The 556,198-nt window shown below is 39.4% G+C and overlaps 2 protein-coding genes and 1 non-coding gene across 9 annotated transcripts; 1 reads left to right on the plus strand and 2 right to left on the minus strand.

Annotated features, from left to right (window-relative positions):
• Positions 1-69,634: 69,634 nt before the first annotated feature.
• On the minus strand, positions 69,635-123,246 carry NEDD1 (NEDD1 gamma-tubulin ring complex targeting factor). 2 transcript variants are annotated; one of them, XM_070370316.1, is made up of 15 exons: positions 122,783-123,072; positions 120,865-121,008; positions 116,661-116,755; positions 112,837-112,953; positions 110,875-111,015; positions 100,924-101,153; positions 96,248-96,449; positions 95,694-95,889; positions 92,505-92,633; positions 86,586-86,633; positions 85,226-85,428; positions 84,035-84,188; positions 82,710-82,866; positions 72,654-72,720; positions 69,635-72,206 (listed from the first exon to the last, which is right to left on the minus strand). In XM_070370316.1, exons 2-15 carry the CDS (start codon positions 120,998-121,000, stop codon positions 72,102-72,104), a joined length of 1,980 nt encoding a protein of 659 aa, XP_070226417.1. In that variant the 5' UTR covers positions 121,001-121,008; positions 122,783-123,072; the 3' UTR covers positions 69,635-72,101. The 2 variants fall into 2 exon arrangements, with proteins under 2 accessions (XP_070226417.1, XP_005905605.1); XM_005905543.3 differs by lacking the exon at positions 122,783-123,072 and adding an exon at positions 123,147-123,246 and having other exon boundaries at positions 69,636-72,206.
• Positions 123,247-162,253: 39,007 nt separating this feature from the next.
• CFAP54 (cilia and flagella associated protein 54) lies at positions 162,254-466,573 on the minus strand. 6 transcript variants are annotated; one of them, XM_070370317.1, is made up of 68 exons: positions 466,240-466,573; positions 453,609-453,714; positions 449,289-449,432; positions 445,700-445,871; positions 441,179-441,237; positions 436,167-436,310; positions 434,255-434,368; positions 434,035-434,136; positions 427,226-427,424; positions 424,450-424,631; positions 424,206-424,362; positions 423,046-423,131; positions 421,942-422,076; positions 420,103-420,253; positions 415,403-415,479; positions 410,565-410,693; positions 410,091-410,217; positions 402,642-402,728; positions 402,429-402,550; positions 391,769-391,945; positions 387,716-387,808; positions 387,268-387,453; positions 377,355-377,491; positions 373,514-373,661; positions 371,441-371,596; positions 365,938-366,060; positions 355,079-355,207; positions 353,286-353,400; positions 351,307-351,396; positions 350,387-350,513; positions 341,462-341,573; positions 341,008-341,108; positions 335,209-335,439; positions 332,786-332,928; positions 330,934-331,115; positions 329,188-329,415; positions 320,727-320,950; positions 320,491-320,626; positions 318,014-318,122; positions 302,020-302,172; positions 299,722-299,916; positions 297,518-297,605; positions 297,017-297,226; positions 293,595-293,661; positions 291,277-291,459; positions 288,770-288,856; positions 282,145-282,267; positions 276,631-276,684; positions 271,192-271,399; positions 267,692-267,771; positions 265,926-266,095; positions 254,636-254,741; positions 252,324-252,468; positions 251,370-251,527; positions 251,019-251,198; positions 250,792-250,918; positions 244,242-244,397; positions 242,850-242,955; positions 241,898-241,994; positions 234,634-234,732; positions 233,989-234,130; positions 225,386-225,559; positions 223,708-223,931; positions 218,497-218,670; positions 198,169-198,275; positions 195,118-195,259; positions 186,080-186,154; positions 162,257-163,408 (listed from the first exon to the last, which is right to left on the minus strand). In XM_070370317.1, the coding sequence occupies exons 1-68, from the start codon at positions 466,557-466,559 to the stop codon at positions 163,289-163,291; spliced, it is 9,510 nt and encodes a 3,169-aa protein (XP_070226418.1). In that variant the 5' UTR covers positions 466,560-466,573; the 3' UTR covers positions 162,257-163,288. The 6 variants fall into 6 exon arrangements, 5 of the variants coding, with proteins under 5 accessions (XP_070226423.1, XP_070226421.1, XP_070226418.1 ...); XM_070370320.1 differs by lacking the exon at positions 251,019-251,198 and having other exon boundaries at positions 162,256-163,408; XM_070370319.1 differs by lacking the exon at positions 186,080-186,154.
• TRNAC-GCA (transfer RNA cysteine (anticodon GCA)) lies at positions 334,762-334,833 on the plus strand. The gene has a single exon. It is a non-coding gene; the product is annotated as a tRNA-Cys (tRNA).
• Positions 466,574-556,198: the final 89,625 nt, after the last annotated feature.

Genomic DNA, 556,198 nt, shown 5'->3' on the forward strand with positions numbered 1-556,198 from the left:
CAGTAAGCTCTTGCACTGACCTTTGCTGATTCTCCTTCTGGGCTCCACACTGGCCACTGGGAAAGTGCCTTCACTTATGCAAATTCCCTGGTGGGGGTGCCAACTGTTACCCTTAACATATGCAAGGTCTCAGCTAGAACTCAGGTGAGATATAATAATGAATAAGACATTTTCCTTGCCCTCCAGGCACTTACAAGCTAATAACACCTATAGAACTAATTAACTTCTAAGGGAAAAGGAACTACTATCTTCAGAGAAAGAAATACTATCTTCACCTTTACTCAAATTCAGGTTAGACAAAGCCACATGAATGGCTTGTTGGGTCTTTGTGAAAGAATAGCAAGGGGAAACCACTGCCAAATCAATACATTTTAATTGGAAGTGTTTATGAAACCCAGGAGAGGTCCCTAAATGTATTAATTGCTTCCCAAGGAAATATAAAATTCACAATTACTAAAACCATGAAAATTAATACAATGACAGCTCTAAAAAGATTGCTTTGTAAACTGCTGCTAAATACATGGAAATAAACCAATTGACCTTTTAAAATGTGAAGAAAAAAAAAAAGCTCTAAATGATCAGTAAACAAGAACTGTTTGCCTTGAAACCAACCAACTTACTTAGGGCAGTAATACTAATGCACAGCAATTCATTTAAAAGAGACTTAATCAAGTATATCATTAGTTGTAGAAAAGTTATTTCAACAAAGAAGGTAACTAAAGGTTAGTTGTGAATTCTTCTCCCCTTCCTTCTCACACCCACAATATATTAGTACAGGTAAAATTAATTCTCTATTAATTCTGAATTTAGACTTGAAAAAGTAGTTTAAAGTGAAAAATAGCAATTATCTGTATCCTAAGATTCTTTTTCATTTAAAGTTTCCACCGGATTGCAGAAAATATGTTGATTCTCCATAAAATGCAGAACATGCAGAGCTTTTAAAACTTGAAATTACTTCCCCTAGAAAAGAGCCTCCTCATTCGCATGGCTACTTGTTCAAGAAACATTGTGAACAGTTTCTATACGTGCCTACTACTTACTGGGTTGGGCACTAGGAATTAAAATGCAGAGAGAGCCAGTCCCCAGCCCCAGGAGGTGCAGAGTGCAAGGAGAATGGAGGTTATTTGCTTTGCTGGCAGTACGGGCACTGGGAGGTGGGAGTCCAGGAGAGGAAACACAAGTCTCTTCACAGAGCACAAAGCACTTCAGCTGAGAACTCAAAGATAAAGATTACGTTGCCAGGCAATCAAGATGGGCAAGGGCATTCCAATAGAAGGACCAACATGGATGAAACATAAAACGTGGCAGGCTCAGAGAAGAGCAAGTAGCTAAGACTGGGTCTTCCAGTGAAGGTGGGAACCATGGGACACATGGGGCTAGACAATCAAGCAGAACCAAAATCATAAGGATTAGTTTTGAGCACTTATTATGTGGTGCACATAGTGACAGGTGTTTCACATGGATTATTATTTATTATTACAAAATAGTCTCCCTGTGAGATAAGCACTAATATTATCCCTAATTTCACAAGTGAGTAAAATGAGGCACAAAGAGGTTAAGTTACTAGATCAAGGACTCACTGTTAGTCAATGGTTTTGAAACCCAGTATTCTTTCTCCAGAATCCACAAGCTTAACTACTTATCAAATTGTGAAGGATCTGGTACACCAGACAAGGGAGCTAAGAAAATATTTTTCAGGAAGTGGTGTTAGGGGAAGCACACTGATTGAAACCGCCCACCCAGGCCAGGCACCATAGCAACCATTTGCATGAGCTCTTTTACGACAGGAGGTCCTGGTAAGGAACAGGGAACTATTAAGCCTCCACCAACCAGAAGAGTTCATGAAAGGACAAAAGGAGACACCACTTGTCCAACCACCTCCCAGAATCCTTCTCTCTGGCATCCATCTTGGCTGAACAAGGCATGCACCATCAAGAAGGACTCTTGAGTCAGAATGATTGGCTAAAGACAACCCGGAAAATAATCCCATCACCATAAGACTGAAAGCCATGAGACAGAGCTGTTCTCCTGGGTTCCCTTACCCTACTGCTCTCCACCTGGGTGCCCTTTACCAATAAAATCTCTTGCTTTGTCAGCACATGTGTCTCCTCGGACAATTCATTTCCGAGTGTTAGACAAGAGCCCAGTTTGGGGCCCTGGAAGGGGTCCTCCTTACTGCAACAGTGGGATGCCACCGATGGATATGAGCATGGAGTAACATCATCAGATGTGTACAATAAAATAACGAGTCTGATGATCTGGAAGACAAATATTTTTTTCAGTTTTGCTTGTGTGTATGTTGGAGGTAAGGGGGAAGAAGCAGCGAGGCTGAGGCACAAAGACCAGAATCCCAGCAAAGCAGAGAATGCGCATCCTAGTAAAAGAGAAAAACTGGCCTGACTTGTGCAGTAGCAGTGGAAACAGAGTGGAGGAGCGAATGCACTAGATATTTAGGAGGCGGATAAGAGAAAACCCAGTAATACCGATGGACACTGGGAGTAGGACAGGTGTCGACAAGTATCAGGAAAGGAACACCTTTTTCCCATTTCTAATGTTCCTCTCAACACAAAAGGACATCAATTGATATAAAACTCTTGGCCTCTCTCTGTTCTCTTATTTCCACCCACCTCAAATTATACCTATTGTCCGATGGTGAATTCAGTAGAGAAAGGAGACATGTGTAGCTCAGCCTCTTCTCTTTCCTCTCTCTCACAGGCAAGTTGCCCTTGGAAGCATTCAGAAGCATGCTTTCTATTCCGCATTTCCACAGAGCAGGGAGGCTCACAGTTAAAGAAAATAACCCCACCACCACTCAAAATAACTGATGCATGAACCAGAAGCATTGAGAAATAAGGCATGTTAGCATTTGCAGGTGGAGCCTGTGATTTGGGGCTGTCTGGGTGTGTAGCAGTTTACATGGTCCATGAGGCTGGTTTTGACAGTTACGCACTTGGCTTTGAACTGCCGAGCCTGCACAAGATGCCACGTACAGTCTTGGCTGATCTTTGCAGCTCATGGCAGCTCTGTCCACAAGCAAATGACTTTCTCCAGAGGCAGAGTGGCATGTGAAGAACTCTACCAAGGGCCCCAGGTACAACAAAGAGGAGAGCCTCAATGCTCGGAACTTGGTTAACCAAGTGGTTAATGCTGAGAAGAGGACAAAAGGATGGGAATCAATAGAAAGGGAATAGGTATTCTTCACTTCCCATGTTGCCTTTTAAGTGAAGGGCCATCAGTTAGTAGGACATACCCAGCTGTGGTCCAGCTCTTCACTCTCTCAGCCTCAAGCCTACCATAGACCAAGCATAAGAATCTTTTTATGCTAGGAGAAGAGAAGCGCACATCCTTCTACTCTGCCATCTTGGTTCCATAGAGGAGATCAAACCAGTCAATCCTAAGCTAAATCAATCCTGAATATTCACTGGAAGGACTGATGCTGAAGCTGAAGCTCCAACACTTTGGCCACCTGTTGTGAAGAAGTGACTCTTGGAAAAGACCCTGATGCTGGCAAAGATTGAGGGCAGAAAGAGAAGGGGACGACAGAGGATGAGACAGTGGGATGGCATCACCAACTCAATGGACATGAGTTTGAGGGAGCTCTGGGAGTTGGTGATGGACAGGGAAGCCTGGTGTGCTGCAGTCCATGGGGTCGTGAAGAGTCGGACAGACTGAGCAACTGAACTGAAGAATCTTCTGGGGTGGGCCCCGGCATCAGCATGATTTAAAAGCTCTCTGGGTGATTCTAATATGCAGGCAGGACTGAGAATCAAAGAACTAAACGATCCCTACAGGTACCTTCCAATTCTTAAATAAACTGCTGTCATCCTGCCAGAAGTTAGAGCAAATGACTTTAAGGCCTTTGGGACGTCCTTTCTAGTAGCCCTGAGGCTCAAATGCGTAGTGTGCAATCAGCCTTCTAATGGGAAAAAAAACACGAGCTTCATGAGTTGGTCCCAAAGCTTGCTTCTTAGGGCTTCCCTACTGGGTCACTGCCACACAATCAATGGTAGAACCGTTCTGAACTGTAACCCGAGAGGGAAATAATCAGGAACAATCCAGCCATGCCACAGCCTAATCACAACGACTGGTATTTCTAGGACTGTGTTAATCAAGCATTCGTGTAGACAGACTCTTATGGTCACACTGATTCTAGGATGATTCTGCCTCCAGAGCAGGAATCTTTTATAAACTGAAATTCTCCGTTCAGCCTTTCCTCTCACCTAAGTGCAAAATCCCTCCTAATGGTAGCATCTGTTGTCTGCAGCAAACAGTGTTGATTACAGATGCTCTGAAAGGAATTTAAGTCCTTTCTCATGCTACTCAAGAGGTGATAGTGGGTAGAAAGCAGTGACTTTTCTGTTTAAAGAAAAAAAGATCTCTAGCTAAATAGTGAGTGCAATAATAAGGTAAAAGATATATTGTTGAATAAAATATTAATATTTTTTGGATTTTTATCTTTTTCTTTGGTACTAAATACAACCAATAACCATACATGCACTGTCTCTTATAGCTATGGAGCAGGTGTGCAGGTAACTGGTTACCAAGCAACGTATTGGCTGGGGATTAGAGCACACAGTTGCATGGGCATAACTCTGAATAATGCAGACCTTGTTAAGTGATACATTTTTCATTATCCTAGCATCACATCAAGTTCTATACCACCTTTTTTCCCCTTTTTCTTTAATCTAGGGAACATATTCTATTAAGAACCTTGAAGAAACCTTACCATGAGTTATTTCTTTTTTATTAAAAACAATGAAAAGACCAGATTCATTATATCTTATCCATCACACTTGTTATCTACCTAAACATCTGTTCGGTTTTTGTTGTCGTGTTTAGAAAGAATAATTATCCAGCAGACCTTAAAAGAAATGAATTCCAATGGAGCGAATGAACTTTCCTAATGACTAGCATTTATAGCTCCTTAAGGAAAAAGTTACCTAGTCTCATAATCCTGTTGATTCTTGCAAAATGAAAAAGTCGTTGGTGGTTATTTTAGATCTTAGAGGGTTTTTAAAAACTAGTTCTCAATAGTCTTCTGATCCTTAATAAATATGATCAAAATATATTTAAAATGCTTGTGGTTCCTCAATTGCTGAGCATAGATAATGCTCTTTACCTCTACTTTCTGAATTTAAATACTAGCTGCATTAAGGACTCGAAGTAGTAACTAGAAAAGGTTTTGTTTATGGGAAAGTTCTCTGATGCATCACTGTAATGACTCATTTTGCCTTAAAAAAAAATCACAATTAAATAGGAAGGAGGAGTGGAAGGAAGGAAGAAAGGAAGGAAGGGAGGAACAGAGAAAAGGAAGGAGGAAAGAAAAGTATTCAAAAGGGATCCCTAATTCCCCATTCTTTGAAAACTAACAAGTAGATCTTTTGTAAGACCATTCCTTTTCTATACAGCCCATTACAACAGCTAAGTTTTAAAGACTTCCTTGTAATTGTTTAAGTGATTTACCAGTCTAGAGAAAGGACTTCTTTGAAGAAATGGTATATGAAGTGATTTTGGTGCAGGGGAACAATGTAAATATTCTTGTCCTTAATTTTAAGGTTAGTCGTCCATGATACTAATTTTATTACAAAAATTGACAAACACATTTTTCTAAACCTGGATAGAGGCCAATGGAGTTTTGTTTTGATTCCAAGTGGAGAGAAAAATATATTTTAACCCAGTTCTCTGTGTCATTGTTAAGAACCTAAAGAAAAGCACAGTTGACACACCCCTTTGGAGTTCATGCAGGGCCGCATACAACTGCTTGCTTCAGAGAATGCAGGAGCAGTGAGAACTTGCTTCTGACCTGGTGACCTACTGAAGCTCTAACCAGCAATTTCATAAAATTTCCAGCAGCTTTGTAACTGTGTCTATTATTTATGATTCAGCATCTTCAAATTCATCTAAAGTGGACGTAACATGAGCAAAACACTAAAAACTGGGAAGGGAGGCAGCTTCAAATTTCCTAGAGGAAAGAGCTATGAGAGCTACGTTCTCTCTCTTCTCTCCCTACCTGCTCCTTTTTTAGGAAAGAAATACAAGATTCTGCATCCTGGGGATGGGATGGGAGTCAAGATATAATATTTTAAAATGAAATGGGCATATGCTTGATACCAATCTTATACCTAAAATAAGTAACTGGAATCTATACCCTTCCAAAAGAGCAAAGTGGAATAGCTCCTTTTATTTTTCAAGATGCTGTATTTTTTTTCGAAATGCTCATTGGTGTGTTTTCTCCATCTATATTTCTCTTATTTTTTTCCCAGTCTACCCAGTCTTTTCCTGATAGGATTGTTGCTACACTCTCTGAAAGTGAAAAAAATTTTTGACTAGCAAGTCATCAGAGTTGTTTTTATAAAAAAAAAAAAACAAAAAACTAACTTCAAGCTACAAGATCTGTTCAGCTTTAACTTCTCTCTATGACTTTTCTGTTAAAACAAGGAAGATAGTCTTACAAATCTCTCCTTACTAGTTCAGGCTGGAGAATCAAGCATGATATCTATACACAGTCTTCTTACAACTTTAGGCTAGTTTAACGGTAACTTCCTCGTAAATGTCATTTCAACCGAAATCACACGTGAAAGATACTCAACAAGAAATCATGACTTTTTCATCACAGAAATGTGTGTTGACCCAAAGCACAGACAGACGATTCATACACGTACTTTGCTGACATTCCCCCATGCATATCATTACATAATGATCATGTAATAAAGATATGACACAGAATAACATATGAGTTGCCTGGTTCTATTCCTTATTCCAACAAGGGCTCTTTCTAAAATTGCCTGCCTCAGAATCAGGTAATAAATGAAAGACAGAAAAGATGGTCCAGAGTCTGTTTCCTTCTGTAATCTTCCATGCAGAAAACACCTGGGTGACACTCCGGAACTGAATCTTCAGATTCACAAGTTAGCAAGGACTGCCTCACCTGTTGCTAAGAAAAGGGCTATGTTTATATTGTTTTTCTCTCTACAATGAAAAGACCTTAGAATTTAAATCTGCAATAAATAATAATCGGTAACAAACTCATATTTTATATCAATTTTGAAACAAACAAAAGGAACACTTGTAAGAACCAAAATGAATTAACGGCACCCTCCGTGAGCCTGTTTGACCTTGTGAATCACCTTTCCTCTTTTTCCTGTCCCCATGGGAGCTGCCCAAGCCTCACAGCCACGTTAGTTTGTTTGCTTTGTTCAGCAAAGAAAATGCTCGGTTTTGCCTTGAAGTCTGAATTTATTAAAAGGTAAAGAACCTTATACTCTAAATATCCTTATCAAAATGTTCCCCCTCAAAAAATAAGTTTAAAAGCAATCTGAGCACTGTTCTCAGAGTGGACACCTAAATAATCACATTTTCAGTTTACTGTATTTTTTTTATGCTGCCTGAATCTTCAGAAATAAGGTAGGCCAAAAATTATATTACTTAGAGAACATTTATTAAAATGTCTATTATTCCCATATTTAAAATGTCAGCCTCATGATTCATTACCTTTTGTCAATTCTCCTGAGTACTTCAATATAGTAATTAACAGTCTTTCTTAAAATTTGCCAGCATCTTGAAGGTCAGAAGTTTTTTTAGAGGGGTAGGGGAAGGAGGGACACAGACTTGTGGTTAGCCCAAGTCAGGGCTGAAAAAGAGGTGAGTAGATCAGGTCACAGGACTGAAGAACACATGAGACAGATAGGAATGTACCTCACCACTCCCACCCCAAACAGGCCACGAGGACTAGGTACTGACCTCCTCATTGACTACTGAGGCAGGAGATCTGCTCCCCTGAGAAACAGATGAAGGATGTCAGCATCCTGAATTGCATCTTCACAATACCAGGACCATTTTACTACCTACTAATAAACTCAGGCTATTAGAATATGTCCTTCTCATTAGCAACTACAAGTGTAGTTCCATCTGAGGGTATTTATGGATATATATATATAACCAACCTAGATAGCATATTAAAAAGAAAAATATTACTTTGCCAACAAAGGTCCGTCTAGTCAAGGCTATGGTTTTTCCAGTGGTCATGTATGGATGTGAGAGTTGGACTGCAAAGAAAGCTGAGAGCCAAAGAATTGATGCTTTTGAACTGTGGTGTTGGAGAAGACTCTTGAGAGTCCCTTGGACTGCAAGGAGATCCAACCAGTCCATTCTAAAGGAGATCAGTCCTGGGTGTTCTTTGAAAGGACTGATGCTGAAGCTGAAACTCCAGTACTTTGGCCACCTCATGCGAAGAGTTGACTCATTGGAAAAGACCCTGATGCTGGGAGGGATTGGGGGCAGGAGGAGAAGGGGACGACAGAGGATGAGATGGCTGGATGGCATCACCGACTTGATGGACATGAGTTTGAGTGAACTCCAGGAGTTGGTGATGGACAGGGAGGCCTGGCATGCTGCAATTCATGGGGTCACAAAGAGTTGGACATGACTGAGCGACTGAACTGAACTGATATAAAAGGGAATAAATGTTTGCTTATTTAATTCCTTCCATGACCCTTCGTGGCTATACTCTTATCCATCTATTGTACATGAGACACACAAAACACAAAATGCAAGAAGGCCAAGTAAGACTCTTGTGCAAAGGAAAGTGAAAGTCGCTCAGTTGTGTCCAAGTCTTTGCAACCCCATAGACTATATAGTCCATGGAATTCTCCAGGCTAGAATACTGGAGTGGGTAGCCTTTCCCATCTCCAGGGGATCTTCCCAACCCAGGGATTGAACCCAGGTCTCCTGCATTGCAGGCGGATTCTTTACCAACTGAGTTATCAGGGAATCCCAACACCCTAATAAAAAATTGATCAGGGATTCAAACTTAGGTCAGGTTCCCAAGACCTCCTTCTTACTACAATGCCACAGAGGCTGGTGAGATACAGATTTCCTCACAAGCTGAGGAAATTGAATTTGGCAATGAACACAGTCATCCAACTTTTACCTCTGAAAATAGTTCTGGCAGCTCCTCAAGTAACTGATCTGTATTTTGTTGTATAACATCCATTTCCGTTTGATAACATTTCCAATATTTAAGTATGCTGAAAACTTTGTTGATCTGCTGACATTTAAATTAGCTTTTGCATGTCTTTCTTCCCAACCATTTTAGGTCATTGAATTTCAGAGTGGAGCCATCATTACAAAGAACAGTTTTCTCAATAATGTAAAAAGACTTCCATATCATACACAGCAGAAAAGGTCAAGGATAAAAGTCCAGCAATAATACACTTCACAAAATGGAGTCCAACAAACTCCTCTATCAGAATCACCTTGGTGATAAGATGCAGGTTACTGACCTCTGTCCCTGAGATATTGATCCCACTTGTAACTCTGTTATCCACATTTCAATATAAAAGTTCAGGAATTACCACTAGAGATAGTGCACTGTGAAAAAAGTATTGCAAAGACCCAAACCGTGGAAGTTTTCATGCTTCAAGAGCTTTGAATAAAGCCCTGTCCAGTTAATGAGGTCTTAGATTTGAAATAGACACAGATGAAATTAACTAGACCTCTCTGTGCAAATGCTCTATTTTGTTTTCTATTTTTTGGCCACGCCACATGGCATGCAGGATCATATTTCCCCACTGAGGTACTGAACCTGTGCCCTCTGCAGCAGAATCACAGTGTCTGAACCACTGGACCACCAGGGAAGTCCTTGCTCTAATTATTTTTATGGAAAAAACAATTGGCATTAAGCATGCCATTGTTGATATGAAGCATGGTAAATCAAATTCATCTACCCACATCCTCACCACAAACCAGCAAATTAACACAGGGGCCAAAACTAAGACGGCCTCTGGGCACAAGACTGATTCCTCCATCACTGTATGGTGATGGTCTTCTTTTTATCCTTGCTTCTTCACATTTCATAGTGATTTCACTTAAAACCTAACATGCCAGCATAAAAGAACTTTTGTTTATGTATGGTTTGTAAGGCCACGGGTCATCAGGCCCTGTGCCACCCCCCAGCATTCCTTACCTCTCATTTCACCCTGGAACAACGTCCAACTGTAGCTCACTGAACACCCAGTGCTGACTTACACTGCATCCTTCCCTTCTAATAAAACGGCCTTCAACCCAGCATCTTCCTTACCTGATTGATATCAATTAACCACTTATGTATTGCCTCCTTCTGGAAGTCTTCCCTGATGCTCTGCAGACCCACTCTGGGTGAAGTGACCAGTTCTCATTTATGGCTGCACATCAGAATCACAGAGGTAGCTTTTAAAATAAATACAGCCCCAAGGCAATGGCACCCCAATCCAGTACTCTTGCCTAGAAAATCCCATGGATGGAGGAGCCTGGTAGGCTGCAGTCCATGGGGATGCTAGGAGTCAGACACGACTGAGCGACTTCACTTTCACTTTTCACTTTCATGCATTGGAGAAGGAAATGGCAACCCACTCCAGTGTTCTTGCCTGGAGAATCCCAGGGACGGGGGAGCCTGGTGGGCTGCCGTCTATGGGGTCGCACAGAGTCGGACACGACTGAAGTGACTTAGTAGTAGTAGTAGCTGTCTTATGATTACTGTTTGCATGCTATACCTCGTGGTTACTGTTTGCATGATATATCTTGTTCCATATTTCTACTCTTAACCTATTTGTGTCTTTGAACCTAAACTACCTTTCTAGAAGACAGCATATAGTCAGATCTTGCTACTGTATCAGTTCTAAAAGTGTTTGCCTTCTGATCTGAGTATTAGTTACTCCATTCACATCTGCTGGAATTATTGTTACAGGCAGATTTGTTCTTCCATTTAATGTAATGGATTTGCTTTACGATTTCATGTTTTAAAATTTCCATGCAACTGTTGATGCAGTTAGAGTTATTTATCTTTAGTATAGCTCTGAAGTCTGTAGTAGTAACTCCCAAATTTTTGTGTTTAAAATGTAGACAACAGGATCCAATAAGTAGGATCAGTATCCCTGTGATGGAGTTCAGGAACCTGTACCTGAATAACTTCCCAAGTGACTGTTCCTATGTTCTTCATCTGCTGCCTTCTTCTGAGCTAACTATTTGTTAGGACACCATTAACACCCGCTTCCAACAACACAGGAGAAGACTCTACACATGGACATCACCAGATGGTCAACACCGAAATCAGATTGATTATATTCTTTGCAACCAAAGGTGGAGAAGCTCTATACAGTCAGCAAAAACAAGACCAGGAGCTGACTGTGGCTCAGATCATGAACTCCTTATTGCCAGATTCAGACTTAAATTGAAGAAAGTGGGGGAAACCACTAGACCATTCAGGTATGACCTAAATCAAACCCCTTATGATTATACAGTGGAAGTAAGAAATAGATTTAAGGGACTAGATCTGATAGAGTGCCTGATGAACTATGGACGGAGGTTCATGACATTGATCACTCATCTAGAGCCAGACATCCTGGAATGTGAAGTCAAGTGGGCCTTAGAAAGCATCACTATGAACAAAGCTAGTGGAGGTGATGGAATTCCAGTTGAGCTATTTCAAATCCTGAAAGATGATGCTGTGAAAGTGCTGCATTCAATATGCCAGCAAATTCGGAAAACTCAGCAGTGGCCACAGGACTGGAAAAGGTCAGTTTTCATTCCAATCTCAAAGAAAGGCAATGCCAAAGAATGCTCAAACTACTGCACAGTTGCACTCATCTCACACACTAGTAAAGTAATGCTCAAAATTCTCCAAGCCAGGCTTCAGCAATACGTGAACTGTGAACTTCCAGATGTTCAAGCTGGTTTTAGAAAAGGCAGAGAAACCAGAGATCAAATTGCCAACATCCACTGGATCATGGAAAAAGGAAGAGAGTTTCAGAAAAACATCTACTTCTGCTTTATTGACTGTGCCAAAGCCTTTGACTGTGTGGATCACAATAAACTGTGGAAAATTCTGAAAGAGATGGGAATACCAGACCACCTGACCTGCCTCTTGAGAAACCTATATGCAGGTCAGGAAGCAACAGTTAGAACTGGACATGGAACAACAGACTGGTACCAAATAGGAAAAGGAGTACGTCAGGGCTGTATATTGTCACCCTGCTTATTTAACTTATATGCAGAGTACATCATGAGAAACGCTGGGCTGGAAGAAACACAAGCTGGAATCAAGATTGCCAGGAGAAATATCAATAACCTCAGATATGCAGATGACACCACCCTTATGGCAGAAAGTAAAGAGGAATTAAAAAGTCTCTTGATGAAAGTGAAAGAGGAGAGTGAAAAAGTTAGCTTAAAGCTCAACATTCAGAAAACTAAGATCATGGCATCTGGTCCCATCACTTCATGGCAAATAGATGGGGAAACAGCGGAAACAGTGTCAGACTTTATTTTGGGGGGCTCCAAAATCACTGCAGATGGTGATTGCAGCCATGAAATTAAAAGACGCTTACTCCTTGGAAGGAAAGTTATGACCAACCTAGATAGCATATTCAAAAGCAGAGACATTACTTTGCCAACAAAGGTCCGTCTAGTCAAGGCTACGGTTTTTCCTGTGGTCATGTATGGATGTGAGAGTTGGACTATGAAGAAAGCTGAGTGTTGAAGAACTGATGCTTTTGAACGGAGAAGACTCTTGAGAGTCCCTTGGACTGCAAGGAGATTCAACAAGTCCATTCTGAAGGAGATCAGCCCTGGGATTTCTTTGGAAGGAATGATGCTAAAGCTGAAACTCCAATACTTTGACTACCTCATGCGAAGAGTTGACTCATTGGAAAAGACCCTGATGCTGGTAGGGATTGAGGGCAGGAGGAGAAGGGGACAACAGAGGATGGGCATCACCAACTCGATGGATGTGAGTCTGAGTGAACTCTGGGAGATGGTGATGAACAGGGAGGCCTGGTGTGCTGCAATTCACAGGGTCGCAAAGAGTTGGACATGACTGAGTGACTGAACTGAGGACACTATTATCATTCCTCTGTTGATTTTTATCCGTTTTTAAGGTTATTTAATATATGCACCTCTAAACTTATCACAACCTACTTCAGGTTAATATTGACTTCACTCTGGTAAAATATATCAACTTTTTTCAATAATTCTTCATTTCTTCCCTCATACTTTGTGTTATTACTGTCAAATATATTACATTTATACATTATAAACCCAACAATATAGTATTATAATTATTGATTTAAACAAGATTGCAGTTTTAAAGAAATTAAGAGAATAAAAGATAAAATAAATAGACAGATAGATCCTATACTGACCTCCATATTTACCATTTCCAGTGCTCCTCTATAGTGTAAGTGACTGGCATTAAGCTTCTGAGGTATGCTTTTCAAAAGACATTCCTCTTGAATAAACAGGTTGCCAGCTCTATGACACAGCTACCAGCAAAACAAGTGGACAAGAAACTAGGCCACCCTCACCCATGAAAGTCCCTCTTTCAGAAATTCCTGGGTAACTAAGATAACTGACCACATGAGTGACTCTTCTCCCTTCCCACGCCCACAATTCCTGCTCTCATGCTTGAAATAAGCCAATAAAGAGGAACCCACGAAACTCGAGCACACCACTCTCAAACCCTGAAAAAGGCAGAGCCCCAGGGTCTCCCTCTCCCTCTCTACCCACCCTGCTCCATATCCTCCCTATGTAGCCCTGGGGCATGCCATGTACCCTACAGCAACTGTGAGGAATAAAACTTGTTCCTGAAAGTTCGCTGATGGTTTCTGCTCTCATATACCAAAAGGCCAGTCCAACACACACACACACACACACACATATACATATATATATGTAAATACCCCCAATATAAATACACATGTAATACCAAAATATATATAAACCAAACATAAATGTGTGTATACACACATATGGGCTTCCTGGGTAGCTCAGCTGGTAAAGAATCCGCCAGCAATGCAGGAGACCCCAGTTTGATTCCTGAGTGGAGAAGATTCCTAGAGAAGGGATAGGCCATCCACTCCAGTATTCTTGGGCTTCCCGGATGGCTCAGATAGTAAAGAATCCACCTGCAATGTGGAAGACCTGTGTTCAATCCCTAAGTTGGGAAGATCCCCTGGAGGAGGGCCTGGCAACTCACTCTAGTATTCTTGTTTGGAAAACCCCCATGGACAGAGGAGCCTGGCGGGCTACAGTCCACGGAGTTGCAAAGAGTCAGACATGACTGACCAACTCAGCTCAGCACAGTGCGTTCGCACACGCACACACACACCAAAAAAAGAAAAGAAAAAGTACAACCTATCCCCAAAACTATTACTTTTTAACTTGGGAAAGTCTACAGATAGATCTCCAAAGAACTTCTAATAATTGTGAACATAAACAAAAAGAAACTTCATTGGTATTTTATAAAGAAAATGTAACAAAACCTTAAGACATTTAAAAAACTACTTCTCATGCTGGCAAACACAGGCTGATCCCATAACTTACAAATGTAAAAGGGTCAGCCAGAACAAAGGTTTTCCTTTCTGTCTGATCCCTTTCTTGGTAAGGATGACCTATGCTTTGCCCCATGCCTGTTGCTTTCTAATTCTGCTTCAAAGATGAATCAGCTTTCCCAAGAACTTCCTCTTCAAGAATTTCCAAACAAACTCAATTGGGACTTATTTCACTCTTACCAAACAATGAGATCATGTATGCAAATCAAGCAATGCATGAAACAAAGAACCTGCCATAACCATGAATTGCATGCTGATCCAAACGAAATGCACAGTGAAAAGCATTTTTCACAGTGAAGACTGACTCATCCTTTGACAATATGCCCATTTTTAAACTACTTAGATTTCTGGAATAATTGCGTGTTCCAACTTCTGATCTTCACCCATTTCAACTAAACTACTTCCATCCTCTCTGGAGCCTACGTTCTCTCATAGAAAAAACCCTTAGAGCTACATTTTTTAAATGCACATTTTAATTGATGGCCAAGATTTGAAAAGGGCAGTTTTATGTTCCTTCTGTCTCCACCTCCAGAAGAAAGGATGGGCAAGATTTACCTCCTGCCTAACTCTGGTGCAAAGCATTTTTATGCCATAATTTAGCTCTGTTCAGCTCCAAGTCTTAATAAGGTCCGATTCTCCAATAATTGGCTGTAAGGTTATGAAGGACGTAACATTTCGGTCTTACTCCCTGCACTCCCAGACCCATAATCTGCATCTTTGTCACAAGAATAATTGGGAGTCAAACAAGGCTGGTCACTGTACATGCTACGATGCCCCCAGGTAAACAGCCTTGCAGAATAGAAGGTTCCAAAGGATCGATTTTATGTTCTCTTCTCCCTCTGCCCCAGCACAGTTTTAAGAAATTGGAAATCAAAGCTGCTGGGTTTGATTTAACCTAATGATTGCATAGTTTGTGTAATTATTATCTTAATTCAAAATCGTGATAGAGGGTGAATTTCTGGTGTGGGATGAAAAGGAGCGCGGTATCTCTGAGAGAATATTGCTGTGCATTCACTGTTCTCGTCTTTCTTCCCCTCGGGAAATAGCTCTTGGGCCCATGAGGTCTTTCTGACCCACAGGAGAGGCTCCCAGAATCCCTGCACTGTGACAGTTCATGAGTCTCCTCTCCAGAAAACACACACAGCAAACTGTTCCCAATGAAAGGTGTTCTAATCCTCATGCAAATGCAGACCAGCACTGTTCTCATGAAAAAAGGCACAATGAAAAAGAATCCTGCTGCAAAACAAAGTCAGGCCACGCCCAGCCACCCCCACCCACCAGGCAAGGCAGCCTGCTGATGGCTGCTGCTGCCCCTCCAACACTCAGGATCTGTGTTAACTGAAAGCTTACCCTGGATAGTTGTATACCCACACCTGCATCCCACCTCTGTATGTGTGGCAGCCTCCTACTCTCTCCCTAGCTCACCAGGGTCTCTGCTCTAGTGTCCAAGTTTTCCTATTGCTCTCTTTGCAATAAAAAATTATCTGTCCTTCTTCTCCTATTCCATCTAGACTCCTGTGAAATGCTCACTCCCGGAGCCAGGGTACTGACGATTGAAAAGTGCTTTATAAGGTTCCCCCCTTCCTAAGATCCATGACTTATTTTTTAATGTATTTTTCACAGTGCTGGGTCTTTGTTGCTGCACATGGGCTACTCTCTAGTTGTAATGCAGAGGCTTCTCCTTGCAGTGACTTCTCTTATTGTGGAGTACAGGCTCAAGGGCATGCAGGCTTCAGTAGTTATGACACAGGGGCTCTAGAGCTCAGACTCATAGTTGTGGCTCATGGGCTTAGCTGTTCTGCAGCACGTGGGATCTTCCCAGACCAGGGATGGAACCCATGTTCCCTGAATTGGCAGGTGGACTCCCAAGCACCGGACCACCAGAGAAGTCCTATATAACCAACTTTTAAAGAAGCCTCTACTATCTTTACCCAAAGACATAAGCAACATAGACACTTCGGAAAAACTAGTGTGATGTGCCAGACAGAGAAAGAAAACTGTCTACTAATGTCTCTCAGATCATTCCATAAAGGATGCCCAGACAAGAGCAAGACACAAATGCCAAACCCATACATTTATCCACTGCTGAGATTCTACGAGGATAACAGCCTAAAGAAAGGCAGAGTATGAACTCATCAGAAGCACAAACAAAACAGAATGGTGAGTGCTAATGTATTATCTGCTCCGTATGTGCCTCATTAAATTAAATTTCATGGTAAGACTTTTGCCAGGCTTCCTTAGAAATTGTCACACTACACAAATATCACTACCTACTACAGGAAGCAGAAAATTCTGCCAATTCCACCTCTGCCAGAAGAATACCCACTCAGAACCTCAGGTTCCCCAAACATAAACTAGAGACAACAATACTAGCCACACTGGGCTGTCCTCAGGAATAAAAGAGATGGTGCCTGCGAATGTAGCAATTCCAGGGCCTGGCACACAGAAATAACCCAACAAATGCTCTTCATCTTTACCCCAACCTCAAGATTTGTTTCATTCCTAAAACCCTTTTTATGTGAACTTGGATACTCCTACAAGCCCATATTTTTCTCTTTTCAATAACTACTAACCCTCCTCCTGGCACTATTTGCCCTGCCTCTTGAGATGACCAATATCAGTCTATTTCACTGGGTCCTTCTCACACTGGCCACGCAGTGGATATGGAAGACCTGGTGTGAACTGCTGACACTTCATCAACAAGAACCTTGCGTGAACAATCTCCTAGCCTTGCCCTTGGCCCTATGTTGGTTCTAGAGAAAGAACAAGACTTGGTCCACCCACAGCTTCCAGCCCAACTGACAGAACTGCTAAACTTAGGAAACGTAAAAGACAGTGTGAGACTATATATTTTCAGTGTGTGTTATGTTAATAATAATAAAAATGACAGCTAAAGTAATGAGTACTGAAACGAGCCAGGCAATAAGTTACATATCTATATCTATGTTGCCATTCCTACTAGGTAAGGAACATGAGAAAGATTAGGTAGTCTGTCCAAGGTCATGCAGTGACCACGACCGTCACTCAACTCACTAGAAAAGTACAAAACACTGTGCTTAGCATAAGGCATAGAGGACTGGATTAGTGTGAGATTCCTAAGGGCATGAATGACATCTTCCTGATCTTTATTTCCACGGTAGACAGTCCATTACTGTGTGCTGACTACTGAGTGAGCAAAGCCTTACTGAGTGACATGGGGCTTGGTAAGTAAACTACAGAAGAGCACAGTGTTGAGCAGGCAGAGTAGCAGACTCACATGCTCAGACGCTGAATTCAACATAAGTATAGGCAGGAACTAGGAAGCAGACTCGGAGAAGGCACTGGCACCCCACTCCAGCACTCTTGCCTGGAAAATCTCATGGACGGAGAAGCCTGGTGGGCTGCAGTCCATGGGGTTGCGAAGAGTCGGACATGACTGAGCGACTTCCCTTTCACTCTTCATTTTCCTGCATTGGAGAAGGAAATGGCAACCCACTCCAGTGTTCTTGCCTGGAGAATCCCAGGGACGGTGGAGCCTGGTGGGCTGCCATCTATGGGGTCCCACAGAGTCAGACACAACTGAAGCAGGCTTAGCAGCAGCAGCAGCAGCAGCAGCAGGAAGCAGACTGACCTTAATGAAGCCCCAGGCTTGCTCTGAGGATAATGATGGACACAGATGCACAGGTGAGACAGACAGAGACAATGGGGAGGTCTTAAAAGCTGAAGCAGAGAAGTACAGTGTTGACGACATGGGCAACAGGGAACACCCACAAATCCTTGAGCATGGAAACGATTTGAGAAAAGTGGCAGTTTAGAAAGGTTGATCTGGTAAGAGTGAAACACTGGAAGAGAGGAGAATAATCCAGGTGTGAAATCAGGAGGCAGTGAATCTGAGTTTTCCAAATGGCTGAATTAGAAGGAAGAACTACAAGAATGAAAGCACGGAGACAAATAACAATTCAACAATTCCTGAGTGTCTTTTATGTCTGGAATGGTGCAAGGAGCTGAGGATAAAAGATGGAATTAAACACAATCCTCAGTGACTAATGACCAAGAAGAAGAAAATGAAGTTGAGAGAGACCTGCCAAGCAGGTGGTATCTAAGTACGACACTGGAAGACGTGTCACCCCAGAACCAAGATCAGAAAGTGAAAATGTTAGTCACTCAGTCATGTCTGACTCTTTGCAACCCCATGGACTGTAGCCCACTGTGCTCCTCTGTCCATGGAATTCTCCAGGCAAGAATACTGGAGTGGGTAGCCATTCCCTTCTCTAGGGGATCTTCCTGACCAAGGGATTGAACCAAAGTCTCCTGCATTGCAGGCAGATTCTTTACGACTGAGCCACCAGAGGAAAGATGAGAAAGTTGATGTACTAATACCAGATGTGTGTGTAGAGACAACTCACATTTGTCTCTAATCCTCTCATAAGTACTTCTCTCTCTGGTGAGATTTTTACATTTCTCTGAAAAAGGAGCCATATCACATCTTTCAAGATACTTAGGAGAGTATTCGGAGAAGGCGATGGCACCCCACTCCAGTACTCTTGCCTGGGAAATCCCGTGGACGGAGGAGCCTGGTAGGCTGCAGTCCATGGGGCCGCTAAGAGTAGGACACGACTGAGCGACTTCACTTTCACTTTTCACTTTCATGCGTTGGAGAAGGAAATGGCAACCCACTCCAGTGTTCTTGCCTGGAGAATCCCAGGGATGGGGGAGCCTGGTGGGCTTTCGTCTATGGGGTCGCACAGAGTCAGACACGACTGACGTGACTTAGCAGCAGCAGCAGGAGAGTATAGGAAATAAAGAAATCATACTTTGAATACCTAGAATCCAGTAACTGTCATGAAATCCAACTGGAATTTCTTTTTAAAATTATTACAATAACCTGGCCTCTCTCTATTCCCTCATTATCATTTTACAGTCCTTCCCATCTCTTCTCCATTCCTTCACAATTACCTCTCTACTCCTGACAGGACATGTTTCCTGCTGCTCCAGCCATCTGGCACACTGTTTTTGAGTCTCAGAGACTCTATCAATTCAGAAATATAATCTTTCTTATATTTTCAAAAAATTAACCCAAAGAAGGAAAGAATGATGCGTTAAACCTGGAATGTGTTTCAGGAAGTAGTGGTGAGTGTTAGGAAGGCATACCATGTCGGAACTGAAGCTTCAGGAGTCGCAGGGCTCTGCCTGCATTATGACTTTCTGTCTTATTCCTCCTCATTTCCTTTCCTGGTGACTGAGTTGTTCCCACCAAGAGTGGGAAATACTCTGGTCTAACATGTCCTCATAAAGAAGAAACCCAGAAGCCAGCACAGGACTCAGAAGAGCTGGCTTAATGGAAAAATTCACAATGGGTCGCAGGTACTTCTCCAGCATACTGTCTCACGGGTGATTTATAAATGTGGCATAGGGTACTTATAATGGATAACCAACAAGGACCTACTGCATAGCACATAGGAAACTCTGCTCAATGTTAGGTAGCAGCATGAATGAGAGGGGGGTTTGGGGGAGAATGGATATATGTAAGCTTATGGCTGAGTCCCTTAACTGTTCACCTGAAACTACAACATTGTTTGTTAATTAAAAATAAAAATAAATCCAGCACAGGAAAGGAACAGACTTAAAACAATGGACTGACTGCTCAATAATAATCTAAAGATTCATGATGAGGGACAAGATGCCAGTCGAAAGGATGATGAAGATCCTCAGAACATCACTGCTCACCTCCTCAATCTCAGAAACAAAAGAAATGGGGGCTTAAGCCATTCCTGAAGGTATGAAAAATTGGCTTCAATTCTTTTACAAACACCAGTTGACAGACACTGACTGCCAAAAGCCTCCTGTTAAGGACTTTGGGGTTATGCTGGGCTCATTGGGAGCATAGCACTGAACTGATAGGTAACATCTAACATAGAGGTATTATGTTGGGCATATAAGGTATGGGCTTCCTTCATAGTTCAGTCGGTAAAGAATCTGCCTGCAGTGCAGAAGACCCAGGTTCAATCCCTGGGTTGGAAAGATCCCCTGGAGAAGGAAATGGCAACCCACTCCAGTTTTCTTGCCTGGAGAATCCCATGGACAGAGGAGCCTGGCAGGCTACAGGCCATGGGGTCGCAAGAGTTGGACATGACTTAGTGACTAAACTATCATCGTCAACATGGTGGAGGAGGGTGACAATACATGTGCTGTTAGGAGCACAGCACTGAACTGATTGGTAATACCTAACATAGAGGGAGGGTGATGACATGTGTGCCATTTGGCCAGACCTGGACACGTCCAGTCCCACTTGATAATCGGTGGATTGAGTTGAATTCACCAGTAAAGTTTCTAGGGATAAACTATGAGTGTTTCCTGAGTCATTGCTGGTGCAGAGCAGCATACAGTACACAGAGAAGTCATAGTGGAGAAGAAAGAGCACAGAAGAGAAACTCAGAACACCTGCAAGTTCATGCAAGCAAGCTCTACGACTCTAGGGAGACATTGCTCTCCCCTGGATTTCCATATGTTCCACCTGGAAATGGGCAGAGGGCATGCACTTGCTGATACAAAGTCCAATGCTTTTGTTTTTAATTGGAATACAATTGCTTTACAATGTTGTGCTAGTTTCTGCTGTACGACAATGTGAATCAGCTATATGTAGATGTATAGCGTGATTTGTAAGAAGAGTAAAGTGACAAAGTCTAGATATAGGAATGTCCAATATATAGATAGTGTGGTTAAATTATGATCACTCCCAAGTTCCATCTTTAAGGTAGACCTGTTTACCCCAAAACAATCCACACATTCTAATGAGAGTCTGTATATATGTCAACGCTACAAAATTCAAGGTTTTTAATTGCCCATACTTACAATTTATTCTCCATCAAAAAAAAAAAAAAAAGCTGAATCTCATTATAATGTATGGATCATCATGGGGTAACCAAGTCTACCTTAAAGATGGAATCTTAAAGTGGGAGTGATCATCGTACAACTACACCACTATTGGATATTCCTACATCCAAACTTTGGTCACTTTCCTCTTCTGATAAATCATGCTATGTTTATCTTCCCCAAATGCCAGCCTTGTGCATAAGTAACATTTGCACTAGTTGGTGAATGATTATCTACTATGTAGGTGCCAAGAGTGCTGATGGAGAAGGGATTATGATTGGTTCTGAGACTGCAAATTTCATAGATGGGAAGGTTACGGTAAAGGAGAAAGAACTTGAAGAGAAAAGACTTTCCTGGTTTCAGATATTTTGATCATCACATGTTTAGGAGATATCTGGATAAAGCTATTCAGTGGATATGCAAGTCTGAGGCTTGGGAGAAGAATCTGGACCAGAGATGAGATTCAGGAGTCATCAACACATCGATGACAACTGAAATAATGAGAATGGATTGGATCAACCAGGCGGGAGAACATGCAGAATGGGGAAAATAGCTTGCTTAGGATAAAAAGAATGCCAGGATTTAACTGGTAAGCAGTAGGGGATCCTCTGAAGAAAACCAAGAAGGGATAGTTTGTGAGGTGTCATGACAACCAGAAGAGTGAGGTTCCACAGAAACTAGCAGCACAGAGGTTTTTATGAAGTATTGGCAAACAGCAGAAAAATCCAGAAAAGGACTTTTTTTAAAAGTCCAAATGGACCTTGTGATTAAAAAGCAGCAGGGATGCTAGCAAGAACTATTTCAGCAACATAAAGTTAAGCAGATGCAAATTAAAGTGAGGAAAATAGTATTTTACTTTTATTTGGAGCAGTATGTGGGTAGAGGATGAAAGATGGAAATTGAAAAGCTAATAGTAAGTACATAAATTCTACATACTTACCCTTTTCCATTGCCTGTGACTGGACAAAGGTGGGCTATTTTTTTGTTTACTGGCACGAGTCTATCAGAGGTTGATTTCAACTGGCTCATGGCTGGGAGAACTGACAGACCACACTAAGAAAGAAATAACTCAGTATCTCGGGAGCGGGGGAGGGCTCCCAAATCCCATCCCCTTGTCTGTCATGTTCCATCTGTCAGGTTTTAAAACAGTCATTCAGCCTCTTTGTTGATCCATTTCCTTAGCTGTGGAATGGGAAAATAATTCCCTTTTAATTGGATCCTGAAGTGCTAAGGGCTTTTCAGACTGCCCGAGCCTCTGCAGTGTTTAGACAATATCCTAGCTCAGAAATTTCCCAGCTACTTTGTCCTATTTCTGAGAAAGCTACTTCTCTCTTCACATGAAATCCACAACCCAAATGCTCAAGATGTAAATTTCTTTCTGCAGGTTTGCATGACTTTGCACCTTGAACCACCTCCTTACCACCTCATATTGTAGAATAGGCAAAGTAAAGTGGAGGACTGAGGAAATGACCTGGAGAATTCAGCTCCCAGTCTGAAGTTTGCCTCAGACTATTCATTTGTTTGACCAGAAAAGTTTACGAAACTAAATTCCTCCTGCATAGGCTAGGGCCTCGGGTTTATTGGGTCTGGGCAGCTTCATTTGCATTCTCTTTTTCTTTCCTCTTGAATTTCAGCCTCTACCAATTTCATGTCCCCCAGGAGCTGTCGTTAGCAGCCATATATCCTCTCTTGTAAATAAACCCCAACTGTCTGCTGGAAATTTCCACTCACATATCCAGCCATCTCATCAAAAGCAACAGACCTGAAATCAAATTCATCAATCTCTTTCTCAAAACTGGCTTCTTCCCAGACTCTCCCATCGCTGTCAACTGACATCATTCTCCCCGTCACCCTGGCTGAGATCCTCAGTGTCATCTCTGTGCCCAGACTCTCCCTTGTCTTCTGTCTCCTTTCCCCAAGCCTGAAAATTTTTCCACTGAAATTCTTGGCCCCCCTGAACCTTCTAGTTCCCAGTTATTTGCAAACCTCCCTGGTGCCAGACACCATGCTGAGAACACACCTCACCTCACTTAATCCTCATGACAAACCTATAAAGAGGTTGATGGGAATTTCCTCCATTTTGCTAATGAGAAACTGTTTCAGACGGTCATGGGGACTCTTACGGATTGAACATTTATGTCTCCCTAAATTGATAAGTTGAAGCTTGACCCCTCCATGTGACTATAGTTGGAAATAAGGCCTTTGAGGAGGTAATAAAGGCTAGATGAGGTCATATGGATATATTCTTAATTCAAAGGGCTAGTGTGCTGGTAAAATGAGAAAGAGATACCAGAGTGCACTCTCTCTGCCATGTGAGGGCCCAGCATAAAGGCATCTGTCCATCTATGAGCCAAGAAGAGAGTTCCCACTAGGAACCAAATCAGCCAGCACCTTGCTCTTGGGCTTCCCTGATGGTAAGAATCTGCCTGCAATGTAGGAGCTCAGTTCAATTCAGTTGCTCAGTCGTGTCTGACTCTTCGCGATGCCACGGGCTGCCGCACACCAGGCCTCCCTGTTCATCACCAACTCCCAGAGTTTACCCAAACTAATGTCCATTGGTGATGCCATCCAACCATCTCATCCTTTGTTGTCCCCTTCTCCTCCCACCTTCAATCTTTCCCAGCATCAGGGTCTTCTCCAATGAGTCAGGTCTTCATATCAGATGGTCAAAGTATTGGAGTTTCAGCTTCAACATCAGTCCTTCCAATGAACACTCAGGACTTATCTCCTTTAGGATGGACTGGTTGGATCTCCTTGCAGTCCAAGGGACTCTCGTGAGTCTTCTCCAACACCGCAGTTCAAAAGCATCAATTCTTCAGTACTCAGCTTTCTTTATAGTCCAACTCTCACATCTGTACATGACTACTGGAAAAACCATAGCCTTGACTAGATGGACCTTTGTTGGCAAAGTAATGTCTCTGCTTTTTAATATGCTGTCTAGGTTGGTCATAACTTTTCTTCCTTCCAAGGAGTAAGGGTGTATCAATTTCATGGCTGCAATCACCATCGCAGTGATTTTGGAGCCCAAAAAAGACCCAGATTCAATCCCTGGATTGGGAAGATCCCCCTGGAGAAGGGTAACTGGAGGGTTACCCCCTCCAGTACACTTGCCTGGAGAATTCCATGGACAGAGGAGTCTGGCAGGCTACAGTCCATGGGGTTGCAAAGAATTGGACACAACTGGAGAAGGCAATGGCACCCTACTCCAGTACTCTTGCCTGGAAAATCCCATGGACGGAGGAGCCTGGAAGGCTGCAATCCATGGGGTCTCTGAGGGTCAGACATGACTGAGCGACTTCAGTTTCACTTTTCACTTTCATGCATTGGAGAAGGAAATGGCAACCCACTCCAGTGTTCTTGCCTGGTGAATCCCAGGGACAGGGGAGCCTGGTGGGCTGCCGTCTCTGGGGTCGCAGAGTCGGACACGACTGAGGCGGCTTAGCAGCAGCAGCAGCAGAGCAACTAACACTTTTACTTTCACTTTTATCTTATGCTTCTCAGCCTCCAAAACTACTAGAAAATAATTTTCTGTTGTTTAATTCACTCAGTCTATGACAGTTCATTATGTCAGGCTAAGGCAGGGACCATGTCCAGCCCACTCCTAGAAGACAGAGTAGGATCCAAAGTTAGGACCCCTGTCTCCAGAAAGTATGCCCTGAGCCAAAGCACTGTGCCCCTGCCTGTGCCTCAAGGCCAGCTCCCTAGCTCAGGCCCTGGTGACCACACAGGAAAGGCTCAGTAACAGCACTTGCTTCAAGTCCTCCTTGCCCTCTCTAGTTGGCCTGTTGCATGTCAGGTTTTCCTCAAATACAAGTTGGATCAGATCATTCCTGTGATCAAAACTTTCAGTGTCTCCCCACTGGCTACAAAATCAGAATTCAATCTTTAAACAGGCCTCCAATTTTTCTTTAGTTGGCCTGAGCCTTCTTATCCAGCATAGGGTCGCTTCATTGCCTATCCCAAAGATATCCATTCTGCTGATCAAAGTGGCATGAATTATTTGTTTGTGAGTTCCAATGAGGGCAGGAGCTATGCTGGTTCCATCCCTGTATGACTAGTGTCTGGCACATGGTAAGTGCTCAATAAACAGTGGTTGAATGACTGACTGAACGAACCGGTACATGCTATTCACCTGGCCCAGACATGCTATTAGTCCTCCCATCTGCAGTTCACCAGCCATCAGGACCAAGCTCAGATCCATCTCCATGACAGTGGCTGCTCCAGCCACCAGCCCACCCTGATCTCATCCTTCTCTAAGCTCTTCCTCTAGAACTTTCTTTCCCTGTAACTCATGACACATATCACTTACTGGCATGAACCAACATGACTGAACATGTTCAGGAATGCTCATTTTTGCATTCTTGGTAACAGTAACACATGGTAACAATCACCAGCTGCCTCCCAAATCTCTTCTACCTTTCTTTTTTAATATAAAAGCTCTGATCTTTAGCTAGGCCTATTCCCACCCAGCTTAAAATAACAAACAAAAACAAAACAACAACATTAACAAAACACATTTCTCAGCCCTCCATGCAGCTAAATATGGCATGGCCACAGAACTAAATTTTGGTCAGTGACAGAGAAGCCCATCTTTCTCCACCATATCCTCAGTCCCACCGACTGGAGTTCAGCTGTGCTTCTTATGTTCCAGCAGCTATATTGGGCCAGAAAGCAAAGACATGCCTGGGCAGTAAGCTGGCAAGAACCTGGGTATCTACCAGCACGAGGGAGGATCCCTATGCTGCCTCTCTGGCCTTCTTTCTCATGAGAGAGAAATGAATTTCTACTTTAGTTGAACCCTGTTATTCAGGCTTCTGTATTGACTGCAACTAAGCTGGAACACATTACAAATGCCTAGTATGAAAGAAATGAGTGAATAAAAGTGGGTGGTTAAAAGAACTAGATTGACCGATCTACCTACCTCTCTGAGAGAAAAATAAGCCATATGTGCATTATATTTTTAATTAATGTATGTATTACTTTTATAACAAATGACAAAAATATTTCATGATAAGTATTACTCATTCTACTTAACATATACTCTGCCTCTTCAATTATCTTTTAAACTTCCCAAACATAGACATAAAAACTTGTATTTTCTTTGTCTCTGCCACTCTCCCTAGCATATAACAATAGACCCTAATATTTGGTTGGCTAAAACCTATGGGAATCAGTCAAACACTGACTATCTGTACAGAAACACCAAGAGTAAATGTTGGGGATGGGCTTTGAAAATTATATCCTTCATCTGAAATAACACAGAGGACTTTCTACTCAGTTAAACAGTAATATGTTTAACTTATCATGTAACTCCCAGCTCCTCATCCACACCAAATTTAATTCACCTTTCAGTTAAAAAAAATAACTATTTTGAATTTTGAAATGAAAGAGAAATACTGGTGGTAAAGCTCAATAGCAAGAGAGTCCAAAGCATGCAAAATAAAAATGCAAAAAGGAATAAAATGGAATTTCTTTATAATATATGGTTTGAGAGGTGGAATTAATATGCATCCATAGATTTACTAGGTTAAAACTTACTCTTATCCTAAGTATCTTGTGGTTATGTTTCAGCAGATAAGATTTCTCGCCTTCGGCAATGGAAATCCATCCTAATTTCGTACTCTTCACCAGAAGACATTGTTTGGTCCCCAGCAAGAGGTAATAGAGCACAGTACAGAAGTTTATTGGAAAAACCAGCTCTTGTTTATTTCATAATTATACACTTGACATTTGGAAACTCCTGCTTGTTACTAATCGCTTAATTAGGCACACCAAAGTTCATAAAAAATCACAGGTTTAACTTTGATGTAAAAGATCCTTTAACTCCTCTTGCTCTGAAATTTAATCTCATCCACTGTACATGCAATTACAACCCTGACAAATGATTGCTGATGATAACAGACTCATTTAAAGGAGACAAATATAAACACAAAATGATCTGATTTTTTTTTCTTAAATCTGTGTCCACAGAAAGAATGGGTAGACCAGATAAATCAATAATAGCTAAAGAAAAAATGAAAATCCTAAGCATTGACTTTAATTCAGCAAATCATTCAGTAAAGTTTGAATTAATAGATATTTACATAAATAGTCTGAATGCAGATGACCTTCAGGAAAATTACTATTAAGAGAAAGGCCTTTGCATGTCTCTTCAAAGATGTTTGACAAAGGAATGACTCAGCTGCATGTCTTCATTATTAAAGGTTTCATTTAGATCACCAGGACTTTTCCTGAAATATCTATCTATCTACTTCTGCTTCATTGACTAGTCGATACCTTTGACTATGTGGATCACAACAGACTATGGAAAATTCTTAAAGAGATGGGAATACCAGACCACCTTACTGCCTCCTAAGAAACCTGTATGCACCTCAAGAAACAACAGTTAGAACTGTACATGGAACATCAGACTGGTTCCAAATTGGCGACTAAGTCAAGGCTGTATATTGTCACACAGCTTATTTAACTTACATGCAGAGTGAAAAGTGAAAGTGAAAGTTGCTCAGTCATGTCCAACTCTTTGCGACCCCATGGACTGTATAATCCATGGAGTTCTCCAGGTCAGACTATTGGACTGGGTAGCCAGCCGTTCCTTTCTCCAGGGGATCTTCCCAACCCAAGGAATGAACCCAGGTCTCCCGTATTGCAGGCAGATACATCATGTGAAATGCCGGGCTAGATGAAGTACAAGCTGGAATCAAGATTGCTGGGAGAAATATCAATAACCTCAGATATGCAGATGACACCACCTTTAGGGCAGAAAGCAAAGAGAAACTAAAGAGCCTCTTGATGAAGGTGAAAGAGGAGAGTGAAAAGGCTGGCTTAAAACTCAACACTCAAAAAACGAAGATCATGGCATCTGGTCCCATCACTTCATGGCAAATAGATCAGGAAACAATGAAAACAGTGAGAGACTTTATTTTCTTGAGCTCCAAAATCACTACAGATGGTGACTGCAGCCATGAAACTAAAAGACGCTTGCTCCTTGGAAGAAAAGTTATGACAAACCTGGACAAGCAGAGACATTACTTTGCCAACAAAGGTCCATCTAGTCAAAGCTATGGTTTTCCCAATAGTCATGTACGGATGTGAGAGTTGGACCATAAATAAGGCTGAGTGCCGAAGAACTGATGCTTTCGAACTGCGGTGTTGAACAAGACTCTTGAGAGTCCTTTGGACTGCAAGAAGATCAAACCAGTTAATCCTAAAGGAAATCAACCATGAATATTCATTGGAAGGACTGATGCTGAAGTTGAAGCTCCAATACTTTGGTCACCTGATGTGAAGAACTGACTTACTGGAAAAGACCCTAACGGTGGGAAAGACTGAAGACAGGAGGATAAGGGGACAGCAGAGGACAAGATGGTTGGATGGCATCTCCAACTCAATGGACATGAGTTTGAGCAAGCTCTGGGGGATGGTGAAGGACAGGGAGGCCTGGCGTGCTGCAGTCCACGAGATCATAAAGAGACATGACTGAGTGACTGAACAACAGCAATCCATCTATATCTGCCTCTTAGCTAAACAGTAGATTTGATGAATTTTGACAGTTAGCAAACACACATACATATAACACCCAAAATTATATTTAGAAGTGCAAACTATAAACAGTATTTTTGTTTTCTTACAATCAGTCAGTGATATTTAGTGAAATCAAGGATGACTTTAACAGTGAAAGTACTTTTGATAACATGAGGTACTAAAAAAATGCAGAATACTACTTCAAGTAGTAGTTCCCAAAATCAGTTACAAAAACCCTGGTTTACCAATATATTCACACACACAAAAAAAAAGCTCTATGGTGAAAAGAATGTGAAATATGATGCTTACCACATTCTCCCTTAGATATTCATACTAGCACATTACATTCTATAAGCATACTAAAAGACTCTGAAAAGCCCCGTAGTAAAACAACCTATGTACACTTAGCCAGATATTTTTTTCCCCAAATAACATATTACTGCTTCACTTTGGGAAATCATGCTCTAAATTAATAGTCTAACATAGCATTTTTAACTCTGAATTTTAATTCTCAACCAAAAGTTGTTTATTATGAAGGTTATATAAATGCTCACTATGGTTAAAGGGCCATAAGGAATAAGAGATGAATAAAGTAGTCTCTTTGATCTCCAGGAGCTTACATTCTAGTAGAAAACCTAATCAGCATATCCCAAACTGAATAATGTATCACAATAAGTGGTACATCATAGTTCAGTTGAAGAGGGAAGGTTTTAGAGTCTGTGGCATTTCAAAATGATTCTTAAACAATGGATGGAATTTCATTTAGGAAGAGATGGGGTGTAGAAACATGAGGTGCAAAGAAACTCAAGACATTCTGCTGGATGAGGACTTGACCAGTTGGCTAGGGTAAAAAAGGCTTACTTTCAAGGAAGGGCTCTTTAAGCTAAATGACTGGAAAGCTCACCAGCAGTTTCAAGCAGAGGTCAGATGATAGGGATGCGTGAACGCAAGGCTAAGGAAGGTGGGGTTGATTGGGTAAGCACTATGGAGTAATTGTGAGAGTAGTATGATCAGAACTTGCAGAATGGTTGGCAATGCTGCCTATAATACTGAAGTACAGCAGACAGGTTTCTCCTCCTTTGCTTGGATAGCAACATATAATTTAAGATCTTAAACAAATCTGTGTTTCAAAGGTTCAGAGAGCAGTGCATTTTATCAGAAATGTTCACAAGCAACCGAGAGACCAGAAAATTATGGTTTCAGAATAACAGAGAAAGGTGATAAATTTCCACTGTCTTTCATAAATCCAACCTGATGGCAACACAAAAGAGTAAACCTGAAATATCACCCTGAGTCCTCCCACTCTCACTGGGGGTAGTAACCACGGAACGGCCTCACAGAATCAACGAGATCGATTTCACCTAGCAACTTGTATCAGTTATAAGAGGTTATCTTTATCCCTCAAAAGCCATACAGCAGTAAAAATTTAAATGGAGAAGAAGGATGTCATGTGAGGAACATGTGGGTTAAAAACAAACTGGCAATGCCATACTCTTAAATACCAAAACAGAAAACACAATTTGATTTTTAAAACCCAGTGACTGTTTGAAATAGAAAACTGTTTTTACTACTATAATTGCCTTCACATCTACTGACATAATTTAGGTAATTAGGAATCTATAATTGTGCTTGCTAGGAGGGTGAAAAAGGTTGAAATGAGACAAGGAGAATTTTTTAACAATTAAAATATAGGTGGTCAGCATCTGCAATATCCAGGATGGCTTTCTTCTATATGGGGTGTTTCCCTGGGAAATGAAACTGTATTACCTACGAAGCACTCTATGGACTTTCAAAACAACTGGCCACAGAATATGTCTGAAGTCTTGACTAATTACAGTAGGTGGTATAAATAGGAATTTAGGCTCATTAACCAGGTAACTAAAAATCACTCTTTTTCCTCCCAGTCCTTTTTGCTAAAAAGTCCTTTCTGAAATCAATCTGTATTAATAACCTGCCTTATCAAGTGCATTATCTAGACCAGTGATTACCAAACACCAAACTGGTGCCAGCGTGGCTATATCCAAATCACCTGGAGAGCCTCTGAAAAATGCAGATTCCTGGTCCACTTCATCCACTCCCCTGGAAGTCCACACTTCCATTCTGATCCTGCGTGGGTCTAAGTGACGTTCCAATAATATTTTTTAATAACTCAAATTTTGGAGGCTTCCCGGGTAGCTCAGCTAGTAAAGAATCCACCTGCAATGTAGAAGACACAGGAGATGTGAGTTTGATCCGGGGGTCAGGAAGATCCCCTGGAGGATGAAAAGGCAACCCACTCCAGTATTCTTGACTGGAAAATCCCATGGACAGAGAAGCCTGGCAGGCTACAGTCCATAGGGTTGCAAAGAGTTGGACACAACTAAGTACACGCATGTGACGCAAAGTTTTGGAAATCACTAATCCAGTTCAGAATCAGATGTTTGTTACATGCTTTTGAATATCAGAAGAGCCATAAAGACCTCAGGATTTTATGTCTCTGCTGTGACAGAGACCATGCTAGGTGGACACCAAACCCCATGTCCTTTCCTTCCTGGGCACAGAGCTGGACTGTATCTCCCAGCCTCCCTTAGTTAGGTGGGGTCATGCAATTGGAATGTGAGCAGAACAGTGGGCAGAACCACTTTCAATCCTGGTCCCTACTAACTTCTCAAAGACTCTTCCAGGCTGGCTGTCTTCCTTTGTTTGCCAGTCTTGTTCTTTAAATTCAGTGAAAAACTGAGATTCTAGAGGAATTATCAGAGCCACAAGGTTATCTGAATGAGGGTCTGGAGCAGAAAATCTGCTCTCCCCACTATCACTGCTGACTCCCACTGCATCATGAAGTGAATGAGACGTCATCTTTTATTATGATAAGCTATTAAGATGCAGGGACTCTTTGTTATAGCCCTTAGCTTACTCTTACTAATACAACTCCCTTAACACTTTTAGCAGATTTTTCTGTTAAGCATTTCAAAATCATAAAGAGATTTACTTATATTTTAACATCTAACACAGTTGGAGTTAGGAATAACATCTAAAAGGCAAAGGACCATAGGACATATTTAATCTTGAAAAGCAACTCTGATATGGGCATATTTTTCTATGGTTTTCTTCTTCCTTCTACAAGTGGAATATAGGAAAGAAAAAAAAAAAGAAAAGAAACATCTGGCTAATTGAGAGTTCCAGGTAATAAGATTTCAATTTAATAAGGTTTTATAACAGTTTCAGGAATAAAAACGAAATATAGCAACTAATAACTCTGAATTTTCAAAGACCAAATGGATACAAAATAAAAGCTGGTGAAAATTTTAAGACTTAATAGAATCACACAACCTGAAGAGTATTCAAAAGGTCATGATATTTATTTACTGCTGAAAGAATCTGTAGGAAGAAATTCTACCACTGAGCTCATCATTGTCGTCGCTTTGGAGGCAGTTTTACAGTAAAATGTTAAGAGGGCAAGGTTAGGAATTAGAGCTGGGTTTAAATCCCAGCTCTCCTCACTAGTTGGGAAATCATGAAAAAGCCCTCTGAGCCTCACTCTCCCTATCTGCACAATGGTGATGATGTAATTTGCTTCATGGGTCGTTATGTAAATTTATAAGGCATGTAAATTTCATGTGGCACCTGGTAAATATTTAATACTTACCTACATTACTTTAGTAGTTAATTGCAAAATACCTTCTTTTCTTAGGACAACCTTTTATTGTCTACATGCATAAAGAAGATCCTGAAAACTCATGAGCTGTAACTAGCTAATTTTTATCCCCAAAGAAAGAAAAATGAGAGGGCTGGTGGCGGCCATGCCTAGAATTCTACATAGCTTTACACTGTTCTTGTAAAGCAACAACGAGTGTGCTAATATCGATGCTTCTTAATCCTCTGTCTGCCAACCATGAAAACCAATAAGTCCTGAGCAAAGATCACTGGTGCTTGAAGCTTCTCTAAAAATGGTAAAGAAGAAAAGAAAAAACCTCTCCCCATTCTTGGAGAGAAGTGCAGGGTGGCCTGTCATCGTTGTCCAATCTCAGCAAGCTTGAGCAGCTGGAGCCCTTCCTATCCAGCCCATATCAAGAATGCACCAGGTGCCAGGGGGAGCAGAGATGATGTGAAGGGGGTGCTGTCCGCCTCCCTCCAACCTGGCTGGCCAAGACAGCGGTGGGAGCCTGCCACCGCATTTCTTTTGATAAGCTACTGAGAAGACACAGTGTCTCCTCGGTTTTCTAAGTTTTAGTTTGAAAATTGAATTCGGGAACTTGTCAACTCTGACAGCAGAGCTTTAACATTCAGTTCAAAAACAATCTGCTTGTACTTTATAAAATCCGTCTTCTGACTTCAGAGCAGTAGGACATTTCAAAATCTTCACTATGTAGTGAAATGAAAAACTTCAGTTTTCCTTCTTTCCAACTAAACTTGGGTTCTTTATAAAAAACATTATTATTTCCTACTCCAATCTTTCTCCCCTAAACTGCCTCTTTCAGCCAATAAAACTCAGTCCTATGTTTCAAAAAGACTGAGAATTTGCTGTAATGTGGGACCCTCCTCATCAGCAAAGACTACAGACAAAAATAGATAATACCCATGGGATTAATCGCAAATCAATGCTGTTCAAGTGACAGGATTCATGACATTTGAGGTTTTAAAAATAATAAAAAGCAAAGCCCAGGGAAGAAATCCCTCCATGCCTTAAAGTTACAAGTCACACTTGGCAGCAGAGACCTCCATCGGAGGCTATATTGAGAAGTAAAATTACTGGCACTCAAAGGGATAGGTCAAAACCCTAAACATGGCAGGAAACCAAAGGCAAAATCATGATCCAATGACAGATGGCAAAGGCCTGTCAATGCCTGGAAAATTACACGGTGAAATTCATTTCTGACATTTCATTCACACAAGAATAACAGGACCCTGAAGTTAAACAATGACATTCCGAAAGGAAACACCTCTGTAGGTGACACCTCTTGCATAGTTCAGCCTCCAGGGCATACACCCACTCATGTAGCTCAGGTGTGTGTGTGAGAACGGGGTGCAGGGAGAAGGGAAGGAGGAGACAGGGAGAGAGCAGAGAAGCCAACAAGGAGAGAGAGGCACAATCAAAGCCAAGCGGGGATGAGGGTGACAGTTCATTCCTGCTCCTTCCCAAAGGACTTGAGTCGTCACTACATAAGAAGTTTTTTTAAGTGACATTTGAAAGGTGCTGCAATCATCCATTGATTTGGGTTCTGTCTGGCCTTTAAATGTAATATTTCAACCGAGAGTTCAAGCCGTGGGAGTCTGAGATGTTTCCATGAAAAGTAACCAAGTCAGACAGTTCCTATGGTCAAAGAGACCCTGTTGAAGGGGAGAAGCACTAAAATTAACCTCCCAGGTTAATTTTATTGCTCAGGCTCAGTGGCACCAGCCTTCCAGGCTGTTCCATTCCACCTAGCAGGGAGGTACTAAAAGGAAACAATCCTTCAACTGCAGAGAAATCCAGTGAGGTGGGGGAAGGAGTGAGGGGAGAGGCAGGGGCATGGATGTATCTAGGAGCCGTTTTCATCGACCAACACAGAAAACAAAGGAAAGTGGTTTTTGTGATAAGGAATCCAAGAAAAATTGTGCCCCATTAAATTTCAAAGGCAGACTCTTAAGGTTTAGCTGCTAATCTCTGTCATATTACCTTCCATTTGAATGATGATAATTATTTTTATTAAGATTTACTTTATTTTTTAAATATGTCCCTTTTTATTTTATCTATTTGCTTTTTTTTAAATTTTATTTTATTTTATTTTTTAACTTTACAATATTGTATTGGCTTTGCCATATATCACCACCACAGGTATACATGTGTTCCCCATCCTGAACCCAGATTTACTTTAAATTTGTTTCCAAATGGCTTCAACAATGGATTTTGAGTATACTAATATAATGTACTAAAAATCATCTCGTAAAACATAAAAAGCATCAGGAATGATTTCTTAACAATATCACATATACCTACACACATACACACTCCAAAAAGTTCACTTTTGTTTTCTTCTTTAGATAATATATACAAGCCCAGGTGATACTGAATGGGTCATGCACATGCATAACTATTTTTAAAAGGTGATTTACACACACCTATTACTTCCACCTGAAACATCAGACTAGAGAGACTGAGTTTCCCCAGTGAGTCTCAGAAACACAAAACAGGATGTTTAATTTGTTTAAGTTTCCAAAGCAATTTACTGGAGACAAAAATAAAATACCGTAGCATTTTGCTGGCATCTTAAAAAAAGAAACCCTGTCTGAGAAGTACAATGAACCTCATGAGATCTCCAACGCGAATTCTCTATTTGTATGCTCACATCCTTTTATGACTTTGTTCACTGAAGAATAGTTTAACATATTCCAACCCATGCACTTAGAGAAAGAGAAGCTTCCAACAAAACAGGTCTTTTTATGAGGCAGCCCCCAAGGTCTCCAACAGCTAAATGGGCTCAGACAACCACCCACACCCACCTATTCCAGCCTCGGTAATCAAGAGATTCTTTTCCCTGGATCATCTTAATTTGAGTAGAGTTTCTATTTAATGGAGTTAGAGCTCCATGCCAGCACCAGTTCTGAATTTAAACATCTTTAAAGAAAACTTCTGTGCCTGTGAGTAAGGTATTGCCATCTATGCTTTCATTATTTTAAAATGAACCTTGAGAAGAATGATTTTTTTAAAAGACAAGAAATTATTCATCTGCAACCCCTGGCTTCAACATTGTGCAGAGCAGCCCAAGGAGGTCAAAGGCTGGCATAGTCTCAAAATGGTAGGTTATTTTTTTTTTTTAACCTGCTTTGTGAGGTTTGCACTTGATCTGCAGCCACTGATGCCCTACCATACTGGAAAACTTTATTTCCTTGCTTGAGAGTGAGTTCTCAAGCTCTCTGTGGGTCTATCAATTCTCTTCCCATTGCAGTGAAACATCACCACAAGAACCCTCAAATGTACAGGGTTCTCTATAATACTGCTTCTGCTTCCTCCAACTTGACTCTCAACTTACTAGATGCTTAATAACCAAAGACAAGATTTATAAAGGAATTGCCAAATGACGTGTCATCTGACATATCTATGCTAAACCATCAGTTACTCCACACACACTTTAGAGTTCTTTGATGGTGAGCAACAGAAAATTACTCTGGCTAACTCCAGCAGAAAAGGACTGTATCAAAAGGGTATGGTGGAGTTCACAAAACAGACAACCTGAGGATCTAACATTAAAAAAAAGTGGGAACCCAGACACATTTGAGGAGGAGATCTAGCTAACAGGACCGTCTGAATGAGGCTTTGCTCCTAGAATAAATGAGTTTGACTAATTTGGGGGGTTTGTTGCTTATACAACATCACTGATGTTTCAGGGTCTCAGAAGAGAAAGTCAAGTTGGCTCAGACAGGGTTTATCAACCTGTGCACTACTGACATTTTGGATCAGATAATTCCTCTTTGGAGGTGGCTGTCTTGTCCATTGTAGGATCCTAAGCAGCATCTCTGGCCTCCACATGCTAGATGGTAGTAGCATTCTCTATAGCTGTAGCAACCAGAAATGTCTCCAGACATTGTCAGGTGTCCCCAGGGAGAGAAACTCATCCCTAGTTCAGAACCACAGGCTGAGACTGAATCACAACATTGACCTCCTAATGGCTTAGGTAAGGCCAGGCATCTTGATGTAGAATCCCACATGACAAAGTGGGAGCATGGATACGTCTCCGAGAAGAAAGTTGGATCCTGTTGCCAAATGATTGGGGCATTAAGGCTCGCTGTCCATTTCCACATTAGTAAGCAGAACGTTACGGTAGGGTATGTTTTCTAGTCCAATGCATTCAGAGAACAAGAAAAAAAAAAAGTAGAACTTAAACTTCTGAAAACAGATGGTGGGAAACATAATCCATCAGAATGCTGCATCAGTCCTTCACAGTGCTGTGACAGCATCCGTGTGCTGGAAAAGCACAGTCCTAGTGAGGTGGGTCTACTTTTCCATTTTTATTCACATTCTCCATGGTCCCCATGTGTTTTTAAATCCTGCCAGATCTTTTTCCAGCTCCTGGTATCTATGGGCTTGTGGTAATTGACATGGCTAATTTAAGGGAAACTGATTCCAAATCCCAGAGAACACTCAATGCATCTCTCTATTAATTAGTCAGTTAACTCTGTTGGTTCCAACATGGTGCTAATGAGACCAAAGATACAAATGCAACCCTCATGCCATATGGGCTTGTTCAACAGCCAGCTTGGAGCCCCACTCCTATCAGCCAACTGACAGATAGATATATATGGCTACTGGCTGGGACATGGGCTGATGGATGGGGGGTGGAGGTGGGAGAGAGAATGGATGTGTCCTGACTGGCCCATCCCCACTGTGAGGAGCCCCTCATGCACCAGGCTCTGCCAGGAATGGGGTCTCTTCTCACAGGACACAGAGCACGGCACTCACCACAGTACCTCTCCCCAACAACCCAGCATGGGTTCACTTCCCCTTCCAGCTCATACCTACTCATCTTAGGTTCCCTTGCTGCTTCCTCTCCCTTCTCTTCATTCATATTTCTTAACAACTGAAGTGCAGAACTTCATCTCCAACCTGCGCAGACGCTCAATTCTTTGACCCTACCATCAGCAGCGAGACCGGGCTTGTCTCTTCTTCCGTTATTATTTCTGACAGCCCCAAAGAAATCACTTAATATTCATTTCAGCCTCCTTTTTCAGACAGTCTTAAAAATCAATTTTAAAATTTTTCTTCTTGATCCTGTCATTTAGCACTTAAATGGCCTAAACTGATTACTCGGGAGCCTTAGCGTTTCTCCCTTCTTCCAGGATGTCAGCTTCATTTTGTGAGTCTTTTCTGGTATGATTTAAGTTGGCTTTCATTTCAGGGTTGTTTTTCACTGAGAAACATGAGTTTTTTAAGCTATATTTGTAGAACAACTTTCAATTATCCTTAAAAAAAAAAAAAAACGCAGTAAAGAATAGGCAAAGCACTCTGGCTGAGAGAAAACTCAATTCAATGGGTGAAAAAAGAAAAAAAAAGGACTTAAAATTACAATTACTCTAAAACCATCAAGAATGCCCCATTAAAAGCTCTACTTTCCAAACAGCAAATTAGTAACTGTAACATTATCTTATTTATTAATAAAAAGGAGTTAAAATAGCCATTCATAATGAGACACTGAAAGCTGCAAGGAAGCCAAGAAAGAACAGGGAGAAAGAGGTCTGAAAGAGAAGAAAAAGGTAACATCAGCTCTTATAAAGATGAAAAAAAAGTTCTTTTGTCTCTGCTACCATTCTGTGAACAGCCTAGAGAACTCAGTTCATTGTTGTTGGCTGCCCTTCTCCTTTTCTATAGTTTTTGTTTTTCAGGTTGTCTTTAATTCTCTAAGTAATATTATTAGAGAACAGGAGAGGTTGAAAACCACCAGGAAGACCAAGGAGGGAAAAACCTAACTAAATGAAACTTGTCCAGAGCGTTTTATTCCCTAGCCTGTGTTTTCTTTTCTTAGGAAAGAAAGGAGGATTTTTAAACTAAGGAAAGCTGCACACAGACATGACATTAAAAAAGGGTTGTGGCCCTTTTTGAAATAGTCCTCCAGCTTGGTAATCAGAACCACTTTTTTTTTGCTCTAACCTCTTAAGAATCTCTGCTCTACTTGTAATTCCACCAACTTGTTATTTATATTATTGCAGTAGACTGACAGACCTCCCCTCATCACATCACGACTCTGCCCTGAAAAAAAGAAAATATCTGCTAAAATGATGAGGGAACAAAAGCCATCGGCATGAACTGCAAGATGCAAAACAACTGGATTTTTCTTACAGGATCAAAGAGTCAAAAATCATTCTTTCCAGGACTTTGGAACATCAAACATTGGGACTTAAAAGTGTTACCTCAGGAATTAACAAACACCAGCATGTGCGTCCAGCCCTAAACCACTTTTTGAGACTGAAGATAAATTGGGGGAACCCATCCACATCACAGTGAATGTCATCAAACGGATTTTGAAAAGGCACACTGACTTGTGGGCACAGCAAGCACCCTGCATCTTTTCTGCCTCCAAACGTGTAGTTGTCCGCGCCAAGCAAGTCACCTTCCGGTGTCACCAGGAAGCCACTTACAGGACAGACCACAGCACAGCCCTGGATTTTAGGCTGACTGCATGCAGTCAGCCCATGACTATAATGGACTAAAAATCACTGACCACAACCAAAGAAAGGTGAGAGTACTGCTACTTGAATGTTAAGTGAACATCAGCACTGCACTGACTCTCCACCTACAGCACTGCCCCCCTGCTAAGAGGTCACATATCTCCATGGACGCGCAGGTAACCAGGAGATGCCTGTCAAAAAGAAAAGTAGGAATCGTTTAGATTACTGACTTTTTCAATAAATGACTTTATTTTTGAAGACTGGGGTGGCAGCTGAGAGAATACAGATCTTCAACTAAGTTGTACAGTGAGAACAGATGAGTACTGCGTCTACACCAGAATTTTTCCCTCAATTCTGCCAGACTTCAAGCAAAGCTGATAGGAGAATATTCATCCATACATTCAAAATTAGGTTATGATTCACTTTACCAAATTTTCATTTATTTTACTAAGGGATTTACTTCTAAATTCTCACAAATAACATTAGCTCTCTGAATGCATTTCTAATAAAATTAGAATTATAAGCATTTCAAACTAGACTCACCCGTCAGAGACAGAATATCTGAACTGCTCATGTAATTAACACATGTACCCAGGCTAACAGGCCTTGAAATAGGACCCTGCATGGGGATGACACACCCTTAATCTAATGATGCTGGGCTTTTAGCCCATTGGTTGTCATCTCACGTTTCCTTACTATGCTCCAGCATTTGTAGAACTGTCTTTGATTCCAATAAATGAGTGTAATGCAAACTTAATGAAGAATCACACAGCATTTTCATCAGCAGGTGACTTTCAGTTCAGTTCAATTCAGTCACTCAGTCGTGTCCGACTCTTTGCAACCCCATGAACCGCAGCATGCCAGTCCTGCCTGTCCATCACCAACTCCTGGAGTTCACTCAAACTCATGTCCATCGAGTCAGTGATACCATCCAGCCATCTCATTCTCTGTCGTCCCCTTCTCCTCCTGCCCCCAATCCCTCCCAACATCAGAGTCTTTTCCAATGAGTCAACTCTTTGCATGAGGTGGCCAAAGCATTGGAGCTTCAGCTTTAGCATCAGTCCTTCCAATGAACACTCAGAACTGATCTCATTTAGGATGGACTGGTTGGATCTCCTTGCAGTCCAAGGGACTCTCAAGAGTCTTCTCCAACACCACAGTTCAAAAGCATCAATTCTTTGGCACTCAGCCTTCTTCACAGTCCAACTCTCACATCCATACATGACCACTGGAAAAATCATAGCGTTGACTAGACGGACCTTTGTTGGCAAAGTAATATCTCTGTTTTATAATATGCTATCTAGGTTGGTCATAACTTTCCTTCCAAGGAGTAAGCATCTTTTAATTTCATGGCTGCAGTCACCATCTGCAGTGATTTTGGAGCCCCTCAAAATAAAGTCAGCCACTGTTTCCCCATCTATTTGCCATGAAATGATGGGATCAGATGCCATGATCTTAGTTTTCTGAATGTTGAGCTTTAAGCCAACTTTTTCACTCTCCTCTTTCACTTTCATCAAGAGGCTTTTTAGTTCCTCTTCACTTTCTGCCATAAGGGTGGTGTCATCTGCATATCTGAGGTTATTGATATTTCTCCTGGCAATCTTCATTTCAGCTTGTGCTTCTTCCAGCCCAGCGTTTCTCATGGTCACCTAACAAAATGTTCCTCCAAGGCTCAAGGCCCTATGGCACATGCAAGACAGACTCACTTAAGTATATCCACTGACAAGAGATAACTACCTTCCAAGGCTCTATGTGTCACTCAACCACAATGGCACAGGACCATGTATAGAACAGTTAACACTGACAGATGAACAAGCCAAGTTCTACCATATATTAACAAGGGGACAAGGGGAGACCATATTTTTATCTTAGTCGTCTGTGTTCTGCTGAAATACTAGTTTCCCAACCCTTCCATTGCAAATATTCTAAGTAACTTCACCTGCATTTGAATCCCTTCCATTACACTGTCCTCAGATTATTATCTAAGTCATACAAATGGCAGCACCAAAAATCCCAAATACTTGGGACAAATTTCTTGTAAATCATCCATCAAATTAAAACAGCACATTCATTCACCTAAGGAGACAGAGTGCCAGGAGCCTCATGGAGACACAATGGAGAAAAAAACACTTTGGATTCTGCAAACGCTTTAAACTTTTGAGTCTGGCATTCTCTACCTGGGAGAAGATCCTGGCTAACAGTTCCACAGACTAATAATTAATTGCCAACTATTTGTGGAAGGCCTTTTTGGTCTAACACTGGGCTAGTCGTTGTGATGAAATAGGAAAAAATGCATATCAGACATGTTTCTTTCCTATCAAAGATCTTCCATCATCCCACTGGGGAGACAAGACTAATGTACAAAGTAAAGGAATATATCATTAAACTAACATTTGTTATGTGTAATTGAAATAGAAGAGGGATAATTCATGGATTTGCTAATTATACTTCTGTGCCATACACATTAGCCCTGAATTGCTTATCCCTGGCTTAACCTGACTTTAAGGATATTTCATCAAGCCCTTTCTTGATTTTTCCACACGTTTAGCTGAAAACACTTCATAGGCATGGTTCCTTATAGAACACACTGATTTGGTGGCTCCTCTAGCTCTTCCTTATTCATGCAAAGCAAATATGAAAGTTAAACACTTTCAATATCAACCCTGTACAAGTTTTCAAATTTTTCTGTGTCAACATGCAAATAAGCTTTCAAAACCTAAACAGCATTTTCATATAAATAGATGTTAAGTGGTTTTAAATACTTACAAACAATCCCTTTCACACCCTGTTGTTAGATTTTTTGCACAATGTTAACAGGGGGGAAAGAAATAACAGGAAAAGAAAAACAGCCCAAAGTAAGCAGCAACTGAAAGCCTGAAAGAAAACACAGTGAAGAAATACACATAAATTGTTTGCATGAATCCTTAGTCTCCCTCTTCTTGGATTTTAGCCTTACAGGGTTCAATTTCACACTAAACACAGCAGAGATGGCTGAGACAAACGAGGGAGAGAGTAAATCGTTTAATGTACATTCTAGAAGAAAATAACCCCATTCTTTTCTGAGCAAATTCACTTCAACTTCCTCTCCTCTGCGGATGAATAAAAGCATTTTAAAATAAAAAGTTACCATAAATTTTGATGTTGTAAAAATAAATCCCCAGACAGCTTGTGTAGCTTCAGGAGTAGAAAGCTTCCAAAGCATTTACTCTAAATGTAATAGCAGACTCTACAAGAATACACTGGGCACTAAATCATAAATAATTTATATGCACATTTCATACTTCATTTTTTAGGATAACTGAGGCCATGAGTGCAATCTCTTGAAAATACAAAGTTTTGGCAAATAAACTTTTAAATGTGTTTTAAAAAATTAAAGGGTGCTGTCTGACTCTGTCTGGAGTTATTACATAAAACTAGAGAGAACAGAGAGATTTTTTTAAGTAGGGGGCAAACTGACAATAAAAATTTAAAATATTATAAATGTTCATCACTGAAAATATAGAATACCATAACACCTCAATGAATATTAAAATATATTAGGTAAAACTATTTCAAGTTTGGATCCCAAAGAATCACAATTACAGACTATGAAGAGTTCCTTGGCAAAACTGAAGGAACTTAAAAAAAAAAAAAAATTTTTTTTTTTGAGACAGCTGTGCCCTCTGGAGGTGGCACTTGGGAATTGAATAAGTCTTTCCTAAACCAACAACAATGACTTTTCTAAAGAATTGAACATGCGCTTGGAAATGCAAAGAAGGCTCAGAAGGTTTCATTCATGTTCCTTTCTTTGTGTCAAACCAGTTTTCAATGAATACTAATTTAGAATTTCAATTTAGAAATGTTCAAATGAGTGCAAAACATTTTGGTAGAAGGGATTAAAAATTGGTGTTCAATATCTGGAATACAACGATTAGGGACATGCTGAATATTATGAAAGGAAAGAACGGTAGTTCCAAATCAAATACCCTCAAAACCTCTTCTAGTGAACAGTGCATGAGAGCAGACTGCCTTCCCCCTTCAAACCATATTTTCCAACACTCCCAGAGAAAATCGAATCATCTGGACCAGCAAATGCATGTATTCTATCTTCTCAGAACAATTCACCTCCTCCCGTTCATTTTCCTTTTGTCCTGTAGGTTTTTACTTCATTCCTAAATTTCTCCATCTGGGGAATATATTATTCCATTGGGAGAAGTAAGAGGTAAGTATTTCTTGTTGGAGTTTTAGAGATAGATATTAATAAAGTTACAATTTCAATAGACAAAAACCTAAAAAAAATTAAAGATGTAATTATGGAGTGGGGATCAAAAGCAAAACAACCCCAAAAGTAGTCCTTACTTGATACGAAAACAAGAACAAAGCCACCACTTTTAAAGAGAAAATGAAGACATCTTTTTGGTTGTGAATCTGCCTTGGATGTGAGTCACATTTCTCTTTTGTAAAGAACTGGGAAGGAAACTAAAAGGATTGAGTAAGGCTGGTGCGTGGAGCGAGAGTAGAACTACTGCGCATCGGAGTGTAAGAGATTACACCCAACTACCCTGAGCCCACTTGCGTTGACAGGCGGGACTGCGACCGAAGGTTCTGGAAAATGGATGCAAAGGTCTTACTGCTTCTGGTTTTGGGCCACTCTTGCATTACAGGTTCTGATCATCGGCCCAAAGACAACTTCACTCCCCACCTCCCGCGTCCTCGCTCTTCCTCAGAGGGAAGTCAAGGAGCCAAGACAAGGAGCCGGAGTTCTTGAACCTCAGCCCTGTCGGCTTCCCTCGTGCCTCTGGTTCCCAGCCACCCAGGCAATTGTAAACGCTTCAAGTTCTCCTGACCCTTGGTCGAGCGCCCATCCAGACGCCGATTCCTCAAAGAAGCCGAAGACTACATGTCTGAAACTCACAAATGATGTCCAGGTCCCATTTAGGGAACGGCTCAGCACCCCCAAACGTGAAAGCCAGCACTCAGGCCCCACAGCCACTCGGGGGCACCCTCCCCGTGCGCACCTGCACATCAGCAGGAGCAGGCCCATGCGCCACCCGAGCGTCGCCGACAGAGGGCGTCCGTGGCCCCACAAGCCATCCCGGAGGTCCAACCCAGGGTAGCCAAGGAGCCAGGGAGATGGGCTACTGGGTAAGGAAATGGACGAATGTTTAAGACATGAGGAACTTAAAAAAAAAATTTTTTTTTAAATTTTATTTATTTGGCTGCACCGGGTCTTAGTTGTGGCACACAGGATCTTTAGTTGTGGCATGCGGAATCGAGTTCCCTGACCCAGCTCCCTGCATTGGGAGCCTGGAGTCTTAGCCACTGGAGCACCAGGGACGTCTCTGAACTTCTTAACTTCTCTGAACCTCAGCCTCCTAATCTAAGAATATGGTGACAACCCTAATATCTAAGCCATCGTGCTCATGTATTCATGTATTCATTCATTCACTCAAATATGCCTTGAGGTCCCCACATGTTCCAAGCAATGTTGTGGCACTAAGGATACCCTGACAATCAAATTGGAGCCAGCCTCTGCCCTCTGAGTGTACATTCTAATAGGATTAACCCAGAGCAGCCTAAATGAGGTCATGTGTGCATGTAGCCATCTTAGCCCAACTCCTAGAACATGCTCAGTCTTTGGAAACTGTTAGGAGTTATTAGGTGTTTGAATCTACATCAACTTCATCCAACCAATTGTGGGAGAGAGGGTTTGTTCATTCCTGGCTCTTCCATGGGAAAGCACAGCCTTCTTTACCTTAAAGTTAATAGATCAATGGTAATGGAAGGGATGGGCTTCCCATGGCTCCGTGGTAAAGAATCTGCCTGCAGTGCAGGAGACTCAGGTTCAATGTCTGGGTTGGAAAGATCTCCTGGAGGAGAAAATGGCAAACCACTCCAATATTTTTGCTCAAGAAAGCCTGTGGGACAGAGGAGTCTGGGGGTTACAGTCCATAGGGTCGCAAGAGTCAGACATGACTTAGCCACTAAACAATAACAAAAAGTACCATAGACTGGGTGGCTTAAGCAAACAAACAAATTTTATTTCACATCATCCAAGGTCAAGGTGCTGGCTGGCTCAGTTCCCAGTGACAGCCCATTTCCTGGTGTACAGATAGATGCCTTCTCATTTTAGCCTCACAGCCAGAGAAAGTGATCATCTCTCTAGTATCTCTTCTTTTAAGGGCTCGAATATCTATCTCCATGACAGGCTCTACCCCTTGGAATTACCTTCCAAGGCTCCACCTCCTAATACTGTTAGGTTGAAGATTAGGGCTTCAGTGTGTGCATTGGTGGGGGGAGGACACAAACAGAACATGCATACCATGGGATGGGACGCTTTCAAGTCATCTTAGAATTCTGCCTGACACAGGAAAGGATAGAGGAAAATAAATCAAGAAAGCATAAAGCTATAGAATTGTGCTAATTTATGGACACCAGATTCCTATCTAAAATAACCATTCTCTAAAGGTCAAAGAGGCCTCAGTACCCAAAATACTTGCCTTCCATCCAGTCTTGAGCCCTCAGCCCTCTCCAACCTTCTCATTCCCCTCCTCCACCCCCTGCATAAGTGAGAGTAAGAGCCAAAGCTGGAGCTCAGAGGATAAAGGGTATTAACTGGGGGCCATAAAGAAGAAAGGCCAACACCCACCCCATGGTGCTTCTGGCCTGGCAGCAAGGCAGGAATTAGAAGTGGTGGGTCAGCAAGACACAGCAAGCCCAACTCTGCCACTGACTCACTTTTTAACCTTTCAGTCTAGTCACTGAATCTCTATTTTGACATCTATAGAATGAAAACAGGGGTTCTCTCAGAGTTGTAAGCATTGGATGAGATAATACACATCAGATGCTTTACACAGCACCTGGATGGTAAAAGTAAAATAAATGGAAAAAAAATAAAACAGGAAGTAACTCAGAGAAGGAGGAGTTGTTATTTCTCATCGTACCTACTGGGGGCTCAGAATGGTGTTGGGAAATGTGAGATTTACAGATTTCCATAAGGCCGGATGTCTACCATTGACACATGTACAATCTAGTTGGAAAGACAAACAAACAGATGCCCTTTCATAGAGAGATGGATTATGAACACAAAAGTTCTCTCTCAAGGACTTTTCACCCAGAACCTGCAAGCATTTGTTCCCTTGTGGTGTTCAAGCCAGGACTTCGGAGGTCTGTGTTGCCTCAGTAACTGGCAGATCTAAGTACCTGGACCAGATCCAAGGTCCCTAAAGTATCACACAGAGAACACCCTACTCACAGGACCCTCAGTCAGTGACACTCAGAACGTTCAGCCTACAACCAGAACTGGCTTCATTTTCTGCAGCCAAGTAAGAGTAAATACCAAACGACCCTGTCTTAGAGGAATTGGTGGGGCCAGAGACTGCAAACAATGCTCTATTATTCTCCTACTGCTGCTGTAATAAATTACTGCAAACTTAGTGGCTTCAAATGACACACATTTATTCCCTTACGATACTGGAAGTCAAAGGCATCGCTGGGCTAAAATCAAGGTGTCGGCAGGACCGTGCTCCCTCTACAAGCTCTGGGGAAGAATTCGTTTCTTTGCCTTGTCCAGCAGCTAAAGGCTGCCTGCATAGCTTGGCTCCTGAACCCACATCACTCTCATCTCTGCTTCTGCCGTCCCACCTCCTTCTTATAAGGACCCTTGAGGTTATCTATGGGCCCACCTCAGTAATCCAGGATATTCTTCCTATCTCAAGATCCTTAATTTAATCATATTGACAAAGTCACTTTTGCCTTGTAAGAATTTGTGATACTCATTATCATGGACCAGGGTGGTGCTATGTATGGATTTTTAAATTTGTTTTATATACGCTGTTTTATATACCAGTACTCACAAGTTTGTGGGGTTAGGACATGGAAATTTTGAGGGGCCATGATTTTGCTTATCAACAAGTGCCTATTTCCCTGAGTCAGATGCCTGTATTTTTCTCCTCAAACGGTTCAGTAAAAAAACTTTTACTCTCTAACCTGATCAAGCCTACAAACAACTTGGGGTTTAAACTTACTTCATTAAAGTAAGTTTGCTGATGTTTAGTAAGAAAAAGTACTGTGTTCTGGACATCATGAGAGAATGTGCTGTATGCTCAGTCATGTCCAACTCTGCAACCTCATGGACCATAGCCCACCAGGCTCCTCTGTCCATGGGATTCTCCAGGCAAGACTACTGGAGTGGGTTGCCATTTCCCTCTCCATTACAAGAGAATAATTGGTCAGTAAAATCTGCTTTTAAGTGCAACAAATCGGCCACCACTGAATAAGATTTGAAAAGAGAACCTATATTTTAGGAGAGGTTCTGCTGCTGCTGCTAAGTCGCTTCAGTCGTGTCCGACTCTGTGCGACCCCTGAGACAGAAGCCCACCAGGCTCCCCCATCCCTGGGATTCTCCAGGCAAGAACACTGGAGTGGGTTGCCATTTCCTTCTCCAATGCATGAAAGTGAAAAATGAAAGTGAAGTCGCTCAGTCGTGTCCAACTCTTAGCGACCCCATGGACTGCAGCCCACCAGGCTCTTCCATCCATGGGATTCTCCAGGCAAGAGTACTGGAGTGGGGTGCCATTGCCTTCTCCGAGGAGAGTTCTAGCAGTCATTATTTCAATGTTTGCAAACTGTTATGCTCACTAACACCTGTGTTGCCCCACTCCATTTCCAACTATTCTTTAAATTGACTTGATACTGCATTTTTTTGACAATTCAGTGACAGCCACAAATTACTTCACTGTTACCGTGGTAACTAAGGGACCTCCAAAGAGAGAAAAAAATAAGATTAAAATAAAAGGGGGAAGGAATAATCTAAATTGGCATTATTGAAACGTTGTCCAAGTGTAGACGGGTATCAGTTGGTCAAGCTTTGGGAGTTTTTCCCAGTAAGGACCCCCTGAATCAGTCAGCCAGCAGGGGAGGTTGCTCCTATGAACAAGAATGCTTGTTTCCTGCAAGAAGCAATGGTTCAAAGTTATGGAAACTTCTACTCTCCCTTACTTATGCATCTCTTTTATTTGGATCATCTCCTTTGTTTTTCATCTCCTCCTGCTTTTCCCCTTCTGAACACATTAGTTACTATGGAAACATTGGTGTGAATGTCAGAAAGCTCAGCTCAGAAATGCCTCATAAAGTCAATTTATAGAATGGTCTGACATTTATCTCATGTTTGGGAAATTTAAAGAATTTATGATATTCATGGCCATGGACAGGGGTGGGTGGTAAACACTGTGCTATATATGGATCTTAAAATTTGTTTTATATACACTGTGAAAACATCAGGTTCTGTCTTTTTAGGGGAAGAAGAGCAACAAAAACAGGAACCTGGTTTGGGATTTGAAATTGGATTCATTTTCCATCAGTTCAGAAAGGATTTCCACTTTCTAAGTTTATAAGGCTGACTGGAATCTCTTGGGTCAAAATAAATGCTTTCTGGAAAAAAAATTATGGTTGGCTTATTTTTTAAACTTTAATCTGACAATAAAACAAATGGCATTTCCCATAATAATGTACACAGGGCAGCTGCAATATTAGTTAAAGGCACAGAAATGTTAATATCCATGCTGTAAAAATTCCTACTTCACCATAGGGAATTTCAGAGTTAGTGTTACCCTATGGAATAATAATAATAATAGCTAAAGTTTATAGCACACTTACTATGTGTCAAACCCCATTCTAAATACTTTACATGTATTAATTCATGGGGTCCTCAAACCAACCTGGTGAGGTAAATGCTACCATTACACTTGCTTTACACACACAAGAAAACAAGTACAAAGAGGTTAAGTAACTCATCCAAGAAAGTGGGTGAAGCAAAGATTCAAATGAAGGTAATTGGGTTCCAGGCTGTATATTCTTATGGTCTGATGAGGAGTTCAGTTTAGAGTCAATTTTGATTTTAGACTTGCAGGCTCATATATATTTTGGTACATATAAAAGAGCAATAATGTTTTGCTATATAATCAGCAGGAAAGTTATATGATCAGCAGGAAAGTTATATATCAGCTGACCAAATCAATTGATATTAACTCCACTGTATTCCATCAGAAGAATTTTAATTTCAAAGGAAATCCAGTGTCAACCCATGAATGTCTACATGAATGCTTTGCCACCCAACATTCCCCACGTCCTCTGGCAACAGCTCCCAGTTTTTGTTTGAGAAAATCCCATCTGCTCAGTTCATGTGCTTAACTCTCCTGATGCCAAAGTGCATCACATAACCAGTCTAGACCAATCAGCCCATTTCATCTCCCTGACCTCAGTGACAGATGGCATGTGACCAGATCAGAGCCAATGAAATGCAAAAAGATTTTTTCTGGGAATGCTCCAACAGGAAACAGGGCTCTTTTTCTTCCCTAGAAAACTTAACTATGAAATGACCTGCCCTAGCCATCTTTGTCACCACAAAAGAGTTGGCTTAGAGCATACAGAGACAGAGAGACTGAAACCTCTGGAACAGAAGATGTGTGAAAGATTAAGAAAAACCAGCCAGATGGCATCATTTGATCCCTGAGTACAGCATTGTCCAAAATCTGCCTGCTAGACTTTTCAATTATTGAATCAATAAGTCACTCCAACACCAACACCTTCCTTTAAAAAAAAAAATCTAAACACATTGAACTGGCTTATAACAAATAGAAAAGACTTAATAGACAAAACATGAAGTGTCTGTGTCCTTTGAGGGAAGACACTACATATTACTCACCATTTTGTTAGCAAACAAACATTCCGTTATCTGAGATTCCAAAATCCATAAACCTATGAAAACCAGAAGTCCCTTGTAACTCATCTGGTGTCAAAACAGACATGCCCTTCATAGACATGAGGCTGCCCATGGTCCTCACTTATCCCATGTAATGTGACTATTTCTATGTTTTGCTAAGGAACAACTAGTGTGTATGTGTGTGTGCTTACAGGATGCTGCTACAGACCCTGCCAGGATGGTCAGACAGTCTAAGGCACAAACTCTTCATTTAATTAAATCAAAAAGTTATAAATTCCAAAGCCCCAAACAGTATCAGATAAAAGACTATGGACTTAGGGACTTCCCTGGTGGTCCAGTGGTTAAGACTTCACCTTTCAATGCAGGGGGTGCAGGTTTGATCTCTAGTTGGGGAGCTATGATCCCACATGCTTCCTGGCCAAAAAAACACCTGCCAACACATAAAACAGAAGCAATACTGTAACAAATTCAACAAAAACTTTAAAAATGGTCCATGTCAAAAAATTAAAAAGGACGGTGGACTTAGAGTCACAGGATAAATTGAAGAAATAAATTGATTGAATAAATGAGTGCTTACTCTCTGAATAGGATGGAATCTGAGTGAGTTGTCACTCACCATCGTTAAGAACCACAAGAGTCAGTCATCCGTTACTCCTTGAAGGTCAAAGTATGCTTGCATATGCTGCTGCTGCTGCTGCTGCTAAGTCACTTCAGTCGTGTCCGACTCTGTGCGACCCCATAGACTGCAGCCCACCAGGCTCCCCCATCCCTGGGATTCTCCAGGCAAGAACGAACACTAGAGTAGGTTGCCATTTCCTTCTCCAATGCATGAAAGTGAAAAGTGAAAGTGAAGTCGCTCAGTCGTGTCCGACTGAGTGGACCTGCAGCCCACCAGGTCCCTCCGTCCATGGGATTTTCTAGGCAAGAGTACTGGAGGGGGGTGCCATAGACATCAAATCAAACATCAGACTGATAAACACCTGAACAAAGTGAAAATTCATAAGCAAAAAGTTCCTTATGAAAGCAAAAGAAGTTGAATGTCTCAAAGCATATTATCAATAGCTTCAAGACTGGAAAATTTGGATGAACAGAAAGAACGTGCTATCTGACTCCATAACAAGTTAACCACACTGTATGTGATATAAACAATAACTACAAGATGCGAAAGAAATATGAGTACACGTGACCACAGCATTGACTAAATCTTGAAATCCATACTCTATGTCCATGGGGGATTCATTCTTAAACTCTTCTCTCTGAGTCCTCACATTATACGTATAAAAAGTGTCATTTATTTTTTATTTGAGTACAGCCAAAAAAATTATTATGCAATATCAAAAAGAGTACTGGAAACTAATTAAATGCTACCTTCAAAACAGAAAAATTTGAGATCATGACTCATCTGTTTTCCTTTTTATATCCAGGACCTAAAACAATAAGTAGTGCACAGTAGATTCTTAATATGCACTTTATTATTAAATGAAATACATGTCACATTCTGATACCTCTGCCATCTGACTATACTGACAAGTCAGTGGAACAATGGACAGAGGGAGGGAGAAAACTAGCAAACCAAAAAGCCCCTAAGGATGGTGAAGTTTATACGTAGGAGTGAGATTTCTGGGTCATGTTGTTCTATGTTTAACTTATTGTGTGCTTAGTTGCTCAGTCGTGTCCTACCCTTTGTGACCCTATGAATGTAGCCCACCAGGTTCCTTTGTTCATGGGGATTCTCCAGGCAAGATTACTAGAGTGGGTTGCCATGCCCTCCTCCATGGTATCTTCCCAACCCAGGAATTGAATCCAGGTCTCCCACATTGCAGGCAGATTCTTTACCATCTGCACCACCAGAGAAGCCCAGGAATACTAGAGTGGGTAGCCTATCCCTTCTCCAGGGAAACTTCCTGACCCAGGAGTTGAACCAGGGTCTCCTGCATTGCAGGTGGATTCTTTACCAGCTGAGCTACCTGGAAAAGCAGGTAACTTACTAACTTGAGTAATTGCTATTCTCCAAAATTGCTGCACCAATTTATATTTTCATGAGCAATATATAAGGGTCCTAATTTCTCCACATCTTGGTCAACACTTGTTATTTTCATTTTTTTAAAATTATGGCCATCCTGATGGATGCAAAGGACCATGTGTTGTGGTTTTGATTTGCATTTGCATCAACAACTCGATGGACATGAGTTTGAGTGAACTCTGGGAGATGGTGATGGACAGGGAGGCCTGGCATGCTGCAGTTCATGGGGTTGCAAAGAGTCGGACACTACTGAGCGACTGAACTGAACTGAACTGAATGAATAATGACACTGAGTATCTTATCATATGATTTTTGGCTTTTTATATATATCTTCTTGGAAAAATGTCTATTCTAGTCCTTTGTCAATTTTCTAGTCCTTTGTCCATTTTTAAATTGGGTTGTTTGTCACTTTGCTTTTGAGTTGTAAGAGCTCTTTATATATTCTGGATACTAGACCTTTAATAGACATACAATTTGCAATTCGTTTCTCCAGTTTTGTAGGTTGACATTTTACTCTTGTGATAGTGTTCTTTGATACACAGATGTTTTCAGTGTTGACGAAGTCTAGATTATCCTTCTTTGTTATTGATGCCTTTGCTTTGGTATCATATATAAGAAGTCATTAAAAGAGGGAAAAAAAAATTTCCAAATCCAAAGTCATGAAGACTTGCCCCAATGCTTTCTTCTAAGAGTTTTAAAGTTTTAGCTCTTAAGTTTAGGTCTCCTGAGTACTCATTTTGAGTTAATTTTTGTAAACAATATGAGATAGGAATCTAACTCCATTCTTTTGTGTGTGGATATTCAGTTGTCCCAGAACCATTTGTTAAGGAGATTGTTTTTTTCCCCCATTGAATGGTCTTGGCATCTTTGTCAAAAATTAGTTGACCTCCAATTAAAAGTAAATAATTAATTTTTTTAATTCCATCCTTTGAAAAATATACTAAAAAAAAAAAACCCGGTTGACGATAGATACACGGGAACACTTATTATCTCTTATGCAGATTTCTCTTCTGAGCTTAAGACCTATATGTATCCATCAGTCCATATAATACAAACACCTCAACATTTCCAAAGCAGACTTCATGGTCTCCAACATCCCCCCTGGAGAATCCCCATGGACAGAGGAGCCTGGGAGGTGGGGGGGACAGTCCATGGCGTCACAAAGAGTTGGACTCAACTGAGCGACTAAGCACAGCATAGCACAGGGTTGAAGTGGGGATAAACAAATAGCTGTAACTCCAGATAAAAGTTCTTTATGAAAAAAATATGATATGAAAAATTCTTCTAAAAATTATCATGGGAACAGAGATGTTTTCTCTGAGAAAGTCATCAAAACTCTACTACAGAATGTATAAATTTAGCTAGGTCTTGAAAAATGAGTACGAATGGGAAAGAAGAGGTTTTCAGAGATAAGTATTTAGCAGTAATAAATTGTGATGAAAGACAGTGACATGTTTGGGAGCAGCAAGTGGCCCACACTGGTACACAGGGCTCGAGAGGGTAAGACTGGAAGGTGAGATTCCAAATTTAAAGCCCACACCACAGCTGACAACGTCAGTCTTGAAAAACTGCCCCTTTCCCTCATTCTAAAAGATAAAAGTATAACTTTCTAATAAAACATTGATATGAGAAATGTGTGGTATATAAAAAACTCTCTGGTGGAAAGATTCTAGGGAGGCCCCAGTGTGTGATTCTGCAGAACACTGCTCCCTGGTGTTCTCACTGTGTGTAATCCCTTACCCTTGAGTGTGGGTGGAACCTGTGACTTACTTGGAGCCCAAACAACACAGTGAAGGTGAAGAAATCTTGCCAATGAAATTAACGTTCTAAGTCAGTTGGTGTTGACCAATTAGAAGGGAAATTATTCAGGTTACAGGAGGGAGGAACTGACTTACTCCAATGAAATCCCTCAAAAGAGAAACTGGATGTTCTGTGAAGCAAGAAACTTCACTTGTGAGGATAATGAAGGAACTAGCCATGAAAGAGAAGGTAACAAAGAACTGTGGGCAGCCAGCAAGTGATGGCCAGTGAAAAGTGGGGGCTTTAGGCATGCGGCCACAAGAAAACAAATGCTGCCAACAGCCTGAATGACCTTGGAAATGAATTCCTCCCCAGTCAAGCCATTCTTCGTGAGAATGCAGCCCTAGCCATCACCTTGATTATCACCCTGTGAAACCCTGAGCAGAGAAACCAGTTGTGCCATGCCAGACACATGACAATAAATTGTGGATTGCTTGAAGCTGTTAATTTGTGGCAATTTTTTATGCATAAATAGAAACTAATGTATATTCTAAGCTAGTGAAGATGTTTTTGTTGTTGCTATGTGTTTCTTACTTATTTTCCTAAATGGCTTAAATACTATATGAATGATTGAAAGAATATATTGGTTAGAACAACATTTAAATGCTTTTGTAGCCAATTCCCCAATAAAGTAAAGTGACTATTGAGTGCTTTAATTTGATTTGCTCTACTTTACAATAGGATGTCTCACTTCCCACCACCACCTCCACCCCCCACCCCCTGCCTTAGGCTTTCGTTCTTAGCAGTCTCTTTGGCTTTTAGTTTGTTGCTTTCAGATGAAAGGAAAAAAAAAAAAAAAGACAGCAGTTTTAAGGATCAAAATGCAACCATAAAAAAACAAACAAACAGAAGAGTATACTTACCATACAATACACAGCAACACACGAAAGAGCCTGCAACCTATCCTGCTGCAATTCTTCCTTGCCTCTGCTGTCGGAGTCAGTGTTCTCCTAGGATTAATTCCATCACAAGAAGTTGATGACCCAGCATCAAATAAGTCATTGCTGTGACTGATATGGTCAATTTATATATAATAAAAGCAAAGAAGAGATTCAGAGCCACTGTAATAATTTAAAATAAAGATATTATGCTTCAAATTATAAAGATTGGCATAAAAAGACTGTTCATCTTGCTTATAAAATAAATTTACAACTAGCATAATCAACATATATGGTATAAAATATCACTTTATAACATTATTTTTAATCTAACTGGTATGCTAGACTAGATAAATGTATTTAACTTAACCTAATTTTGTTAAGAAGCTAACATCCCCTATTCAAAAATCTGGCAAAGATAATTATAAATTTATATTGCTATGAAAATAGAATTGAAACACTAAAGTAAAATACAAGGGGGGAAAATACAACACTATATGAAAGGAGTAATCCTTCCTGACCATCTCTCAAACAAAAGATGGGTCCATATTCAAAACCAAATCACAGCAACTCGCATCTATAGATATTAAAGGAGGGGATGTTCGACAGATGTTAGAAACTATGAAATTTCTCTTCGTAGCTTTAATGTTTAAAACACTTTGAAAATTAGGGCTTATAGGATAATTATTAAACCTTAAAAAGCCTTCTCAAATCAATAGCCCGCTTAATGTGTAACAGGTAGCCTTTAGATGCATTCCAGTTTAAACCCACTATCTTTTTGATCAAGCTCTGCTTATTTCATCCTCCAAATAGTTTTCCAATCTTTTGACGGTTCAGGCCTGGTGTGTTTCTTACCTGAAAGACTGAACAGTCTCCTAAATGATGAATGCTATGATCTGAATGTTTGCCTCCCCCCAAATTCATACATTGAAATCTTAATCCCCAAGGTGAAGGTGTTAGGAAGTAGAAGCTTTTGGAGGTGATAAGTCATGAGAGAAGAGCCCTCCTGGATAGGATTAGTGTTCTTATAAAAGAGGATTAGTGTTCTTATAAAAGAGGCCACAGAGAGATCCTTCATGTCTTCTCCCATGTTAGGACACAGCGAGAAGGTACTTTCTATGCACCAGAAAGCAGGACCATATTTGGTCCTTGATCTTGGACTTTCCATCCTCCAGAACTGTGAAAATACATCCCAGTTATTTCTAAGCCACCCCGTTATGGTATTTTGTTATAGCAGCCCAAACACTACAATAACATCACTGCCTTTAATCTAATTCACTCAAAACCATTCTCTTCACTGTGATCTGAATCATCTTTCTAAAGCTGGTTGTGTCACATTCATGTTTAAAAACACTTGACTGGCTCCTCCAAAGAGAATCCTAGTACCTCAGTATACTCCCAAGCCTCCTGATGACCTGACAGGGCCCATCACTGCAATTCACATCCTGTTTCCCCTGCTTGGCCCTGGCAGGTCCTATGCCTATTTCCAGCCTCCTGTCTTAGAGGTACATCTTCCCTCTCCACCAGGTGTTTACCCATCTGTAATCCTCAGTTCAGGACTTTTACCTCCTATTTCCTCTAGGAAGCCTTCTCAGATACTACTCTCAGATTGCAGCTAATACCCCTCTCTGCTGCCCTGTGTATATATCCCATTCCTCACTCTTAGCACGTGAGTATTCAGTTTCTATTAATATATCTGTTTTTTTCTGCTCAATGAGTGTGCTCTTCGGTATGATTCCCAGTGCTTAGCACATAGGACATGACTACAATTCACTGAATGAATGATGAAAAAAATGAAGATGAGGGAGCAGAAGTGAGTCCTGTCAGTTGAAACATCTCTCCTGAAGCACAGTCAAGAATGGAATCTCCCATGGGAGTTGCCCAGACACGGGGATAATGCCTGAGAGTATTATCTACCACTAATCCTGAGAGAAACCCCAACAAATCAAACTTCAATTGTCGTTGTTGCCCAGTCACCAAGTTGTGTCTGATTCTTTGCAACCCCATGGACCACAGCATGCCAGGCTCCCGTCCTTCATGGTCTCCTGGAATTTGCTCAAACTCACATCCACTGAGTCAGTGATGCCATCCAACCATCTCATCCTCTGTCAATCCCCTTCTCCTCCTGCCTTCAATCTTTCCCAGCATCAGGGTCTTTTCCAATGAGAGGGCTCTTCACATCAGGTGGCCCACTACTGGAGTTTCAGCCTCAGCAACAGTCCTTCCAATGAATATTCAGGGTTGATTTCCTTTAGGATTGACCGGTTTGATCCCCTTGCTTTCCAAAGGACTCAAGAGTCTTTTCCAGCACCACAATTCAAAAGTATCAATTCTTCAGCATTCTCTGACTCCCTTCTTAGACCACAGCTTCATTGCACCAAAGAGGCTTGGGCAACTCAATGAAGCTATGAGCCATGCTGTGCAGGGCCACCCCAGATGGACAGGTCAGAGTGAAGAGTTCTGACAAAATATGGTCCACTGGAGAAGGAAATGGCAACCCACTCCAGTATTCTTGCATGGAGAACCCCATGGACAGTACAAAAAGGGATATCATATATACGCACTCAGATCACCTCACACCCACACTCAGAGGATGTGCTATTCCACGTTCAAACTTACAAAGCCAAACTAGTACAAAGTGAATGTCAGTTACACTTACCTCACAAAGCTGAAGCTGGTGACCACACCTGAGTCTGCACACTTTCTAACAAGAAGAGCAGAAACAGGGCAGTCATTCCCCTCATTCCATCATCTATAGGCAAACATACATCTGTTTATTGGATAAAGTCTAAACTCTTAGCCATGTCTTACAAAGTCCTTCATGATCTAGACCACCTTCCTCTCCAGTCTTCTCTTGTACAACCTTCTTTGTGTAGGCCACATCCCAGCAGTTCCCTATTAAATTTAGGCAACTGCGTTCTTTGCTAAAGTCAATGACTTTGCTATTTAACAAGAGTTCAATAATGATAGCAATATTTAGATATCCAGATATTCTTGTTCCTTTTTTGGCAGATAAAGATTTAGTGTGTATGATCATCTTAAAAAATGAGAAATAAAATGTTCTCTCATATCACTAGTATTCAAATAATAGAGTAGGTGTCTTTTGACATAAGATGTGCTTCAAACCAAATTTTGAGAAGTTCAATTTGTCTGAATGCAAAATGAAGCATAATTGATTTTTGACATTTTAATTTTAAGTGAGCTGGTTGTCAGATTTCACTTAAAAGGGACCCACAGTATCTACACATCAAGGGCATGTCAACTATCTTCAACCATTATTGTCATTTTTCTATGTTCATAAATGTATCCTCCTACTATAAATACTATTATTTGACATGTGCAAAGAAGGAAGAGTTATGAACCAAATTTCCAGTTTATTGCAAATATCATAAACACCATACAGAAATAATTTATAACAATTCCTACATGTTTTCCAATTATTCAACAATGGATAAAATTAGATGAAATGATATTGAACCTCTATGAAGTTTAAGCATCACACCAGGTATTGCATCTACAGAAAGTTTTCCAAAACTGCCTCTGCCTATGAGGAGAGGAACCTAGAGACAGACTATCCCAATCCTTTAAGAATTATAATGACAGGAAATTAATTTTTAGACTCATGGAAGAGAGCATGATTGTCTTTAGGTCATGGAAAAATGTCACAAAAGAGGCAACATGTGGTAAGTGTCCTGAAGGATCTGTAGGGGTTTCTCAGGCAGAGAGAATGAAGGAAGTAGTTGCCTAGATCTATGAAATGGCATGGTACTTTCTGATGCCTGAGATTGAAATATCTGGGGCAGGGTGTGCAGAGCAGCAGGAAGGATCAGGATGCCATGCCAAAGATTACATGTGGTCTTTTTCTGTGGACAATGAGACTTGCCTTTTGGGTGAGGACAACACTAATAGAAGTGTATACAACAGATAAGAATAGAGGAAGACCCAAAGTCTAATTAAGAGGCTCCTGAAATAAATCTCAGCAAAGCATGAAGAAGCTCCAAATCACAGCAGCTGGAATAAAGGTGAGCCAAAATGTTAAGTTATCTATTGCTGCATAATAAACAACCAAGAAACTCCCAATGGCATACCATGATAGGCGTTTGTTCCCAGAGATCTAAGGGTCTATTGGGCTGGATTAAGCTGTGTTTGGCTGAGCAGCTTGTTTGAGACAGCCCTGCATCTCATCTTTCTTGGGACTAGCAGCTGGCCTGGGTAGCTTTTTGTTTAGTTTTGTTTTTTAAGGCCATGTCAGGGGTACAAGAGAGCAAGTGGAAATATGTGAGAGCTCTGAAAGCCTGGGTTTGGAACTGGCACACCATCATTTCTGCTTTATTGGCCAAATCAAGCCACAAGGCCAAACCCAGTCACAAGGAGGGGAAACATATTCCACCTCTTTAGCAGAAAGAACTGCAATGTCAAAGGGCAAAGGGCAGGAATACAGCTTGGAGTTTAGGACTGGTGACAAAAATGCAACACACCACACTCTGGCCTCCAGGCCACAGTAATTCATTTTATTCCCAAATGAAATATATGCTCACCCCAACCCCAGGACTCTAAAAGTCACATTCAATCACAGCATCAGGCTGTTTAAGATTTTTAATCTGCACTGGGCTCTTCCCAGAGAAGGCAATGGCACCCCACTCCAGTACTCTTGCCTGGAAAATCTCATGGACAGAGGAGCCTGGAAGGCTACAGTCCCTGGGGTCACTAAGAGTCAGACACGACTGAGTGGCTGGTTTCACTTTCACTTTTCACTTTCATGCATTGGAGAGGGAAATGACAATCCACTCCAGTGTTCTTGCCTGGAGGATCCCAGGGATGGGGGAGCCTGGTGGGCTGCCGTCTATGGGGTCGCACAGAGTCGGACACGACTGAAGTGACTTAGCAGCAGCAGCAGGCTCTTCCCAGGTGGCACTAGTGATAAAGAACCCACCTGCCAATGCAGGAGACATAAGAGATGTTCAAATTCCTGGGTTAGGAGAATCCCCTGGAGGAGGACATGGCAACCCACTCCAGCATTTTTGCCTGGAGAATCCCATGAACAGAGGAGTCTGGCGGGCTATGGTCCATAGGGTTGCAAAGAGCTGGACATGAAGTGACTTAGCATGCATGCAGTCGATACTGTATTCAGATATGTTTCATCATAATAAAAACAATGCATTGCTCTTTGTTTAGAGAACAATAAACAGAAGAATGAGCTACTCCTGAGGTGTATATACACACAGAGAGCCTACAAACAGAGAAACTAGGACAGATCAGATCAGATCAGTCGCTCAGTCGTGTCCGACTCTTTGCGACCCCATGAATTGCAGCAAGCCAGGCCTCCCTGTCCATCACCATCTCCTGGAGTTCACTCAAACTCACGTCCATCCAGTCAGTGATGCCATCCAGCCATCTCATGCTCTGTCGTCCCCTTCTCCTCCTGCCTCCAATCTCTCCCAGCATCAGAGTCTTTTCCAGTGAGTCAACTCTTCGCATGAGTTGGCCAAAGTACTGGAGTTTCAGCTTCAGCATCATTCCTTCCAAAGAACACCCAGGACTGATCTCCTTCAGAATAGACTGGTTGGATCTCCTTGCAGTCCAAGGGACTCTCAAGAGTCTTCTCCAACACCACACTTCAAAAGCATCAGTTCTTCGGCACTCAGCCTTCTTCACAGTCCAACTCTCACATCCATACATGACCACTAAAAAAACCATAGCCTTGACTAGAACCTTTGTTGGCAAAGTAATGTCTCTGCTTTTGAATATGCTATCTAGGTTGGTCATAACTTTCCTTCCAAGGAGTAAGCGTCTTTTAATTTCATGGCTGCAGTCACCATCTGTAGTGATTTTGGAGCCCAGAAAAATAAAGTCTGACACTGTTTCCACTGTTTCCCCATCTATTTCCCATGAAGTGGTGGGTCCGGATGCCATGATCTTCGTTTTCTGAATGTTGAGCTTTAAGCCAACTTTTTCACTCTCCACTTTCATCAAGAGGCTTTTGAGTTCCTCTTCACTTTCTGCCATAAGGGTGGTGTCATCTGCATATCTGAGGTTATTGATATTTCTCCCGGCAATCTTGATTCCAGCTTGTGTTTCTTCCAGTCCAGCGTTTCTCATGATGTACTCTGCATATAAATTAAACAAACAGGGTGACAATATACAGCCTTGATGAACTCCTTTTCCTATTTGGAACCAGTCTGTTGTTCCATGTCCAGTTCTAACTGTTGCTTCCTGACTTGCATACAAATTTCCCAAGAGGCAGATCAGGTGGTCTGGTATTCCCATCTCTTTCAGAATTTTCCACAGTTTATTGTGATCCCCACAGTCAAAGGCTTTGGCATAGTCAATAAAGCAGAAATAGGTGTTTTTCTGGAACTCTCTTGCTTTTTCCATGATCCAGCGGATGTTGGCAATTTGATCTCTGGTTCCTCTGCCTTTTCTAAAACCAGCTTGAACATCAGGAAGTTCACGGTTCACATATTGTTGAAGCCTGGCTTGGAGAATTTTGAGCATTACTTTACTAGCGTGTGAGATGAGTACAATTGTGTGGTAGTTTGAGCATTCTTTGGCATTGCCTTTCTTTGGGATTGGAATGAAAACTGACCTTTTCCAGTCCTGTGGCCACTGCTGAGTTTTCCAAATTTGCTGGCATATTGAGTGCAGCACTTTCACAGCATCATCTTTCAGGATTTGAAATAGCTCAACTGGAATTCCATCACCTCCACTAGCTTTGTTCGTAGTGATGCTTTCTAAGGCCCACTTGACTTCACATTCCAGGATGTCTGGCTCTAGGCCAGTGATCACACCATCATGATTATCTGGGTCGTGAAGATCTTTTTTGTACAGGATAACTGCAATAAACACTAGTATTTTAGAATGAGAGACTCCCAGCAGTCACTGACCCACAGCAATTCTGAAATCCAAGTGGGCCAAAGTTGCTTTATGGATGGGAAATGTTTCTTAATTAGACCTGCGTTCTGCCCCCTAGGGGTGCCTCCCAAATCCACTGTTCCCCACATTTCTGACTGCTCTTCAAGATGTCCTTCTTTTTTCTTCACTTCAGTCATTTCTGAAAAGGGCTTCGGAAGGCAGGTCATTTTGGCAACTTGAGTGACTTTCTCAGCCTACCTCCTGCATTACAAAGTTGAGGGGTTAGATAATTTTTTATATTTTTGAAAAGTCTCACTTTTTAGTCCTAGGTGGCAGCAGTGCTTTTGCTGAATCTACCACTTAAAACACTTTGTAAATGTTTATACATTTGATAGTCTACTCAGTGAACCCGGAGAAGGCAATGGCACCCCACTCCAGTACTATTGCCTGGAAAATCCCATGGAGGGAGGAGCCTGGAAGGCTGCAGTCCATGGGTCGCTAAGAGTCAGGCACACGACAGAGCGACTTCACTTTCACTTTTCACTTTCATGCATTGGAGAAGGAAATGGCAACCCACTCCAGTGTTCTTGCCTGGAGAATCCCAGGGACGGGGGAGCCTGGTGGGCTGCCATCTACGGGGTCACACAGAGTTGGATACGACTTCTGCTTTATTGACTATCCAAAGCCTTTGACTGTGTGGATCACAACAAACTGTGGAAAATTCTCAAAGAGATGGGAATACCAGACCACCTGATCTGCCTCTTGAGAAATCTGTATGCAGGTCAGGAAGCAACAGTTAGAACTGGACATGAAACAACAGACTGGTTCCAAATGTAAAAGGAGTTTGTCAAGGCTGCATATTGTCACCCTGCTTATTTAACTTATATGCAGAGTACATCATGAGAAATGCTGGACTGGGAGAAACACAAGCTGGAATCAAGATTGCCAGGAGAAATATCAATAACCTCAGATATGCAGATGACACCACCCTTCTGGCACAAAGTGAAGAGGAACTCAAAAGCCTCTTGATGAAAGTCAAAGTGGAGAGTGAAAAAGTTGGCTTAAAGCTCAACATTCAGAAAACGAAGATCATAGCATCCGGTCCCATCACTTCATGGGAAATAGATGGGGAAACAGTGGAAACAGTGTCAGACTTTATTTTTCTGGGCTCCAAAATCACTACAGATGGTGACTGCAGCCATGAAATTAAAAGACTCTTACTCCTTGGTAGGAAAGTTATGACCAACCTAGATAGCATATTCAAAAGCAGAGACATTACTTTGCCAACAAAGGTTCTAGTCAAGGCTATGGTTTTTCTAGTGGTCATGTATGGATGTGAGAGTTGGACTGTGAAGAAGGCTGAGTGCCGAAGAATTGATGCTTTTGAAGTGTGGTGTCGGAGAAGACTCTTGAGAGTCCCTTGGACTGCAAGGAGATCCAACCAGTCCATTCTGAAGGAGATCAGCCCTGGGATTTCTTTGGAAGGAATGATGCTAAAGCTGAAACTCCAGTACTTTGGTCAAGAGTTGACTCACTGGAAAAGACTCTGATGCTGGGAGGGATTGGGGGCAAGAGGAGACAGGGATGACAGAGGATGAGATCGCTGGATGGCATCACTGACTTGATGGACGTGAGTCTCAGTGAACTCCGGGAGTTGGTGACGGACAGGGAGGCCTGGCTTGCTGTGATTCATGGGGTCACAAAGAGTCGGACATGACTGAGCGACTGATCTGATCTGATCTGATCTGATGTGACTTAGCAGCAGCAGCAGCAGCACTCAGTGAACCAAAAGTCATATCCACAATTATTTTCCACCCACAATTATTTTCCAGATATGCTTTCTCTCTACTTAATTACTAATAAATGCATATCAGACTCATGTGAGACCATGCCTTTAAGCTTCTTAAATGTCTTTTATACCACTTGAAAAGGCATAACACAGGTCCTAAATTTTCTTAGTATCAGCTATCTTTTGTACTATTAAAAATTATTGAAGATTCCAAACAGCTACTTTTGAAAATTCTAGAAAGTACAAGCATAAACAAGAACCCCTTTGATTAGGTGTCAAGACAGTGATGTAACCACACTGGAAAACTTCACTTTATGCTCATGAGAAAATAAGAATGAAAAAGACAATGTCTTAAGTAGCATTACAAAAATAATTTTAACCTCACAGGGCCCCAAAAGGATCTTGGAAATTCTCAGGGCTCACTAAACCACATTTTAAGAATTATTGGTCTACAAACATTTTTTTTTTCCTTTCAGCACTTCTAACTATAGTTTCCATAGCTACATCCTTGATTTTCCCACAAATAATCTAAGTCTGGACAGACTACCTCTTTATCTTTTTGTTTCTGTAGGATTTATGGGCTCCAGCTAAGTATGTGGAACTTGATACATAAAACACATAAAATAATTCTTTACTAGAAATATACAGTGATTATCTACAGTATTAACTTGTCTGGCATTTTTTTAACTTCCACTGCAAACTAATACATCTAAACCTTACTGATATAAGGTGAAAAACAGAACTTGGAAAGAAGAGTTGGAGAGAGAAAAAGTAGAGTTCTTTTCTTGCCAAGTAGGACAGTCCTGTTGAACTCCAAGAGTTTGTTTGCAACTCTGAAGGATTAAACCTTTAACATGAGAATAAACCAGAAACTTAAACTCAACTAGGAAGCACCTCAATCCCTGATTGCATTAAAGTGCCATGGGCATGTTCATTCCCCTAATTGGCTGCTTGCTACAGTGGAGGTAAAACTTCTCAGAGAGACGATAATAGCACTGAGACTCAAAGAATTCCTACAATTTTTTATGAAATCAACCACTCAATAAAGAAACATTCAAGAACAGATGGCACAATGTGATCAAAAACTGAAATAATGTAAAACAGAAACAAAAGCACAGGATATCCAGATATTAGTTATCAGACCGAGACTTGCAAATAACTAAGGGAGGAGTAAGATAGACACAGGGGATTAAGAGTTACAAACTGCTATGTATAAAATAGCATAGCTGTGTAGATCACAAAAAACTGTGGAAAATTCTTCAAGAGATGAGAATACCAGACCACCTGATCTGCCTCCTGAGAAATCTTTATGCAGGTCAAGAAGCAACAGTTACAACTGGACATGGAACAACAGACTGGTTCCAAGTTGGGAAAGGAGTACATCAAGGCTGTATATTCTCACCCGGCTTATTTAACTTACATGCAGAATACATCATGCGAAATGCTGGGCTGGATGAAGCACAAGCTGGAATCAAGATTCCCGGGAGAAATATCAATAACCTCAGATAAGCAGATGACACCACCCTATGGGAGAAAGCGAAGAACTAAAGAGGCTCTTGATGAAAGTCAAAGAGGAGCATGTAAAAGCTGGCTTAAAACTCAACATTCAAAAAACTAAGATCATGGCATCCAGTCCCATCACTTCATGGCAAATAGATGGGGAAATAATGGAAACAGTGGCTGACTTTATTTTGGGGGGCTCCAAAATCACTGCAGATGGTGACTGCAGCCATGAAATTAAAAGATCTGTACTCCTTGGAAGAAAAGTTACAACCAATCTAGACAGTATATTAAAAAGCAGAGACAGCACTGTTTATAATAGCCAGGACATGGAAGCAACCTAGATGTCCATCAACAGATGAATGGATAAGAAAACTGTGGTACATATACACAATGGAGTATTACTCAGCCATTAAAAAGAATACATTTGAATCAGTTCTAATGAGGTGGATGAAACTGGAGCCTATTATACAGAGTGAAGTAAGCCAGAAAGAAAAACACCAATACAGTATACTAACGCATATATATGGAATTTAAAAAGATGGTAACAATAACCCTGTGTACAAGACAGCAAAAGAGACACTGATGTATAGAACAGTCTTTTGGACTCTGTGGGAGAGGGAGAGGGTGGGATGATTTGGGAGAATGGCATTGAAATACGTATAATATCATATATGGAACGAGTCGCCAGTCCAGGTTCGATGCACGATACTGGATGCTTGGGGCTGGTGCACTGGGACGACCCAGAGGGATGGTATGGGGAGGGAAGAGGGAGGAGGGTTCAGGATGGGGAACACATGTATACCTGTGGCGGATTCATTTCGATATTTGGCAAAACCAATACAATATTGTAAAGTTTAAAACTAAAATAAAATTTAAAAAAAGAAAAGAAAAAAAAATAAAAAGAATTCTATCTATAAAAAAAAAAAAAAAAAAGCAGAGACATTACTTTGCCAACAAAGGTCCGTCTAGTTAAAGCTATGGTTTTTCCAGTAGTCATGTATGGATATGAGACCTGGACTACAAAGAAAGCTGAGCACCGAAGAATTGATGCTTTTGAACTGTGATGTTGGAGAAGACTTTTTGAAAATCCCTTGGACTGCAAGATCAAATCAGTCAATCCTAAAGGAAATCAGTCCTGAATATTCATTGGAAGGACTGATGCTGAAGCTGAAACTCCAATACTTTGGCCACCTGATGCATAGAACTGACTCATTGGAAAAGACCCTGATGCTGGGAAAGACTGAAGACAGGAGAAGGGGACAAGAGAGGATGAGATGGTTGGATGGCATCACTGACTTGATGGACAAGAGTGTGAGCAAGTTTTGGGAGTTGGTGACGGACAGGGAAGCCTGGCATGCTGTAGTCCATGGGGTCACAAAGAGTTGAACACGACTGACTGATCTGAACTGAACTGATATACAAAATAAACAAGCTACAAGGAAATACTGTATAGCACAGGGAATATAACTAATATTTTATAACTATAAATGAAGCATAATCTTTGAAAATTATGAATCACTATGTTGCACACCTGAAACACATACTATTGAAAATTAACTATATCTCAGTTAAAAAAGAAAACAAAACATTTGCAGTTGGTTTCTGATATATTTTCTTAGCATAAAGAAAATTTCTTCTATTCAGTTTACAAGATTACCATGAATCAGTAGTAACTTTTATCAGATACCTTTCTGTATCTATTGAGATGATCCTTAATGTGGTGATTTAAACTAATTGATTTGTTTAATGTTCCTGTTTTCTCAAGATAAATTCATTTTAAGTGATAAACATACATATATGTTATATACTTCACACCTTTTTTCTAGTTTTGTTTCAGTATAGTTTACCAAAAAAATTCATTTAAATTAAAAAAAACTAAAATCAATATACTTAATTAGGAGATTTCACTGAGAATTAGAAACTATAAAAAATAACAAAATGGAAATTCTAGGATGAAAAATAAAATAGATGATATTAAATACTTACCAGATTAGGTTAATGCTAAATTAGGCATAGCTGAAGAGAAAAATAGTTTCTGCTCAAATTTTTATTATTACATTGAATTGGAAAATCAATATGGGAAAAACTGATATTTAACAATGTTGAGCCTTTCAGTCTATGAACCTGGCATATCATTTACTTAGGTTTACCTTCTCTAAGTACTGTTTTGTAGAATTCAGAGTACAGGTCATACATAACTTTTATCAAATTTATACCTAAGTAGCACATCTCTGTCAGAGAAGGCAATGGCACCCCACTCTTGCCTGGAAAGTCCCATGGACAGAGGAGCTGGGTGGGCTGTATATCTATGGGGTCACTAAGAGTCGGACACGACTGAGCAACTTCCCTTTCACGCATTGGAGAAGGAAATGGCAACCCACTCCAGTGTTCTTGCCTGGAGAATCCCAGGGACAGTGGAGCCTGGTGGGCTGCCGTCTATGGGGTCGCACAGAGTCGGACATGAATGACTGAAGCAACTTAGCAGCAGCAGCAGCAGCACATCTCTGTAGTGATGTCACTTCTTTCATTCCTGATACTGGTAATCTATGGTTGTTTGTTTGTTTCTCAGCTGGTTAGCTAAAGGTTTGACCTTAAAGCACTAGCTTTTACTTTCACTGATTTCCTCAACTGACTTTTGCTTTGTATTCTCTAATCTTTTTTCATTTGCTTCTTTGGGGGTTTTACTTGCTGTTTCTCTAACTTAAGGTGGAAGCTGAAGCTATTGAGCCCTTTCTTTTTCTAATACAGATATTTAATGATATAAACTTCCCTGTAAGTACTGCTTTAGCTGATTCCCACAAAATATGATAATTTGCTTTCATTTCCATTCAGTTCATGTACTAATTTTTTACTTCAACTTTTTGTATTTAAACTATTTGTATCTTCATATTTAAAGTGGATTTCATCTATTTCGTATACAGCTGGATAAAAAAATTCAATTTCATAAGGGTAGTTGATAATTTATACTTAATGTAATTATTGATATTGCTGCTTAAATCTACCATTTTACTGTTTATTTTCTATTGTCCCATTTATTCTTTGCCCCTTGTTCTTTGCTTTTTTGGGTTTTTTGATGGCTACATTTCATCATCTTTGTTGATTTACTAACTAGAACTGTTCTGCGTTTGTGGTTGCTCTGGGGTTTACAGGGCACATTCTCAGCTCATAGCATCCTACTTTTTGGTAGTACTCTGCCCCACAGTTAAGGAACCTTAGAGTGGTGTGCTTTCATTTCCCTCCTCCCACCCTTGAAGACAGATACGCTTGTCAGACATTTCATTTTACATATGTTACCACATAATTCATTGTTATTATTTTTGTTTTAAATAGTCTGCTACCCTTTAAAGATAATTTAAAATAAGGGGGGGAAAGGTCTTATATTTGTTCACATATTTACCATTTTTGTTGTTCTTCATTCCTTTGCATAGAAGCAGATTTCTATCTGGTACTTTCAATGTTTCCTGTAGGGCAAAAGTTAGCTTGTGATAAATTCTTTCAACCTTTCTAGGTCTGAAGAAGTTTTAATTTTCATTTTTAAAGATATTTTCTCTAGGTAAATAATTCCAAGTTTATTTTTAAAAATTCAGTATTTGAAAACCATTTCAAGTATTTTGTGTCTTTTTAAAATTTAGTTGCATTGTGTAAATCTAATCTCCTATTATTCTATTTTGGCTATAGGCTAAAATTCAATTTTTGATTTCCCATTTTTACCATTTAAAATTTAACTTTTTTTACTTACTTAGCTTTTAAATTCCATGACAAAAACTGTTTCATCTGTATGCATAAGGTTACCAAAATTATTTTATTTATCTAACTTCTTTTAATATACATTATGTGCATTTATAGAAAAAGGCAATAGGAAAATATTAACAGATAATGCAAAACACACTTTTATGTCTTCTAAATCTGTTTGATAATGATATGACAAAATTTGTGACAAGCCACAATGCTTTCATTACCTGTCAGGAAAAAAAGATTAGCATCCCTTTATGCTTTGTGTGCTAAGTCACTTCAGTGTCTCCAACTCTCTGCAACCCTATGGATTGCCATCTGCCAGGCTCCTCTGTCCATGGGATTCTCCAGGCAAGAATACTGCAGTGCGTTGCCATGCCCTCCTCCAGGGGATCTTCCTGCCTCATGGATTGAACCTGGATCTCATGTTTCCTGTACTGGGAGTGGGGTTCTTTACCACTGGTGCCACCTGGGAAGCTCCCTTATGCTTTAATACAAATGTATTCCACTAAGACAAAGTAATTTATTTCTTGAAGTAATTATTAGTATTTTACACTTACTAAATACATCCTTTTCATACTCTTCATGGGGTTCTCAAGGCAAGAATACTGACTGGTTTGCCATTCCCTTCTCCAGTGGACCACATTCTGTCAGACCTCTCCACCATGACCCACCTGTCTTGGGTGGGCCCACAGGACATGGCTTAGATTCATTGATTAGACAAGGCTGTGGTCCTAGTGTGATTAGATTGACTAGTTTTCTGTGATTATGGTTTCAGTGTGTATGCCCTCTATGCCCTCTTGCAACACCTTCCATCTTACTTGGGTTTCTCTTACCTTGGACGTGGGGTATCTCTTCACAGCTGCTCCAGCAAAGCACACCCACTGCTCCTTACCTAGGATGAGGGGTATCTCCTCACTGCTGTCCCTCCTGACCTTGAACGTGGAGTAGTTCCTCTAGGCCCTCCTGTGCCCACACAGAAATAGAGGAAAACAACAGAATGGGAAAGACTAGAGATCTCTTCAAGAAAATTAGAAATACCAAGGGAACATTTCATACAAAGATGGGCTTGATAAAGGACAGAAATGGTATGGACCTAACAGAAGCAGAAGATATTTAGAAGAGGTGGCAAGAATACACAGAACTGTACAAAAAATATCTTCATGACCAAGATAACCATGATGGTATGATCACTCACCTACAGCCAGACATCCTGGAATGTGAAGTCAAGTGGGCCTTAGAAAGCATCACTATGAACAAAGCTAGTGGAGGTGATGGAATTCCAGTGGAGCTATTTCAAATCCTGAAAGATGATGCTGTGAAAGTGCTGCACTCAATATGCCAGCAAATTTGGAAAACTCAGCAGTGGCCACAGGACTGGAAAAGGTCAGTTTTCATTCCAATCCTAAAGAAAGGCAATGCCAAAGAATGCTCAAACTACCACACAACTGCACTCATCTCACACGCTAGTAAAGTAATGCTCAAAATTCTCCAAGCCAGGCTTCAACAATATGTGAACCGTGAACTTCCTGATGTTCAAGCTGGTTTTAGAAAAGGAAGAGGAACCAGAGATCAAATTGCCAACATCCGCTGGATCATGGAAAAAGCAAGAGAGTTCCAGAAAAACACCTATTTCTGCTTTATTGACTATGCCAAAGCCTTTGACTGTGGGGATCACAATAAACTGTGGAAAATTCTGAAAGAGATGGGAATACCAGACCACCTGACCTGCCTCTTGAGAAACCTGTATGCAGGTCAGGAAGCAATAGTTAGAACTGGACATGGAACAACAGACTGGTTCCAAATAGGAAAAGGAGTACGTCAAGGCTGTATATTGTCACCCTGCTTATTTAACTTATATGCAGAGTACATCATGAGAAATGCTGGGCTGGAAGCAGCACAAGCTGGAATCAAGATTGCCAGGAGAAATATCAATAACCTCAGATATGCAGATGACACCACCCTTATGGCAGAAAGTGAAGAGGAACTAAAAAGCCTCTTGATGAAACTGAAAGAGGAGAGTGAAAAATTGGCTTAAAGCTCAACATTCAGAAAACAAAGATCATGGCATCTGGTCCCATCACTTCATGGGAAGGAACAGTGGAAACAGTGTCAGACTTTATTTTTCTGGGCTCCAAAATCACTACAGATGGTGACTGCAGCCATGAAATTAAAAGAAGCTTACTCCTTGGAAGGAAAGTTATGACCAACCTAAACAGCATATTCAAAAGCAGAGACATTACTTTGCCAACAAAGGTCCGTCTAGTCAAGGCTATGGTTTTTCCAGTGGTCATGTATGGATGTGAGAGTTGGACTGTGAAGAAAGCTGAGCGACAAAGGATTGATGCTTTTGAACTGTGGTGTTGGAGAAGACTCTTGAGAGTCCCTTGGACTGCAAGGAGATCCAACCAGTCCATTCTGAAGGAGATCAGCCCTGGGTGTTCTTTGGAAGGAATGATGCTAAAGCTGAAACCCCAGTACTTTGGCCACCTCATACGAAGAGTTGACTCACTGGAAAAGACTCTGATGCTGGGAGGGATTGGGGGCAGGAGAAGGGGACGACAGAGGATGAGACGGCTGGATGGCATCACCGATTAGATAGACGTGAGTCTGAGTGAACTCCGGGAGTTGGTGATGGATAGGGAGGCCTGGCATGCTGCTATTCATGGGGTCACAAAGAGTCGGACACAACTGAGAGACTGAACTGAACTGAACTGAACTGTAATATATCCTTAAAATCTTTCATCACCTGGAAGGAAAAAGTTAGTAATCCAGCTAGACTTCTTTTTTATTTTAGTAAATACTTTCATCTCAAAAGTTAAAATTGAGCAGGAGTGCTATATACAAGGTATAGTTTAAATCTTTGGGACAAGAGACTACAAGAGGTAAATAAGCCAGCTGCCCTCTTAATCTTATACCACTAAAAATGTAGATCACACCATGCAATATTCACATATTGTCAAAGAGGTGTATATTCTTTTGACAATTAACCTTACTGTTGTTTTTTTTTAATTTTTATTTATTTTATAGTGGGTCAATAATATAAAAATATTACACACAGCACAAAAAAGAATTAAAGAAAGTTAATGATATAAACCACAGAACAAAATAAACCACACCTCATTTAGGAGAAGAAAAAAATGGACTAATACTGTAATACTTAGGATAATATGAAATTTTCACTAATTATTAAGTGGAATTATATTGACTGAAACATTATAGTATAAATTTTATGCTGTTAATTAATGAGATAATCACCAGATATGCAGTTCTGGTTGAGTCTTATAAACCCTTAAAAGTTTTCATAGGTAAAGTTAACTACAAAAAATATCAACCAGAGTAGAGACCAGTTAGAAGTATAGAAAAGTAATGCAATAGATATAATGTGATCTGTGCAATTCAAAATCTGAAAATTTTCTTATCAAATGTACAAGTAATAAATAATAGTTATACTTGACTTCACCAAGTTAACAAAATAATTACTAACCAACTTTGTGTTTTATTAGTCAATTGCTTAGAAACACAAAACACCAATTAAACTTATGTTCTCCATAAAAATAGAAGGTATATCAAACTCTTTAATCATTAAACATCCAAAAAAATTTGGAAGGCAACTGTCAACCAAAAATATTATGTTTAGAAAGGATGATTAAAAAACATACATAACCTATTTTTTTGCACAATTTTTTCATGAAAAAGGGCACTTAGTGTATAGCTAAAGCTTTCATAAAATAAAGATTCTGCTGGCTTTCCTCTCAGGCAGATGACATAGTGTACAGTTTTTAATATAAAAATATAAATATATTTGACAGAAAAGATGAAATAGTGATTGGTATAAAATCCCATCACCCTTTTACTGAAAAAAATTTTTTTTCTCCCAGAGGTTATGAAAACAATACTGATTTCATGTAGTTCTGTGTGTCAGAACCTTCCCAAATTACAAAACATCAAAGTATTCACTGAAATTTCAAAAGTGTGCCCGCAGTCTTTTGTTTTCTTCTCGTAGTCTTTCAATTTCTGCCACTAAACCTTCATTCACTGAGTATCTTTCCAACAAAGAGTGCATTTCATTCTAGAAAAGGGGAAAAAAAATTTTTTTAATTACTGGCATTTTACATTTATTTGACACTGCTTTACGCATTTTCAGCTATCATTTTTCTCATGTTCAATTAACTGAGTAATTTTTTTTTTCAATTTAACCACCCTTACTACTTTGCTAATATAAATGAAAGAGCACTGGTAAAATTTACATATTTGGAAAGCTTACATTTCCACATTTGGAAAGGTTTTTGCTTACTTACTGCCAAAAAAAAAAAAAAATAGCTGTGAAAAAGTAGCCTTAACTATCATAGGTTATAAAGAAGGGTGACTAGTTAAAATCTATTTTATTTACTAAATTTCTAAAACACTCTTTTATTTCTTAGCAATTAGATATAACTAAGTAAGAATACGTCACCCTTTCATGGACTTTTTAGATCCACTGCTATGCTCACTTACAATAAAACATGTCAATACATACCAGTTGCATATGAAACTGTTTAATCATCTCCACTTGTAAATTCACAATGTCCCTATGGCATGCTTCTCTAGGGGAGAACATACAATATTTATTAGAATTAGAACAGTTTTACCAATTCTAGAATCACTCAAGAAAATGACTATACTCTTATTATTTCACATTACTATTAACAATTATTATAATAACAGTAAAAATGCCAGGGCACCTAGTATTTATTTACTATGTGCTAGGCTCTGTGTCTTGTACTTCAGATGTAAGAACTCATTTAATCTTAACAACTAGGTAGAATTACTACCTCTATTTTACCCATGTAGCTGAGTCACAGAGAAGTTGTAACTCAACCAAAGTCACACAACTAGTATATGTTCGAGCTAGGATATAAACTCGGCTGTCTACCTCCGGAACTCTCATTACACTACATTCCTTAATACAGAAATCATCATTAAGGAAAGACACAGGTTTATATTACAAGGAAATACAGACAATGCTCTAGGTTACAATGTTTAACTATTACCAATGTTTAAGCTATTAAAAAAAAAAAAAAACTTCCAGCAGAAAGCAAAGAGCCTATTTATAACAGAGGTTTATTCAATAAAACGCAATTAAGTCATGCCTGCAAAACCATGAGTGGGAATTCCAAGGTGACCCAGTGGTCAGGACTCTGGGCTTTCATGTCCATGGCTAGGGTTCAATCCCTGGTTGGGGAACTAAGATCCCACAAGCCATGTGGCATGGCCAAAAAGAAAGAGAAGGCATAAAAGTTATGAAATAATAAAAGGAATATCTGTGTGTCACCTGCCACAGAAATTATGGGCTAGAACATAAAGAAAATCACAGAAGCTTCCTGTGGTGCTCCTCACTTAACTCTTGAGAGAAGTCCAAGAAAGAAGTCACTACTCTCTCAAATTTGTTTGAGCAAAGATATGTTTTTTAAAAATATATATATATATGTATTTATATATTTTTACATAACATAGAATCTGTAGTCAATGTATTTTTGTTATGCTTACTTTTGAGCATTATAAAAAGGGTACCATATCCTATGTAGCCTTTAGTGTACAGTTAAAAATAATCCAGTATCATGCTTTCAAGGTCATATTCTATTTATCTATAATTCATTGATCTGTACTAGTGTATATTCTTCTGTCAAATTGAACTGTTTTTAAGTGTTTATTATTAAAATGTTGCTATAAACAATAATGTATATGTCTTCCAACCCACATGTGCCAATTTCTGTAGATAATATATCCAAGATGTGCTGAGTCACAGGTATGATCGAAAGGTACAGTGTTCAAACTTACAAAATAATAGAAATTATTTTACGAAGTGGTAGTATTAATGGACATGCTCATCATCAGAATAAAGAGTTCCTCTAGCTCTACATCCACACCAAGACTTGGTGTTGCCAGACTTTTTACAAATGTGTTTCCATATACTGGGTGTGAAATGGTAACCAATTGCATTTTCAGTTCTCTGGTTAATTTTCAGGGTTGAGCAACTTTCCTTATGTTCATACTATTCTTCAGTGAAATGCTTGTCTGTGTCTTTAAACTATTGTTCTATTCAATGTCTTTTTAAAAGAAATTATTCATAACAGTTCTTTATATAATCTGATTCTCTATTGGTTATATGAGTACTGCAGATATCCTTCAGAGAAGGCAACGGCACCCCACTCCAGTACTCTTGCCTGGAAAATCCCATGGATGGAGGAGCCTGGAAGGCTGCAGTCCATGGGGTCGCTAAGAGTCGGACACGGCTGAGCGACTTCACTTTCACTTTTCACTTTCATGCACTGGAGAAGGAAATAGCAACCCACTCCAGTGTTCTTGCCTGGAGAATCCCAGGGATGGGGGAGCCTGGTGGGCTGCAGTCTTGGGGTCACACAGAGTCGGACACGATTGAAGTGACTTAGCAGCAGATACCTTTTGTCTTTTCATTTTATTAATGGTGTCCTGGATGAACACTTCCTACTGACATTCTCAAATTTACTAACCTAATATTAATGTAAATTTACCAATCTATTTTTATAGGTAGTGTACCCTCTTATATTTAAGTAACTTTCTAAACCCGAAATCATATATAAATTCTTCTACAATGCCTAAACTTTTTCCATTTCTATTTAAACTTTTACTCTGTATGGAACTGATTTTTTAAATAAATGGAACAGGGATCTATACATTTCCTCTGTGATATATCACATTTCCACATATATGTATATATGGGATACATATATGCTTCTTCGGGATACATTTGATTGCTTTGAAAAATCTGTCCACTCTGTGCTAATGCTACACTGTTTTAATTATAGCTTATCTATCTGACAAACTAGTCCCCTTCAACCTTATTCTTCTCTGGTGCCTTGGTTATTTCCAGATCTTCCATGTTTCATATACATTTTGAATTATCATCTTATTCCAAAAAACCCAGCTGGTATTTGATTGGAATTGTATTCAACCTTGTAGACCAATTTAAAAGAACTGATAGCTTCACAGTATCTTCCCATGTATTTGTTAGTGCTTTCTAATACATTTTTGAGTTAAATAATGGAGTAGCCATCATGGTCAACAAAAGAGTCCGAAATGCAGTACTTGGATGCAATCTCAAAAACGACAGAATGATCTCTGTTTGTTTCCAAGACAATCCATTCAATATCACGGTAATCCAAGTCTATGCCCCAACCAGTAACACTGAAGAAGCTGAAGTTGAACGGTGCTATGAAGACCTACAAGACCTTTTGGAACTAACACCCAAAAAAGATGTCCTTTTCATTACAGGGGACTGGAATGCAAAAGTAGGAAGTCAAGAAACACCTGGAGTAACAGGCAAGTTTGGCCTTGGAATAAGCAATGAAGCAGGGCAAAGACTAATAGAGTTTTGCCAAGAAAATGCACTGGTCACAGCAAACACCGTCTTCCAACAACACAAGAGAAGACTCTACACATGGACATCACCAGATGGTCAACACTGAAATCAGATTGATTATATTCTTTGCAGCCAAAGATGGAGAAGCTCTACATAGCAAAAACAAGACCGGGAGATGACTGTGCCTCCGATCATGAACTCCTTATTGCCATATTCAGACTTAAATTGAAGAAAGTAGGAAAAACCACTAGACCATTCAGGTATGACCTAAATCAAATCCTTTATGATTATACAGTGGAAGTGAGAGATAGATTTAAGGGACTAGATCTGATAGACAGAGTGCCTGATGAATTATGGAATGAGGTTCGTGACATTGTACAGGAGACAGGGATCAAGACCATCCCCATGGAAAAGAAATGCAAAAAAGCAAAATGGCTGTCTGGGGAGCCCTTACAAATAGCTGTGAAAAGGAGAAAAGCGAAAAGCAAAGGAGATAAGGAAAGATATAAGCATCTGAATGCAGAGTTCCAAAGAATACCAAGAAGAGATAAAAGCCTTCCTCAGCAGTCAATGCGAAGAAATAGAGGAAAACAACAGAATGGGAAAGACTAGAGATCTCTTCAAGAAAATTAGAGATACCAAGGGAACATTTCATACAAAGATGGGCTTGATAAAGGACAGAAATGGTATGAACCTAACAGAAGCAGAAGATATTAAGAAGATGTGGCAAGAATACACAGAAGAATTGTACAATAAAGATCTTCATGACCAAGATAATCACAATGGTATGATCACTCATCTAGAGCCAGACATCCTGGAAGGTGAAGTGAAGCGGGCCTTAGAAAGCATCTCTACAAACAAAGCTAGTGGAGGTGATGGCATTCCAGTTGAGCTATTTCAAATCCTGAAAGATGATGCTGTGAAAGTGCTGCACTCAATATGCCAGCAAATTTGGAAAACTCCACAGTGGCCACACACTGGAAAAGGTCAGTTTTCATTCCAATCCCAAAGAAAGGCAATGCCAAAGAATGCTCAAACTACTGCACAATTGCACTCATCTCACTTGTTAGTAAAGTAATGCTCAAAATTCTCCAAGCCAGGCTTCAGCAATACGTGAACCGTGAACTTCCTGATGTTCAAGCTGGTTTTAGAAAAGGCACAGGAACTAGAGATAAAATTGCCAACATCTGCTGGATCATCGAAAAAGCAAGAGAGTTCCAGAAAAACATCTACTTCTGCTTTATTGACTATGCCAAAGCCTTTGACTGTGTGGATCACAACAGACTGTGGAAAAGTCTGAAAGAGATGGGAATAACAGACCACCTGACCTGCCTCTTGAGAAACCTATATGCAGGACAGGAAGCAACAGTTAGAACTGGACATGGAACAACAGACTGATTCCAAATAGGAAAAGGAGTACGTCAAGGCTGTATATTGTCACCTAACTTATATGCAGAGTACATTATGAGAAACGCTGGGCTGGAAGAAGCACAAGCTGGAATCAAGATTGCCGGGAGAAATATCAATAACCTCAGGTATTCTGATGACACCACCCTTATGGCAGAAAGTGAAGAGGAACTAAAAAGCCTCTTGATGAAACTGAAAGAGGAGAGTGAAAAAGTTGGCTTAAAGCTCAACATTCAGAAAACAAAGATCATGGCATCTGCTCCCATCACTTCATGGGAAATAGATGGGGAAACAGTGGAAACAGTGTCAGACTTTATTTTTCTGGGCTCCAAAATCACTGCAGATGGTGACTGCAGCCATGAAATTAAAAGATGCTTACTCCTTGGAAGGAAAGTTATGACCAACCTAGATAGCGTATTCAAAAGCAGAGACATTACTTTGCCAACAAAGGTCCGTCTAGTCAAGGTATGGTTTTTCCTGTGGTCATGTATGGATGTGAGAGTTGGACTGTGAAGAAAGCTGAGCGCCGAAGAACTGATGCTTTTGAACTGTGGTGTTGGAGAAGACTCCTGAGAGTCCCTTGGACTGCAAGGAGATCCAACCAGTCCATTCTAAAGGAGATCAGCCCTGGGTGTTCTTTGGAAGGAATGATGCTAAAGCTGAAATTCCAGTACTTTGGCCACCTCATGCGAAGAGTTGACTCACTGGAAAAGACTCTGATGCTGGGAGGAATTGGGGGCAGGAGGAGAAGGGGACGACAGAGGATGAGATGGCTGGATGGCATCACTGACTTGACGGACGTGAGTCTCAGTGAAATCAGGGAGTTGGTGATGGACAGGGAGACCTGGCGTGCTGCAATTCATGGGGTCGCAAAGAGTCGGACATGACTGAGCAACTGAACTGAACTGAATACATTTTTAAATGTTTTTCTATACAGATCTTTACCATCCTTAGATATCCTCCCAAGAATCTTATTTTTTCTATCGCAACAATTACAAGTACTTTTTAAAAAGTTTCTCTTCTGTTTTTAACTATGACAAATGCTGTATTGAAAACACAAAGTAACAAAAACAAGAAGTGAAGGCATCATAGAACCACTAAGGTAACCAGGGCTGGTAGCTTTACAGTCTTGTAAACAAGGGGATCTACTAGGTAAGCTTCACAACTACCTCTGTTCACCTCTGGGGGATGAGCTGATTCCACAGTACGGGGAAAAGAGACGGGGAGGAAAGCAGTGGCCCAGAGTCTGAGACAGTCTCACTGGGTTGGGGAGTATTAGAATTCAGAACTCCCAAGGCAGCCAGAGCTGCAAGGTTTCTGGGAAGGGGGTATCAGTAGAAAATAAACCTGAAACTGTGCAGTCTCCCCTCAAGACATCTTTGACTCCTAAGCTGTGCCTGTACTGAAGTTAGATGGCAGGAAACCAAACATAAAGTGGCCGCTAAAGAGGAGGAAAGGATCTGGGAGGCCTTGTGATGCTTTAGAATTGGAGGTTTAAAGCTCAGAACCCACCAAGACAAAAAACCAGAAACAAACTAAAAACCCAGGAAGTGATTTGCTTGCTAGAGGAAACTTAAATCTTGAAAGACAACAGAAGTAAACCTGCAGGCTTCTGCTTAGGATGTAAGCTCTCCAACTCTAATAATGAGCAGCAGCCAGATAACCTATAAAATCACACATTTCAAAATAAATTCAACTTTGAGTACAAAGAAATCTAAGTGAATTTAAATCCAGAAAATGGTGAGTCCCTCCAGAAGAAGAGAGACCCACAATTGTTTTCATCCTTGACAAGAGCAGTGTGTGAAGAAAGCTGCCACTGACAGGGTAAAGAGAACTAGATGAAACTTCTCTAGATTTTTAAAGGCCAAGTGAAGACTGCCACAAGCTTAGAATCCCAAGGGAATCCCAGCCAAATGTAAAGTCTCCATTCACTCAACAACTTTTCACCATAGGCCTTCACTGAATGCTCTGTAAAAATTAGGGGCAAAGCAGGAGGGCTCAGAGACAGTGCCCCTGGGGCACAGATGCACAGAGCCTGGTGAAGACTTAGGGCAGCAGAGGAGAACCCCTGAAGCATGAAGGCCGTCACGGAAAAGGCGGCCTCCAGGCTGAGGGGGAACAGCTAGCAGACAGCCCCATCTGTAGCTTGTTCTAAGTAAGGTCTGGCTGGCAAGACCTACTAAAGGCTGAAGTAAGAGCAACTGAATTTACAGAAATCCTCTGAGTCATTCCGGGTCCTCACCAGGTTTCTAAGCAGAGGCTGCCTATGGGTGGCGGAGGGGAAGAAGAGTGGAGAGGGGCCCCTAGCCGCCCTCACTCCCTAGGTACAGGCACACAACGCAAGCTGAAAGCTGAAGGCAGGACAGTGATTTCTTTCTAAATTTGCCCCAATGTAACTGCTCCCTTTCTGTGTTTTCAACAACTGTTTTGTTCCACATTATATTACAGCTGTATCCAGACAATTCTGCTATTTTTTTCCCCACAGACACATTCCTGAAATAGCTCATATTTTTAAAAACTATGTATGGAAAATAATAGGACCAGATTTTTTTAAATGTGGTATGTGCATATAACAGAATATTCAGCCTTAAAACAGAAAGAAATTGTGACATGTGACAACACGCATGAACCTGGAGGACACAATGCTAACTAAGTGAAATAAGCCAGACACAGAAACACAAATACTGCATAATCCCGTGTGCATGAGATGTCTAATAAAATAGTCATGAGATATCGAATAAAACTCATGGAAGCAAGGAACAGGATGATGGGTGTTGGGGCTGGGGAGAAGGGGAAACAGAGAGATGCTAATTGAGGAACAGAAAATTTCAGTTTCACAAAATGAGTAAGTTCAAGAGGCCTGCTGTGCAACACTGTGTCTACAGTTAACAATACCATTATGCTATACACTTGAAGTTCCAAGAGAGTAGATCTCATAGCAAGTATTCTTACCATAACACTGAAAAAAAAAAAGAAAAGAACACAATTTAAAGGAAAAGAACTCTGGAAGATCACTCAAAATCTATACAAACTTTGCAACCAGAGTGCTAACAGAAACAATTAAATCCTAATAAAAATACTAGCACAGCTTAAATATTGAATAATCAAAGATTTTACCCTAAAAAAAAGTGAGGGTTACTTGATAAAAGGGGAAAGAAGATAAGAGAAAGGACTGGGGCTCTCAAGCATGAAGGCAAAAATAAAATGCCCAAAGATGAGGAAAAAAATCACAAAATAAGCACTTCTTAACACACAGCACATAGCCAAATCAAGTTAAGAGGAAGGGAAGAGAAAGAGATGGACATAGACAGGTGGCTTGCAGCCTTTACCTGTGTTCATGTTCTTTGTTTTGACAGCTGTTACACAAACCAAGAAAACTTCCTCATCATACTATCATCGCTGCCCTATTTACAAATGAGTTACTTCACATCAAAGAAACACACATCACAGCAGGACACACTATACCTGTCTTAATTAAACTATAATGTCTTTGTGGGCAGATCACCTGTTTTTGTATCCTCAGTACCAATACATACGAGGCACATTATAAATGTCAAAATGATACAAGAAAATGAACAACCCAATCAAAAAGTGGGCAAAAGAACTAAATAGACATTTCTCCAAAGAAGACGTACAGATGGCTAATAAACACATGAAAAGATGCTCAACATCATTCATTATCATGGAAATGCAAATCAAAACCACAATGAGGTATCATCTCACGCCGGTCAGAATGGCTGCTATCAAAGTCTACAAACAATAAATATTGGAGAGGGTATGGAGAAAAGGGAACCCTCTTACACTGTTGGTGGGAATGCAAATTAGTACAGCCACTATGGGGAACAATGTGGAGATTTCCTTAAAAAAACTGGAAACAGAACTGCCATACGACCCAGCAATCCCACTGCTAGGCATACACAATGAGGAAACCAGAATTGAAAGAGACACATGTACCCCAATGTTCATCGCAGCACTGTTTACAATAGCCTGGACATGGAAGCAACCTAGATGTCCATCAGCAGATGAAAGGATAAGGAAGCTGTGGTACATATACACAATGGAATATTACTCAGCTATAAAAAGGAACACATTTAAGTCCATTCTGATGAGGTGGATGAAACTGGAGCCTATTATACAGAGTGAAGAAAGAGAAACACCAATACAGTATATTAACACATATATGTGGAATTCAGAAAGACTGTAACGATGACCCTATATGCAAGATAGCAAAAGAGACACAGATATAAAGAACAGACTTTTGGACTATGTGGGAGAAGGCGAGGATGGGATGATTTGAGAGAAAACCATTGAAACATGTATAGTACCATATGTAAAATGGATGACCAGTGCAAGTTTGATGCATGAAGCAGGGTACTCAAAGCCAGTGATCTGGGACAACCCAGAGGGATGGAGTAGGGAGGAAGGTGGGAGGGGGGTTCAGGATGGGGGGACACATGTGCACCCGTGGCTGATTCATGTTGCTGCTGCTGCTGCTGTCACTTCAGTTATGTCTGACTCTGTGTGACCCCATAGACGGCAGCCCACGAGGCAGCCCCTGGGATCCCTGGGATTCTCCAGGCAAGAATACTGGAGTGGGTTGTCTCCAATGTATGCATCTATGCTAAGTCGCTTCAGTTGTGTCTGACTCTGTGTGACCCCATGGACAGCAGCCCACCAGGCTCCTCTGTCCACGGAATTCTCTAGGCAAGAGTACTAGACTGGGTTGCCATTTCCTTCTCCAGGATTCATGTATGGCAAAAACTACCATGATAGTGTAAAGTAATTATCCTCCCATTTAAATTAATAAATTAATTAATTAAAAAAGTCAAATTGATTATTTTTCTTTAGAAATATATTTAACATTTAATTTTTTTTTCAAAACATTTTTAACATTAAAAAGAAACATGTAACAACAAAAACTGCACATCTTCTCCAACATTCTTGCTCATGATATCCCAAATCTGAGCAAGAGTACTAAGTAAGTAAAGGTCAGAAAGGGAAAAAAAAACGCAAAAAGATTCTGATAATTGAAAAGAGCTTTCAAAATATATTGAGAAGACACGTAAAAGGAACTAACATTCTAGAACATTCTTACAATGTTCAAAATTCAGAATGAGAAGACAAGGACAGATCCAGGCAAGAACTTTTAAAAATTCTGTGTTAATGTTCTCTGTGTGTGTTAGTTGCTCAGTTGAGTCCAACTCTCTGTGATCCCATCAACTGTAGCCCACCAGGCTCCTCTGGCCATGAAATTCTCTAGGCAAGAACACTGGAGTGGGTAGCCGTTCCCTTCTCCAGGGGTTCTTCCTGATCCAGGGATCGAACCTGGGTCTCCTGTACTGGGGTCAGATTCTTTACCGTCTGAGCCACCAGGTATATTCTGACACATTCTATTTGAAAATATTCAGAATTCCTTTAAAAATGTCTTTCTCTACCATATTACTGCACATAGCATAGTTAACAGGCAGTCTATAAATACTGTAGGAATCCCATTTGAGCCTATCAGAATCTGTCCACATTTTAATGATAAAAAAATTCACAGTGGCAGCTAGCTGCCACACTTTCAAGTCCTCTGTTAACTGCCCCAGGGAAACGTGCCTTTCCCTAGCTGATAGAAAATAAACTCGGCACTTAAAGAGTCACAAAACTCATCATGTCTTCTACGTTTTTACAGATCCTAGAACCTAGGCTAAAGTAGTCACCACCACCATTACTCATAGGTACGGTTTTACACCTAACAATAAAAGCTAGTCGAAGTCTAGATAGAAAGAGTAATTTCCCAATTACCTAAAGTCATCCAGAGTTTCCTGTATCATGTTCTGAATAAAACGGATCTGAACAGATGACAGCGGTGCATTTGGCCGACTATTTCCAATGGTATCAACGATTTTTTCTGATAGTGAACCAGCAACTCCAGCAGTGACAGAGGATGCTATCTTTGGATCTGAAATAAAAATTTGAGAAAATATTAATAGTCAGCTTGGACTAAGAGACATCAAATATGATTCAGCATGAGAAAGCCTGAAAAACTGGCAACACCCCCTCCCCACCAAAAAAAAAAAAGCCAGTGCTCCCATGACATTTAGAAAAATTCACTGTCTGGAACACAAGTCTTAGAAACTTTCTATGATGTCACTTCTATAAGTCATTCATATATATAGATAAATTGCCAACTGTCTAATGTAATAACATCTGACAGAGGAATTAAGTCTTAAAGGATCGCTGAACCATTTTCTCTTACAAAAAATGAATGTGACGAGCTGCTGGATAAACCAAGACTATTAGAAACAAACAGAAGGGACATAGGAGTAAAGTAGTTCTCAGGCAAAGCCCTAGAGTTTAAGCTAATGCAGTATATCCACAGAAACCTCAAAATACAGGTATCTATATAAAAGAGCTCCTTCTATACAAAGAGTTCTTTTGTATAGATAACTCCTATCGCTAAACCTAATATTGCTTTAAATGTGACCAAGTTTTTAGGGTCTCTGCCATGAACTCTATATAGACAGAACTTTAATATGGAAAAAGAAAAAGACATTTTCAGGTAGTTAATGACCCTATATTATATTCCTATCTGTACCACAGTAGACAAGACACTTACATATTGGATTGAAAATGAAATTCATACCCAAAGAATACCAAATTAATGTGGTTGAATTTAACCTTTCGTTTTATTGTCTTCTAGTAAGAGAGTCCAGAGAAGGCAATGGCACCCCACTCCAGTACTTTTGCCTAGAAAATCCCATGGACGGAGGAGCCTGGTAGGCTGCATGCAGTCAGTCCATGGGGTCACTAGAGTCGGACACGACTGAGCGACTTCACTTTCACTTTTCATCTTTACGCATTGGAGAGGGAAATGGCAACCCACTCCAGTGTTCTTGCCTGGAGAATCCCAGGGACGGGGGAGCCTGGTGAGCTACCATCTATGGGGTCGCAGAGTCAGACACGACTGAAGTGACTTAGCAGTAGCAGTAAGAGAGTCACGCACTAGGGTCACAAATTTTAAATTCCTGTAACTTTTTCATCTGTGATCACTGTCAACTTATCCTTTACAAGTTAAATAATGGGAGTTTTCAACTTAACACTCAAACATCAGAAGTTTATGTTCTTACTTGGAGTTGAGGATCCATTGCCTGGAGGTTCATTTATTAACTGGGCTTCAATTTCTTTTTCTGGCTTTTCAAATTTCTCAGGGCTTCTTGTTTGGTTAGATGATGGAGAGGCATTTAGATTTCCAGTTTCAGCACCGGAGATCAACTTTGCAAACTTCACATTTAAAATAAATAATTAATATATAAATTCTGGTTTTATCCAAAGGACCTACTGTAAAGCACATGGAACTCTGTTCAATGTTATGTGGCAGCCTGGATGGGAGGGGAGTTTGGGCGAGAATGGATACACATATATGCACAGTTGTTCACCTAAAACTATCACAACACTGTTAATTAGCTATACCCCAATACAAAAGTTAAAAAATTCTGGTTTTATCCATATTACCCATATAATTTGTATCTACTTTTCTCTATTTTTCCCCAGTAAATAGGGTCAGAAAAAGGAAGAACAGAAAGGAATCTTGAAGGAGAAAAGAAAATGTTGCTAGGGCCATGGCAAAATAATTAACTTTACTAATCAAAAACAATTTTGATGATTCTGATGATGACAAGGAAAAGCTTATTTACTAAGAATCTGCTGTTGAATATCATTTAAGATGGCAATCACAGGCCAAAAAGTAAATAAAAAATAAATCCCCAAACTCTCATGTGATAACTAGTCAGGAATATTTGAAAAATAAGTCAAAGGATTTTCATATTTCTTAAATATCTTTTCAATACCATTCTAAAAGATAAGTATGAAAATAGACATACTAAACAACAGATCCTACTAGATTACAGCAGAAGGTAATATGATGAATCACATTCTCAGCACCGTCAATTTGCTCTAAGACTTAGGGTAAAAGCACCAACTTGGTGCTTTGTGCTGCAATGGAAATACATTCTAAAAGAATTCAGGGATAAAATATTCTTACAGACAGTTAAATCAAGTATCTTGTCTTAGGGAAAAAACAGTGTAAGATTATACCTGCTGTTACCTCCAACATATCCAAAGACAGATTTCAAAAGTGTTCTTCAGTTTTTAGCATGTGACATCAAGACTTAAGAATATTTTCCACCTAGTAAGTGCACAGCACTGTCAATAATTAGGACATATCCAGTGGCAGCTGCCTGCTTTCTAGTGATGAGATGTATTATACTTGCTAGTAATAAACACACGCAGTGAGTTCAATATCATTTACAGGCAGATACCTGCTTGAAGGAGTCTTTAGATTCCTGTTTTCCCAGATACATTTTCTTAGATTCAGCTGTCAGATCGTGATTTTCATTTTCTTCTTTCCCAGGAGACCCCATAAAGACATTAAGAGGACTAGAATGCAATACTGAAGTGTTTGAAACTACTGGATTTTTTCTTGGAGGAAACACTGAGTTCAACTGTGGTAGAAAGTCAAGGCCTGAAAAAGAAGAAAAAAGCCAGCACTTACATGGACTGTCCCCCAGTCTTGCATATTTAAGAAAAGCACTTAATATAATAGATATGTTAATATAGTAGGAAGACATGGGATCTGGATTCAGAAGACAAGTTCACTTGTCAGCTCTACCCCTTACTTCATTTGAGTTTTTGGGGTAAGAGTTGTAAAACTGTTTGTGACTGTTTAAGTGATCTGTAAGTATGAATGATGATATCCACTGCCCTAAATGATGAGGTATAAAAGAGAAACTGTATGTGAAGATATGCCAAAAACTGCAAAGCATGATGACTGTTTTAGTCAATAAAAATGTTTGATAAAACTGTCAATTTGGTATGTATCTGTGGTGGATCTTGGTAAACAGTCTCTAAGATGGCTCCTCAAGATCCCTGCCTCCTCCCAAGGATCCACAGCCTCATATAATCACCTCCCTTAGAATGTGGGTTGGACCTAGGAACTTGCTTCCAAAAAAGAGCACATAGCAAAAGTAGTGGACCTCACTTCAAACATACTGTGGCTTCCATCTTTAAAAAAATATTTTATTTATCTACTTTGGGCTGTGCTGGGTCTTCATTACTGCACACGTGCTTCTCACCACAGTGGCTTCTCGTGTTGAGGCGTACAGATAGGCCCTAAGGCATGGGCTTCAGGAGTTGTGGTGCACGGGCTTAGATGCTCCGCGGTATGTGCAATCTTCTTGGACCAGGGATCAAACCTTTGTCCCCTGCATTGGCAGGCAGATTCTTAACCACTGGACCACTAGGGAAGTCCTTTAGCGTCCATCCTGAGTGCTCTCTCCATCTCACAACAGCTCTGAGTGAAGTCAGCTGCTATGCTGTCAGCTGCCCACATGAGTAAGGACTGGTATCTTTAGCCAACAGCCACATGAATGAATTTGGAAGCAGATCCTTGCCCAGTCATACCCTGAGATGACTGTAGTCCTGTTGACACCCTAGTTAAAGCATCATGAGATACCTGATGCCAAAGGCATCCAGCTAAGCCATGCTTGGATTCTTAACCCACAATTATATGATATAAATATTCTTTTAAGCTTCAAAATGTTGGGGTAATTTGTTACACAGACGTAGATAACACAAAATCACTTTTAACATTGATAAAAAATACTTCTCAACGGTTCTTACCATCTCCTTTGCCGATGGACTCATCACCTCCTTTGCTAACTACAGCATCTATAATAAAATTAGAAAATAAAATTTAAAAAATGCAAAAGAAGCCACAACAATTGAGGTTTCCTATCCGTTCCCTAAAGAGTTCAGAGACTAATGATTTTATGAAGAAAAATCTAAATGAAGGTAAAGCTAGTACTCCTAAAAATTCTCTTTTCACTCTTTTACCTTCATGCATAGTAGCAAATATGAAAAGATAATTCTATGATATAGAGTCATTTAATGAGACAACAAGGTATACTAGAAAAAGCACTGGAGGAGGTTCCAAAGACCTGTCATCCAGGTCTACCTGTACCACTTAACAGTTTTGTGACCTTGGACAAGACTTTAATACAATTATGCTTCAGTTTCTGTACCTATATAATGAGGATAATGTCCCGACCACCTCAGAAAACTGTTTTAAGGATCAACTGAAATAATGTAAAAATATTTTGCAAACAACACAATGTTAATTAAAAATATAAGGTTTTATCAATATCTTTTCAATGACAGAATATGTTTAAGAATATTTCATTATTCATTTATCAAGTAACAACCAAAAACTGCTTATCTCAATTTTAATAGATTAACATAAAAATGGGGAAAGGTCATTTAAAAATTCCCCAGAAATTCAAATGGTCAGTGAATTATCATACATGATTATCACATGAGTAGGACTCTCATCCATATCTCCATTCATTCATATCTCTGTCTGCATGTGTGTATTACATCTAGTAATCATACAACACACATTTTTAGAAGTTATTCATTTTTTCCTAATAAAAGCAAAAGTATTATTTAAAAAATGAAGAAATTGAGGAAAAAAGATTAAGCCTTTTACCTAAGTAGTACTGACTCTTAGAGATTAAAATTCAAACCTCTTGACAGTGAAACCAGTACTATATTTAGTATCCACATTTTTTCTTATTAATATCAAACTCTAATAAATGGAAGGGCATATGGCACAAATTCTAATCATATCTTCTTTAAACAGCAAAAGCAATTAAAAGGAAGTTTATATCCTGTACTTTACCATCAAACACCATTAAATAAGATTTATTTATAACTCAAACACTTCCAAAAAGCCCCTTTAATTAGAAAATTAAATTCAAATTAAAAATTACTCCAGCGATTCTCATAAACAAAGCTCCCCAATTGGGTACTAAACTCCAAAACCTTTCTGATCTCCAGCCCAAGCCACTTCTACCTGCTTTGCCCATATCTTTCCATGGGTGAATTTAACTCAGATGACCATTATATCTACTACTGCGGGCAGGAATCCCTCAGAAGAAATGGAGTAGCCATCATGGTCAACAAAAGAGTCCGAAATGTAGTACTTGGATGCAATCTCAAAAATGACAGAATAATCTCTGTTCATTTCCAAGGCAAACCATTCAATATCACAGTAATCCAAGTCTATGCCCCAACCAGTAACGCTGAAGAAGCTGAAGTTGAACGGTTCTATGAAGACCTACAAGACCTTTTAGAACTAACACCCAAAAAAGATGTCCTTTTCATTATAGGGGACTGGAATGCAAAAGTAGGAAGTCAAGAAACACCTGGAGTAAGAGGCAAATTTGGCCATGTAATAAGGAATGAAGCAGGGCAAAGACTAATAGAGTTTTGCCAAGAAAATGCACTGGTCATAGTAAACACCCTCTTCCAACAACACAAGAGAAGACTCTACACATGGACATCACCAGATGGTCAACACTGAAATCAGATTGATTATATTCTTTGCAGCCAAAAATGGAGAAGTTATATACAGTCAACAAAAACAAGACCGGGAGCTGACTGTGGCTCCGATCATGAACTCCTTATTACCAAACCCAGACTTAAATTGAAGAAAGTAGGGAAAACCACTAGACCATTCAGGTATGACCTAAATCAAATCCCTTATGATTATACAGTGGAAGTGAGAAATAGATTTAAGGGACTAGATCTGATAGAGAGAGTGCCTGAAGAACTATGGAATGAGGTTCGTGACATTGTACAGGAGACAGGGATCAAGACCATCCCCATGGAAAAGAAATGCAAAAAAGCAAAATGGCTGTCTGGGGAGCCCTTACAAATAGCTGTGAAAAGGAGAAAAGTGAAAAGCAAAGGAGATAAGGAAAGATATAAGCATCTGAATGCAGAGTTCCAAAGAATAGCAAGAAGAAATAAGAAAGCCTTCCTCAGCGATCAATGCAAAGAAATAGAGGAAAACAACAGAATGGGAAAGACTAGGAATCTCTTCAAGAAAATTAGAGATACCAAGGGAACATTTCATGCAAAGATGGGCTTGATAAAGGACAGAAATGGTATGGACCTAAGAGAAGCAGAAGATATTAAGAAGAGGTGGCAAGAATACACAGAAGAACTGTACAAAAAAGATCTTCATGAACCAGATAATCACGATGGTGTGATCACTGACCTAAAGCCAGACATCCTGGAATGTGAAGTGAAGTGGGCCTTAGAAAGCATCACTATGAACAAAGCTAGTGGAGGTGATGGAATTCCAGTTGAGCTATTTCAAATCCTGAAAGATGATGCTGTGAAAGTGCTGCACTCAATACGCCAGCAAATTTGGAAAACTCCGCAGTGGCCACACAACTGGAAAAGGTCAGCTTTCATTCCAATCCCAAAGAAAGGCAATGCCAAAGAATTCTCAAACTACCACACAATTGCACTCATCTCATATGTTAGTAAAGTAATGCTTAAAATTCTCCAAGCCAGGCTTCAGCAATACGTGAACTGTAAACTTCCTGATGTTCAAGCTGGTTTTAGAAAAGGCAGAAGAACCAGAGATCAAATTGCCAACATCTGCTGGATCATGGAAAAAGCAAGAGAGTTCCAGAAAAACATCTATTTATGCTTTATTGATTATGCCAAAGCCTTTGACTGTGTGGATCACACCAGACTGTGGAAAATTCTGAAAGAGATGGGAATACCAGAACACCTGACCTGCCTCTTGAGAAATCTGCAGGTCAGGAAGCAACATTAGAACTGGACATGGAACAACAGACTGGTTCCAAATAGGAAAAGGAGTACGTCAAGGCTGTATATTGTCACCCTGCTTATTTAACTTATATGCAGAGTACATCATGAGAAACGCTGGACTGCAAGAAACACAAACTGGAATCAAGATTGCCGGGAGAAATATCAATAACCTCAGATATGCAGATGACACCACCCTTATGGCAGAAAGTGAAGAGGAACTCAAAAGCCTCTTGATGAACGTGAAGGAGGAGAGTGAAAAAATTGGCTTAAAGCTCAACATTCAGAAAACGAAGCTCATGGCATCTGGTCCCATCACTTCATGGGAAATAGATGGGGAAACAGTGGAAACAGTATCAGACTCTATTTTGGGGGGCTCCAAAATCACTGCAAATGGTGACTGTAGCCATGAAATTAAAAGATACTTACTCCTTGGAAGGAAAGTTATGACCAACCTAGATAGCATATTCAAAAGTAGAGACATTACTTTGCCAACGAAGGTCCGTCTAGTCAAGGCTATGGTTTTTCTTGTAGTCATGTATGGATGTGAGAGTTGGACTGTGAAGAAGGCTGAGCGCCAAAGAATTGATGCTTTTGAACTGTGGTATTGGAGAAGACTCTTGAGAGTCCCTTGGACTGCACGGAGATCCAACCAGTCCATTCTGAAGGAGATCAGCCCTGGGATTTCTTTGGAAGGAATGATGCTGAAGCTGAAACTCCAATACTTTGGCTACCTCATGCGAAGAGTTGACTCCTTGGAAGAGACTCTGATGCTGGGAGGAATTGGGGGTAGGAGGAAAAGGGGACGACAGAGGATGAGATGGCTGGATGGCATCACTGACTTGACGGACGTGAGTCTGAGTGAACTCCAGGAGTTGGTGATGGACAGGGAGGCCTGGCGTGCTGCAATTCATGGGGTCGCAAAGAGTCAGTCACGACTCAGCGATTGAACTGAACTGAACCCCTCAACTATGTAGTATGACCTCTCGTCATTTTGAAATAAAGGAATCCTTCTTCTTTTATTAGATAGAAGTAGGAATTTGGGCAATTTAAGGAGTCATTTTCAAGCCAGGGTAAGGCAGAAGACACTTGAAGAAAATTTTGAAAGACAATTTTAAAGTAAAAAATTAAATTTTATAAGATCATGAGTTCAGTTCAGTTCAGTTCAGTTGCTCAGTCGTGTCCGACTCTTTGCGACCCCATGAATTGCAGCACGCCAGGCCTCCCTGTCCATCACTGACTCCCGTATTCACCCAAACTCATGTCCATTGAGTCGGTGATACCATCCAGCCATCTCATCCTCTGTCGTCCCTTCTCCTCCTGCCCCCAATCCATCCCAGCATCAGAGTCTTTTCCAATGAGTCAACTCTTCACATGAGGTGGCCAAAGTACTGGAGTTTCAGCTTTAGCATCTTTCCTTCCAAAGAAATCCCAGGACTGATCTCCTCCAGAATGGACTCTTGGATCTCCGTGCAGTCCAAGGGACTCTCAAGAGTCTTCTCCAACACCACAGTTCAAAAGCATCAATTCTTCGGTGCTCAGCTTTCCTCACAGTCCAACTCTTACATCCATACATGACCACTGGAAAAACCATAGCCTTGACTAGACGGACCTTTGTTGGCAAAGTAATGTCTCTGCTTTTCAGTATGCTATCCAGGTTGGTCATAACTTTCCTTCCAAGGAGTAAGCGTCTTTTAATTTCATGGCTGCAGTCACCATCCGCAGTGATCTTGGAGCCCAAAAAATAAAGTCTGACACTGTTTCCCCATCTATTTCCATGAAGTGATGGGACCAGATGCCATGATCTTCGTTTTCTCAATGTTGAGCTTCAAACCAACTTTTTCACTCTCCTCTTTCACTTTCATCAAGAGGCTTTTTAGTTCCTCTTCAAGATCATGAGTGGACATAATAAATTAAACACACTGATGCCTCTGACATTTAGATTCACTTCTGTTTTTCATTATTATAAATAAACCGTAAACACAAATCTCTGAGGGTTTCTCTGAATATCTTCTAAGGTAAATTTATAGAAATGGAATTAACAGTATGAAAAGTATGAATATTTATGTCTGCCAAATTATCCTCTGGAAATTTACCCCATACTGTTGATAAAACTGTTGTTAGTAGTGAGACTATCCCATTAAAGAAAACAGTATGAACATTAGCACCAAAAAAAGTACAGCCAAACCATGTGCCTAGTTCATAGAAAGTAAACAACAATGATACATAATGTTCCTGTTTAAAAACTGGCAAAGGTTTTTTTGTTTCATTTTTTAGGCTTATTTCTTTTTAATGGCAATGCGTACTAGTGATGTGGGGAGAGGAGAGAGGGAGTGAGTGGGTGAGTATGTATGTGTGTGAACACCTACTAGCTATGGAGAGTGAGTAAGAGTGTGTGTGTGTGTGTGTGTGTGTGTGTGTGTGTGTGTGTGTGTTGGGGGTACTTTCATACAGTTAGTGTAAAAGATGAGGCAATCTAACCCCCAGCCATATTTCTCCATGAAAACCCTTAATACCGGTTCCTAATAATCAAAGAAACATTTTTTTTATGTTAGGAAGATATTTTCTGCCTATCAAAATATCCAAGATTTGGGGCAGACTTTCTTAGAAATAAATACAAGTAAAAGAATGTCTGTGGAAGCAGAATGTCCTGGAAGAAACTTCAGTGGAAATTAAAAAGGCTAACTTGAGAGCGATTTGTTTGGTTCCCATGTGAAAACTATTAGCATATATTTTAGAAAGATGGCATTTGAAATCTCAGGGCAAAGGGAAAGATAACACCTCAGGGACTGAGAAAATCAGCAACTGTCATGAATAGCATGAGACTGAAGCTATTATCCACATCTTATAGCCAGAATAAAAACATTATGGCCCCCAGAGCAAGAGAACATGATCCTCTGATCTGAACAGACTTACCATCTCTGACAGGTGAGAACATGTCACCTAAACTACTTTTTCCAGAATCATCAAAGTTGGAGAAATCCTGGTTTTTCCCACTCTCTGCTTCCTTTGATAAAGTATCAGTGTTTATGCTTCGAGGCAGACCTTATAGAAATTGGATATAAAAATAAGTTATTATATTGAAATAAGTTTATCATGAGAAGCTAGGAACTAAAAACTGTCTTACCTATATCATTGGCAACACTAAAACTAAACAACAGCTCAGTTAACCATCATTTTCATGGAATGAAGGGCTCCTCAAAAGCAACTAACTTATTTATGTAACACCACTTTTTAAATCTATTTTGATAGCACTTTTCTAAATATTTTATGTAGTTTTCTTATACAAAGTATACTGAGCACAGCTTACTTTTGTTAGTGACTCAGGATCATCTACAATGATTAAAAAATGTCTCTAAGGCATAAAGTACAGCACCAAACACACAGCAGTATTCAAATGATGTTGATTCCTTTCCCAACTTACAGTGAATGATCTCTTCTTTTCCCTTCTTTATCTTTTTCTTCACTAACAGTGGGAACCTAACATTGCTCTTAGCATTACTGACCTTAAAGGCCTTCACTAATCTTAGGACAGCTTCCAGACAGGAAGGAAACCAGAATACCAAACTCATAAAGAACAGCACAGTAGACTAATAATAGAGACACACAGCTATGCAGAGAGTGTGCTTTCTCTCTCAATATGACTTTAGGGCAGGGACGTTTTAAGAGGAATTCTGCAGGCTCAGTAACCTCTTGCTCATTTCTGGGTCAAGGATTGAGTTCTAGAGAATCAAGAACTTTGATGAAACCTTGGCACTTGAATCAGTAGCATATTTCTGTCCTTTGTTTTTAAAGGTGTTTTATTTGCCATCTTGGTCCCAAATGAAACCTGAAAAATCCTGGGATAAAAACAAAGATTTGCTCTGTTCAAAATATTAAAAAATGTCCAAGCCTGGCTAATGAAATAAACCTAACCAATAGTACACTCATAGAAAGTTAAAATATGACCAAACATTTTTATCACCATCACAAAAGGGTGTTTATACCAAGTGTACAAACGGTTAAACGGAGGAAATTTCCTCTCTTTTTTCTAGGTCCTTAACATATTTGAATGACTAACTCTAGCCTCTGGAACTTTATGAAACAGAAGCTTGGTATCATTTGAAAATAGTGTGAAAGTCTAATTTTTCATTTCTTAAATGGCTGTTTCCTACAGAAAAAGAGCACTAGCAAAAAGCCTGCAGAGGTTGTTTTCAATAACTAAATTAGGATGCCTTCAGTAGAAAGCCATATGAACTGTTTCAATTTTTAAATTTATTTTACATGATGCTTAAAGTAATAGTAACAATAATGATTGTAATGACAATATTAACAACATTATAATTTATTGGGTGCCTACATCCACCAGGCACTTTTGATACATTTTCTCCAATTTTCACAATAACTCTAAATGTTAAATATTATCTATGGAAGAGAAAAATGAGACTCCAACAAGTGGTTAAGAAAACTGCCCCCAAAAAAGAAAACTGCCTAGCATCATCCAGGTAGGAAGGTGACAGTTCTAAGACCGAAGCCTAATATATTCTCAATGCTTCAGAGGGGGGAGAAAAATGTATATCTGTGTGTGTGAGCTGAGAGAGGGAAGATGATGAAGCAAATGTGGCAGAGTTTACAAAATGGTGAATCTGCTGAAGGACATACCAGAGCCCAAGAGTTCTTTGCAGTGTTATTCAAACTTTTCTGTAAGTCTGTGATTATTTCAAAATAAAATTAATAAACACAAAGTTCTAACTCTTTGGGAGTACACAGTAAGCATTCATTTTGCCAGAAACTGCTAATCAGCCAAGAATTATCATTAAATAATGGCCCTGTAGACCTAAGTCTAGAACATCTAATTAGTGTTGCCATTGTTACATATAACCTTCCTTATGAAAAATTAAATGAAAGACACTGAGACTTCAGCAAGCTTGCAATAAATGATAGAATCTTTATTTTGTTTAATTTTTGAAAATTATGAATAAAATAGTAATTTTGAAAAATGCCAGTTCTCATAATATAGTTAATGCAACATTTATTCTTTTAAAGAGACAGCAATAGTATTCATTCCTGCAAGTTCTTAAATAAGAAACCTATTATTTTTATATAATTTATAATGATTTTTACGTAAGGATGATACAGATATTCACAGATAATTTATAGTGAATATACTTACTATTTGTTTAAAAAAACTATTCTACACTATTAAGACTAACAAATTAAAGTTTTGCTTATACTTGGAAATAGTAAATTTTTTTATAGGAAACTGAAAAAGCACCAACAAGCATTTGTGTTCAAGTTAAGTACTTATCCTGAAAATCAAAAAAGACATGAGTACTTTCAATTCTGATAAGAGTACTTTGGCGACATACTGGTATATCATGCAGATTTTAAAAAATATGTTGAAAGTTGACAGTACAGCATAATTTCTTAAAATAAAAACAAAAAGGCTTTCAGGAATTTAGGGAATTATTTAATGTAGGTGAAGAGTATTTTCTACAAGTATGGGGAAGCTTATCATCACATTATACCTTTACAAAGTCTAAATGAACTCTTATTTAAGAACTGATAAGATTATCAGAATAGAAATTATTTAAAAATTACAACATTTTCATTCCCTTTTATTTAACAAATGACAAATTTACTGCTTAATATGTGCCAGGCACTATTCAGCACTTAAATATATTCATTTCACCACCTGATTTACTTTCCATTTTGAAATATGAAGTAAAAGAGCCATTAATAGCTTTTTTTTTTAAACTAAGAGATCAAATCATAATGAAACCATCAAAGTTTCATATTCTCTATTGATTCAGCTAAAGAATCTATGAAAAGTCATCTAGTCCATAGCAGTACTTCTGATTGGGCATTATTCTACTTTTAAGATAATATTTCTTAAAACAGAAGTTCAGCTAAACAGAATAAGTGAAGAATCTTTCATGAATTTTTTTTAAAAAGTTAGAGCTAAAGTAGAACTTATCACTTTTTCAATTCTCATTATCTACTAATAATTTTACCCAAGTCCTCAAGTGAACTGAAATTCTAGGTTCTTGAGAAAAGTGATAATGACATTCATTTGGGGAGGAAACAGGATGGGAACTCCAAATACTATATATAAGCAACAGTTACCTGCTTTGTCCTGAGGAGCAACTGCTCCCTTCCCCACAGCGGCTGCCGTGGGCTGAGGCGGAACTGTGGCGATGGATGTGGTAGCCGCCTCTCTGACCACTCCAGGATTCTGGGCTCCTCCTCCGCCAGCGCTCACATTAGCAGTGCGTTTGTTCACAGCTGTGGGCTTATTTGAACAGCCCTTATTCAAACCTGACTGAAATGTAATGGAATATGTAAAAAGCTCAGGTTTCTAATGCTCCATACTATACATTAATATTTTATAAATCCCTATTCATTTAAAAAATATTTTTTTCCCTTAGAAATCTTGAGCTCACTGATGGATGTGAGAGTGTCCCTCTGAACCATAAAAGCCTTTTATAGTTTTAAAGAGAGAGAATTGTGAAAAGTACAAAAAAATAAATGAATAAAAGTTTTAAAACTAAGTATCAAAAGGATTTGTACTAAAATTATTAAAAATGTTTTGATATGAATGATTCTGAAGCAAAAGTATGACCTCTATACTCTGATCTAGATTTATTTAGTACAATCAAAAAATGCTGAAACTATCTTACCTTAGAAAGAACAGTGGAGTACTGAAATGCTATACATTGCACAGATGTCTTATGTGCACTGATGGTTTTAATTGGTGATTTCAGCATCCTTAAATCATATTGATATATTTTCCCACGGGAGGATCCAATAGCCAAAGTGGCTCCATCAGGCATGAAATCCACCGCAGTCAGGGGAGCATCAGCCACTAAAGTTTTCACGAGCCTTTGGAAAGGACAGCAAAGTATATATAGATATGTGGATGTGTGCATATAAGCCTATACAACATAAATAACTGTAAACAAAAACCAAAGTTACTTGGAATTCAGCAAAGTTATTTACTTAGAATATCCATCTCAAATACCTGCCTAAAGCAGAAGTTTAGAATTAGACCTAGAGACATTTCTAATATAAGGAACTGCTAAGCACTCCATCCTATTTTTCTATTCACTTCTAACAGATACATTCTGTACTTTCTAGAAATAGGACCTATTTCTTGAGTAATTATTATTTTGGCAGTGAATATGACTCCACAGTTAAGGTCTCTATAGCCTCAGGGTTCTGGAGAAGGGAATGGCAACCCACTCCAGTATTCTTGCCTGGAGAATTCCATAGACAGAGGAGCCTGGTGGGCTATAGTTCTTGGTGTCACACAGAGTCGGACATGACTGAGCGAATAACACACATACACACACAACCTCAGGGTTAAGGAGGCTCTAAGTGTCTCCTTTCCATTTAGGGACCTGCTTAGGCCTCAAGAGGACTGTGACCTTTGACAAGGAAGCAGCTGCCACTTTGCTCTTAGTTCTGCATCTCTTAACCCAAAAGCTAGAACTCATGAGGCTTAACTCTGCTGGAAGCTAAGCTGAGCTTCTGGCTAGGGTGTCTGGTATATGAGAGGAATGGCTTACTATTAGGGTTTTCAGTAAATCAGCTCAAAATAAAAGAATAACAAAGAATAAGGGGGAAAAAAATAAGAAGAGTGAAATAAGTAACAGTAAACTTTAAAAGGGGGCTTACAGTAGGTCCTTCCCTAGTAGTACTATTACATCATTTCTAGTTCTCTTCACATGATACTGGTAGGTGTCTTGAATATACCTCCAGCACTCCTGAAGCTTTTTTTTGTTTGTTTTTTTAAGCTAACCAAGCACACTTATAACTGTAAGAAGGACAAGAAGGCATAACAGCCCTTGCTTCTCAGAGAATCACATACCCTTAGGGGTTCTCAACTGGGGGTAATTTTGCTACCTTTGCTAATTTGAGGAGGACTATTAACATCTATTAGGTGGGTGCCAACCTAACTGTGGTTTCAGACTGTGATTTTTAAATCATTATAGCTAGGCTCAAACACATCTTTTTTTAAAATCAAAATAGGAACCATTAAAATCAACACATTTTTGCCAACAACAAGTAACTTTATCCCTGGGGCATAAAAATCCATGCTTCAGGGTTCAACGAACTCCAGGAAAGCAATTTTTGCATCCTGCTGGTTGTAGAAGCGTTTTCCCTGCAAAAAGTTGTCAGGATGATTGAAGAAGTGGTAGTCAGTAGGCGAGAGGTCAGGAGAATATGGTGGATGAGGCAAAACTTTGTAGCCCGATTCATTCAACTTGTGAAGTGTTGGTTGTGTGACGTGTGGTGGGGTGTTGCCATGGAGAAGTGGGCCCATTCTGTTGACCAATGCCGGCTGCAGGCATTGCAGTTTTTGGTGCATCTCATCGATTTACTGAGCATACTTCTCAGATGTAATGGTTTCACTAGGATACAGAAAGCTGTAGTGGATTTGGACCACCAGATAGTGACCATGACCTTTTTTGATGCAAGTTTGGCTTTGGGAAACGCTTTGGAGCCTCCTCTTGGTCCAATCACTGAGCTGGTCGTCACTGGTTGTTGTACAAAATCCACTTTTCACTGCACATCACTATCCAAACAAGAAACGGTTTGTTGCTGTTGCATAGAGTAAAAGAAGATGACACTTCAAAATAATTTTTTTAATTTTCGGTCAGCTCAGGAGGCACCCACTTACTAAGCTTTTTCACCTTTTCAATTTGCTTCAAATGTCGAGCAATCATAGACTAGTCAACACTGAATTCTTTGGCAACTCTCAGGTAGTTGTAAGAGGATCAGCTTCAGTGACGCTCTCAGTTGGTCACTGTCAACTTCTGATGGCTGGCCACTACACTCCTCAGTCTTCAGGGCTCTCGTCTCCTTTGCAAAACTTCTTGAACCACCACTGCACTGTATATTTGTTAGCAGTTCCTGAGCCAAATGCATTGCTGATATTGTGAGTCGTCTCTGATGCTTTCTGACCCATTTTAAACTCGAATAAGAAAATCACTCAAATTTGCTTTTTGTCTAACATCATTTCCATGTAAAGTGTAAAAGTGTTAGTCACTCAGTCAAGTCCAACTCTTTGTAACCCTATGGACTGTGGCCCACCAGGCTCCTCTGTCCATGGAATTCTCCAGGCAAAAATACTGAAGTGAGTAGCCATTTCCTTTTCCAGGAGACCTTCCCAACCCAGGGATCAAACCCAGGTCTCCTGCACTGCAGGTAGATTCTTTACCACCTGAACCACCAAGGAAGCCCAACATCATTTCCATAGTCTAAAATAAATATAAAATAAACAGCAGGGACTTCCCTGGTGGTACAGTGGCCAAGACACCATGCTCCCAATGCAGGGGGCAGGGTTTTGATCCCTGGTCAGGGAACTAGATCTCACATGCTACAATTAAGACCTGGCAAAGTCAAATAAATAAATAAAAATAAATATTTTTTAAAAAACAGCAAGTAGTCAGTTCAGCTCAATTCAGTCGCTCAGTCGTGTCCAACTCTTTGCGACCCCATGCACCACAGCATGCCAGGCCTCCCTGTCCATCACCAACTCCTGGAGTCCACCCAAGCCCACGTCCATCGAGTCAGTGATGCCATCCAACCATCTCATCCTCTGTCATCCCCTTCTCCTCCAGCCCTCAATCTTTCCCAGCATCAGGGTCTTTTCAAATGAGTCAACTCTTCACATCAGGTGGCCAAAGTACTGGAGTTTCAGCTTCAACATCAGTCCTTCCAATGAACACCCAGGACTGATCTCCTTTAGGATGGACTGGTTGGATCTCCTTGCAGTCCAAGGGACTCTCAAGAGTCTTCTCCAACACCACCGTTCAAAAGCATCAATTCTTCTGCGCTCAGCTTTCTTTATAGTCCAACTCACACATCCATACATGACCACTGGAAAAACCATAGCCTTGACTAGATGGACATTTGTTGGCAAAGTAATGTCTCTGCTTTTGAATATACTACCTAGGTTGGTCATAACTTTCCTTCCAAGGAGTAAGTCTCTTTTAATTTCATGGCTGCAATACCATCTGCAGTGATTTTGGAGCCCAGAAAAATAAAGTCAGCCACTGTTTTCCCATCTATTTGCCATGAAGTGATGGGACTGGATTACACGATCTTAGTTTTATGAATGTTGACCTTTAAGCCTACTTTTTCACTCTCCTCTTTCACTTTCATCAAGAGGCTCTTTAGTTCTTCTTTACTTTCTGACATAAGGGTGGTGTCATCTGCATATCTGAGGTTATTGATATTCCTCCCAGCAATCTTGATTCCAGCTTGTGTTTCCTCTAGCCCAGGGTTTCTCATGATGCATATAAATTACATAAGCAGGGTGACATAAGCAGGGTGACAATATACAGCCTTGACGTACTCCTTTTCTTATTTGGAACCAGTTGTTCCATGTCCAGTTCTAACTGTTGCTTCCTGACCTGCATACATATTTCTCAAGAGGCAGGTCAGGTGGTCTGGTATTCCCATCCCTTTCAGAATTTTCCAGTTTATTGTGATCCACACAGTCAAAGGCTTTAGCAAATAAACAAACAAACAAACAAAGTGGTAAATGTGCATTAAAATGATCTATAACATAAGCTCCAAAACTCTGGCCACCTGATGCAAAGAGCTGACTTATTAGAAAAGACCCTGATGCTGGGAAAGATTGAGGGCAGAAGGAAAAGGGGACAACAGAGGATGAGATGGTTGGATGGCATCACAGACTCAATGGACATGAGTTTGGGCAAACTCCAGGAGATTGTGAAGGATAGTGAAGACTGGCATGCCGCAGTCCATGGGGTCGCAAAGAGTTGGACACAACTGAACGACTGAACAACAATAACATAACCACATTTATTTAGGAATGTATTTCAATATCAAATGGCAAATTTCAAGTGTAAAACCACAATTACTTTTGCACCAATCTAATAGTAAGTAGGGGCCAGGGAAGGTGCTGAATATCCCACAATGCTCAAGACAACTCCCCACAACCAAGACTCATCCAGCCCAAAATGTGAAGGCTTACAAACCCTGCTCTAGACACTGAAGTAATTTTAAAGCAAATTAATCATGTTGCTTTAAAAATATACAAATTTAGTTGTATTCTGAAGAGAATAACATGGCATGCATGTTAAAATAAAGATGTGAAATCATCAACATGCTATCTCTCAACATTCATCACCCAGAATTACTCTAAAGACTCATCAAGTTTTTTCTGCATATGGGAAGAAGAGAAAATTTTACCTTGTTAGACAACAAATATACAATCTCTAGATCTTTTAACATTCATCAGAGGTCTATGCAAATCACAAATATGGCTACTAGTGAAATAATTATTTGTTACTAAATTAAGAAATGAGCATGTTATACTTACTTCTTACTTGAAGTGTCATAGAGAATGATTCTTTTATCCAAGCCCACAGTTACAAACAGCAGTTCATTGACAGGAGAAAAACAGATGCCTGAAGCTGGAGCTTTATGTGTACTGTCAAAGTTATGGTATGGACTCTGACTATTCACATCCCAGAGAGTTACTATTCCATTATCTGAAACACTGCCCAGGAGTGATTTCTTAAATAAGGAGTACTTCAAGTGCCGAATAGACTAGGAAAATAAAAATAAATTTTATGTAATTGTAAGCATATGTAAAAGCATTTTATATAAGGTATAAATAATGGCCAAATACCAACCATATTATTCACAAGGGATTCAGAACTTCCCTGGTTTATGGCATAACAGGTGTCATAATCAGGACAACCATAACATCATTCAGTGGGCTATAAGATCCTAATTCTAGTAATTGAACAGTACTCATGATTTTATTATGTCAGAGTAGAGTTACTTCAATCACCTCTTTTACAGAAGAAAAATACAATATATTGAGGTAAACTATATTAATTCATCAGGATTATAACATTCCACCTAAATAAAAGACCCAGTCACAGTCAGATCATGAATAAACATAAGGGAACACTGGTAGAGAATAAGTAAAATAGTCTGCATTTGTTTTCAATATATATTTTTTATATTTGAATATATTTCTTTGAATCTGATGTGCTGGCAGTTCTACAGTGGAAGCACAATAAAAAATTAACTCAATATAAAGGGGGTATTGGCAACACTCTAGACTGGGGATGGCCTACCATTCTTTCAAAAGCATTGGCCTGAGGGCAACGCTAGCCTTTCTCTAAAACACTCATCTCTGGAGGCAGTGGAGACTTTTTTCAGTTTCTGCTGGACAAGAATAAACAAAGATCCAGTTTGAGTAAGCAGGTCTTCTGAGACTGAAAGTGGATGAATTTATCTACTTTTACTAAAATGTTACTTTCTAACTTGGCTGATACTATCATTTATTGTGTTGAGAATTAAATATTTCACAATTACCTGATTTTTTACATTTAAGCAAAATAAAAGTATAGAAATCAATATTAAGCAGAATCCAAAGATTGGGAAACTAGCCACAAGACACTTTTATTTATAGTCTCAAGGAAAGCAACAAATCACTGAATGAATCACAGTTGGCAGTTATCAGCTACACATACAGGTCCCAGATAAAACTGCCACAGAACAAAAGTCAAACCTGAAGGCTTTTTGTTTGTTCTATCTAATCTAACACACTTCAAAAAGACTTAAAATTTGAAATTTAGATTCCACTAGCTTTTACATATTAAAAACTCATATTCTACTTTAAGATGTTTCAAAATAGTAAGTATTAGCCCTCAACAATAAAAAATATGTAAGAATAACATAACACAAATTCTGTCTAAGGAAACCAAGTATTTGCAACCTGACACCTAAGGTAAGATAACTACTATGTTGTTGTTTAATCGCTAAGTTGTGTCTCTCTGCAACCACATGGACTGTAGCCCACCAGGCTTCTCTGTCCATGGAATTTTCCAGGCAAGAATACTAGAGTGGGTTGCCAGGGGATCTTCCTGGATCAGGGATCGAACCTATGTCTCCTATATTAGCAGAAGGATTCTTTCCCGCTGAGCCACCAGGGAAGCCTTTTATACACATACACATTCTCATAAGTATTAATATATACAGTATCCCTTCAACTCCATTCCTCCCTCTTCTTCACTCACTTGTCTTCTTTCAAGCACCAATCATCTGTCACCTGAGCTACTGCCTATTTCCATTCTCAGTGTCTTGCTATCTACCCTTCATACCATTGCAGCAATAACTTCTTCAAAGCCAGAAATCTGAATGTAATTCTGTCTTGCCTAAAGTCCTTGTAACTGGAGGACTCTGAGAAGATAGAGGTTACGACCGTGGCAGAGTTTTTCAGTCTCCCTAAGTCCCTCCATTTGTTGTGTATGTGTGCACAAGCAGGCCTAAGACTGCTTATCCTTATAAAGTCCTGCTTTCAAGATGGGCCCTTGGCTGGAGTCTTCAAACTTGGATCTTTTGGGGGGTTCCCACCACCCTAACTGAAGACAGTGGCTCACTGACTGATAAAGAGTGGCTCACTGTGCCCAAACTGTTTGTGCAAAAGATATGGTTTATGGCTGAACCATGGATGAACACCTGCTATCATTATTAGAATTTGGAAATTCAGTACATGCTAGGCAGAGGATGTCAAGATAAGCAGTCTCCAACAAAGTCCCTGGCCAATCAGTCTCTAACAAGCTTCCCTGGTAAACCATATTCCATACATGCTGTCACAATTTGATCCTGGAAAAATTAAATACATCTACTCCACTGAGAGAAGACTCTTGGAAGCTCATGCCTGGTTTCCTTGGGACTTCACCCTATGCACCTTTTTCCCTTTGCTGATGTGCTTTGTATCCTTCCACTGTAATAAATCATAGCCATGAACACCACGTCTCTACACTGAGTCCTGTGAGTCCTCCCAGTGAATCATCAAACCTGGTCTTGGGAATCCCAGCACAGACTGTAAGTATAATGTGTGAGTGTGTATGTGTTACAGATAGCAAATCAGATAGCAAAACTAAAACCCCATGAACAACATTTACAGTAAAACTAGACTGTTTCAAGTATCCCCATGAGCCCCAAAATATCCTAGCAGATCAAACATTTAACAGCCATAGTCCTTCATAGTATTAGTATCTGTGCAGGAGGAAGCAGAGGGAAATTATAGGGACTGAGAAAGATTTGAGAACAGGAAAAGCCCCACATAGCCAAAATGCATCCATGGGAAAGTGTGGTGGCCAATCTGACAATATCAGCTAAACCAGGAATACCCATAGAATCAGCATTAGTAGTTCTGTCCAAGAAGTTTGCAGAAAGGTCTGAAGGGCTAGAACACCCCCAAAACTGTCCAGCCAAGGCATCTCCTTCCCAGGTCAGGGCTCCATACTGAGGAGACACTACTAGCAGTGGAAACAAACCTGAACAGGTTGGAGTCAAGATAGTTGAAGCAAAGTGAAAATCCACATACAAGTCCAGGAGCAGAACAAAACCAAGCAATCTCAGAAGAGTTACCCTCTAAACTCCTTCTCTGTTGCAGAGTTGAGGGAAACGGACTTCACAGATGAACCCCAGACAAAGTTATTATAAGAACAAAGAGAACAAAAAAGAAGACATTCTCAACAGAGGCCCAAAAAGACAGGAAAATGATACAAGACGTTAAAAAAAACAACGTAAGTCAGAATTAGAAAACTCAAAAATGAGATGTCAGAACTTGGAAAAGAATTGTAAATTTTAATCCTTTAATCCTAAAGATGAAGTCTAAAAAAAAAAGAAAAGAAGGCTACATTACATAGCTTTCATTAAATGTATAAGGAATACAGAATGAAGAAATATAACAAATAATACCTTAAAGATAGGTCAAAAGGAAAGAATTTTTAAAAATCAAAAATGAAGAAAAAAGTTAAAAATGATATGAAAGTAGCAAATCACTGAAGAAGATTCAACAAAGAAAAAACAAAGATAAAGAAAATATCAAATACTAAAAACCATAATTCAAGAAAACTCCCTGAAAGAAAAAAACATTTGAAATTACATATTAACTGATCATACCATGTACCTAAAAATAGCAATACGGAATAACCAACACCAGGACACAATCTAGTAGAATTACTGGATTTTAAAGGAAAAAAAATCCTCTGCACATATAGGAAAAGGAACAAATAACTTATAAGGAAAAAAATACTTAAATTATGATCAGACACTTGAGACCAAAAATGATAAGAATAACACACTTTAACTCCTCAAGGAAAGAAAATGTAAGCCTGCTACAGAGTTACATTGAAAGAGAATTTTTAATCTCAAAGAAAAAGTCAGAAGCAGAAAACATATACTTATGGAAATAGTATTATGTTATTCACTGTGATTATAAAAATTTGGAAAATACCTAAAGTATAGGATTATCTAAATAAACTGTGCCATTTGAACAATGGAACATTATATAGGCACTAAAAATTATAATTGTGAACACTAGCAATATGAGAATACCTAGGATAGAACACTAATAAGAAAAAGCAGAAGACTGAACCAATGGAACAATTATAAATTTATGGAAAGAAGACAGAGCTATATAGATAAACTGCAAGAAAACATTCTTCAAATCACTTCCTATTAAAGAAAATTTAGAAGAGAAAAACCAAAGGACAAAATAATACTTTAAGATGCAATATATAAAGATATGGAAGTTTGTTTTACACCAACACGTTAATCACAAAACTGCTCGAAAACATAAAATAAAGGCTAGAAAAGTGGACGAATACTAAGGAAATATATTGAGATAATCAAGGATGTTTTATACCATAATACACAACTGTATACCAATGTCCCCATATAACATAAAAGAAACCACTACTCTAGATACAAAGCTTTGTAGTAAGTCAAACTTTTTGAGTGCCAAAGTTCAGATATAAACAAAACCAGTCAACCAAGTCAACCAACTTGGAATTAAACTCATTCTTGATAAAATAATTATTTTTAAAATGTAACTAATAATTATTTACCAGATCTCTATATGCCAAATGCTTATTAATATTTACAGAATCTATACCTAAAATGTCAAAAATTTCACTGAAGAAAATGGACTTATTTAACATACACTGAAAATGTTATATTTAAAATCTCACAGATATTACATTTAAAGATCACTTTTAAATCTAAGGAATCAATAAAATATCCACATTTTAACTGCTTTCAGAAAGACTGCAGTCTGAGAAAGGCAACACAGGTTAACCTATTGGTGAGCCTAAGCTGCTGAGCTTGCCAAATAGTGACTTGCAGTTATAATCTAAGGAGCGCGTCAGCCCTGGCAGCTCTACAGAAGCAGTAAGGCTTTTTGCCCCTGCAGACAGACACTGCGATCCACAGAAAACTAATAGCTTCAATTCAGCTCAGACACTTCAAAGTAAGATTCTAAATATATTCAGGCAATCTCATTTCTAATATGAAATTCAGTATAAAGATTCAGTGAGACTCCGTGGTTTTGTCACTTTTGCTAAGAAAGCAATTTGATGATTTTTAAAGATTTCAAATTCTTGATTGCTCATAGAAACAAAATTAGAAATTTTAAATTTAACCATTAGATGTGCCCTACCTACTATTTTTCTCAATAACCCAAACCCTATAGTAAAACTGATCAGCATAGGAACTTGGCTGGATGACAGTATACTGGAATTGGATTATGTCAATTTTTAGAGTTGAAATTTTTATGAACATTATTTGAATGTCTAAAATGAGTATTTAATATACTTGAAATCTTAAATGAATTTTGAGGAATCAATTTTTAAAACTCCATAGATTTCAATTATGCTGCTTGCAAAATGGAAATGTAAATATGCAGAATCATAACTTCAACTTTCTTCACTAAGAAAATAGACTGCATACTTACATACCTAGAGACCAACTGGTATTTACAGAGAGCCCATGCACTCTGCTTTAATGCTGTAGAGAAAAATGAAATAATATAGTACACGAAAAATATAGAAACATTTGTTCCAGGAAAAGAGAAAAAAACCAACATGCTCCAGTTTGATTTCTTCACCTTCGTAACGCTCTCCTTACTCTACATTGCTCTAAAACACAAATTATGATTTCTGAGGTCAAGTTACAACTGGTTAATCTGGAGGGAATGCATTAAACCTAAAGATGCAAAGTAGTCTGTAGAAGTTAACCACAAAAGCTATTTTAATAAATTAATATGATTATTTATCAAAAGTTCCCTGACCTCCTATCACATATTACAAACCATATCAGCATCTCATTTAGCCCTAAAAACAACAAAATAAAAACCTTATTGAAAGTACATTTTCATTCTCACTTGACAGTTAAGGAAAAGGAGACTTGAGAGTTAAGTCACTTGCCCAGGCTCACACAGCTAGCCCTCCAAATAAACGTGGGATTTACAACATAAAGCTGTACCCAATAAAGCTCACAGAGAGGCCAACTGCCCAAGCAGGAGGCAGCAGGAACATGAAAATATAGGTTCCAGTTCATCTGACCTTGCACAAGAGATAAGCTTTCAGCATTACTGTCTTCCTAAACTAGAAGATCGGAGAAGGCAATGGCACCCCACTCCAGTACTCCTGCCTGGAAAATCCCCATGGACGGAGGAGCCTGGTGGGCTGCAGTCCATGGGGTTGCTAAGAGTCGGACACGACTGAGCGACTTCACTTTCACTTTTCCCTTTCATGCATTGGAGAAGGAAATGGCAACCCACTCCAGTGTTCTTGCCTGGAGAATCCCAGGGACGGGGGAGCCTGGTGGGCTGCCGTCTTCGGGGTCGCACAGAGTCGGACACGACTGAAGCGACTTAGCAGCAGCAGCAAACTAGAAGATAAATTCAGGTCTGCCATGCAAAGTAATCAATGAAAATCCTCTGAAAATCAACAATACAGCAACCTGCCACCTAGCATTTTAAAATATATTTCTTTTATGTGAAGAAGAGATAATAAAATTTGGGACTCCTGCACAAAGTGACAAGAGAATGCTGCAAAGTTTCCTGAAGCTATGGATCCTCAAATACTTACACATTTAGCTGCCCCTGAGCCAGAAAGAGATCCAAAAGGAAACAATGCTACCAGTCTTCAAGAGTTGACCTTCAAGTCAGTCAATTAAGAATCTTGTGATCTCAAAGTCCTGGAATCTGAGTTTTCTCATTTTTAAAATGAGAATAACCTATACCTCAGAAGTGAGCAGCAAAGAATAAGTGAGAAAATATATATAGTGACAATTACTGTACTTGAAACACAATAATAGTGGTAAGAATTCTATAACGGTGATAACCTCTACCTGGAATGTTCTCCAAACCCTCTCATCACCTACACTTACCCCAGTGGCAGTCGAATGGTCTTTTCAATAAATAATGCTGGTATAAACATATACCTGTATGGAAAGATGAATCCCATCTCACACCACATACAAAAACTACTTTGAAATGGAGCACAAAAGACATAAATGTAAGAACTTCTGTTCATTTTTTAAAGGCATTAAGAGAGTGAAAAGGAAAGCCATAGGCTAAAAGAGAAGACATATGCAACATGTATATCCAAAGGATGACTTCATCTGGAAAACAGAATAAACTATAAATCAATCCGAAAAACACAACCCCAAACAAAAAGGAACAGACTTGAATAGTTACTTCACAAAATAAAGTATACAAAAATGTGCCCAACTCATTCAACAGAGAAATGCAAATTAAAACCACCATGAGATACAATTACACAACCATTAAAGTGGCTGAAGTGAAAAAGCAAGACAATACTTGATAAGAGCAAAAATGTGGAACAGCTGGATCTCACATACATTGCTTATAGACATATACAATGGCACAAGCACTTTAAAAACTTTTTGACAACTTTTAATGAAGTAAAACTTAATGCCTACCCTAAGACCCAGCAATTTCACCCCTGAGTATTTACTCAAGAGGAATGAAAACATATTCACAAAAAGACTCATATGAGAATATTCATAGTAGCTTTCTCACAATAGATACAAATGAGAAACAGCTCATACATCCATCAATAGTAGAATGGATAAATGGTGGTATATCCATATAATGGAACACTTCACAGGAGTTAAAGCAGTATAAACTACTATTCCATGCAACAAACATAATGAAGACCAGAAGAAACCAGACACTACAATTCTTTTAAGAAATATGAGGTAGTGACTGGAAAGGGTTAAGAGGGAGAACTACGGTATGCCAGAAATGTTCTGTATCTTGATTTTGGTAGTATGTAGTAACACAGGTGTATGCACGTGTAACAATTCATCAAGCTGTATATTTAAGATATGTGTACTTTACTGTATGTATCTCGTACATATCTCAACTTTTAAAACTTTAATATTTTACAGAGAATAAGGCCAAGAGCAATAACCAAAACTCTCTAGTAAAATACAGTAAAAACTTAAATACATGGCAGTATCTAACCTAATATTTATGTTACTGAAAAGTCAACCCAGAATTTATAAATCTAAACTTATCATGCTTCTAATATATCATGCTTCTTCCAAAGAAGAGGAAGAGAAAGAGGAGAAAGAAGGAGGAAGAGGAGAAGGGAAATTGGGGGAAGGAGAAGAGGAAGAAGGGAAGAGGGAGGGGAAGGAAAAGAAGAAAGAAAAGAGGAAGGAGAGGAGGAAGGAGATGAAAGAAGTAGAAGAGGAAGGAGAAGACTACTCTGTTTCTTTAAAAAGCAAGTCATCTATTTGAACACTAGATTTTTCTTCCCAATAGTTCCAATATCTATGGGCTTAGGTTTTATGTCTCAGTTATAATAAAAATAACCAAAAAATTACAAAAACAAAATATTACTTCCTATCTTTATGGCCATATTAATCATTCTCTGTGGTAAATCACTTATCCTCATCCATAAAATGCAGAAAATGAGATTACCTCTAAAGGCTTTTTTCAGTTCAAGGATTCTATGGTTCTGACATTCAACTAATCAAAATATTCTGACTAGTTTCCTGTCTTCCAAAATAAAAGCCAAGCCTTCGGTCTGGCATTCAAAGTCCCATCAACATTAGCTCCTACTTTTCTTTTTCTCACATTAGCCCTATATAAAACCCATACACTTTCCTTTCTCTTTATTTTTTGTTTGTATGATTTCCTCCAAATAAAATACTCCTCTCCCAAAGTTCTTTATTAATGTATTAAAATCTTTATCTTTGAACGTGCTCATCCACTCACATATTTATTGGCGATCTTTCCCATGTAAGGCACAAAGTTAGACAACAGCTGAGGACAAGGAAACAAGACACAGTTTCAACTACTCTGTGGACACGCAAAGAGCTAAACCCAGCACAAGGCAGAATCAAATTACACAGGAGTAAAACAAAACCAAACCCTTAGACCGAGCCTGAGACCCAGCTCAAACTGTCCCTTCTCCAATTTTCTGTTATTCCCAATCAGATAGTTTTTTCTCTGTTCTAAATGACCATAAGATTGTTTCTCAACAACCTCTCACTTTCTCATAAACCTAATCATTTATATCTCTATTACCTCAATATACATGAAATCTGAGAAAAGACTTTTTTCTGTATATTTTTAATACTCGTTAAATTTTCCTTGAACACTAAACAAACTGTTCAAAGAATGATTTTAAGGCTTTTCAAAACCGGAGCACTCCCGTGCTCTGGTATTTTACCTAAAAATACTTACGGCCAAAGTGATTACAATACAAAGTAAGAGTAAAAGAACTTGCACCTGATGGGAAATTCCTGTGGGTAATTTCATGGAAAGTTAGTCAAGAGCTAGATTTCTGAAGAAACTACATTTATTCTTTTAAGAATTTTACAGACTAATTTTTTATAAAGAAAAATTCAGTAACTGACTAATTTTGCTTTATAAAAGCATTTATAAAGTATTTCCTTTATAAAATATAAAGTATTTCCTTAAATACTCCTGTATTAACCTGAAATACGTAAATATGCCTTGGTACTGTAACTATCACAGACTTGAAACAAACAAAAAAGAAAAGCCTCTATTTGCCCTGTGCCTAAAAACAAATACTCCATGTCCATCAGAGTATTTATGAACATTAAGTATCTGTCTTGTAGCTGACATGGTTTAAGTTATGCGATACTTCTATAATTGTAATGTCACAGATTAATATCCATGTTTTAGGCTTAATCTATTAATAATTATTTATGTTTTTTATCTGCAGTTAAGTTCTAGGAGCATGTGACCATTCAAAGAATAACTAAACTCATATAAGCTTCATCATCTAATATATACTAGTTTTAAAATACTACCATTAAAAAATAGCTACCTGTAAGTTTTTCAAGCACGCTAAATGCAAATTTTAAATACTTAATTTTAAAAACTGAAATTCATCGCCTTATGTAAGATAATTAAAAATCTCTTATCAACTTTATTTTGAATAAACCCATACTGTACCTGGTTACTACCGTGACCAAAAGGAGTACTAGATAAATTAGTGGTTACACTGTGCAAAATAATTTCACCACTGAGAGATCCAGAAGCAATGTAGCAGTCATTCCAATTATATGTTACACAAGTTACTTCATCTTTATGATCCTGAATGAAAGAAATGACAGTAAATAGAGTGCCACACAACTTTCAAACAGCATATTTTTCATGTTTTTTTGTAAATATTATATATTTGTCAATCTAATATTTGCTTAACATTTTCCTCAAAATAATCTAAAAAAAAAAAAAGTACACAAATGAGTAGTAAACTATTTGATCAGCACCAAGTCTTCAGGGAACAAACTTATTTTTCATAACCATAACAATGATCAGGCACTATGAAACAAGAGACAAAAAGGAAAGGTAATTTTCTAAATGGCATTATGCCTAAAGAATTCACTTCCACTGACAAGTAACTTTTATTGCAAGTTGACTATTATGAGAGTCTCTGCCCTTGAGAATATTACTGTTCAACTGGGAAGACAGGATGTTTAAGTAAACATGCAAATGGCAGAATGAATCCTAAAGGAGGGGCAGAGTCAAAGTGTCAGAGGAAAGCGAAAGAGGCTTGGCTTCACTATGCGCTGAGTTGACAAAGGAAGCTTTACAGAAGACAGGAAGCTTGAGTTCAACCTTAAAGAAAGCGATTAAGAGGTAAGTTAGGGGAAGGAGAATGAAACCTAACACTGCAAAATGGAAGAGAGCAGAAAAAAAAAAAAAGCCCCCCAAAGCCGAATTGAGAAAGCATGTTTGAGACTTGATAGATGCTGCTTCCGTCTGTTGAGTACCAACTTAGGCTGGAGTTTTAATTATTATTAATCTTTAGAACAAGCATGGGAGGCAAAGTCATTTTTCCTATTTTACAGATGAGTTAACTAAGGTTAACAAACTGCAAGCTCACAGAACTGCCAGTGGCAAAGCTCAGATTCAAGCTTATTTTCCTCCCATTATACTAGCACTGTCTCCCTGATGCACAGGGGAATCCACTTTGAGGAAATAAAACCGTTTAGAACAAACTGAGTTCACAAGGATTATGTTTTCCAAGACTAAATTAAAGGCAGCAGCCTAAGAGCACAGTGGTCAGCATAGTTTTTAACAATTTGATGTCACATCTTAATAACAGAAACAAACCAATCTTTGTATCTAATAATTAAGGTAATAACAATAATTGTAGCTATAATATTCCACTTATTTTACAACTTTCTCAAATGGTCCCTGAAGCATGCCAGGAGATGGCTTTATATTTTAGGAAATTCTTTTTCTGTGTAGGTATGTGTGTATATATATATAATATGTTTAAAATTTCACATGTTAAAACTTTTTTGAAAGACAAAAATTGAAAACAATTTTAAAGATGAACTTCCAAATACCAAAATGATAGAAGTCCAAAAAAGCAATCACAACCAGAGGCTTTCACAATGATTCTTTTCATTTTCTGAAACTGCAAAAGCTATTTAAAGAAACACTAATTATAAATAGTAAATTATTTCAGAAACATTTTATTACCAAGATGAAAATACACACAAAAATAACACAAATAGCAGCAGAGAACTAAGAAGCAATATCTCCAAACTGATTACCAGATTGAATACTATCATCCCAAAATCACTCTCACTTTTTCAAAGAGCCTTAAAAAAATCTTTAATGACAATAAACCATATTTTTTTTAAAAATGAAGGAAGTGGTCCACTCAAGAGCAGAACAAAGTGAAAAAATAAGGAAAAAGTTTTAACCCCAGCAACACAGTAACATACATGGAAGGAAAAATAAACTCAAAAAAGTAAGCTTTTGGCTACACATCTTTATATTCCCTAACAAATCTCACTTCATTCTGAAGCTGCTTATTGTTATCATAAAAGCTCAAAATTAAATTTTGGTAATTACTAATAAACACATTTCTGTAAAGATTTTTTTTAAAAAGTTGCTTACCTTAAGAGATCGATGAACTCTTTTTGATTTTAAATCCCAAATATTAACAGTATTATTTAGGCCTCCGCTTACCAAATACATAGATGTTGAATTTAAACTGACACATGTCTGCTTTTGCTATTTAAAAAAAAAAGTCATGTTAATAGAGACCAGAGCTGACTATCAATTCTCATCCAACACTTGGTAAGCACATGAAAAACATTTGAGTGAAATGCTATAGACATGTCAATTCTTGTACTAAAGATTCAGCTCTCATCATCTTTCACAAGAATTCAACAGTCTGCAAAGTGTTCAAAATGGCTTTAAGGAAATAACCAGATTCATGTTCTTCTCACATAAAGGTGGTGACAGAGGAAGCTTAGGAAACCAGCAAGTCTCAGAGTCCCTTTAGGGCTTACTTGCCCTGCATATTTCCCTTTAACAAAACCTGCTCTTATACTCCACAGAATATCTCAAATCAAAATCAACCCACAGCTCAGAAAATTCTAAAGGTAGAGGAGACTTTGAAGAATGCCTAGTTTAAACCCTTCAATTTACAGAGGGGGAAGTTTTATAAAGAGGACAAGATACTAGTCCCAAGGCACAGTGCATCTCCCCCAAATGGACCAAATCTCAAACATCCTGTCATCAGAAACTAATTCTACACTCTTCCCCCCTACTGTAAGGTCCCATTCATCCAACTACTCAAGACAGAAGTTCAGAAGGAACCTTGTTTCCTTGTTCTCCCTCCACTCAGTCTATCAGCAAGTTCTCTAAACTCCAACCGTAAAATATACCCCACAGGGTGCCCCCCTCTATCGACGGTCACTGCAAGCACCCTGATCCAAAACTTGCCAAAGCACAACAGCAGCCTCCTAACTGGTTGTCTGCCTTCCACTCTTGCTTCCCTACATTCCATGTTCTATACATAGAGTGACCTTTATGAAATGTATATCAAATCATGTGTCTTAAAATCCTCAGTGGCTTCTAATCACACCTAAATTCCAAACTCATCATCAAGCTGGCTTTCAATGCCCTATTCATCTAGCCCTTCCTTAACTGGTCTCTCACCAGTTTCCTCCCCACCCACTGATTCTCTAGGCACAAGGACCATCTTCCATTCCTTAAATGTAATGACACTATATTTGCCTCCAGACTTCTACACAGCTATTCTTGCCTGGAAAGTCAATTCCCCTGAACCTTGGCTTGAATGACTTCACCTGATCAGTAGATATCAACTTAAATACCACAACTTCAGAAGACCCCTTCCCCACCTAACTAACTGCTAACTAACCACCTGCTAACTCAATAACGTACTTCAGCTCTCTGCATAACAACTTACCACTATCACTGGGTACTGTTTACTCATTTATTCTGTGTCTTTCACCAGAATGTTAGTTTCCTTAGAGCAAAGACCATATCCATGTTCAATAAATATTTATAGAACAAATGGCTAAAAATACAGTGGTAACCAAGTTTTCTCATAATGAGTATGTATGCATGTCATCTATCTGGTGGTATCATCAGTAACTATGCTACAATGTTGCATGGTTGTTGTTTTTTTCCTATTAACTTTCAGATACACTATATAGTTACATTAATTATTCCCACTCCAGCTGAACACCATAAGGGGGCAGGGCAGGGATAGAAATTAATTCCAAAGGGTACATTTTGTGACTGAAGGCAAATTACTTAGCTCTAGGCAAGTAATCTCATCTTTCTAAGCCTACATTTCTACCTTTGAGAAATGAGAGATGAGGACCTGATCTACTGTTCTTGATAGTCCATGCATTTCAAAAACATCCTCTGCTCAAGAGAGCACCAGATTCTTAAAAGGGTGCAGATGGCCTCCTCTCTCTCCCCCAAGGTTTCTTCCAGCTTTGAAATTCTAACCGAGTCAAAAGTATTAACACACAAAAATATCAGGGGCACATTACATCAATATTTCAGTATGGTCACTATAATTCTCTTGCAGACATCATTCGAGGAATTGACTTTGGTCTAAATAGACTAATAAAATTTAGAATCTGGTTATTACTGCAGATCAGGAGTTTACCTTTAAATAAAATAGATAAAAATGGCATCCATCAAAGATCAATATATTAAAATCCCAATCATCAAAAACAACTGAAATTATTCATAAGGGCTCAGAACAAAACCTTTATTTTTAGCTGCTTACCCTAATGAGAGGATTTTTTATGTTAATGTATTATTAATGTAGGTAGTGAACTTAAATAATTAATGGAAATTGGTTATTACAGGAATCCTGTACCCTAAGACAAAAGCAATGGGTAGAATCTTAAAATCTGAAGATAACATCAGGTCAAATTTCTAGGTTATCATATCCATTATCATACTGTCAAGACCAATCTGTCTACTTTAGAGAGGTAAAATACAAAATCAAAGAAAACTAGTATGGACTTTAAATAAAGTTCCACCTTAAACAGTGGCAGAAGTGGAGATCAAAACTGTTTTTGTTTTTTGACTTTTTATTTGTTTTGGCTGGATCAGGTCTTAGTTGCAGCATGCAGGGTCTTTTGTTGAGGCATGTGAGACCTCGTTCCTGGACCAGGGCTCGAACCTGCATCCCTTGCCCTGGAAGGATTCTTAACCACTGGACTACCAGGGCAGTCCCCAAATCAAGACTGTTTTGATGTTGATATTTAATTCAACAAATGTTAGCTGATCAACTTGGACATGATCTGAAGATCCAAAAATGACTAAGATGTTCTGCCTGCTCTTGAAGAGTACAGTTTACCTTTACCGCCCAGTGGCACTCTGGGGATGCAAATTCAATCCCTAGTCCGGGAACTAGATCCCACATATCTCAACTCCACTTACTGAGGCTGAAAGGCAAGTGCCATTCCTACCCTTAACACACATTCTATCTGTCCCAGTCTCCACCACCTGTGGGCTGGAACTGATGCTGAGGCCAATCCTACCAGATACCTTTAGGAAAGGACTGCTAGAAATAAAAGGACTGCTAGAAATTCTAAGTCATTTTTATTAATATGTTAGATGAACTCATATTGTGTAGTCCTGCTGTGTTCCACTTCAAAGCAACTGGAGAACAATTACTAATTAGGCCACCTTATCTACTCCAGTGTATAAAATCATGACAACTCATTATGGCTTAGAGTCCACCATAAAACTTTGAAATTTAAAAAAAGAACCATCAACTACATATTCCTTTTTATTTAGATCTTATTTAAAATGGAAACAAATTTCAAGAAATATGTGATTGGAAATGAAAAAGCCAGTATTATCCTGAATCAGAGGGATAAACTTATGAAACAAAAGGGTAAGAATATATAGTGAGAAATTTGTTTAAATGCTCTGGAACCAAAGCTCATTTTGACAAAGCCTGTTCTGTTACAGGAGGGCTTGGAGAGGCTCAGGTAGCACCCACTGGACCAAAGCTAAAGCAGAAGGTCACCATCAGATAAGGATCTTTAGCTGATGGTGCTGAGCCTATTGTTAGTAAGGGAAGGGCTACATCATTAGGACCCTTTTGGTCAGATCAACCTAGGAACCTTGGTGGAACATAGTCCTAAAAAGCCACAGCAATACCAGGAAACCTCCAACAGAGGGAAAATGGAGATGCCACCTAGCTGACGAAATCTAAGTCCTTGATTGCTCCCCTAGGATCCAATATTATTTTACCTAAAGATGTATCAGTAAGCACACTTATCTCACCTTCAAGTGTTAACTGTATTATTTTAAGCTCAGGTTAAGAATAATGCTTTTAAACTCCTTTAAATTTAGTTGTTAGCACCATAATAAATAAGCAATTACCACGCAAGCAGGACTAAGATTTTTAAAAGTTTAAAAAAAAAATCACTTACCCCTTCACCAAGCTCTAAAAGCGGGACAGGTTTACATTTGCAACTTGAAACAACTATTTTGTCACCACTGGAAGATGCTGTCACTAGAAAGTTATCTAAATCAAGAGTTATGGAACATCAAACAATCCAAGAGCAGCTCTAGCACTCGACTATCACCATAAAGAAATGTGATGATAAAAGCAAGCACACTAAACTAAGAAGACAAACAATGAACATAGTTGATACATTAGCTTTCAAAACTGGCTCAGATTACTAATTACTAAGACTAATTCTCTTTACTACTGCAGGGAAGAACTATCCTTTTTGACTTTGCTATCACTTGAAAGCTATTTAACCTGTGTGAAATACTACCCCATTTTCAAAGAGTAGGCCAGAAGGTCTAATTTTATCCTTCAAGAATGAGAGCATGATAAAAGCAACATCAAGCAAATACCAATCAGCCTTTTCTTCTACACATATGGTTTAAGATAATTATTTAGTAATGCAGTGCTTGATACCAGTTTAAGCTAGGAAGCAAATGTCCATATTAGTCTCCTATTTTTCCACTAAAAAATAAAGCCTGATATTTCCTGGAATGGAATGGACTGGAATGCTTATGATAGAGAATTTCAATTTTTAATGTATTAAGAATATTATAGTGTATGTAGCAAATATAAGTAAGTGCGATTACACAGCACCTATGAGTTTTACTTTAACTTTATTTTGGCTCAATTAAATTTAAATTATTTAAAATACAATTTTAAATTATTAAAATAAGAATTATTTAAAATTTGATTTAATAATTTAAAATTAAATTTACCTTATTTCACATAAATAAGTGAAATAATCAGTAAACACAAAATAATGTAAGTATTTTTACATGACTAAACACAATAATATAACCAAGAACAAGAGCCTGATTTTGAGAGTCAAAACAAAATATCAGAAGTTTAAACATACACTTTTAACAAGCAAAGTCCAAACTGCATTACTTTAAGTGATTTGTAGAACATTCAGCCATTTTGTGAACAGACCATGGACTGTAATTTTATCATGACATATGATTCAAACAAAATCACTTCCACCTATCTAGATTTTACAATATTGAGAAAAATAAATCATTTTCCCTTTCCTTGGCTTCTTCCTATGTTTACTGTTACTCTTCTTTATAGAATATATTAAAGAAAGGACTGAAAGAAGATACTACAAAAGTATACTCAAGTTACTCCACTTATTTCTCATATAGTTTTAGAAGTCTTAAGAAAGTGAGGAGTGTTACCTGGAGGGCCAAAAAAATAATAAACTGATTTAAAAAAAAAAAGAAAACTGATCTTCATGGCTGCTGCTGCTGCTGCTGCTGCTGCTAAGTCGCTTCAGTCGTGTCCGACTCTGTGCGACCCCGTAGACGGCAGCCCACCAGGCTCCCCCGTCCCTGGGATTCTCCAGGCAAGAACACTGGAGTGGTTGCCATTTTCTTCTCCAATGCATGAAAGTGAAAAGTGAAAGTGAAGTCACTCAGTCATGTCTGACTCTTCATGACCCCATGGACTGCAGCCCACCAGGCTCCTCGGTTCATGGGATTTTCCAGGCAAGAGTACTGGAGTGGGGTGCCATCACCTTCTCCCGATCTTCATGGCATCTCACCATTAACTCTGTCCTTGGAATCCATGCTAAGCGGTCCCCAAATATCTGAGTCTGGGAATCCCTTGGTCTTCAGTAACTAACCTCTAAGGAAGGCATCAAAGCCTCAATAGGAATAAAACTATACAAAGGTTTCCAGTGCACATGTACTTATACAAGAAAACTACAGAAATAAAACCAGTTTCCAAAACCCAAAGGACACCATCACATTGTCATAGTCACAGCAATTTTGTTGCTAGACCTTTAAGTGGTTTATCAGTAAATGCCAACTCCTGATAAAACTCCTTGGAATAAAAAATAATCACTAAGAATTGGTACTTTTATGCAGTAAGTAACGGAAAATTAAGCTCTAAACATAATAAAAATCTAATAATAGAAGCAACATCACATATTTGTCACTCTCTTTAAACATTTCCCCCCACTATAGATCTGCAGAGGGCTTCAAAAACACAGTCCCCTCACATGAGTTTGATTAACAGGGAGCCAAAGTAACTTACTTTGCTACTTTAATACAAAATCAAGGAATGATAAGAGGAAAGTTTAATTCAATAAGAAAACTTGTCATTTTTGTTATATATATTTACAAGAATAATTAGACTGGGCATGAAAACTTTCTAATGTTTTTGTTCATGAATCATTCATATTTTAAAGCTTTGATATTTTTACTTTCATCAAGAAGCCGAATATTACTACTTTGATACTGATAAGATCAGACACATGTTCAAGCTTAATCTGTTCTTTAAGAAACACTGTATGAGTTCCACAAAAGAATGGTTATCTCTACCATACCAAGAATACAGAACATTTTCATACAAAAGGTGGTAACAGTACTTTGTTTCCAGCAATGGTTCTCAACTGAGGATGATTCTGGCCCCTCACAGAATTGATATGTGGCAATTCTGAAGATGCCTCGCAGCTGTCACCACTGGGGCTACTGGTATCTCATTGGTAGTGGTCAAGAAGGCTTCTAACCATCCTACAACACACAGGGCAGCCTCCACGACAAAACATTATCTGGCCCAAAATGTTAGTGGTGAGATATTGAGAAATCCCTATTTACGAGTTCATTTTATCCACCAGGAACTTCCCTGGTAGTCCAGTGGTTAAGGGTCTGCCTTGCAGTGGAAGGGACATTGGTTTGATTCCTGGTCAGGGAACTAAGATCCAACATGCCACTGGGGAGCACTACAAATAAAGAGCCTGCAGAGAGCCTGCACACCGCAATAAAAGACCACACGTGACTCAACTAAAACTCAGAGAAGCCAAATAAATGAACTTGGGCTTCCCAAGTGGCACTAGTGGTAAAGAAACTGCCTGCCAATGCCAGAGACCTAAGAGATGTGGTTTCAATCCCATGGTTGGGAAGATTCCCTGGAGGAGGGCATAGCAACCCACAGGAGTATTCTTGCCTGAAGAATCCCATGGACAGAGCAACCTGGTGGGCTACACTGCGTAGGGTCACAAAGAGTTGGACAAAATTGAAGCGACCTAGTACACAGAATTTACTAAGACAGGAAGGATAGGAATCAGAAACATAAAAACCTTAGGAAAATTCAATCAAGATAATTTATCTTTTTGGGAAACAAGACTATTTTCAACACAGATACAATGGAAGAGAAATACAGGAAATACCTCAGTAACATGGAAATGTTCTACAATTTTTATCTCCTCCCTCAACTTTTGCTTTTGTCTTCAAGTTCTGTCTTGAATTTCCCAACTAGATGCACAAATACGCAAATGGAGAAGGCAATGGCACCCCATTCCAGTACTCTTGCCTGGAAAATCCCATGGACGGAGGAGCCTGGTAGGCTGCAGTCCATGGGGCCGCTAAGAGTCGGACACGACTGAGCGACTTTACTTTCACTTTTCACGTTCATGCAGTGGAGAAGAAAATGGCAACCCACTTCAGTGTTCTTGCCTGGAGAATCCTAGGGACGGGGGAGCCTGGTGGGCTGCCGTCTATGGGGTCACACAGAGTCGGACATGACTGAGGTGACTTAGCAGCAGATGCAAAACATCATTCCAGAACTTTCAGGATTATTTCCACCATTACCTACCTTATTCCATTTAATTCAATAATGAACTGTTGACACAAAACTCTATGGTCTGCATCTAGTAGCTAACATATATTTTTAATACCAGTGCTGTTAAATGTAGTGGGTTGCAAATAAATTTTTTTAATGAAATCAATGGAGAATATCAGTTTTCAATCACATGATATGTCATTGTTTAGTCGCTAAGTCATATCTGAATCTTTGCAACCCCATGGACTATAGCCTGCCTGGTTCCTCTGTCCATGGGATTTCCCAAGCAAGAATACTGAAGTGGGTTGCCATTTCCTTCTCCAATGGATCTTCCTGATCCAGGCATTGAACCCATATTTCCTGCGTGGCAGGTAGATTCTTTAATACTGAGCCACCCGGAAAGCCCCTATCATATGACATATTGTTTATTAAATTCCTATTTCATTTTATCTTTCACAGCTATGCCAAATATATTTCTCATTATGGATCACACAAAAAAGTTTCACTGCTACTGGATGTTTAACATAGTGGCTATTTTTGTTTTTTTTAAAAAAGGATACTATTGCTGCTCCAACACACTGAGCTGATAGCATGTGGTGCGGTGTGTGGGTTGAATTTATCCACCAGTGTCATAGATGAAGCATCCCATATTTTAACATCATCTCCCGATGAAGCAAATCTGAGGTTTTCCTGCATGACTGCACCTACAAATTGTTTAAAACAACATGCTTTAAAAACAATTAATAGGTTTAAAACAAACAAAAAAAAAAGAGTTAAAATGAGGCATCTTATCCAAAACAAGTGGCTCCACACTTTCACTTGTGTCCCAGAGACTGCGCTCACCACAAAGATGAGTTACTGGATGGATCTTCCTAAAATGTAAACTGGATCATAGTCTTAGCTGACCTTCCCAATGGCTCTCCACAGCAGTTGCAATGAAATGTAGCCTCCTTAGTGTGGAGAGTTTCATAAATTGGCCTGATGTAACTTTCCTTTCTTCCCCAGGGCCACCAAACACACTGGCCTTCTTTCTCACTTCCAAGTGTTTCTGTTACCTCGTCTGCCAGGAATGACCTTTCCCAATTTCCCAGGGTCATCTCCTTCACATCATCCCAGTCTTAGCTCATGTTTCTTCCTCAGAAAGGCCTTCCCTGACCACCATGGCTAAACCCATTGTTCTAGACCCCATTCTCCTGTTCCACTTTTTCATGGCCCTTCCTGCTATCTGCAATTCTTATTCTCATAACATCTGTGGCCCTTGACTTGACCAAAACTGTCTTGTCTTGTTAATTACTGGTCATCAAACATTCCTGGCACACAGTTGGTATTCAACAAATAACTGTTGGTTAGGTAAATGCCTCATCTTGAAAAAAAAAAGATATGATAAACTCTAGCACTCCTGCAGGTTAGAATCCCACCACTGCAGGTCTTCCAAATAACTCTAAAATTAGCAAATACAACCTGAGAAGATGTCACTAAGTCCCTATACCAACACCTGATCCACAATGCCTTCGCTTGTATTATCTATTCACAGTTCGAATCCATAATTCCTACAAAGTGATTTCACAAACCCAGGCCGTCTAGAAGACAAAACACACATAGTAGTGCATGATGGGTAAGAAAAAAAGGTCAAAAACAGCCTGGGAGAAAGGGGAAGGGAAGGGAAGGGTCTAAAAATACACCTTCACATCTTCCTGGTGTGGACAGTGTCAAGAGAGTGGCAGAGCATAAGTGATGTCACAGGTTCCCAAGTCATCAACAAAACATCACATTTGTAAGGATATTTCAGAGGACAATTTAGAGACATAGTAAAATACAGGGCTCTTTCAACTCTCAAGAGACAGAAATTTTAATGTGTTTATAATGAGGCTGAAATTTCGTTAACTAGAAAAGTCACTTAAGTGATTCACTCTGCTTCATTCAGCAGATAAAAACTGTTCTACTAAGAGCCCTTAGTCACCTGTTGAAATGTAGACACAGTGTTTGGATTTGATGGCTTAACATGTTATAACTTATGCCCTTTGGATTCCTCCTCAACAACAATGAAATGCTGGAAAAGCATCTGTAAACCCAGGAAACAACATTGAAAGATGTCTTTACTGTAATCTTAGACCACACCTGTTGAGCGGTGTGATGTAGCGGAAAGATCACTTTAGTCCTGGCTCAGATGACCTGCCCCTGAGTTAGGTGACAGTCAGTTTGGCCGAGTCACTCAATGTCTGTTTGCTCCTCTCAAAGGAGAGCGGGGAAAGGCCCATCAACCAGTGTTCTGAGAACTGAGCACACTTAAGGGCGCGGCATATTAGCCGCAGAAAGAGGCTCCCATCAAAAGTGAGCTGTCAGGACACACGACCATAACACCATCAGCCTCGCGGCTACAAGAAACAACTCACTACACTGAACTTAAGCAAAAGCTCTCCAACTTTCTTTCACCCAAAATGCATTTTACTCGCAGGAGTCTTGCTCAACTGGAGTTACCTTGTTAAATGCATTCGAGCGCCTGCTAAACGAGTCGAATTTGAGAGGTTTACAAAACGGTAACGGGACTGCTAGCAAGCGCAAACTTTCCGGAGTCGGTGCAGCCCCCGGAGCCGCCCCCGACCTGCCCCAGTCGACCCGGGCCACCTCTCAGGCCCGACCGGAGGTGCGCGACCCCGGCCCGCGGCTCCGGGGCACTTCCCCGCCAACCCGGCCGCCGCGCCCCTGCCCGACCCGCTGGGTCGCGGGGAGCCCAGGGACCTCCGACCCGCCCCCTGAGGTGATCGGAGGGCGGGTGGGGAACCAGGAGAGGGCAAGTACGCGGCGGGCGGCGGGCCCTACCCCGGAACCTCCGGAACCTCACCTCTCAGCCGCCGTACACCGGGGGCCTCGGCGCGGCCCGCTCCGGCGCTAGGCTTCCGGCTCCCGCCTGAACTGTTAAACTTCGGCGGCCGGAAGTCCCGCCTCTGAGTGGCGTCACCAGGAGAGGCGCTTCCCCAAGGAGGAGCTCAAGTTGACAAGGCAGAGCCAGGGACAGTGCTGGGCCTGGGTTCGAGTCCTGATCCAAGCGCCTGGGACGGAAGGGCGGCAACTGAGGGCCTGGGCGGCTCCTCTCTGCTCCAGGGAGGCGCTGGTGCCGCTGGCTGCTTCCCTTTTGTCATCCATTTGTTCGCTGACTGCCTCTTGCATGCCAGGCCCTTTGCTAGACTGGGTTTACAGTGCTGAGTTTAGCCTGGGAATACAGGGGTTGGGTCAGCGCTCTTGGTCTCTAGCCAGGTGGAGCTACAATCCAGTATAAGGGGCAGACGATCATAAATAATTACATACTTAAATGAAAAGCGGAAACTCTTGAGAGTTGCCTCAGAGAAAAGGTATAAAATGTATGAAAGGGAAATGAACATGGATGTGAGTTTGGGAAAGGCTTCCCGGAAGAGGAAACCATGGAGAGCCAAGAATACCCGATGCAATTTACAAACCAGGAGACACGATGAGAAAAGCTAAGAAATAATGGAAAGCATAAGTGTCTTCAGATATCAGACTTCAAAACCTGTGATTTTTTTTTTCCAAATCGTGCTGTGGGGTCAGGAACATTCCCATCTAGTTGGGAATTTTTTGGAAGGAGATGCTTCTCAGAGTGGAAAAAGGAGTAGGTGAATTGAGCTTTCATATGCTCCTTATACCAGGGCCCTTTTGTTTTTAAAGCTCTACTGACAATTTTTGCCAAGAGTCCTTATAAAATATAGGGCATTTCTTCTACAAACAGTGTTATTATTCTTTCAGCACAAGTACATACTTGGATTGTGTTTCTGAACTAGGTACATAAGCCCTGGTTATTTGCACCAATATTGCAAATAACTGGAAAACTAATAAGTGTGGAGAAAACACTTTTTCAGAGCAGAAATTGAAGTCCTAAAAAAGCTGTAAAGATTGATAGGGAGCCTCAAAACGAAAAAGATAGGGAGCAGGAACTGCCTTAATTGTAGTGTACAGTTCTTGAGGTTATTAAATCAATTTTGAAAGGGATGGGAGCCAGAAAGTTGGGAGATAAAATAGGGTAAGAGTAGAGACAGGAAGGATAAGGGCAAAGAGAAGAAAGAAAAGACAGCTAAATCTCTGAAAATGAAGACAGAAAAGTGAAGATTAGAATATATGAAACAATAATGATACATTAATATATAACATTGATACAATGACATATATAATAATATTTATGGAGCACACACTTCGCTAAACTCTATATGTCTGTATATGCATAAAGTATATATATATATGTGTGTGTTATATAGTATAGTGTGTATAAAGTGTATATGTGTGTGTGTGTGTGTGTGTGTGTGTGTGTGTTATTATAGATTTAAGGCAGGAGGTGAAGGGGACGACAGAGGATGAGATGGTTGGATGGTATCACCAACTCGATGGGCATGAGTTTGAGCAAGCTCCAGGAGTTGGTGATGGACAGGGAAGCCTGGCATGCTGCAGTCCATGCCATCGCAAAGAGTTGGACACGGCTGAGCAACTGAACTACTGAAACTCTTAGCATGATGCTCTTTATAATATACAAATCTGATCATATGACTACTTAAAACCTTTAGAATAAAGTCTAAACTCCTTTGCAGGTGGTGCTAGTAGTAAAGTGTCCACCTGCCAGTGCAGGCGATAAAAGAGATTCGGTTCGATCCCTGGTTCAGGAAGATCCTCTCGAGGAGGAAATGGCAACCCACTCCAGTATTCTTGCCTGGAAAATTCCTTGGACAGAGGAGCCTGGTGGGCTACAGTCCATGAGGTCGCAAAGAGTCGGACACGACCGAGCGACTGAGCACTAGGCCCTTCACTGCCTCATGCTGTTGTTTGCGGCTCCTCTCTGACTATCTGTTCAGCCTTACTGATCACATATGCTATGCATCACTTGTCCAGCCTTTGCCCTTGGAGAGGGCGTGTTAAAACACGTCCCTCTGCCTCTCTCCAATTTGATCAAGTGGCAACGACTGAGAAACTGTCCTCCCCTGCTGGCTTCTACCATGGCATGCTGGGCCTACCCTCATGGACTATAAATCATGTGTTCGTCTACTCATTGACCCCCTGGACTAGACTCAAAGCTCACAGTGGCTGCATAGGAAAAATATTTCTTTGTGTTCCCAGTTCCTAGCATGATGCCTGACACAAAGGAGTTGTTTAATAAATGTTTGATAAATGAACGAATGAATGCATAAATCTGTTTTTCAGAACCCTGTTTTTAAATTTTACCAGTAAAGTGGAAAATGGACTGCTGGTAGGGAGTCTGAGAGCATGCCGACTAGTTAAGAGCTAATTGACATATTCCAGACAAGATGAAGAGGACCTGGACTCAGGCAGAAGCAATGGGAATGGAAATAAGGAGTCAGAATCAAGAGACTTTTGTTCCAAAAAACAAAAGATATTTTATGAGCAAATGCAATTGATTGAGCGCTATGTACTTTCTGAAGGATGGCTCCAGTGTTTTAAATTTAGACAAAAAGCTGGAAAGCCAGCCATACCCTGTGAGAAGCAATCAATCAACAAACTTCATGAAAGTGAGAAGAGGTGACTGAAGTCGACAAAGAGGTTAGCAAGGCACACAGAGTCTCTGATACAGAAATAAAAGTGAGTGTTTTAACTGCCGAAGAATCAAGAGACTGACAAGGAGAGTGAGGATGTTAGTGCAGAGGATGTAATAACTGGAAAAGTTTGCTTCAGCCCTTAATGTAGTAATAAAATTTGCAGACAGCTTACAATACCACACTAACTGTGAAGATATACATTATACAAGCTGCCTTCCATTTTGATGAGGGGGTATAAAAAATAAGCAAATGTATTTCTGGGATTTATTGGGGGAAAATAACTAACTTCCAGGGCATGTCATAGGATCAGGGCAGCCTCATCCCAGTTAACACTTGACATCTTCAGAGCCGTAACATGAAGTTAGCACCTACAACATCCCTAAACAAAAAGGTGCTGTTATAGTATCTGTGCTACTAGTCCAAGTGTGGAGAAAGGAGATGAAGGGATATTTCTTAGGCATCTACTGTGTGCGGGACACCATGGTTTATCAGCTCTATTTTTAAAAAATTAACCTAAGTTGTTAAGCTGTCATAACTGACTTTGGGAAATTCTTCTTGAGCTTTTTGTGAAAAAAAAAAGAAAATGTGTAATTGTATTTTTTTCTGAATAGGTAATGAATACATATTGTAAAGACATTGACTAATGAGTGCAAAGAGGTAGAGTTAAAAATAAATCTTCCTCTACCCCTGATACTGAGCCACAATTACCTTCCTTTAGGACAGTTGTTGTTCAGTCGCTAACTGGTGTCCAACTCTTTGTGACCCCGTGGAGTGCAGAATGCCAGGCTTCTCTGTCTTTCACTATCTCTCAGAGATTGCTCAAATTCCTGTCCATTGAGTTGGTGATGCCATCCAACCATCTCATCCTCTGTCACCCCCTTCTCTTCCTGTCCTCAATCTTTCCCAGCACTAGGGGCTTTTCCAGTGAGTTGACTCTTTACATCAGGTGGCCAGAGTATTGGAGCTTCAGCTTCAGCATCAGTCCTTCCAAAGAATATTCAGGACTGATTTCCTTTAGGACTGACTGGTTTGATCTCCTTGCTGTCCAACCAAGGGACTCTCTAAACTCTTCTCCAGCACCACAATTTGAAAGCATCAATTCCTCGGTGCTTAGCCTCCTTATGGTCCAACTCTCACATCCATACATGACTACTGGCAAAAACCATAGCCTTGACTACTGACAAAAACCATACGGATCTTTGTCAGCAAAGTGATATCTTTGCTTTTTAATATGCTTTCTAGCTTTATCATAGCTTTTTTTCCAAGGAGTAAGCGTCTTCTAATTTCTTGGATGTAGTTACCATCTGCAGCAATTTTGGAGCCCAAGAAAATAAAATCTGTCACTGTTTCCACTTTTTCCCCATCTATTTGCCATGAAGTGATAGGACCTGATGCCGAGATCTTAGTTTTTGAATGTTGAGTTTTAAGCCAGCTTTTTTACTCTCCTCTTTTACCATCAAAAGGCTCTTTAGTTCCTCTTTACTCTCTGCCATTAGAGTGGTATCATCTGCATATCTGAGATTGTTGATTTTCTCCTGGCAGTCTTGATTCCAGCTTGTGATTCATCCAGCCTAGTGTTTTGTATGATATACTCTGCATATAAGTTAAATAAGCAGGGTGACAATATACAGTCTTGACATACTCCTTTCCCAATTTTGAACCAGTCCGTTGTTCCATGTCCAGTTCTAACTGTTGCTACTTGGCTTGGTATATGCAGGCCTCTCAGGTTTCTTTAGGACAATAACTAGAAATAATTTCTTGTGTACCCTTCCAGGAATATTCTATGCATATGGCCAATTTTATATAATTTTTTCCAAATTTCTTCAGTGTACACGGAACACAAACATTAACTTCCTATATCTGTTTTGTGCTTTATTTTGTAACTTTATCTTGGAGAGTTACCCATCTTAGTACTTATTAGTCTCATTCCTTTTCCTGGCCACATGATATTCCACTCTGTGGATGTATCATATTTTATTTAGTGAAGCCTCTGTTAGTGAATACTAAAGATGTTTCCAGATATTCTTTATGCATACATAGTTTCTCATACATGCAAGTATAACAATATATGTTCCACTATTCATAAGTGAGCAACATACAAAATTTCAAATGTGCTAGTAGTTAAAACAGACATTTAAAATTGTTCTTATTAATGTATTATATTTAATGCACTATTGTCATTTCAACATATGGTTGTTGTTTTTCAGTCTCTCAGTCATGTCCAACTCTTTGCAATCCCATAGACTGCAGAATGCCAGACCCCTCTGTCCTCCACTGTCTCCTGGTGTTTACTCAAATTTATGTCCATTAAGTCGGTGATTCTATCTAACCATCTCATCCTCTGCCACCTGCTCCTCCTTTTGCCTTCAATCTTTCCCAGAATCAGGGTCTTTTCCAATGAGTTGACTCATTGCATCAGGTGGCCAAAGTATTGGATTTTCAGCTTCAGCATCAGTCCTTCCAGTGAATATTCAGGATTGATTTCCTTTAGGATTGACTGGTTTGATCTCCTTGCAGTCCAAGGGACTCTCAAGAGCCTTCTCCAGCACCACAGTTCTAAAGCATCAGTTTTTGGTGCTCAGCCTTCTTATGGTCCAACTCTCACATCTTTACATGACTACTAGAAAAACCATAGCTTTGACTATATGGATCTTTGTAAGTCATTATAAAAAAATTAATAATGAGATATTTTACATTTTTTCTTTGTACTAAGTCTTTGGAATTCAGTGTGTATTTTATACATAATGTACATCTCAATTCAGATGAGCCACCTTTCAAGGGCTCAGTAATGAGATGTTGCCACAGGGTACTGTATTGGATAGCATAGATACATACATCCCCAGAAATGGAATTGCTCAGAAGAGTATGTGCATAAATTTTATGGTCATTGCCAAATTGTCTTTCAAAGAAGTTGTACCTGTGTACATTCCCCTCAGGTAAGAAACAGTATATCACTGAGTTTTAATTTGCATTTGCTTTATTACGCATGAGGTTGAGTATCTCTTTACATGTTTAAAAGCTATTTATATTTCCTTTTCTGTGGATTATTTTTGAGACCTATGTCTGTATTTTTTTCCTACTGGGTTGGTCTTTTTCCTTATTGATGTATGAATTAAAACAATCCCTTTATGTGTCATAAATGTTGCAAACAGTTACCCTCTTTGGCTTTGGTTGTGGTATTTTTTTGCCACATAAAAATGTTTACATTTTATGCAATCAAAATATCACTATTTACAGTTTCTGAATTTTCTCATGCTTATAGAAGTCTTCTTCTCTCTAAGATTCTTTCCAAAACCTTTTCCATGACCTCTTCTAATCCTCACAACAAATTTATGAAACTAGTGTCATTATTTCCATTTTACATAGGAGAGGATGGATGCTTAGAGAAATGTTTATAATAGATTGTGTAAAGATACCCATTTAATAAACAACAAAGTTAGTATTAAAATCTATCTGCCTCTAAAGGCTATGCTTACTCTTTTGATTAGCCTGTAAAGATCAATATAATCTGTGTTAGATGTCTTACTATTGTCCACTTCTTTTAAGTTCTAGTGCTATATTAAATATATCATTATTATCAATAACTAGAACATCACGACAATCTAACACCAGATACCCACAAAATTCCAGATACATAGAAACTAGCAGTTTAGACATTCCTGTGGTGTGAGAATTACTTGTCAATCTTGGGTGAAAGAAATCAAGAATAATCAACTGGAGGGCAGGACTTGGGGAGAAGAGCACATGCGGATGCGGGATCTGATCCTTGTTACAAGGGTGAGATAGAAACTGGTCATGGATAGAAAACAACAAGTTAAGAATTCAGAGATTTAACAAAAAATATTCAAGGGTTCAGTTTGAGGGTGCTGAAAGGGAGAACAAATAACAAACTTCAGTGAGACTACAAATTGTCTTGACTTTCAGACCAAAGAGCTTGGATATTTTCAAATCAGTAGTTCAAGTCATTGATAGATTTCGAAAAAGGTAGTGATATTATTGGAGTTATGCTTCAGAAAGATTAGTCTGGATGAATGTGTAAGAGCTACTGGAGGAGGGAGAGAGAGAAGGATAAAGAGGAGAGGAGGTCATTAGGGTCTTGGAGAGAAAAATCAATCTATCTCATTATTGGATTACATGATTGTGCTGTATGCCTCTAACCTGCCCTTTTCACCAGATTTTATTCCAAATGACAAATTAGGTTTTTTCAAAATTCAAATTAGCCCTTAAAAGACATGGATTTTTACCCCTTCAAGCCAGAGGCAAATTCAAAAGAGAATTTTCAAAACTGTCTTGTGCAGTAACATCACTGCTAAGATAAATGTACAGACTCCCAAAGGGAACACCTTGAAAAACTTTCTAGTGTTTTTATTTATTTACTTTTAAATCCTGTAACCTTATAATCTTCTCTCATGCCAAAACTTCAATTACCATAAAGGAGTGAAAAGCCTGCCTCTCTTATGTGTGACTTTTAGGGAATACATATATCTTAATCCATATGTTCAATTAATAGGCAAGCATTTTCAAAATGAAGCGCAGTCTATGAGAATGTGTCTTAGTTTTTGAATCAATATCTGTGACAGCTGAGTCTGAAAAGCTGACTGGGTTTCAACTGCAAACTGGCTTCCACCAGCATCATTCAACAGATTGTAGACATCTGTTGTTTTTAGTTACCCTCCATTCCTACCCTAGATTCTGGGAACAGCATATTTTCCTCCTCTTTCTTTTGGATCTATTCCTCCTTCCTCAAATCACATGATTTTGGTGGAGTAACCATTCTCAGTATCTTCCCCTTGCCTTAAGGGTAGGCTCATGATCCCGGCTGTCTTGACCAATCAGAGTTCTTTCTAGCAAGTTGTATATTCTGAAATAGAAAAAGAGACATTTCCACTCTCCTCTGGATTTACAGGGCTGAGAAAATACAAGCCCTGAGCCACCTACGGTTTGTCCCCCTCCATGGACAGGATGTTTGTGTGCAGTAGAAGAGAGTGAGACCAAACAGGAAGGACAGACTTGTAATGGTATGGGAGACTTGTAATGGGTTATGGTAGAGATAGGGAGAAAACAGTATTAATATTAATTAAGACTCTGGATCCTCCCTTCTCCTTCCCATTAACATGAACCAATAAATTCCTTAAGCTGATTTGAGTTTCTAGTGCTTGTGATCAAAGAGACTCAATTACTGTTCTCACACATTAGTTCCAATATATGCAGTCTGACTTCACAGTCTTTACCTCATTCAATCTCTTTGAAGTACGTATCTTCATTAGCTCTGTTCTCTTTCTTCCCCAGCTTTTATCCCACCTCTCTAGCCCCTCCATCATGGTCTCTTTCTTTGCCCTCTGGATTTTCATGCTATGCCTTTCTTCCTGTGAAATAGCATTAAAACTCATGGCTTCAAAAACCATTTGTACTCTAGTCACTATATATCAGATATCCCATGAGCATCTAAAATCCAAAGGGGCTGAAGAAACTCTATTTTTTTTGACACCAAATCTGCTCCTCTTCCTGCTATGTTCTGCATCTCAACCAGTTAACTCATCACCCATCCAAAGGGCCAAACTATATCCCCAAGAATCATTGTTAGAATCATCCTCCCCTATCTTCTCTCTCCCTCCACATTCTATCAATCATATGATCATATAGATTTCACTTTCTGTGTATCCTTCAAATTAGTGCCTTAACAATCCCCTGTGCTGTACTGTGTTTAGTTGTTCAGTCATGTCTGACTCTTTGTAACCCCATGGACTGTAGCCCACCAGGCTCCTCTGTCCATGGGGATTCTCCAGGCAAGAATACTGGAGTGGGTTGCCATGCCCTCCTCCAGGGAATCTTCCCAACCCAGGAATTGAACCGGGGTCTCCTGCATTGCAGGTGGATTCTTTACCAGCTGAGCTACTAGGGGAGTCCTAACAATCCCCTACTTTAGTCTGGGATATCACTGCTGTGGGAAATATCAGCAACCTCAGATATGCAGATGAAACCACTCTAATAGCAGAAAAGTGAAGAGGAACTAAAGAGCTTCTTGATGAGGATAAAAGAGGAGACAAAAAGTTGGCTTAAAACTCAACATTCAAAAAACTAAGATCATGGCATTCGGTCTCATCACTTCATGGCAAATAGTTGTGGAAACAGTGACAGATTTTATTTTCTTGGGCTCCAAAATCACTGCAGATGGTTGACTGCAGCCATGAAATTAAAAGACACTTGCTCCTTTGAAGGAAAGCTATGACAAATCTAGACAGCATATTATAAAGGAGAGGCATCACTTTGCAGACAAAGCTCTGTAGGGTCAAAGCTATGGTTTTTTCAGTAGTCATGTACAGATGTGAGAGGTGGTCCATAAAGAAGGCTGAGCAATGAAGAATGGATGCTTTGAAAATGTGGTGCTGGAGAAGACTCTTGAGAGTCACTTGGACAGCAAGGAGATCAAAACAGTCAATCCTAAAGGAAATCAACCCTGAATATTCATTGGAAGGACTGATGGTGAAGCTGAAGCTCCAATATTGTGGCCCCCTGACGCAAAGAGCCATCTCATTGGAAAAGACCCTGATTCTGGGAAGGATTGAAGGCAAAAGGATAAGGGGATAACAAAGGATGAGATAGATAGCATTACCAATTTAATGGACATAAATTTGAGCAACTCTAGGAGATAGTGGAGGACAGAGGAGCCTGGCGTACTGCCAGAGCACATTCCTACAAAGTAAATAGGATTGTTTTACTCTTCTGAACATGCTTCAGGGAGTGACACGCAGAGCTTTTAGGATAAAGTTTTAACTCAGTTCAGTACACACAGCCATTTGTCAGTCAACTAATATTTAACAAATACTTATCATAACCCAAGTGCTACGATAAATGCTATAATTGCAGAAAACAAAAATTAGATTTCTCCTTAAAGAGCTATTTGTTTTGCTTATATTTTGCAAATAAGCTTAAAGTTCTTTGGAGAAAGTCACTAAGCAATGTGATGGAAATTTACAACACACATGCTGTGATTCATGTTTTCTTTACTCTTTTTAATTCCATGCTGCTGCTGCTGCTAAGTCACTTCAGTCGTGTCCGACTCTGTGTGACCCCATAGACAGCAGCCCACCAGGTTCCCCTGTCCCTGGGATTCTCCAGGCAAGAACACTGGAGTGGATTGCCATTTCCTTCTCCAACGCATGAAAGTGAAAAGTGAAAGGGAAGTCACTCAGTCATGTCTGACTCTTCATGACCCCATGGACTGAAGCCCACCAGGCTCCTCCATCCATGGGACTTTCCAGGCAAGAGTACTGGAGTGGGTTGCCATTGCCTTCTCCAATGCATGCAAGTGAAAAGTGAAAGTGAAGTCACTCAGTCCTGTCTGACTCTTAGTGACCCCATGGACTGCAGCCTACCAGGCTCCTCCATCCATGGGATTTGCCAGGCAAGAGTACTGGAGTGGATGCCATCGTCTTCTCCCTTTAATTCCACGAACAAGAGACCCCAACCTATGTTGTTTGCTGACTACAGACCCACTCTTACTTCTGGAAAAGATCAAAGGAAGATTAAAGGAAGATTCAATCCAAAGAGTGACTTTTTGCATTTCTTATAGCTAAGGATAGATAATAGCACTCAAGGAAGCTTGAACACCACAGCTCTAAACTCCTACATTTCGATGAAAAGTGCTTTGTCTGATTGTACCTGTGTAAGGTTCACCTTTGGGTCAGATATCTGTCCTATACTTTCTAAACACAAAATAAAAGACACTCTGTATCACTAGGTTTCTAAAAACATGCCACAGGCTTTGATGCCGCATCATGGGGTTGTACTATCTAATTGGTTCTATGCCTGCTTGCCATCTACTCCTACAATAGAGGATACATTAGGTTTGCTTTATGTGTACAGCTTGACTTTGAATAAGAACAGCTGCTCTCATTTTAAACTAAAGAAAAAAACTAGGAATTATATCAGAGGGAACAATCCTTCACCTGATGACCTAATGGATTTTTTTTCTTGAAATTTCCATTAAGTCCAGACCCATCTTTTGGAAAGAAAAAAGTGCTTCCCGGCTGTTAGTTTGACAACTGGAAATTTTTACTCTGGTTCACCTGGACTTTCATCACTGATTTCAGCTTATGAGGAGGAGGGAGTTGTCCCAGAAACTGTTTTTAAAGACTGACTAATAACGGTCTGAGGGTGACTCATGATGCAGGAAGGTATGCATCAAGCAGATGATTGAAACGAAAAAAAAAGTTGCTTTGATATGTTTTCTTCCCCTTCCTGAAGTATTGACCAGAAAAGGGCTTCTTGGGTACTAGTAAAACTCTATTTCTTTACCTAGATGCTGGTTACTAAGTTCATTTTGAAAAAATTCATTGAGTTATATATTTAGGATTTGTGCAATTTTCTGTATGTATGTTAAATGCAAGGAGATCAAACCAGTCAATTCTAAGGGAAATCAGTCCTGAACATTCATTCATTGGAAAGACAGATGCTGAAGCTGAAACTCCAATACTTTGGCCACCTGATGTGAAGAGCTGACTCATTGGAAAAGATCCTAATGCTGGGGAAGATTGAAGGCAGGAAGAGAAAGGGACGACAGGGGATGAGATGGTTGGGTGGCATCACGACTCAATGGACATGAGTTTGAGTGGGCTTCAGGAGTTGGTGATGGGCAGGGAAGCCTGGCATGTTGCAGTCCATGGAGTCACAAAGAGTCAGACACAACTGAGCAACTGAACTGAACTCATGTTAAAGGTCAGTAAAGAGTAAACAACAACCCAGAAATGTCCCTTTCCCACCTGGAAAATAGACATACATTCATGTCCCAGGAACACACATGCTTCCTCTTCATGCAAAAGGATCACTTTCTTAAGAGCATCTCTTTTTCTATTAGACTATAACTTCTCTTTCTTTATTAGACTCTAAGTTCCTTGAGAGTAGGCCAAATGTTTTATTTAGTTTGTATTCTATGGGAGCTAGGATAGAGAAGCTACTAGGTAAATATAAACATATACTGCAGGAATGAATAAATAACAAAACTAAAGAAATTAGGAACAGGTATTAATGTCTCAGAATAAGAATACAATGAATTAGTATTCTTTACATTGTAAAAGACAATTGTGGGAGAACTCCCTGGCAGTCCAGTGCCAGGGAATTAGGCACAGAATGGTTAGGACCCTGTGCTCCTACTGCAAGGGGTGCAGGTTCGATCCCTGGTCGGGAAACTAAGATCCCTCAAGTCAATTATGTTCATGATTATCTTAGACATTGGTCATGTTCTACAAAGCAGCTTGAATCTCATAATCCTGGTAAGTATTATATACAATGTTTAACCAAACCAGTCTATTCCTCAGTTCCTCAATATTACCAGATAAAGTCAGGAAAAATAAGGTTTCTTACTGAGTGACTAACGTTCAAGGGTGTTGTAGCTGCAGTGCTGTAGGGCAAGATGGATAGGCTTAGAATTGGAGTGAGGGATACATCACACAGCACTGCCTCCCTCCCCCATGTTACGATACCTCAATTTATGTCATGAGAAGAATCATTGGTATTAGAGGGATTGGACCTGTCATGTACAATTTACTAGTATTTTTTTTTAACCTTTATCTTGAAAAAAAAAAAAAATCCAGGCTTAGAATATTGAAGAATTAATAGCATACAACAGGCAGACTGTTTTAATATATTTCTAATTAAACATCCTCATTATTGTTTTTACATTAGGTTTTTATTTTTGGACATGCAGCTTGTAAGATCTTAGTTCCCTGACTAGGGATTGAAGCCATGTCCCAGGAGTGAAAGTGCTGAGTCCTAACCACTGGACCACCAGGGAATTCCCATATTAGGGGGGTAGGAAATTCCCATTATTACTTCAGAAAGGCTCTCTGAGGTAATGGATACCAAGGCCATAATTTGAGAAGCAGGGGTGGAATGGTAATATATTAGTTTTGTCTTTCTGCTTGACAAATTTATCCAGAAAACAATGGTTTAACATAATAAATACTTATTATTTCTCATAGTTTCTGTGAGTCAAGAATTTGAGAGCAGTTATGTTGGGCAAATTGAGACTCAAAAAAGATTAGTTGACTAGCCTAAAGTTATTTAGCTAATAAGTAGCAAGGCCAGGATTCCAAACAGGTTTTCTGCCTCTTAATGACCAAGCATCACCCTAGTGGTCAGGATACCAATTAGCAAGCTATTGCAATAGGAGAACCAAGAAATAACTTGGGACGGTTGTAACTTACAGTCAAGGTACAGGTGGAAATATTTTGGCCAATTGCAGAACTATGCTGAGAGCCAGGCAAGAGGGCCTCCTGCCCAGGGCATGGTGCTTTAGAAAAGTGTTCTCTGGCCACTCCCCTACCTGCAGAGCAAGATCCATAGGCCTAAGGGTGAAACAGGAGGGAGGGGGGCAGGGCAAAATCTTTAAAAGAATGGCATAGCCCAACGACACAACATAAACTCATTCAAATTAATTAGGTCCAAGATGGTGGATGAGTTGACTTCCATAAATGGGAGAAGGCAATGGCACCCCACTCCAGTACTGTTGCCTGGAAAATCCCATGGATGGAGGAGCCTGGTAGGCTGCAGTCCATGGGGTCGCTAAGAGTCAGACACGACTGAGTGACTTCCCTTTCACTTTTCACTTTCATGCATTGGAGAAGGAAATGGCAACCCACTCCAGTGTTCTTGCCTGGAGAATCCCATGGACGGAGAAGCCTGGTAGGCTGCAGTCCATGGGGTCGCACAGAGTTGGACACGACTGAAGCGACTTAGCAGCAGCAGCAGCAAGCTAAATGACCCACCCCAGACACCATGACATTTCCATAAACGTCAAAAAGTGGGTAGTGGCCCAAACCTGGAAATCTCCACCTCTTCCCCCAAGTAGCTATAATACTCCTCCTACTCACTAGCCTATGAAATTACCCATCCATATAAAAACTGACAACCCGTACCCTGGTGCAGCTCTCACCTTCTAAAATGGCCCCCACTCTGTCTGTGGAGTGTTTCTCTCTAAATAAATCCACTTCTTACCTATCACTTTGTCTCTCACTGAATTTTTCATCCAATGACACATTAAGAACCTGAGCTTCAACCTGGATGGGAGTGGGGTTTGGGGGAGAGTGGATACATGTATGCACATGACTGAGTCCCTTAGCTGTTCACCCGGAACTATCACTACATTGTTAACCAGCTATAACCCAATACAAAATGCTTTTGGTGTTTAAAAAAAAAGGAAAAAGAACCTGAGCTTCATTAAGTCCTGAGACCAGGTGTGTGATCTCAATTAAAAGAATGTGGATTCAAGTCTTGGTCTGGATTTTGCCTGGGATGGAGTCCTGGTGCATGGGTTCAAGTCCCACTCTGAGTTGTAGGGTTTTAAGGGCACTGGCCTGCTGAAGTCCACGAGTCCCCCTTTAACCTCAGGTGCACAGAACCATTCCCTGCCTAGACTGCCCTCAGCGAATATCCAGATCCTTCATGGAATTCTTTTCCAGGCTCTTTCAGTTTGGGCCAGAACTTGCTATTTGTATACACAACACAGAGCAGCAGCCATGATTGCCAAGTTGCCAAAGGTTTGGACAGAGGGTGGGGAGGGTAGAGGGGATCAGGCACACATATATGAGGTCTCACAGTCCTGCATGGAGCCAGGTGTGAGGAGAAGGACAGACAGCAGCCCAGGGCATCTTACCCTGTCCAGCCAAAGTCCTGCACAGAACCTCAGGGAATCTGAGAATCCTACATCCAGATTTGGCCTTACAGGTCCTGACAGAAGTGTATTTTCCAAGTTAGGATGATGGAATACATTTTAGTCTTAAAAAATTATAGCTTGATTTGTATTCTTTATTTGTATTTATTTCTATTTATTTGTATTCTTTTATTCTGTATTGAATATATGCTTTATATGCCTCTAGTCGTGCATGTGCCCTACGTTGCTTCAGTCTTGCCCAGCTCTGTATGATCCTACGGACTGCCATCCTCCGGGCTCCTCTATCCATGGGATTCTCCAGGCAAGAATACTGGAGTGGGTTGCCATTTCCTCCCACAAGAGTTCTTCCTGATCCAAGGATTGAACCTGCAACTCTTACGTCTAACCTGCATTGGCGGGGGGGGGGGTTTACCACTAGCATCATCTGGGAAGCCCATGCCTCCATACCCCATTGATTGAATATGATCACACTGGAAATGTATTTTTCTGGCATTACTGTTGGCCATATAATCCACAAATTCTCTGTGAACCCCTAGAAATGCTGGTTAAATGTAACAAATATTCCTTTAAGTAGTAAGATTTCTTATTCTAAGAAATCGCCAAAGAAGGAAAGGGAGACATGAAATCCAAGGTAAAGAGCGTATGAGCTGATCCTGCAATCTCCCTGGATGAAGTATTTGGTTTGGTTAACCTAAGGATGTGGATTTTAATGGGCTTCTCTGGTAGCTCAGACGGTAAAGAATCCACCTTCAATGTGGGAGTGGCAAAGAGTCGGACATGACTGAAGTGACTAAGAATGCAAATAGGTTTTAATAACTGTGAGGCCTGGAACTTCAAAGAATGGCAAGTTAGAACAAAGATTCTGGTATAAAAGCTGACATTCTCAGGAAACTCTGTGGCTTGAAGAAAATAACTCCTCAAAGAGTTCTATATCCTAATGCCAAGAGTCTGTGAATGTTACCCACCACATTCAGACAGGAAAGAATCTGCCTGCAATGTAGGAGACATGGGTTCAACCCCTGGGTGGGGAATATCCCCTGGAGTAGGAAATGGCAACCCACTCCAGTATTCTTGCCTGGAGAATTCCATGGACAGAGGAGCCTGGCAGGCTATGGTCCATGGGGCTGCATAGAGTCAAACAGGACTAAGTGACTAACACTTTAAAATAACAAGATTATCCTGGGTTATCTGAGTGTTACTAATGTTATTGTTGTTGAAAGCTTGGCCTCTGTATACCAGTGTCAAATCAAATCCCAGAGATAGAGATTTGGGTGAAATAGAAAAGGATAGCTTTATTGCTTTGCCAGGCAAAGGGAGACACAACAGGCTTCTGCTTCAAAACACTCTGTCTCCACCCCTGAAAACTTGATTAGGGTTTTTATAACAGTTGTTCAAAGTTGAGGTCTCTGACAAGATTAGGGTGTGAATAGGGCTTGAATCCTTTGATCTCACCTTTTTAAAAATATAATTGTATTTATTTTTGGCTGCAATGGGTCTTCTCTGCTGTGCTCAGGCTTTCTCTAGTTGAGGCAAGCGGTTGTTGTTCAGTAGCTAAGTTGTGTCCCACTCTTTGCAATCCCACACTGCAGCATGCCAGGCTTCTCTGTCCTTCACTATCTCCCAGAGTTTGCTCAAACTCATGTCCATTGAGTCAGTGATGCCATCCAACCATCTCATCCTCTGTCACTCCCTTCTCCTCCTGCCCTCTATCTTTCCCAGCATCAGGGACATTTTCAAGGAATTGGCTCTTCACATCAGGTGGCCAAAGAACCGGAGCTTCAGCATCAGTCCTTCATATTCAAGGCTGGTGTGCGGGGCCTCCCATTGTTACGGTTTCTCTTATTGCAGAGCACAGACTCTAAGGTGCATGGCCTTCAGTAGTTTCGGCAAGGAGGCTCGGTAGCTGTGGCACCCAGGCTCTAGAGCACAGGCTCAATAATTGTGGCACATGGGCTTAGTTGCTCTGGAATCTTCCCAGGTCAGGGATCAAACCCGAGTCTCCTGCATTGGCAGGCGGGTTCTTTACCACTGAGCCACCAAGGAAGCCCCCTTAATCTCATATCAGGTGGTCAGTCTCCTAATCTTGATGAACTTCTCTGGTCCCTTTAATCTTGTGTTGGGTGATTTCTTGGCTATTCCTGCCTTTATTAGCAACTGTTCAAATTCACCCTTTGGAATCCATCAAAGGTTATAATGGCTGGAGTCTTCCTGCAAGAAATGGGGGACAGAAAGACCTCTATGCCTGGGAGTCCCACAGGGCCCCATTCAGTTTCATTGTCACGAGGGTCCTTAAAAGTGGAGGAGGAAGACAGAAGAGACTGTCAGGGCCATGCAGCATGAGGAAGACTAACCCACCACTGTTGGATTTGAAGATGGGAAGGGACCACCAGCCAAGGAATGTGAGCAGCCTCTAGAAGCAGGGGAAAAACAAAGAATGGCTTCTCCCCGGGAGTCTCCAGAAAAAAAAAAAAACAGGCCTTCTGACACTTCAATTTTAGCCCAGTGATATACATCTTGGCCTTCTGACCTATAAAACTATAGCAACAGTAGGAAATGAACATAGACTTCACTCTCCACAGGTAATAGACTAGAAAAAAGTGTGCTCATTAGCACAGGTAAAGAACAAGAAATCTTATCTAATTTTCTATGTCTTTCGGTTAAAAAAAAAAAAAATCTCCCCTGAGAATTTGTTGCCATGGCCCAGCTCTTCACTATTTGATCTGGGACTCTCAAACTGAGAAATTAGCAACATAATTGCTCTCTCAGAGAGAGGTTCCTGGCAAAATCCCCTCTGGAAAAGCCCAAACTTAGCCCAAACCACACAAGATTTACACAAAATCTGAATTAGCAAACTGAAAGGTAAATTTAAAGACATTATCCAGAAAGACACCTGGACAGAAAATATAAGACACATTAAGAGAGAGGACAGAATGAAAAGACTTAAAACATGTATAATAAAACAAGAGTTTCCAAAGAAGAGAAGAGAGAGAAAACGGGGGAAAAAGCAATATCTAGGAAACAGAAGTCTATGTCTTAAAACCAAGGTGAAGTAGGTGCTAATGGAGACAATGACATGATTATTAAGTACCAATCTCTTGACTCTCTTTTCTGGCATGATTAAGGTAAATAGTACCACTACATATAAATAATTATTGTCATTATTGCCTATATTGTTTATCATAGGTTTTTCCCTGTCAAAATATAATTTTTAAAAATTAAAACACTATACTTATAGAAATATACGATGAATATAGGACAAAGACTTTCTTTAATTCATTAATTAATGAGGGAAGCTATAAGATGCTGTCTTATTCAAAGAACATTGTTTAAATGTTAGAGTAACCTTGTTGTTGTTTTTGTTCAGTCACTAAGTCATGTCCGACTCCTTGTGACACCCATTCCCACCCCTGCCCACACTGTAGGCTGCCAGACTCCTCTGTTCATGGGATTTCCCAGGCAAGAATACTGGAGTGGGTTTCCATTTCATCCTCCAGGAGATCGTCCCCACTCACAGATGGGACCTGAGCCTCCTGTGTGGCAGGTAGTTTCTTTACTGCTGAACCACCCGGGAAGCCCTGTGTAATAGGCTACTTTCACTTTATCATAAAAATTGACATCAATACCACAACCCTAAGGAATATTTGCAAAGATTAATACACCTCTCCCTTGCCCACTTTCAATCTAGTATCCTTACTGCAGCCACAGAGATCTCAAATGCAAATCTGATTGTTATTCCTGAGCTTCAAGTCCTTTGTCGCTGACATAACTCCTTAATAATACAATACTCCTACAATAATCTGTGACCAGGTGCCTCTACAGCCAATCCTCTCACAGCCCTGACCTGTACCGCCCAGGCTTGTTCTGCTCCAGGAAAATTGAACTTCTTACAACTTCCAGAAAAGTCAGCCTCCATTTTGCCTTTGCTGCTAAGTCACTTCAGTCATTTCCGACTCTGTGCGACCCCATAGACGGCAGCCCACAAGGCTCCCCAATCCCTGGGATTCTCCAGGCAAGAATACTGGAGTGGGTTGCCATCTCCTCCTCCAATGCATGAAAGTGAAAACTGAAGGTGAAGTTGCTTAATTGTATCTGACTCGTAGAGATCCTATGGACTGCAGTCTACCAAGCTCCTCCGTCCACGGGACTTTCCAGGCAAGAGTACTGGAGTGGGGTGCCATTGCCTTCTCCGATTTTGCCTTTAGGTGTCCAAATATACTATTGTCTAAGTCTAGACTATTTTCCTCCACCTACAGCTGCTATTTCTTACTTGTACATATAGAGGATTAGTTTAAAACTTGTCTTAGCCCAGGTTTCCTAGACAACAGAATTAAAGGCCAGAAATCAGTTCTGGTGCTTTATACAGGAGACAGAGAGGGGTAATCTTAGGTTGAGGGAGGAAGACTTGACTGAAGGAAGAAGGGTTGTGAACTGTGTTACCACACTGGCCACTGCTTCATGGTGAGCCTGGAAGAGATACACCAGTTTGCTCAGCAGATGTGTTTGTGGAGTATTTAGGATTCCTCAAGATGACTGTAGAGAGAGAAACAATGCCTCAGACTGAGGGGACGGGAGGAGGGCAATCTGCTTGTTCTGACCCCTACCTCTTGCTTCCCAGGACAGAATCCACCCAAGTCGGGTCAGCTGCCCTGCTCTCCCAGGACATGTCATCTGAAGCCTCTCAGGATACCAGATTCCTTACCCCACAGTGTAGTGTCTAGGGGATCAAAACATGCCACCCTGAAATATGCCACTTCAGGATAAGGATTATTTTGAGCTGAAAGCATTTGAGATTCAATAGATGCAGAAAGAAAGCTTCCCAGAGATTTTCATGTCTGTTGAAAAGCAGAAACTTCTGAGAAATGATGATTACTGATAAATCCCCTCTCCCAGGGAAGTTTATGACCATGAAGCAAACAGAAAGTTGGCACCGAGATGGCCTGCACAACAAGAAAGACTGATCCCGGACTAGGGTGCATGAGGGAAGATGATTCTTAAACTGAACTGGTTCAGAGAATTCTGAGCCAAAGGTGATATAAAAATGTAAAGTGCAATCCACTCCCAGAATCTTGGAAATACACAGAGCTGGCAAGAGACAGAAACTAACCTACAGTCCTGGGGGAGGGCATGTGATAAGATGGAATTATAGCCAAGTTTACTCTAATGAGGAGAAGGCAATGGCACCCCACTCCAGTACTCTTGCCTATAAAATCCATGGATGGAGGAGCCTGGTGGGCTGCAGTCCATGGGGTCGCTAAGAGTTGGACACGACTGAGTGACTTCACTTTCACTTTTCTCTTTTAGGCATTGGAGAAGGAAATGGCAACCCACTCCAGTGTTCTTGCTTGGAGAATTCCAGGGACGGCAGAGCCTGGTGGGCTGCCGTCTATGGGGTTGCACAGAGTCCGACACAACTGAAGCGACTTAGCTTAGCTTAGTTTAGCTTTACTCTGATGGGCTAACTCACCTAATATTGCATGTTAGAGATGGTTTTTATGTTTGGCTGTTACTCTGAGTTTGGCATAAAGATTTTAATTTTGAATTTTTTTGTGACACCCAAACTTTGGACTATTTAGAGATGCTTCTCTCAGTCACATTTAAAAGATTTCTGAAAGTCTATTCAGATTCTTTTCTGAAAATCCTTGCAGAAAGTGGAAATAGCCACATATGTAATTTTTAACTTTTACAAAAATTTATTTATTAGGCTGCATCTGATATTCATTGCAACATCCAAGATCTTTGGTTGAGGCACGTGGGATCTAGTTCCCTGACCAGGGATTGAACCCAGGCCTCCTGAACTGGGAGCTCAGAATCTTAGCCACGGGACTGCCAGGGACATTTGTTTTTAAATGCAATAAATTGTTTTGTGATAACCAGAATGGAAATTTGTCCTGCTTCCCTAGACTGCTCACTGACTAAGTGACACAGATACTGAGGCTGGCCGGTCCCTATGAGATGTGGGACTCCTGTGAAAAGTGACTCTGGCTCTAAGATTCCCCATTATCCAGAAAGATCTTCCCTGTCTCTGCCATGATTTTTATCATTTCCTGCCTTCACCATTGTTCTTCTTTCCCCTTCATAGTTGTTTCACTTTATGAATATCTTGGACATAAAATCCAGTTCTGAATCTGCTGCTCACAGCATCCAGGATTTTTCACCCCTCACTCTGGAAACACTTGTACAGGAGTAAAAAATTCTTCTCTACCCTTCTAGGTTCACTGACTCAGGTTCTCTGAACTAGACAACCAAAGACAGATTAGCATTACAGTATTCTTGCCCAGGAAATCCCATGGACAGAGGAGCCTGGTGGTCCATGGGGTCACAAAAAGTTGGACACAACTTAGCTACTAAACAACAACAATATGCTGTATAAACAATGGACCATTTTCTCCAACTCTTCTGTCTTGAGAAGCACTGAGCTCTACCACCAGTCTCTGAAGTTATATAGCTGAAGCAAGAGATCAATTCAAAGACAACTGAAAAGTAGTTGATAAGCCATCTTCTTCCCCTCTCTTCCCTAGTTCCCTACAGAGGTTGGTGAGGGGCACTGCCCCTCCATCATGCTTGGGATGGGTCTCAAGGCAATTTCAAAGGGGAAAGGGAACAATATATTCCTCACTAAATAAACTATGCTTCCCTCCCCACTTTTGAAAGCAAATTCTCCTAAAGTCAATTTTGGTTTTTAAATAACACATTTTTGTCCTCTTCATTTCACATCTGTTACATTGCTATACCAGAACAAGTTTAATAGAGAAGTCCATGCTAATCATTAATTATGATACCAATATGCCGGTTATATTGTATTCTAATGTAACTCGCACTTGTGGATTTCAAAGAGCTTGCGCCAGATTTAATTAATCCTCAGCTTTGCTAATGAAAAGCATCGTTTCTACCCGGCATGAATTTGGGTTTCCAATCTGTTCCTTAAGGTCACCTCATTTTTCTTGAAAATGTACATTTATAATTTAACATTTCAGATCTTTCACATTCCCTATTAAGCAATTATTTTGATTACTTCATTATCTTTCTTTTTTTTTCTCCTAGACTATTTAGGTTCTGTTTCTGCCTACCGCCAGCCAAGTGTAATTCCGACATTCTCTCTCACTCCCTTTATTAGCATGATTTGCATTAGCAAGGGATTCATTTTCATTCTGAAGACTGAAAACAATTTCATTATCTGATAAAAATTATCTTCTCATATGCTGTAAGAAGCAATTCTCCTCATTTATGGTCTCATTAGGCATTTCATCTACCCAATACATCTTCTCAATTCTTCCTCCTTCTGGAAGTAGTCATTCTGGTGGCTCAACTAACAGTATCTTGGGCTAGGGACTCTCATTTTTGCCTTTCTTCCCTCTTTTGTTCTTTCTTTCCCTAAAGGAGTATCCCCCTTATCTCCTCTGTGAACCCTTGTTCGTTCCCTCTCTCCCTAAATATTTGGTTCAGGCTTCTTTCTAACATCTATATCGTTGTACCATGAATTTTAAGTCTGCATTTCTGTTGTCCTTAATAGACTGTGAGCATCTTATGGGCTGGACCACAGCTCACAGATCTTTGTATTTTCCAACTCTGACAATGTGTCTAGTGGATAGCAATGATAAAAAAAAAAATGTGTATCAGTCACAAACAACAATCACCATCAAGATCATCATCATCTTTAAAATGAGGAGTGGCTTTTTCTTAATACTATTTAAAATGCAAATAAGTGGTCTTTAGAATAGTTTTTGTTCATCGGTCTCAAACATTATGTTATCATTAAAACCAATATGCTTGCTTGCAAAAAATAAAAATAATGTGTATTGAATAAATGAAGAACTAAGTATGCAAGCAAAATGCATTGTTATTTTGAAATTTTGTTCTTTTCAAAAGACAGATATGACTGGAGAAGCTAAAGCAACTTGATAAGGAAGTAGATCATTGGACATGCTGAAGAGACAGATCTGTAAGTAACAGGGAGGGAAGTAGTTAAACTACCTCAGTGAGAGCTAAGACATCCTAATGGCTATAAGAGGCCAGTTGAGCAAGAGAAAAATCTCAAAGCAATATCTGGAGCACTTGGATACATCATAACTGATCAGGTGGAGCAAGATCCAAGTCTGAACTGCAGCCTTCTGTGCAAGCAAGATATTGAATCATGTCTATTTCTTCTCACCAAATTTCCAAAAGCTGACAGATATTGCTGAAAAATTCCTCAGTCTAAGGTCACAGTCTTGATTTATTTCTAAGTTTTATGCATCCCTTGAGGAGGAAAAAAAGAGCAATCAGAATACTTCCTTTTCACCATAAGTGTGCTAGAAATATAAATGGTCCCACAAGGGATCGACTCATGATTTTTCGACTTTACAATGGTGCAAAATCGATATGCATTCAGTAGAAACCATACTTTGAATTTTGATCTTTTCCCAGGCTAGTGATATATGGTATAGTAATCTCTGGTGATGCTGGACAGCTGCAGTGAGCCACAGCTCCCAGTCAGCCACGCGATCATGAATGTCAACAGCTGATACACTTACAGCCATTCTGGACCCATAAAACATTCTAGTTTTCACTTTCATTATAGTATTCAATAAATTACAGGAGATATTCAACACTTTATTAGAAAATAGGATTTGTATTAGATTACTTAGCCCAACTGCAGGCTAATGTAAGTGTTCTGAGCACGGTTAAGGTAGCCTAGGCTAAGCTTTGATGTTCAGTAGGTTAGGTGTATTATATGCATTTCTTTACTTATGATACTCTCAACTTACAATGAGTTTATCAGGATGTAACTCCGTTGTAAGTAGAGGGATAGCTATTATAAGGATTGCTGAAGCATCATCCGATGGCATTGGGGTAATTCCATGGGAATGCATACACAGACACACACACCCCCACCCCCACACCCACACACACACACCTACCCATCCACCCACACACACACACTGTCACACTCTCCTTTCCCTGAGAGTCTTCTGGGACCAACTGGCACTCTGATGTAAATAATTTTTTTAATGTTTGTTTATTTATTATCTTTAATGTTTATTTATTATCGGCTGTGCTGGGTCTTCATTGCTGTACAGGCTTTTCTCTAGTTGTGGTGAGGAGGGGCCACCCTCTAGTTGTGATGTACAAGCCTCCCACTGAGGTGACCTCTTTTGTGGAGCACAGGCTCTAGGGCGTGCAGGCCTCAGTAGTTCAGCCCCTGAGCTCTAGAGCACAGGCTCAGTAGTTGTGGCGCACTGACTTAGATGACCCATGGCATATAGGATCTTTTCAGATCAGGGATGGAACCGTACCTCCTGCATTGGCAGGTGGATTCTTTACCACTGAGTTACCAGTGAACCCCTGATATAAACAATTTATAGCAGATATCAGTGGATAAAGAAGATGTGTTATATGTACACAGTGGAATACTATTGTGTATTCAGTCACAAAAAAGAATTAAATAATGCCATTTGCAACAATATGGATGGACCTAGAGATGATCATACTAAGTGAAGTAAATCAGATAGAATAAGACAAGTACCATATGGCATCACTTATATGTGGAACCTAAAAAACAATACAAATGAATTTATTTACAAAATAGAAACAGACTTACAAACATCAAAAACAAACGCTCTTTATTCTCTGTTCCTCTCTTTGTAGGGTGAATAATGACTTCAGACTGCCTGGGACTTTTTCCAGTTTAGAGAGTATCCTGATTTTTGCACTGAAAGTTCCACGTCCCAAGAAAATATCTCAGTCCTGGGCAAACTGGAAAGATTGTTAAGTCTATCTTTTTGTCTCAAGTTAAGTAGTTTTACCTACCTCTCTGGTGGCTTCCCTGGTGGCTTGGTGGTAAAGAATCCACCTGCCAATGCAGGAGATGCAAGAGATGTGGGTTTGATCCCTGAGTTGGGAAGATGCCCTGGAGGAGGAAATGGCAACCACTCCGGAATTCTTGACTGGGAAATCCTACAGACAGAGGAACCTGGTTGGCTACAGTCCATGGGTTTGCAAAAGAGTTGGACAAGACTTAGTGACTAAATACCACCACGTCCCTTTCTGAAGCAGCAGAGCCAGCCCACACCCATGACTCACAGAAGCCACTTGTTCCAAGAGACATATCAAACATTTTCCAAATCAAGGCAACTCTCCCTATACCAGATGTTGAGAAAATAAACATTTATCAATTAGATACATACACACTTAGAATTATATCATCTTAATGAATTGATGCTTTTATCATTTTGAAATGTTCTGTTTTGCCTCTGGCAGTAATCCATGCCTTGAAATATATCTTGATGTTAATAAAAGTCACACCAATTTTCTTACATTCACTATTTGTGTGGTATACATTTCTCCATCCCTTTATTTTCTTCTTTGATACCTAATTTGCTGTTAAGTTCATCCAATGAATTTTTAATTTTAAATATTTTAGTTTTCAGCCCAAGGATTTCTACTTTTAAAAAATTAGTTTCTATATCTTTCTTGATATTCCCATCTCATCAACCATTATATCAATCTTTCCCAGTAGATTTGATTCTTGTATATCATAATAATTTTAAAGTCATTATCTGCTAATTCTAACCTTTGGACTTTGTGGTTCTGTTTCATTGTTTTTTCCCTTGACTGTAGACTGTATTTTCCTGCTTCTCTGAATATACAGTAATTTTCTGTTGTATACTGTACACTGTGAGCAATATGTTATAGAGGATACATTATCTACCTTTGGGATGCATTGAGTTTTGTTCTAGTAGACTGTTGAAATGCTAATGAATCACCTTGATCTTAGGGAGGCTTGACAGGATGGGCTCCTTGTTGTTTTGCTCTTGGGTCTCAGTTGTAGTCCTTCCTCCTGCATCTTTATTTTTAACATGTAGCCCTCTTAGGATTTCAATGAAAAGCACCAAGAATTTAGTAAGTCCTTTGCTGGACTTGAATTCCAAACCTTGTCTCTCCAGCATCAAGCTTTTGATGAAATCTCTGCTTAGAATCTTTAACCCAAGGGTCTGAGCACTTGAGCAACAATTCCTCTAACCCCAAGGTAGGAACCAGGCTGCATAATAGGAGGTGAGCTGTGAGAAAGCAAGTGAAGTTTTGTCTGCATTTGCAGCTGCTCCCCATCATTTGCATTACCACCTGAGCTCCACCTCCTGTCAGATCTGCAGTGACAAGAAGCACAAACTTTACTGCTTCTAGGTTGCACTAGACATCTGCTTCAAGAGATCTGGGTTGCACATTGCTATGAATCCAAAGCCTGATGATCTGAGGCGGAGCTGAGGTGGTGATGCTAGTGCTGGGGAGCCGTAGCCATTGTCTCCCATCACCCCCAGATGGGACCAGTTAGTTGCAGGAAAACAAGCTCAGGGCTTCCACTGATTCTGCATTATAGTGAGTTGTGTAATTATTTCATTATACATATCACAATGTACCAATTGGAGAAGGAAACGCAACCCTCTGCATTATTCTTGCCTGGGAAATCCCATGGACAGAGGAACCTGGTTGGGGGGGCTACTGTTCATGGGGTCTCAAAAGAGTTGGAGACGACTGAGTGACTAAACAACAAAAATGTAACAATAATAGAAATAAAGGACACAATAAATGTAATAGACTTGAATCATCCCCAAACTTTTCCCACACCCCCAGCCCACCACGTCCGGTCCATGGAAAAATCATCCTCTGGGAATCCGGTCCCTGGTGCCAAAAAGGTTGGGGACCACTTCTTTGACCTTTCCACTGGTGCTTTCCACTGGACTCCCTGAGGTCTCATTGTGAGCACCTGCAGTCTGGTAGTCAGCCAACAATTTGAGAGAATTTGTGCACAGACAGGGGGCACTCCATCCTGCCTCCCTGTATTCTGGAACATCCCTCCTTAATTCCAGAAATTCTGGCAATGCCACACTCTGACCTCTGAATCCTTAATCCAGTCTGTCAGCCTCTTCCTGAGCTCTCTTCCTCAACTACAATACAAAATGAGGCATGTCCTCAAGGAAAAAGCTGTCCAGTGTGGCTCTCACCTAGTTGGTCTCCCTTATTGCAATAATCATGTATCCTCTAGTATCTGCATATTTCCAGTCATTCCCCAGGAGCTTCAGTTATTTTAATTTGGATCTTATAATTGTTTATGCTGATTTTTTTGAAAATTCAAAATTGTGATGAGCAGATGGTCATTCAATAAATGCTACTCTACTATTGTCAGAAATGAACTCCCCTTATTACTAGGAACACAAAATTCTGGTCTTTTTAGACAGAACTGAACTTTCCTGGAAGGTGTATATAATAATATAAGAATGTGATAATGGTAATGATAATAAGAGATCACTATTTTTGAGTATTCAGTATCTGCTAGACCAATGATTTTGGTGCTTTTCTGTCCCCAGTTGACAGATAAGCAAACAAGTTCAGAAAGTTTAAGAAACTTGCCCAAGTTCATAAGGATGGTAACTAGGGAAACCAAGACTTTAACTCACATGACCCGATATATTGGTCCTTTTAACAGTGAGGCTATGATGCTGCTTAAGTGGTGCTGGTTGTTCCTTGATGGAGACATTTCAAAGGGGATTAAGCTTAGAGAATTCAACTGAATAACCTTTATAGTTCTTTTAAACCTATGAATCGACTAGTCTAAAAAAAAATTATAACCCTCAATCAGCAAAAAATGTTAAGTTTTTATGTAAGAAAAATTATGTCCCTTCAATCCAGAAAAAGCACACAAAATAAGAGTATTTGCATGTCTACCCAGCTATTGCAAAAGTCAATTCTCTTTTCTCTGTTTTAGAATTTGACTTATAGCACCTCATGTAGCACAATATACATTCAGAAAATGAAGATCATGGCATCTGGTCCCATCACTTCATGGGAAATAGATGGGGAAACAGTGGAAACAGTGTCAGACTTTATTTTTCTGGACTCCAAAATCACTGCAGATGGTGACTGCAGCCATGAAATTAAAAGACGCTTACTCCTTGGAAGAAAAGTTATGACCAACCTAGATAGTATATTGAAAAGCGAAGACATTACTTTGCCAACAAAGGTCTGTCTAGTCAAGGCTATGGTTTTTCCAGTGGTCATGTATGGGTGTGAGAGTTGGACTGTGAAGAAAGCTGAGCACCGAAGAATTGATGCTTTTGAACTGTGGTGTTGGAGAAGACTCTTAAGAGTCCCTTGGACTGCAAGGAGATCCAACCAGTCCATTCTGAAGGAGATCAGCCCTGGGTATTCTTTGGAAGGAATGATGCTAAAGGTGAAACTCCAGTACTTTGGCCACCTCATGCGAAGAGTTGACTCATTGGAAAAAACTCTGATGCTGGGAGGGATTGGGGGCAGGAGGAGAAGGGGACGACAGAGGATGAGATGGCTGGATGGCATCACTGACTCGATGGATGTGAGTCTGAGTGAACTCCGGGAGTTGGTGATGGACAGGGAGGCCTGGCGTGCTGCAATTCATAGGGTCGCAAGGAGTCGGCCACGACTGAGTGACTGAACTGAACTGATGGCTGAAGTGCTGGTTGCATCCTGTGTTGATTCCAAATGTAATGTCAAGACTGATAAACCAACTTACTTCAAGTAATTCAGAGCATCAGTCTTTGAAGTTTTGAAAAATAGCCATTTGGGTGTTTTTCCATGCCACCCCATATATTCAGAAAATATTTTTAACCAGTGAAATTGCTCTAAGGGAAAAAAAAACACATTGAAGTATTTTTCCTTGGACAAAAATGAAACTGTTCTTAAGATCAATAAAAATATCCCTTCCTTGACATCCATCCCTAGCTACATGCCTGCCAAATTGTTGTAAACTAATTAATCAGAAATGGATACGGTTTTGCAAAAATAAAATAAATGAAAAACGCTTGAAAGAGAAGTCTACGGTCCTTGAAATAATCCATGAAATGTGTTATATTTTACTGTAGGCTGCTGCTGAACTCATAGTTTATTTAGAGCATATTCTCATGAGGATCCTCAGCAAAAACTGTTTTCTGGAATTAGTACCAGGAACAGCAGCACTTCTTCAAAGTCCATGGTCTGCTTTCTCCTCATTACAAAGTTGATCTTGTAATGTGTTGTATTTACTTGCCAACACATGCTGCAGGAAAGCACACAGCTATCTTTGTGGCTGATGACTAGTAAGACTAAAGCTTGTAGCAGCATCTTTTTTCAATAAATTAATACAACTTCTGGCTCCATCTTACTTTTCTCTTTTTATTTGTTTTCTTGGCCTCATGTTTCTTATCTGGTTTTAACAAATGCTTATTTGTAAGTCCCCTTAAATCCCTTTTTGAAAAAGTCTGAATAAAACTAAATGCTCTCAATTTGACTACCACAGTTTTAAAAATAAGAACTACCAAACAGTAAATGAAAACTGAGAGGCAAATAAAAACCTGACCAAAATATACAAGACATATAAAAAAGGTGAAAAGTCTTGATTGTGAAGAATATTGGAAGTCAACAAGAGAAAAATATGTGAACTGCAAGTAAAAAACTGGGGAAAGGTCCAAAAAAGATACAAGAAGAGAAAAAAATGCAATGGGCAGATAACAATGTGGAAAAAACCCAACCTCAGTTTTAGTTCAGGAAATGCAAATCAAAACTTGATGAGAAACTCCCATAAACAATGGAAAAATAAATTGGTTTCCTTGGAATTGTCAACTTAAAAAAATTTGTACAATGTGAGAGTTGTGGGTCAAGTTTTATTTGGGAAAAAAATGAGGACAATAGAAAGCCTGGGATACAACACCTCAGATAGCTCTGAGAAACTGCTCCAAAGAGGTACTGGGGAGGTCAGTATACATGTGAATCTGGTGAAGAAGGAATACATGCAATCAAGCACATGTTTTTTTCCAGAAGGTTTCTGCTAGTCACAAGCAGATGTCACTATGAAGGATTTTAGTGCTTTTCTAGATATGAAGAGATACAAGAATTGGGCTCATAAAATCAGCTCCTGCAAATATCTCTCTTCTCTGAAGACCTGTTCTGCAAGTTTTCCCCCTGAGCAAAGAGTGTTTCATTTCTGCTTTCTACCCTGAAACCCCTTTCAGGGGGTTTTGAAAATCAGCAGCTGTAGCAGCACATGATTTAATCCTTATAGAGGTAGATGAAGTGAAACTGTTAGTCGCTCAGTCACGTCTGACTCTTTGCAATCCCATGGACTGTAGCCCACCAGGGTCCTATGTCCTGGGGATTCTCCAGGCAAGAATACTGGAATGGGTTACCATTCCCTTCTCCAGGGAATCTTTCTGACCCACGGGTCGAACCCAGGTCTCCTGAACTGCAGGCAGATACTTCACTGGCTGAGCCACCTGGGAAGTCCTGTAGAGGTAGATGGTAAGTGCCAATTTGTAGTTGACAGAATTCACCTACCTTGTTCCCTGACCTCAAGGAGGGGAACAGACATGCAGATAAGCATGTATAGGATAGCGTGGCTGTGACAGAGTATATGTGTGTTTACAAGGAAACACCAGAGGGAAGATAAAATACAGGCTCATGGTTGGAGAGATCCCAGAAGAATCTGGAAAGAAGAGCTGGGATCATTAGATGTGAGTTTTTGAAGGCAGGGACTGCCTAAGTGGCATTCCGCAAGTGCACAATCTCTGGCATACAGAAGGCACTTGATAAGTCTTTTTTTAGATAAAAAGAGTGAGAAGGGACATTTCTGCCGGGAAGCAAAGGCCCAGAAAAAAATCCATCAAATGAACAAATGGGTCCATGAATGAATGAGCTGTTTGTCAGGGACATACTAATGCATCTTTGAAAGAATTAAATGACCAGCCTCCAAAGGACAAAACTAACAGCCTCCAAAGGACTTTTTTCCCCTCCTATGGATCATTACCATACATCTTATTACTTGAAAGGAGAACTCCAAACAATTCAACAGTTCCTTTGGATTCACTTACATCCCGATTTTTCTAACTGCATTTCATCCCAACCACCAGGATTAAATACTCCCAACTCAGAAATATTCCCAGTCAAGACTCTGAAAAAGCCCATCTGAGCTAAACCTTAGGACATATGGATAGTTGCCATAAATCTCGATACTTTTCAGCTGAAGGTTTTTTTTTTTTCTTGGTTATTAGGGAAGACAGATGTGCTATAGGAAAAACATTTAAAAGCTAACATTGGTTGTTTCTCAGTAGAGGATTTCTGAGTAACTTTTATTTTCCACTTTGTACATTTCGGTATTTTGCAAATCCTCTCCATCAGTTCTGAATCGCTTTTATAATGACAAGAAGAGAAATCAGGTCAAGAAATGCATGTGAATCTTGTTGTGGAGAATTAAATTAGAAAAGTCGTGGAATACTTAGAAATCAACTGAGTTTTCACATTGTGGACAATTTAAAGGGAGGGTTCAGGGTGATTAGCCCTTGGGCAGAATATGGTTTTAGACATGTTCTATTCTAAGCTATTAAATACAAAATGTATAAATGTTATCTTAAATATCAAATATTACCAAAGGCAATTTAATAGCAATTAATTTTGTGTCGTCTCAAAAGCTCCAGTTGAAAATGTCTTTGTTGTAATAAAATTCCTACACTTCTTAACCCAGCATTTTAAGTAATGAATTTAATTATGAAGAAAACTGCTGTCATTAAACCCTTCTTCTTAATCATGCCTGTGTTTATGACAAAAAAAAAATCTGTTGCCATGGAAATTTTAGTGTCAAAGTTGCAACTCATAAAGCTTTACAGAAGTATAAAGTAAAAATAGGAAATGATCTTTAGCAAGGTGAAACTTCTTCCTTAATATATTTTTAAAAACACTTAAATTATGGACAGCAGGTAGATTTTACAAGTGAACCTCATTTTGTATAACTAAGCAATCATGAAAAGTTTGGCATTTATCTCATTTTGGAAAATCAAATAAAGTATAATTAGGGAACTTATAAAAGATAAGAATTGCACTGGTAATCCACCTCAATTTAATTAAACATTTATTGGGGCTCTACTATCTTATAAAAATTAATATTTTCATGGGCTGACTTTTCTAAAAGTGGGCACTTATATAGTTTGACATTAGTTTTTAAATTATTTTTAGCTGTCATTAAAACCCCAAATAATGGAACTAGATGTGAACAATGCAGCTATAGTTATACAATGAGACCAGAGTCATAACTTACATTTAAGAGTTATTTACTAATAGGTGAGCCCATAGTTATATTAAGCTTGTTGGCCAACAAGATGAGGAAGGTAAATGATGTGTTTCTTTTTAATTTATGAAATATATTGTGTATGCAAAAAAGTAGAAACCAATATGACAACCACTCAGTTTAAGAAAGAAAATTTTGCAGGTAAAATCTCTGGGGAATTCTTACTTGGCCTCATTTTCTTCCTTCATCCAAGAGGGAACCACAAACTTGAATTTAGTATTGATCTTTACTTAATTTGACTTTAAAAAGTTTAGTATATAGCTATACATCCACAAATACTATGTACTATGTCATTTTGCTTATTTTCAAATTTTTATTTAAATGGTATCTCCTATATATATTTTTATGTCACTTCATTTTTTTTCTCTTGCTAAACCTACTTTTTGAAGCATATCCAGATTGATATGTCTCTTTAATTAATTTACAGTTGCTCTGTAGTAGTCTATTATTCATTCATTTATGTGTTCTGTATGGGAGAAGGCAATGGCACCCCACTTGCCTGGAAAATCGCATGGGCAGAGGAGCCTGGTAGGCTGCAGTCCATGGGTCGCTAAGAGTCGGACCTGACTGAGCGACTTCACTTTTACTTTTCACTTTCATGCATTGGAGAAGGAAATGGCAACCCACTCCAGTGTTCTTGCCTGGAGAATCCCAGGGACAGGGGTGCCTGGTGGGCTGCCGTCTATGGGGTTGCACAGAGTCGGACACAACTGAAGTGACTTAGCAGCAGCAGCATGTGTTCTGTATAATACTCTACTGTGTGATTACACTATTATTTATCCATTCTTCATATGAGGAATATTTGGCAGGTTTCCTTTTTTGTTTTGCTATTGTAATCTAGGCATTAGTGAACACTTTTACATGTTTCCTTGGGCATATGGGTGGGAGTTTCTTTCAGGGATATATCATGAGCATTTCAAATATGAGAAAATGAGAAGGTGGTTAAACAGTGGACTTCTGGATCCACTATTTTCTTCCCTAACTCCCAGTTAGTGGCTTGTCCAATTCTATGCACACATAGATAATATTTAAGTTTGGAATATTATTTTATTTTTCTATGGATTGAAGATGTCCATCTTATGTATATCTCACCCAAGTTTCCAGGCCTTGTGGACACCCTGTAGCTTAAAAGATGCATCACCCAACAATGACGTACACATTGTTGTACACATCAAGCCAAATGAAGGCCAAAGGACTGTGGGGTGGGCTCACACTTATGACACCCTTGAGCTAAAGTCATAAGACTTCACCGTGAAATATAACAATGCAGAGCTATGTGCTCTTGGGCACTGTTAAGAGCCATATGATCAGGGCACCAGGAAGCACTTGAAGAGTTCTGGAAGCCCTACGCTCTGTCATCTGAGCTGCTCTGTCATCTGTATAACACTGTCCAGGGGGGGAAAGAAGGGCAAAGCAGACCAGAGGCTGAAGCCAAGTTTCTAGTACTCTCCAGAAATGTACCATTTTTCTCCCTCTGCAATGCAGTGAAGAAGAACAAGTCAACCGGGCTGGGGAATATGGAAAGTGCCTACATGTGTACTGAACCGAGACCATTGCATTTAAAGTTTTGAATAGCCAGCAGGTGGTCAATTTCTAAAGCAATCTCTTGGAGATTGATAGGGAGAAAGATATGGGGAGTGCTGGGGTTTTATTACCCATCACTTAGCTGCTGGCACTGGCTCCTCTTCTCTCCCTCCTTGCTTCCCTCCCCCGCTTTCTCCTTCTCTTCTTTCCATTTCACGTTGTCTCCTGTCATTCTCTGTTATAATTAAATAGAAAACATTGCAGGTGCCTGCTATAAAGCATCTGTAGACACTGTATGTTACATGGGGGAAAAAAAGCAGCTGCAAATTGTGTAATTTGGTCTTTAAAGAAAAATCTGAAAGACATCTCTGGAAACAAACACATCTTTCATCCTAGTAGATTTTGAATTTCTATTTGTTTGTACTTCAGCTAGTTCATCACATTTCCTCACTGCCTTACACAGAAAGTTAGAAGAAATGGGGAATTTCTGGAATGGTGGCTTAAAGTGGGGAAACTGTGATTGCAGGGTCAGTGCCATTTCAGACAGTATTTCTCTCAGTCAAAACAACACCCATGAACGACAACATCTGTACATTACTAAATGTGGGGGAGAAAGTAAAAGATGTGCTGAAATATTATCAGTAATATTAGGAAGTGTACAGTGTTAGTCACTCAATCGTGTCTGATTCTTTGTGAACCCATGGACTGTAGTCCGCCAGGCTCCTCTGCCCATGGAATTCTCCAGGCAAGAATACTGGAGGGGGTTGCCATTTCCTTCTTCAGGGGATCTTCCCAACCCAGGGACTGAACCAAGGTCTCCTGCATTGTAGACAGATTCCTTACCTTCTGAGCCAGCTGGGAAGCCCAATAGTAGGAAGGCACCTACCTTTCTCAAAGGAAATCAATATACTGGCACAGATCACACTGGAGACACCTCGTGACTTTTTTAGTTATTCGTTCAGGTCTATGAGTGATTTTCAACTGTTTCCAGGGTGTTCTCCAATAGGTATTCCAGTTCTAGCTTGAGGTTCAGCTATGTCTTCCTCTCCCTTGATTTTCAAATTTTCCAGAGCAGTAGAGTAGGGAAAAGGGCTGGGGAAGCCAGGTCAGCAACAAAGAGTCAAAATTCTCCAGCCAGATCCTGGCTCTATCTCTGAACGGGATCACTGGACAAGTTGCAGAACTGCTAATGTGCTTTTTCCCTCATCTGTGACCCAGAGTCAGTCGTCCTACATGCATCATCATCCTAATTCTTGTTTTTGAGTACAAACAACCCAATCAAAAAGTGGGCAGGAAATCTAAAAAGATATTTCTCTAAAGTAGACATACAGATGGCCAAAGGCACATGAAAAGATATTCAACATTGCTAACTACTGGAGAAATACGGGTCAAAACTACAATGAGGTATTACCTCACACCAGTCAGAATGGCCAGCATCCAAAAGTCTACAAATAATAAATGCTAGAGAGGATGTGGAGAAAATACACTATTGGTGGGAATGTGAATTGGTACAGCCACTATGGAGAAGAGTATGGAAGTTCCTCAAAAAACTAAAATCAAGCAACCATATGATCCCATAATCTCTCTCCTGGCCATATATCTTGAGGAAAACATAATTTGAAAAGATACATGCACCCCAGTGTTCATAGCAGCACTATTTACAACAGCCAAGACACGGAAACAACCTAAGTGTGCATCGACAGATGAATGGATAAAGATGTGGAGATATATATATATATATACACACACACTGGAGTATTAGTGAACCATAAAAAATTAAATACTGACATTTGCAGGAACATGGATGGACCCAGCAATTATTATACTAAGTGACATAAGACAAAGACAAATATCATATATTTCTTATATGTGGAATCTAAAAGACTATACAAATGAACTTAAGTAAGACATAAATAGACTCACAGACATAGGAAAAACTATGGCTACCAAAAGGGAAAGTGGGCAGGGGTGACAAATTAGGAGTTAGGGATTAAAATATATATAAAATACATAACCACCAGTGACTTATTCATATAGCACAGGGAACTCTATTCAATATCTTTTAAAAACCTATAATGCAAGAGAATGTAAAAAATTAATATATATATGTGAGATATATATGTATGTTAATATATATATGTTTGTGTGTGTGTGTCTGTGTGCATGTATGAATCACTTTGCTGTATACCTGAAACTAACACAACATTGTAAGTCAACTATATTTCAATTTCCAATAAAAAATTAAAAAGAAAGGCCATTTTAACATGAACAGTAAGCAGAAAATCCATCTTCAAATAAAGAGTAGTTCATTGAACACATTTAACTTTAGAAAAAATATATTTATGTTTCCTTATTTTTTCATTTTACCATGAATATGCATGCGTGAGCCCATGTGTAGGCTTTACTTGTGTAAAGCATTCCTTGATATTAAACAAAGTGGGTCAGGATGCCCGATCCTCTTCCAGTTTGGCAGGGAAACGACAAGTCCTAGCATGATGACTATTAATACTTCAGCTACTATCAAATCAACAAAATGAGAAATGAAATTGGAGAAATCACAACAGACAACACAGAAATACAAAGGATCAAAAGAGACTACTATCAGAAACTATATGCCAATAAAATGGACAACTTGGAAGAAATGGACAAATTCTTAGAAAACTATAACTTTCCAAAACTGAACCAGGAAGAAATAGAAAATCTTAACAGACCCATAACAAGCACAGAAATCAAAACTGTAATCGGAAATCTTCCAACAAACAAAAGCCCAGGACCAGATGGCTTCACAGCTGAATTCTACCAAAAATTTAGAGAAGAGCTAACACCTATCCTACTCAAACTCTTCCAGAAAATTGCAGAGGAAGGTAAACTTCTAAACTCATTCTATGAGGCCACCATCACCCTAACACCAAAACCAGACAAATATGCCACAAAAAAAGAAAACTACAGGCCAATATCACTGATGAACATAGGTGCGAAAATCCTTAACCAAATTCTAGCAAACAGAATCCAACAACATATTAAAAAGATCATACATCATGACCAAGTGGGCTTTACCCCAGGGACACAAGGATTCTTCAATATTTGCAAATCAATCAATGTGATATACCACATTAACAAATTGAAAAATAAAAGCCATATATATGATTATCTCAATAGATGCAGAGAAAGCCTTTGACAAAATTCAACATCCATTTATGATAAAAACCCTCCAGAAAGCAGACATAGAAGGAAAATACCTCAACATAATAAAAACCATATATGACAAACCCACAGCAAACATTATCCTCAATGGTCAAAAAGACAAGGATGCCCACTCTCACCACTTCTATTCAACATAGTTTTGGAAGTTTTAGCCACAGCAATCAGAGCAGAAAAAAATAAAAGGAATCCAGACTGGAAAAGAAGAAGTAAAACTCTCACTGTTTGCAGATGACATTATTCTCTACATAGAAAACCCTAAAGACTCCACCAAAAAATTACTAGAGCTAATCAAGTTGAAGGATATAAAATTAACACACAGAAATCCCTTGCATTCCTATACACTAACAACGAGAAAACAGAAAGAGAAATTAAGGAAACAATTCCATTCACAATTGCAATGAAAAGAATAAAATACTTAGGAATAAATCTTCCTAAAGAAACAAAAGACCTATATATAGGAAACTATAAAACAAAGATGACACAAATAGATGGAGAAATATACCATGTTCATGGATTGGAAGAATCAATATAGTGAAAATGAGTATACTACTCAAATCAATCTATAGATTCAATGGCAATCCCTATCAAGCTACCAACAGTATTTTTCACAGAACTAAAACAAATAATTTCACAATTTGTATGGAAATAAAAAAAAAAACCTCAAATAGCCAAAGTAATCTTGAGAAAGAAGAATGGAACTGGAGGAATCAACCTGCCTGACTTCAGGCTATACTACAAAGCAACAATCATCAAGACAGTATGGTACTGGCACAAAGACAGAAATATAGATCAATGGAACAAAATAGAAAGCCCAGAGATAAGTCCACACATCTATGGACACTATCTTTGACAAAGGAGGCAAGAATATACAATGGAGAAAAGACAATCTCTTCAACAAGTGGTGCTGGGAAAACTGGTCAACCACTTGTAAAAGAATGAATCTACAACACTTTCTTACACCATACACAAAAATAAACTCAAAATGGATTAAAGATCTAAACACAGGACCAGAAACTGTAAAACTCCTAGAGGAAAACATAGGCAAAACACTCTCTGACGTAAATCACAGTAGGTCCTCTATGACCCTCCTCCCAGAGTAATGGAAATAAAAGCAAAAATAAACAAATGGGACCTAATTAAAATTAAAAGCTTTTGCACAATAAAGGAAACTATAAGCAAGGTGAAAAGACAGCCTTCAGGATGGGAGAAAATAAGAGCAAGTGAAGCAACTGACAAAGAATTAATCTCAAAAATATACAAGCAACTCCTGCAGCTCAATTCCAGAAAAATAAGCGACCCAATCAAAAAATGGACCAAAGAACTAAACAGACATTTCTCCAAAGAAGACACATAGGTGGCTAACAAACACATGAAAAGATGCTCAACATCACTCATTATCAGAGAAATGCAAATCAAAACCACAATGAGGTACCATCTCACATCGGTCAGAATGGCTGCTATCAAAGTCTACAAACAATAACTGCCAGAGAGGGTTCAGAGATAAAGGAACACTCTTACACTATTGGTGGGAATACAAACTAGTACAGCCACTATGGATAACAGTGTGGAGATTCCTTAAAAAAACTGGAAATAGAATTGCCTTATGACCCAGCAATCCCACTGCTGGGCATACATACTGAGGAAACCAGAATTGAAAGAGACACGTGTACCCCAATGTTCACTGCAGCACTGTTTACAATAGCTAGGACACAGAAGCAACCTAGATGTCCATAGGCAGATGAATGGATAAGAAAGCTGTGGTACATATACACAATGGAATATTGCTGAGCTATTAAAAAGAATGCATTTGAATCAGTTCTAACGAGGTGGATGAAACTGGAGCCTATTATACAGAGTGAAGTAAGCCAGGAAGAAAAACACCAATACAGTATACTAATGCATATATACGGAATTTAGAATGATGGTAACAATAACTCTATATATGAGACAGCAAAAGAGACACTGATGTATAGAACAGTCTTTTGGACTCTGTGGGAGAGGAAGAGGGTGGGATGATTTTGGAGAATGGCATTGAAATATGTATAATATCATATATGAAATGAGTCGCCAGTCCAGGTTTCATGCACGATACTGGCTGCTTGGGGCTGGTGCACTGGGACGACCCTGAGGGATGGTATGGGGAGGGAGGAGGGAGGAGGGAGGAGGGTTCAGGATGGGGAACACATGTATACCTGTGGTGGAGTCATTTCGATATATGGCAAAACCAATACAATATTGTAAAGTTAAAAAATAAAATAAAATTTAAAAAAAAGAAAGAAAAACACCAATACAGTATATTAACACATATATATGGAATTTAGAAAGATGGTAACGGTGACCCTGTATGCAAGACAGCAATAGAGACACAGATGTAAAAACAGACTTCTGGACTCTGTGGGAGAAGGTGAGGGTGGGATGATTTGAGAGAATATCATTGAAACATGTATATTATCATATGTGAAATAGATCACCAGTCCAGGTTAGATTCATGAGACAGAGTGCTCAGGGCTGGTGCACTGGGATGACCCTGAGGGATGGGATTGGGGAGGGAGGTGGGAGGGAGGGTCAGGATGGGGAACACATGTACACCCATGGCTGATTCATGGGAATGTATGGTGAAAACCACCACAATATTGTAAAGTAATTAGCTTCCAATTAAAATAAATTTTTAAAAATTGGGTAAAGAATTGGGAGGACAATATTACAGAATATGATAAAATTTAAAAAATAATCCCATTCCTAGACACGTTTCTTAATCCATAATTCAAAGGAAATATACACTGTTCGTTAAGATAAGTGTATCCCCATGATTTGTAAAAATAATATTAAACCAAAAAAAAAAATACTTCGGCTACTGAAGAACCTTTTAATCATATCACTTAATTTAATCCTCACAGCCATTCTATTAACATTCCCATTCTATAGATAAGGAAAGGAAGTCTTAAAGAATGTATTACTTTCTCAAAGTAGCAAAACTAGCAAGTGGTAAAGTTACTATTCAAATTCATGTCTATATAGTTCCATAGTTCATGTTCTAAAACTTTATGCAATGCTATCTCTCAGAAGTATAAAATATGAAAAGTCTAATTCACTGTAGATTTCTTCTCAAGCCACACCTACAAACTTCTAAAGTTGACTGATTACTTTGAGTTGACTTGAGGTATATTAAGAGATTCTTAACCTTGGCACAGATAATTTCTGCCAGATAATTATTGATTGGTTGTGGGGGGCTCTTCTGGACATTGTGGACCATTTCACAACATCCCTGGCTTCTAGCCACTAGATGCTGGTAGTATTCTTTCTGAGTGTTTGCATGTTCACTCAGTTGTATCTGACTCTTTGCAACCCCATGGACTGCAGCACTCCAGGCTCCTCTGTTCATGGAATTCTCAAGGCAAGGAATACTGGAGTGGGTTGCCATTTCCTTTTCCAGGGGACCTTCCTGACTCTCGGATATAACTAGTGTTTCCTGTGTCTCCTGCCTTGGCAGATGGATTCTTTACCACTTGGGAAGCCCACTCTCTTTGGAGTTATAGTAATAATTATAACAAAATATCTTTGGACACTGCCAAATGCTACCTGAGAGGCAAAACTGCCCCTGGTCAAGAACCACTGACTTAATTTTCAGTCTTGCTGTATGGGTGCATCCAAAGACAACCTCAACATTATACAAAAGTAGGAATAGTTGCACTATGAACAAATATATTTTCCATGACTGGCTCTGTAAGACAGTTTTTAATAAGCAACAGCTTTACCTTTTAATTCAAATATCATTGAAAACATTACTCATAACTATGATTTTTAGATAAATTTAGCTTGTATAAAAAAAAGCAATTTTATTTTGCTTAGTATAAGAGGATAGCTCTGAAAGTTTATTACAAACCAAGTGAAGAAATAACAATCCCTTTATAAGGCTAACATACAAAGGATGTTCAGGGAATAATTGACACCACCCAGTTGAAAAGGCTTCCTCCCGATATGATACAGCCACTAGCAAGATCAAAAAGTCTCTCCAGACTGAATATAGATGGCAGCGAGACATCAAATGGGACCTGAGAAAAAGCATAAAAGCGTTCATGAAATGCATTGTTTCAAACTGTTGACTGAAGTAACAATCTCAAAACACACAAACACCAATTCTAGGTAATGATCTTATGTGTAATATTCTTAACTCTTGCCTAAGATAAGACACAAAATTTCACATCTCTACTTTGCTGAAATGTCCTATATATCATTTTCTATCCTAATAAGACTCATATCTATGAATATATAAAAGTGGCATACAGATTCATGTCTGTGAATCTACAAAAATGAGACTATAAAATGGTAGACATTTCTAGAAATATGCATCATTTGATTTTATATAATCATTGCATATGATTTTAAGTTTAGGAATTTTAGTCCAGTTCCTAATGAACCACTTCTCTTCAGAACACATTGCGCAGTGAACAAATCTCTCCCCCTCATTTTGAGTTTAAATTCTGACATGGTGAAGCGAATTATGTTTGGAGTTCCTTCTTTCTGAAAGAAACACACAGTTACCATGTTGAGGACTAATGCAGCCAAAGTCATCTGAAAAATGGAAAATAAAGATTGTTTCTGGGGTCATGGCACACTGGTTATTTAAGTGGGAAGAATGGCAAGAAGGAAAGTGGGAAGATCAAACATGAAAGAAAGAAAACAAGTGTTCACTTGTTTCTAGGAAAGCACTTCATGCAGACTTAGATACTTGTGAAGATACATGAGCAAATAGCATGTAGAATGGTCACCATGAATTAAAGCCTTGGGGCCCCAAATCCTTGTAAGAAACTAGAGGACAAGTTTTATTAATGTCTTTTCTTGTTAAATGAAACTTTTATTCTGAAGAAAATACAATGAACTTAAAAATAGAGGCTGGTTTTCATTTCTTTTTCTTCACTCAATTGGATTAAAAAATAATAAAAGCATTCCAATACTTTCTATAACTTCAGATAATAAAGACTTGGAAAATTAATAATATCATGCTTTCTTAATTCTGAAGTAATTAGTGTTAGCAGTTTAAAGAGTATCTTTCCAAAACAACAGAGAATGAGATGGTTGGATGGCATCACCAACTCAATGAACATGTGTTGAGTAAACTCTGGGAGTTGGTGATGGACAGGGAGGCCTGGCATGCTGCAGTCCATGGGGTCGCAAAAAGTTGGACACAACTGAGCGACTGAACTGAACTGAACATGTTTTTTTTATATTGGGCTATATAAGTTGTTCATATATTTTGAAAATTAATCCATTGTCAGTCTCATCACTTGCAAATAATTTCTCCCATTCTATAGGTTGTCTTTTCACTTTGTTTATGGTTTCCTTTGATGTGCAAAAGCTTTTAAGTTTAATTAGGTCCCATTTGTTTATTTTTGTTTTTATTTTCATTACTCTAGGAAAAGGTGAAAGTGTTAAGTTTCTCAATCATGTCTGACTCTTTGCGGCCCCCTGGACTGCAATCTGTCAGGCTCCTCTGTCCATGGAATTCTCCAGGCAAGAATACTGGACTGGAGTGGATACCCATTCCCTTCTCCAGGGAATCTTCCCAACCTAGGGATTGAATCACAGTCTCCTACATGGCAGGCAGATTCTTTACTGTCTTGAGTAACAGATGGAGAATCCCATAAACAGAGGGGCCTGGCAGGCTACAGTCCATGGGGTGGCACAAAGTCAGACACATCTGAGTGACTAACACTTTCATTTTCTTTGAGTAATATGGTCATTTTAACAATATTAATTTCTCCAGTCCATGAACACACAATATCTTTCCATTTATTTGTGTCTTTTTCAATTCTTTCATTAGTGCATAATACTTTACAGTGAACACAACTTTCATCTCCTTGATTAAAAATTTTTCCCATGGTCTCTGTGGCACTTTGGACACTTCTCCAGTATTAGCTTTCAGAAATTTTATGGACGGTTCTGGGTTTTCCCTAAAGAATTTCTCAGGAAAAGTTAGGTTCCAAGTGAAATTATAGAATTTCTTTATTTGTCATTCAACAGAGATAATATTGGCAATCATATAATTATTGAGAAGTATTGTATGTGTTTAGTAAATAGTCTTGAGCCCAAATTGATATGGATAAGATAACAGAGAATCTTGGTTTCTTTACCTGGATTAGGCAAGGTTTTATAGAAATAAAGGAAAAAATACCTTGATAGGTAGCAGACTGTAATTTAGTTCAAGTAGATTTTGATTCAAGGAGCAATATCAAAGACAGGATGATGATTTTGCCTGCCTAGAGAGGATAAAAGTATGAAACAGTACAAGGAAGGCAAAGGAAGTTAATCAAGGTGGAGCACACTGAAGGGGTTCATTAAAATCTGGCCTGGACTTGAACTTGTTCAGAAGAGTTCTGAAAGCCATTGGAGAGTTAAAGGTTATTTGCCAATGCTGTATTTTATATTAGTTTCAGCATGAAAACTAGATTTTACCATAATGAAAGATTTATTACTTTTGTTCCTTTGCTCTTACTATTTTCCTTGATTGAAAGAAAAACTGTTTTGTCTTCAAAATATCTATGCGTTTTCTTAAGCCACTAAGTTTTTTACTGAGCACCTTCTTTGAGACCTCTGCTTATTTCTCTCAGCCCAATGTCAGTTGCCTTTTCATTGATTTTAAGTGTTAATGACTAAGAAAAAAGGGAGAAAGCCAAATAACCACTAAACAATTAGATTTAGAGATAGGAATACCAGACCACCTGACCTGCCTCTTGAGATACCTATATGCAGGTCAGGAAGCAACAGTTAGAACTGGATATGGAACAACAGACTGGTTCCAAATAGGAAAAGGAGTACGTCAAGGCTGTATATTGTCACCCTGCTTATTTAACTTATATGCAGAGTACATCATGAGAAACGCTGGGCTGGAAGAAGCACAAGCTGGAATCAAGATTGCTGGGAGAAATATCAATAACCTCAGATATGCAGATGACACCACCCTTATGGGAGAAAGTGAAGAGGAACTAAAAAGCCTCTTGATGAAAGTGAAAGAGGAGAGTGAAAAAGTTGGCTTAAAGCTCAACATTCAGAAAACTAAGATCATGGCAACTGGTCCCATCACTTCATGGGAAATAGATGGAGAAACAGTGGAAACAGTGTCAGACTTTATTTTTGGGGGCTCCAAAATCACTGCAGATGGTGATTGCAGCCATGAAATTAAAAGACGCTTACTCCTTGGAAGGAAAGTTATGACCAACCTAGATAGTATATTCAAAAGCAGAGACATTACTTTGCCAACAAAGGTCCGTCTAGTCAAGGCTATGGTTTTTCCAGGGGTCATGTATGCATGTGAGATTTGGACTGTGAAGAAAGCTGAGCACCGAAGAATTGATGCTTTTGAACTGTGGTGTTAGAAAAGACTCTTGGGAGTCCCTTGGACTGCAAGGAGGTCCAACCAGTTCATCCTAAATGAGATCAGTCCTGGGTATTCATTGGAAGGACTGATGCTGAAGCTGAAACTCCAATACTTTGGCCACCTCATGTGAAGAGTTGACTCATTGGAAAAGACCCTGATGCTGGGAGGGATTGGAGGCAGGAAGAAAAGGGGACAACAGAGGATGAGATGGCTGGATGGCATCACTGACTCGATGAACATGAGTTGGAGTAGACTCCGGGAATTGGTGATGGACAGGGAGGCCTGGCGTGCTGTGATTCATGGGGTTGCAAAGAGTTGGACATGACTGAGTGACTGAACTGAACTGAACTCTTATAATTGGTAAGTGGAGGAGGGCATGGCAACCCACTCCAGTATTCTTGCATGGAGAATCCCATGCACTGAAGAGCCTGGCAGGCTACAGTCCATGGGGTCACAAAGAGTCGGACAGGACTGAGCGACTAAGCACAGCACAGCATAATTGGTAAGTGGGGTATGAAAAATTGCAAGCACTGTGATACAGATGGATTTAACTTTGTGTCCTTTCAAGAACCTTAAAACAGAGTCACAGCCATAAAAAGAATAGCTTCAAGGTAGAAAAACAAATACTGTTTTTATATAGCATTCTCACATGTCTTTTCCTACCATGTTTTCTATATCTTCTTTATATATATCACCTGAACCTTTGAAGTTAGTGATTTACTGGATTTTTTTTTTTTTTGGATCAGGGAAAAAAGATGCATTCCACAGTAGAAAGGATAATGTGATACTAACTTACTTAAGAGCTGATATCATGAATGACTAGTGACCCAACTAATAAAAGTTTCAGATGAAAGGGAACCATTAACAGATGTATTTGGTTTCTCGATACTTTATATGACCAAGTGGATCCCATTACAATCAATAATGTTATTCTTCCCAGTCTAACAGAAATAGCACCCAACTCTAAGGAATACGAGAAAGGCTTATAAACAACTCTACCAGACATAGAAATTTCACACTTTGCTGGGAACAAAATTATCTTTTTCATCAACTGAATTTTTGTATTAATAAAATTTAAATATAACAGAAAAGAAGTTTTTTAAAAAAACATAATATCAGATCAAAGAGTCAGACTGGTAAGATAATAGAAATCTTTTAAAATTTAAAGAAATAACATTGTTAAAAAGACATTTTGCAGAGAAGAAGAAATTTAAAAATTGAAGATAAGATTATGGCAGAGAAAGCATATGTTCCAAAAACTGATTCAATAGTCATACTGCCTAAGAATAGGATCTATTCTTAAATCATGATGCCCATCACCATCACTGCACTGACACTCTACAAACACCGAACCCTGGCTATGCATGGTGTTTCCTTGAGCTCTTGAGTAGAGTTCACCTTTTAATGAAGGTCAATTCTAGCTCAGACATATTGCCCCCTACGATCACGAAACCAAAGGTTTCAGTCCAGCCGAAAATATTTCTGCAATGTAAGGAGCCCCGTCTCCATTTTCACATCTAAGTAGATGCCAAAAATGTTCAGGACAATGGCTTCTTTATTGAAATACATGAAGAGCACCTCCGTGAGAGGAGTTAATATTGAGGGGGACTACATTCATTGGGATATATGTTCAAAAATCAATGTTAGGTGATGTCCATACTTTACAGTTATGGCACAATAATAAATAAATATTTGGTCTATGTCCCTGATTTTTTTGTATAGAGCTCCTAAAACCTTGGAAATTTTCTTTCATATGCTTATAAGATGACTAAGGTGAGGAACGACTGAAGCAACTTAGCAGCAGCAGCAGCAGCAAGGTGAGGAAAGATTCCTAGATAGCTTCAGGATGTGGTTGGTCACCAGGAAAACCAAGCATGTGTTTAGAGAGGTAAACTTCCAGTCTAATAACTCATCCTTTGGGGAGGGAAGAGCAACTGAAGATGGAGTTCAATCACCAATGTCCAATGACTAAATCAACCGTGCCTACGTAATAAGACCTCAATAAAAACTCCATGATGTGGACTTCCCTGGAGGGCCAGCGGTTGAGACTCCATGCTTCCATTGCAAGGGGCATGGGTTTGATACCTGGTCCAGGTACTAAGGTCCTACATGACACACAGTAGGGCAAAACACAAACAAACAAAACAGAAAACAAAATGCTCGCAAACATTTTAAGGAGTTTCTTGGTTGGTAAACAAACTGATGTGCTGGGAGGGTGATGCACCCAAGGAGGGTATGGAAATTCTGCTCCTCCCAACCCCTATGTCTTGCCCTAATGCATCTTTATTTGGCTATTCCTCAGTTGTAGCCTTTACAAAAAACTGGTGCATGCTGAGTATGCAGTAAGTTGTTTCAGTGTATGACTCTTTGTGACCCTATGGACTACTGGCTGCCAGGCTTCTCTGTCCATGGGATTCTCCAGGCAAGAATACCAGAGTGGTTGCCATGCTCTCCTTCAGGGGATCTTTCTGCCCAAGGGATTGAACCTGCATCTTTTATGTCTCCTGCATTGGCAGGCAGGTTCTTACCACTAGTGCCACCTGGGATAATAAACTAGTAAACTTAAGCAAAGTGTTTTCCTGAGTTCTGTGAGTTATTATAGCAAATTATCGAACCTTAGTGAACACTGGGGGAACTTCTGAATTTGTAGTCTGCTGTGGCAGAAGCATGGGTATCCTGGGCACCTCATTTAAGCTGGCATCTGAAGTGGGGGCATTCTTGGACTGAGCCCTTCACCTGTGGGAGTCTGTGCTAACTCTTCAGAGTAGTGTCTGAAATGAACTGACTTGCTGGGCATCCAGTTGGTGGCAGAAAACTGTAGAATCAGCTAGTGTCCAGAAACTCCTGTAAGACTTGTATCTGCCATTACATAGATTAGGGCAGTGTTTAGCCACTGAATGCCTTTAGGCTTTCCCTTCACTCTTCCTCCTCCTCCCTGGTACCCCTTCTGCACACATGGCCTGCCCTTCATACCCTACCCCAGGCTGAGCCAAGGCACTATGTGATGAAAAATAATAGCACTTGCACCGATAGCTCCGTTATGGGTATATGCTTTTTATACGGAACTACTTAAGAAAACAATCCTTTAAGACCAAAAGAGACCATTAAGAGAAAAGTAAAAAGTTTTGGCTGTACATATCCAGGCTTATTTTGAGGACTCAAGAGTCTAAGTCCCAGAGAAAAGAGCTTTTGAAACCTGACCCCTATTGTGCAGAAAGAACGGCTGGTCTCTCACTCCAGCAAAGTCTTTTTCACCAAATAAAGAACTAATAAAGGGTCTCAAACAGGGTAAATCCCCTTCAAAACATCAGACTCTAATCAGAACAGGAAGCAGGAGTTATACAACCAACAATGAAGTGCATAAGGCATAAAGGCCAGATGCAAGTTCATGACCAAGGATTCAGTGCTTATAATCAGGGGTTGGAGGAAGAATTAAAGGAACAGTGTTCTGGGGTAGGTGATTGAATAGAAATGCTTATACTCAATGTACTGTAAAACTGAGTGTCTATTCCTCACTGTCTGTGGAGATGTATAAATCCTGATATTGTTCTATATGTGATGACATTGTTCTTACCTCATTGCCTTTATTTTCATAAGATGGTTTTAAAGTTTTATCAAGTCCTTTTTTTTAACTCCGGGAAAAAAGTGTTTCTCTGAAAAAGGAAGCCTGTATTTACTGAGGACTGGATATGTGCTGGAATCATTGCTTTACAGACTTTATTTCATTTGTAAATTAACTGTTAAAATGGAGGTCAAAGGAAAATGTGATTGAACTCTGGGTCACACTGTAGAATGTATTTTTAATCATGAGTGGGTGACTTGTGTATGATGTTTTCCCCTCACTTCTACATTAGAAAATAAACTTTAAACCAGCAAGAATGTTTCCAACTTCCTTTAGAACTCTTCCAGTTCCAATATAAAGATTAATTGAGCACTCTTATGAACTCATCACCAGTTGGGGAATCTTCATTTTTTATTTATTTTTTTACTCATTGTCGTGGTTCAGGTTCCTGGGAAGCAGAGCCTGAGATAGAACTTAGCTTTTAGGAAGTTTATCAGGGCAGTCCCTTGGGATCAACACCCATGGGGAAAGGAGAGAAAGCAGGATTCGGCAGAGAGAGAGAAGATGGGCTGCAACGTGGTCACAACAAACCCCACGCCAACCCCAAGGGAAGCGGTGAAGCTGCAGTGGCCCTTTAGAATTGTCCTAAATTGTGGTTTTGGGGGGTCGGGTCATTTCACCATGTCAACCAGTAATTAGATACAGACAGCTTCCTGCCCCCACCAAAAAAGACCATGCCTTTAGGCATGGATTCCTGGAGAGTGTTGAGAATTGAAGGCTATTGGTCCACACATTTCCACAGCTGGGAAAACAAGTCCTTCAGGGGCCACAAAGGCATAAATATTTAATTGAGTGGTTAACTCTGTGTGTGTGTGTGTGTGTGTGTGTGTGTGTGTGTGTGTGTGTGTTAGTTGCTTCTAACTCAGTTGTATCTGACTCTTTGCAACCCCTTGGACTGTACCCGCCAGCCTCCTCTGTCCATGGGATTCTCCAGGCAAGAATACCGGAGTGGGTTGCCATTTCCTTCTTCAGGGGATCTTCCCAACCGAGGGACTGAACCTGAGTCTCCTGCATTGCAGGCAGATTCTTGACCATCTGAGCCACTAGGGAAGCCATTAAGCAAATGGCAATATGGCAGAAAAACACATACTAGTATATAGCCAATATGAGCATATGGGAGATTTAATGTATTGAAATTTTTTTATACTAGATTTCTAGAGACTTATTTTCTGGGTCATGGTAAAACAAACTTAATACATTCCCAGTATTATTTCTATTAATCACTTTATTTAATTACCCTCAGGAACATTTCCCCCTCTGGAGTATGAGGAAGAGAATTAGAAACTAAGGAGTAGGAAGAAGATTCGGAAATAATATCCTCCCTCGAATAATGTCCTCCCATAACTTGAATATGAAAAAATTCAATAATTTTGCCTGCAGCTTAACTTTTCTTGAGGAATTCCCTATGGAAGGCCTAGAACCTTACATAAAAAAATTTTCCCCCAAAAGCGGGAGCTGAAAACAAGTCCAGGGGCCCCACAGAGCCCATGGGAGGAGAAGGGGACTGGAGTCAGGTGGATGTGGGGGGAGAGGCTGCCCATGACAGGGGTATTTCATGTTTTATAGGCACTGCAGGCAGAGTTCAAGGGCAGCTGAGCAGTAGGGCAGAGGCAGTGCTGCACAGTGGTTAGAAACGTGATCTGGGAAGCCAGTCTGCCTGGGTATAAAACCTGGCTCTGATGCTAACCAGTTAAGGGACCTTGGGCAAGTGACTTATATTTCTCACATGTAAAGATTTTTTTTAATAGAAATCTAAACAGAAACAGAAACCTAAAGTCACATTCTCAATGAACTTCAGAGTGTAGTGTGGATTAACTGCCTACTGCTGCTGTAACATACAAACCTGCAGCTTACAACAATACAAGTTTGTTCTCTTACAGTCCTGGAGGTAAGGAACCTGAATTCATTTTCATGGGGCTAAAGTCAGGGTGGAGGAAGGGCTGGTTCCTCCTGGAGGCTGTCAGCAAAGAATCTGTTTCTTTGCTTATTTTAGCCTCTAGAGTCCACTTGTCTTGGAATATGGCTGCCTTTTCCATCCTCAGACCACATCACTCCAATCTTGGCTTCCATCATCATTTTGCCATCTCCTCTTCTGCTATCAAGTCTCCCTCTGCCTCCCTTTGACAAGGATACTTGGGACTACATTTAGGGCCCATGCAAATAATTCAGGATAATCACTGCCACCTCAATATCCTAAACCTGATCTACAAAATCCGTTTGGTCATATAAAATAATGGGTTCTAGGGGTTAGGGTGTACACATCTCTTGGAGGCATGATTCAACCTACCAAAACGTGTGATTAAATTAGACAGCTTAGTTCAAAAAAATATCACATTTATATCATATCTTCTCAACAGAGTTTTGGTAATTGAAGTTACTGAATTAAGTGTTTAAAAAATGCATGGCATTTCTGCAGATGCCTGCAGTGCCAGACATTATTAGTGCTCATTAAACAAAGTACATACTTGTTCCTCCATGGTTCTCTACATACATCCTTGCACACTAGGGTGAGGCCAAGAGGATCAGAGCAGAAATTATGACACGGATTCCATGCTGGCTCTTATAAATGGTCACCTTAATTTATTGCCTAAACTGGGAGACTTTTGAGAATAAAGGGAAGTATATTAACTACTGGGCCTCCTTGGTAGCTCAGCAGTAAAGAATCTGCCTGCAGTGCAGGAGTTCAGTTCGGTTCAGTTCAGTTACTCAGTCATGTCTGACTCTTTGTGACCCCATAGACTGCAGCATGCCAAGCTTCCCTGTTCATCACCAACTCCCGGAGCTTACTCAAACTCACGTCCATCACGTCGATGATGCCATCCAACCATCTTATCATCTGTCGTTCCCTTCTCCTCCTGCCTTCTATTTTTCCCAGCATCAGGGTCTTTTCTAGTGAGTCAGTTCTTCACATCAGGTGGCCAAAGTATTGGAGTTTCAGCTATTCAATATACCAATGAATATTCAGGACTGATGTCCTTTAGGATGGACTGGTTGGATCTCCTTGCTGTCCAAGGGACTCTCAAGAGTCTTCTCCAACACCAGAGTTCAAAAGCATCAATTCTTTGGCACTCAGCTTTCTTTATAGTCCAACTCTCACATCCATACATGACTGTTGGGAAAACCATAGATTTGACTAGATGGACTTTTGTTGGTTAAGTAATGTCTCTGCTTTTTAATATGCGGTCTAGGTTGGTCATAGCTTTTCTTTCAAGGAGCAAGTGCTTTTAATTTCATGGCTGTGGTCACCATCTGCAGTGATTTTGGAACCCCCCCAAATAAAATCTCTCACTGTTTCCATTGTTTCCCCATCTATTGGTCATGAAGTGATGGGACCAGATGTCACGATTTTAGTTTTCTGAATGTTGAGCTTTAAGCCAACTTTTTCACTCTCCTCTTTCACTTTCATCAAGAGGCTCTTCAGTTCTTCTTCGCTTTCTTCCATAAGGGTTGTGTCATCTGCATATCTGAGGTTATTGAGATTTCTCCCGGCAATCTTGATTTCAGCTTGTACTTCATCCAGCCCAGCGTTTCTCATAATGTACTCTGCATATAGATTAAATAAGCAGAGTGACAGTATACAGCCTTGACATACTCCTTTCTTGATTTGGAACCAGTCTGTTGTCCCATGTCCAGATCTGTTGTTTTTTGACCTACATACAGATTTCTCAGGAGACAGGTCAGGTGGCCTGCTATTCCCATCTCTTTAAGAATTTTCCACAGTTTGTTGTGATCACACAGTCAAAGGCTTTGGCATAGTCAATAAAGCAAAAGTAGATGTTTTTCTGAAACTCTCTTGCTTGTTCGATGATCCAGCAGATGTTGGCAATTTGATCTCTGGTTCCTCTGCCTTTTCTAAATCCAGTTTCAACATCTGGAAGTTCATGGTTCATGTACTGTTGAAGCCTGGCTTGGAGAATTTTGTGCAGTACTTTGCTAGTGTATGAGATGAGTACAATTGTGTGGTTGTTTGAACATTCTTTGGCTTTGCCTTTCTTTGGGATAAGAATTAAAACTGACCTTTTTCAGTCCTGTGGCCAGTGCTGAGTTTTCCATATTTGCTGGCATATTGAGAGCAGAAGTTTCATAGCATCATCTTTCAGGATTTGAAATAGCTCAACTGGAATTCCATCACCTCCACTAGCTTTTTTCATAGTGATGCTTTCTAAGGCCCATTTGACCACATTCCAGAATGTCTGGCTCTAGGTAAGTGATCACACCATCGTGGTTATCTGGGTCATGAAGATCTTTTTGTGTAGTTCTGTGTATTCTTGCCACCTCTTAATATCTTCTGCTTCTGTTAGGTCCATACCATTTCTGTCCTTTGTTGTGCTCATCTTTGCATGAAGTGTTCCCTTGATATTTCTGATTTTCTTGAAGAGATCTCTAATCTTTCCCAGTTGATTGCTTTCCTCAATTTTTTGCATTGATCGCTGAGGAAGGCTTTATCTCTCCTTGCTATTCTTTGGAACTCTGCATTCAAATGGGTATATCTTTCCTTTTCTCCTTTGCCTTTAGCTTCTCTTCTTTTCTCAGCTATTTGTAAGGCCTTCTCAGACAACCATTTTGCCTTTTTGCATTTCTTTTTCTTGGGGATGGTCTTGATCACTGCCTTCTGTATGATGTCATAGTTCCTCACGCACTCTATCAGATCTAATCCCTTGAATCTATTTCTCACTTCCACTGTATAATCTAAATCGATTTGATTCAGGTCATACCTGAATGGTCTACTGGTTTCCCCTACTTTCTTCAATTTAAATCTGAATTTGGCAATAAGGAGTTCATGATCTGAGCCACAGTCAGCTCCCAGTCTTGTTTTTGCTCACTGTATAGCAATGCAGGAGACAAGGGTTCAATCCCTGGGTCAGGAAGATACCCTGAGAAGGAAATGGTAACCCACTCCAGTATTTTCATCTGGGAAATCTCATGGACAGAGGAGTCTGGTGGGCTATAGTTCATGGGGTCACAAAAGAGTCAGACACAGCTTAGTGACTAAACCACCACCAACCATATCAGCTATTACACCAAATCAACAGGTATACACTGTGACTGCTACAGGCAAACCTGAATATCTATAATCACCCAACTTAAAAACATCCTGCAAAATCCCCCAGCCCTCTTCTCCTCTGACTGGGAGGCCAGGTAGTCCAGATAGCAGAGTTACAAGTTGAAGGTGAGTTGCCCTCCCCTTGCTGACTTTTATGAGAAATAAACCTTTATTGCCAGTTCACAGGGTATTTGTTCGTAGAACACAGCCTAAGCTATCCTGACTCAGACACGTACACTCTGGCAAGCTTGCTCTCTCCTCATTGTATTTCTGAATAGGGGACATTCCATCAGTGTAAGGGTTTGACTCCACTTAAAGGTCAGGTCATTTGCTCTCAGCAGCAAAGTTACAGGAAGAAATGCTCTAACTGGGTATAAATGCCGACACTGGGTTCCCTTCTGAACAGCTGTGACTGGTCTGCTTATGGGCTTTTGACTTGGGAGACTGAAATGAAAACTCCAGAGTTTGAACAATACTTGGCATTTCTTGATGCTTTTTTTATGAAGGAGTTCAGTGAGCTTAACATCAGGCAACTCTAAACAGGGGGCTCTTTTTCAGAGCAAAGACTTACAAAGAATGTGAACTGATGTTGGCATTTTGTTCAGGGGACTTTGTTGGTGAGAATGAAAGCATGAAGGGCTTTGTTGGTCAGCAGCTCTCACTGCAGCAGAAACTAGAGGGTAGCCCTGTGGGCTCTAGTGTGTGGAGGGAACACTGCTCATGCTAACTGCTTTGTTCACATCCATACACACTGCAAACAGCTGCCAACCATTCTTACAGCGTGGCCACCACTGACTGGCAATTTCTGATAAGAAGTGTAGCAGAGCATACAATTTACAAAGCAATTTCACATAAAGTATTTCTTTTTAGCTTTTTTTTCAGTATCTCTAACCTGAGCAATCAGCCTTTGGTTTGTCAATATTAATAAGAGGATGTAGAGGGGAAGGGGGCAAGGAAAGAGAAGGAGGAAGGGGAGGAGGAGAGGCAGTAAAAAGATGAATCAAACAGAGTGGGATCCACCCTGAGCCTCCCTGAACATCTAAACCCATATTGTGTGCCTGGTACCACTTCAGGCACTCTTGGGCTAATGCTAATTGTGTGGCCAAAGTAAAATGTGTCAATATTTATATGGATTTTTTTGTTCATCAAAAGCATAGTTTAACGGTTCTCCAGACAATTAAGCTGAGAGGGAAAAAATACCAATCCTCAAAGCTTACGTACTGTATGGTTCTTCTAATATAACATTCTTGAAATGACAAAACTATAGAAATGGAGAATAGATCAGTCATTGTCAACAGTCAGGGACAGGGTGGGGTGTGAGATTGGAGGTGACTATAAAAGGACAACAGGAGGGGTCCTTGTTGTGATGAAATTGTTCTGTAGTCTGACTTTATTAATGTCAATATCCTGGTTGTGATATTGTAATATAGCTTCATGCTGTACTACATTATTATGTTATATTTTTATTTCATGGGAGTCTATAATGAAGAATGGTTGAAAAATACTTGGCAAAACTAATACAATATTGTAAAGTTTAAAAAAAAATAAAATAAAAAAAGATTATATTAAATGTCTATTTGCTCTTTGAAAAGTTGCAAGCATTCAGATAGGCCAAAGGTCACTAATGCAGAGAGTTACTAATGATCAAATGAAGAAATGACTCATTTCCCATTATTTTAAGTCTGGGGAAAAAAAGATGGCTACAGTGTATTGGAAGCTTACACATGGTGTTGACAGGCAGTATATCAGATGTGTTACACACTGTCTCTAATGTAATCCTACACGAGGAGGAGCTATCATCAAAGTAATGATAAGGAGCTGAAGCAGAGAAGGAAATGTGAGTAGCTCACCATCACATCATAATAGATGGTGGAACTAAGAATCAAATCATGCTTTTATCCACTGAAATACATTGCTTCTGAGACCTTCAACAACATGGAATTGATCTGAGGTCTTTAAGGACAAATGGCTTGTCCACAGGAGTAACACTGGGGCTTGAGTGTTCATACAGCACTCTTTCCACCATGCTGTGCTCTCACAGGTGGTTGAGAAGAGAATATAATGGCAGTATCAGCTGCCTGAGAGACAGGGGAAATAAGGGCAAAAATCTCAACAAGGCTGGTGTCCAAAGTATAACAAGGAAAACGGGTAAATTTACATGAGTTCCTCCTTTGTAGATTTATTTGAATATAAAGAACTCTAATTCAGAACATTTCAAAAGATCTGTCCTCTGACTCAGAAATATGGGGCAAAAATCAGCATCCCCCTAAAGTGCATTATAATCCCACTGTTAAGGGACCAGTTTTTTGATCAAGACAAAACTGTTACCAAAAAATGGATGAAGTGAGTGAAAACTAAGCACTTAATTCAGTTTGCAGTGAGATAGAAAGCAATGAACAGATCTGCTAATAATGTCCTTGCCTCTCACCGCCTTTGAGGTCATACAAAGTGACTCAACTTTGGGAAACTGTCCTCTTGATTCTGAAATACAGCTGTATCTGAAATTAAGCCAGGCTTGCTTTCTCAAGCAGCGCACACACTTGTTACCACTTTTCCAGTAAATACACAATATAAGGTTCATGACTATATTTTGGCTTAAATTACATCCAAGTATCATTATACCCCCAATTGCATGTCTGACAAAAGTGGGACCAGTACTTTGAGCACAGACAACACAAAGGCTCTTGGTTCCTGGATGAGTGAGAGCTGTTTCACCTTGACACTGTTGCTGGCAAATCTCTGAGAGATGAGCGTTTTGAAAATGCTATAAACAGCTTAGCCTTTTCTTAGCATTTTGAAGAGCACATTAATAGCCTGGCCTTTTCTTAAGGGCTTTCTTTTTCCCTTAGCCAAATTTGACAGTTGGAAGTGAACAGTGAGCAGATGGAATCAAAGTCAGAGCCGTGTCTTAAAAGCAGTGTGGAAATGATGTCATCCGGCATTGTCTTCAAAAGAATATAAGAATATTAAGTGGATGTCTCATGAACTTACATACAAAGGATACTCTTCACTTGAGGACAGAATGATAATGTCTCACAGAAGAAAGATGTAATTCTTGATACCCATAAAATCTATTCAGACAGCTCTTAGCTGGTACCAAAAAACCCTGCAACTCTCAACCAAAAGAAGTTATATTAATAGAATTAATTTTTTAATACCTAATAAGCTATAGTATAGCTTGTTCTCCATGCTGTAAATGACAGTTTAAAGATGGTATTGTCATTGTTACCATTTGGGAAATTTTGTTAAAAAGAAACCAAGAGGTATACGGTCATGTAACAGAATTAGCCAAAGGAAGTTAAAAAGCATAACACTACCCTCTTAGACTTAACAGCTTCCCAAAAAGTTATATGGAAGCTCTCCTATATAAACAGGGACACATGCAACCCCATCCAACACCCAGAAAAACTGCAGAGCTTATTTCAAAGGGTATGTTGAGAATCCACCTAGTTTTTCCCCTGTCTTCTGTGTATAAACACACAGCAACTCCGTAGCAGCTGAATTTTTAAACACTGGCTGAGCAGTTTGCCAGGAGCGGTGTCTGCTTACAGCAGGAAGAGGCCTAGAAATTAGGAATGCTTTATCAGATGTTGTGGCCAACTGCATTTTCCCAAAATAGCTGCAACAATGTTCTGCATACAGCTGGAAGTCAATAATTACCAATGAACAGAGAGTTGTATAAGATGACTTAGTCCTCCCCACAGTTAGTCACAGCAAGAGCGGAAAGAATATTTTCAGCGTCATATTTGAATCCTATCTGACAACTTGGAAACTGTAGTAATTTGAACTTATGTAGGCAATAAAAGGATAGCTTCATTGCTGGCACACCAAAAAGTATACCTAACTGTCATTTGCATTCTGTGCTAAGAAGGTCAGCATGGAGCACTCATTCTCTTGCCTCATTTCCTTGCTAGTCGCAGGTTCTTTTTGTCACAAGCTATGTGGCAATATTTATTTTAATCAAGAAGAGGCAATACAAGCAAAGGCAATTATAACAGGTAGGTTCGGTAAGGAACTAAACAGCAAGATCTCATCCCAGTGACCAAAAAAAAAAAAAAAAAAGCATGTAATTGTATTTGTCTGACAATTTATTTCTTGGAACAAGCTTGTAAATGCCCATATGCTCATGCTCCATCCAGCACTATCAGGTAAGTCTAGCTCTCAGTGGAGGGGTTAGCATGGGGTCAATTGGAGGTACCTTCTCTTGGACCAAAGACTGAAGATTGGGATCTCATGTTGGAATCTTGCACCTTGATGGAATTTCTCTAAGCTCCAACAGTGATTTATATTACAGGAACAGAAAATGACTCCTGGTTTTCTCCCTATCTTTAGCACCATTGCTCTCCTTTTCTGTCAATGTTTCAGAACAAATTTGTATCTTAAAAATCAGTTGAAATTAGTTGACTAGAGCTTGAAGAATTCAAACATAGAAGGCAGGACTATGGTAAAGACGATGATGATGACAATGAAATAGTTAATAATTTACTAAACATTTATTTGCTCTTTGAACTTCCAGATGTTCAAGCTGGATTTAGAAAAGGCAGAGGAACCAGAGATCAAATTGCCAACATCCGCTGGATCATGGAAAAAGCAAGAGAGTTCCAGAAAAACATCTATTTCTGCTTTATTGACTATGCCAAAGCCTTTGACTGTGTGGATCACAATAAACTGTGGAAAATTCTGAAAGAGATGGGAATCCTAGACCACCTGACCCGCCTCTTGAGAAATCTATATGCAGGTCAGGAAGCAACAGTTAGAACTGGACATGGAACAACAGACTAGTTCCAAATAGGAAAAGAAGTACATCAAGGCTGTATATTGTCACCCTACTTATGTAACAGATACGCAGAGTACATCATGACAAACGCTGGGCTGGAAGAAGCACAAGCTGGAATCAAGATTGCCGGGAGAAATATCAATAACCTCAGATATGCAGATGACACCACCCTTATGGCAGAAAGTGAAGAGGAACTAAAAAACCTCTTGATGAGAGTGAAAGAGGAGAGTGAAAAAGTTGGCTTAAAACTCAACATTCAGAAAACTAAGATCATGGCATCTGGTACCATCACTTCATGGCAAATAGATGGGGAAACAGCAGAAACAGTGTCAAACTTTATATTTTTGGGCTCCAAAATCACTGCAGATGGTGATTGCAGCCATGAAATTAAAAGACACTCCTTGGAAAGAAAGTTATGACCAACCTAGATAGCATATTGAAAAGCAGAGGCATTACTTTGCCAACAAAGGTCCGTCTAGTCAAGGCTATGGTTTTTCCAGTGGTCATGTATGGATGTGAGAGTTGGACTGTGAAGAAAGCTGAGTGCCGAAGAATTGATGCTTTTGAACTGTGGTGTTGGAGAAGACTCTTGAGAGTCCCTTGGACTGCAAGGAGATCCAACCAGTCCGTTCTGAAGGAGATCAACCCTGGGTGTTCATTGGAAGGAATGATGCTAAAGCTGAAACTCCAGTACTTTGGCCACCTCACGTGAAGAGTTGACTCATTGGAAAAGACTCTGATGCTGGGAGGGATGGGGGGCAGGAGGAGAAGGGGACGACAGAGGATGAGATGGCTGGATGGCATCACTGATTCGATGGATGTGAGTCTGAGTGAACTCCGGGAGATGGTGATGGACAGGGAGGCCTGGCATGCTGTGATTCATGGGGTCGCAAAGAGTCGGACACGACTGAGAGACTGAACTGAACTGAACTGAACTGATGCTGTGCTGAGTCATTTCAGTCATGTTTGACTCTTTATGACCCCATGGATGGTAGCCCACAAGGCTCCTCTGTACTTGGGATTCTCCAGGCAAGAATATGGAGGGAGTTACCATGTCCTCCTCCAGGGGATCTTCCTGACCCAGGGATTGAACATGCATCTTTTAGGTTTCCTGCATTGGCAAGCGGGTTCTTTACCACTAGCACCACCTGAGAAACCCCTATTTGCACTAGACCCTACTCCCAATACTAACATACTTTATTTACTTTAATCCTCACGATTGTGAGGCATTATTGGTATTATTATCCCACTTTATATCTGAGAAAACTGAAGCTTAGAGAAGTTAAATAATTTGCCTTGGGTCAAACAAGATCCAAGGCTGGGATTTCAACCCAGGTCTGTCAGGAGCCAAAGCCCCTAAATGTTATAAATCATGTGTCTTCAAAAACCAATTTTTTGCTGTGACATACTCTTGCATTGCAGGTAGATTCTTTACCATCTGATCCACCAGGGAAGCCCTCGCAAACCACAGTTTGTACAAAATTATATTTAAGCCTGATTTTTAAATTACCAATGGTCTGCTGCAGTTATTCTACACATTTCCACAATAAAAAATTAAGTTCTTCATTTTAAAAAAATGGAAAAATAATGAATGGCTAGATGAAAAAAAATCAGATATTAAATTTCAGGTATTGAAAATTAAAGAGAATTTAATTCAGTTCCAGAAACATTAACCAAGTCATGTCCTGTACAAGGCACTGTAAGAATTCATTCAAAGATTGAGATAGCATCGCCCCTGCTCCAGAGAAGCCAAAGCACTCGTGGTAGGGACACAGTGTAATGTTTCAAGACTTACTAAAATATAATCTCCTAAGAGAAGTCTCCCCTATCACCTATCTAACCTGCTGACCCATTCTCTGTTACTTTCTATCATGGGGATAAGCATACTTTTTCTGTAAAGGGCCAGATGGTAAACGATTTAGGCTCAGTGGGTTATATGGTCTCTGTCAAAACCACTCAGCTCTGCTGTTGTAGTTTGAAAGCAGCTTTAGACCCACTGGTAAACAAATGAACATGGCTGTGTTCCAATAAAACTTTATTTACAAACAGGCAGTTGGCCAAGTAACTGTGCCAACTGGGCACAGTTTGCCAACCCTACTCTAAGATCTCACTCTGTTTTTTCCTTTATAGCGCTTAACAAAGTGTGGTATTATCTTATTTATTTATTTACTGTTTCCCTCCACAAAAAAAAAAAAAAATAGCAGCTCCAAGAGAGTGGGGTCCTTGTTGCTTGTTCACAGCAGGCTCTCTAGGGTCTATAAAAGAGTTCCTGACACCTAGGCAACTCACTCTGTGTATTTGTTGATCAGTTACATGAATGAACACCATTCCACAAAAGGAGAAACACGGACTGCCAACAAAATATGAACTATATTTGGCCTTACTGTTAATAAATATAAAATAATTGAAAATGTCATTTTTTACTTGTTAGATGTACAACAGTTAGAAGAAGAGAATGATGAGGAGGGGAGGAGGGGTGTAAGGGGGAGGGAGAGAGAGAGCAGAAAGAGGATGAGAACTAGTGTGGATGGGTATGTGGGCAAACTGGACCTCTCACTACTGCAGGTAGGAGAGAAAACCGGTGGCCATTTGCAATTATACACCAAGTTGTATATGCCCATTCAAAAAGGGCAAAGGATTGAACAGACATTTCTCCAAGGATATACAAAAGGGTAATCGGCACATGAAGGATTCTCAATTAAATTAGTTTTAGAGAAATGCAAGTCAAAATCACAATGAGGTACCACTTTACATCCATTAAGATGGCTATTTTCAAAAAAGAGAAAATAAGTGTTGGTGAAGAAATGGAGATTTTAGAACCCTCTTGCACTGTTGATGGGAATGTGAAATGGTGCAGCTGTTGGGCGTTCCTTAAAAAGTTAAGCACAGAATTACTATATGAGCCACCAATTCCTCTCCTAGGTATATGCCTGGATACGTATACACTCATGTTTATAGTAGCATTATTTACAAGAGCCAAAAAGTAAAAACACCTTGAATGTTCATCTATCCACAGAAGAGTGGATAAACAAATATGGTATATGCATACAATGGAATATTATTTAGTCTTAAAAAGGAATGCAGTACTGATACATGCTAAAACATGGATGAACTTTGAAAACATTGTGTTAAATCAAGTGTGTGTGTGTTGGTGGCTCAGTCATGTCCAACTCTTTGTGGCCCATGGACTGTAGCCCACAAGGCTCCTCTGTCCATGGGATTCTCCAAGCAAAAATACTGAAATGGGTTGTCACTTCCTATTCCAGGGGATCTTCCCATCCCAAGGATTGAACCTGCATCTCTAAGTCTCCTGCATTCGCAGGCAGATTCTCTACCACTAGCGCTACCTGGGAAGTCAAAATGAAGTAAGCTAGCCACAAAAAACCAATATTGTATGATTCCATTTATATGTAATATTCAGAACAGGCAAATAGTAGAATAGAGGTTATCAGGAACTTGGGGAGGAGAGGAAATGAGAGTTATTATTTAATGGGTACAAAGTTTCTAACTGGGATGGTGAAAAATCTGTGGAGATGGATGGAGGAGATGTTTGCACAATATTTTGAATGTACTTAATGCCACTGATATATACACTTTAGAAATGATTAAAATTATAAATTTTATATTATATATGGTTAACCACAATAAGGTGTATACAGATCTTTCTTGATTTAGGGAGGGGTTGTGAAAAGTGTCCAACTCTTTGTGATGTCCCAATAAATGGGTCAATAAGTGGATCTGTAAAGAGATCAGACCAGTCAATCCTAAAGGAAATATGATTCAAAGAGCTGAGTCATTTGAAAAGACCCTGATGCTGGGAAAGATTGGGGGCAAGAGGAGACGGGGACGACAGAGGATGAGATGGTTGGATGGCATCACCGACTCAATGGACATGGGATTGGATGGACTCTGGGAGTTGGTGATGGACAGGGAGGCCTGGCGTGCTGCAGTTCATGGGGTCACAAAGAGTCAGACACGACTGAGTGACTGAACTGACTGAAAGGAAATCAATCCTGAATATTGGTCGGAAGGACTGATGCTGAAGCTGAAGCTCCAATAGTTTGGCCACCTGATGCGAAGAGCTGACTCATTAGAAAAGACCCTGATGCTGGGAAAGACTGAAGGCAAGAGGGAGAAGTTGGACAAGTTGGACAAGGCAAAGGATAAGTTGGGTGGATAGCACCACTGACTCAATGGAGTTGAGTTGAGCAAACTCCAGGAGCTGGTGAAGGACAGGGAAGCCTGGCGTGCTGCAGTCCATGGGGTTGAAAAGAGTCAGACACGACTGACCAACTGAACAGAAACAATAAATGGATAAACTCATCGTGGGTTGAAAATATTTCAAGTCAAAAATATCCTTAATATACCTAACTTACCAAACATCAGAGCTTAGCCTAGCACACACCTTAAAAGTGCTCAAAACACATACATTAGCCCGTAGTGGGACACGGTCATCTAAAACAAAGCCAACTTTACAATAAAGTGTTGAGTAGCTCCAGTACTCTTGCCTGGAAAATCCCATGGACAGAGGAGCCTAGAAGGCTGCAGTCCATGTGGTCTCTGAGGGTCGGACACGACTGAGCGACTTCACTTTCACTTTTCACTTTCATGCACTGGAGAAGGAAACGGCAACCCACTCCAGTGTTCTTGCCTGGAGACTCCCAGGGACAGGGGAACCTGGTGGGCTGCCGTCTATGGGGTCGCACAGAGTCGGACACGACTGAAGTGACTTAGCAGCAGCAGCTTATGCATGGAGAAGGCAATGGCACCCCACTCCAGTATTCTTGCCTGGCAAATCCCATGGATGGAGGAGCCTGGTAGGCTGCAGTCCGTGGGGTCGCTAGGAGTCGGACACGACTGAGAGACTTCACTTTCACTTTTCACTTTCATGCATTGGAGAAGGAAATGGCAACCCACTCCAGTGTTCTTGCCTGGAGAATCCCAGGGACGGGGGAGCCTGGTGGGCTGCCGTCTCTGGGGTCACACAGAGTCAGACATGACTGAAGTGACTTAGCAGCAGCTTATGCATACTTATTACGCACATTTATTGCGTACTGTACTGAAAGTTAAAAAGAGAATGGTTGTTACATGTGTGGATTCTTTCCTCTTGGGATCATGTGGTTGATGGGAGCTATGGCTCACTGCTGTTGCCCAGCATTACAAGTATCAGACTGCATTGTCACTAGCCTGGGAAAAGTTCAAATTTCAAAATTCGAAGTACAGTTTCTATTGAATAGGTATTGCTTTCACAATATTGTAAAGTTAAAAAATCAAAAGTTGAATCACTGTAAATCAGGGACCACGGGTATATGCTTTTTACTCTAAAATCCTATTCCTAACAATTAACGTGGAGGATGAGTAATGCAGAAGGGTGAAATAAGTATGTACTAGAATCCATCAACTTCAAGATCCATGAATAAGGATCTAATTATATAAATAAAGCCTGACATGACAATACACAAAAGAAACTATTATGTAGGCATTAAATTGAACAGGGTAGACTTTTCACAAAAAATATCTCCATTAACACTATTGCTGAATAAAAAAAAAGTTAAAAAATGTGTGTGCAGAATGATCTCATTGATGTAAAAATTCTAAAGTCTAATTATATATGAAAAATATGTAAGATATTCTCCAAAATGTTAATAGTGATTATTCTCTGAATGGAGGGTTTGAGATGATTTTAAGATTATCCTCTTCACAATTTTCTGTACTATTTTCTAACAAAAAATATGTCTAACCAAAATAACATGCTGTTATAAATTCATGTTTATCACTTTTTTCACATTAATTAAGGAGGGTTAGGCCCTTGATACTTTCATAATAGATGTTTTCTGCATTTCCATTTCCATAGCAACAACATACTTGTGAGAGAATCAGATATAGTTTTAAAAGAGATACATACCTCAGATAGTGGAGTTGCCATTTCATCACCCAAAAACAAAGATACTATTTCATTGCAACAGACAATAATCATGTTCTAGAAATAAAAGACAACATAGTGAGGTTGATCTTATTGGTAAAATACTGGGTATTTTAGTTACAAATTATTTGTCTCATTTGTCTTTTGCTACATCATTCTCTAACCCTAATTCCCGGGATGAAATTTAGAGATATTCAGAGGTCACAATCTTTAAAGTAATTATGGTTACTTGAAAGATACAGAATAGCCACAAAATATAAGATTTAATGATGAATAATAAACTATTTTAGGATTTTTTTCCTGCAAATTCACCACTAAAATTCATATGTTACAGAGGTACAGGTAAGGGAATTTACACCAAAATAAGATTTTGGAAGACCACTTTTCTTCTGAGAAGAGAGCCCTGGAATAAAGAGGGTTGGATCTCAGAAAGTATTTAAGAAAAGATGAACAGTTGGGAATTGAAAAAAAAAAAAAAACTGGAAAGTGTAAATAAAGAGGAAGAGAGTGGTGGCACGTAGAATCTTTCAGCTGTGGCACGTGAACTCTTAGTTGTGAAGTCCCATGTGCTGCAACTAAGACCTGGCAAGGACAAATAAATAAGTATTTTTTTGTTTGGATATTTTTATTTTTATTTTCTTTAATTTAAATTTATTTATTTTAATTAGAGGCTAGTAAGCCAGAAAGAAAAACACCAATACAGTACACTAACACATATATATGGAATTTAGAAAGATGGTAACAATAACCCTGTGTGTGAGACAGCAAGAGACACAGATGTATAGAACAGTTTTTTGGACTCTGTGGGAGAGGGTGAGGGTGGGATAATTTAGGAGAATGGCATTGAAACATGTATAATATCATATAAGAAACAAATCGCCAGTCCAGGTTCAATGCAGGATAGAGGAAGCTTGGGGCTGGTGCACTGGGATGACCCAGAGGGATGGTATGGGGAGGGAGGCGGGAGGGGGGTTCAGGATTGGGAACACGTGTACACCCCTGGTGGATTCATGTTGATGTACGGCAAAACCAATACAATAAGTATTTTTTAAAAAGAGGAAGAGTCAGTATCGTCCTCAGTCCATTGTTGAAGACACTGCTGCAGCTCCTACTGTATGGCCACAGCTGTGTTTCTGAATGGACACTGGACCCAAGAAAGATCAACCAATCAGATTCTCCATCATTGTGATTTTTACATAAGGAAAGACAACAGAAGAGCGCTATCAGCAGTACTGGCTGCATGAGCTGAGAGGTCCCAACAGGAGTTGGAGAAGGCAGCCCATGGACTAGACGTATAATGAGTAAGAGGAGGAAACAGAGATAAAGGAGAACTTATGCCCCGGTAGGTCTGTGTGCACTCTTGGCTCCTGACTCTCCAAGTTTCATTTTCTGTGGGGTCCACTGTATTTTGTCCCTGGTCCTTGGTTATGCAAGAGCTTACTGACTATGCCCTGCCAAACACTGCCTCCTTATCAAACCTATTTCCTTTGGGTTAGTGTAAGTACTGATAGTTGTTCTTTACTTACAACTAAAGGAGTCATGATCATAAGACTGTCAGAGATAAACTATGCTTATCTCACAGTGTTGCTCACATCTTTCAACAATTTTCTTTTATTTCAGTAGTATTAATATGTACATGTACTAACATCCAGAAATATGAAAATGATCAAAGTGCATTCATTTTTAAATTAACACTCACCAAGGCTGGCTAAAAGCCTTAAAATAAAGAAACAATTGAACTCATATTAAAGTTTTAACAAATGCAGAAACATAGAAAAGATCAAAATTTGGAGTTCCAAAGCTATAGCTAATTCTATTCACTTTAACAAATATATCTGAGGCATTCTACTAGGCACTGTGGAGCACAAAGATAAAGAAACAGACCCCATCCTCACCAAGTGTATAAGAGCTGAAAAAAAATAGATTCATACTTGACTAAATAATATGCCAAGTAGAGCATGGTCAGAAAATGGGTAGCTATGACATGTTATAAGAGCCTAGAGATGGGAGAGAGAGTAATATGTATATGGAACAGGGAACATTTCCTGGAGAAAGGGAACTGAGACATGAGGAAGTAGTAGCTGGCAGAGGATGGGGACAAGGATGGAGGGAGCCATGTAAGCAATGTAACAGCAGATACTCAAGGAACATAAAGAGCCTGGCATGGTCTTTACCACGGAAGTGTATTGGAAGCTTGGTGGTAAGAGTGGTGAGGAATAAGACTGAGAGGTATACTTATAACAGGACATGTAAATGTAAGGAATTTGGGTTTTGTTGCTTAGGAAATTGAGAGGCACTGGACTGAGGGGATAATGATTGCTTTAAGAAAATATTAATAATTCTGGCCATCTGGCCACTGTTTAAAGGTTAACTAGACTAGGAAGAAAAAAGAGAATGAAATTAGCTAGGAGGCTTCTCAAATTGGGCAGGAAGCGATCATGACCAGAAGTAGGGCAGTGTTCATGGGACCAGAAAGGATGGAAGTCAGCAGGACATCCAGCACTCATCGGGGGTCACCAGGTCTCTATGGTGAACTTTGCAGTCTTGTCCCCTCTACTAGATGGGGCAACATACATCCCGGAGTGTGTTCTTACATATTCTTACTTGTACCTATTTCTATGTTTCTAATTGAGTTCTTAGGACCGGTTAAAGTATGTTTTCTTTTTATACAAAAGGTTGCAATAATAGCTGTGATGGGCCGCTGTCATGATTTCATCAAGAGCTATCAAGCAAAACGACACTGTCTGTATCATTAAACATTTCACATAACAGATGGAGACACCATGTTTCCTGATAAATGCCTTCCATGGTCTGTCTCAACACATAGTGAACAGAAATTTTGCCTCAACAACATTCTATTTCTTTGGTGTTATTTCAGGTAGACCACTTAAACGTGTCAGAAACTGGCTGATTCGCTGCTGGGCTGTGAGGGACCTCCTGTGACCTTTCTGCCTAGAAATGAAGACAAGGGAAGCACCAAGCTCATCAATTCCTGGGAAGGCTGCCAGAGGGATGCTGCAGTTGGCAAGGGGGGCCGGGAGGGCACAGACGGTCTCTTGCTCAATATTTGCCATTTCCCCCTTAAGAAGGAGCATCTGTTGATTCTATGAGTGGTGGGCCTCTGAGTTACTACAAAACTAACAGAGCCAACATTTTGACTTTGAAGTTCCTGTGGTCATTCATCAGTTTTATGAACAGAAAAAAAAAAAAAACATTCTAAATTGCTTTCCTTCCTCCAAACTCTTGCTTCCCACATCCCTCCTCCACATGCCGTCAGGGTTATCTTAGCAAATCTCAGGATGGGTCAGGGGATGCTCTTCTGGGTGCTGGCCACACTTTCTCCAACCCCCACCCCTCACCAGCCCTGCTTTCCCAGGGTCCTACATTCACCCTGCACCCCTGACACCCTGATAAAACGTCCAGCCCCATGACTTCACATGTCGTCTCCTGCTGGATCCTTGGTCAGGAGTAGGCGCTCTCCACAGGTCTCCAGTGAGAAGTTTCGTGAGCAACTACTGAAGAGGCACTACGTGTCAGTTACCGGGTGAGGTACTGAACATCGAAAGATGGAGCAGACCCCCGAGCAAAGGAACTCAAAGTCAAGAGAGAGGAAGAGACACAGAAAGAGATAATGGCCAAAACAACATGCAATAGTAAGGGGGCACAGGGTATTTGGGGGTTTAAAGAAACATGGTCTTTATTTCAGTCTACAGGCTAATAGAATGCTGCCTGAGTTACTGAAGCACAAAGTCTAGTTCAGCTTTCTCTTTAAACACACACACACACACAACCCTATGTGAATGAGATTTGTTTAAATGATAAATCAGAATAGTTGCCATCAACAGTCCCCCCATTGAGAAGGATTCTAGCAACCTTGCCCTTTTGTGTAAGTGTAGCACTCAGAATGGAGGAAACAGGAAAACGGGAACGTGTCAGAGAGACAAGGCAACTTCAATAATCAAGAGCTGAGCCAGAGTGGAAAGTTGAGAGGAGGCAAAACACTCCATGCAGACTGAGTTGGAGGGAGTACATGCTTAGTTGCTCAGTCATGTCCAGCTCTTTGCAACCCCATGGACTGCAGCCAGGCTCCTCTGTTCATGACATTTTCCAGGCAAGAATACTGGAGTGGGTTGCCATTTCCTACTCCAGGGGATCTTCCCAAACCAGGGATTGAACCCACATTTCTTCCATCTCCAGCATTAGCAGGTAGATTATTTACCACTAGCACCACCTGGGCTGGAGGGAAAGGTTCAGAGGTTAGAGAGCAGCCATGGAAGCCAGGGAGGCACGAAGAACAAGACAGTTGGGAGAAGGAGATTTAAAAGAAGTTATGCTGTATATGATGAAAGGATTCCCTCTCAGATGTTCTTATGAGAAGCTCCATGAAGATTTAGATGTATTTTCAACTGTTTTGAATATTAAATTTATGTTTCTTTGAATGGCAGACTTTTCTTGCTAAGGGCCACCAGGCAGCTGGGCTCATTATGAACATCTGGGTACGTATGACCATACTCAGCCAGTGATTAAGCTCCTCCTGACAGGGACTTAATTGTACTGATTTCAGTATGTTCTTATCTCCTCCGGCCTAGAAAATTTTTGCACATACCAGTCTCTCAAAAATAATGTGTTAATTCATGCTAATGCTTTGTATTTTGTTCTATGTTTTCATAGTACTTTGATATTTGGGATATGTTAACTAACTTTAATTGCCTTATACAATCAGGTGTCCCACACATGTTTACTAAACTCATTTTAGGTGACCTGGTAAATATATTTTAGGCTTTTTGTATTACTATGTTGTTATCATTCCAAAAAGGTGTTTCTGTCTTAAAATCAGAATGGTTTGTATCTTTCCTATGCTTTAAAGCACCTGATAGGCTCTGAAGATTCCCCATAAAGCGAAGAATGACAGGTTAAAATAACCCAGTGATTCAGAGCCAGGGTTGTTCATTTTGGAAGAAGGACATGTTTTCAAGCCAGAAGTGACTGGAACACCTGTTCTGTAGCCCTCCCAAAACATCTTAAATTAATATCTGTGTTCTCAAGTTTTTGGCTTATTCCAGACCATAGGGATTTGGAGGGGAAAAAAGAAAAAAAGAAAAAAGGAAGGGAATGAGAAACATAACAAGATGCACTACCTCCCACATCAACAAGATGCACTACCTCCATATCAACCAAAGGCACATTTTCTGAACCTTTATGTTTAACAACCCAGCAAAAATCTATACTGTGATAGAAGTAAATATATTAGATTACAGAGGTTATGAAATCCTGTCCAATTCCCAACCAGAATCGATCTCTTCAAGTGTCCTAGTTAAATTCTAATTAGCTCCAACTGAAGGTTGTCATGACAACAAACCAGCAGATTTTAGTCAATGGAATGTATTTGATATAACTCAGAACCTAGGTGCTTTTTTCCCTTACATGTTGGTTAGGATATTGGAAAAAAAGAAAATGTTATATTTCACAACTTTCAAATGTTGTGAATTAATTTGTTTGCTAATTCACCTACACTAAAAATATTAGTTTTTTCCTCACTTTGTGACATTCCTGCATATATAAATACCAACCAGAACTGGAACACATTTCACAATGCCCTAATTAAAGTTGAAGAAACATTTTTAAGTTGGAGAATAAAACAAACTCAAAAATACAGAGGAGAACATCAGGACTGAAAGGAGTTTATTTTCCTCAAGAACTGAGCCACTCATATATATCACTCTAGTCAGGACATGAAAGCAAGATGCAAAGCTTGACTCAGGCAAGGTGGGTCATCTGGATTCTCCCCTCTGCCTGCCAAATGCCCCCACTTTCCCTGTTTATTCCTAATTTGTTTGTATTCATAGTCAACTTCTTGACTCAGGAGCTGGGCTCATGGGGATGAGCTTGATACCGACATCTGACTCCCAGGGAAATTCTGATGACTCATTCTCATCAAGGAGCCATCTCTTCATCTCAATGGTATCTGAGTGAAAAGATCATGGCTAGAGACAAGGAGAAAACTAGTCCCAGGGAAGGTTAGGTGACTAACCCTTGGTATAAAGCTGAGTGGCAGGGCACAACCTAGAATGTTTACTCTATGGACACTCAAACTCCTGTCTCAGACAATGTCAGCTGGGAAGACAAATGGGTTCAGGAGAAACACAATCACTTTCCTTTTACGAACTATCTAATAATGGATTCAAAGACAATTTCAGCAAAGAGTAGTCTAGGTTATGGCTCAGGGACAGCAACCTGTTAAGTTTGGTCTATGACTAAAAAACTATGATTGTAAGAGATTTATGAAAGAAGTTTAAAAATGAGTTCTTGAAAACAGATGTGAAAGGGCAACAATGCACTTTAGGAAAAGAATTACGTATATGAATCTCATGAGCTTGAGGTATCTGATCTACCAGGAGATTTATTGTAAGTTCTCAGGATAGTATTACTATCGTTAAACATCTGGTAATTTGTGCCATAACATTTGGGGACCTGTAAAGGATGTGCAACTAAAATTCTAAGCTATCAGTTCTATGATAAATGTAGGCACAGAGCACAGGTGATACAAACTCTGGAAAGTTGTTTCTTTGCAAAGACTAACTGCTCTTGCCTGATAATCCTCTTACGGGACTGGTGCTTTCACAACAGGGAAAAATGCACTCATTCACGTCACTGGTAAATTTAGACCAAAAAACACCCACGTGTATATTCTGAAGATCAGGAGAGTTGCTAGATTTTGCACTTTCCCATAATTGGTGTGAAGATGAGGTAAACAAGAAAACAAAGTGAGCCCATACCAATCATACTCTTTGAGAATTAAAAATGTTTTCTTATTGGTAACCAATTAAATATCAAACTAGCAAAAAGTGATTAAAAAAAAGATTCAGCAGCTCAAAAATAAACGAAAGATCCTAAAAGCTAACAGAGAAGTCAAACAGATATGGGACCCAAGTGGCTGGGAATTCAAACAGAAAAGCAGCAGAGGGAGGTCCCAGAATTAGAGGTGTGCTACCGGCATTGGGGGTGACCAGTCCTTAACCAGAGTCAGAGAGGGGCCTCCAGGAAGGGAAAGAAGAGTTGAGACATAACTATTTATGCTTGGGTAAAAAAGTTTATGGATGAACATGACAGACCTCATGTAATGATCAGAGAGAAGCTAAGAAAAAAGACAGATAGAGGAAAAATCAAACCTTCTACAGGAAAGGAAAATAACCACAGTACCCTCTAAACTGTGAACACTGTTTAGAGGGTTATAATAATGTAAACACTGAATGCTGGCTTAATTAAATTCTGTGATATAACAATATTTAGAAAGGAAGGGGAAAGGAACAGTTGAAAAGTATAAGGGATTCAAGTCCTTACACATAATAGTAAAATCAAGAGATACTATATGGAATTGATACATCAAAGGAGAAAACTAATTATTTTTGGCTCTCAGTAGCATTATTCATCATTATTCTGGCTTTCCTCTTGCCAAGTTGGTAGCAGAATTGTTGGCATGGCTTGTGAATTATTCATCCAATGACATGTGAAAGGAAGTGACATGATGTAAACCTGCAGAACCAGGCTATGCTGTGCTCCCTTTCTTCGCCGCAGCCCAGTGCCTGGAGATGCTCCAGAGAATGGGTGCTCTGCTAGCCTGGAGGCTGGTGTGGGGAGCCGTGGAGCCCAGTGGACTCACTTGGATTTGAAGTTGTATTGGTTGCCTTGTTTTTCGCAACTGATTCTGCAAATTATTTATAGACTTGGAACTAAATAACAAAAGGAACAGATGAAAGAGCTGCAAGTGGACTGCTTGCAGGACTGCAGGTTGTGGACACGTTGGGCAGGAGACTGTCCCTTTTCATTTAAACCTTGTCCATCTATTTCATCTTTTTTTTTTTTTTTTCAAAAAAAGTTGCTGCAGTAACTAGGGAACACATATCTCAAGAAACTGGAGGAATGTACAAATGGAAATTCAAAGAGCAAGTGGTTAGGGGAGGACACGCATTCTCTGCTTCTCTCATTTTTCCATAGAGGATTAGGAACTCCCACTCCACTCCTGAGAAGGAGGGACACTTGTAGCTCCTTTCAGACCTAGCCAGGAGAGCAGAGTCACTTATTTGACTGATGAGTCTGAGAAAAGCAACAGAGTGTGCTAGGCTCAGCCCCATCAAAGCAATCTTTGCTTACATTTTTGGAGGCACCCTGCCTACAGGACTATTATTCTCTGCTCCTCCATGTGGTCAGCCTTCCAGGGGCAGGAGGGGAGTGGTGGAAATCCTATGGTCACACAAGTATGCTAGATAACTGTGTAACTAGGTGGGCAAGTCTGGCTAATTCAGGGGTGGAATGGTGATAAGCTTATTTGGCCATAGATCCAGTGCCATGTTTGCTAATCAGTTTTATCAGCAATGATGCTGATGTTTTGACATCTCCATATACAGTATCCATTTCCTGTGTCGCATTTTTCAACAGGTTTAGGACACAGAAGGAATAAAAGAGAAATAACCCTTTCCTCCAAAACATGAACTCCATCACAAAACCATTCAACTCTGTAATCAGATGAATAACACACTATAACGTTAATATAATATGCCTTTTTTTCTAGTTAGAAAAATACAGATGTGCAGAAAAAGTCTGAAAGATACATGCTTATCTATATTTTCTAATTTTTCTTCACATATTATTTGCATAATAAAAATGCTCAAATATTAGACTTAGAGTGAAAAATTAAAAGTAACATTATAAAGCTATAGAGCATTGTTTCTTAGGAGCCATGGTGATATCTGAATAATTTCTCTTGGTTGGCTTTGTTTTCATTACCATCTGATTCTTCGTATCAGAAGAGCTTTGAAGAAAACATTACTTATGTGTCCAAAAGTTGGGTCATATTTGGTTCTCTAAGTAGAGAAAGTAAAGGCCAGAAGAACCACATGATCTACGTTTAGTTATGTAGATAATGTTATCTACGTTTCGTTCTTCTCTGACAAAGTAAAAAATAATTTAAATGATTATGGATAATGGCATCCATCCTGCAATATAATTTTCCATTAACTTACTTCCATTTCTGCATCAATTGATTTCTCTTCTGTTTCCTCTACTTCATGTAAATTTTCATTTGAAGTAACTTTAGGAGTTGTTGGCAATGATATTTCAGCAATTTGCGTAAGATTAGATAGTTTCTCATGAACTGAAATAACTCTAAAAATAATAAACACATATGCATTTTATTTTAAAAGAAAGGCATTCATTTATTCCCAGAATCAATAATATGTGTAAAATAAATCCTTAGTTATTTAACACTTAGATTTCTGGCAACCGCCCCCCCCCCAACAAACATCACTCATTCAATTATTCCTTCATTCAAGAGACATGAGCCAAGAGATGTGATTCTTGTCTGTATGATGTTTATGATTTAGTTATATACCCAGATTTATAATTATAAACTGGCAAAGGCATAATAGAGATTCCCTGGAGGAGGAAATGGCAATCACTCCAGTATTCTTGCCTGGAAAATTCCATGGACAGAGGAACCTGGTGGGCTATAGTCCATGGGGTTGCAAGGAAATGGGTATGACTAAGCACAGCAGCATAAGCACAAAGGCATAGTGAGAAAAGGAATGTAGACAGCCAAAATATTGCTTAAGATGAAAATTAAGGAAATAAATATCTACTTGGGCAAAGAAACACCAGGTAGTGACAAAAGATCCACTCCTGCTTAAACTCAGTACCATCTCCAATTGGCTGGCTGGTCTGAAGCTAAGAATTAGGACAAGTCAGCCATGGCTCTAAGAGACCAATCAAGGAGCCCACACAGTGACGTGTATCATGTGGGGAGTGGGGGTTAGGGAGAAGAATCAAGAAAGAAGAAAAAGCAAAAGCCAAGGGTGAGGGAAGAGGACAGAGTGGTAATTACACTGAGGCCAGAAAGCTTCTGGAGTCACAGTCCAGTGACTTGTGGAGGTGTCAAAGGCAGGAGTTAACTAGTCAATGAGGTCAGAAGCTGGAAAAGCAATGAAACAGGGAAAGGAAGCAAACAGCCACCTGCAGGGCTCCCAGTGACTCTAGGATCCAGGTATGCAGAGAACAGGTGCGTGCATAAATGTGCATGGATCCACAGGTCTCTATCCAGGGATGGAGGTAAATTTTTATGTAAAAGAAGTAGACTATGCGAAAAACCAAAATGACATCAGGAACAAATGCAGGAACATCAATTCCCCAGTTTTCCACAGCATCCTCTTACTTTGCCTTCTAAAGGATGGTTAACAAGAGCAACTCCCTATAGACTGCCCTTATCTTGACCCCCATAGGAACGCAAGGAACTCCACCCGGGGTGAGAGAAATAGTCTATTTTCACTGTATCACCAAGGGATGAATCAGATGAACATTTGTCAGTTACCTTCCCCGATAAGAGCCTCAGTAACAGGGACATGTCCCTAACTTTAGTCTACTAAACTGTTGATCATAAACACACCAAAATCAAGAGCATTTTGTAGTTTTTTTTTTAAAAAAAAGAATCCTGTCAGTTTCATTACATTCTGTTCTGCAGAAATTATAATCTTTTTCATCACGCAGTTCTAAAAATAAATCCTGCTACCTTTTGGATGTACAAGGTAAGAGCAGAATTGGGCATGACTTAGTGACTGAACGACAACAAAGGTAGGAGCATGATTTCCCAGTGTTGTGGCTTAGTGGTGCTAGCACAGTCTTATGTCTAAGATTTTCTGCCATTTCACCGAAAAAAAAAAAAGGAAAAGAAAGTTGACTGAATAATTAAAAGTATGCCAGTTCTTGAAACATCTCTTGTTTTATTCCCTTTCATGGTGAGGCCAGGAAGTCTTTCCAAATGGAAATCAGGAAGCAGGAACCAGACTCTCCTCAGAAGGATGGAAAAGCACCAAGTTTCTGTTCACTGAGCACTTAGTAGGTGGTGAATAGGGGGAGGAGCTGAGGCTGACAGGTGTAGGAGGCCGTGAAGAAACTTGACATCTGCTCAGTGCTTTTGGTTTTACAAAGTATATGCATATATTATACATGCATGCAACACATATGCATATACTGTCTGACTTGATCCCAACAATAACCCCCAAAAGTAGGCAGAGTATTATTTCCATCTCAGAAATGAGAAAATGGAATGGGTTAGGCTTAAGGTCACAATAGTAACAAATAGTGGAATCACAACTAAATTAACTAAGCAAAGAAAAAAAAAAAGAAAACAAACAAGGAACTGAATAAGGTGAAATCAGAAGAGACAGAACCCAGGCATGAGCGAAAGTTAAGAATCTCCATCCACTGTTGGATGAAGAGGGAGGTAAACAATGTGGCTGATGCAGAGATTTCTGATGGGGGAACAGATAGGATTGGCCAACATATAGGACTGGGCAGAGACGGAAGGATGAGGCTGGGATGGGGATGGAGTTTGGGCTTAATTACAACTTAATACAGAGTCACATTAAGTTATTTTTAAAACACACCCTAAACTACAGGCAAAACTACAGACAACATCTTTGTACTCCCTGTGATCTGTTAATGAAGTACTAGAACTGTTACTCCAATTTGTTGTGCTTAGTTGCTCAGTTGTGTCCGACTCTCTGGACCCCATGGACTGCAGTCCACCAGGCTCCTCTACCCATGGGGATTCTCCAGGCAAGGATCCTGGAGTGGGCTGCCCTGCCCTCCTCCAGGGGATCTTCCCAACCCAGGGATCAAACCCAGGTCTCCCACATTGCAGGCAAATTCTTAACCTTCTGAGACACCAGGGAAGCCCCACAATACTAGGACAATACTCCAACACATAGTCCAGCAATACTAGGTCCTATTATTATTCTTATTTTATTGATAAAGAGACTGAGGCACACAGAAGTTAAGTAGCCTGGTCAAGGATACTAAGATAGGGAAGGCCACACTGGCATGTGAACCAAAGAAGACTGAAGTCAGAGTTCATGCTCTTAACCACTGAAATATCATACTTCTCTAAGTAAAAGGAAGATTCTTCCAAAAATGTCTTCCAGAAGTTCTCCTGGATTTACCTTGTATATTACTGAAACAGCCAACCTTATGAAAATATCAGCAAAGAGGGTTAGAATTGCAGATAATCCATCTTTACTTGCCTTTTTAGTGGAACCCAGAAAGAGCCTACGTACACACAGTTGCAAGCAGCAGATGCAACATCAGAAATATTCAGGGGCTTCATATTATATGCATACAACAATAAAACCTGTAAATGAAAAGACATCTCAAATGTGACATCAAAATTACACTCCACCTCAAAAACTACAGCATTGGCTCTCAAAACAATGTCATTATACTTTAAACGGCTTTTCTTTGAAAGAGAAAAAATGAGGCTTTTCCCCCCAATTCCCTTTAAAGAGAAATGATATGAACAAGAATTGTGCAAAGGTTATGAGATGAAAATAAATGCTAGTTGGTACTAAGATTATATTATTTTTAAAGACTGACATTTCTTACTGCAGTTAAGTTTAAAATTTAGCCTTTGAAGGTCCTCTGCAACAAGTCTAATATATACCTGGTAAATATCCAACTTGGTTTCCTGTTCCTTCTCAAAATGCCCCTTTCCCCATCAGTGGTCTTGGCTACTTTTGTGCACTCAGGCGATTCCCTTCTTCTTCTCTTTGTGCGTGCAATCCACACACAATTTTTCAGCCCCCACCTCTAAGATGAAACGTCTCCTAATGACTCATGCTTTAGTAATTTACCTAATGTTTGACCTCTTGACAGTTCTTAGAGTCAGGCCTATACTCTACGGCATCTCTTTATAATGAATTTATAGAATTTGAGATTCAGAGAAACTTAGAGGTGGTCCGCTCTAAGTCCTTCATTTTAGATATAAGAACGCTGCACCCCAGAGTTGATAATCAAAATTGACTAATTAAGTGCATTCATTTATCTCTGGTTCCTCTCAAGTCAAACTAAAGTAAGAGTAAAGGGATGTGGGAAATTCCCTGGCAGTCCAGTGGTTAGAATTCTGCACTTCCACCCCAGGTGGCATAGGTTCAATCCCTATGAGGGGTCAGGGAACTAAGATCCTGCAATCTCCCAATATGAATTAATAATAAAAAAAATTTCTTAAAGTCATAAATTCACAAAGACAGAAGCAAAAGAGAAAATGAAGTAGATGAGAGATGGAAGCAACACTGTGAAAGCACCTGGAAGAGCATAGCTGAGTCAGCAGAGAGGAAAGGTGGTGTCCCACCTGGCCTCAGAGGGGCTGCTGATGACAAGCATGACCAAGAACCCCAACAACCTCAGGAATAATCTCCCTCCCATCCCTTCTCTGAGCTCTTGCAACCAGGAGACTCCCTTCCTCCTTTTCTACCTCTTCTACGCTGCCCAAACTTCTTTCACTGTTGAGGTTAAATCAGAGAAGATCTACGAGATGCAGACATAGGGAACAGAGTTGTGGACACAGTGAGGGAAGCTGAGGATGGGATGAATTGAGACAGTAGCACTGAAACATACAAATTACCATATGTAAAATAGATAGCCAGTAGGAATTTGCTCTGTGATGCAGGGAGCTCAAATCAGGTTCTCTGTGACAGCCTAAAGGGGTGGAATGGTGTGGGAGGGAGGTTCAAGAGCGGGGAGACATATGTATATTTATGGCTGATTCATGTTGATGTATGGCAGAAACCAATACAATATTGTAAAACAGTTATCCTCCAATTAAAAATTTTAGAAAAAGAAGATATATGCTCAGGAAGGACATTAGTCCAGGAATGAAATGCTGAATTGAAAACATTGATAAGTGCAAGTCCGTATTCTGAACAAGAGGCATCCCTTTATCCCACTCTAGCCCCTACCCAGAATGTAGAAAACCAAGCAGGAATCTAGAAGATCCTCTTTGGGAAAATTTACCAGATGAAGAGAAGAGAACTTCAGATCTAACATTTCAGGATCCTCCAATGAAATTGCTAGCTCAGCTACACTGCAGTGAGGCCAAAAGTCCATAAGCCTGACTAAATATGATTCTCATTTTCTCAAACATGAGTGAAGAGCCAAGGGTCACTAGACATGAAATGAAAGGTAGAGACCAGAACTAATGTAATAAAGGGACTTGGAGAATCAGATACAGGACAGAGAACAGAAGAAAATGTCAATGAAACCATAATTAATATTCTCAGACAGAAAAAGGCCAGTGTTGCATCTAAAAATTAGAACACAATGCTATTAAAATGGAACAGAGAATAAGCACTCTTAAATTTAAAAAAAATATATGATCATAACAACTAATCAATAAAAGATTACTGAAATATAAAGTTAAATATATCTCCCCCCAAATAAACCTAAATTTAAAAACATAAATGGTGGGGTCAGGGGAAGATGAGAAAAGTAAACACTCAATCTAATAGGCTCACTATCTGAATAACAGAAATTCCAAAAATTGCAGAGATCATTAGAGGGAGTGAATTATAAAAGAAACAAATCTACATGAACCAAAGAATAAACTTCATATATTGAAAGAGGCATCCTAAGGATCCAGAACAATACCCACACCAAGGTGCACCATGCAACTTTAGAACACAGGGGACAGAGGGGAGATCCCCAGAGTTTGCAGAGGAAAGACGTCACAAATAAAGAACTAGGAGTCAGAATGGGAACAGAACTCTCAACAGCAAAGCAGAATTCCCAGAGGCAGTGAACAGTGAGTGCCTCCTACATTTTGAGGGAAAATAATTTTCAACCTAGAATTCTATGCTGAGACAACAGTGAATTAAGTATTAAAATGATGACCTTTTGTCAGGTATACAAGGTCTCTTTACTTCCTATGTAAGTGCAGGAATAATCTCAATCCATTGCCACCTTGGTAACCATCTCAGAGGACTGAAATAATGGAACTGTTCCTTGACCAAAGCTGAATGGAATGTACTAGCAAGTAATTAACACAGCTCTTTTTGGGGGTGTGAAACACACCAGGAGGCTGCCTGTGCCAGCTTACCAGCACTATTTTTTTTTTTTTGAGAAAATACACATGTTGATTACTTACATCTGGAGTCTATTTTTATCATCACTTCTCTCATTGAGTCTAGCCCCACAGTCTGGTTTTGACTACATGATCAGAGACATGAAAGAATCCTCCCAAGTAAGATAGCAGCTTTCTTGAAACCAACATATCTCACCATATTTCAGTGGTTCATGACCCATAGATAGCATGTGTCCCAGAGACCAGGAGACCAGGCAGCTCCTCCTGGGTACCTGAGTCTCTCTAATGGCTATCTGTGCTTTCTTCTTCCTGCCATGCTTTATTCTTTACTAGAGCCTTCCATGGATGCAATCTGTGGAGTCTGGTGAGCTCGGAATTACCAGAACCTCCAGCACATTCTTTCTCAGGAAGATGGAAGATGTGTTCATTTAACATGAGAGAGCAAGCCAAGTCAGAGAGAAACATGGGAGCAAGGGAATCCAACCCAGAGAGGAAGGAATTATTAGGAGGATGGATAATGGGCTCTGAAGATGATATTTGAGCCATGAAAGTAATTGGTCCAGTTTGAAGCATGTCTCTGAAGGAAAGAAAAAAGGAACTAAGAGACAAGCTCATGAGTTTGTCCACATGGAGAAGAACTGTATAGTTATTTGAAACCTTAGGAAGAATAAGAGATTCTAAAATACAGAGAATACTAAGTGAAACAAAAGTGAGGCAGGTGTTTTTTTTTTTTTTTTCCTGCAGGAAAGAAGACAAGAAAGGAAATAGTACCTTATTTGGCTCAGCAGTGAGTGACATTTACATAGTCATAATGTAAACACTGACTATGCTTTAAGAATTGTGATAGGACTCAGTTAGGAGAATGTGCAGAGAAGAAGAGTGTGTAAGGCTGATCACTTGAGAAATCATCACCTGAGCACATAATTTAGTTAAATGGGTGAAAGCAAAACAACCAAACAAAAACAGTTGAAAGAGTTTGAAGCAATTACATCTGAGGAGAGAGATTCAGGGAGAAGGAGAGCTAGACAGAGAATTGTTCTTTTTTTACTCATTAAAAATATTTGACTTTTCAAACTTTGGAAAATTTAATGAAACGTTTCTGAAAAGAAAATGAAATGAATCCCAGAGAGAGTAGCTCAAGATCTCCCAGTGCTTAGTGGTGTTTGCTCTCAGCCTGTGTTTGTTAACCTTGACTCCCAGGCTAGCACATACAATCTCTGAGGACAGGAGTGATATCTTGTACTTCTTTAGCAGTGTTTACAGCATCTCCTTTAACTTTTATTTTATGTTAGAGTATGGCTGAACAACAGTGCTGTGAGAGTTTCAGGTGCACAGCAAGCAACTCAGTCATATCCCTGCTACACGTTAACATCTTTATATTTCTGAAATTTCCATTAATCTGCTAAGAACTAGTCAAATTCCCCAAAGCATGTTAGTTGGAAATTTTAAATAGAAGCCATGCTTTATATTTAACCCCTGATTATGGAAATGACACTCTCCCTCCTAAAACTGATACTTGTCAATGGTTTTGCAACACAATTTAAAGACTTCTTTAACTGAACTTAACTGAAGCCTGGCATAGATAATTGGATTCAAAGTATAAAAGCCTGAAGTCAAAATTAACTTGAATAAAATAGGGCTGTAATTAAATAATAAAGCACTAAACTCAGAGTTGTTGTGAACCTGAGCTCTGGAGCCAGGGTGCCTGGGTTTGCCTCCACCACTTACTGGCTGTGTGATCTTGCGAAAATTATTAAAACATTATGCCTCTGTGTTCTCATTTGTAAAGTAGAAGATATGGTAATCTTCATCCAACGGATCAATGTGAGGACTGAGTCAATGTGAATTGCTTTAAGTGGTATTTAGAGCATTATTGTTGTCATTTGTAGCACCATGATCATCCCTGGCTCCTAAACCTGACGTGGATACCTCACTTCCCATATTCTCTTAGATCTGCTGCTAATCCCAAACCAGCTTCCCATCTGATCCCGCAGCCTGTTCTCATCTAATCCACTTAGTTTTCAGTTGAGAACAGTGTTTAGTTCTATTCCCAACTTGTCTTTACCCTCAGGGATAAATTATATCACCTTGCATATCCAGGACTGGATTCTTCAGGAGGTAATACACCCATGAAAAATTTTCCAATGCTTCCTTAATCACTTCTGAAAAGACTTTTTCAATGAAAAAAAAGTGATGTGATTTTTTACAAACACTGAGGGATACTATATTTAAAATTGTCTTGTATGTACATCATGATCAACTGAGATTTATCTCAGGGATGCAAGATGACTCAGTATTTGCAAATCAATCAATGTGATGCACCACATTAACAAATTGAAGAATAAAAATTACATGATTATCTCAATAGATGCGCAAAAAGTTTTTGACAAATTCAACATCCATTTATGATGAAAAAAAATTTCAACAGCATGAGCATAAAAGAGAACATACCTCAACAATATAATAAAGGCCATATATGACAAACTTACAAGTAACATCATGCTTTTCCTCTAAGTTCAGGAATAAGACAAGAATGCCCACTATGACCACTTTTATTTAATATAGTGTTTGAAGTCCTAGGTACAGCAATCAGACAAGAAAAAAAGATAAATGGTATCCAAATTTTAGAGAAAAAAGTACAATTGTCACTGTCTGAAGATGACATGATACTATATATAGAAATCCTAAAGACACCACAAGAAAAACTATTAGAACTAATATAAATGAAGTTCGATGAAGTTTCAGAATACAAAATTAATATCCAGAAATATGTTGCATCTCTATACACTAACAATGAACTATCAGAAGGAGCAAAGAATCCCATTTACAATTTCATCAAAAAGAATAAAATACCTAGGAATAGATCTAACCAAGGAGGTAAAAGAAAGACCTGTACTCAGAAAACTATAAGACATCGATAAAAAGAAACTGAAAACAACATAAACAAATGGAGAGATATACTGTGTTCATGAACTGGAAGAATTAAAACTGTTAAAATGACCATATTTCCCAAGACAACCTACAGATTCAATGTAATCTCTATTGAAATACCAATGGAATTTTTTACAGAACTAGGACAAATGGGGAAACAATGGAAACTGTGAGAGATTTTATTTTTGGGGGGCTCCAAAATCACTGCAGATGGTGACTGCAGCCATGAAATTAAGACCCTTGCTCCTTGGAAGAAGAGTTATGACCAACCTAGACAGCATATTAAAAAGCAGAGACATAACTTTACCAACATCTGTCTAGTCAAAGCTATAGTTTTTCTAGTAGTCATGTATGGATGTGAGAGTTGGACTATAAAGAAAGCTGAGCGCTGAAGAATTGATGCTTTTGAACTGTGGTATTGGAGAAGACTCTTGAGAGTCCCTTGGACTGCAAGGAGATCCAACCAGTCAATCCTAAAGGAAATCAGTCCTGAATATTCATTGAAAGGACTGATGCTGAAGCTGAAACTCCAATACTCTGGCCACCTGATGTGAAGAACTGGCTCAGTGGAAAAGACCCTGATGCTGGGAAAGATTGAAGGCGGGAGGAGAGGTGGGTGACAGAGGATGAGATGGTTAGATAGCATCACCAACACAATGGACATGAGTTTGAGTAGCCTTTGGGAGTTGGTGATGCACAGGGAAGCCTGGCGTGCTGCAGTCCGTGGGATTGCAGAGATGGACATGATTGAGCAACTGAACTGAACTGAATCTTGATAAATAAGAACAAAGCTGGAGATATCATGTGCCCTGATTTCAAATCCTACTACAAAGCTATATCAATCAAAATAGAATGGTACTGGCACAAAAACAGACATATAGATCAATGGAACAGAATAGAGAGCCCAGAAATAAACCCACACTTATATGGTTAATCATTCTACAACAGAAGGCAAGTATATACAATGGGAAAAAGACTACTTCTTCAATAAATGGTGTTCAGAAAACTGGACAACTACATGCAAAAGAATTAAACTGGACTACTCTCACACTATATATACAAATAAACTCAAACTCAAGTGGATTAAAGACTTAAATGTAAGACCTGAAACCATAAAACTTCTAGAAGAAAACATAGGTAATATGCTCTTTGATATTGGCCTTAGCAATATTTTTTTGAATCTGGCAAATTATATATCTGGTAAGACATTAGTATTCAAACTATCCAAAGAACTCAGGCTACTCAACCTCAAAAAAAAGCAACAAATTAGAAACCTGGTTAAAAACTGGACATCTGAGAGGATCTCAGACATGTTTTCAAAGAAGACACACTGATGGTCAACAGGCACGTGAAAAACTGCTCAGCATCAAAAATTTTTAGGGAAATGCAAATCAAAACCACAGAGAGATATCACCTCACACCTAAAAGGGCAACTACTATAAAAAAGACAACAAATAACAAGTGTTGATGAAGATGTGGAGAAAAGGTAACACTGAAGCACTGCTGGTAGAAATGTAAACTGGTACAGCCACTATAGAAAACAATTTTTTTTAATTAAAGATAAGTTGACTCATTGGAAAAGACTCTGATGCTGGGAGGGATTGGGGGCAGGAGGAGAAGGGGACGACAGAGGATGAGATGGCTGGATGGCATCACTGACTCGATGAACATGAGTTGGAGTAGACTCCGGGAATTGGTGAAGGACAGGGAGGCCTGGCATGCTGCAATTCATGGGGTCGCAAAGAGTCAGACACGACTGAGCGACTGAACTGAAATGAACTGAAAGACAGATCTACCATAGCATCCAACAATCCCACCTCTGCAAAAAAACACGAATTCAAAATTATATATATGCCAATGAAAATTATGTATTTCTCAGCCATAAAAATACTGAGATCTTGCCATTTGGGACAACATGGATAGACCTAGAGGGTATTATGCTAAGTGAAATGAGTCAGATGGAGAAAGACAAATATGACAAGATTTCCTTTATATGTGGAATCTAAAAAACATGATGACACATAACAAAACAGAAATAGATTCATAGATACAGAGAATAAACTTTTGGTCATCATAGGGGAGGGGGGTTGGGGGATGAGTGAAATAGTTGAGGGAGATTAACAGCTACAAACTTTCAGTTACAAAATAAATAAGTCACAGGGATATAATATACAACATAGGAAATATAGTCCATCATATTGTAACAACTTTGTATGGTGACAGATGGTAACTAGACTTTTCATGGTGATTATTTCATGATGTATAAAAATATGAAATCATTATGCTGAAACTAATATAATAATAATTTTTAAAAACAAATATCACTTTTTAAAAAAAACTGTCTTGTCCTTACAGCCCAGGAACAATGAAAGAAGAATCTACTTTCCACTTCCATTAGATCAAGCTGATTTGTAATTTCCTCATCTTGATATCTTAATCGCCCAACAAAATGCTTGGCATACAGTATGCACTCAATAAATGCTTTATTAATTAGTTAGCAAGCAATTAGTTATACACATTTTATATAGAAATTAATATTTAAAATGAAAAGACCTAGGTTTGCATTCTTATTTTTTGTCACTTACGAGTTGTGACATTGGTTATTTGACCCCTATGGAACTTTGTTTCTCATGTGTAAAACGAGAGTGTTGCTTAGGTATTCTAGTTTCCTTTCAGTTCTGACATGTGACTTGGGTGGGACCAAAAGAAATCAGAGGTTACCAGTGGAGCCCACTATATGAATTGGCAATAGAATACTTCTTGGAGAGTCCTCTTTAGAGTATAAGTGCATTGGTATCACCAGCCTAGACCAGTGTTTCTCAAACTTGAAAGTGCATACATTTTGGAATGTGCAAGTAAAATGCATACTCTGATTCAATGAGTCTAAAGTGAGATTCAAGATTCTGCATTTCTAATGAGCTTCCAGGGGTGCTGGTGGTATTGGTTCCTGACCACACTCTGCAAGGGCCAGGGACTCTCAGATGCCAGTTCCTGCCTCACTTATCCAGCTTTTGTCTTCCCCAGTTCCCAGAAGCTGGAGGTAATCTTGGGCCCCATATGCAGGACCAACTCTAGTTAATCACTTAGGCAACAAGTCCCAGAATCTAGAAGACCTCAGGGGAGGTCCTGGGCATCTGTATGATCTTAGTTATAGCACTCCTAACATCCAAGTTAATAACATTGAACTTCTGCTTTTATTAAGACTTGTTAATTTTCCCAGGAATCTTAACTCATCCTTTACCATCCAGCTAGGCCTCAGCTTGTGTTGAATGCATAGCCTGTTTGTTTGGGACCCTGAAATAGTGTCTTGCTCTTCTTAGGGGTACAAAAGCCTCCAGAAAAGAGCACTAGCTCTGTATTTCTTGTTCCCAGACTTGTTGGGCTTCTGAATAAACTTATCTCCAAGAACTATTTTAGCTCTGTACAAATCTGTGTTTTCACTTGCCAGATGGAGTCTGGCAAGCTTTGCCTGATCAGACTTCTTTAACTTGATCATGCTTGTCTGCCTACCACTTCCGTGGCCTCTGAAGAACATGCCTTGGGCTGTGCCTTCAACGCAATAGCCCCTGCAGTCGTTTGCATCCCTCCAACTTAGGTCTCAGGCCAAAAGGAAGGGCCAGCTATGGAAGCTTTATTGCCCCTCCCCTGCCCTGCTTGCTCTGGGTTGCATTCCTTGAGCCTTATCAAGTTATAAACATAACTCCAGTCTCATTCTGAACCTCAATAGGCTGGCTTGTGAGCTAAAGCATTCTACTGGTTACCCTGTATGCTAAAAATAGCAAGAATATGAGGTGCTTTAAAGCTAAAGGCCCTAAAGTGTAATTTTGAGACAAATTTGGACCATCAAACCTTTGGTCATGGTTATATTTCCTTAAGGCTAAGCTGTAGTCTTCTTTCTAAATCAGCCATTCTTACAATGCTTTTTAATGCCAGTGTCTGGGAGGTTCATTAGAATCATAAGCTCTAGCAGTCTCTTCAGTAATTGTCCTTAGGAGACACTGAAATGGTTCAAAAGATGCTTTGCTTGTAAAGAAGTTTCAATGAATAACATGTGTGGTTCTATTATATTCTACTAAAGGTAATTCTGTTAAATAGGATAGTATAATTTATAATCTAGGGTTTCTGCATCCATGGATCCAACAACTTGGGAATCAAAAATATTTTTAAAAATTCAGGAAGTTTCAAAAACCAGCATTTGAATTTGCCATGTTCCGGCAACTACCTACATAACATTTACATCATATTAGGTTTTATAAGTAATGGGGAGATGATTTAAAGTATACATAAGATGTGCAGAGTGTATGTGCAAATGCTATGCCATTTTATGGGGCTTCCCAGGTGTTACCAGTGGTAAAGAACCTGCTTGCCAATTCAGGAGACATAAGAAGTGTGGGTTCGATCCCTGGGTTGGGAAGATCTCCTGGAAAAGGGCATGGCAACCCACTCCAGTATTCTTGTCTGCAGGATCCCAGGGACAGAGGAGCCTGGTGGGGTACAGTCCATAGTGTTGCAAAGAGTCAGACACGACTGAAGCTACTTAGCACACACGCCTGCCATTTTATATAAGGGACCGGGCATCTCTGGATTTTGGTGGATATCTGAGGGGCTTCTGAACCAATCCCCTGTGGATACTGAGGGACAATTGTACCTATCCCATAGAGTTGTTGTGAAGTTAATGAAGTAGAATACCTGTATCATCTTGTGGGGGTTCATGAGCTTCACCCAGTTTTTCCAACGTTAAACTCTACACTGAAGGTCTAAGATAATGAATAGATGAATGTTCACAAATAATATTTAAATCATCAAAAAAATTTCAGTGTTATCTTCTGAAAAAATAGACTCTTAGGTTTGAGAACATCTAGCTCTCCTAAATCAGCATTTCCTGATTGTGTAGCTGAGAATTATGGCAGCCACTGCATCTTTTATCATGACCCAATACATACATACTTATTGTCAAAGGTGGAAAAAAATGTCCCTGAACTAAGATAGGAAAACTGTGTGTTCTGTGTCTTTGCTTGTGGCTTACGAAAATTACTCAAGCAACCTGTTTAAATTAGAATTTGTTAGTTGGTGCTCCACTTCTAATCTCTGTCTGACACCAGTTCATGGGTCCATGCTAATTGTCAGATGTTATTGTTGATGCATAAAACCTTGTTATTCTAATTATCAGCCACAGATGCAGTCTTAGCATTAACTCCCCCAGATCATCCTGCCCTAGACTGATAGGGATGTGATATTTCTATGGCTTTGTGAAATGAACTTTATGCTTTGTTCCTCATTTTTTAAAACTAACTGTTGGGGTAAACAATCTGTTTCCCAACCATGCCATCCTTCTGTTTCCAAACCCTTTCTGAATGGAAATCCTCTTTTATCACTCTGTTTGTTCTCTTGTCAGCCAGTAAACAAATTCTTCAGAATGCTGAACGTCAATCTAGAAATGCTCTTTTTAACAGAATCTATCCTGAAACAAATGTTTCAGAAAACACTTCCACTTACTGTATGTGGTGCATTCTGATACTGCCTTCTTATATTTAATTTCTTAAAAAAAAAAATACCACTTGTGACCCACTCACTATATTGAGTCCATGACCCATGAGGATTCTTGGAACGGTGATTTGAAAACTACTGCACTAAATTCCCCCAAAAGAGACCACAGATTTTTTATTTTAAAATGCATGTGGAATATCTGGCAAGGATTGAACATGGAAAGGGTGGGAAGGCGAGTACTTTCAAAATACGATAAACAGCTTTCAATGTTTCTGGGAAGTTAGGTGTTAAAGTTTCTCTTTTTTGTATGGGTAGGAGGGATATATAACAGACCCGGAGTTAGCCCTAGGTTGCCAGCCTAGAGGCGCAGAATGGAGGGGCTGTTGGGAGAAGCTGTGCTTGAGAGTAAAGAAAGGGTGGGCTCTGGAGGTTTTACCATCTGACACAGGTCACATGAGTCAAGGAGCAAAAGAAGCTACCAGAGGCACCGCTAGAGGGGACAGCACTCAAGAGCTGGGAGGTGCAGGAGCAGTCCACTGCAGGAGGCAAAACAAAAAAAAGATAAAAAGTGCTGAACAAGGCAAAAATATACAGGAAATGTTTCATGGGAAAGAGCCCGAGGCCCTTCTTAGAGACAGCAGAAATCAAAGGATTGCTATAGTGGAAGGTTCCTCTGCAAAAGGTGATAGTGACCAACTGTCCCATTTTTCAAAGCTTGACCCGTCTTCAAGACTCTCCCAGAACTGGACTCAGTGTTCCGTCTCCAAAGAGTTCAGGCGCTGATACTGAACTGCTCCCAAATTCTTGCCCACCTCTCCTCCTGCTCCCCAGTTAGCCCTATTGCAAACATCTATACACATGTAAGAACTAGACATGGATAAAGATATAGAATTAAAGATAATAAACATTAAAATGAGTTATGCTTGTGATACAAATTTTTAAACAGCATTCAGAGAGGAATTAAGTTTTTTCTCCCATTTACTATACACTTTGGTTTTGCTGGTTACTCAGATTTTACTCTCTTTTCTGTACAACATTGGCACCTGAAGTATCTCTAGGGAAATACTGCTGGTACACTTTATTTTTTTAACTTTTTTTCCTTTTCTGTTGCAACTCTCTCCTCTTTTTTTTTATTTTATTTTTAAACTTTACAATATTGTATCGGTTTTGCCAAAAATCGAAATGAATCTGACACAGGTATACATGTGTTCCCCATCCTGAACCCTCCTCCCTCCTCCCTCCCCATACCATCCTTCTGGGTCGTCCCAGTGCACCAGCCCCAAGCATCCAGTATCATGCATCAAACCTGGACTGGCGACTCGTTTCATATATGATATTATACGTATTTCAATGCCATTCTTCCAAATCATCCCACCCTCTCCCTCTCCCACAGAGTCCAAAAGACTGTTCTATACATCACTGTCTCTCTTGCTGTCTCATATACAGGGTTATCGTTACCATCTTTCTAAATTCCATATATATGTGTTAGTATACTGTATTGGTGTTTTTCTTTCTGGCTTACTTCACTCTGTATAATAGGCTCCAGTTTCATCCACCTCATTAGAACTGATTCAAATGTATTCTTTTTAATGGCTGAGTAATACTCCATTGTGTATATGTACCACAGCTTTCTTGTCCATTCATCTGCTGATGGACATCTAGGTTGCTTCCATGTCCTGGCTATTATAAACAGTGCTGCGATAAACATTGGGGTACATGTGTCTCTTTCAATTCTGGTTTCCTCGGTGTATATGCCCAGCAGTGGGATTGCTGGGTCATAAGGCAGTTCTATTTCCAGTTTTTTAAGGAATCTCCACACTGTTCTCCATAGTGGCTGTACTAGTTTGCATTCCCACCAACAGTGTAAGAGGGTTCCCTTTTCTCCACACCCTCTCCAGCATTTATTGCTTGTAGACTTTTGGATTGCAGCCATTCTGACTGGCATGAAATGGTACCTCATAGTGGTTTTGATTTGCATTTCTCTGATAATGAGTGATGTTGAGCATCTTTTCATGTGTTTGTTAGCCATCTGTATGTCTTTTAAAAGGTACTTTAAAAATGATGCTTACCGAGTGTATCATATATATATTTGAAGTTATTAAACTTTAAAATAGTGTAATACTGTTAAAATTACATAATAATAAATAACAACTACTATTTAGGTTCAATTCAGCTCAGTTGCTCAGTTGTGTCCAACTCTTTGCGACCCCATGAATCACAGCATGCCAGGCCTCCCTGTCTATCACCAACTCCCAGAGTTTACACAAACTCATGTCCATCAAGTCGGTGATGCCATCCAGCCATCTCATCCTATGTTGTCCCCTTCTCCTCCTGCCCCCAATCCCTCCCAGCATCAGAGTCTTTTTCAATGAGTCCACTCTTTGCATAAGGTAGCCAAAGTATTGGAGTTTCAGCTTCAGCATCAGTCCTTCCAATGAACACCCAGGACTGATCTCCTGTAGAATGGACTGGTTGGATCTCCTTCCAGTCCAAGGGACTCTCAAGAGTCTTCTCCAACACCACAGTTCAAAAGCATCAGTTCTTCAGTGCTCAGCTTTCTTCACAGTCTAACTCTCACATCCATACATGATCACTGGAAAAACCATAGCCTTGACTAGACGGACCTTTGTTGGCAAAGTAATGCCTCTGCTTTTTAATATGCTATCTAGGTTGGTCATAACTTTCCTTCCAAGGAGTAAGCGTCTTTTAATTTCATGGCTGCAATTACCATCTGCAGTGATTTTGGAGCCCCAAAAAATAAAGTCTGACACTGTTTCCACTGTTTCCCCATCTATTTCCCATGAAGTGATGGCACCAGATGCCATGATCTTAGTTTTCTGAATGTTGAGCTTTAAGCCAACGTTTTCATTCTCCTCTCCTCTTTCACTTTCCTTTTTTTTTTTAGTTCCTCTTCACTTTCTGCCATAAGGGTAGTGTCATCTGCATATCTGAGGTTATTGATATTTGTCCCGGAAATCTTGATTCCAGTTTGTGCTTCTTCCAGCCCAGCATTTCTCATGATGTACTCTGCATATAAGTTAGGTTACATTTACACAATTAGGGCTTTCCTGGTAGCTCAGACAGTAAAGAACTCGCCTGCCAATGCAGGAGATATAAGAGACACAGGCTCGATTCCTGGGTCAGGAAGATCCCCTGGAGAAGGAATGGCAACACACTCCAGTGTTCTCACCCAGAGAATTCCATGGACAGAGGAGCCTGCAGTCGTCAATGGGATTGCAAAGAGTTAGACACAACTGAGTGACTAACACGTTTACACAATTATCTCTGGGGTACTCATGATACAGAAAACTTATCTACCAAAGGTCACAAAATTACTAAGTATAATAACAGAACTGGGATTCAAAACAGGAGTTTGATCTGCCCCATTCTGAGGGCTCTAGAACCTATGTTCTTACCACTGCACTAATGAAAGCAAAATAAATAAAAAGAAGACCATTCCTAGTAAAACTGTGCAAAGACAGCCTCCAAAGTGGTTCATCAAAGAAGTCAGAATATTTTTTAAAGCAACAGCAATTTGACTCTTAAGAGCAACACTGGAAATGAGTAAGTAACATTTTCAATGTACTAAAAGAGAATAATTTCCAAGCTTGAATTCTCTACTCCATAAAAATTTACTTCCTAGATAATGTAAAACAATGACATTTGTCAGGCAAACAAAAATTGAGAGTGTTTGCCTCCAGAAGATGCTCACCAAAAGAAATTTCAAAATATATACTTCAACAGAAAGAAGTGATCCTAAATGGAAAGTCTAAAATGCAAGAGGGAATAGAAAGCAAAGCAAATGTTGAATATATATAAAATTCTAAAGGAAAATAACTCCTGTATAAAATAAAAATAATATTATCTTGGTTACTAAAAAGAAAATGTACAATAATATAACTCATTACAGGAATAAAGACATTATTCATTGACTTTAAAATTGATAAGTATGTATGTTGTCCTGAGGGGTAACCACTAAAAGCACAGCAAAAGCATGCATAATTTCAAAATTCAGAGAGTAAAAATGAATGAGAAAAATAATCAATCCCAAAATGAGAGAAAGACAGAAAACTGAGAGAAGTCATAGTTTAAAATAATATGGTAGATTTCAAAACAAATAGAGTAGCATTTATATTAACTGTGACTGAATTACCTTTGCTAGTCAAAATACAATGTTATCAGACTGCATTTTAAGATATCCAAGCATATATTCTTATTTAAAAATACAACTAAAACACAAGGACACAAAAGGGCTGAAAGCAAAAGGCTGGAAAAAGAAATACTGTGAAAATAATAATCATGAGAAAGTCATTTTCCTTTAGTAATATCAGACAAGGCAGACTTTATGAGGGAAAAAGTATTCTTATGAAAAGGTCAGAAGTCACTTCAAAATGACAAAATACTGAAATCGCCAAGAAGTCACAATGCTTGTCAACCTGATCGTACCTAAGAACAAAGCCTCTGATTACATAAAGCAAAATTTGACAGAACTACACGAAAAAACCAAAGAACAACAATCTCAGTGACAGAATTAAATGGTAAAATCTCTTGAACACATAGGTTTGAATTGTACAGGTCCTACTTTATGAGGATTCTTTTCAATAAATATGTACTATTATACTATTATACACAATCCATAGGTGGCTGAATCCACAAATGTGGATGTGGAAAGCCAACTGTAAAGTTACACATAGATTTTTCATCTGTGTGGAAGGCCAGCAGCACCCTGACTCCTATGCTGTTCAAGGGTCAACAGTTCTTGATTTAAAAAAATAAGAAGCCAAACAAAAATAGAAAAGTCAGTAACGATACAGAGTACCTGGATAAGACTACACAAACTGGCCTATTGCACATATATCAACACTGCCTCAACAACTGAGGAGAGCACATTCTTTTTAAGAGCAATGGAATATTTACACAATAAACATTTCCTGGTGAAAAAGCAAGTTTCAACAAATGTCAATCATATAGAATATTTTTTATTAACACAGAACAAAATAATCTAGGAATAAATAACAAAAGACAACTAGAAAAACTTCATATAAGTTGTAATTTCAGAAACATGTTGAAATGACTTGTTAAGTCAAAGAAGAAATCATATTGGAAATTTAAAAAGTTATTTTTTTACTCAAAGATGATGACAATACTATAATAAAAATTTGTAGGATGAAGCCAAAACAAAATTTAGAGAGAAACTGATAGCCTTAAATGCATAGATTAAGAAAGAAAGGACTAAATATTGAGCTAAACATCTATGTCAAGAAGTCAGTTAGGAAAAGAAAACACATACACACATTACAAAAAAAAAAAAAACAGTAGAGGAAAGATATGTAGGATTAATGAAATAAAATTGATTAATGAGAAAACTCTGGTGACAATAACCAAGAAAAAATGCACTGATGAGCAATATATAAAGTTTCAAAAGGGGCACTTCAGCTACAAATACACAGATTGGTTAAAAAGATGAGCATGAGTGCTTAGTCACTCAGTCGTGTCTGACTCTTTGCAACTCCATGGATGGTAGCCCACCAGACTCCTCTGTCCATGGGATTCTCCAGGCACAAATACTGGAGTGGGTAGCCATTGCCTTATACAAAAAGATGAGACAAATTTTAAATAAAATGGAAAATTTCCTAGAAAAAGAAACTTTAGACAAAACTGAGTCAAGAAGAAATAGAAAACCCCAATGTCACAGGGGTGACAGTTAAAATACTTAAAACTTGTTTTGACACATGCACTTACCATTAGAACAGATATTAGCCCAACCAGAACTGATACCAGCTCTGAAAACCAGCACGTTGTTAGTACTATTGCTTAAAGACTGCCTCTAACTATGGAGACTTACATCACTAGTCTTATATTGCCTCACAACAAAAACATAAATGCTTTACTTTGATAAACTCTTAGCAAGTATCTGAGAAAAAGGGTTACTCCAAACTTACAACCCTGGACTGTGTGCATTGCAACAAACTGTGGAAAATTCTTAAAGAAATGGGAGAGATGTCTATTTAGTTCTTTGGCCCGTTTTTTGATTGGGTCGTTTATTTTTCTGCAGTTGAGCTGCAGGAGTGGCTTGTATAACAAACACATGAAAAGATGCTCAACATCACTCATTATCAGAGAAATGCAAATCAAAACCACAATGAGGTACCATTTCATGCCAGATAGAATGGCTGTGATCCAAAAGTCTACAAGCAATAAATGCTGGAGAGGGTGTGGAGAAAAGGGAACCCTCTTACACTGTTGGTGGGAATGCAAACTAGTACAGCCACTATGGAGAACAGTGTGGAGATTCCTTAAAAAACTGGAAATAGAACTGCCTTATGACCCAGCAATCCCACTGCTGGGCATATACACCGAGGAAACCAGAATTGAAAGAGACACATGTACCCCAATGTTCATCGCAGCACTGTTTATAATAGCCAGGACATGGAAGCAACCTAGATGTCCATCAGCAGATGAATGGACAAGAAAGCTGTGGTATACATTGTGTATACACAACGGAGTATTACTCAGCCATTAAAAAGAATTCATTTGAATCAGTTCTAATGAGGTGGATGAAACTGGAGCCTATTATACAGAGTGAAGTAAGCCAGAAAGAAAAACACCAATACAGTATACTAACGCATATATATGGAATTTAGAAAGATGGTAATGATAACCCTGTATGTGAGACAGCAAAAGAGACACAGATGTATAGAACAGTCTTTTGGACTCTGTGGGAGAGGGAGAGGGTGGGATGATTTGGGAGAATGGCATTGAAACATGTATAGTATCATATATGAAATGAATCGCCAGTCCAGGTTCAATGCAGGATACAGGATGCTTGGAGCTGGTGCACTGGGATGACCTAGAGGGATGGTACGGGGAGGGAGGTGGGAGGCAGGTTCAGGATGAGGAACACGTGTACACCCGTGGAAGATTCATGTTGATGTATGGCAAAACCAATACAATATTGTAAAGTAAAAAAATAATAATAATAATAAATAAATGATAAATGGTTAAAAAAAAAAAAAGAAATGGGAATACAAGACCACCTTACCTGCCTTCTGAGAAAGCTGTATGCAGGTCAAGAAACAACAGTTAGAGTCGGACATGGAACAACAGACTGGTTCCAAACTGGGAAAGGAATACGTCAAGGCTGTTATTGTCACCCTGCTTATTTAACTTATATCCAGAGTTTATCATGAGAAATGCCTGGCTGGATGAAGCACAAGCTGGAATCGAGATTGCTAGGATAAATATCAATAACTTCAGATACGCAGATGACACCACTTTTATGGCAGAAAGCGAAGAAGAACTAAAGAGCCTCTTGATAAAAGTGAAAGAGGAGAGTGAAAAAGTTGGTTTAAAACTCAACATTCAAAAAACTAAGATCATGGCATCTGGCTCCATCACTTCATGGCAAATAGATGGGGAAACAATGGAAACAGTGACAGACTTTATTTTGGGGGGCTCTAAAATCAGATGGTGACTTCAGCCATGAAATTAAAAGATGCTTGCTCCTTGGAAGAAAAGCTATGACCCACACAGACAGCATATTAAAAAGCAGAGACATTACTTTACCAACAAAGGTCCATCTAGTCAAAACTATGGTTTTTCCAGTAGTCATGTATGGATGTATGAGTTTGGCTATAAAGAAAGCTGAGCACCAAAGAACTGACACTTTTGAACTATGGTGTTGGAGAAGACTCTTGAGAGTCCCTTGAACAGCAAGGAGATCCAACCAGTCAATCCTAAAGGAAGTCAGTCCTGAATATTCATTGGAAGGACTAATGCTGAAGCTGAAACTCCAATACTTTGACCACCTGAAGCGAAGAACTCACTCATTGGAAAAGACTCTGATGCTGGGAAAGATTAAAGCCAGGAAGAGATGGGGACAACAGAGGATTAGATGGTTGGATGACATCACCAACTTGATGGACATGAGTTTGAGCAAGTCTGGGAGTTGGTGATGGACAGGAAAGCCTGGCATGCTGCAGTCCATTGGGTAGCAAAGAGTTGGACACAGCTGAACGACTGAACTGAACCAAGTTCAGTGGTAAAGAATTCGCCTACCTCGCAGGAGATGCAAGAGTCTCTGGTTCGATCCCTAGGTAAGGAAGATCCCCTGGTGAAGGAAATGGCAACACACTCCAGCACTCTTGCCTGGAGAATCCCCATAAACAAAGAAGCCTGGTGGGCTACAGTCCATGGGATGGCAAGAGTTAGACACAACTTAACAATTATATCACCACCACAAACTTACACAAACTTCACTATTGAACAGAAAACCATGATTTTATTTATCAATGAATTTTATGAGCCTAACAAAAGGCTCATACAGAAAATATCTGACAAAGATAGCACAAAAAGGAAAAACTACAGCCCAACATTACTCTTGAGTGAAAGTCACTCAGTTGTGTCCAACTTTTCACAACCCCATGGACTATACAGTCCATGGAATCCTCCAGGCCAGAATACTGGAGTGGGTAGCCTTTCCCTTCTCCACGGGATCTTCCCAACCCAGGGATTGAACCTAGGTCTCCCACATTGCAGGTGGATTCTTTACCAGCTGAACCACAAGGGAAGCCCCATTTCTCTTGAAAATAGTGGCAAAAATTCATTAGGAAACATTAGCCAACCAAATCCAATAAAATTAATACATCATGGCCAATTTCAGGAGCACATGGTTGATTTAACATATAAAATCAACTACCATATTAAAAGAGATCAGTCATAAAGTCATCTTAATAGATATAGTAAAATAGTCACAATAAAACTTTCTATCAAAGTGGAAGTATGAAAAAATCTCCTTAATGTGATAAAGGATAACTATAAGAAAACACTAAATGTCACATATAATGGTGATACACTGAAAAGTTTCTTTTTAAGTTCAGGAAAAAGGAAAATGATCAACAGGAATCAGACATTCTCAAGATTTCTTAGTTACTTGCACAGTTATTTTACTAGACAATATAGATTCTAAATTGCTGGACATTTCTGTGTATATGATTAGAGGATATTCTCTACTCTTATAATGGCTCCGTTAAATTTTACATCCAAATCTAAGATTTAGCTTTGTAATTATGTTACATACCATAGGTTCTGTTTCCTTTGGAGGTTTTTCCAGGGGAGGAATGTACCACTGAAAACAAAGTTCTTTGTTTAAAGCTTGTGTTGCCACAACTGGTGGCACCACGTCTCCATACAATGTGCTGCTAACGGTCTTTAGTGATAAATCGGAGCATAGAGAAGCATCGGTTACTCCTGTCTGGGGAACGAAGAGAAACATTCACTTTATTGCTGGCAATGAATGTATTCAATATTTAAGACATTCATTCAATTTTCATTCAATAGTGACTATACTGGAAAACTCTGGGAATCATCTCAGCTTGCTTTATGGATGTAGGTCTTAAAAACCTCCCGATTACCACAGAGAAGACTCTTCTGTGGAAAAAAAATATGCTTCAAAACCCAGTGGACTCAACAAATGTCTGCCACTTTGGTGAATATCCAAGAGTAACGATCTAGAGGGGAAATATCAGTGCTATCACTTCAGTCTCAAGATCACCATAGAGTCTAAGAACATCTACTTTTCTTCTGGTTTATTCATTGGTATATATATACTAAGGGTTTGGTTACAATTCATTATCTGCTTTTCAACAACATTTTTTTTTGTAGTACCTTATGAAAAATTAGACACAGTTTTTGCTCTAAGAGGTCAAAATCCATTACTTTCATTCCCTCTTTAAATGAATATGGCTGGTTTGCAAGTTTAGTCTTGCTTAATCTGGGCCCTGCTCATTTGATAGAACTTGGTCACTGAATCAGGAGTTTTCAAGAAGCATAAATGTATAGATTGCAATTGGTGATTTCATAAAATATTTACTTAGTTCTTTAAGGTAGCTTAAAAACATAAAGCATGATTGCTGTTAACAAAAGTAGAGTCTAGCCAGAAAGATAATAATAATGATAATATCTCACTTCTAAAAAGGACTTTCTTCAGTGGAGTGTAAACTATTTTCAAAATTAAATTCTCATTATTCCCAAGAGTACAGTGTGGTAACTGGAAAGCAATTCTTCTGCTAAATCTTGACCTCCAAAGGCATCTCAAGGTTTGGTGACCAAGGGGAACATGTCAGTGACTGTAAAGAAAGGCCTGGTGTTTCTGTAAGACTCTCTGTCTTCCACTTCTGAGCCTGTTCAAGATACAACTGAAGACTGTCAATGCAAAGTCTTCAAAATAAAATAAAAAGAGAAATAAATACACTGACCTTTCTGGTTGTCTACTGATAAAAGAAAAAAATATGTCTTGACTGAAAGGTAATGCTAGGGTGAAAACTATTTTAAAATGTCTAGAGACTATCATAAAAGGATATGATAAGCCAGAATCCTCATTTATTAGCACTAGGATACTAAAAGCATGACCAACATGCACAATAAATAAAATTATTAACTCTACGTCAGGCAGTTCACCAAAAAATCAGGTAAATAATTGATTCAGGAAAAATTATTCATTTTTTTCCATATTTGAGTGCCTTTCAGAGCTTCTGACAACTATTTTAGAAAATAATTCATATTTAATAACTAGCTAAGTGGAGAAAAATAAAAAGTAAATACCTATGTCAACATAGATATAGTGTTTATTCATACAATAGCATAATAATAGTGAACTGCAACAGAAATCAATATTAATATAGGCATTTAATTTTCTTTTCTCTTTTAAAAAACACAATATCTAATTCCTAATGGGATTAATTACATAAGCTAGTCAATGGGCTATACACCAGGTACTTTCGATATGTTTGATTTATTCTTTGAAAGGAATGAAACAACAGACCTACCAGAAGCACTCTTGCTTCATCATGTACTATAAACATCAAATCACTCTGCACTAATCAAATGTTTGACCTTACACAGTCTGTCACGGGCACACAGACTAAACATGGATAACTCAGCATTGTGCACCATTTTAATCATGTCCTTTCTGGAATTTTTAATGTAATTTGTTTGGCGTCTTTGTTTTTCCATCATAAAGCTTCAATAGACTTGACGACAGGCAGACTCACAAAGCTGATGAGCATGACATGTATATATGATGGTTCTGGAAATGTATCTACTTCTTTGTGGGGAAGAAACAGGTTTAAGTACAAAATTATGGGAAGGGCTTGATTGAAATGGCCTCCTGAGTGATTAAAGGCTCAGAAATGTTATTATAAAAGTCAGCCAAGCTTGGAGTTTACTTTTAAAAAAATCCAAAAGGCTTTATGCTCGTTAGCTGTCTACCCCAGTGAAAAGAACACATGATTAGGTGGCTTGCACCTGTCAGGCAAGCGACAGTGATCTCCAGGGCTGATTATTCTGGGAGAGTGTTCCACTAATTATATCAAAATAAAGAGCAAACACAGTGAAACAACTCTTTGACATCATTACTGTGTTAGAAATACTGTATGTATTCACACTGTGTTCAAGGTTGTATGTTTGGAGCACCATCCTTAGGAACTGGGTAATGATAGGCTGCCCTTAATAATGCAATGCTCAGCAAAGCTCCTTTCAGAACAGTATTTAAGAAATCACATACATTAGTTTCCAAACTCTTATAAAGTATTCACAAGACTACATCCACTGAAACTATAGTTCTCAACTGTCTCATTCTCTCTCTTCTATTCCAAAACACCTGAGGTATCTGGGACACATGGAAGGAATCCTCAAGGCAGTCTCAGGTCCTAGGAGGGGTGACTCAGACAGTTGTGTTAGATGGAATGATCTGATCCTACTCTACTGGTTCCCGCCAGGTGGAGGGCCAGACGTTAACAATATATCCCAGGCCTTTTCACCTTCTCTCTGCTCCTCTCCCTAGACAGTTACTTGACCGGTATCCGAGAAAAAGAATTTTGGATATGCATAATTCTACCCTTCTTCCGAGCATATTGTTTTCAGGGAGTGAACATCCTCTGCTCCTTCATGCGACAGATTTTAAAGGGGTTTCTGGCCCCACAGGTTTTAAAGAGACCTGTAATGACCCCACTCTCCACCAAAACCCATCAGCCTGGACTGGTAGAACTGTCAACTTTGCTAATCACTATTAGGGAGACCATTTAGCCGTAAATATAAACCATTTCCTACAGTATCAACACATGACTCATAAAGTAAGGTATTTTTTAATCTCAGTATGTCTTACTCTTTTATTTCTCAAATGACTTAGAATCTGAGACAGGAAATAGGGGCATTGAGTTTGGGGCATTCCAATACTTCCAGTATCTAGGAAGTAATCTGAAAAATCCTCCCGTGTGGATTGCAATACACTGCCGTGGGGGCAATAACCCTAGTTGAGACTCACTTAACTGAATCCATAAATATTCCTTAGTGGGTCTTTCCACTACTTTTTAAAATCACCCTCCTCTCTTGTTCCAAAGAACGATCTTTTTAAAATTTTATTATTTACCACAAACACAAGGGTGAAAGTGAAAGACAAAGAGTCAGAGACAAAGACTATACATGGACTGTATAGTCCATGGGGTCACAAAGAGTCAGACATGTACAGTCCATGGAATTCTCCAGGTCAGAACACTGGGGTGGTAGCAGTTCCCTCCTCCAGGGGATCTTCCCAACCCAGGGATTGAACCCAGGTCTCCAGCACTGCAGGCGGATCCTTTACCAGCTGAGCCACAAGGAAGCCCAGGAATATTGGAGTGGGTAGCCTATCCCTTCTCCAGGGAATCTTCCCCACCCAGGAACTGAACCAGGGTCTCCTGCATTGCAAGCAGATTCTTTACCAACTGAGCTATCAGGGAAGCCCTAAACATAAGGCTACTATACTCCAGTAGGATAAGATGAGCAAAGGTTCCTGTTGGGAACAAGACGCATTTTCAGGTCACTTCTCTGGGACAGCTGACAACAGAAACATGAATGTGTCTGGTATGGGTATAATTGTAAAAATTAAAGGGCTTTATGGTGAAATCCAAAGTCAAGATAAATCAGTGGGTTTTTTCCCCCTAGTTTTGAAAGAATTCTATGCAAATGACTTGATTTATTCATTTCACAAATACATATTGAAAATTTACACTATTTTCTCTTGGGTTCTCTACTATAATTTCAAAGCAGAACATACAAGCCTTGTCCACAAACATTCTCACTCTCCTGCCCCCATTGTATCTGCTAATGGTGTGATCATGCTCTAGGGATCACAGACAGGGGTTCCAAATGATGGGATAAAACTTTTCTCATTCCCTCTTCTTTTGCCATCGCCATAGAGTCACTAAGGTGTTTTTTTTTTTTTCAATTTTACGTAAGCAACATCATTTATATCCATCTCTTCATTCCCATTCCTCATGACCATAAGCTTAGTTGTTTCATCATCTCTTTCTCGGATAACTTCCTTTCACTTACACTTTGCCAATCAGCCTTACGTGCTATTGACAGTAGAACTAACATTTTGATTTTCATATTCTTTCTGCTATTAACCTTGCCATGTTTTTCCTAAAGAGCGTCTGTGAGGTGCTGTCATTTTCTTTTGTGCTAACTCTACCAATCTTTCTCTACTACCACACCAGAGACTATGCTTTATCCACTCCTGCTTTCTCCACCACCTAAGAGTGTCTGGCATATTGTTAGTATCCAACATATGTTTGTTGAACATACCAAATTTGAAATAAATCTCCATTTTTACTGAAACTCTTTATACTTTTTCAGTATCTTCCAATCCACCCATTTTGGTAGTTTATTTAAAAATTACTATTATTCAAGACCCTAGTAGCTTGTTCAAGACCCTCTTTTACATCTCTTCACTAGATATTTTGGGGAAATCCATCCAACTGAATAACACTTTCCCTCTCCCAACCACAAAATCTTCAAACTTTTAATTTACTTAAAAACTGGCCATTTACCCTTAGCACACTTATGATTGCTAACAATAAAAATGAATGCTTTTTATTACACATGTAAAACAAAGGTACAGAAATTGGGTATAGATTGAGAAAGTCTCAGTTTAATTTCCTTATAGGGTATTATATTGAAATTTGTATAACTTCTTGGCAAAATGACTCTGAGAGAAGTTGTGATGTGTAGGAATACAGAAAAGTCTGGGACATTTTGAAGGCTTATAAGAGCAGCAAAACAGAACATATGAAAACAGAAAACCAGCATGTCTGGTTGGTTTTTCTCTGTGGTAAAAGTTTCCTCAGGTAAAACCTCTGAGGAAACTAAAAACCTTTGTGTCAGTATGGAGGTTAATGTGCTTCTTTCGGAAATAAAAGGATGATTAAGTCTTCCAAAAAAATGTATAATTATATAATGTTTTAAACATTACCTTGCTTGCTGAATCATATAAGACTTTTTCTAGAACAGGTGGATGTTCCATGACTTGAAATAGTTCTTTTGGAAATTCATCAATACAAGAAGAAGAATATAGCTGTAAGAATCTTTTAAGGAAAAAATGCATTTCTTTTTGGCGCAAAATCAATCCAGAGTTAAAAAGAGAAGTGAGAAGAGTATCATCTGGCAAAGACATCCCAGATCCTGGCTTCAGAGATGCTTAAAGGAAAAACAAAAACTACTATAGAATCATGTTAGATAACAGAATGGTCTCAATATTGCTGTCCTTTGCTTGCTAATCTCATTCCTGCACATTCCCACCTCACCCAGTGGCTGCCCATGACCTTCCTCCATTTTTCAAGTTTGTACACTAACAGAATTGCTTCTGGTCACAGGAAGGAAAGAACACCTCAGAACTCTGTGATCCTACTTCTGGTTTCAAGCGTATCAAAGCAAAACATTCAGTCTAGCTGTCTTATTTGTCTTATCCCCAGCCAAAAAAAATAATAATAATAAAGCAAAAATTCAGGTTCAGGTAATTTATTTGAAAACTGATCTGAAGTGAGAGAATGGGAAATGTGTGACAGAAAAGAAAAGAGTCAATGACAACAAGTTAGGAAAGGGCTCCAGCTATGGACAAGGAGAGCTCAGTCCTGCTGAGGGCCTCCTAAGAAAAAGCATGGAAATCTGTTCCATCAGGGGGCTGGCATGCTGGAATACCTATCAACCCGTCCCCTCCCTCAGCAGTTGCAGGTTACTCCTGAATGTGTGCAGTCCCTGGTACTTCCAGGCTATCCTGCCTATATGCTGGGCCTCAGTCATTTCTAAGAAAGCCCAGGGCAGAAAGAAGCAAAATGTGCACGATTGACATGGGAGATACCAGCAAGTGAATCCAGGGGGAGCTGAATCGATAACAGGAGGGCATCACTGGGGCCCACTGTGCTGGATTATATCCACTTCCTTCGCTACTGAACTGGCCCTATCACGATGCACCTTTTACCCACCACCTTTCCCAGTGCTTGCCTCTCCCGTCACTAACTCTGATAACCAGGCTGAGCCACTCTGTGACTTAGCCTCTTTGCCCTGCTGATTTCCCCATCACTGGGTGCTGCTTTAGTCAAGCTGTCTTTCCCAGTTGTTTGCCCTCATAAGCAACACTGGCTCACCAATTTCATGGGCACAGATAAACACATCATCACAAAACCACAAGAGGAGAGAATGTGACTTAGATTACAACAGTTTTTTTGGCTATTCTTTAGAGCACCAATGATTTTAAAATAAAAGCAACAACAAACAAAATTCAAAACTTCAGAGTTAAATATCCTGTCTTTCTCTTTAAATACTAGATATTCTTTCTCTCCTTAATGCCAAAGATTTCACCTTGTTCATTTTATAAGCTGTCACATTAGGGTCACTCTGATTCTTAACTGTTTTGAGTCACATAGCACTTCAGTAGTCTTGGGGGAAGTTTCTGGATGCCTCCTTCTAAGGATGTTTTTAAATACATTGAAATACTGTTCTTTTCAAAGGTCCCTGTATATCAGGCAAAGAACCCCTGAAATTTCCATCTTCTGATGAGAGTTCACTCAGAAAGATGTTAAACATATTTTATAGTTCTAAGTAAGAAACATGACTTAATGACTGGAAAGGAATATGTTCTTTCAAAGGCCTACCTAGCAATTTGCTCATATTATTAATTCTTTGTAGGTGAATATAGTAGCGCAGCAGAAGAATCCATGTAATATCCACTTTAATTGGGTTTTTTTTCTGAGAATCTACATTTTCATGTATCTCTTCACTAACGTAAGAAAATGTACAACCAGTCTGGAAGACAACTTGGTAGTTATCTGAAAGTGTAAAAAAAAAAAAAAATTAGAATACAAATATTATGTTTTCCTTGTAAAATAACCATATGTGAAAAAAGTAAAGCACAACTTATAAAGGAAATATTGACACTTAGGATTGCATTCAATTAAAAAAATTTGTATCACAAAAGACACCAATCAAAAATAACAAACCATGGACTGAGAAAACATGTTTAAAAAATCATAAATTATCTTCTCTCTACTATGTAATCAATAAGAAAAAGTCAGATAGTCCAACAGAAACATGGGCAAAGAATTTCAACAGGTAACTTGTAGAAAAGGAAAACCAAATGGCCAAAATTTTTAGCATCATTAAAAATCAGATAAATTAAGATGAAATACCATTTCACATTCCTCAGCAATTAACAGAAACTAAAATCTGAAAGCAATAAATGTGAAGATACCATAATTCTCACATACTACTTGGGAGAGCAAATTCCTGGGCAGAGGCTAATAAAATTTTAAATGCAGATACTCAGAGACATGTACCAAGAGTCCTGCACAAGATACTCATGGCACCACTGTTTGTGTTCCAAAAAAAAAAAAAAGGAAACTTGAACAAATATAAGGATTAATTTAATGGCACTAATTAGAATTAATTAGATCTATAAGGAGAAACTCTAGTCTATGAGCCAAATTAGGTCAATGCATGTTTATGTAAGACCCATAAGCTAAGAATGGTTTTTATACTTTAAAGGGTTTGAAAAAATTAATATTTTGTGATACGTGAAAGTTATATGAAATTCAAATGTCAGTGTCCTTAAGAATGGAATACAGCCATGCTCATTTACATTTTGTCTATGGTTCCTTCACATTAACACAGCAAAGCTGAACAGTTGCAACAGAGATCACAAAACATAAAATATTACTATTTGGCCCTTTACAGAAGATATGTGCTGCCTAGACTTTGCTCACGAAGGATAAAGTGAGGAAAAATACCTAAAGATAATTAAGTAATACAGAGCTATCAATAGCCTCCATACACAAAAACAGCAACCAATAGAAAGCTAATGAAAAAATTCTGCAATACTACTAATAAGATAAAATATCTGAGAAATAAGTCTAACAAGAAGCATATACTATCTACTTAAAGAAAATGTTAAAACACTCCTAAGGGACTGATTTTTTTTGAAAAAAAGGCATGAAAATGAACTAAAAATATAAGACATACAATATTCTTGGTTAAGATGACTCAACAGAATAAAAACATGTTATTTCTAGGATAAAATATAAAGGTAATGCAACTTTAATAAAATTATGAGAGAACTTTCTTAAACTAGACAAGTTGTTTCCACAGTAGAAAAAATAAGCCATAAAAGAAATACAATTTTGAAAAGAAAGAGTAATAAGTGAGGATTTACTCTAATAGATACTAATTATATTATAAGGCTATAATAATTAAAATAGTGTGGTATTGAATCCTGAATAGACAGATCAATAGAAATTAGAAAAAAGTACAGAAATAGGATAGCCATTTGGGAAAACTAAAATTGTATCCATTTGTTATTTTTTACATATTCCGAATAGATTTCCATTAACTAGTAAAAGGGTCCATGCCTTTTCCTTAAATACTTGCAGAAGCTCTTTATTGGGCTTCCCAAGTGGCTCAGTGGTAAAGAATCCACCTGCAATGTAGGAGACAGGAGTTTGATCCTGGGGTCAGGAAGAGCTCATGGAGGAGGAGATGGCAACCCACTCCAATATTCTTGCGTGGAGACTTCTATGGACAGAGGAGCTTGGCTGACTACAGTCCACAGGGTCGCAAAGAGTCAGACACGACTGAACGACTAAGCACACACACATACACAGAAGCTCTTTATTATAGAAATAAACCTTTTAACTGTGATATTATTTGCAAATACATCTTTTCAATTATCACATGTTATTTAACCCTCTTTATGGTAATTGTGTGCCATGAAGAAACTTTTCATTTCTAAGTAGTATCAACTATTAACCTTTTCTTTGATAACTTTTGGATTTTTGCCATAGTTAGTGCTTGACCATAATCTGAGACTCTAAGTAAGTAAGGAAACATTCTCCCTTAATGCCTCCAGAGGAAAGTAGCCTGCTGACACCTTAATTTTAGCCCAATAAGTCCTATATTGGGCTTCAGAACACCAGCACTGTAAGAGAATACATTGTGTTGCTTTAAGCCACTGAATTTGTGGCTATTTGTTATAGGAGGAATAGAGCATTGATATGGTACTAGTGGTTCCCTGGTAGATCAGTTGGTAAAGAATCCACCTGCAATGCAGGAGACCCCATGGTTCAATTCCTGGGTTGGGAATATCCCCTACAGGAAGGCCTGACAACCCACTCCAGTCTTCTTGCCTGGAGAATCCCATGGACAGAGGAGCCTGGTGGGCTACAGTCCATATAGCTGCCAAGAGTTGGACACTACTGAAGCAACCTAGCATACACACACGCATTCTGACAACACTGTTTGCCTCTGGGGAAGAGAACTGAGTCATTTGCAGAGAAGATGGAAGGGAGACAACTCTTTCCATACCCTTCTATGAATTTTGAATTGTGATTCTTGAAAATAAATGACCTATGCAAAAAACTGAGCTAAATTAAAAGCAAAAAAGAACCTCTACATTTATGTGGCCAATATTATGTAGTCTTTAATGTCACAGAGAAAAAATAAGACCAGTTTAGTTTTTGTTCTTTCATAGAAAGTTTGCTTTTTCTGTTTACAATTATTTTGTCTTTACAATCCATAAATGAGGCCAAAATTTGTCCACGTATTATCTGTGCTATCTGTAAGTTTATCTTTAGAAGAATATTTTGGAGGGAGCGTCCCTTATACCCTGCATTGAGAAGCATCCCTTTGCAATGGTTTCCACCATCTCCAGCCAGGACCGCCTGGTTACACTGACTTGGGGCCTCTGCTTCACTGAGGATAATTCTCATTGTACCCTCATTGTCTGAATTGTTGACAATCTGAATTGGTGCAGCACGTGAGCACACACATGCATGCATGTATATAATCAGTATTACTAGCGTGAATAATTTATCTCCATTCTCACCTGTACGTGGTATAATTATTTGGGATTTGAAGATATAATGTGTCCTTCTAGCTCCCCACCAGTATGGGAAATTTGTGTCTCGGAGGAATAGAAAATAGGATAGCAGTAGAGGAATGATATCACAGTTTTCAGTTGGCACTGACCCATATCTCTGAGCCAGGGACAAGGCAGAACAGGAAAGACAAATCACATTTTTTCCAGGATGGAAAGTTTTCTCCATCTCAAGAGGCAAAACATGTATTAATACTAAGGATCAGTTGATTCTTGGTTCTGCTCCATAGATTTCTCTTTATGTTCTGACAGTAGGTTCATCAACATTCATTTTTGGCATGACACATATTTATATTTTTCTGTGTATCAAGTGTATTTAGTTGTGAGAGGCTGCATCCAGGACCACTGACCCTGAATGTCACTTTTAATTCAAAACATATTACAGAATTTAATAATTTTTAATCCTAGCAGAATTTTTTTATTAAGGCTGCAAGAAAATCAAGACAAAAAGACGGAATATATTTGAATATAATGGGGCCCAAAGTAGATATTGAGTAGGTGTTTTTTGCATTCACTTTAAATATGGTCCCCTGTTGCCAGTAGCATCATTTCAGGGTCTGTATTCCTACACGACAATGTAGAAGAAACCTCAGTAAATTGGGCCGGCTGCATCACTCAATTCTCTTATTGTTCTATAGACATCATACAATTGCTCTCTGGTCCTGGCAAGATCATCTTTATTCCATCCTCCACACATGACTGGTCTATTCTGTCACCATGCTTCTCTGTCAACTGCTCAGAGTGCTGAGAAAATAAGCTTCCCTTCTACCTGCTCTCCATGCCTCTAGTCCATTTGTATCTGCCTCACATGTACTTCTTCCAGAAAAAAAAAAAAATGTTCCTAATAAATTCAAATGCCCACCCAGCCTGTGTCCAGCTTTAGCTTAAAATATGGACATCTTAATAAATGCATTTATATCATTTCAAAGTGGATGCCTGCTCTGATTGCTAAAGACTAGAAGTTTATGGGTGGCAAGACCTACTCCTTGGTGTGTTCTTCCCTCTGGACAGAAATAGCTGTATAGTGCTCTACACACGATAACAATGAATATCCTTTACCACATAGTGTACAGATCAATGCTAGTGAAGATAAGATGAGTGAAGAGGTTTTCTCCTGGATGCTAATGTATGCTAACACAAGGAAAATCAAACAATTTTTATTTGTTGTTGTTGCCCTTTAGCAATTCATTATAATATGAACTTCACTGCCATCTGGGTATTTGAAGCAATCAGTTGGGGATTCAATATTTCTTTCCAAGCCAAATACTGAAATGAGGGAAATTGTAACAGTAATTTATGATCAGACTGCTAGAAGAATAGTGGAGAGCAAAATTATTATTCTTAAGGCAAAATACAAAATGAATTGGGCTTAAAAAATTTGGTCATTACAGGGCTTCCCTGGTGGTCCAGTGGTTAAGAATCCATCTTGCAATGCAAGGGGCATCCATTTGATCCCTGGTCTGGGAAGATTCCACATGCTGCCGAGCAACTAAGCTCGAACACCATAACTCCTGAGCCCACACTCTGCAACTACTGAAGCCCGTGCACCTGGAGCCTACACTCTGCAATAAGAGAAGCCACTGCAACACGAAATCCGTGTACCACAATGATGAGTAACCCCCTGCTTGCTGCACTAGAGAAAGCCCTTGTGTAGCAATGAAGACCCACCACAGCAAAAAAAATAATTAAAAAAGAAAAATACATTTTAAAAAATCAGGTCATTTCACATTAGAATCTTTGTACAATAATAAAGGAATGTTAATGGGTACAAAATGGAAACAGAAAATTGGAAGATGCTACCAAAACCACTGAAACAGAAAAGTAAAGCATAAATTCTAGTATTAGGCACCGCTGAGATGAAGACTATTAGCCCAATTGGATCAACTAAGATCATCTGGTTAGGAGATGCCATTCCCCACTGTGTGGGCCCATGCGTGACACCTAACTGATCACCGCAGCATTTTTCCCAGTCCTTGCATGCAGCAGTTCAGAATTCTTCTTAGGTGGCTACCAGCCGAGATCCAACCAGTCCATCCTAAAGGAAATCAGTCCTGAATATTCATTGGAAGGACTGATGCTGAAGAAGAAACTCCAATACTTGGGCCACCTGATGAGAAGAACTGGCTCATTTGAATGACCCTGATGCTGGGAAAGATTGAAGGCGGGAGGAAAAGGGGATATCAGAGGATGAGATGGTTGTATGGCATCACTGACTCAATGAACATGAGTTTGAGTAAACTCCGGGAGATGGTGTTAGACAGGGAGGCCTGGTGTGCTGCAGTCCATGGGGTCACAAAGAATCAGACACGACTGAGCGACTGAACTGAACTGAGCCACAGTGTGGATTAGGTGTGTGTGCACTCAGTCATTCAGTAGTGTCTAACTCTTTGAGACCCCATGGACTGTAGCCCGCCAGGCTCCTCTGTCCCTCTCCAGGCGAGAATATTGGAGTGGGTTGTCATGGCCTCCTCCAGGGATCAAACCCATGTCTTTATGTCTCCTGCGTTGGCAGGCAGATCCTTTACCACTAGCGCCACCTGGGAAGCCCAGTAGTTTGGACTATCATCCCACAAACATTCACACCCTCTTCCTTCCTCTGCAGAGTCGGACACGACTGAGCAACTTCACTTTCACTTTCCTTTCTCTGCAGGGAGAGTCTAATTCCATGCCTCACTGACATTGTACTTGGCCAGAGGACTTGCTGTGACTAATGGGATGTAACGTGAAGAGAGGTCTTGAGTGTGCTTCTGTGCTTGGGCTTGGTCTTGTGTTCTGGTCTGTACCGTGAGAAGAGCACCCCCTAAGCAGTCACTGCCTCTATACCCTGGGTCTCATAACAAATGTACATGAAGTGCACTGGAACTTGGCCTGCAGCCTGACACAGAACACAGGAGACAAGTAAAAGAAAGAAGTCATGCTGTTCTTGCCACTGAGTTTTAGGATTGTTGGGTATACACTGCAATTTTGGCAATAACTGATTAACACAGAATTTCAGATATAACTTATTTGTTATCTCTGTCCTAAAAACTTAAAGCATGAGAAAACAGAGCAGGATAAAGTAGACCAGATCTATCTGAGGCAATAAGGGACCACTGTGAAAAAGAAATAGCCATGTTAGTAGTTGGAATCACAGTCTTAAAATTCAGATTTCAGTCTTCTTCATAAATAAATCTAATTCACTCAGTCTAAAGATTAAGGACAATGAGGCTGAGAGAAATTCAATGGTTTGACAGGATCAGGGTATAAGCTGAAACCTCTTCATTATTAATACTTCATTCCCTTTGTGGCAAAACAATAATGTGTGTTTCTAAGAGGACTGCCTTCCTGGCATTCTGAAGCAGGGAGAACTGAGTTGCCAAGCCATGTCAAGAGAAAAAAGCAGTGACCAGCCCCTACTGCTATACTGCCCTGCTTTGTCCCCCAAGAGCCTACCTTTGGGGTCTCTAAGGAAAACCATGCGCCCTGTCTGAGATCCAGGTCATGGACCAGAAGTCTGATGAAGCAAAATCTCACCAGGAAATAAAAATAAGAAGACAATACCTTAGCATTAAAAAAATCCATCTGATGGTTTAATCTCAGAGCAAACCATTTTATTTTGGAAAATAGTCTGGGCCACCTAGTCTTCAGGAGAGAGAGAGCCAAAGAAGGAGACAATTTCAGACACAAACTCTTCAGCTAAGGTTGACTCAACCCTTCAGCAGTAAGCTCTGGCCTACCAGAGTGATTTCAGAGGCTTTAGGAAGACTACCTCACCCCATCAGGTTAAAGTTAACATTTTTCATCCCCTTTGGCTCAATGCTCACCCAATGACAAGCAAAATTAGATACTGTTGTTACTAAAATATCCTTCTGGAAGTAAAATTCCAGTACCTTGCTTCTTAGGACCCATCCAAGAGCTTAGCACAAAACAGCACTCAATATTTTTTGAATGAATGGGCAAAAACATAAAATGACTATTCAATATTTATGTTATTGCTGGTATGACTTACAGATTTATACTACAGTTTACTGTAACCAACAGCAGAGTTACAAATTTTAAAAAATATAGTAAGGTTAAGTTTAAATTCCACTAACTTTTCATTCATTCATTTAACAAATATTAATATCAATCCTTGCTATGTATAAGTAATATGTGATTTTCTGTAGTGTGTGCTCATGCTCATTCATGTCCAATTCTTTGCAACCCCAGGGACTGTAGCACACCAGGCTTCCCTGTCCATCACCGACTCCCAGAGCTTGCTCAAACTCATGTCGATCAAGTTAGTGATACCATCCAACCATCTCACGGTTGGATGAGATGTCCCCTTCTCCTCCCGCCTTCAATCTTTCCCAGCATCAGGGTCTTTTCAAATGAGTCAGTTCTTTGCATCAGGTGGCCAAAGTATTGGAGTTTCAGCTTCAGCATCAGTCCTTCCAATAAATAATCAGGACTGATTTCCTTTAGGATGGACCCATTGGATCTCCTTGCAGTCCAGGGGATTCTCAAGAGTCTTCTCCAACACCACAGTTCAAAAGCATCAATTCTTCAGGACTCAGCTTTCTTCAGGACTCAGCTTTCTTCATGGTCCAACTCTTAAATCTATACATGACTACTGGAAAAATCATAGCTTTGATTAGATGGACCTTTGTCGGCAAGGCAATGGCCCTGCTTTTCAGTATGCTATCTAGGTCAGTCATAGCTTTTCTTCCAAGGAGACAGCATCTTTCGATTTCATGACTGCAGTCACCGTCTGCAGTGATCTTAGAGCCCAAGAAAATAAAGTGTCTCACTGTTTCCATTGTTTCTTCTTGTCTCTTGTTTCCATTGTCTCCATTGTCTCTAAGGAGAGCCCTTAGCAAATCAAATAGCTAACTTCCCTGCCCTCAGGAAGCTGATGATAGTTTAATAAGAGAAAAAGTTTAAACATGCACAAGCACACACACACAGACAAATATAAAAGAACTAAGAAAAGAAACAGGGAGCTAAATCAGAGTGTAAGAGTAGGTACACATTTCAGAGGCTCAGAGAAGGTCTCTCAAATAAATAATCCCACAAAGTTTCATTTCAAATGGGTGAACTGGAAAATAAACAGGCCATCAGGAAATATCACTCTTTTCCCACACAACCCTGCACCTAAAATGCAGCAGTGAATGGAATAACATATACATACATACAGCAAGCGGGGGCCCCTATGTTTTAGCAGCTAGACCCTAAGATTTGCCCTTTCAGGGTCTTAGAGGTTTCCCAAACCATTGTTGTTTTAAAGTTAAAACCCAACAAATCTCTAGAATTAAATCTTTGAAACTTGATTATACATTATATGTATATAAAATGCCCAACATCCAAACATACCAAGCAAATAATCTGTGTATGAAGACAAAAGATCCATGGAAGCAAATTCTGGGATATTTGATAATGCCCCTTGGCTAACTGTATCAGTTCTAGCATTCTTCTTTCCAATAAGTAGATTAATTGCCAGCACAGCCTCACTGACCTAAAATTAATGCATAATTAGAATTCATAAATGCAAGCTTTTTGATTCATAGATATCCATTAGGTGAAGAATATGAAAGAGCAAATTCATAATATTTGGTATATACTTTAGGAAAAATAAAGACAATCTGAAAAACAATATGTGATCCCCTGCATGTACTATGTATCATAGTCAAACAAATCATGATTGTTGACAATTTAATCAATAAATAAGTCACTCTGAATAGGCTCCCTCACCTAGCTGTGACAGATATTTCCCAAAATATGTGCACATGTGTATCTGCCAACACTTTCATTAAAGAAAAGTTGAAACAAACAAAACCAAGTCTCGCTAATAGAGATTAAAAACACTACGCATATAAAGAGCACTTCTAATCGCCCCAAAGAAATATCATTGGCACAAATCTCAAAGAATGTGAAATTTTTCTTTCTCTCGAATAAATAGATTGTGTTGCCTTAACAGATGTGACAGTAAAGAAAGAATTAAATAAAAATCACACCAACCTGTGCAGCAGCTCTTATTGCAATCCAGGCAAATAAACTGTACATTTCATGTTTATTTACTATTGGTTCTTTAATAGAACTATGCCTTCTGGGAAGAGCCTACAAAATATGGCAAATACTTTATGATAAAGACAGATAAAGATATCCTAAATTTTAATGACAGATTTTCTAATCTTCTGAAGATGAGATTTTAGTGTAACACTGTGAAGCCACTAAGAATAATAATGTACATGCATCTATCAACATGAAAAGATATCCTAATCATATTAGCAAAAGAAAAGTGTAGGTTACAAAATAGCATGCAAAGTGTGATCCCATTTTTTGAAAGATAATATATATTTCTCTGTATACAAAAACACAGCAAATTATCAACAGTGGTTATCCCAGGTTTTATGGGTAATTTAATTATATTTAACTTCTTTGTGTGATTTTCTAGATGTGCTTACATTATTTGAATATCAATAATATAAACAGAAATGGCACTTTAAGTGTTATTTATCATTTTAATAGAGGATCTATAAATTGAATATATATTGTGTGTAAAGATGTCAGAAACAGGAATACTACTTAAAGATTTTTGATAGGTATTTTCCATCAGCTTTCTAACTACAGAACTGTTAAAAGGATGACTGTAATCATGAAGTTCTACAAAACAGCAAAAAGTGACAATGAACGCAGATACGTGCAATGTGAGGGTGTGTGTGTGTCATGTGTGTTCAGTTTTTAAATATAAAAAAGTCAAGAATACAGAAGTAAACAGAAACCCTGCCAGCAACATAGTAGCTGTCTGTTTTACATTTTTAAAGTATTAATAGTCAAATTTAAAGATTCAACTAATCTGGAAAAACTATTCAATTAGATGGCTTATTCTAATGTGTTGATATTCATATTTTACCTGATTTTTTAGATCTTCAACAATAAAATAAGCAATAATAAAAATACCTTTTTTACTTCTGGCAATAAGACTCCCAAATAAAAGGAAAAGCAATGAGTAAAGCTGATGCCAGAGCAGGAAATACAATGCACAAATGTGACTAGATCAAGTTTTAAACTTGGAGACAGGTGATACCTGGAGAGATCCATCCATGGGGAATCTAAAATCTAAGCAATGTAGCCCTGTCCCAAATATGAAGACCATCCTCACTAGCTTTAATAACACTGCTTAGGCTCTGGGGTAGCCACTGCCAGCTTACTGACTATAACCTTGGGCAATTTACCTATTTAATTCTGGACACAAGGCTAATAGGCATTGAGTACAGAATAACATTAAGTAACTATATTGTAAGAACAAGTAGTGACACAGACATTCAAAAAAGAAAGCTCATTTTGAATTGAGAGGAAGGCTTTATTGAGGCCAAACTTGAGCTCAGAATGAAAACAGGAAAAAAAAATATGATGGGCATTTTTTTACATGGGAGGTGTTCAACACTGCATATGAGATACAAGCCTATACAAACAGGTAAGAAAAATTTTTAAATGCATCTAGAATAGGAAATGAAGTTAAATTGTTTGCAAGGAACATGATCCTATATGTAGAAAATCCCAAGATACACAAACACACACACACCCCTCTAAAATTAACAAATGTGCTTAGCAAGGTCACAGGATACAAAACTCAATATTCATAAATCAATTGTATCAGCAATGAACAACCTGAAAATGAAATTAAGAGAATACCCATTCATGATAGAAATAATCTTAACAAAAATGTATAAAATGTGCATACTGAAAAGTAAAAAAAAAAAATCAAGAAAAATTAATATCTAAATAAATGAAGAGAGTTCATATACATGAATTGAGGATTCAAAATTGTTAACATGCTAAATATCTACAAATTACCTGTAGATTCAACATAATCTGTACCAAAATTCTGCATTTTGGCAGAAACTGACAAGCAGATTCTAAAATGAAGAAGAAAATGCAAAAGATTCAAAGTGAAAATAATTTTGAAAAGGAAGAACATAATTGGAGGACAAATACTTTCCAATTTCAAAAAACTTACTACAAGCCATACAGTAATCAAGACAGTGGATACTCACATAAAGGTAGAATTATAGATCAGTGGAATAGAATTAGAAGTCTAGGAAAAATATTTAGACTTTTGATCAACAAATTTTTTGACAAAGGAGCCAAGGCAATTCAATAAAGAAAAGATAGTCTTTACAACAAGTGATACTCAGACAAATGAATATCTATGTGCAAAAATATGAATTTAGAGCCTTACCTCACACTTTACAGAAAACTTAAATCAAAATATACCATGATGGACTTAAGCATTAAAGCTAAAAAACTTTTAGAAGAAAACCCAGGAGAAAATCTTCAACATCTGGGGTTAGGTAAGGTGGTACTAAAACCACAAAATATATAAAAAAATGATAAACTATACCTCATTAAAAGTAAAGACTCTTGTTTCTAAAGATACCATTAATTGCATGAAAAGACAAGCCATCAACTGGAAAAAATATCTATAAATTATATATCTGATAAGGGACATATATCTAGAACACATATGTTTTAAAAGTTATAACTCAATGATAAAAAAGATAACTCTAGTTTATGGGCAAAAGATTTGAGTAGATATTTTCCTAAAGAAGATATACAAATGGCCATTAGGGATATGCAAATCAAAATCCTAATGAAATACTGCTTAATACCCACTAAGATGGCTACAATCAAAAAGATAAATAATAACAACTGTTTGCAAGGATGTGGAGAAACTGAAACCCTCATACACTGCTGGTAGGAATACACAGTGGTACAGCACTTAGGAAAACAATATAACATATCATCAACAGGCTAAACAGAGAGTCGAAGTATGACCCAGAAATTCCATTCTTAGGTATACACCCAAAGGAATTGAAAACACGTTCACATGAAAAATCTGTATATGGAACTGAGAGAGTAGCACTGAAACATACATATTACCATATGTAAAACAGACAGCTAAAAGGAAGTTACTGTATAACACAGGGAGCTCAATGTGGTACTCTGTAACAACCTAGATGGGTGGGAGGGGGTAGGGGTTGGGGAGGTTGAAGAGGGAGGGGACATATGTATACTTATGGCTGATTCACGTTGTTCTACGGCAGAAGCCAACACAATATTGTAAAGCAACTACCTTCCAATTAAAAATAAAGTTTAAAATATTTAAATCTATATATGAGTATTCAAAGCAGCATCATTCATAATAGCCAAAAGTGGCAACAATTCATATTGTTCATATGAATTCATATTCAGCTCCAGTTGAATGAATCAAGAAAAGGTAATAAAACTATATAAAGGAATACTACTCAGAAGTAAAAGGAACAAATACTGTTACATGTTACAACATGGGTGAACCTCAAGAACATAATGCCAGGTGAAGGAAGCAGGCATGAAAGATTACATTCTGTCTGATTCCATTTAAGTGAACTATACAGAAAAGACAAATCTATGGAGACAGAAAACAGACTAATGGTTACCTGGGACTAGAGGTAGAAATGGGAATGATAGCAAATGGGCACTTGGGATCTTTTGAAGATGAGGGAAATGTTCTAAAACTGGATGGTGATGATAGTTACACAACATGTAAAATCATTAAACATCTATGAATTGCACTCTTAAAATAGGTTAATTTCATAGATATAATTTATGATTCAATAAATCTATTTTCTAAACATGTGTTTGATAATCTCTCTCTTTGGAGACTATTTTTTCTCTCAATTCCTTGGAAAACTTCTACTTATCCTCCAAAACTCATCTCATCTGTAAAGCTTTCTCTTACATTCCCCCAAAGCAGAATTAGCCACTTTGCTCTACTTCTCTACTTGACCTATCTTATTATAGTCCTCAATACATCACAATACAATTATTTCTTTCCTTTGCTCCTCTATGCTTCTTAGTGGAAGAGAGTAACATGCTTGGCATACATTAAGCACTCAATAAGTGTTGGCTTGATTGAATGAATACATGAATGAATGTTCAAGAAATAGTTCAACTAACAAATAACTATTGGATATCTGCTGCTACTGCTAAGTCACTTCAGTCGTGTCTGACTCTGTGCGACCCCATAGATGGCAGCCCATCAGGCTCCCCCATCTCTGGGATTCTCCAGGCAAGAACACTGGAGTGAGTTGCCATTTCCTTCTCCAAAGCATGAAAGTGAAAGTGAAAGTGAAGTTGCTCACTCATGTCTGACTCTTAGCGACCCCATGGACTGCAGCCCTCCAGGCTCCTCCGTCGGTGGGATTTTCCAGGCAAGAGTACTGGAGTGGGGTGCCATCGCCTTCTATGTACAAAATACTTCAGAAAGATAAAATGTTGGAGTCTAGTCAAAGTTACATAATGATAAAAGATAGTCCCCTCACCTCTTTTTGGGTTTTCTTTTGGGTATTTATTATGTGCCGAGTCTTTTATTTTACTTAATTTTCCTAGCTACTCTAAGGGGTAAGCATCCTCACCTTCATTTCACAGATGAGGAAACTTGGGTTAGAAAGGCTTTGCTCCCACTGCTGTGTCATGAAGATAGGATTCCAACCCAAACCAGGGTGACAGTCACTATACTCCAGACTCTCCATGTAAGTGAAACAATAATGTTTTCTTTTCAGCATTTATATAGCAATTGTCTTTACTAGGACATATTTTAAATGTTCATTTCAATGGTCTGAATATGCCTAGATGAATTTTTGTTGTTTTTGACTGTTTTCTGTGTGTCTAATAATTGTATGTCTTGCTAAAATATTTATGCCATGTCAAGATATACAGAAAATAATGCTCATATTGTGTTTGTTGTTGCTGTTCAGTCACTGGAGTTATACTATTCTTTCATTCAAATCTTATTTGTTTAAGCTCCTAATTATAAACAGCTCCCTAGAGAAGGCCCAAAAGGTGATATATTTTCTATCCTAGCATCTTATTAATTTGCATTGCAAACTGCCATGGAAACAAAGATTTCTGTTTTCTCTTATTGGATGTAAAGATGTGTATCATATCACAAAAGTAAGTTTTCTATGTAATTATTTTGATGAAAAAAAAAATAGCTGTTACCCACCTAAGGCAGCAACCATTTAAGTTGTTCCAACTGACTGAAAGCCTATTTGTCTACAGAATTTAAATCATGTTTATGTTGTCTCAAAGATTAGAGATTTTACATCAAAATTTTCTGGAGAGGTTTTTTGGTGGGTCAGAGGATTATTTAATGAGAATGAAATATATAAAGCCTACTGAAATCTAAAGAATAAACAATTAGATGGTATTTTTTGAAAAATAAAAATCAAGTTTTCAAAAAAAAAAATTAACACAAAGTTCCCCATCCAACTTCCTGCCTAAAAAATCTCCCTCTCTGGGGTGCTCAGGGCTGGTGCACTGGGATGACCCTGGGGGCTGGGATGGGGAGGGAGGCGGGAAGGGGGTTCTGGATGGGGAACATATTTGCACCTGCTACTGAATCATGTCGATGTATGGCAAAACTCAGTACAATACTGTAATTAGCCTCCAATTAAAATAAATACATTAATTTTTTTAAAAAAGAAAGAAAATCTCCCTGTCTGAATCCTGGGTACTCAGGTGTGGCTCACAGACCAGCAGCATTGGCATTTCTAGGAGCTCCTGAGAAAGGCTGAACCTCTGACCTCAACAGGATCACAGGATCAATGGAGATGTTTCTGCCCCTTATTTGGAAGAGCTGCTTGATGGAGTGCATGCCTCTGCCACCCTGCAAGGCTCCCTCCCAAATGATCAAATCTCACTTTTCACCTCTTTCCACTGCAGTCATTCACAATCCCACCAACTCAAGTTATTTCTTAATCCTAAACTTCACCACCTAAAACAACCCCAACCCTTCCTTCCCTTCTCTTCCTTCCTCACTCCCTCCCACCTTTCTTTCTTTACAGGTTTATTACCTGTCTCCCTCCACTGAGGAGTAAGTGCGTGGGAACAAGCACTGAGATTGTCCTGGACTCTGCTTTATCCAGAATACGGTCTGGGTTATAGGACATGCTCAATAGATATGTGATAAATGAATGAATGACTTTTCTTATCAAAAGATGATCTGTTTGCCAGTCACATCAGTAATGAAAACCATACTTGTCTATCAGCTTAAGCAATATGTCATTTCCTGCAAACATCTGATCAATCCTAATGACTGAGCATATTTATATGCACCTACATTTCATGGAGTACATCATGAGAAACGCTGGGCTGGAAGAAGCACAAGCTGGAATCAAGATTGCCGGGAGAAATATCAATAACCTCAGATATGCAGATGACACCACCCTTATGGCAGAAAGTGAAGAGGAACTAAAAAGCCTCTTGATGAAAGTGAAAGAGGAGAGTGAAAAAGCTGGCTTAAAGCTCAACATTCAGAAAACAAAGAACATGGTATCTGGTACCATCACTTCATGGCAAATAGATGGTGACACTGTGGAAACAGTGTCAGACTTTATTTTTTGGGCTCCAAAATCACTGCAGATGGTGATTGCAGCCATGAAACTAAAAGACGCTTATTCCTTGGAAGGAAAGTTATGACCAACCTAGATAGCATATTAAAAAGCAGAGACATTACTTTGCCAACAAAGGTCCGTCTAGTCAAGGCTATGGTTTTTCCAGTGGTCATGTATGGATGTGAAAATTGGACTGTGAAGAAAGCTGAGCACCAAAGAATTGATGCTTTTTGAACTGTGGTGTTGGAAAAGACTCCTGAGAGTCCCTTGGACTGCAAGGAGATCCAACCAGTCCATCCTAAAGAAGATCAGTCCTGGGTGTTCATTGGAAGGACTGATGCTGAGGCTGAAACTCCAATACTTTGGCCACCTCATGCGAAGAGTTGACTCACTGGAAAAAACCCTGATGCTGGAAGGGACTGGGGGCAGGAGGAGAAGGGGGCGACAGAGGATGAGATGGCTGGATGGTATCACTGACTCGATGGACATGAGTTTGAGTGAACTCTGGGAGTTGGTGATAGACAGGGAATCCTGGCGTGCTGTAACTGATGGGGTTGCAAAGAGTTGGACACGACTGAGCAACTGAACTGACTGACTGACATTTCATGGATAACATTTTAACAGGCAAAAATCTCCAAATGAAATCCATTTCCAGAATCTTACGTAAAAATGTCCAAAGAGGTATCTAAATATGAGTATGAGCTTAAAATAATGAATTAATTCCTCCAAGTCACAAAGAAAAATGTCTCTTTATATCCATAGCACAGAGGTAGCAAAATAAGCAAGCTCAAAGGCAATATACTTTACATTTAATACTTTATATTTCTAATAAAATCATTTATTACCTTAATACTCATCAATGGTGACACTGAAAGTTTGCTCTTTAACTTCCTCATGTGTAAAAATAATAAGGCTATTTCAAGGTAGGAGTCTCTTATCAACCTAAAACAATAAAACATTGTACTTACTACATAGCCTCAGTACTCAGAAGCATCATTTTGCATCATGTGACAATTTGTGAGCAAATGAAGGTAAAAACAGGCAAAACTAGCATCTGTTCCAAACTGACCCTTTTTTCATAGCACCTGTGGCTTAAACACTGGCATCTTCCTCCCTACTGAAATCAGAAGCTCTTAAAGACAGCTGTGTGTTCTTCCTTGTCCTGTGCTATCCTCCTGCCATGACTGCAAGGAGTCCAGCATCAAGACCATTCTGGAATATTCCAGCACACAAGGCACTACAGAAGTGATAGTCAAGCCTGGAAAACCAGGTCTAGGTCTCTACCCTCCTACACTGATTAGATTCTAAAGAGACACACAGAGTTATGCTGAAAGCCATGACTTGGTGTGGGTGAGGGCTGTGCGTTCACTACCAAACCTGTCAGACAGGGTCATTTAAATCAGTGCATTAAGTCAATTATACAGAATTGAGTCGCCCAGCCTTGGCACTGATGAACCAGCATGACACAAATCCCTTCTCGATACAATTTCACATCTGGTGGAAATTCCTGTATCCTTGGACTGATAGGAGATCAAGCTGAGTATAGCCCGGAAGTGATTTACAGTCCAGTATGTCACCAGGTTAACTGCTGTCATCAACTGTCACTGAGAATGAAGCCTTGGGGCAGAGCCAAAAGCAACAAGCTTGAAAAGGAAGTCAGTGAACCAGTTGGACAGTGAACACCCCAAACTAGCCCTGCCATGGGAAGAGAGTGTCCCAGTCATTTCAGCACACATCCAGAACACGGGACTCAAACCCAAATGCATACTGTGATAATGGAAAGGTCTTTTTTTTTACCCTGAATTTTGATCATTTCTCAAGCTTAGCTGTATAGCTTCAAACAGACTCTCAAGTTGCATAGTTGGAGGTTTCTCTTCCATCAATATTTGACATTCTATTTTGCCTGAAAGAGAAAAAGGATATACAAAGATGGATTTTATTTTTTCTATCATTTAGGACTTCAGAACAAATATTTTATGCTGGAAATTTGGAAAACTGGATGTGTTCTCCTTGCTTGCCCATCTCTCGTTTCCTGCTAGAAGGTACGCCAGTGGGGAAAGAGCTGCTGCTTCCTTCCCTGGGCACCTCGAGGTTCCCCTGCCTCCTTTCACTGTTCGGACACAAGTGTTATCATCCTATTTTCCTTCCATTTCCTTACTTTGCGCTTTCACTTCCTCCTGCAGTGTATTCCTTTAATCTACATCCATTTTCTTCTTTCCTCAATCATTGCAGGCATCATAGGAAACATCTTTGCTAGAAACAAATCCTAGAAAATCAGCAAACGCTGGAAAACCAACACAGATGATGAAAATGCTCTCGTGTGCACACAGCTCCCCCTTCCTCATGGTAAGCTGCAGCCTTCAAATGCCAGGCGCTGGAATGCTACTTCTATAGCCAGAAGGACTGGAAAGGGAAATCTCATAATCATTGTGAAAAGGATTGACAGTTTCCATGCAGCACATGGACAGAGCATAGAGCCACCTCGTGTGAAGTTCATATCTGGGCATTTAGTAGCTCTTGACTTATAGATGGTTATTTACCCAGACTGCCCTCCTCTGCCAACCAGGATGGATCATGCCTAACTCGTAGCACTATTGTAGGAACTGGCAATATGAGATGTAAGACACTGGTTATAGTGCTTTGTACCTAGTAGATGTTCAATGAATGATACCAATTGTCATCATCACTTTTCTCAGGGCTAAAATGGCCACAACAAAGTTATATGAATGCATTATGCAAATGTGTATTGCAAGTTATAAGTATAGATATGCTATAGCTATTTAAATGGATAGGTATCTTTTACAGAAACTGGCTATTTTAGCTAAGTAATGAAATTATGCATAAAAATATCTTCTGAGCATTCTTTAAGTAACATTTTTCATAGCTAAATGGCTGATAATGAGATTTTTGTGTCAAACGTGAAACTTTGCATAAGGAAAGCCAGTCATAATTGTAAAAGAAATGAAAATAGGAGTCTTTTTTCCCTTTCTAGATGTAAACTTAATATAAGCATGTTCACTTTATTCAAAACGGAGTTTGGCAGAGACATCAAGGTGTTTGTCAACACCACGCCCTTTGTAAACTCAATATTTTATATAATCAGTGACCAGATTTTTAAGAAGCCTTTTGTTAATAGGAAAAAAAGTTTTACCAAACTTTATCATAGTTGTGACTCCAAATACATCTTACCTTTCTGAAAAAAGATTTCAGCTTCCACCTCATGTTCTTCTGTTCCTGATGTCCTAGCGAGCTTCAAAGCTATTTCAAAAAAATGAAGGGCAGGTAACCACTTTGAAGAATCCTTCTTTTTACTGGTATAATATACTTGCTTGGCCACTGTATGTCCTAAAAGAAAGACGTTAGATGAAGAAGGAGAAATATACAGAGTGTTCATAACAAGGGCTTCGCAGGTGGTGCTAGTGTAAAGAACCGGCCTGCAGTGCAGGAGATGCCAGTTCGATCCCCGGGTCGGGAAGATCCCCTGGAGGAGGGCATGGCAGCCCACTCCAGTATTCTTGCCTGGAGAAACCCATGAACAGAGAAGCCTGGCAGATTAAGGTCCATGTGGTTGCAAAGAGTCGGCCACGAATGAAACGACAGCACACACACACACACCCATTCATACCCAACCTCCCAGTTAACAGACTCCTCTCACAGTAGGTGCAACTAAGAAGTCTGGGTGTGTGGGGGGACGAGGGTCCCTGGTAGCCTAGTGGTTAAGATTCCAGGCTTTCACTGCTGTGCCCTGGGTTCAATCCCTGGTCAGGAAAAGAGCTCCCACAAGCCCTTAGCAAGGTCAAAAAAAAGAATAGAATTCTAGGTGTCTTTAGTTTTTAGCATTGAAGAACACTTAAAGGAAACTCAGTACCCAAATATTTCAATGAACTATAAACAACAGCCTTTTGAAACTTGGTCTTTGATAAATTTCAACATTTTTCTCATTTTTAAGATGAAGGATAATCTCTTGAGTCTTTTTCCGTTCTAAAAGTTCATAATGCTCTACATGACTTCTGGGTTCCAGAGATAAGGTTGTTAGTAGTGAAACACCTGGAAGTTTTATAAACTTTTATGTTGTTCCCAATAAAAGTTGCATCTATTAATAGGCAGTAATTTCTATTCAGTTCTATAGTGGTTCCTCACGTTGTATATTTTCTCATTATAACTTGTTTGCAAACCCATTATGGACAAAGACCTCAAGTCATACTTCTGGTATGGTCCCATCACTTCTTAACATAATAAAGGATTATTGTATTATTGAAGGGGCATTAGATTTAATTTCTAATCACCCCAAAGACAGCCAGACATTTATTCCACAAATATTTTCTGAATTCTTAGGCACTGGATAAGAAAGAGAAAAGTGGAAAATAAGAACTAAGGTTCCTACAATGCCAGGTACCATCCCAAGTACTTAAGCATTATCTCATGTAATCCTTCCAACTCTGAGTGGATATCATTATTATGCTCATGTTACAGAGGAAAAAGCAGTGGCACAGTGAAGTTTAAATAAATTGCCCAAAATCACACCATCTGAACCTAGGCAGTCCAGCTCCAGGGCCCATACCCTAAACCCTGACTCTGCAGCAAACCTCTTAAGTGAGAGACCATGGAGCTTAATGTCTAACAGGGAATGTGAACAGCCAGACAGGCAATCAAAATACTGTGTGGTGGACTGTGTAGGCAGTGAAAGCCCAGGACACTGTGGTAGCAGGTTATAGGAGCCCTGGGCCAGACCTGAGAAAGGTCAGGGCTGCCTGCCTACGGAGTACGGCCATCAGGGCGGGCAACTGATGATCACCTTGTTATGTTTAAAGAAGAAAAATGTTGAGATAAAAGCAAAAGGCAACTGGGTGGAAAAGTTGTATTGATAGAATAGCTTAACAGGCATAGTAGGGGGAATATGAAAAGAAAGGTAGTGTAAAATTGCAGAATGTGTAGGATTCCAGCTGAAATGCTGGGTACAAGCCAGTCATTGGTGTTACTGTGTCACCAGAGCCTTTGAACAGGTCCCTACATGCCACTGAGCATTGAGGCAGCAGAACTGGAAACTATCTGAGGTTTCTTCGAGTTCTGAAAATTTGAAATCCAAGACGCCAGGCCCTACAAAGAGTTTTTAAGAAGCCTAGGGGGTTTTTTGTTTGTTTGTTTGTTTTGTAAATGTATAGCTCAGGAATGAGCTATTTGAGTAGAAGGATGGTGGAAAAAGGGTCTTTCTCCCTCCCTCTCTCTCTTATCCAAGGAGAAGTTACACAGCCCTTCCTCTGGACAAGGCACTTTGCTGAGAAATGGAGATGAAGAAACTGAAGGCTTGCTTCCCGGGGCTTCCTAAGAGAGTAAGGAGGCCAGGCATGGAACAATGAGAATAGCTGACGCCTATGAAGTTCTAAGAACAAACCAGGTGCCCTTCTAAACGTGTTACATATTCCATTCACTTCATCCTGTGAGATTGGTACTTTTCTTACCCACATCTTATGAGAAAGGAAACTGAAAACACAGAGAAGTGAAATGATTTCCTGGAGGGAATTGGACCAGAATTTTCTCCAGAGCCCATGCCCTTAACCCCAAAAATCACCAGCAACGATCAGATGGCAGGCAAGAAAGGTATGCTAATGCCATTTGTCCTATACCATCTCACAACTCAATACCTCTCCCATTCTGACATGTCTTGCTTATTGTTTCAAAGTATACTACAACTGTTTATTAACACAAAACAAAAATATCAAGTCTCTTCATGTCACTGAGGCACTTATATACATGTACAATATGTACTATAGTACTATAAATAATTACTGACATATAATAATAGTACTTGTTTTCTATGTGTTTGTTAAAACTAGAAAAAGAATTGTTATAGAAATTGACTTTTCTTTCTCTCTCCTAACTAGATAACAGATCCTTTGAAGGCAAAGATGATGGTTCCCAGTTATATTCCCACTCTCCAGCATTATTCTTGAACCTTTCTTCAATCAGTAATCTACTTCTTCAACTAATAAGGAAGCTCTAGGTTCAGTCATTAATGGGAAAAATCATCTTTAATAACCATGATACTTATCTTTTTGTTGTTTTAGAAAAATAATCTCAAAATGTCTTTCTCTGTAAGAGGTTTTCACAAAGAAAGAAAATAACGTAAGTGCCTCTGTTCTTGCAATGCAATCTATACTATCACTGAAAAGGAAAACTGTAGAGAAACATCAAATCAGAGGATTTTTATGCTTCATAATATTGAAGCGCTCCTTTTTGCAATAAACATCAACTCTGTGAAAAAGATGTTGTGAAGCTGACGTTATTTTGACAGAAGAGCGGCTTTTGGTTTTTGTTCTTTAAGTTGGTATTTAATATAACATAACAGAAAGCAAGCTGTTCTGCTTCAAGTGAGTCTAAAAAACAGCAGCAGTATTGCCACTGAGTGGTGACACATCTTCAAGATTAGTAAGGCAGGAGAGCAGAGAATACATGTAACACAATCTGTACAATTTAACACAATCTGCACTTTAAGTTCTTATAGAAATCAAATATATTGATAATATAAATTGTGGGCTAAAAATGTAGGAAAATAGCTCTCATGGGATCAGTGAACAGGATAGGAATTCTGCAGGTCAGCTAGGCTAGCCTAATTTCATAAATAAGGAAACATTAATAATAGGGGTGAACGGATTTCCCTACAGCAATAAAATTCATAAATGATGATGATAATCATGAAATAATGATAATCATCATCAGGAGGAGAAGAAGGGGAACAAGGGGGAAAGATTCTGGGCAGTTTGAACACACTTCTGTTACCCTCCCTCCCCAACTCTAGTCCAATCACCAGCCTCTCCTGAGCTGAGCAGCTGCTGGAATGGGAGGTAAGTGGGGCCCAGGAGGCGAGGGGTGATGTTTCAAAATGTTGGTTTGGTTGTTATTCAAGTATGACAAGGTCAACAGGTCAGGAGATGATTGCCACTGAAAAGACTAGTTTCTCTTTGCTCAAAGTTCTCAAGAGGAGGAGGGCACACATGCCATGCAGGGCACCACAAAGAAGCATGAGGGTCAGTCAGGAGGTAGAAATGTTACAGGAAAGAACAAAATCTTACTCCTGTTGGATCTGTTTCTTTGATTTTAATCTTTACTTCCTATTGCTTTTGTTTATTAAAAGGATGGTGTCTATACATAATGGCCTGCCTCAGGGAACACTGCCCCTCTGTCTGAATGTTAAGCCAAAGTGCCTTTGTTCAGGGAGACTCCCTGGTCCTATCCACCTGTGGATGGCTACAGAAAGGAAAAATTAATACACATACTCTGTGAGGCTGGCCATTCCAGGAGATATTTGGAGGATTAATGGCCTTTTCACTGTAATTCCTCACCCTCCCCTGCTCTGTGTTCTATAAAAGATACTGGCATCCAGACCCCGATAAGATGGCTATTTTGAGACATTAGTCTGCCATCTTCTTGGTCAGATGGCTTTCTAATTACAGTCATATTCCTTGCCTCAATACCTCGTCTCTGATATGTTGGTCTGTTGTGTGGCAAGAAGGGTGAGCTTGGATGGGGTAACAGAAGGGGCAAGGAAAAAATGTGGGCAAGAGTCTTTATTGTATTTTTTGTGGAAAGGAGTGGGTGTGTAGTGTAAGCAGACCAAGGTTTAGGATTGGCTAGTTTATACAATTTCAGTCGTCTCTGCTAGTAGTGTATATTTGTCTCTGGGGTGATTAGGGCAGAGAAATATTGGCCCCAAGGTAAGAACCCAGCAAGCTCAGTAAAGGTTTTGGGTGTGGGCTCTGGAAAAGCTGATTTGCATATAAAAGTCACCATCACAAGAAAGTGGTTAACTAATCTCTAAGAATTGGCTAACCCTGAGAAGGGAAGTCCCTCCCTGGTCAGCAAGATTCCGGATGTCAAAGCATCAGGAATACATTTTTTTTTTTTTATTTTTATTTTTAGGAATACATTTTTTAAAAATATTTTTATTTATTTATTTGTTTTTGGTTGTGTTTTGTCTTTGTTGCTGCACTGACTTTTCTCTAGCTGTGGTAAGTGGGGGCTACCCTCTAGCCCCTTGCACTGCAGGGGCTTCTCATTGTGGTGACTTCTCTTGTTGGAGAGCATGGGCTCTAGGGCAAGTGGAATTCAGTAGTTGCAACTCCAAGCTCCAGAGCAAAGGCTCAATAGTTGTGGTGCATGGGTTTAGTTGCTTGGTGGCTTGTGGGATCTTTCCAGATCAGGGATTGAACCTGTGCATTGGCAGGTGGATTCTTTACCACTAAGCCACTGGGAAAGCCCCAGATATACTTTTTTTTTTAAGGCATGATTAATATAGGTTAGAACAGACAGAGCTGTTACAAGATTTTCAGCCCTCTGAGACAGACAAGAGCCTTGGCGCTAGAGGCACATGGCTTTGGGTCAACAGTGTCTGTGAGCTCCTGTGAAGTGTAGCAATACTGGTTTCCTAGGAGTTATATGGTAAACAATCTGCCTGCCAGTGTAGGAAATGTAAGAGATGCTGATTCGATCCCTGGATCAGGAAGATCCCCTGGAGAAGGAAATGGCATTCCACTCCAGTACTCTTGCCTGGAAAATTCCATGGGCAGAGGGGCCTGGCAGGCTACAGTCCATGGGGCCACAAAAAGTCAGACACAACTGAGCAACTGAGCACACACATATATACCTCTGACTTACTGGTCTACCTTCTACAATCAGGTCCTCCACTGGCTGGCTTCAGGTTATCCTCCAACCTATTCTTCACCCAGCAGCTAGGGTAATTCTTTGAAACATAAACTGTTCCCTGATCACCTCCTCCCTTTAGGCTGCCCCTACCCAACTCTGCTCTGGTTGCACTGGTCTCCTTGCAGTTCTGGAATATGTCAAGTGTGTCCTGACCTCAGAACCTACAACTCACTGCTCGCTCTGCCTCCACTATGCATGACTCCCTATGCATATTCATGACTCTGCTATGCATATGCATAATACTTACAGTCTAGAGTTAAATACCACCTCCCCAAAGAGACCTTTCCCAATTATTCTATTCAGTACTTAAATAGACACCCCTTCCTTTGCTATTCTTTATCAACAGACCTTATCCACATCTTTATAACACTAATTACAATTACATACATAAACATAATTCATCATCATGTTTAAGCTTACTATATCCTTGCAGATTTCCTATATAGTTGTTATCAAATACAGATTTCTATAAAATATGTATTGTATTAAATTTTCTAAATATTATAAAAATGTATAAATATTAAATAAATATTAAAATGTTTTATACAATATTTATAATATGATAAATGATATAATATTCATTCCTGTATATGATTTGCTTACTTGTTTATCTCTATCTTCAAGGTTAAGAGTAGGAACTACATCTGTTTTCATCTCCAGTAGTGTCCCAGGACCTCATATGGAGGCTGGCACATGGTAGGTGATCAGATGTCTGTTCTTTCATCAGCAAAAGGAAGAACTGAGTACATAATTGCTTTCTAACATTTCCACTATCAAGTATCCTTTTCATACAAACTACTTTTCAACTAAAGGATTACACTGTGTAAACAGCTTTGTATAACCAGCTATTTAATTAAATGCCTTTGTATGAAAGGAATAACATGGCACTAATAATAATTTTTTCAACTATTTTTTAAATAAATGGAATCTGGGTATTCATAAATATTTCCCCAAATTAAATGCACTCACAAGATAGCCTGTTTGAAAATAAATTAAACTTTTTCATCAGTGTCTTGAATATATGTTTAAGTGTCCTTACCAATTCTCATTTTTGTTTTGGCCAACAACATGACGTGAGGAAGATAAATATTTTTCAAAGGCAGTAATGGACTTGCATAGTCAGTGTTTGATGAAGGCAATTCAATTGTTTCTCCAAAAGTTATCATCTGTAAAAGAAACATCATACTAAGTAATTAGCTATTGTGGTCTGCAATAAGAAAAAGAAGAGTAAATTTCTAAATCTTTTGGACAGTAAAGCTTTCTCACCTGTTCTATAAGAATGTTGTGAGACTGAGTCAACAAATACAATTTTTCTATTTTCGAAAAAGGAGTTTCCTTGAATTTCTCAGCTTTTGTTAAATCATCCAGCAAAAGCATGCTTCTCACCAGGGTTAAATGAGATCGAGGAGAAATAAAGTCATGCCCTTCAAGCAACTGTATTACCTCCTATTAAAATAAAATTATTATGTCTGATAGTACCATTTACAATTCACTGAAATAAGAGCTGGCCATATTGACTGCCATACAAGCAGTAACTAATGGAAATTTAAACTCTCTCCTTTTATTCTAACCAGAATCCTTTGGTAAATATCAATGTGAATGAGACTGCCTTCCTACCTGAAGGCTTTTTATGATGTCTGCCTTTAAATGCTTTTCTTGTAGGCCGATAATTACAGCTTGCATCAAGAATTCAGCCTGTAGCTCCCTGTCACCTGCAGCTTTTGCCTCCACACACACTTCATTGATAAGGCTCACGTAATCTGTTATATCGTTTTCTAAAATAAACAAATGCAGTTACTTAAAATGCACCAAGAAAGGAAGAAACTGTATAAGCATAAAATCCTCAAAGTTTATCACAGGAATATTGTATAAAATAGAAGAAAAGGAAGATGCAAAGATGGAAAACAAAACTACATGAAATATTGAAAATAAACATAATTTGAGGGGAAGTACTTTAGAGTATTCAAACGCTGCCAAAGTAATAATGATATTGCATGAAATAATTTAATTTGGGAGATGGGTAGAGATGGGTAAATAGATAGGTTCACACACAGATAACTATTAACCTCTGCCAGCACTAATATTTGTATGTGCCAGGTTGTAATCTAAGAACCTTAGAAATTTAACCTATTTATCCTGGAAATAATCCTATGAAGTAAGTACCCTATTTCTATTTTACAGAGGAGAAAACTGGGGCATAGGGGGATTAAGTGATTTGGCCAAGATTACACAGCAAGGAAGTAGTGGATAGAGTATTTGAACTCAAGGCAGGGTGGCTCCAGAAACTGCTCTCTGGACCCCTGCACCAGGCTGCCTTCCTAGATGACTCTGAAATCTCGTTGCCTGCAATGCATACATCAGTAACATATATGCCATTTTCAGTGATACAAGGGACTGCTGAAAATTATTATCCTCATTTAATATCTCAATTTTTAAAATTCTGGAAACAGATCAAGCTAAGAAGTTATAAAATGTTAATGTTATAATAAAATACATCCCAATAAAACCTCTGTTACCTAAATAAAATTAAATTTTATGAAAGCTTTGATTGAAGAGAGAGGATATTTGTACCTTTCACGATTCCAATGCCACGAATCTGGGCAACAAATGCAGTCACCAAGGCTAAGCGGCACCTCAACCACAGATGAATGTTGAAATATTCTCGAGAATTTAGGGAAATAGGATCTAAAAAATTGTCGTCTTTACTTTCAGTCGCCTAAACAATATCAAAATGATGATTATCTTTCCACTTAAAAATGTCCAAGTTCTAGCCTAGTGTTAAATATAAGTTAAGGGAAGCATTGATACCATTTAATAGCATTAAATTTTTAATTTTAGAAATTATCCTTTAACATTCTATAAAACATAAAAGATATATAAAAAACAAGTAAAATCACTATTAACACTGATCCTCATTTAAGTGCTTTCTTTTTCTCTGTGTACCCACCGTTGAAAACTAGATTTACAGTCTGAATTTTTCATTGCAAACTATATCATCAGTTTCCATACCTTCAAAAATTTTGTGACCATCATTTTAAAGGCTGAAAAACAATAATACTGGCTAATTATTGAGTGTGCGAGGGGCTGTGCTACATGCTTTATACATATTATCTCACTTAATCCTCCTGACAAGCCAAAGAGCGGTTATTGTTATTCTCTGTTTTTCAGATTTGAGAAGTGAAGCCTGCTGCTACTGCTGCTAAGTCGCTTCAGTCGTGTCCGACTCTGTGCTACCCCACAGACAGCAGCCCACCAGGCTCCCCCGTCCCTGGGATTCTCCAGGCAAGAACACTGGAGTGGGTTGCCATTTCCTTCTCCAATGCATGAAAGTGAAAAGTGAAAGTGAAGTCGCTCAGTCGTGTCCGACTCCTAGCCTAGGGAGGCTAACTATTTGCTTAAACCCCATCATATTCTGGCAGAGGATTCACACTTGTGTCTTTCTGAATTTAGAGCCCACAGTCTTAACTGACTAAGTTATATTGCTAGGTGCTGCTCACATCCCGAACATATTTTATGACTTACTATCCTTCTTGTTTCACTTTACAAAGGAAATGACCGATGGGAGGGAGGTGACAAAGGAACTCTTCCAGAGCTATCAATCTCAGACACTTCATCTAGAACAATGCCTCTTTGTTCCAGGAATTTCCTGCTATGCATCTCTGACAGTTCACCATCTCCAGACAGTCAGCAACATCTGTTATCAAGGAGCTGTGACCTGGACTTGATGGGGGCTAAAGTGACTGACAGGTGAGGTGCAGACGAGGAGAGGGTGAGCTATTCCTGGGACCAGAGTAAGAAGGGAACAGAGAACCAGGGAGAGGATCATGATTAGAATGAGGGGTCTACTACTTAGATTAGATTTACAGAAAAAAATACCTATCTATGTACCTTTATCTTGGCCTACATGCCTGTTACTATCGAAAAGCCAAGTCATGCTTAATCTAAATCAGGGCTTCTCAACCTCAGCATGACTGACATTTTGGGCCAGATACTTGTTGTGGGGGAAGTGTCCTGTGTGTTACAGGATGTTGAACAACATCCCTGGGTTCTACCCAGTAGTTGTCATTAGCACTGCCTCTAGTTAGAACAACCGAAATGTCTCTAGGCACTGCAAATGTCCCCTGGGAGGCAAAATCGCCTCCAACTGACAACCACCACTCTAAGTAAATTTTCAGAATCAGATTGCTTTTTAGCATACATATTGCTTTTAATATAGTAAGAAATGAGTCAATTAGTTTTATTTTGTAAAGACTTAGATAGCAGCAATTTTATTAGTAAAGCTTAAGCTTTATTTTATTCATTTTAAAATGAGCAAGGGTTTAGTGTACTGAATCTTTATATTTTAATCCTAAACAACCCTGTATTATTAAATTACTTGGTCTAATTGAAGTCCATAAAATTTCAAAGAACGTGAGATACCAGTTGCCATATAGATTTGAGAGCTGAAGTGCAGAAGAATCTAATTGTGAGAAATTCAAGATGGGAAACAGCACACGTGTCACACTGGTAATGCTAAAGAAGAAATATAATCGAAAGTGAAATGAAGACCAAGTATTGTGAAACAAGTTCATTTACTGGTGACACCAGATCTAGAAGACTAGAATGATATATCTGGTAGGACTCCAGTCACTATTACATCCAATTCCATAAGTTCCTAAATGAGATTACATAGCTCTTTAAAAAAAATGTTAAGGAACTTGCCCAAGGTATACTGACTAATAAACAGCATCAACATGGGACTTAAACACAGATCTTTTTATTCTGAACTCAATTTTTCAGTACTTTACCCCTTTGTTTCATTTAAATAATGAGACGATGTCCTAGTATGCCAATAATTATTCCATAATAAGTATTATAAGGATAAACATTAAATTCATACATACATAACTTTCTGAAGAGGTGCAATTCTCTGAGTCATCTTCTACTACTTTCTTTTTAAAAAGTTTTGAATCCTGGAGAAGTTTAAGTGTGGAAAATACTATCGCAGCACTAAAATAGAGAATATAATTTAAACATTATTAGTATTACATTTGTGGCATTTGTACCTTATTTCCTAAGTCTCTTCCTCCAAAAAACCCTCCCCATATTGCCACCCCTGCCCCAATTAGGTGCCCTGTCTGTGTGCCCTAGTGTGGTCTTAACCACAAGATGGTACCTAGCACATTATTTAACTGCCTGCAAACCCCTGTATAGTCTCACCTAATTTTATCTTATTCCTTGCTGAAAACCAGCATCTAGTGGCTCAGACACAATAGAAGTTAAAAAATATTTTTAAATGAAAAGTGTGAACAAAAGAATGAATGTTTCCATGATCTAAAACAAAATTTACTCACACATTCATTAATAAAATGAGCACAGATGTATTTTCCATACATCAGAATATGGTTCTCCGGGGTTATTTGATGCCATAAAACTGTGTTGCTTAATGCTATGCACTTGGAAAATCTTTAGGAAAATTTTTGCTCAATCAGTATCTAGCAGTGCCAAGAGGTAAAGGTACTTAATGAAGAAAATAGAAGCCAGGAGAGAGGACTCTTCTCACTTCCTGTTGCCCGGGATGTAAGTTTTTCTTCACTTTAATCCATCCCATCCTCTTTCCCTGTATGATGATATACATATAACTGATGTCACACTTTTTCAAAATATTTTAATAATATATGTCAACAGGCCTTCTCATTGGAAAATCTAGACCAAAACAAAATTCAAATGCAGAATAATCTACCTGACAATGCTTGTTGTTATGCTACTTTATACACAGAAAGATTGGCTGAAAGCCAAATGGACAATATATCCATTTATCTAACTGATCACTTGATATCTCCACTTGAACAGTAAATAACAATCGCATTTAAGAGGTGTTATGAGCTAAACTGTGTTGAGGTCCTAACCCTCTGTGCCTCAGCATGCATTCTGACCTGGAAATAGAGTCTTGACAGAGGTAACCAAGCTAAAATAAGGTCATTGGGGTGGACCCTATGCATGTGCTACATGCTGTGCTAAGTTGCTTCATTGTGTTTGACTTTTTGCGACCCTATGGACTATAGACTGCCAGGCTCCTCTATCCATGGGATTCTCCAGACAAGAATACTAGAGACAGTTGCCATTTCCTTCTCCAGGGGATCTTCCTGACCCAGGGATCGAACCCGTGTCTCTTACATCACCTGCATTGGCAGCTGTGTTACCTGGAAACCACTAGTGTTACCTGGAAAGCCCCATTCCAATATAACCAGTGTCCTTACAAATGGGGGGAATTTGGACAGAAAGACAGACATGGACAGAGAAACAGACATGCCCAGAGGGAAGCTGATGTGAAGACACATGGGGAGAAGGCAGCCCATGACTGGAGTGATGCACCTCTCCATCACACATAATGCAGAACACCAAAGATCGCTGACAAGCAACAAGAGGTGAGGAAGGGCTCCCTCCAGAGCTGTCAAAAAGAGCGGGGTCCTGCCAACGCCCTGATTTTTGGATAGTCAGCCTCCAGAACTGTGAGACTATAAAATCCTGTTGTTTTAAGACACAGTCTTGGGTACTCTGTTATGTTAGCCCTAGGAAACATGTTGTTCAGTCGCCCAGTCATGCCCAACTCTTTGTGACCCCATGGACTGCAGCACGCCAGGCCTCGCTGTCCCTCACCCACCATCTCCCGGGGTTTGTCCAAATCCACATTTGTTGCATTGGTGATGCTGTCCAGCCATCTCATCCTCTGACGCCCTCTGCTCCTTCTGCCCTTGGGAGGAGGGAATAGCAAATCTGCCCACTGGAGGAGGAAATGGCAAACCACCCCAGTACACATGTCGTGAGAACCTCATGAACTGTATAGAAGGCCTAGGAAACTAGGATGGATTAAAAACAGAGCCCCTCCACCTCCTTCTCCCTTCCACCTCCTCCACCAAACCTACTCCTCCTTCTTGTTCTCTACCCCAGATCAAGAGCCCAGTATCACCACTGCTTCCCCTTAGCCTCCCGCTCCATGTTCAATCTGTCAACAAGTTCTGTCGGCTTCACCTTCAAATCTGGATACTATCCAGCAGCTCCTTCCTTCCTTCACTGCTACTGCTAATGCCTCCATCCAAGCCACCAACATCTCCAGGCCAGACAGCTGTGGGAACTTCCTGACCAGTCTGTCTGATATGGCTCCCGCCCCTGTGGTCCTGGTTCCTACTCTGGTCACATCGATCTCTCTTCAAGATGTAAATCAGATCATGTCATTTCCCCAGTCCTCCTTCCAGAAGCCTCCCTGGCTGTGGCCAGTATACCATCTCCTTTGGGTGAGGTTTCTGGCCAAGAAACCAGCTTCATCAGGGTCCAGGGATACTTCTAAGAAGGTATAGTCTCTGTGTATAGGCCCCCAAGGTATGTACATATGCTCAGATCTTCATTACATTTTAAAGCCTTTTTTTTTTTTGGTATGCATCCACGTGTTGTATTAAAAGATATCCTCTGTCTCGTCTTCCCTCAATCTTTTTTTAAAATGGTAACTGGTATTTACTGTGTTTACCACCTGCCAGGTGCTATGTTAAGTGCTTTCTGTGAATTAATTGACTTAATCCCCACCACAAACCTACAAAGTATGTATTATTATCATCCCTATTTGATAGATGAGTTAATTGAGACCCAGAAATGACTTGCCTAAGGTGACTCATGGAGAAGGAAATGGCAACCCACTCCAGTGTTCTTGCCTGGAGAATCCCAGGGACGGGGGAGCCTGGTGGGCTTCCGTCTATGGGGTCGCACAGAGTCGGACACGACTGAAGCGACTTAGCAGCAGCAGCAGCAAGGTGACTCAATGGGCATGAGTTTGAGCAAACTCCAGGAGATAGACAGGGAAGGCTGGCATGCGGTAGTCCAGAGAGTCACAGAGAGTCACACAGGACCGAGCCACTGAACAACAACAAAGGTGACTCGGGTAGAAAGGGGAGGCAGGATCAGAACCCAGGCCACTGGCGCCTGCCGCATTCTCAGATTCATCATTCTTCTATAATGGCCTTTTCCTTTTTACAGTTCTAACACATTGCGTTTTGTTTATCCTGGCACAGGGTTACTTGGTCCCACATTTATATTCCTATCTAATTATTGTTAACTGTACCTTGCACGATATAAAAGGCCCTCTTTGTTCAGCTTTTTAATGTCTTTTGCCTTCATTCTACTCAGTAAGCTTCATTAAATGGGGTTATCTTAAGGATATTAAATGAGGTACTTAGTCTTTTATATGCTCAAAAATATGTATTGAGCACCTGCTATAGGCCAGAAGCAAATCTAGGGGTTATGGATACAGTACCTGACCTCACGGAGTTGACATTCTATTGAGAGCAGGATGCTCTCAGCAAAGAGGAATGCTCAGCAAACAGACAGTATTCAGTGCATTCTTGCTATAATCCTCCTAGCTGTCATTATTGTATAAAGTTGGACAGGGAAAATGCAAGGACTAAATTGATTTTTTTTCTGAGTTGTTAACCAGCATCAAAGCTTTTCAGCCATTACTGAATTTCAAACTCTCAGGATTTTACTCCGTCATTAAACTGGTTTAGATACTTGTATTTTCTAAAATATGGCTTGTGATGATCTAAACTTACTATTTAAAAGAAAATTAAAATCAAACAAGCAAGCAAGAAACAAACAAACAAACAAAAGTATAATGTTTATGGGGTTTGCGTACAGGTACAGAGTCTCCTCTCCCCTACACCCTTCCTCCCTGCAGGCTACATACACATTTCTAATGCACTTTGTTTATTCAGTAGCTTCAGAGTTAGCACAGGATATCAACTAGAGACCTTGGAAGAAGAAAACAGTACTTATCTCACTCTTCTGATCTGAAGGCCTAATTCTGATTTCAAGAGAAATGAGATACAGGGTTTGGAATCTTGCAAACCCCAAAACTTAGTGAATAAAATATAAACGTACTGGTATGTCTTAATCCACGTGGTACTGCTTAGTTGCACAATGGAAAACTTCTAGTTTCTCCTCTGCACTAGGCAGACAGAAAGTGTAAGAGGATTACTGACTATAAACAGTCTGAATCCCAACAGAAGGACATTTCATTCTGACACAAAATTAAAAGGCTCAAATGTTATCCGACTTAGACAATAAATTAAATACAAAGGAGAACAGAAAGGAACATTTAAAAAAAAAGAAGACAAGATTCTGAAATAGAGAGGCAGCCCTGAAAGGAGTAGAAATACTGTTTGCGTAACTTTGATCCCATTTATTTCTTATTAACATTCATGACAAACATGGTCAGTTTGTTCTCATAAAATCTATGTGGCTCACTCCACCTGTCACCCAAGGGAACGTGCCTTTCAATTTCCTTGACACATAATTTTATTAGAAGAATCATGAAATGTCAAGCTAACCATCATTTGGAAAAGGGACTGTCCAACACTCTCAGCAGTGCCCAAACAGAAGCTCACAGAGGGTGAAGTTCACCTGCAAAAACACATTCATCCTGACAGTAGGCTTTCCCAAGTGACAATGCTGTCACTAACAGCCAGCAGTGGCAAAGTTTTTGCAGGTTTTGTCCCAAGGGCCTGGCTCATGGACTTAAAATTGGTGCGATTCTGGTATACTTGCATATTATTTGCATACATCTATCTGGTTGTCAAATTAAAGTTCTGTTGTGACATTCCTTTCTATGCTATTTTTTAATGTTTAGTTTCTCACTTCATTCTTCTTCACTAAAAAAAAAAAAAAAATCACTCTTATCCTCCACACTAAAAGGGTATATATAAGACATGTAGAGAGCAGGGCAAACAAAGAAAGTAAGAGACAAGAACTATTTTCCACAGTTGCTATTGCTCTCTGAGACACAGTTTGGAAAAAACAGTTCCATTTGCCACCATGGGAAATCATATGTTCATTATTTTCCATATATAGATATACATATATATTCTATATAGTGATAACACACAAAATCATACATATAATACACATTAAGATATATACATATTTTCTAAATATATATTTACATATTATATATTCAAATCATTTATTTTCTATAGGAATAATATAGTAAAAGTTCCTTTGTCTTCAAACTTCAGTGGGGAAAATGGTGTATTATTATGCTGTCTCTGGGGCTGCACAGAGTCGGACACGACTGAAGCTACTTAGCAGCAGCAGCAGCACTACTTAGTCGCTCAGTCGTGTCTGACTCTTTGCAATCCTTTGGACTGTAGCCCACCAGGCTCCTCTGTCCATAGAATTTCCCAGGCAAGAATAGTGGGGTGGGTTGCCATTTCTTCCACCAGGGGATCTTAGCACCCCAGGGATCGAAGCCATGTCTCCTGTGTCTCCTGCATTGCAGGCCAATTCTTTACCCTCTGAGCCATGTAAGCCTCTTTTAACCAACTACCAGTATAGTTTAAAGATAGTTACAAATGTGACAATACTTTAACCCAGTGGGTCCCAAGTTTTTTTTAAACTCAACACCCATTTACATTCTTAAAAATTATTGAGAACTATCAAAGAGCTCTATCAATATTTACCATATTGGAAATTAAATTGAGTCATGTTTAAATTCATTAACATTTACTAATTCATTTAAAAATAAAAACTTATTAATTTTAATATAAATAATGTATTTTATGGAAAATATATTTTCAAAAACAAAAAATAGTGAGAAAGATGCCAATGTTTTTGCATTTTGCAAATCTCTTTAATATCTGACTTGAAAAGAGAAAATCTGCTGAATAGAAGACTAGTCAGTCTGTTCTGACATAATGTTTGGTTGAAGTACGGAAGACTAGGCCTCACACAGATAGTGACTGGACATGGGAGGAGTATTTTAAGAGCCTCTTCAAATAATTGTGAATATTCTTCCTTGATACTATACCAACATGTGACAAATGATATGCTTAGTTGCTCAATCATGTCAGACTCTTTGTGGCCCCATGAATGGTAGCCCTCCAGGCTCCTCTGTTCATGGGGATTTTCCAAGCAAGAATACTGGAGTGCAATGCTGTGCCCTCCTTCGGGGGATCTTCCCAACCCAGGAATCGAAGCCAGGCCTCCCGCATTGCAGGCAGATTCTTGTCTGAGCCACCAGGGAAGCCCAACAAATTATAGTTTCTTAAGTTTGTTGTTACGTGAAATGTAATACCATCCACTGATGCGCTTTTCCTACTCAGTTACATGAAAACCTAATGGTCTTTCTCGTTAACCAGGATTTGGGAACATCATATGTGGTCATTTAGAAAACATAAGCTCCCTGAGTTATACAGATCCTCTTGATGTTGAAGCATCTCATTATACAATTTTTAAAAAACAATGCCCATTAATGTCACCATCAGTCTCATCCAAAATATCTAAGCATTAGAAAACTGTCAAGCTCATGATGGCAAATACAAGTTTTCCAAAACTCCAGTTTTCTCATGCAAGTTTAGATGTTATCACTGGCAACAAAAACAATTAGTTGTTTTCCTAGAAATGGCATGTTCATTTCACTCGTTTTCAACAAAATGCCTGTCAAATACCCAAGTCTGAATAATCATGGTTTTTCAGTTGTTTTTATAAACAAAAATGTTGTTCCATGAGAAAAACAGCTTAGCCAGCTCTCAATTCATCCACATGCATTCTCTTCCTCAAGACAGCCATCAGACTGCGCTACGCAGTGAAAGTGCTTGAGGTACACTTCCCACTTAATATATTCCCACAGATTATTACAAATTTATTTAAGAATAGGTATTTATGAATGTAACAGATTCTACTGCTTCAGCAAAAGCATTCTTAAGGTGAATCTGCCTTTTTTTTTTAATCGCAAGCACACAGCAGTGAAGAACAGAAGGACAACTAGTTCGCTTTGGTGTCACTGCTTTGATTCATGGTGAGCTGATGGAAGTTGCAAATAACAACACAGAAAAGGCAAAAAAATCTTCATTTTATAAACTATTATACACATAGTTTACTATGTTATAAACTACTATAAAAATAGTTCTAACCTCACAGACCTCCCTGAAAGAGTCTCAGGAACATCCAAAGATCTGCAGACCACATTTGAAAATCACTGCCCCAAACAGACTTTATGGATTTTCATCGCTGCTTAGAAACCACAAAAATTTATAAATTCCCCCAAACCTGTACTGTCTCCAACATAAAATCAAATTTAGATGTGGACTCAGTAGAGCCCAGCGAGCTACAGTCTATGAGGTTGCAATTTAGCAACTGAACAACACCAACCATGGAAAAGCCTTCAATCAAGGCAATAGTGAGATGATTGTATGTTACCAATCTAAGTACAAGCAAAGGGGGGGTTCTGCTGAACTGACTTCCCCTTTGTGAAGGCTGCAGGAGTACTTCTGTTTAAAGAGAATGTCCATCTAAAAAAATTAAGTCCCTTTACAAATTCTGGACCCAATGCATAGAACCTAATGCACAGAATTTCAGTATACTGAGAAAGGAGAGGAAAAAAATTGTTTCCATCTAATTTTATCATTTCTTCTTTTCATTCAATGATATTTTTCAGTTCTAAAATCTCTAGTTTTTGTCCCCTAAATTCACCTATTCCTTTTATAATCTTGTCTCATTCTCATCCATCCTTCACATCTTTGAACAGTTCATTTCTTGGGCTGCAAAGTCTGCCATTTATTGTCTGCTCTCTTCTGAGGCTGTTTCTTCATTTGGTTTATGATATTTGCCTCTGTGCTAGCTTTACCGGCAGTTATTTTCCATGGGAGTCCTGCATTTCCTAAGTTAATCTCTATGAGACAACTTTGGCTTTGTCTTTGCTCCAGCTTTGTGATGTCAAGGCCAGTTTCAAAGTTAATATCTTAAGGTTTCTGCCTTTCACTGTCAGTGCCAGTTTGGACCCTGCACTTGCCAAAAGCATCCATCTGAGGAACTTATTTGTCTTGGGCTACTCTTTTTCCAACTATACTCAGCGCAGGCAGCAAGCAGGTTCCTGGCTAGTCCCCAGAGACCTTTCTGAAATCCCAACCTAGGGGATAATTTTATTCTGTATTAGAGAAACAGAGAAGACTGGACTGGGATCCTACCCTACTGTGTACAAATTATATCAGAGCATCGAATTCACTCTCTCTACTGGGTCATTTTCATCAGTATATAATACTGATATTATCAGTATATATCAGTATATAATACTGATATACAGTATATAATACATTATTGTTGCTCTCATCTCAAAAAAACTTGTCTTGATCCTACTTCTACCAACTTTACCCTATTCCTCTAACTTCCCTTTACATGAAAATTCCTCAAAAGAATCATCTTTACTTGCTCATTCCAATTTCTCTCCTCCCGTGTTATCATAAAACCACTCTAAACATGCTCTTTCCCCATTACCTTCTAAAATTACTCCTGTCAAAGTACAAAATACTGGTGATGTCCACATTTATAAATCATCCAATTGCCAATTCTATGTTCTCATCTCAATCTACCTGGAGCTCTTGGCACAGCTGATCGCTCTATTCTCCTTGACACACTTTCTTTACGTGGCTTTCCGGATTTCATAATCTCTTGGGGTTTTTTTTTTTTTTTTACTAGTCATTTCTTCTCAGTTTCCTTGGCTGGTTCCTCGTTTTCTCCCCAATCTTTTACCACGCCCAACCCTCAGTCCTTGGTCTTTTTCTTTCATTCATCTACTCACACTCCTTAAGGAATCTCATTCTTTATAAAGGCTTTAAGGGACTTCCCTGGTGGTCCAGTACCTAAGATTCTGCTGCATTCCCAATGCAGGGGGCCCAGGTTCAATTCCTGGTCAGGGAACTAGATCCTACATGCCCCATGCCACAGCTAAGACCTGGGGCACCCAAACAAATAAATAAATACACATTTTAAAAAACAGAGGCTTTAAATACTATCTATATTCTAAAGACTCCAAGAATATTTGATATTGCCAATTGTATCTCAAAGGGACATCTCAATCTAAACACATACAAAATGTAACTTTAGGTCTTTCCCCTAAATAAGCTGCACCTCTGCAGTCTTCCCCATTTTGGTGAGGGACAATTTCTTTTGTAACTCTTCTCTCTTTCTCACTACTCTACAGCTAATGCATCAGCAGATTCTAACGGTTCTACTTTCAAAATATACCCAGAATCCAATGGCTTATCACCATCCTCAGTGCTACCACCCTTTTCAGAGCCACTAACATCTTTCTTTTTATAACAGCTTCCCCAGCTGATCTCTCTGCTTTCAAACCCTTTCTCTCCTACAATCAATTCTCCACCTAACAACTGGAGTCATCCCTTGGAAGTGAAAATCAGATCATGTCATTCTTCTGCTCAAAACAATATAATGACTCCCTAGTTCTCTCAGAGGAATAGCCAGAATCTTCACCCTGGCCACAAGATCCCTTATGATCTGCCTCCCCCACCAAGTACATCTTTGAGGATCTCTGAAAACTCTCACTTGCTCCATTCTAGCCACAAGAGACCCTGTGCTATCCCTCAAATGTGTATCAGGCATGTTCCCACAGCCTGCAACACTCTGTCTACAGGTATTTGCATGGACAACCCCCGTGTTTATTTGTTCAGATGTCACCTCATCATAAAGTCTACCCTGACCACACCAGATTTGGGTTATATGTCAACACTGATGCCAAGCACATCAAGAAGACTATGAAGAGGATGATTACTTCCATAGGGAAACTATCCAGGAAGAGCACAGCAGCCTCCCAAACAGGTTGAAAATGTCTAAAGAGGAAAGAGAAAGGTAACTGACTGGGCTTTATGGTGGTTAACGGGCGGCGCTGGGTTAAGGTTTCCCACGTGTGGGTCAGGGTCTGTGTGGTTTAGACTTCCCACCAGCACCAAAGGAGGGGGCAACTAGGCTTTCTTCTCTGCTTGTCTGGGCATGGGGCACGAGAAGGGGGAGTGGGAGCAGTCAGTTAATGAACATCTAAGTGGAGTCATTCTCTTTACTACAATAGCACAATTTTAAAAGGATAACCTTCCTCCTCCTCCTGCCTTCAGATATTCTCCGTAACACTTATTTTTGGCCACACTATACAGTTTACCTAACTGTTAGGTTTACAGTTTATCGTCAGCCTGCTTATCTTCTATTAGATTGTAAACTCTATGAGGGTAGGATTTTTGTCAATATTGTTATGTACTTTTTGTCTACTGGGATACAGAACTTAGGACGGTGCCTAGCATATTGTAGATGCCCCTAGATTATTTTTTGAATGAATGAATGTTAATATAAGAAATTTGCTCATTATTCAAAACATCCCTATTGAAAGTATACTAATGATAGAGGTGATTATCATAACTGATATGGGAAGCTCTTTAAAGTATATTTCTATATTATTCAATATTAAAAAATCATTGAGAAGTATTTTAACCGTCTATGAGCTTTTGAATACAGAAACTGTATTCTATTCATCTTTGTATCCTCAGTGTCTAGAACAGAGCCCTAGAGCAAGGTACTCAGCAGATGAAAGAAAGTGAAAAGTGATCTAACTTAGGTTTCCCACACTACAGACAGGTGGGAGAAGCCCCCGGTGGCACTAGTGGTAAAGAACACGCCTGCCAATGCAGGAGACGTAAGGGATGTGGTTACAATCCCTGGGTCGGGAAGATCCCCTGGAGAAGCACATGACAACCCACTCTAGTCTTCTTGCCTGGACAGTCCCACGGACAGAGGAGCCTTGCAAGCTAGTCCATAGGGTTACAAAGAATCAGACATGACTGAAGCGACTTGGCAATGTCAACAGATACTGATCACTATAAATGAATCAATCAATGAACAAATGAAAGGAAAAATCTGACATTAGCAATTGCATCACATTTAAAAAATCTGCCACTTACAACAGTTTATTCAATGATTCAGCACAGCATAGTTCATAGTAACTTTTTAAAAATAGAGTTAATTTTTAATATTGTTATTGGTTGGAAAAAATATTCCACAGGTGTAATTTGTAAAAAGCTATAAGGAATTTAGATTCTGCCTTTTAAAAAAATAGATTAAAAAAAATAGATTAATTCTGAAAAGGAGAGATCTGTGAATTTGCTAATGTTTGACATAAAACATCCGAGCTATGTGCTTTAATAAACCAACTCATTTGTTGAGGACTATAATTTTAAGTGTAGTAACGTGAAAAAAAAACCCTGAATCCTAAGTCTGCTCTATTAATCTAGGAATTTTTGAAGCTTACATAAAATTGAGATATATTGAACAAATCAGGGTGAGGAAGAAATCATGTGTGCAGATACTTGCCTGTATGCTGCCCGGTGTCTCTGCAGGGCAATGGCAGCCAGCTGCAGTCTGACCTCCACCACAATCTCCAGTTCGCCAGCAGAACACTGAGAGAGGTCCTTATGGCTTAGATGGTCCATCTCCGACAGAAGGGTGTTGAGTCTGTCTTCAGCTTCTGTCAGTAAAATTGACTAAAGAAAGAATACCACGCAGTGACCCAAGTCCAGACATAATACAAACCATGTCTCATCCTTACTCAGCAAGCATTTTTTACGTACTAAAAAGTAACAATGAATGGAAGAGCAAAAAGGAAATCTGAACAAAAGCATCAGAGAAGAGAGCTCAGTGAACAGGAAAAGTTAGCAGAGAATGAAAAGGGCAGTAATGGCAGGAATAAGGTGCAGGACAGTGGCCCTTTACTGCACACACAGCTGATGCCCATACTTGCTTATTCACAGAAGCTGTGTTCTAGAAAGTTCCTGCCAACACTGAGTCAGTGAATGCTGAAGCATTACTCCTAGGGGAAATACAGGGATAGGTTCCTACAAGCCTCTGGTCACACCATTTTTTGTCAGCTGATCAATATGTAATCTTGTTTAATGTGTGTCTATGTTTAAAGACATATAATTGAATATATAACGTAGATTCATTATCCCTGAACTCACAGCCAGGAGCTCTATAATTCATGCCTGACTGAAGCTTGTCTAACATACACATGTTCTCCAAAAGGCTCATCACAGCCTTCTTGAACTTAGGATTACTAGACAGCACTTCAGCTTTATGCTTAGGGGCCATTTCAAATAATGAAATGACAAAACCCCCACAAAAATGTGAAAAGTTTGGCAATAAATACACCATGAAAAGGGATACTTGTTTATAGTATGAGAGTGGAAACAAAAAGTCACCATCGTGTTGTTCAACTTGGCTGAGAATGTGCATGTCAGAAAAATCCAATTCTTCTATGCTCTGTGCAGGTCCCCAAATGACCACCAAAGAGCCAAGGGTTTTGATTTGGAGGTTACAAGTAACTTTTAGCAGATAAGCAAATCAGCAAATACTGAATCTGTAAACAATAAGGATCAACTGTATTTCAAATTAAACTATGCTCATCTAACTTGTAATGTGAAGATAACAAGATTTTAAGGTGGACAATCAGTACTAATTAGAGAAAAAAGAGAAAGAGCCCAACCAAACTTTCAAGGAACAGGTCTCTGAAGACTTCTTTGTATAGGGCAGTAAATATTATATAAGGACTAAGGTAATTTAGTATAATGGTTAAGAACATGATCTGTATTTTATCAATTACCTGGCACTAGTGAATTTCTTACTGTCTAAGCCTCAATTTATTCATCGTTCAGCACAATATAGTTCAAAAATGATTAACAGGTACATCACAGAGTTGTGAGAATTAAATATAATGCAAAGTGCCTGTCATGTATAATAGTAAGTACCAAATAAATGGTTCTGTTGTTGTTGCTGTTGTGAATCACTGTTACGATTAGGAGCTGCCAAACAGGGTATGGAGAGCTTAGATCCCATCAAATAATAAATCTTATTTTCCCCACCAACTTACCTGAGTTAAAAGGTCAAAGTCTGACACCACTCAGCATCTGCTTTTTTCATGGGGAGTAGACCCATCTCTGGCCCCAACCCATGCTTGGGAAAGAAAAGCTAACAGATTTCCCAACAGTAAGCACAAACGTGAAGGTTGGCCTGGCCAGGGCCTAAGAGTGGGCATTGTGGTAACTGATTCACTATGATTTGAGAATTTTTTTTTTTAAACTTACCTTTAGTGTGCTAAGAGCAAAGTTCTCTTTCAATTTTGTCAGATGACAAAGTGAGCCTCCCTCATCCTTTAAACACATCTCTACAAAACACAACATTTTAGAAGAACTACATATATCTATGGTTAGCTTAAATGTGAATTCTAATTTATAAAACTTATCATTAGTTGGGAAATTTAATGTTTAAAAATCAACCACAATGATAATTAGAAATACATTGCTATATACAATGGTCCTCAAATATCATACTCTATAGAAGACTACGGCTGATTCTTAAAACAAATTGTGTGTGTGTGTGTGTGTGTGAGTCACTCAGTTGTGTCCAACTCTATGACCTCATGGAGTAGCCCACCAGGCTCCTTTGTCCAAGGGATTCTCCAGGCAAGAACACTGGAGAATGTTGCCATTTCCTTCTCCAAGACAATTCTGAAAGGATCTTTCATATGTTTGTTGATGCCATTCAAGTTAATCAACTACTGATACAAAGTAGTGGTTCCTCACCTGTGACCCTATATGGTTCTCAAAGTATTCTGAGACTTCTAGATGTTTATAATATCTCAGTAAGATCTCCTTGGAGGTGTCAGTACTGCTGATCTGCACCAGCCCCTCACTCTAAGACCAGAGAGTGAGACCATTTGGAACAGCACAACCTACACTCCTCAAACATCTTGACATTCCTACCTACGATCCAAAGCCAGCCCTCATTCTGAGCAAGGGAGAACTGAGACAATTTATATCGCAGTCTTTGCCTGCTTTAGTAAGCCTGGCTTCTAGACTACAAAAGGGAGAAAAATGACAAGTCCTATTTGACTAGGAATTAATGCACAAATGACGCACGTAAAGAGGCTAAGTTTGCCAAGTGGAACAGGGAGTCCTGAATATCATGGAACTGAACACTCTTGACTTCCTCCCTTCTTCCAACTTCAACCTACCTGGCTCTTCTCCTAAATTAGGAGGCTCTGGAGCTAAGGGTCAGCTGAGGATGGAGGGCCCAGAAGAAAGATCTGGGTTGTGGTCTTCTTCCCTAAGGGAAAGTGTGAGAGAGACAAGGATAGAAGACAAATGCCTGAAGGTTGGTATGGAGAAACGCCGGGAAGAGTCTGACCCACATCTTCCTCTGGCCCTCTCTGCCTCCTGAGCAGCGGTCCCATGTTGTATTAGGCCCCTCCCTCTTGGGGGCTCTAAGTAACAAACTATGTTTTCACTGGCAGTCAGTTCCTGATCTGTTGGCCTTAAGCGTTTGTGTGAAAGTGTTAGTCGCTCAGTCGTATCCAACTCTGTGATCCCATGGACTGTAACCCACCAGGCTCCTCTGTCCACAGGATTATCAAGGCAAGAATACTGGAGTGGGTTGCCATTTTCTTCTCCACAGTTGGCCTTACCATACCTGAATAATAAGAAAACTTACACTTTAAAACAGAGGTCAATATTATTCTGATACCAAAACTAGACAAAGACATCATAAGAAAAAACTACATAATATATCATATGAATATGGATGCAAAAATCTTTAAGAAAATCCTAGAAAACAATCCAGGAATATATATAAAGATTTTACACCATGACCAGTGGGATTTATCCCAAGAAAGCAAGGATGATTAAACACTCAAAAATCAACCAATACACCCTATTGATAGAATACAAAATAAAAAACATATAATCATCTTAATAGACACAGGAAAAACATTTAATAAAATCCAACACTATATTTAACTTATATGCAGAGTACATCATGCAAAATGCTGGGCTGGATAAAGCACAATCTGGAATCAAGATTGCCAGGAGAAATATCAATAACTTTAGATACACAGATGATACCACCTTTATGGCAGAAAGCGAAGAGAAACTAAAGAGCCACTTGATGAAAGTGAAAGAGGAAAGTGAAAAAGCTGGCTTAAAACTCAACTTTCAAAAACTATGATCGTGGCATCTGGTCCCATCACTTCATGGCAAACAGATGGGTAAACAATGGAAACAGTGACAGACTTATTTTCTTGGGCTCCAAAATCACTCCAGGTGGTGACTGCAGCCATGAAATTAAAAGATGCTTGCTCCTTGAAAGAAAAGCTATGACCAACCTAGACAGCATATTAAAAAGCAGAGACATTGCTGACAAAGCTATGGTTTTTCCAGTAGTCATGTGTGGATGTGAGAATCGGACTATAAAGAAAGCTGAATGCTGAAGAATAGATGCTTTTGAACTGTGGTGTTGGAGAAGATTCTTGAGAGTCCCTTGGACTGCAAGGAGATACAACCAGTCCATACTAAAGGAAATCAGTCCTGAATATTCATTGGAAGTACTAATACTGAAGCTGAAACTCCAATACTTTGGCCACCTGATGAGAAGAACTGACTCATTGGAAAAGACCCTGATGCTGGGAAAGATGGAAGGCAGGAGGAGAAGAGGATGACAGAGGATGAGATGGTTGGATGCCATCACTGACTCGATGGGCGTGAGTTTGAGTAAACTCCAGGAGTTGGTATGCTGGGAAGCCTGGTACGCTGCAGTCTATGGGGTCGCAAAGAGTCGGACACAACTGAGTGACTGAACTGAACTGAACTGAACACCCTTTCATAATAAAATCTTACTCAACAACTTAGGAACAGAAGAGAAATTCCTCTACCTGATCAAGGACAGTTAATATCATACTTAGTAGTTAAAAAAAACTATTTTAAGGCAACATTATTACATTTGCAAAATGCTTATATAGTTTTGTATGTATATATGGGCTATAAATTCCATCCATGGATATCTTATCCCATAGAAATATATACTATAATATGGATATGTAGTGCTTCTGCATATCCCTGGATATGGCAGTATCTAGCGATATGCAAATACTCCATATCCTGGAAACAAAATGAACACACAACAAAGGAATGGTTGAATAAATCATGGGATGTTCACAGCATAGAATACCACACAGCCAAGATAGGAGACAAAGCAAAGCAGTTGACTTGGGGTGGCTTAGCAAAGTTTTCTACATAAAAACTGCAAAAAGCAGAAAAATTAAAAATATGTCATCTCTTAAGCAAATGACAAATCTGATTTTGTATGTGCAGCTGACCGTTGATCAACATAGAGGTTAGGGGCACTGACCCTCCATGCAGCAAAAATCCATGTATAATTTATACTCGGTGCTTGGTATAGACAGTCCTCTATATCCACAGTTTAGCATCTGCAGAGTCAACCAACCACAGATTTGCAGTATTGAAATATTCACTATTGAAAAAATTTAATAAACCAGTGGACCTGCGCAATTCCAACCTGTGTTGTTCCGGGGTCAACTGCACATAATGTAAAAAAAGTAGACATATATGCAGATAAATTGGTGGATATGGCACCTAGACATAAGCACATATGTGTGTCATTAAGTGAACTCAGAGAAAACTATGAAAGAATACCTGCTAGAATGTTTATATGGACTATAGTGGGTAGAGTGGGGAATTGGAAGGGAAAGGAAATAAAAAGAGAAATAAGCAAAAATAAAATAAATCGTTACCTTTCAAGTTTGGAAGATTTGGTTTGCTTTTCTCATTCATAACTCCATGGCCGACTGGTTTCATTGTCTGTTCTGGGACACAATTTATTGTTGCAGCCACATTTATGAAAAAGTATGCTTTAACAACTAAAAACTTATTTAAGAGATGTTGCTGGCTGACTGTAGTCAGAATTACAGGCATGCCTTTATTTATTAAATCATCAAGTGCCTAAAACAATGGAGAAAAAAAAAGAAAATCAGGAAAAGTAGTAAAATACTGTTCTCAGATATTATTAGCTTCAGTCCTTCTACAGTCCTTATTTGGCACAGGATGAAGGAATGGAGGGCTAGACACGAGGGACTGTAATTGGCAAGTCCATTGGGAGAGACATGATATCACAACAATGCCAGCAGGTCCACAGTGCTACTGCCGTTCCTCACCAGTGGGTGACCTGCCCCACAAGGTCAGCCCTGCCACGCAATGAGAGTGAACCTGGTGCTGGCATCGAGGAGGGGACAAAATAGAGCAACTAAAAAAGCTCACCAGCCAGGCATGTTGGCCGCTCTGCTTTAGCTCAAGTGAATTAGGGCTCACAGGTTGGAAGAGGAGGAAGAGCAGGTAGACAAGCAACCCCTTCCCAGCTTAGATTCTGGGTCAATCATGAGAATGCCCAGCTGAGGACTCCCTCAACTTCCTGGCCCCCTCCCTTGCACACAGACACTTCCTTGGCAATTGTTCTAAGTGGTCCCACTTTACATTCCTGACCAAGCCTCAGTGCCACCTGTCATCATCCTACATTTTCCCAGTCCATTCACTCTTGCTCTCTCCTTAGACAACCACTTCATGCCCTTTTTGTTTCTAAATTCTAACACTTCTTCCCCCATGCCCCTCCCAGCAAATAACCGTGCTTCCTCTACTCAAATGAGCAAATTGAAGCAGTCAGAGTAGCGCCCACAGACCCCGCAGCTCCACCTCCCCACGCACCTGCCTCACTGCCCTGCCTTCCTCCCTGCTCCCTAAGGCCGGTGCCGCGACTTAGGTCATCAGTCCCATCCCCACCAGTCTGATGAGCCATTCTCTCCTACAGTGTAAGTGTTCCCTTTCTGACAAATGCCACATGATATCACTCACGCATGGAATCTAAAATATGACATGAGCAAACTTATCTATAAAACAGGAACAGACTCACAGACACAGTAAACAGAATTGTGTTTGCCAAGGGAAGGAGGGAGGGAAGGGATACATTGAAAATTTGGACTTAGCATATGTAAGCTATATTATATGTGGAATGGATAAACAACAAGGTCCTATAGCTGTAGAATGCAGAGAACTAAATTCAGTATCCTATGATAAACTGTAATGAGAAAGAATATGAAAAAGAATGTATATATGTGTATAACTCAATCACTTTGCTGTACAGCAGAAATTCATACAACACGGTATATCAACTATACTTCAATTTGTAAAAAATGTTTCCTTTCTACAGAGACATTCTCATCAGTACTCTGTCTTCTCCATTTTAAAAACCGATTAACTCTCTACATTCTGACTTCCCTCTCCATTTACTACCCGAATTTTCTCTTTTGTTTACAACAACAACCTACAAGGTTGTCACTATTCCAATCTCTCTCCTTTCATTTTCTTGTAAACATACTCCATCCTTACACTGAAATCCTCTGTTCAAAGTCATCAATGGCCTACTCTAGGCTAAAGCCATTGTTCAATTCTTAGTTTTCATAGGCAAGAATACTGGAGTGAGTAGCCATTCCCTTCTTCAGGGGATCTTCCTGACCCAAAGGAAGGACCCAAGGAGTCCCTTCCAAACCTGGGACTCCTGCCTTATAGGCGGATTCTTTACCGTCTGAGCCACCAGGGAAGCCTGCTTCATATGCTATGTTATGTTAATCTAAGACACCATTATTTTATATGCCAATTAAACATTCATATGCCTGCAACTGTAAAATGCATTCTAACTGCAGAGCTATTAAATGTTTTATTAAAATGAATGTTTAAGACTTGGTGAATTACAGGACTGCATTTGTCAGCAATATTTGACACTAATAAACATTCCCTCTTTTGAAAATGTTCCTCTCTTGGCTTCCAAGCCACCACACTCCCTTGCTTCTTTTCCTACTCTATCCACTCCTCCTTTTCAGTCTTCTTTGCTGGTTCCTCCTCTTCTCCTAGACCTCTAAGTATTGTAGTGTCCCAGGGCTTGGTCCCCTTCTGTATCCTCATTCTCTCCCCTTAGATGATCTTAATCAGGCTCATGCTTTTAATCTCATCTAAATGCTAAGTCCTACATTTTTGTGTCTAGCTCCAACTTCTCTTCTAACTCAAGACTCGTGTAATCAACTTCTGACTCAATTCTTACATCTCAAACTCAACATGTCCAAAATTTTATTCCTGATTTCCATCCCCCACCACACACACACAAAATATAAGCTCTATAAGGACTGAGAATTTGTCTATATTGTTTATTGGCTAATGTGTCTGATTGACAGCACCATAATAGTACCTGACACACACAGTAGACTCCACAAATTAGCTAAAATGATCCCTTTAAAACATAAGTAGGGCTTCCCTGGTACCTGACACACACAGTAGACTCCACAGATTAGCTAAAATGATCCCTTTAAAACATAAGTAGGGCTTCCCTGGTGGCTCAGTGATAAAGTATCCGCCTACCAATGTAGGGGACATGGGTTTGATCCCTGATTCAGGAAGATCCCACATACTGTGGAACAACAAAGCCCACGTGCCACAACTACTGAGCATATGCTCTTGAAACCAGGAGCCTCAGCTACTGAGCCCACGTGCTCTGCAACAAACGAAGCCACTGCAATGAGAAGGCCATGTACCACAACTAGAGAGGAGTCCCTACACTCTGCAACTAGAGAAAAGTCTGTGCAGCAGAGAAGACCCAGCACAGTCAAAAATTAATAAATTATAAATTAAAAAAAAAAAGTAGATCAGGCTACACCTCTGCCCTGAATCTTCCAGTGGCTCCTCCTTTTGTTCAGAGTAAGAGCCTGGATGATGAAAGCCCTACAAGGCCCTTCTCCATTTGGGCACCCCATCACTAGCCACCCCGTTACCTCTCTGACCCGTCTCCTACTGTTCTCCCATCACTCACACAACTCAAGGAACACTGGCCAAGGTGTCCCTCACTAAGTAGGCGATCCTGCCTCAGGGCCTTTGCACCCACTGTAGCCTGTTCTAAGATTATTCTTTCTCCAGATTTCATATGACTTGCAACTTTATCTGCTTCAGGTCTGTTCACCAATGTCACCTCAGTGATGACTAAGCTGATTGCCTCATTCAAAATTACAACTCCAGCCTACCCTCTTTATTGGCTGCTAGGTTCATTGTCCCCTGCAGCATGGTTCACCTTCTAACATACTACATAATTTACTCATTTATAATATTTAGACATATATCATGTTTATTACTAGTCTTGCCCACTAAACTATAAGTTCTCTGAGGGCTTGGAATCCGTATTGTTGATTAACTGATGCATTTATTTGACAGCTCAAGAATGTGCTTTGTACACAACAGGCTCTTGGTAAATATTTGTTAAATTAATATAAAAAGCAGATGCCAGGACTATCTATTCTAAAAAGAAGGAAATTATTTGCCTTATGCAAACTGAAAAATAAAAATCTCATCGTTTGAGAGATTTTGAGCCAATGCTGGCAGTGGGGAGGTCTGTTGCTGTTGTTCATTCTCCCTGCTTAACCTCTTGTAAAGGGTGGAAAACAATATCCACATCAGAACCAGACATGGAGCAACTCTGAGACTGATTTGGTAACAAATGGGTGTACTAGGAAAATGGCTGACATTCTCCATCTAGAAAAAGGAACTTCAGACTGGTTAGGGGTGGAGGGATGTGTAGGAGAAGGTTTCTCTTTTTTATCCACAGCAAACAGTGATTTAATGAGCCCTGACAATTACACACAAACACTTGAGGATCAAAAGAAGATTAATTAGTAATGCTATCTAACACTCTTTTCTCTCTCTTTCTACAGAAAATATAAAATGTAATCTGAAGCATCTTAAGCAGACCAGCAGTTCTGTTTTAATTAATTAGCTAATAGAAATTGGTTTTCCATTATACTGTCAGTCTCTTAAAAAAAAAAAAAAAATCAGACAGACATTCTGTTTATACCCCAAACCACTTTTATAACCAAAACCAAAAGAAGTGTTTTTAGGATGCCCTGGCATTTATGACTGGAAAGAAATAAATATTCTGAAACATTCCAAGGTCTCAGAACACTAAAATGAAAGTTGAATATGTACTTGTATCTTCCTAATACCAACTCTTCCATGTCAGGCAACTTGGTTGTAAATTAAAACAAATTTTAAGACAAAAACAATGAGTCACCTGAATGATAATTAAAAGTGAAGTTTGTGGAATAAAATGAACAATAATAGAAAAGTAATAAGATTACATATTTAATAAAAGGTGGATATATCAAAATTATGGAAGAAAAAATAAAGCAATTTTGAGGAAATGTCTCTCAAAATTATTTCATAAAAATTAATACTTAGTGAAACAGAATGCTATTTCTGAGCAAAAAAAAAAAACGAAAACTACATGTGTCTGGCTAGATGCATTAACCATCACCTAGCTGTATGAACCACTCACCTATCTGCAATCCCATTAACAATGATCACCATACCAACCTTCCACATTAACACTTTCTAGTGGAACAAATAGTTGGTACTCTTAAGATTTTTTTTAATGACTTGAAAAAATATACTTAAATGCTCATAGGACATCAAAAACTTAAAACCCAATCATTCAATTATTGACAAGAACAAACTTAATGAGATGGGCAATCTGGTCCTCTCTTTGTAAAAAGTAGTGGGAAAGTCAGAGGAATTGTTTATGAAAATGCTATATGAAAATATTCCTTTAGCTAACCCTGCAGGGGAAATCATAGTGCAATACATAAAAGTATCAAATCAATGCAGTTGTGCACCTCACATTTACACAACAATATGTGTTGATTACATTCCAGTAAAAAACTGAAAAAGAAAAGAAAAGAAAACCTTCCAAACACTGGTTGAGAGGCCATCTCAGACTGGGGCAAGGGTCTAAGTAAAAGCAGTATTGAACAGGTGGCCCATTAGAAAATCCTTTACTTATGATCAAAGCTACTAGGTAACTAAGATAAATATTAGATGTTTGGCGTGGCTAGATAAGACACTGACGATGCATGTATAACTGAAAAATTGAGGAGCAATAATTGATGCTTGTTGTATCTGAAAAGCAGATCAGTTTGGGTCCAACTGTACCGCTGGCTTCAGTATTTGGAGGTAAAACCCCTTTACTAGAATAGAAGAATATATTCACAGCAGTGCTCAAAAGCAAAGATTATACACACCAAATAGATGGAAATGACTCAAAAATTATCCACACTAAATAGCCAAAGTTTATAAAATGTTATCCTTACCTGCAGATTCTCTTTACTAATAAGAGGTTTTCCCGAGTCAAATGATTGAAATAGCTGTCAATATACAAAATGTTAACATTAGAAACAAGAGTACTGAGTGGCCCTTTAGATGAAAACGTTAATGTGTTCTAAAGCTATTTTAAAATACCATTTTTACTATAAGAGTAATACATGCTCTAGTCAGAAAAGGCAAGTATAGTATAAAGAAGAAAGCAAAAAATCTTTAGGTTGTTAATGTTAATATCTTGGTGTCTTTACTACCAACTTCCTTCTGATGTATTTTAAAGCTTTATATATGGATTTGTCTTCCTTTTCACTAAATGTTACATCATAATTATTTTCTCAAGCCATTAAGTTATTTGTAAACCTCATCCAACAGCTCAATGACACTCTAGCCTACGAATGTACTGGTGTTGGCCAAAAGTTTGTTTGGGTTTTTCTGCAACATCCCATGGAAAAACCTGAGAGAACATTTTGGCCAATCGCAGTAGCATAATAACTTATCCTCTTGCCTATTGTGAGGCAAAGAGGACCACTTCCACCTTCACCCACCATTCAGCCCTGTACTAAATAATATTGGTGATGAGTATTTCTGATTAGCACCTTTGAATAGATTCCTGGAAGCAGAAGTGCTGGGTCATAAGAATAAGAGGCTTCCCTGGTGGCTGAGACAGTAAAGAATCTGCCTGAAGTGCAGGAGACCCGGATTCCATCCCTGTGTTGGGAAGATCCCCTGGAGTACGAAATGGCAACCCATTCCAGTATTCTTGCCTGGAAAATCCCATGGACAGAGGAGACTGGCGGACTATAGTCCATAGGGTCACAAAGAGTCAGACATGACTGAGCGACTAACACACACTCACAGCTCAGTTTACCTTCCACCCACGTTGTATGAAAAGGATTAGTGCAGTTTCAATGGCATTGCATATTAGCGCCTATATTTTTTTTTTTTTGCCAGTTTGAGGTAAAATTGTATTACTCTTCAGAATGATGCTTTTTGTGGTTCTTTCCTTGTTTGTGAATTACCTGCTAATATGTTCTAAATATAATGTTGCCTTAGAAAACATTCTACTCATTTGCTACAGAACATTGTTGTCTCATTATGAGTGTGCATCCCCCTTGGTACGGAAGACCTTTTTAAAAGGCACCTGTTCTCAGGCATCAATACTAATACCTCACTCACATCCTCTTGGTCACCTGGAAGTCACCAGCATCTTCCATGAATAGGTCACTCATATGTGGATGGTATCCTACTTCAACCACCTGGACCTCTCTACCTGAGGGTGGTCTGCCGCCACAAGAGAGTTTCAGGAGAGGCTGGACACGTAAGGAGCAGCCACTACCCATGAGGGGTGAGGGACTGTCTCTCCGTGGCCCCGACTGCCATGGCAGTGATCTCATTAACACTCTTTGGAGTGGTTTTCCTTATTTCGCTGTCTGACTTTCCCCCTTACTCACAGTTCTTCCTGGAGTCACCGCCCAAACACACTGTGAAAGTGAAAGTTGATCAGTCGTGTCAGACTCTTGTGACCTCATGGACTATATTTATATAGTCCATGGAATTCTCCAGGCCAGAATACTGGAGTGGGTAGCCTTTCCCTTCTCCAGGAGATCTTCCCAACTCAGGGATCAAACCTAGGTTTCCCACATTGCAGGTGCATTTTTTACCACCTGAGCCATAAGGGAAGTCCCCTGACCACACTACGTGTTCCCAAATCTTTATTTCAGGATCTGCTTTTGAGGGACCTCTAAATCAAGACATCACACATAGCTCTAAAGGGAAGAAAGTGTTGGTAAGCGTTTAAAGACATTTCTTTTTTTTTTTTTTAAGATAGTCTTTATTTCCTTGAATACATTGAAAAGTGAGTAAGCAAATCCAGGGTGAGACTTCTGGTGATATAATTTAAAGAAGTTTAATGACAGGACTTTAGATTTGGTGATGAGAACAGAAACTCAATATGAGTATGTTTAAAAATAGAATTTTTTAAAAGCCTGTGAAAAGTCCAATCATAATCTGTAAGATTTTTTTTCAGTAACTGCTTTTACACTGAAATCTAATTCATTAATCCTTTCTTTAAATAACTAGCCTGCAGCCTAATAACATTGGCACCTATTTTAATTATAAACCCTGAATGCACTTCCTCTTTTAATTACGCTTTCTAAATTCCCAACTGAAGCTGGAAAGCTGCACAATAACTTTGAGAATAAAAAATATGAAGTCACAGTCCATCAGGAGACAATTTGCCCCCACTTTTGTCTTACGCAAATGAGTTGATTAAAAAAATGAAGTTTGGAATTTATCTGTATACATAAGTTTCAGTTTGGATTGGCGGGCTATATAGTCCATATGTCACAAAGAGTTGGATACAACTGAAGTGACTGAGCACGTGAGTTTCAGGCTGCTTGTTTATTTGCTTTGGTGATACCAGTGACTACTGAAAACTTTCTCTTGCTTCCCAGTCTACCCAGCTGACTTCCCTTTCCTTCTTGTCTTCTGGACCCTAAGTGTGGAGGATCCCAACATCCAGTCCTCTGACTTCTACTTTTCACTCTGCCTTGGTCCCCAGCTGATTTCATCCAGTCCCATGATTTTTTAATTCTCTGTTAATGCTCCCAAATTTACCTGCAGCCCTCCTCTGAATCATATACTCTCTGCACCTACACAGGCAGCCTCTCCACCTGTTTGTCTATTAGGAATCTCACACTTAACAGGCTCCACCCTGCCTCAGAGCAGCAGGACTCCCCATTTCAGTCAATGAAAACACTTTCCTACCAGCTGCTCATGTTGAAGCTGTGTGGTCATGCTTAACTTCTTTCTCTTACCTCCTATATCTCAACCAGCATCAGCAAATGCTGTCAGCTCTGCCTTAGCTACACATCTAGAACTTCACCACATTTCTTTCCTTCCACCCCGTTTACCTCTAACCACTGTCATGTCTCACTCAGCTCATTTGCAAAGCCCTTCTCCCTGGTCTCGCTATTTATACTCAACCTCATCCACCATCCATTCCCCAAATAGCAAGTAAATGGTTCTATGAAACTTACCACTATTGCATCAGTCCTCTTTCAAAGCTTTACCAGGTTTCTCATATTCAAAGCAAACTCTAGTCCTCACCCAGCCCTGTGTGATCCAATATGACCTAGCTCCTGGGTGCTGCCCTGTCATCTACTTTCTCTCCAGTCTGGGCCCAGCCTCATGTGGCCTCTCTAGTTTTCCACAACCACATCTTCCAGGCCTTTCCTCTTGTACTTCCTCTTATTTGGAAGGTTGTTCCCTCAAATCTTCCACTCCTTATTAGATTTCCCAAACCACCCTCAATAAGACATTCGCCCACCACTCTGGCCACTTCCTATCCCCTCAACTCAGCTTGATCAGCCTTCACGCCATTGTCACCATCTGACATATGGTTGTGTGCTTAATATGCTTATTATTTGTCTTCCTCACTAGACCATCCAATGGTAATGTGCCTTCAGCAAGGCAAGAACTCCATTTATCTTTCCATGGTTCTGGCTCCATGTCTGGAATAGTGCCTATATTCAGTCAGCATTCAATAAATAATTTTCAATGAATTAAAATATGATTTTAATAACAAAACTATTTCAATAAGGAAAGGTTGTTGCTTGAGAAACAAACAAGAAAACACTGATCATTTAACCCAGGTAACAAGATAAATTATTTGGGCCATAGAAAATGAACCAAAAAACCCAACAGACTCCCAGATAGACAGCTAACTAGATAGAAATACAGTGGAGGACTGATTCCAGGATTCATCCCCCAACCTCCTTTACCAAAATCTGCAATGCTTAACTACTTACATGAAATAGCACAGTATTTGCACATATCTTAGGTGTATCCTCCCATATACCTTAAATCATCTTTAGATTATTTATAATGTCTAATTCAATGTAAATGCTATGTAAGTAACTGTAAATACAATGTAAATGCTATGTAAGCAATTGCTAGCAGGCAAATTTATATTTACCTTTTGGAACTTTCTGGAATTTTTTTCCGAATATTTTGAACCATGGTTGGTTGAAACTGTAGGTGTATAGACACACACACACACATCCTATCACCTACTGAATGTCCCTCTTAGGCTAAAAAGTGAAAGAATCAAACCTGGGTCTCCCACATTGTAGGCAGATCCTTCACTGCCTGAGCCACTAGGGAAACCTTCCTCTTAGGTTACCTCAGTACAATAAATATTAACAATGTAGCAGTCATATTGAGAAAAAGTAGCAACATTTTAGTGGGACACACTGAAGTAATGTGTGCATCATATGTAAATATACTGTCAGCCTATGCAAGTATTTCTCAAGATGTATAGCCACTGCACAGTTTCTTTTAGTTCCTCCAAATCTGAATCCCACCAGCGTGTGTTGTGCCTGTCAGTCTCACTCCTCACACACATGGTCCCTCCTAGGAAACTGACTTGTTCCCTTCTCCTGTTTCCTTTATTGCTGGCCTGTGTATGAGCGTCCAAATATCTAACCTAAGCAAGATCATCCAGTGATTCCCAGATCACCAAAAACACCAAAGCAGAGGAAAATGATGATAGCTCACTCTGATTTAAATTTAAAGGTCAGTATTCAGTCCCTGGGTTGGGAAGATCCCCTGGAGAAGGGAATGGCAACCCACTCCAGTATTCTTGCCTGAAGAATTCCATGGACAGAAGAGCTTGGTGGGCTACAGTCCATGGGTCACAAAGAGTCAAACACGACTGAGTGACTACACACACATTCATTTTCAAGGATGCTTCACTTATGCAATTTACAAATACCAATTAAGCAAGCCAGGTAAAACTCTCTCCCAGTCCAATAAGGCTTGACAAACTAGAACATTTTCTCCTCATAAAAATCAGAAGAAATTTGAACATATGTTTAACTTTTTGGTATAAAGTATTAATATATAAATAAAAATATCCAAATAAAACTTGAAGAGAGACTGTTTGACTAAAAATATTAATTAGAAATTACAAGCTCAGATTCAAAAGTCTAAGAGGCAGTGGCTAATAAATATGTCCCTTGAGACATTCCATGATAACACAGAGTCAAAATTCCACAGTCAAAACCTACACCCAGACCACACTCCCATCCCTGTCTTGACACCCACCCCTCCATTTTAGGCAAAGGAAGCCTTGTGCATGTCTGCGGTTAGCTCTAATCAGTTTTGGTGGCTCACACGGTTAAGAATCTGCCTGCAATGAGGGAGACCAGGGTTTGATCCCTAGGTCAGGAAGATCCCCTGGAGAAGGGTATGACAACTCACTCCAGAATTCTTGCCTGGAGAATTCCATGACAGAGGAGGCTGTCATGGACAGAGGAGTCCATGGTGTGGCAAAGAGTCAGACACTACTGAACGATTAGTACAATAATCAGACTTAAAAGAAGCCTGCAGTGCCAGAGACTTGTAAATACCATTAGTGGAAGGATTTCTTAGATTTTAGGAATGTAGTTTTCAAAATGACCTTGAAAAGGTTAAAAAACAGCTTTGAATTAAATCGGCAGGCTTACCTTCATTTTTCCAGTAGGTTTACAGCTGGTGGGTACTGAAGAAGGCGTGTTTTTCGCATAAAATATCTGGGATAGCTCATGAAAGGCTTCGGAAAAGAATCCTAAATCTGTAAGGACTTCTATCTTTAAAGGAAAGAAAACAAAAGAGAGATACTAAATTAAACCATTTGTTTTACTTACAAAATTAAAATTTTAGAGAAAAATCATCAACTTTCTGAGATCCAAGATGTCTGCTTCGTATTGGTAATGCATTACAAGGTAGCATTCAGACAACACGGTTGTGGAGATGCATGTTTCTGTCCCTAAGCCAGCTCATGTGTACAGAGACCAAGAAAACTAGGGAATCACAGCAAGTGACTTTTCAAGACAATGGCCATTCATCAGTAATAACAGATGCAAACACATTTAAAGAAATAAGATAGACATGGAAGCATTTTAAACAATTTACTTCATCCTTTTGTCCCCATGGTAAAGTATGGCTAACACTTTGGCCACCTGATGTCACCAACTCATTGGAAAAGACTCATCAGAAAAGACACTGATGCTAGGAAAGATTGAGGGCAAGAGGAGAACAGGACAGCAGGGCATGAGACAGGTGGATGGCATCACTGACTCAATGGACATGAGTTTGAGCAAACTCCAGGAGACAGTGAAGGACCGGGAAGCCTGGCATGCTGCAGTCCATGGGGTCACAAAGAGTTGGACATGACTGAGCAACTGAACAGCAACAACAAAATATGGTTTCAAACAAAGACAAAACAGGGACTTTGCTGGTGGCCCAATGGTTAAGAAGCCACCTTCCAATACAGGGGACTCTCCATTCCTGGTCGGGGAATTAAGAGCCCACATGCCACAGGGCAACTAAGCCCATTTGCCACAACTACTGAACTGGCATGCTCTGAAGCCCGTGCAACACAATTAGAGAGAAGCCCACAAGCTGCAATGGAAGATTCTGCATGCCACAGCTAACACCCAAGGCAGCCAAATAAATGAAAACGAAAGACAAAACAAAACACTTCTGCTTTCTCTAATACTCTGAGGGATGTCAAACAAACCAGGAGATGAATTCCACAGTACATCAGCTGTTCATTTTCTTATCCACAATGAACAGACACTGTCGATTTTACAGACATGTACTTAAAAGCATTAGTCAATTGGTAACTATATATTGTACATGGTTTATTTTGAATATAACCTAGCAAGACTTTCAATAAGGAAATTACAGGAAGAAAAGGAAAGATCCTGATCAAATACATGCATTTGTTCAAAATGTAAATTGAGCTTCTCTTCTGCACAGAGCCATCTTGAAGGTTACATCCACTGGATAAATTATTAGCTAAATTTAAGGGATACATGAAGATATATCCAGTATGAAAAGACATAAAAGGTACTGACAAAATACTATGTTTCAAATTGTGATCCAGAGGGACTTCTCTGAGAAGAAAACTTTCAAGAGAATATTTGGGAAATGATATGATGGAGGGAAATGTGAAAATCTGCTGAGGGCACCTTGAATACAAAGGTCATGTGGTGACAGAAGCAATCCTGGGGTCCTGGTGTGTTCAGGGAACAGCCTGTGTGGCAGGAGCTTAGAGAGAGGAGAAGAGGGTTGGCAGCTACGTGTGAATGGTGGCCAGTCAACCAGAGTGGACCCTTGGGATTTGATTCTATGCATAATAAGTGATTGAAGAGTTTTTAACAGGGCAGGGTCTGTACCTGACTGATGTTTTGAAAACATCTAGTGAATCACAAGCTGGAATCAAGACTGCCAGAAGAAATATCAACAACCTCAGATATGCAGATGATACCACTCTAATGGCAGACAGTGAAGAGGAACTAAAGAGCCTCTTGATGAGGGTGAAAGGGGAGAGTGAAAAAGCTGACTTAAAATTCAGCATCCAAAAAATTAAGATCATGGCATCTGGTCCCATCACTTTATGGCAAATGGGGAGAAAGTGGAAACAGAGACAGATCTTATTTTGTTGGGCTCCAAGATCACTATGGATGGGGACTGCAGCCATGAAATTAAAAGACACTTGCTCCTTGGAAGGAAAGCTATGACAAAACCTAGAGAGCATATTAAAAAGCAGAGACATTGCTTTGCCAACAAAGGTCCATCTAGTCAAAGCTATGCTTCTTCTTGTAGTCATGTAAGGATGTGAGACCTGGACCATAAAGAAGGCTGAGCACTGAAGAATTCAGGCTTTCAAACTGTAGTGCTGGAGAAGACTCTTGAGAGTCCCTTGAACAGCAAGATCAAACCAGTCAATCCTAAAGGAAATCAACATTGAATATTTATTGGAAGGACTGATGCTGGAGCTCCAATACTTTGGCCACCTATACAAAAAGCCATCTCATTGGAAAAGACCCTGATGCTGGAAAAGATTGAAGGCAAAAGGAGAAGGTGGCAGAGGATGAGACGGTTGGATGGCATCACTGACTCAATGGACATGAGTTTGAGCAAACTCTGGGAGATAGTGAAGGATAGCAAAGATTGGTGTGCTGCAGTCCATAGAGTCGCAAAGAGTCAGACACAACTTAGCCACTGAACAGCAATAAGTGACTTCATAGAGGACAGAAAATAGTAAACTTGGAGCAGGGGGTAAAATACACACTTTGATGAAGGTGACATATATCTAAAACAAAATCCAATTTACCCTTGACACATATACTCATCTTACTCTCTTTTCCTTTATATTATCTTAGGAATCTCAAGAGTGTACCAATTTTAAAGAAAGAAAAAGAAGGTGAGTTAGAAGGAAACAGGATGTGAGAAGAACATAAAAATAAAACATACAAAGTCAGGAGAATATTTTTAATGAAGAGAAAATGGCTTGCCTATTGAGTTGCACACTTTGGCTCTTGCCTAAAACACTTTGGGCTCTAATCTCCCTGGTGTCATATAATACCAAAGCAGGCATTAGGGAGTCGACTGAACTCTCTGCTCCTTAGAGGAAACATTTCCCCATATCTATGTGAGGTCAGTCTCCTCTGGTCTTGAATGTGAGATTGCTATACGTGGACCACTTGTAACTGTTCAGGCTACCTCTTGTTCAGTTTATTAAATGAATCTGACCATTTGAAAAAGCCATGGTGATAATAATAGACATGTATTTTCAGAAACATTGTGAACATAAACAAGCCAGGTGGAAAAAAGAACCACCCATAAATCAACTATTCCTTCATACAAATACAGAACTATTGGTACCCTTCCCAGGAATGCTGGATGTTTTGAGAGTAATACATCTTTTAGGAAGCCAGACAAGTTGATCATAAAGAGGTCTTAAAGCTTTCCCTGAAAGACATTAGAGCACTGGTAGAGACTTAACAGTGTGATTTACTGCTGTTTGATTTGTCAGAAAGCATCACTGTTTATTGTTTTCTGACTGTGACTTTTCTCTTTTCCCACTCACTGACCCCAAGTTTAGTTCGGGAAGGTCAGACAAATTACTCACAGGGGCCGTCATTCTTTCTTCTGTATGATGCAACAATTGCCCCTTTTCATGGATTCTGGCAATGCTGTAGTTGAGTTTCCAGTCATGCTATGCCAGTAAGATCCTACTCTCATCTCACTCTACTCCTAACACTCCTACCAGATACATCTGATCTCGTCCTTCTCCTGATCAAAACTGTGTCATGAATTCCCCCTCTCAGCATAAGACTACAGGAGACTCTCCATAGTTCTCACTGACTTTTAAGCTACTCTCATACAAAAAGAGTTGCTGAGTGCTAACAATCCAATAAAAAATAGTCACTTAATCAAAAACTTTGTTCCAGATTCTTTCAATGCCTTTCTGATCTCCTTCTGACATGCTACTGATGATCACTGCAACCCTGCAATGCTTCTTGTCTCCTAGTGACACCAGGATAAAATTGTCACCCTACTCTGACTCCACACCTCCTCATCTCTCTCACTGCTCACCCTCCACATTACGTCTCAGCTTAGAGTTCAAGACTGGACCCACGGTCTCCTCCACATCCTGGGCCTCTGGTGTCCTCATGTCATCTTCTCCAAACTGCCTACTCAAGACCCCCACTCCAGTCTAACCAAGCCCCCTCAGCCCCCTAAAACAAATCAACACTTTCTCACCTCTATACCTTTCACACAGTTGTCGGCTGACAATGTTCCCTTCTTCCTCTCTCCTGCTCAGTTAGTTCTACTCTTTTCAAACCTAAATCTTATCTATATACTTGGTAAAGCTGATGGCACCCCACTCCAGTACTCTTGCCCGGAAAATCCCATGGATGGAGGAGCTGGTAGGCTGCAGTCCATGGGGTCGCTGAGTTGGACATGACTGAGCGACTTCACTTTCACTTTTCACTTTCATGCACTGGAGAAGGAAATGGCAACCCACTCCAGTATTCTTGCCTGGAGAATCCCAGGGACAGGGGAGCCTGGTGGGCTGCCGTCTATGGGGTCGCACAGAGTCGGACACGACTGCAGCGACTTAGCAGCAGCAGCAGCAGCAGAGACCCAAAGCCCTTTTCCCCTCTTTCAAGCTCCTGGAAATGGTGTTCATCACACTCATCTGGAAATGATCAGCTGGGAGGTACACATATAACGTCCTGTCTCTTCCCCGTTTTCACTTCCTTACAAGCAAGGTATATGGGTTACATTTCTTCGATCAGAGTTACTAACGGTGCCTTTATTAGGAGATACTCGAGAAATGTTGCTTCAGAGATAAAGCAGTAAACATTTACCAAGTATCTTCTTGATGAGTTCCCACTGAACACCAAGGAGAGTGTGAACAGTAGGCACATGATATATGTCTGAAGACTTTAAATTCAATTTAATAATTAATTACTGAATATCAAATATATGAATTTACTACTCAAGACACTATAGGGAACCAAAAGATGAATAAGACACATGCCCTAGCCTCGAGAATTTTTCAGTTTTGAAGAGAGTACTATCTTAAAATCAGAGAGAGAAAAGTTGTATGCCGGCTTTTTAAACAGTGTTATTGAAATTCAAAAGTCAGAGAACTCTTAAAGAGTTCAGTAACTCAGAATTCGTGGCTGAAAACCAATTATTTATTCCTAGGTTCAAATGTATTATCTTAAGAGCACCAGAACTTCTCTTAGAGAAGGTATTATCTTTATTAAGAAATAGGATGTGATAGACTATTTGGTCTGAAAACACAGGCTCACAGGTTGGGTCCTGGAGAGAGAGGATCTGAGGAAGGAGGGTTTTTCCAAAAAAGGAGAAGGACAGCTCAGCCAAGGGAGTGTTGGTGCCACTCACCCCCAACTGAGCGTGCACATCTTGTCCCAACCCCATGTTCAGTAACGCCTAGTTGGCAGGCTGAAGTCAACTGCAGTGGGAGTATTTATCCCATGGAAATTGCAAATGCTACAAATCAAGGCTTTTATATTTTTTTAGAGTGGGCTGTGGAGAATTTACCAGCATGAAATATTTAAACTTAGAGATGCCAAATATTCTAAGTTGCAAGTGCCTCCCTAGTGACTCCATGGTAAAGAATATGCCTGCCAATGCAGGAGACGTGGGCTTGATCTCTGGGTCAGGAAAATTCTTTGGAGAAGGAAACAGCAATCAATTCCAGTATTCTTCCTGGGAAATCCTATGGACAGAGGAGCCAGGTGGCTCCTCTGACTACACGGCTACTGTTCATGTAGTCACAAGAGAGTCAGACATGACTGAGCAACCAACCAACTTGCCTTACGTTCCCAAATTTCAGTAAAATCTGATATAGAAATAAAGACCTTATGGAAATACAATGTGTGTATGTGTGTTCTCCGTGTGTGTGTGTTGCATGTGTGTGTGTTGCATGTGTCTGTGTTGCGTGTTTTTGCGTGTTGCGTGTTTGTGTGTGTGTATGTAAAATATGGAATAGGGTTGGATTCTGTATTAGAGATGAGGAGGTACAGAACAGGGAGCAAATTTGCTGGCTATTGAGAGGATCCAGGTGCAAAACAAATTCAACATAAGTGGGAGCCTCTGACAATGGGTGACCAGGAAAAAACAGAAAAGGAGATGCTTGACATTCTGCACTCCACATGGGGCTCAAGCCAACTACACATGAATCTTGAAGGTAGAGAGCCTCCTGACTTTTAGGGGTTACATAATTAGTTGTAATTTGGTATTTGTGAATTTTATCACTTCAACTACCTATGCCATGAAAAACTCTTGTGCACCATGATATACAAAAGATCCTTAGCAAAAACAACTCAAAAACTTTGGAAAATGACTCATTAGTCTTCATGAGAAACCAGTCATTCAGAAATGGTGATTTCTGGACTGAATATTGTTGGGTTAGCCTGTTACCAGGCATAGCTGTTCCTCACTTTACTGTGGGCCCGAGCATAAAATTGCCCAGAAAATCCCATGAACAGAGGAACCCGGTGGGCTACAGTCCATTGGGTAGCAGAAGAGTTGGACATGACTTAGGGACTGAACAACAACAAAACAAAGCATAAAATGATTTAAGCTTTCTACCCAGCTCTTTCTTACACTTTATGATAATGTTGGGTAAGGTTTTTTAATATCAGTTCAACACCATGTATTACTATCAGCTTATGATTATGAGTATTAGAACCAAAGTAATTTAAGATGACATCTTCAATAGTTGAAAAATATCAAATGTCTTAAAAGCTTGAAACATACCTTGAGGATTCTTGCTTCCAGATTTTTGACTAGGTCTTGGCAAATTACAGAAACAAAATATTGGTACAATGCAAGGAGAGGCAGAATCTATCAAGAGAAAAACACTCTTTGTTTTGAAATATATGTTATCAAGTTAATAATCTAACAATACAATTTAACCAAATATTAATGCAAGAGATATTGTACAAAATCATGATTTATTTTTTCCATATTATAAGACTGTACTATTTAGTATAAGTGAAATGACCTGCCTAGCATATGCTTCATGATTTTATCAAAACTTCAAAGTGCTATCAGTGATTTATAATTCCAAGTAGATGCCATTTGGTACCCAAACCTAGGTTTCACATTTCCATAAGCATGGAAAAATAAAACTCAAGTTAATCATCCTTCTTGAAAAAAATTAATTCAACATATATATATGAATTACTGAGGCCTGTGGAAACATTCTAGCAAATAAGCTATCAAATAAATGCAGAATTTAAAATAAAGGAACTCACATCCATGTCCCCTAATAGCTCCTATTTATTCATCTCAATGTCAACTGCTATTGTCTTCAACTGAAATATCTCTATCAGCAAAAAAAGTATAACATGCCTGTCATATGAATGTCAGACTTTGTTGAATGAGGAAAAAATCTAAGTCCTTGCCATTGCAGAACATATATTCTACTGCTTAAAACTCAAGCTTACTCTTCACATAGTATTTTTATTTTCCTAGAATTAACCCCAAAGTTCAAGTCTTCTTGATGTCCCACAGATGTATGTGAAAGCTTGAAGACTATCAACTTCTCAGTTGGCCTAACCACGATTCAGCTAAAGGCAGGTGTTGAGGGATAGTTTGGCCTGGACTTTTGAACAGCTCTTAACTGCAACTTAAAACTGAAGTTCACTCCCTGCAGCTGGGTCCTGCCCCATCAAAGGAAGATGGAGCAAGAATGGGGACTTGGATCCTTATTATTTAGCAAACTATTTCCCGTTATTCCATAGCAAGGGGTCCCTTGGTAAATTTTACATATTATAGCAATCTCCTTAGGCACTTCTAGAAGGTAGTGTAATACAAAATGGAAACTGTTTACATCTTGCAAGTTCAGCTAAGGAATCTCTCATTGTCAGTCAACTGGCAGCTGCTAATAGCAACAGCTTTTAAAGAGGATTAGAACTGGCCTTAAATGATTTCAAACATAACACAATACATTTTTCTATAATGATGCTCTACAAACATAACAATACCTTTTTCTACAATTAACGCAGTGCAAAACAATAAGTCGGCTATTACCTTTGAGATTGTATCTTTTCTTTAGTGAGAAATAAAAACACACCATTTTATTGCTTCCAACTGCTCAATTATTCAGAAAAATGTTCTCAATTTCTTAAGCTTCAGAGAAAAAAGTCTCATTTATTTTCCAGTGCAGTGATATGTATTATATATGAATAGGACTAGGCAGCTAAAGGTTACCCAGGGAATAGGTAAAACTATTTTCTAAATCCAGAAATGAATCCTCTTAACAATGAGAGGAACACCATTTTTGTTATTTTTTTCTAATAAACATTTTTTTGTGTGCCAAATCTGCCAAGTATTACAAGCATGTATCAACCTTTTCACATTAACACATGACATTATAATTTAACAACTAATATCAGGGGACAATAAATCTTTTCAAAACCAGAGAGTTAATTTAGAACAAGAGAACAGAAAACAACGTATGAGAATATAGTAAGTATTAAAATTATAGAGGAAAGGGAAAGAAGCAGAAAAAGAGAAAGAACAGATATTAAGAAGCAAACACAGTGGGAAAAGACATACAATAGTAGAGGAAATAGCACAGAGGAAGAAAAAAGAAAAACTAAGATAAAGGAGGAAACCATAAATATAATAACCAACAGAAAATACTAATTTATGTCTAAAACGAAATCAACTTCAAATTTATGATTTGTGACTTATTTTCCCAAAGGAAATGAGTTTTTATTTGAGAGTTTTAATTTCTTAGGATATTAAGAAGTGTCTTTAATTTCATATTTAGAATCTGTTTTTCACTTAGATGTGCCCTTAACATAGAAGAAATGAGACAGATACAAAGATAAGTTTGTCTCAATAAAGAAATACTCCCATAGTTTTGATATTGATATTCCTTCATGACTTAATAAAGTGAAGTTATAAGTCCACTAGATTTCTGTGTTCCAGACCAGTTAAACATTCTAGTCAATTTTACCATATCTTAAGGGGGAAAAAACAATAAATAATAGTTAAAAAAAAAAGAGAGAACCAAATCAAATAGACCTGGCTATTGTATCCAAAATGGCATGCAAATAGTGATGTTAAAAAAAGAACATTAATTATTTTATTTTGAAGTACAGATCAGAATCCTGAAAATAGGGTTTAAAAGTTTAACAAGAATTGATCACAAGAACAATAGTAAAATTTAACCCTGCCAAGTAAAAAGTACAATATAAGTGGGGTAAGATATCACCATGAATTATGATTTGTTGATTTTACAAATCACTTACTACTAGATTTTGCTTAGCAAAGTGCAGCTCGCGGATGACGTAATATAAACTCGCAATGACGGAGCAGATGTCAGCCCGATATCTGTCTGAGAAGAGCTCGATGCCCGGGAGAAGCTGAGTGATTTCATACTGAGCGTAGCAACGTTCAGCTTTAGGATGCGGCAGTGTGGTTCTAAGCAAACCCTGAGGACGAAAAAGGTGAAATGAACAGCTGGAACTTGCATTTGTAACAACAAGAAAGATAAGTATTTAAAGGATATAAGGAATAAGTGTATTCCTTCCCAAAGTGTTTTGTGTTGCCTAGCACATTGTACCCTATAATAAAGGGCTGTTTGTTGTTGATCAGTTGCTAAGCAGTGTCTGACACTTCGTGACCCCATGAACTACAGCACACCAGGCTTCCCCGTCCTTCATTATCTCCTGGAGTTTGGTCAAAATCATGTCCATTGTCAGTGGTGCCATCCATCTGTCTCATCCTGTCACCCTCTTCTCCTCTTGCCCTCAATCTTTCCCAGCATCAGGGTCTTTTCCAATGAGTCAGTTCTCCACAACAGGTGGCCAGAATACTGGAGCTTCAGCATCAGCATAAGTCTTTCCAATGAATATTCAGGGTTGACTTCCTTTAGGATTGACTGGTTGGATCTCCTTGCTATCCAAGGGACTCTCAAAAGTCTTCTCTAACACCACAGTTTGAAAGCGTCAATGAAAGGTACTTATTTATATTCTCATCACTATAGGTTCCAAATGCTTTATCACTGACAATGGGCCTTTTAAACCCCATGGTAGTTGGATATTTATTATTTTAAGAATAAATTATCATTATTTTATCATTTGTTGAGAGTTGACTTTGTGTTGGGCACTCTTAGTTTATTCCTCATAAATATTATCTCATTTAATCCTCACTTAACCCACCCCTAGAAGGAAGACTTATTATCTCACAAGTGATATAATTGAGGCTGAAACAATTAACTTCTTTGAGGTCACCCAGTTAATGCTGGCAAAAAGAAGATTCAAAAATTTTGACTATTTGACTCAAAAATCTGTTTTCTCCCCTCTACCAACCCACAAGTAGAGGAAAGAAAAACATACTTCAGAAGTCTAAATCAAGCACAGGTAATTCTAAATTTTTAACTGAATTAAGTGAAAAGGTAATCAGTTTAATTTGACCACTATTTCTAAATACAATTTATATGATCAATATTGTGCCAGACATTCGGAAACAAGATGAATACACAAAATCAAATTGTACATTTAGGAGTGCTTCTTATGTTTTCTTAAACAATGACATTTCTTGATGACAAATGCATCATCAAATTATTTTAATGTATGTATCAGGAATAACTTTAATCAGACTGCTCATTAAACTTATACCTAGTCTAAAATATTATGCAATTGTTTAATTTTTAGTTTAAAATCATGAAAAGAATGAACAGACTTTTAAAATAAATCCCAGAGCTAATTTTTATTTTAGTTGTCGAATTACTAAGAAATGCTGTCTACATTTAAGCAAAAAATTACTTATTTTCTAAAACATAAACAGCATTATCTTCAAAAATGAGGAATATCAGGAGAAAGTAAAGGATGCAACAGAAGAAATCTGATTCGGATTATCATTCCTTCTGTATCCTTGCCTCTTCCACCTCTTCCCTTTGAAACATTGGCAAGAGGTGTATGGAACATAAGAAAACTAAAAAATCTGGCTATATACTCCAAGAAACCTGTCTCAAAGATCTTATACACCCAGATTTCATAAGCTATCAGACTCTCAGAACAAGGGTGTTCCATCCTTCAAAATAAATAGGACCTCCAGGAGATTGCAGAAACCCCTGGCTACATTCCTGAATCTCAGAATGTCTTATATTTTGGATAAAAGCTCCTTTCTTCTTCAGTAAAATCAAACTAAGAACTGCAGACACTCTACTTCTGTAGTCTTCAACATATTTTTGGCTTGCATTATATGGCGTATTTTACATCATGCAATTAAGCAAAAGTTTATTTCAAGATAAGGCAGGGCAACCCTTTAGACTCAATCAGACTGGCTTCACTGCTCCATGAAAGAAGGACAGGAGACTCAGTTTCCTCATCTGTAAAACTTCTCCATCTACAGTGAACAAGAGAAAACTGACCTGCTGAATACTAAAGGTGGAAATGCCACAGGGGCTCAGTCATCAAAGGAAAGATGGGCGTGGGATACTTAATCAAGGTTTATGGTATTTTCCTAATGTCAGTTTTATGAATGTAATAAACCACTGCATTTTTTAAAATTTTTACTAATTAAATGGCTGTGCTACTACAGAATGATATATATGAAGTGTTACCTGAAAGAGTAATGCTGATAAAAGGCAACAATTGGTTCTCTTTTCAACATCCAATGTCTGAATAAATCTAAGTATAAGAAAAAGAAACTGATTCAGAGACAATGTTCCAAGATTATTTTTACATAAATACAACTCTAATACTCATAGATTTTAACTCAAAATTTAAGTAGCCTTTAATAAAATTAAAAATTTAATTTTTAATTCTAAAAGTGCTACATTCTCATGTAAGATTTAAAACATTCAAAGACAGAAAAAAATAAAATGAGGAATTCACCAATAAGGCTACCACCTAAACATGATTGCAGCAGCAGCAGCAAACATAATTACCAGTAACATTTCAGTCACTTTCCTTCTAGATTTCCTTCTACATATAATTATACAGATGCACATTCACATTAAGACTGAAATTAGGCAATACACATTTTTATAAACAAATTTTCTATTATTGAACATAATCAGTTATATAATTATTTTACAGAACTTTAATATTTTTATCAGACACATGTACCAGAGTATTAAAATATTCATCTCCATTTGGATTTTTCCATTGTTGAAACAAACATTGTCATACCTACATTTTTGAGCACTTGTCCTATTACTTCCACTGGATAAATCCCTAGAAGTGGAATTTTGGGGAAACGGAGGTGCACAGTTTTAAAATATTTTAAGGAGCACAATTAATTAATTTCTTCTCATAGACTAAAACACTGTATTTCCTCACCAGCAGTACATTATGGATCCATTTATGATATTAAATCTTTCCACCAAAGATTGAGGTAACTCTGTGTTTATTACTGTCTCATTTTATGTCCCTTAGTAGAGTCTGAGTTTTCTTTACATTTATGACTCACAAACTCACATTTGTGACTATAAACCACATTACCTTCTCCCAAGTCTTATTTTAACACCAGTGGACTTCACTGTATTAATAACACCAGTCTGAGTTCAGCTTCTTTGTGAGGTGCTTTGCCTGCTGAGCAGTGGGAGAGAAAAGTTTCTTCTCCTCAGGGAGTCTCCAAGAATAGCCAAAACCCCTGGAGTACCTTAGAGCCTGTGGAAGTCAGACTTCCAGCTGGGTAACCCAGGAAATGACTTTCTGTTGACTGAAAATCACTAACAACTTCAGAGGCCCAGAGACCCTAAGGTGTCCTCTGGCAGGAAAGCTGTAAGCTGTTCTTTTCAAGCTGGGAACCTTTCTCAGCTTTTCTGTTCTCTGCTGACAAGTGCTACTAAATTATAAACTCAGACTTGTATGGGGACTCTGTGTGTGTGCGTGTGTGTGTGTGAAAGGAAGAGTTCCTTCTCAGAAGAGCAAAAGAAAAATCAAACAACAGAGTTGTTTTTTTAAATCTTTGAATGTTTTATACTTTTAAAATGGTAATTCCATACTTCCCTTGCCCAAATGCTAATTTTCTGAAAACAATGTGATCGTGAACTAAGACTAAGAACTAAGTTACTATTTTTAAAAATTTTCTCTACAGCTCAAAATATTGTGCAGATATTTTGCCTAACCATGCCCTATAATGTAACTACAGAGGTAAGGGAAACCTGTACCTCTACTCTCTTCATACATTTTATGTTTTTCACCTTAATCAAATATTTAAGATATTTGTGAGTCCTAAGTAGACATAAGGCATTGTGATAAGACTTCCACATACGCCATGTGTGGGAGGCTGAAAAATGGCTGCCCAATGATTCCAACATCCTAATTCCCTAAATCTATGCATATGTTGCTCATGTGGCAAAAACCAAAAAAAAAAAGGGAATTCCCTGGTGGTCCCACAGTTAGGACTCAACGCTTTCATTGCTGAGAGCCCAGGTTAAATCTATGATCTGGTCGGGAAACTAAGATCCTTCCAGTTATATGATGCAGTGAAAAAAACAAAAAACAAAAAACCTGCAGATGTGATTAAATTAAGGGCCCTGAGATGGGAGGGAAAGTTCTACCAAATTATCCACATGGGTTCAATCTAATCACAATGGTCCTTTAAGAGAAAGATAGGAGGGTCAGAGTCAGAGAAGATGTGAGGATAGAAGCATACTGACAGAAAGGAAGATGAGAGTCTGTGGGTCCTGAAGACAGAAGATGAAGAATGCAGGAGGCCTTGGGAAGCTGAGACAGGCAACAACAGATTCACCCCCAGAACCTCTGGAGGTAGCTCAGCCCTGCCAACACTAGGATTTTAGGACCTCCGCCCTCCATAACCATAAAACAATAAATCAGTATTGTTTCAGGCCACTGAATTTTGTGGAATTTGTTACACCATCAAGAGGAAACTAATACAGTCTGTGATATGGGCTTAATTATATGCCCCACTGGGTCTTCCCTGGTGGCTCACTGGTAAAGAATCTGCCTGCCAACACAGGAGACCCGTGTTCAATCCCTGGATCAGGAAGATCCCCTGGAGAAGGAAATAGCAACCCACTCCAGTAGTCTATGGGGTCGCACAGAGTTGGACACGACTGAAGCAACTTAGCAGCAGCAGCCAGTATTCTTACCTGGAAAATCCCACAGGAAGAGAAGTCTGGTGGGCTACAGTCCATGGCATCTCAACGAGTTGGACACGACTGAGCCACTGACACATAAGCACCCCTGCACACCCAAAATTCCTAAGTTGAAATCCTAACCCCTAGTAACCTCAGAATGTGACTAAGAAATGGGATCTTTAAAGAGGGGATCAGGTTAAAAGGAAGTCATTAGGGTAGGCCGTCATCTAATACGAGAGGTGTCCTTACAAGAGGAGGAGATTAGGACACAGACACACACAGAAAGGAAGACCATATGAGAAGAGACTGAGAAGAGAGTTACCTACAAGCAGGGAGAGAGGCCTCAGAAGAAAGCACCCTGGGAACACCTTAATCTCAGATGTCAAGACCCCAAGATTGTGAGATGGTAAATTTCTCACAGATTGATATTCTGCCACTAGTCTGTAGTAGCAAATGAATATGGTATGTCATGTGATTTCTGTCACCATGGTTTACAGATGAGAATAGTTAGGCTCAGAGAGGATGAGTAACTTGCCAGGGGGCGCCCAGAGTTATTAGGAGGCTCTTAAATTAAGCGTAGTTGGCCTGCCTCCACGCTGTTATTCTTGCTCACCTACCAACTGTTATCCACTCAGTCATTCATTCAACAGTTACTGAATGCCATCTCCATGCTGGGCACTTGGAATACACTGGTGAACAAAGCAAAGACCTGAGCCCAAGCAGTGCTCACATTCCAGAGGTAGTCCTGGTTACAGGAAAGGAGACGGCCATAAACAAGCAACAGCACAAACAAGTAAAGTGTATAATAAGCCTATAGGATATGAATGGAGCTGCCCAAGAACCCAGTGTGTGTGAGGCACCCTACATGGCCCGGGTGGGTAGCCCATGAAGGAAGGCCCCAGGTCCTACGCAAATGGCTCCAGCGTCATACTCACTGTGCTATCTTTGCTGATATCACCGCTCCCTGCAAACACCCCCAGATGCCGCCTTTGGACAGGAGCTCCTCACTGTAGTCTTTGGAACCTGGAGGTGACCAGCCATCAGTGGCACTGGTGAGTGAGCTGCCAATCTCCTTCCATGTATGGAGCACATCTTCTTTTCTGAAAATTTCATCCAGAGCTTGACTCCAACACTTAAAAGCAGCCCTGAAACAGAAACGGGGCATCAGGCAGCATGAGATCTGTGTTGTTAAATCTATCTTTCAAAAAGGAAAGAAAATGCATTGAATGAACATTTTCATCAAAATGTTAGAGAATGGATCTGTGCCATTTATTGCTCATAACCGTTTCTCTCCGGTAGCATTTGATGACTAAAACACAGCAATGGAATATTATCCAAGAACTAAAATTTATGAAAGATGGTGCTTTTTTTCACAATAGTTAAACATTTTTCAGGTGAACAGAGTTCTCCCTGTTTTACTGACTCCTATAAGCTACCTTTTCTTCTGTGCGAAGATGAGAAGATTTCCAAGTTCATGCAATGCCTGCACATGAAGACTTCTTTGATTGCTGGTTTGAAGAACATCTGTATTTTTAATCAGGTGAAAGAAAAATGTCAGTCCCTGTAAAATATTTCCTTTATATGTGCAAGAATATTTTAAATTGCTTTATACCTTGACTGTGTAGATAAGCAAACTTCAAGTTAATAGATCCTCTAAATGTCACACAATATAGCTATAGAGAACAAATGATGTTCTGTTTGAATGTTAGGGAGTAGGAAAGTGGATCTAAGAGGGAGGAAACAAGATTGGATCTAACAGGTAGGAAACATGAATAAAGTAGATAGCGTAAGAGTGAGGCAGGTCAAGATGGTGAAGGAGGAAAAATCTAGAAAAAGCATACAAGGGAGATCGAACTGGGTATAAAATATAGAAATGTCATATGTGGCCAGAATATGGTTTTGGGGGAAGTTGAAGAAGCCGTAGTGGTAAGATTACTGAGGCACCTGAATGCCAACTGGAAAAATGTGAACACTATTCTACAGCAGATGGGAAGACTTGAATGGTTTGGTTTTGATCAGAGATGTGACAAGAGTGCAGCATATCAGATTCTTCCTTCACCCAAATACAAAAAAGCACATCTTTACTATCACCTGAATTTGTTGTTGCTTTCTGAGGAATGCATGCATTCCAGGATGTGTAGCCAAAAAAACCCCATCTAACATGGCACTGGTTCCTAATGAGGGTAGCTCTATTGGCTAGTGGGTATTTTAGAAATGTAAGGGAGGGGGCTGTTATTTGTCACAATGGGGCAACTGCTAGTGTTTCCTCAGTGAGGACCTGGCACTGGGGGGCCCTGCAGTGTACAGAATCTTCCCCCACAGGGAGGAAAAAGATGAGAAACTTGTAGATAATTATCTGAGTCTAACATCTAACTTCATTTTATACATAAAAGGGTATTTTTACATGTTTTCAAAATGCGCAGTTTTCCAGAAATGCAATCCCTGTAATATTTTGGGTTTTGTTCAGAATGCCCTACATTTGCCATTTTAGAAAATCATGGCACCAAAATTAACAATGCTGATAGTACCTGAGTCACCAATATAATACACTTGTATCAGTCTGCATTTGCAGCTGCCATATTCCTATGTATTCTGTATATCTTACATACAATATATGAGCATCTGATTGACTCTCTGTACCTCTGGCGCCTAAGCTCTCGCTGCAACTGTTGTCATTTAGTCACTTAGTCGTATCTGACTCTGCAACCCTATGGACTTTAGCCCACCAGACTTCTCTGTGTAATTCTCCAGGCAAGGATACTGGAGTGGGTTGTCATGTCCTTCTCCAGGGGATCTTCCCAACCCAGGGACTGAACCCACATCTCCTGCATTGGCAGGCAGGTTCTTTATCACTGAGCCACCTGGGAAGCCCATCTAAGCTCTTACATATTAACAAACAGATTCTTTTATTATAAAGTGATTTCATTTAATTTATCCTTCAATTTATATTTAGGACTTCATATTTATTTTTTAAATAATCTGTATAGGAAGAGTATATTAATACAAATTTTATTTCAGGCACTAAAGGGGGAATATTTTCTGTTGTGAAAAAGAGGGACATTGGATCTACAACATGTTGAATTTATACTGCTGAATTTGTAGAAAAGCCAAATCAAGTGGAAAGACAAGGAAAACGGAACCAGCTGGGGCAAAGCAAAAGCACATAACAGTGGCCACATCTCAACAAAAGGTTCACAGATTCAGTTAAAGTGGGATGAGCGGGAGGGCGCCTAGAATCTCGCAATGGTAACAGCTAGGCTGGAGAGACGATCACAGGAGGCGGGTGGCAGCGGCCCGTCTCCTTACTGCTCTGTTACTGCCTACAAGGGTGTGATGAATAGAGTCTATGTTCAAGCTCTTTCATCCCACTTCTACAGATGATATTTCAGTTACTGTACAGCACAGGTAACTATATTCAATATCTTGTAATAACCTATAATGTAAAATAATCTAAAAAATATATACACGTACATATAACCAAATCACTTTGCTGTACAGATGAAACTAACACAATATTGTTAATCAACTATACGTCAATAAAAAAATATATTAAAAAAGGTATCATTTCAAGACCAAATGCAATCTCAACATTAATGTGGCAGATTATATTGAAAATGAACATGTAATGAATAAACCTTACTAATAGTTTCGTAATAAGAAGAAATTACGAGTCCAAGTTGTGAGGAGGGAAGCTTGCTCTTCTCCACTGAGCTGAAAACTCGGAAGTGCTCCTGAGAAAGGTCAGGGGGTGTTGGCATGTGCATCTCTTCTGTCCCCATGGAAAACTCCACCTTCCCAGTAGCAAATTTTAAATTGTTCACTCCTCCTTTGTCTCCTAAATTCATGGGAAAATTTTTAAAAGAAGCTTAAAAATGGAGAAAGAAGGGAAGTTTAAGAGGAGGGGAAAAGTAGGAGAAATAGAAAGGGAGAAGGAAGGGTTTTACATAGAGTTGAGCCTCATTTACAGTTGGAGGGACTCTGTTTCTTTAAACTTTGTGTCTGGAACCATTTCTGAAGAGCCCGGGTGTGTGTCGATGTGCTCTACACTTGTGTTACCTCAGAAGGAGTAGTACAGAGGGCAGTTTGCTGGAAAGTGAATGCTGAAATAATGCTTTGCTCCTCCTGGGGATCAGGGGGAGAAGTTGCACAGTTTGAGTTTACTTTTTTAAAAAGAGTTTCCAACATTAAGATGTTAGTGTGCCTCTGGGGCAGAGACCTCTGGGATAGGCGCAATGTACAGGTAGTTCTGACCTAAGGGGAAAGAAATAGGAAAGAATCTGTGTCTGTGTAAGGTCAGGGAAAAGAAAGGGAAAAATATTCTTGGGGAAGGAGTTTAAAACCTCAGAGAGAGAGAAGCTAAAATGGATTTAGGTCTACAGCCAAGGACTGGAGATAAACTTCTGAGGGTATTAATACTAGGTGAAATTCAGAATGAAGTGGTATAAACCATCCTTAGGAATTGCATCTGCTTTTTTCAATTCATGCCCTTAACCACTGTTAATGTACACTATAACCAAAGGAAGTTTAAACATGATATGCTGTGCTTAGTCATTCAGCTGTGTCCCACTTTTTGAGACCCCATGGACTATAAGCCCTCCAGGCTTCTCTGTCCATGGATATTCTCCACGTGAGAATACTGGAGTGGGTTGCCATGCCCTCCTCCAGGGGATCTTCCAAACCCAAGAATTGAACCGAGGTCTCCCGCATTACAGGCAGATTCTTTACCATCTGAGCCACAGGGAAGCTCCAAAACATGATATGGAGGGCTAAGTGTGTCTGTGGACAATACAACCAAAAACTGTGGGCACATATCATAACCAGTGCTTTCTCGGGGGAGAAGGGGAGCAACAATGACACATATATGCATTCATACATGCATACACACATACATTATATATATATACATATATACATACATAGATACATATATTATATACATAAGTAAACTTTTGTCAGTAGTTGTAAAAAAATTGGTTTAATTTCTAAAAAATCAGTTCAGAGAATATTAGCATCTTAGATGCTAAATTTAAATCTATTATTAATAACTTTAAAATATAATTATTTTAAGTTTATTAATATAAATTTATTTTCGTTATTCTGATAAATTTGAAAAGTAAGGATTATAAACATAAATTAGGATTTTAGATTACCTAAATGTAGGTAATTTGGGATTTCTTAACCTACATTTGAGTATCCTTTTTCTCCCTGAGGTTAACCACTTGAAGCCCTGCTTTGACTGAGTTTACAAATCAATAGATTTTGAGAAGGGAGAAAACAAGTGTAAAGTAACCAAACATAATGAATATCTTTTTTTTAAGCTAAGATGAAAATCTATGGTATTAATAAGGAATTTTACTGGTGTGTATATTAAAATGCATCTATTTCTTTGACATTGATAAGTAGTGCTTTGGTAAAAGACTGTGTAGTTAATTCTGTATGAATCAATTCATCTACTTATGAAAATAAAACAAGACTATAGCACCATACTTGCAAAGCAAAGAGTAAGGACACAGAGGTATAGAATCAAACATTAACACTGCTTTCGTATTTACTCCACTCAAGGGAGTATACTCAGAAGGCATAAAAACATGAGGGAGGCAGTGCTTTGGTTGGAATCAAGAATGGGAAACAGAGGTGTGATCCACTGGACAAGAAGAAAGAGTAAAAGGCAGCTGAAAGCGGGCATGGAAGTGGGGGAAGAAGGAACCTAGTACAGAACATGGTAGACCCACAGGATGATACCCTGTGAAAATAAAGAGACAGGAACACAGAGCAAGTACAGTCAGCCCTCTGCTTCTGGAGATGCAGAGCCACGGATACTAGGGAGGGGGGAGCTGACTGTAAGGGACGTGTGCATCCACAATTTTGGTATCCACAGGGGGTCCCAGAACCCGTTCCCCACAGGTGCACAGGAACAACGGGAATGACTGTATTTCACCTTGTGTCTGTGCGAGAAATAACGAAAGCAACTTTCTGCTGTGCCGGATTGATCTGTTGTGATATTTGGATTTTTCCAAGGTCTCTCTAAAACATCTCAGAGTGTCTGTCACGTCCACAGGCACACAGAGGAGCTCTTTGGCTCTGCTGTATTCTAAAAGGAAAGGGAAGAGTGACGTTAGGAATGAAATGTTGCAGCAAGCCAAGGAGCCTTTCTAATTCAGAGAATTTCTTGGGCCCAAACTAAAGCTGCTAAATTCAAAGCCCCCAGGTCTGCAGCAGGTGTTTCAATGTTCAGATCAATTTTTTTTTCTTGGTTTATTTGACAGTTCTTTTTTTAAAAAAGAAAAAAAAAACTTAGAAAACTTTTGATTCGTATGAAATGCAAATAACTTTAGATCTTGCCAATTTTCCTTATGAAGCCTCCTACTTTTTCCTTTGCTGATCATAAAAGATGAAATAATCTGCTCCTTTTCAGCAGCCTCTTCAAAGCCAAGGTGCCTTGGGAAAGAGACGAAAGGAGGAAACAAAGCTTGGAGATGGGCAACTGCTCTCTTAAGAGAGGAAAAGACAGCTTTCTAACACTGGAGAAGGCAGAGGAAAAGAAGATGAGGCCATAAACATGTAGGGAACTGAAAAGCCATCCTGAAAAGTGGCCAGAAGGGCAGATGTTGGCAGAGCTGCCGTGAGGTCTCTGGAGAGGAAGTGCCAGACCCATGAATTCAGCTGCAGACCAGCTGCATATGCTATGAAGCAGGCACGTGGGAGAGAGGACACACAGGCTTCAGACTGAACGACAAACAAATTTACCCCTTCAACAAATGAACAGGTCAAATACCCCCTGTCAAATCTGAAGTCCTGAGAGTCCAGCAACTTGCTAGGGAACAGGGCTGTAACAGCTTAAGAGACATGACCTTTGTCCTCAAGAAATCCACACTTTAGCTGAAGCTATGAGGGCATTTTAACACTGGCGCATGAAAATCACACTGACAGAGCGTCTGGGGACACACCAAAATGATGGAGAGAAAGAAGAGAGATCAGTGCAGGAAGGAAAGGATGAGCAAGAAAGAGTTCATGGGGGGAAAGACATGCCAGCTGTGTCTTAGAGAACAGGGAAGACTATCAGGAAGTAAGGGAAGGGGTTTCAGATAGAATGAGAAGAGCTGAAGCTGGGACATCCCTGGAGGTCCATTGGTTAAGACTTCCCCTTCCAATGCAGGGGTTGGGGGTTTGATCCTTGATCAGGGAACTAAGAGTCCACATGCAAAAAAGCCAAAACTTAAAACGGAAGGATTATTGAAACAAATTCAATAAAGACTTTAAAAAATGGTCCACATTGAAAAAATCTTAAAAAAAAAAGAATAGCTGAATCTGATTGAGTGTTTATACTATGCCAGTAACTATTCTAAATAAACACTGTGATAGTCTTATTGAATTCTAGCAACACTCATTGGAGAAGGCAGTGGCACCCCACTCCAGTACTCTTGCCTGGAGAATCCCAGGGATGGAGGAGCCTGGTAGGCTACAGTCCATGGGGTCACTAAGAGTCAGACACAACTGAGTGACTTCACTTTTACTTTTCACTTCCATGCATTGGAGAAGGAAATGGCAACCCACTCCAGAATTCTTGCCTGGAGAATCCCAGGGATGGGGGAGCCTGTTGGGCTGCCGTCTATGGGGTCGCACAGAGTCGGACATGATTGGTGCGACTTAGCAGCAGCAGCAGCAACACTCATAAGAGGTATGTCCCATTATATCCTCTTTTTACAGATGAGAATCAGGCATAGAGAAGTCTCAGCTTCCCTTGGGTCACAGAACCAGCTTGCACAGGAGAGGGTGGAATCAGGATTAAAAGTGGCAGTGCAGGGCACAGTGAGATGACATGGCCAGTTCTTTTGAACCAAGAAGGGTTTCCAGAGGCCTAAAGCCCTCACTGCGTATGTGGCCTTCATCCTCTTTAATGGGCAGCCAAGAAAGCGTTTTGAGTAAGACCCCAGCAGAAGGAGATTCATATTTTAGGAAGCGTGAGCCAGCAGTTGTATGCACAGCAGGCTGCAATAGATCGAGGGTGGTGGCTGAGAGGTTATAACGTTACAACACCAACATAGTATGATTTGAACTTGATTAAGATGGTAGCAGTGAGAACAAGGGAGGGACACGGAAAATTCCAATGTTAGAAGTGATTGGAGAATGGTTAATTGGCTACTAGGCGAAGAAAAAAAAAAGGTGTGGAAATTGCCTCTTATCCACCTTTTAGGGCTGATGACCTTGCTTCCTACCTCACTGGGAATAAATGGAAGGAATCCAAATGGATTTCCTGCAAGCGCCTACCCCTAGACCCACACAGCCCCCAGTTCCCATGCTATCTGCACTGCAAGGTCATCACTCTGGCAATTCTCCTCTCTCCTCCCAGTCACCAGTTTTTCCCTCTGCTGAGTCAACATCCCATTTTGCGTTTTTTTCTATTTTTAAAAATCATCAAAAATTTTGTGTTCACTGCAGCATTAGTTACAGTAGCCAAGATATGGAACAACTTAAGGGTCCATCAACAAATGAATGGATAGAGAGAATGTGGTATTTACCCAGTGGAATATTATTCAGAGCCATAAAAAAGAAGGAAACCCTATCATTTGTGACAACATGGATGAGCCCTGATCAGACAGAGAAAGGCAAACAGTGAATGATCTCACGTACATTTGGAATCTAAAAAACTCAAACTCAAACAAACAGAGAAGAGACTGGTGGTTGCCAGAGGCAGAGTTGTGGGGTGATGGGCAAAAATGGGTGAAGGTGACCCAAGGTATAAATGTCAATTAAAAGACAAATAAGTTCTGAAACTGTAAAGAATAGCACAGAGACTATATTTAAATTTCTAAAAAAAAAAATTTTAACCCTTTCTCTTGACCCTTCTTTCCCCTCAAGCCACCATCCTATCTCTCTGCTCCATTTTATAATTAAACTCCTCAAAAAGTTCTATTTTCATTGTTCCCCATTCTCTCTTGCTGCTGCTGCTAAGTCGCTTCAGTCGTGTCCGACTCTGTGCGACCCCATAGACAGCAGCTCACCAGGCTCCCCTGTCCCTGGGATTCTCTAGGCAAGACCGCTGGAGTGGGTTGCCATTTCCTTCTCCAATTCTGTCTTAAAACTGCTTAAATCAGACTTTTCCCCCATTATTTCACCCGAAGGATCGTCACTAGAATAAATCTAGTGTTCAATTTTTAGGCTTTATCTCACATAAATTTTCAACAGCATTTGACCCAGTTGCTAACTCCTTCCTCCTTGTAATACTTTCTTCACTTGGCTTACAGGTCCTTTACCAACCTACTGACCCCTCCTTCTTAGCCCTCTTTGCTAATTCATCCTTGTCAACCCAAATTCTTAATATTTGAAAATCCCAAGGCTCAACCCTTAGACTGCCTCTCTTTTCTTCTTAACTAACATTTGAGACAGGCTGGAACCTGGGACCCTTTACTGGAATACTTGCATCTGGACAAACGTCTCCTCCAGCAATAGAATACAAAGAAACTTCCAGTACTCTTGCCTGGAAAATCCCATGGATGGAGGAGCCTGGTGGGCTGCAGTCCATGGGGTCGCTAAGAGTCAGACACGACTGAGCGACTTCACTTTCACTTTTCACTTTCATGCATTGGAGAAGGAAATGGCAACCCACTCCAGTGTTCTTGCTTGGAGAATCCCAGGGACAGGGGAGCCTGGTGGCTGCCGTCTATGGGGTCACACAGAGTCGGACACAACTGAAGTGACTTAGCATAGCATAGCATAGCATAAGCGACTAAAAACAACTGTGTGCATGCACAGTTGAGGCAAATCATGAACAATAAGATACACAAAGGCCAAAACCCATCTGCCATCTCTGGGGCCTGGAGCAAAAGCAGGGTACTGCACACAGCACCACCAGGGCACGGGGAGACCAACCTCAGTGACTCCCCTGCCAACACACTGACCTGCTCTCACACCCAATTTAAGAAACTAGCCCCCCTGTCAGTTGGAGATTGAGGAAGGGAATCTATTACTTCTTCTCATTCCTTTGTGCTGTAGCATAAGTCCCAATGAAGCCTTGCCTGAATTCCTCATCCTCTCTCTTATCAATGTCTATTGATTAATGAGTTCAAGAACCCAGTTCAGTAACACATTCACCCCCTTGATGATCTCATCTAGTCTCATGGGTCTAAGTATCTACATGCTATCTCTGGCCCCATCTCTCTTGAAGTCCAGGCTCATTTATCCACTGGTCTCCTCTGCTGGGCATTTAATGAACATCTCACACTTAGCATGTTCCCAACTGATTTCCTAATCTTTCCTCCCTAAACCTACTCCTTTCATAGTCTTTCCTCATCTTATTAAAGGGTGGTTCTATTTTTCCAGTTGCTCAGGCCACAAGCTGGCATCATCCTTGACTTGTTATCTCATCTCAAGCCCCAAGTCAAATTCACAACAAATCCTGGAGGCTCCCCATTCAGAAAATGTCTGGAGTGCCACCATCTCTCCCCAGATCTACTCACCACTTCCATTCCACTGTGTTCCAAGACCCGACATCTCTTTCTGAATCACTGTGACCACCCCCAAGCAGTCTCATTTCTACCCTTGCCAGTCTCACAAAAAAACCAGAGGACCCCCTTTAAAATACAAGTTATCCCTTTTAAAATATAAATTATCTCATGTCACACCCCTGTCCAAGACTCCCCCATCACCTAGAGAGAACAACAGTGTCCTTGGAGTGACCTCTAAGGCCCACCAAGAAGAGGTTCCCTGTGACCTTACTATTCTCCCCCTTACTCCCTCCCACATTGGCATGCTTCCACCCAAGGGTCTTGGCACCAGTGGTTCACTTTGTCCTAGAACATTCTTCCCTGAGATATCCCCAGGTCTGATTCCTCAACTCCTTAAGCTTATGACTTCACTGTTAACTCCTCAGTGAGGCCTTCTTTGATCACTCTCTTTAACATTGTCACAACTTCTCTTTTCTTCTCAGCACCCATTAGCTTCTGACCTACTATGGGTTTTACTTATTTATTGATTGTCTCTGACCACTAAAATGCAAGTTCTGTGAGAGCAGAGATTTTTGCCCATTTTGTCCACTGAATTCACCCCTGGCCTATAACTGTACCTATTACAAGGTATGTGCTGAATAAACATTCATTACATGAATGAATGACAACAGTTTTCAAAGCTAAATGCTTGGGACAAACTTTATTAATAATCACTTCCATAGGCATTAATCTCAATTTATTGTCACACTATTTTACAACTAGTAGAGATAAATATCACTCATACTTTACAAAGGACGAAAAGTGAATTTGAGGGACAGTCACTTGTCTTAACTGGAGAAGGAAAAGGCAACCCAACTTCAGTATGTTTGCTTGGGAAATCCCATGGACAGAGGAGCCTAGTGGGCTACAGTCCATGGGGTCACAAAGAGTCAAACATGACTTAGCAATTAAAAAACAACAACAACACTTGTTCTAAGCCCTTACAAGATGAGAGAGAACCAGTGTTTTAGTCTGACGCCTTTCCCAAATAGTTTCCCAAAGGGTGTCAGATTTGGGGAACAGGCAATGATCCTAATTTAAGGTGTGCTCCTGTGGGCATAGAGACACTTTGAGAATAATACAGATTAAGCCTGGGGTCCTTGTAAGCCCAGTGAGGTCTTGGTGAAATTAATAACATGGGGTCACATTCAATGACCGTGGAGACACATCTTTCATTACACCTTGATGTCTCGAAACCCTGGAAGCTCTGGTCAAACCAGGAACATGGCTATGTTGAGAGGTGCATCTGTGCCCCCAGCAAGTTCACTCATGACTCACTTCATGACACACTTCCCTGTCATACATTTAAGAGGATCAAATAATGAGGCACAGGTCACACTCTTCTCCTGCCAACTTTGCTCTCCTGTCCCCCTACCTTGTCTCCACCACCCCTCTCTCCTCTAAGCATGCACAGTCCTGCGTGAGTCCTGACAAGGCATGCCCTCACCCCTCCCACCCCAACCCTTACGCACAGCACCCTGAAGATCATAGGTTTCTGCTCCGTTTCTCCACTTTTCCTGCCAGAATTCAAGAGCTTGGCTTTCATTTTTTCTTCCATAGAGAGTGAGATGAGGGAAAGAAGTTCAGCAAAGCAAAGGAAAGGGAGGAAACTGGAAGCCCTCACATATTAATATTTTCAGACAGTAACTTTCTCAGGAGGCCTTCATTTGCAAGATCTGTTAAAACTGGGATGGTAAGATTTACCTCCAAGAGTTACTAGACTACGTTTTAACCCATTTGTGACAGGTCCAGCACAGTATTGGTCATGGAGGAAGCATTTAATAAATGGAGCTCACATTATATTTTTAAAATGTCCACTGAGAACGTACCAGTACTAGGTGCCATGCCAGGCACTGAGCAGGTACAAATGAACAAAATAGACACACTCCTTGCTCTCCCAGAGCTTACGTTCTAGAATAAAAGTCACAAAGGCATGCCAGTGATTACAGATTATAAGAGGGAAAAGAGGAGATGTTTGCCATCTTTAAAATATGGGCTCTGAATAAAATCATCCTGCTACTTTTTAGCAAATATATGCTTATAAATAATTTCTCTTTGTTGTTTTCCTAAATTATATTTTACCTTACTTTTTTCTCTTCTTTCAAGCCCTAGTATACCCTTTTTTCTTATTGTCTAATTAGGCTTCTGTTGGTGTTTTGGTGGTTGTCTACAGGAGATAAATGATGCAAAGCAATAAGGAAATATCATTAGCTTGCAGGCCTTATTCTGCCATCTCTGTCTCAAGGGGTCCCTCTCTGAGAACTTCTATGGATAATTCAGAAGCTATTTTAAAGGCACTAATAGCCTCAACAGTTTGAAATAGGTAAAAATAAGGAAGAGGAGAGAAAAGACTAGATTTACTATGTCTCTCGTGTACCAGTGTAGACATTAAAATTGAAATGCCAATGACTCCAGAGAGATGGTCTCAATAAGGAAGAATCCCAGTGAGTGATATAAACTTTGGGCCACTTTCTACACCTTCGGTGACATCAATCCAAATGCCCAGAGGCACTAATAAAACACACCAGCCAAAGGGTTCAAAATTCCAACACACGTGATGGCTGAACTATCCTGTTAGAGAACTTAGATGCCAATAAAGTCAAACCTGAAGAAAGAGATCCCAGACAGAAAGCAAAAACAGCTACAATAAAAGGCATATCCATAGAGTTATCACCCCTTTGAAGCTTAACAAGCAGGCGGGTTACTCATCCATACAAAAAATCATCTATAAAGTAAGGTATTCTCACTCCTCCAAATCCTACAGAGACTGTACCAAATTACATATGCATTATTAAATAGCTAGAGGGAGAATAGAATGCTGTTAAATAATGAGAATACCAAATGTTCCTAGGCACCGGAGCGTTACAGTATCTGTTCTGAAGAATTAAACATATCAAGCATTACCTCCAAATGCTATTATGCCAAAAGAAAATCTATGATGTTCTAAAGCAGCGATCTGGGGTGGAAACCATCAGGAGTATACTTGTTCTTTTTTTAAAACTCTTTTAAGAATTTCAAACATGTCATGGTGATATAAGGACCATCATGCTTATAAACACATTAATGATCTGAATTTAGTACACTAAAAAAAAATTCAGCATCCTAAAAATTTGCCTAATAAGCCCAAAAGCGCAGCCCAAATTATGCTCCTAAGACACAGAGGTCCTAGAGTTTCATAAGGAGGTATCAGGTGGATGCCAAGATTTTAATGATAATGGTTCAGTGTAAAACCTGTAGTAGTTATGCAGGATCATCTTAAAATTGTGCAACTATCATAACAAGTAACAATAAAATATTTGTTTCCCCATGACTACTGATATATAGCAAATTTTTTCTTGAATGCTGTAAGTTAAGAAGAGAATTTAAGCTGAAAAGGGACAAAGGACAGACAGACCTGATAGCTCAGTGGAGCCCTGTGAGCAATCAGACAGGCCAGAGTTTAAACCATGATTCCAGCACTCACTTGTAACATTTAATTATCTAATGTGTAATGTAAGTATAATAATATCTACCTCCTACAATTGTTGAAGAGTTAGTCGCTCAGTTATGTCTGACTCTTTGCAACCCCATGGATTGTATGTAGCCCGCAAGGCTCCTTTGTGCGTGGAAATCTCCAGGCAAGAATACTGGAGTGGGTAGCCATTCCCTTCTTTAGAGGATCTTCCTGACCCAGGGATTGAACTCAGATCTCCTGCACTGCAGGCAGATTCTTTAACCATCTGAGCCACCAGAAGATAATAAAGTACTGGCTCAATCAATTATTACTGCCATTACAACATTTATTAGATCTTATCTATTTGAATACTCCTACTCTGTCCATGGGCTTCCTAAGTGACTCAGCAGTAGACTCCACCTGCCAATGCAGGAAATTCAGGTTCAATCCCTGGGTTGGAAAGATCCCCTGAAGAAGGAAATGGCAACCTGCTCCAGTATTCTTGCCTGGAGAATTCCATGGACAGAGGAGCATGGAGGGGTACAGTCCATGGGGTCACTAAAGAATCAGACATGACTTAGAGACTAAACAACAACAACAACTCTGTTCATTGCTCAAACTAGCTCTACCTCTACCACCATTGAGAACCATCTCAAAGGATCACTGAAGCCTGATGACCCCATCTTTCTTTCTGCCCTACCACCCACCCTCTTGCCTTTCCAAATATAACCTAACAACAGACTGGCAACGTGCTTTCCTGACACATTGCACTCATTGTCATTAAGCACCTACTGGTCACATGGGTCTAGAGTTTTCCTATATATGCTTTTCCTAGATCTTAGATGTTAGTCACCATTTTGATAACAAGCATTTTCTTTTTTTGTTGTTGTTGGAGTATATTTGATTTACAATGTTGTGTTAGTTTCTACTATACAGCAAAGTGAATCAGCCATGCATATACATATATCCACTCTTTTGAAGACTCTTTTCTCATATAGTTCATTACAAAGAACTCAGTTCAGGTCAGTTCAGTCCCTCATTTGTGTCCGACTCTTTGCGACCCCATGAATCACAGCACGCCAGGCCTCCCTGTCCATCACCAACTCCTGGAGTTCACTCAAACTCACATCCATCGAGTCGGTGATGCCATCCAGCCATCTCATTCTCTGTCATCCCCTTTTCCTCCTGCCCAGCATCAGAGTCTTTTCCAATGAGTCAACTCTTCACATGAGATGGCCAAAGTACTGGAGTTTCAGCTTTAGCATCATTCCTTCCAAAGAATACCCAGGGCTGATCACCTTTAGAATGGACTGGTTGGATCTCCTTGCAGTCCAAGGGACTCTCAAGAGTCTTCTCCAACACCACAGTTCAAAACCATCAATTCTTCAGCGCTCAGCTTTCTTCACAGTCCAACTCTCACATCCATACATGACCACTGGAAAAACCATAGCCTTGACTAGACGGACCTTTGTTGGCAAAGTAATGTCTTTACTTTTCAATATGCTATTTAGGTTGGTCATAACTTTTCTTCCAAGAAGTAAGCGTCTTTTAATTTCATGGCTGCAGTCACCATCTGCAGTGATTTTGGAGCCCAAAATATAAAGTCAGCCACTGTTTCCACTGTTTCCCCATCTATTTCCCATGAAGTGATGGGACCAGATGCCATGATCTTCATTTTCTGAATGTTGAGCTTTAAGCCAACTTTTCACTCTCCTCTTTCACTTTCATCAAGAGGCTTTTTAGTTCCTCTTCACTTTCTGCCATAAGGGTGGTCTGCAGGTCCTTAATAGTTATCTACTTTATGTATGCTGCTGCTGCTAAGTCACTTCAGTCATGTCTGACTCTGTGCGACCCCATAGACGGCAGCCAACCAGGCTCCCCCATCCCTGGGATTCTCCAGGCAAGAACACTGGAGTGGGTTGCCATTTCCTTCTCCAATGCATGAAAGTGAAAAGTGAAAATGAAGTTGCTCAGTTGTGTCCAACTCTTAGCGACCCCATGACTGCAGCCCACCAGGCTCCTCTGCCCTTGGATTTTCCAGGCAAGAGTACTGGAGTGGGGTGCCATTGCCTTCTCCAACTTTATGTATAATAGTGTGTATATGTTAGTCCCAATCTCCCAATTCACTCCTCCCTTCCCCACACCATACCCCCCACTCCCCCACCCCCTGTAACCAGAAGATCGATAACAAGCATTTTTGACAAATTTTCTCACATTTGTTGCCAGTTCTTTTTAGGATGGAGGGGACAGTATAAATCACATTCTGAGTTACAGATCCCAAGTTGGAGGATCTCCAGAGGTTTGACAGACAAGATGAAGAAAAGGACAACACACCCAGGAAGAAACATGCTCTTTGGAACTATTCACACATGACTGATGAGGGGAAGCTGGTCCTCCTGCTGTTCACTGAATATGAGGAAATAATTTAACATTGGCAGTAAAACCTACAAGTTCATGGTCACCAATGCTTCTCAACTGGATCGTCTACACTGCTCTGCAGCTCTCCTATCTTCCTTTCTCCTATTTTCCAGTCCACCACCTCACATCTCTCCTGGAATCTCAACCTTGGCTGTGCTCTCAACTCCTTGCTTCATTAAGAAAATCTCTAGTGCCCAGTAAAGATGCCTTCAAATTCTACCACTAACATCTACAAATTTTCCTGCATTTGAACCTGTTCTCTCCTTCCTTCCTTATCTAGCATCAGGGGTGTCCCAACATCCTAAGTCCCATATATCCCATTTTCTGCCTTGTTTATCCTCAAGCTCCTTGCCTGATCAAACATCTTTATCTCTTGGCTCTCCCTCTCTCCCGGATCTTTCTATTAAATATAGAAATATTCTCCTTCTCTTCTACTAAAACAACCACACAAATAAAACAAAGCCCCCCTGGGTTCCACTTTCCCTTCTGGCCGCTCCTGCTTTTTTCTTGTCACTTCTAAGCTTCATCAAAGGCAATTCTCATTCAGTGACTCTGTGCAGGCACAGCTTACCACTACCACACCCACCACTCAAAACACTGCCACTACCCTCCCAACCATTTCTTTGAAACTACTATTGTTAAAGTCATTCATTCAGCAAGTGGACACTGAGTTCCTACGATGTGTCAGGTACTGATGAAGGCATGTAGATTCCATCGATGAACAAACCAATTGTCCTTGACCTCACAGACCCTACCTTTTATCAGCAGAGACAGACTAGTAATCAATAAATATAAGTTTTAAAAAACTGAGTTATAGAATGTGATAAGTGGCTATAAGTGCTTCAGGGGGGAAAAAAGAAAACATTTATTAGGGTAAGGGGAATTGGAAGGAAGGAAGCAGGATGCAGTTTCAAATAGAATGGTCAGGGTAAGCCTCACTGAAAAGATGAGATGCACACAAAGATTTTAAGGAAGTGAGGGGTTTATCAGAGAGCCACCTGGATGGGGGAAGAGCACTTCAGGAAGGAGAAACAGCTACAGCAAGACCCTAAGGTGAGGGTGTCATAGCAGAAAGGCCAGGGACAGTGACCTCCCAAACACAATGGACAGAATCCCTCATCTTAGTTGACCTCTCTCTGACTGTTGACTCATACGCTCTCTGTCTCTCCTCGGCCTCATTTGTAACACTCTCAGCTCCCATACCTCCCACCTCTTAAGCCACATCCCAATTTCTTTCAGATATGAGCTCTGCCTCTGTTTTTTCCATCACAGTCACTAGGGCTTTTCACATAGTCCATCTTTATCCTTGGGGTACAGAGTACAATCACACTACCCTCCCCTTTTGAAGTTAGATGTGGCCACATGACTTTAGCCAATAAAATTGCAGAAAATGTGTCACCTTCAAGTATCAGCTTGAAGAGCCATCATCTGACTTATATATAAACTATGAATATAAAATTATAAAATATGAAAAATATACAAAATATTATTTTTCCTGGTTAAAAAATGGAGACAACAGCAAACCTACCTCATCAGGCAGTTGTAAGCTAATACTCACAAAACATTTATCAGAGTGCCTGATGTCCAATGAATTTTAATGGGGTTGTTATAATAAAACAATCCACATAAAGCCCTTAGCACAAAGTGTATGGTATATGTGTGTGGTCTCACTTCAAAGTCTTAACCATTTACTATATGCCTCCAGTTATAGCTACCCTAGAGGATAACACTAGTGTTCTGTCTCCTGCCTCTAAAACCATCATGGAAGCGTGTGTCGAGAGGGACATTCCATCAATCCATGATGAGCTGCTCAACCTCACTGAACACAAGCATGAGCAAAAAACAGACTTTTCCTTGTCTTATGTCAATGAGATTCAGGGATTGTTCATAACTGCTATGTACCCCAGCCCTTTCTGACTGACACAGATTCCAAAGTGATGGCATCCTCAGGACCATATTCTTAAGAACACCCTCTGGGTGACCTTGTTCAAGCCTCTGATTTCAACCAATACCAATGCACTGGTGGTGAAAATACAAACCTGCTGAGTGCCTCACTGATGTATCATCAGTTCAGTTCAGTCATTCAGTTGTGTCCAACTCTTTGTGATCCCATGGACGGCAGCACACCAGGTCTCCCTGTTCAAAACCAACTCCCAGAGTTCATTCAAATTCATGTCCATTGAGTCGGCGATGTCATCCAACCATCTCATCCTCTGTCATCCTTTTCTCCTCCAGCCTTCAATCTTCCTCAGCATCAGCGTCTTTTCAAATGACTCAGTTCTTTGCATCAGGTGACCAAAGTATTGGAGTTTCAGCTTCAGCATCAGTCCTTCCAATGAATATTCAGAACCAATATCCTTTAGGATGGACTGGTTGGATCTCCTTGCTGTCCAAGGGGCTCTTGAGAGTCTTCTCCAAAACCACAGTTCAAATGCATCAATTCTTTGCTGCTCAACTTTCTTTATTGTCCAACTCTCACATCCATACATGACTACTGGAAAAACCATAGCTTTGACTAGATGGACCTTTGTCAATAAAGTAATGTCTGCTTTTTAATATGCTGTCTTAGGCTGGTCATAACTTTTCTTCCAAGGAGCAAGCATCTTTTAATTTCATGGCTACAGTCACCATCTGTACTGATTTTGGAGCCCCCTCCCCCCCAAAAAATACAGTCTCTCACTGTTTTTGCTATTTCCCCATCTATTTGCCATGAAGTGTTGGGACCAAATGCCATGATCTTAGTTTTCTGAATATTGAGCTTTAAGCCAACTTTTTCACTCTCCACTTTCACTTTTATCAAGAGGCTCTTTAGTTTTTCTTCCCTTTCTGCCATAAGGGTGGTGTCATCTGCATATCTGAGGTTATTGATATTTCTCCCAGCAGTCTTGATTCCAGCTTGTGCTTGATCCAGTCCAGCATATAAGTTAAATAAGCAGGGTGACAATATACAGCCTTGATGTACTTCTCTCCCGATTTGGAACCAGTCTGTTGTTCCATGTCCAGTTCTAACTACTGCTTCTTGACCTGCATACAGATTTCCCAGGAGGCAGGTCAGGTGGTCTGGTATTCCCATCTCTTTCAGAATTTTCCACAGTTTATTGTGATCCACACAGTCAAAGGCTTTGGCATAGTCAATAAAGCAGAAGTAGATGTTTTTCTGGAACTCTCTTGCTTTTTCCATGATCCAGTGGATGTTGGCAATTTGATCTCTGGTTCCTCTGCCTTTTCTAAAACCAGCTTGAACATCTGGAAGTTCACGGTTCACGTATTGCTGAAGCCTGGCTTGGAGAATTTTGAGCATTACTTTACTAGCATGTGAGATGAGTGCAATTGTGCGGCAGTTTGAGCATTCTTTGGCATTGCCTTTCTTTGGGATTGGAATGAAAACTGACCTTTTCCAGTCCTGTGGCCACTGCTGGGTTTTCCAAGTTTGCTGGCATATTGAGTGCAGCACTTTTACAGCATCATCTTTCAGGATTTGAAAGAGCTCAACTGGAATTCCATCACCTCCACTAGCTTTGTTTGTAGTGGTGCTTCCTAAGGCCCACTTGACTTCACATTCCAGGATGTCTGGCTCTAGGGGAGTGATTACACCATCATGATTATCTAGGTCATGAATATCTTTTTTGTATAGTTTTTCTGTGTGTTCTTGCCACTTCTTCTTAACATCTTTTGCTTCTGTTAGGTCCATACCATTTCTGTCCTTAATTGTGCCCGTCTTTGCATGAAATGTTCCCTTGGTATCTCTAATTTTCTTGAAGAAATCTCTAGTCTTTCCCATTCTATTGTTTTCCTCTATTTCTTTGCACTGATCACTGACTGACTGGATGATTCTACTCAGCTATTATTTAGACACCTCAAACTCAGTAATAGCAAAGAGATGTTTTCCTCTAACCTGCCCCCCACTTCAGTACTTTTTAATAGAGTGAAGATACCACAACCACTTAGCCACCTAAGCCAGAAACCAAAGCAACTTGAACTCCTCCCTTCCTCATGCATCCCCCTCACCTAACAAGCATTCAACTGCCCACCCCGCTGTTCTCACTAAGTCCAGGACCTCATCATGTCTGTAAACCCATAAGCAGGTAGCAGCAGCTCTCCTGCCGCCATGTGGTCTCCTTCCAACCCATTCCCCACACTGCTGAAGTGTCTTTCAAGAACACAAATATGATCATTTCATTTTCCTTCTTTAAACCCTTCTAACTAGCTCCCTTCAGCTCTCTAGATAAATCTGAGCCTCTTTACCCTACCTTCTAAGACCCCTTATTATCCAATCCCTGCCGACCTTTCTACTCTCAACTTTTGCTTTTTACTTTTATGATAACCCCACTAAATTACATAGAGTCTCTCAAAAATGACACTACCATTAACTATTATTGTTTATAGCAGTGGCAGGAGTCACAACAGTATAGATCTTACCACTCTACACTACCATCTCTGGCTTATTTATCGGTCTCTTTCAATGGGCTGTAAATCATATAACAAATCTTTAGTCCCATTCATCTTTGTATTCTCAGGACCTCAGTTAGTCATTCAGTTCAGTCGCTCAGTTATGTCCGACTCTTTGTGACCTCATGGACTGCAGCACGCCAGGCTTACCTGTCCATCACCAACTCCTGGAGCTTGCTCAAACTCATGTCCATCAAGTTGGTGATGCCATTCAACCATCTCATCCTCTGTCATCCCCTTCTCCTCCTGCCTTCAATCTTTCCCAGTTTCTCAGGACCTAGTATAGCACTTAACACATGGTAGATACTCAAGAAATATTTGCTGAATGACTGAATGGCTGCCTGACTTAAGAAATGAATGAATGAATGAATGCATAAATACATACATACACACATACATACCTAAAATCAGTAGATAAATAAGTGAAGGAATCCAAACACATCAAGGCTTCCCAGATCATGCTAGTGGTAAAGAACCCACCTGTCAATCCAGGAAATATCAAAGGGAAGACTTGCATTTCTTTCCTCTACCCAAAACAGAGACAGGAAAAACACCACTGAGAGAGGCATTACTTCCATTTTCATCCCTTCCCATCATCTCATTCGTATAAGTCACATTGCCAACACACTCCAAGAGGCCTCACCAGCTAAAAGCAAAGGAGTCATAATGTTTCAGAATCTTCTGTTGTACTCTTGTTTAAAAACCAACAAGTTAACCTTGGTAACACCAGTAGAAAAATAATCCATACTGATTATGGAAATGGAAGTTATTATGGGGATCACGATAGAACCAAGAAAATAGCGAAAGATCAGTTTAAAGAGTTCCCAAGTGAGATTAAAAATAGAGAAAAACTTGTGAAACAGTCTTTTCTCATATTTAATTTTTCCCATCAATTTCCTTTCTCCCTCTTCTCTTATATCCCTTTTTTAACTTACAGATTAAACTAATAAAAGACATGAGTTTTAATTCCCCTTAAGTGACATTTATAGCAATATAAGATGGTAAATATCAAGTGGATTATTTTCAGTCAAATCTGCAAAAGAGCTTTTGCGAACACTTTAATTATGGGAGACTGGACATGCAGAACACAACAGCAAATCTTGTTTTAAAGAAGAGAGAAAGAGCTTCAAGCTAAGATTGGTTCCAACCTGAATAGATAAGCTTTCTAAGGACATCTGCTCGCTGTCCTATAGCTGTCCCTTTATTGGTTGGAGGATTAATCTTGAGCTGTATTCCAATGAAATTTCGGCAGGTTATCTTTAAAAAGATAGGAGAAAACAAATATCACTTAGGTATTTAGAGCCAAAATTTTTGCTTACTTCAAATGTTCATCTTATTTTTCATTAGCCAAAAAGAAGAGATACAAAAAGATGCTACAAATAAAAGCTCCAGAGTAACATTCAATCATGAGAACTTTTGAGGGAAAAAAAAGTGGCTACATAATTTTTCGTATTTCTTATGTATACCACAGCTGGAAAAGCATTAGGCAAATTATGTAGAGCAATTAGAATAATTTCTCTGATGTTCTATAAATTCACTAGTCTAAATATATCTCCCATTATGTAAGTTGAAACATATTTAAAATAGAGGCTGCTTTTTCAATGGCAGATTTCCCCTCTACTCATAATTAACGCTATTTAAACTTCCCTGGTGGAGTTTTTCAGAACTAACGTCCTCTGTAGTATTTTTTAACAGATAATGAGTCCTAAAATGAAAAAGACCATTTTTAGACATAAGGTAATTCTTTTAAAAGGTCCAAGATCCTCTTCTCTCCATTTCTCCACCCCACCTCCCACACCCCTGCTCAAAATACAACCATCCTTGAACCCCAGTCTGACGTAGATGATGCTTCTTTATTATCGTCCCTTGTAGTTACCTCTATAATGAGATGCAAGGACAGTCTAAGAAAATGCAAATTCCTTCCCCCAGCCTATTAAGATCTTACTTGACCTAGTCCTTCCCACCTCTCCAGCTTCATTTAAAAAATCTTTATTGAACACCTATTATGTGCCAGGCACTACTCTAAGCTCACAGATGATATAGCAGAAAACAAAATAAGCAAAAATTCCTCTTCTTGTGGTACTTATTGTCGTGGAAATAGACAATAAACAAAATATATAGAGTACATGATAAAGTAGACTAAGAGTTATAAATGCTATAGAGAAAAACAGACAAACAGACACGTACATTTAAACAAGGCAGTGAGGAAAAAGTCTTCACAGAGAATGTGATGTTCAGTCAAGACTGGAAAAGGTGTGGGAAAAATCAATGTGGACATTTGGGGAGGGGAGAGACAGCTGTAACTAATTTTGCTTCTTTGATTGAACCCTGACTGATACAGGCAGTTAGATACGTCAGCACAGAATACAGGAGAAAGGTCTAGACAGGAGATGTAATTTTGGTAGCCATCATCATAAAGATGTTTACTTTGAGCCACAGGTTGAGTTAACTCTCTAACAGAGAATACCTAGCTAGAGTACTAGAGGACCAAGAACAGAACGTTGGGCTGTACTAACACTGGGACACTGGGGAGAAGAGGAGGAAGCACCCAAGAAAATGCCGAAGAAGCAGCCCCTTCTTCTCATCTCTCGTCTGCTGCACTGCAGGGTCTGGGCCTCCTTCCTGTCCCAACTCAGGGTCTTTGATCCTGTCCTCCCCTTAGGCTGGAATGTTCTTTTCCACTATAGGGCTGGCCCTTTCCCACCAAATGTAACCATCTCCAAGAGACCTTCCCGATCACCTCTGCTCAACTTTTCCACCTCTCACCCCAGCCTATCTCTATCCCATGTAGCTGTTTTATCTTCTTCAGAGAATTTATGCTGATAATAAATCTTTTTATCTGTTTACATGTTTATCCACTGTTCCTACCTCCGTACTTCTGAAACTAACCTCCATAAAGCAAGAACACAGCTCTCTACATAGAATATGCAAGAGGCAAGAATATGCCAAGACCATAAGCAGCCTTTGTGAGAAGGAAAAAAATGTGAGCCTTCTCTGGGGGGCTACAAGCCCCTCAAGCCCACATGGATTAGTGTGTGGGGCAGGGGCTGGATTCAGCACCCCAACGTATGCCAAGTGCCCAAGGGCAGGACACAGACTGCACAATTGAATGCATCAGCTCTAATCTTAGGGAGTCAATACATATTTATTAAGCTAATAAATGAGAGAATAGATGTATCTCTTTCCTCCCTCAACTTAAAGCTGCAACATGTCATTCATGAGCCCTAAGTACTTTTGCCGTCATGGGCCTACTGCTCCATCAAAAAATATTATTAAAACTGTAACACCGTCTTTAACATAAAAGTTCCTTTTTTCTTCTGATTGTAAAATAAATCAAAACATTTAATGGCTCCTAAAAAAGTGCTATGTCTCCAGCACTCTTTTCACTGTGCCTAATGCGTAAATCAGCTTTGACCTGGATATAAGCTCCTCGTGTACAAGGACTTAATTTTTGTTTTCTCTGTATCTGGAAAATACTGGCAAACAGCGATTCTCAACAATGTTTGCTGATTTGAATGATAAATGCTTAAGTGAAAATAGCAACATTTATCTGATCCCAAATCTTGCTAGTTATATGCGTACTAATAAGAAATGACAACTGCATGAATAACAGAGCCTAACCTACCTTCTGTTTGTATTCAGTCTCATATCTTACACAAGCCTGTTGGCTGATGTCTGGGCCCTTGCATTTGGATATTTGCAGTAGAAGCTGGCGCTGTGCGTAAACCAGCAGTGGAGTCACTTGCTCTGTGTATCTTTCACTGGATAAGAGTAACATATATATTAGAAACAAACATTAGTAAAGACACGTTCTTCTCAGTGAAGTCTATCGCTGTTAGCCACCCTTTCAGAGGTACTTACTGCGAAACTGCATTGAACTGAATGGCAAGTGATACGAGTGTTTCCCATTTTTCTACTTGATAGACAAGTTCCAGAGATTTTAATACAAAGTCATGGATCCATTTCAAATCGACCACATTGACGTCATCCAGAGGATGCTCAAAGGTAAGGCTGGAACCACCGTTATCATTTTTAATATTTCCATAGCAACTCGGGACACTGAACTCTCCTTTTTCATCAATAGTCTGCAAGTAGCACATTGAAACAAAACTCTGAAATTTCATATTTCCCTACATGTTTCGTCTGAACACAAAATGAATAGCTAAAAATATAACATGGAAAAGAACTGAACAGAAAAAAATTGAATATATTTATTATGCAAATCAAAGCTAGATGATACTGTTCAATAGCTCTTCTGTGATGAAGGAAATGTGTTACATTTGTGCTGTTCCATACAGTAGCCACTAAGCACATGTGGATACTGAGCTGTTGAAGTCTGACTACAGCAACTGGATTTTTAAGTTTATTTAATTTTAATTATTTAAGCCAAAATATACATAGCCACATATGGTTAGTCATTACTATACTTCCTGGTACATAGTCACTATTTAAGTAAGAACATTAAACCAATAAATAAGGTAAAGTTATGAGGAAAAACAGGCTATAGTATACATAAATATTTAAATTTCCTTAATATATTGGTTATATTGTTTGTATACGAAAATTTGCCCAGTTCCCTGATGCAAATGTCAAACTTAGGGAGAAAAAAGTCTTCTAAATTCACTTCAGTTCAGTTGCTCAGTTGTGTCAGATTCTTTGCGACCCCATGAATTGCAGCACACCAGGCCCCACCATTCATCACCAACTCCCGGAGTTCACTCAAATTCATGTCCATCGAGTTGGTGATGCCATCCAGCCATCTCATCCTCTGTCGTTCCCTTTTCTTCCTACCCCCAATCCTTCCCAGCATCGGGGTCTTTTTCAATGAGTCAACTCTTTGCATGAGGTGGCCAAAGTATTAGAGTTTCAGCTTCAGCATCAGTCCTTCCAAAGAACATCCAGGGCTGATCTCCTTTAGAATGGACTGGTTGGATCTCCTTGAAGTCCAAGGGACTCTCAAGAGTCTTCTCCAACACCACAGTTCAAAAGCATCAATTCTTCGGCGTTCAGCCTTCTTCACAGTCCAACTCTCACATCCATACATGACCACGGAAAAACCACAGCCTTGACTAGACGGACCTTTGTTGGCAAAGTAATGTCTCTGCTTTTCAATATGCTACTGCTGCTGCTGCTGCGTCACTTCAGTCGTGTCCAACTCTGTGCAACCCCTGAGACAGAAGCCCACCAGACTCCCCCAACCCTGGGATTCTCCAGGCAAGAACACTGGAGTGGGTTGCCATTTCCTTCTCCAATGCAGGACAGTGAAAAGTGAAAGTGAAGTCGCTCAGTCGTGTCCGACTCTTCGAGACCCCATGGACTGCAGCCCACCAGGCTCCTACATCCATGGGATTCTCCAGGCAGGAGTACTGGAGTGGGGTGCCAGTGCCTTTTCCGCAATATGCTACTAGGTTGGTCATAACTTTCCTTCCAAGGAGTAAGCATCTTTTAATTTCATGGCTGCAGTCACCCTCTGCAGTGATTTTGGAGCCCAAAAAAATAAAGTCTGACACTGTTTCCACTGTTTCCCCATCTATTTGCCATGAAGTGATGGGACCAGATGCCATGATCTTCATTTTCTGAATGTTGAGCTTTAAGCCAAATTTTTCACTCTCCTCTTTCACTTTCAACAAGAGGCTTTTTAGTTCCTCTACACTTTCTGCCATAAGGGTGGTGTCATCTGCATATCTGAGGTTATTGATATTTCTCCTGGCAATCTTGATTCCAGCTTGTGCTTCTTCCAGCCCAGTGTTTCTCATGATGTACTCTGCATATAAGTTAAATAAGCAGGGTGACAAGATACAGCCTTGATGTACTCTTTTTCCTATTTGGAACCAGTCTGTCGTTCCATGTCCAGTTCTAACTGTTGCTTCCTGACCTGCACATAGGTGTCTCAAGAGGCAGGTCAGGTGGTCTGGTATTCCCATCACTTGAAGAATTTTCCATAGTTTATTGTGATCTACACAATCAAAGGCTTTGGCATAGTCAATAAAGCAGAAATAGATGTTTTTCTGGAACTCTCTTGCTTTTTCCATGATCCAGCGAATGTTGGCAATTTGATCTCTATTCCTCTGCCTTTTCTAAAACAAGCTTGAACATCTGGAGGTTCATGTATTGCTAAAGCCTGGCTTGGAGAATTTTGAGCATTACATTACTAGCGTGTGAGATGAGTGCAATTGTGCATAGTTTGAGCATTCTTTGGCATTGCCTTTCTTTGGGATTGGAAAGAAAACTGACTTTTTCCAGTCCTGTGGCCACTGCTGAGGTTTCCAAATTTGCTGGCCTATGGAGTGCAGCACTTTCACAGCATCATCTTCTAGGATTTGAAATAGCTCAACTGGAATTCCATCACCTCCACTAGCTTTGTTCGTAGTGATGCTTTCTAAGGCCCACTTGACTTCACATTCCAGGATGTCTGGCTCTAGGTGAGTGATCACATCATCGTGATTATCTGGGTCGTGAAGCTCTTTTTTGTACAGTTTTTTTGTGTATTCTTGCCACCTCTTCTAAATATCTTCTGCTTCTGTTAGATCTATACCATTTCTGTCCTTAATTGTGCCCATCTTTGCACGAAATGTTCCCTTGGTATCTCTAATTTTCTTGAAGAGATCTCTAGTCTTTCCCATTCTGTTGTTTTCCTCTATTTCTTTGCATTGATTGCTGAGGAAGGCTTTCTTATCTCTCCTTGCTATTCTTTGGAACTCTGCATTCAGATGTTTATATCTTTCCTTTTCTCCTTTGCTTTTCGCTTCTCTTCTTTTCACAGCTATTTGTAAGGCCTCCCCAGACAGCCATTTTGCTTTTTTGCATTTCTTTTCCATGGGGATGGTCTTGATCCCTGTCTCCTGTACAATGTCATGAACCTCATTCCATAGTTCATCAGGCACTCTATCTATCAGATCTAGGCCCTTAAATCTATTTCTCACTTCCGCTGTATAATCATAAGGGATTTGATTTAGGTCATACCTGAATGGTCTAGTGGTTTTCCCCACTTTCTTCCATTTCAGTCTGAATTTGGCAATAAGGAGTTCATGATCTGAGCCACAGTCAGCTCCCAGTCTTGTTTTTGCTAACTGTGTAGAGCTTCTCCATCTTTGGCTGCAAAGAATATAATCAATCTGATTTCAGTGTTGACCATCTGGTGATGATCATGTGTAGAGTCTTCTCTTGTGTTGTTGGAAAAGGGTGTTTGCTATGACCAATATGTTCTCTTTGAAAAACTCTATTAGCCTTTGCCCTGCTTCATTCCGTACTCCAAGACCAAATTTGCCTGTTACTCCAAGTGTTTCTTGACTTCCACTTTTGCATTCCAGTCCCCTATAATGAAAAGGACATCTTTTTGGGGTGTTAGTTCTAAAGGTCTTGTAGGTCTTCATAGAACCGTTCAACTTCCGCTTCTTCAGCGTTACTGGTTGGGGCATAGACTTGGATTACTGTAGACCCTCTTTTCACCAAAATTAAAGAGTTACTATGTAACTATTGTATTCATTTCCTTAAGTCCTTGCTGCATTTGAAACACCCTAGAGATGTTTTCTTTTAATTTAAAAAATTTATTTATTCTTAATTGAAGGATACTTGCTTTACAATGTTGTGTTGGTTTCTGCCAAACATCAACATTAATTGGCCATAGGTATATATATATGTCCCCTCCTTCTTGAACATCCCTCCCACTTCTCTCCCCATCCCACACCTCTAGGTTGTTACAGTCCAGATTTGAGTTCCCTGAGCATACAGTAAATTCCCATTGGCCATCTATTTTACATATGGTAATGTTTATTTCCATGTTACTCTCTTCATATATCCCATCCTGTCCTTCCTCCTCCCTCACCATCAGTCTGTCCATCAGTCTGTTCTCTATGTCTGTGTCTCCTTTGCTGCCCTGAAATAATTTCATCAGTACCATCTTTCTAGATTCCTTATATATGTGTTACTATACAATATTCATTTTTCTCTTTCTGACTTACTTCGCTCTGTATAATAGACTATAGGCTCATCCACCTCATTAGAACTGACTCAAATGCACTCCTTTTTATGGTTGAGTAATAGTTCATTGTAAATCCATACCACAGCTTCTTTATCCATTCATCTGTTGATGGACATCTGAGTTTCTTCCAGGTCCTAGCTATTGTAAATTGTGCTGCAATGAACATTGGGGCACATGTGTCTTTTTCAATTTTGGTTTCCTCAGGGTATATGCCTCCTAGTGGGATTACTGGGTCATATGGTAGTTTTATTCGTAGTTTTTTAAGGAATCTCCATACTGTTTTCCATACTGGCTGTTATCAATTTACATTCTCACCAACAGTGCAAGAGGCTTCCCTCTTCTGCACATCCTCTCTAGCATTTATTGTTTGTAGATTCTTTTTGATGATGGCCATTCTGACTGGTGTGAAGTGATATCTCATTGTAGTTTCGATTTGCATTTCTCTAATAATGAGTGATGTTGAGCATCTTTTCCTGTGTTTATTAGCAAAATCCTTTAGATCCACCTACTGGCCAGACTATCAGAGAAGGGCATGGCAACCCACTCCAGTGTCCTTGCCTGGAGAATCCCATGGACAGAGGAGCCTGGTGAGCTATAGTCCATGGGGTCGCAAAGAGTTGAACATGACTGAAGCGACTTAGCATGCACGTACTGGCGAGACTATAGCCCAATAAAGTTAGTAGGGCTTCCCTGGTGACTCAGCAGTAAAGAATCTGCCTGCCAGTGCAGGAGACATGGGTTCAATCCCTGGGTTGGGAAGATTTCCTGGAGAAAGAAATGACAACCCACTCTGGTATTCTTGCCTGGGAAATCCCATGGACAGAAAAGCCTGGCAGGCTACAATCCATGGGGTCAGACTAAACAACAATAACAACAAACCAAGTCTCAGTTCAATTCAGAACATTCCCTCCCATAAGATTCATAGTCCTTGAATTTGGAAGAGACCTTGAAAATCATCTGCTTGTGAAGGTATGAATAATAGGTGTGATATACATGACCTATGTGAATTTGCCCCCTTAGCACAGCGTCTGGCACATAACATGCTCAATAAAAGATAGATGTCATTTTGCTGATGTTATAAGCTCCGCCCTTATAATCTAATAATCAAAAGTCAAAGAAGTCAAATGACACCAGTTCCATTTATCTAAGTTCTCTTGCTGTGTGGATGAAAAATGGAATAATTTATGATTATAGGTGATAGATCTAAAGTTATTGCCAGATTTGTTAACATTTCTCCATTTCTAAACCATTCATAAAGAAAATCATACATGGGGTGATACCATCCTTACGGTAGTCTAGTAGAGCAACCACACTGTCTAGATTCATATCTTCACTGATAAAAAACCAGTAGTTGTTTTAAAAATTAGCAAGGAAATGCTTGATTTATTTTTCAGACTCTCTCATAAAAGGTTTTATTCTTTCTGGCCTCTGTTCTTCAAGTCGGTCTCTGATTGAACTCATGGAATCTTTTCTTTCATTCATTTTTTAAAATTTTATTTATTTTGGCTGTGCAGGGTCCTTGTTGCTGCTTGAGTTTTTCCTTAGTTGCAGCAAGTAGGGGCTACTCTCTAGTTGCAGTACAGAGACTTCTCTTTTTTTTCATATTTTAACATGTTTTATTTTATTTTATTAATTTAAATTTATTTATTTTAATTGGAGGCTAATTACTTTACAATATTGTATTGGTTTGCCATACATCAACATGAATCTGCCACGGGTGTACATGTGTTCCCCATCCTGAACCCCCCTCCAACCTCCCTCCTCGCACCATCCCTCTGGGTCATCCCAGTGCACCAGCCCCAAGCATCCTGTATCCTACATCAAACCTGGACTGGCAATTCATTTCTTATATGATATTATACATGTTTCAATGCCATTCTCCCAAATCATCCCACCCGCTCCCTCTCCCACAGAGTCCAAAAGACTGTTCTATAATCTGTGTCTCTTTTGCTGTTTCGCGTATAGGGTTATCATTATCATCTTTCTAAATTCCATATATATGCGTTAGTATACTGTATTGGGGTGTTTTCCTTTCTGGCTTACTTCACTCTGTATAATAGGCTCCAGTTTCATACACCTCATTAGAACTGATTCAAATGTATTCCCATCACTTCATAGGAAATACATGGGGAAACAGTAGAAACAGTGGCTGACTTTATTTTGGGGGGCTCCAAAATCACTGCAGATGGTGATTGCAGCCATGAAATTAAAAGACGCTTACTTCTTGGAAGAAAAGTTATGACCAACCTAGATAGCATATTGAAAAGTAGAGACATTACTTTGCCAACAAAGGTCCATCTAGTCAAGGCTATGGTTTTTCCAGTGGTCATGTATGGATGCGAGAGTTGGACTGTGAAGAAAGCTGAGCGCCAAAGAATTGATGGTTTTGAACTGTGGTATTGGAGAAGACTCTTGAGAGTCCCTTGGATTGCAAGGAGATCCAACCAGTCCATCCTAAAGGAGATCAGTCCTGGGTGTTCATTGGAAGGACTGATGCTGAAGCTGAAACTCCAGTACTTTGGCCACCTCATGCAAAGAGTTGACTTATTGCAAAAGACCCTGATGCTGGGAGGGATTGGGGGCAGGAGGAGAAGGGGACGACAGAGGATGAGATGGCTGGATGGCATCACCGACTCAATGGACATGAGTTTGAGTGAACTCCAGGAGTTAGTGATGGACAGGGAGGCCTGGCATGCTGTGATTCACAGGGTCGCAAAGAGTTGGACACGACTGAGCGACTGAACTGACTGACAATCCATCTTGGTGAACACACTATGTGCTTTGTTTCCAACCTCCCTCAGTGTACTACACATCAGTGCTGACACTAATTACCCCACAGTTAGGGTCAGATTCCACAGGTTTAAGAAGGGTCTGTGCTCACTGGAGATGCCAGTCACAGGTCCTCTGGCACCTGAACTCCTGACTGACCAGTTGTAAACTCAGGTCAGTAATTTCCTAGAATGACTCAGAACTCACTGACACAGTTTTCTTATGAAGGATATAACCCAAGAATAGCCAAATGCAAGACGGGCCAGGTCTGGATGGGTCTAAGATAAGGCATTTCTGTGACCTTTCCTATGGACTCAGGGCCTGAGATCTGCTTAGTACATCAATGCATCCACCAAGCAGAATGTTTTTCAAGCTTTGGGTATCCAAAGTATATTCTGAATCTCTGTTATTTGGTATATACACATTTATGATTAGTATGTCTTTCTGATTAATTGAGCTTCTTCTCATTATGAAGTGTCCCTCTTTATCTTTCAAAATACTTTTTGACTTGAAGATCATTTTATCTAATATTAATATAGCCTCATCAACCTTTCTATGCTAACTATTTTTGTAGTATAATTCTTCCAATTACTGTTTTATTTTCAATCTATCTGTTTCTTCATATCTAGAGTGCTTCTCTTATGGACAAGTACACGTCTCTCTTTTTTTAACCCAGACAATCTCTGCCTTTTAACTGGGGTATTTAGTCTACTTATATTTAATACAGTTATTGATATAATTGGGCTAGGTTATTTGTTATCTTCTATTTGTTCCATGTGTTTGTGTTCCTCTTTCCCTGCTTTCTTTAGTTAACTGACTATTATTTAGTTTTCCATTTTAGTTTTAGCTTTCATTTGGCCTTTTAGCTATATCACTTTTTTTGGTAGTTACTTGGGGGATTATTAAATGCATACTTAACTTATCACATTCCACTTAAAGTTAATACTGTATCACTTTATACTTACATAAAGTTTAAAAACTTATTCAGTTTCATTTTATTTGCCCTCCCAGTCTTTTGTACTGTCATTATCATATATTTTACATCTGAAAAATGTTATAAACCCCATGATTCAAAATATTTATGTGTTTACTAATTTTTAATGTGTTTAAGTTATATGAGGTTTGCTTTTTTTTTCAGTTTTATTTTCATGCTTTAAACTACCGTGTGGTAGATTTGAAATGGCTGCAAATTCTACATCTAGAGAAACAGAACAGGGACTAAAACAAGTATCAATCAACAAGCTACATGATCTGTTTTAGGGTCTGTTTTTTCTCTGTCAAATGATTGCCATGAAGATTAAATGTACTTTGGTTAGTTTCTGTAGAAGCTGGAGCTCAATAAATGCTACTTTCTTTTCCATTTAAGAAACTGATTTTCAGGCAGATATTTGTAATTAACATCAGTGCACATTATATACTGTGAACCAAACAACAAAGCAAATAAAATTAAGACAAACCAAAAAACAACTCAAGCAAAATATAAAATTTCTACTTATCCCAAGCTGTATGGTACACACACACAAAAAAATTGTTAATCAACTACAATAAAGAGAATTGCCCAAATACTCTTACCTTAATAGAATCAGTATTCTGTAGTTCTATTAACATGTCAATAAGTAATTCTGCTCCCAAATAGAATGGTAAAACAGAGATACAGAGGAAACTATCCTGGCTAATAGGAAATGTCTTATACAGATCCACTGCTTGTTTATGCAGTATTTGTAGCTCCTGAGTAAAGTTCCAAAGGGCCCGACAGCAGTTCTGAAGCAGAGTCCAATAGCCACCACGATGAGCAAGAACCTAAGACAAGCACAACATTCAAAAGATGCCAAAGTTACAGATCTCTGAGTGACTTCACATCTCTGCTAATATTCTAAGTCAGTAATAAAATTTGTTATATGCTACTTACAGTGCTAAACACCATGGTAAGACATTTATATTCTAATATAACATTCTATATAACAACTCCTATGAAGAAAGTATGCACTAGTATTCTCATTTTACAGATGAGGAAATGAAGGCATGGGGCTAACTTGCCCTGGGTTATGACTCCACTAAATGATGAGCTAGGACTCCAACATGCCCATTGTTCTAAGTGCCGGGAATGTCTCAGTGAGCAAGGGAAACTGAGCCTGACCTTGTGCTGCTTTTGATTAGGAAAATCCAACACTATTAAGCAGACATATCAAAGTACAATTTCAGGGAATGGTAAGTGTTAGAAAGGAAATTAAAGTAGAAACTACTCACCCTGGTAAGGGTGAGAGGACAGGGTGGTCAGGAGAGAAGTCCTCTCTAAGGAGGTGACATATGAGCAGAGCCCAGAATGCTGAGTGGAACAACTCATGTGAAGGAGAGGGTGGGGTTATCGGGAGGAGAAGGGCCTTTGGGGCTGAGGGAACAGGAGGTGCAAAGTATGGATAGTGAGCCTGAGGACTGAAGAGGGAGGTTCTAAAGCACACTTAGTGCTTTCAGAACCACAGAGGGGAGAGTAGACTGCACCAGGGAGAGAGGAGCTGAGTTCTGAGAGGTAAGTAGGACCCAGACCCTCCAAGCCCTAAAGCTGCTAGAAAGGAGGATGGGATGCATTGTTAACGCCCATGGGAGATGATGTGAGATGACTTTACATATTTTAGAAAGTCACTCTCTACTCCATGAAGAAATATGGGAACTTAAGTCTTTTTTTCTTGTCCAGAAAGGATAGATTTCTTCTCATCTCTTGAGAAGTTTGACGTACCTCCGCTTCTTGCTATGAGAAAAAGGAAATTAATTTCTTTGTAGTTAATTCCTATTCTGAGTTTAATAATCTATCAGATAACATTTAAGAAGGAAAAAGAGAAAAGCAGTTGAGAGAAGACACAAGTAGCCTGTAGAAGCAGGTCGGGGGAAGGGTTAGGGCTTTCCTATACCTAGAAAGATATTCCCCTTTCCTAGAGGAGAGAAAGGAGCATGTGCTGCCCAGGAGGGAGCAACAGTCTAAAGAGGAACCCCTGGTCTCACTGGAGAAGCCCATGTTCCAGGTGTGGCTAGAAAGCAGCAGAGGGGTGTCTGAATATTCAAGGAGACTTTGTAGACAAGGACAAAGGGCACCTCAGCTCTGGATGATTGGATGACTAATGACAAAAGGGGTTCACCATCTCCCTCACAACTCTACCACTCTACTACTGAGACCTCAGTGCTGTGGCAAGCCTCACGGATGATTGATACAAAATCCAGCAAGTTTAGTCTCACTGTTGAAATCAAAATTATGAATAATAAGGAAATAAATATATCACACATGCCCAAATTCATGGGCTGAGATTCGAAGAAGGACCAACTTACCATTGCTCTCCTGCAATATAAAAAGATTTTCATAAAATGATCCAAGAGACCCACATTTGCAGATCGATCCTTTTCTTTACTGCTAAGTCCCGACTGAGAGTCTGATTCATAAACCGTTTGGGTCTTGGAAACATTTTCACCACTCATTTTGGAATTAAGAAATGCCAAAAATTCTTCAGCATCTACAGTATAAAAATAAAGTATAAAGTTATTGAAAGTAGAGAGTTAAGCTTCAGAAAACACAATAGGTGACTAGCATCAAATAAATAATTCAGATAACAACTGCTACATTAGTTTGGAGAAAGGAGAAAATTGTTATGGATGCGATGAACCAGGGAAAGTTTCCAGAGAAGGAGGTGCTTAGATTAGCTCTTAAGGGTGAATCATGATTTAGCTGTGGGGGAAGAGTATGGAGAGCATTTCAGGCAAAAATGATTGGCCAAAGGAATGAAGCAGAGGTAGGAATGTCATGTTTCAGGGGAGAAGAATGACAGGATCCTAACTTCCCTCCAAACAGGCTATTCCCTGGACACATACACTGGAAGATGAGGAGGATCCCCTGCAGTTAGGCAGTGCAGCAGCCCTGCTCACTCATCCTCCCGTTGCTGTGCTATAAAAACCACGGAGGACTTCTGCCACAAACATTCTCTTATTAGAACTCTGCATTAAACGCTAAGTCTCAATTGCAGAATCTATTGTAAATTTCATAGGAGGTCTTAGGGAGCTAGTTGAAAAGAAAACTCAAGAAAATATATACATATATATATATAGTAGTCTACATATGAAAACTCGGACTCTTTCTATGTCTAGGGAATTTACTTTTAAATACTTTAATAGTCATAGAATGACATGTAGGTACCAGTAAAACTATACCCCAGAAGAAATTAAAAACATGTCAAGTACCTCAAATACGAATCAAAACTCCTGGGAAAGTTAACCAGCATATGAAATACTTTGTCCCGCCATAAGCCAAACAGCATTTAAAGTGTCATTTTTTAAAAATCTATATAAGAGGGTTTGCAATAACATAAAGATATTGGAGATAAATGTTTGCTCGTGAAATGAGTGGTATTCAAGGTAAGTGATTACTCAGGAATAGTGTCATCAGTGCAACACCCAAACAGAGAGCCCTGCTCACATACATCTCTCCACCTCTTGGGAGCCCTTGTCACCTGACCAGAAGAGAGTATTGGCTGGTCCTACCATTAGAATATTATCTCATTCATCTTGGAGTAAACTTTCATGGAAGGTGTCGACTGAAGATCCTAAGGCAAGATCCTGAGTACAACTAGAAAGTCATGCCTGCTTGCAGCAGTATATTTGGTGGAATTTTACCTGAAACTTGCGTGCATGTTCAGTCGCTTCAGTCATGTCCGATTCTTTGCGACCCCATAAACTGTAGTACACTAGGTTCCTCTGTCCATGGGATTCTCCAGGCATAGATACTGGAGTGGGTTACCATTTCATCCTCCAGGGGATCTTCCCCACCCAGGGATTGAACATGTGAGAGCAGGCAGGGCTAACATTTGTTGAATGACCCAGTGAGTGAATACACAAAGGGCCTAGAACCAGGCACGGTATATCATCGATACTCAGTACAGGTTCTGAGTGGATCCCATAAGTTCTGCCTCCAAAAGGCATTCTTTCTGTTTGTGTTTCTCCATCTTCACCAACTTTGCCTCATCCAAGCCTTCATCACCTGAGAGTAAGTTTTCACTTACTTTGGCCACTGAAGGCTATGAATATTTTTTAAAGAACATTATATTTGTTGAACTGGCAAATTGGGGTAGGAGAAAATTCAATATAAAAATATCTAAAGACAATTTGATAGTATATAACGTATTTATTTTACCTGATGGTAAGTGAGCCTTTCTTTTTTTAGCTGTAAGAAGGAAATCAAGCATCACTTTATAGTTTTCTAGAGTCATTCTTCCTGTTGGTAATACTGTTCCTGAATTATACAGTGAGAACATAGTAGGGTCACATGATCGGAAACTGCAAAGGGAAAAAAACTCATTGAAAAAACAATAGAAGCAAAATTGAATTCTGTCAAATACTAAATAAATAAATAAATGTTCCAATGAAATTGGATTTAGCGCCAAGTTACCCTGATTCAAACGTGAGGGAGTGAAAGTCACTGAGTTGTGTCCAACTCTTTGCAACCCCATGGACTGTACTCCACTAGGCTCCTCTGTCCATGGAACTCTTCAGGCAAGAATACTAGAGTGGGTAGCCATTTCCTTTTCCAGAGGATCTTCCCAACCCAGGGATTGAACCTGGGTCTCCCACATTGCAGGCAGATTCTTTACCATCTGAGCCTTTCAGTCATTGTGTGATTGGACAGCCAGAGAAGAAGAGTTCTCCATGTCCAGAGGATAGTAAGGAAGCCCATCTGATCTGAACTGTTTTCCCTTTCAGAGCCTCAAAAATGGGTCACTTTGCTGAAAGTTTTCTCTGTCAAGAAATCTAAGTACTTCCTAAATGCTAACTTGGTCTAGTCCACATAGACCAGAATTTTATTTTAACCAAAACTCTGGAGAAACAGAAACTGAGTTCAAGTTCCTTGCAGATTTCAACCTGCATATTTTATCACTGGATTACTGAAATAAATACCCTCTTAATTCATATCCCTATCATCAGTCTCTCCTTCCTCCAATCCATCCAGTATTTTGCTATCAGAAAAATTTCTTATCATAGCCCTGTTTAAAAAAAAACCTTAAAATGGTACATAAATTAAAATTCAGATTTATAGACAGTTAAGACTATCCATGTTCTGGTACCGACATTCTCTTCCGATCATTTCTGACCACTCATTTTCAGATGCCCTAGACTCTGGTCAGACCACTAGGGGCTCCTGTCCTGAGTTTCCTACCTGGGCTGTGACTCGTTCTTCCATCATTCCGGAAAGCTTGTTTCTCTACCTGCATATTTTAAAATCTTGCCTGTCCATCAGGACCCAGGCCAAGTAGCTTCTCCCGTGAAACCTCTTCTGGTAGTCTCAGCCAGTAGAAAGCCTCCTTCCCAGGTACAAATACTTTATACCTAAAAGGTGTAGTTCACCTTTTACCTTAATTGACTATTATTTGTGAACATTTATGAGCCACTCTACCAGATTCCAACTTGTAGATCCTTTTCATCTCAGAATGCACCTCATGCCTACCTCAGTACCTTGTTTCTAATAAGTGCTCAATGAGGGTTTTGTTTTGGTTTTGGCTGCGCTGAACTTCCCAGGTAGCTCAGCGGTAAAGAGTCTGCCTGTCAAGCAGGAGACACAGGTTCGATCCTTGGATTGGGAAGATCCCCTGGAGAAGGAAATGGCAACCCACTCCAATATTCTGTGCCCACTCCAGTATTCTTGCCATGGACAGAGGAGCCTGGTGGGCTATAGTCCATGGAGTCACAAACAGTCGGACACAACTTGGCCACTAAACCACCACCACATGCAATTTGTTGGATCTTAGTTCTCCGACTGGGATCAAACCCCTGCCCTGTGCAGTGAATGCATGCAGTACTAATAACCAGACTTCAGGAAATTCCTTCAATGAGTAGTTTTTTTAAATGAAAAACTCTGGTTACATAAAGTTACTCTGGTTACATGGTATTCTGTATTATGTATTTATCTTATATTTTTACCTCCCATTTTATCTCCTCTAACACTTTAACCAAAAATAAACAAGAACTGGAAAATATCTTTTGAGTTAATGACAGAAAGTATAAATTATATAAGAAAGTATGACCTGTGTTTATGGAGGCTTAAAATATACCTCTAATGAAACAGAGATTTGCCTAAGGCCTACTAATATTTTGGTTACTATACAGTTAGGGGGATCCCTGGTGGCTCAGTGGTAAAAGCATCTGCCTGCAATGCAGAAGATGCAGGTTCGATCCCTGGGTTGGGAAGATCTCCTGGATAAGTAAATGTCAACTCACTCCAGTATTTTTGCCTGGAAAATTCCATGGACAGAGGAGCCTGACAGGCTATAGTCCATAGGGTAGCAAAGAATCAGACACAACTGAGAGACTGAGCATGGAGAGGTACAATTAATATTAAACTTCTCTTGGAAAATTCACTTTCTCCTTTCCCTGAAAGCTATATTGAATAACATATTCAAATGTATGTAAATTAGTACTTATATCCAGCACTTGTTTGGGAAAGATTCTGAGATAAGAAATTTTTAAATATACCAAAGTTATCATCAGCATTGGAGCCCTGAACATACAAACACTATCCATGTTTCTGAGACTAAAACAGTATTCATTGATAATATACTATACCTGACCATTATCGGTGAAGAACCAAATTTTATCTTTGTACGTTCCCCTAGCTTTGTTAAAAGCAAGTTGAAGTGTGCGCTTGCCAGATACAGATTCATCTGAGCTTTCCAGGGCATCTCCTCAAGAAATATTTGATGGAACCTCTTCTTTTTAACATAACTTAATATTAAAGGATTCAAGTTTTCCACCAGGAATCGATGTGCTACTTTTCGAACATCAGCTCTCTTATTTCTGTAGAGGGAAAAAGAAGTTTTGCAATTACAAGAACTTTTAGACATTTTATAACAAAGAATAATCCCTGTCTGTACAAAATACAGCAAGAAATCACTTGACTGTCCTTATGCAAATGTGTCTGGCTTATTTGTCATCTCCTTAGTGCTAAAAATGTGAACCAGGACAATGAAGAAGGCATGAGGGTAAACACTGAGGACAAGGACACTACAAATTGCCTTCGATTCTCTCTGCTGTCTGTGTCCTAGGCCCAAACCAAACAGCTTTTCTTTTCCGTCACCGAAAGACCACTGAGATTAGACAACCAAATTATAAGGTAATGTTCACATTCATCAACTAACTTCAATATTAAACAAGAAAATCATTTCTCTGTTCTTTTCCTTAAGGAAAAGAAAAACAATGGAGCCAAATTTTTCCTATCACTATCTAGATTACAGAGGAAATAAAACATCAGTCAACTCTACATGCAATAACTTCATACATCCATACCCAATGTGCTCTGAAAAACACTAAAATCTCAAGTTTTGGCTAATAGTTCAGATTTTAAGGATAATACATATTCAATTTGTTTCAAATTATTTCTATCAAAATCTCAAAGTAGCCCATCTAATTTCATAGTTACATAATTGTTTATATGGCATGACTTTATTTCTTCAAAATACTTAATCTGTTTTTTTAAAACAGTTGATGATGTTGCTGCCTCATTCTACCTGATTTATACTGAAAAAGGGGGGAAAAAAGATCTCAATTTGTAAGTTAAAGAATCTTGCTCACTTTGAAAGTTAACAAGTATGAATCTGAGTCAACACACACACACAGAAATAAAGGAAGGGAAATAGGGATGGATGGATGCAAGGAAGGAAGGAAGAAAGGTAGACCTTGCTGCACTGGAAGGACAGATATTCTAGAGAATAAAGGAAGGAAGGAAACTATTTTTGACATGCAGTGTTGATATTATCATTCAGTGTGGAGTTATTCTGTATTCGTTGGTGACTGACTTCCTTTGAATCCAAGGTTTTCTGAGCTTTTGCTGTTGTTTGGTTATCTTTGGTTAGCTTCTCTGATAGCTCAGTTGGTAAAGAATCTACCTGCAATGCAGGAGACCCCAGTTCAATTCCTGGGTCAGGAAGATCTGCTGGAGAAGGGATAGGCTACCTACTCCAGTATTCTTGGGCTTTCCTTGCACTTCAGCTAATAAAGAATCTGTCTGCAATGTGAGAGACCTGGGTTCAATCCCTGGGTTGGGAAGATTCCCTGGAGAAGGGAAAGGCTACCCACTCCAGAATTCTGGCCTGGAGAATTCCATGGACTACAGTCCATGGGGTCACAAAGAGTTGGACACGACTGAGCAACTTTCACTTCACTTCACTTCACTTGGTTGTCTTGGTAATGTCATGTGATTTCCAAACAGAAATGTTTTAAATACCTCAACCCTAAAAATTAAAACTATAATTTCCAAAATAAAAGTCAATCTTTTTCTTGTGTGAGATGGTTGTGAAAGTGAATTCGCTCAGTCGTGTCTGACTCTTTGTGACCCCGTGGACTGTAGCCCGTCAGGCTCCTCCATCCATGGGATTTTCCAGGCAAGAATACTAGAGTGGGTTGCCATTTCCTTCTCCAGGGGATCTTTCCATGTGAGATGGTTAAGTCACTTCAAGAAGCCAAGGAGAGTGACTGAACCAGAGGCATCTTCCCTGCTAGAGAGGGTAGGATGGTGAAAGCTCTCGCTTTCGCGTTAGGATTATTTTGAGCTGGAGGTAAATGAAAATCAGTAGATGCAGAAGGATGCCTTCTTGGAGATGCCCTTATCTAAGGGAAAATAGAAACTTCTGAAAAATATGAAGAATGCCATAAAACTCCTCTCCTGGGAAATTTTATGACTATGAAGAGGGAAAAACAGCACCTAGATGGACCTGCCCAAACAAGTCTTACTCCATTTGTTTTCTCTCATATTTCTACCACAGTTTGTTGCCCTTGAAAGCCTACACCCCTGGTCATTCTACTGTAAATTCATTGTCCTTTTGAAGATGCCCTAAGCCCAAATCCTAACCACCCCTTTGAGTTACTCATCACTGAGTTCTCCCATGCATAAGCATATGTTAATAAACCCCTGCTGTTTTTCTCTTGTTCATCACTCTTCTGTTAGTCTAATTTTACCAAGTTCCAGCTGAAGAATTTAGGAGAGTAGAAGGAAAACTCATTTTTTCTTTTTTTGCCTTAAGTCTCAGTGAACCTGTTTTAAAAAAGGAACTGGGAAGTAATAAGTATAAAAGCAAAAATTAAGGGAAAGGAAGATAAACACAATAAAGAGGACTGACAAAGACAAAATTTGGCTCTTTGAAAAAATGAGGGGAAAATAGACAAACCTCTGGCAAGATAAATCACAAAAATATGAGAGAAGACAAAAATTAATGAAGTTAGGAATGAAACAGTGTGCAACTGTAGATATAGCAGAGATTCAAAGGATAACATGAAAACATAATAACGTTTTATGAATAACTTTGAAAATTTGGTAAAATGGATAATCTCCTAAAAAATAGAATTCATCAAAAAGAACTAAAACAAAAATCACAGACTCAAATTGGCTATTCATCTTAAAAAAGTTGAATCAGTAGGTAAAAAAAATGAATGCATGTGGGCAGACCTAGAATGCTATAATAAAATATATATATTTGGTCTTTGTCTTTTATTTCAGGTATAGAGCTCCTAAAACTTGGAGTTTCCTGAGTGACAGGAATCTCCTGTTATTCATGATGCACTCCTTTGGAATACACCTGAGTCTAGTAAGGTGACTCAGGGTTGGGCTGTTAGAGAGCCTCAGCATAGAGGTTGGTCACTAGAAAAATCAAACACATGATGAGTAAGTGGAACTTTCAGTCTCAACCCCCAGTCTCTGGAGAGAGTAACTGCAGACTAGGTTTTTAAAAAAACCTATTAACAATGAAGTTCAGAGGGCCTCCAGTTTGGTGAACACATCCACGTGCTGGGAGAGTGACACATCACAACTCCGTAGAGACAAAGGCTCCTGTGCTCAGGACCCTTCCAGACATCATCTTACGAACTCCTTCATCTGGCTGATCATTTGCATCCATTATAAACCAGTAAACATAAGTAAAATATTTTCCTGAATTCTGTGAGCCATTCTAGCAAATTACTGACCTGAATGAGGGGAAGAGGAGTTATGGGAACCCCCTACTTGGAATAGACTCAACAGAAATGTGTGTACCTGGCCATCCTATTTGTGGCTGGCACCACAAGTGGGGCAGGGTCCTTTAACTTGTGGGACTAAGGCTGTCTCCAGGTAGATAGAACTGAGTTGAATTTTTAGGCTATAGTTCTACAAGGTATTACCACTAGGAGAAAACTAGGTGAAGGGTGTATGGGGGTCTCTCAGTTCTCTCAGTTGCAGTCAGAGAATTGGTTGGTTTTGCATCTTTGGATATAGGATATCTTTTGGGGGCAGTTTCCAGTTTTATTTATTGATGGTTGTTCTGCAGTTGTGATTTTGGTGTGCTCGAGTGAGGTGAGCCCAAGGTCCTTCTATTCCACTCTCTTGTCCCAACTCCCTGAGAAGTGGTTGGTTTTGGAAGACACCCCATTGGAGTCAAAGGTATGAGACAAAGACACTGCACATAGTTTAACATTTACATATTAATGTAATTTGACTGCACAGATTAAAAAAGAAAAAAATCTCAGTGGAGAAATATTTAGCAAAACTAAACACAATTCAGAAGAAAATTTTTAGAAAACAAGAAATCAGACAATTTCCTAAATTTGATACATATGACAACTTGCTAAATGACAAAAATGAAAGAATAGACTACTCAGTAAAAAGAGTTATTCAATTGGGTATAATGAAACTTTAAAAAAAAGAGGAGAGAGAGACTCTTCCTCTCACCATTCACAAAAATTTATTCAAGTTGGATGAAATTCTCAATTGTAAAATCAAATATTTACATTGAAAAAGAAAATATTTTACTCAGAAAAAATTTTAAAAATAATAAAATGAAATGCTGATACCTTTGATCCCATTAACAATTACAACTTTTAATTTAAAAAAGAAGACCTTTAAAATGCAAATGGATGAATGACATCTGGGAAAAGCATTAGTATCCAAACCTTTAAAAATAAATGAGAAAACAAAAGTTGTAAATGAGCAAAAGGATCTAAACAAGCAGTCTTGAGAATAGAAAAACTCTAGGGTTTAAACAAATATGAAAAGCTGCCTAAACTCATTCATAATCAAAGAAATAAAAATTCACAGCTCATAGGTCCACAAAAATTTGAAAATTTGATACTAATAGTAAGTATGAGGGAAGATGCTGAATAATGGAAACCTGACACACCACTGATGAAAATTTTAAAGCAATTTAGCAATATCTAGAAATGTTAAAATGTTCATATCCTGGAAACTACAGTCCTAAGTATTTACCCCAGAAACTCTCAAATGTGCATGTGGAGATGTATACAAGAATGTCCTTTGTAGCACTGTTTACATAATGGAAATGTGGACTGGACTTATATATAATCAACATGAAAAAAATCTCGCAAACATAATATTGAGGTATAAGAGCATATTGGCAAAACAAATTGTAAAAAATAACACCACATGTTCTTTAGGGGCATACACATATATATAATTGAAGTATAAAGCCAGTCATAAGCATGATAAATGCTAGGTTTTGGATAATATTACTACTGGGATAGAGGGGGGACAGAAATGCATTCCAAATGTTTCATATGGCACATTGCATATTGAGTACATGTTCATTTTTTATATCATTTTCTATACTCACTTAAATTATACCATAATTTAAATAAAGAAAATGAAGGAATAATCAAACAGACTGTGAGGCAAATGCAAACAAAAAGAAAATGAGAGTGGTTTCATTAATATTTATATGCTGAACATTACAATCAAAATCACTAAGCAGGTAAAGGAAGACATTACATAATGAAAGTAAACGATATAAAGAATCAAAACTGTGTGCTCATAACAACAAAAGCTAAACATACCACAGCATTACGAAAGTGAAAGTCGCTCAGTCATGTCCCACTCTGCAATCCCACGGCATGGAATTCTCCAGGCCAGAATAATGGAGTGGGTAGCCTTTCCCTTCTCCAAGGGATCTTCCCAACCCAGGAATCGAACCCAGGTCTCCCGCATTGCAGGTGGATTCTTTACTAGCTGAGCCACAAGGGAAGCCCAATAAGTATTATAGTTTTAGTTTTAGAAACAAGAACACCATTGGCCACTACTTAGAAGTAATTTACCAGTTTGACATCCTGGCCACTCTTAATCTAATTTACTGCAGCCACCAGCTCTACCCCAGGACAGTTACTCTCTAGTATATCATCCTGTTCATTTATTCTATAAAATTTATCAAAATTTTCAATTTTCTTGCTTATTTGTATGTTTGTTTATTTTATGTTCCTTTTAGTAGTATGTAAGCTCACTGATGGCAGTGATCCTATCTGTTGTGTCTACCAGTGTATCCCTGGTGCCTAAAATAATGCGCAACACATGTAACCCTCAAGTGAACATTTAATTAATTAATCAATCAATACCTTTCATGCTCCGGCATTTCAGAAATAAAGGGATTTTTATTCAAAAATTCTCTTAGAGTTTCCTTTCTTTTAGCTTTTTTTTTTTGCTTCATTTCTGTAGTCTTAACACAGGAGATAACAAAAATGTTACAAATTAAAATCTGAACACAAATCTGAGTACAACATAATTTACTTGTATTCTAATGCTTACCTCTTGACATTAAAACAGTGATTTCTTTATGCCCTTCAATTAAAATTATTTATCAAAAGTAACAGAAGTACCACTGTAGATAAAAGATTATAAAAATATCCATATAACTTAAGAATTAAAATATATTGTATAATTATAAGTTTATGCTTGTTGGTATTACCTTCTGTTTAATATTATAATAAATTATAGTGCAGCCAACCATCTCTAGATACATGAATCTCTTAAGTTCACTAACTGAAAATTCAAAATTTACATGAAACTTACTTTTCCAATCTCCACTACTGCAGCTCTGTACTTCTTCACAGGTTTGATGACCTTTTTAGACAAAGTATCCTTGTATTTCAGTTTTTTTATTCCAAGAAGGGACTCATTCCTCCTATTACAAAAAGATAAAGTCAGTTAAAAGGATATGCAAAAATTTGCAAAACTACCCCAAAGTAATAAATTTTTAATGAGTATTGTCACTGAAATTATTCTAGAAGCATTTCCAAAATTGGTTGCATTCCATGCATAAATGAGACTGTGATACTCCCAGTCCCATCAAGGAATAGCTGGCCTCTCAAAAGAGCAAAATGTAAATCATAGCATCAAATGTGATGAGAGCTGAAGTATCGATATGATATAGAACAAATAGAATCGAACTGGGAAAAAAAAAAGTGAACACTTTCCTTTCAAACCAAGTGACCCTAAACAGGATATCTTGCTTCCAACAGATTCAGTCCCTTTAGTTCTACCATGTGCAAGCTCCCAGCCACTACCACCTTCGGACATCAACAGGAGCTAAGCATTTTAGATTACTACACTCATCCATGGGGATCTGCAGGGGCTTGGTTCCAGGACCCTCTCAGATACCAAGTCAAGGAGGCACAAGTCTTTATATAAAATGGCATACTATTTACATATAACCTACACATATCCTCCTGTTGCTGCTGCTAAGTCACTTCAGTCGTGTCCGACTCTGTGCAACTCCATAGACGTCAGCCCACCAGGCTCCCCCATCCCTGGGATTCTCCAGGCAAGAACACTGGAGTGGGTTGCCATTTCCTTCTCCAATGCATGAAAGTGAAAAAGTGAAAGTGAAGTCGCTCAGTCGTGTCCAACTCTTAGCGACCCCATGGACTGCAGCCTACCAGGCTCCTCCATCCACGGGATTTTCCAGGCAAGAGTACTGGAGTGGGGTGCCATTGCCTTCTCCGCACATATCCTCCTATACAGTTTAAATCATCTCTTTAAATCATTTAAGTTGCAATGCAAATTCTGTATCAGTTCAGTTCTGTATAAATAACTGTAAATACAACATAAATATTATGTACAAAGTTGACAGGAGTGTGGCAAATTCAAGTTTTACTTTTTGGAACTTTCAGGAATTTTTTTCGAATATTTCTGATCCATGGTTGGCTGAATGCCTAGATGCAGAATGGATGCCAATGTCCAACAATATTAAATGTCCTCCCTTTCCCCTAGCTGGCATTCATTTTGGCAAATGTTTTGTCTGCCTGAACTATAACACAAAGCTTGGACCATTGATCAGAGGGAGACTTGGGAATCCCTTCTGTGCTCTGCTACTTACATTCTGAGCCTAGTTGCCTGCTGTTTTCCAACCAGCCTGGTCTCTCCTCTACCTCCTATCTCTCCCACCCCACCAGAATGCTTTTGTGGCTGTTATTCCAGAAAAAGCTGGAAAGAAGAGGAGGTTATGGAGCACCATCTTCCCAAACCTGTCAGCAATCTCCTCCATGCTCTGCAGAATGCTCTTCCACTGAGTAAACTCCTCCACTTCTCCACCTCTTCATAGAATGCTTTCTCCTAGCTCTGACTGCTTTCTATTTTGCTGATGGTGTGTTATGAAAAATAATATTTCTAAACTTTCATATAATCAATGTTATTGATCTTTGATTTCATGGCTTATTCATTGTTTTGGTTACATACGTCATGCCTGCTTCTGACCCAAAACATTGATTTCCAATGACTGTCTGCCTATTAATTCATAAACACAACTCTGTTATACTTTATTCGACAGAAAAGCCTCTCTTTTTACCCTTTTTTATTCTTTAAATATATTTCATTACTCTAGCCCATTCCATACAAACTAATCTGATTGGAATTGCATTAAACCAACAAGTTAATTTGAGAATAATAGAAATCTTTACAATATTCCATCTGCTCATCAAGTAATGTACTATTTCTCTCCATTTATTCCAGTCATTTTTTAATACCTCTTAGAAAAGATGTTGGTCTTTTTTATATTAGCCTAAATCCCCTCACAATTTCTGATAAACTTAATCCTGTACTTCACAACAACAGAATTGTTTTTCCATTATACTTTCTAGTTGACATAGCAAAGCATTGATTTTGCATCTACCCATCCTATGGAATTCTGTTGTTAGTTCTGATAGTTTTTAGTTAACTTGTTAAGTTAAAAATAATAATAACTTGCAGATATCAATCCTTCTATTTTCCGAGTACTTCACCTTGGAATTCACTTGGCAAACATTTTGGGGACCCTATCATATGATAATCACATGAATTCTAATCCTAATTTCTATTTCTTACTTTAAAGCACTGCCAATAATGTTCAAAATGATATTTTTTAATAAAAGATAGGAGGAATAATAGGTTTCTGTGTGGTCCTGCATATTTTAACAGAAAATCTTCTTCTAATCCTGATTTGCTAGGAATTGCTGTTGCTGAACTTCATGATATGACTTTTCAGCACAAAAGACTCCTTTGACTACTAGTGATAATTATATTTAGACTTCTTATGATATATTGAGAACAAAATCTACATTCTCACAGCTAAATTTATAAGCTAGTGTTTTATTTTGATTTTGTATATTTCTAAATAAAGTCAACCCCTAATTTTCTACTTTTTTATTCTCTTTTTACACATGTGTTATCAGAGCCTGCTGTAAAAATTTACAAGGAAACTATAACTACACTCTGAAGTGTGTGTGTGCTCAGTCATGTCCTACTCTTTGTGACCCCATGGACTGTAATGTACCCTGTCAAGCTCCTCTGTTCATGGAATTCTTCAGGCAAGAATACTGGAGTGGGTCAGCATTTCCTACTCCAGGGGATCTTCCCACCCAGGGATCAAATCCGAGATCTCCTGTGTTTCCTGCATTGGCAGGTAGATTCTTTGCCACTGGGCCACCTGGGAAGCCCTGAAGTAGCTTTATGTTAAACAAAATTATTTGTTCCTATGAGAGAACTTGCTTAAAAAGTTTTTGATCTCTCCAAATTTTTTTTAATTTTATTTTTAAACTTTACAATATTGTATTGGTTCTGCCATATATCGAAATGAATCTGCCACAGGCATACATGTGTTCCCCATCCTGAACCCTCCTCCCTCCTCCCTCCCCCTACCATCCCTCTGGGTCGTCCCAGTGCACCAGCCCCAAGCATCTAGTATCATGCGTTGAATCTGGACTTGCGACTCGTTTCATATGTGAATGGCATTGAAATATGATCTCTCCAAATCTTTTACTGCTTCAATAAACTCATATAATTAAAAATTTTCCAGATAATCATCACTCTAAGTTAGATTTTCAAACTGATTCATGTTAAATTACATACATTGTTTTCTAAAATTTAACAACTTCCAAATTTATGACTATTTTCTCTTTGGATTACTTACATTTCACTTTTTCTTATTTTGTTGGCCAGAAAATTACCTAATTTATTCATATCTTCAAAGACTAAACCTAGCAGTTACCATTGGACTATTTTAAAACCAATTTATAATTGATTAATTTCAACTTATTCTATTTCTTCTACTGTCTTAGATTTATTTTGTTATTTTACCAATTTCTCGAGTTCAATAAAAGCTAATTTAATTTTATTTTACTCTTTTAGTAAGTAACAGAAGCTTCTAAAGCTAAAAATTTGTTTTTACTGCTTTGAATACATTTGATATTGGACTTCTCACTAGCATGATTTTCATGCTCTATACTTTTAGATTTAGCTGGGAGAGAATGGGGGCAAGAGGAGAAGGGGATGACAGAGGATGAGATGGCTGGATGGCATCACTGACTCGATGGACATGAGTCTGGGTGAACTCCGGGAGTTGGTGATGGACAGGGAGGCCTGGCGTGCTGCGATTCATGGGGTCGCAAAGAGTCAGACACGACTGAGCAACTGATCTGATCTGATCTGATCTGATAGTTATATATAATTATATATACCAGTCATCATTTTGTTATAATATTTCAGTTGTACTGTATGAATTGCATTGTATGAATGTGATCTTTACAAATTTTAGACTAGGTGGTCTACTGAGATTTATTTTGCAGTTTAAAAATTACTTTTCTAAAATTTAATAAGTGCTATAATATAAAGGGTGTTTAGTCTCAGTTGGCTATATATATTAAATTAATCTTATTAGTTATATACATTTTCTATGTCCTTATCTCTTTTTAAGTATCATGTTTAACTCTCAATATCATTATTTTCTATCAAATTAGCCTTCTTTTCATCAGTTATTTCCATATACTTTTATTTTTTGTTATGTAGAACATAAAAATTCATTGAATATCTTCATTGTGATTTATAAGCATTATTAATAGAATCAACAATGTGAAAAGTTAGCATTAAAAATAAGTAACAAAGAGATTACTTTTAAATGTTCCCAAGACAAATAATTAAAATTTTAAAAGAAAAAACCCTAAAGTTTAATCTAAATCCTTACACCAAAATAAATTCCATATGGATTAAAACACTAAATCTAAACTGTGAAACTAAAAAGTTGGAAGAAAACATTGCTGCATATTTGTCTGTTGAAGTAGAAAAAAAGTTTCTTCATGCAAAAATATGTCAAGCATACAAATACAAAAAGAAAATAGATATTACTAACAAAGTAGAGATCAAGGACTTACTTCTGCCCCTCCTCTGTATTTTTTGACTTGAAGAACATCCTAGAACATCTGCCCAGGCTTAAATGTTGAAATCATTACCTTTGACTTGAACTCACTTATACTGTTCAATCTCCAAACTCATATCCTTTTTTGTACCACTGGTCTCAAACACTTATTCTATTTTCCTATTTCAGATTATCTATTCTTCTTCAGTTGGACCTCCATGGTCAGCCCTCCAAATTTTACTGCACACTGAAAGTGCCTTCTGATTTTCTTTGGTATCAAGAATATTATTTACAGCTTCCAAGGTTCTCATTTTGGCTATCGTTTATTTAATTTGGTGGGACTTTCTAATTCTGTCCAGCTCTCTCATTACAATGGCCTGCTTTCATGTAATGAAAGCAATTTCCTCTTTCATCTTTTGAAAATACAAAGCACATGTATTTCAAGCTTTTGTTTTAATAAATGAAGTGCCTATTTTAGGAAGAATATTTTCCTGTAGGTTTTTATGAGAATGTTCCTCTTTGACATTTTTAAAGTAGATCTTGTGTTACTGATGTTTTTCCTACAATGAGATAGATTAGACCTATGTCCAGTTTTAAAATCAAAACCCAACTATTGGAAGAAAAGCTGAATTCATTTGGCGTCTCTCATAACTAGTTGGCACAAAACACAATTTTCCTTGGGGGCAGAGAGAGCCATTTAGGCTTAGTGAATAAAAGGGTTAACTTTAAAGTTTTACTACTTCTATTTGAGGAACTCCATTCACATATACATACGGGAACCCCAAGGAATGACTGCTTGCTACTGTAGAGAATTAGAAAAGCATAGTACATGGCCAAAACCAGACTTCAAAACCACACCATACACAAAAATAAACTCAAAATGGATTAAAGACTTAAAGTGAAGAACCTGAAACCATAAAACTCCTAGAAGAAAACATAGGCAGTATGCTCTTTGACATGAATTTTAGCAATATATTTTGGAGATATGTCTCCTCAAGCAAGGGAAACAAAAGCAAAAGTAAGCAATCATTTTAACCTGTTAAAATAAGTTGTAAACACCTTAAAGAAAAAAAAAGCATAAGTAAACAAATGGGACTACATCAAAGAGAGGGGGAAGGGGAATTACTGATGATAGCCCAAAGGCACAAACTTCCAGTTACAAGGTAAAGAACAACTAGGGATGTAATGTACAACATGATAAAGATAACTAACATGCATGCTACATGTTACAAATAAAAGTTTTTAAGAGGGTAAATCTTAAGAATTCTCACCATAAGGAAGAAAAAAATTTTTTCTGCTTTTATTTTTTTTTAATCTTTTTTTCTTTTACTTTACAATATTGTATTGGTTTTGCCATACACCAACATGCATCCACCATGGGTGTACACGTGTTCCCCATCCTGAACCCCCCTCCCACCTCCCTCCGCATACCATCCGTCTGGGTCATCCCAGTGCACCAGCCCCAAGCTTCCCGTATCCTGCATCACACCTGGACTGGCGATTCATTTCTTATATGGTATTATACATGTTTTAATGCCATTCTCCCAAATCATCCCCCACTCCCTCTCCCACAGAGTCCAAAAGACTGTTCTATACATCTATGTCTCTTTTGCTGTCTCACATACAGTGTTGTCGTTACCATCTTTCTAAATTCCATATATATGCGTTAGTATACTGTATTGGTGTTTTTCTTTCTGGCTTACTTCACTCTGTACAATAGGCTCCAGTTTCATCCACCTCATTAGAACGGATTCAAATGTATTCTTTTTAATGGCTGAGTAATACTCCATTGTGTATATGTACCACAGCTTTCTTATCCATTCATCTGCTGATGGACATCTAAGTTGCTTCCATGTCCTGGCTATTATAAACAGTGCTGTGATGAACATTGGGGTACACGTGTCTCTTTCAGTTCTGGTTTCCTCAGTGTGTATGCCCAGCAGTGGGATTGCTGGGTCGTATGGCAGTTCTATTTCCAGTTTTTTAAGGAATCTCCACACTGTTCTCCATAGTGGCTGTACTAGTTTGCATTCCCACCAACAGTGTAAGAGGGTTCCCTGTTCTCCACACCCTCTCCAGCATTTATTGCTTGTAGACTTTTGGATCACAGCCATTCTGACTGGCGTGAAATGGTGCCTCATTGTGGTTTTGATTTGTATTTCTCTGATAATGAGTGATGTTGAGCATCTTTTCATGTGTTTGTTAGCCATCTGTATGTCTTCTTTGGAGAAATGTCTGCTTAGTTCTTTGGCCCATTTTTTGATTGGGTCGTTTATTTTTCTAGAATTGAGCTGCAGGAGTTGCTTGTATATTTTTGAGATTAGTTGTTTGTCAGTTGCTTCTTTTGCTATTATTTTCTCCCATTCTGAAGGCTGTCTTTTCACCTTGCTTAGAGTTTCTTTTGTTGTGCAGAACCTTTTAATTTTAATTAGATCCTATTTGTTTATTTTTGCTTTTATTTCCAATATTCTGGGAGGTGGGTCATAGAGGATCCTGCTGTGATGTATGTCAGAGTGTGTTTTGCCCATGTTCTCCTCTAAGATTTTTTATAGTTTCTGGTCTTATGTTTAGATCTTTAATCCATTTTGAGTTTATTTTTGTGTATGGTGTTAGAAAGTGTTCTAGTTTCATTCTTTTACAAGTGGTTAACCAGTTTTCCCAGCACCACTTGTTAAAGAGATTGTCTTTTCTCCACTGTATATTCTTGCCTCCTTTGTCAATGATAAGGTGTCCATAGGTGCGTGGGTTTATCTCTGGGCTTTCTATTTTGTTCCATTGATTTATACTTCTGTTTTGTGCCAGTACCATACTGTCTTGACGACTGTGTCTTTGTAGTAGAGCCTGAAGTCAGGCAGTTTGATTTCTCCAGTTCCATTCTTCTTTCTCAAGATTGCTTTGGCTATTCAAGGTTTTTTGTATTTCCATACAAATTGTGAAATTATTTGGTCTAGCTCTGGGAAAAATACCATTGGTACCTTGATAGGGATTGCATTGAATCTATAGATTGCTTTGGGTAGTATACCCATTTTCACTATATTGATTCTTCCAATCCATGAACATGGTATATTTCTCCATCTATTAGTGTCCTCTTTGATTTCTTTCACCAGTGTTTTATAGTTTTATACATATAGGTCTTTAGTTTCTTTAGGTAGATATATTCCTTCGTTGCAATGGTGAATGGAATTGTTTCCTTGATTTCTCTTTCTATTTTCTCATTATTAGTGTAGGATACCGGAGTAGGAATCCTACTAATCCGGAATTAGGAATGCAAGGGATTTCTGTGTGTTGATTTTATATCCTGCAACTTTACTATATTCATTGATTAGCTCTAGTAATTTTCTGGTGGTTTCTTTAGGGTTTGCTTTTCTAATGTCGCATTTTTATGAGATGATGGATGTTCACCAAACCCACTGTGGTAATCATTTCATGATGTACATAACCCAAATCGTTATGTCGTCCACCTTAAAATTTATACAGTGCTGGAGAAGGCACTGGCACCCCAGTCCAGTACTCTTGCCTGGAAAATCCCATGGACGGAGAAGCGTGGTAGGCTGCAGTCCAGGGGTTCACTAAGGGTCGGAAACGACTGAGTGACTTCACTTTCACTTTTCACTTTCATGCATTGGAGAAGGAAATGGCGTTCTTGCCTGGAGAATCCCAGGGACGGGGGAGTCTAGTGGGCTGCCGTCTAGGGGTCACACAGAGTCGGACACGACTGAAGTGACTTAGCAGCAGCAGCAGCATGTCAATCATATCTCAGTTAAACTGGATGAAAAAATTAAGTAAATATTTGGACCCCAAAGTTTGTGTGAAAGATGCTAATGGCCTAGAAATTCAATCATCCAACATGTCTCAATAGCAAAAGGGATAATTTATTTCCTACTAGAAATAAGAACATGCTCTATTATTCCTCAGTTCAGGTGCACAAATATTTTTGTGTGTATTTATTTATTTACCCAGACACAGATACTCACTACCTTCTAGATGCCTGTTTTAACTGCATAGACTCCACTCTCTTTATCATCCATCTTATATATCTTTTAGAGCTTTCCTGGTGGCTCAGATAGTAAAGAATCTACCTGGACCCAGGATGGATCCAGGTTCCATCCCTGAGTCAGGAAAATACCTGGGAGAAGGAAATGGCAACCTACTCCGGTATTCTTGCCTGGAGAATTCTATAAATGGAGGAGCTTGGTGGGCTACAGTCCAGGGGGGTCACAAAGAGGCAGACACAACAGAGCGACTAACTCATAACACACCATATATCTTTAAGGAACAATTTTACTCATTTTTTAAAGTTGTTAATGCTAATCAAACAAATATTACAGTACCTTTTCAAGAAGTCATAGACAGGATTTGTTATCTCCACCATAGGTTGAAATTTTTCATCATGCATACATTTTTGCATAACTTGTGTAAAGAATTCCAGGAATCTAGGTCTCTGCTTAAATTTCATAACTGTGAAAACAAGGAAATTCATGTATAATCACCAATACACTTGGTTAATGGCATTGAAAGGATACTACTGCTATTAGTTATTTTGTTCTAATAGGCAAGTTTATTAATCTGCTTTTTTTTTTTTTTTTTTTTGGCCCGTGCCATGCAGTATATGGAATCTTAGTTCCTCAACAAAGAATCAAATCCATGGTCCTGCATTGGAAGCATGGAGTCTTAACCACTGGACTGCCAGAGAAGTCCCTTCATTTCTTTCTAGATTTCTTACTTTTTAAAAATGTATAGGAGTAAATGTTGTGAGACTATTGTTTTCCTATGATCAAACAATCCTTTATAGTCTAAATTTCTTTTATTTTCCAAATATCTCAGTGTTTGAAAGATTTCCTAAAAGTTCCCTAACATACGACTAGGTGGGGGTAAATATACTGCTGATAACTGCCAGAATAACTAGTCATCCTAATTTTTATTATATTTCACTCTGAGATAAACAATAATGCTGCTATTTCTTCACAGTTGAGCTTAAAAATCACTAACACATTGTTCAGTTCCTAGTTTTTGTAAGCTTCATAACAACACAACCTCAATTACTGCCAAAATAAGTCAACATAAAGGTTCCGCATTTTCAGATTTTAAATCAGGTACCTATTTTGGTCTCTTTCCTTACTTGACAATCAAGAGTCTGCTTTATTCTGAATGGGTAAGAACCTGAAATCTTCTGCCAACAACAGAATTCATGGAATAAAAGATCTTCAGCAGTAAGGTGAGCAAGCAACATATGTATGACAAGGTAACCTACCTTCTTTCACAGCACCTTTGACCGACCAGTTTAAAACTATAGGGTAAAGAAATATGGGATCTTCTGCTCCTGAGAGTTCAGTTGTAATATCTAAGGTTAAAAAGAATTAGTAAGTTGTTGGTTTTGTTTAATATCAATAACCAAAAATGAAAATCCTTTGGTGGAGGGTGAAAAATAGGAAAATACCCAAGTAAACATTTCAGACATCCTAAATTCTTGTCTTAAAATATAAATTACATATTTTTGAGATTTAAGAGATTCAATAATTCAATTATTTTCCTTTCATTTTTTCCCCTAAAGGCCAAGGAGTCTATTACCAAATAGGGGAAGAATCTCTAAAGCATGAATCTTTATTACTCAACAGCTATTGTCTATCAACAAGTATCAGACACAGAAACCAGATTCTCAGTTTGATACTTTTTTTTCCGGCTGCACAGCATGTGGGATGCAGGAACTTAGTTCCCTGACCAGGCATTGAACCCACACCCCTGCACTGGAAGCTTGGAGTTTTAACCACTGAACCACCAGGGAAGTCCCTAAGTCTCGCATGTCTTAGTTATGAGACCTTGGGAAGTTACTTACCTTCTCTGTGCTTCCCTTTCCTTATCTTTAAAATGAAATAATAATAGTAGCTTTTTCATATGGCTGTTATATAAGGACTATATAAGTTTTAATATGAATAAAACACTTAAAATAGTTCTTGGCACACAGAGAGCCCTATATAAAACTGTTATTTTTATTATTGTTTTGTTACTGAATCTATTGTTTAGCTCCTAACTTTACATTGTGCTCCTTAGTGAAATGTGGAGGGGGTGATAATATGAAAATAAATAATTCACATTTCCAGAACCCTTTACACTTCCAGAACCCTTTCTATAATTTAAGGAATTATAATTTTTATATGTAACCAGACAATTAGAGCTTTCCCAAAACTAGGTTTATAGGTTTTGTGAATAATAGAGCATTGGGTTCAATTCATAAGTTCAGCTGGAAACAGAGACATGGAGTGTGTTTAAATAAAGTGAGAGATTCAAGTCAGGGAATTCTGAAACAGTACAACCACCTATATATAACCGAGGCACAGAGTAAGACAGGTGAGATGGGGACACAGAATTCTACAAGGGTAGTGACTTCCCAAAAACCAAGGGGCCAAAAGTGCAACCTTCTAATGAGAGAAACTTAGGTACTCTTTTATTCTTCTAGGTCTGAAGTGCTGCTTCTTAAAAATGTGAGAACAGTTGTCATCACCAGAAAGTAAATCAATTTCTTAATCAGATTTCCAAGATGCAAACTCCAAAACTCCAATCATCATGTCAGCATTTTGGTCTATTACTAAATTACAATACAGCCCAACGACCTAAAATCAGTGTTTCACTTGAGTGTTTCACATGGTTCAAATCACTCATATATTAACACCTCTCATGCTATCCCTTTCTTTCTCAGTTACATTTCTGCCTTCAGAACAGTGATTCTCAACGTTGTGTTCCCCTTCTACAATACATTTGCCAACACTTGTGTCACAGCTGGGGCTGGTGGGGGGTGGGGGTAGGGGAGACAGTCCAGAGGGGATGGTGTGCTATGCATCTCTGGACAAAGGCCAGAGATGCTGTTTTACATCCACAATGCCTAAGACAGTCCCCCACAGCAAAGAATTATCTGGCCCAAATTGGCAATATTGTCGAGGTTGAGAAACTCTGCTTTAGAATGAGAAGCTTTAAGCTCAAATCCAAGCCAACTATGTAATCCTAAATAAACCGCTTAATCTTTATGAGCTACATCTGTAAAAATAAGGTTAGCAATCCCTTATTAACAGAGTATTGTTAGGATTAAGGACATAATGTAAAAGCACTGCATAAACCATAAAGGGCTTACCAAATGCTAATCTCATTCTAATCCTTTCAACAAAATATTTTCTTATTTAAAAAAAAAAAACACAAAATGCTAAACAGAAGTATACAGAAAGAAAAATAATAGATTACATTGCTTTGTCAGTTTGAGTAGATGTGTCTCCAATAAAACCAGCTGTTCATTTATTTTTTCAGGTACTAATATCTGCTGTGGCTTCTTATTCTTGCAAGACTTCTTGGAAGAACCCTAGAAACATTGGTTAAATGTCAGGACGTATTTCAGTATGTTTCAAGAATTGTCATTTTCAAATAACATTCTTTAAATTATGTTCATGCTTTCATACTTGGTAGACCAAGTTATGAATCTACATGGCTAAATGTACTAATAATTAATTAATAACAACCCACTGTAGTCTAACTAAATGCCAGATACAATACAAACTGTTTTATGGAGGTTGACCAAAATAGTTCTTCTCTTCCCTTTCCCTTCCTCCCAGTAACTTCTACTCCCCTAAGCAGCCCCTTCCCCACTACACACACCCTTTTGAGAGCACTTGCAGATACAGCTCTCAAAATCCTCAAAAAAAAATGCTTTCAGAAATATATCCTTTTCTTTCCTTCCTTTTTTTTTTTTTCCCTTGCCCCAGAGGGAGCTTCCTTACAACTAAGCTAATTGCTTTTGCTACTTTGCCTTTCATTGAACGTAACATGATCAGTAATTAGTGGATTAAGAATTGGTGGGTCTGCACTCAGGCTCCCCACCATGTTTTCAACTGTCTGAGCCTGAGAACTGACTGGTTCATGTCTCCCACTCTCTGAAAAAATAGACCTGCCAAGGTCTTTTGGCTTTGAGGGACCCCAGATGCTTATAATGATTCCTGACTTCTATAAACCAGATACTAGATTCTCAATCCCCACAGTCTTACTCTGAAAGAAGTATCACAACCTGCTGCTGGACTAAAGGCTCCAAGGAAAGAGGGATGGGGTCCTGTCCTGCCATGATGCGAAGGGGCAGGGCCCTGAGTCAAGGCCTCAGTGACATGAAGGGGCTGGCTGATGAACTCTGAGAGTGGACAACACTTGGTGAAGAAAAAAATCCTCAAGTCACTTTCAGCTTAATCAAAACTTTCTCTAGAATCCCCACACACACCCCAAAAAGTATTATGGCTAAAAATATTCATCCAGGGAAACTATGGGATTTTTCTTAAGCTTTTTCCACATATAATAGAGATAGAGCTACTCCAATTGAAACAGGCTTAGGGGTCATAGTCTCAACCCCAATCCTGATCACAAAAGAGGCTGCAAGCAGTTCCCAGTACTCTTCAGAAACAAGATAAACTAAGCAATGTTTCAAAATTTGATCTACCTACAAAATCATTTAACCACATACTTTCAAGAAAAGGCAATAACGATCTAGTAAGACCCATGCTTGGAGTCAGCATGGGTCTTACTTAAAAGTTATCTCAAACATTAGAAGCCTCATAAGGAAGACAATGTAGGTGTTACAAGAAGTTCAGGAAATCTACTTGGGGCAGAGCAAAAAGCTCTGACATATTTATTGCATTCAGTGACCCACCGAAAATAATAAAAATCTTCAGTCTGGGAGAGACCTTTGAGGGCTTTCAGTCTAATGTCCAACTGGGTATAGGAAGCTCTCATCAACACCTAACTGATCATCAATACTAGAAACAGGGGGCTATTCAATATTCTAGCAATAGAGACCTTTTAATTTTCTGGATAGTAATTAAAATTGAAAGAAAAGGAAGGAAAAAAGAACCTCTTCACTATACATTCATCCTCTTTTATGTAAATATGACAAACTAAAAACTAATCAATTATCTAACATATTTTCTAACACTACATGACCTCTCATAAAATTCAAATAATGTATGTTTAAAGATGAGACACAAAGAACAAACAATTACCTCTTCTTGCATTTCCTCTAGGTCTGTAGTACCAAATAGAGATTTGCAACCTGATGAGATGTCCAACACCTTTTTTCCATAATTTATAATCATTACTGCCAGGTCATATTCCTTCCATGAACGCAGGATCTGATTAAAAATATTAATTATCTCTGTTGGAAATTCACATCTATTTTCAAGTGCCATGTATCACCTTCTGGAAATTCATAAGTTTCATGTTTTGGATGTAATGCCCCTGTTTTTGCTATGTAAGCATACCTCCAGACCATATTTCTCTAGAATTCAAACTGTATGATTTCAGTATTTTAAATAAAGGACCAAAAACAAACAAACAAATGAAAAACCAGGAATTTCATCACTAACGAATTCTTGGTATCTCTGGGGCTTCCCTGGTGGCTCAGATGGTAAAGAATTCACCTGCAATGCGGGAGACCTGGATTCGATCCTTGGGTTGTGAAGATCCCCTGGAGGAGGGCATGGCAACCCACTCCAGTATTCTTGCCTGGAGAATCCCCATGGACAGAGGAGCCTGGTGGGCTACAGTCCATGCGGTCACAAAGAGTCAGACACAACTGAGTGACTAAGCACAGCACAGCACAGCTGGGACATACATCTTTTGGTATAGTAAGCTAACTATTAAAAAGCATTTCCACTTAAAAGAGCCACGCTAAAACAAAATCATTGTTAAAGGCCATGTAACCACCACTTCTTGTCTTGGGTTGTCTTCTTTGTGAAATGACACAATTACTGACCTCATGACATCTTGGGGAACATTTTTAGCTGTGAATGATATACATGACCTTCGTGTTGAACTAGGCTGGAGATCAGCTGGTTTGGGCATATTCTCCATGAGCCCTGGGAAGTACACGCTGTACTCAGAATATGAGAAGGAGCCGCTCTGCCACCCAGTCTCATCCACATTCCTGGTTACAAACTGTTATCTGGCCTCCTCTAGCCTGGTCCTTACCTCCCTCTCCAGTGTCATCTTCCAGTATTCATATCCTTGTGTTGTACTTTCAGCTTACAAAATATTGAATCAAGTATCAATCCTGATACTCACCATGGTGTCAGGACTTCATGCCTCCCTACAGGGGAGGTTTATCCCAGAACAGCTTTCCCTCCTTATTTATACAGCTTTACCTGGTCATTAAAACCTGGGATCTAACATTAACCCAGGAAAGCTTCCCTGGCCTACAATCTGATTTGCATAGACCCAGCTCTAGCAAGAGATCACACAAGGGGACACATTCATCATGAACCCCCAGGGAAACTCTCTTAGGGTATAAATAAGTCTGTATGAACTTATCTGTAGATGCATTCTGTTAGGTTGAATAGGTTAGTATTTAAGATAACTGGATTCTTTACCACTGGTGGTCAGTGGTAAAGAAACTTCCTGACAAGCAGGAGGCACGGTTTCAATCCCTGAGTCAGAAAGATCCCCTGGAGAAGGAAATGGCAACCCACTCCAGTATTCTTGCCTGGGAAATCCCATGGACAGAGGAGCCTGGTGGGCTGCAGTCCATGGGGTCCCAAAAGAGTCGGACACAACTTAGCGACTAAACAATAACAATTTAAGATAGGTAACAACTGTGACTTCCCAGGAAGTGAAGGATATATAAGTGGCTGAAAAGCAGTAAGTGCCTGCTTACATCTGATAAGACCTACCTAAAAACATCTATTTCTGCTTTATTGACTATGCCAAAGCCTTTGACTGTGTGGATCACAATAGACTGTGGAAAATTCTGAAAGAGATGGGAATACCAGACCACCTGATCTGCCTCTTGAGAAATTTGTATGCAGGTCAAGAAGCAACAGTTAGAACTGGACATGGAACAACAGACTGGTTCCAAATAGGAAAAGGAGTACGTCAAGGCTGTATATTGTCACCCTGTTTATTTAACTTATATGCAGAGTACATCATGAGAAACGCTGGACTAGAAGAAGCACAAGCTGGAATCAAGATTGCCAGGAGAAATATCAATAACCTCAGATATGCAGATGACATCACCCTTATGGCAGAAAGTGAAAAGGAACTAAAAAGCCTGTTGATGAAGGAGAAAGTGGAGAGTGAAAAAGTTGTCTTAAAGCTCAACATTCAGAAAACGAAGATCATGGCATCCAGTCCCATCACTTCATGGGAAATAGATGGGGAAACGGTGGAAACAGTGTCAGACTTTATTTTTCTGGGCTCCAAAATCATTGCAGATGTTGACTGCAGCCATGAAATTAAAAGACGCTTACTCCTTGGAAGGAAAGTTATGACCAACCTAGATAGCATATTCAAAAGCAGAGACATTACTTTGCCAACAAAGGTTTGTCTAGTCAAGGCTATGGTTTTTCCTGTGGTCATGTATGGATGTAAGAGTTGGACTGTGAAGAAAGCTGAGCACCGAAGAATTGATGCTTTTGAACTGTGGTGTTGGAGAAGACTCTTTTGAGTCCCTTGGACTGCAAGGAGATCCAACCAGTCCATTCTAAAGGAGATCAGCCCTGGGATTTCTTTGTAAGGAATGATGCTAAAGCTGAAACTCCAGTAGTTTGGCCACCTGATGTGAAGAGTTGACTCATTGGAAAAGACTCTGATGCTGGGAGAGACTGGGGGCAAGAGGAGAAGGGGACGACAGAGGATGAGATAGCCAGATGGCATCACCGACTCGATGGACATGAGTCTGAGTGAACTCCGGGAGTTGGTGATGGACAGGGAGGCCTGGCATGCTGTGATTCATGGGGTCGCAAAGAGTCGGACACAACTGAGCGACTGATCTGATCTGAATGCAAGTGCTAAGAACTAGAACTATTTCTGTAAGACCAGGGGAGTGGTGTTCAACTAATGCTGACTATGGGACAGAATGTGGGAAGGAAAACAGTGAAACAAACTTTACAAAGGCAGTAGGGGTTTAGGCCAAGTAGTGCCTTGAATACCAAGCAAAACAGTCCAACTCATCGTAAAATTGATATGAGAGGGAATGAGATTTGTTATTAGAAAACAGAAATGAGATAACATTTGCACCTTATTCACCTTTGCTTTCCAACATATTTGGTTTATAGACAACTGTGCAATCTTTTCCCCTTGTTTTAATATGCCAGTGGAAAATACTAAATGAGAATGAAATTTTTTCCAATCAAAAGAAAAAGAAAACCAGTGCTATTTAATATACCAAATGACAAACAGAAATTTTTAAAATGTGCCAGATGTTTGGCATAATAAATTTTTTTAACAACTCAAAAATAATGAAACACAAGATGACATATCTCAGAAGTGGCACTTTATTTAGAATTATGATAACTTTTAGAAAAAAAAATACTGCTACTTAAAGAAGAAAGACTGAACCATCTGGAAAGATTACCAAGCTTTAAAACATAACAGAGAAAAGAAACAGGGTCATTTGACTAATTGGGCTTTACATGTCCTAAGAGAAAATCTGTAGAAAATATATATTTATATCAAATGAATACCTCATATCTAGGATTGAGTAGTCAGGTTTCTTGGTCTATTCGTCAGGCTGGAAGAAACTTATGAAATGATGATTCTCCCAGCCTATCAGTTTGTGAAAAAAATCAGCTCTAGTATCAAAATTCTGACATTAATATTGGGTTGGCCAAAAAGTTCATTCGGGCTTCAAATGCTCTTCCAGGAAACTCAAACTTTTGGCCAAGCCAATAAATCAGTCAGTTCAGTCACTCAGTTGTGTCCAACTCTTTGTGACCCCATGTACTGCAGCATGCAAGGCCTGTAGCACCGACTCTGGGAGCCTGCTCAAACTCACGCCCAACGAGTGAATGATGCCATCCAACAATTTCATCCTCTGTTGTCCCCTTTTACTCCTGCCTTCAATCTTGCCCGGCATCAGGGTCTTTTCCGATGTCAGCTCTTTGTATCAGGTGGCCAAAGTACTGGAGTTTCAGCTTCATCATCAGTCCTTCCAATGAATATTCAGGACTGATTTATTTTAGGATGGACTAGTTGGATCTCCTTGCAGTCCAAGGGATTCTCAAGAGTCTTCTCCAACACCACAGTTCAAAGGCATCAATTCTTTGGCACTCAGCTTTCTTTATGGTCCAACTCCCACATCATATATGACTACTGGCAAAACCATAGCTTTGACTAGACAGACCTTTGTTGACAAAGTCATGTCTCTGCTTTTTAATATACTGTCTAGGTTTGTCAGAGCTTTTCTTCCAAGGAGCAAGTGTCTTCTAATTTCATGGCAGCAGTCACCATCTGGAGTGATTTTGGAGCCCCCCAAAATAAAGTCTGACACTGTTTTCATTGCTTTCCCATCTATTTGCCATGAAGTGATGGAACCAGATGCCATGATCCTAGTTTTTTGAATGTTGAGTTTTAAGCCAGCTTTTTCACTCTCCTCTCTCTCTTTCAAGAGGCTCTTTAGTTCCTCTTCACTTTCTGCCATAAGAGTGGTATCATCTGCGTATCTGAGGTTATTGATATTTCTCCCAGCAGTCTTGATTTCAGCTTGTGCTTCATCCAGTCCAACATTTCTCATGATGTCCTCTGCATATAAGTTAAACAAGCAGGGTGACAATATACAGCCTTGATGTACTCCTTTCCTGATTTGGAACCAATCGGTTGTTCTATGTCCAGTCCTATACGCAGGTCCTTCGTGACCTACATATAGATTTCTCAGGAGGCAGGTAAGGTGGTCTGGTTTTACTATCTCTTTAAGAATTTCCCAGTTTGTTGTGATCCACACAGTCAAAGGCTTTGGTGTAGTCAATAAAGCAGAAGTAGATGTTTTTCTGGAACTCTCTTGCTTTTATGATCCAACGGATGTTAGCAATTTGATCTCTGGTTCCTCTGCCTTTTCTAAATCCAGCTTGAATATCTGGAAGTTCATGGTTTATGTACTGTTGAAGCCTGGCTTGGAGAATTTATTATATAACTCCTGCCTCTGTGAATACCTTGTATGCCCCCAAATTCAATATATTCAAAACTTACTATCTTTTCCCCCTTTCTTACTCAGGGTTCAACAAACTGCATTCACCCAACTGTCTAGACATCTGGATTATTGGGGACTCTTCCCTCTCCCTCCCCAACCCCCTCTATTCAATTCCATCTGATAAACAACTCTTGAAACATTTTCAATTCTATCTCCCATTTTTCCACACTAGCTTCATTTATCATCTCTTGCCTTCTAACTCATTTCCTGCCTCAGGTCTTATTCTTCTCTAATGATTAGCTGTTGCACAACCAGAATAATTTCTTTTTTCTAAATGCAAATTTCATTACAGCATTCCCAGGTTTGAAATCCTTCGATGGCTCCTATCTGACTTCATTAGATGGCCATTCATCGTCTGGTACTGGTTCACTGTCCCACTTTTTAAGCTGACCAAAATATTTAATCATATCCTCCATACTTAAAAATCAGTCTGATTCTTCTTCTCCCAAACTGTGAAATTATTTCCTATTTTCATATTGATTACTATCTGAGGCAATGAATGTTAATAATCCTGCATTTGTTGTATTTTCAAAAACTACTTGTCTTGAAGCTTATTTATAGTGTCTTGCCATAAACAATTATTTTTTACTTATCATGTAATCTATTTATCTACTTTTTCTGGTACCTTTTGAATTTTGTGCCCTGTTATAGAAGGTCTCCCATGATTTCAACGCCAACCAAATATCCTCAAATCCATCTGACTTCATTTTGTTTATGGTATGAGAAAGGACTCTGGCTTTGTTTATTCTAAAATGAATAGTCAGTAATATTGGCACCTTTTATTAATAAATTATCATTTTCTCAATGAACCTAAATGCCACCTTTGTCTTATATTAAGTCCTTCCTTTGACCCAGGGCCAGTTTTTCCTAGAATCTCTATTCTATTCCACTGATCTATTTGCCCATGACTCTGTTAAGACCATTTTTCACTGGAGTGAACTTCTGGTAAATTTTAATACCTACTGAGAACTTCTAAATAATTTTAATCAGTTTCAAGGAAACATCATTGGGATTCTGATTAAGGCATCATTGCATGTAAATATTATTTTAGGAAACATTTATTTTACTATTACAGTAAGTCTTCTTATTCAAGAACTTGGTGTGGCCTGCCATATGTGCAGATCTTATTTTATGTCTTTCAGTAAGATTTCACATTTCTTTTATTTAGGTTCTTCAACATTTTGTTAAGTTTAAAATACTGTATATCATTATAAGTGGTATATTTTCCCCTATCCTGGCTACTGCTCATATTAAAAATAAAAACAAGTTTGTATCTTATGTAACTTTATAAATTCTCATTTTAATTTTAGTAACCTTTTGCTAGATTCTCATGTGTTTTTTGAGAGCCTACAATTTCAGACAAATTATGCTTTTCTAATGTTATAAAATTATTTCATGCCCTTATCTGTTGCATGAGACAGAATCTCTACAAATAATGAATCACAGTATTAAGAGTCAATATTTCCTGTGCCTGATTTTAAAGAAATGACTTCAGAAACTTGCCATTTAGCATGATATTTGCTAAAAATTTTTGGTAAATGTCTTTATCATTATGCAATAACTTCCTTCCATGTCTAACCTACTTAGAAATTTTATTAGGAAAGGCTGCTAAGGTTTATCCAGTGCCTTTGTAGCATTTTCATATAACCTGTTTTTCTCCTTTAATTTGCTGCTATAAAAAATGAAGTTTTGTTTTAATTCAGACTTGATCTTTAATACTTGACAATGAGACTGCCCTATGACTGGAAAGTGCCAGAGGCCATCCAGAAACAGACAAGGGTGATCATCAGAACAGAATGGATGGACATAATGTCTCTCTTTATCCATTTAATGTTTTGGACTCTGAATTCTGCTTTTTCAGATATGAAAATTGTCACGCCTCCTTCACTTCTGTTTGCATTTTCCCAATATGTGTCCATTTATTTTTCAAATTCCTTGTTATTTTGTTTTACAGGGTGTCTTGAAATCATACACATTTTGAATCTAACTTTTCAGCCCATCTGACAGTCTCTGTCTCTTGAGTTCATTCACGCTTAGTGAAGTAATTAATGTACTTGATTTTATTCCTTCCACCTGAAATACAATCTCAATTTCCTTCTTCTTACTTTTGTTAAATTAGCCGTTTCGTCCCCGCCACTTTTTTTTTTGTTCTTTTTTCCTCCCTGTCATTCCTCTGTTTGCTTTTCCTTCTTGACAGTTTAGAAGTCCTACAGTATTTTAAAGATCAGCTCATGCCTACATATTCCTGAGTCATCTTTAAATATACATATTCTTTCAAAAGAAAATAATAAAGTTATACAATATGTACTTTTACACTATGTGTGTTTTTAACACACTTGCACCAAGAATCCATAGCTGCTCATCACTCCCTCAACCCTAAACAGGAGAGAAGCTTTAGCTCTAGGTTACTAATAGGTTTTTCTTTTCATGGATGACTCTTCTATTTCAAGACTCCCTATTTAGCATTTATATTACAAAATCCTAGTCACATCATTATTATCCATTTAATTTTAATAATGCATATATTGCAAGATTCATTGCTCCCATTATTCCTCTCCTTTTCATCTTTCCCTATCTTGGGATTTCTGTTCTGAACCAACTGTCATTTGTTAGAGTACTTCCTCAAGTGTTTTTCTCAGATAAATACATGGATGGAATACGTTTTAAATGCCTGCACTTCAGAAAATGTTTATTTTGCCCTGACAAATGAATGGTATCTTTTCCTGGTTATTAATTTACAGGCCTTAAGTCTTTTTCCCTCAGGATTCTACAAATGTTGCTCCAGGAATTTAACTTTTAGTGTTGCTGATAAAAAGTCTGAAGCTAATTGATTCTCTTTTCATTGCAAGTAAGTAACCTGTTCTTTTGGTCTCAAATATTAAGATTTGTCCTCGGATTTCAGGAATTTCACCAACATGTGTCTACATATATATTCTAACATTAATCCTGCCTCTGACTCAAAAAGATGATTACTTTTCTATGTATTTCTTTTCTACTTCCAGACTCCTTTTATTTCATGTTATGACTTCTGGATCTGTCTTCTGAATTTATCTCTAGGTAATACTATTCAACATCTGCAGGTGTTTCTTGAGCTTCCATATGTGAATCAAGAAGTATAATCGCAATCTTCATTTGTTTCATTTTTAATCCAAAATTAAATTTATTATATGTGAAAGTTACTATGGGAGTAAATTCTTAGAGTGCTTATCACAAGAAAAAACATTTTTTTAATTTCTTTAATTTTGTATCTTTAGGAGATATGCATGTTCACAAAATTTCTTATGGTAATCACTTCATGATGTATGTAAATCAAGTCATTATGTTGTACATCTTAAACTTATACAGTGCTGTATGTCAGTTATAGCCCAACAAAACTGGAAGAAAAAATTAAATTTGTTCTAATTGTACTGCTTGAAAGGTTTCTTTTTCTTTAGTAATCCCTGATCCTTTTCAACACTGTAAGAACAAATAACACAATTATTCTAGTTTTTGGCTTGTTCTTTCTCCTTGGGTTTCTCAGTTCCCATAAGTGAATTATTATCATTTCTTCTTTCTAATGGCTTATGCTCCCTCAGCATCTACACAGACCAGGGCATAGAGGTCTCTCTACAGTGGCAAACCAGTGAGTGATTGAATGAATATGATTTTCTACTCCTGAGGTCAGGACATGACCTCTTTGCTAAGGTAGAGAGTAGAGGCCTCTCTGTTACCAGACCTCCACAGAAGTAAATTTAAGTCCCAACTAAAGTAATGCAGAAGACTCTTGAGATTCTCTTGGCCTGCAAGGAGACCAAACCAGTCAATCCTAAAGGAAATCAACCCTGAATATACATTGGAAAGACTGATGCTGAAGCTGAAGCACCAATACTTTAATTACCTGATGTGAAGAGCCAACTCACTGGAAAAGACCTTAAGCTGGGAAATATTGAAGGCAAAAGGAGAAGGGGGCAACAGAGGATGAGATGGTTGGATGGCATCATCAACTCAATGACCTGAGTTTGAGCAAACTGCAGGAAATAGTGAAGGACAGGGATGCCGGGCATGCTGCAGTCCATGGTGTTGCAAAAGTCAGACCTGACTTAGCAACTGAATAACAAAGTAATAACAAAGTAATGCCTCTGAATAATAAAAAAGTAATGGCTCTGAATAATAACAAAATCGTACTATTTTAAGTATTCTAATCACTGTGATTAAAAGTAGTGCAAATAATTTCACAATTTGTATGGAAATACAAAAAACCTCGAATAGCCAAAGCTATCTTGAGAAAGAAGAATGGAACTGGAGGAATCAACCTGCCTGACTTCAGGCTCTACTACAAAGCCACAGTCATCAAGACAGTATGGTACTGGCACAAAAACAGAAATATATATCAATGGAACAAAATAGAAAGCCCAGAGATAAATCCACGCACCTATGGACACCTTATCTTTGACAAAGGAGGCAAGAATATACAGTGGAGAAAAGACAATCTTTAACAAGTGGTGCTGGGAAATCTGGTCAACCACTTGTAAAAGAATGAATCCAGAACACTTTCTAACACCATACACAAAAATAAACTCAAAATGGATTAAAGATCTAAATATAAGACCAGAAAGTATAAAACTCCTAGAGGAGAACATAGGCAAAACACTCTCCAAAATACATCACAGCAGGATCCTCTATGACCCACCTCTCAGAATATTGGAAATAAAAGCAAAAATAAACAAATGGGACCTAATTAAAATTAAAAGCTTCTGCACAACAAAGGAAACTTTAAGCAAGGTGAAAAGACAGCCTTCAGAATAGCAAATGAAGCAACTGACAAACAACTAATCTCAAAAATATACAAGCAACTCCTGCAGCTCAATTCTAGAAAAATAAACGACCCAATCAAAAAATGGGCCAAAGAACTAAACAGACATTTCTCCAAAGAAGACATACAGATGGCTAACAAACACATGAAAAGATGCTCAACATCACTCATTATCAGAGAAATACAAATCAAAACCACAATGAGGCACCATTTCACGCCAGTCAGAATGGCTGTGATCCAAAAGTCTACAAGCAATAAATGCTGGAGAGGATGTGGAGAAAAGGGAACCCTCTTACACTGTTGGTGGGAATGCAAACTAGTACAGCCACTATGGAGAACAGTGTGGAGATTCCTTAAAAAACTGGAAATAGAACTGCCTTATGATCCAGCAATCCCACTGCTGGGCATACACACTGAGGAAACCAGAAGGGAAAGAGACATGTGTACCCCAATGTTCATCACAGCACTGTTTATAATAGCCAGGACATGGAAGCAACCTAGATGCCCATCAGCAGATGAATGGATAAGAAAGCTGTGGTACATATACACAATAGAGTATTACTCAGCCATTAAAAAGAATACATTTGAATTAGTTCTAATGAGGTGGATGAAACTGGAGCCTATTATACAGAGTGAAGTAAGCCAGAAAGAAAAACACCAATACAGTATACTAACGCATATGGAATTTAGAAAGATGGTAACATTAACCCTGTATGAGAGACAGCAAAAGAGACACAGATGTATAGAATAGTCTTTTGGACTCTGTGGGAGAGGGAGAGGGTGGGATGATTTGGGAGAATGGCATTGAAACATGTATAATATCATATATGAAACAAATGTCCAGGTTCGATACATGATACAGGATGCTTGGGGCTGGTGCACTGGGATGACCCAGAGGGATGGTACAGGGAGGGAGGTGGGAGAGGGGTTCAGGATGGGGAGCACGTGTACACCCGTGGCAGATTCATGTTGATATATGGCAAAACTAATACAATATTGTAAAGTAATTAGCCTCCAATTAAAATAAATTTATATTAAAAAAAAAGTAACTTTCTAAATCTTTAGGGCTCCTAAGTCTTATGGCACTAGTGAAAGAATGAGGTAGATACCTTTGTTATGTAGAAGATACAGCAAGCTATCATATGCTGTACACTTTCAAAGCTTGCAAGATGTTTCTTTGAGTGGATGACATTTGGTAGTCCTTGCAAAACTACCACACACTTTATCAAGATCTGAAAAACAGAAACACAGTGCTTTTTGTTGAAAATATCTTTACTCATTAAAAAAATATCCTATTTAAATCATGCAGGTTTAAGCCATCACATTTTATTGTTGTTAATAATTATGGACCAATTGCTTATCTTGTACAAAGAAGTGTACCCTGAGATAAAATTGATAAATTCAATGTTCAGATGAGTACATCATCTAAAGTAACTTGAAAGCTAGAGGAAAGGATAAAATAAATACAAAAATAGATAAAACAAAGCCCATACTGACAAGTACTACAAAAGATACAGGTAAAATATTACATGTGTACAAGACACTAAAGATGACATTCAGGCTTAGGAGAACCTTGAAAAAAACTTACAGAGAAGGACTATTACCATATTAAATATACAGCAATATGGGTACTTGGTATAACAGCTTCCTTTAAAATAAAACCAAGCACTCATATCCCAGGAAATCAATTAATATTGGCACTTCAGTTCAGTTCAGTTCAGTCGTTCAGTCGTGTCCGACTCTTTGCAACCCCATGAATCACAGCATGTCAGGCCTCCCTGTCCATCACCAACTCCCGGAGTTTACCCAAACTCATGTCCATCGAGACGGTGATGTCATCCAGCCAACTCATCCTCTGTCGTCCCCTTCTCCTCCTGCCCCCAATCCCTCCCAGCATCAGGGGCTTTTCCAATGAGTCAACTCTTTGCATGAGGTGGCCAAAGTATTGGAGTTTCAGCTTCAGCATCAGTCCTTCCAATGAACACCCAGGACTGGTCTCCTGTAGAATGGACTGGTTGGATCTCTTTGCAGTCCAAGGGACTCTCAAGAGTCTTCTCTAACACCACAGTTCAAAAGCATCAATTCTTCGGTGCTCAGTTTTCTTCACAGTCCAACTCTCACATCCATACATGACCACTGGAAAAACCATAGCCTTGATTAGATGGACCTTTGTTGGCAAAGTAATGTCTCTGCTTTTGAATATGCTATCTAGGTTCGTCATAACTTTCCTTCCAAGGAGTAAGCGTCTTTTAATTTCATGGCTGCAGTCACCATCTGCAGTGATTTTGGAGCCCCAAAAAATAAAGTCTGACACTGTTTCCACTGTTTCCCCATCTATTTCCCATGAAGTGATGGGACCAGATGCCATAATCTTCATTTTCTGAATGTTGAGCTTCAAGCCAACCTTTTTACTCTCCACTTTCGCTTTCATCAAGAGGCTTTTTAGTTCCTCTTCACTTTCTCCCATAAGGGTGGTGTCATCTGCATATCTGAGGTTATTGATATTTCTCCCGGCAATCTTGATTCCAGCTTGTGCTTCTTCCAGCCCAGCGTTTCTCATGATGTACTCTGCATATAAGTTAAATAAGCATAGTGATAAGATACAGCCTTGACGTACTCCTTTTCCTATTTGAAACCAGTCTGTTTTTCTATGTCCAGTTCTAACTACTGCTTCCTGACCTACATATAGGTTTCTCAAGAGGCAGGTCAGGTGGTCTGGTATTCCCATCTCTTTCAGAATTTTCCACAGTTTATTGTGATCCACACAGTCAAAGGCTTTGGCATAGTCAATAAAGCAGAAATAGATGTTTTTCTGGAACTCTCTTGCTTTTTCCATGATCCAGCGGATGTTGGCAATTTGATCTCTGGTTCCTTTGCCTTTTCTAAAACCAGCTTGAACATCTGGAAGTTCACAGTTCATGTATTGCTGAAGCCTGGCTTGGAGAATTTTGAGCATTACTTTACTAGCATGTGAGATGAGTGCAATTGTGTGGTGGTTTGAGCATTCTTTGGCATTTGCCTTTCTTTGGGATTGGAATGAAAACGGACCTTTTCCAGTCCTGTGGCCACTGCTGAGTTTTCCAAATTGGCACTTACTTCCTTAATTACTCTCCATATCATGTGATCCTGAATTTGATCCAGAGCTAGACAATTAAGTTTAGCTTTCAATATTGCCACACACTTCTGAGCAATATTGCTATCAGAAGAGCAGACTTAGATTGCATCAATCTATTCATCTTTCAGATTATCCCAAAGGATAAATTAATATATGGAGGTTGGTCCTTTGTGGGCACATTAATTGCTTCAAGCCATCACTCTAACAATATTATTACTGTTGTCACAGAACTCTTATGAATTATTTTCAATGCAGCTTTAATTCCTCCCTTCCACCATCACCATCTCCCAACCTACTGTTCCATATCCCCGAATCAAGTTAACCACCTAGCAGTTCTGTAGTTTTCTCTGGGCTCATGTAATCCTATGTGTGTGTGTGTGTGTGTGTGTGTGTGTGTGTATTCTCCAGTATTCTTGCCTGGAGAATCCCATAGACATGACTGAGCAACTAACACTTTCACTTCACTTTCACATGCACTTTCACTTTCACACACAGAGAGAGTTAATGTTATTTTACAAAGTGAAATTAAGCACACTTACTATGCATTTCCCCTTCAGGCATATCTTGCGAAAAATCCCTCCAAGTCTACAGGTATAGATTTAATTCATCATTTCTAACGGTTGCCTACTATTATTTACTGTAAACCAATGATAATTTTGCAACCATTTTCCAGAGCCTTCCTGTTGCACAGTTTTAAGGTTGATGTTTTACAATCTGGCAGTTCTGGCCATCCTTCAATTACTGCATGTCCTCTTTGTCTCCAGATTTTTTGCCTTCACCAAGAAAGCTACCCTTACAAGAACACCCTTACACAGGGAATTCCCTGGCAGTCCAGTCGGTTCAATCCCTGGTTGGGGAGCTAAGATCTCACAAGCAACACGGCATAGCCAAAAAAAAAAACACAACAACAACCATCCTTCTACCTATTCAGTTGCCAAAATGAGCAGCAAGTGAGGTGCCAGCTTTGAGATGATACCTAGGGAGGGTGAGGTACCATCCTCCAGGGTACAGTAGACCCTCTAAATCAATGCCATTATGTGGTATTGTGTCCCCAGTAGGTAGAACAGATGGAAGCAATGGTGGAACTAGGGGTGATTTTAATCTATGGGATAAACCATTAAGAAAGGAACTGCTGGGCTGTGTAAATGTACTTTTTAATTTACTAAAATATTATTCCATGAGATAAATTACTAGCGGAGGAATTGCTATGTTAGGCATATTTGTTTTTAATTTTACTTATACTTAGTTTAATTAAAATTAGGTTTGTATCACCAAATTCTAAAGACTATAACAGTTCACATTTCTCCCATTGATGAATGAGAATACCTTTGCCCCACATCCTCACCAGCAATAGGAGTTACAGATCTTTTCAATTCTGCTAGTGATATTATATTGTTGATTTAATGGGAATTTCTATGGATATTCAGAATCTGAGCATCTTTTCCTATGTTTTTTTGCCACGTGGATTTGCTCTCCTATAAACTTCATATTGTTATCCCATGCCCATTATTTATTGTTATTAAAAGACTTTTTGTTATATATAGTTACCCTCATTAGTGTTGGATACCTTTCCCAAATCCATAAATTGCCTACTATCTTTGTTATGGCTCCTTTTGCCACACATTTAAATACAGTCAAATATTTCTTATATCTAAGAGTTCTATTTTAGTTAGAGTTCCCCAACAGTGACTGTACATAGACTCTAGGGATTATTTTTTTCCAAAAGATTTTGCTTTCTTTTACATTTAAGCCTTTAATATATCTGGACATTTTACATATGGTACAAAGTAGGGGTCAAATTCTACTTTCTTTCAGAGGAATATCCTGATGTTTCACCACCATTTACTAAAAATATCCATTATCTTCCCACTGAATTGGAAAGCCAATTCCATCATACATTACATTCTTCTACAGTGAGGCCTATTTCTGGCATCCATCCCTTGTTCCATTCATCTTTTCCTGCTCTAAACTATATAATTTAATTTAAAAACTCCTTTCCTACGTCTTTCCCGCATAGCTATAATCCACTTTCTGAGTTAAATGCATCCTGAATCAGTAGGATCCCAGAGGATGACAGGGGACTACCCTCAATTCAACCAAGGAAGCAGCAATTTCAGGCACTGTTCCATTGTGGTATCTTTGCTGGAGCACTTAAAAGGGAGTTTGGGGGAGAATGAATAAAAGGAGTATACGTATGGCTGAGTCACTTACCCGAAATTATCACAACATTGTTAATTGGCTATACTCCAGTATAAAATAAAAAGGTTTTTTTTTTTTAAAAAAGGAGTGGGGGTGCCTTGAGGTGGCTAATGTTGCCTTTTTTATCTTATTGGACAGAAATAATATCCTATGGGGAAGAAGTATCTGAAGAAGCTCCAATTCACACCAGGCAGATAAAAACATGCATTTAGAGTCTTGATCTAGGGCAGTGATAATGCTTCTACTCTCTGACCTAATATTTTATGAAAGGACCTTAACTTTGTGGACATGTCTCAAAACAAAACACTGGACCACTACATCAATAAATCATGCTAACCGAACCTAATAAACAAGAAATGGCAAGTATGTTGAAGATGTGAGATGCTTGCCCTCCAGAGGATAGAAATAAACCCTAAGAAGAGTCAGGGGCCTGACACATTAATGAAATGTCTGGGACGTGCCCCCACTCCAAAGTAGGTCTGACATCTCTAATCTCTCACCTCTAAGAAGAAAGGACGATGCTTTAAGAAGCAGACTGCCATGTTGTGGAGAAGGGCATGTTGCAGGGCACTGGTGGTCAGCCTTTCAGAACTAAGGGACTCATCACATGGCCGCAATGGAATGAATCTCTCAACAACCAATGAATTTGGAAGAAACCTAAGCCTCAGATGAGACCACAGCTCTGGTCAACACCTTGAATTTAGCCTGATGAGATCCTGAGCCAAAGATCCAGACAACCTGTATCCAGCCTTCTGACCTCCAGAAACTATGAGATAGTGAATGGGTGTTGTTTTAAGCCATTGAGTGTTGGTGATTTGTTAGGAAACACAGACAACTAATACAATCCCTTCAGCCAAGTTTATCAACCTTTTTTCCAAAAATTGCAATTTAACCACAGAGACATCAAGTTTATTTTCTGGTTATCCATCAATTTGTTTCCCCTCAGTGATGGCTTTAACAGTATGCCTTGAATAAATATTGCTGTTTCTAACATTACAAGATCATAAAAATTGAAATGACTTTTAAAAAACAACCTAGAAAAGTATGTACCCATATTTAAATATGGACAGCAACAGGGCTGAATGTTTTCAGGGAAACACATTTTAAGTTCTTATTCATTCCCAGACATATAATTTAAATTATTAAAATGTCTTTCAGTTAACTCACGAAATGTCATAATACTCATTCTTGACCTATTTGTACTTTCTAAGAGACACGTTGCATTTTCTTTTCCAAAATGCAGTGTTGACTTGCCTTTGTAAAAAAATACCCTTATGGGGAGGGGGTGAAATCCTTACCTGTACAACAGGTACCAAAACAATATTGTGATAAATGATAGGAGCAAGGAGGCCGTAACACTGAGTCACAGCCTGAAGGGCATAACTGGAATCATTTAGGTAGTTGCTCAGTTCCAATGCCACCAGTACTCTCTCACATTCAATTAGTCTAGCAATCTGTAAAGAAACAGATATTGTTACTCAAGCTGAACACCAGGTACTTAACTTGTGTGTCTCTAATGAGGTGAAGGGGTAGGAAATGTGACCCTTGTAACTTAACAATAACATGAATGTTGATAAAAAGAAAAACCTAAATTCAGAAACAACTCTAACTCCCCAATAATGCTATTGATACATACGGATGACACAATCTTAGAATTAAACTTAAAATCTTTTTATGAATTGCAATCAAATACCACTAGTAACAGAAAAGGCACCAATCTTTTTTGATTGGTAAGATAAAATCTTGGCTATATTTTAGGAGGAAAACTCTAGCTTTTTCAAAAACATAAACTATAACAAATAATAATTAAAATATAGAATTGCTGTAATATGGCCCCCACTTGATTAATAGAGTCTTATTTCTCTCCTGGATTTGTGAGAAAATGGTAAATTTTTTGTAGACCAACCTATCTTCTATTATACTTCTGCTGCTGCTGCTAAGTTGCTTCAGTCGTGTCCGACTCCGTGTGACCCCATGGACTGCAGCCCACCAGGCTTCTCCGTCCATGGGATTCTCCAGGCAAGAACACTGGAGTGGGTTGCCATTTCCTTCTCCAACGCATGAAAGTGGAAAATGAAAGTGAAGTCGCTCAGTCGTGTCCGACTGTTAGTGACCCCATGGACTGCAGCCTATCAGGCTCGGCCATCCATGGGATTTTCCGGGCAACAGTACTGGAGTGGGGTGCCATTGCCTTCTCCCATACTTCTACTTAAAGCAAAATGTAAGGTTAGGCTCTTTGTGATTAAACATCACTTAAGAAGAGTAAGAATCCTATCTTACTCTTTTTTCTTTCCTGGGGAGACATTTCATTGAAAGAAAACAATATGAGGGGCAACCAGAAATTTCTATATAGCAAACTGTTATTAGAATGGTAGTCCAGCATTCTGGAATTCACTGAAGTACTTAAAGATTGTCCTCATTTTCAGACTAGATGATAAAAATAAAAGAAGCCGAATGCAACTTAGTAGGACAGGTCAATGGCTGTGAATGCTTGGGCTCTACAAGAGTGTGAACTTGTCTTAGGCAGAGAGTCATGTTTGTTTGTTTTTTTACTTTCATAGCCACAGAAATTGGCACAGTCTCATGGAACAAGTTATTGGCTAATTAATTAATGAATAAGTGGATTGGTAGGAAAAGCTACTGTAAAAGAAAAACAAAAATGACTAAAGTCTCCATATATCTAAAGTAAGTAAAGAAGGAAGGGAGAAAAAGAAAAGTGAACCTCAATTTAGATTGAAAAAAATAATGTAGGATTGTTACTAAAAGCAAGAGTATTGTAAGGCTGCAGGTGTAACAGAGCAACATTTATAAGTACCTTGAGAACATATCAATAGGAGATAAGTTAAATTCCTGTCTCTGCACAGGATGCAATATTATAGTTTTAAAAAATGTACTAGATGGATAGGTACCAGCATGAAAGTATGTCTAAGATAAATTATAAAAAGTATTCAAAAAGCAAGTTACAGAACAGTGAGTCCATCAGGATTCTGTTTTTGTAAGTAATAATAGCATATTTGTCTATGCGTATTTTTAAAAATGGGAGAAATCACAGGAAAACAAGAATGTAGCATTCTTAGGGATAATGGGATTCTAATAGGTTTCACTTTATACATTATAAATTTTGAATATTTGAATTTATACTACTTTTATACAGGAATATATATATATAAATAGAAAAGAAGGGGGGAAAAAACCATGAGCCTAGGCCTGTGAAATCTACAAACAATATCAAATAAACCAGCACAATCATACAAAGGTCTCTCAGTCCGTTCACAAGTGAGGATATACAATCCCCACAGCTCATAAACTTGAAACATCAAGAAACAAATCAAGGGAAATCAATGCATTTGCAATGATTTTAATTCACTTACTTGTTGAGAAGGGAAAATCTCATTGCCTTTAATATTATCACAGAAAAAATTTTCTTCTTTAATTTTAATGTCACTTGTTACAAAAATATTTCTAAGAAAAAGATATAAGAGAATTGAAGAACTCTCTGCCAAAATATCTGAATGTAATCTGCAAAAAGAAGTAAATGATGTTACAGGTATAAGGTGATTTAGTATGTGAATTCAACTTTGTAGATTGATTTGTTATACCAACACAATTATCCCAAGATAGCAGCAAAAGTCGGAGAAGGAAATGGCTGCTGCTGCTAAGTCACTTCAGTCATGTCCGACTCTGTGTGACCCCATAGACGGCAGCCCACCAGCCTCCCCCATCCCTGGGATTCTCCAGGCAAGAACACTGGAGTGGGTTGCCATTTCCTTCTCCAGTGCATGAAAGTGAAAAGTCAAAGTGAAGCCAGCTGCTCAGTCGTGTCCGACTCTTAGCGACCCCATGGACTGCAGCCCACCAGGCTCCTCGGTTCATGGGATTTTCCAGGCAAGAGTACTGGAGTGGGGTGCCATTCTTGCCTAGAGAATCCTGTGGACAGAGTAGCCTTGGTGGGCTGCTGTCCATAGGGTTGCACAGACTCAGACACAACTGAAGCGACTTAGTAGCAGCAGCAGCAGCAGCAAAAGTATGTAACATAGTAACTCTTACACAGCTGTTTAAACTGAAATTAAAGACTGTTCTTAACAACAAGTTCATAACTAAGAAAATTAAGCTATGGACATATGTCATGGATATATAAACCATTGGCAAAATTTTCTGATTCTAAAATATATAGCTCTTTTCTATCAATATAATTGAAATCATTATAGATACTCAGAAGTTTGGAAAATAGGCCCAATATTTCAATGAATAAACTTTCTGAAAGTGGGGGTTATTTATAGCAAAATCAGCCATGGTTAAAGAGAAGTAGAGACAGATTTGGGCTTTCCTGGTGGCTCAGATGGTAAAGAACCTGCCTGCCAACGCAGGAGATGTAAGAGATGTGAACTTGATCCCTGGGTGGGGAAGATGTCCAGAAGGGAATGACTACCCACTCCAGTATTCTTGCCTGGTGAATCCCATGGACAGAGGAGCCTGGTGGGCTACAGTCCATGGGAGCACAAACAGTCAGACACAACTGAGCTATTAACACACTGCCATGTCTCAGTCATGTCTGACTATAGCCCGCCAGGCTCCTCAGTCCATGGAATTCTCCAGGCAAGAAAACTGAAGTGGTTAGCTATTCCCTACTCCAGGAGATCTTCCCAATCCAGGGATCAAACTCCGGTCCCCTGCAGTGCAGGCAGATTCTTTACCATCTGAGACACCAAGGAAGCCCTACAGAAGTAGAGTCACTTCAAATTATCTTTTCTAAATTACAGTCAACAGTGCCCACCATGGGCAAAACTATGAAATCTGCAGTCTTCCTTCTCTGTTTCTGTAGTCCCTTCCTTGCCCTTAAGCCTAAGTTGGTGACAAACCCTCTCTTCTAAGCTTCAGGTCCCTCCACTCTCCCTATAAAACAGGAAAGGATCCAACATCAGTAATTGACATTAAAGATGATCTGTTTCACCACCGTGTTAAACTCTGAAATTGTCTTTGCCAGGAGGATTTTAGTTATCCTGCTTCTACAACTCATACTAAACTTTCTTTGTCATTGCTGACCATGAGTAATTCAACACACACAGTAAGTCCAGGTTATCACCTCCTCCTGGCTCTAGTTCCTCCAGTACCCAGCTCGGACTCTTGTTAGTCATTTCCACAGTGACCTCTCTAGCACTTTAGATTCTGCACCCCATAATTTATGCAATAATAAACTTGCCTGACCTTGCATAGATGTCATCTGATTTTTTTTATCCCTCCCATAATGGCCAATCAATTAATCACTTATTTATTTACCTCATTCCTTTTTTGTTTCATTCAAACTAGCATTTGCTCAACAATGTATGCTCAACTATGTATAAAATCATTATTCTAGATCCTAGAATATAAAGGTGAATCATATGTAGCCCTCAGCCACAAGGAACTGGGCTCTGCTATTGATACAATTCATGTTACATAACATCAGCTGAGCCATGATTCTCAGCAACACTTCCATCTATCCCTGATGCCTCTTTATTCCTATTCCCCATAGAAAATGATATGAACTTCCTGTTCTCCACCTCCATGTGCTCTAGGATCTTTGTAGCCCCACCACCATACATTCTTAGGCTCTCCCTCGCCACTGGCTCTCTTATCTCAATCCTCCAAATTCTGTCCTTAAGCAAGTTTGCCTTCCCCCAAAAGCCTCTGCAAACTTTCCTCTGATCTTTACCACCAAACTTCACATGGGTAGTTTTTGCTTGTTACTATTTTCCATTTTCATTTATTCCTTAACTAACTGCAATATATTTCTGGCCCATCACAGAACAAAAATGGCTTTCTTCAACTTACCAATGTCTTCCTATTTGCCAACTCTAAAAGCCTCTTCTCGGTTTTCATCCTACCCAACCTCTTTGCAGCATTTTCTTAAGTGACTACTCCGTCTGACTTTGCACCAGCATATAACAGTGCTCGTCAGGGCCTCCATGATAATCTTCTCACTTCCCTTGGCAATGCACTTTCCTGGACTTTCACTTCCAGAACTGATCCATTTCAGTTTCCTTCCTTGATTCCAATTCCTACTTCTATCTCTTAAATGTAAGCAATGCCCCAGGATTCAAGTCCAGCCTTCTACCTTTTCTGCTCAACAGTCATTTCTCGGAAGCTATCACTCATTGTCAAAATTCCAACAATGACCTCAGTGAACAATTTACATAAGTCTCTAGCCTTGAGCTCTCTCCTGAGTGTCAGCTCATATCTACAGAGTTGTCCTGCTGGAAAACTGAACTCCATACATCCCCAAATTCGTTCTCTTCATCCAAAAACTCACTCCACCTTTCAGCTTCCCTTAGTAACATCAGAGGCTTACCCTCGCTGGAAATCCCAGTCAGCTTCCCCTCCTTCCTCTGTCTTATCCCCACAAGTCACATAAAATCTGCCAAGATCTATCTCTTCCTCTTCTGAAATGCCTCTTGAATCCATCCCCCACAGCACTGAGCATCCTCATACATGGTAAACACTAAGTTTATGTTTGTTTAATTGAATGGAATTATACATTTACATGAATAAGTGTTACCAATGTCTTGCCTCATTCAGCATTTGCATTTTTAAACTCATTACCTTTGAGGAGTGAAGAGTTTTGCCTTATTAAGGGAATTTTAGGCATTATCAAGCAGGTAAAGGAGACTGTTCTTACAGAATATGTTGAGACAGGCTGAAATTATACTAATGCTCATTTCTGATGCTGCCCTTAAACTTTGGTTTCTTAAGGAAAAAATGGCAAAGGATAGCCTGTAGCTTTCTATGGCTTCTATAGACCTATTTGCAGTTGATGGCCTAATCCTGGGTGCCTCTTCAAGCAAAGGAAAAGCCTTCTTACCCTAAGAGCTCACCCACCAGACCCTAACCTTAATCTCAACCTGATCTTTCTCTGTGATAAAGGTTCCCAATACGTATTTGTGTCTTCTAGTAAAACTGACACTACCTTGGTTAGTATTTGGGGTTTTTTTCCTCATAACCTCATTAGCTTACATTCAGAATGTACCTATATGTTTCCAGTGTTTTTTCTGATTCTAACAAAGCAAGTTCTAAGAAGGACCCAAACCTTCAGAATATCTACACTTTACTTGTTGGAAGTAGTTTTACATATACCATCTCAACATGAACTTGAAAATAAATTAACTCCAGGCTTCACAGCTAATACCTATCTTTTCAATAAGCAAATTAATATTTTAAAAGAACATTTCTAATTACCTTCTCTGTGTAATAGTCATTATATTGCTTAAACAAATAATGGATTGGTCACCCTGAGGTGGTGAAGCAACAAAATAATCCCAGACTGGTGAGAAAACTTTCTTAGCCAGATCATAGTTACCAGTCTGATAGGCGACCTGCAACAGAAAGCACATTCTCTTAGGCATTACTTGAGTTTGGGGAGTGTATACTTTCAACAAGAATTCTGAGAAGGTCCAATCACACTCTAATTTCCTACAAAGTTATTCACATTGGCTGTTCTGTTCTACAGGGCCACGGCAAGGGAGAAAGACACATTTTGAAATCTCTTTTATTTCTAAATTGCATGGAAATTTGAAACTCTGTAAGGATGTTTCAAATTCTCATAAGCAAAACAAAGATCACATCTGAGCCAAATTAATTTCATTTCCATCTATCTCGGCAGTGCACTCCATTTATTACAGACACTGTTATAATGAACAATCTGTTCCAAGAGAAACAATCAGATTTCCCAAACCCAAAATATGAAATATACTTCATTTTTCTCTGGTTCTGACTGACGCTTTCAGAGCTTTTTTTTGCAACAAAGACTTCAGAGCTGAAAAGAGTGAGGATTAAAACACCATAATGTGTTTTAAGTTTCACACATTCAACCAGTTGGTAAAATAACTGATTTCACTGAAAAAACTTAGAAGCTTGCAAGAAAAAATCATCAACTTACCTATTTCTTTTGGTGGGATATATTTCTTTAACTATATCTTTAAAAATCACTCTATCCAAATATGTGTAACAATATGAAATCACACCACATGAGTTATATGCTGCTTCAAATTCTCAGTGGAAGCAGGTAGGATATTAAGTATAAATAAATTCATTAAGTATGTAAATGACATGTTACTAGACTATATTCCACACAAGGGAATAGCTTACAGGGCCAGAACTTTTAAAATCTGCCAAGTCAATACTCCTAATCAACCAACCAGTAAACTTTTATGAAGTTTCTACTTGGTGCTAAGCACTGTAAATCTAGATTCTTCAAAGCTTAAAACAATTTCATACTCCATGAAACTGTAATCAAGTTACAGTGGTAAAACACATGAAATTACAGAAAAATTGCAAATAATCACATCATAACTGTGGAGACTTAAAAAAGGAGAAATGAAGACTTCAAGGAGGAATCAGGGCTTGATGTAAACCCTAAGGCAGGGATAAGGTTCAAATGGGCACAGTTTAGATGGAATCTGAAAAAGGTCCTGTGAAGGAAATTGCCACAGGGCATTTGAGACTGGAAAGACAGGTCAGAATTTGAAGAAAAGTAGGGCTTCCCTTGTGGCTCAGTTGGTAAAGAATCCACCCGCAATGCAGGAGACCTGGCTTTGACCCTGGGTTGGGAAGATCTCCTAGAAGGAAACAGCTACCCACTCCAGTATTCCGGCCTGGAGAATTCCATGGACAGTATAATCCTTGGGGTCACAAAAAGTCGGATGTGACTGAGTGACTTTCACTCACTCAGGCAGTATGGTGGGCTTTCCTGGTGGCTTAGTTGGTAAAGAATCTGCCTGCAATGAGGGGGACCTGGATTCAATCCCTGGGTTGGGAAGATCCCCTGGAGGAGAACATGGCAACCCACTCCAGTATTCTTGCCAGAGGAAAAAATGGACAAAGGAGCCTGGCGGGCTGCAGTCCATTGGGATTGCAAAGAGTCAACATGACTGAAGCAACTAAGCACAACACAGGCAGTATGATTGGACAGGTAAAGTGAGACAGGATTTCAGAAAGTCTTGAAAATCAGATGTGTGTGTGTGTGTGTTGGCTCAGTCATGTCCAAATCTTTGTGACTCCATGGACTGTAGCACACCAGGTACCTCTTTCTATGAGATTTCCCAGGCAAGAATACTGGAGTGGGTTGCCATTTCCTTCTTCAGGGAATCTTCCTGACCCAGGGGTTGAACCCACATCTCTTGCATTGTGGGGCAGATTCTTCACCACTGAGCCACCTGGGAAGCCCTGAAAATCAGATGGAAGTATTTAAAGATATCAGGTCCTGGACCAAGCATTTCACATGCATTATGGCATTGACTCTTCATTATAGCTCTGTGAAGTGAGCTCTATGAGTGTCCTTGTTTTCCAGATAAGGAAACTGGGGTATTGACAAGTAGAATAATTTGTACAGAGCCAAATACTCAGTAAAAAATAAATAAAATGAAAAAGTAGAATCAAGACTTAGTGTGATAGATGAGGTCCCTTCTCTGGGCCACATTGGGCAAAAAAGTGGGACTAAGTGGTCATTAAAACACCATTATAATTCTAAGATTCACCATGGAAAATGATAACAGATGATGTGTAAGGGAGTTGGTGAAACTATAATTGAATGTTCTTTCCTTTTAAAATATAGCTTTTTAAAAATAGTTATTTCTGAGTCACTTTGCTGTACAGCAGAAATTGGCACAACACTGAATCAACTATATTTCACTTTTTATAAAAAAGGGTGAAAACATAAAAATAATGTTATTTGTTCAGTCAGTGGACATTGCAAAACAAGAAAAAAATGCTATGACAAAATTAAAGGTTTATAAATTCATGAGTTTGTCTGAGTTAACAGAGGAGTGCTTGATATTCGCAGGTTCAAAGATGGTTAAGTAGTAGTCATGTGCAGAATAGACCTTAGAGGGGGTGAGGTTAAAATGAGAAATAAGCATTAAAAGAGGGACTTCCCTGGTGGTCCAATGGCTAAGACTCCACACTCCCAATGCAGGGGGTCTGGGTTCGATCCCTGGTCAGGGAACTAGATCCCAAAATGTTTATGTGGGTTTTTCCATAAGATGCTATGGAACAAACATTTTGGCCAACCTAATACATTCCTTTGCAGCACCTTGGCAAGCTCCTCCTCTTCTCTTCAATCTCATGATACTGGCGTTCCCCAGGGCTCAGTCTTCTGACCTCCTCTCCTCAGCACTCATGTCCTTGCTGCTATTATCCAGCCCCACGGCTATAGTTGTCATACAACTACTCTCAGTTCCCTCAGCTGCCCAGACCTCTCTCCCAAACTCCACATTCACGTGTCTAACTGACTACTCAACAATTCTCTCTGAATATCTAATAAACATCTGACCTCAACACGCCCCCAACTGAATTTTTTATCTTTCTCTGCACCACCCACAGCCATCCCCAACTCAGCTGTGGCCCGAGTCTGTCCTTCTAGTTAGTTGGCTAAACACCTTCAAGGCATCTCCTATTTTTCTCTATAAATTGTTTCCAACAGGAATACTTGTTAACTCCTCCTTCAAAATATATCCAGAATCTGGCCACTTCTCATCACATCAATTACTATCACCCTGGCACTCCCACCTCTGGTTGGATGACAGCGGTAGGTATTCAACAGCTCCCTCTGCTTCTATACTCACGCCTTATGGTGTGTGCACAACACAGTAGCCAGGGTGAGCCTTGAAACAGAAGTCACGTTATGTTGTCCTATTATATCAAACTCTCTCCAGTGGCTGTCCATTTCACTCACAGTAAAAGCCATACTTCCTACAATGGTCTGGAATTCTTATCACGATCTACTTTCCCCCCATCCACTCACCTTTTACCTCCCTAAGCAATCCTTCAGGCCCCTCTAATCCAGTCATTCTGGTCTCCTTGCTATTTATGTTATACCAAGTACAGTTCTGGAATCCTTCAGGCTTTTCTTCTAGCTCCTTCTGTGGAATCTTCTTTCTCCAGAGCTGCTCCCTCACCTCCTTCAAATGTCTGTTCACATCTCATCTTCCAGATGACATTTTCTCTGTTCAGCTTACTTAACACTGTAACACTGTAATTTACCTTCTTCACATTTATCCCACTTCACATTTCCAATTCCTCTGACTGTACTCTACGCTATTTTTCCACAGGACTTACCTTCTAACATACTATTAATAGGCAATCTATTTCTTTACTATGTTCATTGTCTATTACCTACCTCCTACCATGGCATTTTGCTCACTTCACTTAGAACAGTGGTTCTCAAAGTATGGTCCCTGAACCATCAGCATCTGCCTCACCTATGAACTTGTTATACATGCAGACTTAACAGGTCCTATCCCACACCAAGTGAACCATATACTCTGTCAGTGCGGGCAGCAATCTCTTTAGGCCAGCACTCCAGATCCTTCTGATTCAGGCTCAAGTTTTACAATCACTAGCCTACAGCAATGCCGGGCACAGAGTAAGCACTCAATAATAATGTGTTAAATGAACTTAAAATTCTGCTTTTCCTGATAATTTCCCTCTCTGTACAGAAGAGAACACCCAGGAGGTATGCTACAAAATAACACAATTGACTGGCCCAGGGTGAGTGCCTGACCCAAGCTGGGTCCACAGCAAAGCAAGATGGACCCCATACATACACATACACAGTCTGCTTCAGGTGTTAAGGCTGAAGACATTACATGCACCAGGAGGATCTGAGAGAAAGTTTATTATTCACACAAGGGACTCCCAGGGAGAGTCCCATGGGCAGGCACAGGCAGGTCCAGGTTTTCCTGGGCAGAGCAGAAGGTTGGGCTTTGTTAGTGGCTGGACTGGGCACAGTTCCTGCTGGCTGGGACCTTTAAATTTCCTGCAGGAACCAAAGGAAAAGGTGAAGTCAGAGACCTCCTTAGTAGCCTGCTCAGATATGGGGCCAAAGGAACAAAGAAGGGTGAGATTTAAAAACAAGTCAGTGGCCAAACATTAAAAATGAGATCAGACTCTTACATTGGGTGAACCAGTGCAGGTCTCTTTCCCAGAAATTTGGAATCAAGATTAGGTCATAGCTAAACAGTCCCAGAATATGGCTGAAATTGAGAAATACACAAAAACATTCAAGGGGCTGCCATATTCCCTCCAGAGATGGAAAGGAAAATCAATATTTAAAGAGGGAAAAAGAAAGCAAGTGATATAGAGAGTATCAGAGGTATGAGGCTTACAGCTGCCTGAACTTTGCAGCCTTCCCAGGGCTTGGCTGCATTTCCCCAAGGGAGGCTTTCTTGCAATCGGGGTCCTAACTGAAACCATAAGTCAAAAATCAACTAGAATGAGGATTACTGTTGTGGTGATGAGACTGATTAAAAAAAAACACAGTTCAAATGAAAGAGATGATACCTAACATAGAACCTGGCACAAAACAAACATTGAATTTTTGTTTGTTCAAAGAGGGAAAAGAAGAGTTGAAACTTCTTATAAACTTAAAAAATGGGGATGACTACATTTTACTTGGTAGCTCTATACTTTTTAATGGTCATAGACAAAAGGCGAAACTCTATTAATAAAAGGGTTTCAATGAATTCATACATGAATTGGAAAAAATGTACAAATTTCAGTTTCCTGCCACCATTGTGATTCCCGACCCAACATCAAACTCTACTGCTCCCACAGATCATGACAACCTATGGAGTACACCAACCTAGGAAGAGAAGAGATGGGAGAGATGTAAGCTCTAGATGAACTTTGCACATGTTAGATGGTGAACACATGATTTCCTGGGAACCTGGACAGAGCAGTTGAAAGGCATGAGCTGGTTCAGATGGCAGGCTTACCATCTACCACCAGAGTTCAGTTCAGTTCAGTCGCTCAGTCATGTCCGACTCTGCAACCCCATGAACCGCAGCACACCAGGCCTCCCTGTCCATCACCAACTCCCAGAGTTCACCCAAACCCATGCCCATTGAGTCGGTGATGTCATCCAACTATCTCATCCTCTGTCATCCCCTTCTCTTCCTGCCCTCAATCTTTCCCAGCATCAGGGTCTTTTCCAATGAGTCCGCTCTTTGCATCAGGTGGCTAAAGTATTAGAGTAACCTTGGGTAAATTACTTAACCTCCCTAAGATACTCTTTCTGGAATAAAATGAGATTGGCAGAGGAAGGGTTAAATTCATCTGTTTCCTGAACTTGAAAGTAATACTACCACCTCTATCTTTAGAATTACTGTAATCAATGAAATAATAAATGTTAAAATGTCTGTCAGGCAACAGTTTTTTAATAAATGATATTCCTCACTTTCTCATTTCAACAAGTCATGGTGCCCACTTGCTATTTGATTTAGTAGTTCAATAATCCAGCAGTATGTGGCATTTGGTCTTGTATCCGTTTTACAGACAGGGAAATTAAGACCAAGCAATTTGCCTAAAATCCTACAATCCTGCTCACAGATTTCTAATTGTCTATATTTTATATCACATTATCTAGTCATTCCCAACTTAAAAGGGAATAATAAAAAGAAATGAGGCTATAAAGGGAATGAAATTGGAAAATAAATGTAGACAATATATAATTCATAAAGGTTCCTCAAAAAATTTTCCAGATAGCCTAAATTATTATAGTTTTCTACAGTAAGATAAAAATCTAGTAGAGATTTACCTGACTTTATAGACTTTTTATTTATAAAATAATGTTTAGTAAAAAGTACAACTGAAAACTCTAAGCCAAGTTATTCATAAACATTTAGCAAAGTAACTCCATATTTTACTATAAAATATTTATGATATTTTTTAAAGAACAGAATTATCTTGAAACTAAAAGCTAGCCACTCTTACAAAAAACAGCAGCTTTTCATCACAGTTCCAAAAGAAAGGTACGTTTTCCTGCTAAAATTTAAAAGCTTAAACTCAAATTTTAAATGGAGGAAATTTTGCTTATCCAACTTAACATTATGAGAGAGAATGATTTTAGACTGTCATAAATGAACTACAGTACTGCAAATACAGTAAAGAAACACAGGCCATTACTTTATGACACTTCTCATTATCCTAGCAGTATAGCTAGGACTTCGTTTTATTAACTTTCAATGAAAGTTATGCCAAATGAAGCCCAAGAGTCAAACCACTCCCTGGAGAAAAATTAGACCTTGATGAAATATTCAGTGCCTTACTTTGAAATAACTCCATCACTGCAAATTAGGAAATATATTAGATTCCAAAGAAATCAAAACATCAGAAAACCATGAGCCCAAATGACATGCTAAACCAATGCTAGACAAATCCTAGCAATTCTCTCAATTTAATTTTCTTTGAAAAATATGATAATATAAAATTCCAGTTAGACTTTAGCCTATAATACTAATCAACTATTAAGAGGAAAAATAGCACAATAGAAATGGGATAAAATTTGGAAAAGCCAACAATAAACTTAAAATTATATGCTTGAGACTTGGGTCAATGAGTCATTTTTTTCTAGAATCCCATTCACTGGTGACATGTTTTATTTAAGTCAGGCAATTATTTCAGCAAAAATGTCAATTCACAAGTATATCCATAACTAAGAATCACAATAATATTCATTAAATGCCTACTGTCGGGTAAGTGCTATGGTTAAATGTTTAACAAGCATAATTCCATTTAATACTCATAACAGTTCTGGGAGGTAACCACTATTATTATTCCACTTCATAGATGAAGGTTAATTGACTAATACCACACAGCTAGTGTGAGGATCTGCATCTTAAACTCAGGTCTGTCTCTATGAACCCAGAAAATTCACTTCTATAAACCAATCCAAAGAAAATAATCATAGATGCAGTGAAAGATGCTCAATATCACCAATTATTAGAGAAATACAAATCAAAACTACAATGAGGTATCATCTCACTGTATGGCCATCTCATTGATGGCCATGTCAGAATGGCCATCGTCAAAAGTGTACAAACAATAAACACTGGAGAGGGTGTGAAGAAAGAGGGAACCTTCCTACAGTGTTGATAGGAATGTAAATTGGTACAGCCACTATGGGAACTGGATGGAAGTTCCTTAAAAAACTAAAAATAGAACTAGTTTATGATCCAACAACCCCACTCCTGGGCATATATGTGGAGAAAAGTATAATTTGAAAAGATTCATGGACCCCAATCTTCATTGCAGCACTACTTATAATAGCTAAGACACAGAAACAACCCAAGTGCCCAACAACAGATGATTGGTTTAAGATGTGATGTACACACACACACACATGCAAACAGAATATTACTCAGCCATAAAGAAGAATAAAACATTGCCATTTGCGGCAACATGGATGGGCCTAGAGAATATCATAGTAAGTAAAGCAAGTCAGGCAGAGAAAGACAAATATTATGTATCACTTACATGTAGAATCTAAAATACAATGCAAATGAACTCATCTACAAAATAGAAACAGACCCACAGACATTGAAAACAAACATGGCTACCATAGGAGAAAAGGAGGAGGAAAGGGATAAATCAGGTGTGTGGGATTAATAGATATGAACTACTATACAGAAAATAAACAATCATCAAATATTAATATTTACTGTATAGCACAAAGAACTATATTCAATATCTTAAAATAACTTACAATGGAAAGTAATCTGAAAAAATACATACATATGTATAAAAATCATGTTGCTGTACACCTGAAACTAACACAATATTGTAAAACAACTGATATGTATTTTTTATGGAAAGAATAATTATTTACAATGTTATATTCGATTCTGGTGTACAGCAATTCTGGTGTACAATTCTGGGGTACAGTGATTCAGTTATATAGACACATATCCTTTTTCATAGTCTTTTCCATTATGGTTTATTACACAATATTGAATCAGTTCCCTGTGCTATACAGTAGAACCTTACTGTTTAACCATTTTACATACAGTAGTTTATATCTGTTAATCCCAAACTCTTAATTGATCCTTCCTCCACTCCCTTTCCCCTTGGGTAACCATAAGTTTGTTTTCTTTGTCTGTGAGTCTCTACTTTTGTTTCACAAACAAGTTCACATATGTCATATTTTAGATTCACATATAATGATATCATATGGTATTTGTCTTTCTCTTTCTGACTTACTTCACTTAAGTATGACGATCTCTAGGTCTATCCATGTTGCTGCAAATGGCATTATTTCATTCTTTTTTTATGACTGAGTAGCAGTCCAGTGTGTATGTGTGTATACATGTATATACACACACATATATATATACTACATTATGACATTTTTAAGATGAAATACCATACAAATGTTAAAAATTATGTTTTGAAACAATACTTTAATGGAATGGAAAAATTTAATTATGTAGTAAATAACAATCAGATGTAAAATAATATGTACACTATAACTAAAATTATATATTATTCATAAATTTACACACGTATATATGTGTCTACACACATGTTGTATGTAGACATATATATATGTGTGTGTATTTGTATACATACAGGCTTCCTAAGTGGTAAAGAATCCTCCTGCCAATGCAGGAGACGTGTGTTTGAACCCTGGGTGGGGAAGATCCCCTGGAGATGGAAATGGCAACCCACACCAGTATTCTAGCCTGTGAAATCCTATGGACAGAGGAGCCTGGTGGGCTACAGTCCATGGGGTTGCAAAACAGTTGGACACAACTTAGCAACTAAACAACAGTGTACACATATGCCTGCAAAGAAAAGGATATCTCTGGATTAGGGCTTCTCAGCCATGGCACTATTGACATTTTGGACCAGATAACACTTTGTTGAGGGGAGGAAATGCTGTCCTTTGCTTTGTAGCGTGCTTATCAGCATCCCTGGCCTCTACCTTCCAGATGTTAGTAGCACTCCTCTAGATGGTGACCACCAAAAATGTCTCCAGACATTGATATATGTTCCCTGGGGGCCCAAACTGCTTCAGGTTAAGAACTGCTACTGGTTGACAGGAAAACAGGCAACATTTATTTCCAAAATTCTAAAATCAGTATGTGTTGCATTTAAATGTTATTTAGTGCAGGAAAAAAAATGTTATTATATAAAGCAAACTCATGAGTGAGAGAAATAATGATTTATATTTTAGGAGACTAAACTGTGGTCAAGGAAAATATGTATTACAGGAGCTTCAGAATATCTGCTGTGACTGTTTTTTTATCAGAAATTACTTAGTAATTGGTTAACAGTATAAAAAATAGAGGAAATAATTAGGAGAAATCTCATCTACCTGCGTCAATAACATCCGAGTAGTAACAGCAGAAAGAGGTGGGTAAACCAGAATTGGTTTAGTTGTCTCGCCAATAGCATCACCAATCAGTTTTCCTTTAGAACAGTAAGCCGCAACTGCAAAGACGTATTTTTCATTGGTTTCTAAACCTTTTACCTCAAAAACGCTTTTGCCATCTGCTGGTATCTATTAACAAAAACATATTTCAAGTTATACATGGAAAATAAAAGTAAGGGTTTTTTTTAATATAATTAAGTGATCTTTATAAGTTAAAAAAAAACTTTCCATTTACTGTAACATTTTAGTTATGACTCAAGTTGAAATCAAGAGAAATTCACTGAAACAGTGATTACATAAAGAAAAAAAAAAAAACAGCAACACTCAGTTGTAATTAATGAGACTTTTGGTAAGACTTCCTGACATTCAAAGTTTTTTCAATTCAACATACCGCTTCTCCTGAGTTTGGGAGATGATTATCGTTTAGTCTTACTTTTCCATAGCTTCCTTCTGCTTTGCGACCCAAAATGCAGTACCAGCAGACCTGCCAAGGAGAGAGATGCGCCTGTCATCTCTAGTCAGTTTACACAGCATTTGATTTCTTTTATCATGATGTGGCAAAAGGAATACTTTTCTATACAAAAATATAACTATTCAAGTCTTAAAATATGAAACCTCAGTTTACAAAGACACTTAGGTTTACACTTCTTAAAAATACAAATATAGTTTATCTGGGACCAAGACTAAAATATTATTCATTATTAATTACTTTTAGCTCTTATGAAGTGAGCAGTTCCTATGTGTTAAGCAGTGTTCAGACAGTGGCAGAGAGTGACTCCAAAGATGAGCTCGTCTTGATGACAAAAAGACCAACACGGAAATGATTTTCACATTTTATTTAATAATAAGTGACAAAAAGTAAGTGGTAAAAGAACCAAGGCTGTAAACTGTAGTGTTTTAAATAAAATGTAAAAGTGCATATGAAAAAGCCTAGAATAAAACGTTTCTAAATAAGAATAGTAGAGTTTGGATGATAAAATGGTAACATTATGGGTAATATTTTTTCCTCTGGTCTATAAATTTTCTGAAACATTGTATTCCTTTGATAATTATTAAATACAGATGTAAACCAAAAGCAAAATGCAAATTGCACAGAAAAAAAGCAAACTTAAAACTTGACTAAATGGTTAGACAATAATGGTCTTTTTGCCAAAACGTCAAAATAATGGAGATTCCTCATCATCATGAATTATTCTCACTGTAGGGAAAGGGGGAGAGGTGATACTTAGGAAAAAAGCATCATTAGGAGGTATACTGTCCAGGGGAGGCGATGTAGGGGTCGTCATCAATGTGGCGTTTCATTCCCTTTTCCCCAAAGGCCCCACCTCACAACATCTCAACTTCTAAAACTAGAAAAAAAGGGTATGGGGCAGGGAATATAATTGTCTCAGAAACAGCTGCCTTTTACAGCTCTGCCCGCTATTTCTCCCTCTGGGTCAACAGAAAAATACTAATTGTGTATTGTCTGCACAAGTAGTTCTCCACTCTGACTATGCAACAGGATCGTTTTTTAAAATACAGTTTGTACATAATCAACCATTAAAAAAAAAAAATTACATCTACCCAAGCCTGCCCCCCTCAGTGAATATGAATACCTAGTGCAAAATAGCCGAACTCCTGTGTTTTTAAAGAAAATTTCTCAGGTGATTAAAGAGCACTAGGAAAGGTAGAACTTCAAGGACAGAAAACACACTGAAGGAACTTGGAAGATGGAGGCCAGGAGAAGAGGAAAAAAAAAACTCAGCATGACTCTCAGAAAAAAACTTAGAAACTAACTTTCCTTGACTTTTCATGTAAAAAAAGTGCCATAGAGGTAAAAAAGGAAGAAATGTACTGTTTTATGACCTGGATCATTATTGCTCTAAGTGAAGCTCTACATATTTTGAAGCTCTACAGAATTTGAAGAGTAAGTTTTCTCTAAAAGCATTTTTAAAAGCAGGCTTTATATTTCTATTTTGCTACCCAGATGAAAACATCTTAGTTTATATAAGAACAGTAAGTCCTTAGAATCTATATAAGAGTAAGGACACATGGAAAAATCACCACTAACTTCGAAAGTAAAATTTTATAAACTGCATTAATATTTTCAACTATTAAAACAGATGTTAATGCAATGAATGCCTTAATAACAGGATTTTGGTAAAACAAAAGATGGCTGAAATCACAAACTAGAAAGTGTATTTAAGCCCACAGCACCATCTAGCGCTAAGGAGTAGGTAACAGAAGGTGTCATTTCCAGCAGCATGCATCTCTCCCAACATAGAACATACATCAACCTCACGTCATGTGCTGAGTAACAAGTCTTACAGCTGCAGGTCAAGAGTGGGATTCTTATGTCTTCCTATTTTTAACATTATGAAATAAACTAGTCACTAATTTGAGATACATAAAAAATAAGAACCTGGTTAAATAAATCAAAATATTTACATAAAAACAAACAAAAACTCTTGGGAAATTATCCAGTCTTAGTTCTATCCTGAATTTCTAAAGCCAATGAATCCTTATTCTTAAAACAGATCCCCCAGATCCAAAGTTGAATTTTAATACTGCTAGAAATTGCAATAATGCATTTATCATAGCACAGTTGGGTATAAGATGAATGTTGTTACTATTCGTTCAATTATAAGGCATTAGGAAGGTGGTATTACTTCTCACTGATGTCCACCTCCCATTAGTCTGTTGCTGCTGCTGCTGCTGCTAAGTTGCTTCAGTCATGTCCAACTTTGTGTGACCCCATAGATGGCAGCCCACCAGGCTCCCCTGTCCCTGGGATTCTCCAGGCAAGAACACTGGAGTGGGTTGCCATTTCCTTCTCTAACGCTTGAAAGTGAAAAGTGAAAGGGAAGTCTCTCAGTTGTGTCCAACTCTTAGCGACCCCATGGACTGCAGCCCACCAGGCTTCTCCGTCCATGGGATTTTCCAGACAAGAGTGCTAGAGTAGGGTGCCATTGCCTTTTCCGCTCTTTAGTCTAAAACTCCTCAAAAAATGGAATCGTGCTTTATTTGTGTTTACTTCTATACTTTACCTCACATAGAGCTTAACAGATAACAGACACTCAATAATGATCACTGAACAGAATTTATGAAAAAAAATCATCAGATAATATGATCACAGAGTGTAACCTCATTAACTGATTTTAGCAAACCTTATTACATAAGGTTAATACAAGAAATGTAGGGACCTTGGTTAACATGCCAAGAATATGATATAATATCTCATTTACTTTTCACAGCAGAAACATTTTACAAATGAAAAAGTAACAAAAACAAATTTAAGAACGGTTCAGAAAGTATACTTAGATTTCCTAAGGTCATACTGCTGTGCTAGACTGAGAATTTTATGTCTGTGTTTGTCTCACTTCAAAGCCCATGCCCTTTCCACTGTATCGAGTCAGTGTAAGTTCAAACAGAACATCCTAAGGATAATCAAAGAAACAACTTTGTTTTTTATACAACATCAAAGAGCATGTGTTCATCACCCAAAAGAGGAAATGTAATATTTAAAATATGAATTAGATGGAACCAAATGCTTGTGAGGAAACTAAATCTCAAGTTACAGTCACACACAGACTAATTTCAAGGCACTGGGGCTAGGAGAAAGAGCTTCAATAAACACATAGAGTTATGACTTATAATATGGATGGAATTATTGTTTGCTTTCATTAAAAGACTCTTTTAATAAAAATTTAGTCTGACTCTTTGTGACTACATGGATTATACAGTCCATGGAATTCTCCAGGCCAGAATACTGGAGTGGGTAGCCTTTGCCTTCTCCAGGGGATCTTCCTAACCCAGGATCGAACCCAGGTCTCCCACACTGCAGGCAGATTCTTTACCAGCTCAGTCACAAGGGAAGCCCAGGAATACTGAAGTGAGTAGCCTGTCCCTTCTCCAGCAGATCTTCCTGACCCAGGAATTGAACCAAGGTCTCCTGCATTACAGGTGGATTCTTTACCAACTGAGCTATCAGGGAAGCCTTTTATTAAAACAATCCTCATTTACTCAGAAGAACTTCAGAAAGAGCCTCTAAATTCACCACCCCTCAATTTTCTTGTCTTCAACATTGGTTCTCAGAGTAACTTTTATCCCCTTCAAGTGTCTGACTCTATTTTAATGAAACCTTCTTGATACTGAGCACTCTAGTATATCAGTGTATGACTGTTACAGTGATAAAGGTACTTCGAGAGAAATGCTTGTCTCTTATTTCTCCTTATTATATATTTGGGTGTAGCAAAGCTATATGGAGCCAAACGGGAAATAGCATAAAGGCAAAAGGGTCATGAAGAAACTAAGTTTAGTTAAGATATTAAAATACTAATCTCAGTGTTCAGGGTTTATAAATAAGATTATCCAAGTGCTAAAAGCAATAAAACTATCAATCATTACAGTTATTGAATTACCTTTGATGCTTTCCTTGAGGTAAAGATCAAAATAGACAACATACCTTAACATCAGAAACAAATGGGGCAGGTTTTAATGTCACAGAACGGTAAGTTCGGGATAGCAGGATGGGTGGAGGAGGGACCCTGCTTTTCTTTCTTTTGGCAGTTTCCACATATTTCTGATATGAATATTGTATACTTTGTTCTGATTCGGTCTTCTCAATCAAAGAATATGCTTCCTATAATAAAGTGTGAAAATAGGAAAATACATTTCAAGAGCTTGAACTTCGTTTTATTGGAGAATTCTGGTGATGTTAAACAACATTATCTTGATGCATGTATTTTTTGGGCCTCGGTAGTATACATATTTCAAACATTGAATGATATTCCAGAAGTAAAAACAAACTACTAAACAAGACAAGTAAAAAATAGCTATTAAGACAATTATACTGTATGTCTAACATGTTTATCATTATTATTATACATTAATATAAGACATTTCAGTTTCAGATCAAGTCCTCTGAATATCTGCCATCATATTTCACTGTCCTTAAAAATTTTTGTAACACAATTATCTGCATTTATACTTATGAATTGTATATTTACACTTAATGCAATTTGAAATATGACTCTCAAGTAATGATCATTGGTACATGTGGTTTACAAAATTAATGTTATTGAGGGTTTCTTACTATCAGCAAAAAGAAATAAAATATACACAAATATCTATTCTATAAACCTAAAGGAAAGGCAATAATCTTTTTAAAGGTTACACATTTAGTGACAACAATAAAACAAAAAAAAACATAAATATCAGAAAATCTAAATACATCAAAAGTAAAACTAACTAAATCAACAATAATACATGTAAATGAGATAAACTCCTTTTATATTAAATGAAAAATCAAAGACTCTGACAGAGTACTAAAGCAAAAACCCATGTAAAGACTAAATTGAAGGATAGAAAATAGAATACCCTTTCAAACAAACAGTGCTTGGATGATTAGATATCCATGTGCAAAAGAAAAAAGAGGGAACCATATATCACATTATATACACATAGTTAACTCAAAATGAATTAGGGACCCAAATGTAAAAGCTAAAATTATAAAATACTTAGGAGAAAATATAGAAGCAAATATTCACAACCTTGAGTTAAACAATGCTTTCTTAGATATGACACCAAAAGCACACCAACAACAAAAAAAAGCAGATAAATTTAAATTCATCAAAATTAAAAACCTCAAATGATATCATCAAAACAATAAAGACAGCTGACAGAATGGAACAAAATATTTGCAAATCATATATCTGATAAAGGAATTGTATTCAGAATATATAAAGAACAGTCGCAATAATAAAAAATAATAAAATAATAAAAATAAACAATAATGAAAAAATTCCATTAAAAAATGAACAAAGGGTTTACCTGAGGAAACCAAAATTGAAAAAAGACACATTTATCTCATTGTTCATTGCAGTACTATTTACAATAGCTAGAACATGGCCACCTGATGTGAAGAGCTCACTCATTTGAAAAGACCCTGTGTTGGGAAAGACTGAAGGCAGGAGGAGAAGGGGACAACAGAGAATGAGATGGTTAGATGGCATCACCGACTAATGGACATGAGTTTGGGTAAACTCCAGGATTCGGTGATGGACAGGGAGGCCTGGCGTGCTGTGGTTCATGGGGTTGCAGAGTTGGACATGACTGAGCGACTGAACTGAACTGAGAACATGGAAGCAACCTAGATGTCCATCGACAGATGAATGGATAAAGAAGTTGTGGTACATATACACAATGGAATATTACTCAGCCATAAAAAGGAATGCATTTGAGTCAGTTCTGATGAGGTGAATGAACCCAGAACCTATTATAGAGTGAAGTGAGTCAGAAAGAGAAAGATAAATATCATATTCTAACATATATATATATGGAATCTATAAGAATGGTACTGAAGAACTTACTTGCAGGGCAGCAATGGAGAATCAGACATAGAGAATAGACTTATGGGCATGGGGAGAGGGGAGGAGAGGGTGAGATGTATGGAAAGAGTAACATGGAAACTTACATTACCACATGTAAAATAGATAGCCAACAGGAATTTGTAGTATGGCTCAGGAAACTCAAACATGGGCTCTGTATCAACCTAGAGAGGTGGGATGGGGAGGGAGAGGGGAGTGAGGTTCAAAAGGGAGGGGATATATGTATATGTATAGCTGAGTCATATTGAGATTTGACAGAAAACAACAAAATTCTATAAAGCATTTATCCTTCAATAAAAAAATAAATTAAAAAAAAATGAACAAAGGGTTTGAATAGACATCTCTCCAAAGAAGATAACACAAATAGTCAGTGAGCAGATGAAAAGATGCACATTATCACTGATCACTGGAGATGGAAATACAGAACCTAACTCAAAAATACAAAAGCAAAAAAAACTCAACACAGCAATAATGATGAAAGAAACTCAGATATCCAAAAACCTACTTCCCACAAGTGTCAATCTTAAATGATATTATTAAAAGTTAATATTTCAAATCTCAATGAACTAAAAATTCCTATGTCATTTAAATTTATAACTACAGAGAAAGATAGACAGCTTCTGAAATAATATTCTAAAACTATTACAGCTTTGATAACAAAACCTGAAAAAATGACTGCACTTAAAAACATAGAGAAATCTTTTTACAAATACAAATGCAAACATTCTAAATAAAATACTAATTCACTGATCTAATAATATATTGGAGGAATAGTGTACTGTAATTATGTTGTCTCCTCAGGAATAAAAGGATGATTTAATACTAGGAAATCTAGGAATATAATTTAACTTATCCATAAATCAAATGAGAAAAAATATGATTACAGGTTCAATGGCCAAAAATACATTTGAGCAGTTTTTAAGATTATTAATTTAAAAAGAAATCAAAAGGGAAGTCAAAAAGTATCTTAAGACAAGTGAAAACACAGCATACCAAAACTTACAGGATTCAGCAAAATAAGAGGTTTGTAGTGAAAATGTCCACCATAAGAACAAAGATCTCAAATAAACTATCTAACTTCACACCTCAAGGAAACAGAAGAACAAAAATCCTAAGATCAAAGTTAGTTGACGAAATAACAAGGATCAGAGGGGAAATAAATAAAATAGAGACCATAAAGACAATAGAAAATCTCAACTAAAACAAAAGCTGTTTTTTAAGATTTAAAAAATTGACAAACTTTTAGCTAGATGAATAAAAAATAGAGAATGACTCACATATTAAAGAAATGAAGGAGGAGACAACTGATACCACAGAAACACAAAGAATCATAAGAAACTGCTATGAACAATTATATGCCAAAAATTGAATAACCTAGAAGAAGTGGATAAATTCCTAGTAATACACAACCTACCAATAGTGAAATACCATAAAGAAATAGAAAATACAAACATACTAGTAACAAGTAAGAAAATGAATAAGTAATCAAAAACTTCCTGATAAAAGTCCAGGACTAGATGGTTTCAGTGGTAAACTCCTGCCAGAAGTTTAAAGAATTAACACCAATCCTTCTCCAATTGTTTCAAAAAACTGAAGAGAAAGGGACACTTGCACACTGATTTTACAAGGCCAGCATTACCCTGATACCAAAATCAGACAAGGATAGTACAACACAAGAGAAGAAAACTACAAACCAAGATTGTTGATGTGTACCTGAAATTAACACAACATTGTAAATCAACTATACTCCAATAATTTTTTTAATTTAAAATAAAATAAGCTACAAAGATATATTGTACAGCACAGAAAATAAAACCAATATTTTATAATGACTATAAATGAAGTAGGGCTTCCCCAGTGCTTAGTAGATAAAGAATCCACCTGCAATGGAGGAGATACAGGAGACATGGGTTCAATCCTTGGGTCAGGAATATCCCCCAGAGAAGCAAACAGCAACCCATTCCAATATTCTTGCCTGAAAAATTCCATGAACAAAGGAGCCTAGAGAGCTACAGTCCAAAAGGCCACAAAGAGTCAGACACAACTGAGCAACTAAGCATGCACATAAATGGAATAGAACCTTTAAAAGTTGTAAATCACTATATTGTACACCTGTTACTTACATAATATTGTACAGCAACACTTCAATTTCAAAAAATAATTCCAAAAAAAACCATACTGTTTTATTGCCACAATAGTACTGAAGTCCAAAGTACAATCGTTTGAATGCAATCTCTCTCCCTATAGTTCCCATTAGAGAACATGTGACCAACTTCTTTTCATAAGCTACTCAATACTTAAAGGGCTTCCCTAGTAGATCAGCAGTAAAGAATCTGCCTGCAATGCAGGAGCCAGAGGAGACACGGGTTCGATCCCTGGGTTGAGAAGATCCCCTGGAGAAAGCCATGGCAACCCACTCCAGTATTCTTGCCTGGGAAATCCCATGGACAGAGGAGAGGCAGGCTACAGTCCATAGGGTCACAGACAGTCAGGTACGACAGAAGCAACTTAGCATGCATGCAGCATGCATGCAATGCTTATAAGGACAGATTGATGTTAAATATATCTGAAAATGCCTTAACATCCACAGTACAGCAGAACACTTATGGAAAGATGTAATGCAACTTTGAAGGGCATGATAACAATCATAAGACTGGAATGATAAAGCACCATATTTATTCCTCATCTAGTAGATCTCTCAAAGTATATTTTGGGTTCTCAACAATATTATGTACATTTCAGAAGGAGATGAAAAGTAGGTTAAGTCATATCCAAGAATCCTAACAAAGAATATTGCTGAGAATAAAATATACAACTTATAAGATCTAAGAGAAAAGACAGAAAAAAATGTGTAGTTTGCTAGAGAAAAATCTATCGAAAGCACCAAAAATTATTCTGATACGACAAAACAGAATATCCCAGAGTGCTTAAAGTGGAAGAGAGAATAGAAGTAGTAGTAATAATAATGGCTAACATTTACCGACTGCATATACTGTGCTTAGTCGCTGTTTGTGGACTGTAGCCCACCAGGTTCTTCGATCCATGGGGATTCTCCAGGCAAGGATACTGGAGTGGGTTTCTGTGCCCTCCTCCAGGGCATCCTGCCAACCCAGGGATCAAACCCAGGTCTCCCGCACTGCAGGCAGATTCTTTACCATCTGAGACACCAGGGAAGCCCTTATTGACTGCTTGCTGCTGCTGCTGCTAAGTTGCTTCAGTCGTGTCCGACTCTGTGAGACCCCATAGGCGGCAGCCCACCAGGCTCCCCCGTCCCTGGGATTCTCCAGACAAGATCACTAGAGTGGGTTGCCATTTCCTTCTCCAATGCATGAAAGTGAAAAGTGAAAGTGAAGTCGCTCAGTTGTGTCCGACTCCTAGTGACCCCATGGACTGCAGCCTACCAGGCTCCTCCATCCATGGGATTTGCCAGGCAAGAATACTGGAGTGGGTTGCCATTGCCTTCTCCATACTGACTGCTTACTCTGTGCCAAATGTTAAGTATTTTATAGGCATTTCATAAAATCTTCCCCAAGATCACCCATTTTACAAATGAAGAAAGTAAAACTTAAGAGAGCATAAGTAACTTGACCTTGGTCATATAGCTAGTCAGCAGTAGAACCACAGCTCTAATCAAGATCCTTCTACGTCTAACCACTATGATTTCTTGTCTTAATGCAAAGTGAAGTTTAAAAGAAGCATGAAAATGCAACCTAGATGATGTTTTCACTGCAATAACCTCAAAATATTTAAAAGAAAAAAAATCCTAAAATGTAAATATGCTAAAAGACTGAAGTCTTCTTTTGAAGACTTGGGGTCAAAATATGACCTCATAAGAGGAGGGTCAGAATCAAAAAGGGGTTTACTCTTTATGAGGAAGATTTTAGCATGGAACAATTTAAAAGAACTGAGAAGGTCTCTGAAATAAATTGGCTTACATATACTTTTCCTCAAAAAAGCAAATAGGATTGATTTGACTAGAATGCTACAAAATAGGGAAAATCATTTCAATTGGTAGCATAGTTAATACAATAGTATTTAGGAGCTCTGCACTGTGCTCAGTCCCTCAGTCATGTCTGACTCTGCCACCCCATGGGTTACAGCCCACCAGGCTCCTCTGTCCATGGAATACTCCAGGCAAGAATACTGGAGAGGGTTGCTATTTCTTCCTCCATGGGATCTGCCTGACCCAGGGATCAAACCCAAGTCTCTTGTATCACCTGCATTGGCAGGCAGATTCTTTACCACTACACCACCTGGGAAGCCCTGAGTTGTAAATTCAGGAAATATTAAAACCAGGAGTGATTAGAACTTCTAGTGGCTGGGCTTCTTCATTAGTTATGGTTCCAAATTAGGGCCATAAAATTAGATTTTGTGTTGATTATAAAAAATAATCTGCTAATCCATAATGCTCTCTTTGCTTAGAGTTGAAGCACTATAACTGAATTTTGGAACAGTCAATTACTGATTCAAGTTTCAACAAACAGTACAAGATCACTAGATGCATCAGTTAGGGTTCTTTGGTAACAGAAGCAACAGGAAAATGAGACTTTGACCATAGCAGGACCAGAGGCAAGAGGGTCCTCAGAATACAACTGAAAGAATCTGATCAGGACATGGGTATCAGAATGAATGAATGCCAACTGTGTGTGTGTGTGTGTGTGTGTTGTGTGTGCTCAGTCATGTCTGACTCCTTGCAACCTCATGGACTATAGCCCACCAGGCTCCTCTATCCATGGAATCTTCCAGGCAAGAATATTGGTGTGGGTTGCCATTTCCTCCTTCAGGGAATCTTCCCAGCCCATGGATTGAACCCGTCTCCTGAGGCTCCTCCATTGGCAGGGGGAATCTTTATCATTGAGACACCTGGAAAGTCCTGAATGCCAACTAATTTTTGTCTTTTTATCCCTCTGCTCAAGATTCAGATTCCAAGGAGGGAACAACCTATCGGCCTAGCTTGCCTCACCAGTCATCCTCTTGGCTGGCTGAGAAGAGTGGCCCTGAAAAGTCCCACCTGATTACATCTAGTGGGGAAGAAGAAATTCCTCCAAAGGTGACATTTGGAAAGGAAAGTGGATGCTAGACAGAAAAGAGCAGTGTATAACCTGCCCTGGTACCCTTAACACTTGCACTGAAGAGTATTCCTGCCTCTGCCCAGTGAGAAATTACACTGTAAAGATGCTCAGTGTTGGAGTGCTAGACTCTGAAGTGAACTAAGAGTGAAGATCATAAGCCATATGCTGATTCCTCTATTTGATCAGAAGTAGAAGATCAGGGACATCTCGGGCTGGTTCTAGGTGCAAGCCATTAAAATAAATCAGAGGTATAGTGTGTAAAATGCCAACAAGGACTTTCAGAAGTCAAATAACCAACAGAGGAAAATGAGAAAAATTAATCCCCACAATAAAAAAAAAAAAAAGCCAACCATCTCATCTGGAAGGCTAACAGGTTCTTATCAAAAGTTGGTCCCTTATCTGTGGCAACAAGCTGCTCCACCTTTAATGGACTTAGAATAAAACAGACACCTGATGAGAGCATTCATCTCTAAGAGGTCAGGAAACTTCTGAAAAACTGAAACATGATATGAATTATTGAAGAGTTCTGCAAAGACCCAGGCTTTCCTAATCTTTTTTATGGTATCAGGTGACACATCAGATACTGATTTGGGGATAATTCTATTACCAGATGATGATAATGTAAAGCATGCTGTAATATAGCCTGAAAAAAAAAAAATGATTGCCAAGGGAGAGAAATTTATTTGTCTTCTTTAAGGAAAGAAATTCTGGCAATTATTTGATCCATAACATCGTCATTTATCAGAGTACCCTAAGGACTAATCACTAAGCTTTTTAACACTAGGATAAAAAATTGCCATGAAGGAGCAGAGGTGGCGATGGACGATTTCAGGACTTCTAAAAAAATATTCAACATTTCCCAGCTGGTGACAATCCTATGGAGGGCCCCTCATTAAAAAAAAAAAAAAAAGTGGAGCCTCTAAATGCTTCTCATGAGTTTAACAGAATATTTTAATTTTTCTTAAGTTAAAATAGTTTCACTTAAGAAATAGAAAGAAAAGATACACAAGGAGAAGAAAATGAACACTTCAGCTTTCCCACATCTCCAATGTGTTTCCAATCACGATAGTGGGAACATAGAGACATAACAGGGGAATGGGTATATTATGATAGCATTTCATGCATTGGAGAAGGAAATGGCAACCCACTCCAGTGTTCTTGCCTGGAGAATCCCAGGGATGGGGGAGCCTGGTGGGCTGCCATCTATTGGGTCGCACTGAGTCAGACACGACTGAAGTGACTTAGCAGTAGCAGTAGCAAAGACAAAATTGTGCCATAATAAAACAAAAGGGAAAATCCTGGAGGATTTACTCTCTCTGAACTCTAAGAGGCCATGAAAGAAATGAGTCCTGAAAGAAACAGTTCTAAAAGATAAGCTTTACTTGCCATCGAAATAGGACTGCAGTACCAATGTCCCTCAAACACTGGGTAATAAAGATTGGTTGTAGAAGCAGCTGCTAAGAAATGGGATCCTGAACGCACCCCAGGAGTCTTCTGACAGAGATCACTTACTGCTTGGCCTGGTCAGCTGAGATGATCCAACACCATCATCAAATTCCTTCATTCAAATGCTGGAGATTCTAGTGTATCAAGGCTCTCCCTGAATACGGCCAGGACAGACTTTCTCCCCTTGAATACTGGCAGCATCCATCCAGAATCCTTAGATTTCTTTTGAACTAGACTCTACTTTCTTTCTGGGCTCACCTTTTACTATCCTTTCCAAACACCCCTCTCCCCTTTGCCACTGCATCTTAGCTTCTGTCACACTGAATGACCTATAGAACTATAAGCATTTTATGACCCTTCCAGCCTCAGGACCTTTGCACAAGTTGTTTTCTCTTCCTTGCATGTCCTTTCCACCTTTGTCTTTCTCTGTCTCTGGCAACTCCTGCCTGTCTTTCAGTATTCAACTTTGTGTCATCTTTTCCGAATGTTTCCTCAAACATTCTCCACTGTTGGGTTAGGTGTTCTCTTCCTGAATTTCCCTGGCACTCTTGCAATTAAAGCACTTATGACAATGACTCATAATCACTTACTTACATGTCTATTTTCCCATAGATTGGATTTATCTTGAAGGCAGAAACCACAAAGAGTAGGCAATCCATCAATATCAGTTGAATGAAGAAAGAATCTTTGTTTTTATCCCCTGTACTCAGCATAATACCAGGCACATAGTCAACTTGCTTTGAAACATTTGCTGAATGGATCACAGGCCCTCAAAACCATTTGTTGGATAAATGAAGTGACGGACTCATGATCAGGAAACTCTACATGCCAGAAATCTGAAATTCCAATATTCTACTTCCTGACTTCAAACACCTATCCTTCTAACTCTCTCAAATTCTGATTTTATGGCCCCCAACCTCATACAGAGGTCCGATCTCTTGATATCTCCATAGTCTGCCACATCTTTAAAAGTTTAAAAGCCTTCGTGGGTGTTACTGCCTTCTCTACTCAATCTGCACCCATTTCTCATTGTGAACTTTTAACCTATACTTCCATACTTTTGAAAAAGTCCAGTCTGGTACAGATCTCTGTCACAAGTATTCTACTGTCACAGCTACTAAGAACACCACACCAGGATAACATCATACCAGCATGCAGATGGGGCCTTCTGGAAATCCACGGTCTTCAGCCTCAGCTAGAACTTCAGAATGCTGGCCAGCCCTTTATCTTAGAGTTCGCTCCTTCATCCATTCCTCTCCACTCTCCCATCACCTTCTCTCTCCTCAGTCCATCTACCTAGCCCCACATTTCATGGTTGGCAGATTTCCTTGCCTCCTACTTTAACAGATGATTAAGATAAGAAAGTATCCACTCAACTCTCTGCCTCCACAACAGACTTATAGAAATCTATATCTGTCTGTTGCTCCTTGCCTTCTACATCAGAGGGATGAGGTGTCTGCTCTGCAGTCCACCCTGCTTGAAGAGGAATCGCTTTGTATGTGCTTTCAGTCTCATCTCCTTTCCCTCTTCTATTATAGGATCCCCACTGGATGTCAGACTCTTCTTCAATGCTGTATCCTCCCCGTAGCTTTGACCTACACTCCTCTACCCTGTGTCAGTCAAGCTACTGGTAGTCTCTAATTTATCATGTGCCATTCATTCACCCAACACAATCAAAGTTTTGTGATGCATAGGGACAAAATAAAACAGAAATGTGATTCCCCTCAGAAATTTAAACTCTAAAATCAACATAAATGAATTAGTAAGAAGACAGAACCATTTCCAGGTCACAGAGAGACAGCAGTAAGGCAATTGGTCCATAAATCAGCAATCTCCATCTTAGGAAAGTGTCTTAGCCCAAGGACTTTAAGTATTTTAGTTCCATAGTAAGGAATGCATTTATGCATACACAGTGTCACTTACATTCTACAGTTTACCTCATTTTGAACCCTTCTGATTTTATTTGGTTCCCTATGTAAGGTCCCCCCTGCAGAAGGAGAATCTCTCATTTCAACAGAGTTCAAGGCAGGAGATATACATTAATTTTCCTGTTTAGAACTATTTTACTTCACAAAGAGAGGACTAAACATGGAAAATCTGAAAGTTCATAATCTAATGTTAAGGGCAACACATTATTTTTAGAAAAGAGCAATAAATGATTCATTTTTACCAGGGGTTTCAAGTCTGGACTAAAGTAAGGAATGGTATACACTGTTACCGTCAAGTAGTTCTGTAGAGAAGAACAGGTTGCATCTTTCTCAAATATTAGAAGAGTTTTCTGCATCAAATAAATTGCTTTAGATAGTTTATTCTTCCTTATTTTATTCATCACACTTAATTCTGTAAAAGCAGACAAATGTTTTACCAAAAGGGCAACATAAAAACTATCCTGAAGAAATTTGGAAAAGCATTTTATCCAAATTTTAATTACCTGTAAAACAATCAGGGCTTGCAGGTTTTTTTAGCTTCTCTGTACCTTTGGTAGATGTATTTTTGCTCACAGTTGGAGTCTGCAAAACTGAAGAAGAAAGAGAAGAAGACTGTCGTTACAATCAGGCTTACATTCAAGAAAGGAAATATTTTCTAAACACTAAAGAGTAACTATCGATTTGTAAAATTATTGCTTCCTCTATCATTCAGTTCAGTTCAGTTCAGTTCAGTCGCTCAGTCATGTCCAACTCTTTTTCAACTCCATGGACTGTAGTACGCCAGGCCTCCCTGTCTATCACCAACTCTCAGAGTTTACTCAAACTCAAGTCCATTGAGTCGGTGATCCATCCAACCACCTAATCCTCTGTCATCCCCTTCTCCTCCCACCTTCAATCTTTCCCAGCATCAGGGTCTTTTCAAATGAGTCAGCTTTTCACATCAGTGGCCAAAGTACTGGAGTTTCAGCTTCAGCATCAGTCCTTCCAATGAATATTCAGAACTGATTTCCTTTAGGATGGAGTGAATGGATCTCCTGGCAGTCCAAGGGACTCTCAAGAGTCTCCTCCAACACCACAGTTCAAAAGCATCCATTCTTTGGTGCTCAGCTTTCCTTATACTCCAACTCAAACATCCATACACAACTACTGGAAAAAATCATAGCCTTAACTAGATAGACCTTTGTTGGCAAAGTAATGTCTCTGCTTTTTAATATGCTGTCTAGGAGGAGGCAATAGCACCCCACTCCAGCACTCTTGCCTGGAAAATCCCATGGATGGAGGAGCCTGGTAGGCTGCAGTCCATGAGATCTCTAAGAGTTGGACATGATTGAGCGACTTCACTTTGACTTTTCACTTTCATGCATTGGAGAAGGAAATGGCAACCTACTCCATTATTCTTGCCTGGAGAATCCCAGGGACGGGGGAGCCTGGTGGGCTGCCGTCTGTGGGGTGGCTCAGAGTCGGACACGACTGAAGCAACTTAGCAGCAGCAGCAGCAGCAGGTTGGTCATAACTTTTCTTCTAGGGAGTAAGCGTCTTTTAATTTCATGGCTGCAATCACCATCTGCAGTGATTTTGGAGCCCAAAAAAATAAAGTCTGACACTATTTCCATGGTTTCCCCATCTATTTGCCATGAAGTGATGGGGCCAGATGCCATGATCTTAGTTTTCTGAATGTTGAGCTTCAAGCCAATTTTTTCACTCTCCTCTTTCACCTTCATCAAGAGGTTCTTTAGTTGTTCTTCACTTTACGCCATAAGGGTGGTGTTACCTGCATATCTGAGGTTATTGATATTTCTCCCGGCAATCTTGATTCTAGCTTGTGCTTCATCCAGCCCAGCATTTCTCATGATGTACTCTGCATATAAGGTAAACAAGCAGGGTGACAATATACAACCTTGACATACTCCTTTTCCTATTTGGAATCAGTCTGTTGTTCCATGTCCAGTTCTAACTGTTGCTTCCTGACCTGCATACAGATTTCTCAGGAAGCAGGTCAGGTGGTCTGGTATTCCCATCTCTTCCAGAATTTTTCAGTTTGTTGTCATCCACATAGCCAAAGGCTTTGGCATAGTCAATAAATCAGAAATAGATCTTTTTCTGCAACTCTTGCTTTTTCGATGATCCAGAGGATGTTGGCAGTTTGATCTCTGGTTCCTTTGCCTTTTCTAAAACCAGCTTGACCATCTAGAAGTTCACGCTTTACATGCTGTGTAGGGCCACCCAAGACAGACGGGTCATGGTGGAGAGTTCTGACAAAATGTGGTCCACTAGAGAAAGGAATGGCAAACCACTTCAGTATTCTTGCCTTGAGAACCCATGAACAGTATCAAAAGGCAAAACATAGGACACTGAAAGATGAACTCCCCAGGTCGGTAGGTGCCCAATATGCTACAGGAGATCAGTGGAGAAATAACTCCAGAAAGAATGAAGAGATGGAGCCAAAGCAAAAACAACACCCAGTTGTGGATGTGACTGGTGATAGAAGCAAGGTCTGATGCTGTAAAGAGCAATATTGCATAGGAACCTGGAATGTTAAGTCCATGAATCAAAGCAAATTGGAAGTGGTCAAACAGGAGATGGCAAGAGTGAACGTCGACATTCTAGGAATCAGCAAACTAAAATGGACTGGAATGGGTAAATTTAACTCAGATGACCATTATATCTACTACTGTAGGCAGGAATCCCTTAGAAGAAATGGAGTGGCCATCATACTCAACAAAAGAGTCTGAAATGCAGTACTTGGATGCAATCTCAAAAATGACAGAATGATCTCTGTTCGTTTCCAAGGCAAACCATTCAATGTCATGGTGATCCAAGCCTATGCCCCAACCAGTAATGCTGAAGAAGCTGAAATTGAACAGTTCTATGAAGACCTACAAGACTTTCTAGAACTAACACCCAAAAAAGATGTCCTTTTCATTATAGGGGACTGGAATGCAAAAGTAGGAAGTCAAGAAATACCTGGAATAACAGGCAAATTTGGCCTTGGAATACGGAATGAAGCAGGGCAAAGGCTAATAGAGTTTTGCCAAGAGAACATACTGGTCATAGCAAACACCCTCTTCCAACAACACAAGAGAAGACTCTACACGTGGACATCAGCAGAAGGTCAACACTGAAATCAGATTGATATATTCTTTGCAGCCAAAGGTAAAGAAGCTCTATACAGTCAGCAAAAACAAGACCAGGAGCTGACTGTGGCTGATCATGAACTCCGTATTGCCAAATTCAGACTTAAATTGAAGAAAGTAGGGAAAACCACTAGACCATTCAGTTCAGTTCAATTCAGTCACTCAGTCCTATCCGACTCTTTGCGACCCCATGAATTGCAGCACGCTAGGCCTCCCTGTCCATTACCAACTCCCGGAGTTCACTCAGACTCACATCCATTGAGCCAGTGATGCCATCCAGGCATCTCATCCTCTGTCGTCCCCTTCTCCTCCTGCCCCCCACCCCTCCCAGCATCAGAGTCTTTTCCAATGAGTCAACCCTTCACATGAGGTGGCCAAAGTACTGGAGTTTCAGCTTTAGCATCATTCCTTCCAAAGAAATCCCAGGGCTGATCTCCTTCAGAATGGACTGGTTGGATCTCCTTGCAGTCCAAGGGACTCTCAAGAGTCTTCTCCAACACCACAGTTCAAAAGCATCAATTCTTCATCGTTCAGCCTTCTTCACAGTCCAATTCTCACATCCATACGTGACCACAGGAAAAACCATAGCCTTGACTAGACGAACCTTTGTTGGCAAAGTAATGTCTCGGCTTTTGAATATGCTATCTAGGTTGGTCATAACTTTCCTTCCAAGGAGTAAGCGTCTTTTAATTTCATGGCTGCAGTCACCACCTGCAGTGATTTTGGAGCCCAGAAAAATAAAGTCTGACACTGTTTCCACCGTTTCCCCATCTATTTCCCATGAAGTGATGGGACCGGATGCCATGATCTTCGTTTTCTGAATGTTGAGCTTTAAGAAAACTTTTTCACTCTCCACTCTACTTTCATCAAGAGTCTTTTTAGTTCCTCTTCACTTTCTGCCATAAGGGTGGTGTCATTTGCATATCTGAGGTTATTGAGATTTCTCCTGGCAATCTTGATTCCAGCTTGTGTTTCTTCCAGTCCAGCGTTTCTCATGATGTACTCTGCATATAAGTTAAATAAGCAGGGTGACAATATACAGCCTTGACGTACTCCTTTTCCTATTTGGAACCAGTTTGTTGTTCCATGTCCAGTTCTAACTGTTGCTTTCTGACCATTCAGGTATGACCTAAATCAAATCCTCTATCATAGGTCATCTTTTTTCATTAATAGATAAAAATTCAAACAAATATAATAGAGTTTTATCATTAAATTCTTTTATTAGCCACAGTATGAGGACATGAAGAGTTTTCAAGTTATAAAAATATTTGATTTTCTATTTCACTTTAAATAAAATCATCGTGAATGTTGATAAATAGGATCCAACCTACTCTTGGTCACTTTCCTGCCTCAAAAGCTTTTCAAAATTGCTCCATCCATGGTCCCTGCAAGAGTTCTGGGTACCACATGAAGATCTCCACTCTGCTCTCCATGGCTGATAAAATCAGAGTCTCTCAAAATTTTCAACTAACACACAAATTATTGCCAGCTGGTTATGAGCAGTGAGAGATCCTGGTGTGTAGCTGAGACTAACCATCATGGTGGTCCAGGAAAGAGGTAGCAGGATGAGGGAAAAGAAGATGAAGGTATGCTGACCCAGGGAGGTAGAAAATATATCAAGAAACTTTCTTGATTTTCTAGATCTAGTTCTCAAAAGACCTGGAAATAAGGTACCTGTAATAACCTTACAATAAACCCTTTTATTGAGGTTTAATTATTTGTGCTAATGCACATGAGCCACCACGGGATGATGACTGCCTGATGAAAAGATGTCAACAGACACCACTTAAAAATATAAAGTTTCTTTAATGGCAAAGGATAAGGAAATTTACCTGCATGGAAAACAGAAAATAATGCACCATTCTCTCAGCACCTAGGGCATTATAAATGCTAATTAACTGATAGTTCTCATGATTATAATGATTGGAGATAAGAAAGATGAGACCGCAAGAAAAATTTTAATGCCCAATACAGGAGTCACACTTTATAGCACAATCATCAACAGACACCCATTGTAAAGTTCTTGAATAAGAATGACAAAAGCAGTTCTTAGGCAACATTAGTCAGACGGCAGCATAGACAGTAATGGATGACAGGAGGAAAAAAGTGATCATCTGTGCCAGGGTGGCAGTTCAATAAGGCAGAGAAAAATATCAAGCAGATCCAGATACTGCAAAGAAATAATAATTAATTCCATGTAAATATAAGTATGTATGTACATATTTCCAAAATATATAAAGAACACATATAACTTAATAATAAAACTCTGATTTTAATGGGCAGAGTAACTAAACGACATTTTTCTAAAGAACATATACAAATAGCTCTCTAGTACATGAAAAGATGCTCAACGTCACTAATCATTAGGAAAATGTGAATCAAAACCACAAGGAGATATTACCTCATGCCTATTAGAATGGCTGTCAACTAGAATGGTGATAGCAAACTAGTTAATCCTAAAGGATATCAGTTCTGAATATTCATTGGAAGGACTTGATGCTGAAGCTAAAGTGCCAATATTTTGGCTACCTAATGCGAAGAACTGACTCATTAGAAAAGACCCTGATGATGGGAAAGATTGAAGGTGGGAGGAGAAGGGGATGATGAGGATGAGCTGGTTGGATGGCATCATTGACTCAATGGACATGAGCTTGAGTACGTTTCTGGAGTTGGTGATGTACAGGGAAGCCTGGCGTGCTGCAGTTCATGGGGTTGCAAAGAGTTGAACACAACTGAGCAACTAAACTGAACTGATCATCAAGATGACAAGAGATAACAAACACTGGAGAAGATGTGGATGAAAGGGAACCACTGTGCACTATTGGTGGGGGTGTAAATTGGTTAAGCCCCTACAGAAAACATAATGGAGGTTTCCAAAAATTAAAAATTTCTAAAAATTAAAAGAACTACTATATGATCCAGAAATCTACTTCTGGATATATCCACAAAGGAAATGAAAATAAGATCTCAGAGATATCTATGGTCCCATTTTCAAGGCAACATTATTCACAATAGCTAAAATATGGCAACAAAGATATCACAATGACCTAAGTGTCCATCAACGGGTGAATGTAGAAAGAAGATGTGATGTACATATAGAGGTAGACAGATATAGATATATATCACATGCACAATGGAATATTATTCAGTCATGAGAAAGAAGGACATCCTGCCATTTGCAATAACATGCATAAAACTTGAGGGCATCATGCTAGGTGAAATAATCATACAGAGAAAGACAAATATTGGATGGTATCACTTTTACAAGGAATCTAAAAAAGCCAAACTCATAGAAACATAGAGTAGAGTGGTGGTTACCAGGGGCTGAGGGAGTGGAGAAACAGATATTGGTGAAAGGGTACAGACTACCAGTCATAAGATGAATAAACTCTGGGGAGCTAATATATAGCATGGATCATAGTTAATAACACTAGAGTATATATTTATAAGTTGCTAAGTGAGTAAATCTTAAATATTCTCACCACAAAAAAAGAAACAGCGATTATGTAATGTGCTGGAGTTGTTAGCTAATGCTGTAACAATAATCATTTTATGATGTATTAGTGTAGCAGATCTGCACATTGTACACCTTGAACTTACATAATGTAATTGTCAATAATATCTTAATAAAGCTGAGGAGAAAAAAATCTGCACTCAAATATTATTTAATTAACCAACATTTGATTAAATCTAGTTTCAAAACAGTCAATCCTAAAGGAAATCAGTCCTGAATAGTCCCTGGAAGGACTGATGCTGAAGCTGAAGCTCCAATACTTTGGCCACCTGAGGCAAAGAGCTGACTCATTAGAAAAGACCCTGATGCTGAGAAAGACTGAAGGCAGGAGGAGAAGGGGACAACAGAGGACAAGATGGTTGAATGGCATCACCAACTCAATGGACATGAGTTTAAGCAAACTCAGGGAGATGGTGAAGGAAAGGGAAGCCTGGCATGCTGGAGTCCATGTGGTTGCAAAGAGTTGGACAAAGTCACTGAACAACAAACCGTGTATATGATGCAACATAATCCAACTCATCTAGCCTCTGACACTGCTGTCAGAGATATCTCTCTAAATTTTTCAATTCAGTTCAGTTCAGGTCAGTTCAATAGCTTCAGGATAATATATAAACCCTTTAACCCTTCAAGCTCTGTGATCTACCTCTAGGCTTAGTTGTGTCAGTCTCCCACGTGTGCTCTTTACTGCAGCCATAAGAGAATTCCAGCAGTTTCTATACTTCATATAATTGCTTCCACCTTGCTAAAAGTTGCTTTCTCCATTCGAAATGACTGCCTCCTTTTCAATTTTCTTCATAAAGACACTTGCTAGCTTTCTGGTCAACTCTCATCTCTTTCAGGAAGCCATCCCTGACTTTCTTGTCAGTTATATTCTTCTGTGTGCCAAGAGCAAGCACTCTGAGTCCACTTCCACTGCATTTATGAACCTTGACTCTTACAGTTGGCTTACTTATCTAGAGCTCAAAATTAAAGGCTGTGTCTTTTTTGGACCAAGCCTAAAAACAGTTCCCAGATCTTGATATTCACTTCAATAAATGTTTGCTTAATTAAGAAAATACCAAAAGTTTACTATAACTCAAATAATTTAATTTTTCAGAAGTTTACTGATTTGCTAACCAAGGTGTAAAGAAATAATGAAAGCTATCTATTGATATTAATCAGGGAAGTAAGAAAAAACAAAGCAACAAAGTTTATCTGAAAAACACCTGGTCAACAAGAACATTATTCACAAATAAAATTGATTCCACGCTTGAACATGTCTTAAAATAGATTCAGAACAAGTTATCTGCTTTGATGACTACTACCTTGCAACTGGTCAAGAAGCACAACAGCTATTCGGTGCTGGGCTTGAATTAGTTCAAGATGCAAATCCATTATGAAATTATTCGGTGTGACTGGTTTGCACATGTCTCCATCTATATAGTGGTTGTGCTTCAGTAGAATTGAAGCAAAAATTAAAAAGGAATACAGTTATCGAAACATACAAAAATAGCTCTATCCTATTATTATTCAGGTTATCATTTTATTCTTAGCCTTTAAGTTATGCTCACATCTTAACCCTTTAAAATCTGGCTTACACAATAATTACTCTGCTTTCCACATTCACCAATGGCCTTTCAATGACAGGTTCAAAGACTCCTCACCCTCCTTGATTTCTTCTGAGAGGAGAGAAATGTATTTCCAGTCTGTGAGAGGGGAACCACCATAGATCATTCTTTACTTACCTATGCTTCCTAGTTAAGGACAATAAGTCTAATGTAAGAGTTTCTCATTCTCACCGTGGCATAGCAATGGTCAATCACTGATGATCCATTTGGCAAAGCAGTTAACATGCAGTTCAAATTTATGCCATCAATGGCTTTGTCAAGAAGTTCATAGGCCATAAATAACTGTTCTTCAGGTTTTTTCTAAAGTAATTTTATAAACAAAACAGAAAATTCAGATTTAAGGGAAAATCATATACAACACTTCCAAATTTCACAGTAATTCAAAATCCCCACCCCTAGGAAGCCACTGTCCTTGAATTTGGTTTCCATTCTTTTTCATGTTTTTAAATTTTTACTACATATGTATGTGTCCACTAACAAGATGCAATATAGCTTTGCATGTTTTTGATTCTCTTGTGAAATTCTGCAGTTGATTTTTTTCACCCAACCATATGTCATTGAAACCTTCTCCTGGAACTCAGGGTGTCTGGCAGGGTCTGGTTAAGAACACAGAGCTATTCTAAGTATTCCAAGCAGAAAGGGATTTAATGGACAGAACTAGAAGTGTCCATCACTGCTGGAAGCCCTGGGGGAGCAAAGATCAAGAGAGCTGTCAGGGATGACTTTAGTGCATGCAGCAAGCTAAGAATCCAGGAGCCAGGTGACAATCTCAAGTGTCTACCACACTGAAACAAAGGAACTGCAAGGGCTTGCTAAGCAAGGCTGATCAATTATCTTCTTGCATCCTCCTCTGCAGTATAAGAACTCTCTCTTCCCTTGTGTGTAACAAATTCATTCAAATAACCCTAATTAGAAGACTAACCTAGAACCATATGGAAATGAGATGGTGGGAAATGTAGCTCCAGGTCTTTCTCACTCTAGTGTGAAGCTGATTACGGAAGGGGATAGCAATGATACCAGCTGACTCTAGTTCAAGGCCACTGCAGCTGATTCACCTTCATGGCTGGGATGAAATGGTATTGCTAAGGACTGCATCACAATTCACTTATCCACTCTTCCCCCATGAACATTTAGACCGCTATTACTAAAAGTGTGCAATGTTACTAGACTAGTCTGAGACTTCTTTACAGGCCTACCTTTTCTTCTGCTTCTCTTTTTTCACACAGCTAAGACCCCTAGGGCATGTTGATTAGAAGAATGACAGACATCTAAGTTTGTACATCGGGATAAAGGGATTACTTTTAATCTTTTACCAGAGGTGTAACCGTCATTAAAGGTCTTGGTTGATACCCTTTATGGGATACAAAAGTTCTCTTCTATTCCTAACTTGTTAAGGGTTATTTTTTAAAAGGTGATTGTTGTTTTTGTCAAATGCTTTTGTTGCACCTCTTTATCTGATGATGTGGTCATATTTTTTCCTTTTCATCTGCAAATGTGGTGTATTGCATTATGGAATTTCTAGTGTTAAATCATCCCTGCATTCTGGAATATACATAGTTTGATTACACACATCCATTCAACATATGTATAGCTAGATATCTCCATTCAAGAATCACAGGTTCATAAACAAGGTCCTACCATACAGCACAGGGAACTATACTCAATATCTCCTGATAAAACATAATGGAAAAGAATACAGATGCATAATGAATCACTTTGCTGTACAGAAGAAATTAACAACATTATAAATCAACTATACTTCAATAAAAGTTTTTAATTAAAAAAGAAAGGAATCACAGGCTCCAAGAGTTTCCTAAGCAACCCAAGCAGTGTAAATTTGAATGACAGACCAACATGAGGGCAGACCCAAATTATTAGGAAGAGAGCCTTTCTCATGTTTACTCCACTTCTCAGTACCCAAACTGAGAAACCTCCTTACCGAATAGGCAGATACTTTCCTAGTTGACCTTTTCCTGGGATAAGTCTTGTAGGCTCTAACTAAATGTGTGAGTCTGAGTTCCAAGCCCCATCTCTCATATGTCCAAGGCTCATCTCTTTTCCCTTAGTGGTGGTTAATTTAAATTTCTTTGTAACTGAGACCAACAACCTACTCCAGCATCTGTTTATAAACTGACCATTCTGGTTTTCAGTTCTCCTTTCTATTTTGGCTCCTGGGATTTACCTTACTTTCTTGCGAACTCTGTGGTGTGCTTGAGGATATTTGTTTAATTTTCTCCAAAATTTCCAAGTATTTTGCAGCAAGAGCTTTTTTCAGGTCGTCTAGTTTCCCATTTAGCCACAAACAGAAGTCTCTGAGTGCAGCTTTTAACACCAAAAAGTTTCAAAGACCTCCCACACACACACACACATTCTAGCATCATCATCACCACCACCGTCATTTGTCAACGTTACAGCTAGTGAAAATGGAAGTTAGTTGCTCAGTCATGTCCGACTCTTTGCGATCCCATGAACTGTAGCCTGTCCATGGAATTCTCTGTCCATAGAATTCTCCAGACAAGAGTACTGAAGCGGGTTGCCAATTCCTTCTCCAGGGGATCTTCCCAACCCAGGGGTTGAGCCTGAGTCTCCTGCACTGCAGGCAGATTCTTTGCCGTTTGAGCCACAATGGAAGCCCAGCTAATACTGTAATATCATTACAGCTAATATTGAATTAAAATGTGTTCCAAGTGCTAGGCTAAATGCTTTATGTGGACTAATTTTTAAATTACCATAATCCTATGAGGCACTTATTATTCTCTGGTGGGAATGGCTACCCACTTTAGTATTCTTGCCTGGAGAATTCCATGGACAGAGGAGGCTGGTGGGCTACAGTCCATGGGGTCACAAAGAGTTGGACACGACTAAGCAACTAACACTATAATCCATTTGTCAAAAATAGCCATGAATTCAGTAAAACTTTAAAGTAAATTTTAAAAAATATATATATATAATCACAATAGTACCCTATATATTTTTTAAATAGTTCCATGTGTATATGCAAGATATCATATCTTGGCCACCTGATGCCAAGAGCTGACTGATTAGAAAAGATCCTGATGCTGGGACAGAGCGAGGACAAGAGTAAACGGGAGCGACAGAGGATGAGATGGCTAGATGATATGGCATCATCAACTCAATGGACATGAGTCTGAGCAAACTCCAGGAGATAGTGAAAAACAGGGAAAGCTGAAGTGCTGCAGTCCATGTGGTTGCAGGGAGTGGGATACAACTTAGGGACTGAACATTAACAACAAACATGAAAGATACACAGTTTACCCCACCTGCAGACTTTGCTAGGTGAGCATATGGATTTTGGACTCTCCTTACAATAAATTCTCACTCCTTCTCCCCACTTCACTCCCTTCCAAATAGCTCTGAGACTCTAGGTTGAGATTCAGTGCCCTTTGTGAAATGTAAGAGAAAAACTGAGTTGCCACCATGTGCCACGATGTTATCAACATCTCATTTGGACTGAATCACTTAAAAACTACCAGTAGGATAGATATTACTGTTATCATCTTACAAAGGAGGACACACATTCAAACAGATTAGTTTATTTAAGATCACACAGTCAACATTAAAGTCAGAATTCAACTCCAAGTCCCTCAATATCAACTGCTACGCCCTTAGGCCGTATCAGTGAATCACCCCTACTCCATACACCGCACACCCCCATCCAGCTGAGCAGGTAGCGTGTGGCAAAAGTTTAGAGGTGCTATTCACACTCTAGTCATTATAGACTTCTATGTTTATTTTGACAATTTCCTAGCAGATGGCAATAAATTATATCAAGAAAAGAGTGCATTTTTCTAATTTAAAAACAGTAGCAATAATTCATAAATGATTTTCAGTTTCTTCATGGTCACTTTCTAAGAAATCCATTTCATTTAGTGCCTTTAATCGCCAGAATTTTTCTATCCAAGTCAAAATCTAGTACTTTGTAACTTCTACTACTATTCCTATTCCTGTACGAAGCCTCACAGAATAAGTGCCAGTACACTAAGCAAGTAATTCTTAAATTCTAGTTTCCTTAAGAATCTACCTGGCAAACTTTTAAGAACCTCACACCTGAATTACAAACTTTTGAGAACCTCATACCTGAAATTATGATTCACTATGTCCAAAATGGAAAAAAGGAAGCTATGTATTTAATAAGCACTGCAAATGATCCCTGGAAAAGCCACTGGCAGACAGCTCTTATGCCCCCTCAATCTCTTACACAGTTCAAACATCTTCTGTTGTCAATTTCAAATTTCTCACCTCTCAAGACACAATGCAGCATAGAAAACTCAAAATTGTATTCCCTGAAGCCTTTTATTAGAGATGAATATAATATTCAAGAAAGTTCTGATATACTTATGATATTTGATTTATAGCCAGTTTCTTAGCACTTGCATTTTTGTGTATTAAAAAAGTATACTTTATACAAGTATTCTGAAGACACTCTTTTTTATAATCAATGGACAGCATAGCATAGTCGCTAAACGCCTGAACTTTGAAGGAAACACTCTAACTTCAAATCCACTTAGCTGTGCAACCTTGGTCCAATAAAATGTAGTAGTGAAAATGATCACTGTGACTATATAAATCAACCTCACAAACACAGCACTAAGATAAAAAGTGAGCTACTTTTTTGAATGTTGTAACTCATGGACTCATAAAGCAGGTAAGTGCTAAGGAGGACATCCCTGCTCTGTGAGTCTATGAAATACAACATTCAAAATACCAATAGTAATATAACTATAACTCCTTCTAAGACCCTTTATCTAGCTTATTTTTGAAGTTGATTGGATTTTTTTCTAAAGTAAAAACAAAAGGTAGAAAAATATTCCTATAGTTCTCAATGTATATAGAAACCATAATTTCTCAGATAGTAAATACTCAAAATTACTTCTATAACTAATCATTGTACATTTACAGACGTAATAGTATTTTTAAAAATTAAATTTTAAACATTTAAAATTAAATGTTTTTAACTGTATTTTCTAAAATATTTTGCAGTACCTTACCTTTATTATTGGAAGAATATCTATGCTCCCTTTCGGACCCCCAAAGATTTCACTAGTCCCTCTCTTTAAAGATACATCTGAAAAACAGAGAGAAAGAGTGGAAGGAAGGAAAGAGGAAGAAAGAAGGGAGGGAGGGAGAAAAGGAAGCAGGGGAAAGAAGGAGGGAGCTCAGGAAAAAGAGAATAAAAGAGAGGAAAAATAGGAAGAAGAGAAGGAGTGAGTAGGAGAGAAAGAAATGGAGAGAAAGAGGACCAAAGGAAATAAAAGGATGAAAGAAAAAAATGGGAATTAACAGTGAATCACAATCATAAAAAAACATTATCCTATATTAGTTATCTTTTTAATTATTCATGAGTTTAGAAATGATTCAACACTTAGAAGTTGCATACCAAATTATTTCTTCCAGCTAGTTATATTTTGTCTTTATAAAAGTAAATTTAAGAGCATTTTGTAATACAACAAACCAATTCAAAAATCTTGATTATCAGCAAGGTAATATTATGGTAAAGAGATTGTCTTTCTGTACATTCTATGGAAAATCCATTGAAAAACATTCATAAACTAACAGTAAATTTAGACAAATGTCAGAGAAGTCTGGCTTTAATTAAAGGAATACAAATAATAAAAATGTATATGACAATGCTAATTTTCCAGTCTAAAAATTTTTCAGTAATTCCAATTAAACAATGAATTACTTAATAGACTAATATTAATAAACATCTTGAAGCAGATTATCATAATTAACTTAGAATGACTTGTACTTTGTGTTTTATGTGCCAATAAGATGATGAGAGTAACATTGCTTGAAAAGTTTAAATTTACATATCTAAATGGGGACAACTGCTCATGACATAAATGTAGATGTTTTCAAGTTTACAAATGGATCATGTTCTAATATTGACTAGTTCTTCAGAAATCAAATATTTTAACAAAGGATCAGTATAATCAGTTGTATGAAGCCCATCCATAACTAAAGAATATAAAATACAATAAAACATTAGTCTCCCCAAAGTAAACAAAACAATAAATTTAATTAGACTTTTTTTTATAAAAGCAATCATTAGACTTTTTGGTTCTAGTAACAGATATTCTGGAAACATTTCCCTGGCTGGAAAAGCTGGAAAAATACAGGGTTGGTTGTTTTTTTTTTTTTTTCCTGCAAGCTAAGAAAATAATGAAAATATCAGTACAGAGCCAGTATCTTGGAAAGAGAGTATCCCCTGGATCTTGGGAAGCGAGCCCCGGGCCTAGAGAATGTCCTTCGAGCTACTTTTCCCTCCGAAGATTTTCGTCAGTTTTGGAAAGGTAAGCTGAGAAGCTGAATGGTGCTTTGACAGCCTTGAGGAGCTAAAGCAACAGAGATTGGTATCCAGGGCCTATCAAGGGTGAAAAGCCAGAAGGGGCTACATCCTAGGAGTCAGAGTAACTGAAAATAGGCTGAATAAAGAGCATCTCAGCTTTAAATTATCTTACTATCTCAAAGTGGATTAATGGGAACCTGAAGTTGCAGTGCCTTCATGTATCTGGCAAAAGCAAGCATAAATCTTCCCTGGAAGAACAGATCATCTAAGGCTTCAAGTTACTTTTATAAAATATTAGTAGCAAATATAGTGTATGGATGTTGGACTGTGAAGAAAGCTGAGCGCCGAAGAATTGATGCTTTTGAACTGTGGTGTTGGAAAAGAATCCTGAGAGTCCCTTGGACTGCAAGGAGATCCAACCAGTCCATTCTGAAGGAAATCAGCCCTGGGATTTCTTTGGAGGGAATGATGCTGAAGCTGAAGCTCCAGTACTTTGGCCACCTCATGTGAAGAGTTGACTCATTGGAAAAGACTCTGATGCTGGGAGGGATTGGGGGCAGGAGGAGAAGGGGACAACAGAGGATGAGATGGCTGGATGGCATCACTGACTCGATGGACGTAAGTCTGAGTGAACTCCAGGAGTTGGTGATGGACAGGGAGGCCTAGTGTGCTGTGATTCATGGGGTTGCGAAGAGTCGGACACGACTGAGCGACTGAACTGAACTGAAATAGTGTCTACCACAAGATTTAAAATAACCAGATTAACCAAATAGCTGATGAAGCAAGTTCTGCACTTAAGAAATCAACAGAATACCTACGGATGAGATGATAGAAGTCAGAAGCCTCTTCTGGCTTCCCTCCACCCCTACTCCAGTAGCCTTTAACCAATGACAGATATAGGTCCGACAAACACCCCAGCCTACCAGCTCTTTAAGGGACATTCTATACAGTCTTCTGGAAGCCCCTTGTGGGACTAAGTCCTATACCCACAACAGCAGCCTTCTCACGAACTTCCAGTACCCTGTACTGGCTTCCTTTCCTTCTGTCCCGCGTCACCCCACCACCCTGCTTCCCTGGATAGCAGTCCAAATAAACTGCTACACTCAACTCTGTCTCAGAATCTGCTTCTGGGGAAACCAATCCAGGAAAAAGTTCAAGGTGACAACACCTGAACTCGCTGGTAAATCTTTGCATCATAACAAGTGAAACAATCAGGCATTACATACCTCCTGACTCAATGCAATAGGGAGTATGCATGAAGTACGCTTGCCAAAAAAAATAAGATTGACAAGAAAACTTTTTGAAAATGTATCACTTGAATATAACCAACCTGACAGATCTAACTATCAGGTAGAGAAACAAGTTAACACCATAAGGACGCAAAAAGCCAAATCCAGTATGTGGGAAATCTTCCAGGGAGATGATTCAGTTTCTTCAGGGGTAAGGAGAGGAGGACTGTAGGTTACAGAGAGAGATTTAAGAGACATGATGGAAAATAAAATGTATGGGCTCAACTGGATCCTGATTGAAACAAACCAACAAGAGATTTTAATACAATCAGGGGCATAGGGATGTTTGCTAACTTTGTAAGGTATAATGTATTAATAGCATTGTGGTTGTGTAAAAAGAAAAAAAAACCTTCTGTTAGATAGACCAACACACACACATGTATGTGTATATGCTGAGGTATTTGTTGGTGAATGACATGCTGTCTGCCTTAAAACTGTCCAGGAAAAAAGAAAGTATTGCCAAGAGAGATTAAATAAGGTTGGCAAAATGTTCATAATTACTGGTACTGGATGATGAGTACTGTGACTTATTTCATGTCTCTATTTGAAATTCTACATAATAAAAATTTTTTAAAGGAAAAATGTTTTAAGACAGGATATGTCAAAAAGTATGACTTCAAGACAGAGAAAGCACAATATCACATGACACCCCTTATATGTGGCATCTAAAAAGAAATGACACCAATGAACTTACTTACAAAAAGAAAAAGACTTACAAACTTTGAAAATGTACTTATGGTTGCTGGGGCAGGTCATGTACACACTGCTATATTCAACATGGATAAGCAACAGGACCTATTACATAGTACATAGAACTCTACTCAATGTTACGTGCCAGTTTGGATGGGAGGGGGGTTTGGAGGAGAACGGATACATGTATATGCATGACTAAGTCCCTTCACTGTTCACCTGAAACTACCACAATATTGTTAATTGGCTATACCCCAGTACAGAATAAAAATTATAAAGTTAGAGAAAAATAAGGCTTCAAGTCATTGAAAGTGTTAGCCAGAGAACTCTAACCAGTGGTCCTCAAACTTCTAAGTATATCAAAATCACCTGGTAAGCTAATCAAGACTAGAAAGGTCCATACTAACTGAGGTGCAATAGAATTGAGCCTCATATTTTTAACAAGTTTCCAAGTGATACTTATATCAACCAAACTTTGAGAACCATAGTTACCTAATTCAATCTGCAAAGCTGAGCTCAACAATGGAGTGCCAGATTAGCGAATCTCTGGGAGAACAATTATTACAATAACTTTTATTACCGAATCCCTCAGATGTCACACACACACTATAAGAGGGGTAAGACAGGAAAGCAGGCACCCCTATGCTCCTCTACCTCACTTTCTGTATGTGAGTTACCTGATGACACAGACAACTCTGGGGTTCAATCACAGGCAGAAGAAAGAATGAGGAGGTCAAAGCATCCTCTGAAAGAAGGCATCTCCCAGAAGAAGAACAGAATAGTGGCAGGAAGGGATTGGACAGGGAGAGGAGGAGAATGAGTGAGAAAGGGGGGCAAAAAGAGGAAGAAGATAAAAAGGGAAAAGAAAAGAAGAAACAGGACAAAGAAAGAAGAAGAATTTTCAAAGGAGGGAATCAAGAGAGAAGAGACAAAGGAGACAAAGGTAGAAGGACATGGATCCACTCATTCCAGCTCTTCCTCTGTGGCAGGCAGCATGATGGTGTCAAGAATTATGGTGACCAGTATACATTCTCTTCCTTCAAGAACTATACACTCTAGCAGGAAATGGAAGAGGAGGAAGTAGGATTAAAAGGAGGAGAGGAAAGAAAAAAGGAAGAATGGGGAGGGAGGGTGAGTGGTGTAGGTGGACAATGAGGGACAGAGAAGGGAAATATACAAGTGAGGAGAAGACGCAAAGATTTTCATTTGCCACTGAACCAGAAAGCATGTAACTTTTTTTTTTTAACATCAACTTGGTTGAACCTATATTACTTCTATCTTTGATTATAAATCATCAATGAAGCATAATACTGAAATGTCTGATTTCCATTAACAGATGTTAAACAGTATTACAATTTGTGCTTATATATTCATATATATATATATTAATAACCTCATGCCTTTTAATTCAATATTTTACCTAGAAATTTTTTAAATTTCCTTCTTGGGTTTCCTAAAGATTCCAATATTTCACTTAATCGTAACGTGATCTCTGCCACCATCACAACATCAATGTCTTCCATCTTATAGCAGTGAATGATTTCATTTATCTGCCACAGAAGATAAATCCACTAAAAAGAGAAAATACACAGTAAAATCAATTGAAAGTGCACTACATTGTAGAAAGAGTCACATTTCATAAAATTGAGTACTTTCTTGACATCACCACCTTCTAATCATATAATGTTATACAGGTACTAGCTCCCCTGGTGACTGAGATGGTAAAGAATCCGTCTGCAATGCAGGAGACCTGATCCCTGGGTCAGGAAGATCCCCTGGAGAAGGGAATGGCAACCTACCCCAGTTTCTTGCCTGGAGGATCCCATGGACAGAGGAATCTGGCAGGCTACAGTGAATGGGGTTGCAAAGAGTCAGACATGACTGAGCGACTAACACCTTTTTATCAGTGGATCTTAATTATAAGTAATAGAAAATCAATAATCCTAATAAGATGATAGTTAATGATCACTCTGTTTATACATATTCTTGAAGAAGAATTATTTAGCTTGTAGTCTGCATACGCTATGCTATGCTATGCTAAGTCACTTCAGTCGTCTCCGACTGTGTGACCCCATAGACGGCAGCCCACCAGGCTCCCCTGTCCCCGGGATTCTCCAGGCAAGAACACTGGAGTGGGTTGCCATTTCCTTCTCCAATGCATGAAAGTGAGAAGTGAAAGTGAAGTCGCTCAGTTGTATCCGACTCTTAGCGACCCCATGGACTGCAGCCTACCAGGCTCCTCCGTCCAAGGGATTTTCCAGGCAGGAGTACTGGAATGGGGTGCCATTGCCTTCTTTTATCATCTGACTTTTTTTATGTATCAATGAAGATTATCTGTATCCTCAAAATTGTCATTCTCCCTCCAAAAAGCAGCAGTGACTATCACTATCAAAGTCCTCCCAAATAGTGAGGGGGAAGTAGGTGTTTCAGGCTCTACACTGAGTGCCTTAGAAGCTGTCTTTCATGCCTATAACCTCAAAGCTTAGCACATAAAATTAGCCATCACATTTTGGGAGTTAAAATGGGAAAACAACATTTATGCACCAGATCATTGTTTCTTTAGAGTATATGATAAAATTATGTCCATGCATCCTAATATAGCTAATCTTAGGAGGCTTCAGAATCACAGAAGACTGAGTTATTGTTAAAATACTCTCTCCTAAGTTTCTAGGTTATAATATTGACCTGCTCCACTTTTTCCTTTCCATGAGAGAGCTCTTTAGTCTAAATAGAGTATTATTACAGAAAGTGAAAGTGAAGTCGTTCAGTCCTGTCCAGCTCTTTGCGACCCCATTGACTGTAGCCTACCAGGCTCCTCGGTCCATGGGATTTTCCAGGCATGAATACTGAAGTGGATTGCCATTTCCTTCTCCAGCAGATCTTCCCAACCCAGGGATCGAACCCGGGTCTTCCACACTGTAGGCAGACGCTTTACTGTCTGAGCTACCAGGGAGCTAAAATGGCTTATCTATTTGTTTTCTATTATTCACTTTCTTAATGAATTTATTCAAGTTCATATAACCTTTAAACATACCATATTTATTCCTCCCTGAAAAAACTGAAACACCTCCCTGTTTCCCAAAACTAAGCTGGAGCAGAAGTACAGGGAATACACTTAAAGGAAAGGTTCCCTCATTACCACATTTAAAGAATAGTAATTATGCAGGTGGGTAAGTAGGGAAAATTTAGATTTGAAATGTGCATCACAAATGAAATTAGCAATAACAAAAAGCATATGAAGGGAAACAAAAAGGAATACTTTATTAGTACTGATCTTCTGGGTAAACTTTGAGTAGTCATTTTTGGACACAGTGACCCGCTGCATTCCTAATTTGCATTTCTGCCACAGGAACATTATCATGTCCACAACGATTTCCTTATCCGGCTGAGCATTCTGAAAGCAAAAGTGGTAAAGTAAATAAATAAGAACAATAAGATATACAGATATGGACATATGACATTTAATGTGTGCCAGACAACATTCTCAGAGCTTCATACATACTGCACTGAACTGAATGGTCAACTCAAAATTCCTATGTTGAATTCCTAACTCCCAAAGTGATAGTATTAGGAGGTGCCCAGGTGGCTCAAATGGTAAAGAATCTGCCTGCAATACAAGAGACCCAGGTTCAATCCCTGGGTTAGGAAGATTTCCTGGAGAAGGAAATGGTGACCTCAGAGATGCTCTGAGGATCCACGGAATTCAGTTTTAAAACCAGAGCTGCACTCTGCTACTGCTACTGCTAAGTCGCTTCAGTCGTGTCCGACTCTGTGTGACCCCATAGACAGCAGCCCACCAGGCTCCCCCGTCCCTGGGATTCTCCAGGCAAGAACAGTGGAGTGGGTTGCCATTTCCTTCTCCAATGCATGAAAGTGAAAAGTGAAAGTGAAGTCGCTCAGTCATGTCCGACCCTCAGCGACCCCATGGACTGCAGCCTACCAGGTTCCTCCGTCCATGGGATTTTCCAGGCAGAAGTACTGGAGTGGGGTGCCATTGCCTTCTCTGCACTGTATGCTAAGTGACTCCAAACAGTAACTAGGCTTTGCATTTAGGCACTGGAAAGGAGGGTTTCATTAAGAATATTAACTCTCATCAAAACTACTGCTTCATTTCCTCCATTATCAGAAATATAACTGGCCTTGAAATTTCCCTGAAAGGAAAAGATAGATGTCCAAAATGATAACAATAGTAAATATAAATTTAAAATTATAAGTCAGGATATAACTCAATGTCTTATCCTAATGACTGAATAGTATAGAATTTCAGCAAGGTGAAATTCCTGTGATTTTTAAATATGGCTTTAAATTACGGAGAAGAGCCTCTTTTGACACTATTACAAATTGTCCAAAATAACTTTTTCACCTGTGGAGAGTCACAGACACAGGAATACAAGGTTGTCGCCAAATGGAAAATGTCTTCTGAGTATCCACAAGACTTCACATAAGTATCTCCATTTATAAAGTACAGGAAATGAAGCACACACACACAAAAAAAAGTTACAAAATTTCAAGTAGAAAATGCATAGAAACATAGAAATTCTCCAAAAATAACAAAAATGATATCTGGGCAAATATGTCAATAAGACACTTTAAATGCTTCCATTTGAAAACTAATCTAAGTAGGCTTTAATTCAATTAAAATGGACTATTATCATTTTCATTATCTGCAATCTGTATACCAGCTATGTCCATAATGGAATTGAGGTTTATAATATTAAAACATCTGTGACTGTTGAAATAAAAATAACAAAGATATCTATTCAGAAACTACTAGAAGAAAAAAAAAAAGCATCATTACTTGGTACAAATTATTTACCACAATTGAGCAGCCATGCAATGCCTTAAGCATGTGATAAAACATAAAACATGGGATTAAATAATTCTCTAAAAGACAGAGGCTGCAGATGTTCATTTATATACACAATAACTCCTAAAACTGAGTTTCAGAATGGAAAACTCTGCATACTGGAAAGAGACAGGAGACCATCAAACTTTTCCTTGCCAAAGTCAACTGATACCTCTGATTCAATGCCCTGCTGACCTCTCATTAATAAGGCAGCAGCTAAAATAGAGCCTCATTTTTCTACCCAAAATCATGTTGCAACAGAAAAATCCAGAGACTTCCCTGGTGGTCCAGTGGTTAAAGCTCTGTGCCTCCACCGTAGGCGGTGTGGGTTTGATCAGGAAACTAAGATTCCGCATGCCCCATAGTGTGAACAAAAAAAAAGTGTTTTAAGTAAATAAATAAAATCCAGCACCTGTACAAGGCCTAGGAACCTGCAAGATCAGGCATCCAGCTATTTCTCTGACCTCAGTTCCTACCACATTCTCAAAGGCCAGCACCACCACCAGAACACTCCAGCCACATCTGCCTCCTTGCTGTTCCTGCAACAACCAAGCACACTCTCACTTCAGGGCCTTTACACTTTTGCTCCCTCTACCTTGAATATTCTTTCTCTCATTTCACCTATAGAGAGCGTATAAAGTCATCTTAAGCTTTCAAAGAGGCAAATAAACACTCACCATGAACAGCAATTTTTTTTACATAGACTTGACCTTCTTTGTAGTTGTCAAAAGGAAAGATCAAACCTTTGTTTCTCTTTACATTGATCAAAGGTTCTATCGCAACAAGAAGAATTAAATTCTTTTCCGCTTTCTTTGACGCTGGGTCATCCTGCCTCTAAGGAAAGTATATCTCACAAGTTAATTAGCACTTCAACGTCATGTTAATACCATAAAAACAAAGCAATTGTTTTGCATGTATTACCTGGAGAAAATCAATGAGCTGCCCAGCCGCAGATTCAAATAAACTCCATTCCTCATACATGAAAGCTAATTTTATAAATTTCACGGCAGCATTCACAGAAATAAGATTCTTCTTTTTTATAATAAGTTCCAAAAGATGTGCTTTTGGAAAATCAAGTATGCCATCTGCACCAATATTTGACACTAGAAAAGAAAAGAGAGGGTCATTTGTGCAAAGAAATATTTACCAAACATTAAATATCAGGCACTTGAGAAACAATGAGGGAAAAAAGCAAACACAACTCTCGCCTTCACAGAACTCACACTCTGGCGGGGAAAACAAGAAATCATAGTGGGCAAGGACTTCCCTGGTGGTCCAGTGGTTAAGATTCTAGGCCTCCGGTGGTAGATACACAGGGTTTACTGTACATTCTACTTTTGGTTGTGTTTGGAAATTTTCATAATAAAGTTTTTTAAAAAAAAAAAAAAAGACTCTGTGCCTCCACTTCAGGCGGCTCAGGTTTGATCCCTGGTCTGGGAACTAAGATCCCGCACACTGCACAGCAGCCCAAAACACAATGCATAAATAAAATATAATATAAAAATTCAATTCCTGGGTCAGGAAGATACCCTGGAGAAGGGGTAGGCTACCCACTCCAGTATTCTTAGACTTCCCTTGTGGCTCAGATGGTAAAGAATCCACCTGCAATGCAGGAGACCTGGGTTCAATCCCTGGGTTGGGAAGATCCCCTGGAGAAGGGAAAGGCTACCCACTCCAGTATTCTGGCCTGGAGAATTCCATGGACCATATAGTCCACAGGGTTGCAAAGAGTCAGATACAACTGAGTGACTTTCACTTTCTTTCAATATAAAAATAAAATATTTTTTAATAATTTTTTAAAAAATCTAGTAGGCAAACACAGGATGCTCTGGGGACAAATAAGAAGGGCCTCAAACCTAGGTGTGGGGTAGGAGGTTCGGTCAGGAAACATCACCCAAAGGGACGAAGAATGTGGAATCTCAAAAATAGAGAATTAGCAAGAGTAAACTAGCAAAATACACAGCGGGATATTACAGACTAGGAGCTCAGAAAGGAGACCTAAAATAGGGACAGAGCTCCAGAGTCATCACATAGGCACTGTAAGTAAGTGGATCAGCTGTGAGCAATGGAAGGCTGCCAAAAATAGAACAGCAAAGAACCCCAACAAGTAAGAGAAGGGCAGGTGGGGAGAAAAGGCTGCAAAGGAGAGTATTTAAAGAGAAAGAAGGTGTCATCAACAACAACTGCTACAGAAAGCAAAGAAAGGAAAAGCACTGACTTTCAACTGAACAATAAGGAAGTTGTCCACAACATTCTCTGTCCATGACAGCAGACTGCCAAGTATAAGTAGGAGGGGAAGAATATGGAACAGTGAACAAAGGCAATTCCTTCAACAAATCTGTCTCTAACAAGAGGAAGAAATTTGGGGAGGAAGTTGGATAGGGATGAAGGGGCAATTTGCAGAGATATGGCCCAAAGACCTAAAGGGAAAGAGGAAGAACATCCCTTCCATTTTAATGAGAGACAGTGGAAAGGAAAGGTGCAGATGAAGGTAAATTTTCAGGTGTGGGAGAAGCAAGTCAAAGGAATTCTCCTTTGAGATCTTGTATTTTCCTCGTGAAGAAAAAACGAGACCGAACTGCAGTACAGAGGCTCCTTGCCCTCAGATGGGCACACACATGCACACACATGCACATCTTTACGCTCACTTAGAAGATGACAGGGCTTCCCAGGTGGTGCTAATAGTAAAGAATCCACCTGCCAATGCAGGAGACAGAGGAGATGCGGGTTCAATCCCTGGATAAGGAAGATCAGAGGACAGCAAGGCAACCCACTCCAGTATTCTTGCCTGGAGAATCCCACAGACAGAGGAGCCTGGCGGGCTACAGTGCATAGGGTGCAAAGAGTCAGACAGGTCTGGAGCAACTTAGCACACACAGAAGGTGATGATGATGTCATAAACTATTCTATGAAAATTTGAAAATATAGATAAAATCAAAGTAGTATTTACCAAACAGAAGATTTTTTAAAAGAAAATGAAATTCTAAATCATTTTATATCTATAGAAGAAATGGAATCCATAGCTAAAAACATTTCCATAGAGAAAATTCCAGGTCCAAATGCCTTCACCAGCAAATTCAAACTTTCAGAAAGAAATAACACCAATCTGACAAAAACTCTTCCAGATAATAGAAAAAGACGGCAGAAAGCTCAACTTTTGTCTGAGGCCGACATGACCTTGAGAGGAAAATCCAAAAAGGACTTTGTAAGAAGAGAAATCTAATTAACAGAAACATTAGCCACTAGGAAGAAAACCAAGAAATATATCAAAAGAATAATTCTCACCTCCAGATTAAGATTATTCCAAAAATATGCAGTGAATATGAAGTGGTTAAAGATTATATAAGTAATCATTGTAACTCACCATATTAATTGAAAAAAGTTCATCCATTTGATGAACTCAATAAATCTCAAAAAACCCAGAAAAAGGTTTTAATAAAATTCAACAACTATTCAGAATTTAAAACTCTTAGCAAACCAAAAATACAAAATAAAACAGAAGCAATATTGTAACAAATTCAATAAAGACTTAAAAATGTTCTACATCAAAAAAAGAAATCTTTAAGGAAAAAAAGATCAATAAATTGGTATTGGTTTCTTATGTGTCAAATATCATGCTAAAATTTTTGTTATTTATGTTCCACCACAAAATAGTATTTTTATTTTTTATAAAATACTATTTTAATAACTTATTTACTTATTAAAAGTTCTTTTCCTGCCATAAACAGTTCTGAGACAACATCACGAACTTCTACTTCATCTGTAAAAACAGGTCCAGTCTGTAGTATTCGCCGATTTGAGTCAGAGAGCGCTTCCAAGACAGCCAGAAATCGGGAGGCAGTGCTGTCAAACAACTCCTCCAACAGCTTTTCTGTGGCTGTACGCGGCCATGGCATCTGGGGAAAAAAAAAATACAGCCCACTTTTTTAAAGTTCTACAATGTCTGATGGCATAAGGCAAAGATGAGTAAGGTGCGCTTTATTAATGCTAACAGAGAGACTGGTTGGCCTGTCGATGAGACAGCTGCTTCTAGGGTTTCCATTTTTAAGATGTCACTCCAGATTTTATTAAAGTATATGTTGTGCTACCATTACATCAAAGACTTTGCTTTTTCTTCTTCCAACTACAATTTTATTTTATTTTTAAACTTTAAAAAATTGTATTAGTTTTGCCAAATATCAAAATGAATCCGCCACAGATACACATGTGTTCCCCATCCTGAACCCTCCTCCCTCCTCCCTCCCCATACCATCCCTCTGGGTCGTCCCAGTGCACTAGCCCCAAGCATCCAGTATCGTGCATTGAACCTGGACTGGCAACTCGTTTCATACATGATATTTTACATGTTTCAATGCCATTCTCCCAAATCTTCCCACCCTCTCCCTCTCCCACAGAGTCCATAAGACTGTTCTATACATCAGTGTCTCTTTTGCTGTCTCGTACACAGGGTTATTGTTACCATCTTTCTAAATTCCATATATATGCATTAGTATACTGTATTGGTGTTTTTCTTTCTGGCTTACTTCACTCTGTATAATAGGCTCCAGTTTCATCCACCTCATTAAAACTGATTCAAATGTATTCTTTTTAATGGCTGAGTAATACTCCATTGTGTATATGTACCACAGCTTTCTTATCCATTCATCTGCTGATGGACATCTAGGTTGCTTCCATGTCCTAGCTATTATAAACAGTGCTGCAATGAACATTGGGGTACACGTGTCTCTTTCCCTTCTGGTTTCCTCAGTGTGTATGCCCAGCAGTGGGATTGCTGGATCATAAGGCAGTTCTATTTCCAGTTTTTTAAGGAATCTCCACACTGTTCTCCATAGTGGCTGTACTAGTTTGCATTCCCACCAACAATGTAAGAGGGTTCCCTTTTCTCCACACCCTCTCCAGCATTTATTACTTGTAGACTTTTGGATCGCAGCCATTCTGACTGGTGTGAAATGGTACCTCACAGTGGTTTTGATTTGCATTTCTCTGATAATGAGTGATGTTGAGCATCTTTTCATGTGTTTGTTAGCCATCTGTATGTCTTCTTTGGAGAAATGTCTATTTAGTTCTTTGGCCCATTTTTTGATTGGGTCATTTATTTTTCTGGAGTTGAGCTGTAGGAGTTGCTTGTATATTTTTGAGATTAGTTGTTTGTCAGTTGCTTCATTTGCTATTATTTTCTCCCATTCTGAAGGCTGTCTTTTCACCTTGCTAATAGTTTCCTTTGATGTGCAGAAGCTTTTAAGGTTAATTAGGTCCCATTTGTTTATTTTTGTTTTTATTTCCAATATTCTGGGAGGTGGGTCATAGAGGATCCTGCTGTGATGTATGTCAGAGAGTGTTTTGCTTTTTCTTTATGTTTGTGTTTCCAAGACAGCCTCTAAAGGCCCTTTATTAATAAACAACAGCATTGGTCTCCACATGCTTTGCGGCGACTTAATTACAGCCCTGAGGAAAAACTCGAGTTGCCTGAGAATCTCTCAGGAGAGCTTTTTAGATTCACCAACCAAATCTCCAGACAGTCAGTGAGTCTGGGTGGAGCATTTTTAGAAAACCAGGTGGAAATTCTAATGAAGAATGTCCCCAAACTCAAATTGGAAATAATATTTTATCATATAAGTAACGGGTCTTGTGGCAGCTAACTGTAAAGAAGAGTTGACCAACTGGATACAAAGAAGCAGGTGCCACTCACATCCCCATGCGGATCCCCGGTCACTCTATTTTGTGTCGGCCTGGAAGGATTTCACTCCTGGCAGATGGCCTACCTACACACTTCATTCTTCTCTCTGACTAATGACCTGTTCTCTGTACTTAGATTACCAGGAAATAAGAAAGATAGCTTTAGTTGGCTTTTCTAGAATCCATGTCCAGTTAGTGGGCATCCACATTTCCTATGATTTCCTTGCTTTATTCATCTTCCTGAGGCAAACTGAGGAAGACAGAAAAGCAAAAGCAGAAATAAAGCTGCTTTGGACTATTTTTCTCCAAACACCAACTTCCCTGCTTATTAGAGTCTATGTGTTTTCAACCCTTAGGTTGACTGATATGTTAAAAAAAAAAAAAAAAACCTCAGTAAATAGACTCATCTGTACTGTTTTTCGAGAAGGGGTGGGTGGAATGAATTGGGAGATTAGGATTGACATACATACACTACTACCGTGAAACTCCAATCCTTTGGCCACCTGATGTGAAGAACTGACTCACTGGAAAAGACCCTGATGCTGGGAAAGATTGAAGGCAGGAGGAGAAGGGGACAACAGAGGATGAGATGGTTGGATGGCATCACTGACTTGATGAACATGAGTTTGAGCAAGCTCCAGGAGTTGGTGATGGACAGGGAAGCCTGGCATGCTATAGTCCATGGGGTCGCGAAGAGTAGGACATGACTGAGTGACTGATCTGAACCGTGTGTAAAATAGATAGCTAGTGGGAAACTGCTATATAATACTGGGAGCTCAGCCCGATGCTCTGTGATGACCTAGAGGGATGGGATGGGGGTGGGGTGGGAGAGAAATCCAAGAGGGAGACGGTAAATATATACATATAGCTGATTCACTTTGCTGTACAGCAGAAATTGATGCAACATTGTAAAGTGATTATACTCCAATTAAAAAGAAAAAAAAACAGTAAAACTTGAACTTCAGGCCTCTTGCTTTACAAACAGAGGTCAGGGTTTCTTCTAAGATATTTGCTATAGGTTAAAACAGAAGTTTAAAAATTTATAGTTAAACAACATAATAAACTTCCTAATAATTAGAAGTATTCAAAATGAAATGGTAAATCCCAGATAGATTACACTGAATTTTGTTTTTTAAAATATTGTAGAGAAACTACAAAAAGTGAACTAGAATATTTATCAGATCTATAGATGAATAACAAGCAAATGATTTTAAAATAGAAATATTTAAAAGATCTATAAAAGATTTAAAGCTAATGTAATAAAAATACACTGAATTGTCAAACATGACAAAATATTAATGTCTATAAAAATAATGAGCCTATTCAAATACAACTCAAAAATTAAAATCTCTAGTAGATAAATGGTCAAAGACTGTGAAAGATAATTCACCTAAAAAGAAAATATAAAGAGTAAACACAAATGTAAGGGAAAGCTGGTTGAAAACAATAAAGTTAAAACAAGCCATTTTATGAAACCTTAATTATTTTAAAGATTAAGAAATAATATCAAAATGATAATGGTGAGATTGGCATATGCAGATTGTCACCTTGGAGAACTCATTTCAGAAATTCAATCTGGTAATATACATCAAGAGAAATAAGAGTGTTTGTAACTTTACTCAAATTCTACACCTTAAATTTTATCCACAGGAAACAAAAGAAGGAAAAAATAATATACTTGAAGATGTTGACTACATCAATATTTATAATAGCAAAAGATTGGAAAACAACTAAAATATTAGTAATAAAAAGTACTGGACAAATCTGGTACATGTACTGCTTAGGGTGAAAAGTGACAGTGAAAGTCATTCAGACATTTCTGACTCTTTGCAACCCTGTGGATTATACAGTCCATGGAATTCTCCAGGTCAGAATACTGGAGTGGGTAGCCTTTCCCTTCTCCAGGGGATCTTCCCAACCCAGGAATTGAAACAGGGTCACCTGCATTGCAGGCGGATTCTTTACCAACTGAGCTATGCCTAGAGTATACTAGACATCTTTTCAAATGTCAGGATGGATGAGAAGCTGAATGATACAACCCATGCAGTAAGTTCCAATCCTGAATACCATGGCTCCCATGAGATCTATGCCATTAGACTTACTGTGTTAATTTCTCAACATAATACACCCGCCCTGTTCAAGCTCAGTGTCACTGTCTCACTGTGTGCCAAAAGCCTTTGCTTACTTCTGCCTCCAAACTACTATCATGCTCTTGTCCTTTACTTAGAATGTTTTTCCTGTTCTCCCTGTCCAGTCAAATCCTGCTTCTTATTTCAAAGTCATTCAAAAAAGACAGAACAGTGACTCCCATCTTTTCTATTAATATGTGCCACCACTCTTGGACCACAGTAGGCCTTTGACACATGGTTACTAAATGAATGAGTGAAAAATAAATAACAGTAACAGCTAATACTACTAAGGCTCTACCATTTGCCAGGAACATTCTAGGGGTGTTACATGTAACTCATTTAGTCACCACCATTATTTCCTTCTTAATTCTTATCACAGGCTTTAATTTACTTATTTATTCTGTAATTTCTCCACTAGAATGTAACCTCTACATATTTTGTTCACAGAGAAGTTACTTTAAAATATTTATTGAATGAATCACTAAATGGTCAATTATCAGAAGTCTGAATTAATAGTCCTACAAAACAATCCTTTGAGTCAAAATGATTTACTGCAAATTAACAATTGACCTACAAACTCAGAAATTTTTTATAAAATAGATTTAATGCATATTGAAATCATTTTCTTTTGTAGAAACATAATAAAATGATTTCATAAGCATAAAGCAGAACATTCTGCAAAATATGACCCCTGCTCTCTAACAAACACTATAGCATAACTACTTAATGATACCAGATGCAGGCTACTCAGCAGCTCATCCAATGGATTATCTACAATTTGGCAGGTTACCACCCTTGACCAGTTAGACACCATGAGTCAGTAAGGGGTACAATTTAAAAGGATGTATGAACTGTATGTCTGGGCTCACCAGTCAATATACCACGGACACTAAGTAGCAATGAAAAGTTACTGTGTCCAAATAATATTTTCACTTAGTATTTGAATTCATTTAAAAGAAAAGAGAAGCCCTCTCAAATGTTTATAAAAAGAAATGAGGAAAGAGAACAGCAGTCATTGGATTATTTAGAATACCCTGGGCTAGAGACCTGGGTTCTGGTTCAAGGGTTGCCAGCAGCTGGCTTAAATACTCTGGGATTTATTTTTCCCATCTGTAATAGAAAAGGACTGACCAAACGATTTCCAAAATCCCTTCCAGGTTCTGAGATTCTACATCTCTTCTGTCAGAAAGTGTTCATATTCTTCCCCTCCACTTTCATTTTCAATCCTTACACAGAAGCTCATAGAAGAGAGTTTACAGCTATCCACAACAGTCACAGGGCACTGCGAAGATATATAGAGCTGGGATTTAAGGAACACTGAGACTCCGAATGGCCAAAGGGAAGACAGTGGGAGAGGGAAAAAGACAGAAGGGAGAAAGGGCAGAAGATCCCACAGGCATATGTATGTCCCACTCTCCTCCCTTAGTGCAATTGGCCAAACATACTTGTGGCCAACAGGGGCTGTGTGAGGGGTTTTGGCTGGTGAGAAAGAAGACTGTAGTCACTTCCATACTGAGTATCACTACCTACGTGAAGTCCTCCACAGCTCCCCTAGGTCCCCTCTGGCAGAACGACCTAGGTCTCCTCTGGCAGAACAACCCAGCAGTTTTCCAAATGAGGACCACCTCTCGATTTGGCCCTGAGCATCAGTCATGAGCAGATAACTATAATAACATTTGACTCCAGTGGGAAATAAGTTTTTGTTTTAAAGCCCCTGAGACATGGGGGTCGTTTACTACTCTAGTGCAACTACATCCTGTTGTTGTTATTTTAGTCACTAAGTTGTGTCCGACTCTGGCTTCTCGGTCCACAGGATTTCCCAGGTAAGAACACTGGAGTGGGTTGCCATTTCCTTCTCCATGGGATCTTCTCTAATCAGGTATCAAACCCGTGTCTCCTGCATTGGCAGGTGGATTCTTTTACCACTGAGCCATGAGGGAAGCCCAACCTACATCCTAAATACTCCAAAGATGAAACTGAAAGTTGATAAGAAAAGGTGCCTCCACTTCCTCTCCATCCTCAACACCTTCAAAACTGACACCGAGTGGTCAAAAGGCTTCTGTGGTCTTACTCAGAAGGCAGTAAATTTGAACCTTTCCCAGGCTTTTCTTCAGCTTCTTGCCCTTTAACATTACAAAACTAGGATTATGCGAAGGTACAAAAGCTCTGAGGAAAGGATGAAACAAGACCATGTCCAAATTAGGAAGACATTCTTCTATTTGCAGGGATTGGGGGCAGGATTTTTTTTACCTGGAGGATAAGAATGTTCTTTACAATGTTTGTTGGTTTCTGCTGTACAACAAGGTGAATCAGCTTTTATACATACATCCCCACCCTCTTGAGCCTCCCTCCAACCCAGCCCCCATCCCATCCCTCTAGGTCATCACAGATACGGGGCAGGATTTAATATTGAGTGGTGAAAGTGTTAGTTGTAGGCCTGTTTGCAACCCCATTGACTGTAGCCCACTAGGCTCCTCTGTCCATGGGATTTTCCAAGTAAAGAGTACTGGAGTGGGTAGCCATTTCCTTTTCCAAGGGATCTTCCTGACTCAGGGATCAAACTTGGGTCTCCTGCATTGCAGGCAGATTCTACTCCATCTGAGCCACCAGGGAAGAATAATGATCAAGCATTAAGGACACAGAGGTATAACATAAACACTGTAGAAATAGTCTGAGACACAGAAGATATTCTGAGACTTACAGTTTGTGCTTCCTTTATGTTAACTCTTATCTTTGGTCTAAAGAAACTTTTGTTTTTTCTTCTAGATTCAAATACTCCTCTTTTGAAGATCATGACTGCCATCTGCCTCAAAAAGAAGAATTACTTATGAAGCATCAATGGGATACACTTCTCAACTACTGATATTAAGTACTTCATCATCTGTAGAGTACAGTGGATTTATCTCATGAAATTTTTATACCTTTATTGTGGCCTCTCTATAATATTCTCTGGATTCTTCCTGTAGTTGTGAGGAACTCATTAATTCCAGTTGCCGTAACTCATCAATTTTAGCTAAAGCACGCCGAGCAAATGCCTACATGCAATTAAAATAAATTTAATTCATAAGACATTAGAGTACAGTGATTAAAAATGTATCAAGAGAGTATGTTTTACTCTCCCAGACATTTGATTTAATTTGTGAATTAAACTAGGCTGATGCTGACTTTTTCAGAACATAGTAGCTGACCCATCAATCATTTCCTAGAAGCACCACTAATTTCTGTAAATCTAAAGTCAATGAAATGTTGGCTATACTAACTTTAGAATGCAGAAAAGTAAAGAAATTCAAAAAAGTAAGGAAATTCAAATTCTGGGTTACAGAGTAGCTTCTTATAGATGATCACTTCTCCAGTATTGCACATGCATGCACACACACACACACACACCCCTCCTCGGTGCTCTTCTCAAATTCTAACTTTTCCACCAAAACCAGCTGTATTATCTATTCAACTGTACACATTGTCAACTAAATTGTTAGGTCCTTAAAGGGCCTTGTTTTTATATTTCCAGTACCCAACATATAGAAAGTGTTTATTAATATCTGAGGAAAGGAAGAAGGTGGGCTTGCTTATTTAATCAGATCACCATTATTATAATTCTCTATTGCTATGATAGAGATAATAGCAAAATGAGTTTCATTCCTGTCATTTATTTTAGCAGTTCTTTCAAGTATTTTATTTATAATTTATGATTTTTCATGAAGATGTTTCTAGAACATAATAGTAACATAAAGGGTTACACTTTTCAATAAGAAAAAAATTGCAATAGGAATCAAATGGTTAAAACTATGCAAACATGTCTATCCCTGATAAATTTAATAGCTACAGCAATATGCCACCACTAGTACACTAAGACTAACTCTGCATATATGGTGAATAGTTTCTAGAATGTATCCTAGGCAAGAAAAGTATCCCACAAGGACTGAACTAAGCTATTCTCCTGCTGAAATCCAGACCCCACTGCACTCACCAAGTTATGCTCACTGGTGCAGGGATGGGATGGTCCAAAGGAAGGAATGCCTGTCTCTAATTCTTACCGGTCTATTGACAAGCAGAGTACTACATACTATAGTGAGGGTACCGGATTTCATTTGCACAGAGATGTGGCAGAGGTCAATAGAAGCTCCAACCAGTTAAGCTACATTTCAAATATTTAATCAAAAATATATACAGGAAAAGAGGAAAAATAAGAAATAGAGTATACTAAATAAATGATGGCTGGAAGCAGAGAAAAACAAAACAAACAGATAGTAGACAGCTTGGAACACAAAAACTAAACAGGGAAGGAAAGTGGCTTGCATACAAGAATATAAAGCGGAAGGGAAGATATCAGAGATCTTATTCAGAAAAGAAGCAAAGATGGTGGAAGTGAACAGAGAATAAACGGGGAAGCAGAAAGTAAAAGCAAGAGATTCACAGAATGGAGAAGCCAGGCAAATGTCTGCAAATAAAGCCTGGGACTTGTATCCCTGCTTCATCCCAGTTCTTTGGCTTTCGTTGGTTTGCTTGTTTTCTTGCCACTTATCTAATGAAGAAAATGCTGAATATGTTGTATTTTTAAGTATTAGCATCCTCATAATTAAAAAGTGGCCTGCACGCATGCATGCTAAGTCACTTCAGTGTGTTTGACTCTTTGCAACCCTATGGACTATAGCCCAACAGGCTCTTCTGTCCATGGGATTCTCCAGGCTAGGATACTGGAGTGAGTTGCCACATCCTCCTCCAGGGGATTTTCCCAACCCAGGGATTGAAGCCACATCTCTTACATCTTCTGCATTGTCAGGCAGGTTCTTTACCACTAGTGCCACCTGGGAAGCCCAAAAAGTAGCCTACCTCTCCATGAACACCAGCTTGGCAGTCATAGTAGCACTGGCAGACAGCTGTGTAAAGAGTAGCTCTCCACGTCAAGTACCTGATGGACAGGAGAGGCACTGAAGACTCCATACATATACTGGCCCACAGGAGGTATTCCAAGGCCTAAATCAGAAAGGGCACGATTGAGTGTCTTTTCATTTTAAGGGAATAATGCCAATTTTTATTCAATATAATCAAATGAAGAATGGTGAGCACAAGTCACTGACGCTAAAAATACACAAATAATGAGTCAACTAAAAAATAAGCATTTAAAAGTTAAAGAAGAATTTCAAGAACTCAAAATCTCAAGTTAGCCATTTTACAATGTCTTCCTGCCTAGCTCCTAGAGTCCTATGAACTCAGCTTATTCTTCTTAACATTTACCAAATGTCAACACTAGTCGAGGAGCTAATTATGAAAGGCATGAAAGTGAAAGTGACTCAGTCGTGTTTGACTCTTTGTGACCCCATGGACTATACAGTCCATGAAATTCTCCAGGCCAAAATACTGGAGTGGGTAGCCTTTCCCTTCTCCAGGGGATCTTCCCAACGCAGGGCTTGAACCCAGGTCTCCCACATTGCAAGCACATTCTTTACCAGCTGAGCTACACAAGGCAAGCCCAAAAGTACTGGAGTGGATAGCCTATCCCTTCTCCAGGGGATCTTCCTGACCCAGGAATCAAACCAGGGTCTCCTGCATTGCAGGAGGATTCTTTACCAGCTGAGCCACAAGGGAAGCCCAAGGAGCTAATTGCAACAATGCAATTGTTATTAGCAACAAATTTCTGTTGATTGATCGACAACAGACCTTCATTGAAAAGTTTCAGTTCCTGATGCTACATATTTCTAGTAATCATAGCATCAAGGGGCTGAGAATCTAATTTCATTCCCTCAACATCACCAACACCACCACCTGATGTCCCTCACCTTCTCTGCCCACAATCAACAAGGAATGTGCCACGTGGCATAAGAAGACACTTCTAAACATGATCTTCTTTAACCTGAAATGCAATCATTTTGATACACCTCCAGTGCATTTGTTCTAGTTATGCCTTCTAGAACAGCACAAGACCACTCAAGACTCAACTTGAGAATTATACAGCCTTCCAAGAATCTGAAAGCATCTATGCAGGCTGCCGCTCCCCCAGCACTCTCCAGGACTAAGATCCCCAAGCACTTCTATCTACCCAGGACAAAGCTTCCCTCTCTTACCATGGTATTATTTGAGGTGGCCAATGTCCCTGTACAGTATATGACTAGAGCACAGTAAAATGAAACTCTCACTCTCTGGTTCTGGTCCCTATATCTCTATTAAGTCAACCTGGGGTTGCTTTATTGCTGCTTTAATTGTTTCTGTCATTGTTTGCTAATTTTGCCACACTGTGAACTAAAACAGAATTAACAATTATCAAAATTCTTGAGTTTCACATTATCTGCTATAAAGAAATCCTATTGTGGATTTTTGCATTCATATAGTTGTGTTTTGCGGGGCGTGGGATTAAATCATGTACAAATTTTTCCCCCTTTATATCCACGTGGCTTTCAAAGCTCTCAGGATTCCTGGTATTCAAAACTTCATACTTCAAAATAAAACTAGCTACAGTTACCAGTTGTTCACATAATATTTGGGTGTGGTCTCAGATTTAGTATAAAAGATCCCACATCACAGATTTTTAGTGCCAGACAGAACCTTAAAAGTAACCTAATCTGACTCCAAGAGGCTAAACTGCTTGGAAGTGACAGAGCTGGGGCTGGAATTCGGGTCTCTGGACTCCTAAGGGCAGCAGGATTGTTCCCACTACACAGGGCAACTTCAATGAATAGAAGAAAAGCCATCATTCCACTGAGGGTTCTGAGAAACCATCATTCAGGTTTCGAAGCTGAAATGCCATTTCAAAAAAAAACTACTTAATTTGATTGCAGCATTTTTTTCTTGACCATAAAAGAAAGAATTATTTCTATTAACAAAAATTTGATGATTTCAACAGGACTAGTCTCTTCATTAAAAGAAAACAGAACAAAACTTTGAAAAATACAAATTTTAGGAGCCTAGCAAGAGCATGGTTAAGGTGTCCAGTAGGAAGAACCACACAAGGATTAACCAGCCGAGCCACAAGATGGCAGTGCAGCGTCACTTATTTCAGTTCACAGCCTTTGAGGGGAGCAAAGAGAGGCACTTTAAAGTCTGGACTTGAACTTTATGTGATGGTCTGTGGAAGAATCTGACAACCATCGTTCACGCATCGGCTCTGGCCTCAGCTACATCTCTGACTATCCTAACTAGATATGCAACCCTTCCAAGCCTCAGCTTCCTCATCTGTAAGACATAAGTGATAACGCTACCTTCTCCAAGTGCTGGTGAGAATTCAACGAGTAATATGTGAAAATGGCTTAGAAGCATACCTGAGAGATGGTAAGCATTCATTCAACAAAGGACAGTGATGATAGTCTTAAGGTCTCACCCTTGTAAGACTACCAAGGCATTATTGTGTACACAGAGCCCTTCACACAGCACTTAACGCATAGTAGGGATTCGATAAATATTCAATAATAACAAGTGGTAATCATAATTACCAAATCCTGTAGGAATAGGAGTTTAGATTGCTCTGGGGTGACACCACTAAAAACCTAAGGACCCCATGTCTGTTTCTCCTTCTGTTTTGGACTGTAATGGACTTGAACTCTAAAGTAGCTACAAAATCAGGAGGATTCAGATGGGGCCGGACTGCCAAGGGCCTGTCCCCATTAAATGGACCCATCGAGTCCATGTAGAGTCTCAGCTCAGGAGTTGACTCATCAGCTGAGGGTTTGTGAGTTTCAGGGTAAAAAATTAATTTCCTTGAATCTTATTACACTGAACATACATTGAAAGAATTCCAGCCTGATCTGCAAGTGCCAATTGTGCAGCCACCCACCATCTCAAAATTCTTGCATTCCTCACTCCCCCGACTCCCACTCCACAGACTGGGTCTATGAAATGATCCTCCTTCGGGCCTTCCTTATTCTGTCAATGAGAAACTCACATTATATGAGGGGGAGAGAAGAAATCTTACACAGAATATAAATAAGGAATTATTTTAAGATGGCTATCACGTTAAATCAAAATTCCCTCAGCATTAGCAAGTACAAACACCAACAGTTAAATGTTGGCACAGACATCTCTGCCCTTCAAAGCCTTGCCAGACGAATGTTATAAGCAGACCAAACTATGGTGATTCTGTGGAGCAGTTATTTGTTGCCACAGCAAGCACAACAGGAGATTTCCTAAATTCCTTTCAGGAAATCATCTGGAACTGAATAGAGAATCATTGGAATAGTCTCTAGGCCAAATTTACATTATGCATGGTACAGCCTCTCCTTGTTTTAATTCACACTCAAAATGCTGGCATAGAGTTTGTTAAGTCACTGTCAGTAATAGAGCTTTTAAATGCAAGGAACAAAACAGAGAGAGAGAACACACAATTTATGCTATCCATTAAGCATGCAAATATCTTGGCATCTGTTTTTTTAAGTGTTGTCAGTTTTTAAGATACTTGGCTATGTTTTGAGGAAATAAGGAAAATAATATCTGTCCCGAGTGTCCAAATATTCAGAGCAAGTTTTTACATACAATAGAGAAGACTCATGGAGAAGGCAATGGCAGCAGCAGCAGAGAAGACTCAAATAGCAATGCTGCAAATGCCAGCAACAACTCAAGCATGGTCTCGAGGACAGAATGTTGTCCTTTCTTGGCCTACATTCCAATGACTGGATAGTGAACACAGGGAATAAATACGTCTCCTGCAGACAAAGGTGCTACCAACATGGTAAGGAAGTCAACAGAAGCCATTCCCTCCAGCTAAAACTAAGCAGTGAGTACTGGTCAGTGCGAATCTTACTAAAAAATAACGTCAGCTCATGACTTACATAGCTGAGGTGTTTGTTCACCCATCGAGTATCTGGGCCATAAGTACAGGGCAAGTTCTTCAAGCAAATGTGGTCCGAGCTCCACAGCAAGTAACCCACAGGCTAACCATAGTTTACCATCCAAACTACAATACTTTTAAAAGTAAAAGTGAGCACTATTAATAATTACTCCAGGACAGCAGGCATAAACCAGGACTGTCCTGGACAAGCTAGAATGAATGGCTACCCTGCTGCTACTGCTAAGTCGATTCAGTCGTGTCCGACTCCGTGCGACCCCATAGACGGCAGCCCATCAGGCTCCCCCGTCCCTGGGATTCTCCAGGCAAGAACACTGGAGTGGGTTGCCATTTCCTTCTCCAATGCATGAAAGTGAAAAGTGAAAGTGAAGTCGCTCAGTCGTGTCCGACTCTTAGCGATCCCACGGACTGCAGCCTACCAGGCTCCTCCATCCATGGGATTTTCCAGGCAAGAGTACTGGAGTGGGGTGCCATTGCCTTCTCCACAATATGATACTGAATATCCGTCTAATAACTATATCACCCCACTCCAGTACTCTTGCCTGGAAAATCCCATGGAGGGAGGAGCCTGGTGGGCTGCTGTCCGTGGGGTCGCTAAGAGTCGGACACGACTGAGCGACTTCACTTTCACTTTTCACTTTCATGCATTGGAGAAGGAAATGGCAACCCACTCCAGTGTTCTTGCCTGGAGAATCCCAGGGACGGGGGAGACTGGTGGGCTGCCGTCTGTGGGGTCGCACGGAGTCGGACACGACTAAAGTGACTTAGCAGCAGCAGCAGCAGTATCATATTGACAAGTTACAACTAATCTGAAAGACTGAGGGACCCTGGAGAAATATCTATCCATTTGGGAAATTCTTTCTTTTCATGAATACTTTAACTGTTTACATTTTTATTTATGATCATGTTAAAGGAAAACTAAAAACAGTATACCTAGTAATACAAATACAGCCACTAACTTTTGTGATACTAAGTCATTAAATTTTCTTTGTTTAGCATTCAATGCTAACAAAAGTCTTAAGAAAACCAGGAAATACAGGGGAAGATATTCTGACAGTAAATTTCATACCTTGGAAGAATGACCTCTGATCATCAATTTTCTGCAAATAGTGTAAATGTAAATGGTACCTAGATGGAGAAAAAGATTAGTATATTTTATAGTCACATGATAGAACTCTACATTCCACACTCTGTAGTTTAAGTTGGTAGTTCTCAAAACAAATGACTCTCTTATAAGAAAATCTGATAATGACCAAAGTTATAATCATTATAAAACTTTTTATAACTTGCAGCTAAATTTTTAAAAGAATTAATATGACCATATTTTTAAAATGTTAACACAGGAAACTTAGTCTTACTTTAAAGGCATTTTAAAGTACTGGTCAGTAAGAAGTGAAAGTGAAGTCGCTCAGTTGTGTCCAACTCTTTGGGACCCCATGGCTTCTCAGTCCATGGGATTTTCCAGGCAGGAGTACTGGAGTGGGTTGCCACTTCCTTCTCCAGGGGATCCCTGGATCCAGGGATCGAACCTGGGTCTCCCGCATTGTAGGCAGATGCTTTACCCTCTGAACCACCAGGGAAACCCAACCCTTACTATAAAACAAAGCCAGCTCATGACTGGAACACAGCTGAGGTATTTGTTTAGCCAACTAGTATCAGGGCCATAAGTTACAGTCTAAGCTCTTCCAGTAAAATGCAGATCAAGCTCCATAGTAAGACATAAGTTTAAGTTTTGAAATATACTGAACAAAAGGATATTTTAATAACATAATGTATGTACTTTGTGGTTTTATTAATTCATATAAAATTTTATTGGTTCCCATGGTTTCCTCACAGTTGCATAACTAAAGATTTATCTCCAAATAAGACTAGGATACATATTTAATCATATAGCACAATACTCAACAAAGAAACTCATAACTTAAAACTCATAATGCATAATAGGTTACATTATATTCACTTGCTGTTTCATATAATATCTATCCCATTATTAAGTACGTCCCATAAGCACTCTGATGAAAAATGCCATTTCCAACTCCTATGTAAGATCATTCAAGTACAATCATTTTTAAAATCAGGCCAATAACTAAATGAAGATAGACAGCTCATTTCATAGCAGCATTTGGAGGACAAGTGGAGAATGGCATCACCATATATCTTTCTATATAGAAAACATATTATCAGGCTATAAACATAACCCAAAAGACAGTATGCTGCTGCTGCTAAGTCACTTCAGAAAGACAGTATAGCATGCTTTAAAAAGGCATTTAATTATAATGGCAAGCAATCTAAATATTTCCCATAAAATATCTGATCTAAAATTCATAAGCGCCACAATTCAACAATTACAAATCCTATGTTCACTTTTAAACTTAAAAAGCTTCTAAGAAAATAGCACCTGCTCCAAAACACACATCCCTTGATTACAATACACCTGCAGGCATAATAAATATGACACAAATCAGTGACCAAAATATACTGAATAAAATCTTAAATACTTAAACAACCATAAAGTTCACAGAGAATGCAATTAAGTCCTTCACATTCAGAGCCTCAGCATTCTTAATGTGCCTGCTCTCATGACGTAGAATTGTTTATCTGCAGTAAGATCCAGTAGGGAAAAATTCCTCAGCTAGTAAGAGCTCAGGCTCAGCATTCTTAACTTGGCTTTGTTGACCTGATCTGTATAACTGTGTTACTTAGGAAAAAAATCACCTAGTGAGGATATGCATAGGAGACATGTAACTCTTCACAAAACACATGACTCAGGTGTGAGCAGGGAACTCAAGACAAACATTCAGCAATGGGAACTGGGGGACTTCAGAAAGCCCCAGGAGACCACCCTCAAGAATAACAAGGGCCCTTGGAACTTCAAAGATGTACCTTTAATCTTTGCACCCCTAGTGCACCCTGACCATAATGGAATTCTTCCCTGATGGTTCAGGATATTGGCATGGCTTACAGATTCCACCGCAGAAGCCCACTGGACAGAGTAAATGGTTCAAAATGGAACACAGACTGAATCTTTATGATCTCAGAATGCCTCTGGAACTTAGTTTGATGTTTTAACCAAATCCCTGATACAGAGTGACTTGTGACAAGTGATTCCTTGACATGTGACTCCTTTTCATCAAAGACAGTCACCACCAAAATAATCTATTGAAGGCTTAAATGATTTGTGTTCAGGTTAGTTGAGAAGTCAGATATTATCCAATATTATCCAATATTCATTTACCCAGTTAGATTTTGTGAAAGAACCAAGATTGATTAAATAACTTAAGAAACCAACTCTTATAATTGTATAATAGTCAATTAAAGAGTGTTAATATTTAGCAGGAAAGTTCGAATGTATTTTAAGAAATTGACTGGGCAGGTCATTTTTTCACAATTCAAATTCCAAAGTTTTAAAACTACAAGGCCTTTGCACTTGCTAATCTCCCAGTCGGAATGCCCTTGCCCTGAATGCTCAGATGTCTCAGCCAGGTGTTTGTTCAAATCTCCAGTGAGGTCTACCCTGACCATTCTATTTAAAATTGCAGCCCAGGCCCCAGACCAGCCATCACTCTCACTAATCCCTTTCTAGACTTTATTTCCCTCCATAGCTCTCATCATCAGGGGCTTTCCAGGTGGCTCAGTGGTAAAAGAATCTGCCTGCCAATGCAAGAGATGAAGGTTTGATCCCTGGGTCGAGAAGATCTCCTGGAGAAGGAAATGGCAACCCACTCCTATACTCTTGACTGGGAAGTCCAATGGAAAAGGAGACTGGTGGGCTGCAGTCCATGGGGGTGCAAAAAAGTCAGACATGACTAACGATACACACAGACAGTCCTCATCACCACCTGACACATCACTTAGTTTTGACTTGTTTATCATCTCTCTGAAGTACTATGGCAGCATGAGAAACAGGGTTTTTGTGTGTTGTCCACTCCTGTATCCCTAACACCTGGAACAATGCCTGGCACTTAAGTTTGAGATGAGTTAATTAAAACAGGGATGGCAACTAATGACACTAAGTGCATGTATCTCCCACAATCCAGCAACCACTCCTGGGCACACGTCCCAGAAAACTCTCACACGGGTCTACAAGAGGACCGATGTGAGGATACTCACTACAGAATTACCTGTGAGGTCAGAGAAGCAGGGCAAACGAGGTGCCCATCCTTATTATGGGTCTCTGCCGAATACAATTCAGCAGGCAGTTAACAAACCAGGTTTACATATAGGAACATGGCTAGATTCTAAAACCATAGAGTTGAGCAGGAAAATATTTAGGAAACAGGATAAAATCTAGAACATGATGCCAAAGAAAAAGCACCCAGCAGAATAAAGGATGTGGAAGACACAGGGATTGTCCTTTTTAAAAAGAAAATGGGAGGGGGGTGGTTTTGTGGGAATCTTTGAAGGATTTCTGATAGGGAGTCACACTGCATCATCTCCACCTCTTAAGCAGAGCCTGACCCCAGGGCCCAACCATCAGGTTGGGTATCACCCTTTCTTGAGCACAGAAGCTCTGCTCTGGCTCAGTCCCTGCCAAGATGCATGAGCAATTCACCCAGAGACATGGCCCTGGCAACTCTGATGATGATGGGATGCAAAAGTTTAACAATCACTGGCCTGAAAAATGTCTCCCAGAGACACTCTCATCTCAGTAGCAAATGTAAGGTCTGATTACAGTCAAAATGTCAAAAAAAATTATTTGGGGACAGTGAAGAAGGAAAAGACTAGGAAACATACTGTCAGCTACCATGGATGAGAGGAAATCCAATACGCTTTCTTTCAAGTTGTTTTGCCCTCATCTTATAAACTCAGAACAGACTGTCATTCTTTTTCTTACAAGAATATGTGATCCAGAGAACAATATTATAGGTTACTCCTTATAACTTCAAATTGTAACTTTAAAGAGAATTTAAATTGAATTTAAATTGTAACTCTTAAAAGAAAAAAAAGGTTACCTTTTTATAAGATTTAGATAAGATTCATTTTATGAGACATATATAATGCATACATACGTCTATCTATATAACGCATATATGTGTATATAAATAAACCATATACACATATACATGCACATTCTCAGAGTTCCTCACTCAAAAACAAGTAGGAGGAGAAGGTTGATATGTAGGAAGCCCTAGTCACTGGCCAAAATATTTGAGGAGAGGACCGATAAGTAGATGATGCTTAGAAATAATCTAACCTGCAAGGGCCCTCTGATCCTTCTCCACTTAGATTTATTTGGCCAAAAAGTTTGTTCAGGCTTTTCTGTAAGATGTTATAGAAGAACATGAATGAACTTTTGGCCAACCCAATATCGACTTACTAACTGTGGCCCCGTATTTTGTTTATATGTGAAACTGATTATCTCCACAGCTCTGATCCTCCCTTGAGCAGAAAATCCACACACTTGCTGTATGAGTCCCTGCTGGTAAGGACAAACTAAAATGTGATAAAAATGTAACAAAGCCCACCACTGTCCTCTTATGAAATGAACATTATCTAAATCACAAGGTAATCAAGTCACCATCGAACTTGGCAATTAAATGACTTCCTGAAAGACACAATGAAAAATAAAATATTGAACACTGATATATACCATTGAAGATAATCCAGCACAGGTGCTCCTGTGGCAAAGCCACCTGCATGATGAGCCTGAAGGAGGACAAGATTTGCAGACAGTGGGTCACAGATTCTTTATTCTGCAGGTTCACATCACTGTCACAGACCAGCTGGTAGTTGCAAATATTTTTGCCATTTAAAGCATGAAACTGAAACATATGAGAAAAAAAGAATATAAATAATGCTTACACAACTTAGGAAAGCACCTCTTAAAATGCAAAAAACTAAAATGGAAACAAATTATGCATAACTAACTCAATAGATCAGTAGAGTACAGGAGACTGAATGTTTGTGTCCTTCCAAAATGTATATGTTGAAACCTCACCAGCTGCCATATGAGAACATAGCGGGAAAGCAGGCCCTCACCAGACAGAGTCTTCCAGCCCCCCTGATCTTGGACTCACCAGTCTCCAGAACCACGAGCAATAAATGTTGTTTAAGCCATCCAATCTCTGGATTTTGGCTATAGCAGCCTTAGTGGACTAACACATGGGAAGAAACTTGGTAAAATAAGTTTATTCAAACCATCCATTTAGTTAAGATCATCTTTCTTTAGTCAAAAAAAAAAAGTCTTACTTCCAAGAATATAGGATTGAAACAATTTTTAAAAGTCTCCCTAATGGCATGTTAACATATTAATTCAGATGTTATGTATGTACACAATTCTGTCGGCAAATGTTTGTTGAGCACCTCTGTTTGCCACACTCTGCTAAGCAACAGGGAGTCAAAGATGAGGAAGACAAGGCTCTTGACAGAGGAAAACCCTTCCAGGCACACACAGTGTTAGGGATGCTTAAGGTGACTGCTGTGGTCACTGAGCTGAAAGTCTTTTTTAAAGTTGGGTAAGAAGGTTTAAGACAAATTGAGCTATAGAAGTGGTCCATGGTTAGAACATGGACACCATTCCAAAGAATGTGGACTAGTATTTGATTTACACTTTTTAGAAATGAATTCTGACAAAAGTATGAAAGATGCAAAGCAGATGGGGGACAAAGCTACATGCAAGAGGCTAGCTGAGATCAAAGGCTTCTGAGGTTGTCCAGAGACAAAAGGGCCCTGAAATGGGGCTCTGAAAGTGGGGATGAAGAGAAAGGAAAGAACTAAGTCTTATCTAAGATCCATGACATTTAGTGACCAATTAGAAGTGAGAGGTAAGAGAGAGGAAGAGGCTTGCAATGGTTTCCTGCTTGGGTGATGGACTGGAGCCAATTATTGGAGAAAAGATGTTTGTTCAATTTGGGACATGTTGATTATGAGATTATGATGTCACCTCGATAGATGGGGAGTTCAGGAGAGTGATTTTGGCTAGAGAAACATCAGAACTACTAAAGCTGTGCGAGTGTACACTTATAATAACACAAATGAGCCTTATTCTACCAGGCAGATTGTCTGCTTGGATAAATGTATTTCTAGCCACCATGAAACTGATTTCACAGCTAGGGAGGTTGAGTCTAAGCATGATAATACAATAGTATAAGAGATATGGAGGCCTGGGCCAGGGTAGTAGGGGGTGGGGGGGCTCAAAAGTTCCAATTTTTCATTCAGCACTCTTCCCAATGGGGCACTGAGATATTACAATTTATAAGAAATATATATTTGGCCACTCAGATGGACAAAATATGTTTCTCATATATGTTTGTTCTTCATCCACAGTTTCTAGCTCACAACCCCCCCAAACCCTTGGAATTGTTTTAAGTGTTGAGAGTGACAAAGATCTTTGGCTATGTTAATGAGGTGACTTTTGAAAGTGGCTAAGGATGGAGGTTAAGTTGCCAATGGAGCCAACCATGTGATTAGAGGTTTAGCACTTTCAGTCCCACCCCCTGACCTCCAGGGAAGGGAACAGGGGCTGGAAGTTGAATCTACAACCAATGGCCAATAATTCAATCAATCCCAATTATGCAATGAAGCCTCTCTTAGACTTCAAGGAGACCAAACCAGTCAATCCTAAAGGAAATCAACCCTGAATATTCATTGGAAGGACTGTTGCTGAAGCTCCAACACTTTGGCCACCTGATGGGAAGAGCTGACTCACTGGAAAAGACCCTGATGATGGGAAACATTAAAGGCAAAAGAAGAGGCAGCAAAGGATGAGATGGTTATATAGCATCACTGACTCAATGGACATAAATTTGAGCAAACTACAGGAGACAGTGGAAGACAGAAGAGTCTGGCATAATACAGTCCGTGAGGTCTTAAAGAATTGGACATGGCTTGGTGACCGAACAACAACAATGAAGCCTGCGTAAAAACCCAAAAGGATGGTGTTTGGGAAGTTTCCAAGATGATGAACACATGGAGGTGCTGGGAGTGGGGTGCCCACAGGGGCCATGGAAGCACTACGCCCTTTCCCCATGCCTTGTTCTATGTATCTCTTCCCTCTAGTTCCTGAGTTACATTATGTCCGTTTATAATAAACCTGTAATCTAATAACTAAAACGTTTTCACAAGTGCCATGAGCCACTACAGCAAATTATTGAACCCAAGGATGGGTCGTAGGAACCTCTGAGGTAACAACTGGAGCTTGCAACTGGCATCTGAAGTGAGTATGGGATGTGGTGGAATGGGGAGTGGTCTTGTAAGACTGAACCCTTAACCTGTGGAATCTGACTCCATCTCCTCGTAGAGTCAGAATCGAGTTGAGCTGTAGGACAATCAGCTAGTGTTCCAAGAATTATTTCTTGGTATCAGGATCCCTACCCCTCCCCTCCATATTAAGCACTAACTCACATTGCCCAGTATTCTCATTCATGCACTTGTGTCAGAGGCAAACTAAATGTGCCTTCAAACATGCTTCAGCATTTCTGCTTATTAAACCACATGTTGTTTTCAAGACCTAGAACAATCATTAAGTTTGGAATAACACAGCCTCGGATTCAGATGAATTAGGGTTCAAACACCAACTGTGTCTATTGCTTAAAACAACTAGGTTTTTTACTCTCCAAAAAGCCTCAGTTTCTTATCTGTAAAAGAGGCATAATCGTACCCATCTCTTAGGACTGCAATGAGGCTGCAAGATAACAGTTCATATAAAGCATTTAGAAGACTACCTAGCACATGATAACTGCTCAACCAGTGACTCATCGGTAGCAATTAACATAATAATGCTGGTATACTAGAAAAAAGCATATTTTTTTTTCATATCAAAAGATCTATGTTTCCTCTCCAGAGTCACTAGTTATTATACTGTGTGATTAGCTTTCTTTTTCTCTCTTATACAATAGGGATAATAACAGTATCTAACTCATAGAGTTATTGTAAGGAGCCAATGTTTTCCAAAGTACTTTGAAGAGTAAAAGCATTCTACCAATATTAGTTATAATAATAATAAAACTGCCTACTGGATGAATAAGCGATTATAGTGACGAAATCTCCAAAGCATCTTTACAAAAGTTAATAAGTGCACTTTCTCATCCAGCACAGAAAATATTTATTAAGCAACTTATAGTACACAGGTAAATACCACGCTAGGCAAATGAAAGACACTGCGAAGCTGTCAGCTAAAGGACAGACTGTTGCATAGCTAATATAAACGGTAGCTATTTTAGCTACCACTTTCATCTTACTGTATGTGCTGCAGTTTTGTCTCCAAAGCCTTTTGGGAAAAAGACAGTTTTGAATTGATTCACGTCTGCTTTATTCTCATCAAAGCTGATGCTGAACTCCTGAAGATATCTGCCATAGCACTGTAAAAGGGCCAATTTATATTCCTGAAATTAAAAAAAAAGGGCTCGATGAAGGTTTTAAAATACCATTTTTCTTATCATTATTAAAATTAGGTGATATTGGGTTTCCCAGGTGGCGCTAGTGCTAAAGAACCCACTGCCAATGCAGGAAACAGAAGAGACGTGGGTTTGATCCCTGGGGTCGAAAAGATCCCCCAGAGGAGGGAATGGCAACCCATTCAGGTATTTTTGCCTGGAGAATCCCATGGACAGAGGAGCCTGGCAGGGTCACAAAGACGCAGACATGACTGAAGCAACTTAGCACACCCAACGTTCATATTATTCTCAATGATGGCAATGTTGATAATTACTATGATCACCATTACTTCCACCATGACATCATTACTAACATTATCACAACTATTTCCAAACACACACGTAACAGACACTGTTCTTGGCAATGCATGTGCATTATTTAATTCTCCTCACAACAAACCAATTGTGACATGAGACTTCAAAGACGGGGATACTCCCCAGGGCATTGTGTGTGGCAATACCTGGATATACTCAAAATCCAACAGGTTCAGCCTCAACAGAGGATAGTAATCCACCAACTCAATCACAGAGGTGGAGGAGCTGTTTAACCAGCCTTGCTTCTCTGATACCTCCTAAGCTCCAAAAAAGAAAGGACAGGTTGGGGAGGGCAGCTAGGGAGAGGAGAAAAAATGGGGGTGGGTAGAGAAAAGAAGGAAGAGGAAAAAAAGGAAGGAAGGAAAGAAAGAAAGGAGAAGAGAAGATTGCAGGTGATGAGCTGGCTCTTTCATGTCCCATTTCTGAAGTTACATCAGGACCAATCAGTCTGTGCTGTTGGTAGTTAAGGATTCTCGTCAGTTCTGATGCATGCTTAGTTTCCCATTACAAAGTCAGATGCCTCATTTCTGAAGCCCACAGGGCACAGCTGACCCAGAGAGTTTCAGGGCGGTGGATGCCAGCAAGGCTCCACAGATGAGTCAGCTACAGCCCTTCCTCTGCTTCTTCCCATGCCACTGTGTTTCCAGGAAGAGCAGCTGCCCTGGGTGTGAACTGCCTCTTGGGTTACCTTGCCCCTCCACAGATTCAGAGTTAAAATGCTCTTTTGTTCCTATTTCTATTGACTTGTTTGTCACTTACTCACTAATTAATTCTGAATCTTTTCCATTCTAACTTGATTCACATAATGAATTCAAATCTAGGTTCAAAACAAGAGTAGTCCAACAAGATGAGCTTTACTGTAACTAAAATAAAAATAGATTCTAGAAACCAAAGTAACCACTCAAGTTTGTTTCCAGGGTTATAAATACCTTTACCGGCCCACTTTCCCATCAGTGAAAAGTATTTAAAACATTCTGTTTCTTTAGTAAATCTTTTAGATAGTCTACCTGAAATACTCTGAATTCTTGGCCAATACCCATTATCAACTTGCTTTATCAACTTCTAACATGTTCCTTCTTCCTCCCTCCACCCATCTGGATACTCCTGAAACAACCTCAGACCGTGTTGTGTATCACCAGCTCCTTATTATGGAATTCTACAGGCAAGAATACTGGAGTGGGGTGCCATTTCTTTCTCCAGGGGATCTTCCTGACCCAAGTATTAAACCCAGGTCTCCAGCATTGCAGGCAGATTCCTTACCATACGAACTACCAGGGAAGCCTCATTATATTGAGAAGACGCATAAAAACAAAGAGCCGGGCACTCGTCTAATTCTTGTGAAAACTGTTATTCCATTTCACATGAATATAGCTTACAAGTTGGATCTCACTTGGTTTCTTTTTCTGTAGTTTCCCAAACTCTGTATTTTCAAGTCTCTAAGAACCATGGTCCAATTACATGGAGCTGAGAGGATTCTTTAATTTGGGCAGCTGAAAATAGATCTTAGTGCTCCCTTATGCAAGTTCCTCTGCATCTTTGCCTCCATTCAGTAAATTTCCAAAAAGATTCAAGCCCAGAAAATAGAAATGGAGGAGGAAAATGAAGCTGAGAAACTGTAGACTTAGAAGATTTGAAACTGTGCCCCCAAAGAGGTAAGAGAAGCTCATAACAAAATAGAAATTCATGAGCTTGTCTTACAGAACAACAGATAAGGGAAGAGTTTGTTAAAAGCCCTTGGTTTGTAAACTACCTTCACTGATTAAGGTAGCTTTAGTTATTTTTTTCTCTTTCTTTTTCTTTCCTTAATTGTGTACCTTCCCACCTTCATGGCAGAAAGTGAAGAACTAAAGAGCCTCTCGATGAAAGTGAAAGAGGAGAGTGAAAAAGTTGACTTAAAACTCAAAATTCAAAAAACACAAGATCATGGCATCTGGTCCCATCACTTCATGGGCAATATGGGTAAACAATGGAAACATTGTGATAGACTTTATTTTGAGGGGGTCCAAAATCACAGCAGATGGTGACTGCAGCCATGAAATTAAAATACCCTTGCTCCTTGGAAGAAAAGCTATGACCCATCTGGACAGCATATTAAGAAGCATAGACATTACTTTGCCAACAAAAGTCATTTAGTCAGAGCTGTGGTTTTTCCAGTAGTCATATATGAATGTGAGAGTTGGACTACAAAGAAAGCTGAGCACCGAAGAATTGATGTTTTTAAACTGTCGTATTGGAGAAGACTTTTGAGAGTCCCTTGAACTGCAAGGAGATCCAACCAGTCCATCCTAAAGGAAATCTGTCCTGAATATTCATTGGAAGGACTGATAGTGAAGCTGAAATCCAATACTTTGGTCACCTAATGGGAAGAACTGACTCACTGGAAAAGACCCTGATGCTGGGAAAGATTGGAGGCAGGAGGAGAATGGAACAGAGGATGAGATGGTTGGATGGCATCACTGACTTGATGGACATGAGTTTGAGCAAGCTCTGGGAGTTGGTGATGGACAGGGAAGTCTGGGGTGCTACAGTCCATGGGGTCGCAGAGTCAGACACAACTGAGCAACTGAACTGAATGGACAGCTTCAGGCTGTCCAGTTGTTTTACAGGAACTAGAGTCAGCTCTTGCCTAGAGCCAACCAACAGGGGGAAGGTTGGGACCCCCAACCCTAAAATTAGGCCTGCCCAGGCATCTCTTGACCAGTCCTTTTGACGTCAGAGGCTGAAAAGCTCTGGGCTCCCATCAGGCTATGCACCCCCATTTTGAATACACACATAACCCAGGTGCACCTGTGCAGAACTCCAACTACCTCCCTCACCTTTCCCCCTACCTCCAATCACCTTTCCCTGAGCCTAAGATCACACTGTTGATATCTCATAAATATCCCAACTCCCTCGCTTTCCAGGAGGCAGATCTGAGACTTATTCCTCGCCTGGTTGCCTTGTGAATAAACTGTTTCTCTGCTGCAAACCTCAGCGGCTCAGTACTTGGCTCGCTTCATGTCAGGAAAACAGACCTGGCTTGGTAACAGACAGAATACCTCCCATGTCTGGCCTAAAATCACTTTGTATAAAATAACACTTGGTCCAAGGAGCCTATTAATACACGTGCCAAAGATATCATATTTAACTTGGAATAATTTGGGCCCAAGCCAGAGGTTATGGGGAAAAATTCACATTTTCATTAACTGAAAACCCAGCCTCAGTGTGGTCTTATCAAACCAAATCCATGAGTCCGCAGCAATCCAAGACCCGGGCATTGATAATGGAACTAGAAATAAGGCAGGAACTCAGTTGGAATACAACACTGAGTAAGAACTGGGGCCTGTATGGAATGACTGCTGCAATTACATATGGCAAAGTGTTGAGAAGGAGCTGAAGGTCATTGAAACAAGGCACCTGGAAGCAAGCAACACAGCAGCAAGGCCCTGCAAGGGCTGTGGGCAAGGTCAGCCATGTGAAAAACAACAGGAAGTGGTGTCTGGGCTCCTTTGTATGAGGTAGGAACATGATGACTCAGCATTTCCTGTTGGGCGCCTACCACACCCTCTGCTAACTATGGGCTGTGCTCCTGCTCAGCCTCAGCCAACTGTCTTTCTGTTCAGGAACCTCTCACCTCTGGAGAATCCCAACTACAAAATTTTAAAGTGAACACTTTTTCTGTCACTGTGCCTCATTAAAATTTTTACATATCCCCTTGGATTTTTCCAACAACAAAAAATCAAATCGTGTAAAAGAGGAATGCTATCCAATAATAATAATAATTAGCCAAATGAGTTTCATTTGGGCTCTTTTTACTCCAGAGGTACTTACTTTCATTTCACAAAGGCTATCTCCAACCTTCAGAAGCTTCTCGTTGTAATAGGCAGCTGGCAGCCGGGGGGCGTATTTGGTCCAGATATTAAACAGAGAGGTGGCACTGTAAAAATTATAAAATAAAACGATATCTTCAAAGTCAGCAGGAAGCCTAAATTAATTGGCAAGCAATCCTTAAAAACTTACCTTGTGCTAAGTCTTCTTTTTTTAACTTTTTATTTTGTATTGCTGCTGCTGCTGCTGCTAAGTCGCTTCAGTTGTGTCCGACTCTGTGCGACCCCATAGACGACAATTAACAATGCTATGACAGTTTCAGGTGAACGGGGAAGGGACTCAGCCATACAGATACATGTATCCATTCTCCCCCACACTCCCCTCCCATCCAGGCTGCCCCATAACATTGAGCAGAGTTCCCTGTGCTGTACAGTAGGTCCTTGTTGGTTATCCGTTTTAAATATAGCAGTGTGTACATGTCCATCCCAGACTCTCAAACTATCCCTTCCCCCCATCCTTCCTCTCTTGTGCTTTCCAATGTGCCATACTGTCAATGTCTAATTATTGATAAATGTAATTACGGTTATAGTATTATTTCCTTTGTACCAAGCACTGACAGCTCTTAATGTGCATTTTTAATTATTTTAAAATTTTAATATTTTTATTGAGATATAGTTTGTTTCAGATGTACTACATCGTGATTTAGTAGTTTGTACCTCTTAATCCCCTACCTCTATCTTGCCCCTCACACCTTCCCTCTCCCCACTGGTAACCACTAGTTTGTTCTCTATGTCTGTGAGTCTGTTTCTTTGTTATTATAGTTACTAGTTTGTTGTATTTTTTAGATTCCACATATAAGTGATATCATAAAGTATTTGTCTTTCTCTGGCTGACTTCTTTCACCTGGCAAAATGATGCCCTCCAGGTCTATCCATGTTGTTGCAAATGGCAAGATTTCATTCTTTTTTATGGCTGAGTAATATTCCTGTGTGTGTGTGTGTGTGTGTGTGTGTGTGTGTGTTCATGTGTGTATCACATCTTCTTTATCCATTCATCTCTTGAAGGACACTTAGGTTGCTTCCATATCTTAGTTATTATAAATATTGCTGCTATGAACACTGGGACTGACTCTTTGTATGCATTTTTAAAAATCAACTTTATTTTGAGATCTTTAATCCATTTTGAGTTTATTTTTGTATATGGTGTTAGAAAGTGTTCTAGTTTCATTCTTTTACAAGTGGTTGACCAGATTTCCCAGCACCACTTGTTAAAGAGATTGTCTTTAATCCACTGTATATTCTTGCCTCCTTTGTCAAAGATAAGGTGTCCATATGTGCGTGGATTTATCTCTGGGCTTTCTATTTTGTTCCATTGATCTATATTTCTGTCTTTGTGCCAGTACCATACTGTCTTGATAACTGTGGCTTTGTAGTAGAGCCTGAAGTCAGGTAGGTTGATTCCTCCAGTTCCATTCTTCTTTCTCAAGGTCGCTTTGGCTATTCGAGGTTTTTTGTATTTCCATACAAATTGTGAAATTATTTGTTCTAGCTCTGTGAAGAATACTGTTGGTAGCTTGATAGGGATTGCATTGAATCTATAAATTGCTTTGGGTAGTATACTCATTTTCACTATATTGATTCTTCCAATCCATGAACATGGTATATTTCTCCATCTATTAGTGTCCTCTTTGATTTCTTTCACCAGTGTTTTATAGTTTTCTATATATAGGTCTTTAGTTTCTTTAGGTAGATATATTCCTAAGTATTTTATTCTCTTCGTTGCAATGGTGAATGGAATTGTTTCCTTAATTTCTCTTTCTGTTTTCTCATTATTAGTGTATAGGAATGCAAGGGATTTCTGTGTGTTGATTTTATATCCTGCAACTTTACTATAATCATTGATTAGTTCTAGTAATTTTCTGGTGGAGTCTTTAGGGTTTTCTATGTAGAGGATCATGTCATCTGCAAATAGTGAGAGTTTTACTTCTTCTTTTCCAATTTGATTCCTTTTATTTCTTTTTCTGCTCTGATTGCTGTAGCCAAAACTTCCAAAACTATGTTGAATAGTAATGGTGAAAGTGGGCACCCTTGTCTTGTTCCTGACTTTAGAGGAAATGCTTTCAATTTTTCACCATTGAGGATAATGTTTGCTGTGGGTTTGTCATATATAGCTTTTATTATGTTGAGGTATGTTCCTTCTATTCCTGCTTTCTGGAGAGTTTTTATCATAAATGGGTGTTGAATTTTGTCAAAGGCTTTCTCTGCATCTATTGAGATAATCATATGGTTTTTTTTTTCAATTTGTTAATGTGGTGTATTACATTGATTGATTTATGGATATTGAAGAATCCTTGCATCCCTGGGATAAAGCCCACTTGGTCATGGTGTATGATCTTTTTAATGTGTAACTATAAAAAAACTATAAAACTATAGAAACTATAAAACTATAGAAACTATAAAACTCCTAGAGGAGAACATAGGCAAAACACTCTCTGACATACATCACAGCAGGATCCTCTATGACCCACCTCCCAGAATATTTGAAATAAAAGCAAAAATAAACAAATGGGACCTAATTAAACTTAAAAGCTTCTGCACATCAAAGGAAACTATTAGCAAGGTGAAAAGACAGCCTTCAGAATGGGAGAAAATAATAGCAAAATGAAGCAACTGACAAACAACTAATCTCAAAAATATACAAGCAACTCCTACAGCTCAACTCCAGAAAAATAAATGACCCAATCAAAAAATGGGCCAAAGATCTAAATAGACATTTCTCCAAAGAAGACATACAGATGGCTAACAAACACTTGAAAAGATGTTCAACATCACTCTTTATCAGAGAAATGCAAATCAAAACCACTATGAGGTACCATTTCACACCAGTCAGAATGGCTGCGATCCAAAAGTCTACAAATAATAAATGCTGGAGAGGGTGTGGAGAAAAGGGAACCCTCTTACATTGTTGGTGGGAATGCAAATTAGTACAGCCACTATGGAGAACAGTGTGGAGATTCCTTAAAAAACTGGAAATAGAACTGCCTTATGATCCAGCAATCCCACTGCTGGGCATACACACTGAGGAAACCAGAAGGGAAAGAGACACGTGTACCCCAATGTTCATCGAGCACTGTTTATAATAGCCAGGACATGGAAGCAACCTAGATGTCCATCAGCACATGAATGGATAAGAAAGCTGTGGTACATATACACAATGGAGTATTACTCAGCCATTAAAAAGAATACATTTGAATCAGTTCTAATGAGGTGGATGAAACTGGAGACTATTATACAGAGTGAAGTAAGCCAGAAGGAAAAACATAAATACAGTATACTAACGCATGTATATGGAATTTAGAAAGATGGTAACGATAACCCTGTGTACGAGACAGCAAAAGAGACACTGATGTATAGAACAGTCTTATGGACTCTGTGGGAGAGGGTGGGAAGATTTGGGAGAATGTCATTGAAACATGTGAAATGTCATGTATGAAACGAGATGCCAGTCCAGGTTCAGTGCACGATGCTGGATGCTTGGGGCTGGTGCGCTGGGAAGGCCCAGGGGGATGGTATGGGGAGGTTGGGAGGGAGGAGGGTTCAGGATGGGGAGCATGTGATTTTTTTTTTAAATATTTAATAAACAAACAAAAAAAAAATCAACTTTATTTTTTAAAGTAGTTCTAGATTCACAGAAAAACTGAGCAGAATATATAGAGATTCCCCCATATACCCCTATCTCTGGCACATGCACAGCCTTCTCCATTATTAACATCACTCACCAAAGTGGTACATTTGTTACAATTAACATATTGACACATCATTATCACCCAGTGTCCCTAGTTTACATTAGGGTTTATTCTTGGTGCCATCCATTATATGGCTTTGGACAAATGTATAGCGCCATGTATCCACCATTGAATCATAGAGAGTAGTTTTGCCGCCCTAAAAGTCTTCTGTGCTCTGCCTATTCATCAGTCGCTCCCCACTAACCGCAGACAACCACTGAACTTTCTACTCTCTCTATAGTTTTGCCTTTTTCAAGATGCCATATAGTTGGAATCATACAGTATCAATATGTAGCACTTTCAAATTGGCTTCTTTCACTTAGTTATAAGGATTTACGAATCACCCATGTTTTCCCGTGGCTTAATAGCTCATTTCTTTTTAGCACTGAATAATATTCCATTGTCTATATATGCCACAGTTTATCAGCTTACTTACTGAGAGACATCTTGTTTGTGTCCAAGTTTTAGCAATTTGTATAAAATTGTTGTAAACATCCATGTGCAGATTTTTGTATGGAATAAGTTTTCAGCTCCTTTGGATAAATACTAAGGAGCACGACTGCTGGATTATATGGTAAGAATATGTTTAGTTTTATAAGAAAACATCAAACTGTCTTCTAAAGTGGCTTTACCAATTTGCATTCCCACCAGCAATGAATGAAAATTTTCCCATTGATCCATATCCTTGTCAGCATTTGGTATGGTCAGTGTTCTGGATTCTGGCCATGCTAATAGGTGTGTAGTGGTATCTCACTGTTGTTTTAACTTACATATTCCTGATAACATATGATTTGGAGCATCTTTTCATATATTTATTTTGTCATTTATTTATCTTCCTTGGGTAGACGTCTGCTAAGATTTTTGGCTCATTTTTAAAATCAGGTTGTTCGTTTTCCTATTGCTGAGTTTTTAAGAGTTCTATGTATATTTTAGATAGTAGTCCTTTATCAAATATGTCTTTTGCAAGTTTCTTCTCCCAGTCTGTGGCTTGGCTTTCATTCTATCGACAGTGTCTTTCACAGGGCAGAAAATTTTAATTTTCATGAAGTCCAGTTTATCAACTCTTTCTTTCATGGATCATGTCTTCAGTGTTGTACCTCAAAAACCACTGCCATATCAAAAGTCATCTAGATTTCTCCTATATTATCTTCTAGGAGTTTTATAGCATATAATTTACATTAGGTTTGTGATCCATTTTGAGTATTTTGGGGAAGGGTGTAAGGTCTCTAGCTAGATATGGTTTTCACATGTGGATGTGCAATTGCAGCACCGTTTGTTAAAAAGACTTTGCTTCATTGTATTGCCATCACTCCTTTGTGAAAGACCAGTTGACTATCTGGGCTCTTAATTCTGCTCCTTTGATCTGTTTGTCCATTCTTTCCCCATACCATGCTGTCTTAGTTAATGTACCAAGTCTTGAAGTCAGGTAGTGTCAGTCCTCCAAATTTCTTCTCCTTCAGTATTGTGTTGCCTAATCTGGGTCTTTTACCAACATGAGTATTTTTCATTCCATTTTCACAACTGAGATGGGTAATATCAATATCCCAAATATACAGCTGATCAAACTGAGGCAGGGTACATCTATACTCTTAGCCAGCATATAACTGTGCCTTCCAGTCGTCTGGGATCTAAACTCCCTGAGAACAAGGACTTCATCTGTTTAGTCATTGCCCAGCCCCAAGAGTAGTGAATATCTAGTATATGTCACCACTCAATAAACACTTTTTGACAGAAAGAATGAATGGATGAAGGACTAGGGAAAAGAATTCTTTGTTTTTATTTTATGCTTTTCTATAAAGAGTTCAAAGGTCCAACTGCCCAGTCAGTCCATTTAGGGTTATGTTTCCTATGTGGTTTCTAACCAGAGTTCAAAGGGAAGCAGATCATTGCTTATTTTGTTCACCCATTTAGTTAATATTTACTCCTTCCCTCTCTCTTGGAAATTATAAATGCCTCTAGGAAAAATCTAAACTTCTCTTAATAGTTGTCCAATCCTATCTCATAAATTTTTGGTAAGAAAGGTATTATACACTGAATGTGAGTGCCTCCTCAAAATTCACATGTTGAAGCCCTAATCCCTTGTGTGGCTGCATTTGGAGGAGGCTCTGAGGAAGTAATTAAGGCTAAATTAGGTCATAAGGGTGGGGCCCTGGTCCACTGGGATTAATCCATCTAAGAAGAGACATGAACAAGTTCTCTGTGTGTGCTTCACAGAGGAAAGACTATATGAGAACAAAGTGGACATCTTTTAAGCCAGGAAAAGAGCTCTCACCAGAAACTGACACTGCCAGACCCTCATCTGAGACTTCTAGCCTCCAGAAAAATAAGAAAACAAATTTCTGTTGTTTAAGTCACCCAGTCTATGGGATTTTGCTATCGAAGCCCAAACTGACTAAGTTAATAATTGACTATGCCAAAGCCTTTGACTGTGTGGATCACAACATACTGTAGAAAATTCTTCAAGAGATGGGAATACCAGACCGCCTGACCTGCCTCCTGAGAAATCTGTATGCAGGTCAGGAAGCAACAGTTAGAACTGGACATGGAACAACAGACTGGTTCCAAATCGGGAAAGGAGTACAGTCAAGGCTATATATTGTCACACTGCTTATTTAACTTATATGCAGAGTACATCATGAGAAACGCTGGACTGGATGAAGCACAGTCTGGAATCAAGATTTCCAGGAGAAATATCAATAACCTCAGATATGCAGATGACACCACCCTTATGGCAGAAAGCAAAGAAGAACTAAAGAGCCTCTTGATGAAAGTGAAAGGGAGAGTGAAAAAGCTGGCTTAAAACTCAACATTCAGAAAACTAGATCATGGCATCTGGCCCCATCATTTCATGGCAGATAGATGGGGAAACAATGGAAACAGTGGCTGACTTTATTTTGGGGGGCTCCAAAATCACTGCAGATGGTGACTGCAGCCATGAAATTAAAAGATGCTTACTCCTTGGAAGAAAGGTTATGACCAACCTAGACAGCATATTAAAAAGCAGAGACATTATTTTGTCAATAAAGATCCATCTAGTCAAAGCTATGGTTTTTCCAGTAGTCATGTATGGATGTGAAAGTTGGACTATAAAGAAAGCTGAGCACTGAAGAATTGATGCTTTTAAACTGTGGTGTTGGAGAAGACTCTTGAGAGTCCCTTGAACTGAAAGGAGATCCAGCCAGTCCATCCTAAAGGAAATCTTTCCTGAATATTCATTGGAAGGACTGATGTTGAAGCTGAAACTCCAATACTTTGGCCACCTGATGCAAAGATCTGACTCATTTGAAAAGACCCTGATGCTGGGAAAGATTGAAGGCAGGAGGAGAAGGGGATGACAGAGGATGAGATGGTTGGATGGCATTACTGACTCGATGGACATAAGTTTGAGTAAGTTCCGGGAGTTGGTAATGGACAGGGAGGCCTGGGGTGCTGCAGTTCATGGATTGCAAAAAATCGGACACAACTGAGCAACTGAACTGAACTGAAGTTAGTAATTGGGCTTCCCATTTGGTAAAGAATCTGCCTACAATGCAGGAGATGCAGGAGATGTGGGTTTGATCCCTGGGTCAGGAAGATCCCCTGGAGGAGGGCATGGCAACCCTCTCCAGCATTCTTAGTAGCTCAAGCTGACTAATAGGAAAGAAGAACTTAAGGACTGAAGATGGCTCAAGTACTTATCAGGTACACATCTGGGTATTAACGGAACAACCTCAATAAAAACATGTAAAAAAAAAAAGTCAATTAATTACCTAAATGATGGGGCTTCCCTGATAGCTCAGTTGGTAAAGAATCTGCCTGCAATGCAGGAGATCCTGGTTCAATTCCTGGGTCAGGAAGATCCCCTGGGAAGGAAAGGCTACCCACTCCAGTATTCTGACCTGGAGAGTTCCAAGGACTACAGTCCATGGGGGTCTCAAAGAGTTGGACACGACTGAGCAACTTTCAAAAAAAAAATTAAATGATAATAGCTCAGTGACAAGAGAGGAGGCGGATACAGGGTATTCCTGCCTTCATGGACAGATTAATAATATTTAAGGGTAGTAAAATATATACATGTAATCATGCCAAATAAAGAGTATAGAAAACACAGCCCAGAGAAGTTTAAAAAGGTAAATGTGTTTGGGTTTGTTTTGCCTTTTTCCCTTTGATTTCTGCTTCATGAAATGCATTATAATAAATATAGTAAATCCAAGAAATTTAAGATAGAATTCTTAAATTACATAGTTGAAAGAGTTCTTTCTTCCCAAACCTTACAGATGAGATAATGATGAGTAGGTCTGTTACTCATAAAAGAAAAATACCAACTTCATAAATCACTCAAGGTTACGTAACAGAATTTCCTTTTTTTTTTAAAGTGAGCCATAAGTTCAAGTTAAAATTGCTTATTGGGAAATGGCTTACATAATGATTAAATAGGGAAAATATAACATATAATATGTAACACACATCATTTAAGAAAGTTTATTAATACACTTTTGATTGCTATTTGATTATAACTATTGCAGAGAAGGCAATGGCACCCCACTCCAGTACTCTTGCCTGTAAAATCCCATGGACGGAGGAGCCTGGTAGGCTGCAGTCTATGGGGTCACTAAGAGTCGGACATGACTGAGCGACTTCACTTTCACTTTTCACTTCCATGCATTGGAGAAGGAAATGGCAACCCACTCCAGTGTTCTTGCCTGGAGAATCCCAGGGACGGGGGAGCCTGGTGGGCTGCCATCTATGGGGGTCGCACAGAGTCGAACATGACTGAAGTGACTCAGCAGCAGCAGCAGCAAAGCAGAAAAACATAACTATATAAAAAGAATATCAAAATTTTGTGTGCTTATAACAAAAGCATACCTTTAAAATACATTGCACTCTAAATTTAAGGACATTGCTGGTATGATCAAAATCTGTATGTTAGGTACTACAAATTTTATACTTATATGAGACTCTACAGTTATAAAAATAAGCAATTTTTTATTTTAAAAAATTACCATCTTGTCAAATATGTTATAAAAGCAACTCCTACCTCCAGTACTCCTAACTGGTTTCCACATTGCCATCATTACTCCATTTGTACTAAGTCAAACAACATATTTTTTTTAAAATCACATATGGTTAATTCTTTGCCAAAAACTAAGCAACGATTTCTCATTGCATTTGGAGTAAATGTAAACTCTATAAATGGCCTCTAAAACCTTGCACACCCCGATCTACTCCTCTAATCTCATCTCATACCACTGCACCCACACTCTCCACACTGTGCTAAATAGGCTTCTGTCCACTCCTCCAAAGGGCCCTGCCTCTTTCCTGCCAAGATCCTCCCACATGATTGTTCCTTCTGTTTATCCTCTTTTTCCTTGCTGGTTGACTGCCAGGCAGCCTTCTAATCTCAGCTTCATGTCACCTTCCTCACCATTCATTTGAAGGCAGGTCTCCACTATGTTCCCATTAAGCCTATGCTCAATTGTTACCTACTCTAATCACCTTGTTGAAGATTGCAACCTCCTGTCTCCCACTCCATAACTTTTCCTCTCTTTTTCTCCCTAGCATTTATCACTTTCTAGGACACCACAAAATGTACTTATTTAATACATTTATCGTTTATGTCCCCCTCTAGAATATAAGCACCAAGAGGGCAGGAGGTTTTTGTCTGGTTCATTGCTATATCCCCAGGACTTAGGGCAATACATGGCACATGTAAATTCTCAGTAGCTTCTTCCTTCACAGCGCTTGTTGTTTGTGTGTTGACTTATTAAAAGCCTTCACTTATTAAAAGTGACTCATTAAAAGCCTGTCTCCCTCTCTCCATGAGCACAGATTCCCATATCTATTTTGCTCATCACTGTATAACTCATAATTGGTGCAGGCCCTAGAGCTTCCGTGGTGGCACAGTGGTAAAGAATTCGCCTGCCAAGCAAGGAGATGGGGGTTCCATCCTTGGGTTGGGAAGATCCCCTGGAGAAGGAAATAGCAACTCACTCTAGTATTCTTGCCTAGAAAAATCCCATGGACAGAGGACCCTGGCAGGCTACAGTCTACAGGGTCACAAAAGAGACAGACGTGCCTTAGCAACTAAACAGCAACAACAACAGTGCAGGCCCTGGCATATAGTAGGCACTCAATAAAAATTACTCTGTAAATAAATACCTAAGCATGTGAGAAGTTAGAGGCTAAGGTCCGTGTCAATCCTTAATGTTTGTGAGTCTCTGTTTAAAGATGGGGCCGCTGCTGTACTTACCAACTGACCCAGATCAACAATTATTGAGAACAAAAAGGATAATTCTTAAATTCTTTCAATGCCAAATATTCATTGAATGTTCACAATATCCCAACCCTCAGGCTAGGTGCTAGATATACAGCAATGAAAAAGTGGATCACCATCTAAACTCAACAGGAAGCTTACATTCTAATGGGAGAGATGGACAATACATAAGAAATGAATATTCAATAAAAGTATAAATTGATGGGTAAACCCTGTGTTAGATATGAAAGGCCTCCTAAGGAGGTAACAACCAAACTAAGACCTGGAAGAAAAGGAGCCAGATACTTGAAAAATTGAGGAAAGAACATTTCCAACAAAGGAGGGAGCAAATATAAAGCCCCTGAGATGATAAACAGAGGTCTGTTTTCCCGGAAAGTCCTGGGAGAGAAGTGAGGGATGAGCTAAGATGAAAGAGGCAGGCAAGGCCAGAGCTTCAGACCCTGAAAGACACCAGAAAATGTCGTAATTTTATTTTAAAAGCAATGGGAAACAGAAGTCTTTAGATAAGGGAGTGGGTGATTTGTTTATAAAGGTCACCCTGATTGCTACGTGAAGGATATATTTGAGACTCAAGCGGCTGCAGAGAAAATTTGAGATGATGATGGTTTGAACTGGAATGTTGGTAGTGGAGATGAAAAGGTGAACTATTATCTAAGGCACAAAAACAGAAACATTTTAAATATAAACATATGTAGCTTGAGCTTCGCAGGTGGCGCTAGTGGTAAAGAACCCACCTGCCAATGCAGGAAATGTAAGAGATGCAGGTTCCATTCCTGGGTGGGGAAGATCCCCTGGAAGAGGGCATGGCAAGCCACTCCAGTATTCTTGTCTAAAGAATCCCATGGACAGAGGAGCCTGGCCAGCTACAATCCATGGGGTCGCAAAAAGTAGGACACAACTGAACCAACTTAGCACACATGTGCACACATGTAGCTTAGCCATGTAATGTGCTTTCCTTAGTCAATTCTTGGTTCTCATTTTACTTGGCCCATCAGCAGGATTTGCCACAACTGACTGATCATTCCTTCCTTCTTAAAGCACTTTCTCTACTTGGCTTCCAATACACCACTGGATTTCCTCTACCTCTTTGGCCACTCCTTCTTAGTCTCTACCAGTTTCTTCCCATCTCCCCCACTTGTCAGTGTTGGAGGGTTCCAAAGTTCAGTCCTTGGACTCTTTTCTTCTCCATCTATACTCACTCCCTTAGCTATTCCATCCAATGTCAAAGTTTAAATGTCATCCATATGCTGATGAATCCCAAAAGTATTTCTCCTCTGACCCCCAGACTCCACATATCCAACTACCTACATAATAACTCTACCTGGATGGTGAATTACATCTCAATCTTAATATATCTAAAAACTAACTCTTCATCTCCCTTACTCCTGCCCAAACATGTTCATCCCACAGTCACAATCGCACCCCAGGACCTTCACACTTGCCATTCTCCCAGCGTGGCCAACTCTTTGTACAGAAATCTTATCATTTGCTACCATACCTCCCTCTCATCTTTATCAAAGGTCACTTTTCCTGACTTTCCCTGACCATGTTCCCTGCCATCCCATTTTAAATTATAACACCCACCTGATATCATTATCTTCCTCCCTGCTCTAATTTTCTAGCACTTACTTCAGTGTAAAATAATTTCCTTACATATTTGTTTACTGGCTGTTTGTAGACACAAAAATACATATTCCATGGGGATATGAATTTGTATATTTTTTTAACTTGATGTTTTCCTAGTTCCTGGAATGGAACCTGATATTTAGGAGGTGCTCAATAAATATGCAGTTAAATCCATGAATGAATAGTAAATATAAATTAAAACTATTTCTTCATATTAAATACATGGATGAAAAATATAAGATGAAACTACTGACTATTCTAGTATTCTTTGCCACTTGCCTACATTTCTAACTGTTCCATTTGCAATGTGTTTTGACTGGGAAAGAAAGATGGTTAACACAAACAGGAAAGAGCCTTAAAAACAGGTAGTCTGCAGTTTGAGATAATAACATGGTGATGGAATCCAAAAAAGGCAAACGTGCAAAATGAGTCACAAAATCAAGAACAAGTTACTGTGATGCTATTAATAGTAGCAGTTGAAAAAGGAATAAAGTACAAATGTTCACAGAATGACATACTTCATGGCATCAAGAATTAACTTTTTCATGAACCTAAGTGACCTCAAAGTTATTCCTTTCCCTCCATATACAAAACTGTACCCACAACATGGAAAGTTGTGAAACCTGTGAGTCAGCCAAAACTTCATTGGCATGCACTGGCAATTAGAAGACAGTCAGAACAAATGCTGAATCATGTGAACTTGTGAAATATGAAACATTTCTTTGTTGACTTTTATTCTGACCCGAGCAGGAAGTCAAGACACATTTACCAGGCAATAAGGATTGTAATAGCGACGAGTCTTCACTTCTTAAACTTTGTGTTTATCTCCGGGCCCTTTGGCCAGGTTCTGCATCCGCAACACCGACCAGCTCCAGGGACCACCGTCTGCCTCCTCAGAGCATCTCCTCCTCTGGCCCTGGGAGTTGTCTTCTCCGGACAGCACCCGCCCCCAGGGCCCTGCCTCTGCTTACCAAAGCCGGTGGAACTCATATTTCTGTTCCTCCGTTGTAGCTAAAGCCTTCTTTCTCTTCATGAAGTCTAGCAACTCCTGAATCTCCTTCTCACAGGAGGCCAGGAGTGGGTTTTTTGCGTCCAGCGGCCCATAAAATACTGCGAGGGGCAACAAGTCCTCGTGGCCGGCCGAGCGAGACTGTGGGCTCAGAGAGCTCGCCTTCGAGTCCACCAGGGTCGACTTCGAAATCCCAGTAGAGGGCGGGGGCGGAGTCGGCGGCGACACTGAAGTGGGAGACACGTTTGGTGAAGAGACCGAGCAGGTGCCTTGCGCCGCCATGTTGACGAGACCCGGGCCCGTCCCGGGGTGTGTGTACACGCGGTTGCCTGGCGACGGTCTCGTGGTAACCAGGCATCCCGCGAGCTTTCGGGGAAATACAGCGGCCCCTGGAGGGCAAAAGAAGAAAAACCTTGTCCAGAAAGCAATGTTACTCCTGAGGTGTTTTTGCTCTCCTGCTCACCGCTAGATGTTATAACTGAGAGGATTCTGGAGATAGAGCGAATAGGAGAGCCAGAAACTTAGGATCACATATCCAAACTATACTTTTTCCATTTCTACCACTTAATAATGATGCTCATTAATATATGCCAGGAGTTATTCTAAGCATTGGAAACAAGTAATCTCATTTACTCCATTTAATCATCATTATAACTTTGCAATTTAGGATATTACTAGTATCTCCATTTCACAGTTTAAGAAACCAAAGTTTAGGGAGGTTTAGCCATTTGACACAGGTCAGAGTAAACCGTTGGAGGTTTACTCTGAAGGCAGGGACCTGCCTTCAGACTCCAAAGGCTGTGCTCAAAATGACCTTCCCCACCACCATGCACTCAAACTAAGGTTAGCAAAAGAACTAAAAATAGTTTAAGAATCAATTGCATGCAACTGATCCACTCTGGTCCCTCTTATCGGACCTTGAGGTCTGTAACTGCGAATGATATTGGTGTCTAGTAGTTATGACTACTCTGTTTATTCATTTGTATTTCAGCCTTATCACTATATTTTAAATTCATAAGCATTTAACTCAGCCTTAACCTGTGGACATTAATGTGTACTAATGCTTGAAGTGGTAACTCAAAGAATTTTGCATTTTAAATGGGGATTTTAGGAGACTTTGCTTCTGATGGGGAAGCGATGGCCTCAAGGGAACTATCTGGGGGCAAGAGAAGTTCTTTCTTTCCCTAAATTATGGGCAATAGTAAGTTTATTTATAAATTTAAAGTATGAGTTTCCAACTAGTACAGAACTTGCTTTCTTTCTAAATGTTATGCAGTGCCAAAAATTGTCTAAGAGAAGGATCAGAAATACTTGATGGCTTAGGAAAAGGGGTCCTTAACATTGAAAACTGTTACTAGTCCTGTAAAGAGAGTAACCTTTACACCCTGTGAGCCCAATTTCCCACCTGAGATTAAGAAGCTTATTGGACCACAGACTGATTTCTTTCAGGGCTGACCTAATTTCTTGCAGACTCTCTGGACCTGTGCTAATTTGCAAGGTTGGCCTAGTACGTCATGTGTACTGTACCCTAATATTCTTTGAAGGCAAATGATGATGATTTTGCATTTCAAGGCAGGTAATTATGGCCCAAGAACCTTCCTGGCAAACAGCAAGCTCCTCTGACACCAGACTACCAGGAATTCAATTCTCCAATAAGAATGTAGAAATATTCTTTGATTAAGATGTTTATCTTGTCTCTAAGTGAGCAGTAAAAATGCTAAGATTTTAAAGAATTTAGGCCTAAAGAAATAATTTATCTTTGGGGCATTTACAGAAAGTATTAATAGACCTTTTTAAAAAGTCAGCTTGGTAAGTTCTTTCTCTTCCCATCCTCTTATTCTTACATAACAGACATGTCCACTTCAGATCAAAAGCTGGTATAATTTGCCACTGAGTACTGTCTTTTATATTGATGAAAGTGAAGCTGCAGGATAAATGTAAATTAAAGTGGTCAGAGAGGAGGAAAGAAAATAAAAATAAAACACATAAAGTAGATTTATTCCCCCTTGATCTGACTGCTCTCTCAAACAGCTTTCATAGCTCAGACACACATCAGTCACTGGTAAAAGAAAATGTGACTAATTAAATTCAAATACTTGAATTATGAAAAATTGTATCTTAGTCATTTTCCTCCTTGCACACACACTCAAGCTAACAATGCATAACTTTCAGTAGTTTTTGAAAGCTCATCTGCATATTTAAATGGATGCTATACTCTGAATCATCACTGTGGTAAGGTGGATATTTCCATTTTCTTCAGTTTAAATTATATTTAAATCATGTTTTTTAAATATTTTTGAGATGTTATCTTTCTCATAATGAGAAGCAGCTATTAGGATATCTTTTCTATTTCCTTGTCACTTCGCTTTATTCTTTTTACTGTAGTGAAAGAATAGAGCTTTGCAACTGTCTGACAGCTAAATAATGTAAATAGCTTCCTTATAAATAATGTAAATTGCTGTTTCCTTATAATTAAGGAAATTAAGTGTCTGCAGGCTGCAGGGATCCTTTTGTCCGTTCAAGAGTCTTTATCATTTAAAGTTACTGTTAGAGAAAGAATAAATAAAGTTAAAATTCTTTCTATTCCTAATGTGGTTGTTAATCATTTGGACTGTCTGAAGTATGTAAGATATTTTTTTAAAAAAGCACAAAGATTTACCTTTCCTACCTATCTAATATTTAGACCATTCTTAATTTCATGCTTTCCTTCAGTGAAATAACAGCCATTTCTTTCGATTGAGTTCAGTCGCTCAGTCATATCCTACTCTTTCCGATGCCATGGACTGCAGACACCAGGAGACGAGACACCAGGCCTCCCTGTCCATCACCAACTCCAAGAGCTTGTTCAAACTCATGTTCATCGAGTCAGTGATGCCATCCAACCATCTCATCCTCTGTCATCCCCTTCTCCTGCCTTCAATCTTACCCAGCATAAGGGTCTCTTCTAATGAGTCAGCTCTTAGCATCAGGTGGAGCATCAACTTCAGTATCAGTCCTTCCAATGAATAATCAGGACTGATTTCCTTCAGGATTGACTGGTTTGATCTCCCTGCAATCCCAGGGACTCTCAAGAGTCTTCTCCAACACCACAGTTCAAAAGCATCAATTCTTCGACACTGTTTTCTTTATAGTCCAAATCTCACATCCATACAGGAGCACTGGAAAAATCATAGCTTTGACTAGATGGACCTTTGTTGGCAAAGTAATATCTCTGCTTTTTAATATGTTAAGTGGGTCATAGCTTTTCTTCCAAGGAGCACGTGTCTTTTAATTTCATGGCTGCAGTTACTATCTATAGTGATTTAGAGCCCAGGAAAATAAAGTCTGTCACCATTTCCATTGTTTACCCATCTATTTGCCATGAAGTAAGTGATGGGACCAGATTCCATGATTTTAGTTCTTTGAATGTTGCATTTTAAGCCAGCTTTTTCACTCTCATCTATCACTTTCATCAAGAGGCTCTTTAGTTCTTCTTCTCTTTTTGCCTTAAGGGTGGTGTCATCTGCGTATCCCAGGTTATTGATATTTCTCCAGGTAATCTTGATTCCAGCTTGTGCTTCATCCAGCCTGGCATTTCACATGATGTACTCTACATAGAAGTTAATGAGCAGTGTGACAATATACAGCCTTGATGAACTCCTTTCCCAATTTGGAACCAGTCCATTGTTCCATGTCTAGTTCTAGCCGTTGCTTCTTGGCCTGCATACAGATTTCTCAGGAGGCAGGTCAGGTGGTCTGGTATTCCCATCTCTTTAAGAATTTTCCACAGTTTGTCAAGATCTACACAGTCAAAGACTTTGGTGTAATCAATAAAGCAGAAGTAGATGTTTTTCTGGAATTCTCTTGCTTTTTCTATGATTCAACAGATGTTGGCAATTTGATCTCTGGTTCCTCTGCCTTTTCTAAATCCAGTTTGAACATCTGGAAGTTCGTGGTTCATATAGTGTTGAAACCTGGCTTGGAGAATTTTGAGCATTACTTTGCTAGTGTGTGAGATGAGTGCAATTGTGTGGTACATTGAACATTCTTTGACATTGCCCTTCTTTGGGATTGAAATGAAAACTGACCTTTTCCAATCCTGTGGCCACTGCTGAGTTTTCCAGATTTGCTGGCATATTGAGTGCAGCACTTTCATAACATCATCTTTTAGGATTTGAAATAGCTCAACTGGAATCGCATCACCTCCACTAACTTTGATCATAGTGATGCTTCCTAAGGCCTGCTTGACTTTACATTCCAGAATGCCTGGCTCTAGGTAAGTGATCACACCATCATGGTTATCTGGGTCATGAAGATCTTTTTTATATAGTTATTCTGTATATTCATGCCACCTCTTCTTAATATCTTCTGCTTCTGTTAGGTCCATACCATTTCTGTCCTTTATCAAGCCCATCTTTGCGTGAAATGTTCCCTTGGTATCTCTAATTTTCTTGAAGAGATCTCTAGTCTTTCCCGTTCTATTGTTTTCCTCTCTTTCTTTGCATTGATCACTGAGGAAGGCTTTCTTATCTCTCCTTGCTATTCTCTGGAAATCTGCATTCAAGCGGGTATATCTTTCCTTGTCTCCTTTGCCTTTCAATTCTCTTCTTTTCTCAGCTATTTGTAAAGCCTCCTCAGACAACCATTTTGCCTTTTTACATTTCTTTTTCTTGGGGATGGTTTTAATTGCTGCCTCCTATACAATGTCACAAACCTCTGTCCACAGTTCTTCAGGCACTCTAGAACTGAAGTGCCTGATTAGATCTATCAGATCTAATCCCTTGAATCTATTTGTCACTTCCACTGTATAATTGTAAGGGATTTGATTCAGGTCATACCTGAATAGTCTAGTGGTTTTCCCTGCTTTCTTCAATTTAAGTCTGAATTTGGCAATAAGGAGTTCATAATCTGAACTCCTTAAAGTTCAGATCCCAGTCTTATATTTGCTGAGTGTATAGAACTTTTCCATCTTTGGCTGAAAAGAATATAATCAATCTAATTATAGTATTGACCATCTGGTGATGTCCATGTGTAGTCTTCTCTTGCGTTTTTGGAAGAGGGTGTTTGCTATGACCAGAGCATTCTCTTGGCAAAACTCTGTTAGTCTTTGCCCTGCTTCATTTTGTACTCCAAGGCCAAATTTGCCTGTTGCTCCAGGTATCTCTTGACTTCCTACTTTTGCATTTTGCCATTTTTTTAATATGTCATAAATGCATAAATGAACCACATATTCCCTGCAAGAAGCAGATGACACATACACAACTAACCCTGAAGAAGGCATACTATGAAACATGCTGTAATAAAGACTGTCAAATGCTATAGGAACCCCAAAATGAAGTTTGGGACTAGAGAGAGAATAAAGGATTCTAGAGGAAGTGATGTCTTGACCTTGAACCATAACCACTCTTCATTAATAGAAAGGTCTTTGCAATAGGCTTTTGCCTAATTACTGGGAAGCACTGATGGCTCAGCAGTAAAGAATCCACCCTCAATGGAGGAGATGCAGGTTCAATCCCTGGGTCAGGAGGATCCCCTGGAGGAGGAAATGGCAACTCACTCCAGTATTCTTGCCTGGAAAATTCCACGGACAGAGGAGCCTTGTGGGCTACAATCCATAGGGTAACAAAGAGTCAGACACAAGTGAGTGACTGAACACACATGTCATAACCTAGCACTGAAGACTGGCCGCTGGCAGAGTATATAAACGAGTGGTGATGGTTTAGTCACTAAGTCGTGTCTGACTCTAGTGACCCCATGAACTGTATAGCCCACCTGACTTCTCTGTCCATGGAATTTCCCAGGCAAGAATACTGGAGTGGGTTGCCATTTCCTTCTCCAGGATATCTTCCCAACCCAGAGATCAAACCTGCATCTGCTGCATTGCAGATGGTCTCAGTCATTGCAGGCAGATTCTTTAACCAGGGAAGTCCCCATATAAATGAGTGAATGAAAAGAAAAAAAGCAAGATGAAGAACATTTCGGATATTCCTGACTGAGAGAAAAGACTGAGTCAGGAACAAAGTCATAAGCACACACAGCAAGTTAAATAAGAAAATTTGCCTAGTGTGGTGAGTCATAGACAGCAGAAGATGAGGTGGAAAGAGAAGCATGATCAAATCAAATAGATAGTTAGAAAATATGCTAGAAATTTTGACTTAGTTCTGTATTCAGTGAGGAACCTCAGTTAGAAAAACAATGTCATGTAGAGGTTAAAAATCCAATTCCAAACTAATATCAGGCCAGAAATCATGGTTAAATACCCAGTTCTTCCAAGTTACTTAAGCTCAGTGTGCCTTGATTTCTTTATCTGTAAAAAGGGAATGAAATAATAATACTACCTACCTCATAGTTTTGTTTTGTTTGGAATTAAATAAGTTAATATATGTAAAACCCTTAAAACAGTGCCTGGCACATAGTGAATGCTATATTGTTGTTGTTTAGTCACTAAGTCATGTCCAATCCTTTGCAACTCCAAGGAATGTAGCCTGCAAGGCTCCTCTGTCCATGAGTTTCTCCAGGCAAGAATACTGGAGTGGGTTGCCATTGCCTTCTCCAGGGCTCTTCCTGAACCAGGAACTGAACCTGCACCTCCAGCATTGACAGGTGGATTCCTTGCTGCTGAGCCACCAGGGAAGCCCCAAGTGCTGTATAAATGTTTGTTAATATAATTATTCAGTTGGGAACCATCGAACATCCTTAAGCAGAAAAGAGTATATTTTATGTATTTTAGAAAGACAACTATTATGGTATAATGAAAGATTTGCACGAAGAAGGTTACATCTGATCTGAGCCCCACAGATCATGACAACCATTATACACAGTCAACAACGAGACAGAATCAGTCAAACTAAAACCACAGATATAAACAGAGCTGGAATCAGTAGGGAACCAAATTCTGATCAATTAAGTAAAATGAGAGTCATGGAGTAATACATAATTTATATAACAATTATATTAAATGTAATATATATTTTGTTTTATATTTCATTATATATATATAAACATCTGTTGTTGTTGCAAAATAGAAGAAATTCTAACAGAATGTATTTATAATCTTACAGTAAAGTCTTCCCTAAAAGCTACAAAACTGAAAGACAAAAAGGAAAATACAGATCAATTTGAATACATTAAAAGGCAAACTTTTGGAAGGAAGAAAGATACCACCACAGAAGTAGAACAACAAAGCATATATTGGGAAAAGATATTTTTAATGCATAACATACTGTGTGAATATTGTTTTGATAAATATCAGGAGAAGACTAATAGAAAGACTAGATAGGGCTTCTCTTCTCTTCATGTCTTTTGGGTCGACCCACCCTCACACCTCAAGGATGTATTTTCCTTTGCTTTCTAAATAAAACTGAGATGTAACACAGAGCTGTAACACTGGTCTGTCCGTCACTTCAAATGTTTGCTGCAGTGAGATGGAACCAAGGAAATTACACACTCTCCTGACATATGTGGTGTTGATTCTCGGATTTAACCTGGCTGAAACAACCTCGGCTTGGCCCCCTCCCCCTCCTCTCCCCGAGGCGGAAGTCAAGCACAGCAGAAACCCAACTCAGTGAAAGCTCCCACAGTAGAAGCTGAAGATGAAGAAAACACAGCGCAGGGGAAGTGACAAGAAGCCCAGCATGCTGGAAACTGGAACAGCAAAAACGAACTCAGCAGAAAGCTCATGCAGCTCAGACTCAGATTCCAGAAGACCTCCTGTTAAGCCTGAACCTCCAGTTTAATTGAAACAGAAGAAACATTGTTGGAATGTGGCCGAAGAAGAGATCAAGCCTTGAGCCTTTGGAATGGGAGCACTGACTCCAAGACCCGAGATGACCAGAGAACTAACCCTAGGGAGTATCAAATAGTGAGAACTCACACAAAGGAAACCACTTGAACACAAGACCACACAACCACCAGTAGTACCTTGTGCAGGACACCTCATCTAAACAACAAACAAAAATGCAAACCATATCATCAGCAGACAGGATTACCACCTCACTCAGCCTTGACCATCAGAGGAAAAACAAAGAAACAAAAAAAAACTCAGCACAAATCTCACCATATACGAAGCTTACACAAACCACTGGACCAACCTTAGGAGGGCAGAAACCAAAAGGAAGAAAGAATTCAATCTTGAAGGCTGGGAAAAGGAGATATCAAACACAATAAGTTAAAAAAAATTTTTTTAATAATGAAAAGGCAGAGAAATACTACACAAATGAAGGAACGAATTAGAAACACAGAAGTCCAAATAAATGAAGAGTAAATAGGCAAACCACTTGAAAAAGAATTCAGAATAATGATAGTAGAGATGATCAAAAACCTTGAAAACAAAGTGGAGAAAATGGAAGAATTGATTAACAAAGACCTAGAAGAATTAAAGAATAAACATACAGAGATAAACAACACAATTACTGAAATCAAAAATACTTCAGAAGGAATCAATAGCAGGATATCTGAAGCAGAAGAACAAATCAGTAGACTGGAAGACAAAATGGTGGAAATAACTTCTGAAGAGCAGAATAAAGTATAAAGAATGAAAAGAACTGAGGATAGTCTCAGAGACCTTTGGGGCAATATCAAATGCACCAATATTTGAATTATAGGGGTCCCAGAAAAAGAAGAGAAAAAGAAAGGGTATGAGAAATTTTTTGAAGAGATTATAGTTGAAAATTTCCCCAGCATGGAAACGGAAATAGTCAATCAAGTCCAAGAGGCTCATAGAGTCCCATACAGGATAAACCCAAGGACAAACATGGCAAGACACATACTAATTAAACTAACAAAGACTAAACACAAAGAAAGAATATTAAAAGCAGCAAGGGAGAAGCAACAAGTAACACACAAGGGAAACCCCATACGATTAACAGCTGATCTTTCAGCAGAAACTCTGCAGGCCAGAAGGGAATGGCAGGATATATTTAAAGTACTGAAAGGGAAAAATCTACAACCAAGACTACTGTACCTGGCAAGGATCTCATTCAAAATTGATGGAGAAATCAAAAGCTTTTCAGACAAGCAGAAGTTAAGAGAATTCAGTCCCACCAAACCAGCTTTACAACAAATGTTAAAGGGACATATATAGTCAAGAAATACAAGAGGAGGAAAAAGATCTACAAAATCAACCCCAAATAATTAAGAGAATAGCAATAGGAACACATATATCAATAATTACTTTAAATGTAAATGGATTAAATGCTCCAACCAAAAGATACAGACTGGCTGAATGGATAAAAAATAAGACACATATATATGCTGTCTACAAGAAACCCACTTCAGACCTAAAGACACATATAGACTGAAAGTGAGAGGATGGAAAAATATATTCCATGCAAATGGAAAGCAAAAGAAAGCTGGAGTAGCAATCCTCATGTCAGACAAAATAGACCTTAAAATAAAGAAGATTACAAGAGATAAGGAAGGACACTACATAATGATCAAGGAATCAATCCAAGAGGAAGACATAACAATTGTAAATATCTATGCACCCAACATAGCAGTACCTCAATACATAAGACAAACACTAACAGACATAAAAGGAGAAACTGACAGTAACACAATAATATTAGGAGACTTTAACACCCTGCTTATACCAATGGACAGATCATTAAAACAGAAAATTAATAAGGAAACATGTGTTAAATGATACATTAGATGAGATGGAGCTCACTGATATCTTCAGGACATTCCATCCAAATGCAGAAGAATAAACCTTCTTCTTAAGTGTACATGGAACATTCTCCAGGATAGACCACATCTTGGGTCACACATTAAACCTCAGTAAACTTAAGTTGAAATCATATCAAGCATCTTCTCCAACCACTACACTATGAGACTAAATATCAATTACAAGGGAAAAGAGAACTGTAAGAAGCACAAACACATGGAGATTAAACAACACGTTTCTAAATAACCAACAGGTTACTGAAGAAATCAAAAGGGAAATAAAAAATTTCAAGAAACAAATGACAATGAAAACATGACAACACAAAGCCTATGGGATGCAGCAAAAGCAAATCTAAGAGGGACATTTCATAGCAATACAATCCTACCTCAAGAAACAAGAAAAAACATCAAATAGACAACCTAACTTTGTACCTAAAATGACTGGAAAAAGAAGAAGAACAACAACAAAAAAATAGTAGAAGGGAAGAAATAATAAAAATCTGAGCAGAAATAAATGAAAAAGAAATGAAAGAAACAATGGTAAGGATTAATAAAACTAAAAGCTGGTTCTTTGAGAAGACAAACAAAATTGACAAACCTTTAGCTAGATTCACCAAGAATAAAAGAGAGAAGAATCAAATCAACAAAACTAGAAATGAAAAAGGAGAGATTACAACAGACAATGCAGAAATACAAAGGATTTTAAGAGACTGTTGTGAACAGTTATATGGCAATAAAATGGATAACCTGGAAGAAATGGACAGATTCTTAGAAAAGTTCAATCTTCCAAGACTGAACCAAGAAGAAATAGAAATTATGAACAATCCAGTTATAAGCACTGAAATTGAAGCTATGATAAAAAGAAAATCTCCCAAAACACAAAAGCCCAGGACCAGATGGCTTCACAGGAGAATTCTATCAAACATTTAGAGAAGAGTGAATGTCTATCCTTCTGAAACTTTTCAAAAAATTGCAGAGGAAGGAACACTTCCAAATTCATTCTACAAGGCCACCATCACCCTGATACCAATAACAGACATAGACAACACAGAAAAACAAAACTACAGGCCAATATCACTGATGAACATAGAGGCAAAAATCTTCAACAAAATTTTACCAAACAATTCAGCAACACATCAAAAAGCTCATACACCATGATCCAGTTAGGTTTATTCCAAGGATGCAAGGATTATATGCAAATCAATCAATGTGATACCCCATATCAACTAATTGAAAGATAAAAACCATATGATAATCTCAATAGATGCAGGAAAAGCCTTTGACAAAATTCAGCACTCATTTATTATTAAAACTCTTCAAAAAATGGGCATAGAAGTAACCTACCTTAACATAGTAAAGGCCATATATGATAAGCCTACAGCAAACATTATTCTCAATGGTGAAAAATTGAAAGCATTCCCCCTAAGATCAGGAAGAAGACAAGGGTGCCCACTTTCCCCACAATTATTCAACGTTGTTCTGGAAGTCCTAGTTACAGCAATCAGAGAAGAAAAAGAAATAAAAGGAATCCAGATCAGAAAAGAAGTAAAGCTCTCACTGTTTGCAAATGACATGATACTTTACATAGAAAACCCTAAAGTTAAAAAAAAAAAAAGTAAAAGTACTAGAATTAATCAGAAAAGTACTAGGATTAATCAATGAATTTAGCAAGGTTGCAGGATAAAAAATCAATACACAGAAATCACTTGAATTTCTATATACTAACAATGAAAAATCAGAAAGAGAAATTAAGAAATCAATCCCATTCACCATTGCAACAAAAAGAATTAAATATCTAGGATTAAACTTACCTAAGGAGACAAAAGAACTATACACAGAAAATTATAAAACACTGATGAAAGAAATCAAAGATGGCATAAAGAGATGGAGAGATATTCCATGTTCCTGAGTAGAAAGAATCAATATTGTGAAAATAACTATACTACCAAACACAAGCTACAGATTCAATGCAATCTCTATCAAATTACCAATGGCATTTGTTTACAGAACGAGAACATAAAATTTCACAATTCATATGGAAACACAAAAGATGCCAAATAGCCAAAGCAGTCTTGAGAAAGGAGAATAGAGCTGGAGGAATCTACCTTCCTGACTTCAGATTATACTACAAAGCTACAGTCATCAAGACATTATGGTACTGGCACAAAAAACAGAAACATAGACCAATGGAACAAGATAGAATGCCTAGAAGTAAACCCATGCACCTATGGGCACCTTATGTTTGACAAAGGAGGCAAGAATATACAATGGGGCAAAGACAGCCTCTTCAGTAAGTGGTGCTGGAAAAACTGGATAGCTACATGTAAAAGAATGAAACTAGAACACTTCCTAACACCATACACAAAGATAAATTCAAAATGGATTAAAGACCTAAATGTAAGACCAGAAACTATAAAACACTTAGAGGAAAACATAAACAGAACACTCGATGACATAAATCAAAGCAAGATTCTCTATGACCCACATTCTACAGTAATGGAAATAAAAACAAAAATAAACAAGTGGGGCCTGATTAAACTTAAAAGCTTTTGCACAGCAAAGGAAACTATAAGTAAGGTAAAAAGACAGCTCTCAGAATGGGAGAAAATAATAGCAAATAAACAACTGACAAAGGATTAATTTCGAAAATACACAAGCAACTCATGCAACTCAATACCAGAAAAACAAACAACCCAGGCCAAAAGTGGGAAAAAGACCTAAACAGACATTTCTCCAAAGAAGACATACAGATGGCTAACAAACACATGAAAAGATGCTCAACATCACTCATTACTGCTGCTGCTGCTGCTAAGTCACTTCAGTCGTGTCAGACTCTGTGTGACCTCATAGATGGCAGCCCACCAGGCTCCCCCGTCCCTGGGATTCTCCAGGCAAGAACACTGTAGTGGGTTGCATGCATGAAAGTGAAAAGTGAAAGTGAAGTCGCTCAGTCATGTCCGACCCTCAGTGACCCCATGGACTGCAGCCTACCAGGCTCCTCCATCCATGGGATTTTCCAGGCAAGAGTACTGGAGTGGGGTGCCATTGCCTTCTCCGTCACTCATTAGAGAAATGCAAATAAAAATTACAATGAGATATCACCTCATACCATCAGAATGGCCATCATCAAAAAGTCTACAAACAATAAATGCTGGAGAGGGTGTGGAGAAAAGGGAACACTCTTGCACTGTTGGTGGGAATGTAAACTGATACAGCCACTATGGGAGATGGTATGGAGATTCCTTAAAAAATTAGGAATAAAACCACCATATGACCTAGCAATCCCATCCTAGACATATACCCTGAGGAAACCAAAATTGAAAAAGACACATGCATCCCATTGTTCACTGCAGCACTATTTACAATAGCTAGTACATGGAAGCAACCTAGATGTCCATCAACAGATGAATGGATAAAGAAGTTGTGATACATATACACAATGGAATATTACTCAGCCATAAAAAAGGAATGCCTTTGAGTCAGTTCTAATGAGGTGGATGAACCTAGAACCTATTATACAGAGTGAAGTAAGTCAGAAAGAGATAGATACAGTTTTCTAATGCATATATACGGAATCTAGAAGAATGGTACTGAAGAATTTATTCCCAGGGCAGCAATGGAGAAACAGACATAGAGAATAGATGTGTGGACATGGAGAGAGGGAAAGAGAGGGTGAGATGTATGCAAAGAGTAACATGGAAACTTACATTGCCATGTGTAAAATAGATGGCCAACGGGAATTTGCTATATGGCTAAGAAACTCAAATATGGGCTCTGCATCAACCTGGAGGGGTGGGATGAGAAGGGAGATGGGAGGGAGGTTCCAAAAGGAGGGGATATATGTATATCTACGGCTGATTCAGGTTGAGGTTTGACAGACAACAACAAAATTCTGTAAAGCAATTACTTTAGTCGCTCAGTCGTGTCTGACTCTCTGTGACCCCATGAACCACAGTACACCAGGCCTCACTTTCCATCACCAACTCCCAGAGTTTACTCAAACTCATGTACATCGAGTTGGTGATGCCATCCAATCATCTAATCCTCTGTCATCCCCTTCTCCTCCTGACTTCAATCTTTCCCAGCATCAGTGTCCTTTCCAATGAGTCAGTTCTTCCCATCAGGTGGCAAAAGTATTGCAGTTTCAGCTTCAGCATCAGTCCTTCCAATGAATATTCAGGACTAATCTCCTTTAGGATGGACTGGTTGGATCTCCTTGCAGTCCAAGGGACCCTCAAGAGCCTTCTCCAACACCACAGTTCAAAAGCATCAATTCTTTGGCACTCAGCTTTCTTTGTAGTCCAACTCTCACATCCATACATGACTACTTTGACTAGATGGACCTTTGTTGGCAAAGAAATGTCTCTGCTTTTCAATATGTTGTCTAGGTTGGTCATAACTTTTCTTCCAAAAAGCAAGCATCTTTTAATTTCATGGCTGCAGTCACCATCTGCAGTGATTTTGGAGCCCAAAAAAATAAAGTCTGACACTGTTTTCACTGTTTCCCCATCTGTTTGCCATGAAGTGATGGGACCAGATGCCATGATCTTCATTTTCTGAATGTTGAGCTTTAAGCCAACTTTTTCACTCTCTTCTTTCACTTTCATCAAGAGGATCTTCAGTTCTTCTTCACTTTCTGGCATAAGGGTGGTGTCATCTGCATATCTGAAGTTATTGATATTTCTCCTGGCAATCTTGATTCCAGCTTGTGCGTCATCCAGCCCAGCATTTCTCATGATGTCCTCTGCATATAAGTTAAATAAGCAGGGTGACAATATACAGCCTTAATATACTCCTTTTCCTATTTGGAATCAGTCTGTTGTTCCATGTCCAGTTCTAACTGTTGCTTCCTGATCTGCATACAGATTTCTCAAGAGGCAGGTCAGGTGGTCTGGTATTCCCATCTATTTCAGAATTTCCCACAGTGTATTGTGATCCACACAGTCAAAGGCTTTGACATAGTCAATAAAGCAGAAAGAGATGCTTTTCTGGAACTCTCTTGCTTTTTGATGATCCAATGGATGTTGGCAATTTGATCTCTGGTAAAGCAAGTATCCTTCAAAAAAAAAATTAAAAAATAAAGAAAGGCCAGATAAGGAGACTGAGTACATAAAACAGCTTTACTTATTACAGTCTACCGGTGGAGGTCAGTGTAGTCAGGCTACACAACAAAGATATCAGCATCATTATCCAGGAGAGATCGGAATATAAATTTCCATGATCTAGCATCCTCACCAGTGATGCACAATGCTGGATGGTAATATCCAGGTGTCTTTTAAGTCTCTGATGGGGAAACAATGGAAGCAGTGAGAGACTTTATTTTGAGGGACTCCAAAATCACTGCAGATGGTGACTGCAGCCATGAAATTAAAAGATGCTTGCTCCTTGGAAGAAAATCTATGATAAACCCAGATAGTATATTAAAAAGCAGAGACATTACTTTGCCAATAAATGTCCATCTAGTCAAAGCTATGGTTTTTCCAATAGTCATGTATGGATGTGAGATTTGGGCTATAAAGAAAGCTGAGTGCTGAAGAATTGATGCTTTTGAAGTGTGGTGTTGGAGAAGACTTTTGAGAGTCCCTTGGACTGCAAGGAGATCCAACCAGTCCACCCTAAAGGAAATCAGTCCTGAATACTCATTGGAAGGACTGATGCCGAAGCTGTATCTCCAATATTATGACCACCTGATGCGAAGATCTGACTCATTTGAAAAGACCCTAATGCTGAGGAAGATTGAAGGCAGGAGGAGAAGGGGATGACAGAGGATGAGAGGGTTGGATGGCATCACCAACTCAATGGACATGAGTTTGAGTAAGCTTTGGGAGTTGGTGGTGGACAGGGAAGCCTGGCATGCTGCAGTCTATGTGGTCACAAAGAGTCGGACATGACTGAGAGACTAAACTGACTGACTAAGTCTCTGATGCTTGAAGAAATGTCTGCAGTTCCTCTGGAGTGCAGTGTTGCTTCAATTTAATCATACAGTTTCAGATACCTCCACTTGGCTCTTCTACCAAACTCTAATGCCACAGGTTAGGAATCCCATGTTAGGGTTCTGCTAGATACTAAGTCTCACCTTCAATCAGAGGTTTTGAGTTTTGAACGGCCTGAGATCTGGAAACTAGATGAGGAAGCACGATTTTCCATTGCAGTAACTAATATCAGACTTTTGCTTACCATTTCTTAACTTTTCTGATTATACATATCAAGCAGCAAATTTGTTGCCTTCTCATCCATCTATCTTGACCCTGTAACACCATGATTCATTAGTCAACACTGCATATCCCTATAGGTAGAGACACCTTGGTTGTCACTCTGGCCTGGGCTGTCCATTATGGTAATGACATCTCATGCTGGCCTTTGTTAACTGTTACTACCTGGCTTTGCCATTCTGGAATTACATCATCCCCACTAATATTATAGGGTTCCCCAGTGGCTGAGCAGTAAAGAATCTGCCTGCAATGTATGAGGCGTAGGAGACATGGGTTCAAGCCCATGTCTCTGGTCAGGAAGATCCCCTGGAGGAGGTCATGGGAAACCCACTCCAGTATTCTTGGCTGGAGAATCCCATGAACAGAGGAGCCTGGTGGGCTACAGTCCTCAGGGTCACAAAGAATCAGTCATGACTGAGAGACTGAGCACCACTAATATGATGAAACTAAAGTTCATGGCAGAATCCCTTACTGCCCACAGCCCTGGCCCACAGACAGAAAACTTCCAAACTTCTCCAAAGTTGCTGTTACTCACCTTGTTACATTCCTTGCATTCTCAGTGGAGTCGTCCTCTGACCAACTAGGGGAACATGGCCAAAAGGTAGGTTCTTTAGGACATATGTAATAAATCCATTCTAACATTTCTCTCTCTCTGAGCTTTCTGGCCCTGTCTTCAAAATCATGTCAAGGAAGTGCTGCATCTTCATTTCATTTAATGTAGAACATTATCAGATCCACACTTCCAGAAACTACCTTGTTATGTGATTAGGAATTCTGAATCATGGCTGAGCCCCTCATATTGGGTTTCCTTGGTAGCTCATTGGTAAAGAATCTGCCTGCTGATACAGAAGAAGTGGGTTCGATCCCTGAGTTGAGAAAATCCCCTGGATAAGTAAATGTCAACTCACTCCAGTATTCTTACCTGGGAAATTCCATGGACAGAGGAGCTTAGTGGGCTAGAGTCCATGGGGTTGCAATAGAGTCAGACACAACTTAGCAACTGAACAGCAATAACAACCCCCATATTAATGAATTCTACCCCATCCAGCCTTGTCTTCTGGTCTAGTGTACTCAAAATACCCTCTGAACACATGTTACCCCCAGTTTCAGCTAATCCCTGTAAGCCAGATCCTGCAATTCCTTTGGCATGTGGGCTATTTCTTCCCAGAACACAGCTTGTATTTTCCTGTTCAGGCTGTGCTGAAATGTGTTTGATTTTTAGCCAGGAGGTAATGAAGGATGTTGGGGGCATATCTAGAGGGAACAAGAATCATCTTGAAAGGCACCTGCTTCAGATTAGGTCATTGCACGTTCCTCCAGGCAAAAAAAAAAAAAGACTCTTTTTCTCTGGCAGGTGGTTAGAGGATGTTTCTGCAACCCTGGAGGGTTCAGAGGAATTCAAGAGCTCAAAATTAGACTTGTCTACCTAAATATCTCCATTTTATATCTCTGAATCCCATTATTTTCTTGGAACCTCTGCTACATAATCAGATGTGGGCCCAAGTTTTAGCAGTCTACACTGTCATTACTCTGAGCTGCAATAGAGGCAATCTGACTTTTAGAGAATGCTTGAAGAACTTCCAGTGCCTCAAAGGAATCCATCCTACAATTCCTTTCATTAATATTGCCCCATACTGACTAACTACAATAGCTATTTGACCTCCCTATACCTTGCTCTCTACCTACACCTCATCACAATGAAACCATGGGTGAAATCACTACATGCCAACCCAACTTATGACCACAATTGGCTCCCTATTGCTTTCAGACGGTGAATGATTCAACCCTAAAATCCCATCCTGGGGAGTCCACTTTTTATAGCTCATTTTACAGATCATTACTCTGGACTTCCCTGGTAGCTAGGTCGGTAAAGAATCTGCCTGCAATGCAGGAGATTGGGGTTCGATCCCTGGGTATTGAAGATGCCCTGGAGAAGGAAAAGGCAGCCCATTCCTCTACTCTTGCCTGGAAAATTTCATAAACAAAGGAGCCTGGTGGGCTGCAGTTCATGGGGTTGCAAGAGTTGGACATGACTTAGCAACTAAAATCGAATCACTGTGTTAACCTGGGTTCTCTAGACAACAGTTCAGTTCAGTTGCTCAGTCATGTCCGACTCTTTGTGACCCCATGGACTTCTCTGTTCATCACCAACTCCCGGAGATTGCTCAAACTCATGTCTATTGAGTCAGTGGTGATGCCATCCAACGATCTCATGCTCTGTCGTCCCCTTCTGGTAAAAGCTTAAGTGCTTGTGGTTTGTTTGGAAGTGATTCCTCTGAAACAAGAAGTAGGAGAAAAGGAAGTGCCATTAGCTCTGATGTTAATTTCATGTGTCCACTTGACTGAGCTAAGGGAAGCCCAGCTAGCTAGTAAAACATTATTTGTGGGTGTGTCTGTTAGAGTGTAAAATATTAACATTAGAATCAGTAGACTGAGTAAAGAACAATGCCCTCATCAATGGAGTGGGCATCAACCAGTGCACTGAGGATCAAAACAGAATAAAAAGACAGAGGAAGGGCAAATTTGTTCTCTCCGCTTGAGCTGGGAAATCTTTTTGCTACTGCTTTGATATCAGCACTCCTGGTTCTCAGGCTTTGGCGTGAACTGAATTACCCCTGCCTTAAATGGCAACCCACTCCAGTATTCTTGCCTGGAGAATCCCACGGACGGAGGAGCACGGTAGACTACAGTCCATGGGGTGGCAAAAAGTCGGACACGACTGACCCAGCTTCACTTCACTTCCTGGTTCTCCAGTTCTCAGACAGCAGATCATGGGGCTTCTCACCTCCATAGTTCCGTTCAGTTCAGTCCCTCAGTCGTGTCCGACTCTTTGTGACCCTATGAATCACAGTGCGCCAGGCCTCCCTATCCATCACCAACTCCTGGAGTTCACACAAACTTATGTCCATTGAGTCAGTGATGCCATCCAGGCATCTCATCCTCTGTCAACTCCTTCTCCTCCTGTCCCCAATCCCTCCCAGCATCAGGGTATTTTCCAATGAGTCAACTCCTCACATGAGGTGGCCGAAGTACTGGAGTTTCAGCTTTAGCATCAGTCCTTCCAATGAACACCGAGGACGGATCTCCTTTAGGATGGACTGGTTGGATCTCCTTGAAGTCCAAGGGATTCTCAAGAGTCTTCTCCAACACCACAGTTAGAAAGCATCAATTCTTCGGCGCTCAGCTTTCTTCACAGTCCAACTCTCACATTCATACATGACCACTGGAAAAACCATAGCCTTGACTAGATGGACCTTTGTTGGCAAAGTAATATCTCTGCTTTTTAATATGCTATCTAGGTTGGTCATGACTTTCCTTCCAAGGAGTAAGCATTTTAATTTCATGGCTGCAATCACCATCTGCAGTGATTTTGGAGCCCAAAAGAATAAAGTTTGACACTGTTTCCACTGTTTCCCCATCTAGTTCCTATGAAGTGATGGGACCAGATGGCATGATCTTAGTTTTCTAAATGTTGAGTTTTAAGCCAACTTTTCACTCTCCTCTTTCACTTTCATCAAGAGGCTTTTTAGTTCCTCTTCACTTTATGCCATAAGGGTGGTGTCATCTGCATATCTGAGGTTATTGAGATTTCTCCTGGCAATCCTGATTCCAGCTTGTGCTTCTTCCAGCTCAGCATTTCTCATGATGTACTCTGCATATAAGTTAAATAAACAGGGTGACAATATACAGCCTTGACGAACTCCTTTTCCTATTTGAAACCAGTCTGTTGTTCCATGTCCAGTTCTAACTGTTGTTTCCTGACCTGTGTATAGGTTTCTCAAGAGGCAATTCAGGTGGTCTGGTATTCCCATCTCTTTCAGAATTTTCCACAGTTTATTGTGATCCACATAGTCAAAGGCTTTGGCATAGTCAATAAAGCAGAAATGATGTTTTTCTGGAACTCTCTTGCTTTTTCGATGATCCAGTGGATATTGGCAATTTGATCTCTGGTTCCTCTGCCTTTTCTAAAACCAGCTTCAACATCTTGGAGTTCATGGTTCATGTATTGCTGAAGCCTGGCTTGGAGAATTTTGAGCATTACTTTACTAGTGTGTGAGATGAGTGCAATTGTGTGGTAGTTTGAGCATTCTTTGGCATTGCCTTTCTTTGGGCCTGAAATGAAAACTGACCTTTTCCAGTCCTGTGGCCACTGCTGAGTTTTCCAAATTTGCTGGCCTATTGAGTGCAGCACTTTCACAGCATCATCTTTCAGGATTTGGAATAGCTCAACTGGAATTCTATCACCTCCACTAGCTTTGTTCATAGTGATGTTTCCTAAGGCCTACTTGACTTCACTTTCCAGGGTGTCTGGCTCTAGGTGAGTGATCACACCATCGTAATTATCTGGGTCATGAAGACCTTTTTTGTACAGTTCTTATGTGTATTCTTGCCACCTCTTCTTAATATCTTCTGCTTCTGTTAGGTCCATACCATTTCTGTCCTTTATCGAGCCCATCTTTGCATGAAATGTTCCCTTGGTATCTCTAATTTTCTTGAAGAGATCTCTAGTCTTTCCCATTCTGTTGTTTTCCTCTATTTCTTTGTATTGATCGTTGAGGAAGGCTTTCTTATCTCTCTTTGCTATTCTTTGGGACCCTGCATTCAGATGCTTATATCTTTCCTTTTCTCCTTTGCTTCTCTTCTTTTCACAGCTATTTGTAAGGCCTCCTCAGACAGCCATTTTGCTTTTTTGCATTTCTTTTCCATGCGGATGGTCTTGATCCCTGTCACCTGTACAATGTCACGAATCCCCGTCCATAGTTCATCAGGCACTCTGTCTATCAGATCTAGTCCCTTAAATCTATTTCTCACTTCCACTGTATAATCATAAGGGATTTGATTTAGGTCATACCTGAATGGTCTAGTGGTTTTCCCTACTTTCTTCAATTTAAGTCTAAATTTGGCAATAAGGAGTTCATGATCTGAGCCACAGTCAGCTCCCGGTCTTGTTTTTGCTGACTGTATAGAGCTTCTCCATCTTTGGCTGTAAAGAATATAATCAGTCTGATTTCGGTGTTGACCATCTGGTGATGTCTATGTATAGAGTCTTCTCTTGTGTTGTTGGAAGAGGGTATTTGCTATGACCAGTGCGTTCTCTTGGCAAAACTCTATTAGCCTTTGCCCTGCTTCATTCCATACTCAAGGCCAAATTTGCCTGTTACTCCAGGTATTTCTTGACTTCCTACTTTTGCATTCCAGTCCCATATAATGAAAGGATGTCTTTTTTGGGTGTTAGTTCTATACAGCAAGAAGAGATAAGAAAGCCTTCTTCAGTGATCAATGCAAAAAATAGAGGAAAACAACAGAATGGGAAAGACTAGGGATCGCTTCCAGAAAATCAGAGATACCAAGGAAACATTTCATGCAAAGATGAGCTGGATAAAGGACAGAAATGATATGGACCTAACAGAAGCAGAAGATATTAAGAGATGGCAAGAATACACAGAAGAACTGTACAAAAAAGATCTTCATGACCCAGATAATCACGATGGTGTGATCACTGACCTAGAGCCAGACACCCTGGAATGTGAAGTCAAGTGGGCCTTAGACAGCATCACTATGAACAAAGCTAGTGGAGGTGTTAGAATTCCAGTTGAGCTATTCCAAATCCTGAAAGATGATGCTGTGAAAGTGCTGCACTCAATAGGCCAGCAAATTTGGAAAACTCAGCAGTGGCCACAGGACTGGAAAAGGTCAGTTTTCATTCCAATCCCAAAGAAAGGCAATGCCAAAGAATGCTCAAAATACCTCACAATTGCACTCATCTCACATGCTAGTAAAGTAATGCTCAAAATTCTCCAAGCCAGGCTTCAGCAATATGTGAACCGTGAACTTCCTGATGTTGAAGCTGGTTTTAGAAAAGGCAGAGGAACCAGAGATCAAATTGCCAACATCCGCTGGATCATGGAAAAAGCAAAAGAGTTCCAGAAAAATATCTATTTTTGCTTTATTGACTATGCCAAAGCCTTTGACTATGTGGATCACAATAAACTGTAGAAAATTCTGAAAGAGATGGGAATACCAGACCACCTGACCTGCCTCTTGAGAAATTTGTATGCAGGTCAGGAAGCAACAGTTAGAACTGGACATGGAACAACAGACTGGTTTCAAATAGGAAAAGGAGTTCGTCAAGGCTGTATATTGTCACCCTGTTTATTTAACTTATATGCAGAGTACATCATGAGAAATGCTGGACTGGAAGAAACACAAGCTGGAATCAGGATTGCCAGGAGAAATCTCAATAACCTCAGATATGCAGATGACACCACCCTTATGGCATAAAGTGAAGAGGAACTAAAAAGCCTCTTGATGAAAGTGAAAGTGGAGAGTGAAAAAGTGGGCTTAAAGCTCAACATTCAGAAAACGAAGATCATGGCATCTGGTCCCACCACTTCATGGGAAATAGATGGGGAAACAGTGGAAACAGTGTCAGACTTTATTTTTCTGGGCTCCAAAGTCACTACAGATGGTGACTGCAGCCATGAAATTAAAAAGCGCTTACTCCTTGGAGGAAAAGTTATGACCAACCTAGATAGCATATTCAAAAGCAGAGATGTTACTTTGCCAACAAAGGTCCATCTAGTCAAGGCTATGGTTTTTCCTGTGGTCATGTATGGATGTGAGAGTTGGACTATGAAGAAGGCTGAGTGCCGAAGAATTGATGCTTTTGAACTGTGGTGTTGGAGAAGACTCTTTTGAGTCCCTTGGACTGCAAGGAGATCCAACCAGTCCATTCTGAAGGAGATCAGCCCTGGGATTTCTTTGGAAGGAATGATGCTAAGCTGAAACTCTAGTACTTTGGCCACCTGATGCGAAGAGTTGACTCATTGGAAAAGACTCTGATGCTGGGAGGGATTGGGGGCAGGAGGAGAATGGGACGACAGAGGATGAGATGGCTGGATGGCATCACTGACTCGATGGACGTGAGTCTCAGTGAACTCCAGGAATTGGTGATGGACAGGGAGGCCTGGCGTGCTGCGATTCATGGGGGTCGCAAAGAGTCAGACACGACTGAGCGACTGATCTGATCTGATCTGATCTAAAAGGTCTTGTAGATCTTCATAGAACCACTCAACTTCAGCTTCTTCAGCATTACTGGTTGGGGCATAGGCTTGGATTACCGTGATATTGAAGGATTTGCCTTGGAAATGAACAGAGATGATTCTGTCGTTTTGAGATTGCACCCAAGTATTGCATTTCAGACTCTTTTGTTGACCATGATGGCTACTCCATTTCTTCTAAGGGATTCCTGCCCACAGTAGTAGATATAATGGTCATCTGAGTTAAATTCACCCATACTACTGTTGAACTGAAGTGAACAACCTCCATAATCACAAGTCAGTTCCTTGTCAATTTATGTATATTCCTTATACATATTTCCTATTTGTCTGTCAATGAATTTTTTCTTTTGATCATGCTGTCTGACATGTGGGGCTCTTAGTTTTCTGCCCAGGAATCAAAACCGTTCCCTCTGCATTGTAAGCTGTATGAATACCTTAAACTGTGGAAGTAGATTTGGAACTGGGTAATGAAAAGAGGCTGGAAGAGTTTTAATCTGCATGCTAGAAAACACCTCCATTTCTCATGAATGAACCTCTCTAGAAAGTCTAGAGAGGACTCAGAGAGAAAAGAGGACAGGAGATGTTGCAGAGAAAGCCTTAGTCTTCTTAAAGAATAACTAAGTAATCTTGAACAGAAGTTTGGTACATATATGGATGGTAAGTACCATTTTGATGAGGTCTCATTCAGATGGAAATGAGGAATATATTACTGGACAACAGAGGGAAGGTCATTCTATGAAAGTGGCAAAGAACTTGACTGAATTGTGTTTGTATTCTAGTATTTTGTGGAAGGTAAAACTTGGGAACAATGAAATGAATATTTAGCTGAAGCAATCTCTAAGCAAAGTGCTGAAGGTACAGTGTGGTTCCTCCTGACAGTCTATAGGACAATGTGGAAAGAAAGAAATGACCAAGCCAAAAGGAAGCTTAAAGATTTGGAAAATTCTCAGCCTATTCATAGGGTAAAAAATGAAGAAGAGTATTTCAAAGAGAACACAAAGAGATCATTCGATAAGGAGTTTATTATGGATCAGTCATCTCTACAGAACCTAGGAGCTGCTGTTCAAAACACTGAAAGAATGACCACATGGGCAATTCAGAGATCATCAGGGATGGTGCTTCCATGAGACCCAGTGTGCATGGGCCCAGACACAGAGCCATTTCCCAGGAGGGCACTCAGTGTCCAGCACTGCATCACAGTTCGAGCTCTTCAGTTACCCTAGATGCAACTTCAGGGGGCGCCAGTGGCTGCCCCTCCAGCAGGGCACTTGAATGTGCTCAGAACACTTACGTTAGCCTACAGTTGGGCAGAATCACCCAACACAGCCTGTTTCACAATGAAGTGCTGAATATCTCATGTAATTTATTGAATACTGTATTGAAAGTGAAAACAGAATGGTAGTATGTGTACAGAACGGTTGTCAATGTGTCGCTTGTTTACCTTCCTGATCATGAGGTTGACTGGAAGCTATGGCTCACTGCCACTGCCCACGAGAGAGGAGCGGATCACCATTATCACTAGCCTGGGAAAGATCAAAATTCAGCATTCAAAGAAGTTTCTACTGAACATGTATCACTTTTATGCCATCATAAAGTCAAAAATTATAAGTCAGGGACCATCTGTAGTAGATCTTTCTGTTTTGACATGAAAATAAATTTAAGGCTTTTTATTTATTTTTTAAGGCTTTTTATTTTTAATTAAATAAGAAATTTTGGAATGATGTAAACAATATGTTGTCATTTATCTATATGAAAGAACCACAAAATGATACTATAATATTTGTATTTATATGTGTGTATATATTATAAGAACCCCAGGGAAGATGGGAGAGTGAGAGGATAAATGTGCTGAGAGGTTCTGAAAAAATCCTCAATAAATTATTAAAATGGTTATGTCTGGCAGGAAAGTAGAATTGAAAATGGGGATCCAGTGAGATTTTAGCCTTATCTTTTTTTTTTAACAAAGAAAAGATCTTCCTGTAGTATCAATGTAATTAAAGTTAATTTTAAAATGTAACAGTAACTGTAAAGTAAAACTTTTCTTTTTTTCTTTTTGGCATCCCTTAGAGAGTAAAGTAAAACTTAAGGTTATGAGGATATTTGTTCTGTTTCTTTCGGTATATTTGTTTTTCTACAATGAACATGTATTACTTTCATTGTAAAAAAAAAAGCATACTTTTTTTGAAAGAATGAAGGTACATAACAATATACATACAAACTAAAACTAAAAATTTCGTATTCCTTAGCTAGACAGAATTTTCACTAACTGCATCATTTTGGGGAAGTATTTAGAAGCACAATCTTGGACTACATACTATTTGCTTTGTTTCCTGAATCTCAGAAATAGGAGAAAATGTTTGGTTTGAGGGTACCTCCCTGATATTACAGTGGATAAGAATCCACTTGCCAGTGCAGGGAACACGGATTTGATCCCTGGGCCAGGACTATTCCACAAGCCTAGGAGCAACTAAAGCCCACACACCGCAACTGCTGAGCCCTTGAGCTCCAAGTGCCTAGAGCCTGTGCTCCGCAACAAGATAAGCCACCAGGATGAGAGGCCAGTGCACCACAACAGAGAGTAGCCCATGCCCACTGGAACTAGAGAAAGCCCTTGTGCAGCAGTGAAGACCCAATGCAACCATAAATAAATAAATAAGAAAATGTCTTTGATTCATTTTGATTCACTGTAGCCTGGCAAGTTACAGTCTGTGGGGATGCAAACTGTCAGACATGACAGAGCAACTAAACAGCATGGCTATTTAAGACTGACCTCCAGCCCTTAGGGTCGACATGGACCCCACCAAATGTCCTACCTGTCCTTTTCATTCTCCCTACCACCAACTTTCTTCATTTACCATGAATTAAAATACTATGACTTCTAGTGTATTACAGGCAAGAAATAAAGAAGAATATACGAGAGGTGTGGAAATCCAGAACAATAGATCTCCTAAGGAAAAACTTAAGCAGAGTGGAGATTGGAAGATTACTGAAAAGAAGCCTCTCCAATGATCTTATCTGTCACATAACAAGTTGTTTAAAAAAAAAAAATTTATCTGACTTTCTGGATTGGTCGTAAAACCTCAGTCTAATTGTTACCAAACCTTTTTAGTTGAATGTATAATCAGAAATACAAAGAGCATTATGACCATAATTTCAATTTGGTTCCTGTCAGGGAGTTGCATTTAAATGCCTTTGGTTTTATCTGTTACCAAACTGGTATTAAAAACTTGCAAAGTCTTAAGGTTTTTGTACTGTTTCATTCTTCCTCGCTTGAGAATCAGCAGATTATTTTCTGATCTCATATCTTTCCTCTTTAACAAATTACTTATTTTGGTTGTGGTGGGTCTTCGTTGCTGTGTGGGCTTTCTCTAATTGTGGGTAGCAGGGGCTACTCTCTTGTCATGCTCGTGCATCTCGTTGCTGTGGCTTCTCTTGTTGCAGAGCATGGACTCTAGGGCACTCGGGCTTTAGTGGTTGTAGATTCTGGGCTCTAAAGTACAGGCTCAGTAGTTGTGGCACATGGGCTTACTGTGAGGGGTCTTCTCAGACTAGGGATCAAACCCACGTCTCCTGAATTGGGAGACAGATTCTTTAGCACTGAGCCACCAGGGAAGCCCCTCCCACATCTTTCTCGTGGTACCTTGGCAACTACAGCCAATAGCAACCAACACATGCTTTTTGTTTCCCTTCACCTAGAGCCCCAAGTTTATTCAGTATATTTTATGCTACCAAGTTATTGCAGATGTCAGTTTTACCAAATGTTTTATCACAAAATAACACGAGTAGTCATCTTTCTAGGCTCCAAGAACAATTTCCTTGCTTCCCACTCTCTGGCTCTGTAGTCAGTGCTACACATCTTAAATTTCTGTTAAAGCAGCACCCTAATTTCAGTACAAAACACTACATCAGTCTCCTTAGACTAAATTATGCTAGAGTAACAAATAATACTGTATCTCCATGGCTTACAAAAACAAAATTTTATTCTTTGCTCACATTTATGAATAATGTAGTTCAGCTAATCTCTGCTCCACATACTCTTCATCTTGGGACTAAGGCTGGAATAGCAAGCCGTATGTGGGACGTTGTAAAATCTGAAGCAGAGGAAAAATGATCGAGGAACCATTCAATGGCTCTTTAAGCTTCTGTCCCAAATTGGCACCAATCACTTTCACTTACACTTTATTTTCAAACACAACCCAAACTATCAAGGCTGTTCTCAGTGGTGCCAGGAATTACAATCCTCCCACAGGGAGGAACAGGTAATATTTTGACTAATATAAGCTACCAGAGTACCTCAACTTTAACATATCCAAACTAAACACACGTCTTTCAATCTCCTCCTTTCCTGCTTTCTCTCTCTCACAAGTGGAGGCGCCAGAATTTTCATACTAGAAGAGGGTTGATATAGCAATTAGGTTAGAAAGAAGAGCTAGGAGACTAGTTTTAAAGCTGCATCTTCCAGGCAAGCACACAATTGTTATTTAGACTGCATGGTCATTTTAGTCAGCTTGATGGAGTTGATTGAAGTTATGAATTGGCTGCGGTCCCCTCAACTCACTCTCTTGGCCCCTCCTTTGGATATCACCATTGCAGTTACCCAAATAAGAAACAGTGTTATCTTTGAGTTCTTCTATCCTATTCAGTCCTAGTTTTAGACCTGTGCTATCCAATATGGCAGCCATTAACTCCATGTGGATATCAAGCACTTGAAAAGCAACTAGTAAAAACTGAAATGTACTATATATGTAAAATACAAGACAGATTTTTAAGACTTTGTAAAAAAAAAAAAGAATATAAAACATTTTTATATTGATGACATTTTGAAATGACAATATATTGGCTATATTGAGTTAACTAAAATATATTATTAAAATAACTCTACTTATTTTTATCTTTTTAATATGCTGCTAGATAATTTAAAATGACATATGTCTCCCTCATTTGTGTCTTGCATTGTATTTCTATAGGACAGTGCTACTCTAGGCTGTCTTTTTCCTCTCCATCTCCATGGTCCTAGCCTTAGCTCAGGCCTTCATCCTATTTCAGTGAGGTTCTACAAAAGCCTCCACATTCGTGTTTCTGCCTCCATTCTGACCGTTCTCCAACTTTGTCTTCAAAGGGGCCAGAATGATCTTTTAAACTGAAAATCTAGTCAAGCTAACACAAATAGTTTGATATTGTTCTATGAGTCACCGTTGCCTTAATCTCGTAGTTTCATATTTAAAGTCGAAGCAACAGTTAGAACCAGACATGGAACAACAGACTGGTTCCAAATTGGGAAAGGAGTTCACAGGCAGTATATTGTCACACTGCTTATTTAACCTATATGCAGAGTACATCATGCAAAATGCCAGGCTGGATGAAGCTTAAGCTGGAATCAGATTGCCAGGAGAAATATCAATAACCTCAGATTTGCAGATGACACCACCCTTATGGCAGAAAGTGAAGAAGAACTAAAGAGCCTCTTGATGAAAGCGAAAGAAGAGAGTGAAAAAGCTGGCTTAAAACTCAACATTCAAAAAACTAAGATCATGGTATCCTGTTCCATCACTTCATGGCAAATAGATGGGGAAACAATGGAAACAGTGACAGACTTTATTTTCTTGGGCTCCAGAATTACTGCAGATGGTGACTGCAGCCATGAAATTAAAAGACACTTGCTCCCTAAAAGAAAAGCTATGACCAACCTAGTGAATGAAAGTCACTCAGTCATGTCTGACTTTGTGACCCCATGGACTATACAATCCATGGAACTCTCCAGGCCAGAATACCGGAGTGGGTAGCCTTTCCCTTCTCCAGGGGGTCTTCCCAACCCAGGAATCGAACCCTGGTATCCCACATTGCAGGTGGATTCTTTACCAGCTGAGCCACAAGGGAAGCCCAAGAATACTGGAGTGGGTAGCCTTTCCCTTCGCCAGGGGATCTTCCTGACCCAGGAAGTGAACCGGGATCTCCTTCATTCCAGGCGGATTCTTTACCACCTGAGCTATCAGGGAAGCCATGACCAACCTAGACAGCGTATTAAAAAGCAGAGACATTACTTTGCTGGCAAAGGTCCATCTAGTCAAAGCTAGTTTTTGACTAGACTGCTAGTTTTTCCAGCAGTCTTGTAAGGATGTAAGATTTGGACCATAAAGAAAGCTGAGCACTGAAGAACTGATGCTTCTGAACTGTGGTGTTGGAGAAGATTCTAGAGAGTCCCTTGGACTGCAAGGACATCAAACCACTCAATCCTAAAGGAAATCAGTCCTGAATATTCAGTGGAAGGACTGATGCTGAAACTGAAGCTTCAATACTTTGGTCACCTGATGCGAAGAACCAACTCCTTGGAAAAGACCCTTATGTTGGGAAAGATTGAAAGCAGGAGGAGAAGGGGATGACAGAGGATGAGATGGTTGGATGACATCACCAACTCGACAGACATGAGTTTGAGTAAGCTCCGGGAGTTGGTGATGGACAGGGAAGCCTGGCGTGCTGCAGTCCACGGAGTTGCAAAGACTTGAACATGACTGAGGAACTGAACTGAACTGACGAAACCAACCCCTAGTTTTCAACCTAGGGCACTCCTACTCCCTAGAATACAGCAAGACTTTCCAAGGGTCTGGGCATACCTGGTTTTAAGTGAGTCAGTTTTCAGATCTTCCACTTACATATTTCTGTGCCTTCAGAGGCACCTGCAGTCAAAGTTCTCTTCCTTTTTCCCGTTGACTGTTGCTCCATTCCTCTAGGTATTCTTGACAAAACAAATGTATCTAGAATCTTACTACGAGGCATTGAAAGAACAATTAACCAATTCCTTTAAACAAGGTGCCATTATTGCCTGCCTACCCATTATAAGATATATTGCCAATACAATATTCACACCATGCTGCAAATTTATCTAAAATATATAAGGAAATATAGAATTTTGGGAAATGCTTTTAGGGAGTAAACAAGAAAGTCCAAAGACCATTATCTAACTTATCTCTCATGACACGCTACCCATATCCCCACCATCACCACTTCTGTCCCCAAAACACAAACATACATATATGCCTTCTCAGCTCCAGCTTTACTCAAGAGCTTGCCCTATTCAGCTAATTGGCTTGGGCTCCTCAGGCTGCTCTCCCTTACCTTCCTCCCCTAGGCAACCACTTACTACAATTTCTGCTCATTTGATGGCATCATTAGAAGAGGTTACTTTTCAATTTTGTTATGCAGAGGCTTTTGCGGGGAGCGAGCTCCACCCGTGGCAAAGGTCATGAGGAAGGAGGCTCGGCATACGCAAAGGCGGGATCAAGCCTCAGGAGTCTCCCTGGAAATTCTCGAGCATCTACCCCCAAAACCAGAGTCTGCCTACTTTCTGCTTTGTGCTTTCACCTACACCTCTGACTTCAGAGGGGCCTGTCCCCCACTACCTCTCTCTGAAAAAAAAGAGTTAGCTTACAGCTCCAGTTAATAATTCCTGGGTGTGACAGTGTTTCAACCTACAAACTCCTTTGGAAATCCTCTAGCCTGCCTGAATAGGTTTTTTCGGCCACATGTGATTGTTCAGAGCCTCCCAACTGTGAGAGGGAAGAGATGTTCTAAACTGTCTAAACACAGGTTCCTTTGAGTAGTTAAAAGATTGATTAGAAATTGTATTGGTGAAGGGTTTTTCACTTATTGGGCCAATGTTTGCTGCTAAGTCTCCATACTCCTTACCTACTGTGTCCTTGGCAGTGTATTGATTGATATAATGGGTGTATAGAAATGTAAGTAGTAGCCTCAATGTTTGTAACCTTGGACCCTTGAGTTAATTCTTTTCTTGATTGAGCCCACCTCACCTTTGTCCTATAGGAATGCAGCTTTGTCCAATGCTTTTTTGGAGGCTGGCGCCTGACTTTGGAATAATCACCTTTAGAGAAAAATAAGTTCCTTAAAATGTTAACAGGCCTCCTGGCAAGAAGATGATGTAAATCACCTGAACTTTTGCATATGATAAGTTTGAAAGCCTGGCTTCAATTAGAACCAGGAACTGCTGTCCTTGCATGACTCCACCCCTTCCCCCATTATCCACTATGCACAACTTAAGGTATAAAAAACTATTTTGGAAAATAAAGTGCGGGCCTTGTTCACTGAAACTTGGTCTCCCCATGTCGCTCTCTCTCTCAAATTCTGGCTGAGTCTCCATCTGGAGCGCGGAACCCGCCATGCTTGCTAATTATGCCTGGGCTTCTAAGATCCCACCGGGGAGGCCTCAGTGTCTCCTCTCCTTCGGGAGATCGGAAGGACGCCCGCGGCCTATGTAAGTGGTGCAAACTTCTTGTCTTGAAGTTTTATTGGTCTCCCGCGTAAACCAAGCTACTCAGCCTCTTTTCTCCACTGAATTTTCCTCACTGAGCTATCCTCATCCTATTACTCTTTATATCTTTGATAAAATATTTAAATAAATAGGTCGCCGACGCCGTCCCCACTTGAATACCCTGGATCAGCCGGGGCTGGTCCCCAGCAGGCTTTACCAATTTTTTTCCATTATGTGAACTTTGACTTTTATTATACTTTATGAGATGACTTTGAAGGGAGAAGCAAGCAATTTCTAGCCAATGAATTTTCATTATCTTTGTAGTACCCTACACCAAGACTTCTCTCTTTCAGTAAAGAAAAAAAGTTGTTTTTTCCCCCCAAATTTGCCTGACTATTTTAAGTGTTACTGAAAGAGTACTTTCAAGCAGTTGTTACTCAGGTGTCTTTTTTTTAAACAAAACAAAAACAAAGATTTAATTATTGAAGTTATACGATAAGCAAACATTTGTGCATATGTTCAGTTCAGTTCAGTTCACTCAGTTGTGTTCAACTCTTTGCGACCCCATGAATCGCAGCTCACCAGGCCTCCCTGTCCATCACCAACTCCTGGAGTTCACCCAAACTCATGTCCATCGAGTCGGTGATGCCATCCAGCCATCTCATCCTCTGCCGTCCCCTTCTCCTCCTGCCCCCAATCCCTCTCAGCATCAGAGTCTTTTCCAATGAGTCAACTCTTCGCATCAGGTGGCCAAAGTATTGGAGTTTCAGCTTTAGCATCAGCCCTTCCAATGAACACCCAGGACTGATCTCCTTTAGAATGGACTGGTTGGATCTCCTTACAGTCCAAGGGACTCTTAAGAGTCTTCTCCAACACCACAGTTCAAAAGCATCAATTCTTCAGCGCTCAGCTTTCTTCACAGTCCAACTCTCACATCCATACATGACCACTGGAAAAACCATAGCCTTGACTAGATGAACCTTTGTTGGCAAAGTAATGTCTCTGCATTTGATTATGCTATCTAGGTTGGTCATAACTTTCCTTCCAAGGAGTAGGCGTCTTTTAGTTTCATGGCTGCAGTCACCATCTGCAGTGATTTTGGAGCCCATAAAAATAAAGTCTGACACTGTTTCCACTGTTTCCCCATCTATTTCCTATGAAGTGATGGGAGCAGATGCCATGATCTTAGAGTTCCTAAAACTCTGCACTCCAAATTACATCATAGGTCTACTGAAGTAATGTATTTTCACTCCAAAGGCTCACTGATGAGTACTCAATCATCTTACCTGGAATTCTATTTTGTATGTCCATATTTCAAGAATAAACAGTTTTCCCTGAATTTTCAGGCCCTTTGATACCCTGGTTCTACTTCCAAAATTAGTCAATCTCTAACTCCTTACCCACGATTCTGTTAAACCACAAGGATCAATCCGAATGGTCTTGAGTCAAGGCTGTAGTTGAAAAAACTGAAAGGCAAAGCCAGGAGTGAAGAATCAGTAAAACTTGATAGTGAGGCCAGGGATTTCTCCTGGGAATCTGAAACTGAGATTCTGCTGCGCATAGTAAAACTGCTTGTAAGAGTGGTCAAGTCTTCCAAGAGCTTGGAAAAACAGAGAAAGTTGTCTCGAGAGAGAAAAGCAAGACGTCTTTGAAAAGCAAAGGCAGAACCTGGAGACAGAGTATTGCCTACGTTAATGAGAGTTTTCTGGTCCAGATTCTATTCCCTCCCAGAGGCCAGCTGCCTTCATGCCATTGTTTCTGGATATCCTTATAATAAATTCACTTTGGGGGGAAAGAAGACAAAGTAATCAGATTTATTTTCTGGTGCTCTGAGTCCAGAATCATTGATTAGACAGGGCAGCAGATGATTGACTCATTTTGGGATATGTTAAATCTGCATTTTCTTTCCTTCTTCAGAAATTTTTTTTTTTTAACCCCGTTTGGCCCATGTGTTCCGACATTCCTCATTATGTCTTCAGTAAATTACCAGGCCTTTTTCTTCCTGTCCTGTTAGGAGATATCTTACAACACAAGTGCATTTTTACTACCTTAACCTCAGAAGAGAAAGTACCCTTGCTTCCCAAATTTCTGAGCCTTATGACATCTGGCTGTTTATAGTGTATAGTCCTGAAAAAGGAAAGCTTTTAAGAGGTGTATGATTATCAGGAACTTCTCTGGTGGCTCAGAATCTGCCTGCTGGAAGACCTGGTTTGGCTCAGATAGAAACAAACACTATAGACAAGAATCTGCCAACAGCAGGAACTTCTCTGGTGGCTCAGATAGTAAAGAATCTGCCTGCAATGTGGAAGACCTGGGTTTGATCCTTAGATTAGAAACAAACACTATAGACAGTGTTTTTGTTTTTTTCTTTTTCTTTTTTTTGTTTTTTATTTTACTTTTTAACTTTACAATATTGTATTGGTTTTGCCATGTATCAACATGAATAGATAGGGTTTTTGGTTTGTTCTTTTTTTTTCTCTGTACATGTGTCTACAAGGCATGATGGTACTGTCTTGGAATAAGAGAAAATAGAGCAGAAGACATATAGAGGAAATTTGAACCACAGAATATTATACAAGCAGTGAAATGCACGTCATTTTTCTAATCTCTTTGTGGCTTCAACATCTTGAGAAAAGCCTGCAAATTTGAAACCACCTCTTTGCAAATTGATTTCTTAATGTCACCAGGCTCCACACACTCTCCGCCCACGCTTTTTCAGTTGCTAAGTGCACTGGATTGTCACAGTATGTTCCAGAGGCTCCAGGTTTCTCTCCAATGCAAAAGATGTGCTTCTAATTGGAAGCAAAGTCCTTGTCTTTCAAATACAGTGTTCTCTAGAAACAAAGAAACAGTACCCATTAGATTTCAAACAGTTCAAATTGACTCATTTCCCCAAACAAGGGAAAGCTTATAAGCTCTAAAATTCGATAATATTATTTTACAACTTGAAACCTAAAGATGATTTTTAGATTAGTTTTGCAGTATTAACTTCACTTCATTAGAAACAAAAACCATGATAGGCCATTAAATATTTATTCATAGCATGCATTGATTACTACTTAGGAGATGTATTACGAAACACTTTCAGTTTTCTAAATCAATGATATCAACAAAATTTGAGGCAAAAGTTTAAGACTTTTTAAAAGGGAGAAGGAAACTATAATAAGAAATATAGTTCAATTTAATGGGAATATATGCATAAGCTTAACACATATTTATTGATGGAATCCACAGTTACAGAGTAGAAACTGATCAGATAAAAATGCAGTCCACAGACCTGAAGAGTTTAGAGATTAGCAGAAGAGGCTGGTGATTCATTCATTTTTTCAACAAATTTTTACCAAGTGTTTGCCATAAACAAGATACTTGGCTGGGTACTAAATCTTAATGATTACACTGTAGCATCAATAGCATGGGATCACTTCCACATGTATCATCAAACTTAAACTTTTACTTTAAGATTTTTATTACATTACAAGGGATATTTTTTGAAAAACGATCAAGCCATACAGAAAAAGCTATCACCACTAGATGGGGTAACCAATATGACATTGCAGGATATCTTTCACACTTCTTAAAATAATAATAAAAATGCACACAAATACTTTTTTCTTTTTAAAAAAATGATTTTGTGCTATACACAGAGCCAGTATAGCATACTACTTGAGAACATGGGCCTTAAGTAATACCACCTCAATCCAAATTCCAGCTCAACCACATACTAAGCTACATTTGTGAGTTACCACACATTTCCATTCCAAAATTTGCTGATCTTAAAAATGAGAATAATATTAGTACATACCTCATACCACTGTTGGGAAAATGAATACTCAATCACTTAAACACAATTCAACAAATGTCAGCTATTATTATGTAACTTGTGTTATATTTACTCAAGATTATATTGTGGACCTCCTTCCACCTCACTTTTTTTTTTCTCAAAAAACAGATAGTACCATGGCATAGATTTATTATAATTCATGTGATACATTCTTCTGCTGGGATTTATACAGATTGCCCCAATGTGTTCATAAAGAATGCTGCAAATAAAACCATTGTGTCTATACTTCAATATTTCTAAAGAGTAAATGCTTAGAAAAGAAAGAGATGGATCAAAAACAATACATACAATACATATTTTAAAGTATATTTCAAATGCTTTTGAATTTCTCTACTAGGACATGTCAATTTATATCCTGTTATAAAATATGAAAGTGACCTTTTCCCCATATAGGGGGTGTGATGTGTGTGTATGTATGTGTTAGGTGGGTTGAAAATTGATTGTGAACAAATATTCTCCTACATGTATTTATGGTACTGTCACTATTTTGTGTTTCATGGTTGTGCTTTTAACAACCTAGATTTTGGAGTATGATATAAGGCAGAAATCTACCTTTATTTTTGTCCAAATGGGTGAGCACTTGTTCCATTACCATTTACTAAACAGTGTATCCATTCCCAACTTATTTGAAGTGACACTCTTATCATACACTTAATTTCCACACATGCATAGTTCAGTTTCTACTCACTATTGTTTTCTATTAATACACTGTTCTTTCTCTATGAGTACCATATTACTTTAGTTACTATAATGTTGTACCATATTTTAATATCTGTTAACTTTATGTTCTTTTTTAAAATTTATCCCTGGAAATTCCCTTGTACCATATTTTAATATCTGTTAACTTTATGTTTGGAGAAGGCAATGGCATCCCACTCCAGTACTCTTGCCTGGAAAATCCCATGGATGGAGGAGCCTGGAAGGCTGAAGTCCATGGGGTCGCTGAGGGTTGGAAATGACTGAGCGACTTCACTTTCACTTTTCACTTTCATGCATGGAGAAGGAAATGGCAACCCACTCCAGTATTCTTGCCTGGAGAATCCCAGGACGGGGAGCTTGGTGGGCTTCCGTCTATGGGGTCGCACAGAGTCGGACACGACTGAAGCAACTTAGTAGTAGTAGTAGTAGTAACTTTATGTTCTTTTTAAAACTTATCCCTGGAAATTCCCAGTGATCCAGTGGTTGGTTAGGACTTGGCACTTTGACTGCCAAGGGCCTGGGGTTAAATCCCTGGTTGGAGAACTAAGATCTTGTACACTGCATGGCACAGCCAAAAATAAAAAATAAATAAATAAAAGCATTCCTGTACTCTTACTGTTGCAGATTATGGCAGAGACAGCCAGCTGACCACCAAAACCTCATGCTCCTCTTTCATAATGGTCAAAGCAAGGATCAACGCTTTCAGATCAAAGCTTCGTTGCCAGCAGGAAACTACCTATTAATATCTGGGGACTACATGTTTCAGCTCCCCTTCCACCTAAAGAGGGTCATATGATGAGTTCTTGCCAGTGGAATGTGAGCAAATACAGTGTCCTTTTCAGGTCAAAGGGATGGGGAAACAGTACACCTCCTTCACTGTCATTGTCCCCATTCAGGTACTCCAACGACCTAGCAGGAGGCCAGCGCCACAGGATGAAAGATACCTGGCTTTCAGTCAGCCTGACCAGGAACTCTTGCATTAACTGTGAGTTAATGCTTTTGAATTGTGGTGTTGCAAAAGACTCTTGAGTCCCTTGGACTGCAAGGAGATCAAACCAGTCAGTCCTGAAGGAAATCAGTCCTGAATATTCATTGATGATATTCATGACTGATGCTGACGCTGACGCTCCAATACTTTGGCCACCTGATGCAAAGACTCGACTTATTAGAAAAGACCCTGATGCTGAGAAAGATTGAAGGCAGGAGGAGAAGGGGACGACAGAGGATGAGATGGTTGGATGGCATCACTGGCTCAATGGACATGAGTTTGAGCAAGTTCCGGGGGATAGTGAAGGACAAGGAAATATGGTGTGCTGCAGTCCATGGGGTCACAAAGAGTCGGACACAACTGAGTCACTGAACAACAAATGGAAGAAATAAATCCCTTATTGTATTAAGCCACTAAGGTTTGGGGATTTATCTGTTACATTCGTGACTATGCAGATGGTGTATTACAAATGGTGCTTTAAAAATCCAGATAGGATTTTAATTCGGATCACATTGTACTTACAGATTAATTTAAGGCAAGCTGACACCTTAACAATACTGAGTTTTCACATCTAGGAGAAATCACATCTTTACATGTATTCTGCTCTTCTTTTATAACCTTCAGTAAAGTTTTGTTGTTTTCTTTATGTGGATCCTAAAGATTTCTTGCTAAGTTTATTCCTTTATATTTTCATGCTTTGATTGTATTGTGTCTGCAGTCCTTTTCCATTACATTTTCTATTTGATTATTGCTTGTACATAGATTATTTACTTTTGTAACTTCATCTTTTATCATCTCACAGAATCTTGTTTGTGTCATTGGCTCATTGGTTTCATTATTTCTAGTGAATAACGGCAGTTTTGCCTCTTCCTTCCTCATATTGATAATTGGTGCTTACATCACTGAAAGGACAACTTGCTTCTGCAGTGAAGATCTGGACAGTTCCCTGTGGTCTTTCCTGAGGTTTTGCTAAAGGAAGACCAAACTGGAGGATTTAGAATTAAAAATTTTTTTCATAGCCAAGAAAGGATAAGACTGTTCTTTGGCCAAAGACCCAAATTGTGAACAAGAAACAAACCCTGAATTATGGATAACTCTGAGGAAGTACAAATGCTCTAAAAGTCCACTAATAAACAGCCTCAATCTGTTTCTGAAAGTTGGCAAATTAGTGATAGCACCTGGCTTCTGAAACCAGCCAATTAGGAGTGAAAGCCACAGACAGCCTGTCAATGACAGACAATTCTGCCCTTCTAGCCAACAGCCCATCAGCTTCAAACCAGTGGATGAACCACAGCCCGGCTCCCATGACCACAGGAATGCACCTGAAAATCTGTCAATCCCTGAACACTCCTACCTTTAAAAGCCCACTAAACCCTGAATGCCCGGCTTCCTAAAACCTTACATAAGATCAGCTTTGGCCTTGTTTGGGGAAATGGTCTTCTGAGTACAGCTCTCCCTTTCAGGGAAATCTGAAATTCAGTTTTTTGTGGTTTTTTTTTTTTTTTTTTTTTGCATTGGACAGTTTGATTTATCATTAGTCCATTAACTTTCAACCTTTCAATGCTTCAAACCCTGTTTATGTGAGCTGCACTTGTGAGTGACAGACGTGTTGATGCTGTGAGATAAATTCAGTCTTCTCAGTTCTGGCATTGGTTGCTATTATCTTTTATCTATTTGAACCCCAAACTTGAAAATCCACATGTAAATTTTGTGCTGCATTTTCTAAATAGTGGTCTTTTATTAAATAAGGAGGTCTTCCTAGGTGATGCTAGTGGTAAAGAACCCACCTGCCAATGCAGTAGACATAAGAGACGCCAGTTCAATCCCTGAGTTGGGAAGATCCCCTGGAGGAGGGCATGGCAACCCACTCCAGTATTCTTACCTAGAGAATCCCATAGACAGAGAAGCCTGAAGGGCTACAGTCCGTGGGGTCTCACAGAGTCGAACAGGACTGAGGCAACTTAGCATGCATGCATTAGATAATGAAGAAGTCATTTTGAAGCTCTCAGTATGCAACTGTTTACTCAATATCAAAAATAGCAGAAAGTCAGATACTAACCGATATATACCAACAACTAAGCATAGGAGATGTATCCCTTACTCAACTATTACCAAAGGAAGTGATAAAATAACAGTATTTTATTAAGAGAAATTCAGATGAAGAAGATAAAATAATTGTACCAGAAGCTGTAATAACCTTTCATACCATGTATCAGTATCAGCATTTCAGCTCCGATGATCTAGCTAAAGTACCCCCATTGCTTTAAAAACAAACAAACAAAAAAAAACCCTTGTTAAGTGTGTTTTCTTTAAAAAACAGGTGAAATATTTATCCCTCTAAGTGTAGAGTTTATTTGTAAATGGAATAACACGATTTATGGACAGGAAAAGAAATTCCAACATGACATAGATAACTAATATGGCACTCCTGACAGTTTAATCACTTGAAGGATTCTATTCTTTCACAGGGTGATACGAAATTCTCTTCCAGTATGGCAACAAGTGGAATCATGTGTAGTGTTGTAGAAGAGGGAATAAAAATCAATGACATTACTCTTTTTTGTTGGTGGGCATTTTTAAATGTTATTGATCAAAGCATCACAGCATAACTCTAAAAAATAGAAAAGCAAGTTGTGGCTGAAATATTGTATTACTGTATTGTCTGCTTCAACTTTCTTAACATTGTTAACTTTCAGTACACTGGCTCACATTACTAATGTTGAGAATGTTTTCTCAGTAATGAATGTTCAATGGACAAAAGAATGAAACAAATTGACAACTGGAGAAGCTATGTTGTATAAATGGAACATGGACTGTAACTGAAAGGCATTTTATAAGCAAATTTGGCATAACAAAGAATCAGTAAGGATAGCCAAAGGAAATGCAATTAAAAGAAGAAGTATGAAATTTAGATACTTAGAATTTGTTTCAGATAAATGTAGTTTTTTTGCATAAGTATGCAATATTTTTTTAAGTTAATGTTCTTAAACACAGGAGCTTCCCTGGTGGCTCAGTGGTAAAGAATCATCCAGCCAATGCAGAGGACGCAGGTTTGATCACTGGTCTTGGAAGATCCCCTGGAGAAGGAAATGGCAACCCACTCCAGTACTCTTGCCTGGGAAATCCCATGGACAGAGAAGCCTAGTGGGCTACACCCTACGGGGCCACAAAAAGTCAGACGTGACTTTTAGCAACTACACAACAACATATTCATAAGCAATTAGAAAGAATTAAAATTTAGCTGAGTGTCCTTTTTCTAGTTTGCTCAATCTTGTAACCATAAAGGAGGGACAATTCTTGTTTTTTAATTTCCCAGAACTTAAATTGCTTGTTTTAAAAATAGCAACCAATTCTTGCTTTATAGATATAATAAATTTGTGCGGATCTTTCAGTTTCCTGCATTAATTCTGTTTCCACATAGGACATTTTTGTTTCAATAGTGTGGTGTCACTCAGGCTGTTGGAATGTTCAGGAATCCTCAACATCTATCACACTTATAATTTCAGGTTTAGATTGACCTATTTAGGTAGCTGGAGTATTTGAACTCATAAAATTCTCATGTTCTGGGCAATCTTTGCAATTTTGGGGGTAGGAGAGAGTGACTGTATTGACAAGTGGGCTTTCCTTTGGTGGTCTCAGTATCTCTCTATCCCTCAAGGCCCAGGGAAATGATGTCCTGGTTTGCCTAGGATGGTCACAGGTTGCATTTCTTATCCTGGAATAATTATTAATAGCACTTGCTTTTACTCAAAAGTGTCCCAGTTTAGACAACAGATTTCATTTTCATCCTTCTCATGACAGATGGAAGTTAGCTGAGATACTGTCCCATTTCTCTCTTTGGCCCCGGCACCCACCTTGGGAGAATCTGGCAGCCTATATACCAGTTAATTTAGGGAGCAGAATTCATGGCTTTAACCTGGGGACAAGTGGTACAGCAGCCCCTTGCAGAATAAAAGACTGATATAGCTACTTCACATCCCTGTAATTATCCAACTGGCTGCCTTCTTCTGCCCTTATTACTTAACATCTTAGATTTCTTTTTCAGGGGTCATCAGAGCTGTTATCTTTCACCTTAATAGGATTATATGTGTGTGTGTGTGTGTGTGTGTGTGTGTATTTTAATCCCTGGTGGGTGTTATCATCCATGACTAACCCATCTGTTTTAATATTCAGTATTAAACCTACAATAACAATAATTATGGGCTTCCCAGGTGGCTCAGTGATAAAGAATCTGCCTGCCAATGCAGGAGATGTGATTTTGATCCCTGGATTGGGAAGATCTCCTGGAGAAGGAAATGGGAACCCACTCCAGTACTTTTGCCTGGGAAATTCCATGGACAGAGGAGCCTGGGGGGCTAAAGTCCACAGGGTTGCCATAGTCATACACAACTGAACACAACAATAATTATAGGCGAGATGTGAAAACTTATGTGTCAGGCACTGTTTAGCACTTGACTTGTATTAATTCTCAGAGGTAGGTACTTTCATTTTCCAGATAAGGAAACTGAGGCATAGAGAGGGAAAGTAATTTACCCAAGGGCTGGAAGACCCAAAGAGAGTAGGCAGCTTACTAAGAACCCAGCAGTTGGTTCCAGGGCTCATATTTTTAACCACCACCTAAATCCCTCATATCAGACAATAGCACTGTTCCTGGCTTTCTAGAGCTGTTCTGGGTTTAGCACTTCTATATTAGTTCTGTCATTTCTGTGGGGCTTTTAAATGAAAAGAGAAGTTAACTCATGAGTTCAGTTAACTATTTAACTGAATTTTTTTTTTTTCAAACTCAGTGTTTTGTCATTTTAAAGAAAGGTTTCTGGTCTAAAGGATTATTTTCTGTCATGTAGTCAGTCTCAACCTTAGCTAGCATTTGCTAATATGCACAAACATTCACACATGACTTCCCCCTGCTTTATCAATCTAGAAAGCTGGGTAAAAATCTGGCGCACACACACACAAAAGCAGGAAATTATACCTTGGAAATTTCCACACAGCCCCTGGACACTCCACTGTAGGTATATTATGGGTCACCTCAGGGTCCTAATTATGTATCCCTTTACAGTATACAATCCCAAAGCATATTATTTAAATCAGAAAGGAACAGTGAAAATCCAAGGCCAATCCCATTATTTTGCAAATAAGAAAACTAATTTCAAAGAGATCAAGTGATTCACCCATCATCTCACAGCTAATTAGTATAATTAGTGACAAGGCCAAAATTACCACCCAGTATCCTAACTCAGAGTTCTTTTCATTCTATCTCCCTGCCTCTCTATTTGGTTGCTTTGGGAACCGAATTAGGAAATCATTAAAATCATGTTATTATCTAGATTTTCATCTAGAAATGATTATTTTATGTAGGTTTGATCTACATCCGAACCCATATTTTAATGAAAATTATTATCTCGATTTTAAAGGAAGCCTTTAAAAGTGATTATCATATCTGTCATGGTTCCCTGCAATGTTTTCCAGGTTTTCCTGAGTAATATACATGCCTGTACAGTAAACCATGTTTCTTTTCATTCCCAGAATAGCATTGACTCATGTCTGTTCAAATACATTAACATTTTCATCTCAACTGACTCATTTGCCAAGAGCATCAGGTTTTTGTGCCAGTTCCTAGGGTCATCTGTATCACCCCTCTAGTGAAATTTGAGAAATGAAAGCTTTTTTCTTAATTCTTGTTTTTCCTGATAGCAATTGACTTTCTGTGTTACAGATATATTCTAGAAATTGCAATATTTGAAAAGTTAAAGAAGAGGCTTTGAGATAAAGGAAAAGGGGGAGAATTAAGAGATACTTCATGATTTATCATGAGATTAATATTTCACATTCTAACAGAAATAAAAATGACACTCTTGGGACTTCCCTGGTGGTCCAGTGGTTAAAACTCAGTGCTCCCACTGCAAGGGGCATGGGTTCAATTCTTGGTTGGAGAGCTAAGATCCCACAATGGCACATGGTGCAACCAAAGGAAAAAAAAGACCTTCTTGTACAAGACCAAAAGGAGACATTATAGAAGGAAAAGGGGGGTAAAAAGGTAAAAATAAGCTTATGCATTCTATCTTTTGTTATAAGGAAGAAGTTATAAGGAGACAAGATACAGAGACAAGATACAGGTATTAAGTGATAAGAATTATTGCTTTTTATCTTGAATTTATAGTTTTATGAATAATTTATAATTATGAACAACAGACTCTTTAGAATTTAGTTCTAAGTGAAGTCGCTCAGTCGTATTTGCAAAAGATCGGACACGACTGAGCGACTTCACTTAGGAACTAAATTCTAAAGAGTCTGTTGTTCATAATTATAAATTATTCATAAAAGCTATAAATTCAAGATAAAAAGCAATAATTCTTATCACTTAATACCTGTATCTTGTCTCCTTGACTGTCTCCAGTTAGAGCTAGTCAATCTGTGAACATTCTCTTTGAGACATCCAGGTTACCCACAATTCTCTCTGAATATGCACTTCTTTGCAATCAGCAAACCCCCTCATTCCATACCACCCCTAATCACCTGGCTTGCCTTTTGCCTCTTGACACTGATGTCTAAAGTTGGAAGCACCAGAGCAATATCCTACCTACACTGCTGTTAATTCTCGCTAAAACAGCATCCTTTCCTGTTTTCTTAATAGCTGTTTTTTGCGCTTACAAATTATCTCATTTATTTACATAATTGTTGTCTGTCAGCCCTGTTTAGAGAAGATTTTTGCCTATCTATTTTACTCCACATGCAACTCCAGTTTCTAGAACAATGCCTGACACCTAGGAGGTGCTTGAAAATATTTGCTGCATGAATAATTTATTTGGCTTACTTCAAGCTTCAAAGCATCCTGTCCTCTGGAATACCAAAGAGCAGCTACCAACTTCAACACCCACTTCAATCATCACTTGGAAATGTCCCATATCTGAAATCTTAAACCCCATGGAAATTCATTCCAACTGCTACCCCCAATTTCTTGAGTACATTTTCTACTGCTTTATTCCAAACAGCTCAAGACTCCCCAGTTGTAACACAAATGCTCCACCAATTATAATACTTCTTCATTCCTTCTGCAGCTGAGGCTGGTGAAAGCATAATTTACACCCACTAGCCTGATTTCACTGTCTCCCACTCTCTCTCAACCCAGGCACTCTGTCTTCTCTGTTCCTGCCACTCTACCCAAACTGCCTTTGCCAAGGTCACAGCCCCACAATCCCATTAGATTGTAAAAATGTTTTTGAAAAAGTCTGATACCAAATATTAGGAATATGTGGGAAAACAGGAATTTTTTACAGCTGGAGTAAAAATCAATGCAACCATTTTGGAAAGCGATGGGTAAAGTTGAAAATAGAAACCACCAACAACATATTCCCCTAGAGAAATTCTTTCACATGAGCACAGGAAGATATATATATACACATATAGTGAATATTTGTCACAGCATTTGTGCATGCTCAATCGTGTCTGACTCTTTGCAACCCCATGTAAACTGTAATCTCCTCTGTCCATGAAATTTTCCAGGCAAGAATACTGAAGTGGGTTGCCATTTCCTAGTCGAGGGGATCTTTCCAACCCAGGGATCAAATCCGGATCTCTTGTGTCTCCTACATTGGCAGGCAGAATTCTTTATCACTGAGTCCCCTGAGAAGCCCATTTGTCACATCATTGTTTGCAATAGCAAAAATTTGAAAATCACCTAAATGTCCTTCAAGGTAGAGACTTGTACTTGGTCCCCCAACTTTACTCTCCCCCTTCTTCATCAATAATTGAACAGCCAAATTTTAGGTGCATGGTCACTTAAAGATTCCTTTTCCCATTCTCTTTGACAGCTGTGATCATATGATTAAGTTTTAGCCAATAGAATGCAAGTGAAATTGGAGAACGAAATGTCTTCTCTTTCTTCTTTCTGTGATGCTATGCTAAGTCACTTCAGTCGTGTCCGACTCTGTGCGACCCCATAGACGGCAGCCCACCAGGCTCCCCCGTCCCTGGGATTCTCCAGGCAAGAACACTGGAGTGGGTTGCCATTTCCTTCTCCAATGCATGAAAGTGAAAAGTAGTGAGAGGAATGTGAATGGGTCCACTAGAGCTGGAGCTGCCATTTTAAACTTTAAGGTGACCAGTATGCAGAGATCCATGCAGAGTGAGGTAACAAGGTAGAGGGAGACTGGGTCCCTGAATTTGTGGCACTCCATACCATTTCTGGAAAACTACCTTTGGATCTACACACAAGAGAGAGAAAATGTTATTATCTTGTTTAAGACCCTCTTTGTTTTTTCTTGGTTATTTTTAGCCAAACTTTATTCTAGTGATCAAAACAATGTATTCATTAAGTGGACTCCAGTACAGCAATAAGTAGAGAAACAAACCAGAAAAATCTATCAACATGGATAAATCTCAGAAACATAGTAGTGCTATGAGTTTATACATATCTACATTAAAAATATAAGCACATGAAAATGATTCATAACAACATTAAGAAAACAGGAAGTATCCTCAGAGCAGGAACTATTCTGATTCTCCATTGATTAACCAGCTACATTATCATTTACATTAGCAGCAAGGATGGCCAAGATCAAACCAATGAAAAGCAACTCAGTTTGTTCCGTCTAGAGTTTTCAAGGCTGATCTGTCTACCCTTCCTTTATAAATTACTGCCATTGAAATAAAACCCTTCTCATCTCTGAGTTCCTCCTGAAGCTGAGAGCTGAGATAAGCTCTTTCTGGAATGTGCCTCTGCAGACATGCCAAGCTTCAATAGAGTAGCAGCAGGAGGAGTAGCCTTGGCCACAAGTATTCAAATTCACCAACTATTTCCTGAGCATATATACTGAGTTGGGGTTAGGAATGTTGACCCTGTAAATTAATGTGAGTAAAAAAAAAAAAAGAGCTGACCGCATTATTTTTTTTATATCTGGGGGAAACTGAGCTTGAAATAAAGGGAAAAATCAATTTGTTAGCCATTTTGAAGTTTCCAATGGTGAGAATAATGACCGCCATTTGTTCAGTTCAGTTCAGTTCAGTCGCTTAGTCATGTCCGACTCTTTTCGACCCCATGAACTACAGCATGCCAGGCCTCCCTGTCCATTACCAGCTCCCATAGTTTACCCAAACCCATGTCCATTGAGTCAGTGATGCCATCCAATCAACTCATCCTCTGTTGTCCCCTTCTCCTCCTGCCCTCAATCTTTCCCTGCATCAGGGTCTTTCAAATGAATCAGCTCTTCAAATCAGGTGGCCAGAGTATTGGAGTTTTGGCTTCAACATCAGTCCTTCCAATCAACACCCAGGACTGATCTCCCATTTGTTCAGTACTAGTCAACCTCAGATATGCAGATAACACCACCCTTATGGCAGAAAGTGAAGAGGAACTCAAAAGCCTCTTGATGAAAGTGAAAGAGGAGAGTGAAAATGTTGGCTTAAAGCTCAACATTCAGAAAACGAAGATCATGGCATCTGGTCTCATCACTTCATGGGAAATAGATGGGGAAACCGTGGAAACAGTGTCAGACTTTATTTTTGGGGGCTCCAAAATCACTGCAGATGGTGACTGCAGCCATGAAATTAAAAGACGCTTACTCCTTGAAAGGAAAGTTATGTCCAACCTAGATAGCATATTCAAAAGCACAGACATTACTTTGCCAACAAGGGTCCGTCTAGTCAAGGCTATGGTTTTTCCAGTGGTCATGTATGGATGTGAGAGTTGGACTATAAAGAAAGCTGAGCACTGAAGAATTGATGCTTTTCAATTGTGGTGTTGGAGAAGATTCTTGAGAGTCCCTTGGACTGCAAGCAGATCCAACCAGTCCATCCTAAAGGAGACCAATCCTGGGTGTTCATTGGAAGGACTGATACTGAGGCTGAAACTGCAATACTGCCCCACCTCATGTGAAGAGTTGACTCATTGGAAAAGACTCTGATGCTGGGAGGGATTGGGGACAGGAGGAGAAGGGAACGACAGAGGATGAGATGGCTGGATGGCATCACCGACTCGATGCACATGAGTTTGGGTGAACTCTGGGAGTTGGTGATGGACAGGGAGGCCTGAAGTGCTGCGGTTCATGGGGTCACAAAGAGTCGGACACGACAGAGAAACTGAACTGAACTGAGTCAATATATTGATACCAGATAGTCTATATATATTTGCTTAGTTAAAACAATTTTCACAACAAACCTACATTATTAATTTTAAAACTAAGGGTTAGAGATAGCTAATGGTCCCATAGGTAGAAAGGAGTTGACCCTAGATTCTGTTGAAAGGGCTGCCTGAATCTGAAGTCTATATTCTTGAATATTGTACTAGACCATTAACTATCACTGATAGTATTTACTTTTCATAAGCTAGTCATATGCACAGGTGAATTAAAGTTGACTTCATCATGCAATTAAAATAATGAGTACATTGTGCATTTAGAGGCCACTGAAGAGTTTACCTGTTTCCAAACATTTTCTCTATATTCTTCTATGTTGCTATTATTTATGTTACTTTTAGGTTAAGTAATTTTCCCTAAAATATCAGTAAAGTTTGTCTCTTGTGAAGGAAACGTTATCATCGACTAATCCATAGATTACTTTAGCAAATTAAACTGTAACTTAATTATAGTCTATTCAAACTAGATTCCCAAAGGAATGAGATTCACGTTACCTATACTTAAGTGGATAATGTAAAAGTCTTTCAAGAATCAGTATTCTAGGGACGTCCCTGGTGATCCAGAGGTTAATACTTCATCTTCAAATGCAAGGGGTGAGTGTTCAATCCCTGATGGGGGAGCTAAGATCCCACATGCCTTGTGGACAGAAAAACAAAACATAAAACAGAAACAATACTACAACAAATTTAATAAAGACATAAAAAAACTTTAAAAATAAGTTAAATAAGTATCAAGTATTCTTAGGAGAAATCCTATATTGGAGGGACCTGAATGGTGAAATACACCATAGGGGTCTTGGGTGCTCTATGGGTTTGGTATTGACACTGAAAACTTGATATCTGGGTGCCGGTACTGTATCAAGTCTTGGACACAGAGTTTGGGGTAAAAGAAAAGAGTGTGTGTGTGCTTGGCCATATCTGACTCTTTGTGACCCTATGGACTAGATTGCCAGGCTCCTCTGTCTGTGGAGTTTTCCAGGCAAGGATACTAGAGTGTGTTGCCATTTCCACTTCCCGGTGATCTTCCTGACCCAGGGACTGAACTCACGTTTCCTGCGTCTCCTGCATTGCACATGCATTCTTTACTTCTGAGCCATAGGGAAGCCCACCAGAAGAGTAGCTTTATTGCTTTGCCAGACGAAGGGGGACATAGCAGGCTCATGCCTCTCAAGACTATATGTCCAACCCAGGAGGATTTGACTAGGAGTTTTATAGCAATTGTTCAAGGATAGGATTAGGGTGTGTGCAGGGCCTGCACTCCTTTCATCTGGCCTCAAGTGGTCTTCTCTGGAATGAAGAATACTAACATCTTCCAGGGGTCTTTCCAGGTGGTGGTAGTGGTACAGAATCCACCTGCCAATGCAGGAGATGGTAAGAGATGCGGGTTCAATCCCTGGGTTGGGTAGATCCCCTGGAAGAGGGCATGGTAACCCACTTCAGTATTCTCACCTGGAGAGTCCCACGGATAGTGGAGCCTGGCAGGCTACAGTCCACGGGATTGCAAAGAGTCGGACATGACTGAAGCGACTTAACAGGCACAACAGCTTCCATTTGTTGGCGGTTTTAGTTCTATAAAGGGCTCAAAGATATTGTTCTGCGCATCCCTTGAGGTGAAACTAGGACCCCAAGACGGCGCTACTGTTGCATAGCTGCTCCTCGCTTGTCTCTGTGACCCTCCCTTCCCTGATTAGTAACTGTTTCAATCTGCCCTTCGGAACTCAGGGGAGGTCATGGAGGCTGGAGTCTATTCCCTATAAACAAGAAACAGGGGACATGGAAAGGCTTCCATGCCCAGGAGCCCACAGGGTCCTACTCAGTTTCTTTATCTCCACCTGAAATGCAATGTTTGAGTAAATCTTTAATATTACCTATCACAATCTCCATCATCATCACACCCACCAAAACTATGCCCTGTACGAAAGAAGTTTAGCCCCAGAAGATTCCACCGTTTGTTCATAATCATATAAGCATATTTTAACTGTGCTAAAGCTAAGTCTCATGTCTTTAACTCCAGGATCATTTCTCCATCAAAAGTTGGAGAGAAAAATACCAAAAAGAAACTAATGAGGAGATAAAGGAATATTTGGCCCGATTCCCAATTTTAACCGGCACAAACCCACACACCCACCAACTGCCTTTATGGTTTTGGATGAGAGGAAGGGAAAAGACAGGGGAAGTAAAAAGATGACTGGGTGGGTGAGCATTCTGCCTCCTGTTTGGGAAGGAGTCTGTTCAAATCAGCAAAAAGAGCTGGAGCTCTGTTTTCTGATTCCTCCTTCCTTCCAGCCCCCTGCTGATCTGAGGAGGAAGGAGGGATGGCTTTGATAACAGGAGGAAAAGCCATTGTAATAGAGCAAGAGGATTCATCTTCTCCAGTTTCCAGCCCAATCTACTTTCACCCTGGTAACATCCCTAAGAGAAGTTCCATGCTCTAGTGAAAACAAGCCCTCATTGCCCTGGACCAATCTCATCTTTGAGCCAAAGTCAAGTTTGCTGCCATTCTCACCCTCTGGTCCAGGAAATGCCCTCTGGAATACTCAGATATAGTCACATTCTCCTCTGCATATAATCATTATCTCTCATGTATCTGATGAGTCAAGTGATAACAACAGCAAACACTTACATATAGTGCAGACTGTGTCCCAAGCGCTAGACAAAGTGTTCTGGAGTAGTTTATTTAACTTTCACAATAATTTTAGATACTATTATCATTGACCCCATAGAGAACTGAGGCACAGAGTGTTAAGAAACTTGTGCTGCTCTCTCTCTTAGTACATACTCAAGCTAGGATGCCATACTGCAAAGCCTGCAGAATCTTAGTTTCCCAACCAGGGATCAAACTCATCCCCTGCAATGGAAGCACAGTCCCAACCACTGGACCTCCAGGGAAATCCCCTCAAGCTAGGTTTTTTTGAGTCTACTCACTCAGTCACTGTGTTACACAAACTTTTCTCCCCTATTTTCTTGCTCTCTGTCTGCTGCTGCTGCTGCTGCTAAGTCGCTTCAGTCATGTCCGACTCTGTGCAACCCCATAGACGGCAGCCCACCAGGCTCCCCCGTCCCTGGGATTCTCCAGGCAGGAACACTGGAGTGGGTTGCCATTTCCTTCTCCAGTGCATGAAAGTGAAAAGTGAAAGTGAGTCGCTCAGTCATGTCCGACTCAAGTGACCCCATGGACTGCAGCCCACCAGGCTCCTCTGCCCATGGGATTTTCTAGGCAAAAGTACTGGAGTGGGGTGCCATTGCCTTCTCCGCTCTCTGTCTAGTCCCTGCTTATATGACATGATTCTCCATTCCTTCATCCTTTCTTCTGACTCACACTCCAGTCGGTCAAGGCTGCTTCTAAACAGAATAACTGTTCAAGACTGAGCGCATTGAGAAAGCAGGCTCTGAGACAAGAGTTTATAGCATGCAGGGTGTTTATTAATGAGCTCCCTTGACATCAACACCTGAGGAAGGTGAAGAGAGCAAGGGGAGGAGTGCAAAGCAGACCTAAGACATTTTCACAATTTTTGTAGGCCTATTGGAGTATATATCATAAAATATTCATTGGCTACTCTGAAAAATGCAAACCTTGTTCAACTGACTGGATATCAGACCTGCTAACACTTTGACTACATGAAATTAATCACATGTGCTGTTTTGTCCGAAATTTTAGCTAGGCAAATTCACCCAGAACCCACCATTAAAATGTTTATGAATAATGATAATGGAAACCATTTTACTGATTCAGGTTAATCAAAATTTTATCAGAGGAAAATCAGAAAAATCTTCTCAGAGAGCTGATTTATCTTTAAAAATAAAAGGTATGTTGTTTTCATGAATGTTAAGTAAAAATCTACAGATCCCCTAAAAAGATTCTTAGACCCATTATCTGTGTGCAAATTCTTTTGTTTGTTGGTTTAATAATGCTGCTGCCAGTTGATCAACCAAGTTGTTTTACAGAGCTCTGCAGTATTTTAGCAAGTCTGGAAAATAATAGATAATTAGTCCCTGGGAAAAAAGGAGTAGAATGCCACAGCCCCCACAAATCTGTTACTAGTCAGATGCCTGTTAAAACGGCTGCTCCAAAAGCTATTAAAGTTAAACCTTGAATCCTTACCTTATTCATTTTATCAACTGTTTATATTTCAGATTCATACATTTGTATTCTTTTATTTATTTTTTACATTATCAATTTCAGCAATGACAATTTATGCCTGGGGTTAGAGGAATTTCTATAGTATACATATTAAAAATCATGCAAATATATAAAAGGGAAATTTATGGGAGAGTTATTTTTAATAATAATGATGAATACAGAAATGAGGGGAGTTTTCAAAGGGAAATTAAAAGCAAGTAAGTTAAAATAACAGGAAATTGAATGGAATGCAGAAGAATCATCTACCTGCTAACTCAATATACTTATTCAATGTGAACTCCAATACGGCATTGTTCCTCCACATTGTTGTTTGCAGAGAAGATATTTTACATGGTAATTTCCATTTTGAAGTTGAATTACTTCCACAAAGTAAGCCAGTCACATTCTTCAGATGCCAGACTCTTCATTACATTTTCAACAGGCCACAGCGACTCCTTCTCACACCCCTCAAAATTCACTTTACCTCCTAGGACCTTAAGATAAAACTTCTTGCTCTTTGGGTAGTCCAACTCTGTCTCTTCCACAAAGCTAAATTAATTATTTTGTTAATTTTGCATAAACATTCTCCATGGAAGCAGCTCCTCCATAGTCATACTGAGAAAACAGCAAAAGAGCTGGGTTGCTGGGTATACCCACAAGAATTATCTGTATTTTGTTTAACCCTTTTGAACTCATGAGCTTGATAGAAGTCAAAGAAGAATAAAAAGTTTATCAAATAAACTGTTCCATGCAAGTAGTTTTCCCATGAATGAATCCAAGATTTCCTATAAGAATTACATAATGTGCCTTGCTCACTTTGCCACAAGTACTTATCTTGCCTATAATACAAAGCTGAGCCATAAGAGAGATGCGTTTAAAGAGAAGGTTCAGCTGGAGGCCCTGAACCAACTTCATAGCTGTAAAGGGAAATTGACTAATCTTAGAAATTTGCTTTTCCTTCCTTGTCCTAGACCTAATCCAACTGGAGGAAATTCACTGGTATTTCATGATTTTCCTTTACAATAAGCTGTGAGCAAGCTGCAGAGGAAACTGGTCAGGTCAGAACAGAAAGGAAACTGCCTAGCACCTTCGTCAGTTTCCTGTTGCATCCAACTGATAGCAGAAAGGAGAGGATGTGATATTGTAAGTGCTGGCCTTAGATTCTTAGATGCTGCCGATAAACGCTGCCACCTTCCATTCAGTGGCCAGTGATTCACAGTTTTCTACTGATCTAATCTAGATTCAGACTTCAAAGACCACCCCTTGACTACACAGACCTTTAAAACGCTTATGCTGTGCAAGATATAGGAAGACAAGAATTAAAATATTTCAGTATTACAAACAGTATCCCTCTCCCCCCATGATCTAGTAAGCTCCAGAAATATACAAGATCTCTTTCTAGGGAAATCAGTTACCTTCAGTCTTTGGTCAGTCTCTACTACAGACATTTCCATGGCAGGATCTGGGGGAATGTCTTCTGATTTAGTCTGGGGCAGGGGTATGTTGGAGACACTTCATCAGAAACTATTTTCTGATAGGGTATATGACTGCTCTGCTCAAAAATTCCAATGACTTTCCCTTGATTATGAAATAAAATTCTAATCTATTTGCAAATAATTTGAAAGCCTCGAACAACATAGCACCTACACACCTTTTCAGAATTTATCTCAATCCATCCCACGATTATTATTTATAAAAAGGAAAAAACCAGTCTACACATGGTGTTGCAAGCTTCACAACTTGGGCTTAGGCTCAGCTGTCAGACAAAATGACCTCACCATTTCTATTCTCTTCTCTAAGTCTTGCCCATAATTCAAAACCAGTTCAACTTACTGTTTCACCATCAAGTCTTCCCTGACTACTCCAGGTAAAAGGAATTGCTTAAACCTTATAGTATTTATTGTATCTACTTCTCACTTGGCTATTAATCACTTCCCTGATGGAGCACATTTTGTGCTCTTTTGTTGTGCAATGTTTTTTCTTAATTCTTGCATTCTTGTTTTAATGCAAGTATGTTTTAAGCATACTTGTATGCTTTTGTGGAGAAGGCAATGGCAACTCACTCCAGTACTCCTGCCTGGAAAATCCCATGGACAGAGGAGCTTGGTAGGCTGCAGTCCATGGGATCACTAAAAGTCAGACACGACTGAGAGTCTTCACTTTCACTTTTCACTTTCATGCATTGGAGAAGGACATGGCAACGCGCTCCAGTGTTCTTGCCTGGAGAATCCCAGGGATGGGGGAACCTGGTGGGCTGCCGTCTATGGGGTGGCACAGAGTCGGACACGGCTGAAGCGACTTAGCAGCAGCAGCAGTGTGCTTTTGTAACAACTATGTAACAAACATATATCAACTTAAGTAAAATGAAATAATCTAGCACTGAAACAAGATAATCATGTGTTTAGGGGATTTAAATAGGCTAGATTCTTAGGGACTCTGAGATTTATAGATAATAGGAAATACCTTGCCTATTTTAACCAATGAATCAACCACCTATTAAGCAAACAAACATAAATTAAAAACTCTTCTGAATTTGCATGATAGTGATATAGGTTCTTCAATTATTACAAAAGTACCACTTTGGGGCAGGATGTTAATGGTGGGGGAGGCTGTGAGCGTGTGGGGCCAGAGAGTATATGGGAAATCTCTGTACTTTCTGCTCAATTTTACCTAAAACTACTCTAAAAAACATAAAGTGTATTTAAGAAAACAAACCTGAGCACCTCTGGTATTGAGTCACTTATGTGCCATACCAGATCACTCAGCAGTGTCTGGTCCCCATTCGCACACCACAGTCATTTGACGTGCTTCCACCATCAATGCAGTAGGAAGAGAAGCCCCTGCATACAGTATCAGCTGACATGGAGGGACCACTCTATGCACGGATTGGCTGCATTGGACCCTGGAGGCTCTGACTTCACCAGAGGCTACCTGAACTGGCTGAAAATCACAGAAAGCAAAAGGAGTCAATATGGTAGACTTCACCTAGTGAAAGGTAGGGGACAGGAGAACCCAACAAATAGATTGTCCTTCTTCTCATCCATGAATACATGTATCAGGAACTAACACAACACTGTAAATCAACTATACTCCAATAAAAATTAATTTTAAAAAAATCATCACATCCTTGAACTGTTCTGGCTTCCTATGGCCTCTTTGGACACCTAACAATCAGCTTTGTTTGGTTACGAAGCCAAGGCCAACTCAGTGACGCACAACCTCATATTCGTTCTTCTTTCTTTGATTCACTCCCTTTTTCCCTCTTCAGTCTTACTTCACTCTTCTCTGGGATTACACTCTAGATGTATAAGCTCTTACATCAGGCTCTGTTTTCTAGGGAATCTGAACATCTGGCAAAAACAAAACCCTGTGCTTAGTGTTCGGGAAAAGACCTAGTCCTCTACAGTTGAATGCTTTGGGTTTTTTTGTTTGTTTCATTTTCTTTAAAAGGTAATGCATTGTTAGGGTTCGAAAAAGGAAAAGCACAAGAGGGTAAACAGTGAGATTCCCCTTTCCCATGCACATGCTCCTGATACTTCATGCCTTCCACATGCTGTTACTCTCCCAGACAGATAGCTTGGAAACTGTTTCAATAAGTACATTAAAAACTTCCACAACATTTTTGGCTACGTAGTATGTCAACATGGGGATGTACCGTAATTAACTCACTTAGTCTATTATTGATGAAACATGAGGTTGTTACACTCTGATCGTGTCAGAAATAACACAAAAATAAGTAACATTCTATGTAGTTGTTTTGCACGCCTATCTGCATATCTGTTAGGCTAAACATCTGAAAATGATAATTTGTAGGTCAGAGAATATGTGCATCTACATATGCATATGTTATTACATATCCTCAACAGCACAGCATGTTAGCAAGGATTTTGCTTTTTATATATTTCAATGGCACCCCACTCCAGTACTCCTGCCTGGAAAATCCCATGGACAGAGGAGCCTGGTGGGCTGCAGTCCATGGGGTCGCAAAGAGTCGGACACAACTGAGCGACTTCACTTTCACTTTTCACTTTCATGCATTGGAGAAGGAAATGGCAACCCACTCCAGTGTTCTTGCCTGGAGAATCCCATGGACGGAGAAGCCTGGTGGGCTGCCGTCTCTGGGGTCGCACAGAGTCAGACACGACTGAAGCGACTTAGCAGCGGTAGCAGCAGTGAAAAATGGCATCTCTGCATATATTTAAATTGTACTTCTCTTATTATGAGTGAGATTAAATACAATCTTAGATGTTCAAGAATCATTTGTTTTTCCTTTTCTGTGAACTGCTTGTTTTTGAAGCCACCTTCACCAAGGGAACAATCTTCGGAGCCTCTATATTTAAAACCCCTGTGCACCATGACTCAACACAAATTAAACTGAGGTCTTTAACGTGACTCTCACTAATGCTGTTTGAGATGTTGCAATTTATGTCATCTCTAGGTTGCAAAGTCTGTCCCCGCACTCAATGAGTTCACTCACAGTCTAGGAATACAGGAAAACAGTGGGGATATGGGAGTAAATCAGTCTAAAGAATATGCAGCCATCCCAGTGATAATAGCCAAAGAGCAGGACTCACTTGGCTGACAAAGGCTGATGTTTCTACCCCAAAACTCAGGCTAATTGCTAGGTGAGCTGCAGCTTGCCTCTTTAAGTATCAAGGTTAAGAGGAGGATGGAGTGTCCTGGTTCTAAAAGGCACTGTCCAGTGATGAAGCCAGACTCCAGCCAGCAGCGGGCAGGGATGGGACAGGCAGGGACATTACAAGCCTTGAGTAAAGCTACTTACAAACTCTTATAGGACTAGATAGAGAACAGGACAGAGGCGATGTCTAGAAAAGTCTTACACCTTTGAAAAGGATACATTGGAAAAACCAGGTGGAGAGTCATGGCCCTTCTCTATAAAGGGAATATAATGAACAAAGGTTAGGAGGTTTTTCTGTGAATGATGACTGATCAAGGGTGGCCAGATAACAGGGAGGGTGTGTGTGTGTGTGTGTGTGTGTGTGTGTGTGTTGTGTACACAGGTGAGGGGTATAAAGATGAATAGAAGAAGAAATGAAACACTCTTTAACTAAAAGTTTATCTTCCTTAGAGTTCTTCTCAACTAAGCTCAGATTTACTTATACATTTTATTTGGCATAGTAAGAAGTCCTAGCATAAATATGGCCTAGGATGGGGCACAGACAAGCTATTTTAGGGAAAATAGAAGAAGCTCACAAGGTCAAAGAGAGTTGGCCCCTTTTAGCCACAAGGCCCTTCTTCCTCTCAAATCAAAAATAAATCTCGGGGCATGAAGGTTAACAGGGATATTTGTAAGCACAGGGCAGCACAACATTGGGGGATGGTAAAAAGTGAAAATGTCTTTAAAAAATAAGGAAATGTTTACCTCTTTTATATTTATGGTTACTAAAATTGTTAGCAGAAAGAACAATAAAAGGTATATGGGAAAAGGGGTCAGGGGAATGAAATTAGCTACATTACAGAACTCTAATGATACCCACTTCCTAAACGCCCAGTGGATTTTACTAATGAATACTCCAGAGCTGTAACCATTTAAAAAAAATCTGCTTGGCTTTAAAAAGAAAAAAAATACATGATAATTATTTTTTCAAAGAGACATTGCCAAGGTTTATCCATGCCAAAATGCTGAGCGAAATTTTAATGTGAAATGAACCACAGAAAAAATGATAATAAGAGAGGCTTACAAAAGCCCTGTCATCTGCAGACACATTGGCACCCTCTATTCTCCTTTCAGCTCCTCCTCAAACTGTTCTCTAATCCTGGATGTTTATATTATCCACCTCTTTAAAATCCAACAACTTGCAGACTCCAGGAATTTTTTTTTTTAAAGGACTGTATTCTCAAATCTTTGCACGGAAGGTAAAAGTCATAACAGAGGTTCAGATGGCCGCCTGATGTCCTAGAGCATCAGCCTTGCCTCAAGGACCTAAGCAATGGCCAGTCCAGCCAATTCTTCCTTTGTACTGACTATTGTTACATCTTGTTTGCTTAAGGACTCAGGATGAATCAGGTCAAGAACTTCCCAGTGGAGTAACAGGGGAGGTAGAGGCTGGATGCATTGAGGTTCCAGCTCTTGGGGTTCCAAGAGCTAGTTGGGAAGTAAATAATGGAGCAGGTTGGGATAGATGAGCTAAGATTCTATACCCTTTAGCCCAATGCAGACACCTTGAGGCAACCGATCAAAAGCCATTTCCCTTCTTGCCTGCCAACAAGCTTCAATTTTGTTCAGGGAAAGTGCTCAGCACACAGGATAAGGGATGACTGGTTTCATCCAATCATGGTGAACCCATTCTCCTTTGCCAGTGAAAGGTCTAGGAGTGGGCATGTGACCCCTACTTGACCATTGCAGTGTAAGGAGAAGTTGGTTGAGGGCTTGCAGGAAAGATTTTTTTTCCCTGATAAAGTGAAAAAGATGAGATAACCCTTTTGTCTCCCTCCCCTTGCTTCCTAGAGTGGTTGCAGCCATCTAACCTTCACAAAAGGAGACTCACTGTGAATACAAGGTAGAATATGCCTTCTTGATAACATTGTTGAATTATCAAGCCAACTTTGAGACAGGCTTCTAGTCAGTCATGTCCGACTCTTTGCAATCCCATGGACTGCAATATGCCAGGCCTCCCTGTCCATCACTAACTCCTGGAGTTTACTCAGTCTCACGTCCATTGGGTCAGTGATGCTATCCCACCATCTCATACTTTGTCGTCCCCTTTTCCTCCCGCTGGGAGGAAAGATGCTATCTTTCCCAGCATCAGGGTCTTTTCAAATGAGTCAGCTCTTCAAATTAGGTGGGCAAAGTATTGGAGCTTCAGCTTCAGCATCGGTCCTTCCAGTGAATATTCAGGACTGATTTCTTTTAGGATGGACGGTTGGATCTCCTTGTAGTCCAAGGGACTCTCAAGAGTCTTCTCCAACACCACAGTTCAAAAGCATCAATTCTTCAGTGCTCAGCTTTCTTTATAGTCCAACTCTCACATCCATACATGACTACTTTGACTAGATGGACTTTTGTTGGCAAAGTAATCTCTCTGCTTTTTAATATACTGTCTAGGTTGGTCATAACTTTTCTTCCAAGGAGTAAGCGTCTTTTAATTTCATGGCTGAAGTCACCATCTGCAGTGATTTTGGAGCCCAAAAATATAAAGTCTGACACTGTTTCCCCATCTGTTTGCCATGAAGTGATGGGACCAGATGCCATGATCTTAGTTTTCTTAGGCTTCTGATTAAGTAAGCAACAAACACCCTTATGGTCTTAGGCTACAACTTGTTGGGTTGTCTGTTTCTTGTAGCTGTTAAAACATCCTATAAGTGGTAGAAATCAATCAGTAACCAGGGAAGTAGTGCTGGGGTGAAGTCCAAAGGGTAAAGATGAGCAGTAAGTGGGGAAGGGGACTAGGAGCATGTCAGAATGCAGTGTGGGGAATAGTTGGGGAAAAAGTCAGGACTGGGCAGTGTGTCTGGGCAGTTCCTGGAAGACTCCCTCAGTGTGCTTCTGGCCTCATGAAACAGAGATGTGATAGACAGCTTAAAGCATCAGTGCAGGCTAGATGTCTCTGAAACCCACCTCTTCCTTTATTTTTCCGGATAGCCCACATTAGCCCAGACCCTTGTCGACCCTTGCTTGGAATCTTACTTGCTTGGAATTTCCTGACCCATCTCCCATCTTTGGTCTCTCTACCCTCCAATTCATCATGGAGATGGTTGCTAGATTAACTACCAACCTTGTCAGTTCCATATTCTGAAATATTCATTGGTGCCTCATTTTAAAAGTCCACCTTCCTTTGTTGTTGTTCAGTCACTCAGTCGTGCCCGACTCTTTGCAACCCCATGGGCTGCAGCACGCCAGGCTTTCCTGTCCATCATCATCTCCCAGAGCTTGCTCAAACCCATGTCCATTGAGTCAGTGATACCACCCAACGACCTCATCCTCTGTTGCCCACTTCATCTCCTGCCTTCAATCTTTTCCAGCATCAGGGTCTTTTCAAATGAGTCAGATCTTCGCATCAGGTGGTCAAAGTATTGGAGCTTCAGCTTTGGCATCAGTCCTTCCAATGAGTATTCAGGACTGATTTCCTTTAGGATTGACTGGTTTTATATCCTTGCTGTTCAAGGAATTCTCAAGAGTCTTCTCCAGCACCAACAGTTCAAAAGCATCAATTTTTCAGTGCTCAACCCTTTTTTTTGTCCAGCTCTCACATCCATACATGACTACTGGAAAAACCACAGCTTTGACAATTTGGACCTTTGTAGGCAAAGCAATGTCTCTGCTTTTTAATATCTTGTCTAGGTTTGTCATAGCTTTCCTTCCAAGGAGCAAGCATCTTTTAATTTCATGGCTGTAGTCATTGTCCACAGTGATACATAAAGCTCTTCACCATCTTGCCACTACAGACATTTCTAACTAGACTGTAGCTCCCTAAGGAAAGTTCCAAGTCATAACCTTTTGTCTCACCTAGTTCTTAGAACTATTTCCCCACCACTTCATTACCAAAAGACCCACTTAATGAGTTTTCCTAAATAATTCTTCCCCAGAGATTAGATGCTGAGGACGAGTCATATTATCTGAGTCTGAATCCCAGTTCTATTTCTTGCTATCTCTGTCAAGTTTGACAAGTAGCTTTAATTTTTCTAAGGCTCAGCTTCATTTGTTCAAAAGGGAATAATAATTGTAGGGTTATTTTGAAGATCAAATGACATCATCCACCCAACGCCTTTTGAATAGTGGCTGGCACTTGTAAGCATTCAAGATAAAATGCTGATTGGAAGTAAAGGAAACAAGCTAAGGTAAGCCAAAAGAGAACTTTCCAATCTGTGCATTAGCTCATAGAATGGAAAGCACAGCTCCATAATCAAGCTCAGAAAAGACCAGGACCAGGGCAACCTGGGGGATCCAGATAGCAAGCAGGAAGTTATCTTTTTCAGTCTTTTGTTTCCTTTGCTTAAGACTCAAATTTCTGCAAGCAAGCATTTGATGGCCTAACTTGGGCCATGCCTACCTCTTTGTTTGCTTGAAAAAAATTACTTGTCTCCAGCAGTACCCCAAACTTAGAGGGCTGTCACTAGAAGGAGTAAGGTGAAAAACAATCTTGCTACTGTTACTTGTGACTGTCTTGTTGCTCTATATTTGTTATATTATGTTAATGGGACAAGGATTATATCTTATCCACCACATTGCCTAAAATCCTAATTCAACCATTATTGATGATTGAGGTTTGTTAGTTGTTTTTATTTAACATGACTGGAAACACTGATCATTTTTATTTTAAAGAAAACTCATGTTATTAGAGGTTTTTAAACTCAGAAAGCCTGTCAATGATAATTATAAAGAGATATAATATGGCTGTTTTTCAAGGATGGAAGAAGCAGAATAAAAATGAGGTTGTTAACCAAAAAATCAGTTTTAGGGAAAAACAGTGGAGGCAAAGCATAGACAATTGACACCATCATCAGCCTGTCTTCTGCGTCCCTTTCTGAATTTTGCATAGATTTCACCCCTAAAGGATGAAGTAAAAAGGGATCGGAGGAACTGGCAGGAAAACAATTTCAATGGTTTAACTAGGTCTTTTCATTTCATCTTCAGAGGGAGTGTTCTTTGACCTAAGCATGATCAAAATGGAGATGGTGTGTTGCATCCCTAGGCCAAAACCTTAGGGAAACTGTTAACTTGTCCCTTCTTATATCCCACATTTTCAACCACCAATTTGTGTTTGTTTCTCCATTACAAACCAGTTTTTCCTTCAACTGTACTTCTGTCATCAAAGACAGCCCAGATACCAGTCACCTTGCACCTGAGGTACCAATAGCTTATTCTTGCTCCATTCTTTCCTATGAAATCATAGCGGAGTCAACTTCCTTGGCCTCATGCCTTTATAGTCATACTAAAACTCCTGATCCAGATGTGAGAGCAATTTGGCTGAGACATCCGTGGACCCTTTGTCATCAGTGATGATGCTACCGATCTGATTGGGGAGGCAGATGGCCCGGCCCCCTTCCTCACTCTTCCCTGTGTACCCTTCCCCCACAAGGCTGCACATGTAGAAACCCTGGCAAATAAACAGGCAGGGAAACATGGTCTTGGGTGAGTTTGTTTAAGGAAAGAGTAGAGAGGAAGGGGAGAGGTGGGCCTGAGACAAAGTTTTAGGGAACATTAAACAAGTCTGAAAAGAAGCAGAGAAATAGATGTCAGGGAGGTAACAGTGAAACCAGGAAAAATGGCTGTGGACGTTAAGGCAGACTCTAAAAGGGCCTCCTAAAGTAAAGAGAGGTCATAAGCAAAACGTGGGGTCTATACAGACATTGAAATATTATTTAGCCTCTAAAAGGAAGGCAATTTGAGCACATACTACAGTATGGATTAAACTCGAGGTGGTGGTTTAGTCACCAAGTTGTGTCTGATTCTTGAGACCCCATGACTGCAGCTTGTCAGGCTCCTCTGTCCATGGGATTCTCCAGGCATGAATATTGGAGTGGGTTGCCATTTCCTTCTCCAGGGGATATTCCCTACCCAGAGATCAACTCCGGGTGTCCTGCACGGCAGGCAGATTCTTTACTGACTGAGCTACGAGGATGAAACTCAAGGTAATATGCTAAATGAAATAAGCCAGTTGCAAAAAGACAAGTTCTGTAGGATTCCACTCTTATGAAGAATTTAGAGTAGTCAGACTCAGAGACAGAAAGTAGAACGGTGGTTTCCAGGGGCTGCAGGGAGGGAGCATGGGGAGTTATGGTTTAATGGGTATAAAGTTTCCCTTTTAGAAGATAAAGAGAGTGCTACAGACGGACAATGATGGTGGTAGCACACCAGTATAAATATGCTTCATGCCACTGAGCTGTACACTTCAAGGGGATGAGATGGGAAATATATGTATTTTATCATAATTTTTTAAAAAGGGAAGCGAGGTCAATAGAATCAGATATTACTAAACTGTCAGGTGTAGGGAGAACTCACATATCCCCTGTGTTTAGTGTGGAAACTGCCTGTAAGAGTGGGAGAGAGATCCTGCTATCTTTCTGGATGACTCCAATAGCCACATGTAAACCTCCCTGTGGGCTTCCCCAGTGGCTCAGTGGTAAAGAATCTGCCTGCAGTGCAGGAGCCACAGGAGATGCAGATTCGGTCCCTGAGTTGGGAAGATCCCTGGAAGAGGGCGTGGAAACCCACTCCAATATTCTTGTCTGGGAAATCCCATGGACAGAAGAGCCTGGTGGACTACAGCCCATATGGTCACAAAGAGGAGGAGATAACTGAAGTGACTTAGCGTGCACACACAAACCTCCATGTGTATTTTCTGGCTCATAGCTTACTGTCTGTAAAAGTGAGTCATGACATACTCATGCCCTCTCTGGTTCTGAGTCTCACTTCTTCCTTCTCCCACTGCCCTCACTGGGGGCTTTTTTTCTCTCTCTCTCTTTTTTTGGGGCTGCGCTGCTTGGCTTGCAGGATCTTCATTCCCCAACCAGGGACTGAATCCAACCCTCGGCAGTGAAAGCTTAGAGTCCTCACCACTGGACCACCAGGGAATTCCCACTGGGTACAATTTCCTCCCCCTGGCTTCCTCTCTGGCTCCTACACATATTTCATCATTTGGGGCATAAAGCTTAAGAGGACTTAAGTGTCTTGTCTCCCAGGTAGAGTTTTTTACATCTCTCTTTGCCAATCCACATCTCTTCCTTGCTTCCAAATAGTGGCTAAGCAAGTACCTCCCTGTTCCACCTCCAAAGCCATCCCCTCAATTATTAATAACTCCATCAAAAATTCTTACCCACCATTGCCTTCATTTCCATTATCCATTTAATAATTTTTTGTATAAGAATGGCAAAATGCCATTTGTCATTTTTTAGCAACTCTTTATTAATTTAACATTCCATAAGTAGTTATAGAGCTTCTACTCCATATTTCCAATACAGGAGACACAGGAAACCTGGGTTCAATCCCTGGGTTGGGAAGATCCCCTGCAGAAGGGAATGGCTAACCACTCCAGTATTCTTGCCTGGAGAATTCCATGGACAGAGGAGCCTGGTGGGCTACAGTCCATGGATCGCAAAGAGTCAGACACGACTGAGCAACTAACATATACTACTCCATAGCGGGTAGCATGTAGTTGCTGAAGATATAGTCTCTGTCCTCATAGACTCATTGTCAAGTGGGAAGAAATTATCTCCTCCTGTTCCCCATACAAAGCTTTTGTCCTGAGGTTAAATGTTTAAATGTAAATAGTTGAGGAAAAATACATCTTTACAGAAAAATTTATGCTTTGGGGGGAGATAATACAGTATTACAGGGATTTCCCTGGCGGTCCAGTGGCTAAGACTCTGCACCCTCAGTGCAGGCAGTCCAGGCTTGATCCTTGGAACTAGATTCAACATGCCCCAACCAAGAGTTTGAATGCCACAACTAAGAGCTGGTGCACCCAAGTGAACTGATTAATTTAAAAATATACATATTTTCTTTTCTTTTCTTTTTAAACTTTACATAATTGTATTAGTTTTGCCAAATATCAAAATGAATCCGCCACAGGTATACATGTGTTCTTCATCCTGAACCCTCCTCCCTCCTCCCTCCCCATACCATCGCTCTGGGTCGTCCCAGTGCACTAGCCCCAAGCATCCAGTATCGTGCATTGAATCTGGACTGGCAACTCGTTTCTTACATGATATTTTACATGTTTCAATGCCATTCTCCCAAATCTTCCCACCCTCTCCCTCTCCCACAGAGTCCATAAGACTGTTCTATACATCAGTGTCTCTTTTGCTGTCTCGTACACAGGGTTATTGTTACCATCTTTCTAAATTCCATATATATGTGTTAGTATACTGTATTTATGTTTTTCCTTCTGGCTTACTTCACTCTGTATAATAGGCTCCAGTTTCATCCACCTCATTAGAACTGATTCAAATGTATTCTTTTTAATGGCTGAGTAATACTCCATTGTGTATATGTACCACAGCTTTCTTATCCATTCATCTGCTGATGGACATCTAGGTTGCTTCCATGTCCTGGCTATTATAAACAGTGCTGCAATGAACATTGGGGTACACGTGTCTCTTTCCCTTCTGGTTTCCTCAGTGTGTAGGCCCAGCAGTGGGATTGCTGGATCATAAGGCAGTTCTATTTCCAGTTTTTTAAGGAATCTCCACACTGTTCTCCATAGTGGCTGTACTAGTTTGCATTCCCACCAACAGTGTAAGAGGGTTCCCTTTTCTCCACACCCTCTCCAGCATTTATTATTTGTAGACTTTTGGATCGCAGCCATTCTGACTGGTGTGAAATGGTACCTCAGAGTGGTTTTGATTTGCATTTCTCTGATAATGAGTGATGTTGAGCATCTTTTCATGTGTTTGTTAGCCATCTGTATGTCTTCTTTGGAGAAATGTCTATTTAGTTCTTTGGCCCATTTTTTGATTGGGTCATTTATTTTTCTGGAGTTGAGCTGCAGGAGTTGCTTGTATATTTTTGAGATTAGTTGTTTGTCGGTTGCTTCATTTGCTATTATTTTCTCCCATTCTGAAGGCTGTCTTTTCAAGAATCTAAAAATATATATAGTACTACAATTTCAGTAGGAACTCCCCATTGTTGATAAATTAATATACTATATATTCACCACATTGGCCCTGTTATATGCCTATAGCATAACTTCTACAACAGAAATTTCTCAGCTCCCCTACCCATACTCTACATTCCAATGAAACTAAATAACTTTATTTTCCCATTTCTAAAATGCAACAGATGGTGATAAGAGATGCTATCAATTTAATAACATTTTAGAGAAAAAAGGATATAACCACAGTATATTATATTCAGTTATTTATTATATAATATATATTATATATTATATATTATATATATAATATATATTATATAATTATATAATTAATATAATTTATATTTATATATATATATATAAAATATATATTATATATTATATATTCAGTGATTATAAGATACATACTGGTTTTACCAGTTTGGAAATGTTAAAAAACAAGGGGGAAGAAGGATAAGTGTGCATCTTAAGTTAAAAGATGGACAGGGTTTGTTGCTCTCAGAAAATGCTTTGTATTTCTTGAGGTCCCAACACTTGCTTATGCCTTTCCTTCTATTTGGGCTTCCCAGGTGATTCAGCAGTAATGAACTTACCTACCAATGCTGATGATGCAGGTTTGATCCCTAGGTTGGAAAGATCCCCTGGAAGAGGAAATGGCAACCCACTCGTGTTCTTGCTGGGAAATCCCATGGACAAAGGAGCCTGGTGGGCTACAGTCCATAGGGTCACAAAAGAGTGGGTCACCACTAAGCATGCACACAGATTTCCTTCTGTTTGAAACATCTCTCTTCTCCCCACCCTTCCCTACAACCTATCCAGATTCTAAGGATTCCCTCCTTCCTCTCATGAACCCTGTCCTGATCCTACCAACCAAATGTGATCTTTTGTTTGTTCATTGGTTCATTCAACAAATATACCAAGTGCCTGCTGCATGCCAGAAGCTGTTCTAGGCAACAAGAATTAGAACCTAGATAGAATATTGAAAAGCAGAGACATTGCTTTGCCAACAAAGGTTCGTCTAGTCAAGGCTATGGTTTTTCCAGTGGTCATATATGGATGTGAGAGTTGGACTGTGAAGAAAGCTGAGCACTGAAGAATTGATGCTTCTCAACTGTGGTGTTGGAGAAGACTCTTGAGAGTCCCTTGGACTGCAAGGAGATCCAACCAGTCCATTCTGAAGGAGATCAGCCCTGGGATTTCTTTGGAAGGAATGATGCTAAAGCTGAAACTCCAGTACTTTGGCCACCTCATGCGAAGAATTGACTCATTGGAAAAGACTCTGATGCTGGGAGGGATTGGGGGCAGGAGGAAAAGGGGACGACAGAGGATGAGATGACTGGATGGCATCACTGACTCAATGGACGTGAGTCTGAGTGAACTCCGGGAGTTGGTGATGGACAGGGAGGTCTGGCGTGCTGCGATTCATGGGGTCGCAAAGAGTCAGACACGACTGAGCGACTGAACTGAACTGACTGAAGACAGGCAGACCTAGTCCTGGAGCTTATATGTAAGCTCCATATAAGTCCATGGAGCTTATATGCTACATGAAGAGACAGAAAAAAATGAAGTAAATTAACAAATGAATGAAATAACCATAAATTGTAAAGGATGCTATGAAGGTAAACAACAATGAAGGTAAGACAAACAAGGAGCTGAGACAGAGAATTATAGAGGGGAGTCTCCTCTATGATAGGTGGTCAGGGAAGGCCTATACAAGGTGAAAACATAAGCTGAGACCTGAAGGGAGAGGAGAATGAAATATGTGGCATGGGGAGAAGATGTTCCCAGGCACAGGGAACAGCGTATGCAAAAGCCAGGAGGTGAGGCTGAGCTCGCTTTGTTTGAGGAACAGACCTTTCCTTCCTTTGAACCTCCAGAGCATTTTATATCTTCCTTTGAGGTTTTATACTAGTTTCCTTTAATCATAGTCCTTGTTACCATTTTCTTAGTCTCCCTTTCATGACTTACAATTAGTAAATTGTTGTTTAATGTTTATTGATTGATTTGGCTGTGTCGGGTCTTAGTTGTGGCCCAAGAGATCTTCATTGCGGCATGCAGGATCTTTCGTTGCTGCCCGTGGGACTGATGGCTCTGCAGCATGTGGGGTCTTAGTTCCCTGACCAGCGATCAAACCCACATCCCCTGCATTGCAAGGTGGATTTCTTAATCACTGAACCACCAGGGAAGTCCCCACAATTAGTAAATTCTTGAGGGCAAGAACTGAGTCCAATTTATCTATGTTTATCTTTACAGAGCCTCGAACAGTATCTTATACAAACCAGATACTCTGTAATGATATTTTGAATTCCATATGATTATAAATTGGGGCTATATTTACTAAGCCCATAGATTAAGTTTCACATTACTTAGTCCTTTACTGAGCTACACTTTAATTGAATGCTTTGGGTTTTTTTTTAATTCTTTTTTTAAAATTAATTTATTTATTTTAATTGGAGACTAATTACTTTACAATATTGTGGTAGTTTTTGCCATACATTGAAATGAATCAGCCATGGGTGCTTTGGGTTTTTACCAAAGGTTGTAATAACAATGATATTAAATTCATTACAGTATTTGCCATTAAATGGCATTGAAAATATTATTCAATGAACTCTCTAGAACTTCTTTTTGGAATTCAGTGTTAGCAAAAATTTTACTTCTGAACTAATTTGCTTATTTCTCTTTGAACTTCAAATTTATATAATGGATTGTGTTTCATCTTACTATTGTGGGAGCTAGAAAACTAAAAATTAATCTGACTATTAAATTTGAACAATTAAGGCAGTGTATTTATCTGTATGGTTATAATATGTGTTTTACTTTTTCCCAAATTCTGACTTTTCTCCTGATAATGATTAATAGTACAGTTTGCCAGCCTCTATGCTAACTGCTGTACATGAATTATCTCATTCAATCTTTACAAAAATCCTGAGTTTTATGAATTAAAAAAACTAAGACTTAGAAAAATGTCAAGCAGATAGAAAGCACTGGAGCCTGGATGGAACTGCCTGACTTCCCCACTATAAGGCATTTTAGTATCTTATCATGTGAGGCGTTTCAAACATCTTAGTATAATTTCAGCAAAGAGAAGGAGAAAAATATACACATATGCTTATATGGATATGTGTATATTTACATAAAGTTATTTAAACTGAATTTAAAAATAAAATACAGTAGATGTTGATGACCTATCTTTGGTGGTCATGATGCTCAGTCACTTTGGTCATGTCTCTTTGCAACCCCATGGACTAGAGCCCACCAGGCTCCTCTGTCCATGGGATTTTCCAGGCAAGAATCCTGGAGTGGGTTGCCAGTTCCTTCTTCAAAGGATCTTCCTGGCCCAGGGATTGAACCTGGGTCTCCCACATTGCAAGCAGATTATTTACCGAGTGAGCCGTCATAATGAGATATATAACAAGAGTCCACAAAACCTTTGATTATTTGACATAGATAAGTAGGACCTAAAAGACAGAGTATTTTTTATACAGTTTTAGTATACAATTGAGATGTAAGAAATTTTAAGATTTCTTCAGAATATGAATTTGGACAAAGAATCCCTCCAAGCTCAAAATTCGGCCCACTGCACTGCAGTAAATTTCAAAAAGAGAATTCCCAGCTGCACTGCAGTAAAATTTCATAGATAATGTTTTGTCATGTTTTAATATAAGATTGGTTCCTAACAGGGAATTGGATCATGGGTTCCTGGCTCTTTCAGATACTCAAGTTGAAGTCATCAGGAGAATCTTACATTGTTTAACACTTAAATAACTGTATTCTGTCAGCCAAGATTGCCCTTGCATTTTTATAGAAACAGTTTATAGAGAGAAGAAAATTATTGGAGTTTATTCCCAAGGCAAATGCTGTCTTTTGGCGGGAGGCGGGGGGGTGGGGGGGCGCGAGGGGGATGGGTAGTCAAGGCTATCTTTTTTCCACTCATGATAAGAGTTTACACTGGCACTGCTAAGAAAACAGGACTATTAATATATTAAGAATGGAAGAAATTGCCAGCAAAATGAATTTCCCTTCACCAGAGCTGCAGAGGCGAAAAAGCTCAGCAGGAGAACCTGTTTCAGGAACAAACAAAGCCACAGAAGGAAATCCTCCCAGGGCATTCAGACTCATTTAGTGAGAGCAATAGCTTTTCTTTTGCAGGAAGAACAGGTGTTTCCCCAGAAAAAAAAAAAAAAACCTGCAGAGTCACCTTGCCGAGCTAACAGTTGGAAAACGGCAAAAACTGGATTATTGAAGAATAATTCGGGAGAAAGGTGGAATTTTTGCACTTCTACAGCATCGTGTGTTTTACTTATCTGTCACTAAGATTACCTGATAATATGATGGGGGCTTGGAAAGGGGCAAAGTGTTGTTTGCAACTAAAAAGAAAATGTAGCTCTTCTCCCTTTCATTCTGGAAGGAATTAATAGAAAAAGCACAAATTAACTGTTGTGTATTATCAAGGCGGTCAGAATTCAAATGAACAAATTTTAGTATGGCCAAGGACAGTGGGAAAAAATATGCTTTCTAAAGATAAAAAAACGATGGCATAAAATGATTGCAAAAAGAATCAGGAGACAGCAGGGACCAAGAGATGTGCTGGAAGCAGCACCAGTAAGGGCTGCTTAATTCAGGCACGTGCTTGTTGAAACAAAGGTTTGTCAGGCAAGAACTGCAAGATGATTCTGCTCATTGTCAAACTCTACGTTTTTAATGGGATGGAGGTGGGAGGAGTAACTGATCAAGTTTATCTAAATGTTTCTCCTGCAGCACAGTTTCAACAAGTTGCTGGGTATTAGAGTCTGCCAACTCAACTTGGTGAGTCTTTCAAAACCTTTTTCAGTATTTTATCAGTCAGCTGACATATACTGGGGGCCCTCTAACTGCCAGCCACTGTGCAGGGCTGGGAGGATACAGGGATGAATAAAAGAAGGAATTCAGAGAAGGAGTTGGTATAATTAGGTCTCAGGAAAATTGTCTCCTACTCCTCAACACCCCCAGTAAATTGTTTGATGTGAAAGAAATTCATTAGATATTAATAACAATGGAAATTTTTAAGGACTTGGAGTTGAGAATTGTGAATTGGGACTCCATTCTTGATAAATACAATTGTGGAGGTGAAGTCACAAATCAGTAGACTCTTTGGGAGTATAGATTTAAGAGCAAAGGGAGCTGGGTTTGTTTGTAATATGTTACCTTCCCCAAAGGGGCTTCCACACTGGCTTAGCGATAAAGAATCTGTCTGCCAATGCAGGAGACATGGGTTCGATCCCTGAGTCAGGAAGATCCTCTGGTAAAGAGGCAACCCACTCCAGTATTCTTGCCTGGGAAATCCCATGGACAGAGGAGCCTGGTGGGCTACAGTCCATGGGGTCACAAAGAATTGGACATGACTTGTGACTAGCAAGAGCAACAACCTTCCCCAAAGATACTTTCAGTCATTTCTCTTTTGATTAATCTCCCCTCCCATGAATATCCCATATTTACCCTTCAGCTAAGAATTCTGCTTATACTTACTTTCTCACGTACATCTCTGATTCCTTCATATTTGTATAATAATTAAAAGCACAGGTTTTGGAGTTAAGGAGACCCAATTTCAAACTTGTGCTCAGCCACTAGCTGTGTGACATTAAGCAAGATGGTTATCTTTTCTGAGTTTCAATTCCTCATCTATACTCTGTTGTTATGGATGCAAAAGGTTACATATTGTACACTGTGATTCTGGCTCGTGGCAGCTAGCAGGTTAAGAACTGAAGAAACACCTCTATATCACTCTACCCTTAAAATACCTGAGACAATGAGGTGCTTTGGTTGTTATGTGTTTTTGTTTTATTTTGAGAAGGCTCAACTTGGAAAGGCTGGAATTTTCTGAAAGCCTGCATTTACCCCAACACTTCCTGTCTGAAGGATTCCAATTACACTGCTAGACAAAAGAAGCCACACACAAACCTTGTGCTTTTCAATGGTCAAGTTAAATTATGGTTTGGAATAAAGGCATAATATGGAACCAGTGCCTTTGCGAAATGACATACTCTGCCCTGGGTTTACTGACATTTTGTCTGTTATTTTGCAGAAATTTGCAATTATGCCGGTTTCTTCAGCAAAAAAAGCGCCAGTCATTTTCTAATGTCTGTCAAATATGTGTTGGAAAAAAACGTAAATAACTTTAATTTATGAGCTCCATTTGGAAACCTCAAAGGCCCAGAATTACTTGAAATGGTAGAGTTACTTCTTCAAGTAAAAACTCCTATTACAAACAAAATTTGGGAACTACAGTGCCCATGCAGTGTTTGGCAACACATGTAGTTTTTCTGCTTTGATGAAGAAAGAAGCTCAACATAGAACCATGAGTCACGGTTTTCTACATCACCTTGCATAGGCACCAAAGCCCTTGACAACAGTCCTGAAGACGTTTTGCCTGTTGCTTTACAGAAGTCATCAATTTCTCCAGACTCAGAGATTTGACTCATTGGGATTTAAAGACATTTTTGTCAAGAAATGGAAGCAGAATATGAAGTCATTCTTTGGAATTCCCTCCTAAAATAATTCCACAGGGGAAAAGTTATTTGTTGCTTTGATGTATTTGTTCAATTGAATAAGATAAGGTTTTTTTTTCAGCATAAGGTTCTGAGGACACCATTTTGGAAGCTAACCAAAACATACACACACCAATAAACTCCACAAGCCCTTCTGGCCAAGTTGCCACTGTGGGAGAAGAGAGTGGAAACAGACAGATAAGAACTTTGCCTGTGCTGGAGGAGAGTCTCTTGGCCCTGCTTAAGAGTGATGAAACGTGTCAGTTTCTCACAAGGCAAAAATCTACAGACACCTGGAAATACTGTAGAACTTCTCCAAAGGTTAGTTTTATTCATTTGACCTTAAAATTTAAGTGTGGGTTTTAATCATTTTCTCACTGATATAAACAGCAGAGATGATTCAGACTTTGCAAAGATGACCAAACTCATTGACCTAAGAAAAGAGGAAATGATGCGACTAGATCAGCTTGAAGAATCCTAGAGAAATCCCATGTGTCTCAGCCTAAGCCTATCTGTTTGCTACAATCTGCTTTGTTAATCAGGGCTTTCTTTCAATTGTTGCTAACAAAATTGTTGTTGTTATTTAGTGGCTAGATAATGTCTGACTCATTGCCACCCCATGGACTGTAGCCTGCCAGGTTCCTCTGTCCATGGGATTCTCCAGGCAAGAATTATTGGAGGGGGTTGCCCCTCCCCTCTCCAAGGCATCTTCCCAACCCATGGATCAAACTTATGTCTCCTGCATTGCCGGCAGACTCTTTACCAATGAGCCACTAGGGAAGCCCTATCAAAATTAAAAGTCAAAACTGATAGAATAGCACAAATGACAAACACTGTGTTGTAAAGACTATGCCATAATTTCTTCTCAAGTCAAATGATGATAGCCTTCTCGTTTTGCTTTGGGAAGGAATTTTAATTTTGTTATTTTGCATTTGCACACTTGGATTAATTTCAAATTTCTTCATTTGTATGAGTAAACAAGAAATGAGAAAAAGAAATTTTTTGTAAGTTTTTTTTCTATGTGAAGGAAATCAATTTCTAAAGTGATAAAATTGTGTGTGCCCAAATTGGAAGGGATGTTTATGTGCATTTTTGTTAGACAGTGATCCTTCTCTTTCATCTGCTCAATGGAGGTGAATGACACCCCCTCTCCAAAACATTTAAGAACTCTAGATTTAATAACCCTGGAGGAGGAAATAGTAACCCACTCCAATATCCTTTCTTAGGAAATTCAATGGACAGAGGAGCCTGGCGGGCTGTAATCCATAGTCACAACGGGTTGGATACAATTGAGTGACTGAGCATGGCGATTAATATGGCCACCTCATTTTACAGTGGAGACTCCAGAACACTGGAATAATTGCTCAAAGTCACAGCTAGTAAGTGTTAGAACTGGAATTTCTGTGTCTAAGACCTCTGTACTCTATTGCCATTAAAGTTCTTCAGTGGAATATGCAACGGTCACATAAGAAAGTTCTTTGGAATCAGAACAAAAAACAATCAACCAAAAACAAACAAAAAAAACTGAAAATGAAAGCTTTTGTTCCAAATGTGTTACTATTGGATTTTCTCAACTTTCACCTCCAACCTGTCTAGACCTGTCAGCTGCTTGAGCAATCCATCTGCCACCTACCTCATCTTGTTCCTGCTTGTTTTTCTTCTTTAATGACAGATGTCCCAGTTCCAAATCCTCTAGCAGACTTAAGTATCTTAAATAACCAACATTGGCCTTCACCTGGGTGTGTCTCTATTCTCTAAACCCAAACCCTAGTTTTTCCTGCTGTGTCATTTCGCCGTTGTCTGAACTCTGTAAGTAACACTGTCTTAGTCCATTTGGGCTGCTCAAACAAAGTACCATAGACTGGGTGGCTTATAAACAACAGAAATTTATTTCTCACAGTTCTGGTGGCTGGCAAGTCCAAGACTGAGGCACTGGCAGATTTGGTGTCTGGTGAGAGCCCACTTCCTGTTTTATAGACACCCACCTTCCTACTGAGTCCTTCAGGCAGAAAGGACAAGGGAGCTCTCTGGGGTGTTTTATAAGGGCATTGATCTCACTCATGAGGACTCCACTTTCATAACCTAGTCACTTACTAACGCTCCCACTTCCTAATGCCATTATATTAGGGATTAGGATATAACAAGTGAATTCTAGGGGGACATAAACCGGCCTTACAATGCAAGAGCCATAAGAGTCGCAGGTTCAATCCTAGGTGGGGAAGACCCCCTGGAGGAGGGCATGGTAACCTACTTCAGTATTCTTGCCTAGAGAATCCCTGGAGGTAGTTCAGGAAAAATGTGTGCCTACTTCTAAGGAACCCCCAGGGCATTCATAGGCCCCCAGCCCAAAGTCCCCTCTCTGCAAGCAGGAACCCTTTAGGTTGAAGCAGACGTGGGTGGCATCAGGTGGGTGGTTTAAGAGGATAGATTAAATGGGAGTCAGTAGTATCCAGGGGCAGCATCAGTTTTCACAGACTCAGCTTCCTGAAAACATGGTAGTCTCCAGCAATGGAGAAGAACAATTAGATATTACCCATGACAGCTGACCAGACAGAAACACAAGTGAAAAACTTATTCCCTGTAGTGACTCTCAAGTACACTTTGGGAAAGACTTTGCAGAAAGATGGGGAGGGCCCTGGAAACACAGGTTCCAGAGTGTTAGGCAGTCAGCAAATAGGATAAAGACAACAGAAACACATGTTTATGATAACCATAAATGAAGAATGTGATACAAAATTACCTGTATATTAAGATTTATGAAGGCTTCCCTGGTGGCTCAGATGGTAAAGAATCTGCTGCAATGTGGGATACCCAGGTTCGATCCCTGAGTCAGGAAGATCCCCTGGAGAAGGGAATGGCAACCCACTCCAGTATTCTTGCCTGGAGAATCTCATGGACAGAGGAGCCTGGCAGGCCACAGTCCATGGGGTTGCAAAGAGTTGGACTTGGCTGAGTGACTAATACTTTCACTTAAAGATGCATTAATATGAAATAAAGGCTACAGAGAGATACTTCACAATGGTTAAAGTTATTGTGTTGAAAAATTATGGGTGATTTTTCTTTCGTGTTCTGACTCTTTTGTAATATTATTATAAATTTTAGAGTTTTTACCCAGAAAGATAATGGGCAAAGAGAACATTTAATTAACACTTTTATCTTCTACAAGAAAAAGAGAAAGTTCTTAAAAACCCTAATAACTTTTCCTTCCATCCTTTGTCATTTTTTCAAGGTTTGTCTTCAAGCTGATTCTCATTCTAATTTGTTCTTTCTTTCAAATAAAATAATTACTCTCCCTCAGGCTCAATTATGATATAGTTTGAGCCTGTTGTGTATTGCTGGCCAGGGTGTCACTGGAGTGAGCCATACAAACATGCCTAAATCTGAGCTGGAAGTACGTGACTTGCAAAAAAAAGCTGACATACAGTTTATAAGACAGCAGAAGACATGAATCAGATACAAAAGGACAAGCGCTGTTTCTCAAGGGAAAAATGGAAAAATTTAGGTGCCACACTTGAAGACTGAAATTGTTTTAGATGGGAAAGCTGGAAACTTGATTCTAGGGAAAGAAATAGACCAATTCACATTTAATGGACTTACAATACAAATAAAAGCTAAATTTATTTCTGAAGATTATTTTTAAATAAAGGATTCCCTTGTAGCTCAGTGGGTAAAGAAACTGCCTGCAATGCAGGAGACCCAGTTTCGATTCCTGGGTGGGAAAGACCCCCTGTAGAAAGAAATGGCAACCCACTCCAGTATTCTTGCCTGGAGAATCCCATGGACAGAGGAGCCTGGCAGACTACAGTCCATGGAGTCATGAGAGTTGGACACGACTTAGCGACTAAACCAACCAACCATTTTTAAATAAATTTGAGGATTCACATCTATTGTGAAATAAAATGCTTAATTTTTCTAATAGAAGTTTAGTACCCAACTTAATCTTGCTATGTGTAAACACTAGATGAAAATTTTGTATGTCTCTTCACCATAACTATCAGATCGGATCAGATCAGATCAGTCGCTCAGTCGTGTGTGACTCTTTCCGACCCCATGAATCGCAGCATGCCAGGCCTCCCTGTCCATCACTAACTCACAGAGTTCACTGAGACTCACGTCCATTGAGTCAGTGACTATACTATTCTGTAAAAACAAGTGCCTAGGCAGTAACCTGCCGGGGTCCAGCCCCGGCTGATCCAGGGTATTCGTCAAAGACATAAAAAGTAATAGAATGAGGATAGCTCAGTAGGAAAATTCAGTGGAGAAAAGAGGCTGAGTAGCTTGGTTTACGCGGGAGACCAATAAAACTTCAAGACAAGAAGTTTGCACCACTTACATAGGCCGCAGGCATCCTTCCGTTCTTCTGAAGGAGAGGAGACACTGAGGCCTCCCCGGTCGGATCTTAGAAGCCCAGGCATAATTAGCAAGCATGGCGGGTTCCGCGCTCCAGATGGAGACTCAGCCAGAATTTGAGAGAGAGAGAGCGCGACATGGGGAGACCAAGTTTCGGTGAACAAGGCCTGCACTTTATTTTCCAAAGTAGTTTTTATACCTTAAGTTATGCATAGAGAATAATGGGGGAAGGGGTAGAGTCATGCAGTAAGCCAGGCTTTCTTCCTGCAAACTTATCATATGCAAAAGTTTAGGTGATTTACATCATCTTCTGGCCCGGAGGCCTGTTAACATTTTAAGAACTTATTTTTCTCTAAAGGTGATTATTCTAAAGTCAAGCACCAGCCTCCAAAAAGCATTGGATAGAGTTGCATTCCTATAGGGCAAAGGTGAGGTGGGCTCAATCAAGAAAAGAATTAACTCAAGGGTCCAAGGTTACAAACATTGAGGCTACTGCTTACATTTCTATACACCCATTATATCAATCAATACACTGCCAAGGACACAGTAGGTAAGGAGTATGGAGACTTAGCAGCAAACATTGGCCCAATAAGTGAAAAACCCTTCACCAATACAATTTCTTTTTTTTTTTTTTTTTCCAATACAATTTCTAATCAATCTTTTAACTACTCAAAGGAACCTGTGTTTAGACAGTCTAGAACATCTCCCGCCTCTCACAGTTGGGAGGCTCTGAACAATCACATGTGGCTGGAAAAACCTATTCAGGCAGGCTAGAGGATTTCCAAAGGAGTTTGTAGGTTGAAACACTGTCACACCCAGGAATTATTAACTGGAGCTGTAAGCTAACTCTTTTTTCAGAGAGAGGTAGTGGGGGACAGCCCCCTGTGAAGTCAGATGTGTAGGGAAGAGCACAAAGCAGAAAGTAGGCAGACTCTGGTTTGGGGGTAGATGCTCGAGAATTTCCAGGGGGACTCCTGAGGCTTGATCCCGCCTTTGCATATGCCGAGCCTCCTTCCTCATGACCTTTGCCACGGGAGGAGTTCCTCACGCTGGCTCCTGGCAGTGATAGACTTCCAGTTGAGCTCTTCCAGACCCTGAAAGATCATGCTGTGAAGGTGCTGCACTCAAAATGCAATATGCACTCAATATGCAATATGCCGGCTCCCGGCATCAACCAAATAACTAACTTCAAATTTTAATTTTCAAAATATTGTCATGCAGACAAAATTGCTAAAGAATGGTATGGCCCATTCACAATCTGGCAAAGGACTAAAGTCTATTTCAAAATGTCTTGATTTCTTTGTTTCACTGTTTATCAAATCACTCAAAGAAAAACAGTCACCTTTTGTCTCTACATGCAGAGCAGCTGTTTTTTTTTTTTTTTTTTTTTGAGACTGGATTGCTGCTAATACTTCAATTAATATTTACAAGCCATTGGCATTTGAAATAAATATATCAATAGTTTTAAAAGGTGGGACTTTCCCGGTTGTCCAGTGGTCCTGTACTTCCTCAGTCAGGGAACTAAGATCTCAAATGCCATGCAACTCAGACAAAAAAATTAAATAATAAAAATGAAAAAAAAAAAAAGACAAGTTTTCTTTTTTTTTTTTTAAAGTTATAAAAGGAGTAGAGATAGCCTGCCTACCTTGCAAATTCTTCCTGGCTAGAATACTCCGTCAAATCACATGTTGAGCATTCCATGTAGTCAGGAATTACAATTTAAGGTACTTCTGCATTTTCTATAGCACTCAACACTAGACTTCTAATTAGTCACCAATAAGTGCTTGTTGACTGGTCTTCTGTAAGAGAGTAACCTGCCTTGATTTCCTATACACTCCACTTCTCTCAACTAGAAGTCCTCCTCCTCTTCCTAAGTAGCACATTCAAATCTTAATCATTTTTTTAATGGGGACTATGGGATCTTAGCTTGCCGACCGTTCCACCAGGGATTGAACCCAGGTAACAGCAGTCAAAGTGCTGAGTCCTAACCACTAGGCATAGAGATGGTGTATGGCACGTGTGCTAACTTGAGTCTGACTCTGAAACCCCATGAACTGTAGCCCTCCAGACTCCCCTGTGTATGGAATTTTCTGGGCAAGAATACTGGAGTGGGTTGTCATTTCCTACTCCAGGGAATCTTCCCAACACAGGGATCAAACCTGCGTCTCTTGCTTCTCCTATGTTGGTAGGCAGATATTTTACCACTGGCGCCACCAGGGAATTCCTCAAATTTTTATCTTATGCAATTAGTTATTTTTGAGTTACAATCAGACCTTTTTCTCCCCTCATGGGGAGGACAGAGACATTGCTTGTTATCTTTCTATTCCTTACCGTGCATGGTACATTGTAGATGCCAAATAGCTATTGGTTGGGATAATACTTTGAACAAAGTGATCATTGAAAAGTAAACATGAGAATTGGAAGACTTCTTCCACTTCCCAAACCTGAAATTGCTTGAGAATCACTGATAAAATAAATTGAGGTTTATTTTTATAGTTGTACTTATAAATACAAGATGTAAAAAGTAGAAAAATAAGAATCTATATTCATGTGTTTTGTTATTCTTCCAGGAAAATCTTTACAGATCACAAAGTACATGTATTTTATTCATAGTAACTATTACTGACCCTTCACATCTGAATGTTAATGCTTGTGATGAAACACACTAGGATATAAACACCTCTTTTCTAAATGGAGTTGCTAATCTTCCAGTAAAAGTATTTGTATGTATTTCTTTTTTTCTGAATATTTTGGCTCCTCCTCTTAGAAAACAGATTATTTCTCTTGAGCATTATAAACTTAGATCTCTGCCTACCTAGATGCCTTTTCATCGCAGTATTTTTCCATGACTTTTATAGTCACAGTGTGCAGTAGAAGGAAGAACACCAACATTTACTCATTGCCTGTTAAGTGCCAAAGACTGTGTTAGGCACTTTTACATTTGGTGTCTTGAATCCTCGTGAAAGACTGCATGACATACGCCCATTTTACATATGATGAAACTGAAGCTCAGAAAGATAGACTATCTTTCTCATTGCCTTACAACAGATAGTGGAGCTGAGATTTAAATCATTTCTCTTTGAATCCTATAGTCCAGGGGTCCTCAACCCCCGTGGGGTTAGGAACAGGGTTGAACAGCAGGAGGTGAGTGGTGGGTGACTGAGTGAAGCATCACCTGTATTTACTGCTGCTCCCCATCACTCGCATTACCACCTGAGCTCTCCCTCCTGCTCAACAAACCCAATATGTGAAATGAGCTTGAATCATCCAGAAACCATTCGCCTTCCCACCTGTCCGTGGGAGAATTGTCTTCTACAAACCAGTCCCTGGTGCCAAAAAGATTGGGGACTGCTGCTATGGTCTTTCCATTGTTTCATGGTAAAACTTTTGTGAAAATTTATGCAAAATGAAAGGGCATATCTGACTCTATTTACTCCTGATAGTGAGTAGAAGGTAGTGAAGGAATGAAGCAGTCCTTGTAAAATGTCTTTGTGTTTCTAGGTGTATGAGAGGTAATACTAAAACATTTAGCACTTCTGATGCCTTCCAATCAAACTAGCATTTGCACATAGGTTAACTGTTATGAGCTATGGAAAGCAGTCCTGACTGTGATCTATCTAATGGCTTGAGTTTCAGGTGCCCAAAGAAACAGGATGTCCTGCCCAACAGCAGGTCTCCCCCTGCCTAGAGGAAAAGCACTTTCAGTTGCACAGATAATCTATATTTCAGGACTACAAAAACAAAAAATATATATATTCAGAAACTTATATATTTAATACTATAATCTGCTTTAAAAGGATGCTCTAGATTTCAGTTCAGTTCAGTCCCTCAGTCGTGTCCGACTCTTTGCGACCCCATGAATAACAGCACGCCAGGCCTCCCTGTCCATCACCAACTCCCGGAGTTCACCCAGACTCACATCCATCGAGTCAGTGATGCCATCCAGCCATCTCATCCTCTGTCGTCCCCTTCTCCTCCTGCCCCCAATCCCTCTCAGCATCAGAGTCTTTTCCAATGAGTCAACTCTTCGCATGAGGTGGCCAAAGTACTGGAGTTTCAGCTTCAGCATCATTCCTTCCAGAGAAATCCCAGGGCTGATCTCCTTCAGAATGGACTGGTTGGATCTCCTTGCAGTCCAAGGGACTCTCAAGAGTCTTTTCCAACACCACAGTTCAAAAGCATCAATTCTTCGGCGCTCAGCCTTCTTCACAGCCCAACTCTCACATCCATACGTGACCACAGGAAAAACCATAGCCTTGACTAGACGAACCTTTGTTGGCAAAGTAATGTCTCTGCTTTTGAATATGCTATCTAGGTTGGTCATAACTTTCCTTCCAAGGAGTAACCGTCTTTTAATTTCATGGCTGCAGTCAACATCTGCAGTGATTTTGGAGCCCAGAAAAATAAAGTCTGACACTGTTTCCACTGTTTCCCCATCTATTTCCCATGAAGTGGTGGGACCAGATGCCATGATCTTCGTTTTCTGAATGTTGAACTTTAAGCCAACTTTTTCACTCTCCACTTTCTCTTTCATAAAGAGGCTTTTGAGTTCCTCTTCACTTTCTGCCATAAGGGTGGTATCATCTGCATATCTGAGGTTATTGAGATTTCTCCCGGCAATCTTGATTCCAGCTTGTGTTTCTTCCAGTCCAGCATTTCTCATGATGTACTCTGCATATAAGTTAAATAAGCAGGATGACAATATACAGCCTTGACGGACTCCTTTTCCTATTTGGAACCGGTCTGTTGTTCCATGTCCAGTTCTAGCTGTTGCTTCCTGACCTGCATACAAATTTCTCAAGAGGCAGGTCAGGTGGTCTGGTATTCCCATCTCTTGAAGAATTTTCCACAGTTTATTGTGATCCACACAATCAAAGGCTTTGGCATAGTCAATAAAGCAGAAATAGATGCTTTTCTGGAACTCTCTTTCTTTTTCCATGATCCAGCGGATGTTGGCAATTTGATCTCTGGTTCCTCTGCCTTTTCTAAAACCAGCTTGAACATCAGGAAGTTCACGGTTCACATACTGCTGAAGCCTGGCTTGGAGAATTTTGAGCATTACTTTACTAGCGTGTGAGATGAGTGCAATTGTGAGGTAGTTTGAGCATTCTTTGGCATTGCCTTTCTTTGGGATTGGAACGAAAACTGACCTTTTCCAGTCCTGTGGCCACTGCTGAGTTTTCCAAATTTGCTGGCCTATTGAGTGCAGCACTTTCACAGCATCATCTTTCAGGATTTGGAATAGCTCAACTGGAATTCCATCACCTCCACTAGCTTTGTTTGTAGTAATGCTTTCTAAGGCCCACTTGACTTCACATTCCAGGATGTCTGGCTCTAGGTCAGTGATCACACCATCGTGATTATCTGGGTCATGAAGATCTTTTTTGTACAGTTCTTCTGTATATTCTTGCCACCTCCTCTTAATATCTTCTGCTTCTGTTAGGTCCATACCATTTCTGTCCTTTATCAAGCCCATCTTTGCACGAAATGTTCCCTTGGTATTTCTAAATTTCTTCAAGAGATCTCTAGTCTTTCCCATTCTGTTGTTTTCCTCTATTTCTTTGCATTGATCACTGAAGAAGGCTTTCTTATCTCTTCTTGCTATTCTTTGGAACTCTGCATTCAGATGCTTATATCTTCCCTTTGCTCCTTTGCTTTTTGCTTCTCTTTTCACAGCTATTTGTAAGGCCTCCCCAGACAGCCATTTTGCTTTTTTGCATTTCCTTTCCATGGGGATGGTCTTGATCCCTGTCTCCTGTACAATGTCACGAACCTCATTCCATAGTTCATCAGGCACTCTATCTATCAGATCTAGGCCCTTAAATCTATTTCTCACTTCCACTGTATAATCATAAGGGATTTGATTTAGGTCATACCTGAATGCTCTAGTGGTTTTCCCTACTTTCTTCAATTTCAGTCTGAATTTGGCAATAAGGAGTTCATGGTCTGAGCCACAGTCAGCTCCTGGTCTTGATTTTGCTGACTGTATAGAGCTTCTCCATCTTTGGCTGCAAAGAATATAATCAATCTGCTTTCTGTGTTGGCCATCTGGTGATGTCCATGTGTAGAGTCTTCTCCTGTGTTGTTGGAAGATGGTGTTTGTTATGATCAGTGCATTTTCTTGGCAAAACTCTATTAGTCTTTGCCCTGCTTCGTTCCGTATTCCAAGGCCAAATTTGCCTGTTATTCCAGGAGTTTCTTGACTTCCTACTTTTGCATTCCAGTCCCCTATAATGAAAAGGACATCTTTTTTGGGTGTTAGTTCTAAAATGTCTTGTAGGTCTTCATAGAACCGTTCAATTTCAGCTTCTTCAGCGTTACTGGTTGGGGCATAGGCTTGGATTACTGTGATATTGAATGGTTTGCCTTGGAAACGAACAGAGATCATTCTGTCGTTTTTGAGATTGCATCCAAGTACTGCATTTCAGACTCTTTTGTTGACCATGATGGCTACTCCATTTCTTCTAAGGGATTCTTGCCCACAGTAGTAGATATAATGTTCATCTGAGTTAAATTCACCCATTCCAGTCCATTTTAGTTTGCTGATTCCTAGAATGTTGATGTTCACTCTTGCCATCTCTTGTTTGACCACTTCCAATTTGCCTTGATTCATGGACCTGACATTCCAGGTTCCTATGCAATATTGCTCTTTATAGCATCAGACCTTGCTTCTATCACCAGTCACATCCACAGCTGGGTATTGTTTTTGCTTTGGCTCTATCCCTTCATTCTTTCTGGAGTTATTTTTCCACCTATCTCCAGTAGCATATTGGGCACCTACTAACCTAGTGGTCAGTAGGTGCCCAATATGTTAGGTTCTAGATTTAGCAGGTCAATATTTTATACAGGGTCAAGTAGGTTTATAATAGGAATGGTTCACTTACTATTGCCTACTGCTACATTCTTTTTCACCATAGAGAGAAATCTGTCAAAAAAAAAAAAAATACAATCTTATTTGTACTCTTCATTAACCTCTTCTTTGACCTTGAGGCTAGATACTACCTATGATTTAAGAGGTGTGACTTATATATATATGTATATACATATATATATAAATATTTAGAGAAAGTCTGCATCTATAATACTGTCGAAAAATTCAGACTTGTACAGACAGGTGAGGTAACATTTTTAAATGCCTTGAAACAGGATAGTGTTTTGGAATACATTTTCTCTCTCTCTTTTTAAATAGTATTATTAAGTTATGATTAGCATGAAATAAATTGCACATAACTAAAGTGTTCAATTCGATGTTTTCACACATGTGTACACCCATGAAACTCACAATACAGAAAAAAAGAACATATCATCCTTCCAAGTGTACTCATGCCTCTTTTAACTTTTCCCTTCCTCAGGCCCAAACAGTCACTGATCTTCTTTCTCTTACTGTAGATTAATTTGCATTTTTTATAATTTTGTAAAAATGGAAACATACAGTACGTGTACTCTTTTTCCATCTGACTTCTTTCACTCAACATAGTTATTATGGAGTTCCTCCACACTGTTGCATATATAAGTAACTAATCCCTTTTTGTTGCTGAGTAGTGTCCTATGTTAAGTGTGAATACACCACCCTTCATCTATTTATTCATTCATTTACTCAGTCCTTTTGGTTCACCCTGCCGTCCACACTGAAATTCCTTTGTCTAATTTGCAGTTTCTGATTATGCCCTTGGCATTTACTCAGGTACATTGGACCCCTGCGATTTTTGACTGTCCTGTACCCCTTCCCACTTACATTTGTCAATAGCATTTGACAACTTCATCTCCCCCATTCCACATGATCCAGTGGGACTCTTTTGATTGTAGGGTGGACACATATGACCCAGGTTGGACCAATCAGGGTTCTTCTTTGAACTTTTCTCAAAGAAATTCCTTTCCGTTAGATTAGGAACTGTGAAGGTGTGATACCAGAAATGCCAGTGAACTTGAAAAGAATCACGAGAGAAAGAGGTAGGTGCAGACTGAAGCTCAAGTGAAAGATGAAGTGACTGTTCTGAGGCAGACTTCCTGGATCCAACTGATGAAAAAGCTTGCTTGGTTCCTGGCCTTTTGCATTTTAATTACGTGGATGCTTGCATCCACCCCCTACTTATGGTAAGAGTAAACTCCCATTTTGTTTTGGAGGGAATCTCTCTTCCAATACTCTCAGTGTATGGTATCCAGGTGAAGCAAACTCCACCCTGGCGTTAAGGGTAGAGTATATGTGGCCACTCACTCAATTGCCTTGGCCACAGTGACATTCATGGATGCAAGCTGGGCTAATTAGAGTCAGGTTTGTGCTACAGATGTTGCTCCCTTTTTCATGAAAGACTTGAACCACAAAGTTTCGAACTACAAATATTGCAGCCATCTTTTGACCTAATGAGTGGATAACCAAGGTTACCAAAAGCAGGACCAAAGGAAGGAGAGAAAGTGGGTATTGACAACTTCATGTGAACTTCTTGGATTGGATGTCCCTGAAGTCTGTACTACGTCTGGTTTTTGCAGTTATGTAAACAACAAAATTCCCCTTTTGTATAAATTATTTGTAGGAACCTGCCTGCCAATGCAGGAGACATAGGAGATGTGTGTTCGATCACTGAGTAGGGAAGATCTCCTGGAGAAGGAAATGGCTACCCACACCAGTATTCTTGCCTGGGAAATCCCATGGACAGTGGAGCCTGGCAGGCTACAGTCCTTGGGGTCCAGAAGAGTAGTAGGATATGACTTAGCGACTAAACACTAACACTAGATTATTTGAATTTCTGTTTATGTTACTTACAAAAGAATAAGTTGTGATATAGGTGTTTTTCATTCATTACCTCAACTCCTACAACCTGGTAAGTATGTTATCCCAATTTTACATATGAGGAAACTCTTAGTTAAGTAACCAACCAAAATCCCACAGTGGCAAAGCTAAGATTGCTATCCAATTACTTGATTGCAAAGCGCAGGTCCTTTGCAAATACTGCTTCAGGGCTACAACACTAACCTGCTTAGTCCTGTGCTTTTTCTAGTCTTTCTATTACATAAAGTTTAATATTAATTAACATTTGCAACTTCCCTGTGGCTGAAATAAAATTACATTTATGAGACTTAATTCTTTTCCTTCTTCTCTGTCCCTGCTTTTTACCTTTCTTTTCATCTTTTTTCTCTCTCTTGTTTTCCATTTTTTGAAGGTTAAATGCCTAACATTTCCTCTAGTCCCCTCTTCATAAGTCATACCAACTCTAAAATGATCCTAGGGTCCTTCCTATTGGCTTGGGTAAGGCAAGTTGATTTATTGAGAAACTTGCCCTTGTGATCTAGTAAGTAAGACTAGAAGGATCACATCTACAAATCAGCCTTATAAACTTCTCTAAGAGTGAACCAGTGGGCCAAATTTCAAAGATGACCAAATGAAAAGGCCATTGCAGCTCTACTCCCTCTCTTCTCTCATTCTTTCAAGGATGAAAAAAGGTCAGTAATCATTCCGACAAGCCCTTGGGAAAATGGCTAATTACCACATCTCCCTTCTTAATATGCTTAAGAGGGAAAAACCTTTACACCCCTAACTCTTCACTTTTTTTTTTCTTTTTAAGGGGATGAATTTGTTAAATCTTAAAGATAGTTTTATGCATTGCTTCGTTTCTCAGGAAGCTCAAATACTGATTCACAGACCACCCCTGCTTTTTCTTTTTTTTTTTTTTCCCAGTAGACAGACCATCAATTTAGCTAAGAGCAGTTAATATCACAAGGTTTAAAAAACAAAGAAAAACTATTTAATTCCTGCTTAGTCTCTTAATACAGCCTTGTGTGGAACCTTACTGGAAGCCTGGAGACTAACACTCTAGAGACCAAAAAAATGAAGCAATTTTCTCAACAACTAGAGAACAACTTTATTTTAAAATGAAATGGTTGAAAACTATGCCTTCCTTAACTGCCAAGACTGAGTTTGGTTTCTGGATTTGTTTCCCTTGGAAGGACACCTGACATCACTTTCCTGAGAGCCTTTTATAATGTTGCCCAGACTGTACCAAATATCCTGGATGCTATCTATTAACCCTTTACAGTTAAATTCAGTATTTCAAACATTGAAAATTTGAAAATTAAGATGTAGACAGGGAAGAAATTTCCCTCCCCAGATTTGTAAATTGTATGTCTATGGCGATATTCTGATAATGATTGTAAACAGATCTGACTCTGTAAACTAACTCTCTACAGTTAACTTTTAAAATAATGGGCTACAGCCATATCATTATGCATTGGTATCAAGCTCTTTTGCAAATGCTGGATTGGTACAAAATGTTTATAAAAATTAAATGTCGAGGTGAGGCTAGCTGTTCTGTTTTCAAAGCGTGTTCAAAAAAATCCTTGGAAAATAACACTTTTCTTGCTAGTTTCACTTTTGTTGTTGTTGTTCAGTCACTTAGTAGTGTCCAACTCTTTGCAACCCCATGGACTGCCAAACACCAGACTTTCCTGTCCTTCACCATCTCCCGGAGTTTGCTCAAACTCATGTCCATCAAGTCAGTGATGCCATCCAACCATCTCATCCTCTGTCTTCCCCTTCTCCTCCTGCCTTCAATCTTTCCTGGCATCAGGGGCTTTTCTAATGAGTCAGCTCTTCACATCAGGTGGCAAAAGTATTAGAGCTTCAGCATCAGTCCTTCCAGTGAATTTTCAGGACTGATTTCCTTTAGGATGGACTGGTTGGATCTCCTTGAAGTCCAAGGGACTCTCAAGAGTCTTCTCCAACACCACAGTTCAAAAGCATCAGTTCTTTGGCACTCAGTCTTCCTTATGGTCCAACTGTCACATCCATACATGACCACAGGAAAAACCATAGCTTTGACTATATGGACCTTTGTTGGCAAAGTAATGTCTCTGCTTTTTAATATGATATCTAGGTTTGTCATAGCTTTTCTTCCAAGGGGCAAGCATCTTTTAATTTCATGGCTGCAGTCACCATCTCACTTTTATGAAACATAAAATTACTTTGCTCAACTAATATTAGGGGATGATAGTTGATTGCTGCCCTTAGCTGAATTTGCTTCATTCCTATTGCAAAAAAATAAATGTATGATGCGTTTGGCCTAGCAAAACAGAGAAGTGCATAGACAAAAAAGCTTTTCCTCAATTTGTTAAGTTAATTTCTTCGAGGACTTTTTTACAATTATTAATAATTGGAAAGGCTCCAGAAACTCATACATGTGGAAAATCGTTTTGTAGACAGGTAAAGCTATATATTGATGTTGTGTACACAAGTGGTTCCAAACTTTCCTGTTCAGTGGAATCCAGCAGATTTAAAACTGCTTGCTGGGCTCCATCCCAGAGTTCCTGATTCAGTTGGTGTCAGGTGGGGCCTGACAATTTTCATTTCTAAGAAATCCCCAGGTGATATTGCTGCTGTGGATTAGAGACCATTGTTTGAGAACCACTGATGTAAGGCAACTGAAAATCAGCTTAAGAAAACCAGCTTCTTTTTTCTGTATCTTATCTGGTCATGTTTCATATTTGTTTTCCAGGCTATATCACTCTCAAAGTGTGAATCACAGAAAATATTTTCTGTCTCCACCTCCATCTACTCCTTGTGCAAAGTTCAATGACCTTCAAATTCTCCCCTTCAAGAGCCAGCTTTTCTGAGGCTGAAGAGTAAATGTCTCAGGCTTCAAGAGAGCAGTTTCCCAAACTGCTCATCAGCAATTGTGTGTTCCTCAATATTTTCATATATGTCCTGTGATAAAGCTACTCTAGGATCAGAACATTTTGGGATACACTGGTTCAGCTGGAGAGAAAATTACTTTTAGTGTCAGGACTTTTCAGAGCTTTTAATATATAAATGTGCATTGTGAATCTCCAAAAGAGATTAAGTAGTTGGATTGAATTTGAAATCCTTCTCAACCCTTTTCCCCCACCAAACTGTGCGTGTGCTCAGTTGCCTCAGTTGCATCTGGCTCTTTGCGACCCTATGGATTCTCTGTCCATGGGATTCTCCAGGCAAGAATACTGGAGTTGGTTGCCATGGCTGCCCTTCCACCCCAGGGATCTTCCCTACCCACAGACCAAATCTGCACCTCCTGCTTGGCAGGCAGATTCTTTACCCATGAGCCACCTAGGAAGCCTATCAAGCTCTAGGAAATATCTATCTAAGCACAGTTTGGGAGATCTATAACTTTATCATTTAACTTGATTCTACAAGGTTAGAAAAAAAAAATCTATATTACAACCTAGGGAAAAGGCCAACATGCCAAAATCATGACGTGTGAATTTTAAATTGGTCTTAAAAATTAACTAAATGCACGCACCCATTATTTTGACTGAATGTGACTTTTTCTTTTCTTTTTTTACAATTGCATAAGAACAGATAAAAAGATATCTACCCTCTTAAATTCTTAAGGGCACAATACAGTGTTGTTAACCATAGGCACAAAGTTGTACAGCAGATCTCTAGAACTTTTTCATCTTACATAATTGAAACTTTATACCCACTGAGTAGCATTCTCCATTTCCTGCACCCTCTAGCTCCTGGCTTCTCCTATTTCCTGCTTCTGAATTTGACTATCATAATTCATATAAATGGAATCATGAAGCATTTGTGCTTCTGTGATTGGCTTATTTCACTTAGGGTAAAGTTCTCTGGTTTCATCCATATGTAGCATCATTTCCCTCTTTTTAGTGGCTGAATAATATTCCATTGTATGTAAATACTACATTTGTTTTTTATATGATATTTTCTAGATTAAATAATTTACTAAGTTGATACAAAGAAAGAACGCATGGCTTTCAGCCTTTGTTGATAATCAAGACTTCCTCACCTCACCACTTTTCCTGTTCTATCAATTTCCTTTGCATTACTATTTCATTAGATTTCTCATGATATGAGTTATGAATTTCTTAAGTGATTACATATTTATTGCTTGTTTCTACCACTAACAAACAGTTCCATAATGGCTATATCTTTTTGGTCTTGTTCACTTCTATATTTTCACTGCCTAGAACAGTGCCTGGCACATCAGGAGTAATCAGTAAATTTTTCTGATGGAAAGAACAAATAGATGGATACGATCATTAACTAAGCTCTAATTATGAAATCCTTATTGTAATAAAAGATATAGGAAGAGGAAAAGGTACTTTTCACCAGCTTTAGATGGGGCAATTAAAATAATCTTTTGATTTACAATGAAGTAATTCTAATATAATGATAGAAGGGGAATTATTGATGTGTAACTCAGAATGTTATTTTGTAAACTTACTTTTATTATGATTTCTAACATCACTAAGGGTCCAAAAAAAGATGTACAATTATTTTTTTTAAATAAGGCAAGTATGTGATAAATATTTGGTATATAAGTAGGTCTTATAAAAATACCAACTTTTCTGTCTTTCCAACCTTAAAAGATCTCTGAATCATGCTACTTCTTGCCATATTACAAAGTTCTTTGACTTGGACAAATTTAAAAAGCGTCAATTACAGTTGTTTTTTTTTAAGCCCAATTGTTCTAAAAAAGAGCTTGTTGTATATTTGTGTTCTTGTATGATAAGCAAGTGTTAAATATGTGTAGAGCACAAATGCCGCTAACTTACGGATTCTGGCAATTTTAGATGTATGGGAGTGGTTTGATTGAAATGTATGATTGTTGAATATTACAGTAGATACATTCAGTTTGGTCCAACAAAATAAGAGAAATAGGCAGACATTATTTTTAGGGAGAAAAGATTCACCCAGGAATCCGAAATATAACTGTCAGAAGTCCTTAGGACATAATGTGATTTGAAATTACATTAAAATTTTAGTAAGTCTATTTCTGGGTATTACAATGGAAAAATATTTATATCTCACTTCACTGGGCCTTTTATGTGGTTTTACTTTTTTTTTTTTTCTTGTTTAGGTTGTCTACATCCGGTTTCCATTCTCTTTTCAGTCCTCTCATGATCTCCCTCTAGGGGGTTATATTTTTGTGTTTACTTTATGCTTTTATCCTTTTTAAATGAAAAAAGTGGGTCAGTATTACTTCAGTTTGTCTTCACTTTCACTCTGCTGTTCATTCCTGAACTAGCTTTTAGCCTCTGGGAGAGAAGAAAGTAAAAACATTTACAGAAACTGGGCCAACCTCTCTCCGGCCCCCCTCCTCCAAGAAAACAAAACCTAACCAGCTCAGCAACAGAAGTTCCTTTCTGTTCTCACAGCACCTTCTATTTCCCTTCTCATAAAGCTCAGGTTTTTATTATAACTGCTTATGGCGTATCTTTCATGCCAGTGAGACTCTCAGTCCTTTAAAGACCTAGTATATTGTCAAAAACATAATATAAAGGAGATTGTAGTTTAACTGAATAAATGCTGCCTGTGTGAGTGATTGCTGCTCTCGTATTCACCCAGCCGCCCACAATAAAGGAGAAAAGTTGCAGCAATCAAGCTCAAGTGCGGGTCCTTTGACATCAGCTTTCTAGAGAACGAGTAGAGAACTGTGGCAATGGTATCTAAATTACATAATTACTTGGATAATTTAAGCCACAGTTTTTGTGTTGGTGGGGGGATGGTGAAAGATGAAGGGGCTGAACCAGTGAGATT

This window comes from Bos mutus, chromosome 5, assembly GCF_027580195.1.
Source record: "Bos mutus isolate GX-2022 chromosome 5, NWIPB_WYAK_1.1, whole genome shotgun sequence".
NCBI classification, from domain to species: Eukaryota; Metazoa; Chordata; class Mammalia; order Artiodactyla; family Bovidae; genus Bos; species Bos mutus.

Excerpts from the sequence above, each read along its gene's own strand:
- NEDD1 (XM_070370316.1), bottom strand. The coding sequence starts at position 121,000 with ATGCAGGAAAACCTCAGATTTGCTTCATCGGGAGATGATGTTAAAATA. Across the intron at positions 111,016-112,836 it reads GAGTTCATCGATCTCTTAAG|GATCATAAAGATGAAGTAAC; the intron begins GTAAGCAACTTT and ends TCTTTCATTCAG. Across the intron at positions 84,189-85,225 it reads CTAAAGACTCCTTCAAGCAG|TTTGCAAAGTTGATCTCCGG; the intron begins GTATCTGCCTGT and ends TTAAATGTGAAG.
- CFAP54 (XM_070370317.1), bottom strand. The coding sequence starts at position 466,559 with ATGGCGGCGCAAGGCACCTGCTCGGTCTCTTCACCAAACGTGTCTCCC. Across the intron at positions 282,268-288,769 it reads TGGAAGCAAGAATCCTCAAG|ATAGAAGTCCTTACAGATTT; the intron begins GTATGTTTCAAG and ends TTTCCTTTAAAG. Across the intron at positions 251,199-251,369 it reads ACATCATAAAAAGCCTTCAG|GAGGTAATACAGTTGCTTGA; the intron begins GTAGGAAGGCAG and ends TTATTTTAATAG.